The 480,179-nt window shown below is 43.6% G+C and overlaps 7 protein-coding genes and 1 long non-coding RNA gene across 38 annotated transcripts; 4 read left to right on the top strand and 4 right to left on the bottom strand.

Moving 5' to 3' along the window:
• Positions 1–16,515: 16,515 nt before the first annotated feature.
• PPP3CC (protein phosphatase 3 catalytic subunit gamma) lies at positions 16,516–98,386 on the bottom strand. 7 transcript variants are annotated; one of them, XM_061593445.1, is made up of 16 exons: positions 97,955–98,386; positions 97,150–97,258; positions 51,125–51,322; positions 50,704–50,828; positions 37,930–38,041; positions 35,158–35,303; positions 34,381–34,520; positions 33,524–33,601; positions 33,334–33,428; positions 31,799–31,924; positions 28,944–29,021; positions 27,574–27,600; positions 26,532–26,613; positions 24,688–24,785; positions 18,587–18,616; positions 16,516–16,901 (listed from the first exon to the last, which is right to left on the bottom strand). In XM_061593445.1, the coding sequence occupies exons 2-16, from the start codon at positions 97,187–97,189 to the stop codon at positions 16,726–16,728; spliced, it is 1,551 nt and encodes a 516-aa protein (XP_061449429.1). In that variant the 5' UTR covers positions 97,190–97,258; positions 97,955–98,386; the 3' UTR covers positions 16,516–16,725. The 7 variants fall into 7 exon arrangements, with proteins under 7 accessions (XP_061449429.1, XP_061449427.1, XP_061449428.1 ...); XM_061593443.1 differs by lacking the exon at positions 97,150–97,258 and adding an exon at positions 86,374–86,548; XM_061593444.1 differs by lacking the exon at positions 97,150–97,258 and having other exon boundaries at positions 97,955–98,385.
• Positions 98,387–105,555: 7,169 nt separating this feature from the next.
• SLC39A14 (solute carrier family 39 member 14) lies at positions 105,556–220,223 on the bottom strand. 5 transcript variants are annotated; one of them, XM_061593321.1, is made up of 9 exons: positions 220,099–220,223; positions 126,383–126,538; positions 125,018–125,204; positions 119,262–119,431; positions 116,865–116,987; positions 114,000–114,182; positions 112,386–112,593; positions 111,232–111,416; positions 105,556–108,927 (listed from the first exon to the last, which is right to left on the bottom strand). In XM_061593321.1, exons 2-9 carry the CDS (start codon positions 126,500–126,502, stop codon positions 108,781–108,783), a joined length of 1,323 nt encoding a protein of 440 aa, XP_061449305.1. In that variant the 5' UTR covers positions 126,503–126,538; positions 220,099–220,223; the 3' UTR covers positions 105,556–108,780. The 5 variants fall into 5 exon arrangements, with proteins under 5 accessions (XP_061449305.1, XP_061449303.1, XP_061449302.1 ...); XM_061593319.1 differs by having other exon boundaries at positions 126,262–126,538; positions 220,099–220,220; XM_061593318.1 differs by lacking the exons at positions 119,262–119,431; positions 220,099–220,223 and adding exons at positions 121,912–122,081; positions 158,525–158,662 and having other exon boundaries at positions 126,262–126,538.
• A 723-nt stretch (positions 220,224–220,946) lies between these two features.
• On the top strand, positions 220,947–229,905 carry LOC133368723 (uncharacterized). The gene is made up of 3 exons (XR_009758747.1): positions 220,947–221,008; positions 227,750–227,843; positions 229,822–229,905. It is a non-coding gene; the product is annotated as an uncharacterized LOC133368723 (long non-coding RNA).
• PIWIL2 (piwi like RNA-mediated gene silencing 2) lies at positions 224,971–290,430 on the bottom strand. 14 transcript variants are annotated; one of them, XM_061593307.1, is made up of 25 exons: positions 290,355–290,430; positions 285,127–285,333; positions 283,378–283,579; positions 281,945–281,968; positions 280,187–280,265; positions 279,951–280,071; positions 277,848–278,015; positions 275,717–275,827; positions 271,234–271,351; positions 260,676–260,800; positions 259,494–259,574; positions 258,635–258,748; positions 257,672–257,860; positions 256,952–257,036; positions 251,290–251,379; positions 249,673–249,813; positions 248,991–249,104; positions 245,165–245,353; positions 240,150–240,251; positions 235,437–235,556; positions 234,660–234,748; positions 232,251–232,356; positions 228,853–229,106; positions 227,595–227,702; positions 224,971–225,761 (listed from the first exon to the last, which is right to left on the bottom strand). In XM_061593307.1, exons 3-25 carry the CDS (start codon positions 283,570–283,572, stop codon positions 225,605–225,607), a joined length of 2,880 nt encoding a protein of 959 aa, XP_061449291.1. In that variant the 5' UTR covers positions 283,573–283,579; positions 285,127–285,333; positions 290,355–290,430; the 3' UTR covers positions 224,971–225,604. The 14 variants fall into 14 exon arrangements, with proteins under 14 accessions (XP_061449291.1, XP_061449290.1, XP_061449288.1 ...); XM_061593306.1 differs by having other exon boundaries at positions 290,326–290,414; XM_061593304.1 differs by lacking the exon at positions 290,355–290,430 and adding an exon at positions 289,940–290,304.
• A 65-nt stretch (positions 290,431–290,495) lies between these two features.
• LOC133368664 (outer mitochondrial transmembrane helix translocase-like) lies at positions 290,496–339,540 on the top strand. Of its 4 annotated transcripts, none has more exons than XM_061593153.1 (10): positions 290,496–290,559; positions 314,830–315,044; positions 322,089–322,187; positions 322,638–322,758; positions 323,811–324,011; positions 326,680–326,786; positions 328,353–328,442; positions 333,243–333,293; positions 336,112–336,287; positions 338,949–339,540. In XM_061593153.1, exons 2-10 carry the CDS (start codon positions 314,871–314,873, stop codon positions 339,052–339,054), a joined length of 1,125 nt encoding a protein of 374 aa, XP_061449137.1. In that variant the 5' UTR covers positions 290,496–290,559; positions 314,830–314,870; the 3' UTR covers positions 339,055–339,540. The 4 variants fall into 4 exon arrangements, with proteins under 4 accessions (XP_061449137.1, XP_061449136.1, XP_061449138.1 ...); XM_061593152.1 differs by lacking the exon at positions 290,496–290,559 and adding an exon at positions 312,197–312,412; XM_061593154.1 differs by lacking the exons at positions 290,496–290,559; positions 333,243–333,293 and adding an exon at positions 312,197–312,412.
• Positions 339,541–344,463: 4,923 nt separating this feature from the next.
• Positions 344,464–344,898, top strand: LOC133368749 (profilin-2-like). Its single transcript, XM_061593364.1, has one exon. The coding sequence runs from the start codon at positions 344,464–344,466 to the stop codon at positions 344,896–344,898; it is 435 nt and encodes a 144-aa protein (XP_061449348.1).
• Positions 344,899–346,019: 1,121 nt separating this feature from the next.
• Positions 346,020–372,884, bottom strand: POLR3D (RNA polymerase III subunit D). 3 transcript variants are annotated; one of them, XM_061592984.1, is made up of 9 exons: positions 372,781–372,884; positions 370,187–370,364; positions 357,059–357,102; positions 356,404–356,555; positions 353,583–353,707; positions 351,524–351,695; positions 349,821–350,080; positions 348,984–349,136; positions 346,020–347,629 (listed from the first exon to the last, which is right to left on the bottom strand). In XM_061592984.1, exons 1-9 carry the CDS (start codon positions 372,852–372,854, stop codon positions 347,507–347,509), a joined length of 1,281 nt encoding a protein of 426 aa, XP_061448968.1. In that variant the 5' UTR covers positions 372,855–372,884; the 3' UTR covers positions 346,020–347,506. The 3 variants fall into 3 exon arrangements, with proteins under 3 accessions (XP_061448968.1, XP_061448970.1, XP_061448969.1); XM_061592986.1 differs by lacking the exon at positions 372,781–372,884 and adding an exon at positions 372,643–372,774; XM_061592985.1 differs by lacking the exon at positions 372,781–372,884 and adding an exon at positions 372,301–372,380.
• Positions 372,885–408,963: 36,079 nt separating this feature from the next.
• Positions 408,964–477,616, top strand: PHYHIP (phytanoyl-CoA 2-hydroxylase interacting protein). Of its 3 annotated transcripts, none has more exons than XM_061592790.1 (5): positions 408,964–409,357; positions 462,104–462,287; positions 472,280–472,454; positions 475,324–475,441; positions 477,073–477,616. In XM_061592790.1, the coding sequence occupies exons 2-5, from the start codon at positions 462,123–462,125 to the stop codon at positions 477,605–477,607; spliced, it is 993 nt and encodes a 330-aa protein (XP_061448774.1). In that variant the 5' UTR covers positions 408,964–409,357; positions 462,104–462,122; the 3' UTR covers positions 477,608–477,616. The 3 variants fall into 3 exon arrangements, with proteins under 3 accessions (XP_061448774.1, XP_061448773.1, XP_061448775.1); XM_061592789.1 differs by lacking the exon at positions 408,964–409,357 and adding an exon at positions 414,038–414,108; XM_061592791.1 differs by lacking the exon at positions 408,964–409,357 and adding an exon at positions 420,078–420,155.
• Positions 477,617–480,179: the final 2,563 nt, after the last annotated feature.

Raw genomic sequence — 480,179 nt, 5'->3', positions numbered from 1 at the left:
AATCTAAACAAGCATGCAAAGCATCAGACTGTTGACGGGGATCACAATGTATCCTTCACCAGTAGTCTTCAGCTTTTTCAGACACACAACTTACCTTCAAGCCAAACAGACATTTGGGGATCCATTTATTAATTTTATACCATACAGTTGTAGGGTGGCAGGTCTACTGTTGTGACCCACCTTAAACCAGGCCATGATCCAGTGGCAGGTCCCAACCTACCAGTTGAAGACTCAGACCCTAGACCAGGGTGGGGAACCTTTTCAAGGCCAAGGGCTGCATTCCCTTCTAGGCAACCTCCCAGGGGCCATATGCCATGGCAGGCAGGGCCAGAAGCAAAAGTAGGTGGAGCAACAAATGCTAATTTACTCACACATCCTCTCCATTCTCCATGCAGGCAGGCAAGCAAGAAGTAGGATCAGAGGGGTCAAGGGGGCATTCTAGCCAGGCAAAAACACTCTAGGGTGCAGAACAGGGCCAGTGAGAGATGTGGCCTGTGAAGAAAGGGTGTGGCTGGGATGAGGGGTGAAGCCTGGGAAGTGTCCCGAGGGCCAGATAGAGGCCTAGAGGGCTACATTATCTTCCCTAGACTATTGGTCTTTAATTGGTAGGCAGAGTCCTTCAAATGGGTCACATTGGCAGCATTACCACCATTCATTCCCAATTCTAAACATTAAATTATCATTAAGGAAGGAGAGGAAGAGAAAAGCAAAAATAATGGTCTGGAAAGTGCAAACGCTACTGCCATGAACCAACAACACAAGAAGGCCTAAAAGTACATTGTAAGCTGCCCATGAGATTATGCCCCCCCCAAAAAAAAGTGTATTTGATGGCCCCTTGGAGTGAGATGCTCCCCCAGAAGCAGTTTAAGGGGGTATTTTGAAAGGGCACTGTTTTAAGCTATTCAGAAGAAAAAGCAAACACACCACCAAACCCGATTGTTGTGTAAGAAACAGACAGGACTGCCTACACTTTTTTTGAGATGCACCACCAGGGAAGGTTAGACTTTCTGAGCATCCATCCCAGTGCTGTCTACTCTGACAGGGAGTAGTTTTCCAGGCTCTCACCTGCCCTGTCATCCATTTACATGATACTTCTTGGGTTATGTTTTATGGGATCCACTTACAGACCCCTCAGTCTCTTTCCAGCATTGATCTATGGTTTAATAAAACTTCATCTGCAAGGCAACATCACCATCTGCTGGTAAAATTATAGTATAGCTGCTGTGGGCTCCAAAGGTTACGTATAGTTGTGTTGTATTCACCTACAGTGAATGAACTGAGGACTACCCCTTAAGATCAACCCAGCCTCCCCCGATATTGTTTATTGAGGATTCATCTGGATTTGCTTAAGGAGTTTTTATACATCATTCCGTTAACCATTCATTCATCCCAAACTATTCAGTGCATTTCCATGTTACTCCACAAAAAGTTGTTCACCTGACAGGAGACTTCTAAAGCAGCGGTTCCTAAACTTATTTGTCCTACGGACGTCTTGAGAATTGCTGAGGGTCTTGGTGGACCACTTCATGATTTTTCTGCCTGCACGACAGACTCCCTGGCCGAGCTACTGGAGGTGGTCTCGGATGCGCGTGCGCAGTCCCCAAACCTGTTGGTATTGGGAGACTTTAATGTACATTCGGAGGCCATCCTCACAGGGGTGCCTCAGGACTTCATGGATACCATGGCTTCCTGGGAGCTGCACCTTATTCCAACAGGGCCCACCCATGTAGCTGGTCATGCACTCGACCTTGTGCTTGTCTAGGGAGAGGAGGGGAGTGATCTGAAAATTGGGGGTACATCCATCACCCCCTTGTCATGGTCAGATCACTACCTGGTGAGGTGGACTTCTTGGTGCCACAAACCCTCCGTGGGGATGGAGGACCCATTAGGATGGTCTACCCCAGATGTCTGATGGATCCAGATGGATTCCTGAATGCACTTGGGGATTCTTTGGAGTGTGCACATGGGCACTCGGTTGAGACCCTGGTGGAGGGGTGGAATGCTGCAATCACCGGGGCATTAGACCGGGTGGCTCCAAAATGCCCTCTTCCGCTGAATAGAGCTCAGGTGGCACCGTGGTATACTCCACAGTTGCAAACTCTGAGGCGGGAGGTGAGTCACCTAGAGCACTGGTGGCGGAAATCTCGCTCTGACGATCGGACACGGGTTAGAGCGGCTGTGGCAGCCTACCATGTGGCAATGAGGGCAGCAAAAAAGGATTTTTATGCTGCCTCTATTGCATCAGCAGAGTGCTGTCCCAGGAGGCTGTTCCAAGTGGTCTGGAGCCTGGTCGGTCCAGTTGCCCTGGAACCGATGGAACATGCTAATGCCTCCTGTGATGAGTTTACAAAGCACTTTACAGAGAAAACCGATCGTATTAAGAGTGCTATTCCATGCGCTGTGGACACAGTGAGCGAGCCAGAGGCAGCCAGTGGTGCTTCGGTGGTGTGGGATCGGTTCCAGCCACTTCCTTCTGATGGACAAGGTGCTTTCAACCTTAAAGCCAACCACTTGCATACTCGATCCTTGCCCGTCGTGGCTCATTATGAGCTGCAAGGACAGACTGGGCGAGGGGATCAAGATGGTGGTAAATACGTCCCTGGAAGAGGGAGTAATGCCATCAGCTCTCAAGGAAGCAGTAATACAATCAATTCTAAAGAAGCCCTCCTTGGATCCCTAAGATCTGAACAACTTTCGCCCAGTCTCAAATCTGACAAGGCGGTTGAGCGGGTGGTGGCGAAGCAGTTGCAAGTGCATTTGGAGGAATTGGATTATCTGGATCCATTTCAATCAGGCTTCAGTCCTGGACATGGGACTGAAACGGCCTTGGTCACCTTGGTGGATGACATGATGAGGGCGTTGGATAGGGGCGAATGCACCTTCCTTGTCCTCCTGGATCTCTCAGCGGCTTTTGATACTGTTGACCACAGTATCCTTCTGGACCGCCTGAAGAGGTTAGGCATAAGGGGCACTGTATTGCAGTGGTTCTGTTCCTTCCTCTCTGGTAGGTACCAGAGAGTGGCATTGGGGGATGAGGTTTCGGATCCTTGGCCTCTCACTTGTGGGGTGCCACAGGGCTCCATCCTCTCCCCGATGCTGTTCAACATCTATATAAAGCCGCTGGGGGCTATCATCAGAAGATTTGGGCTGCAGTGTCACCAGTATGCGGATGACACGCAGCTCTATCTCTCATTCAAATCTTCACCGAGGTTGGCTGTAGAAACCCTATCCAAGTGCCTGGAGTTGGTGAGTGGCTGGATGGGAAGGAATAAGCTGAAGCTGAACCCTGACAAAACCGAGGTACTGTTTGTGGGAGACAAGGGAAGGTTAGGGGATGTTGACCTGGTGCTCAATGGGGTACAATTGCCCCTGAAAGACCAGGTCCGCAGCCTGGGGGTCAGACTTGACTCCCAGCTGTCCATGGAGGCTCAGGTCTCGGCTGTGAGCCAGGCGGCGCTGTATCAATCCATCTGATATGGAGGCTGCGCCCCTACCTTCCCAACCATCTGCTCCCATCTGTGGTACATGCCCTGGTCTCCTCTCGCCTAGACTACTGTAATGCGCTCTACGTGGGGTTACCCTTGAAAACGGTCTGGAAGCTGCAACTGGTACAGAATGCGGCGGCTCGCCTGATTAAAGGCAGCCGCCGGCGAGATCACATCACTCCAGTGCTGAAGGAGTTGCACTGGTTACCGGTTGTTTTCCGGGCCCAATTCAAGGTGTTGGTTCTGACCTTTAAAACCCTATACTGTTTCGGCCCAGTCTATCTGAAGGAGCGCCTCCAGCATCATCAGGGATGCCGCTCAACAAGATCAGCCTCAAAAGGCTTTCTCTCTATCCCACCAGTTAAAACAGCTAAAGTGGTGAGGACTAGGGAGAGGGCTTTTTCAATTGTGGCCCCCACTTCATGGGATTCCCTCCCAAATGATCTCCGCCATGCCCCCTCTATGATGAGCTTCCACCGGGCCTTGAAGACCTGGCTTAGGTTTTATTAGTATTGTTGAGATTTTTAATGTTTTAATGTATTTGTATGTTTTTATTTTGTACGTTGCTCAGAGTGGCTGGACAGCCAGCCAGATGGGCGACTAATATATTAAATAAATAAATAAATAAATATTGTCTCAATGGTTATGCACTGTGCTAGATGTGGTATGATTTTAGATCTATTTTTACAGACATGTCATAGACCACCTGAATGAAGCTTGTGGACCACACTCTGGTAATCCCTGCTCCAAAGTGCACCTTTAAGCATCAAATGGGAATGCAACCAATAGATGTTCACAAATGTGTAGCATTCAAAATACTCACCAGAGAGGTGGAAGTGGCAAGTCCTTATTGACTGTACACTCAGGGCCAAACTAAAGTTAAACATGGGGATGCACTTTAAGTGCCAGATCCTGCCTATTTAAATGGGGGGGGGGAGGTTAACATTTTCCCTTTGTTCTACAGTCCAGACAAAAGTCTCTCTCCACCCTCACCCCAAGCTGCCATTGGTGCTCAGGTTGGACTGAGTCTCCCTGTGGCTGTTACTTAAATAATAAAAATCAGACACATTCAATTCATTCGTGCTGTATAGCTCAGCAGTAGAACATCTGCCTTGCATGCAGAAGATCCTGGGTTTAATCCTCTGCACCTCCAGGTAGGAAGGGACCCTGCCCAAACCCCGGAGAACCACTGCCAGTCCTTGTAGACAATACTGAGTAAGATGGGCAAATAGTCTGACTTATAATGCAGCTTCCTATGGCAAACTTGGGTGTACTGTCTATAATGTGCAAAATGGGCCTCATATGTTTGAAGGGAATCTCTCTCCAAGTCTTGTGAATGAGAAGGGCAAGATGCCCCTCAGCAACCTAACTTCAAAGGCAGTCCCAAGTCCCCTGCTTCTTAAGGATATCATGGGCTTGCTTTCTGGCATGCCTCCAAGGCGAGAGGTCAGATCTATGGGATTTGGCAGTAGTTGCATTGGCTTCCTTTAGACCAGCATTGCAGCAATCCGGAAAAACCATTGTCACAGGCTCAGCACCTTTCCCATGGCCACACTCAAGCTGCAGGAGACAATCCTACCCATGGCAACTTAGAATAGTGACTAAATTGTCATGTGAGGAATACTTCTGACTAGGGATGAAAAAACGGACATGGACTGCCTTCAAGTCGATCCTGACTTACGGTTACCCTATGAATAAGGTTTTCATGGTAAGTAGTATTCAGAGGGGGTTTACCATTGCCTCCCTCTGAGGCTAGTCCTCCCCAGATGGCTAGGGCCTGATCAGCTTGCCACAGCTACACAAGTCCCTTCCTTGTCCACAACTGCCAGCTGGGGGGCAACTGGGTTCCTTGGGACTATGCAGCTTGCCCACGGCTGCACAGGTGGCAGGGCACGTAACCCCTGAGCCACTCACTGTGGGGTGATCTTTAGCTGGCCCTTGACACCCAGGAGACACAAGCGGGGATTTGAACTCACAGACTCTGGACTCCCAGGCAGCCTCTTCTCCCCACTTTGCTATACAAGTTGTTAGAGATGAAAAAACCTGTCAATTTTGGTTTCTCTGAGCTTCTAATGTTTCCACTGTAAGTTCATTTCTCCATATTTCCATGTCAGCTTGTGAATTTTTAAAATTATTTTTGACTATTTTTAGTGATTTATTAAATTTATATGCCACCCTTCCTCCCAGAAGAGCCCAGGGCAGCACAAAAATTCACCAGCATGTTAGTGCAAATTTCTCCTAATATACATATGCTTATATACAATTTTTCTTAATTACACATTTTTGCAAAGCAATTTCCCTTAATATAATGCATTCTTGTATGTTATTTTCACAAATATATGCCCGTTTTTGGACACTTTATCACAGTATGTTCATTTTTGTACACATTACTTGGCTGAAGAAGCGCATTGCAAAATTCAGAGAAGTGTGAATTTCAAAGGATGTCTTGTGTTTTGGTTCTTATATTGTTTCAGAAAGTGTGGATTCGGTAGATTCACCTTGAAATGCAAATTAAATCAAATTTCTCCCCCATCCCTACTCCTTACAGACAAGGAGCAGAACAGACAATGCAGATTCTGGGCAAACGATTCTGTGAGTAAAGATAACGGGGCACAGGAATACCCCTAATAGTTAAGGTGAACAAAACAATGTCCTGCCATTAAAAGCATCCAAACTCTGTTGCAGGAGTAGCCAATGTAGTGTCCTCCAGATGTTTTGGACAGCAACTCCCATCACCCCAGCCAATGATTAGGGATGATGGGAGTTGTAGTTCAGAACAACTGAAGGGCACATCCCTGTTCTATTGCTTATAAAAATGAGATCTGTTGACACAACTTGAAACGACCTCATGAGGTCTATGAATGTGCCAGATTTCAAACAAAACTGATAAAATTGCCACAGATACAGCAAATTAAATGATGCTGAAAAAATGGCACATTTCCCTTTATTCCAATTTTTAAACAGGCATATATTTCTTTCCCAATTTAACCACCCTCATAGGAGCCTTCCTCTAGCCATGCAATAACGCTCAGTTACTTAGAAGGAAATAGGGGACCAGGATAATGTGGGGCACCTTTGCTGGACCCAGGCACTTCTCATCCTCCCCCACCCCTGCATTTGGGCCTGAAATAACAAAATCTAGTGTGGGTGCACAAAAGGCAAGTTATAAGTACACACAATTAAGGACACTGCACAGTATCATTATTATGGGGCATGTCTGTTAAGCAATCAGTTTTGGCTTAGAATTTTACAGCTTTGTGGAGCTTCAGCCAAGATAAAATAGCTTTAACTCTGGTTTTTAAAAGATTTTTCATCACTGAATTATACAGATGGTTTACCACTTTTATTTGGCTGGTTTGTTCACTGCTTTAGACCCACAGCAGCACAGGGGTAAAGTAGAATATTTTTTGTAAATATATGTCACATCCTTGTATGCTGCATTCATTCACCTAGAATAACCATTTGCCTGTTTTTTGAGTCATAGTTAATCCAGATTAATATTCTCCTCTGAGCACATTTCAAGGGGAACAAGTAATTGTTAATTTATATATCCTGGGGAGAATCCAATAGTTTAGTTAAAGAGTGTTAAAAGCCCATGTGGTGTGCTGATCTGACCACAGAGTGGGGAGAGCTAGATTGCAAACCCCACTCATTCAATAGCCTTGCACAAGTCTGTGTGTCTCACAGGCTCACCTACTTCACAGGATAATGTGGGATACCCCCATGGATGGCAATGCAAACTCCTTGGATGAAGGACACCTATAGAACTGAATAACCTCTTTGACATTGAGGGTAGTCCCCGAAGACTGTGGCCCTACAATGGATTTGACTCCTAGTGGACAATATCCTTTGGCAGTAGACACCACCAGGGATGCAGGCTTTGCTTTTAAACTGGAACACTTGAGCCACAGTTGAGAGAGCACTAAAAAAACCCCATAAGATGGAACTTATTATGAATGGTGTGGTGTGGTGTGAGATCATGCTCCTTGAAAGTCTTTTGCAGCAGCACCCTAACATGGCCACCCCTTCTGGAATTTATAGTGTCTAGTGTCATTTGTGGCCATTAGTCCAGGAAATATCAGAGCAAACTAGACCACCACCCATTGCTAAGAGATAGAGAAAATCCGTATCCAAGCTTGAGTCTACAGCTGTCAATCGACTAGTAAAGAAACACACAGCTTGGGTGGTTGTGCTCCTTCTACAAAAGAAAAGTTAGTTTCCACCCCTCACATCTGCTAGCTCCCCTCCAAATAATAAGCTCTTCCCTCTTAAATTAAGTCACTTTTGCACTGGACTCAAACTTGCACCCATGGCGAGGGGGGGTCCCATCCCTTGATCTGCTCTCACCTCTGCCCCCAAGCTTAATCAAATTGCCACCATTTTTGTTTTCAAGGCTTGGCCTCAGCAGCTCCTCCAAAACAAGCCTCTGCTCAGAATTCATGTTTCCTAGGTGGCGCAGACCTCAGAATGATGTGGACACGGCAGCCACAGGTTGGGAGAGGTGGCAACACTGAACAGGAGGGAGCTCCCAGCTGACAAAGCGTCAAGAACTCACAGGCATCCCATGAAGAAATCAGCATTAACCCTTCCAGGCAGATGCTGATTTTAAAACTTCTAGACTGAGTGAAAAAAACCCAGGACCTGTCCTCCCTGCTCCGGGAGCCCTGCTGGCCCTGGGAATCCTCTTGTTGGAGCAGAACTGAGGAAGTTAGTGGAACCAGCTGTTGCTGTACATCGTCAGAGAACTACTGCTGAGGCAAAGGGGGCCTGGGATTGTGATGTGGGTGCTCTCCTTCAAGTGTTTATTCTTTTGTTTTGGAGTGCTGCTTGTGTGGATCAAATTCTCTGAGCCCTCATTGGTGAGAGGATAGAGTAGTAGGGAGAGAGGTGCGCAGTTACAGCCTTGGGTGGAAGACAGCAGCCTGGATGAGAGCCAGATTGCTGTCAGAAACAGGGCGTCTATGTGACTGATGGGTGGCAATTTGTACTGTTACACAAGTCTTGTCTGGGAATGGTTTCATTGCCTCCTTGGTGTTGTTGCTGTACATCTGTGTTGTGTGGAAGGAATGACTGGTGATAGTGGCTGATGATTGAGTGGGAGGTACTGGAGTAACTGAGTGGATGGTGTGCTTGTCCTGGGGGGATATGTGTGAGGTGTGGGAGTAGAATGGGATGAGCAGCAGGTGTTTTATGATTTGTGTAGATGTAATGGCAGAACTTGGGTGTGATGTGTGTTAGTGGGGTGAGCTGCATATTGTGAGTGAAGAGGGTAGGGATCCCTGACTCTAAGATGTTTCAAACTGTCCGGCTTTTTGTTTGGGGGGATTTTTATTATATTGTAGTTTCTGTTTCACTGTTTGTCATATATGCATATTGTATTTGTTAATTTGTAAACTGCTTAGACTGTCTCAAGTAATAAGTGGTACATAAATATATTAAATAAATAATAAATAAAACAAATAAATCCCTACAAGGGTCCTGAGGCTTATTCTTTCACTGCCCAGCATGGTTACTAATTAACATGGAGCAGAATCATCTGGAAACTTCTCTCAAGAACATAAGAAAGGCCCTGCTGGATCAGGCCAGACCCTTCTAGCCCAGCATCCTGTCCTCATTGTGGCCAACCAGATGCCCATGGGAAGCCCACAAGCGGGACCTGAGCGCAACAGTAGCACTCTCCCCACCAGCAATTCCCAGCAACTGGTATTCAGAAGCACACTGCCTCTGACAGTGGTGGTAGAACATAGCCATCATGGGCAGTAGCTACTGATGACCTTCCCCTCCATGAAATTTTCTAGTCTTCTTTTAGTCATCCAAGTCGGCAGCCATCACAACAATGTGCGGTAGTGAATTCCATAGTTGAACTATGCCATGAATGAAGATGTACTCTCTTTGTCCTCAGTCTTCCAATATTCAGCTTAACTGGATGGTCCAGAGCTCTCTAGTACTGAGAATATTTCTTGAGCTGAAATTGACAAGAACTGTGTAAAGGTGAGCCTGATGGGTCAGATCTGGCAGATTTCCACTCCTGTCACTATTCATACCTGCAAAAGACACCACTTCACCTTACCTCAGATTAAGGCTGTTTCTGCCCACCAGCAAAATTCTGCTATTGTTGTCATTTAATCTGACATCATCACCATACCAACTCAGAGACCTAAATCCCATTGTGGCTTCAAAAGGGGTTTTCTCTACAGGGGCTCTCATGGCCAGCCTTAGGGATTTTGGCACCTCTGCTCTATAGCCTTTTTCTAAAATGACGCAGAATAGAGAAAGGAAAATGGGTGCCTTCTGGAAACCACCACCAGAAGAGAACTCTTCACGACTGCCTCACAAGCCCTCAAATCCCACCATTTAAATGACACTCAGGTTTTGCAGCCTACTTGATCAGGCTACTAAGGGCCCATCTAGTCCAGCATCCTGTCCTCACAGCAGCCAACCAGATACCCATGGGAAGCAAGACCTGAGAGCAATCACACTCTCTACCTGATTCCCAAGCAACTGGTATTCAGGGGCATAGTGTCTGCCACAGAAGCTTATCAAATATTGTGCCATGAAGACAGTGTTAATGATGGCCAAGCTCCACTAAAGACCACCCACCCATCACTACTAATCTTTCCTTGCAATGTGTAGGTGCAGGAGTCTGAGTGCATCTTACAGGCACTCTTGGAATCTGATCCTATGCACATTTATCTCAAAATCAGTCTTGCTGAATTCTATGGGATCCAGGCACATTCTCAAACATAGGACTGCAGCCTTAGTTTGTACAGGACAATGGTGAAGCCAGCACTTCTTCAGCATCCTGTGGAACCAACAGATGTTCTTCAGTGGAGTAATCAACATGAAGAAGGGTACCCAGAGGGGAAGCAGGAGATCCTCTGCTGCATCCAGACTAGAATTCTCTTTGTTATCCATCCTTCAGCCCTGCTCATCATACACTTTATCTCAAAGGACAGAGAAGGCAGTTCAACCATAGTCCGAGTTCCAAGTAATTCTTGCAAGGGTGTTCCATTGAGAAGATGTTAAAATGACCAGAACAACAGTTTGGGTATTTGCTGTTATTCAGCAGGTGTCCCAACTGGAATTGGTCATTTTTACAAAGTTGACTGATTACAGAATTTTGTTGTTTTGGTGATTATTGCCTCATTTCTCAGCTATTCCGCTATTACTTCTCCCACAATGTCACCCAGGCAAACAATGTCAAAGCGAGGGAGGGGCAGTTGGCCTTGCACCATCAACGGATGTTCCTGTTGCCCTGGAGAAGTCAGAAACATATAAGGTGTTCAGCTCCTCTTTGTGAATGTCTGAAGTGAGCTGCCACTCAAGCACTCCCAAAAATGACACCACAGCCAAACAACTGTCATTTAATTTTTAACTTTTTTCTTCCCTTAAAGATGACTTTCCAATTTACAGTTAAGACAGTTCTAACAAATTCATTCCTGGTTCACAAAAGAGAAATTATATTAAATAATTTCTGCCAATAAATAACATTTTTCACCATTCTTCTTTAAACATAACTAAAAAAAGAGAGAGAAAATGGAGGCAGCCTCCAGGCAATGGGCTAACACCACTTCAGAATTAAGAACCTCAGTCCTCACCACACCTTTCCTGGGGGTTGCAATTCCTCCTCCTAGGATTGAGCAAAGCTGACCTGGTGCTCTGGGAGTACAATCGAGATTGGCTAAACTGGAGAGGGGTGAATGGGCTGCGGCACCAGGACAGGGCAGGTTCTCTTCAAGAAGGTGAAAGCACCTTTGTTCCTGAAGTTTGGAAGACCCATTGTGGACTCCCCTCGTTACATGCACCTTGCTTGTTTATCATGCAAGATAAAAAAATAAATAAGGCTGCTTATAGGCAACCTCACAATAACGGGGTAGTGCACACAGCCTTTAATACTCTGGAGTCCTATGGGCTGTTTCTTGGCTTTTTAATTTTTAATATTTTTTTGGCTGCTTTCTTTGCTCATGATTGTCCCTGGAATTAAAAACAAGACAACAATGGAGGAGAATGGAGGAGGAGCAGAGACACAACTTCTCCTGGCATTTACAGCTCCAAGACAGATTCATTGCTGGTTTTTGGGAAGGTGGGATTGAGTAGCCAGCTCAAGTGCATTTCTCCAGTTCTTGCATGTGTTTGGAATTAGAGGGGGGCACCTAATATTTAAGCCCCGCAACTTGGCACTGCTCTGGATAGCAAATCCCCCCTTCCCATTTAGAGCTATAACACTGGACTGCTGGGACCACATGCTGAATGCTGTAACTGGGATGTCACTTTTTCATGTGGTTCAAGGTTGCTCCTTTCAGAGTATGGCTTCTTATGTTGTCATCTGCTGACCAGAGATAGCTCCAACAGCTGCTGTAGGCACAATCTTTCACACCTCTTAACCTCAGTTAAGAGACCAGGGGCAGCTTGGAAACAAGCCCACCCTTCACCCAAACCCTGCCACTTCACGTGCACATTCTACAAACACACACAGTCCTTAATTGTAGGTTAAAAGCAGGGATGAGGAACCTGTGGCTGGCCAGATGTTGCCACTGGCCATGTTGACTGGGGCTGATGGGAGTCAGAGTCCAAGAACCTCTGGAAGGCCACAGGTTCCCCATCCCTATTTAAAGGTGAAGTTGGTAACCACAGTTAACACTTACCAGTGTTCTCTCATCAGCTTCAAAATTCTGGTTTAAGAGGGAACCCTGATTGATAGATTAAGAGATCTCTTATTGGCACTGGGCCTCAGAGAGCTGGTGTCAAGTTCATGCGAGAAAGGGGCAGTCATGCCTGGCAGCCCTCTTGCCCTGGTCAAAGGAATAGCAGGCAAACAAAGCACAAGACTTCAATGCTGAATACTGGAGGCTGTTTTCAACAGTGCATTTCCATTTTCGGGGCACCAGGAATTTAGCTCACTCTTTCAATGGGAAAAATGGAGATGCTAGTTGAGAACCCAACACAGAGTTAGTACTAGCTAATCAGGAGAGTAATTAACACCCACTCTCCCCTTTAACTCCCCCCCCAAATTGCATACTGTGCTGAGGAAACAAAGAAGCCCTAGTGCCACTGTTCCCTTGGCAACCAGAGCAAAGGCTTGGACTGACAGTCAGTGAGTTATGTCTTTGTACATGGAACATGGAATAGTTTTTTCTTCAGATGTCAGAGTGATCCTGAAAGGAAAGGAAAGATCCCAAACAGGACCTCCTTCCTCAAAAGCTGCACTTCCTTTGAACAGTTGCCCCAACTGAGGCTGGGGCTGCTTGGCATGGCTGTTTCAACAAACATCATGCCTCTGGCACCTCCGTCTCCTCAACAAACAAATTTAATCTAATCAGAACATTGCAGTCATGAAAGATGCCCAATGGATGAACCATTCTAGATCAACAGAGCAACACCACATGTCTGGAAAGCTTTGCTAGCGTGCAATATGCATTTATTTCAAGACCACTCTCTTACTCAAATGGGGAACAAAGAGATGCAGGAGGAGATGAAGGAAGGAAATACTGGGCAAGTTTGCAAGTACGTGCCAAGAGGAGGGCCCACCTATTTCTCCCTGTAACAAATCAGCAGTACATGTGCAAAGTTTCAACCATTGTCTAGTGGTGACAAGGGGCATGTACCGTTGCCAAGAATATAAACTTCTAAAAGGTGATGAATGAGAGAAGTGTGATGACAGTATCTTCTCAACTCCAAGAGGAAAAAAAAAGATTCTCCTAGCCAAGCATTATTTGTATTACACAAGGTGGCCCAGAAACAGTCCCGCTGCACAAGAGCCCCCCCCCCCCCGGTGCCTTCCACATGGCTCCCTGAGCTATAGAAAGACTTCTACCCACACAGTTGGGCTTACTTGTGTATTTACATAGCATGGGAGTAACGCCCACTCCCCTTGAAGGTCTTGTCATTCACATGTTATATAGACATGCACAGAAGCCCAACGAGATGGGCAGAAGTTTTTATACATTCCTGGGAATGTCATGAGAGCAACCCAAAGGAGTAGCAACAAACAATGCGAAGCCAGGTACACGCAAAGGTGTTAACTCCTTCAACTGTTTGATTCATAAGAATTTGCCATTTAAGAACTGGAGACACTCCAGCTAAGGCCAGATTGTCTGCAGCTTACCAAGTAAGAAATATGAGATCTCTCTTGAAGGGATTCCTATCTGCACTCTTCTGACAGAAGAGATGTCAGAGTGAGTTACAACAGAAGCCTTAAGAGGTGTGCACAGTTTTAACACAAATAAGATTCCTTCATTGTCAAGAGGAACAAACATTTCCATTGTTTCAAAGCAACCACCCATGTAAAAAGGATAGCAACGAGTACATAACCCCAAAGTTGCATCTGCTCTGAAATACAAACAATTTCAGAATTCTTAACTGAGAGCTGAGAAATTTATTAACAGGGTAAAGCCTACATCCAAAAGTGAAAAGAGGACAGCAGCACTGTGGTAAGAGCCATCCTTCTGGATGACACCTCTGTGCTGCCTGACTGTACCACTTGCTTAAGCCATTACGTTGCAAGAGAGTGGAAGAAGGAAGAGCCTGCGGAAGACTGCTTCAAACATATCACAAACAGAGCCAGGAAGAGACTATGGTTGAACTAAGTGAGGATGCTCCAGGGGGAAGGCATCGGCACCAATTTCCAATGGGGGGGAAAAACACAACCATCACCAATGCCTGGTTTCTATCAAAGTTACAATAAAGAAAACTAAATAGTCTCAGTACTCACACTCAGGGATCCCTTCTACAAAGCACATCTGTTAAGTTGCTGTTCTTTAGCACGTTATAACCTAATCCCTCTGCTTCCAACTCAGCCCCGAAACAAACATCCTTCAAAGGATGAAGAGACAAGGTTGCAGCTACTGATCAAGCACCTTTACTACTACACAACTCCCTCTCCTCGATTCTACAGATTTTCCCTGTGCAATGCAATTTGGCCATTTACTCACATTTAAAAAGAGCAGAAATTCATGTAACTGCTCTCCTAAGCTTTGTCGCTCTTGCTTCCCCCCTATAACACCACCCATCTGCGACTTCCTTCTTGCAGAGAAAACATACTGCCTTCATTACAAAACGGGCACGGCACATCACCACCTCTATTCACAGGCCACCTATTTCAGTTTGCAGTAAACATTTTTCATACATTTGTAGAGCCCTTGGTTGTTTTTACAATATATGGAAAATAACAGGACCGAGACATTCTGCCAAACCATCCATTCTGTCTTCACTACACTTCAAGAGAAGTGTAAAAGAACCCACCCAAAGGTCTTTTATCCTTTGCAAAAGGGACAGGCTTAGGTTTGCCAGATGCAAACCAGGAAACTGCACAATTTACATGGCATCCCTAAACACTCTGGCGGCTCCCTAGCCCATCTGGACTCCCAGGCACATGTCCACGGAGTTGCTGAGGGACCAGTGCCTGCTTGCAAAACCCTTTCCACATATAGCAAGAAGCAACTCTTGGCTGTCACTTTTAAGAGTATGCAGTAATGAGAAAATAGAAAGCAGTGGTGTTTCCCGTTCCAAATCTGAAACAATCTCCCTCTTCAGCCATGCTGCCTCTTAAAGGAGTACAATGAGTTTCTGGGTCTGATCTGGAGAGAGATGCAGGGTTGTATCCAACCTCAGTAATGGAGTAGACCCATTGAAATGAATGGACATGACTAATTTAGATCCATTAATTTCAATGGGTCTACCCTGAATAGGACTTCAGTTGGCTACAAACCACAGTGTGGACAGAAAATGGTGCGACTCCCAGACCCTTGCGCTGATGCAGATGGGAAATGTTTTGATCATGAAAATTCTGACGACTTTAGCATCCTATAGAAAGTTAATTACAGAGGCTGGGATATCAACAGTTCATGCTAGCTGACTGTGCCCTGGAGATCACTGAGAAGCCTTTTATATTCAGCCCAAGAGTATTTTGTCAAGCAGTATGCAAAAGCCAGACATGGGGCCCTTTCCATGTCTGCTTATGCTCACTCATTTCCCACCCCCTCCAGCGGAACTCCCCATCAGCACCATTCATCGCCTCTGTAGGTTTTGCTACCTGTCCCACATAGCATACTCAGAATACCCCCGTTTGGACATGCAGGTGGCACAATAAAAGGAAGGGCACCAGTGCAGCTCAACTTTCCCAAACTACCCAGATAGTTCTAAAGGCCTGAAGTGGGAAAGCAGGCAGCCCCGGGGTGAACAAGTGACTGAGAAATTTTGTACTGGGCTTGCATTACAGAGCTCCTGAAATGCAGTGTGGGAGATGAGTAGGATGTGGGGAAAAGGACCTCTTTCCTAAAATATTAATCTTGCACAGCTGCTCACATTAGGGTCATGACTCCATGACAATCTGTGGAGGGATGTGTGTGTGTGTGTGTGTGCGCGTGCGTGCGTGCGTGTGAGACGCTGACATAAATTCCACCTGTGTGATGTCAGCACATGTCAAATATGGTTATGTTCACAAAACAGCACAAGCAACCAGCTGGGTGAACTCCAGAGTGCGATGCTTTCAGATGAATGGAGACCGCAAGATCGTATTCAGCAACCCAACTACTGGTTTATTCCAAGAGAATGTGTTACTCTGCTGAAACTGGATTCCTGAAGGGAAAGCAATGGGGACATCTGAAGGGGCAGAGGGAGGAGAAGGGAGATTCTCATTCCCCAGTTCCGGTCATTCATCTGGAACTGATCTATACAACACTGGCCTCTTGACACAGGGTTCCAAAAAGGAAAGAGTTTACCAGTTGCCCTGTGCAACATGCCTTTAATGGAAGTCAACTGCTGGAGCATCAGATGCAGGCAAAATAGAAGAAAACACAGCAAAATCTGGGAGGAGAAAAATGTTCCTTTCAAATGAAAGTTGCCACTTTTAAAAAATGAGGATAACTTAAAACGGTTTCAAGAAAATCAGACACCAGAGCTGCCCTGGGCTGTTCCTGCTTCCCTCCCATCCCACCCCCCAATGCACAGGCTCCTTCCCACTTGGCAGGGATGGGCCATCTGTACAGAACAACACTTTATAGATGTACTAGTATTTAGACCCATTCCTAAATTTTAAAAAAAGGATGACTTTATATATTGAACATAAAATTTTAAAAACTTACAAAACGGTCACCTCTCTTACAGAATTGATGCATAATGGACGTGCCTCCAGGCTAAGTTGGTTTCTTCCCCCCCTTCCCCTCTCCCTTCATAATAAATAAATAGAATTCATTTAAGTTTTGGATCCTTTAGTGATACAGACTGGGCAGCACTTGAACTGTTACTGGGCTTTCTTCCCCATCCCATTCTTTTCCGCAGAGTTTGTTGAGGTTAAGTTCACCGGCCCATCTGGGTGTTTTGAATCCTTGCGTGGCGGCATGCGTTCGTTAACACGGTCCAGCCCCCTGGCTTCTTCAAAGCTGCGGATCTTGTGCTGTGGTGAAAATCCACGGATGGCTAGAGTGGGGGGAGAAAGAATAGGAAAAGGGAATTGGAAGGAGCTTCCAAGCCTGGTTGCTGAAATGTGTACACACGCCATACTGCTACTAAGCGGAGGTGTGTCTATGGAGCAGGTGTCTGACTTTGGGGAAGAAGTATAATTTTTTAAAGCACTGGATAGGGCAAGCTATTATACCCCCAATGTGAAAAGACATCTCTTTAAGTAAAGCTGGAAATGTTTTTTTCCCCTAGAGCTGAAGTTGTTTTGAAAGAAGGATTTTTGCACGCATGCATGTACACGCACGCACGCACGCACACAGAGGAACAGATGCCCTCTCAAACCACTTTCAGCTCTCTGAAGACTCTAGCCTAAATAATTCTTAGGCAAAAGTACTCCTATAAGGGAATTTCATTAGTATTGTTTTTTACTCAGTACAATTCCTGGTCTAATCTTGGGAGAAACAGAATTAGGTCAGACATGTGCTCAGTAACTGAGGCATTAGTGCCATGAAACAGCAGCATATTTTTGAAAGCTGAAAAACATAAAATCAAAAATAGTGAGGACTAAATCAAAGTCACATACTTCAGTACAACACCACATACAAAAAACACTGCAAGGAAAAGGAGAATAAACTAATCTTTGGATCAAAAAGGCAGCATATTTTTGTTAATCTTGCATGACCAGGAATGGAATGCAGAGAGAAGCCTCAGGTGTGGCAAAACCTTTCACCCTTTGGGATAGTCTTGTGCTCTCCAACAGTTCCAGAGCAGAGCACATTTACTTTTCCAGACTGGTTTTGACAGAACAAAGAGCTAGCGGAATTTAGAACAGTTAATTTTGCTGCCAAGTGTAAATTCCTCTTAAGATTGCAATCTCCAGACACATGATTGTGCTGGGGAAAAAGTAAATCTATTTGGTTAATCCCACATTACAGCTTTGACAAGACCATCCACAGGGAAGGCAAAAGGTGAACACTGGAACAGCTTCATGCTTGGCAAGGTCACCAAGATGAACATTCTGCTATCTTGTTCAAGACCAGCTGAAAGCTCTGCGCTGCCCTTTTGATGGTGAGTTATTTTGAGGGCACAGAATTCTAGGGTACACACACACACTCTCTCTCTCATATAAGCCAGCCTTCCTCAACTTGATTGTTTTGTTTTACAGCTTCCCTCCATCACTGATATAGGCTATTCCACAGATGCACAAGAAACACAACTTGCATGCTGCTTCGTTCCACCACAGGCAGCAGCCAAGTCTGCGTACAGAGGCTGAGTCAGTCCCAATCCTGTTACAGTAACTCAGCACACCTAGACATCCAAAGGGAGGGAAACAATCCCACACAGTAACCATGAAGCCAACATAGAATGGTGGGCTTGGTCTGCATAAAGGAAAATGCCCACAGGATGGAGCACTTTATCATCATGGCAGTTTAATGAGTCTTTCAACTCTCCCAGTTCCAGCAGTATGATGAAGACCAGCTGGCAGGGCAATAGGAGTGGGTAGAGAGTTAGAAGGACGCCCCTGGGCTCTTACGTGGATGGGCCCAGGGGGTGAAGAGGGTGCCAGGCCAGTGCCCCTCACCCTCCACTTCTGGTGATGCAAGACTAAAAAGCTTTTGTACTGCTGATAATAAAACTCTTGGGGTGGGGGAAGATTAGCAAACACACAAGCCATCACAGTTCTCGCAAGATTCTAGCCATACCTTCCCGTGCCTCTACCGCTTCTACTGTGGCTGCAATACAGAAGGAACAGTGGCATGCAAAAATGAAGACAGAAAAGAGTGAGTGAACTTTAACATCACCATGGTTGCTTGAGACCTATAACCCTCCCAGTCCCAACAGAGGAGGAATGTGAAGACAACGAGTGGAAGAGGATGGCAGGAATAGGGCCGAGAGACAGAAAGGAGTCATGGTTCTCATCCCTGAATGGACTGCTAAACATCATTACTCCAAGACCCATTAAAAAAGAGCAGAGAATGGCAGGGCTAGTTTTTGCAAAACCTGGAGTCCAACAGCTATGCTATAGGTAGCTTCTTCCATGAGCCACACACTCCCATTTATTTGCACACCCCTGCATTGAATGGCCACAGCTGCAGTGAGCAGCACATTGGTGCAGCCAAGAAATATATTTTTCAGAGAAGTGTCTTGGCATGGAGAAGTAAGTGAAGGAGAGTGGTGACAGTGGAAGCAAGCAGCTAATCCTAGGCCGCTTTCTACAATTGAATGAGAGCCTGAGTAGCATGGAGCTTGCCTGTTCTACTCCTCAGGCTTGGACTTAAACGAAGCAGGGTAATATGAGTAATACCCTATCAACCTCCCAGAAGGGTATTATGCCTAAAGAGCAACCTTTTCTGAGTATGAATCAACATCCTCAGCTTTTGCCATCGGAAAGCATTTACTTTGCCTTTACAGTTGGATTCCCCCTAAGGCAAGTAGCTCTCTATGGAACAGATATTTTAGCCTGCACAGGGCTTGTGTGTGCCCCTTCAAATAGCTTGTTTGGTTGTGGCTCCTGCCTTTGGAACCAGGTCGCCTCAGCCCTCAGCCACAGATATCCTTGCAGCTGCTTCAGAAACAATACAGAACAATTCTTATTTAGAAGCGCTTCAGTAGAGTGCCTTCTGCTGAGCTCTGATCCCCTAGCTTTGATTTATATTTTTAGAGCATTTTTAAAAAATTTATATTTCTCGAGCACAACATGCAACAAATTAACTTTTAAAATAAATAAAACAGATCATGTCTAGGCAACATCTGTGGGCCATTCTTGCATCCTGGCCTGCATGGTTCCAAACTGCCACAGACAATATGACTGATGTGATTTCTGATTTGCCATGATCATTAAATGAAATCTTCAGGGTCCTATAAATTTGTCTGTGAATACATCAAAATAAGAAGGGCTTTTGCTTTCACACCCTGCCTGTGAGTTTCCAAGTACCTTATTAGAACTGGATCCATCAACAGCCATACACAATGAGGGTTCCCAGAACACAATTCAACCACTAACAAGACCAAATTACATATAAAAGTGTGTATTCAATTATCATTTAAACAAAGGTTGCATTCAACGAAGTCCTACTCAGAACAGACCCATTGACATTAATGAACCTAAGTGAGTCATGTCTATTAACTTCAATGGGACTATAACACTCATAATACCCATATGCATATACAATAGTTAACCATAATATATTCTTGTTAAACCACAATGGAGCACAGTTAAAATCCAATTCAACTGAGTGGTCTTTATCAAATCTAAGTGCAACAAAAATCTTAAATAATTGGGAAAGATATCCATGGTGGTGCTACCGCTTGGAAAAGGATGGTGCTTTGGAGTAATGAAACCACTATTACAGCAGACAATGCATAAAACAAGCATGTGACCCTTGGCCAAAGCAAACCATGGCCACAAGTGCCATGCCTCCAGATTAGCTGTGGCTCATACTTACACTATATAACCCAGAGGTGGAGAATCTTTTCGGCCCACCCCCGCAAGCCAACTTTGGCAGGTGGCAGGGGCAATCCACCTGTCAATCACCTGGCATCATTATTATATTAGATAACGGACAGATGCGTTGTACCACCCATCAACCAAAGTCCGTTGCTTAGCACTTCCCATGCAACTGACAGCCACTTGGCTGTCGGGTGCTTGGGAGCTGCAGGACAGAGGGCTTGGCCAGTCCAATGCTTCCCAATACTGAGAATAGGGCTGGCACAGGGCTTCCTGCAGGAATCAGCCACACAATTGAGTTTCTTATGGGGAACCCAATTGTGCAGCCAATCTAGCAGGCTTAAACTTCAACCCTGCTTTCTGCAGGGATTGGCCACGCAATCGAGTTCCCCAAGGGAACTTAGTCACACAGCCAATTCAGCCAAATCTCTACCTACCCCACACACCGATCAGCATGAAAGGGGAGTGCGTTAGCTGCTGAAAAGAGTCTTCTGAGTGGCTGACTCACCTCCTTTCACTCTGATTTGCTCTAATCAGGAGAGAACAAGGAAGCATGTTAGAAGACTATTCTCAATGGTTAACACATTCCCCTTTCATAGTGATTGGCTCGTAGGATGCTAGAAACATAGGGACCCAACTGGGACTCTGCTCCCAAAAACGTAAAGGGTCTAAGACCCCAACAACTACACACCTGCCCCTGATATAACCCAATACCAACAAGAAAGAGTTGATCTCAGCTGTACTTGCATTCAGGAACTGTACTCAGGATCCAGTGCTGTAGGGAGTGGGGTGGAGGCGCAAATGTGTGCACCTGTATTAGGAAATCCAAGTTGCAGCTGTATTCCACTGAATGCAGATCAGGAGGACAGAGGCTTTACAGAAAAATCCAGCTGTGGGTCACTTAAAGCTGCAGACTCATGAACTAGAAACTGATTCAGTATGAGACATTCAGATCCTTTTGTTGTGTGTGGGACTCTGTCATCTGCAGAGCATCATAATCTATTGAGTCTGCATCTGATCATCCTCAAGACATTCCTGAAACTCAGCTGAAGCACAGCTCCCATACCAGATTGTTTTCAGAGCTGGCATATCCAGACACTACCTTCAAGGGTATTAAAAATTCTTACTGAGTGTTGGAGATTATGATTGAATGCTCTGGTATTAAGTACATGGATTTATCTGAGTTGCACCTCAATGCTGTAACTACTGGTGATAAATAGTCTTTCTACCTGAGCTGAGAATCACTGGTGAGAGGCTCCCCATTTCATTTAGGGCTTAACATTGAGACCTTCGTTTCTGTGTTAAACATAGAGCTAGATTACAAAAAGCAGATGCAAAGGGTCTTCTTGACACCTATGCCTTCATCTGCCGACTTTCTATTCCATTAGAGGAAAGGCATTCAACTGCCTGCAAAATTAAGTTTGGCCTTCCTCTGTGAAAAAGAAAGCTCCTCATCTTTGAAAATCACTACTTCCTTTGACCACAGAAGATTCTCCTACAATATTCTTTCCTCGCATATGTGAGAAATTTATTCAAGGCTAGTAAGTGCCAGAGCAAACCTCTTTGCAATATACCAGGAAGTCATCCAATATCAATGGGAAAGAAAATCAGCTGGCTCAATGCACAAGCTCAAAGGCTGGCAGCAGAAAAGGATTAAAACACTAGATTACAGGGTTCCCTCTAGAGAGACATGTTGCTGTAACTCATTTCCTGGCCCGCAGCAAGTCATGATTTCTCCCAAAGCTGACCTACAATGATTTACTGCAAGTTTGATCAGTGCTATCCTCAGCAGATTAAGAGAATTTGATACTTTTTAGGGATATTCTACTTGCTTTTCCAACTCAACATCACTTCAACATAGGAAAAAGCAAGCACGGTGTATTGGAAGAGTTCATGTGTGCATTTCATTGCACATGTGCATGTGTATTTCATGTGACAAAATCAGGTTTACACTAGAACTGAAAGAATATTTGCAGATATCCACAATTTTCCAAAATTTCAAATCTGGTCAGATTCTGCGTGTGCAATTTTATCTCAAAATTACAACATTTGGGTTCTTTATATTTGGTGGCATCTCTTGTTTGTTTTTATTTTGGCAGGGTGTTAATTACAAAAGTGTATCAGCTGTTGACAGTCAATACTGAATACCACTGGAAAGGAATGACCTTCTCCAAAATAAGGAGGAAATATGCAGGCGGCTTTAGCTTATGTTTTCCTGAATTTTTTTTACAGTTTCAAAAGTTTAATTGCATGCTATTTTATGTAAATGACCTTGAAGATTATTCTGGGTGGAAACAGCTGTCAAATATTCAGTGACTATTTTAAAAAATCTCAGAAGGGGAGGTGTTTGTAACCTTTAGCATATAGTTTCATCACGTTTTCTCCTGCTTTTTCCTATGGGGAAGTGTTATCTGTACAGGAAAATCATGTTGCATGAAGAGGGTGCTCACAGAATGGTAAGTTTTTGGGTGGTTCTTTGTGTGATCTGCTACCGATATTCTCAAAAGGAAAAGGACATCCCAACAATGCACAACACGATGAGTCACTATATTGCATGTGTTTGTGTACAAAGACTTATACAGCATTCAAGAGATATAAGCTTGTGCATCAGTCTTGGGCCCGCTGAGTTCAGAACAGGATGAAGCAAAGGCCAGGGGAAAACAAGGAAGTTGCAGCTTACAGCTAACAAGAAGTGGCAAGTGCTGAATCTCCTATTGGTCAGACCCATAAACACATCTGACTTGGGAGTCTTTAGACAGATTAAAGAGAACTATCCCACCTCCTCTGACCTCTTGGTACAAAAAGGCTTCCTTGGAGGCAGAGCTGGTCCCCCTGCAGTTCCCTTCTTTGGCCAATGCTGGGTGGTGGCGTGCAAGCTGAATCCCTGACTCAGATCCCTCAAGATGTGATTGACTGTGTTCTGGAGTCCTCAAATTTTGAGTTAACTGATCTCAACAGAAGTCTTGTGATGTCTCTCTTTTCCTGACAGTTGTTCATCTCCCTTGTCCTCTATTACCTAGATTCCATCCAATTTCATCAGCTCTTTCAGTAGACGCTAAACTTGGCTATGGCACAATATTAGAAGGTAGGAAAGAATGCTTAGGAACCAGACATTGCTTCACAGTTTTAGCACCCGGGATAGAGCTTCAAGGGTGCATCAGTGAAACTGCCTAAGCTTAATTTTTATATATTTCTGAATCAATCCCGCAATTCTGTGAGGAAGGGGGTGTATGTAGGGCTGGGAAATGTGCATAGACTAGCTGCAGGTCCATGAAGGACAGTAATGACATAAATGACATAAAAAGGCAAGGAGAGAGTGATCAACACATCCTAAACATTGGTCCCTGCACTCCAGCCTAACTTGTCTGAGAAGCACCCAAAAGGACACACTCAAGTTGAAACACCAGCACAAACATTCATGTTAAAAACCTACCCAGAAACAGAATCTCAAAACTGTTAGTTTTCAATGTCAGCACTGAGAACAGATGGGCTAGTACAGGAGTGAACCAAAAAAAGAAGACTGATGGTATTCATGCATGCTCTCAATACAGCAGCAGAAGTGTAAAGAGCAACTGCTGTTAAAGGGATGAAATTTGAAGAGTTGTTACAAAGAACAGACTCCAGAACACTACACGTTTCAAGCCTCTATTCCCAACAAGATCACCAGCTATAACAACATTATACAAATGCCTTGGATGAGATTTCTTGCCAGGTTTCTATTAAAACAATCCAAATTCAGTCCAGACTCAACTTGTCCTTCCTAATATTCTCTTCTAAGATTCATTCAGCACCGCTTTTGCAGCTTCAGAGACAAGGGTTCCCAAACTGTGGTTCGTGAGCTTCATTCAGGTGGTCCGTGGCATGCCCACATTAAATATTAATATTGATTTTAGCTGTATTTTTACTGATTCTTTTATTTCTTATATTATACTTTATTGTATTCCAAGTTGAATTCTATGGAATGCAAACTGTAATACAATGCAATAAAATATTAAGATATAAAAGCAGCTATAAAAACAATTTAAAATCATACAGCATCTAGCACAGCACATTACAATTGCTACAACAGGCAGGTTAGTGATCTGTCAAGGCCACTAGCAATTTTCAAGTGATCTGTGGGGAAAAAGAGTTTGGGAACCACCGGCCTAGGATATTACCTGGAAGTTCATGGGTACATCTAAGGCCCATCTTTTTGATGGCAGAGCTCCAATCACTAATGTGGCAGTGGGAAAATATTAGCTCCTCACCAAAAGGCTGGAGGATCTCTTAAAGTATGTCACATGCCGAACTATCACATCAGATCTTACTCTGCACAAAAATACCTGAGGAACAGGGCCTGGCTTCTCCTGCACTTACCAGTCTGTAGAGTCTGTTTCCCTCCTGAGAGGACTCCCAGGGGCAGAGTACCTGTGGGAGTCAGGCCTTTCAGTGTCAGCACACTCTCACTCTCCTCTCTGAAAAAGAGGCAAAGAGACTAATTATATCTGAGTACAAAGACAAGGACGCATCAGAACAGTCCCACCCCTTACTTTTACTCAGGTGCACACTGAAGAGCTTTTTAGTGAACTGCTAAACATTTTCAATGTGTAAGCAAGAGTTATATTTGCAAATACACAAGCCATGCAGGTTCACTTAGAGCAGGGATTACTGGCCAGGTGAGTTTGTATACAGGGGAGGGACAGTAGGTCAGGGACACAGCACTGACCATGGATGCAGAGGGTTGTATTCAACTAAGTCCTACTCAGAGTAGACTCATGGAAATGAATGCGCTTAAGTTGGTCATGTCTATTAGTTCTAATGGGTCTATTCTGAGTAGGACTAGCATTGAATATTTATTTATTATTTGATTTATATCCCGCCCTTCCTCCCAGCAGGAGCCCAGGGCAGCAAACAAAAGCACTAAAAACACTTTAAAACATCATAAAAGCAGACTTTAAAATACATTAAAACACCTTTAAAAACATTTTTAAAAGGTTTCAAGACATCTTTTAAAAAAACGTTAAAAACATATTGTTTAAAAAAAGGTTTAAAAATATATTAAAAAGCAATTCCAGCACAGACACAGACTGGGATAAGGTCTCAAACTTAAAAGGCTTGTTGAAAGAGGAAGGCCTGGAATACCTTCCAGAAAGTTCCCAGTTCAATCCCTGGCAACTCCAATTAAAACAGGGGTGAGGAACCTGACCTGCAGCTCACATTTGGCTCAGCTTGAGTCCCAGTTTGGCATGTGAGGCCATTTTCCCCAAACCACAGCCACCTGCCCCACATGCGACATCAGGTGTGGTGCAGGTAGAGACACAGCTTGATCAGCTACACAAACAGGATTCCTGTGGGGAACTCAGTTGGGCGCTGATCCCTGTAGAAAGCAATGCTGACGGTACCACCCATCAGCTGATGGGCAGTGAGTTCAAGCCTACTGGATCAGTTAGTTCAGCTGAGCTCCCTGTGGGAAACTCGGTAATGCAGCTGGTCCCTCAGAAATCAGCTTTGTCAGCTCCATATTCAGCGTTCTGTGGCGTATAGGACTGGCAAAGCCCCTCCTGCTGTAATTCCCAAGCTGGTTGTCGGGTGCGCCCACCTGTCAAAGTTGGCCTGGATAAATGGGAACAGATAATGATCTGACCCACTGAGCCAAAAAGATTCCCCACCCCTGAATTAAAAGGAATAATGATGATGAGAAATGTCCTCTGCCTTGAGAACTTGGAGAGCCACTGTCACAGCAGACACTACTGATGATGTAGAGCCACCTTTAACAGCCAAATCTGGTGAGAAACACATCCATTGATCCTAACAAAAAAAAGATAAACCCAAAGCCCACATAGTTTATTCGCTCACCAACATGACAGAAGATGTACTTTTAAAAATTCCTAAACAAACCTTGGTGCCTCTTTACGTCTCTTACAGCGCTGCTATAGGAGACCTTTTTTATGAGTTCTGCCCATGGCATGGCACTAGCATTTAAAAGTTAACCAGTGATTTTGTGGGCCTTTCCCACAGAATTGGTACCCTGCTGGGAGAGTGCTGATTCCAGGTGAAAGTCTGACACAAATCAGTCCTGCCCACATAGCTGTGGGCTTTTAAAGATTTCGATGTGCAAGTCAAAAACCAGCTGCCACTTCTTTCACCAAACACAGCTGAGGGGAAATTTCTTTGAACTGGTACAGTCAGGGGAATCTGGCGAAAGGAGTGAGCAAACTTACCGAAGAACTGAAAAGACTCGTGCCATTTTCCCAATGGCTCTGATCTTATTCCTGATGATCTCTTTACGGGCATTTGTGCCTCCTTAGGAAAGAAAAGAAAATCAAAAAAGGGTTTCAAAAGATGAGGGAGGAAAACGCTTAAGGCTAGTATGAAGCATCTGCTTGGCTCTAGGAAAGAAAAATCAGATTACAACTTTGCAGCTAATTTCCATCAGTCACAGTCATGGAAGGGTAATGATCAGAATGGGAGAGCAGGTGATAGACAGAATGACACACAGTCAAGAAGTTTAACTGGGGGAAAAAGTAGGACCGTCAGAAGTTTTAAGACAAGTACTGCTCAGAAAGGCAGACCTCTTCGCCTCCCAAAACATGTTTGACCACACTACAGATGAGATGTAACATGAATGACTCAGCCATGGAGACACAGTTTGGCAAGGCAAGAACACACTGACAAAACCAAGTGAGGGTGAAAACGTCAGGATGCTATGCTGTGCTTGCAGAAGGGAGAGCAGACACACAAGCACCACCTTTGGCATGGACAAAGGAAGGACTGGAATCTTGTGGTTTTGCTTGAGCCTTCATTCAATACAATGTGGTAGGGTACGCTCCCTTTTACTACACAGACCAAACATGGACTGAAAAGCATGGAGGTGTTTGGGGAGAGGGGCTCAACAGTAAACTGAATGATAAATACATCTCCTCTCAGCTAAGATCATCTTTCTGTTAATGGCCCAGCTATGCATTAAGAACAGGACAAGCCAAACGGAGATCTGACATGCACCAATGGATCAGCCATGCATAAGGTGGCTGCATTCAAAAGTCAAAGAGAAACGTGACCCCCGTCATTCAGGTTCCTGGTGGAACACAACAGGGTTAAAAAAGAAACAAAAACCAAATGCATCACGTTCATATTAAAACTGAAGGGGGAGAAGGGGGGAAATGGCAAGACTGTCCAACTAGTCAGCTTTTCAAAATCCACTCCAAGGAAATCTGGTGGCACAGGCAGTGAGAATTAAGCTTTTAGCAAATTCTATCTGGGTACCTTTCGGATAGCTTGAAATGTAGTTATCTTCAGGGAGAGGAGGCACCAAGTAACAAGGAAATGAAGATAGAGATAGAAGAAACAAATTTAAATTTCCATGGGAGGGAGGGAGGGAGGGAGGGAAGAACATTTTTTAAAAAAAAGTGCAATGGGGCAAGAGGTTAGGTCTGGGCCAGCTGGAGTTCTCTTCTGCACTTGATTCTTTCTCACTTAGCTAAATCTCTCTCTTATACTGTTACTTTGGCTGTCAAACTCTGGGTGGACAAATCAATTTGCCTTCTACCCCTTAGGTGCATCACGTAAAAATTACTAGCAAAGGCCAGAAATGAGGGGATCGTCTCTATTCATGAAAATTATGCAAAAAGGATGGAAAGGCCAATCCCATGACCAATGATAAAAAAGCAGCACAAAATGCCAATATTTTTTGCAATAATTGCTAGTGTTCCATCTAGGAAGACAGCAAAGAAATTCTATTACTGCGATACTACCAGAAAACTGGTCTTCAGCTATTAATGAGCTGTATCACCACAAAAACAACTCCCTGCACTCTTAGCTGCCACTAATATAACAGTGCACGCTTTACACTGTTGGGTACAGACGACAGCCTTTGAGAGCTTGGTATAACAGAGTAGAGCAATCATTGCCAATCCAGCTTTTATGATTCCTGCAATATTCTCTAGTTATGTGGGCTCTTAAAGTGCTTCAGGCTGTACCCTGGGAAAGCCAAGTCCCCAGAAGCAAGACCAGCTGTGGTGCAATAGAAATAGAAATGTGTACATTTGATGTGGCTGTCATAGGTGCATATAAAACAGTACCGGTGATTATCAACTGTTCCCCGAGCCACCCAAAATATTTCTAGAACTGAGGGGTACTTTTTTAATCTTATGAAGGAGGGGTGCATATCCACATAGGTGGTCTTGTGGTCAAAAATGTACATTTTCCTTTAGGAGTGAAAGTGACTGGACTAGAAGCTGACCTAGCCAATTTCACAACTCCATCAACCTGTACTGGAGAGTAGGGAGAAGCAGCAGTTATAAATGGAAACTGAGCAAGTGTGGTGCTCACTCTGGTCAGGCTTCCTCTTTCTAACTCTCCCTTCCTCCTTCATTACATCTTTACAAATACCTAGTTACTGATGTAGGAAATTGCCATGGTGGCAGGTGGAGGGAAGGAGCAGAGTAGCTCTTTTTGCTTTAGAGAAATAAGTCTGTAAAACAGCCAAAGACAGTGTGCTTAAACTATGAATGAAAGAGATGGGAACAAAAAGGTGCTAAGGCTGCATATCCACTACTGAATGTCAATTCCTCCAATACTCTGCTTGAAAGCAACCAAACCCAACCCACCCTGAAAACATAAAAAAGTTTTGTTACCGTCCAATGTTTCATCTCCATCTGAAATGAGCTCATCATCGGAACAGATGTTGAGGATGTTAACCAGCATCTCTGTAACTGTAAGAAGTAATGAGAAATGAGCATGCAATTAGAGATTTTGTGTGCGCGCTGCAGCATGTGAATGGGCTGGTTCACACATGACACACTGTAGTTTACGTGAATAAACCTTGTGCTTGCATGATTCCTGTTGCTCAAACTCACCCCAATTCGATAAACAGAAATTAGCGTTTGCCATTACATTTGAATTGGCAATACGCAGTGTGGACTTGCCTTCCAAACTTGGGATTTCAAACCAACTTCAGACTGCTATTTGTAGTGCAGCCTTGGAGGGCAAACACACATCATTGTTTACTGGTTCAGATGCCAAAAGCAAACTATGGTTTGTGCGTAGTTCAAATTTTTAAGCCCAAGCACCATATTTTCTGCTTATGGTTGTTCTTATATCCCGAGGAAGCCAAAACAAATTCCCCAGCAAGAACTCAATGAATTGGAGCACAACAGAACCAGAGACAGTATGAAAAGCAGGACTGCTCACATGGCAAAAAACCCAATCCAAAACAAAAACCACTTTGGTGTTAGATATGAACCAAGCCTATATGACATTACATGCAGAAAGATCCAGGTTGGGTAACAACTAACACACATATGTAAATGTCTTGCCAAAGGCAAGAGGTCCATAGAATACAGAGACAAAAACACACAAGTAGAGAAGGTTCAAAGCTTTTATTTCAGAACAGCCAAGGAAACAAAAATTATACAAGAAGTTACTGAGCAAAGATGATCTTATGTCCTCCTTTCAGTTGTTGGGAGCTCCAAATAGCAACAATGGAGAGATTCCAGGTGGTGGCCAACAGGTACACAGCACCGCTGTGGTCAAGATCTGTGTTGAAGGTCCCTGGACAGAGTCCAAGGAGCTTTATTTATACACAAAAGCCCCCTGGCCTAGTGCAGGCTTGTACTGCAGTTTGATTAATCCCACCTGTTGTGATGATCATATCCTTAGTCTTATCATTGTTTATTAATTCTAGTTGGCCACCACATGGATACTATCTGTTATTGCCTGTTTGGAGCTTTGAACAACTGAAACGAGGACATAAGATCATCTTTGCTCAGGAGCTGATAGCGTCTTGTATCCTTTTCGTTTCCTTGCCTGTTCTGAAATAAAAGCTTTGAACTTTCTCTACTTGTGCGTTTTTGTCTCTATCCTACAAACTTCTTGCCTTTGGCAAGACAATAAAATATTCAATTAAAATGAAATTTAAGTTAGATAATCTAACAAATGCTAGAACAACCATTTAGTCCTTGTACCCAACTGAAACAAAAATCATGTATGCACAACTGCATCTATGCACATTAATCTCCTGTTTTCCTCACCTCTTTTTTTCCTCTCTCCCTCCTTCTGTTAGAATTTAGATTGTAAATTAGTTAAGGCGGGGCCCCCACTGCCGTTTAACTTCTATTACTCTGTAAAGCATATACAGCAATGGCCCCTCCCCAGCAACCAGAACCATCACAAATGAAAATATCTTCCATGCTTTATCATTATTTATTCACAAAGTGTCTCTAAATTATCTAGGCAAAGCAGAAGTATCTAATTATTCTGATATAATGTTCATTCAGTGCAGGCTTTGGTACAGCTCCAGAGCCTCCTAAATGTGTATACTATAGGATATGAAATGTTGGGAGGACATTAGGCATGCCCTAAAGGTCAAAGGCTTTACAGCATTTATCTTCAAGATCCCTGAAAGCTGGGAAAGTGCTATCCCTCTTTAACAGCTGGAGAACTGAAACTAAGAGGGAGCAACATGGCCAAATCCCTTTTAGGGCAGAGGCAGACCTTTAAGCCAAGCTGCTTGGGGCCAAGACTGAATCAGTCTTCACCTTTCTTTAGGAGACAAGAAAAAGCAGCAGAGGAGGAGGAGGAAGAGCAAGTCAAGTCAAACAGCAGCCTTAATGTCTATTGCTAAACACAGAGGGCCTTTAACTCAAAACCTAATACACACATGCAAAGTTAGGTTTATGTAATAATCTATGTTGCTTCCAGAATCCAGACTGCCATAGAATTTACAATTTTCTGACAAACTCTGGGGAAGTGGTGAGCAAACAGGAAAGGAAAGGAAAAACAGGGAAAATCAATGGAGATTAAATAGCAGGGGGACAGGTAAAAGTCATGCAATTATTCTGTTTGTGTTTTATGGACAGATTTTCTAAAGTTTTATTCATTTATTTATTAAATTTACATCCTGCCTTTTCTTCCAAAGAAGCCCAGAGTGGTTTCATTGTTTTGATAAAATAATTCTTCATTGTAAACTGGTTATTTTATCTATGACATTTATATTTTGACTTTGTCCTAAGGAGCTTGATGCATCTCATATTGTGCCTTCCATTTTATCTTCACAGCAAACCTGTGAACGTGGGTTAGGCTGAGAGAGCACGACTGGCCTAAGATCACCGTCAGCTTCATGGCTGAGTAGGGTTTAAAGACTGTTTAGCTGAAAAGCGCTACATGATTGCTATAAATAGCCATCCATCGGTACTTTGATTTTTGAAACGGAGACTTTAAAAAAATCCTATTGCAGCAATAATGGCCAGACACTTCCTTTTTTTTTTTTTAAAGGAAGAAGAGTGTCTGAGGGCCACATTTCTAGATCCTTTGCTTCAGCAGTCATCAAGCTAGCAAAATCCCCAAATATCTCCCCCTTTAGGGCAGCAACACACAGCCTGGGGCTACATTCAGCTGAGCCCATCCTATCCACACCAGGGGGATCCATCATCCTGCTACTTGGATAATTGCCTTTCCTATCAAGAATTTTATTGCGCAATCTTCCTCTTACCCTTTTCCCCTACAAAAGGCAAAGACCATGTGAAAACATCCATGAAGTTTGGAAGCCAGTAGGGGTGCGGAGAACAGTTGAACTGTCTGATATTCATGACATTGTTTTCATATTTCAGCACAGCAGCTAGAATAAAACAAGAGAGAGATTACAAGAGTGCTGATTTCACTTATGTCTTCCAGGTTTATACATCTCAGAAAATGCAGTGATACAGCTATGTAAAGAAGCCCCTATTAAAATCAGACATTCTGATTTGTCACTATGTCTGAACCAGGACAAACTGGTTTAACGAGAACTATGGTTTGTCCAAACAAGCCAGCTTCAGATTACAGTTCACAATCCTACCTTGTATGAAGACAATAGCGGTGGGGAACCTGTGGCCTTCCTGATGTGATGGGAGTCAGAGACAGAACTCTGACTCCCATAACCCCCAGCTAGCATGGCCACCTATAGGATAAACCATAGGTAAAAACTAACTGCAATTCCTGATTCAGACATAATGACAAATCACAGTTAGCTGAAAACGGAAGCAGATGCTTTCTATCTCCTCCTTGTGTCCACACTGGAGAAGGCAGCAGGCTTGTGCACTTAATGCTAACCTATGGTTTAGTGTTAAGTCCAAACTAGGCCAGTAACTAGTTTGGAACAAGCACCATCTCCAACATACAAGCTTCACAGGAATTACGTACAACTGACTCTTATTCCATCTTTCCAGGACTGAATTTATCACATTTGCATCCACACTTCCTCCAAAGAGATCAGGATTATGTGAGTTATCCCCTTGTTTCCTCATTGACAGCCCTGCTAAGTAAGGTCAGGTCAAGAGACAGTAAGGTCACCCAGTGAACCTTTGGCTGAGCAAGGCTCTGAATGCAGTCTTCCTTGCTCCAAGTTCCAACAACCTCTCTCTGATGACACAACTTCTGTGTCTGGCCAAAAGAATTGGGAGACCGAACCATAGCAAAGTATTGGATTCAGATGGCCCAAGGTGACAGGATAGCACCACGATTGAGCCAATAGAATAATGTTGGCTCACAGGTATTGTACAGACCAAACTCACAGCCACCGTGTCAAGATGCTGCCCAGTGGGACAAAAAGCACCAGGGTGAAGTCTGCTCTTCTAAATGAGGTAAGGAAAGCTGAGGAAAGCTCCTTGTGTTTTCAAGTTAGCACTAGAACAACTTCCCCTTTACAAGAATCTTCAGGCCAGGCTAGAATTTCAGCCATAGTGAGGTATGAAATAGTGGCAGCTGTTGAGGTAGAGGGAAGTGGAGGGGGGAGCAGAGGGCCCTAGGTGGTGTGTACTTTATATTCTCCCCTTTCATGGGGTTGGCTCTGCAAATCTGTTGGGCCCCAATATTTCTGACAGAATGCTCAAGCAGAAACCATGCCCTTTAAAAGAAATCAAGCATTCAGAAGGAAAAATGAGATACGCAAGAGCTAGAGATTCCGTTAAATGGGAACACACAAAGACATAAAGGAAGGATTATTAACTACCCAACACTGGCATCCTGGGTACACAGTCAAAATCTTACCCTTGTTGTTATAGACATCTAGATAATTTGGTGCAGAAAATATTGTGATTAGGGATGGAAAACCTGTAGTCTGGCTCTTTCTGTACATTCGGTACCTGGAAAAGCAAGCAGAGGATAAGCAAGTTCCTCTTGCAATACACACAAGACATCAAAGCCAAACACAAGACCTAAAAAGTGACTCTGAACCTACCCAGCATCTTGGGCTTCATGTGCTCGGATCACAGATAACAAATTATTGTTTTGCAAAAATTCACAAATTGCAGGGTAACTGAAAAAGAAAGTTTGAAAAACAATATTAACATGTGCTGAAGGCAGTCATCATCACATCTGTTTCCCATCCTTCCTCCAAGGAAGCTCAGGACATACAAGGTATGTATATCCTAAGTTCATTCCACTTTATTCTAACAACCCTGCAAGACAGGTTAAGTTGTGACAGTGACTTGGCCCAGGATAACCATATGAACTTTACGGCTCAGTGGGGTTTTGAATCCACTTCTCCACAGTCCAGCTCCAACTTTCTACCAACTATACCACACTGCCTCTCTCTTTCTTTACAAGGAGTGGGATGGATCTCAAGATTGAGGGAGGATGTGAGCTATAAAATCCAGACCAGTGTTTAGGTCTGCTAAGAACCCACAAATTAAGCTAATGTTCATGGAAACTGGGGCTCTAGCAATACAATACTGAAGCCACCCAAATAACCATTTTAACGTCCTGATCAGTTCAAACATACGTGTGCTATCATTTTTGAAATCCCCTAGGTACTTCTAGGATCTTGCAAGTAACTCAGAAAGCCACACCCATATGGCATTAAAAGGGAAAATGCACAAGGGATTCAGCAGTAATAAAGGCTGTATTTTTCAGACTGCAACAGCCACAAGTCGCCCTGGGCTTCTGCTAGAGGAAGGGCGGGATACACATCAAATAATAAATAAATAAGTCAGCTAAAAATCAGAAAGCTGTGGACAGAAGGATCTGACCACAGCAACTTGTGGCTTCACCCTACTTTTTCATGTTACTGGGGGCTTCGTTTGAAATGTTTCTCACCTGTAGAAGTAGGAGCAACCTCGAACAGTGTTGTGGGTAAAATGTTCCAGTGTCTTCTCGTTGCCATAATCCTCTGATGGATCAGACCATAACAGGTCACACATGGGGCCAAAGGCTGGAGGCTCCTTAAACCTGTCTAACTGGAAGGCACACGCAAAAAAAGAAAAAAAGGTGGGGAGACAATTATGTATATAAATGTACAAAATAAGGGGAACGTATTATTAGAGTATACCAAAAGGTTCTATGTATAAGAAAAACCTCCATTCATCTGTGCTAGATATATGCAGTCCATGACATGGCATCTCAGAAAAAAATATTAAACATGGCCTGTTTCAGCAGCTATGTTACAGGCTATATCAATGCTAACTTCTGTGAGATGAAGACTTAGGTGGGGAGAATTCATTCCCCCCTCCCCCACCAAAGAGATAAGTAAATTGTCATCATTTGTATAGTTTCTCTGAAAGGATTAAAGACAACACATACTTCTTTTTTCAACTGCTCAATTTATCTTTGAAGAACAACAGAGAAGATCAACCCTATGGAAATTACACCTGGGAGATCAGAGAAAAGTTATTTTGTTTTTATTCCTGTCAACCACTTCAACAAGTCTTAGGTAGCCTCAAAAGAAAAAGGGGAAAAAAGCCCAACACCCTGGTATGGGAGGTTGTCAGAATGGGGTCAGGCAAGCCAACAAGACCACCCCAAGAGAAGTCATGATACCAGTGCTGTGTTGCAAAGTATGTCCATGTGTGTGGAAAGAAGAGAGACATCACTTACTTTCCTAATGTCATCTAGACATGTGATTTCAGGAGACAGCCCTCCATGTACGCACAGAAACTGCTGGTTCAAAAGGGCAGCAAGAGGAAGACAGTCAAATGTATCCATGCATGCATCGTACACGCGCTCCGAGTACTTGATTCGACCTACAGGAAGCAGAAGCGAGAGAACTGCCCAACTGCCCCCAAGGTTATGGCAAATTATAATGACTTATGCAAAGAAAAAGAGAAAGAAAAAAGGCTTCCAGAAGGCTACCATTCAACAGGGCTTAGAAATGCAACTGCCTGCCTCTTCTTTTCTCTAAGCCAGGGGTTTTCACACTTCCTACCTTCAGAGATTTTCCATACCAAGTTATTTGCCAAGGATCCCCAGTGTATCTCCTGCCGACCCCTCTGCACAGCAGAAGGTTCTTGGGCATGTTCTTTGGTGTGCACAAAATTCACACAGGATAGTAGCCAGTCATGATGGGCCTCACCATCACCTTCTGCAAACAGAGTGAATGGTGGAATGTACTCTATACTCCTGCAGCTGCTCACTGCAGGAGTAGGTTGGGAGGGGCAGGTAAGTTGTCTTCCAGGGAAACTTGCCCATCCATACCAATATTTTCACTGAGGAACGTCAGATATGTTTCCAAGGAACAGTCTGAAAACCACTGCCTAAAAGCCAATTTTGCCTGTAGAAAAATTACCTACATGTGGCAAGTCTCTGGAAGTAACTCTGGATTTTACAGGCCTTCTCTAAATTAAGTATGTATTATACATCTCATGTTATCTTGGGCAGGGTCCAAAACAGCTGCATCACCATAATAACCTCCACCACCGTGGGTATGTGCCGACTGTCATCATTTTGAAGGAGGAATTCAAGTGCATACTGGAACTTTAGCACATGTCAGAACAGGAAAAGCAAGCAGAGGTATTAAGAAACAGTTTGATTTGTACTGTATGCTAGCTGAGAGGCCAAGTTGTTTTCCTTTGAAACAGAAGCATCTGATCACCTTAGAAAGGACAAACTCTTCTTGCACAGCTTTGCTGTAACAAATGCCTGTTGCCCTTCTGCCTCTTGGGAGCTGCCGCCCCCGCTAACACCACCTCCTCTTTCTTGGCGGTGCCAATAATGATAATGTTATTTGCTATTTAATTTAATTTTTGTAAATTGTATTGCTTTTATTGTATTTTTATTGTATTTTTATACCTGTGTTTATTTTTCTTTGTAAGCCACCTTGAGGGCCTTTTGCCGAAAGGTGGGGTATAAATAAAATTTAATAGTAATAATAATAATCTTCCTACAACTGATCAAGTGCATGGGTGTCTTCAAAATTTATCATGAAAAGCAGCCCAAGACTGAAAATTTATTTTAAAAAATTATATTGTACTTTTTAGCCAAAAAGGCTCCCAAAGCAGTTTACGAAAGTCAGCTCAGGCACCAGTTCTTCAGCTTATAGCTCTAATAGCACAAACCAACACACTGTTATCACAAATGGTGTTGAAAGGGAAGAGGAAAGTGTTATTTACTCTCTTCTGCAGATTACAAGGCCTAGAAAGGCAAATAAAACCAGCAACAGCTTTCAAAACAAAGAAAGAACTTTTCCCATAAAGTACCCGGTTAACCAGCATAATGTATAATTAAATGTAGTGTTAAAGTTTGCACATACTCCAGAAGAATAATGGTGACTGAACAATACAAATCCATATACCTGGCCTTGTATCTTCCAGTTATGATATCATCACCTTAGAAAAAGCACTGCTACTTCAAAATTAACCTTCTGAAGGATTAAAATGAGAATACGGACTAATTTTACAATAATCCTTTCCAAAACATATCTGGTGATATAATGGGTTGGAGTTATTTCTAGAACTCTTGCACATGTATTTTGGCCTTTTCCTGGAATGGGGCAAGCCAAAAGCTAACATACACCCTCAGACCAGCCATGGTATAAACAGAGAGGCCAGAGCAAAGCAAATACAAGAAATATGAGCAAGAACCTCTACACAGCAGCTCTCAACTAATGTGCCACTTGCCTCCTTCTGCGTCCTTTTACAGGAACTGATGGGAGGCTGCAGCCTAAAGGAGCAGGGATGTTTAAATAGGGGAACGTGTATTGCAAGGCAGGCAGGGCAATTTCACACCATATACAGTGAGGAACATGAAAATGAGGCACAAAGCAGATGACAGAGAAAGAGGAGATACTGTTGTGGTGGAGAGACCGAAAATCCTAAATGTAGCAAGTCTAAGGGCTTGAAGCTGATATGGACAGTCAGAATTTCGGTACAAAAAATTTAACCAGAGGGGGTATTCTAATGAGGGGAGAAAAGCATGCTTTTAGCAGTGGCATTTTGAAACTGACTGAAATACAAAGTGACTGGTCTCCCCTTTGCAACATCACCACTCAAGTTACAGAAAGGAACACAGGGTTGTCCACTTAATTTCACACACACACATGAGGTGACCAGGATTCACTCAAGAATCTGTGTTAAAAAGGGGAAGCCCTCATTTTCCAGCCAACTCTGATACCAGCTGCACAATCTGGAACTGAAAGCTCTTGGCAATAATTACAGGGTGTTAGGTTCCTAAGCTGATGGGAGTGGGAGGGACCACTTGCATGGAGTCAGACTGTCAGGGAGACAGTGCCACAGGCACAGTGCTCGCAGCCTCTGAGTTAAATGGGATTTAAAGCACCCTTGCCATGTATGTCAGAGGAGGACAAGAGGGCAAGGACATACATGCTTCACAAACATCCAGACTCGCAGCCTGCCCAAGTCATCCCATACTTACATTCCTGTTTAAAAGTGAAGTATTCTGTGAGGTGTCTGCACTCATGGTTCCCTCGGAGCAGGAAAAGTGTTTTGGGATGGTTTATCTTTAAACTCCATAAGTACAGCACACACTACAAGAGAGTGATTGAAGACAGCATGTAAGAATTTTTTTACAAAAATTTTTTGGCAGGGAATTGCACTTTGGAACTTTGTGGAAATGAGCCCAGGAAGCTGGATTTCGAGGGAAGAAAAAAGAACCAATTGCAGGAGGAGCTTGTAGAAAGAGCTCAGAGCAAGAACATGGAAAGTTGCCTTATACCAGGTCAGACTCATTGTCCATCTAGTCCAGCAGTGGCTTATCTTAGGCAGAGAAAAGACTTTCACATCACTGGCTCATGATCCTTCTAACTCTGGTGGGGAAACCTCAGGCCCGGGGGTCAAACACAGCCCTCCAAGTGTGTCTATCTGGCCCTTGGAACTCTCCCCAAACCGTGTCACACCCCACGTGGTTTTGCCTGGCTGGAATCTGTCTGTGAACTCTGATAATGCCTCTTGCTTGCCTGGATGGAGGACAGAGAGGGATTTGTGAGTGTATGTAGAAACTAGCAGAGCGTACAATGGTAAAAATGTACATTTGTTGCTCTGTCCGCTTTTGCCTCTGGCCCCGCCCACCACTGGCATGTGGCCCTCAGGAGGTTGCCCAGAAGGGAATGCAACTCTCAAGCTGAAAAAGGTTCCCCATCCCTGCTCTAACTGGAGACTGAAATAGGACCTTCTGCACCAAAATAGGTGGCCAACTTTTTTTGGCAAGTGTGCCAGTATGACATAGTGCCACTCTGGCCAGCTCGCCCTCTCCTCCAATATCCTGAGGTGGCTTTGCCTCTGATCTACTGAACCACCAAGGTGGTACACCAATAGAGTAGGGCAAGTAGAACTAGATACCTGACCATACCAAAGCCAGGCCCAAGGATCCTCCCCCTCAGGTAGGCCACAAACATTTGTTGCCTGTGCAACAAACTGTGCAAGTTTGCATAATCTACAGAAACGTACTCTATTTTGCCTGCTGTATTTCAACTGAGCTATTTTGAAGAACTTAGAACATAGGATCGCTAAGGAGCAATAGGTGGAGCACTTAGCCTGGAGATATGGGAAGTAGCCATACAGAACACAGAGATGCCCTTCTGAGAAAATGAAAGCCTCCAGCAGAGGCTGCCTGAATGTTTTCAAACATTTTTCGAGATTTATACCATTCTGACATTTGTTTTTCATTTTTAAATCCATGCTACATAGGATTCTTCATATAATGTTCTTGCATGGTTAAGGGTCACAAAGACATCCTTGTCTATAAGCTGATAATACAACAAATCAGAATCAGTTTTCAGGTTTTTGGTCATGTTCAACTAACTTTTACTCAGAGTAGACCCATTGAAATTAATCAACACAAGCAATTTAGGTGCATTAATTTTTATAGGTGTACTCCAAGTAAACGTTAGTTGAACACAACCCATAGTTTCCAGTGGAGGTGTGACACATACACACATCCCAATAACACCTCTTCCTCAGTATCTGGATGAAACAGGAGTCTCACTGAGGTGGTAAACCTATGTCTGGACTGTAACACTGTAGATTGCAGGTGGGGGCTAACATGCTCCTACGCAAATGTACACACAAATGCATCCACAGGGAGAAAGCTTCTAGTCTAGCCTTAAAATGCTGATGTAAAGGGTGTTTTTTTAAATACGGAGGAGCATTTAGCCATGTCAGCCCCCATCTCCAGTCTGACGTAGCACAGCACTTCATATGCAAGTTGATCATGTTAGTGAGAATTAGGCTCAGGATAGAATAAAAATCTGTCTATATTTAAAATATAATTTTAGTATTATTTTCCCTCTAAGCTCCACCTCTCTTGCACTGCATTCACTCAAAATTTGTGGTATGGGTGCCACAAAATAAATGTGATAATGAAAAAGCAACCAAAGACAAAGGCTATAACAATATGCAATGGATATGCACATCTTGCATACATCCAGAAAGCTAGAATTTACAAATACTTCTAATTTAAAAGCAAGATCTCCAGTTACATCATCATCTTGGCAAAGGCATTCAATGACTTGTAACACAGTGCCCATGAGAGAGAAAAACCCTCCACTGATGTGAAGAAAGCCTATTAGACTTTTCTTCCCTGACAGGATTTCCTAGGTCTCTGAAAATGAGTCTGTGGAAAGAAGGTTGGGGAAAACATGGAGCAAGGAAGAGTTAACAGATTGTGTCTTGCTCTGGTAGGGGGCTGGGATGAGAAGCTAGAGTGATTTAATGACACTCACAGGCAGGTGGCATTCAGCTCTCAGTAATTGGCAAAAAGATCCCTTATCCAGATTTTCTGAAGCTCTGTGCTATGGAATTGATACTAGAGCCCTGCAATTCCCAGCTAGGGACTATTTAAATGCAGTAATGTTGAAGTGGATTTCTCATTTTCTTTCCACTTAAGTTTATAACCCAAAAATTCTGTTGTGGGTATATATTTCTTCTCTAATAAAGTTCACTTATATTATACACCTAGCAAGTAAAGATAACAAAAACCAGTTTTGTACAGGAATTTGACAAAAACGACTACGATTCTTGTTGCAGCAATACCTTAGAACCAAATATAGTTTGTTTCACAAAACTACAGGAGTTCTCAAAAACTTCTTTCCTACAGGGAGGTGCACGGGTAGCACGCATGCGTGCCATCAACCAAGATGGCGGCAGAGGCTTCAGCCCCTTAGGGAAACCTCGGCTGCCATCTTGGTTAATAGCAGCCCTGAGCATGCAGCCACAAAAGACAGGAGAGAGAGGTAGGTGAAGTGAGGGAATGTGCTCAGAAGCTCCCTCCCTGCAATCAGCGGCAGCGATCGCGCCGTGGATAGCGGAAGGGGAATGCAAGGCAAGGTAGGTAGGTGGGGCATGTGTGCATGTTCCGGGGCAGGCTGGTACCCAAGGGCCCTGGCATGCCTAGCACCGGCCCTGCTTGTCGTCCTCATTCAGCAGTTTCATGTCAATGTTAGAACAGCATGGGAGTCAAAATAAGAGTCTTACAGAAAACCACAAACACAAATACCATGGGGACAAGCAACAGTCTCTCAGTAGCATCTTCTAGAAACAGTAATTCTGGTAGTAACATAACCACTGAAGCAGAGTGCTCCTAATCCCCATATCAGACAGCTTTTCCAGAAGGATACCATGGTTGACAGTATCAAAAGTATCTGAGTTGTCCAGAAGAATTAGCAGGGGCATACTTTTCCTGCCCTTCTCCTGGCTGAGAGCCTTTAATATTTTCTGGACCACTTAGATGTTATAAGTCTCCCGAGCTGGGTAAGCATATTGGTTTTGAATATTCCACCGCTTCATCTCGCCTCTGTCCCAACTACTTTATATTGCCTCCCAGTTCCATGGTGAATCAAGATGTTAAAGGGGCTCTGTTCAGTAGGAATGGGCATTTAGGAGCAATTCTGTCAACTGCTGAGTCGCCTTACTATCCCACAGAGTGACTACAGCTTTGAAAGGAGTGCCAGTCGCAGCAATTGGAAACTCCGAGGAAACAATTTGGACCCATTTGCCTCTGGTGACAGACCATTCAAATAAGCTCTTTCTACTGACTCCCTGGGGAAGGGAACAGTTGTTGCCAGCTTACACCTCACCAGGCAGTGATCTGACCATGACAAATAAAAAATAATAAATCCCCCACTGCTAGATCACCATCTTCCTTCCCAGTTGAGATCATCATATCCAGAGTGTGACTGTCCATGTGCTTTGGGCTGATGATGTATTGAGACAACCCCATAGTCATAATGGTTGCTGAAGTCCCCTAGAACCATGGCCTGAAGGATCCTCAACACCATATTCACCTCTGCCATGCATAAGTAGGGAGAGTGCTGGGCAGACAGAAGATCAGTACAAGAGAATCTCTAATCTGTTCCAATGGGGATTTCACCTTAAATTTCAGAATTTAGGGTTGTATTCTACTAAGTCCTACTCAGAGGAGACCACTGAAATTAAGAACCCAAGTTAGTCATCCATTAACTTCAATGTAGGACTACCACTGAACCTTATAGTGTTGCCAACAGTTACTCAGTTAATACTTATAGAACAGAAACAGGGAACCTATGGCCCTCCAGCTGTTGCTGAACTACAGCTTTCATCATTCCTGACCACTGGTGGTGTTTGCTTGGGCGGATGGAAGTTGGGCGCCCAACAACATCTGGTTCCCCATCACTGCTAAAGGAAAAAAACATAGCTGTAGCTGCTACAGTTTTCATAAAAATGCCTCCCACTGATTCTGACATCACAGCTTCCTTTCCTCAGCTGTTGCAGTGACAGTTTGGAGCTTATTCTATTAGGCTTTTACTCTTCTTTCTGCCTTCTGATAGCTTTGCTTTCACCTATCTGGCCGTTAAGGTGAGCAAGTTGAAGACTTTTAGGTTGGGGGAAATGACGGTTTTGTTCCTCCTCCTACATCTAGTGAGATGGGCATCAGTGTGAGAATCCTGATCAATCTGCTGTCACTTTTTGTAGGCCACCTAAGTTGTGCCTTGACACTGATGAAACAGCTCCAGCCCTTATTTTATTGGAAGATTAGGGGAGCACTCTCTCTCCCCTACCCCATTCTCTAGGGTTTCTAGCAGGCAGGGTTCAGTGCTGGAGAACAGAAGCCAGAGGACAGCATATCCAAGCCACAAAACTTCTCAAGGATTCATCCGATTATTCTATGAGCCAGGTTGCAGAAGGCCTGACACTGCCTGTGAGGGTTCTGCTCCAAGACCTGCATAGGTTATCCTCCAGGTATTTGTCTAATCCTTTTTTAAAGCCATCCAAGTTGGTGGCCATCACTGCCTCCTGTGGGAGCAAATCCTATAGTTAAACTATGCACTGCTTGAAGGAGTACTTTATTATCAAGATGCAGATATTCAACATGCTTTAGCTACTCTTAAGTGATTTAAAATGCTAGAGTGGACATTACTCACTACCACCAGCACACACCCACATCTGATCTCTCTCTGCTGGTGGCTGTCTTGGGTTTTCCAGCAAAAGATATCCCACATATACAAAAACAGATACAAGTGACAGCAAAGGTAAGTCTAGTTAAACTGCAACTTTCATTACCTCTTAATTTTTTTAAAAAAGCCAAACCACACTTGAAAACAGAGATTTTGTGTTTCAACCACTTGTTTGCAGATACTTTGTGCAATGCCTCCTAACAGGAGCTGATTTATTATTCTACCGAGTCTCTCTGCCCCATAGTCTATCTGAAGGAGCGCCTCCAGCATCGTCAGGGATGCCGCTCAACAAGGTCAGCCTCAGAAGACCTTCTCTCGATCCCACCGGTTAAAACAGCTAGACTGGTGAGGACTAGAGAGAGGGCTTTTTCAGTAGTGGCCCCCACCCTGTGGAACTCTCTCCCAAATGACCTCCGCCATGCCCCTTCTATGATGAGCTTCCGCCAGGCCTTGAAGACCTGGCTCTTCAGGCAGGCTTTCGGGGTGGGTTAGGTTTTTACTGTTATGGTTTTAAATTTTAACGTATTGTTTTTTATGGCTGGACAACCAGCCAGATGGGCGACTAATAAATTTAATAAATAAATAAATAAATAGTATGATTTTTATTTTATTTATTTTTTTAAATCACTCTTCGGAAAGGTTTCATGGACCTGCTAACAGATTCTAAACCAATCACAACTGGCAACAGTCAGGTGAAGAACACTTCTTTGGCAGCAAGGGCAATGGGCAGAGAGATCTACCAAGAAAATCAAATGGGTCACCATTTTTTACATGAGGAGAAGCACCAAATAAAACAATCTTGAGCAGATAGGCTGAGGAAGGCTTCTGCTTGAAACATCAAATAGCTGCTGCCAGTCAAAGTACACAACACTAGATTATATGGCTCAATGGTCTGACTAGGCATAAAGCACTTAATAAGCTCATGCATGGTCAGATCTACATACTAATAGGGTTGACCGTTGAGCCAAAAAGAGACAGTGAGACAGAGAGCTTAATGGCCGACAGAGATTTGAACTTGGGTCTCCCTGGTCCAAGTCCAACTGCCAGATCTTGAAACCCAGCTATAAACATTCATTTTAGTGCAGGTAACTACCCTCTGCACTAACAACATTAACATTGGTCTCCCACTCCCCTCAACTCTGCATCCTGCTTCCTGGCTGCCTGCATCAGGATGCAATTATAAAAATTATGTCCTATTCCATTCTGTTAGAAGATCATTAACATCAACTACTCTGGCAGATGCTCCCTAATATTACCAACCCAGATGTACAGACTCACACTGCAATATCCAAGACCCGTGGATGCTCATATTCATCCTATTGTTGAAAAGCGGAAGAAGCAACAGCAGAAGCTAAGCACAATAGAAACTCCTGAAAATCTGTGATAAGAGGCCACACCTGCTCGAGAGAGATTCTTCTATATCTGAGACTGCACCAACTGGGTCTTTTCTGAACCAGTTAGGGCCTTGTAATTACAAGCCCTGGCAAAAGCCATAAATACTTAGGCTATGTTATTTTATATTTGCCAATACATTTTCTCTCAACCAAGTCTACTGCCTGGCTTCCCTCTCAATATTGGAACACAGTACTAAACATACCCAAGCAGAAAACCTTTCCAGGCAGAGAGCAGTATTTTGCAGGAAGCAAAGGCGTATCTCCTTGCACTCACAATGAAGTAAAGCTTCTCAATTCCATTTTATTAAATGAGATTTGGAGCATCCCCCGCATGTACTAATCAAAGCCCACCCTGCCTCATGAAAGATGAATACCTGCTCGGTAGAAAAGGAACAAACATATCATGGCTCTCCCTCCACTGTGGACTCTGAGGAAAAGGGGACCAAGAATAGCATGAAAGGGCTGCATGCTGACAGCGTACAAAGGATGGCGATTGCTAGCAACTCCCAAGATTGCAAATACTAGTTTGTTCAGCATGACCCTGTCATATTTTGGATGTGTTCCCTTATACCACATTGCATATAATTTTCTGAGCAGCATTTCAAGCAATCATCCCAGCACAATTTTCTCCACCCTCTCCCCACATCCCAGCACAATTTTCTGTTCCCCCACCTCCCGTGAACTTCCCAACAGTTCCTTTCTAAAGCCGCCTTCCCTCACTTAAGTAATGCAGAGGAAGAAAACATGCAGACCTCCTTCAGGGTACCTTTGTGAAGTCTCTAGCTTTTTGAATCCTGAGAATCCCAGCTTCTAATTTTTTTTAAAATAAAAGTTCTGAATGTCAGAACTTTGGCACTGTCACTGAAATTTTGCATAAAACACAATTTGAAGCAAATCTGAAGCTACTTCTTCAGGTAAAACAACTGAGAAATTCTGAGGAAAGGCAAAATTAACCTAACATGTTCAGGTTGTCACAGGATTATGCTGAAAGCAAAATTAAAAGCAAATTTGGAGATAAAATATGTTTACAAAACAACAAAAGCAAAAGGGGAGGTTCCAGAAGCAAATCATTTGAGTAATTTGTGGGAAGCTTTGAACAGAGTACAGTGGAAGCTCATTATAATGAGTGGAGGGGTGGGGACAAAGGATGCACCCGTGTTATAGAGGTTCCATGTTGTAATGAAAACTGCGGTACTGTATACAGTATTGCTCTTGGGATAGCATCACACCTGCAGTATATCCGAATCCACGGTACAGCAAACTGTGTTATGAGCTTCCACTGTACTAAAGTTCTCAGGACTTTCCACATGTTGGACTACGACCTGGGAGACCAGGGTTCAAATCCCCACACAGCCACGAAGCTCACTGGATGACCGTGGGCCAGTCACAGCCTCTCAGCCTCAGAGGAAGGCAATTGTAAACCATTTCTGAATACTGCCTACCATGAAAACCCTATTCATAGGGTCACCATAAGTTGGGATTGACTTGAAGGCAGTCCATTCCATTATTTCAAATTGCAGAAAGGTACTCTTACTAACTGCTTTCTCTGCCATTTAAATTGCTATTTTATTTGTATTTTATTGCTATTTAAACTGCTTTTTTAAAATTATTTTACTGGCATTACTTTACTGGCATTGCTCTGGAATTCTAAAAAAACAATTCAGTGCAGCTTTCAAAGGTTTAGTCTACCATCTTGATTTCAAAATGGCATCCAACTGTGTCCAAACATAGCTTCACTTCAGCATGATTTTTCAGCTCCTGACTTCTAAATATGTATGTCAATTTATCAAGGACTGACTGTAGTTTCAGCATATAGCATAGCCCTCTTCAGGTTTTATGATCTAATGTGAGGAACATATGAGTATGCACATGCACGCATGTTGGGTGTGATGCTTCAGAGCTGTCATTCCTGTCACTCTTAACCTGTGGAGAGCAACTGTGCCAAGCAAAGACCTTCCTGTATCTGTGGCAGCTCCCTTTGCATTTCAGAACTCTGGAAAATGAGGGTTCCAAAATGTACAGGGAGTCTCCATGGATACAGGAAACTCCCCGCTTCACAGTATTTTCCTTTGTGAGTTGATGACAATGGGGAGGGGGGGCACATATGGCAGAACTATTGTGCTTGTCCCAACTGCTCCCTCATGTTTTTCTTACACTGGAGTGTTAACACCTGGTGGAGGGTTTATAAATGCCTGCATATTGTAGCATACAGCCAAAACTAAAGTTTACTAAGGGTTGCAACGGGGTGGACAGTTTTTTATTTTTCTGTCGAGGGCTGCACTGCCCCAGGAGTAATTCTGCATGCTGGCGGTGGGCAAAGCCAGAGACAAAAATGTTCTGGATTAACTAAATCAGGAACACAGACCACCCTGTCTCAGTTTCCACTGTACCTTCATCAGATTAGAATTCTAATCTTATTCAAGTCTATACAGAAGCAAGTACTATTGTGTTTGATGAGGTCACTCTCAAATATATAGAGGATTCTTTTTTTTAAGTACAACAGACCAATACAGCTATGGTTCAGGAAAGCAAGTAATTTCTTTCTGAATTACTTGTGCTACACACAAGCACGGCAGAAGTATAAAATAGTGCCCCAATTGCTCTGGAACAACACAGAAAGACTGTTTATTTCCTCATCGATGCTTCAACACAGTCTGAAGCTCAATATGTCTAAGACCAAAACTTTTATCTTGTCTCCCAAGCCCTCAACTCCTTGTTCACTCTCCTTAACTGATGACAATGACACCATCCACCCTGTTGATTAGGCACAAAACCTTCATTTTCTCTCTTATTCTTCTTCCATTTGCTTCCCAAATCCAGTTCATTGCCAAGACACGTCATTTCTACATTTACAACATTACATTTACAACATTACAAAAAAATATCCTTCCCTTCAGCAAAAGCTTGTCCCTGCCCTGGTCATATCTTGCCTTGAGTACTATCTGTTCTCCTGTCTCACCTTCATCCACTCACTTCCATCCTGTACTCTGCCTGCAAAAATTATTCACCTTTCTCATCACTCTTTTTTAAAAAGCCAGGAGAAATGAGAAAGAAACAAATGGGAATGAAGGAACTCTAATGGGTTAAGAACAGGGCTGCTTCAGGAGACATCCGGGGCTGCATAAATGAGGTCAGATGCTACAGACTGCCCACCTGCGACTTAAGTAAAGGACATTACAGTAGCTCTTTCAATATTTTGCATTGATCCTAGACTCCAACAATACTGGTGTCCTGACTTTTCAGATCACTGCTATATTTAATTGTGCAGTTACACAAAGTATCACACCAATAGCTGCTATTTTAGCCTTTTGTACTGCTTTAGTGTTGTTTTGTCATTGTAACTTTTAAGTCACTTTGTTGGGTTTCTTGAGCTCATTGAAGAAAAGTGGGATATAAAATGTTTGAATGAATAAGGCCAGTTGCCTGTAGTCTGTCAGTAATCAATTATTTTATTAATTTGTACCCCACAGCAATACAATTTAGAAAAAAATCTATAGGTAACAGCAGGGCAATTATTAGGACCAACTAAAAGGTGACGAAGAAGTTAGCAAGTTTTTGAGGCAGCTGCACCTGTTGCTTCTCAAGAAGAACGTACGGAAAGTCCAATTTGTAGAAAAGTTTAAATGCTTTACAAGTGTTTTTTATTATTAACAAATTAATAATTAGCCTAAATCATCATCAAAGTTGCATGAAGGAATTACTAAATCAATACAATATAGGAAGTGGAACGCTGGTCCTCCCCCCTGTGGTGCTGTCCACTGTGATCCAGGGTGGTTACAAGAGGTATGACACATGAAAGCAGTTATTGGCTCCTCCCTTTGTCTCTGCTCATTGATGTTCTGTCCCAGTAGCAAGAATGGCCAAGGAAGGTTGATCTTTGCTCCCTTAGTGCTCAAACTACGCAACTGAAATATAAAGATTAGCTTAACCCATAGAAGAGCTGTGAATTCATGGAGTTCTTCCTCTGCAAAGAGGGAATGTTAGAGAAGCTAGTAAGATGATGAATATTAGCCTTATATCAATGCAGAGTACCAACCTCTCTACCCTCACACATTTGTCATGCTGTATGTCCTGAATTAATACCAAAGCAGCTCACAGGGCCCACATTCAGAATCATAGTCTTCAACATGTCATCTTGTCTTGTAACTCTTCAGCCTCTTTCTTTGCCTCACCAAGAATGCACAGTACAAACAGTCTTGTGGTAACCTTAAAGCCTAACACATCGTATCATAAAGCACTCATGGGCCAGATTTCATGGGTCTACAAAGCTTATGCCACCCTAATTGGGCATTAAGGTACCACAAGACTCTTTGTTGTTTCTTCTGTAATATTCAAACAAAGCTACCCTACTAGAGGTGACACAGAAAGCATTAAAATGGAAGAGGACCAAAACACTACCATAATACAAGATGACTGTGGTACCCCACTGAACAGCTTACCAAGTCCACCTCTAGATTATTGAAACTCTCTTCTGTGATTTTCACAGATCTGCACCAGTTCCTCAGATCTTTTCTTTCTAGCCCCGTTTCACTCCACTTGGTGCCCTTTCATTTTTACATTGATACTAATTGAAATGGCTTTCCAACATCAATTCTTCTACGTTCGTGAATCAAGGCCTGTGAGGCCTTGCATCAGGAGCACTGCCATCTGGTATGCCCTTTGAAAAATTTCAAATGCCACAGCTGAGAATATAACATTATTGTGGGGGGAAGGGAACCTTCATCTACTAGCCAACTCAGTTTCACCCAAAGATTAAAATCCCTTAGGGGTCTGCAACATTTACCATCTGAAGACAATTCCTTATCCACTCCTCATACTAGCTGACATGAATAAAGACACACTGGCTCCACTTAAAGGGAAAGCTAGCATCCAAAATAAGGGTCAAGACCAATTCTTTCTAACAACCAATTTCTAGCACTGCTTCAGTTACAGAAATGCACCCCAGAGAACCATAGACTCTAGCAAGTGACACCCCAAATACACTCTTCTCAACACATTTTTCCATTAATGACTGTTAGGGTGAAGACAACTATACCATTGTAGAGCAGTGGGACTGAGTTGCAAAGCATCCTGAACACATTTAATACAAAAAGTATATTTTCCTCTCCAGGGGTTAGGCTTTGGGTGAAAAAAATGGTTCTGCAAGTTTGCAGCAAAGGCTAGTGTGAATGCTGCCAACTGGCTAGTAGTTCTGGAGGTCACCCTCCGAATAGTTCTCTAACTTGAAAATGTGTTTCCTTTTAATTAACAAAAGTCAAAGGATGAAAGTATAAATGTGTAAGCATACACGTGGCACTTTAAAGAAAGGCAGAGGAGCAAACTGCAATACTTTAATGAATGAAAACAACCGTTAATTGCGTGGCTATCACCATTTCTCACCCGAATTCCTATATTTCAGTTTCAGATTCAAGTCAGAGCCAGTCTTAATGCAACCAAGGATCCACTGCTATACAACCCTTTGTAATGCTTACTGGCACTAAGAACAAAAGACTGTGAAATTAATGAACGTAAATTAGTCATATCCATTAACTTCAGTCGGTCTACTCTGAGTAGTAGGATTAGCAGTGGATACAGCCCAGTATTAGTGTCTTCTGAATGAATGACGTAGTGACTGCTCCTCACCCCACCTCTGGCCTATATCCATTTTTGTAGGGTTGGATTAGCATCCTTGAGTCAACTATGAATCCCTAAATATACGTTGCCTGGCCTGTAGGTCCCAAAAAGAGCACAAAAAGATTTAGACAGTGAAATACACAAACTGTATCTGGGCCCAGATTAATTTGAAGATGGATTAGGGCAACTAGAGCTCATAAACAGGCCCACGATGGGAAATGAAAAAGTAAAATTTTATTTTGTTTATGTATCATTGACGGTTTTGCATCAGAAGCGGCCCACAAATGTATTCAGATTTCTATGGCTTATCTTCTTCTTTTTTTTGCATTCTGTGGCTGGGGCACCTTTTGGTTGAAAGGTAACCTATAAGTTCTAATGTATGTAAATATGCAAAGAAAGAAGCCATGCTCAACACAGTCTAGTTTTCTTTGACATTTGCAAGCTGACAGGTCAGTTGCTCATTTGCATCTGAATGTATTTATTTTGGGGGAGGAGGAAGGGGAACATGGCAGCATTTGGAAAGAGACTGTCAGATCTGAACTCAGAAAGTACTGTAGTGCAATCTAGCCACTCTGTCATCATGATTCCTGACTTAAAAATAAATGTGTATGGATTTAAAGATAGACCATGTTGCATGTCAACCCTCTGTAAAGATTGTACTGGCTACCAAAGTGAGGTGCAAGAAGAAAAGATTACACAGGCTTAGCCCAGACTTTAAAGCGCTAACCCCAAAAGGCTCAGTTGAATTGTCACCTCTATACTGAAGTAGCCTCTGTCCACGTAGTCTCCCAGGAAGAGGTAGCGAGTGTTATTGGGTGATCCTCCAACTTCAAACAACTTCATCAGGTCAAAGAACTGCCCATGAATATCACCACACACTAGGGGAGGAAGGACAGCAAAAAGATGGACAGGATTACATGCTAAGAAGAGAAAGGTCATAGAACCAATAGGGACAATGGTTTTGCTTCAGCCTAAATTTGCATTATACCAGCTACTGTACTCAAATCTCCAAGCTCCAAAAACACTTCTTCCACTTAGAAGTATGGAAAGCTTTCTGATCCTGAGCACACTGTAGTGGAAAGAACATGCAACAGGAAACCTGCTGGTGCTGGCAGCCAGTCATTCTAGATGAGCCTCAGAAAGCAAAAAGCCACAAAAGAAAGAGCTTGCTGACCTGTGATTGGAGCCTCAACTTCAATCATGGTCTTCTCATGCCTCAGAATGGCAGCTCCATCATTGATGATCTTCAGCGCTGCATCCTCTTCCAGGCGCCCTTCTTTCACCAAGTGGTTTCTTAAGACCTCCAACCTGGGTTTCCCATCCTCAAAAACTTCTTTCAGGGTCAGCCGCTGTGTAGGGGGGAAAGGGACAGCTGGAGAGAGACAAAAGCACAAACATTAAGAAGGGAGTTTCCCCAAAGAACAGTAAATCTTATAATCGGATTTCAGCAAAGATTTCTCTAACCTGGGCAGCAAGAGAGACTGATTAGCATCAATGACTATAGACTATACTGAACATTGCTCAGATCTAGATGGAGTTTGAAGAAATGGATTGTGCAGCATATTTATAAGAAGAATATGAAATCTAACACGAACATATTCAAGGCTAGGGAAAACAATGCAAATACTCAGCACCAACCAAAAATTCTTGTAATCCAGCACCAGATTATACTTTTTTAAAGACAGGAGCCCTTCACAGAGCTAAATAAATATTTCAAGTATGTACTGCAAGCATGATATCTCTAGATGTAAGGCTCAAACACTCACCCTTCTTAAATTTACTTATTTAAACGGCTTTAGAACCTGCTTTTCACAAGAATTTTGCCAGGGTGGCTTTACACACACATAACAAAATATAATCAATAAAGATTCAAAGTGACAACTGATAAAAACAGCAGATAAATGGATCTTTCCCAATTATGCTTTCTATTTCCTAACAGAAACTGATCACCAACCAACTAATTAACCTAAACAGAGAGGCTTTGAAGTCTTGAGTAACTTGGAACTAATGCAGTGTTTATATGCAATTTCTTTCTCTTGGGGATTACAAACAAGTAATTTCATCAGTTCCCCTTTGCTTATTTCAGCCTTTTTGGGACACAAGAATGTTACAACTGTCTTTCAAAATTAGCTGTGGAAGCTATTCAGCCTTCCCCATAGCATATCCAACAATATAATCCTCATTCACATGCCATAGTAAAACTAGTTAAAATAAACTATGGTTTAATATGAACACACAGTGGGCTAGTGCATATTGCTGAAATCAAGTGCAATTCATTCCTCCCCTGCTCCTGCTGCGCTGCCAGGAAACAAGCTATGGTCTCGCATAGAGCTATGTCAGAATCCAGGCTTGCAGTTGGTTTCCCCCAAACAAACCATGAACAGTAAAGAACAAACCTTGGTTACCGTTGGAAAGAAACGAATCATGAACCCTGGTTGAGACATAATGCAAAGCCAGAGTATGGCTTGTTTGCTGGCAGCGCAGCAGCAGGAGAGAAGAAGCAAAGATTGGTATGCAGAAGGTCCCAGGTTCAATCCCTGGCATCTCCAGTTAAAAAGGATCAGGTGGCGATGGGAAAGTCCTCAGCCTGACGCCCTGGAGAGAGCTACTGCCAGTAAGCGTAGTCAATGGTGACCTGGATGGACAAATGGTTTGACATGTATTGGCAGCTTAACTTTGGGGGGATAAGGCAATAGCTCAGTGGTAGAGGACATGTTTTGCATACAGAAGGTGCCACGTTCAATTCCCAGCTTCTCCAAGTGGGGCTGGGAAAGACTCCTACCTGAAATGGTAGAGAGCTATTATCAATCAGTGTAAATGATATAGAACATGAAGAATTGATGGCATGACTATGTATATGGGCATATACAGTGCCTTGCGAAAGTAATCAGACCCCTGACCAATGCTTGCATATTACTGAATTACAAATGGTACATTGTAATTTCATTCTGTATGGTATTTTATTCTGAAACACTGAAACTCAACATCAATTATTGTAAGATGACATTGGTTTTATGTTGGGAAATGTTTATAAGAAACATAAAAAACTGAAACAAGTTGCTTGCATAAGTATTCAACCCCCACACATTAATATTTGGTAAAGCCACCTTTTGCTGCAATAACAGCTTTAAGTTTTGGGGTAGGTAAATACCAGCTTTGCACAGTGTCAGACGGATTTTGGCCCATTCTTCTTGGCAGATTCCCTCCAGGTCGTTCAGGTTGCTTGGACAACGCTTGTGGACTGCAAAGAGCACCACAGATTCTCAATCGGATTGAGATCAGGACTTTGACTGTACGACATTCACCTTTTTGTTCTTGAGCCACTCCAGTATTGCTTTGGCCTTGTGTCTGGGATCACTGTCATGCTGAAAAGTGAATTTCTTCCCAAATTTCAGTTTTTTAGTGGACTGAAGCAGGTTCTCTTGCAGTATTTCCCTGTATTTTGCTCCATCCATTCTTCCTTCAATTTTAACAAGATGCCCAGTCCCTGCTAAGCATCCTCACAGCATGATGATGCCACCACCATACTTCACTGTAGGGATGGTGTGTCTTGAGGAATGGGCAGTGCTAAGTTTGCGCCACACATAGCGCTTTCAATTTTGGCCAAGAAGCTGTATCTTGGTCTCATCTGACCACAAAACCTTTTCCCACATCGCAGCTGGGCACTCTCATGCTTTCTGGCAAACTCCAGACAAGCTTTCAGATGGTACTTTTTGAGTAACGGCTTCTTTCTTGCCACTCTCCCATACAGGCCAGTGTTATGCAGAGCTCTTGATATAGTTGACTGGTGCACCATTACTCCACTCCCAGCCACTGAACTCTGTAGCTCCTTCAAAGTGATTGCTGGTCTCTCTGTGGCTTCTCTCACAAGTCTCCTTCTTGTTCGAGCACTGAGTTTTGAGGGACGGCCTTTTCTTGGCAGTGCTCAGATGGTGTGATATAGCTTCCACTTCCTGACTATTGATCCAACTGTGCTCACTGGGCTATCCAAACACTTGGATATTATTTTGTACCCTTTTCCTAATCTAGGCATTTGTATTACATTATCTCTCACTTCTGTAGAATGCTCTTTGGTCTTCATTTTCTTTCAGATCCGCAGCCTGACCAATGATCCTTCAACAGTGGGGTTTTTATCCTGACAATGTGACAGCAACTTTAATGGTTCACAGGTGGAGGCCAATGGTAAGCTAACTATGTCCTCAATAGAGCAGTTTCTTTCATCTGTGTACACTGGGAGCTTCCACAGCACAGGAGTTGAATACTTATGCAAGCAACATGTTTCATTTTTTTCTGTTTCTTACCAACATTTCCCAGCATAAAACCAATTGATTGGATTTCAGTGTTTCAAAATAAAATATCATACAGAATGAAATTACAATGTACCATTTGTAATTCAGTAATATGAGAGCTCCGGTCAGGGATCTGATTACCTTTGCGAGGTACTGTATGTCATTCCTTTCAACAGTTTTAGATAAGTGTGAGATAATTGCTCTAATTCGTAACAACACATATATCCTGTAATGAACTCAATATGAGTTAACTGTATGGCGGCTTGCAATTTTATATCAGTTCCATCAAACTACAGAGCACAAGGAAAGAAGTGAAGCAGGACTATTTGATTGCCTTCACAAAGATCAGCTGCCTTTGGCCCTCCCTCAACTGTTATTTAGCGGCTGTCATTCCATCAGGCTACCTATCCCAGCTGGCCATTATAAGAACTACAGCTGTTAAGAACTGGTGCTTGAGTTTGCTTCCCCTTGCTCCTTTTTCTTCTTTTAGATTGTAATGCTGTGGGCAAAGACTGCCTTACTACTGATCTTGTAAGTGGCTCTAGGGAACCTTTTTGGCAAAATCATGCGATAAAATGCTTTAAAACAAATAAACCAACTCTAAATTTTTTTTACTGGGCTTCATAAATTCCTGGTACTAATAGTTTTCTAGCCCTGGAGATACTATGGAAAATACTAAGTAAGGCTTGGCATCAAACACTGCACCTCAGGTCTCTAGTCCTTACCAGAAGTCTAACTAAATCCAGAAACTTTCTGTGATACACAAGCATGTTCACTCAAAGTCTTGGAGCTCAATTTGCACTTCCCATATTTTTATCCATTAGAAGACACAGGGAACATAAACAACAACTTAACTTTATATAACTCCATATAAGAGGAAGTTTTACATACACCCACAGCATGAACAAATGTGGCTGTTCATACATCAACTCAACTATGATAGTTTAAGGAAGTAAAGAGATGTTATTGAACGGAATGGGACAAAGGAAGCCTGAGATGAACAAGTGTCAATGGAGGCAGTATATTCTGTGGAGTTTCAAAATAAAAATATACAAACAATCACAGGCCAGGACAGGGATGTTAGAAGCATCAGCATCTGTGATTGAAAGGTGTTAGGTGGAATGACAGGTAGAAGCAACCAGGGATTACAACAAAGACAAATGAGACAACTGGGATGCCTCTTGAACATATTAAGATCTTGAGAGACAGCTTTCGGGTTTAAAGAACTTTACCTACTCCAAGTATCCACTGCCTGAAGGGACTTGTTTACCTTCCATTCTCACTATTATTACTTCTATGAGCACTCTGGTGATTCCACATAGAGATGTGAAGGCCTGGAAAAAACCCAGAAAAGTTGGAGGGGGGGAAACATTTTCCCTCCCAATTTTTTCCATATTCACTCCTGGGCCTTCACATTTTTACATAGGAGCCAATTTAATTGTTAGTGCTGGCTCTTGGTACAGTCCTACAAGGGGTTGTATCATCTCTGCAATGTAAAGGTAGCAAAGCCTGTGCAAGACTGGGCACCACACCTCCCTGTACATTTGGACTAGCTCTACGCAACTTTGAGTGAGAGGTTACATAAGGCAGTTTCAAGGTAAGAATTCCTGGAGCACTTTTACTGGGAAAGTGTTTTACAACTCAGGTGGGAAGCTAAGTACTTTACAGGTATTTACCACTTAGCATTCACAGAGCAATGTTAAGTGTTCAAAACACTTCGTACATTATTTCAGTAATTCTCAAAACAATGCTATAAGGCATGGATGGAGAACCTCTAGCCACCTAGATGTTGGTCTACAGCTCCCATCATCAGCATCTATTTGCTATCCTTCTATTCTGTAATTAATTATACCCCAGCATAAAACCAAAAAATCCACTGTTTGCTAGATATACAAATAGGGTGCTGCCAATTCCCCATTTGCAGAATGCCCTCCCTGGTGAGGTGTGACTGTCCCCCTGTTTATTAACTCCCAGGAGGAATTTAAAAATATTCCTGCTTACCCAGGTATTTGATGGGTGAAGTTTCTGCTCCTGGCAATCTAGAAATAAATAGCTGGGAGAGTATGTGACTGTTTTCAGATGTGTTGATTTATTTTTATTGCATTGTTTTAAGGCTGATGTGTTTGCCACCCTGGGCCCCTTAGGGAAGAAGGGCAGGATATAAATTTAACAAATGTAAAACATTAAATGTGGAGAGCGGTGGCTTAGGATTTTTCAAAAATAGTAGTTAAGAATAATGAAATATTTCAATAAATATAATAAAAAGGAGACAACACTACAATTTAGTATGTCTGTATGTGCACATGCATAGATGCGCACGCACACACAGGGAAAATTTAGTTTTTTATTTATTGCATTTGTATACTACCCCATAGCCAAAGCTCTCTGGGCGGTTTATAACAATTAAAAACAAATATACAAATTTAAAACACATTTTTAAAAAGCAATTTAAACACATGCTAAAATGCCTGGGAGAAGAGGAAAGTCTTGACCTAGTGCCGAAAAGGTAACAGTGTTGGTGCCAGGTGCACCTTGTCAGGGAGATCATTCCATAATTTGGGGGCCACCGCTGAGAAGACCCTCTCCCTTGTCGCCAGACTCCCAGCTTCCCTCCGAGTAGGCACCCAGAGGAGGGCCTTAGATGTTGAGCGTTGTGTACAGGTGGGTTCGTGTTGGGAGAGGCGTTCCATCAGGTATTGTGGTCCCAAGCCGTGTAAGGCTTTATAGGTTAAAAGCAGCACCTTGAATAAAGCTCGGAAACATACAGGCAGCCAGTGCAAATGGGCCAGAATCGGTTTTATATGTTTGAACCATCTGGTCCCTGTTACCAATCTGGCTGCTGCATTTTGCACAAGCTGCAGTTTCCAAACCGTCTTCAAAGGCAGCCCCATGTAGAGTGCATTGCAGTAACCTAGTTTGGAGGTTACAACTGAAGCCAGGTTATCCCTGTCCAGATAAAGGCGTAGCTGAGCCACCTACCGAAGTTGGTAGAAGGCACTCCATGCCACTGAGGCTACCTGAGAACCCCCAAGCTACGAACCTGCTCCTTCAGGGGGAGTGCAACCCCATCCAGGACAGGTTGGACATCCACCATCTAGTCAGAAGAACCACCCTCTGCAGCATCACAGTCTTGTCTGGATTGAGCCTCAGTTTATTAGCCCTCATCCAAACCACTGTTGCAGCCAGGCACTGGTTCAGCACATTGACAGCCTCACCTGAAGAGAATGAAAAGGAGAAATAGAGCTGCGTGTCATCAGCATACTGATGGCAACACACACCAAAGCTCCGGATGACTGCACCCAACGGTTTCATGTAGATGTTGAACAGCATGGGGGACAGAACTGACCCCTGCGGAACCCCATACTGGAGAGTCCAGGGTGCCGAGCAATGTTCCCCAAGCACCACCTTCTGGAGCCGACCCGACAAGTGGGAGCGGAACCACCGCCATGCAGTCCCTCCCACTCTCAACTCAGCCAGTCTTCCCAGAAGGATACCATGGTTGATGGTATCAAAAGCTGCTGAGAGATGAAGGAGAATCAACAGAGTCACACTCCCCCTGTCTCTCTCCTGACATAGGTCATCATACAGGGAGACCAAGGCTGTTTCCGTGCCAAAACCAGGCCTGAAACTTGACTGAAAATGGGGTTGCGGACGAGGGTAGAATTATCCTGAAGAGGAAACATGTCTTTTAAGAAAAGCTGCAAGACAGAAAATCCCCTCTCCCAGCTTAATGGGTCCTTTTTTGGGTGGCAGCAAGATGGGGGACTGAGTCCAGAGGAGACACATATAAGCGCACATGGTCAAGTTCCCCTTGCCCCCTTTAAACAAACTCCCAGACCCAGACGGATGAAGGCTCACAGCTGCATGTTACTCGGTTGCCAATGTTCCATTAGGCAACACACATGTGCAGTCCTTGGTGCCTGCACTTCTTGTGCAGAAGTAATATTGCTGAAAAGTGTGTGCAGATCACTAGCATTGGTAGAGATCCATTCCTACTTTGCCCCCCACCCTCAGTTTGTGGCTCTCAGCTCATCTACATATAAAACACCAACTTTACCAATATACAGAATAATACACAACTGCATGCATTTATAGTGCATATTAGTTCTTCCTCCAATTAATAATCCTGCAATTACTTCTCCCAGGGTGCAAAAAAAAATTACATTCCTCCTCCAACCCTAGTACAGAAAGCAGAGGAAAACATTGCTAAAGAGACAGACACATCAATGCAATATACGGCTTAAATTTTATCCTACTCTGTCTCTGCGATTAGAACAAAATATTGTTTTGCATGTTGCACCAAGTACTTTATCAGAGAAATGAAACTAATTTTTTTATAGTAAATTCCACTTGCATTGTGTTTTTATGTTGTTATTCTGGGCCACACAATTTGTTTTTGTAGCACTGCAGGATTTGGCAGCTTGTGGTTGGTTTTTATTATGATCAATGGTTGAGACGTCTCACTATGCTATTCCCACAGCATCTCCCTAGTGCTGTGCTCCCATTCTGAATGATGTGCCTTTTTAAAAATAAATATTTTTTCATTCACACAACACAGGCCTTTTTTCTCTAATATACTTCTCTCACCTTTCAGAGGCTCCTTTTAATCCTTCATGATAATATTGCTAGCTCTGATCCTGCTTTTGTGGCTTTTAATTGTTATTTAGAAGTGATGTTTTCAGAGCAGGAGTGCAAACTTGTGGCCCTCCCGATGTTGTTGGATTCCAATGGCCATCAGCCCTAGCCGGCATGGCCAACAGTCAAGGATGATGGAAGCTGTTATTCCAGCAACATCTGGAAAGCCACAGGTTAGCCACTTCTGATTTAGAGGGTCTGCAGATGTTTATGAGTTTGATGGCTTGTTTCATTGTTCTATTTTTTACAATACTACAATACCTAAAAACTATGTCTGTGGCCCTTGCTCATCCTTGGCCCATTCACATGATCGAAGAGACAACTGATATAGCTACTTGTCATTGTCAGGCTGAAGCTACATATTAAGCAGTGTTTGTATTTGCTTTTGGTAACACAAAACAGCTTGGGGCAAACCACAGAAGCACAAGGAGGACAGATAAGGAGTGGTTTAACGTCTTTTCTCTCTTGTCATTTTTCTTGCTCAAAAGTACATTTTTCACCTCCAGGGGAAAATACATGGGGGAGATGCAAGACCACTATTCCCTGCCCCCACCTCAAGTAAACAGCTTGGAACAGCGTGATTTTGAGCTGGAAAAAAGAAAGACTAGAGATAAAAGAAAAGGTTGAACATCCTCTTTCAGTATGCATCTCTCTCACCTTCAGATGCAATCTAGTCCAGGTTGCTACAAGTTTTAAAAAGAAAACCATGGAGGAACAATTAATGAAATCCCACAGAACACACAGTTTCAGTCTGAGGATAGTAGTGATCCCAGGGAAAGGGAGTCTGCATTTTGGAGACAATGTTCAACCAGAAAATGACGGGCAGCAGTAGTCAGAAAGTAACTTTTATTGTGCAGAACCCAATATGGCTGAAAACTCCATGACAAATCTCTTGAATGCTCACTGAAATCACCCCATGAAGGCAAAATCTGTTTCCTGTTGGTCTTAGAAGATAAGAATTTATCAAATTCATTTGCTTGCCCCTCATTCTAACCTCTTTATCAGATATGACTATAATTTTTTCTAGTGCTTTTGTGGCAGCAAGATCTTTTTCAGAAAACTGTTCCCTAGACATACAAGTGAGGAAACTACAGCTGCTTGCTTGAACAGATGGCTGTTCTCTGCAAGAAAAAGCAGCATTGCAAGTCATCAAGCAGAACAGCTAGTACAAATCAAAAATGAACTGTATCCTGAGATTTCTTCCTTTCCCAGACATTCCAGTTTATATTCTGCCAAACTTGCTTAAACAAAGTAACCGAAAATGCCACACCTTGCTCCACAATGAAAAGATGACAAAAGCACCTTGCAGTTTTGGCAGGAGGGTAAAATGAGTCAGTGTGGTGTAGCAGTTAGAATGTTGGACTGAGATTTGGGACAGGGTTCAAATCCCTGCTTGGCCATGAAGCTCACTGGGTGACCTTGGCCCAGTCACTGTCTCTCAGCCTAACCTACCTCACAGGGTTATTGTGAGGATAAAATTGGGAAGGGGACAACCATGTTTGTATGTCACCTTGAGCTCCTTGGTGAAATAGTGGGCTATAAATGTACTAAAAAATAAAGTCTTAGTAATACACAAAACTGTAATAGTTTTTAACACTGAACAAGTAGCTGAATGGTAAAGATCAGATGACAGTTTAATAGAATTAACACATTTCTATTATGAGCTAGTATTTATTTATCGGGCATTTTTAGTGTGGCAATGATTTTCTCTCTCTCTCATTCATTCCCTCAATAGCTACATGAGATTGATGATGATTATTATGTCCATTTCACAGACAGGGAACTGAGCCTGACACACACTCTTATTACCATGCTCCATCATTTTCTTTTCTATTCACCAAAACAAGACTTTCTGGCCACGTTCATTTCTCTAAACACCTTTGTTTAGAAGCAGTATACCTCTAAATTCCAATTCCAGTTGTTGGGTTACAAACAGTAAGAGAGGGCTGCTACCTAACTAGTAGGCATCCTGAAGGCATCTGACTGGCTACTGTGGACAGACAAACAACTGTAGCTGTGTGGACTGATCCCATTTTCCTGGGAAGCTGGAAGAGGGAAAAGGCCTACAGAGCTCCCCTCCTTCTTCATTAGTTTAACAGGTGGACATGGGCATGTAGATTGCATGGTGACTTCTGTGCCTGTGCAAAGTCTTCATCTAGATAGGCTGGTGGAAAGTGCTGAGGAAAAGTAAGTTGTTGTGGTACATGTTGGCACTATTGACATGGGGAAATGTGTGGTCCTAGAAGTAAAATTTAGGTTGCTAGGTAGGAAGTTGAAAATCCAGGACTTCCAAGTTGGCTTTTTTCAGAAATGTTACCTGTTACATGTGCAGAGCCAGCTAGAAAGGCACAGCAGAGGGGTCTCAATGCATGGATGAGATGGTAGGGTTGAAAGGATTAGGATTTCTTAGGTACTGGGCAACGCTTTAGGGCAAGTTGGGTGTGAACAAAAGGAATGGACTCCATTTGAGTCAGAATGGAACCAGACTCTCAGTACGTAATGATGAAAGGGTGACAGAAAAGCTTTTAAACCTTTTTTCCGAGGGAAAGCCAGCAGAACCTGGGAAGTGCCCAGATGAGAGTAAGAGTGAAAAAGTTTCTGGTCATCCAAATGGAGACAAGGTAGAACTAGGCATTGAACATAAAATGATAGCCAGGTAAAGGGCCATAGGCATAAAACACACACACACCAGAGACATCTGGCAAGGGATACCATACACAGAGATTTAGATGCTAATGGTAGAAGCCTCCAAGCCAAGGTGGGGGAACTGGTGCCTTAGTTGAAAGTGAAGTCCCTGGTAGAATGGAAAAAAACAGTGGAATACTTGAGCAAACACTGCCCATAGGCAGTTTTCATCACCTTGGACCTGGTTTACATATTGCATACGCTACCTTGGTTTACTTGATAGGTAACTGAATGCGGGCATCGACTCCACAAAGAGGGCCTGGGTTCTGGAGTAATGCAAGAAAAAAAAGACAGCTCTTTTCATAATATTACATCTGAGCGCTTACCCTTGAAAGTCCAACCTAAGTGTGTGTACCTGTCTGCCATGAAGCTTGCTATGACAAGTACTGAGTAACTAACCCACCACCATAGTAGCTCCATCCCTGAAAAGGCACCAGTGAATGTGCCAATGCGATGGACATAGGATGATTTACAAGACAGGGCACTCTGGAGAATTTAGAAATTAAAAACCTGGCATTAACAGCAAGTGCTGTATTCATGGAATTTCACCAGGGAAATTCCAAGTCATGCCTCATATAGGAATATAGCATGAAAGTTTAAGGTTTAAACCCATGCTAAAGGTCCATGACAGGGGTAGGGAATCTTTTTTGGTCCAACAGCCACATTCACTTCTGGACAACCTTCTGGGGGCCAAATTCCAGTGGTGGGAGGGGCCAGAAGCAGGAGTGGGAAGGGCAACAAATGCCAATTTTATCTTTGATACAGGGTAGTTTCTTTACATTCACAAATCCCTCTCTGTCTTCCACCCAGGGAAGGAAGAACCATTATCAGAGTTCAAAGTTACATTCAAGCCAAGGAAAACATCTCAAGGAGAATACAAACAGGTCTGGTGAGGGTGTGGCTCACAAGGCTGTGAGGCCCAAAGACAGTCCCAACAAATAGACAAAGCAACCTGGAGGTTTCCCACCCCTGGTCTATGGAGTAATTAGAAGAGTTTTAAAATGCATCCAATGATCAAAGGACCTGAGTGCATATATATAAATATATGCTATAGCATATGGCAAAGAATTTACTGGAATGAAAGATAAGTTACAGAAAGCCTCTCCCAAGCATATGTTCCCTCAATTTAAGTAGACAAAATATTCCTTTTTCTACCCACGGCAGGCCATCAGGTTTCACTCATCTCTCTTCCCTCCCCGCCCCCTCAAAAGTGAGAGTGCACCACCATTTCTGGTGAAACTCTCCTTTGAGGATGCTAAAGGGCTGACAAAAAATCACAGCTTAGTATTTGAGTGAACATTCAAGACTGAATCCAAAAGCAGTTATTGCAGTGAACTGGTGCCCAGCAGAGATGCCAATTGTTGACTATGGGTTGGGGCTTACTTGTTTTATGGAAAAGCTAATACACCAGAGAGTGGCCTCTTTGAAGAAGTAAGAAGAGTTCTGATAACCTCTGTGACTACTGTGGCTCTGAGGACACATACCTGTATAAGCCAGTTCAATTTCATTCTGTTTAAACTGAGAGTACAGGTTACTTCATGCTGCTGATTTAAATTTTTATAACTGAAGCTAAGATTCCTCAAACATTGATTTTGACTATTTTTTTCTTAGGTTTGTTTGGGAGTGTTCTTCTTCATTACTTGCAACTATTTTGCATCATGGATATTAAACTATGTGCACAAACAGTAAAAAAACCGGAAACAGTACGATCCTATGCAATCATAGTCCCATGGAGTTTAACGGGGTTTACACTCCCAGGTAATTGGGTACAGGACTGCAGCCTAAAATCTACATGTAATAGCCACAGAAATAGACAAAGCAACAAGGTGCTTGCTAATGATTCTCAAACAATAGCTTGTTATAATATTTAGCTAGGGCTACAAGCTAAAGCATAACTTGAAACCATGCTAAGTTCTTGACTGAACAAAAGAATGAGTCTGACCTTTAACATTTAAGCTGGTCAGATTCAAATCTGTATTTAAATTTGTGGTTATATTTATAGCTAAATTCTGCTATCCCAAGAATAATTGTTACCTTCCAAAGCATCTGTTAGCACATGGTGTCTAATAATGCCGTAAGGAGTTCTACCACCTTCCAGGGAGCCAGGAGAACAGGGCCTCCTTGACTGTTTAATGGCATTCCATTCCACCTGAGGCTTTGAAGAACAGCAGTGTTCTCATGCCAATCAACTCAAGAGAAATGTGTATTTTGTATTTATGTAGATTGGTTCAACACTTATTTAGCTGAAAAGCAACTAATTAATGCATAAAAATTAATAAATGTCAAGGTGCAAGCCTAGATTTCTTCACCTCATTGTAGTTCCTGTTATTCTCAGCTACACTTTACAGAACAGACCTGTCATTTAAAATGTGTCATGAGGGAACACAGGCACCCTATGCCTGGCACTAGTATTTGTTAAATCTTAAACTTAGCTATACAGTTCCACAAACAGTACTAGCCTGCAGACATTTACAGAAACATAATGTCCTCAAAAGGGAGGGGGAGGGAGATTTTCTACCTCAGGGATATCCAATGTAGCACTCTCCAGATATTGCTGGACTACAACTGCCATCATCCCTGACCACTGGCCATGCTGGCTGGGGCTGATGGGAGTTGTCCAACAACATTTAGAGGGTACAACATTGGCTGCCCTTGCTCTACCTGACAGTCTACAGCAATCCCGGACCACCATAGGTGATCAGGAAAGTGACTACTTACAAACATGGTTTTAGTCCCCATAGCCATGGTCTGAAGGCACATAAGGCCAGCTCCCTGCTGACGGGTCAGTGCCTGGATGGGAGACCGCCTGGGAACCATATGTAAGCCGCCTTGGGTTTCTATCATGAAAAGAAAGGCAGGGTAGAAATGTAATAAATAAATAAATAGCTGCACCATGGAAAATAACTTGTCAGTGACAGCAGTGCATGCCACAGAAACTCAAAAAGTAGTTTTTAAAAAAAGCATTAAGCCAATCTTGCACTTTGAGGCCCTCCAACTGATGGTGTTTGAACCACCTGAAACTGTTAATAACAGCATTTGCACTGCAGTTGGCTCTGATACAGCAATTGAAATCCACCTACAAGCCAGATCTTCCCATCACCCTTTATTTGGGTATAAATAATCCCTGCCAGCAGCAACAACCTTGGCAGAAAGTCTTAATCCCTTGCCAAGTCTTTCTTCTGCCTAGAACATTAAGTGACACTAAGATCCTCCCCACACCCCTAAAGCTGAGGAATTTTGTATAACAGCTATGTCAAGTGTATACTGAAATATAAAGTGCTCATGTACAACAGTAACAATATATTTCAGTACAGTATCCACGTGCAGCACAATCTAGTTATTAAGTGGGATAGCAAATACAGACTCACCTTTATTTAAATCAGAACTAGACTAAAGGATAAAAATCAGCATAACACTTTTGAAACACTAATTACAATTTGGAAAGGAGAAAAAGTGGTCAGTAAAAAGAAATTATAATCACAGTTTGAGAAGTAGAAAATAGGCTACCCTTATCTGGACAGGGAAGGCTCAGCCTCTATACAGAACTCCAAAGATCAGTTTCCCCAGCATTTTGATTAGGCCAAAAGAAACAGTATGAAGTTTACACTCCTCCCTACTTTCCATCAATGCTGGAAGCCTTATTTTATTGCTGGCCCTTTGATTTTACCTGTGATTTTATTGGTTTCTACAGCTTTCATTTTACATTGATATGTGTTAAGTTTCATGGTATTTTTATCTTTAAAAAAAAAAGATAGAACTTCCTTGAGATTCTGGAATAAGGCAAGTATAAACAAAATAAAGAGGATTCTTAGTCAAAGTTAACCACTGAAATGCTGTGGGCTATTGTGTTCAGGTTTGGTTTTGTCCTGAATGCTATGGCTCTTCAAGTGGTAGTAACTTCTTTTTGTGTGCTGGCTTTCTGCTGGTCTGGGAACCCATTAGTACCACCACCACCTACATCCCTATGCCACTTTGTGATCTATCTTTAACTTAAAGGTGTTTGCCACTGGGCCTCATGACAAGAGTGAATGAAGGTAATCAAACTGCTTCTTTGGTTTCATCACACTCTTAGAAATTCAAAATAGTTTTCTTTGTGGGTTGATTTGGACCAAACGGTGCAGAGAGTTGTGAGGGGACCCCTATTCCTTTCACAGAGGTACAACGCCCCGAGTTCCCTAGGAAGAGGGGCTCATTGTTAAACCACTCTGGGAATTGTGGCTTTGTAAGAGAAATAATGGTTTCCTCTCAGCACTCTTAACAAACTACAGTTCCCAGGATCCTTTATTTTGTCTCAGAGATTTTAAAACTGTAAATAGCTTAAACAATACTGTTCTGAATGCTTGGACAAAGCTTTCTTAGTAAATCAGTGCTGGATTCTGCCCAAGTTATTAGAAAAGCCTTAGCTGTGATCTCAAACTGACACCTGCCCCACAGAAACAGCCAAGGGAAACCTGAAGTGTAACTCTGAAACAATCTTTGAATCATGTGCAGGTCCCAAGACCTTTTAGAAGTTAAAAATATACTGGTTACTCTAAAACAATCAACTCAACATTGTGCCAACCAGTATCTGTGTCACAGCCGTCATCTCCTTTTCACCAGTTTGATCAGATTGGATGTCTGCCCCAGCTAACTTTTCCAACCTTGGCCCAAGGGTGTGTGTGTGTGTGTGTGCACATGAAGAGGTAGTGAGGCATAATGCCCAATACTCACAGAAAACAGCTGCATCTACTTTATAAAAGGGAGCTAACCAAAGGAGATGAGAGGGGGATTCCTAGATGTCAGCAGGCAGGGAAACTCACCACCTGTTTTCATAGGGTTTGCAAGCTGACAGCTAGCCCAATAATAGAGTGAGTGAGTACCCACACATGCAAAACAGTGGGGACTTTTGTTTGCCTGAAATGAGTTTCCCCACCTGCTAGCAAATTTAATTCTGGTCCTTGCAGCAGCTGAGTGGGAAAGCCAGGGGGACATGTGGAAAACAGAAGGTCCTTTATAAAGATACCTTAAGTGAAGATGGTTTTGCACATAGTGTACTTGTCATAAAAGCCAAGCCGGCTTGGAGGCATACACTGATCTGTTCCATACAAGAAACCCAAACAAAGCGGTCAACGGCACACCCTTCAGAGATTGGTGCCAACTGTGAGACAAGGAGGCGGAGACCAGTCAGCAAGCCTTGAAGGAAGAATTATGTGCAGCAAGTGCCACACTATGTTTCCATTAACCATTTTTAATATGCAGCATATCTAAGGCAGACATCCCAATTTCTCTTCCTCTTGTACACTGATCATGTGGGTCAGGGTTTAGAGATCGCCTGCCTGTGAAACTAGCTGTCCTCATTTTCTTGGCACAGAAAGCATGGCATTCATTGAAGGCTCTGGGCAAGGATTTAAAACCTTATAATAAAAATTAAGTCTCTATTTTCCAGGTACTGCATATTTTGATCAAGTGCATTGGTGCAGTGATAAAATCATGGCTGCTTCTCTCCTCCCCTGCTCTTGCTGCTGCCATGCTACCAGGAGCTAAGCCATGGTTTGGTTTAGCATTACAGCCAAACCAAGGCTTGTAATTTGTCTCATTCAAAACAAACCATGAGCTTCAGTCAAGGTTTGTTCTTAGCTAATTCCACATGGTTAGTTTGGGGGAGTCAAACCACAAGCTTGGGTTCACACACAACACTAAACCAAACCAGCTCTTGGTAGTGCGATAGTGGCAGAGCAGGGAGGAATGAAGCAGCTGAGATTCTCTCACTATGCACCAACCCACTTGTTCATTCAGACTAAGCCATAGTTTGGCTTAGCGTTTATTTATTTATGATTTGATTTATATCCCGCCCTTCCTCCCAGCAGGAGCCCAGGGTGGCAAACAAGCGTTGTGCAAGCAAGGCCAATATTTTGACAAATAAATAGTTCTCGGCATTTATATTGTGGTTTAAGAGTTTTCAAAATGCTTCACATACATTATCTTGTTGCAATCCTGAAGTCAGATGGGTATTACTCCCATATTGCAGATGGGGAGCTTAAGTTGAGAGACTGCATCTTGCTTAAAGCAACCTAGTCAGATCAGTGCAGAGGCAAGATTCATAACAGTGACTTCCAGACTCATAGTTCAGTCTCTTAGCCACTATACTTAACTTTACCAACTCTCAAACAGGCCAGGGTTCTGTAATTCTGTCAAAATAATCTAGCAAGACCATATGCCACATGAAGGATATAGCAGATCACAACTGTTCCTGAAGATCAGATGTATAAGGCAACCATCTGAAGATGGCCACACAGAAGGCCTTGCTTTATACTATGAAGAATATTCAGAGGTTGCTTATTCTGTGCTGTAATTCAGACTCAGCAACTCTTGCTTAAAACAGTCAGAAATTTTATTATATTATTTTTATTATTAAATTTATATCCTGCCCTTCCTCCCAGAAGGAGCCCAGGGCACAAGGAATAAAACATAAGTTCTCGTCTTATGTATTTCATCCAATGAAATTGATTAGTAGTACATTCAGGACAAAAAGAAAATACTTCTAAACCCAACAAGTCATTAACTTAAGGCGTTTGCTAAACCACAAGATGTTATGAAAGCCACTAGCCTAAAGCTATAAAGGAGGACTGAAAAATTCTTGGTGGATAGCTCTATCAATGATTACTAGTCATGACAGCTACACAAGACCCTCCAGATTCAATGGAGCAAATGCAAGCTACTAAGGGGCATGCAACAATGGAGGGCTGTTGCCTTTATGCCCTGCTTGAGGGCTTCACAGAAGCATCTGGCTGGTACTGTTGGAAGCAAGATGCTGGGTTGGACGGACCCTTGGTCCAACCTAACACATCTTTTGACATTCTCATACACACCTGGATATTTTAATCACATCCTGTTAACTCCAAGATCACTGTACTTGCAGGGAATTTTAATCTCCACTTAATCTCTACAATTATTTACCATATTTGTTAGTTGTGCTCTCTCCCCAAAGGAATGTATGCTAACAAACATACCAGAAATAAGAAATTATTTGAATAACCAATTCTTTGTAAATGAGACACAGAAGAACAGGCAAGACTGAACCGCTGATTGTAAGGATCGTTACTGCAAATTTGATATTTGGCTTCCAATAAATGGAATCTAAATGGAAAAACATGGACTAAGTTAAGAGTCCAATGTCAGAGTAGCTGAACAAGTAAGTCAGCATTTAAAATTATTAACATTCACCACTGGAACCACAAACTGTACAGCAATCTCTAGTCTAGCTTTCTAGTTGGAGACACAACATTAGTAGACATGTAAGGGAATTATTACCTGTCAGTGACTGGAAAACAGAAGAGCAAACTAGATAGCACAAGAACACTCCCGCCTACCACTTGTTAAAGAATTTAAGAACAGCAGAGAAGCGTTTTAATCTTTCCTCCCCTCAACTTCTGCCACATCCTTCAAGATCTTTTGCCCACATTAAATTCCCTCCCACTTCTGCTTTTCATGTTGTCGTCCCACCAAGCTTTAGCTTGCCTGCCAAAGACTTCCACTGCAGCTCAAGCAGGCACAGTATACTTATCCCCTTGGGAATCCCTGCAACACTCTTCACCTATGCCTTGTTCAGCTGCTTTATAAATGCCTAAAGCCATTATTATTCAAGAAATTAACCTTACTGAATAACTGAAAATGTAAAAGACAGCACTCAGCACTCCTTGGAGGATTGCAAAGTATTCAATGGGAAGCAAAGCAGGGATAAATCTAGGCCTTTACTGTACTGGTCTACTAGCTAATATGTTTAGAACAGCAAGTGGCTCTACCCCCACAATGACCCCAGGATTTACCTAAATAGCTCAGTTCATCACAAACACAGGCCAGCATTCAGCACTATTTTAAGCCAGAACCCTGCCCTACTTCCTACAGGTTCACCTCCTAAGCCAGGAGCCTTCCTTCCTTCTTGCTTTGAACAGAAGCAGCTAAATATGGTGTAGCTAAAAACAAACAAGCCACTACTACTTTGTGGTCAATTGCAGTGACTTTTGCTGTAAGAACAGGTGGTGCGATTGAAGTGGCACGGGGTTGTATGGCAAACTTCCTCATGAAGAGGACTTCAACACCACTAAGCTCTTCTAAGCAAGATTGTTCTTTGCACCAACCTACCTAACACACAATAGAATCTTTTCAGTGGTAGCACCTTTATTTCATAACACCCACCCTTGAAGGATTTAGCAGGCCTGCTTGTTGTTGGTCCTTAGGAAATCAGTGAAGGCTACCTAGATCCTGTGAGCATTTAGAAGTGGGTTTTATATGTATCTAAAAAACCACATACCACATTTTTAATTAAAAATTTCATTGGGAAATTGTTATAAAAGTCCCCAGCAGCAGCAAACTGTAAAGGTTTTACCTTAATTTATGCTATTTTATTACTGTAATCGTCAAATAAATGTTATATGCTGAAAGCCACCCCAAGGTATCTCGGGAGCTATGCTGGTAGAGTACAAATTCCCAAAAATAAATAATATTTTTGCTACTTATGCATACATGGTGGTACAATAATTCCTCGAGGATTCCTTCAAGCAGACGCATTGTGTGTGGTAACTATAAGACTAGAAACTGTACTGCAACTGCAGCCATTAAGATGTTAAGGCTTTTCTAGCTACCACTATTTAAAGTGGAAAAATATTTAGCCGTTTTGTTTTGTAGAGCCTTCAATTAATTTACAAGCGGATGCTCAAAATACAAAAGTCATACGCTGGAACGCAGTATTTCTATACCAACATCTGCTTTTATGTGATTACTTTTGCATCTTTAAGTCATGGCACATATTGTAGTTTGAGGTTTTTTGTATTTGTTATTGTTGTGATGTGCTGTTGAGCACTTAAGTTTGTTTTTTCTTTCTATACTGGAAAATATCAATAAAATAGATTTTACCAAAAAAATCCGCTTATGTTAATACCACAGGACTTCTCCTTTCACAAGCTGGAAACCAGGTCAGACAGGCATATCAACCTTTTTGGTCATTTTGGTTTTTTGTATATCCACCTATATGCAGTTAGCGCTAAATGTGACTCTTTGGAAAACACTAACTACCATTCTAATTTATTGGACAAATGTTTTTCCAATTCTGCAAGAGAGAAAGGAGCCCTTTAAAATTATTGGCAACAGCAGGAAAGAAACTCCAAACACTTGTGCGTCCATGCAGAAAGTGTAAGAAGTTACCAAATAACTGTAAAAGGATGCCTTGCCTCCTTCAGATCTGGAATATTGTGTCAGAGCCTCATCAGGACCGTGGCTTACCGAACAAAATCCAGCCATGGGATGGGAAGTTTCCAATCCAGAGTCCCTTCTGTCAGCTGCTGAAACTGGGGGCTTGAGCTGGACTGCAGCAGAAAATCCTCTTCTGTTGACAAGGCAAGAGCAGAAAGCCAGGCTCCTGGATTTGATCCCAGTATTGGCCAAACCAAAGGCATCCTACTGCCTGCCAATAAGAGAGATTAATGGTGCACAGTCCTATTCCATCCTACATGTTGAAGGATTCTGAGGCCTGAGCATTCACACAGTCCCAGCTCACTAAAGGAGCCAGTGTGGGTAATGGTTAGTGTCAGACTAGAAATGGGGCAACTTAAGTTTCAAACCTGCACTCAGACATAAAGTCAGCTGTGAGACCTTGGGCTAATCACTACTTCTCAACCTAAACTACCTCACAGGGTTGTTGTGAGGGTAAACATGAGAATAAAACATTTATGCTGCTTTAGGCTCCTTAGAGCAGCCTTTCCCAACCAGTGTGCCTCCAGATGTTGTTGGACCACAACCTCCATCAGCCTCAGCCAGCACTGCCAATGGTCAGGAAAGATGGGAGTTGTGGTCCAACAACATCTGGAGGCACACTGGTTGGGAAAGGCTGCCTTAGAGGAAAGGCAGGATATAAATGTAATTATTGAATAAAGCTAAATAACCAAAGTTTCCAAACCAAGCCCAATGCCCGCTAAAACACAGTGGAATGGATCCAAATTGCATTAAAGCAGATAAGCTCATTTAAACCACCATCACAGTTTTGCTTTGTTCATCAAGAAAAATTTACGGATGAACAGCCATTAATTCCAGCAAGAGACATTTGTGAAAGATGGCAGCTACTAAAAACTACTGCACAGGTCTTAGGAGGCATTTCCAACTTACTTGAAACATGCCAGTGGACAGTCTCACATTCTTTATGGACTCATGGGGCATGGGTATACTCTTCAGTTAAAGCAAGCTAGCTATGAAAACATGGTTCACCAACCTTTTGGGGCCCATGGACACATTTGCAAACTTGAGAAAACTGTTGTGTACACCACACTACAACTGAAGTCTTATTTCAAGCCTAATTTCAGGTACTGCATTGGTAACCCATTATTAAAAGCATACATTGCCTTGGCCTGTATAGTCCCTCACCTCTTTCTTTCCCACCGTAGGTCTTGTTATCAGTCCTGTAAGCCAGCCTTCCCCAATATGGTGCCTCAAAATGTCACTGGACTACAACTCCCATAATCCCTGACAATTAGCCATGCTAAGTGGACAGATGAGAGTTGAGAATCCAAAACATCTGAAAAGCTATGCTTTGGAGAAGGCTGCTATAAGTGTTTATATTCAGATCTATAATTATATACAGGCATTCTATACTATAGTTGAAAAATATACCAATGTAAGGATCTAGGCCTGCTTTAAAACAATTGTGACCTTCTAATTCAATCGGTTAACAAGCACTATTGCATGGATATGGGCATGCAACACCGAGGGACCAAATTAAAAGTCCCCAGTCCTAATGCAGCCTGATTGATATTTCAGATTTCAAACTGAACACAACCATTTGGATGGCAACCAGCAGCAGGCAAATAGGATTTAAACCAGAGAGATGCGAGAACAGAGTGGCTCTCTGGGCATACCCCCACACACCAAAATGCAGCTTTTTGACTGGGTAACATGTTCATAGCTGAGTTTTTCGCCTTAGCTCAACACAGGAGACAATATTCTTTGCTAATCATTTCATGAAGATATGAAGTTTTTGTCTAGGTTTTTGCTCTTACTTTGGCTATGGGCCTAAGAGGACTCGTGACCTAACACAAGATGGTGAGAAAGCCAATTGTAGACCTCCCACTGTTGTTTTTTTAACCTTAAAAGCAGCTATGAGGAGCCCTGGACTTGGTGAGGGATGGAATACTAGGACGGGGTAGTGGTACAGCCCTTTTGTTCTGTGACCTTTTCCAAATCTGTATTCCCTTCAAGGTATTTGCCCTACAAGAGAAAGCACATAGCCCTTGCTTAAAGGGAGGAAGAGATGCAATCGCAGATCTCTGATCATCTTACTTAGTTTGACCATGGAAAAAGGGCAGTCCATCTTTTTCTCAAACTGAAAAGATATTAAAGGGCATAACTAAATGCCACACTAGAAAAAAAAGTCAGAAAAACAAGAATCACCTGATTTGTGGGAGGGCAGGAACACAGTGAGCTCCCTATTAAGATTTCAAACCAAGCAGTATGACTTCAATGAACATTAGAAGATTCCAAACTCAGCTTTCATATTGAATCATTACATGGCCTTGACATGTCTGTGTTAACACAGCCATCAGAATCCAGGCAACATAACACCTTTCTAGTTCGAGCAGTACCAAGCTGATTATTCATTACTTTCACTACCACTGTAACTGGCTGCACAACTTAGTCCTCAGTTTTGCAATCAAAAACAGTAAATATATACATATTATTCCAGTATAAATAAAATTGTTGTTTACAGGGTTTGGGTCATTGATCAAACATCCCTAGAAACTAAAAATCAAGTCACTCACCCAGCTCTGTACTACACTTCTACTACACCAATTAATATGCTGAACACAAATATTATAAAAGGTTATTACAAATGTATAAGGCCATCATTAAATGGCACTCACGTTGGTTCAGACAATTCTCTTGCTGCATAAAGTTCACAAAATTAGAGGGCAAAAATAACTAATCTGTATGTTGTTTGTGTTCCCTCTTGTGTTTCTATAAAATCTGATAGCTTCACCACTACACGATCATCCCACTTCCCATTCAGTGCTGATGCTTTCCAATGTTCAAGTTATATTCACTAATAGGCAAAAAACCTTGCGGTTTAAGAATGTACCTATAGCCCACAGATATTTCTATCAAACTTTAAAATGCAGAGAAATTGGGCAGCTATAAGTGAATGCAACAGGGGAGCAGGAGACCTGAACTCCTCTCTGAGATATTGCACTGCCCTACCAATTGGTCAAAATGCAAACAGAATTTGGGTTGGTCTTTCACCATCCAATCCACTTCCTGTGTAGCTTGGAAAAATTTGGTAACATGTGCCTCTGAGCATATGGTGAGTGGTGGCAACACCTGCCATCTCCAAAGATAATTATATTTTTGTATGTTGGTTGGTTCTTCTTACTTTGCTTCTTTCCTGTGTTACTAATGTTTCTACAGAGAATCTAAACTAGAAAAGTTTATTTCCCTCATTATTCATCCTAGAAATCTGTGTCAAATTTATTTTTATTAATTTCAAAGCCTTTTTATTGGTCAGTGTCATATGACGGTGAAGACAGCATTTTTTGTGTTTCAAATTGGAGGTTATGGTCTATTTCTATTTTGGGTGCATTAACAGTGGAATCTGAAACTGCAGTTTGATGTAAAATCAGACTGATCACAATATGTTGCTACTTCAACAATGACTCTAGCTCAGTGGTTCTCAATCTTTTTTGGTTCGCGGCGCACTGTAAAACAGATAAACATTTAATGGCGCACTTTGTGTACAAAATTAAAAATATATTAATATATTTTAAACTATGAATAAAAATAACTTAATAATAATATACTTTCATAATATTGGTGGCACACCTAGCCACCTCTTGTGGCGCACCAGTGTGCTGCGGCGCACCGTTTGAGTATCACTGCTCTAGCTGTTGGGAAAAAAAGGATGCATGTTTTCAGCCAGCTATGTTTAGACCACTTCATTTAAGGCAAGGTGGGTGCGGTCAATTAAAAACATAGAGCACACCTAGCATTTTGCTAGAATATATTTCACCTCCCACTGTTTTATCTTGCGCAAATTTAGATACTCCTGAGGTACACTGGAGACTATTTTGCAGAAGTCAGTGCCATTATTCCACAATTATATTTGGAGATTTTTTAGTGTACATTTTGCAAAGTGTTGCTGTACTTCACATATTCACAGAAATAGAAAAAAAGAAAATGATTTCCTATAGGAAACTTCACTAAAATTGCAAAGGAAATCAGACATATTCAAAGTGACCATCTGAACTATATCACCTGTCTTAATAATGTTGCTTCCTCCCTGCTAAAACAAGATCAGCACAGCACATGCCTTGTTTCTATTATCTGGGCTGATTGCAGGTGTTGCCGCCACTCACCATATACTCAGAGGCACATGTTACCAAATTCTTCCAAGCTACACAGGAAGTGGATTGGACTGTGAAAGACCAACCCAAATGGAGTTTGCATTTTGACCAATTGGTAGGGCAGTGCAATATCTCAGAGAGGAGTTCAGGTCTCCTGCTCCTCTGGTGCATTCACTATAGCTGCCCAATTTCCCTGCTTTTTAAAGTTTGATAGAAATAGCTGTGGGCTATAGGTACGTTCTTAAACCACAAGGTTTTTTGCCTATTAGTGAATTTCCCTGCTTTTTAATCTGGGAGGTAAGAAATGGGATCCTGTGCAAGTTTGCTGAGAATGGATTGATCATTTGCATGCTTATTCAGTTCAATGGGGTTTACTCCCCTGCAATCATGCTTAGGATGGGTGACACTGACTACAGAGGATGGGGAGGGGAGAAGAGGAAACACAGAGCGGAGGATTGGGAGGGGAGCAGGCAGGAGGGGGAGGGGAAGGGGTGGAGGACAGGTTTGATTATTTGTATGCTTATAGAGTTCAGTATTTACTTCCGTGCAATCATGCTTAAGATAGGGAAAACTGACCATGGGGAGGAGGACGAGGAGGGGAAAGGAGGAGACTGGAAGGGGATGAGGGGAGGGAGGGGCAAAGGAAGGGGGAGGGGCAAGAGGGAGGGGATAGGAGGGAGAAGGGAGGGAGATGATAATTTGCATACTTTTTGAGTTAAATGGGATTTATTTCTATGCAATCATGTTTGAAAATGGAAATGGACTGCCTTCCAGTTGATCCCCACCTATGGCCAGCGCCGCCCCTAGGCACCAGGAAGGGGGGCAGTTGCCCCGGGCCCCGTGCTTTGGCGGGGGCCGTGCTTGGCGATGAGAAGCTGGGCTGCGGAGGGGGAGTTCTTTTAAGCCATGCAGTCTCGCCAGCCACTTCCCACTCTTGGGGAATCTCCTGCTCTTCGGCTGCGTGCCTGAGAGGTTTTTCCCCTCTACGCTCATCAGCTGTGAAGTGGATGTTTGTGAAGCTTTTAGGCGGGAGGTTTGAATTCCCAGCCTGAATGTGGGGTAGTGTTGCCATATTGCCTGGTTAGCCGGGTTTTACCCGGATTCTTTGCATGCCACCCAGTGCCCGTTTAGCCCCTTAGGTGGCCCAGATTCTCAGCTTTAAGTTTTTTAAAAAAGTTTCTAGGTGGTCCGGTTCTCGAGATATACATAAAAACGTCAGCCCCCCTCTTAAATCTTTTTTTAATCAACTGTATAGCACTTTGTAGCTTTAACCCCCCCCCCCGTTCAGGATTGCAGCCAATCAGTGAAGTGTTTGGTTGACCTGTGGCAATGTCTGCAAAATCTCATTGCAAGGCCAGAAAATGGTGGTTTCCCCCCCGTTTACTGAAAATCTCATAAATTGGGTAAGTATATACATTTCAGTTTTTTCCCCTCTTGTGTGTAGGAGTCAGATCCTGGGCAGTGTTTTGAAAACCTTCCCAATACTTGCTTTTGTGGGGGTAAAAGCATTGCTAATCCCACATGTCCAGAGTAAATCCCATTGAATTCAATAGGACTTACTTTTGAGTAGACATGGTTATGAATGTGCTGAAAATCAATGGGACTTTGGAGTGAATGTAAAAAAGAATTGTTTATGTTCTCTTTCTGTGCCCCCCCCCTCCAGTCCTATTTTAAAGCAAGTAGGCAGGGCTTACTTAGGTATTACAGTTTTTATTCTGTAGGAAACTAATACTGATTTTTTTAAAACTAATACTGTTTTTTCTGCAATGACCAACTGGTTCGACAATAAACTATTATATGGGCTGTATGTATTTATACATCGGCAGAGTGTGTGTGTGTGTGTGTGTGTGTGTGTGTGTGTGTGTAGTCTTTCCAACAATCCTGTGAGGTAGGGTTGGAAACCAAGGCAGCTCACAACAAGAAATAGAATCATAGAATAGAATCATAGAGTTGGAAGGGGCCTTGTAGGCCATCGAGTCCAACCCCCTGCTCATAGCAGGAAATCCACAGCTAGAGCATCTCCCGGAGATAGCTGTCCAGCCTCTGCTTGAAGACATCCAGCGAAGGGGATCCCACCACCTCCCTAGGCAGTCGGTTCCATTGCCGAACTGCCCTTACTGTTAAGAAGTTCCTTCTAATGTCCAATCTGAATCTACGCTCCTGCAACTTAAAACCATTAGACCTAGTCCTACCCTCTGGGGCAGCAGAAAACAAATCTGTACCCTCCTCTATGTGACAGCCCTTCAGGTACTTAAAGAGTGCAATCATGTCACCCCTCAGCCTTCCCTTCACCAGACTGAACATGCCAAGTTCCTTCAACCTTTCCTCATAAGACTTGTTCTCCATACCGGCTATCATCCTCGTCGCCCTCTTCTGAACCCGCTCTAACTTGTCTATATCTTTCTTAAAATGAGGCGCCCAGAACTGAATGCTGTATTCCAGATGAGGCCTGACTAATGCAGAATATAGTGGGACTATTACTTCCCTCGACCTGGAAACTATAGCTCTGTTTATGCAGCCCAAAACCGTGTTCGCCTTTTTTGCCGCAGCATCACACTGCTGGGTCATGTTCAACTTGCGATCCACTACAATTCCAAGGTCCTTCTCACACACACTACTGCTAAGCCGGGTATTCCCCATCCTGTACCCGTGCATTTTGTTTTTGTGGCCTAAATGCAGAATCTTGCATTTGTCTTTATTGGATTTCATTTTATTAATTTCAGCCCAATTTTCTAGTCTATCCAGGTCCCTTTGGATTTTATTCCTTTCTTCCATTGTGTTAGCTATCCCTCCCAGTTTCCTATCATCCACAAACTTCATAAGGCTTCCCTCCACCCCATCATCTAAGTCATTGATAAAAATGTTGAAGAGTATCGGCCTCAGGACAGAACCCTGTGACACTCCACTCGAAATCTCCTTCTAGTCTGAAGCAGAGCCACTGACGACCACTCTTTGAGTACGGTTTTCCAACCAGTTGTGAATCCACCTGACAGTATTTCCATGTAGTCCGCATTTGACCAGTTTGCTAATCAAAAGGTCGTGGGGGACTTTATCAAACGCTTTGCTGAAATCTAGATAGATGACATCTACAGCATTTCCACCATCTACTAAGCTAGTGACCCGATCAAAAAAAGAGATGAGATTAGTTTGACAGGATTTTTTCTTGACAAACCCATACTGGCTCCTTCTAATCACAGCATTGTCATCTAGATAGTTGCCAATGGACTCTTTTATTATCTGTTCTATCTTTCCCGGTATTGAAGTCAGACTGGCCGGCCTGTAATTCCCCGGATCTTCTTTTTTACCCTTTTTAAAGAGCAGGACGACATTTGCCCGTCTCCAATCCTCCGGCACCTCTCCCATTCTCCAGGATTTCTCAAAGATGATGGCAAGACGTTCCGAGAGTACATCAGCAAGTTCCTTCAATACTCTGGGATGCAGTTCATCAGGCCCTGGAGATTTGAACTCATTTAGGTTAACTAGGTATTTCCTAACTATCTCCTTATCAATCTTGAACTGCAATCCCGACCCCTTACTGAGATTGCTACCGATGCAAGGTTGCACACTGTTCCCTTTTAGGGAGAAAACGGAGGCAAAATAGGCGTTGAGCAGTTCTGCCTTTTCCTTGTTATCTGTCAACATTTTGCCATCCTCATTGAGCAGCAGTCCCACCGTTTCCTTGGTCTTTCTCTTGCTTCGAACATATCTGAAAAAACCCTTTTTGTTGTTCCTCGCTTCCCTCGCCAGCCTCAGCTCATTCTGGGTTTTAGCTTTCCTTACGCTATTCCTGCAAGCCCGAGCCGCTCGTCGGTACTCTTCCTTGGTGATGCATCCTTCCTTCCATTCTTTATACATGCTCTTTTTAATTTTTACCTCCTCCACCAGTCTTCCGTGTAGCCACATTGGCTTTTTCCGATGTCTTCCGTTTTTCTTCCTCTTTGGAATCGTTTGCGATTGCACTTTTTGTAATACCTTCTTCATGAACTCCCACGCTTCTTGGGCTCCTTTTTTCTTTAGTCTATCTAGCCACGGGATCCTACCCATCATTTCCCTGAGCTTGCTAAAATCGGCTTTCCTGAAATCCAAGGTCCATATTTGTCTATATTCTTCTTTGGCTTTCCCCAGAATCACAAATTCCAGCATTACGTGGTCACTTTCCCCCAAGGTACCGACCACTTTAATTCCTGTGACCAATTTGTCCGTTAGTTAAGATCAGGTCCAGGATTGCCGATCCCCTTATTCCTTCTTCTACTTTTTGAAAGAGGAAATTATCAGCAAGGCCCATCAGGAATTTGTTGGAGGCTTTGTGCTTCGCAGAGTTTGTCTCCCAGCAGATATCCGGGTAGTTGAAGTCCCCCATCACTACTACTTCTTGCCTCCTTGAGATTTCAGAGATTTGTTTGAGAAAGGCCTCGTCTACAACCTCTTCTTGCCATTTAAAGCCATTTAAAAGCCATTTAAAATCCAATAAGCATAAAAACATTCTAAAGACATTTAAAATCCAATAACCATAAAAACAAGTATAAACAGTTGCAAAACAGCATAAAGTGGCATGATGCAGAATTTTGGGTTGTGTGAATGAAGTTGCTTATCACTTGAGGTTGCAGTTCTGTCCCTGTTTGAGTAAGTTCCACTGAATACACTGGGACTTGCTTCTGAATAAATAAACCTAAGATTGCACTATAAATATATTTACAGTTTGTGTAAATAATAAATATATTTGATAGTCATGCTTATATAAATATTTCTCCATTTATCCTATTTTTGGTTTTTGGTTAGGAATCCTGACTGGTTGTGAGATGCTTAATTTTCTGCCTTACTCATAGGAATCTTGTTGTGGTTGGTATGGTATTACATTTAGGAAAGTGTTACTGCCTTTTGTGTTTTTTTTTCCTATTTGCATTTCACTTATCTTTAACCTCACTCCATTACAGCCATAGAAGCAACAGCAGCATATGCAAGATAATTAATTCCCATTAGTGATAGGAGCAAGAACTTATAATTATTATTTTAATTAAAACAAGAGGCTTATCAGTACTTTGAAGAGGACCAGATATTTATTTTCTTTCTGAGCCCAGGACTGGGTCTTTCATGATGCACAGTGGGGGGGGGGGAGGGGAACAGGAGAGTAGTCAATAAGACAGACATCCTGGCATTGGTAACCTAAGTAGTAAGGTATGTGTGGGGTTGTTGCACACTTCCAGGCCCAGTTTCATTTTGAGTAGGGAGGTGGAACCTGTGTAGATGTGGTTGATCATAGGGAGAAGAAATTTTGAGTTAAGCAAAGCTCTGCTTTTATAAAACCTAAGAAACATACAGATACTTTGAATGTCGAATACTAGAGGAACTTGTAAAACTTGCTGCAACAGTATTTACAACTGAGCATGTAGTGTGAAATATTCTTTTCCCTAACATTTTGGCTTCTTGTTTTTCTCCACCCACCACATCTTTGAAATATATCGTATATGTAATGGTTAACCGTACTGCTGCCCTTACTTACTTTATGTTTGTTGCTTTTTTGTGTTTTTATTGTGTTTTTATATTGATTGTGCATTTTTATTGTTTTCATTATATTTGTAAGCTGTCCTGAGCTCTGTTTTAACAGCAGAAGGGCAGGATATAAATCCTCTTAATCAATCAATCAACATTCCATAGTGTTGGAAACTAGAGTCTAGGCATTTAAGGCTGAAAATGTTAAGTTTTTTTAAAAAAAGATTTCTCACATCTTTCCCCAGTTTTTGGTGGTAATTCCTAGGCACAAAAACAAAACAACTGGACAATCCAAATATTAATATGCAAATATTTGCATAATATGCAAATTAGCCTGCCCAGATTTGTGGAACTGGAATATGGCAACCCTAATGTGGGAGGCTCCCAACTATGCTTTTGCCCTGGGCCCCGCACAGGCTAAAGGAGGGCCTGCCTATGGCAACCCTTTGAATAGGGTTTTCATGGTAAATGGTATTCAGAGGTGGTTTTACCATTGCCTTCCTCTGAGGCTGAGAGGCAGTGACTGGCCCAAGGTCACCCAGTCAGCTTCATGTCTGTGTGGGGATCTGAACCCTGTCTCCCAGGTCATAGTCCAACACTGACTCAGTGAAGGGGCGGGGAGGGGAGGGGAGGGGGAGGGGAGAAGATTGGATGGTTGGGCACTGGGCAGAAGGGAAGCCCCTTTCCTTTCCAAAAGGAAAACATTGTAACAGTACCATTGCTTTAGGGTTTCCCCCACCGTTTTATTCTACAGCAGGTACATATAGCCTCCCACCCAAATTTAAACCAAAGCTGTCCCTGGCCACATCCACACCAGGCCTTTATTTCACTTTGGACAGTCATGGCTTCTCTCAAAGAATCCTGGGAAGTGTAGTTAGTGAAGGGTGCTCAGAGTTGCTAGGAGAAACCCTGTTCCCTCCACAGACCTTCAATCAGAGTGGCTGACTGTTAAACCAGTCTGGCCACTGGAGTTCTCTCAGTGGAACAGGAGTCTCCTCTCAGCACCCTTCACAAACTACACTTCCCAGGATTCTCTGAGGGAAGCCATGACTGTCTCTAGTGAAATCAAAGTCTGGTGTGGGTGTGGCCCCCAATTAGGCAAGCCTAGCAACTGTGAGTCTGGCGTTTAGAATGCTGACAATTGGTTCTTACTGAGCATGCCCTGCGTTATCATAGGCTGCCAGCCAAAATTTCTTAAATTAATTAAAAATCAGGCATTTTTTAAACTTTTAAACTGCAGAAGATGAAGGTCAGAGTATGGGGCAAGGTCAGTATTAGGATTACAGGTACTCTGTGAATATGGCTGATTTTTTAATGAATTTCAACAGATTATGAGAACTCTCAGAGAAAAAAGTCTCTGGGTTTTTTTCTCTTTTCAGACTTTGAACACTCGGTTCTCTCTGACTGTTTTGTGTATCACTATGAAAATTAACAGGGTTGTTAAGCAAGCATTTCTGAGTTCAGAACTATAAGGTTTGTAAGGTTTCGTTTTGAAATGAGCTTATGAGAAACATCAGAATGGCTTGGGGGGTATTTTCAATTTAACATTGCCAGATGTGAAAAACCCATGCGGGCTACAGTATATAGCCACTCTCCTGGTTGTATAATGGAATTGACATTTTTGTATCAATTAAATGTGTCAGTGTCTTCTACTACTTGCTCTGGATTTCCTATGTATTTTGTTTCAGAATCACACGAAGTTACATATCCAGTCGTAAAACTCTGTTTCAGCATGTTCTTTAATGTTGTGCATTGCCCCCACTTATGGGAAAAGGTTTCTCTGTTTTTCGCAACAGCTTTGATAAACACCTCTTTTTATGTCCTTTGCATAACATTTAACAGTTAATAAGATTACAATTCTGTTTCATACAGTAACTGCTGAATAATTGTATTTCAAATTCTGGTCCATGTTTTTATCAATGTTCTAGATCAGCCTTTTCCACCTTTGGGTCCCCAGATGTTGCTGGACTACAATTCCCATTATTCCTGGCCATTGGTCATGCTGGCTGGGGCTGATGCAAGTTGTAATTCAGCAACATTTGGAGACCCAACGGTTGGGAAAGATTGTTCTAGATTTTCTTATGGCTACACCTTTAGGTATCAATTCCTCAAAATGTTTTTCTTGAATTGTTCCTCGTTCATAATTTTTGCATTTAGATAGTGCCTTATCTTTAAAAAATGAAGCAAGGATTACATTACATTTCTCCCTGCACTCTATTCTTTATTAATTGCTAAGAATACTCCATCAACAGGCAGTTGTCTTCTTATTTAGTTATGTCACTGAGCATGTTTTCATATTTACTTCACTAATGAATAGAAAAGGGATATTCTGGCCTCATCCTAACATTCTAATTCTTTGAAATGGCAGTTCTACAAGGATTCCAGTCCAATTCCTGTTTATCCAGTTGTTTGGGGGCTGACGATGTTGCTTCCAGCAACTTTGAAATATTGATTAGGAGGATATTTGGTTTGTTTCTAAATTTTGTATTGTTTTGGAGCTCTGGGGTCCTTTGGGAAGAAGGGTGGGATAAAAATCTAATTAATATTAATTAAGCCTATTCTTTTTCTTTTGATAGCACAGTAACTATCTCAGAATGTATTTGTTTCAACAGTTTTCTATACCATTCTTGACAGTATTGCCAGCCTTGCTACCCAGTAACCACTGAGAATATTGGCCCTTAGCCCTTAATACTGCAATCTTTATAAATGCATCCTCTGCATTTGCTATGCCATAGCTGTGGAATTTTATAGTTATTGGAATCAATGTATCTGCAGACAAAAAACCCTGCTACTTTCAATTTCTTCTTGTGGCATTTCCTATTCCTTTTCTTCTCAGCTGCTGACAGTTGTACAGGTCACCTGGACTTCCCTTTTTCTTCAGTCAACAAAAGATTAAAGCTGCTTGCCCTTTTGCCATTTTGTTTTCAGCTCACCAGGCTTTAGTAGTTACTGTTTAAAACAGCCTTCCTGAACCTGGCATCCCACTGATGTCTTGTACTCTCCAGCTCTCACCACCCCAGCCAACATGCCCAATGGTCAGGGATGGTGGGAGTTGTAATTCAACAACATATAGAAAGCACCAGGTTTGGGAAGGCTATTTTAGAAGCTTCCCACTTTTACCCAAGATGTTTTCTAAACAAAGACATCATTCAGAGATTTTTTCTTTCTTTGCCTTAACAGTGCAAATACAAATCTATTTTCTGGCCGAAAACTACTCAGAACAATAAATTAGAGCACACTGGGAAGCATTTCAAGTAGTAGAGGCATTTTAGTGCACTACACATTTGTTGGTGTTGTTATATGCCTTCAAGTCAATTACAACTTATGGTAACCCTGTGAATCAGTGACCTCCAATAGCATCTGTCATGAACCACCCTGCTCAGATCTTGTAAGTTCAGGTCTGTGGCTTCCTTTATGGGATCAATCCATCTCTTGTTTGACCTTCCTCTTTTTCTACTGTTTTTCCCAGTATTATTGTCTTTTCTAGTGAATCATGTCTTCTCATTATGTGTCCAAAGTATGATAACCTCAGTTTCAACATTTTAGCTTCTAGTGATAGTTCTGGTTGAATTTGTTTTAACACTCAATTATTTGACTTTTTCGCAGTCCATGGTATGCGCAAAGCTCTCCACCAACACATTTCAAGTGAGTTGATTTTTCTCTTACCCACTTTTTTCACTGTCCAACTTTCACATCCATACATACAGATCGGGAATACCATGGTCTGAATGATCCTGACTTTTGTGTTCAATGATAAATCTTTGCATTTGAGGACCTTTTCTAGTTCTCTCTTGCTGCCCCCTCCCCAGTTCTAGCCTTCTTCTGATTTCTTGACTATTGTCTCCATTTTGGTTAATGACTGTGCCAAGGGATTGATAATCCTTGACAAGTTCAATGTCCTCATTGTCAACTTTAAAGTTACATAAATTTTCTGTTGTCATTACTTTAGTCTTCATGACATTCAGCTGTAGCTTTTCTGCTTTCCTCTAACTTTCATCAGCTTTCGTTTCAAATCATTACTGGTTTCTGCCAGTAGTACGGTATCATCTGCATATCTTAAATTATTGATATTTCTCCCTCCAATTTTCACACCTCCTTCATGTTAGTCCAATCTCGCTTTCCATATGATATGTTCTGCATATAGATTAAACAGGGTGATAAAATACACCCGTCTCACACTCTTTCCGATTGGGAACCAAACAGTTTCTCCATATTCTGTCCTTAAAATAGCCTCTTGTCCAGAGTATAGGTTGCACATCAGGACAATCAGATGCTGTGGCACTCCCATTTCTTTTACAACATTCCATAGTTGTTCATGATCTACACAATCAAAGGCTTTGCTGTAATCTATAAAGCACAGGGTGATTTTCTTCTGGAATTCCTTGGTCCATTCCATTATCCAACATATGTTTGCAATATGATCTCTGGTGCCCCTTCCCTTTCTAAATCCAGCTTGGACGTACGGCATTTCTCGCTCCATATATGGTAAGAGCCTTTGCTGTAGAATCCTGAGCTTTACTTTACTTGCATGGGATATTAAGGCAATAGTTTGATAATTACTGCTTTCCCTGGGATCCCCTTTCTTTGCACTACACATAAAGATATAACATTCCTAGAGATTTTGAAGCCAGGAAAGGAACTTTTCTCCAGGAAAAAAACAACAACCTGACACTGTGAGAAAAACTGAAAATTATGCAATACTTTCTTATCAAAAATCTAAACTATTGCTTTAAGAACATGAAACATATTGTGTGAAACTGAGTTATCAAATAAAACTATCATCTGGAATATTTATCAAATTTAAAAGTATAAATGCATAAATGCAATTCAGATAACGACCACATATGATATGATCTTGGATGGGCGCGCAGACCTGGCATGTATTACGGAAACTTGGCTGGACGAAGCCTCTGCTCCAATTCTTGAGGCCATGTGTCCGCCAGGTTTCCGTTACGCACAGCAGCCGAGGGTGGGAAGGCAGGGAGGGGGTGTGGCAGTCATCTATCGAGAGTCCTTGGTTTTTGCCAGACCTCCCCTCCATAGGACTCAATTTGTTGATTGTATGTACTGGAGGTTGGGCCCGAAGGGCAGTTTAGGGATCTTGCTGGTGTACCGCCCACCCCGCTGCACGGCAGATTCCCTGGCCGAGGTGCTGGAGGTGGTCTCGGCTGTACGGGCATTGTCCCCAGAGCTGTTGGTTCTGGGTGACTTTAACGTGCATGCCGAGGCCGCTCTCATAGGAGCCCCTCGGGATTTCCTGGAAACCATGGCTTCCTGGGAACTGTACCTAAGTAATACTGGGCCCACCCATGTAGCCGGTCATGCTCTCGACCTAGTATTTGTCCTGGGAGAGGAGAGAAGTGGTCTGAAGTTGGGAGTGATTCTTGCCACTCCTGTGTCATGGTCAGACCACTACCTGGTAAATATGGACTTCTCGTTGCCATGCCCCCTCCGCAGGGGTGAAGGACCTATTAAAATGGTCCGCCCCAGACGCCTGATGGATCCGGATGGATTCCTGACTGCGCTTGGGGAATTGGAACCTGCTGAAGGTCGCCCGGTCGAAACCCTGGTGAAGGAGTGGAACGTGGGGATCACCAGGGCATTAGACCGTGTGGCTCCGAAACGTCCTCTCCCCCTGAATAGAACTCAGCTAGCACCATGGTATACACCACGGTTGCGTAGTCTGAGACAGGAGGTGAGACGACCAGAGCGCCGGTGGCGGAAATCCTGCTCCGAAGATGTCCGGACACAGGTTAGAGCAGCAGTAGCTGCTTACCAAGTGGCAATAAAGGTAGGAAAGAAGGCTTTCTTTGCTGCCTCTATTGCGTCTGCGGAGTGCTGTCCCAGGAGGCTGTTCCAGGTGGTCCGAAGTCTGGTCGGTCCAGTTGCTCAGGAACCCTTGGAACAGTCAAAGGCCTCCTGTGACTTATTAGCAAAACACTTCGCCGATAAAATCGAACACTTACGGAGCTCGATCCCGTGCGCCGTGGACACAGTGGATGAACCAGAGTTGGCCAGTTGCATGCCGGTAAATTGGGATCGGTTTCGGCTTCTCCCTTCTGAGGAAGTGGACAAGGTGCTTTCATCTGTGAAGCCAACCACTTGTCTTACTGATCCTTGCCCTTCATGGCTCCTTGTGAGCTGCAGAGAGAAATTGGGCGAGGGGATCAAAGCGGTGGTAAACGCATCCTTGAAAGAGGGTGTGATGCCATCAGCCTTCAAGGAGGCAATTGTAAAGCCCATCTTAAAGAAGCCCTCCTTGGATCCCCAAGTATTCGATAACTTCCGCCCAATTTCGAATCTGCCATTTCTGGGCAAGGTCATTGAGCGAGTGGTGGCCAACCAGTTGTCAGCACACTTGGATGAAACGGATTATTTGGATCCATACCAATCGGGTTTCAGGACTGGTCACGGAACTGAAACAGCCTTGGTCGCTCTGGTAGATGATTTGAGGAGGGCATTAGATAGGGGAGAATCCACCTTTCTTGTCCTCCTCGATCTCTCAGCGGCTTTTGATACTGTCGACCACAGTATCCTTCTGCTTCGCCTGGAGGGATTGGGAATTGGAGGCACTGTATTACAGTGGTTCCATTCCTTTCTCTCCGATAGGTACCAACAGGTAGCGTTGGGGGAGGAGGTATCAGACCCTTGGCCTCTCAATTGTGGTGTGCCACAGGGCTCTATCCTCTCTCCCATGCTATTTAACATCTATATGAAGCCGCTGGGGGCAATCATCAGGAGATTTGGGCTGCAGTGTCATCAATATGCGGATGACAGTCAGCTCTATCTCTCGTTTAAATCTTCACCAGAGTTGGCTGTGGAGACCTTGTCCAAGTGCCTGGAATCCGTGAGTGGATGGATGGGAAGGGACAAGCTGAAGTTGAACCCTGATAAGACCGAGGTACTACTTGTGGGGGACAAGAGAAGGTTGGGCGACATAGACCTGAAGTTCAACGGGGTGAGTCTACCCCTAAAGGACCAGGTCCGCAGCCTTGGGGTTGTGCTTGATTCCAGGCTGTCCATGGAGGCTCAGATTTCGGCTGTGAGCCGGGCAGCCTGGTACCAACTACACCTCATACGAAGGCTGCAACCCTACCTTACTGTTCACCAGCTCCCACTAGTGGTACACGCCCTGGTCACCTCTCGTTTGGACTACTGTAATGCGCTCTACGTGGGGATACCCTTGAAAACTGTCCGGAAATTACAACTGATACAAAATGCGGTGGCTCGACTACTTACGAATAGTCGCCGCCGAGATCACATCACACCAGTGTTGTTCGACCTACACTGGCTACCAGTTGTTTTCCGAGCCCAATTCAAGGTGTTGGTATTGACCTTTAAATCCCTACACGGTTCCGGCCCAGTTTATCTCACGGAGCGCCTTCAACGCCACCAATTATGCCGCCCGACAAGATCGGCCACACAGGGCCTTCTCTCAATCCCGCCAACAAAAACAGCCAGATTGGCGGGTACAAGAGAGAGGGCATTCTCAGTGGCGGCCCCCACTCTTTGGAACTCCCTCCCACAAGATCTCCGACACGCCTCTTCTTTAAATGTGTTTCGGAAAGCCTTAAAGACCTGGCTCTTTCAGCAGGCCTTCGGGGTATCTGGGGAGGGTTAATTGTTATAACTGAAATGCCTCCTGCCCAGTTTTAATATTGTTGCTGCAGATGTGTTGTTTTTATATTGTATTACTGTATTTTATCAATTGTATTTTAACAATTTTGTAAGTCGCCTAGAGTGGCCATTGGCCAGATAGGCGACGAAGAAATTAAATTTATTATTATTATTATTATATACACCCAGTATTAGGGAGCAGAAACACTTGCACCTTAAATGTAAACCAAGTATATATATTTTTTTACCAAGTGGAAAAATAAAAATAAAATGAAAAGTTGACAATGGAAAGAATCATTAAGGTAGTAAACATAAGGAAGGTTTTATTATTTGACCATACAAAGAGCAGTCTGGGTCCAAAGAATCACAGGACTAGTTCTGCACAGTTAAGGAAGTCTTGGGGTTGTGTTTTTTTGAATAGGGGTCTTCTCCTTCATCCCCCCCTCCACTCCCAACCTCATGGCAAACCTCTTTTGAAACAGAGAAGTTCTAAAAGTAGCTTGTCATATGTCACTGGAGCTTGAATCCGAAGGAAATCCTTTTGTAAAAAAGAAATCACTGGGCATGCCCAAGCCTTTGGATACAGCTCTTTGGCTTTGCAGTACCCTCAAAAACTCTGCATTATTCATGGAAACAGAAGCTCAGAAATAAGCATGGCTTTCTTATAAATAAGTAGCAAGCAATTATGCAAAACTGGATATCCTGAATTCATTTTTATTTATATCCCACTACATCCCATTAAGTATTATTATAATCATCACCACTACCACCATTTTTATCATAAGCAACAACATCTTTATCCTGATCCTCTTTCAAGTACTCAGGGTTCTCCCATTCCTATTCATGGTTTATGGTACATCATTCTTTCCATTCCTATTTTATCCTCACAAGTACTAGCCCATGGGCTGAGAGATAGCAACAGTTTACCTAGTGAGCTTCATTACTGAGTAGGGTTTGTATTTCCCTGATTTAAGTCCAACACTCTAACCTGGGGACGTTGAACCTTTCCATTCATTCATTCATTCATTCAATTTATATCCCGCCCTTCCCCCCAGAAGGAGCCCACGGCAGCAAACAAAAACATTAAAGCACTTTAAAACAGCTTTTTAAAAGACTTTAAAACATATCAAACAAACAAAACAAACAAAATATTAACAAAACATCTTTAAAACATTTTTGAAAAACAACTTCAAAATGTCTTTAAAGGCTATTTCAGCATAGACATAGACTGGGATAAGGCCTCTACTTAAAAGGCTTGTTGAGAGAGGGTCTTTAATAGGTGCTGAAAAGATAACAGAGGCAGTGCCTGTCTAATATTTAAGGGGAGAGCTAGTGTGGTGTGATGGTTAGAGAGTTGGACTACGACCTGAGAGACCAGGGTTCGAATCCCCACACAGTCATGAAGCTCACTGGATGACCTTGGGCCAGTCACTACCTCTCAGCCTCAGAGGAAGGCAATGGTAAACCACCTCTTGAGTATCACTTACCATGAAAAGCCTGTTCATAGTGTCGCCATAAGTCGGAATCGACTTGAAGGCAGTCCATTTCCATTTTTTCACTATTTAAGGGGAGGAAATTCCAAAGGGTAGGTGCCACTATACTAAAGGTCTGCTTCCTATGTTGTGCGGAACAGACCTCCTGATAAGATGGTATCTGCAACAGGGCTGTGGAGTCGGAAGCAATTTTGGGTGGAGTCGGAGTCGGAAGAAATGTACCGACTCCGACTCCTTCATAAATGGCAAATGTATATTAACTAGTAATAACAAATTTACTGTAGTAAAATGGTAGCACAAGGCATTTCATCACCACCACGTGAATCCAGAGCTTGGAAAAGTTACTTTTTAAAACTACAACTCCCACGAGCCCAATCTCTGGGGCTGATGGGAGTTGTAGTTTAAAAAAGTAACTTTTCCAAGCTCTGGATTCACGTGGTGGTGATGAAATGCCTTGTGCTACCATTTTACTACAGTAAATTTGTTATTACTAGTTAATATACATTTACCATTTATGAAGGAGTCTGAGTCGGACAGTAGAAAAATAGAGGAGTCGGAGTCTGGGTCGAAGGTCTGGCGTACCGACTCCACAGCCCTGATCGGCAAGAGGCCTTCACCTCCAGAGCACAGTGATCGACTGGGTAAGACGATCTTTCAGGTATCCTAGTTCCAAGCTGTGTAGGGCTTTGTACACCAAAACTAGAACCTTGAACTTGGCCCGGAAACTAATTGGCAGCCATTAGCTCAAGTGCCGCAACCCTTCCAAGGGCCAAATGCAAGTGGTGGATAGATGCAGACACAACAGCAGCAAGAGCAATGGACGTAAATGTTACCTTTCTACAGTCAGCTAGTTTCTACACACACTCTCAAACTCCTCTCCATCCTCCTTTATCAGGGTTCAATGGCATATTACATGCTGGGGATGCAAAGCAGGGTCAGTGAGGAGTGCAGCCGGGGGGGGGGGGAAGGATGTGGCCTGGGGATAGTTCAAGGGCCAGATAAAGAAGCCTGGAAGACTGCATTTGGCTCCCAGGCCTGAGGTTCCCCACCCCTGCTCTAACCACACCACATCAGCATAACTAAACCTTCAGCTTCTCAGCTCTTTCATTCTAACTTTCCCCAACATGCCTCCAGACATTTTGAACTGCAATTGATGGGGGAGTCTGGTTTATTCCTTGATTTTGTGCACATATTTTCAAATATGCATTACTGTCCTTTATTTTACGCAGAAGACAAAATAATCTGGGGCAACTGAGAGGCAAGAGGATGTGCTGCACAAAGCAATAGTCTTGGTAGCCTCCCTGATGGAACCAAATATCCAAAGTTGTTCTGTATTTGAAAGTAATTTTCCAACATCAGGTACTAAAAGTATTGCTGCTTTAGTAATTTAGTCAAATGCAACAGCAATGCTATCTTCATTGCTAACTTTGAATCTTGGGTGTAGGATCTGCAGCAGGGTGAATGGTCTGTGAATAACGTTGTGTTAAAACACTGCTATAGAAATGATTTCACTGATCATTCTGAAACATAAAGTATCAGAAGGTTTTTTCCCAATTGTGCCCAAATTTCTAGTTTAGGTAGGGGGAGAGAGCCTTCATAGCTCTTTGGATTTTTCATCACTGGATACAGAGAGAACAACAGACTCTTCTTCAGAGCAGAGAACTGCACATGACTCACAGGGATTTCTTCTTCAAGGATACCATGGACAGAATCCAAAGAACTGTGTAGCTGGTTCTGCACACCCAATTAATTTATTACGCTTTTCTTCCTTCTTGTGGCAGACATTAGGCTGAAGGTAAAATTAGACATTATCTGGCAATTGTATATTCAGAAACCAGCATTTGCCAAGCTAACAGGAATGCCAGGGGCAGAGAGAAGAGTTCTAGGGAGGATTGTTAGGGAGGAAGGGTGCTTTTCCCTCTGCAAATCCCCATCCATCCCGTCTTGTTATTTTTTCCTCTGCAAGAGAGTATAGTATCAGAGACTAGCTTAGTAAGGGGGCAAAGCAGGAGAGCAGTAGCAGACAATGGGGAACCATTAAGACCTTCCTCCCACCTACCAATTATCTCCCACAAGTGTCCTTCTATTGCTACATTAGTTCCATCCTGGAAGTCTGTGTCAAGTCTTCATGGCTGAATAGAAATTTGGAGCCAGGCCTCTTGAATTCATCAGCTTCTTTAATAGAATACTATTTTAGAAACTTGAGAGGGGTTTTAAAAATGGGTTGCAATACAGCATGGAGATCTGCTGGTCAACAGAAGTTTAAAAAAATTCCCCCAGGTGTATGCTAGCTCTTGGGCACCCCTTAATGTAGCTCTTTTGATCATCACTGACAGACGAAACTTTCCCAGGAGTCTGGCACTCACTCTTGTGTAACTGACAAAAATGCTTCAGATTTGTCAGAATGTACCTACATTCGTAGAAGGGTGATCTAGCTCTATAGCATTCTAAATTATGAAGCAAAGCTGGGATTGTAGAACAGAAAGGCAGCTCTCTCCATCTTCAGCCAGGGGACCAAGGGGCATTTTCCCGTCTTCTAGAAAGAACATAATAGCAAGAGGGAGACTAACCTGGCCTCATCATTTGGGCAGAGGGGAAACAATGGAAAGAAGTTTGCTTCATCCCTCACTGCCAGAAAGAGCATTTATAAGAATTTGAAACTAAGAAGTAGGGCCTAAGTTTGCTTTATACCTCCTCCCTCCCTAATCCCTTTGTGCTGTGTCTTTTAGATTAAAAACTCAGGGACCATCTTATTACTGATCATTGTTAAGCAGCTCTGAAAATATTTTTGGGCTGAAGGACTGGGCAAATATACTTCAAATCAATCAATAAAAGGTTTCCGGCTCTGAATCGAGCAAGGGGTAGACTAGGTGATCTCCGAGATACCTTCCAAATCTATGATTCTCTGATTACTTCTAATATATTAGATGAGCATACCACAAGGACTCCGCCCTCCCAATCACAAAGGGCAACAAGACCCCTTTGCTGGTTACTTGAAATGAAAGCAGATGGATACTTGATGTTATTGCACAATGAAGTATGGTCCATATCAGCAATCTTTAAGCTCCTTTATATTATGGGGCACTATTCTAGCTGACTGCCTTACTCTCTGCTGACCACTAATCCATTTATGATATGACAATCACCTACAGCAGCCAAATCTTTTAAAACTGATTCCAGAGATCTACAATGAATCACAGGAAAAGAATGGTTTAACGATGGCAAGCCTACTCAAATGACAAAGAATCAAGGCTTTCGCATGTTGACAATTAAGTTATGACCAAGCCAAAACCCAAGACCTTTATACCTGCAAATAAAAAGATGTTGCCGCATGGATGGATGTTTTATGTTATTTTTTTTAATGTAGCTCAAATAGCCTCTCCTGCTAATTGAGGCAGTTTGTTAAATTTTTTCTCTCATCTGTTTTTGCACAATTTCATATGAAATTTAATTCCATGAGTAATCTAATTTGCATAACATAGTTCACGTTTTGTAAGCAAAAGGGTTACACTCAAAAGTACCCTTTTACAATAGACTCAGTTTACATCCCTTACAGAGGAACAGGACAGAATATAAGCAACTAAAAATTTCACTGCCAAAAATGATACAAACTTCATTTTTAGCTATTAATATTCCTTACATCCTTAGTTGGAAGTCACACCACATTACTGAGCAATATTATTCCTTTAGAGAAAGGTCATCAACCTTAGATGAAACACCTATCTGACCTGACCAAAATAACTGCCAGGATTTAAGATTCTATATGTAAAAACCAAACACTATGATACTCTCCATCCATTCTAAACTTCCTGCACTAAATTCTCAAACCAGCTTGCCTCTACAATGGAGATTTCTGATGTTGCCCACATTTTTTCCCTTGACTTAGCAGTTTGAAGATTTGGATTTCTTTTATAGAATCACTGAACAACAAATATTTAAAAGCATATTAACTAATGTATTACTACATGTATCCTGCTCTTCCACAAGGAAGCATATACAGGATAAATCCAATGCTATGATTCAGTGGCCAAGTTTGCATGTCATAGTAAACCGTAGTTAATGCAGTGATGGCTCCCACTTTACTCCTCCCCTAGCATGAGCAACTGCAAACAAACCACAATTCCTGGCTTACATCTAAAATGGAGATCATGGTTTCTTTCCCTCCAAACTATTATGGGTTGATTTTTGGCTTTCCAATTGTGGTTTCAGTGCAATAAACCACAATCACCACTTTGGATGTAATGTTAAGCCACATATTGTGGTTATTGCTCTCTTGTGCTCCTCCCCATCTTATATGTAAACGTCTTCTCATGCAATCATCTCAGATTTTCAGACATTTGGGACAATGCCTGCAGAAGCACACCAAAAGCCAAGCTAGATGAACCCTGCAATTACAATCAGGCTGAGCCTTCTATGGGCCAACATGGCTGGAATTTAGTACACTGATTGAAAACCATGGCTGCCATGAGCTGAGATGGTCACATAAAGAGATTGTTCTCTCATCTGGAGGAGACCAGTTATTAATTGAGGAGAGAATGCCATGGGCTATTCAATTCTTAAGCCCCATGTTTGAAATAAATACAGTAAGTACATACAGTGGTTTTATCATAGCCCATTCCTAACCTTATTATAATTGGGCTTCCACATCTCACTAGTCCTTTGCTTTTGCACCTTTCTTCAATTGTGCTATCAAATTTCACACAATTTGGATGTATAAGGGGATCTAGGAGCATAAGGAACTAATGGGAAGTAGGGAACAATGGGGTGGGGTGGGGAGAGGGAAATCTGCATTAAGTTTGTTCTTGAGTTTCTTACTTACATCCAACGTTTGACAAGCCATATATTTTTAGTGCCAAATTTGCAAGAATTACATCAAGGATGTGGAATCAGTTCTGTCAGAGTTTGATCCTGAGAACTTCCTCAGAGATATTCCTCAAAGCAGTTCACTGCATGTTTAAAAATTAAGACACTGGCAAAACAAGATATGATCCCCAACATGAAATTTTATCAGTACAGTTCTTAGTATGAGAAATGGGATAGGGGCCCCAAGCAAATTGGTCCATTATTGGTTTTAATAAACATTAGAAACATCACTGATTAAAAAAAGATCTAATATTTGCAAAGACACTTACAAATATAAATTTATGGAGCAAGCAGTCTTGTATATTTAATAAGATGGAGACATTTTCAGTACACAAAGTGATCGGTCTAGATTTCTCCTCTGATCTCAAATGGAACTATGGTAGATACAGTAAATCACCTTGCAATCATTTTGTTTTAAAAGAAGTAGAGCCCCAGGCATCCAAAATTACTTCAAATAGTGTCTGCTGCCTACATCGGAAGGGAGGAGGATGAACCAAATAACTCATCCCACTGCTAATTATCAGGAGGGGGGAAACAACACTAAGATGCTTCTATACCAGCCTTTCCCAACCTTTCGGTTCCCAGATGTTACTGGACTACAATTCCCATCACTCCTAACCATTGGCCATGCTGGCTGGAGCCGATGGGAATTGTAGTCAAGCATCATCTAGGGATTCCAAGGTTGAGAAAAGCTGTATACCACAAACACTGTCTCACTCATTCCTCACTGTACACTTGAATAGTGAATATTTCTCCTTAAATCCCAGACCTACTTCATGCACTAGACATATCTGAGCTATAACTGGTCAGAAACGTATTGGATAAAAGTAATTCCTACACTCTGGCCTTTTGGATAAAAGATTCCCATTAAATCCTCTTTTATATCAGCAGTCCATAGCCCTTAGTACTTATTACATTTTGCTGTTATTCCCCCCTCACCCTGTTCAGAGACATGCACAAGGTACATTCCCCCTCTCATTTTATCTTCACAAGCAGTCAGGCTGAGAATTGGGCACTAGCCCAAAGTCACCAAGTGGGTGGGGATGTGAACCTAGATCTCTCTGATCCAAGTCCAATACACTGTCCCCTACACCACACTGAAACTTGTCAGCCCAAGTTTACATTCTCAAGGTTCAATCCTGTGCACACTAGCTTTGAAGTATCCTCTACTGGATTTAATGAGACTTAGACTAATTCTGTGCATGCATACTTGGAACTATCAACCACGGTATTACCCCTGCTGTCTAAATAGGACAGCACTCAGTCACTTTATACAAGAGTTAGCTCTTACCACTCTTTAGTCATCCTGTGTCCGCACAAGCAAGGTGAATAAAATAATGCTCAAAAGTAGGGTCTCTCTTCCACACACCCTTTTCAATACATGAAGTGAGTGCTCAAAATTCTACATTAAGAGCAAAAGTACTTATACCTAAGATTAATCTACTCATTCCTACTATCCACTCATCAGTAGCACAACTCTTCATACAAACAAACACAATATAGTTTAGAGCGGGGGGGGGGAGCATTGTGACTACACCTAAACAATGCCTAATCTGTGTGAAGTGTTGAAAAATAAAGTATTCATGAGCATAAAGCAAACAATAGGAAGGGGAAGATGGGTGGCTGGGGATTGGAAATGAAAGTGAAATGTTGGGGGGGGGGGAAATGACCCTTTATCCAGAATTCTGCATCTTTTGGCCTGCAAATTACTACATTACTGCAAATCCTCATGAGGTCAATAACAACAGTATCTTTTTAAAAACACCCATCAGATATGAGTATCTGGCTGCATGGCACACAATACAACAACAAGCATTTCGACAGGGACTGGAAAAGCAGATAACAGAGTCTCAGAAGGATGGCCAACAACTCCTACAAGATAACACTGCAGAGGTCTAGTTGACACAACAGAACAAATCAAAAGCCAAGGTAGCTGGTCATAAAAATTTCATACGCCCAAGTTCTCCTAGTCTCTGTATTGCTGAAGGTGTTTATCTGGAACAGCTAGGTGCCGAATGAACATTTAAACAAATGATTGCATAAAACAGATCTTTTCCCAGTACATGGGATACAATAGATGGCACCAGATTAATTAGGACAGCTAAATCTACATTGTAAAAGCCTCTCACTAATCCAACAGCTTCTCAATTAACATTTTGCCCTCGTGCTTATTAACTGTTTCCAGTATCACCAGCTATTTTAAAACAGCATGTGCCATTTCTGGTGCACAAGTTTGAGGGCACAAGGGGGGAGTGTTAGGTGGTCACTGGTCATTAAAAAGACAAGTATGCTGAACAAAAGCAAGAAAGTTTCAAGGGTAGTTACAGCAAGTGACAAAAAGAGGCTGCAAGTATGCCTGTTAGGACCACAGAGAGAGCAGGGTAAACCATACTCAAGTGGGAATGGGGGCCTGATGACTCCCTACCCCAGTTCTAATCAGCCACACAGGTTAATTTCATATCACCCTCCTAGATATCTATGTAACAGCTCCACAGACACCACACAAACACATGAAAAAGAAAAGGCTGTGTTAAGTAGCACAAGCCTTTAAAATGTCACTGTCATGACACAAGGGTGTCACCATCACTAATCCTCAATTCAGTCTCCATGCAACTCCCTGGTCCTATATCAGCCTCCCCCTCCCCCTTTTATGTCATAGCTCTATCTTCCCTTCATATCCTAGCTGTGGTTCATTCTCACCTGCTAAGATAAAAGAAGACAATCCTTACTCCACCCAGACCACCTCTCCCACTCTTACAACATCCTTACCTGAAAATGAAGGAATGGCACAGATCTTCCACCCCCACATTTGAATGTTTTATGGCTTCTGCAGTCCAACCCCGTACAAAATAAATCCAGCACCCCATTATCTCCTACCCTATAAAACAGGAAACATGTAGTCTTATGGAAAGGGGAAAGGACTGTCCTTCCACCTCATCTGAATGAGATGTTTCAGCTGCTGCTAATAAAAGTAATAATCCAGCCTATCCAATACAAACTGGGTGCCCTATTATCTTACACCCCAGAATATAGGGTAACTGGAGCTTTGGGTACATGCGTGCGCGATAGAGACCAAGACTGCCCTTCCACTCCGTCTACATAGAATCCTAGAATAAATGAATAAAGCACCTCATAGAAAATAAATTGGGTAGCCCATTTATCTTCCACCGGATATAATAATGGGATAACTTGAGCTTTGTGGTGAGGAAGGGTTGCCCTTCCGCCCCTCTCTAAATGGGATCCTGCAAACAATTCTAAACATTATTATAATTTATCATTTATTATTATTTCTATCCCTCGTCGTTAAGCGTACCACAAATGCCCCCCAAGGCCGCCACCCCGACCCCCAGCATAAAACGGAACCCAAATCTACCCGCCCTTTCTTCCCCCACCCCAGCCATGAGGATGAAGATGGTGGTGTAGGATAATGACACCACTCCCGCGCTTCCCTCATACCCTTCCTCCCGCCTCAGGTAACGGAAGTGGCTCCCCACTACCCATACGGAAGCCTCTCCTTTCCCCCCTCACCCCGCAACCCTGACAGCCGCTCTGGACGCCCCCGCAGCCCCCTCACCCTTCACGATGCGCTCCGTCGTGGACTGCTTGCCGCTCTGGGCGCGCCCAGACATGGTCCCGCCTGTCCCGTCGGCTCCCGGGACCTTCCTGCCTCCCCACGGGAGGGGCCGGGACTCCGACGGCGGCAACGGCAGCGGCTGAGCAGGCCCAGGCGGCGGTGACGGAGACGCAAGAACTAGGGAATCCTCTCAGCGCCCGGGCGGCGGCGGCTTTCTCCACCCGAGCCCCCGCGCCTGCCCGCTACCACGCATGCGCCAGCATCGCTACTCGCTCTCTCCAACCCCCTCTTCTACGGCACACAAGGCATAAGCTGTCAAGGCCGCCGTCAATTTGCGTCTAAGGCGCAGGCGCAGGCAACCACCCTCTTCTTCCAAGCTCTCTCTCTCACTCGCCCCCGCGAGCGCTTTTTCCCCAACGCCGTTACGCATGCGTTAAGCGAGCCTTTCCTACTCCACCTTACGAGGTCGCCGCTACCACACGCGTTCTGATTGGCCTCCGTCACGCCTGCGCTTGCAGAGCAGAGAGGGGGACGAGACGGAGGTGGGGAGTAGAGCAGCCTGAGCTACCTTCGGTCACATGATCAAGCTGCGGTCAATGGATTTCCCTGCCGCCATTTTGAACGAAGGAGAGTTGCTAGGACACACACAGCTGGAGCTAGATTTGAGGCAGGGGCTGGCGGGCGAAAAGAAAGGGGAAACCTCTCACATCTACCTAGGTGGGGAAAAGGGGTAAGAGAGGTTCGCCAGGTGCACAATGAGGCTGCTCTAATACAACCTCTTACTAATGCAACAGTGTTCCCATAGAGAGGGTCTGAAGATGCGTTTAAATCCCTCAGAAGATAAAAAAAGTCCTGGCAGGAATGCTTCTCAATAGTGCCCCAATCTTTTTTGGGGGGGGGGGATGCTTTCTGTCTGAATGGCCCACTACATATAAGGTCCACTACACTTGCACCGCCATGTGAATGGTCCAGGACTTACTTTTGGTTGCATTTTTGCAGCAAATTTTTGGTTGTGCTGTTTACAATCTTAGGAACATAAGGAAACTGCCTGATCTTGAGTCAGATCATTGGTCCATCTAGCTCAGTACTGTCTACACAAACTGGCAGAAACTCTCCATGGTTTCAGGCAGGAGGTATTTTCCCAGCCCTGCTGAAAGATGCCATTGAGCATTGAACCTGGGACCTTGTGCATGCAAAGCAAATGCTCTATCACAGCTATGACCCTTCACCGTACATGCTCATCAAGCAATATCAGAGAAAGACAAATCCTACCCCCACCCAACTAAAAGATGACCTTGCCACAACAGCCCAGGGTATCTGTTTTCTCTGTGTGTATATATACTGTACACACACATACGCCTCAACTGAGAACCACACATTTCAAACAGTTGATAGAACAGGGTTGAGTCCACCAAGTGTGTGCCACAACAATTCTGCTAAGCTACGAAGTGGGCTATCATTTGCCGAAACTGATGCCACAATAAATTCAAGTATTTAAGGTGCCATGAGACTTCATTGTTTTTACTGCAACAGACTTAACGCAGTTACCCCCTCCACAAAGACTTCTATCGTCCCCCTGATCAAAATGCTCAGGGAGACCTGGAGATGAGATATGAAATTGAGGAAGCATCCAAACTAGGAAATGTGGTAGTAATGGGTGACTTCAACTACCCGGACATAGACTGGCTGCATATGTGTTCCAGTCATGACAAAGAAGCAAAGTTTCTAGATATTCTAAATGACTATGCCCTAGACCAGTTGGTCATGGAACCGACCAGAGGGACGGCAACCCTGGACTTAATCCTCAGTGGGGACCGGGACCTGGTGCGAGATGTAAGTGTTGTTGAACCGATTGGGAGCAGTGACCACAGTGCTATTAAATTAAACATACATGTAACTGGCCAATTGCCAAGAAAATCCAACACAGTCACATTTGACTTCAGAAGAGGAAACTTCACAAAAATGAGGGGATTGGTAAAAAGAAAGCTGAAAAACAAAGTCCAGAGGGTCACATTACTCGAAAATGCTTGGAAGTTGTTTAAAAACACTATATTAGAAGCTCAACTGGAGTGCATACCGCAGATCAGAAAAGGTACTGCCAGGGCCAAGATGCCAGCATGGTTAACGAGCAAAGTCAAGGAAGCTCTTAGAGGCAAAAAGTCTTCCTTCAAAAAATGGAAGTCTTGTCCAAATGAAGAAAATAAAAAAGAACACAAACTCTGGCAAAAGAAATGCAAGAAGACAATAAGGGATGCTAAAAAAGAATTTGAGGAGCACATTGCTAAGAACATAAAAACCAACAACAAAAAATTCTATAAATACATTCAAAGCAGGAGACCATCTAGGGAGACAATTGGACCCTTGGATGATAAGGGAGTCAAAGGTGTACTAAAGAACGATAAGGAGATTGCAGAGAAGCTAAATGAATTCTTTGCATCTGTCTTCACAGTGGAAGATATAGGGCAGATCCCTGAACCTGAACTAACATTTGCAGGAAGGGATTCTGAGGAACTGAGACAAATAGTGGTAACGAGAGAGGAAGTTCTAAGCTTAATGGACAATATAAAAACTGACAAATCACCGGGCCCGGATGGCATCCACCCGAGAGTTCTCAAAGAACTCAAATGTGAAATTGCTGATCTGCTAACTAAAATATGTAACTTGTCCCTTGGGTCCTCCTCCGTGCCTGAGGACTGGAAAGCGGCAAATGTAACGCCAATCTTCAAAAAGGGATCCAGAGGGGATCCCGGAAATTACAGGCCAGTTAGCTTAACTTCTGTCCCTGGAAAACTGACAGAAAGTATTATTAAAGCTAGATTAACTAAGCACATAGAAGAACAAGCCTTGCTGAAGCAGAGCCAGCATGGCTTCTGCAAGGGAAAGTCCTGTCTCAGTAACCTATTAGAATTCTTTGAGAGTGTCAACAAGCATATAGATAGAGGTGATCCAGTGGACATAGTGTACTTAGACTTTCAAATAGCGTTTGACAAGGTACCTCACCAAAGGCTTCTGAGGAAGCTTAGCAGTCATGGAATAAGAGGAGAGGTCCTCTTGTGGATAAGAAATTGGTTAAGAAGCAGAAAGCAGAGAGTAGGAATAAACGGACAGTTCTCCCAATGGAGGGCTGTAGAAAGTGGAGTCCCTCAAGGATCGGTATTGGGACCTGTACTTTTCAACTTGTTCATTAATGACCTAGAATTAGGAGTGAGCAGTGAAGTGGCCAAGTTTGCTGATGACACTAAATTGTTCAGGGTTGTTAAAACAAAAAGGGATTGCGAAGAGCTCCAAAAAGACCTCTCCAAACTGAGTGAATGGGCAGAAAAATGGCAAATACAATTCAATATAAACAAGTGTAAAATTATGCATATTGGAGCAAAAAATCTGAATTTCACATATACGCTCATGGGGTCTGAACTGGCGGTGACCGACCAGGAGAGAGACCTCGGGGTTGTAGTGGACAGCACGATGAAAATGTCGACCCAGTGTGCGGCAGCTGTGAAAAAGGCAAATTCCATGCTAGGGATAATTAGGAAAGGTATTGAAAATAAAACAGCCGATATCATAATGCCGTTGTATAAATCTATGGTGCGGCCGCATTTGGAATACTGTGTACAGTTCTGGTCGCCTCATCTCAAAAAAGATATTATAGAGTTGGAAAAGGTTCAGAAGAGGGCAACCAGAATGATCAAGGGGATGGAGCGACTCCCTTACGAGGAAAGGTTGCAGCATTTGGGGCTTTTTAGTTTAGAGAAAAGGCGGGTCAGAGGAGACATGATAGAAGTGTATAAAATTATGCATGGCATTGAGAAAGTGGATAGAGAAAAGTTCTTCTCCCTCTCTCATAATACTAGAACTCGTGGACATTCAAAGAAGCTGAATGTTGGAAGATTCAGGACAGACAAAAGGAAGTACTTCTTTACTCAGCGCATAGTTAAACTATGGAATTTGCTCCCACAAGATGCAGTAATGGCCACCAGCTTGGACGGCTTTAAACGAAGATTAGACAAATTCATGGAGGACAGGGCTATCAATGGCTACTAGCCATGATGGCTGTGCTCTGCCACCCTAGTCAGAGGCAGCATGCTTCTGAAAACCAGTTGCCGGAAGTGGCCAACCAGGTGCCTGGGGGAAGCCCGCAAGCAGGACCCGAGTGCAAGAACACTCTCCCCTCCTGAGGCTTCCGGCAACTGGTTTTCAGAAGCATGCTGCCTCTGACTAGGGTGGCAGAGCACAGCCATCACAGCTAGTAGCCATTGATAGCCCTGTCCTCCATGAATTTGTCTAATCTTCTTTTAAAGCCATCCAAGCTGGTGGCCATTACTGCATCTTGTGGGAGCAAATTCCATAGTTTAACTATGCGCTGAGTAAAGAAGTACTTCCTTTTGTCTGTCCCGAATCTTCCAACATTCAGCTTCTTTGAATGTCCACGAGTTCTAGTATTATGAGAGAGGGAGAAGAACTTTTCTCTATCCACTTTCTCAATGCCATGCATAATTTTATACACTTCTATCTCCTCTGACCCGTCTTTTCTCTAAACTAAAAAGCCCCAAATGCTGCAACCTTTCCTCGTAAGGGAGTCGCTCCATCCTACTGGATGCTACTGGAGGTCGCTGATTCATAGGGTTGCCATAAGTCGTAATCGACTTGAAGGCACATAACAACAAACCTTTACCATAAGGTTCCAGGACATGTTACAACAATAAAACACACAGTTATAAAAACAAAAAAATGTTCACAACCATAAAACAAGAAAAGTTCCATATATAAAACAATCTCATATATCCAAGCAGTTAAAAACAATTCCAATACAGATGCAGATTTAAACTTGAAGATAGCCTCCCACACTTCTCAAGAAATTAAATCTTGGAGCATAAAAGGTATGGAACAGCAGACATTTTGTTCTAATGCACATACATGTATATCAAACTAAGGGTCCGTGTAACATACAACCTAGTAGTGGTTAAGGTGCTGGACTACGACCTGGGAGACCAGGGTTCGAATCCCCACAGAGCCATGAGGCTCACTGGGTGACCTTGGGCCAGTCACTGCCTCTCAGCCTCAGAGGAAGGCAATGGTGAACCCCCTCTGAATACTGCTTACCATGAAAACCCTATTCATAGGGTCGCCATAAATCGGAATCAACTTAAAGGCAGTACATTTACATTTTACCTACCATTTCACATACTGCAGCTAGCAAAGTTCATTTTGAGCTCTTGATAACATGTTATAGGGCATACTTTGTTAGTGGTAGAGCATCTGCCTTGAATACAGAAGGCCCCAGGTTCAGTCCCTGGCATCTCCAGGTAGGGATGGAAAAGACTCCTGCCTAAGGATAGCTGCTGCCAGTCAGTGTATACAATCTTGAGCTAGATGACTCAATGGTCTGACTTGGTAATGTTCCTCCAAAACATATCAGGTAGCCAGTGTAGTGCTCTTCAGATGTTGTTGGGACTCTACTTCCAATCAGCCCCAGACAGCATCGTCAATGGCCAGAGATAATGGGAGTTTATTTAGACCACTTCTATACCATTTAATACATAAAAAGTCTAAGCGGTGTACAGCAAACTAAAAACACAACACATTTTACAAATATATACAATAAAATGTTAATGCAAATTACTAATGAATAAATACTGACATAAATTCCTTCTGACACGCCTCCCCACCTCTCAGCCAGGATTCCATCCTGGCTCTTACCCAGGGCTCAAAGAAACTTGCAGATCACTCCCAAAATCTCACAACAAAGAGGACTCCTGGAACATAGTAACATCATCCTAGTCTCGCTTTTATGGACAGGCATCAAGGCATCATGAATCCTGAAGCTGCCCACAGCTGTGTCCATGCCATTGAAGCATTCACCCAGCTGCATTGCACACATCCAGTTCCAGGCTACTGAGGTTTTGGTCTGGTGTAGTCCAGCACCATCTGGAGGGCATCACTTTGGCTATCCCTGCAATACATGATTACTCTGAGGATGACATGTGAATGCAGAGTAAATTAAGGCAAGGGCATGAAAGAACCTTCAGCAACATCTGAAGTGGGAGAAGCAAGAGTATGTTTAGACCATGCTCCCTGTTCCTTGGTGTAAGAATAGGGATGTTACTAGTACAGAAGAACATTTTTTCCATTTGTGAAATACTGGACATTATGTGCTGGTTCCAATTATCTTGAGGTAATAAGGTATCTGGAAGCATCCTTAGAACATGTAGTTGGCATTCTATTTAAATCTGACATATAAAATACATGACATTTTAGAAGGTGCACATGAACCTAGCAACACAGGCTCAAAGTGTACGGATTTTAAGACAGTAGGCATTGCTGCCATCTTCTGTTTAGAGTGTAGTACTACATCTGAAGCCACCATCCTTATGGACAAGAGCTAATCAGAAATCCTTAAGAAGTTGATTGTTAAACTTCCATAACTTTATCCAAAGTTAATGCAGGATTGCTTGCTTCAGCACACTGGTTTCCTGATCGTTTCTGAGCCCAGTTCAAATTGCTACTGGTTAGGGACATAGAAAGCTGGCTTATACCAGGCCCTATACTTCTAGTCCATGTAGTCTAGCGTTGTTTACATTGACTAGTAGTGACTCTTTAGGATCTCTGGCAGGGATAGTGGTACATGGATCAATCTTTTTCCAGTGTCGCTTCTGAAAATATACATTCATAAGTCGATTCAGCCATGCTTCCACATTAATCTGCAAAGTTTTTTTCTCCACCCCCAAGATGATTTAAATAAATATTTCTGAACATATTTTATCCCAAAAGATGCATTTTGATACTTTGAGCCGAGAATTGCATCACTAATTTCAGAGAAGTGAGAAATCTGAAAGATAACTATGTTCTGAACCACACATTAGAAGGTGTGGATCAAGTCAGTTCATACAAATTTTTCAAGCACTTTTATGCAGAAGTCTTTGCCATCAAAGAGATCCTTTCGAATGGAGATTCAGTGACAGACCCTTGTACAGTGCTCTACCACTGAGCTATGGTCCCATCCCCTACACAACCTAATAATTGGAGCATCTCAGCACCAATCTGCTTTATCACTCAGGTCATCATCCAAGGCTATTCTCTGTGCATTTCTACCTTGTGAAGTTCAATGGGTGGCAACAGCGGAGACAGTTATTTCTATTGTGGTGTCTGCCTTTGGAATACCCCCGCCAAGCACACCTAGTATCTGCATTGTTATCTCTTCTTGAGTACCATGCAGGTATCTTTTTATTCTCCCAGACTTTTCAGATCTTATTTAGGCCTTTAAAGCCACTCACTGTAACATTTTTAGCTATCCCTTACTGGTTGTATTTTTCTTGAATGATTATATTATATTATTAGTCCTAGCGCATTTGTACTGAAAATAAAAGAATGCGAATATAAACAAAAAATTCCTCAAGGAATGTGTAAATCTCCAAAGGCAACTTTCTGCACCTACACCCTCAAGTGGATCACTACAGAAATATTTTTTCTTCTATGTTACTAAACCTGGGGAAATATTTCACACTTCCAGGGACCAGAATCATTTTTTAGGTGCCTAGGTAACAAAACAATGACCTTTTTTTCTCTAGGCTCCAAATATCCAAGAAAAGAAAGCACTCCTCAGATGTCATCACAGAATATAGTTTATTTATGGAACTTACAAACAACTTTACAAGCCACAAGACATAAGTTATGTTCTTTGTTTCAACAAGTTTTCTTACAACACCTGAGTTATTCAAATACTGAGATGGGGGGATTTAAAAAAAAAACCAAATATATTAAAGATACAAATAAAAACCAAAGTTTGCTCATAGCCTGGTCAGTTTTGCTTTTCCCCCTCTCATTCTCTTCCCTCAAAGGTTAAATGATTCTGGCATAAGTGTAGTGACAGTGCTTTCTGTGTGTATCCTTTAAAATTACATGCACATTAACTGCATCCACAGCCTCCTTAAGCTCCATAAGTATTGAGGCTGCAGTCCTATGCACACTTCCCTGAGAGTAAGCCCCAATGAACTCAGAAGGACTAGCTTCTGATGATCAGGCTGCACATGACAAATTGAGTAGGTGATCTCATAATTACTTTCATACATTGTCCCAGCTGTCAGAAGAGACTGAAACCCTTTGGCCACAAAATAAATTTAATTAACTCAGCTACACACCAAAAGGGGACTTGAGGCTATAGAAATATTATATTAAACAGCTAGAAGCTGCTGAGAATGGAAATCTCTATTATTGAGATGAAGATACTAAACAAATATCAGGTTTCTATTCAGTTTCAATACTGGACTTATTTTAGGAGTAATCTTAACATACAGATGGCTAGGTCAGAATTTAGTACTGCTGTATTTAAGGAAGCAGCAGCTATTTTAATGGTTAAAGAATCGCCTTCTCACTACTAGTCTGGGAATTTGTTGCCTTTGTTCAAAAAGGTTAATTCCTGAATAAAAACCATGAAGGATGATGTTGGAATGACCACGTCCTACCTAATCAATCTGTTTTCAAGTCAAAAGATCAGGGATTGTGTTGGGCTATTCAGTTCTGGCCTTTTAAGGAACAAGGGATGTCTTTCCTTTTTGGTATTTTCTTTTAACATGCCATGGAGGAGAAGACTAAAACTCCATCAGAAGGTCTGAATGACCATATCCGAGTTCAGGCTTATTCATACATATATAAGATAAACTAAAAAGTGATGGTCAAAAAGTTTTTCTCCTATAAGAACATAAATCTAAATAATCTAGATTATATTAGGACCAACTGTGCTAGTAACACAATGCTACTGGGATCCTCTAAAAGGTAACACAGCATTTTGCAATGCAACTTCCTGGCAAAATTCAAATTGGTGCCTGTTTACTATTACAAGAAGCTGAACTTTCAAAAGTACAGGGGCGCACATCTTCAGCAGTCTCCCACTTAATCACAGTGTGAATGCTGCTGCCAGGTTGTTAGAATTGCCAAGCCTGGTTGGTATGGCTAACCCATCCATTACTGGAAATGCAAAACCTATATTCTACCCATGGACCATGCCCTACTCTTGGTAATGCCTACTCTTTTCTAGTCAATTGACATTTTGCTTGGAAGGAATATCAAGCAGGAGCTTGTTATACTCAGGCTAATACATACACAGGTCTTTCAGTTTTACTATGATTTGTGCTAAGGAAATGGCAGCCTTACAATGAGACAAAGTGAGGAAGCAAAAGTTGGGCATCCTATTAAGGGCTCTTGAGAAGTTTCCATTAATTTGTGCAGGAGAACATCCTTGTTGGTACCATGTTACTTAGTTGCAGGGGAACAACTGGATTTGGATTTGCCACCTCAGGCACAAAACTATCTGGGCCCTGGTGGGAGTGGAATCAAGCTTCTATACAGCCTTCCCATAGCAGGAGAACCTAATGGAAGCAATCCAACTGTTTTCTACATCACAAACTAATTTGGGAGAGGGAAGGAGAGAGAACGTCAACATATGTTCCATTATGCATCAAGACAGAGTGTGCAGATACAGAGACATTGGCCAAAACGATAAAAACTCTAGCAGTCAAACTAAGGAAGGACCATTCTCTGTCAAAGAACTAGCCTTTCCTTTTCTTGATTAGACACACACATACAAATTCTTAAAGAGAATGCATGAGACAGAAAATTCACTAAACTTAAACTGAAGGGACATTATCAATATGATAATCATAGATCGGTTCACCTAGTGACTCTGGGGAAATCTAATCCTGGAGTAAACCTCCTTAAGACAAACCTGTCCCCTCTCCAAATCTGGGGTTCACTTTCATAGACTGCTCCAAGGCCTTCTCATTAACCAGAGAATGCAACTCAACTGTTTTACGTCTCAGATATTGCCAGACATAAATACATGCACCCCTGGCCAAATTTACCCTACAGAAGCTCACTTACGAGAGAAGCAGCTCAGTGGGCCAGCGTGTATGTGAAACATTTGAAGGAAGACAGAAGAAATTAAGAGGAAGGCAGATCTTGTCCCTCAGTGTCCATGGAAAAAGGGAACTCTTAAAAACATAATATGGGAGAATGGAGTTAAAATGGCCCCAAAAACCCTAACCTGTGGGACAGTCATTCATATGCTCCAAATGGGTTCACAACTAATGCTGCTACCAGATCAATGAAATCTTAGGTAAATCATACAAATCTTATTCGATCTATTAAACTTGCATAAATGTGTGTGAAGAACAGCATTTTAGAAGAAAAATATTTAAATTATACATGCATGTGCTGTGGCAAGCACCTTTTCTCACACAGAGAAAGAAATGCTTTTTTCAAGAGGGTACCTGCCACTCATGTTTTTGTAAGTTCTTGTATTATTTAAAATATTTATTTTATTTTTAGTGTGCAGCCAGATTATCCTTTTTAAAATTGAGGCACCTTTGAAATCGCACTAACCAACCGACTAAACACTGATATTCAGTTTAAAACTCTAAAATACTACTCTCTTCAGCAATTTGGGCATTGAGGGGAGGGAAGAGCTCTCTGCTTTCAAAACCACCGGCACAGGAATTTGCACATTATAGTCCGCTGCCAGTCCAAGAAGGATGCAATGATTTGAATCCTTCTGGTTGGGGCCCTTAAAAGAAACTAGAACCTTCCTGTTGCCCTCGGATCCCTCAAGTTCATCAGAAGGTGAAGGAGAAAAGGAGTGGGGGAAAGCTGTTGCTGCACTAGGAAATGTTCCTTAGGTCACTTAATCCTACAGTGAGGAGTTTCATTAGCCACTGCTGGTCAGTCAATAAGCAGTCTATGAAGCAGGCCTAATCAAAGTGCTCCTTTCTGTAATCCTTGGCGAGATGCTATGCTTTGCATAGTCCATACACTTGCGGCTAGCAAGATGCATGTCTCTATCCAAGCTGGATTTGTCCTGAGTACATGGTGAGCACCACCATGATGGTGAATCCCGTCAGCAGTCCTGCATTCTGGATGGCAAAGGCAATCAGAGCACTGCCACTCCTTTCATCTTCTCGGCTGACTTCATTCATCTCTGGGAACTTATTGGAACAAGAGTGAAATTATTTTTATTTTTGTAACAGACACAAAACCATATCTTTCTAACAAGCTTGTAACTGTAGGATACTATACTGTATTTCCTGCCGGTTATTAGGTCTTACTTTCATACAAGACGAGGCAAAGCTCCAATCTAGCCAATGTTCATTGTGACTAAGGAATGAGATCTAAATTGGGATTCTACTTATCCACAAATTTATCTAGACTGGGGTCAAAGTGTTCCCTGCCAACAAGGTACAATTTTGTATTTCTGATAGTTTCAAAATGAGACAGGGATGCATTGCACAAAATATGGAGACCTGATGACAATGTGTGTTATAGAATTACAAGCAGACGTGCAATGTCACTTAATTCACAACAGAGATAGAGCTCCTGTGCATGCATGGCACCTGAAGTGAAGTACCCACACATGTGAATGTGATATAGACATGGCACAAGAATGCCCCTTTAGTGAAGGCAAGTAGCGAAAAGTAAAAGTCCCACCATTATAAGCCTCAAAATTATAACGCTTTTAAGAATGGCACCTGTTCAGCTAATAGCAGTAATAGACATACAGATCTTCCTTGATAGGATGTACAAATGTTACAATTTGATATTTAAAAGGGTTAAAGTTACTGCAATTTTTCAACAGCATATCATATGTTTGTTTCCAACTTTCATGAAAAGAATTGATGTTCTTTATGCAGGACTGCTGAGGAAGGCAATCCTTCATTGGTTTGGTGAAGTTCTGAACAGCAATTCAAAATTATTAAAGTTTTCATGCCCCATTCAAGTCTATGACAGCAACTGCTGGCCAAATAAGGCACAACATGCATAGACTGATAGCGACATTTTTATAGAACTACAGTGTCTGCAGAGGGACTACCTACTAGATGCTATGTGCAAAGCCTATTCCTTTAATTAAGGAAAATGCAGTGTAATGCAGTGGTTAGATTAGAGCTCAACCTTTCTGAACATGTATGCACATTTGGAAACTATGGAAACCACATCCCACAGCCTCACATGTATGCCATATTGCAACCCTGCCCACACGCCACTCCCCACACTACAACCTGCCCCACATTGCCCTGCAACCCCATTCGCCCATCCTGAACCCTCATATGCATACACACACATACCCTGCCTCAGGCTGCATCCTGGCCTCACAGGAAGGAGAAAACTTGTTCTTCCCAAGAAGAGCTTTAAAACTTGCATACTATTTTGTGATATTTTGGTTGGCGTAAATATTTTGCTAATATGGATTCTGTATACCCTGTGTTTTCAGTACGAAAATTGAAATTTTCAGCAAGCTGAATTCTACAGTTCATGTTCTATGTACAACAAATGCAAAGATGATGACAGCCAAGCGGGGGGGAAATTAACAATAGGAATGTCTCTAAAGACCAGAAATCCTGGTAGTGACATTTCCTCATCCTGTCTTTACATACCTTTCATCCTCCTTTGCTCTTTCCTAAATCCACTCCTCCTTGAAATCTTAAACATGGTATGAAATCTTAAATATGCCATATTTAAGATTTCAACAAGGACTGGATTTCGGAAAGGACAAAGAAGGATGAGAGTGATGTGAAGATAGGATGAGGAAATATGACTACCAGGATTTCTGGTCTTTAGAGATATCCCTGTTGTTCATTTTTCCCCTTTTGCCATTATTATCATAATTACTGATGGCTAGAAACCTGGACTTTGTATTTATTCTGTAAAGAACATGAACTGTGGTGCTGAATTTGGCTTGCTGAAAATTTCAGCCTTTATAGAGAAAACACAGCATATAGAAAATCCATATTAAGGAAACAGTTATTAGACCAACCAAAATATTGCAAAGTAGTGTGTTACGTTTTAGAGCTCCACAGAACCTCTTGGGAAGAAGAAAACATGTTCTTTTTCCCAGGAGGCTGGGGTGGAACATGAAAATTTCAAAGAGCTAAAAGGACTTCCTTTGGATGTCTGCTACCTCCTTCTACACTCCATCAAAAGGCTCTTACCAGATGCAGACCTGGATGGCTTGAGCAGCAGCCTTTTGTTCCTTCCCCGTCTCTCTCTCCCAACCGCACCCTCATTGCTTGCATTTTTCACCATCTAGCTTGATAGAGTTCTGGGGAACTTGAAAGCTTGCACACTATCTTGTGACATTGTGGTTGGTCCAATAATTAGGCTGGCCCTGATATGTATTCTGAATTTTCTTTTAAAAAATCAGCCAACATGGTCACATTCATTCACACATAGTGTATATTTGTTCATAGATCAATCAAGACACCTTGGCTCAGGAAGACTCCAAACTGAGCACTCACCATATCAGCCAATGCAATGTAGAGAAACATTCCACCAGCAAGAGCAAAGATCCAGTTGGCAGAGAAATGACTGCCAGCCAATATCCCAAAGGCTAGCCCCAGGTAGCAGCAGCAAGCTGAGATGAAGTTGAAGAAGAGTGCTTGCTGAATTGACATCCCAGCATTCAGTAGAATGACAAAGTCACCTGCAAGATGAAGGGCAATGCAAAAGAAGTTAAAAAGGAGAGAGAACACATGAGGTCAATGGGATCAAAGTTTAATCAGATTCCTGCTCAATCAACAATTCACTACAGCGTTTTGCATAATCTCTACTTATTGTCATGCGTTGTATTTGTCTGGTATACTTTCTCGGGGGGGGGGTCACCACCACCACCAGCAGCATGTGGCCCCCAGAAGATTGTCCATAAGATAACACAGTCCTCAGACCATGTTCCCCACTCCTCCTCTGAACATGCAGTTTGCATAATGCTATAATGACTAATGGAAACTGACAGATTATCTTTCATGATTTAAAGCCATCTAAGCAAGTGACCATCACCAAGCCACATGGCAGGGAATTCTACAAATTAACTTTGCATTGTGTAAAGAAGTGCTTCCTTTGGCAATGGATTCAAAACAGAGAAATCACTTCTGGACAAGTCACCTCTGACTCTCTCAGTATTACAGACAGCATAACCCTGAACAGCAGTTGCTGGGGAACATTAGTAGCTATTGCCCCTATATCCTGCTCACAGGCTTCCCATAAGTATCTGGTTGGCCACAGTGGAAAACAGGATGCTGGACTAGATAGGCCTTTGGTATGATCTAGTACAGCTGCTTTTATGCTGTCAATTTCATTAAATGATTTGAAGTACTACTATTATGAGAGAGAAATTTCCCTATCCAGAGGAATCATAATTTTATAAACTTCTGTCACATTCACCCTTGCCTTTTTGCTATACTAAAAAGCCCAAGTGCTTCAGCCTTTCTTTGCAAGGAAACTGCTCCCACCTGTCCCCCAGACATTTTGGTTGCCTCTTTACTTGCAACTGAATAAGGCCCCCATTTAGGAAAGCCTCAATATATGGTTCTGTCCTGTAGACATCAAGGGAATTTCTAGATAGCACACTCATTGCATTTCTTCAGTATTAACGTAAAGTTTAAGGAACACATACCTAGCTCATGGGGAAATTCTTCACAAAGAATGGCCACAGAAGTGCTGATCCCCTGAAAGACTGATACGGTGAAGGAGGCACCAATTGCCAAACCATCAATGAAATTGTGGAGGCCATCACTCAGGGTGATCATCCAGGCCAGGGTGCCAATGTCAGAGTAATGCACACCCTTCAGCCAATAACATGTGCTTTGAGAAGCTTGGAGGTCCTGAAAAGGCAGCAGGTCAGTGCTTGAAATAAAAGTTCTCTCATAACTCTATGCAATACATTGCCTGAAAAACTGTCTTGAATAGACCCTACATCATAAAATATGTACAGCCACCTATCTTGATGCAGACAAACTGGAACAGGCTCAGAGGAGGGCAACGAGGATGATCAGGGGACTGGAAACAAAGCCCTATGGGGAGAGACTGAAAGAACTGGGCATGTTGAGCCTTGAGAAGAGAAGACTGAAGGGAGATACGATCACACTCTTCAAGTACATGAAAGGTTGCCACACAGAGGAGGGCATCCCAGTGTGCAGGACAAGGAATAATGGGCTCAAGTTGCAGGAACCTAGATTTCAGCTGAACATCAGGAAAAACTTCCTAACTGTTAGAGCAGTATGACAATGGAACCAATCACCTAGGGAGGTGATGGGCTCTCCAACACTAGAGGCAGCTGGGGAGCCACCTGTCAGGTATGCTTTCATTTGGATTCCTGCATTGAGTTAGACTCAATGACCTTATAGGCCCCTTCAACTCTATAATTCTTAAAACGGGATGAAAAATACACAGATGTGTGTGTAATGACAAACTCTGGAGGTTTGGTATCTGGCTCTGGTGTCCTCACCAATAAATGTGAACAGTAAATAAGACTTCCAGACTTATCTAATATTCACCTCCTCACTCTACCAAATCAAGCTGTTTGCTTGCCATTTTCCATATTCTGCCAGTGCAACAATGCAAGCCAATTTCCTATAACTGTGCCTATATCCATCTGTCACTGCAGCAATAAGCCATCAGGTGACAGGAGCTGCACTTGCTTATTCTTCTCACACCAACACCAAGCTACTGAGGCCCAGGGCAGGTGTTGTATTCCGCACCCAAAGCCACAGTTAGGAGATGGAGATATTGCAGTGGGCCCCCTCCCCTTCTGCCCTGTCCTGTATGATTTTCCCCCCTACTTCTCATCATTTGGATTAAGTCTGAACTGGTGCTAACCATGCTTAACGTTAACCAGATTTCCCTCTTAATCAGGAGTTACAAACCCACCTGAAACCCTAGCGAACAGAAGGAAACTGGTTAGAGTCAATCAGATGTAATATTGCACTTTGATTAAGGTAAACCATGGAAATAAGTAAGAATTCAGATCAGGGAAGGAAGTGCTTAAGCCTACAGCACGCTACCCATCTCCTAACCACATAGGGAAGCAGAAATGTTATGTCTGCACAGGCCAAATGCATGAAGTTGGCCATTAATGGATCCTTCCACCCTTTCCCAGCAAAAGCAGACTAAAATACAAACTGGGTGCTCTATCTTGGATCAGCCTTCCCATCAAGTCTATTTCCTGCAAGCTAGAACATCTTCCCTCCAGCAGACTGAAGGAATACATTAGTAGCCTTAGTATAGGAACCTGAACAGACAAGGAGGCAACAATTTTCTCATCAACAGATGGATTCTTGCATTCCAGATCGCCATTCTTGTTAGGGATGATGTGATCCAAGTCACCATTCTGCAGTTTCTCAGTGACCCCCTCTTCCTGGTCCTTCTTGGAAGGAAGAGTCTCAGTGCTGTAGTGGCTGTGCCCGTGATGATGCTGGGAAACACAAAGATGGCTTTAGCAAATAATAGTTCATCCCATCCCATAAGAACACAGCTAGGGTTATATTCCCCAGTGTCAGTCACCTCCATTCCCTACATTAAATTTTACTTGCTGTTCACCTAGTAGTGCCATTTACCACACTTCGCCATTCTTTAGATACCTTTCTTAACTCCACAACATTTATATGCAAGTTTTGTCATCTCTCAGTTCACAACTATCCTAATATAGAACTTTTGGGCAGTCCAACGTTGGCCTCATTATCATGAAAAGAAACTCTCAATGCCTGCCAATCCGTAAAAGGGCATTCCATTTAGTGCCCTGGCTACTTAGACTTTAAAGAGCCTTTTTCAATGACTTTTCTAAAGTCCATGTACTTGGAAGCAGTTGTATCAACAGTCTGTGAGTATATTGGAACCCTCAACAACTATGTCTATCAGATATGATTTCTCTTTGCAAAATCCTTGTTGACTGTTCCATACAGTATCTCTTAGCATGGTTTGCTCAGCTGCTTTAATGTTAACTCAAATATTCTACAGCTGTTTTGAATCTATTGTTATCAGGACCAAATGTTTGAAAGGAGGCAAGCTAGAAATTCAAATATAAGGTCAGAAAATGTCCACACACACAAATACAGCTCTCCATACAGAGAAAGGGTGGTGGTGGTAGGGAATCCCATGTCCTAGGCCAGGTGCAGAGAATCTTTTATCAGCCCATGGGCAACCTTCTGGAAGCCACGTCAGTGATGGGTGGGATCAGAGATAAAGCAGGCAGAGCAATGGATGTGCTTCTTACCTTTGTACAGTAGACTGGAAGAGTGGGATATAAATTTAATAAATAAATAAACAAACTGCATTCCAGCCAAGTCTGCATTCCAGCCATCACCTCTGTTTCTATGCTCACACACCTCCATCCAGGCAAGCAAGAGGCATTATTACAGTTCACAACACATTCCAACAAAGCAAAAGCACTCAAAGAGGGCATGGAGTGGGGCTGGTGAGGGGCCTGAGGCCTGAACAGAGAGACTCCTCATCCCTGCACTAGGCAGTATGCATAAGAAGGGAAGCGGCAAGGGACTGGATTGTCTGTCAACTATTTAGACTGCTATAGTTTCAATTGACTTGATGGGCATTTAAAGGAAGCATCACTGGATGTAAGTTTTCAGGATTACCTTTGGAGGCTTCTGTAAAGATTGCTATTACAAAAGCTGCCATTGGAGAGGATGGCAGAGACAGGCTTTATGGCAACATTATTGGTTCAGTAACGTCATTTTTTGTATCCTTTGATAGCGGTCATCTTCTCCTGATGACTTTACTATTTAACAACTAAAACTGTAGCTGGTCCATTAGGGGGGGGAAATCCAGAACTCACAGTATGGTAATATTTTTGTCAGGACTGAGCAAAATGTCATTAAAGTTGTGAGCGAGCTTTCAAGTTCTTTAGAATTCTTTATATAAAGCTGGGTGTGTTAAACAAAGTAGTGGGGACGAGGGGGGGGGAAAAGGCTGGGCATCTGATGGTGCCACAAAGAATGCAGGTTTGTAACAATCTAAAGATGGAAAGGAGAAGGAGCTGAGCAGATGTAGTTGGATTAGCCTCATTAGATGCAAGGCAGATTGCAGGATAGACTCAGGGCTACCAAAACTAAGAAGCAACAATGTTTATTCTCCAGTTTTTGAAAATATAAAATCTAGTAGTTATTTGCTATAATTAGGCCCTTTGGGAGCCAGAGATGAGACGCAGTAGCAGATAGTGGGGTGAGACAGTGGCACTCCACTGACCTCTGGTCACCCATGTTGTTGCTGCTGTGTATCGAGATGGAAAGGGGCAACATGGCAACCAGTTGGGCACGGTGCAAATGTACTGGCAGGAGCGCATGATTGGCTCCACTGGTACATTTACATCACACTGATATTGCCCCTCCTGGTATGCAGTAACAACGCAGGCGACTGGAAGTCAGGTGATAGCCACCATCCCAACCTGCCATCTGCTACTGATCAGAAGTAAAGAGAAACACAGCAGTCTTATTAGTCTGAGTGTGGGTCCCTATTACCCGCAAATGCTCTTCTTGCACCACATTTTACCAAACACTGTTCCAGGTTTCCTAAAAAGATAGGCAAAGGCAGAGAGGTTTCCTTGAAAGATAGCTGCCTGCAGATAGTGTCCCGAAATATGCAGCCACAGGACAGTCTTGGATATATTGTAGCATGCATGGAGTGGCAGGTAAGTCCAACGGCCCAGGCAAATGTCTCCCACAAAATAACAGAGTACTCTTAAGAATGCATCCCAAAATCTTCTAATGTGCAGGGATGATATTAGATTCATAAGGGCTCCTCAGCAGACAAATCAATATGTGTGTGGGGTGGGTGGGTGGGGGGGATAGTCTGTATATAAAAAGTTTGCAAACTACCATCTTAAATGGCTAATTTACTGGCAGGATTCCTGTTCCTAATGTATTCTGAGGGAAAATACAATCTTGTTTTCTTTAGCTATCTGCCCTTCAAAATTATGAAACAGTAATATTTGAGGCTAGCCAATATAGAAATATTTATTTAGAAGAAAAGGAATGAAAGATTTGTACCCGAAGCAGTTCATCAGCAAGTGATTTCTGACATTGATACCTGTTAGAAAGAGGGAGGGGGGATAACCCACTCCTCTTAGAGCTTGTTCCAGCCTCACCGTGTCTTTCTGCTTGAGAAGCATCTTCAGTATTTTCTCTGTGAAAAAGAACAGGTAAAAGCCCCCAAAGACGACAGCAGATTTGGAGACATAATCATCTTCCCGAGGATTGAATCCAAAGGCCTGTGGAGCAGAGGCAGAACAGTGTTACTGAAAAATATCATGAAAGAACAGCACATTTATATAGCCTACATTGCCTCCCTCCCCAGGTTCAGCCTCTTCATTTCTAAGGGAAGGACTATGAGGAAGTAAAAAGTTCTGTACAGCTTGGGAACTTGTCATTTGACTTGCAAAGGTATATTTTGATGGCAGCTGGCTGCACGTTCCCTCAATTCACATTATGACAGCAATAAACCTGTGTCAGTCCTGTGCCAACTAAGATGTGGGTTCACATTGTTGAATGTTTCTCCATAGGAACACTTTCCTTCCATATAGAAACCATGTCTGAAAGAGGCCTAGGCTAGAAACGTGCTGTCTGATATGCTACCTTTCTATGTATGGCGCTTTTTAAATATATATATGAAGGACTATTCAGTCATGTAAGCTCACATCTGCAGACTGAAGTGGTACAATCCAGGCACAGGTTTTACCACTTTAATAAGTAGACTACATCAAATTGCAATGGGTAAGGCTATATTTGGACTTTAACATGTTCCCTGTAGCAGATGATCATCTGACCAGAGGTCATTTGAATTCCAGGTAGTGTATGAGCAATTGGGATTCCCCCATGACTCACTGGCTTGAATCATGCAACTCAGACTTTCATATTCTCTCTCTCTCTCTCTCTCTCGCACACACACACACACACACACACACACACACAGAGACACACACACACACAGAGAATGAAAGACATGCTTCCTGTTCATTCTAGATCAGATACACTCCTTTGCCTCAGACACTTTCACTACAGAGAAAAGCATACCAAGAACATGCAGCTGAAGCTAGTCGGGTATTTTATACTGAAGAAATCTGCACCACAAATGCACTGTGGACAACCCATGGCTTCTCACTTTCCCTCTAGCTCCTGCACCACAATGGTGTAGAAAGTATACATCATATGCCTTTTATGCTCTCTCTCTCTCTCTCTCAGACTGCAATGCTGTGCGGGGAAAACTCACTTCCTAACTGACCAACAGCCTTCCCTGCACCATGCTACAGAAAGCAGAGCAAATGTTTTATGGACAAGGACTTTCCTACTATTAACCTATTTGCTGCCTGAACAAAACACACTGTATGGACTAAGAACTCTGATTAATAATGTTTGCTTTTAAGGCATCTATTATAGACTTTTCTCCCTTTTATGGGTCCCAAGAGCCCAAAGTGATCTCTTTAATTCAGAGGCACCCTGGGGATCCGTTACTCAGGGAGTTTGTGTGTCTGTGTCATCACTAGCCCCCTTTTATATATTTTCTCCCTCAACCTCCACTAGCTTCTTCTAACCCCCCTCCCTTTTTTTTCTGGCTTGTGACTGGGTCTAACAGTCCCAGAAACGTGCCTGTTGTCCATTCTTCTTGGCTTTCCTTCAGCTTCAGTTTCCTTCGGAGTAATGCAACCCACTCCTGGATTCTCCCTAATCCGTCCTCTCCATTTCCCTCTCACATCTTGTTTTTTCCCCTCCTCCTTGCTCCAATGCCTCCTCTATACTCTGCCTCCCAGCCTGGGACCCAGCAACAGTGCTTCCCCAGACAGCTTCCTTACACTGGCTGAGGAAGCATAGTGAGGCTTCAAATGCCATGATGTCACCCCACAGCTTCATTTGGGTCTGCCCAACCCTGCATCAGATCAGACTGCCCAGCGAGCAGCATGTAGGGCAGCAGCACTCTCCACTCACACGTGACAGCATGTGTTAATTGTGCAGCCTTATGTACTGGCACAAGATCCTTGCTCCTAAAGGTATGAGAGTGCCAGAGTTCTCTCAACATGGGATTTTTTTCATTATCTTAACTGGCACTTGCTTTCAGAATGTTAAATTCAGCCTCCAGGCCATTTTTAGCTTCCCTGACATTAAAGCAGCTGTAGCCAACATGGTTTACCTCCAGAAGTGGTTGGACTATAGCTCCCATCAACCTTAGCCAGTACAGCCAATGGTCAGGAAGGATGGGCATTAAAAGTCAAAGAACATCTGGAGGGCACCACACTGGCTACCACTGATCTAAACAGTGAAACCCCAAGGAAAGTGTCAACTGTTTCACAACTCATCTGTGAGACTATATACCAGCATAATATCATTTTGCACGGTTTTATCTAGAGGCTGAAATACTTTCCGCTCTGGATACAAATGAGGGGAGCCTAGTAGGTTCCTGAGTGATGAAGACTTTTCTTCTCACACCACAGATGGCAAAAAAACCAACAACAGACAGCCATGCAAGGAAGGCCAAGAGGCCCTAGTCATACCTCAGGAATGAGCTGGAAGAGGGCATTGGAGTAGAGAGTACCAATCGCCAGAGCTATGAAGTAGAGGAGCAGCCGCTTGTAAAAGGTCTTCTTCATGAAAGGCACCACACTGGCTCCGACCAGGGAGCAGAGGGAGATGACGGTCACACAGAGGAAACCGTAACCCCAGACTGTAGTGTGAATGCCAACCCCACCCCAGTGAAACCACAGGAGGGAGGAGACACCAAGGAAGAAATTCAAAAATGGGAATACATAGAAAGGATTGAAATGAGAGAGAGAGAGGGAGAGGGAGAGGGGAAGGAGACATTTATTAGTGATTGATATACAATTTGAGACTGATTCAAGCAAGTTTGGAGCACTGGTGTGCTATGGCTCTGGAACTCTTACAAATTCATTTTTGAAGGAGAATAGCAATTGTGCACCTCCAGTCGGTAGTTTCATCTTGGGACATTTGCACCCATTTCAGAGACGGGGAAAAGAGTCCCTTCACAGGCATGGTGGAGACTTGCATTTTCTACAGAACGCTATCCCCTCTCACCCCACGTATTGTGTGTCTAGTGGTCTTTCTAACAGTCTCATTATAAATGGCCTATATAAATCATATTAGTTTCTACAAAAGTCCCAGTAATTACACTGCAAGCTCAGTGGTGCTTCAGATCCTGGCCATAGGCCATTGAGACCATAGCTGACCTGAACACAAAGCATTTAAGGTCCCTGGCTCGCCAGACTACTGATGGGGCTGTTATCTACATGTTTTTCCTTTTTTCTAGCCCACTGACTCATTAACAGGAACAATGCCAGAGTTCCAGTGTAATCTAGAACACCCCAGTTTTACTTTCAGCATCCCACACACTCTGCCTTCATGGCCTGCCGCATGATGAGAGGGAACCATTACAGTACTTGCCTGTATATATAATACACACGTGGCTCTATGTACCTAGCATATGGGCAGCCACAGAGTTACAGAGTGTCTGTTGCCCAAGTTATGAAAAGTCCCAAAGTACAACTGACTGAATGACACAATTGCATTCCAGTTGTTCTCCCACGCAGTCAACTTAACCATGGAGGTGAAGCATATACAATTATTTCTGTTACTGTCACACAGTACAGATCACACAGATGTTTTGGTTTTCAAGCAACAAATTCCTCCCCATTCATCAGATGCACATTTTTGGAGCTGAAAATACCATGAATTCAAGATGGATTACAGTAAACAATGTCTTGGCTAGGCAGTAAATTAGCCATACAATATGGGAGCTGCAAAAATTCTGAAGAGATACTACTACTAAGTTTAGTTACCTTAGCCCAAGTCTGGAGAACCTTTGGCCCTCCAGGTGTTACTGAACGACAGCTCCCGTCAGTCCCAGCAAGCATGGCCAATGGCCATGGGAGTTCAGCAACATCTGGAGGGCCAAAGCTTCCCAATGCCTGCCTTAGCCTATTCCAGCAAAAAGTCAATTGGGAAGGTGGCCAGGACTGAGACAGCAAAAGATGTCCTCGGTTCAGTGTGTGGCTCTTTCATGCCAAGGACAAACTGAGACCTTATTTCAGCCCCTAATTTTAGAAGTCTGAGGAACTGTCTGGATTTACACACACCCTGCCGCCAAAATGTATATAGCATATGCAAAGACAAAACACCAGAAGAAAGAAGATCAAGTGCCAAGAAGGCAGAGTGTGTTACAAACTTCAAATGAGGAAGTAAGAGTTCTTGTTTGTATTTAAGCAGCCCCAGAACATGAAATTCAACCAAAATTAACAAGATTAAATCTGACAGAGCCCATTATTGCACCAAGAAACCGCCTTCTTTTCATTGTAAAAACTGACAAATTATTGAAAGAGGTCAAGAAAAAAAAACATAAGAGGTCTCACTCCCATGTATTGGTGTCTGTATGGTGTTCCTTTGTTCCCACCTCTGGAACAGCCACACTTTGCTTCCCACCTACTGTCATTCATCAGCCCAGTGAAAGATCTTGACTGCTGAAAAGCCTCAGCCCACATGTAGATCCAGATTAACGTGCACCTCTTTCTCTGGATTGTTCCAGGCAACATGTACTGTAGCTGGCTAAGTTTGACTAACAGGTACAATTTCCCACTGTTTCAGTGAGGGTGCCTTCACAACATTCCCAAAGAAATGACCACCCTCTCTTTTTAAAATTTTGTGCAACTGATGAAGCCTCTCACTAGAATGTAATCGACTCATTTCCATCCATGGTGGAATGGAAGGAGGCAAAATCCTTCAAAAATTAGCAACACACACACGGTGCTCTATAAAGTCACATCTGCTGTTCTAGAAGTCTGTGACTGGCAAGAAACAAGGGCCAGGCAGCAGTGCTAAGCTTTTGTCCTTGAAAGGAGGGGCATGCGTTTTGGTTCCATAAAGTTCCCAACATGTGCTCTGAGCAAGCACAGAAGCCACGTATGTACTTGCACAGAGACCATGCAGTAGAATTTCATGTTTCTCTCAGCTGACCTTAGGAAGCTTCCTGAAGCTCGAAAGGGGAAAGGTTATCCTTAAAAGGAATGACTAGGAAGGAAAACATTCCCTCTCAGGTATGAGCAGCCAGACACCAGCAGAGGACCTACTGACCTATCGCACAGGAAATGTAAATTGTGACTGTATGTGTGTGTGTTTATCTGTGTCTTACTGCACCTCTGGGATCAGCTGGAACAGTGCGTTAGAGAACAGCGTTCCGATGGAGAGCGCGATGAAATAAGTTAGGATTCGGGCGAAAAAGACCTTCTTGGTGCAGGGTACGATGAAGACGCCAAGGAGGGAGGCCAGGTTAATCAGCGAAACACTGAGAAAACCAAAGCCCCAGACTGTGAAACAAATAGAAAGGAGGGCCAGTTTACCCAAGTAATTGAAAACGGGAAATGCTTCTATATACAGCTGAAGCTGGGAAGGCTTAAGTTGATCTCACTGAAATATGGCTTTATTGCAATCCTGTGGGAGTTTGTGATGAACAACACCAGGACAGTCAGAGGACAAAAGCCTGGCTGATGATTGATCATACCTCCAAGTTCTGCTCCCAGTTAGTGATGGGAACTAGTCTGGCTTAGATTACATCAGGATCTATTAAGAAGTTGAAAACATGATGGTGAGGCAGCAGGATTTACAATTAAGGATTCCAAGAAGCTTGAAACTATTAGGTTTTGGTGTTAAGGTTCTCAGGACAAAAAGTGAACAGAGTGCATTGCCATCCAGGTTACATCACCGAGGATTTTGCTTAGATCACCGGGATGTAGCCAGTTGAAATCTGCCATGGTTCATTAGTTGGCAAAAGGTGACTTGGATTAACCATTTTTAAAAGGCCTTAGATAAAAGGTGTCACACTCATGTTGTTCATTAACTGCAGACCCAAATTTCTTTGCTCCAGGCAGCTTCTGTGAATGACAGAAGACAACTGAGAAGAGTAACCACAGAATAACCCCAATTCCTCATTTCTGAAGTATCAACAATACAGCACTTTAGGGTCACTTTTCACCTTCCTTTTGTGTGTACATGTACACTAGTGATACTCAAACTCTGGGACAGGCTCCCTTTTGAAGGGTGTGTGCACCAAATTCTAGGGAGGGATCAGGCCCTGAAGCAGGTGGAGCTTTCTTGTAGTGCATCCTTGTGGATGTCTTTGAGAGGGTCTGAAATATCCAACTCTTTTTCTCTTCTAATACTAGTGTGTGATTACCTCCCCAGTCCACAGATCCACAGCAGCAGACTGTGTGTAAACAACTGGATGCATGGATTGCTGCATGTTTGTCTGTGGCACATAGCTGGTACTGGGTTGAGGAGCCCCAGCAGGCAAGAGGAAGTTCAGAAGGCACCCCTCTTCCCAAGTGAATATGTATGCACAAACAAATCCTTTTATTCAAATACGTGCATTTATTTAAAGTATACCCAACAGGGAGCTAAGATGGGTTGCAACTCTCTGTTAAAAGATACAAATGATGCACCTGTGCATTAGCTGCTGCAGAACGTGTGCAGCAACCATCAGAAATCAGAGCTGGATGAGACCTAAGGGGCCATCAAACTATCACCTTCAATGGAAAGGCTCCAGATATCTCACCTGACTCCAACCCATTCTCTTTTGGAGGGGCTCCATAACTGGCGAACCTGTTCTATTCCCATTTCTGGATATCCCATCTAAACCTGTTTTGCTGTACACTAAGACCATTCTTGCTTAGACTTATTTCAGTTTCAGTCTTGTTCTTCTTTGCTAAGATGGCCTTGTAGGGATTTGGGGGGAAATCTATCATGTCTCTGAGGAATCTCTTCTTCTAAGAGGAGGACAGACAATGTGTCCCCCTCGGTGTGGTGTCTGCACCAACAAAGAAGGGGGGGAATTACTACTCAGGAATAAACACCCAACGCTGAGGTGCTTCATCATGAATAGATCTACTGAAGTCTGGCTGTGAAGAATCCAGCCTGCTTGTTGAAACAGCAGTCTTTAATCCTTCCTACCCAACTCTTGAGTAAAGACCCGAGATTGGAATGCTTATTCAGGAGTAGATCCACAGGCAGAGGTCCTTCTGTTTCCACAACACGTGATTGGACATTGCACATAACATCTCAGGAAAGTGAATCACTCCAACAAGTAACTGGCTTTTCATCGACCAAGTCTGGAAGTGGAGCACTAGTCAGGATCTGCTGTGAATAGCACCTAAGGTGACCCATTCATTCAACTTTCCTGTATGCCAGATACATTAAACTTTGTCATTGTATTGCTCTTCACTGAAATCAGTGCCAATTTGTACCTTTAAAAATGTAATGCTCCAAAGTGGACACATTATCTCACGCAGCAGAAGCATCACTAGCACCAAATAGATTTAAAAGAAACTAGAAACACTATTTCATCCTTGCTTTTATTTGAAACTGAAAATAGCGTTGGCCTGGTTTTTTTTATCCCTGCTGCCTTTTTGTTTAAAATTCAATAACACCACATTGCTGACTCATATTTATCTTGTGATCTACTACAACAGCTGTAATCACTGGCTTCTCTGCTAATATCCATCCCTGGGGTAGAGGCAGGGGGACGGGGGAATCCTATTTATACACTTGGCTTATCTTTTCAATAGATAGTATTTCTAATTTCTCTCTTCTGTCATGCAATGCAACCCTGTATGTGTCTACACTGAAGTAAGTCCAGGTAAGGAAGTATAGGATTGCAGCCCTAACTTGTATAGTTGCACACTAAACAGCAGATCTCTCTTAGTTCACTGGCTAGGGAAAAGTGTGTTGTATATTGTTCATTAACTATGGACCCATAATTCCTGGCCATAGGCATCTTCTGTAAATGACAGGGAAGAGGCTCTTGCTGGAGTAAAACTGAGAAAAGAGTCAGTTAACTAAAAAGAGTTAATCATCCCTTTGAGCCTATAGATACTATGGGTGGTATCCAACTAAGTTCTACTTAGAGTAGATCCATTGAAATTAATGGGCCTAAGTTAGTCATATTCATTAATTTCAATGAGTCTGTTCTAGCCCCCTTCTTCCAATACCATCCATCTTTAAATTCAGCACTACTGCTTTGACACTGCTGCATATCATTTCATAACAAAGGTAGGCCGTATGGGCATATGTCAGTCCAAAAGGAAACTCTATTAAGAAGAGTTTACAATTCTAGTTGGCGTTCCATTTCTACAACAACTTGCAGAAAAGAAAGGATGACCAGGATTTGAATGCATTTCTCGGAAGTTAATGCTTCAAAAAACTAGCTGTTAAACATTTGCTAGCCTGGCTGGCACCCACACAGACGCACCTTCTGCAGAACTGGGCTTCCCCTCCTCCGTTCTCTCATCTTCTTCATTCTCTAGGTTCTCCGACATGCATGCCCTTGTCTCCAGCTGCTGCAGGATAGTTGGGCAGAACTCTTGGAACTTGCTCTGGCCAAGGTGGGACCCTTCACTCAGATTGTGAGTGGCAAAGAGCTCTGAGGAACTGAAGCACTACAGGAGAGAGAGGAAGACATGCCAAGAATTCAAGAGTTATACAATCCTGTAGCTTGAACACCCTGAAGTGTTCTTCAGTGAGCCTTACAGATCCATACTTGCTCAAGTCCTTTTCTTTCTTTCTTTGTATCCCACCCTTCCTTCCAAAGGAGCCCATCATGCATTGCTTCCTACCCACATCCCATCAACTTTGCTGATACACCAGATCCACTTGGCTCTTCCTCACCCTGAACTGTTTCTGTTCAAGCTGGTGAGTGTAACAACTTTGTCACTTTATGAATTGGTGCCTGAATTTATTCATCCCTCTCTTCGTTACTCGTTATTTTTTCCTTTTACGTTGTGTAGTTTAGATTGCAAGTCTGGGGCAGGGATTGCCTTGTTTGTCTAGAATGTATATAACTAGAAGGCTTTTCAGCTGAAGAGGTAAAAATGTTTTAAGTAAATATTACAACTATAGCAAATATAGTAATAAAGCTACTACTACTACTACTTCCAAATAATAGTTAAGAGGGTGATGATTTTGTCTTTTAACACTCTAAATGTTCCAGACCTGAGCACCTCATAGGTCACTTTTCCTTGTATGAACCTACCTGCACATGGAGCCCTTGCTCATCCTCCACAGGAAGCAAGGAAGATAATAACACTGAGAAGGACCTTCTCTGGGGCACCACCAAGTTGTCAGAACTTGCTCCCCAGAGAAGCTCGCCTTCCTTCAACTTTTAGGTGTAGTGTCAAGACAGTTTTATTTCAGAGGCTTTCAAGATCACTTGGGTGGAGTTAACTGCTGGTGCTCTGATTTGGACTGTATTCAACTAAGCCCTACTCAGAGTAGACACACTGAAATTAATCAACATAAGTTAGTCATGTCTATTAACTTCAATGGGTCTAAACAGTAGGACTAACAGTGACCACCCTCTATGTTTTATTTTTTTAAAATCTGTTTCAGTGGTACACATTTATGATACCTAAGTTTTCAGCTTTTGTAGGATGCTTTGTGGGCCCACAAACATTAAAATGCAGCACAGAAATAGCTTATATAAACACAGTACGTTACCCAGGAGAGGTTTCTACGCTGCTGCTCTGTGCGGCTAATATTGTCCCGTCCAACTCCCACATCAAGGCGATTCAACAGGGATTTTAGCTGCTGCAAAGTGAGCTTGTCATGTTCGCCATACCGGAGGAAGAGGTCCTGCAGGAAGGAGTCTGCCGTGATGGAAGACTGCGACAAGGCTTCTGTGCTGGCACACATAAGGCAGGCAAAACCCAGCAGACAAAGTTGCAGCACCAGGACACATCTCCGAAGACGCAGATTCCAAAACATGGCAAAAATGCTGAAAAGAGACATACATGTGCTGGGATCAGTATCAATCAGTGCAATGTGTGCTTGAACCCACACTGATTTCATAGCTCCTGCTATTGAATTAAAAATCAGATATCTCTGCCGCAAGCTGCCCAATCCCAACAAATCATCCTTGCATCTTTATCAATTCCCTCGATTACAGAGTGTCAGGATTGTGCAAGTCTATCCTCTAGCAATTTTATCGCATTTCTGTTCACTGTTCAACTTCCCTGCATCTTGAAGTCTGAATCTCAGTGGCATCCCTAAAAATATACAAAACTGGCTCCAGTTTCCTCAGTCAAGTTAAGACCTAGTTAAGTCCTGGCCTCTTCCATACTGCCAAAGGAAAGCATCAGCCATCATTAGGGATTATGCAAGCTCAAAATGTAGAACACCACCATTCCACTCTGAGATTAATAAATCCTCTTTAGAGTCTGCCCGACTCAAATTGGGAGGGGGGAGTGTCACACCCATCTTCACTATTTGTGGCTGTAGATAAAAAGCTTTTAAGTACAAACCCTGTGATCCCTAGCTGCAAATAACTGCTATGTACAGCTGGGCAGAAACTCCACAGGTCCTTTCATTGGAAGTTTGGGGCCTATCATCATCCTAACTGTGCAGGTTTACTATCTGGATTTTGCAAATATTCTTAGCAAGTATTAAACAAAGCCCCTCAAGATTTTTCAAATATCTGCAAGGAATATTTGCAAAACCTAGATTGATTGGAAGCCACCGGGGGAGTATAGTAGACTCCCCTAACCTCAGTTTTAAGTTAGCCACTGAGTTTTTCCAAACACTTTTGTTTGATTGGCAGAGATATACAAACAGCTGGATTAGAAGTAGGCGAATGAAACAGAACAACTGTTGTTGCCTCTGAAAAGGTTAGGCTGGGTCACTCTGTGCAAATGGAAAAGCAGTTTCTGCAGCAGACATTTTAAAAAGAATTTATTTTTATCCAAAAAGAATGATGCAGGAGTACTGAGGACTTGACCACGTAAGGTCACTCTAGAAATCAGAGTGAAAGGCTAGCAAAGCAACTGACTACTCCATACTGGGGCAAACAAGAACAGATAAAGCAGGTTTTTTTCTACCTTATAAACCTTTTTTCATACATGTAGCTACCAAAAGCTTTTCCTATGTGCAAAAGAGCTGCAGGAGATTCCTATATGAAGGGTTGCTATTATTATTATCATTATTTAATTTATGAATTTCTTCCTATGAAGCATCTCAAAGTGATTTTGCAAGGCAATAAAAATATAAAACAACTGCATCTAAAAAAATTAACACAATTATATCTATAAAAACAATTTAAAATTCAATACAGATACTGACTGAGATTTTTAAAACTTTACTTAGAAGTTTTGTTGAAAAGGGAAAGTGTTCAATAGACACAGAAAAGAAAACAGAGATGGGACATGTCTGACATGCAATGGAAGGGAGCTCCAACAGGTAGGTGCCTCCATGAACATAGTCTCTATGCCAAATTGGAGAAGTGTGGGTTCGACTTAACCACATTGGACTTTTTGGGGTATCGCATTTCACCAACCGGGGTAGAAATGGATTCGGGCAAGGTCCACTGCGTTCTCACGTGGCAGCCTCCCCGAACCAAGAAGGATTTACAACGCTTCCTGGGGTTCGCCAACTACTACCACCGAATCACAGCGAATTACTCTGACAACACAACGCCCCTCACGGACTGTTTGAAGGGGTCGGAGCTCTTCCGCTGGATGGAAGCCGCACAAAGAGTTGAAGGTGCGGTTCGCCTCGGATCCCATACTACAACATGCAGATCCCACATGCCCCTTTGTGGTTGAGACAGATGCATCGGACGTAGTCATCAGAGTGGTGCTTTTACAACCAGTGCTGAAAGGGGGGTCTAAGACCTTGCGTCTACTTCTCGCGGAAGTTGACAAGTTCAGAGCAAAACTACACCGTGTGGGAGAAGGAGTTGCTGGCCATCTGGGATGCCTTTGAGACTTGGCAGCATCACCTGGAAGGAGCACAGCACGAGATTGAGGTGTGCACTGATCATCGGAATCTGGACAGCCTTCACACCGCCCGCAAGCTGAATCAAAGACAGGTGCGCTGAGCCCAGTTCTTCGCTCGTTTTCATTTCAAAATCCACTATATCCCTCAAGGGTAGAACAAGCGAGTGGATGCGTTGTCCCGCAAGCCGGAATACCTCGAACACCCAATTTCAAGACTGCCACAACTGATTATACCCCCGGAGAAGATAGTGGCAGGAGTGTGTCAGGAATTCTAGTTGATGGATCTGCGGGAGGCACAAGAGCAGGATCCATTCGCCAAGGAGAAGTGCTCAGAGTTGGTGACACCACCCTCCAGGAGACCTGAGGATTTTGCACTGAGGGAGGGCGTACTGCATTACCACAATGCCATGTATGTGCCTCCTGGAGAAATGAGAGCCAAGGTGCTGCATCAGTGTCATGACTTCCCCGCTGCGGGACATTTTGGAGTCTACAAAACTTTACAAGCAGTTGCCAGGGAATTCTGGTGGCTTCGAATGAAGCAAGAAGTGGATCATTACGTCCAGTCCTGTCCCACCTATGCTCAGGTCAAACATGCCACTGGGCAACCCGCAGGGCTCTTGGAGCAACTCCCAATCCCCCAAGGACCCTGGCAGATGGTCACCATGGACTTCATCACCAACCTCCCTTCCTCGCAAGGGAAAACGACAATGCTGGTAGTAATGGATGCCTTCATGAAGATGGCACACTTCATTCCGTGTGCAGGACTCCCAAACGCTCAAGATACGGCCCATCTGTATGTGCAGCATGTGTACAGGTTACACTGACTCCCAGACAGTTTGGTCTCTGATCGAGGGACAAAATTCACGGCACATTTCTGGCAAGCTATGTGGCAAATCCTGCAGAGTGAACTGAGACTTTCATTGTCCCATCACCCATAGACGGACGGGCAAACAGAAAGGGTTAATGCCACGTTAGAACAGTACCTGCGTTGTTATGTCAACTATCAGCAGGACAACTGGGTATCCTTCTTATCCCTAGCAGAGTTCGCTCACAACAATGCCATACACGCAACCACACAACAGACTCTTTTTTTGCCAACCTGGGATATCACCCTCAAGCTTTTGCTGCCCCCCGAGCCAGTCCATCCTTCCTGGAGCTTCAGGCTACGCAACATCTGTTGAAAGAGCAGCTAGAGCGAGCCAAGGAGAACTAAAAAAAGCAGCGGACCAGCATTGGCAGGACGGCCCTCTGTTCTGTGTGGGGGACAGGGAGGCTGTCATATGTTAGAGGATCGAAGGGTAGGACCCTGTGAAGTGGAGGCTCAGATCAACCCAGTGACCTTCCACCTGAAGCTACCCCCCACCTTCAAGATACATCCCGTGTTCCATCGTTCCTTGATGACATTAGAACACCCTCCCGATCCCCACAGAGCGCCTGTGGAGCCGCTGCTTCCCCTCATGGTGAATGGGCAGGAAGAATATGAAGTGGAGCAGATACTGGACTGATGTAAACGCATGGGACAGCTTCAATATTTAATTCACTGGAAGAGGTATGATCTGTTGGAGTATTCCTGGGAAGTGGTGGGTGATGTCCATGCATCAGATCTGGTGAGAGAATTCCATGATGCCTACCCAAACAAGCCCAAGCCCAGGGGGTGGAAGGGATAGTGTATGGGGGGGGATGATGTTGAGCCTCAGTTCCCCCAGGTGGACCAGGGAGAGATGTCAGGGGAGGACGAGGCTTTCGAGGACACTGAGGGAGGGGGAGATGCTGACTACCTGCAAGTTCCCACAGACAGCCCTCCCGTCAATGTGGCTCCCGCTTCGACTGCAAGCACTCCCAACAGAGCTGTTAGGAAGCAATCTCACGTGTGCACCAACTCCATCCCCCCAGGCTTCCCCGCCTGGCACTTCAAAGGCTTCCCTGCCAACCTGCTCCTCACCCCCCCGAGGTCGAGCCAGCATCTAGCGAGCCTTTGCTGTCAGATGAGCAGCCCAAGGCTTGCCCCCTCTCACCCTGCACGAGACGACACAAGAGGCGGGACGGTCAGAAGGTGATTCTTTGCAGAAGTCAGAGATTACGGGCAAAGACCTTCCCTATTTAAGGCAGCACCCCCCTGATTGGGTTGCTCAGTCAACTTACTCCACATGCTGCAGAGAATGCCTAGGTAGCTTAGCTAGGGCCAGTAGTGAGTTAGCATAGTCGGGTGTATGAAGCGCACTGCTTGTGATGTAACCGTTACTCTAATAAAACAAGAATTAATTCCAGTTTCACCTCCATCTCGTGTCTCGCTCTCTGGGCAGGACAATTTGTTTACAGACCTAAAAAACCTTGCTTTAAAAAAAAAAGATTCCTGGAGGGAACAGGTGTTAGTAAGCATCTCAATAGTTCACAATTCTGCTTGCTAAAGAACCAGCCAACAGGATGAGGGCCTGAAGGTTTTCTACCAAACAGAACTGCCATATATGATAGTGTGCAGAGGCCTTGTTGGGTTATTGCCGAGGCCACAAGCCAATCACATTTGCTGTCTTCCTACTACCAGATTTCAGAGTCTTAGGCTTCATGGGAACCCAAACTAGCAGTCCTTCTGAGAACACAGCATACTTACTGATTGATTTGTTTATTTCACAGCATACTTAGCAGAGTTCTCTTGAATCAGAAAAGTCCCCCTTCCCCAGCTTTTCTTTCAGTATTATTAATCTTTGCCTCTTGGGTTGTGATAAAGCTGAGAAACCTTTCCAGTTTAGTTTTGAAACTCCACAACAAATATGTCCATTATCAAGTTTCCCAAATGCTTACGTGCAAGGCTTAAAAAGTGCTGAACACACGGTTCACCAGAGTCACTGTGAAATCCTGGATCACCATCCAGAGAAGCTCTAAGGCAAATATGTGGGTCCCTTGCCAGTTCCATGTGTTTAAAAAAAAGCAGCATGCAAGATGCAAGAGAAACAATTTGCAATTATGCAGGCATTATTTATTTGTTATTAATTTAATTTATTCTTCACTTTCCACAAAAGTCTCAAAGTGACCTACAACATTAATAAACCACATAAATACAGAGTTTAAAATTAACAACGACCAATTAAATATATAATTAATAGTCATCCAGACATAAGCATGATGACCAAAAAATAACCAGCTAAACAAGGCCCATACAAGCCACACTGGTGTTAACACTCAAATGACTGGAAAGGGAGAAATGTCTTCACCCTGAGTCGAAAATATGTTAAGGTGGGCACTAGACAAGCCTCTTTTAAGATAGCATTATTTGGGGCAAGTACAGAGTGGGGAGAGAGAAAAGGAAACAGCCCCACTGTGAGCATGACACTCGTGTGATTGTGTAAAAGGGACCAACGACATGGCTTTCCTTCAGATGCCTTGGATCAGACCTGACAAACTTAGGGCGGAAACAGATGAAATGAGGAAGAGCCTGTCCTTTCTTCCTAATGGAGCTAATAGCAGGTAAAGGTGTCCCCGCACTTCTAGTGCGAGTTGTTTCCGACTCTTAGGGTGACATCTTGCGACGTTTACTAGGCAGACCGTATATATGGGGTGGGATTGCCAGTTCCTTCCCCGGTCTTTCTTTACCCCCCAGCATATGCCGGGTACTCATTTTACCAACCACGGATGGATGGAAGGCTGAGTGGACCTTGACCCCTTTTACCAGAGATTCGACTTCCTCCTTCCGTTGGAATCGAACTCCGGCCATGAGCAGAGCTTTCGGCTGCATTACCACCACTTACCACTCTGCGTCACGGAGGATGTAATAGCAGCTTAGGGGGGAAATTAACATTCTCCCTTGCTACTGCATTCCTCAGAGAATACCCACCATTTAAAGACAGGCCCTGGCCAAAGAATCGAATGGCAAAGTGGTTGGCAGGCACTAATAGATGCAATAAGCTTCACTAGGTAAAAGAGCCCTGGGCTACCTTTACCAGCTATTCAGAATTATGTGGGTGGAGGAACAGCTTGATGACAGAGTATTTAAATGCAGATCAAGCTATCTCTAGTTCAACTGTCCCTTATTTGGGGGGGGGGGGAGAAGGGCTATAAGCTCAATGTAGAGCACATGTCTACACGAAGGTTCCAAATTCAATCCCTGACATGTCTAGGTAGGCCTGGGAAGAACTCCCATCTGAAACCCTAGAAATGAGTACAAAAATAATTATAGAGGAAGTCTTCAACCTTTTCAGATTAAGGACCCACCTTTAACCAATGTGCATTTGGAGATTGATCCCTTTTTTTAACCATATATTTGTACGGAGGTACTGCTGCTGTTGCAACCCACCTTAGTTTAGGGTGTGACCCTGAGGAAGACCTGTGAGCTACATGGATACTGTCCTAAGTCCGTATAAGACAGCTTCCTATGCTCCTCTGAATGGTCAAGACATTAGAAATGAACTACAAGGAGTCAAGCAATGGACTGCATTTACCTTGCGCTAGAAGAGAATTTCATTGCATTTCTATTTCAAGTCATGGCATTTATCTTAGAGGAAGCAGCACGAACCTTGGGATAAAACACCTTAATAGGAGCAGCATTTGGTCAGATGGGTCCAAGTACTGAAGACTGGATTCCATTGCTAAATTCACATGAGGCATGTGTGTCTGTTGGCATTTTGTGCTCTTAGCAAAACAGCGCTTATGAACCAGAGAGGAATTCCATTTCCACACCCATTCACTAGGCTCACGGCCACATTAAACACCAATTTCTGCTGATGTGTTGCAGACTTTAGTCTCCTGTGGAGTCTGACCCAGGACAGCCTTGTACCACAGCCAGACAGATAGCGGTCACAGCTATCACTGAAATGGCAAGGATCCATCCAGGATCCTTCTAGCGACCAAGGAGACTTAATCTTCCTCAGCACCATAACAACAAGATAGAAAAGAAATAACAGGAGCTCCCCACTTCCCATGCCACTGCACAACATTCACTGCTTTCTTATTAAAAGGGGATAGACATTCTCATAGTCTTAAGAGCTTAGTTCAACTCTGAGATCTTTGTTTCACAAAAAGTGACGGGAATTCCTTGAGAAGTGAAAACAGCTTGTGCAGGTGGGAAGCTAACTTCTTTGCACAAAGCCTTAGGTGGGATGATCAGCCAATTTAAATTCCTAAATTGCCTCTGGTCAATTTTTTAAAGGGCAATGTGGCTGAACTCTTAGTGAAGCATTTGGGAATGTAGTGACAGCTCCATGCACAGTGATACAACCAGAGAAAATGCACATAGTAATATGGTCTTCTTCACTGTTGGCTCCCTCAAGAAAGGGAGCAGGATCCAGAGGGGTCTGCAACCCCAAAAAGGATTCTTGGATATGAGCACCTCTAAGTCAGCCACAATCCATTCTCAGCTCTTGTTCACACTTTATGTGCCACAGCTACACTGGCGTTTGCTACAGTAAGCAATGAAGTGTGAATGGGGAGAGACTTGTTTTTCCAAATGTGCAGGGGACACATGCTAGAAAATTAAAGCCACCTGTCTGGACATGCGTGTCTATGTGATGTTCCTATATTAATGTATATATGGTAAGTGTTGTTGATTAGAAGATACATGGGAAGTGGAGTGAAAGAGGGGGAGTGAATGGGCAGTAGAATGAGAGATGATTGGCTGAGTGTTTAAAATGGCTGAACGTATAAAAGGAAGAGTGAGAGTGGAATCTGGGGGGGAGAAGAGAACTGAGTGGGTTGCTTGGTGGGGTTTAGAGAGTTGTTTGCCAGGAGGGAGGTGGAGTTCGGATTAGTATTGAGTAAAACCATATGCTTATGTGCCTTAAGAAGAAATCTTGTTAATCTTGTTAGCTTTGTTATCTGTAATAAATACTTAATTTGGTTTACCAAAGGCCTGATCCTTGGCTGGGGTTTCACAGACCAGAAGGGAGGGTAAGGTAATGACCAAGGCTGAAGGGGAACTGTAACAAATGGTGGCAGCGGTGAAGAGAATAACAATACCAGTATTCAGAGTCTCTGGGAATACTAGTATTGGGACGTTACTGGTGGTTGCCTAGCAGGGGGATCTGTTGAGATCTGTGCTAGAGCGGGGAGAGAAACCATAAGAGAGAGCGGTCCGGACTGGTGGAGTCCCTGGTGGTGCCTAGTGACAGGCAGTAACCACGAGCAGGTAGGAACCTGACAGGGAGAGCCAGGGAAGGGCGTCACAGGTGGTGGCAGTAGCGGTGGGATACGAACAACAGAGAATCCAGATACGAACCAAAGAGAGTCCCAAAGACACGTGGTGACAAAGGAGACTACATCACAGGTGTTGGCTGTAGCAGTGAGATACGAATACTAGACAATCCCTAATAGTTGTGTGGCAAACAGAAATAACAAAACAAGATTACTTGTGAAAGTGACTGGCAAAGAGTGTGTGGCAAAGTGTGAGTGAACTCAAACACCATGGCTGAATACATAAAAATGAAAAGAGAGGAGCTGGTGGAGAAGTGCATAACATTCAATTTACCTCACGAGGGTAAAGGGGTAGATGAATTGAGGGTAGCACTTATAGGATTTGCTACTGCCCAGCAAAAACAACCGGTCAGGGAAGAGACCCCAGAAGGATATTTAAGCAATCCCGCTTATATAGAGTACTTGAGAGAGAAGTTGAAGATGGAAACTGAGAGATTGAGGATGGAAGGTGCAGAGAAGGAAAAACAGAGAGCGTTGGAAGCTGAGAGATTGAGGATGGAGGCTGAGGAAAAAGACAAGCAGAGGGAGTTGGAAACTGAGAGATTGAGGATGGAAACTGAGAGAATAAGAGTGGATGCGGAGATACAAGGGGAAAGATTAAAACTGGAAAGAGAGAAGTTTCATTCTGATGAAACAAGAAAGGACAGAGATGGAGCAAAAATAAAAATTACTCCAAAGGACTTTGCTGTCTATGAGCCTGGTCAAGATCCTCAAATTTACCTCAGCACCTTTGAAAAAGCAGCTCAGTTGTGGGGGCTACCTGAAGATAAATACATGCAGTATTTATCAAACCTGATTAAAGGGGAATTGGCTGAGGTATACCAATATTTCCCCTCAGACAGGCCCGTCACCTATGCTGAATTCAAAGAAGCAGTGTTTAAAAGATTCAGACTGGGTCCTGATTATTTTAGAAAGCTTTTCAGAAACTGCCAGATACAGACAGGGAGGTCTTTCGTGGAGCTGGGGGCAAAACTGATGGACATATTTGGGAAATGGCTGACAAGTGCAAAAGCTCAGTCTGTGGAGGAGGTGAAAAACCTCATGATATTGGATCAATTATACCATCAGTTACCACCAGAAATAAGGCTCCTGGTCAAAGACCGTTCCCCTACATCGGTGCAGGAGGCCGCAGAGATGGCGCATCACTTCGCCTCCAACAGAACTGGCTGGGTGGGGAAAACATCAAGAGATTTTAAACCCAGACCATATAACGCTGGCAGAAGGGATGTGGTACCACAGCGAATGAGTCCTCCAGTAAAATCTGAAGGGCACAGGACACCCCAGAGTGGATCTGTGTACCCTAAAAGTGAGGAGAAATTATGCTACAAATGTGGTAGACCGGGACACCTACGTTTTCAATGTGAGGTTGCCAACCCCATTAGTAATCCTGCTCAGACAAGGACAGTGAAAACAGAGCCCAAGGCTTTAGAAACAGCGAAAAAGGTTCAGTTCTGCCAGATAAACTGGACAGAAGTAACAGACCTTGATTCAAGTCTGAGAGAGGAAGTGAGTGTACAAGGGGCAAATTATTGGGCATTGCTTGATACTGGTGCCGCTCAGACATTACTGAGGCCAGATTTAATAAAATCTGAGGTAATATTACCTCAGGAAACTGTGACTATCCAAGGAGTGAGGGGTCAACCAGAAAGTTTGCCTGTGGCCCTGGTGGATATGACTTGGAGAGGCCGAGAGGGCCGATAAAAAGTAGGCATTAATGCCCAGCAACAAGAACCAGTAATACTGGGAAGAGATGTAATGGGCGCCCAAGGAAAGATCTATGTAGTGACCAGACAGCAAATTGGCAGAGAAAAAGAAGCCATATTAAGATCTGTGGAAGCCCCTGTAGTGGCAGAGGCTTTATTAAAAATCTTTATGAGGCTGGGTTTCCCTCATGAAGTGCTGACGGATCAAGGCAGTATATTCATGGGAGAAGTGATGCAATGTATGTGGAAATGTTGTGGTCTAAAACATCTAAAGACCATTACTTACCATCCCACCACTAATGGGTTAACAGAGAGATTCAATGGCGTTTTGAAGGGCATGATCAGAAGCTATGTTCAAGATCACCCACAAGACTGGGATGAACGGTTGGGATGCTTCTTATTTGCATACAGAGAAGTCCCTCAGGAGTCAACAGGCTTCTCACCCTTTGAACTCATGTTCACTAGAAAAGTGAGGGGACCTTTGGAACTATTAAAAAATTCATGGGAAGGAACCCTGGGAGAGTACAAAACATCTGTAGTAGATTTTGTATTGGAATTCCGCAATAAATTAACATCAATGATGGAGGTGGTGGAAAAGAATTTGAGTCAAGCACAGGAGAAGCAACGTTACTGGTATGACAGAACAGCCAGGGAACGTGTGTATGATGTGGGAGATATGGTTATGGCGTTCATACCCAGGAAACATGACAAATTACAGGCTAACTGGGAAGGACCATATACCATCAGAGAAAGTCTTGACACAGTGACGTATGTAATTACCACAGACCAATTAAACAAAAGCAAAGTGGTTCATGTAAATATGTTGAAGCCTTACCATACCAGGGATGCAAAGGTATTGCAAGTTACCTTATTCCCTGAGGGAAGTGGGCCTGAACTTCCAGATTTGGTACAGGAAAGCAAAGACAAAGGAGGGGTAGATCAAGTGGAATGGGCAGAGGAGGTGAATGAGGAAGTAAAAGAGGAGATTCTGAGAGTTTTGAAAACCTATAGGAATCTCTTTAGCAACAAACCTGGCCGAACCAGTATAGTTATACATTCCATTGATACTGGAGATCATGCCCCAATCAGATCTGTTCCATACCGTGTGAATGGGAAAGTTTTGAATGAGATCAAAAAGGAGGTGGAAGATATGCTGGAATTAGGAGTGATCAGGGAATCCATCAGTCCCTGGGCCTCAAGTATTGTCCTGGTTCCGAAAAAAGATGGAACGACAAGGTTTTGCATTGATTATCGGCTAATCAATAAAATCACGGTCCCAGATGCGTATCCTATGCCTAGGGTAGACGCAATGTTAGAGTTATTGGGGGCAGCAACCATTATCTCTACACTAGATCTCTGTAAAGGATTTTGGCAAATGGAACTAGACGAGCAATCCAGAGCCAAAACTGCCTTCAGTACACCAGATGGGTTATATGAGTTTGTGACCTTACCCATGGGACTAAGGAACTCACCAAGTTCGTTTCAGAGGATAATCAATACTGTGTTGCGAGGCATGTCAGATTTTGCAGTGGCCTATATCGATGACGTGGCCATTTTTAGCAAGTCGGTGCCTGAGCATGTCCAACACCTGACAACAGTATTGGAGGCCTTAAGAAAAGCAGGCCTCACAATAAAAGCTAAGAAATGCCAGTTTGGACTAAAGGAAGTAATCTATTTAGGACATAAGGTGGGGAGTGGGAAAATCACCCCCTTATGGAGCAAGGTGGAGGCAATACAAGCGTGGCCGATCCCCTTAACCAAAAAACAAGTAAGGGCATTTCTGGGTGTGGCTGGATTTTATAGGAAGTTTGTGAGAAATTTTGGGGAAATAGCAACCCCCTTGCATGAATTAACAAAGAAGAAGTGTTCTGAGCGTGTGGTATGGACGGATGAATGTCAGAAGGCTTTTGATCTACTGAAGCAAGCCTTGTGCGAAGGACCCATATTAATAGCACCAGACTATGAGAAACCATTCATTGTGGCTACAGATGCGTCGGACCTGGCGCTGGGAGTCGTCTTGCTACAGGAGAGAGAAGGCACCAGACATCCAGTGGCGTACCTGAGTCGCAAGCTGACGCCATGGGAGAAAAACTATTCGTCGGTCCAGAAGGAGTGCCTAGCGGTCGTGTGGGGACTGAACAAGTTGCGCCCATACGTGTGGGGACGAAGATTCACAGTGACTACGGATCATCGGGCCTTGTTATGGTTGCAGACTATGAAAAACCATAACACTATGCTGCAGAGGTGGTCCTGGGCCCTACAGGACTATCAAGTGGACTTCCAGTTCATAAAAGGCAAGGACAATGTACTGGCCGATGGACTTTCCAGGCAAGTGGCTGGGACTGCAGTGACGTGACCAGACGGAGAGACAAAGAAAGACATTTTGCCCATAGAGACTTTTATTTGTTAACGCGACGTATAAATCCTGGAACAGGAATAATACTCTGCCGTTGTTTAAGGGGGGGGGGAATGTGATGTTCCTATATTAATGTATATATGGTAAGTGTTGGTTGTTCAGAAGATACATGGTAAGTGGAGTGAAAGAGGAGGGGGAGTGAATGGGCAGTAGAATGCTAGATGATTGGTTGAGTGTTTAAAATGGCTGAACGTATAAAAGGAAGAGTGAGAGTGGTGGTGGATGAGGTGAACTGAGTGGGTTGCTTGGTGGGGTTTAGAGAGTTGTTTGCCAGGAGAGAGTGAAGAAGGAGGGGGGTGGAGTTCGGATTAGTATTGAGTAAAACCATATGCTTATGTGCCTTAAGAAGAAATCTTGTTAATCTTGTTAGCTTTGTTATCTGTAATGAATACTTAATTTGGTTTACCAAAGGCCTGATCCTTGGCTGGGGTTTCACAGACCAGAAGGGAGGGTAAGGTAATGACCAAGGCTGAAGGGGAACTGTAACAAATGGTGGCAGCGGTGAAGAGAATAACAATACCAGTATTCAGAGTCTCTGGGAATACTAGTATTGGGACGTTACTGGTGGTTGCCTAGCAGGGGGATCTGTTGAGATCTGTGCTAGAGCAGGGAGAGAAACCATAAGAGAGAGCGGTCCGGACTGGTGGAGTCCCTGGTGGTGCCTAGTGACAGGTAGTAACCACGAGCAGGTAGGAACCTGACAGGGAGAGCCAGGGAAGGGCGTCACAGTCTACTCTTCACATTTCTCTAGCACCCAACAGCATAACTCCTGTAAACATGACTGATGTATACACTGGCTCTTACCTTTGAAAGATGGAGCACTAAAGGGATTTTCAAGGGGAACCAATGAAGTTGGAAGGACAAAAAGACTAGCACAATAGACATCAGGGATTCTTTTCTACCAAATAGGTGTTTGCATTGGGCCTGGGGCAGTGCCAATGCAATGCTCCCAATTACTTAACCATGGTTAATCAACCAGAATCAGGCTGCAAGACTGCATGTTCCTTCTCTCCCTCCACCTCATCCCTTAGATCAGCCTTTCCCAACCAGTATGCCTCCAGATGTTGTTGGACCACAACTCCCATCATCCTCAGCCAGCATTGCCAATGGTCAGGAAAGATGGGAATTGTGGTCCAACAACATCTGGAGGCACACTGGTTGGGAAAGGCTGCCTTAGATCATGTAGGGCAGGAATTGGGGAACCTGTAGCCCTCCAGGTGTTGTTGGACCGCAATTGAGGCTCAGGTAGCCTCGGTGGCACGGAATGCATTCTACCAGCTCCGGCTGGTAGCCCAACTACGACCCTATCTGAGCAAGGAGCATCTTGCCTCAGTTATCCATGCTATGGTAACCTCTAGATTGGACTACTGTAATGCACTCTACGTGGGGCTACCTATGAAGACGGTTCGGAAACTTCAGCTAGTGCAAAATGCTGCGGCCAGAGTTCTCACTGGGACAAAGAAATTTGACCATATAACACCTGTCCTGGCGCAGCTGCACTGGCTACCGATATGTTTCCGGGCCAGATTCAAAGTGTTGGTTCTTACCTATAAAGCCCTAAACGGCATTGGACCGCAATACCTGATGGAGCACCTCTCTCGCTATGTACCTACCCGTTCACTACGCTCGACGTCGAAGGCCCTTCTCCGGGTCCCAACCCATAAAGAGGCCCGGAGATCAACAACTAGATCTAGGGCCTTCTCGGTGGTGGCCCCCGAACTATGGAATGCCCTCCCAGACGAGATACGCCTGGCGCCTTCTCTGTTATCTTTTCGGCGCCAGGTAAAAACTTACCTTTTCGCCCAGGCTTTTTAAATTTTGTAAATTTTTAAATATTTTAATTTAACATTCTAAACTTAATATGATCTTAATTTATAAATCTCAATGGCAATTTTATTAATGTTTTATAATTGTACTATATATTTTTTTTTTCCACACTTGCTCATATTTTAATTGTGATTTTATTTGTTGTACACCGCCCTGAGAGCTTTCTGCTATAGGGCGGTCTAGAAATGTAATTAAATAAATAAATAAATAATTCCCATCATCCCTGACTATTGACAAATCTGGCTGGAGCTGATGACCTTTGGGAGTTCAACAACATCTGGAAGCCACAGGTTCCTCAAACTTGATCTAGTGTTACATGTTTACGCCACAAGCAACATTTACTATGTTAAGACTAATCAGGATTTTAAATTAATCTTGGAGGATTAGCTAACCATTAAAATGGAACACCCATCACTAGCTCTAACTGCTACTGATTTCCTTGGAGTGCAAAGAACAGCAAGAGGTTATTTAAGTTGCAATCCTGAAGGCCAGTAAATATCTCTCAGCTTAACCTATCTCAGAGGGATGTTGTGAGGATAACACTGGGAGGGGCAGAACCATGTATGTTACCTTGAGCTCCTTTGAGCAAAGGTGGGATATAAATATAAATAAATTCACTAACAGGCAAAAAGCCTTGCGGTTTAAGAATGTACCTATAGCCCACAGCTATTTCTATCAAACTTTAAAAAGCAGGGGAAATTGGCAGCTATAGCAAATGCACCAGGGGAGCAGAAGACCTGAACTCCTCTCTGGGATATTGTACTACCCTACAAAGTTGTCAAAATGCAAACACCATTTGGGTTGGTCTTTCACAGTCCAATCCACTTGCTGTGTAGCTTGGAAGAATTTGGTAACATGTGCCTCTGAGCATATGGTGAGTGGTGGCAACACCTGCCATCTCCAAAGATAGAGAATTATATTTTTCTATTTTTGTTGGTGTTCTTCTTACTTTGCTTCTTTCCTGTGTTACTAATGTTTCTACAGAGAATAATAATAATAATAAAAAATAATAATAAAATTTTATTTGTGAGTCGCCTATCTGGCTGAATTAACAGCCACTAGAACTGTGAACTAGAACATTTTATTTCCCTCACTGTTCATACCAGAAATCTGTGTCAAATTTATTTTTATTAATTTCAAAGCCTTTTTATTGGTCATTGTCATGTGATGGTGAAGACAGCCTTTTGTGTTTCAAATTGGAGGTTATGTCCTATTTCTATTTTGGATGCATTAACAGCTGAATCTGAAACTGTAGTTAGATGTAAAATCAGACTGATTCCAATATGTTGCTACTTCAGCAATGAGTCTAGCTGTTGGAAAAAGGAGGATGCATGTTTTCAGCCTGCTATGTTTAAACCACTTCATTTAAGGCAAGGTGGGCACGGTCAATTAAAAACATAGAGCACACCTACCATTTTGCTAGAATATATTTCACCTCCCACTGTTTTATCTTGTGCAAATTGAGACACTCCTGAGCTCCAATGCAGACTATTCTGCAGAAGTCAGTGCCCTTATTCCACAATTATGTTTGGAGTTTTTTTAGTGTACATTTTGCAAAACGCTGCTCTACTTCACATATTCACAGAAATAGAAACAAAAGAAAATGATTTCCTATAGGAAATGTCACTAAAATTGCAAAGGAAATCAGACATATTCAAAGAGACCATCTGAACTATATCAACTGTCTTCATAATGTTGCTTCCTCCCTGCTAAAACAAGATCAGCACAGCACATGTCTTGTTTCTGTTATTTGGGTTGATTGCAGGTGTTGCCACCACTCACCATATGCTCAGAGGCACACATTACCAAATTCTTCCAAGCTACACAGCAAGTGGATTGGACAAATTCATGGAGGACAGGGCTATCAATGGCTACTAGCCGTGATGGCTGTGCTGTGCCACCCTAGTCAGAGGCACCATGCTTCTGAAAACCAGTTGCCGGAAGCCTCAGGAGGGGAGAGTGTTCTTGCACTCGGGTCCTGCTTGCGGGCTTCCCCCAGGCACCTGGTTGGCCACTGTGAGAACAGGATGCTGGCCTGATCCAGCAGGCTCTTCTTATGTTCTTATGGACTGTGAAAGACCAACCCAAATGGTGTTTGCATTTTGACAACTTTGTAGGGCAGTACAATATCTCAGAGAGGAGTTAAGGTCTCCTGCTCCCCTGGTGCATTCACTATAGCTGCCCAATTTCCCTGCTTTTTAAAGTTTGATAGAAATAGCTGTGGGCTATAGGTACATTCTTAAACCGCAAGTTTTGCCTATTAGTGAATTTCCCTGCTTTTTAATCCGGGAGGTAAGAAATGGGATCCTGTTCTGTGCAAGTTTGCTGAGAATGGATTGATCATTTGCATGTTTATTGAGTTCAATGGGATTTGCTCCCCTGCAATCATGCTTAGGATAGGTGAAACTGACCACAGAGGATGGGGAGGGAAGGAGGGAGGGGAGGAAACACAGAGGGGAGGAGGTGGATATGAGCAGGAAGGAGGGGGAGGGGTGGAGAAGGACAGGTTTGATCATTGGCATGTTTATTGAATTCAGTGTGATTTACTCCCATGCAATCATGCTTAGGATAGGTAAAACTGACCAGGGGGTGAGGGAGGGAGGGCTGGAGAGTGCAGGGGAGGAGGAAGGAGGAGGGGAGGGGAGGAGGAAGGGAGAGGAGAGGGGAAGGAGAGGAAAAGCAGGTCTGATCATTTGCATGCTTATTGAGTTCAATGGGATTTACTCCTATGCAATCATGGTTAGGATAGGAAAAACTGACCATGGGGAAAAAGGGGGGGAGGAGTATATTGGAGGGGGACAAAGGAAGGGGGAGAGGAGGGCAGCTTTGATCATTTGCATGCTTATAGAGTTCAATGGTATTTACTTCCATGCAATCATGCTTAAGATAGGTAAAACTGACCATGGGGAGGAGGAAGGGGAGGGGGAGGAGGGGATTGGAACGGGATGGGAATGGGGGGAAGGGGCAAAGGGACAAGAGGGAGAGGATAGGAGGGAGGAGAAGGGAGGTTGGGTTTGATCATTTGCATACTTCTTGAGTTCAGTGGGATTTATTTCTATGCAATCATATTTGAAAATGGAAATGGACTGCCTTCAAGTCGACCAGACTTATGGTGACCCTTTGAATAGGGTTTTCATGGTAAATGGTATTCAGAGGTGGTTTTACCATTGCCTTCCTCTGACGCTGAGAGGCAGGGACTGGCCCAAGGTCACCCAGTCAGCTTCATGGCTGTGTGGGGATTCGAACCCTGGTCTCCCAGGTCATAGTCCAACACTGACCCAGGGGAGGGGCAGGGAGGGGCAGAGGAGGGGGAGGGGAAGGAGGGGGAGGGGAGGATATTGGGTGGGTGGGCACTGGGCAGAGGGAAAGCCCCTTTCCTTTCCAAACGGAAAGGAAAACCTTGTGAATACTGTGGAATACAAACGAAGGGACCTTGATAGGCTGGAGCATTGGGGTGAAAACAACAGAATGAAATTCAACCAGGATAAATGCAAAGTTCTACACTTGGGAAAAAGAAACCAAATGCACAGTTATAAGATGGGGGATACTTGCAAGAAGGATCTTGGAATTGTCATTGTTCACAAGCGGAATATGAGCCAATAGTGTGATGTGGCTGCAAAAAAGGCAAATGCAATTTTAGGCTGCATTAACAGAAGTATAGTTTCCAAATCGCGTAAAGTATTAGTTCCCCTCTATTCAGCACTGGTTAGGCCTCATCTTGAATACTGCATCCAGTTCTGGTCTCCGCACTTCAAGAAGGATGCAGACAAACTGGAACATTCATTACATTCATTACATGCCACAGGGGGTTTGGAGCAAGTTTAAAGCAGACTTTTTCGAATCTATTTGTGGCACTATCCTGAAGAGCAGGTGTTTAACAAGCAACACTAAGAGTCACATGATGACACACTGAACATTTAACAGACATAAATTTTATAATATTTATTGATAAATCACCTAGTATTTAAAGGAAAGGACTGAATTTAGAAGTTAAAGGCTGTAATTCTATGTTCACTTTCATTTCAGGAGTAAGCTGCAATAAACTCAGTGGAACTTACTTCTGGTGATGTGTGTGTGTGTGTTCCCATCCCCACTGTCTCCCACAGCCTGCCCTTTCCATTGGCTCAATTGCCCTGCCCCCACTGCGTGCCTTCCCCACTTGTTGAATCTAGCTTGAGGAAAGGAAAGAGTCAAAAAATGGGGGGGGGGTTGCTTTGAAGGACGCTGCAATTTTTAAAAAGTCTACTCAGAAGCTCTGCTCCACTTACCTGGGAGTAAGCCCCACTGAACTCAGTGGGATTTACTTCTGAGTAGACAATTTTCCTCCTTCCTTCCCTGAAGCTCATTGCTAGCACACACATGCTCCACTCCACTTACCTGGGAGTAAGCCCCACTGAACTCAGTGTGATTTACTTCTGAGTAGACTTTTTCCTCCTTCCCTTCAAAATCATTGCAAGCTTACAGAAGCTCTGCTCCACTTACCTGGGAGTAAGCCCCACTGAACTCAGTGAGCTTTACTTCTGAGTAGACATTTTACCACCTGCCTTCCCTCAAGCTCACTGCTAGCACACAGAAGCACCACTCCACTTACCTGGGAGTAAGAAATTTTGGGAAAATATGCAATCCTTTTTTTAGCACCCTTTACAGAGTGTAAGTAACTTTTTTACTTTAGGAACAGAAAATGTATTAAATATAACTTGGTTTGCCATTAAATTATCATGTTTAGTATATTTAGTACAGTTTATTCTGAATATAATTACAAACTGAATTCAAATTTTTTTAATGTAGTATCTTTTTCGTTTTACTATTTATGAGGAGCAGTCAAAAGCAATAAAACAAGAGAAACCATCAACATAATACTGAAAAAAGGGAATTATGTACTGAAAATTATTATGTCTCCTCTAGTCCTCCAGTGTCAAGCCGGCATAAAACACTCATTTCAAATAGGAAGAGCTGAGGGGGAAAAGGGAAGGAAAGACTCCATGAACTTTTATCAGTCTCCTTTTCTGAGCTATCACCATCAGTTTCTGCTCCTTCATGTTTGTCGGATTTTGCCACCCTTTTACATGTCATAGCCCTTCTCTCTCCCCCCCCCCCGTTTTTCAGACAAAAACAAACAAAGGCTTTGGGAGGAAACAGGGTCCCCCCCTTAATTTTTCTGAGTTTTTTCCCCATGATCCAGGATTGCTATCATGGAAAAAGTAAGCTACATAGTTAAATAGATGGTTGTAATGAGAAAAAAGTTTGAAACGCTTGCCAGGAGCTGAGAGGGAGGGAGGAGCCCAAAGTCTTTCTAGAACACAACAGCTAGAATTCATGGAAACTGAGTAAGTTACTGAGATTGTATCTCTCAGTTTTTCCTTTTCCAGTTCCAAGTGCCAAATGTAGCAGCAAATACTCAGTGTCATGCAGGTAGCAGCAAGAGCTGCAAAACTTGGAAATGTAAAGGCAGAAGAATAAATGACCAGGCCGAGGAAATGCAGGGCAGGGGTAAGAAATCAAGGACAGACTATTAAAAGAGTGTGCAGGGCTGCCAATATTTAGTCTCTAGGCCAAAACGTGCTCTTGGGTGTTACGTGGCAAATTAACATACATCTTTGGAATGCCTCGGCAAAGGGCACAACACCAAGACGTCTCAGGAACATTTTTTAGCCTTACTGATTTATCTGCAGCAGCTTATGATACGAAAGAATTTGTCCCACCACTACGATTTCAACAATACTTTTCCTTAGACATCGGAGATTACTACAGTACAGAGAATACAATACCAAATGAGATGGAAGGATTATTTATTTGTTTATTACAATTTTATAGAGCTTAATATGATAAAAATCTAAGTAGTTTGCATAAAAATAATAAACATACAAACATTTAATCAATTTTCCTAAAAACTTAATAAAAACAAAATACAAGTATATATCACAAATACAACTGAGCAGCATACAAAACAAAATAAAAATTAAGAAGCCAGAGTTTAGAAATGCTTGGGTATAGTTTTAAGTATAGAATCATAGAATAGTAGAGTTGGAAGGGGCCTATAAGGCTATCGAGTCCAACCTCCTGCTCAATGCAGGAATCCAAATCAAAGCATTCCCAACAGATGGCTGCCCAGCTGCCTCTTGAATGCCTCCAGTGTCGGAGAGCCCACTACCTCTCTAGGTAATTGGTTCCATTGTCGTATGGCTCTAACACTTAGGAAGTTTTTCCTGATGTTCAGTCAAAATCTGGCTTCCTGTAACTTGAGCCCATTATTCCGTGTCCTGTACTATGGGACAAACGAGAAGAGATCCCAGCCCTCCTCTATGTGACAACCTTTCATGTGCTTGAAGAGTGCTATCATATCTCCCCTCAGTCTTCTCTTCTCCAGGCTAAACATGCCCAGTTCTTTCAGTCTCTCCTCATAGGGCTTGGTTTCCAGTCCCCTGATCATCTTTGCTGCCCGCCTCTCAACCCGTTCCAGTTTTTCTGCATCCTTCTTGAAGTGCGGAGACCAGAACTGGATGCAGTATTCAAGATGAGGCCTAACCAGTGCTGAATAGAGGGTAACTAGTACTTCACGCGATTTGGAAACTATACTTCTGTTAATGCAGCCTAATATAGCATTTGCCTTTTTTGCAGCCACATCACACTGTTGACTCATATTCAGCTTGTGATCAACAACAATTCCAAGATCCTTCTCACATGTCGTATGGCTGAGCCAAGTATCTCCCATCTGATAACTGTGCATTTGGTTTCTTTTTCCTAAGTGTAGAACTTTGCATTTATCCCTGTTGAATTTCATTCTGTTGTTTTCAGCCCAATGCTCCAGCCTATCAAGGTCCCTTTGAATTTTGTTTCTGTCTTCCACGGTATTAGCTATGCCCCCCAACTTTGTATCATCTGCAAATTTGATAAGCATGCTTTGTACCTCCTCATCCAAGTCATTAATAAAAATGTTAAAGAGCACTGGGCCCAGGACCAAGCCCTGTGGTACCCCACTCGTAAGTGGTGTTTAATGGATGAATTATCCAGGGAAGGGCCTTCCAAAGGGTGGGTGCTATCACTAAAAAGACCCACTTCTGTGTTGTCACCAGTCATGGAAAGGCCAACAGGGAATCTTTGAAAGATCTTAAAGATTGGCTTGGTCTGTACCAGGGGAAGTGGCCTCTTAAGTATCCTGGTCCCAAGTTGCTTAGGGTTTTAAATGTCAACAACAAAACCTCAAGCTTAGTTCAGTAACTAATGATGGAAATAATAATAATAATAATATAGAGAAAAGATTCTCATGAAGCTTGAAGCTGTCTGTCTTCAGAACATTTAGAAACTAAACCAGAATTTCTTTCTAATGCCAGTATCTGGCCAGAGAGCAATTCACACACTGCTTCCTGCCACCCTGTGGATAGGAAGCTAGCTCAGATTCCTTGGGAGGGACCATAGCTCACTGGTACAGCATCTGCTTTGCGTGCAGAAGGTCCACTCTCAAGCACCTCCACTTAAAGGATCAGGTAGCAGGTGATGGGAAAGTCCCCTGCCTAAGGCCCTGTAGAGCTGTTGCCAGTCAAGAGTAACCAAAATGGGGCTAGATAAGCAAATAGTCTAATCTGTCCATGGCAAGTTCTTCTTTTATTTGGCTAGATATTTTCTTCTTCCTGAAATCTCTGGAAGTGGATCTACAGGTAAGATATGGAGAGTGAAGGTAGCAGCCTTTGAAGGATAAAAACACTAGAAGAGGTAGGGATCCTGGAGAGTGATGTATTTGACAATCACTGCTCTAGGACAGACAGTCAAATTCCCACTGGATGAGAGGATGGATAGATGAGTGCATAGAGAGAGGATTAGTGGATGGTTAGGACCCCCCAAGGACACTACACTTAAGTGATAACCAGCACCTGAAGTAAACAAGTTTGAATCACACTGTTAGATTATATATTTTTTGAAATGGAAATAGACTGCCTTCAAGTTGATTCCGACTTATGGTGACCCTATGAATAGGGTTTTCATGGCAAGCGGTATTCAAAGGGGGTTTACCATTGCCTTCCTCTGAGGTTGAGAGGCACCCAGTGAGCTTCATGGCTGTGTGGAAATTCGAACCCTGGTCTCCCAGGTCATAGTCCACCACCTTAACCAGTACACCACACTGGCACTCTATATTTTAAAAGAGAAGGAATTTATCAAAACCTCAGGGAACTTTAATTTTTGCCTTCTCAAGCTTTTTCCAGCCATTTGAGGCTGAATATAAACACCTATGGTAAGATATGACATACATGGTCCCTCCAGATTCTCTGCATTATGGAATGCTTTTGTTTAAACAATCATGGACCACCCAGCTGGAATAATTGGTATGGTAGATTTAGCTTCCAGTGGGAGGGAAGGTTGGATTAAATTACCTTCTAATCCCTTCCAGTTGTATAATTATCTCATCAGGATACTTACTGGTTCTGAGGAAAAGAGTGACAGACTCACCCTGAAGTCACCAACTCAAGACCATGCTAGATTTCCATCAGATCAGATAACAGGTGCCAGTATGATTAACTTTAATAGAACCAAAATGTCTTCTTAGCAAGAATGCACTTCAGATTTTTTTTTAAGTGTCATAACATCCTTGTCAATCAAGACTCCACTGAAGACCCACCCTTGGAAGGAGTTAGAATTGAGAAGGCATGGAACAGAAGAGTGAAAATGTACATGCCTCGCAGATCTAGAGTGGTTTGATATTTGGTCATTTAGACTGTAAGCCCTCTATGGCAGTCCTACCTTTTTAACTTACATTACATTACAAAGAGCCTCGTACATCAGCAGTGCTGCATAAATGAAAAATCACTATTTGTACTCACAGCGGCATGCTAGCTGTTTTTCCACTAAAACTATATTTAAATGGAAGAAAGCCAATGCAAGATGCTCCCTCTCCTTTCTGTCAACTTTTCAACGATATGTAACTTCCAGATGGCATGACACACTGAAATGGTCAAAGTGCATATTGATACACACACAGCACATGGGCAGCAGGTATGAAAAACAACTGTTCTTCTCTTACACACTGAGAAGCATCTAGTTATTTGCTGCAGTTATGATAGACACCATGTTAAAGTCTCGAGCCGCAACTACTTTTAAGGGGACACTTTTATTGGTCAAATGCAGATTAGATTCTGTCCGATCAGGCAGTCCTGAAACAAGGAACACTCCTGATAAAAGGTCCAAAGTCCATAAAAAGACACAGCACCAAATAGAGACATGTGCATATTAATAAAGGGGACAGACAGTCTCTTGTGTAACAACTGTGTCAAATCCTGCCCCGGGTACCATAGTTTTGGTTCAGGTCCAATACCTGGGAAACAATGCCAAGTGCAGCAGCAAGGCCAGCCATCCTATCCATTTTTATCACTATTATCTCAATAGCTTTTGCATCGGAGATGCAGCATCAGAGATGTGCAAACATCTGGCCACTTACTTAATAGGGCTGTCACAATATGAAATTAGGGTTAAACTGCCACAGAAAATTGTGTGCACAGGAGGGTGATGTGATCTGTCAAACTTTATAACTCACTTTTAAACAAATTTTGTACTTAAAAGTTTGCATTTATAAAATAAAGTGTATTTTAAAATGTCAAAGAGGTGAACAAAATATAACCACAACTATGTATGAGAAAAACAGTGCAAACTCACAAAAAACATAAAAGCCTTTTCACTCTGTGGGAATTTGCATACTTACACCTGTGTGCATGTACAGTCACAGACACCATGTCATTTCCTTCAAGCAGAACCAATGCTATTTCAAAGCTCTGTACATGCTATATCATTTCTCATATCAACGTCCACTATCAATCCCAGCACCTCTGTTCACTTTTTTTTGTGGCATACTGCCTGAAACATACCTGGGTATGTCACAAATGCCCGAAACTACCCAGGTGGAATTTTTAAATCATCCTAGAGTTCACTGGAATAGCAGACTCCATATTATGATGTCCTCCCCCCCAATAAAACCAGCACCCCTCTGACTCCACATAGCTGTCTGGCAGCCATCTCCATCCTACTTCTCACTTTCTGGAGGTACCAGAGTCTCCTGCCTACATGAGTCCCCTTCCCCGCCAACTGGTCAATTGCCTCAAGCTGTCAATCATGGTCACCCCAATCAAACAGCATAAAATATGGCATCAAGCCCTTACACCAGAGGTCGCCAACCTTTTTGGACCAGAGGGCACATTACAAATGTTGAGAGAGTGCTGGGGCACCAGTCACAAAATGGCTGCCATGGGGAAACAGTGTAACAGAAAATGGTTGCCATTGGGGCGTGGCATAACACAAGATTAGAGAACAGTCATGGTGAAGCTGTCATGGTAACCTCTTCTTCAGGCACTTGTACCCCAAACTGTGTTACTGTTCCTAAGAACAATGGTTCCCTTTGTGAGTAACAAGTCCTTATGAAAGAGCCTCCAATACCTTTCTTAGTATTATAGGAGAGACAACTTATTTTGAAGAAGAACCGGCAAGAACACCATGAATAATACAAATCTATTTTATTTATCTATCCCTAATACAGAAAATACTTTCCCTAAGAATGATTAAAAGAGCATTGATCAGGTCTTACAATACAAAAATATACTTTACCAAGCCTGGGTCTCCATCCCACAACCAAGTTAGAGAGAGAGCACCCTTACAATTTAAAAAGCTCCTTATATACCTATCTAAAAGGCACCTCAACATAATAATTTGTCACTACATAGTGCTAAAAATATTCCTATAAAAAGTGGTTAATAAGACATTGGTTTCTTTACCTAATAAGCCATCAAACCACTAAGATTAAAAAGGTTCTATTTCTTAGAGTGCAGTTTGCTATCATTCAAAGTTCATCTTGTGGTTCCTGCATAAAGCTAGCATAATACTAAACCAGCTGTAGCAAGACCACATTATTTCCTGTTAGATCTGGAGTTTCTGAAGCTGTTTTTTAAATATCTTAACACATCAACCCTTCGGGCTGGGGGAGGAGATGACAGTCTGGTTCGGTTAAAGGTCATGCCCAAGGTCTGATATGGTCCTGCTACATATCTTTGAGACATTCCAAATCTAGGATTTGTATTGGGGAGAATCACAATAGTTCCTGGGGTGGTGGTGTCTGATTAATCCATGCCTGCATCTCTGATCTTTTTACTGGCTTATTTGTTAAAGCAGGACAAGTTTCAGACATATTTTTACCACTCTCCTGTGACAAAGCTTTTCGCATAACTGTATCCCCATAATAGAAAAGGCTTGACCTGCTGAATTTCTGCCTGCCATACAGCTGTTTAAAATCCCTGTTTTTCCCCAGTGCCAACCCTAATGAAAAACCTAGGCTGCCATCCTGTACCAACTTACCTGGAAAATTAATACAAGTGTCAAGTTTTCAGATTGGGTTGTATCCAGCTAAGTTCTACTCAGAATAGATCCATTGAAATTAACAAATCTAAGTTAGTCATGTCCATTAATTTCAATAGGTTTATTCTGAAGAAAAATAACACTGGATCATTGAATGTATATCAACTGGTCCTATGCCGGGCCAGATACGGGGACGGGGGAAGAATTATGAAAGAAAACAAATAAGAAAAGACGGGGGGGGAACTGTTAACAAACCTAAGAACAGAGTTGATAAAAATCAATGATTTTTTTTTAAAAAAAATAAAAAATCAGATTTTAAAATTTAAATGAGATATTTTTTATTTAAATCAGATTTCAAAATTTTCTTATAACAAGAAAGAACCTAGGTCAATATCATCATGAATACCAATTATACAACTTCTAATTATATTCTATGAATATGTTAAAAGCAGTTTATGGAGATGGGAGGTAGCCTGATCACTCCTATTCTGCAGGTGGTGTACATGAAGTACACACGCTCTATCTCAAGGCCTTGCCTCTCTAAGTACAAATAGAGAGAAGGTCAATGAATAGAGAATCTGGGGAGATGGAGTAGATCTGAACAAGGAGACTGCTGAAGTGGTAATCCAGCTCTTAGCAGCAGTAGCCTCTTCTGCGGGTTAAGAGAGAATTTTTTCTTCCTTGGAACTAATTCATTCTAAATTGAGAAATAAGTTGGGAACTGACAAAGCAGGAAAGCTTGTATTTCTTTTCCAGACAATGAACAAAGAAGACAAAGATGAAGAAGACTGTTAAATGTACCACCCAATATTTTAAGTTTCTCAAGTTGACTTGGCAGAAATTGCCTAAACTTTATTTTTTTAAATAACTTTATATTTACCTAAAAAGTGAAATAGTTAACCATTCAAAAATTCATGTGTATGTTTTGTTAATGTTGTCTGTTGAAGAAGAAAAGTAACCAGAAGAATGAACAATCTCATTAGTACAATTTAAAAGCCTTTGGTTTGGTGGTGGTGATTCTGGTACATCATGACAAAAATATGATTAGGATCGTAGAAGAGTAGTGTTACAAGGGGCCTGTTAGGCCATCAAGTTCAACCTCCTGCTCAGCTTATCCAACTTAAAGCATACCCAACAGGTGCTTGTCCAGTACCTCTAGTATTAAGAGAGCCCACCACCTCCCTAGATCACTGGTTCCATTGTCAAGCTCTAGGAAGCTTTTCCTGATGTTCAGCCAAAATCTGGCTTCCTGCAACTTGAGCCCATTAGTCCGTGTCTTGCACTCTGGGATGCTCGAGAAGAGATCCCGGCCCTCCTCTGTGTGACAACCTTTCAACTACTTGAAGAGTCCCATCATATCCCCCTCAGTCTTTTCTTCTCAAGACTCAACATGCCCAGTTCTTTCAGTCTCTCCTCATAAGGCTTTGTTTCCAGTCCCCTAATCATCCTTGTTGCCCTCCTCTGAACCTGTTTGTCTGCAACCTTCTTATAAGTGCAGTGTCCAGAACTGAACACAGTTCTTAAGATGAGGCCTAACCAGTGCAGAATAGAGGGGTATGTGATTTGGAAACAATACTTCTGTTAATGCAGCCTAAAATAGGATTTGCCTTTTTGGAAGCCACATTACACTGTTGGCTCAGTGCAGAATAGAGGGGTACGAGATTTCGAAACAATACTTCTGTTAATGCAGCCTAAAATAGCATTTGCCTTTTTTGCAGCCACATCATACTCTTGGCTCATATTCAGCTTGTGATCAACAACAATCCCAAGATCCTTCTCGCATGTAGTATTGCTAAGCCATGTATCCCCCATCTTAAAACTGTGCATTTGGTTTCTTTTAACTAGGTGTAGAACTTTGCACTCATTCCTGTTAATTTTCATTCTGTTGTTTTCAGCCCAGTACTCCAGCCTATTAAGATCCCTTTGAATCTTGTTTCTCTCCTCCAGGGTATTAGCTATCCCTCCCTATATTTTATCCTGCAAATCTGACAGGTGTTCCCTGCACCCAAGTCATCAATAAAAATGTTGAAGAGCACGGAGCCCAGGACTGAGCCCTGCAGTACCCCATGCATTACCTCCTCCCACTTTTAGAAGGAACCACAGTAGCCAACTGTGAATCCACCTGATAGTTGTTCCATCCAGCCCACATTTAGCTAGCTTGCTAATTCGAATATCATGGGGCACTCTGTCCAAAGCTTTGCTGAAGCTGAGATATATTACGTTCACAGCATTCCCACAGTCCACCAGGGAGGTTACCCGATCAAAAAATGAGATAAGATTAGTCTGGCAGGATTTGTTCTCGATAAATCCATGTTGGCTTCTAGTAATCACTGCATTGTTTTCAAGGTGCTTACAGACTGACTGTCTGTTCCAGAATTTTCCCAGGGATTGATGTCAGGCTAACTAGTCTGTAGTTCCAAGATTCCTCCTTTTTGCCCTTTTTAAAGATAAGGACAACATTAGTCCCCATCCAGTTATCTGAACATCTCCTGAATGACTTCACAAGCTCATTCTGCTTTAGTACTAAAACGACCAAATTATCATCCCATTTTCTGATGAAAATTAATCTGAAAACAATTCAGAGTAATTGCTTAGTGTGTAACTACCTTTTAATGAAACCTACATCTCTGAATATTTATTACGGTTACATTAAACAATAATGTACTTCTGCTAAAAAATTATAATTAGACAGAATCTTCCTCACTAGTGATTTAAATCATTAAAATTAAGTCCTTCAGAGAAGCGATTTAAATCATGATTTAAATCAATTTGTTTTAAATCAAATCAACCCTGCCTAAGAAACAAGACATCTCTTCCTCAAATAACCTTTCCTCTTTATTTTGTTTAGCCAGTATACATTATTATTAGCAGCAGCATTTTTATCCTGTTCATCAGCCAAAACTCAAGGTACTTCAGAATTCCCCTCAGCCAATAGGAAGAGAAGAAAAATACATTGCCTATTTCACATGGGTTCTGCAGTATACTCAGTGACATACACACTCCAAAATTCATTGTTAAAAAAGGTGGGGGCAAGGAGTATTTACGCAAGAACTCCCGACACAACCTTTGAAGAGTACAAAAGCAGGCCAAGTTACATTAAGCATTTTTATTGTACTGTGCTACTTGCGATCCAGCAAGAAAGCAACAGACCTTAACAATAACTAGATGAGTGTCTCTCTAGATTCCTCAAAGCATAGGGAAGAATTTTCTGCCAAAGTATTGAAATTACAGTTTTTCAAGATGTATTTACAAAGTTAAGACTAAGCTGTTAGTAAGCATCACCCTCTCTCACTTCCTGCTTTGCCAAGAAGCTGCCATCACCAGTTTAACATCAGTCCCCAATCAAGTCACAAGCTTCCCACACTGTGCTCTGTCCCACCTGATAACCTACTCTACATTCCATCATCCAGGCCAGATACTTATATGAGGTGCCACAGAGACTTTGGAGAATTCTGTTGAGGCAACATCACAACAATTTTGTATATAATACTGATATTTTCATCCTTACGCTAGGCTACGGGTCATGTAGAATATAAAAGTTTAGCAAAATATTTGTTAGGATGTAGATCTATAAAAACCGTAAATGTAAAATGTCAGTGTACACATTTGGTATAGTATGAGTGCCTATAAAAAGTGTTGCTAAACGTTTGTTCTAGTTACAGAAAACTAGGACTATTTATACTTCTCCTTAACTACGAAGCAGAAAGAGGGTTTCATTCTTCTCAATAAGGCACTCACATAAAAGGTTAAAAAGTATATGAGAGGTGTGTGTTGTTATTTTAAGTATTAAAGGATTGCTAATTTTTTTTAAGAATAGGTTTGTTGCTCTCATATATAAACCAGACTTGCAATCCATTTAAACATCATCAATATTGAACATGCATTTATTGACTTACATTATTATTTCATGATTCTGGTATATCACTCCTTTTTTCTTAAGATGTGAACATCAACAGTTGACAACTTAACATCAAAATTACTGACTCAGGACATTGCTGCTATATTTTTTATATTAAGAAATTTTTACATATTTTAGAATTCAATATTGTCTTCCCTGAGGTTCATCCAATGTATGTGTTAAACATTTTAATAAATTAAACATGGAAAAAGTAGGGAGAAGCAAAGGCAGCTTCAGAGGACCCTTTTCTTGTCCTCTCTGTCTCTGCTTTCCCATTTTCCCTCCCTTTCAAAGTTCCAAAAGTGTTTTTGCCAGAAAGGCCCCTCACTCCCACAGTTCTTCTTCACTCTTGAATTCCATTCTTCCAAAGCTGGTTTTCATTTTAGAAAATTGCATCAAGGTTCAGTTACAAGCATTGGTGTGTAATGCTTCGTTAAAGACATGGGTCACCAGCATGGCACCCGCAGTCACATATGTGCCAACAGAGGCCTTCCCTGGCACTTGCAGGGTCCCGTTTCTGCCTGCTGAAAGGAGACTTGAAAGAAGCCTTCTATTATAGCCAATGGAAGATTTTTTCCAAACCTAATTACTGGCGGGGAGTGGAGGAAGAGAGTGACTATTCATTTGTATGGTCACAATGAATACACGCATGTGTGCATAGTGCAAAAAACAGTTTATCCAGTTTGCAAATATATCCATAGACCCCAAAGGTTGACAATGCCTGCAACTCAAGGGTTGATGAATACACTCCTGCTGGTAGATTATATAGATTCCCTCCCAAAAGACAAAACTCTGCCTCGAAGGCAAAACTCCATGACATGACAACATTTCCCACATCTCTCATGAGAGTTATGCACTCTCAGCAAAGTACTCAATCATGTCCAGCAAGTGCAACATTAACTGGAACAAAGGCTCAGGCAGGCACCAAGATAGGGAAGAGCAAAGCACACACATCTAGCATCTGGCATAACCTTAAACTGCAGGAAACTTTATTCCTGCTTCCATTGAAACCTTACAGCTGTGCTATTTACAGGTTTGTACGGGGAGAGCAAGTTTTCCACAGCATCTGAGAAATGTGCAGGAGGCACACATCTATATATGATTCCCAACATGGCAGGAGAACAAGTGAGGATCTCCTATAAGAAGGATCTGGGTTTGTTAAGTGGGGACTGAACAGACTGGGGTCTAAATACAGTACAGAAAAGCTGTGGGTACAGGCACAGGTAAGTGGAATCTTTGGGGATAGCAACTGAGTGACACATGAGACAGACTACATAGCTAGGTGCTACGGGTGAGGAAGTGGGTCTATATTTCTTTTTTTGAAAGGGGGGAAGCCTGGGCCCTGGAGTGAGGTCCTTGTGTAGCAAGGGAATCTCAGGAAAGGAGTGAGGGGGAGAATCTCCTTTGGAAAGCATTTATTGGGGACTGAGGGAGCAGCCTGAGATCTAAATAGGCAGCATTAGGGTAAAAGGTAAGATCTTATGGGGACTAGATAGCAATTGCCAAATGAGTAAGTCATACTGCATGGCTACACACACGAGGGGGTGGGAGGGAAACTGTACCCTAGAGTCAAGCACTTCTGCAGGAACATTGGGAAGCAAGATGAACTCTATATGTGGGTGGATTAGCTGGGAAGGAGGTTGCTGGTTCTCAGATGAGGCACAGTTAGGTGTACACTGAGCAATGGGGATGGGGAAATAAATGAGGGGCTCCCACAGGGGGCATTTGTATGTATGCTGAGCAGAAGGGGGCATCCTGAGGGCATGAGTACAATTAGTTATGGATGACTGATCAGACTAGGGTATGAATTGACGGAGGTCACACTGGAGATGTTGGGGTAACAGCTGATAGATTGGCAAGTCCCTAGCAGACCGCATGGCTAGTCATGGGGTACATGTGGGAGGGGGGAGGAAATACTGGGCCCAGAACTCAGTCTTTGTGGAGGGATGATCTTGGATGAGAGAAAGCGGGGAGGGGAGGGGAGGGGGAGCGAAAGAGAGCGAGGGACAGAAGGCTGTCCTACGGGGAGTATTTGGGATACTGTGGAAGGAAATGAGCACTCTAGAATCTAAATGGGCTAAGTCCTGTGGAGCTGAGTCTGCAAGGGACTGACCCTGCACGGCTACTTGCTAGGGAGGGAGTGAACTCTATAAAGGGAAGGAGAAATAAAACTGGGTCCAAGACTCAGATCCTTGCAGAGATACAGGGGCAGTCGGGGGGGGAGGGGAGAGAAGAGAAGGAACCATCTATTATTTATTTATTTAAAATATTTCTAAACCACCCTTCATCCAATAGATTCCGGAGGGGAGCACAATATGTGGGGGGCATACTGTCTGCGGGCACTGTTGTGTGTGGAACCGGGGTCAACATAATTAGGCCAGCAGTCATCACTTTGGGGAGGGGACAGGGCACGAGGCATCTGGGTATGACGTCTGTGTGTGTGTAGCGATGTATGAACTGAACAGGTAAAGTGGGAGGCGCCGTTCCTCAACCACCCGCCGCTTGTATTACCAACTCTCGCCTCAGCGAAGTCCCTACATTCACCCCAGTTCGCCCAACAAAACCTTCCCAGTCTCCCCTCGGCCAGTCCCCACAGTCCACCAGCTCCATATCCAACCATCCATCTTCTCCTCCTTACCTTACGATTTGCAACCCGTCACCACAGCACACCGCCAATCTCTGACGTGTGTCCTGCCGGCTCCCCTCAACTAAGGCCCGCGCAAAAACAGCAAGAGGCTAACTGACTGACAGGCAGCTGCCGCCACGCATGCTCACTAGGGAGGAGGCCGATGTTCCGCCTCCGCTGTCGTAGACTGGCACGCCCCCCTCTACTCCTATTCGTCGGATCGAGAACTCGGGGCGGAGATGCGTTTGGGATTAGTGTACCCACGCCTCCTCCTAAGAGCCGGTAACGCGTGGCGCCTCGAGGGGGAGGGAAGGATTTGCGCGCTGGAGTGCATTTTTTGTCGCTTTTGTTCTTGTTTTTAATCCCAAAAATCATTTTTTATTCCAAAATCCATAGAAAGGGAAACATTATGTGACCGTTTGCTTGGCCCAGGTCGAATAAAGGTGATGGGCTATCTTGGCTTTGGTTTTTTTATGCTGCTCCTGCTGCTGCTGCTATTGCAAATGGCAAAAAGGGGGAAGAAGATGGCAGCCGCGAAGGAAGCTACCGTCCCAAACCACAGTTTCATTACATGAAGAACCGTTGGTCTTGCTGTGCTTGCCCGCTGCATTCTGCTCCCACCTTTGCTGGCTTAAAAATGTGCCATTTGAAAAATCCAAATACTAGTCCTCAAGAACCCCGTGGTTATAAAAGGATAAAAATATCAAAACATTTTCTGTTACCAAGCCTGTGGCAGACACTGCCTTCACTACAGGAAGAGTGAGGACTTGTCACCCTTGAGATGCCATCGGACTCCATCAGCCATATCCAACATGGCTAATGGTCTTCAGAGACAATGGGAATTGTAGTCCAACAAACATCTAGTCTACACAACCATGTAAGAGTCCCCTAGCCATCCTAAAAGTTTAGGGGGGTAGCAGAAAAGAAAGTATGAGGGCATCAAAAAAATTAGAGCAGACTTTTTTTTAATACATTTATTTTTTTGTAAAAAACAAATAGGGTGTTAGCAAAATTTTAGGGGGTGCCCCCCCCAGATACACACCCCACCTATGAGCCTGGGAAGCCTGTGTTTTATACTGCATCACGCCTGTGTGTTTCACGACCTACTGATTACTGTTTAGGACAGAAGCTATCCAGGATTCTGGCAAAGAGGCATACTGCCTCATGGGGCCTTGTCTGCACACAACAAAAGGAGGTGGTGGAATGCTGAGGTGGTAAGACAGACTGCAATACTTAAGTTGGCAGGCAAGACATTAATTCTGAATGCTCTTCATAAACACTAAAAAAAAAAACCAAACCATCACACATCAAGAGCAAAAGGTTCTATTAAGTCCCTCGCTGCTGTGCTACTTATAGGGAGCAGTTATTTTATTGCACAGGGGAGCATTCAGTAAAGTGATTCTCCACCATCAGTCTGAGGTTCTTCCACCAGTTCTACACTCTCACTCTACAGCATGTGGTAGACCGAAATAAGCTTGTAGATCAGGGGCTCTAAATCTGTGGTCCATGGATCCCTAGGGGGTCCATGGCTGGGATTCAGGGGGTCCGAGAACTGGGCACACAAAAAAAATACAATGCAATAAAATAAATTGTATGCGTGTATTTATGGGGGTCTATAGCTGTCATCAGATTCTCAAAGGGGTCAAGGTTAAGAACCACCGTTGTAGATCTTTGAGGTGGTAGAAGGAACTGTTCTGGTTCACACTACAAATCTGTTTTGGAATGAGATGGGCAGGGAGGGGAACCTGTGGCCCTTCAGATGTTGCTGGATTACAACTCCCAACCAGAGGTGCATCTGTCTCCCTCATTATTAACATTCAGGAGGAATTTCAAAACAGTTTACCCAGGCATTGGAGCATTTAAACAGTTTACCCAGACATTGGAGCCCTATATAGCTTGGGACCAGGATACCTGAAGGACCGTCTTACCCCTTATATACCCAGTCGATCACTGCGCTCTGCAGGTGAGGGCCTCCTGCAGATACCATCTTATCAGGAGGTTCGTTCTGCACAATATAGGAAACGGACCTTTAATGTGGCAGCACCTACCTTGTGGAATTCCCTCCCCTTAAATATTAGGCAGGTGCCATCTCTGCTATCTTTTCGGCACCTTTTGAAGACTTTCCTCTTTCAACAAGCCTTTTTAGTTGGGACCTATCCCAGTCTGCGTCTGTGTTAGAATTGCTTTTAATATGTTTTCTTTAATATGTTTTTAACCCTTTTTTAAAAGATGTTTTCAAAGCTTTTAAAAAAAATGTTTTTAACATTTTGTTTTAATGTATTTTAAGGTCTTTTTATGACGTTTTAAGCATTTCTGTTTGCCGCCGTGGGCTCCTGCTGGGAGGAAGGGCGGGATATAAATCAAATAATAAATAATTTGATGGCTGAAATATCTGAAAGATACTGTTATCAGCAATCTTGAAATTATTAGCTGTGAGAGTATGTGATTGTTTTTATTGTTTTCTGGTGTTTAATGGCTTTTAAATATTTTATTTTTAATGGTATTGTTTTATCACTGAGCTCCTTTGGGAAGAAGGGCAAGATATAAAATAAATAAATTCTGGAGGGCCACAAAACGGGTTCCCCACCCATTTTAATTTATTGTCATTGGATGCAGAAGTAACTGCATGTATACAGTATCTTGCTTGTGTGATCATACAGGACACTGCAAATCACTGTGCAGAGAAAGAAGCCTGAATCCAAGGAAGAACAAGACGGTGTGGGGTGGTTAGCAGAAGGAAGAAGACCCAGATCTGTTGCTTGGAGGCATCAATAATAAATAAGGCTGACTCCTTGTACTTGGCATCATCTGTACAAGGCAATTACAGTGCTACTCAGACAATTAAGTTTAAGATAGTGAGCCTGAATGTCTTCAAGCAGGTGGAAAGTCACAACAACAGATTAACCATCAAACTAGTAAGATATAGTATAGCATCCCAATGAGGAGTGGCTAAGTCTAGATTGCCCTAAAGAGTGGCAAGAAGAATTTTAACACATTCATTTGATCCACACCAAAGCAGATTATGTGGGGAAGCAAGGCACCAGTCCTCATCACTCTTCAGAACACTTCAAAGAACCAGCTTCCTAGTACATAGTGTTATATAAACATGCAGTGAAGTTCATCAGGATGAATGGGGCACAGCCCCCACCAACATCAGTCTGCCCTTAGCCAGCTCCCACCTGCCTGGCTTCTTACTTACAACCTGTCCATGGGGAAGCACCAGCTGTCAGCTTCCTCCTCTTTAGCATCAGGGCTGCCATTGTAGAACTCAGCAGGGAGGATGTGCATTTTCTGCCACTCCCTCCCATTTTTCCCACTCATGAAAATTAAGCCAAGCACTGCATGTGGTCCTAGGAATGTATGTTGCCCATCTGTGTACACACTGTGCATCTAAAGCATCTAAAGCACTGTACATACCCCTCCCAGACTCCTGGGAACCATAATTTACCCCTCAAAGAACTAGGGAAGGGCTGAAATTCAGTGGTAGAGCATCTGCCTTGCGTGCAGAAGGTCCGAAGTTCAATCCCTGGCATCTCCAGGTAGGGCTGGGAGAGATTTCCTGCCTGAAGGCCTAGAGAACTGCTGCTAATCAGTGTTGATAATATTGAGCTAGGTGGACCAATAGTCTGACTTAGTATAAGGCAGTTTCCTATATTCAATTCCCATCACCCTTAAACTACTGTTCCCAGGATTATTGAGGGGATGCTTTAAATGTCTTTTAAATGCATGGTGCGTACGCAGCCATGGGTGAATTACCACTTTGTAAATAGTCACTGTATTCAACCAAAGTACATCTGGAAAGGGGGGATAATCCTCAATTTATTCCATTCCATCATCCTCTTTCTCCAGCTTTTTAAATTAACAAAAACTGCATGGACTATTTGTGACATAACTTTTATAGGTTCATTAACATATGGGTGGTGGGTGAGTCAGTGCCAAGATATGATGGAACCGTTGATGGGGGAGATCATGTAGTAGGAGGCTTGGATCAGTCTGGGGCTGCATTCACACTAAAAATGGCTGTGTGATTTCAAAATTAAAACACTTATTTAAAAATAAAGGAAAGGAAATTCAGAAATGCATCAGAATATAATTAGACTGGGTTGTATTTAACTAAGTCCTATTCAGAGTAGACCCATTAAAGTTAATGAACCTGACTTAGTCATGTATATTAACTTCAATGGTCTACTCTGAGTATGACTAGCATTGGATTCAACCCATTATCTATAGCATCATGCCTTCCAAATGGTGGATTCCAACTTCCATCATCCCTGACTATTGACCATGCTGTCTGAGGCTGATGAGAGTTGGAGTCCAGCAATATCTAGAGGGCACCACTTCGGCTACCCCTGATCTATAGATAATAAGGAGAGTCAGAATGTCTGCATTAGCTAGTGATCTTAACCAGGCAATGATTAAAGAGTTTCTCCATTCAAGAAGGCAAAAGGAGTAAGCTTTGAAGCCTATTATTACTTACACCTTTCCTACAATTTTCCCAATTATAACCACTTGGTTTGCCACAAAAAGTACTCCATGGGGACAATGGCACCTCCTGTCACCTCTAACAGAAACAGCTTCTGTTGCTCTGTTGCAAAACCAATGTCATTTAATATTCTGAAGACACACACTAGAGCTCCTGTCCCGGTCTGCGTGCTGTTGTCAAGTGTTGCCTTCCTCAGTCCTGACATATTAATGGGAAAGTAGCCATTAGCTTTAAGATGAAGACTTTGATTGTGCCCATCTCATAACAGCAAGGGAAAAGAGACAAAGAGATATCTGTTTGACCCATATACAGAAAACCTGGTATATACACACACCCAGGCTAGCATTTATAGAATTTATTTAGAGCAGAGCTTCTCAAACTGTGGTCAATGGACCACTGGTGGTCAGTGAGCTCCAGTGGAAAAGTCAAGAACAACTCTACTTGACATGCACTGTCAAAGAATTGTCCCCCTGGGGTCCCTTGCCCTCAGCACCCCAAGGGGGGTTATCTGCTTCCGAGAACAGTCCCAACTCCTTTGGGTCTCTGTTTCCCAGGCAAAACCCTCCCTCCTTCAGGAGTAATTACTCAGTAGTACTGCCACCACCCCTCTTCCTGGTTCCTTTCTCTGAGAGAAGGGATCTCAGAGTCCTATGTGAACTCTAAAGGGATTAACTCTCATTAATCAATGGTAGTGTTCAGCAATCAAGGACTAGATTTAGAATCCTTAGTTACACACCATTTATAAAAGGATAGTTTATTTAAAAGTAAGTAGAATGGTATATACAAAAGAGAGAGCAGCAGTTTGTTTCCTTAAAGCTAATCACCCTCAGATGGGTTACACGAGGTTCATTGGGATAACAAAGGTGAGAGGTTCAGTACAGAGCATGAAAAATAACAAAGAACTTTCTAAACTAAGATCCTATACTCACAGTAGAATAGATCCTATTCTCCCAGTAGAATAGCCTGGTTCCCAAACATCTTTTATCTGTCAAACTTCAGGCGAGTCAAGGTAGATGGAAATAGGGAACAAAGACTGAAGGAGCATCCTTCATTTTTATGGAGTTTATCCGTCAACAAGGAGAGGAGAGACAAATAGCCATATTCCGCCCCTGCCGCGATCCACTCCTTTTAAGCCTTTGAAGATAAGGGGGCTAAACAGCATCATCCAGGGGTCCTGATCTACAACACCCCCTCTTCCTGACTTTTGATCTCAGGAAGCTGATAAGGGATAACAGCTAAGGATCAGTTGCATCTTCTTTCAAGGTTGCAAATTGTCTGTCTGACACTGAGCTGCAGATCTCCCCCAGTAGGGTGTCTCAGGGATCCACAGACTCCCAGAATTCTCTCTGGTTGACCCATTTCAGCTTGACCAAAGTTGCTATTCTTGACATGCACTTGATTTATTTTTTATGACAGCAAAGACTGAAGTCACTTTGACTGCTGATTACTTTGATTACTGAATTGGCTAAAAAGGACCTGGTCTAGGGGCTGTGATTTTCATAATACAACATTTGTCTTGACAATGATGCTGGCGCTGAAGAAACAAAAAAAAATTTTTTTTTAACAGTGTCACCCTATTTCACTACATATATAGTTTTAATTGGTCACATCTATGCATGCATGGTTTTAATTGCCACTATATTGGTTAGCTTGTCAGCTGTGTAAATGTTTAATCTGGTTTGCTGACATTCACACCTGTGCTTGTAAGCATGCGAATCAATTCAATCACTGTCATGCGGAAATTTCTGACTGTACCAAACAAGCAAGCAAGCAAACAAAGCCCCATCCCTTCTCTGGCTCTCTCAGTATGTAATTGAAAGACAAAGGAAACAAGGCAAAAAAAAAATAGGGTCCTGAAGGTAGAGGCATGCCAGAAGGGACTTATCCAAAATTATAACCATTACCTCTGGATTAGATAACTGAGAATACACAGCAACTTAATAAACTCATCAGAAAAATCTGGATGAAGGAGGAGATCCCGGAAGACTTTAGGGATGCCATAATCATCACTCTTTTTAAGAAAGGTGATAGAACAGATTGTGGGAACTATAGAGGCATCTCTCTTCTTGCTACCACAGATAAAATCCTTGCAAGGATCCTTGCAAGCTGCCTCCTACCTATCTCAGAAGATATCCTCCCCGAATCCCAAAATGGTTTCCACCCTTCCAGGGGGACAGTGGACATGATCTTCACTGCACGACAGCTTCAAGAAAAATGCCGGGAACAGAATTGACCTTTATATATGGCGTTTATTGATCTGACTAAGGCCTTTGATACTGTAAATTGAACCATCCTTCTGAAAACTGGATGCCCTGATAAATTTGTTAATATTTTGCAACTCCTTTATGACAACATGACAGCAACAATTTTGGATAACGATGGCTTTCAGAGTGATCCATTCAGAGTCGGATCAGGCGTAAAACAGGGATGTGTCATTGCTCCTACCTTATTTGCTATCTTCCTTGCTATGATTCTACACCTTATTGAAGGGAAACTTCCTACTAGTGTGGAAATCATATATCAGACAGATGGAAAGCTTTTTAATTTCAGTAGGATGACAGCAAAAAGTAAGGTAATTACAACCTCTGTTGTAGAACTTCAATATGCTGATAATGTAGTCTCTGCACATTCAGAGAAAGATCTTCAAACTGTCCTAAATGTCTTTGTAGCATATGGAAAGCTTGGGTTCTCACTTAATATCCAAAAAGCCAAAGTGCTTCATCAACAGGTACAAACTAGTCCCTCTGTAGCACCATCAATCCAGCTTAGTGGTGCGATGCTGGAGAAGGTTGATCACTTTTCCTATCTTGGAAGCCATGTCTCTGTAAAAGCTGACATCAATACTGAAATTCAACATTGTCTGAGCTCTGCAAGTGCCGCATTCTCCCAAATGAAGCGTTGAGTGTTCGAGGATTGGGATATTAGCAGAGAAACCAAAATGCTTATTTACAAAGCCATTGTACTACCGACCTTACTGTACACCTATGAAACATGGACCATTTATAAACACCACTTCCAACTTCTTGAAAGATTCCACCAGCGCTGTCTCCAGAAAATTCTGCAAATTACTTAGGAAGACAGATGGACTAATGTTAGCATTATGGAAAAAACAAAGACTACCAGTGTTGAAACAATGATCCTTCAACATCAGCTTCTGTCATGGCCCCATCAGAGGACTCCTCAGATGAGGACAACTCGGGAGTAACAGCAGCAGACCCAGGAGCAGCAGACTCAGAAGGAGACATGGAGGAGCCTCCTGAGAATCCAGCTCCTTCTCCTCCTCAGCTGCAGAGCACCCCAGATACAGCACAGTCCCTGCAGCCAGACACAGACAGGGAACAGGATACTCCCCCCTCACCTGCAGAACGTAGACAGCAGAAGGTCAGGCAGAAGAGAGGCAGGCCTGTCTCCTTAAGGCCCAAACGCTGAGGACTCACACCTGCTGTCAACCTTGCTCTTCATAAGGCACACCTTGGCTGCAGCTTGTTGCTGACTGCAACATCAGGCGTGGCTTGTGTGTTCCTAGTTTCCTGGCACCCTCTTTCGGACTGACCCCTTGGCACTTGATCCCGGACCTCTACTGACCTCACTTCTGGACTCCTGACTCGGCAAGTACGCTTCGGACAAGCCTGGCCCTTATCAGCTCCCCTCCTCCTAGACCTGGCAGATTTATGACCAGACTGCCGGCTAAGGACTTTGCTTCCCTGCCAACCACCCAGGAATTTCCAGCCCCCCACCGGCACTGCTGACGCAGTGTAGAGCTGACAGCTTCTCTGGACTGGCCGTGTTGTTCAAATGCCTGATCACCATCTTCCAAAGCAGCTACTTTACTCCCAACTTAAGGATGGAAAACGGAATATCGGTGGACAGCAAAAGAGGTTTAAAGATGTTCTTAATCTACAAAAATGTAACATGAGCATCGGGACCTGGGAAGCTTTGGCCCATGAGCGTCTCAATTGGAGGTTGGCTATTATCAAAGGTGCTATGGACTTTGAAGACACACAAATACAAAGGGACAAAGTGCAGGGCAAAAGGGACATCAAGCAAATCCTGATCGCTACTGACTTCCATCTGGAAACCTAAGTCCTCACTGTGGGAGGCTGTGTGGATCTAGAATTGGCCTCCGCAGTCACTTATGGACCCACCGTTAAAGACCTTATCTTGGAAGACAATCTTAGTTGGCCACAAGTGATCGCCAATGAATGAATGGATAACTGAGAATAACCTCAGCCTTCATGATCACCACTATCAAATGGAATCCAGACTTCAGGCAGAAACATGCTTTAGAGTAATGAAGAAACCTTTGACAATTCTAACCATGATCACACTACATTAAAAGATCACAGAACTCTACTTTAATTCCTGTTGAGTTCCTCTTTGTCCCTACTCAGTTATTGATCTCTAGTAAGAATATGAGTTTCACTGATGATTAAGGAAAAATTAATACTGTTATCACTCAGCAACTATTTTTATTAAAAATAAATGAAAGAGCAGTAAGGCGAAGCATTTACTTTAAGCGACATTGAATCTGAGTGCTGCTGCTGAGTACTAGAGAGATATGCAAGCTGAGGTCAGACAGTGATTCTTAATCTGAGAATTGGAGTGTTCTAGACATATCCCTATAAAAAATTAAAATCCATAAAAGGAGAGAGAGAAGCATTTGTTTAAAACAACTTTCATTTACAGTCTGTATATGACATTTCAAAAGAGGGGCCTTGCTATTTTAAATCCTCTAAAGTGGGCCTAGATTCAATGAAAGTGGAGTTTGGCTTAATCAAGGCTACAGTGGGAAAAACAAAAGGCTTATTGAAGGACAGACACCTATTTCAGATATACTGAGGATAGAAATGCTGTTGCAGATGCCCACCTTCAACAATACAGAGAAAAATGCAAGGTGTTATTAAAACAACTTTAATATCAGCAAGACTTAGAGTGAGGCCTATCACAGACCTTCAGGGCCACCTGACCAAAGTCTAGCTTATGGAGGGAGGGAGAGAACAAGACTCCTCAGAAAAATCGGGGATGGAAGTCATCCAAGTCCTGTGAACTGTAGGGGCAGGCTACCAGGCCTCCTCATTTGTATGTCAACAAACAAAACCGCAAGATTATTCTTTCCTCAGCCACAGAAGAACTGAACCCCGCTCCATCCTCAAAATACATTTTAGAATTCTGAAAATAAGGCTGTATCTACACTAAAGACATTCACACCTTACATTTAAAGTGTCATTATTCCACCTTAAACAGTCATGGCTTCCCCCAAATAATCCTGGGAAGTGTAGTTTTTTTAGGGGTGTCCTAACAACTCTCAGCACCCTTTTCTCCTCACAAAGCTACAATTCTCAGGTTCTCTTCCCAGGGAACTCTGAGAACTATAGCTCTGTGAGGGGAATAGAGGATATTATTAGTATTACTATTACTATTATTATTTATTAGATTTGTTAGACACCCATCTGGCAGAGATTAGTCTGCCACTCTGGGCGATGCACAACAAAAACACAAATACAATCCATATAAAAACATAGACAGAAAACATTAAAAGATTAAAAAGTTAAAAACCCCTAGAATTGCACTCTGACAGCCTAACCCCCCTCCCACGCCTGGTTAAAGAGCCAGGTCTTCAAGGCCCGTTGAAAACAAAGCAGGGAAGGGGCCTGGCGGAGGTCAGTTGGCAAGGAGTTCCAAAGTGAGGGGGCTACGACTGAGAAAGCTCTGCACCTGGTCCTCACCAATCTAGCTTTTATGGGGGGAATGAGGAGTAGACCATTCGTGAATGACCTTGTTAGCCGGCACCCTTGGTGAGAGTGAAGGTGTCCCTTTAGGTAGAGTGGGCCAGCTTCAAATAGGGCCTTAAAGGTTAAAAGCAGGACCTTAAATTTGGCCCGAGCAACCATCGGTAACCAGTGCAGCTCCTTGAGGACTGGGGTAATATGCGCTCAGCGGCAGCTGCCTTTAATCAGGCGAGCCACCGCATTCTTCTGTTATTATTTATTTATTTAGGGCATTTATATACCACTTTTCAGGTAGACTTCCACAAAGCAGTTTACATAAGATTATTACAGCAAAGTATTGATTTTTTTTTAAAAAAGTTACAATAAAATGGAAAAGACCAGCTTGTTTGTTTAAGAAGAAGCTGATACTCTTCTGCTCGCTGCTTTCAGGACAACATGGTTCTGCTGCAGATCCCCCAGTGGTGACAGCTGGGGAAGGACGGACTGTGGCAGCTGCAGGGTGACAGTTCCTCAGCTTCTTTCTTCTTCTCTCTGCTCAGGGCAAGATGGTTCTGCTCCAAACAACTCTCAGCACCCTTATCAAACTATACTCCACAGCATTATTTGGGGGAAGCCATGAGTGTTTAAAGTGGAATAATAGCACTTTAAATGTAGGAAGTGAATGTGGCTTAAGAGTGACTTGTCATTTCCTCTCCCTAGGAACTCTAGTTCTGTGAGGAGTAGGTGCTACAGTAAGAGATCCTTAGCTCAGCATATGGTTCCCAGAACTGAACTAATATAAATATGTTGGCCTTCCTGAGTGGGACCTTGTGCAAAATGGCAGATGCCACATGAGGAAAGTGCTTTAGCTAAATCTGGCTCAGTTATACTGACTTTTTCTCCTCTGCCAATGCAGCCCCTCTAAGACAAAGCCTCTCTTGTCACCCTTGGGAGGCCAGTCTTGAAGGAATAGCAAGGCAACATCTCCCAACCCTCCAGAGAGATTGTGGAGCAGGGTCCCTGCACTCCTTCCCATCTACTGAAGGGTGTGTGTAATATCAAATCCACTTAAAGAGCGCCTAAATTAACTGAAAGAGGAGTTTTGCTTAATCAGGGCAGTGGTGGAAAAAGGAAAAGACTGGCTTCATAAAGGAGACTCATCTATTTCAGAAATACTGAGGACAGAAATGCTGTTGCAGATGCCTGCTTCCGATAATATCAAACTGAGTTTAAGGTGCTCCAGGCTAAAAATTACAGGTATGGAGGCCAGAACAGAAAAAATAACTTATGCATGATGTGTCTTGCAAAGTGTCTCTTCCTTACGTTAAATAGAAAACACAATTTAAAAAGGCTCCCAGCCCAGAAGGCTTTAACTCTGAGTGATAGAAGACTTTTAATTATATACTTGTGGCCCTGGCTTCAGAGAAAATAAAGGAAAAAAGGCTGTCATATCATATGTACAATGTCTCCTTCTCTAATTTTTAAGCCAGGCAGGTAGTGTCAGATTTAAATCGTCACAGTAAAATTAATACCTTGGCATCAGAGGTCTGCCCACATATGTCTTGTATTCCACATGCTGGCAGCTTTGAAACAAAGGTCTTCTCCACACCAGCTCCTTGCACTGGATGTGGATTAATTCTTTGACAGGATTCAGTGAGGGGGTTTGACCACAGTATTGACAAACGCCATGGATGGTCTTTCCCAATAACAATTTTGATTGAAACAATGTGATGAAGAACCAACTTCACATCTATTACTATGGATGTTTGCTCTCCACCACTCCTTCCCTGTCTGCAGAGGAACCTCACAGCCTCCTTTCCTTCCCCTCTATTAAGCTTGCCTTGAAGCCTTTTGCATACACGAGCAGGCAGTCTCTGGAGACATAAGGAATTGTCCTGCCCAGAGCGAGACTCATGAGATGGAGACAAGGATGGAATCAATTCCTGTTTTATTAAAGTAACATCGAAGGCAATACGTCTCATAGGCACACTATGCTAGCTCACTGCAATCCCTAACTAGGCTACCTAAGTAAACTCTGCAGCGTGTGAAGGAAGTTGAGTCAGCACCCCGGTCAGGGGGGAGCAGGCTTAAGTAGGAAAGGTCTTCGTCTGTAATCTCTGACTCCTTCAAAGAAACTCCCTCTGACCGAAGCGCTTCTCCCGGCATCTGGTGCGGGGCAAAAGGGGGTGTGCCTCTGCTGGCTCATCTGGCAATACAGCCTTGATAGGTGCCGACTGGCTTCAAGAGGTGGGGAAGCGCTTAACGTGCCAAGGGGGGAGCTCGGGGGGGGTGGAGTTGGCGCATGTGCCAAGACATCCCCCAATGGCTCTATGGGGGCATCTGGAAGCTGAGCGCGGTCTTCTTCAGCGGGAGAACGTTCCATGGGAAATGGCACAGTGTCAAACACACCCACTCCCGCCTCGTCCTCGAAAGTCACAACACAGTTTGATTCTTCCCCTTGCGCTAGCAGCCAGCACTGACACTCATCCAGCCCCCCTCCTTGATCCTCCTGAGAGAGCTGGGGCTCGACATCATCTCCCCCTCTATACACCATTTCCCCCCACCCCCAAGGTCTGGGCTTATTCGGATAAGCTTCATGGAAGTCTCTCACCAAGTCCGGGGTGTGAACGTCCTCCACTGTTTCCCAAGAACGTTTGGATCATACCCCTTCCAGTGTATTAGATACTGGAGGTGCTCCCAGCGCTTCCTTGAATCTAGGATCTGCTCCACTTTGTACTCCTCCTGCCCATTCACTGAGACAGGGGGAGACGGCTCCACTTGAGCTCAATGTGGGTCGGGAGGATGTTCCAACGTCAGCAGAGAGTGATGAAACACGGGGTGTATTTTGAAAGTGGGGGTAGCTTCAACTGGAAGGCCACCGGGTTGATTTGCGTTTCCACCTCAAAATGTCCCACTCTCTGGTCCTGCAACTTGTGGCAGCAACCTAGCATAGGCAAATAGCGTGTAGACAGCCATACTCTATCACCCACTTGGATGGGGGGCCCCTCTTGACGATGCTGGGCAGTGGCTCTCTTATAGTCCTTCTTGGCCCTATCCAACTGCTCCTTCAATAGCTGCTGCATGACTTGAAGTTCTTGTACAAACTCCTCTGCTGCCGGGATGGATGGGTTGAGTTGAGGGGCGGCAAAGGCTCGAGGATGGTACCCTAGGTTGGCGAAGAAAAGAGTCTGTTGCATGTGAGCGTGCATGGCATTATTGTAAGCGAACTCCACCAAGGGTAAACAGGAGACCCAATTATCTTGCTGATAATTAACATAATGTAAATATTGCTCTAGGATCGCATTCACTCTCTCCATTTGCCCATCCGTGTGGGGGTGATGAGCTGAAGATACTCAGTTCACTCTGTAGTAGTTGCCACATCGCTCGCCAGAACCGCGCTGTAAATTGCATCCCTCGACTGGAGACTAGACTGTCCAGCAGACCGTGTAACCTGTACACATGCTGCACATATAAGCTGGCTGTCTCTTGCACATTGGGGAGCCCAGTACACAGAATGAAATGAGCCATTTTTGTGAAAGCATCCAATACTACCAACACGGTGGTTTTCCCCTGCGAGGGTGGAAGATCTGTGATAAAGTCCATGGTGACCATCCGCCAAGGGCCCTGTGGAGTGGGGAGTGGTTCTAAATGCCCCATTGGCCGTCCTGTGGCATGTTTGGCTCGCGTGCAGGTGGGGCAAGATCGAACGTAGTGCTCCATTCTTCATCCGGGGCCACCAATACTCCCTTGGTTACCGCTTGTAAAGTCTTAAAGACCCTGAAATGCCCTGCAGTGGGGGAATCATGGCACTGATGCAGTACTCTGGCTCACGTTTCTCCAGGGGGCACATAAATGGCATCCTTGTGATATAACACCCCTTCATTCAAAGTAAAGTCCTCCGGCCCTGCACCAGACTGCGTGGCTAAGTCAGAGAGCTTCACCTTGACAAATGAGTCCTGTTCTTGAGCCGTACGTAATTCAGACACCCATGAATCCTGACATGCCCCGACTACCACCCTCTCAGGGGGAATAATAAACTGCTGCAACTTCGGGACAGGATTCTCCAGGTACTCTAGTTTGCGGGATAGAGCATCGGCCCTCTTATTCTTCGCTTGGGGAATATAATGGATTTTAAAATGGAAGCATGCGAAAAACTGCGCCCAGTGCACCTATCTCAGGTTGGGCTTGTGGGCAGTGTGGAGGCTCTCTAAATTCCGATGGTCCATGCACACCTCAATCTCATGCTGCGCCCCCTCCAAATGATGTTGCCAAGTTTCAAAGGCATCTCGGATGGCCAGCAATTCCTTTTCCCACACTGTGTAATTTTGCTCAGAATCAGTCGATTTCCATGAGAAGTAAGCGCAGGGTCTCAGACCTCCCCCTCTCTGCACTGGTTGCAAAAGAACTCCACTGATGGCTATGTGTGACGCATCTGTCTCTACCACGAAAGGACGTGTGGGGTCGGCGTGTTACAAGATGGACTCTGAAGCAAACCACAGTTTCAGCTCTTCAAAGGCTTGTTGTTCGGCTTCTGTCCAACGGAAAGGACCCGAGCCCTTCAGGCAATCTGTGAGAGGGGCTGTCTGGTCAGAGTAATTAGCTATGAAGCGATGGTAGTAATTGGCAAACTCCAGGAAACATTGTAGGTCCTTCTTGGATTTGGGGGGCTGCCATGTGAGGACACAATGAACCTTCCCAGGGTCCACCTCCACCCCTGCTGGGGAAATGTGGTACCCCAAAAATTCCAACGTGGTCAGATCAAAACCACACTTTTCCAGCTTTGCATAGAGACAGTGCTCTCGCAGCCTCTGCAATACAGCTCGCACATGTGTTTCATGCTCCTCGAGGGAGTCAGAGTAAACCAGAATATCATCTAAATACACAGTCATAAAATGATCCACATAGTCTCTGAAGATGTCATTCAGGAAATTTTGGAAGACTCCGGGCATGCCAGACAATCCGAATGGCATTACTAGGTACTCATACTGTCCATAGTGTGTCTTATACGCAGTTTTCCACTCATCCCCCTCTTTCATCCGCACCAAGTTATAAGCCCCCCTCAGGTCCAGCTTAGTGTATATCTTGGCTGATCGCAACCACTCCAACATCTCCTTGATGAGTGGCAAGGGGTAACTGTTGGGGATGGTGATCTGATTTAATGCTCTGTAGTCATTACACGGGTGTAATTCTCCACCTTTCTTCTTGACAAACAGCAGAGGTGCCCCAGCCGGGGACTGGGAGTGGCAGATAAAGCCTCTCTTCAGGCTGGTGTCCAAAAATTGCCTCAGCACTGCCAACTCTGGTTCCAACAAGGAGTAGATCCGTCCCGTGGGAATACGTGCCCCTGGCATCAAGTTTATGGTGCAGTTGTACGGCCGGTGGGAGGGCAGTTGATCTGCTTCTTTCTTATCAAACACATCCCAAAACTCCTCATACTTAGCAGGCAAGGATACTTCCTCTTGAGGAAGCACTCCAGCCACCACCTCCGGCTCGAGCTCCTTGGATGGCTGGCAGCTTTGATGACAGTATTTTGAGATGAATACCACCACTGTCTCGTCCCAGAAAATAGTTGGATTGTGCTGGACCAACCAAGGCATTCCCAACACCACCGGGAAATGAGGCAAGGACGCCACGTAAAATGACAGTTCTTCTCGATGCCCAGGAATCTCCACTTCCAATTTCTCTGTTGCTCTGTTCACCTTCCCCAACTTTAAAGGCCGTCCATCTATGGTTTCTACTGCCAGCGGTTGTTCCAGTTCTCGGATCTGAATGCCATGATCTTGAACGAAATCACTGTCCATGAAACTCGATGAGGCCCCATTGTCAATCATAGCCTTGGCTTGAAAGCTCTGCCCTGAGGACAAAGTAATTCAGATGGGCAGCAGTAGAGCGCCTTGGGATGGAAGGGGTTGTAGCGGAGGCAGAGTTGTCTCGTCTCCCAACTCTCCGGCCTCTATGAAAGCTGGGATTTGTAGTTTTCCGGTGGCTGTGGCTTCCCTGCCTTGGCGGGGCAGCCCCGGGCCAGGTGACCAGTTTCCCCGCAATATAGGCAGAGTCCATCCCTTCTGCGCTTCTCCCTCTCCTCCTCCAACAAACACGGTCTGGCCCCGCCAATTTGGCTCCTCCCCCAACAGAGTCGAAGTTCCCACACTAGATGGATAGCGCACGCAGGGGAGAGATACCGGTGCCTGGGTACTGGAGGTTTCCGTTCTACGCTCCAACCACCATCCTTCAAGCTGACTGTCTATTTGCATACACAATTGGATCAAGCCCTTCAGGGTGTTTGGTGGAGTGGAGCACGCTAACTCGTCCAGTACTTCCGAACTAAGTCCATTCCTGTAAAAGTACATCAAGGCCAGGTCATTGTAATCCGTTTCTTGGTATAAGACCCGGAATGCGTTGTATACACCCCCACAGAACCTTTTCCTTGCTTCAAGGTCCCCAGTTGGCAGGCAACTGTCTCCTTCCATTGGGGATCACGGAACATTTCAGACATGACAGTCATGAAAGCTGTATACTGTTGCAAAACAAAAATGAAAAATGAAATAAAATAAATAAATAAATAAATAGTTCTTGATCAGGTATAGGGTGGCCCATTTGACTGCCTATCCTTCTAGGCGACTAATGATGAATGCCACCTTCGCATCATCAGTCTGAAACTCGGCTTGACGTACGCGAATATACAATTCGCACTGGGCTAAGAACGTGGCAAACTGATCACTCTGGCCATCATAATGGGAAGGTAGCCCCACGGGAGACTTGACTGGAGTTGGCGCCACAGTTATCTGGGCAATCAAGGCATGGAGGTTTTCATACTCGATTTGCAGATTGTGGATAACTACTCTGAGGTTCTGGATCTCGGTGTACAAGGTCTTGACTGTGACTGGAATTCCCCTTCTGCACCACTGCTCGCCTCCATGTTCTCAGTCATGGGAACGTCGGTGAAGAGGGATGGTGGCTGACTCAAGCTGTCCTGCCCAGAGCAAGACTCACGAGATGTAGACGAGGATAGAATCAATTCCTGTTTTATTAAAGTAACATCGAAGGCAATACATTTCATAAGCACACTATGCTAGCTCACTGCAATCCCTAACTAGGCTACCTAAGTACTTAAGTAGGAAAGGTCTTTGCCTGTAATCTCCGCTGGCTCATCCGGCAATACAGCCTCGATAGGTGCTGACTCGGCTTCAAGAGGTGGGGGAGTGCTTGATGTGCCAAGGGGGGAGCTCTGGGGGGGTGTAGTTGGTGCACGTGCCAAGACATCCCCCAAAGGTTCTATGGGGGTGTCTGGAAGCTGAGCGCGGTCTTCTTCGGTGGGAGAACTGTCAGTGGGAATTGGCACAGTGTCAAACACACATCCTCCCGCCTCGTCCTCAAAAGTCACAACACCACCTGATTCTTCTCCTTGCCCTAGCAGCCAGCACTGATGCTCATCCAGCCCTCCTCCTTGATCCTCCTGAGAGAGCTGGGGCTCTACAGGAATTAAAATGCCATTCCTCTTGTTCTCTTCCCATCTGCATTATACATTGAAAACAGTGTTGAAAAATTAAATGGACTGCCTTCAAGTCGATCTCAACTTATGGCAACCCTATGAATAGGGTTTTCATGGTAAGCGGTATTCAGAGGGGGTTTACCATTACCTTCCTCTGAGGCTGAGAGGCAGTGACTGGCCCAAGATCACCCAGTGAGCTTTATGGCTGTGTGGAGATTCAAACCCTGGTCTCCCAGGTCATAGTCCAACACTCTAACCATTACGCCACACTGGCTCTCCGAAAACAGTAATATACCACTTTAAATAGTCAAGGATTCCCCCAAAGAATCCTGGGAAGTGTAGCTTGTTAAGGGTGCTAAGAGTTGTTAGGAGACTCCTGTTCCCCTCACAGAGCTACAATTTCCAGAGTTCCCTGTGAGGAGGGATTGATTGTTAAATTATACTGAAAATTGTGGCTCTGTGAGGGGAAGGGGGGTGTCTCCTAACAACTCTCAGCACCCTTAATAAACTTAAGTTTCCAGAATTCTTTTTTTTTATTATTTTTTATTCAAATTTTCAAAAACAAAAAAACACAAAACAAAAACAATTATACAAAAAAAATAAAATGTTGACTTCCGATTTGTCGCAGATCAACCATAGGTCTACAATATATAACAATCCTGTCTCTAAAATTATATTACAAAATCACTTTCCTCCAGTAGTTATCTTAATTAATCATCAAATCTCATAAACATTACTTGATTCTTTCCACAAAAAGTCCAAAGAGATTTCAATTCCTTGAGAGATATATCTTTCAATTTTTCTCCAAATAAACATGTCGCTTAATCCATCTTGATTCAAATCTGTTAGGTCCAGTAATTTCAATAGCCATTCCTCCATTATCTATATTAATTCCATCTTCCATCTTCAATAATCCTGTTAAATCCAGTAATTTCAGTAGCCATTCTTCCATTATCAGTATCCCATAATAATCTTGTTGTCATAGCCATAATCCAAATAGACATATCGATTAATCCATCTCGTCGAATCTATTAGGTCCAATAATTTCCATAACCATTCTTCCATTATCAATATTAATTCCATCTTCCATCTTCAATAGTCCTGTTAAATCCAGTGGTTTCAGTATCCACTCATCCATTATCAGTATCTCATGATGATCTTGCTGTCATAGCCATAGTCATATAACAAGAGTCTGATGGGAATTTCCCCCTTCACAAATATGTCCTTGCCATCAATTCTAAATATGTTGCTGAAATATTGTTGTAAAGTCACTTCTCTGCTCTTCTTTTTTACAAAATGCACTGGCTCATCTCTTAAGAGTTTTTCCATTGTCACATATTTGTAATTAATTCCATAGATTTTTTCTATGTCAAGCTCCATCACATCATTCCAGTCAAGAAAATTATCCAAGACGTTGATAACTTTATCACTAATATCTTCATTAGTTTCTTCAGAGACAACGTTGAATTCCAAACAGTAAACTTTATTTCTAACATCCGTAAACTTCAGATCTTTTTCCAATTCCTCATTTGTTCCAGTCTCCATGGCTTGTATCTTTCCTTTAATTTTTCTTTTCTCATCTCTAATCCCATCAAAATCCTCTTTCACAGAATCCCCTATTTTTTTAAACTCCTGCATCATTTTGCTAAGTTCAATTTTCATCTCCTGTCTGCCCTGTCTCAGGGTTTGTTTCATTATCTCAATCTCACTCATTATTTTCTGAAACATAATTTCTTCCATGGTCTCAGTCACTTTCCTGGTTTTCATTCTTAAAACCACAAAAACAAAAAATTATTTCAGCCACAATTGGGTTAATGTTTCAGGCTTACAGACATCAATACAGCCTGTCTTATTTCTTATATATTCAGGAAAACAAAACAAGTTTAGTTCCCAGCTTCAAGCAGTTAGTGGCGTCGTGAGTAAGCAGATTCATCAAAATGAAATAGACCAAAAAAAAATAGTTCCAGACATGATATTCCAAAGTTCATAAATCAAATTTGTTTATTTTTTTCCCCTCCTCGAAATAAAAATCCCTCTTCCGTTAATATCTTTAGAATGCACTTCCAGGCCCGCTTTTTGCAATAAAAACAAAGATAAGCTTTTTTCGATTTCTTTCCTCCTTCGTTTCGTGAGTGAAAGAGAAATTTTTTAACTCACCCAGTTCTTTATAGCTGATTCATTGACAAATCTCTTTTTGGTGCAACAATTTAAACCAAGTAAAAAAAAATGGAAAGAAGGGTGATTGCCTGTTAGTTCGTTTTTCTTTGAAGAAAAGATAAACGTGTCGCTTAATCAGCAAGAGCTTTGATGGAAGTCCGTCCGGCATTCGCTGGCTGAACTTTCTCTCATAAATTAATGAAATCCAGTCCTCCCAACAAAAACAGGCTTTGTGGTTAATCTCACGTTTCTCCCTGACCAGGAGAAAATCTTAACCAGTCAAAAAAAAAACATTCTGACTGATTAAAGCTGAAAAAACTTCATCTAAGACAAGAGCTTGTCTCAGAGGCAGCACAGGCGAATCACCCTTCCCGGAAGTCTCAAGTTTCCAGAATTCTTTGAGGGAAACTAGGATGGTTTAAAGTGGTGCATTACTGCTTTAAATGTGCTAGGGGCTTCACCCCTGCGCACTTTGCATGCCAATCCCCCCTCTCACACACACACAGACTCCCCCAGACTCCCAAACACACCCACACACAGAGACTCCCAAACACACTCTCACCCAGAGGGGCTCCCAACCCTCCCGGGGCTCCAAAACATACACACACAGACTCCAGAACACACACCCCAGGGACACCCAAACGCATACACAGGCACACCCAAACACACACACATAGGCAACTCCCAAAACAGCCCCTCACCCCCCAAGCCACTCCCAAATGGCCCCCCACCCCTAGGCACTTGCCACCACCCCATTTAGGCAGCTTACTGGCCTCCCACCAGCCCAGGCTGCTGCTGCTGCCCCACCTCAGCCACCTACCTGCCTCCAGCATTGTCACTGCTGCTCTCTCACCCACCCTCTGCCTTCCATCCTTGCTTCCCTCACTCCCTCATCTCACTTGCCTACTGTCCTGCTGCTGTGCCCCACCCCATCCATGATAGCATGAGGTCTTACAAAAATATTAGTTATTATATAGATAGTGCAGGTGGGGCCTAGCTCATTTACATGAAAACACTTTTCCTTTGGATATTTGGAGATTATTTTCCCTAATAGCATGGGGACAAAATTAATTTCCTTACTACCCAAACCCAATAAATATGGAGATGCAGAATAGCACCTTAAACTTAAAGTTGTCCATGACAGCAACATCCCTCTGTTTACCATTTTTAATTCTTGGAACATTTACATCCTTCCAAATTTAGCAAGGCAAATCTTTGCTACCGCCAACATAACTTAAACGAAACAATGGTGTCCTTCAATCACTCTTAGAGGCAAAACGTCTTCCTTCAGAAAATGGAAATCTTGTCCGAATGAAGAAAATAAAAAAGAACACAAACTCTGGCAAAAGAAATGCAAGAAGACAATAAGGGATGCTAAAAAAGAATTTGAGGAGCACATTGCTAAGAACATAAAAACCAACAACAAAAAATTCTATAAATACATTCAAAGCAGGAGACCATCTAGGGAGGCGATTGGACCCTTGGATGATAAGGGAGTCAAAGGTGTACTAAAGAACGATAAGGAGATTGCAGAGAAGCTAAATGAATTCTTTGCATCTGTCTTCACAGTGGAAGATATAGGGCAGATCCCTGAACCTGAACTAACATTTGCAGGAAGGGATTCTGAGGAACTGAGACAAATAGTGGTAACGAGAGAGGAAGTTCTAGGCTTAATGGACAATATAAAAACTGACAAATCACCAGGCCCGGATGGCATCCACCCGAGAGTTCTCAAAGAACTCAAAGGTGAAATTGCTGATCTGCTAACTAAAATATGTAACTTGTCTCTCGGGTCCTCCTCCGTGCCTGAGGACTGGAAAGTGGCAAATGTAACGCCAATATTCAAAAAGGGATCCAGAGGGGATCCCGGAAATTACAGGCCAGTTAGCTTAACTTCTGTCCCTGGAAAACTGACAGAAAGTATTATTAAAGCTAGATTAACTAAGCACATAGAAGAACAAGCCTTGCTGAAGCAGAGCCAGCATGGCTTCTGCAAGGGAAAGTCCTGTCTCAGTAACCTATTAGAATTCTTTGAGAGTGTCAACAAGCATATAGATAGAGGTGATCCAGTGGACATAGTGTACTTAGACTTTCAAAAAGCGTTTGACAAGGTACCTCACCAAAGACTTCTGAGGAAGCTTAGCAGTCATGGAATAAGAGGAGAGGTCCTCTTGTGGATAAGGAATTGGTTAAGAAGCAGAAAGCAGAGAGTAGGAATAAACGGACAGTTCTCCCAATGGAGGACTGTAGAAAGTGGAGTCCCTCAAGGATCGGTATTGGGACCTGTACTTTTCAACTTGTTCATTAATGACCTAGAATTAGGAGTGAGCAGTGAAGTGGCCAAGTTTGCTGATGACACTAAATTGTTCAGGGTTGTTAAAACAAAAAGGGATTGTGAAGAGCTCCAAAAAGACTTCTCCAAACGGAGTGAATGGGCGGAAAAATGGCAAATGCAATTCAATATAAAGAAGAGTAAAATTATGCAAAAAATCTTAATTTCACATATATGCTCATGCGGTCTGAACTGGCGGTGACCGACCAGGAGAGAGACCTCGGGGTTGTAGTGGACAGCACGATGAAAATGTCGACCCAGTGTGCGGCAGCTGTGAAAAAGGCAAATTCCATGCTAGGGATAATTAGGAAAGGTATTGAAAATAAAACAGCCGATATCATAATGCCGTTGTATAAATCTATGGTGCGGCCGCATTTGGAATACTGTGTACAGTTCTGGTCGCCTCATCTCGAAAAGGATATTATAGAGTTGGAATAGGTTCAGAGGAGGGCAACCAGAATGATCAAGGGGATGGAGCGACTCCCTTACGAGGAAAGGTTGCAGCATTTGGGGCTTTTTAGTTTAGAGAAAAGGCAGGTCAGAGGAGACATGATAGAAGTGTATAAAATTATGCATGGCATTGAGAAAGTGGATAGAGAAAAGTTCTTCTCCCTCTCTCATAATACTAGAACTCGTGGACATTCAAAGAAGCTGAATGTTGGAAGATTCAGGACAGACAAAAGGAAGTACTTCTTTACTCAGCGCATAGTTAAACTATGGAATTTGCTCCCACAAGATGCAGTAATGGCCACCAGCTTGGACGGCTTTAAAAGAAGATTAGACAAATTAATGGAGGACAGGGCTATCAATGGCTACTAGCCATGATGGCTGTGCTCTGCCACCCTAGTCAGAGGCAGCATGCTTCTGAAAACCAGTTGCTGGAAGCCTCAGGAGGGGAGAGTGTTCTTGCACTCGGGTCCTGCTTGTGGGCTTCCCCCAGGCACCTGGTTGGCCACTGTGAGAACAGGATGCTGGACTAGATGGGCCACTGGCCTGATCCAGTAGGTTCTTCTTATGTTCTTATTATATATCCCAATAATACCACCTTCGGTGTTTCTGATAGTAAACATCCCATTTAATAAACTTCGTATGTAAAATATCCAACCTATGTTTTCTCAGAAAGTGGCAGCCCTAATAGATTAAGTATTAATATTTAGAACAGAGTGATACAATACTTCCTAACACTTCAGTAACAGCAATAAATATGCAATGAATTTAATGTATGTATTGTTTTTAAGGATTGATTGGTGGGTAATCTGCATATAGACTCACCACTGGCTATTTATTTTGCTTGGTTTGCAAAGTTGATTCATTTTTTGTATCCTATAAATAAATAAATTTAAAATAGGGCAGCCCCACAACATGTGTAAGTTAGTCCTTTAGAGTGGTGTTCAGCAGTAGTCCTACTCAAGAATAGATCCATTGACTCTCTGGTTTTCTGGCCTTCTCCAACCTTAAAGGGACAAGTGCAGGGAAAATGTTAATGCAGTTTTATTGTATACAATGAATCACATTTGCCAATCAGAAGAAACTGCTGCATCTCAAATTATTTAAATAATACTAAACTGCTTTCTAGTGATACTTTCAGGTAGAATATGAGAAATAAATAAAGTGTAGACAGATGTCTATAATCCAGATGAGCAACTAACAGAGATGTTTGGTCACAGCATGGAAAAATTAGTCAGGAGAACTTTAAACTGAATCCTAAGGGAAAGGGAACGTAAACTTTGCTGTAACTACTAACAAAGGTTTGTGCACAGCAAGAGGAACTGAGGGAATGGCTCTAATGGGGCCCAGTAATAGTCTTCATAAAAATGTAGGAAAAAAGCCAGGCCATAGATCACATGGTCTTCGATGTCTGTATACTAATGCCCAGAGTATGGGAAACAAACAGGACGAACTTGAACTCTTAATACAAGAGAGTAAATATGATTTGATAGGTGTAACAGAAACTTGGTGGGATGATTCCCATGACTGGAATACAGTGATTGAAGGATATAAATTGTTCAAAAAGAAAAGAAGGAATAGAAAGGGAGGCAGAATCACGCTATATGTTAAAAATATATATCACTGCCCAGAAATACAGGAGAATGAGCTTGGTAGCTCCACCAAAAGTATCTGGATTAAAATTAATGGGGCAAGGAATAAAAGGAACATGGTAGTTGGAATCTACTACCAACCATCCAATCAAGGAGAAGACGAGGATGAAACTTTTACAAAGCAAATTGCCAATGTTTCGAGGTGGCATGATGTAGTAGTAATGAAGGACTTCAATTACCCTGGTATCTGTTGGGAGACAAATTCTGCCAAACACAGCCACTCCAAGAAATTCCTGATTTGTGTTGGAGATAACTTTCTCCAACATAAAGTGGAGGAAGCAACTAGAGGATCAGCCATCCTTGACTTGATTCTAACCAACAGAGATGACTTGGTGGATGAAGTGGCAGTTATGGGAACTCTGAGAAGTGACCATGCTATACTAGAGTTCTTGATTTAAACAGAAGCAAAAGCTGAGAGTAGCCATACACGCACCCTGGACTTCAGGAAAGCTCATTTTAATAAACTCAGAACAATGGTAAGTAAGGTTCCGTGGCAAGTGACCCTAATGAAAAAGGAGTCCAAGATGGGTGGGGGTTTCTAAAAGAGGAAATTCTAAAGGCGCAATGGCAAACAATTCCATCAAGGAAAAAAGTGGGAAGACAGCAGAAGAAGCCAATGTGGTTTTACAGAAAGCTTAGAGATGACCTGAAAACAAAAAAGGACACATACAGGAAGGGAGGCCAGACCACAAAGGAAGGTACAGACAGGTAGCATGGAATTGCAGGGATGGTGTCAGGAAGGCTAAAGCTGAGAATGAGCTGAGGTTAGCAAGAGATGCCAAAAGCAACAAAAAAACTTTATTCAGTTACATCCATGGTAAAAAAACAGAGAAAATAAACGGTGGTACAGCTACTCAGTGAGGATGGCAAAATGATAACAGATGACAAAGAAAAGGCAGACGTGCTCAATTCCTACTTTGGCTCAGTCTTCTCCCAAAAGAGGGTCTATGACCCTCCTGGGAAATGTGAAGTTGAAGGGGCAGGATTGCAGCTTAAGATTGATAAATGGTCAAGGAATACCTGATCACTTTTAATGAGTTCAAATCGGCAGGGCCCGATGAACTGCATCCTAAACTATTGAAGGAACTGGCTGAAGAACTCTCAAACAGCTTTGCAAAATGGTGGAGGATGGGTGAAGTGCCAGATGGCTGGGCTAATTTTGTCCCTATCTTCAAAAATGGCAAAAAGGAGGAACCTGGGAACTACAGACCAGTCAGCCTGACATCAATCCCTGGGAAAATTATAGAGCAGATTATAAACTGGTTAGTTTGTAAGCACCTGTCAACAACAAATCCTGCCAGACTAGTCTTATCTCATTTTTTTGATCCAGTAATCTCCCTAGTAGACTGTGGGAATGCTGTGGACATAATATATTTTGACTTCAGCAAAGCTTTTGATAAAAGTGCCCCATGATATTCTGATTAGCAAGCTAGCCGAATGTGGGCTGGATAGAACAACTATCAGGTGGATCCACAGCTGGCCACAGAACCGTACTCAAAGAGTGCTTATCAATGGTTCCTTCTGAAACTGGGGGGAGGTAACGAGAGGGGTTGGTCCTGGGTCCAGTGCTGTTCATCATTTTTATTAATGACTTGGATAAGGAGGCACAGGGAATGCTTATCAAATTTGCAGATGATACAAAATTGGGAGGGATAGCTAATACCTTGGAAGATAGAAACAAAATTAAAAGGAATCTTGATAGGCTGGAGCATTGGGCTGAAAACAACAGAATGAAATTCAGCAGGGATAAATGCAAAGTTCTACACCTAGGAAAATGATACCAAACACACAGTTATAAGATGGAGGATACTTGGCTCATCAATACAATATGTAAGAAGGATCGTGTGATTGTTGTTGATCTCAAGCTGAATATGAGCCAACAGTGTGATGTGGCTGCAAAAATGGCAAATGCTATTTTAGGCTGCATTTATTGTTTCCAAGTGAGGTATTGGTTCCCCTCTATTTGGCACTGATTATGCCTCATCTTGATTACTGTGTTCAGTTCTGGACAGTTCACTTTAAGAAGGATGCAGACAAGCTGCAACAGATTCAGAGAAAGGCAACAAGGACTGGAAACAAAGCCCATTGAGGAGAGACTGAAACAACTGGGCATATTTAGCCTTGAGAAAAGACTGAGGGAAGATATGATAGCACTGCTCAAGTACTTGAAAGGTTGCGATATAGAGGGGGGCCAGGATCTCTTCTTGATCGTCCCAGAGTGCAGGACACGGAATAATAAGGCCCTTCTCTGGGTCCCAACTCATAGGGAGGCCCGGAGAACAGCAACTAGATCTAGGGCCTTTTCAGTGGTGGCCCCCGAACTATGGAATGCCCTCCCAGATGAGATACGCCTGGCGCCTTCTTTGTTATCTTTTTGGCGCCAGGTAAAAACCTACCTCTTTGCCCAGGCATTTTAAGCTTAAATTTAATTTTAATTTTAAACTTAACTGTAATTGTAATTTTTATTTTAATTTGTATTCTAATTTTGTTTTTAAATATGTTTTATAATTGTATGCTGTAATCCACACTTGTTCGTATTTTAAATGTGATTTTATCTTGTTGTACACCGCCCTGAGAGCTTGTTGCTATAGGGCGGTTTAAAAATGCAATTAAATAAATAAATAAATAAATAAATAATGGGCTCAAGTTAAAGCAAGCCAGATTTCAACTGAACATCAGGAAAAACGTCCTAACTCTCAAATCTGCCATTCCTGGGCAAGTCGGTTGAGTGGGTGGTGGCAAAGCAGTTGCAAGTGCATTTGGAGGAAGCGGATTATCTGGATCCATTTCAGTCAGGCTTCAGGCCTGGACATGGGACTGAAACGGCCTTGGTCGCCTTGGTGGATGATATGAGGAGGGCATTGGATAGGGGCGAATGCACCTTCCTTGTCCTCCTGGATCTCTCAGCGGCTTTTGATACCGTTGACCACTGTATCCTTCTGGACCGCCTGAAGAGGTTAGGCATAAGGGGCACTGTATTGCAGTGGTTCCGTTCCTTCCTCTCTGGTAGGTACCAGAGAGTGGCATTGGGGGATGAGGTTTCGGATATTTAGGAGATGGCGGCGTAGGAGGACGCTGGAGTTAGAGCTCCGCCGCTTTATATCTTTTTAACATCTTTTAACATCATTTGGCATCGTTTTAACATATTTTGGGGCTCGAGAGAGAACCTGCGGAATGCAAGTGACTGTTTCCTCCCCCCGTTTTTCTTCCTTCTATTCTGGCTACCCACTGGAGGTGATTGAGGGATTTGGCAGTAAGAACGACAATAGTACGATCATCGTAGATAGAGTGAATGTGACTCACCATCTGCTGCGGGGCTTGAGGCTGCGGGGCTCGGGAAAGGAGTGTGTGGGATGGGCGTCCCTCTCCGGCTCGTGCCTTCTCTTCTGTCGCTGGTCCCGGCCTGTGCCTCTTTGCCGCTGCCGCTGTGTTCCTGCTGTGGCCTGTGCTCTTTTCATTGCAGCTTGCGCGGCGGCTCGTGCTTTTCTTTTTCTTCGTCGCCGCTGCGGCCTCTGCCTGGCCTCTGTCCCCTGCCTGACCTGTGCCTTTCTGCCGCCTGTGCCTCTCCACCGCCGCCGCTGTGATTTGCGCTCCTGCAGCGGCCCGTGTTCTTCCTGTCGCCGCCGCTGCGGCCTCTGTCCCTTGCTTGGCCTGGGCCTCTTCGCCGCCGCCGCTTCCCACCTGTGCTTCCCGCTGCGGCCCGTGTTTCCTCGGTCATCGCTGCTATGGCTTCTGTTCTCGTCGCAGCCTGGGCTTCTGTCGCTCTTGCGGCCGCTCTTCCTGCCGCCGCTTGGTTGCTTCCTGGTGAGGGTGGCGTTCGCCGGGTGGCCTCGGGACGCCTCCTGTTTGGCGGGGAGTCGGCCAGCGGCGGGTGTGGTGCAGTGGACCTGAGTCGTGGCGGTGCCTGTTTCATCTTTGGCGCCCTTCTCTGTGGCGGTGGGGGAAGAAGCCGTGACATCAGGAGTTGCTGTGCGGCGTGCCTTCCATTGACCTCAACGGTGGAGCAAGATAGAAGAAGTGTTGATGCCTGCTAGTACAGAGTGTGGGGGATTGTGTTGGTGTATTTGATTTTGGAATGAATGTTGGGGGGTATATGTCATTCTGTTTGATGTGAATGTGGACTTGTGTTTGTATTTAAGTTTATTATGTGCCTGGGAAAGAGGCTCCATCATCAATCGGGGGGACTTGAGGGGGCCCCAATTAGTGTAGTGATGGGCAGAGGGAGGTATGGCGTTGTGAGAAGGACTTGTCAGGTAAGGGGAACGCGGCCCAGACATGTAGTGGCTGTGCCATGTTCCAGTCCTTCTCACATCCGCAGAGTTGCTGGTTGTCCTCTCAGCCAGCCCTCGGAGCTCCAGTTGCTGCTTTTAAATGCCAGATCGGTACATAATAAAACCTCCCTCGTCCATGATTTAATTGTGGATGAGACAGCCAATCTGGCATGTATAACCGAGACCTGGGTGGGTGAACAGGGAGGAGTCAGCCTTTCCCAGTTTTGCCCACCGGGGTACTCGGTTCAGCATCAAGGTAGATCCGAGGGTCGGGGAGGTGGGGTCGCTGTGGTCTATAAGAGTTCAATCTCACTCATCAAGCACCATGTCCATGTAGTTACCGGTCTGGAGTGTTTGCACCTTGTGTTGGGTCAGAGGGATAGACTGGGAATCTTGTTGGTGTACCGCCCACCTTGCTGCCCAACGGCCTCCCTAACTGAGTTGACGGAAGTGGTCTCGGAGGTATTGCTGAGATCCCCTAGACTATTGGTACTGGGGGATGTCAACATCCATGCCGAGGCTACTTTATCTGGGGCGGCTCAGGAGTTCATGCACTCCATGACAACCATGGGGCTGTCCCAATATGTTAGTGGCCCAACACATACATCAGGGCATACTCTTGATCTGATTTTTGCCACTGGACATGGGGATGGTGATCTGGACGTGGGGAATTTTTCAACTATTCCTTTGTCATGGACAGATCACCGCTTGCTGAAGTTTAGACTCACAGAGGCCCTTCCCCTCTGCAAGGGTGGGGGACCCATTAAGTTGGTCCGCCCCTGGAGACTGATGAATCCTGAGGGTTTTCAAAGGGCTCTGGGGGGTTTTCCGGCTGATAAGACTGGCGCTCCTGTCAAAGCCCTGATCGACCTGTGGAACACAGAAATGACCCGGGCCGCTGACACGATCGCTCCTGCGCGCCCCCTCCTACGTAGAGCTCATACAGCTCCGTGGTATACCCTGGAGCTAAGAGTGATGAAACGAGAGGAGGAGGCTTGAGTGCAGATGGAGGCGAACTCCTGACGGATGCAATCATGCACTGGTAAGTGCCTTTACTAAGCGGTACTCAGAAGCGGTGAGAGCAGCTAAGAAGCATTATTTTGCTGCTACTATCAAGTCATCCCTCTGCCGTCCGGCAGAGCTTTTTAAAGTTGTCCGAGGGCTATTACATCCTGGTCCTCGGGACATGATAGAGCCATCGAAAATCCGCTGTAATGAGTTTGCTAGGCACTTCCAGGACAAGATTTTAGGCATGTGCCGGGACTTGGACTCCAATATTGTAGCAGATGAACCTAATGAGGCATCCAGAGCACAGTCCTGTCCTCATTTATTGGATGAGTTTCAGTTGGTGCAGCTTGAGGAAGTTGACAAGGTGCTTGGACTGGTGCGTGCGACCACTTCTGTACTGGATCCTTGCCCCTCTTGGCTGGTAAAAGCTAGCAGGAATGGAACAGCCGGCTGGGCCAGGGAAGTGATAAATGCCTCTTTACAAGAGGGAGTGGTCCCCAGCTGCCTGAAAGAGGTGGCAGTGAGACCACTTCTGAAGAAGTCTTCCTTGGACCCAGACAACTTGAATAACTATAGGCCAGTAGCAAATGTTCCATTCCTGGGCAAGGTCTTAGAGCGGGTGGTTGCTAGCCAGCTCCAAACACTCTTGGATGAAACCGATTATCTAGATCCATTTCAATCCGGTTTCAGGCCCGGTTTTGGTACAGAGACAGCCTTGGTCACCCTGTATGATGACCTATGTCGGGAGAGGGGCGGAGGGAGTGTAACTCTGTTGATTCTCCTTGATCTCTCAGTGGCTTTTGATACCATTGACCATGGTATCCTTCTGGAGAGACTTATGGAGTTGGTACTGCTTGGCAGTGGCTTCGCTCCTACTTGGTGGGTCGGCTCCAGAAGGTAGTGCTTGGGGAGTATTGCTTGATTCCATGGGTTCTCCAGTATGGGGTCCCGCAGGGGTCAGTTCTGTCCCCCATGCTTTTTAACATCTACATGAAGCCGCTGGGGGCGGTCATCAGGAGTTTTGGAGTGCGTAGTCATCAGTATGCTGATGACATGCAGCTCTACTTCTCTTTTTCATCTTCTTCAGGTGAGGCTGTCAATGTACTAAACCGTTGCCTGGCCGCGATAATGGACTGGATGAGAGCTAATAAACTGAGACTCAATCCTGACAAGACTGAGATGCTGTTAGTGAGTGGCTTCTCTGATCAGATGGTGGATACTCAACCTGTTCTGGACGGGGTTACACTCCCCCTGAAGGAGCAGGTTCGTAGTCTGGGAGTTCTTTTAGATCCATCGTTGTCACTTGAGGCCCAGGTAGCCTCGGTGGCACGAAGTGCGTTCTACCTACTTCGGTTGGTAGCCCAGCTACGTCCCTATCTGGGCAGTGAAGGCCTCACTTCAGTTATCCATGCTCTGGTAACCTCAAGATTGGACTACTGCAATGCGCTTTACGTGGGGCTGCCTTTGAAGACGGTTCGGAAACTGCAACTAGTGCAAAACGCAGCGGCTCGACTGTTGACAAGGACCAAATGATCAGAACATATAACACCTGTTCTGGCCCGTTTGCACTGGTTGCCTATACGTTTCCGGGCAAGATTCAAAGTGTTGGTTTTGACCTATAAAGCCTTACACGGCGCGGGTCCGCAATACCTGGTGGAACACCTCTCCCGATATGAACCTACCCGTACACTACGTGCAACATCGAAGGCCCTCCTCCGGGTACCGACTTATAAAGAGGCCTGGAGGATGACAACAAGAACTAGGGCCTTCTCAGTGGTGGCTCCCGAACTATGCAATAGTCTCCCCGACGAGGTTCGCCTGGCGCCAACTTTGTTATCCTTTCGGCGCCAGGTTAAAACCTTCCTCTTTTCCCAGGCATTTTAACGTATTTTAGCATATTTAGCACATTCTGGTATTCTAAATTTAAATTGTGTAATATGTTTTTAGCTCTGGGGAATTTTTGTGGTATGTTTGTATTTACTATGTGATTTTATTATATTACTGTATTTTTATATTTATGTTGTACACCACCCAGAGAGCCGTTGGCTGTGGGCGGTATAGAAATTGAATAAAATAAAAATAAATAAAATAAAATAAATACTCTAGATCTTATTTTTGCTACTGGACACGGGGATGGTGATCTGGATGTGGGGAGTTTTACATCTCTCCCTTTGTCATGGACAGATCACCGCTTGCTGAAGTTTAGACTCTCAGTGGCTTTTCCCCTCTGCAAGGGTGGGGGACCTATTAAATTGGTCCGCCCCCAGACACTAATGGATCCTGAAGGTTTTCAAAGGGCTCTGGGGGCTTCTCCGGCTGATAAGACTGGCGCTCCTGTCGAAGCCCTGGTCAAACTGTGGAACGCGCAGATGGCCAGAGCGGTTGACACAATTGCTCCTGTGCGCCCTCTCCTGTGTAGAGCTCATACAGCTCCATGGTATACCCCGGAGCTGAGAGCGATGAAACAAGATAGGAGACGGCTTGAGCGGAAGTGGAGGCGAACTCCTGATGGATGCAACTATGAGCTGGTAAGTGTTTCCACCAAACTGTATTTAGAGGCGGTGAGGGCAGCAAAAAAACAACATTTTGCCGCCACTATTAAGTCATCTCTTTGCCGCCCAGCAGAGCTTTTTAGAGTTGTCCGAGGGCTACTTCATTCTGGCCCTCAGGACATGATTGAGTCATTGGTGGCCCGCTGTGAGGAGTTTGCTGGACACTTTCAAAATAAGATCTTATGCATCCGTCGGGACTTAGACTCCCAGTTTATAGCAGTTGATCCTAATGAGGTGTCCGGAGCACAGTCCTGTCATGTTTTATTGGATGAGTTTCAGTTCGTTCAGCTTGAGGACGTGGACAAGGTGCTTGGACAGGTACGTGCAACCACTTTGATTCTGGATCCTTGCCCCTCTTGGCTAATAAAAACTAGCAGGGATGGAACAGCTAGTTGGGCCAGGGAGGTGATAAACGCCTCTTTACGAGAGGGAGTGGTCCCTGGCCGTCTGAAAGAGGCGGCAGTGAGACCACTTCTGAAAAAACCTTCCTTGGACCCAGATAATTTCAACAGCTACAGACCAGTAGCGCATGTTCCATTCCTGGGCAAGATCTTGGAGCGAGTGGTTGCCGGCCAGCTCCAGGCACTGTTGGATGAAACCGATTATCTAGACCCATTTCAATCGGGTTTCAGGCCTGGTTTCAGCACCGAGACAGCCTTGGTCTGGTGTGAGTGTGGCCCCTTTATTAGGCAAGCCCAGCAGCTGTGAGTCTGGCTTTTAGAACACTGACAGTTGATTCTTACTGAGCATGCCCGACATTATCATTGAGTTCAATGCAAAATTTCTTAAATTAATTAAAAATCAGCCAGGCATTTTAAAAAAAACTTTTTAACTGCAGAAGATAGTCAGAGTATGGGGCAAGGTCAGTAATAGAATTACAGGTACTCTGTGAACATGGTTGATTTTTAATTAATTTAATTTCAACTTATTATGAGAACTCTGACAGAAAAAAGTGTAAAAGGTTTTTCTCTCTTTTTACACTTTGAACTCTTGATTTTCTCTGGCTGTTTTGTGTATCACCCTGAAAATTTAGAGGGTTGTTAAGCAAGCATTTCTGAGTTCAGGACTATAAGTTTTGTAAGGTTTTGTTTTGAAATGAGCTTATGGGAAGCATCCAAATGGCATGGGGGTATTTTGAATTTGACATTGCGGAATGCGAAAAATCCATGCTGGCTATAGTATACAGCCACAAGAGAGAGAGAGAGAGAGAGAGAGGTGGGTGTAAGAGAGAAGGAGAGGTATGCATGGAGAGAGAAAAGGGGAAGTATGCATATATGTGCAGGTAAGTGTGAGAGGCGAAGGGTATGCATATAGATTGTATGTGTGTGACAGAGAGAGAAAGATGAGGTTTGTGTGTGTATAAGAGAGATAGGGAAAGGTATTGCATGGCCTAAGTATGTGTGGTCTGCTGTGTGTGAGAAAGAAGGGGGAGGTGTGCATGGATGTGTGTGTATGGTCTATGACAGAAAAGGAGAAATGTGTGTGTATGAGAAAGGGAGGAAGGTATATGTTGTTGTTGGAAATGGTGTGCAGGGGAAGGACTGAGGAGTGTGGAAATAATGACGGAGAGCAAGCAAGCATGACTTAACTGTCATGAAGGGACTCCCCACGTCTGAATTCGCAACTACACTACTGCCACACATAAATGTGTGCATACCTTCCCCCTCTCTCTCTCACACACACACATACATACATAAAGCACATCTCTCACACAGAGACCAAACATACACACTTTTGCTGTTATTCTCTTACACATGCCCACATATACATACCTCTTCTAGCTTACACACAGACTACACATACCTCTCTCTCTTCCCCTCTCTCTCACAAACCTCTCACATGTATAGAAATACATACATCCCCCTTCCACCCTCTTTCTCTCTCACACACACCCCTTTCCCTCTCTCACACACACCTACACAGAGCACGCATACACGTCTCCCTCTCTCTCAAAGATGACACACGCTCCTACATATATACCTTTCTTCCTCTCTCATATAAACACACAGATCATATATATGTGTCCTTCCATCTCACAGGCCACACATACCGACTTCTCTTGCCCACACAGATCTCTCTCCCTCTCCCCCTCCCCCCCTCTCTCTCACACACACACAAGAGAGAGAGAGAGAGAGAGAGAGAGAGAGAGATCTCCCTTCCTCTCGCAGGCCTCTCTCGTTCATACATACTATACTTATATATCATTTTCTCTCACTGATAAACATATTCAGACCATAAATACACAGATGCACAGAGACCACACATATATCTCTCCTCTCTCACAGACCAAACATACTCACACATGCATGCATGCATAAATACATTCTCCCTTTCTCTCACTCTCACACACCACATACATACATAACTTTTCCCCACTCTCATAAATGCACACACAGCAACCACACATATATTGCTCCTCTCTCCCAGACCACACATACTCAGACCATACATACAGTATATATATCCTTCTCTCTCACAGACAGCACATACACGGAGACTAAACATTCATACATATTGGGGGAGGGGGAGATAACATACATATGTATAGTCTATCAATGTATATGAGAGAGGGGGATAGTGGGATGTGTGAGAGAAAAAGAGGGGAGGAGGTCCATATGTGGTATGTGTATATGAGAGAGAGAGAGAGAATTGGATGTAAGGATATATATGTGGCCTGTGGGAGAGGAAAGATATATGTGTTGTCTGTGTATGTATGAGAGAGGGGGAAACAGTATGTATGTGTGGTGTGTGAGAGGGAGTGGGAGGTATGTATGCATGTACAGTTTGTGGGGTCTGTGAATATGTGTTACTTGAATGAGAAAAGGAAATGTGTGTGTGTGGTCTCTGTGTGTGCATGAGAAGGGAGAACGTGTGTGTGTGTGTGTGTGTGTGTGTGTGTGAAAGGCATAAAAAAGTGGTTTGTCTCTGTGACAGAAATAGAGAGGGTGGGGAAAGTGTGTATATGTGTGCATGTGTGTGCGCGCACACACAGGGAAGGTTTGCATATGTGTGTATGTGATCTGTGTGAAAAAGGAGAGATATGTGTGGTGTATGTATGTTCTATGTGAAAAAGAGATAGAATGGAAGTAACCATGTATATGTCATCTTTGTCATCTTTGTGTGAGAGAGAGGGAAAGTATGCATACATGTATTTGTGGTTGTGTGTATGTGCATCTGTGTGAGAGAGGGAGATATGTGTGGTCTCTGTTTTTATATATGAAAGAGAGGAAAGTATATATGCAGTGCATGTGCAAATGTGTGCGTGTGTGTGAGAGAGAGAAAGAACAGGGAGTTATGAATGCATGTATGTGTGGTCTCTGTGTGTATGGCTTGTGAGACCCTGGGAGAGATGCATGTGTGTGTGTCAGAGAGAGAGAGAATATGTGCGGTCTGCAAGAGACCCACACACACAAAGGCAAGTGTGGTCTATGTGTATTTGTGCATATAAGATGCTATTGTGTCCATGTGGTGTGTGTATTCATCTGTGTGAGAGAGGGTGTTCATGAAAGAGAGACTGAGTGTCTGTAAGAGGGAGAGACGGAAAAGTATGCATGTATGGGAGAAAGATGTATGATCTATGTGTGAGTGAGAAGGGGAGAGGTATGTATTTTTGTATGCTTAGTCTGTGCAAATGCGTAGTCTGAGAGAGCAGGAGAAATCTATGTTTGGTGTATGTGTATGTATGAGAGAGAAGGAGAACATACTTATGGATGTGATGTGTGTGTGTGACAGAGCGGGGACAAGATATGTATGCACGTGTAGTGTATGTGAAACTGAAAGAAATACAGTGTGTGAGTGAGAGAATGCATGCATGTGTGGTGTTATGTCATCTGTGAGAGGGAGACATACGTGGTAAGAATATGTGTGAATGAAAGAGAAAGGGGAAGTATTTATGTATGTGGTGTGTGTCAGAGAGGCAGATAGGGAGGTGTGTGTATAAGAGAAGGATAGGTATGCATGCATGGGGAGTGAGGGGGAAGTACGCATATATGTAGTGGCTGGGTGTGAGAGAGGGGGGAGGTATGTATGTGTGTGAGCAGAGAGGGGGAAAGTATGCATGCATGTGTGGTTTCTGTGTATGCGTGTGAGAGAGATGAGGTTTTTGTGTGTTTAAGAGAGACAGGGGAAGGTATTGTGTGGTCTGCTGTGTGTAAGAAAGAGGGGGAGGTTTGCATGGATGTGTGGTGTGTGTGTATGGTCTGTAAGGGAAAAGGAGAAATGTGTGCATATGTGAGAGAAAGAGAAAAAGGTGGGGAGGTATATATGCATGTGTGGTGGGCATGTGACATCTGTGAGAGGGAGAGAGAGATATGGTGTGTGCATGTGTGAGAAAGAGAGGGGAGAAGGTATGCATGCATGTGTGGTGTGTCATTTGTGTGAGAGGGAGAGAGCTGTACAATCTGTATGAGTGAGAAGGAGAGGTATTAATGTATACTGGTCTGTGTGTGAATGTGGGGTCTGAAAGAAGGAGATATATATGTATGCTGTGTGTAAGAGTGAGAAAGAAGGCATGCATGCAGGTGTAGTATGTGTGTTATCTGTAAGAGAGAGAAATATGTGGAAAGCGATGGCATGCATGCTTGTGTTGTGTGTACATGTCTTTTCTGTGAGGGAAATATATGTTGTGGGGGTGTTGTGGGTGAGAGAGTGGGTATGTATGTATGCATATGTGGTATTTGAATGTGTGTGAAAGAGAGAAAAAGAGAGAGGGTATATGACATCTGTGTGTGAGACAGACGTGCGCATGTCTGTACACAAGTGTATGAGGGGGAAGGTATGCATGTGTAGTGTGTATGCATGTCATCTGTGAGGCAGAGGGAGAAATACATGAGGTATGTGTGTGTGTGAGAGAGGGGGTATGTGTGGTCTCAGAGAGAGAGAGGGAGAAAGTTGCTTGTGAGAGGGAGAAAGAGACAAGGAAGGTATACATGTATGTGTGGTATGTGAGTGAGAGATATGTGTGGTGGGGTGCTTGTGTGTGAGAGAGAGGTATGTATATATATGTGGTCCATAAGGTGGAGAGCTGCCACCTTCAGGGAGGCCTCATCCACCTTCAAAGCTGGCCTGTGGGAGATAAGATCCAGCCCATTGTTTTCTATACCTGAAATAAAGTATGGACAGACATCTATAATCCAGAGCCATTCAGGTCAGCAGCTAACAGAGAAGATTGTGCAAGGATCATTGGGATGGCTTTATATGGAGAACAGCGATAGCACTTGAACAGGATATGTGAGTGGGAATGCACAGGCAGAGCTCTATCGATAGCTTGCTTGCTCATGGGTCATGCCCTGAGTAGCACTGACAGTCACTTTAGGGGTCGGTTGTGAAGGAAATCTCCTCCAGAGCAGTCCCTGGACGTTTTTTTACCTTCCTCTGAGCATTTGGCAGGGGGTCACTTCCTAGGTTAGTTGGTATGCTTGTATAAACAAACATCTCTTAAAACAATTTTAATTTTAAAAAATCAAGATTAAATTGACATAAAAAGGAAAATAAGTGCAGAATCACACTTTTTGCCTCCTTTGGCTTTTTTTATTATGTAAGACCAACTATAAACTTCTCTACATTATAGGCGGAAACTCATTTAACAGCCAGTTTGTCTTCCAAGGGAACCCTAAGTGTTATAATTTTATTAGGCTGGACTGGGAATTTGAGTTTTAGGAACCCTCACCAAACAACAGCAGAATTCTTGGGGAAATACTGTACATGACGGCTCAACAACTATAAATCTGGTCTATTTTCCTAATAGAGAAATATCCTTAGTAGTCTTTTCTCAGTGAAATGCCCAAAAGTAGCCATTTGCAGGGGAAGGGAGGCATCATTACGTCATCATCTGAACTTCCTAGTTACTATATATGTGGAAGTGGGGATGAGTATCTTTGTAGGACTGGGTTCTTCTTTCCCAAGAGGGAAGCAGAGCTCTCGTCCTCTGTCAACTCCCCCAAAGTCCCTCATTCCCCACTGCCTCATTCTCCTGGAGTTGTAGTATGGAAGTGGAAGGCCAAGGCCAAAATATACAATTGACTCAGCTGGTAACATGTTCTGAAGATAAATACATGCTATAAGGGACTTCTCTAAGACTACAGCCATTGAGTTGTATCCAACATTAGTTGTACTTAGAGCAGACTCATTGACATTAATGGACATGACTAACTTAGGTCACTTAATTTCAGTGGCTCTACTCTGAGTAGAACCTAGTTGGATAAAACACATTGACTCTGGATTAGATAACTAAGATTATTGTTGCACACTGCCCCAACGTCCGAGCAGTGTGAGACTTCCAGGGGTTCCTGTGTTTACCCAGGGTTTGGTTTCCTTAGAATGAAGGTCAGCCAAGACTATGGTGTCTTTATGACCTGTGGTTTACTTACACACATTCACAGCCTGAGCATAAGATGGAGGGGTTCAAAGCATCAGCAGTCCAATAGATCTTGCTTTTCCATCAGGCTTATAGGAGGCATGCTGAAGCCATTGTGCAAGGAGCAGGCCTCCCTGCGTGTCTCCAGTTCCCAGCCTTTCCTCAGAATCAGCTAAAACCACAAGCCTCTCTTTGGCCCCAGGAGAGGGGGGGGGTCTCTTATAAAGTTTCAACAATAGGATCTCCCTGACCCATTCGCCAGTTAATGGGCACTTGACAGATCCCTTAGCCTACCTGGCCACTCTATTAGATTAACAAAGGGGACTCATCTGACCAGCAGAGCAGGTTGCTCTGTTGCAGACCTCCAGGTGCAGAGTGTCAGCTCTTCACTGAGACAGCAGTGTCGGTGGGGGTGCAGGCAGGGCTGGAGATTCCTTGGTAATTGCCAGGCCGTAAGTCCTCAGCCGGCAGCTTGGCTATAAATCTGCCAGGCTAGCAAGGAGGAAGCAAGATAAGGGCAGAGGCCGTTCAAAGCTTACGTGCCAAGACACAAATCCAGAAGAGACGTCAGTGAAGGTCCGGGTCTAGTTTGCCGAGAGATCAGTCCAAGTCAAGGTTCAGGGGATAGGAAGACACACAGTGGTCACGCCTGACGTTGTAGTCAGCAACAAGCTGAAGCCAAGGTTTGACTTTTAAGGAGCAGGTTTGTCAGCAGGTGTGAGCCATCAGTGTTTTGGCCTTAAATGGACAGGCCTGCCCCTCTTCTGCCTGACCTTCTGTTGTCTACGTTCTGCAGGTGAGGGGGGAGTATCCTGTTCATTTTCTGCGTCTGGCTGAAGGGCTTCAGCTGTGTCTGGGGTGCTCTGCAGCTGAGGGGGAGAAGGAGCTGGGTTCTCAGGAGTTTCCTCCGTTTCTCCTTCTGGGTCTGCTGCTTCTGGGTCTGCTGCTGTTACTCCCGAGTCATCCTCGTATGATGAGTCCTCTCTGACGGGGCCATGACACTATCCCCCTCCCCACAACCAACCTGCCGCCTCCCACCTGGGCCCGGCTTATCCGGGTAGTGCTGGTGGAATCGACGGACCAGACGAGGGGCATGCACCTGCGCAGCATCTTCCCACGATCATTCCTCTGGGCCGTACCCCTGCCAGTCAATGAGATACTGGAGGCAGCCACGATGCCTCCGGGAGTCCAGGATCTGTGCCACTTCTAATTCCTCTTCCCCATTGACTTATATCGGCGGCGGGGGGTGCGGCTTACTACTCAAGGGGTGAGGCGGGAGAGCGGGAGTCAGCAGTGATCTATGGAAGACAGGGTGAATGCGGAAGGATGCAGGGCGTTGGAGCCGGACGCCACTGGGTTAATCTGCTGGGTGATATGGAAGGGACCTACGTTCTGAGCCTCCAGCTTTTGAGATGGACGGTGCGAACGCAGGAACTTGGTCGAGAGCCATACCCAGGCCCCTACCTTCAGCGGCGGGCCTGGTTGCCGATGGCGGTCCGCAAAGCACTTATACGAGCCCTTTGCCTGCTCCAGCTGTTCCTTCAGGACTGTCTGCAGGGCCTGCAACTCCTGCAGCATGACATCCGCAGCGGGGACCAGCAAAGGGGGTCGCACTGAGGGGAAGAACCGGGGGGTGGTAGCTGTAGGAGGCACAGAACGGGGTCTGGCGTGTGGAGGCATGAACAGAATTATTATATGCGAACTCAACCAGAGGTAACAGATCTACCCAATTGTCCTGTTGGAAACAGGTGTAACACCGCAGGTATTGTTCTACGGTGGCGTTGGTGCGTTCAGTTTGTCCATCTGATTGAGGGTAGTGGGCGGAGGACAAGTGGATCTGGACGTTCAGGGCCCGAAACAGTGCCTGCCAGAACCGGGCAGTGAACTGGGCTCCTCGGTCAGATATCAGGTGGTCGGGGAGGCCGTGCAAACGGAAAACCTGGGTCAAAAACAGTTGAGCAGTTTCTGGGGCAGAGAGTAGTCCGGCACAGGGGAGGAAATGGGCCATCTTGGTGAACAGGTCTACGACCATGAGGATGGTGGTCATTCCCCTGGAGACCGGTAAGTCCGTGATAAAATCCAGGGAGACCAAGCGCCAGGGCCCTGGGGGGGTAGGCAGCGGGAGCAGGAGACCAGGTGCCTTTCCGGGGTGTCTCTTGGCTCGCTGGCAGGTATCACAGGCAGCTACATAGTCCTTGACGTCCGCTTGGACCCGGGGCCACCAGAAATCCCGTAGGACCAGGTGGAGGGTTTTATAGGTTCCAAAATGACCTACAGGCTGGCTGTCATGGCAGAGTTGGAGCACCTCTCCCCGCAGAGCTCCCAGGGGAACGTACAAACGGTTCCGGTGGTACAAGAGGCCATTTTGCAAGGAAAATGGGCTGTCCAGGGTGGGCGTTCCTGACTGGAGCTCTCACTGCTGTGCCAGGGCATATGGGTCCTTTTGCTGCTGTTCCTGCACCCGGTCCAGTAGGGGTTGTGGCTGGTGGGTAGCTGCAAACTTCTCTGGGCGGAGGATTGGGCGAAGGGGGTGATCGAACTGCTCGGCTCGGTATTCCAGCTTGCGAGAGAGTGCATCTGCTTGTGTGTTTCGGTGGCCGGGGAGGTAGGTGACCGTGAACTGGAACCGGGAGAAAAACATGGACGACCGGATCTGGCGTTGGTTAAGCCGTCGGGCACTTTGCAGGTGCTCCAGGTTTCGATGGTCCATTCGTACCTGTACCGGATGGTGTGCCCCTTCCAAGAGATGATGCCAGGTCTCGAAGGCTACTTTTATGGCCAGTAACTCCTTCTCCCAAATATTGTAGTTCTGTTCCGAAGAATTGAGTTTCCGGGAGTGGAACGCACAGGGGAGTAGGGACTGCTTGTTCCCCACTGGCTGTAGTAGGACTGCTGTCACTGCCTTATCGGATGCATCAGCCTCTACTATGTAAGGTCCGGTGGGGTCAGGTTGCTGGAGAATGGGTTCAAATGTAAAGGCTTGTTGGAGGCGCTGGAATGCCTGTTGAGCGGCCTCCGTCCAAGCAAACTTCTCTTTGCCTCGAAGCAGGTCCGATATGGGTGTTGTTAGTTCGGAGAAGTGGGAGATGAACCGGCGGTAATAGTTGGCGAAGCCCAAGAAGCGCTGCACATCTTTGTGGCTTTGAGGAGCTGCCCATTGGAGGATGGTCTCAATTTTGCCTGGGTCTATCTGGATACCCAGGGGAGAGATCCAATGGCCTAGGAAATCCACGGTAGTGAGGTCAAATGCACATTTTTCTAGCTTGGCGAAGAGGCGGTTCTCCCGCAGGCACTGCAGCACCACTTGAACGTGCTCCTTATTTTCCGAGGGGTTCCGTGAGTAGATCAGGATGTCATCCAAGTAAATCACCAGGAAGCGGTCTAGGAGGTCCTGGAAGATGTCGTTCATGAAGTGCTGAAAGACGGCAGGAGCGTTGCACAAGCCAAAAGGCATCACTGTGTACTCAAAATGTCCATAATGGGTGCGAAAGGCCGTCTTCCACTCATCTCCCTCCCGCATAAGCACCAGGTTATAGGCCCCTCTCAGGTCCAGTTTGGTGAAAATACGAGCACCCCGCAGCCGCTCTAGTAGTTCTGGGATCAGGGGCAAAGGGTACCGATTCCGAACTGTAATCTGGTTGAGGGCTCGGTAGTCATTACAAAGCCGGAGTTCCCCACCTTTCTTTTTTACGATAAGTACAGGGGCGGCTGCAGGTGACGTGGAGGGGTGAATGAACCCTCGACGCAGGTTCTTGTCTAGGAACTCTCTGAGGGCTGCCAGTTTGGGTTCCGACAGGGAGTAAATCCAGCCCACGGGAATCTTGGCTCCAGGGAGCAGGTCAATGGAGCAGTCATAAGGATGATGGGGCGGCAACTGGACTGCCTCTTTCGTCCCAAAAACATCCTGGAACTCCCGGTACTTTTCCAGTAATTTCTCCAGCACGGAGCTTGCCTCCCAGGTAGTCAGGATGTACTCCTTCGGCCCTCAACAGATGGTTTGGCAATAGGGGGATCCGAGGGTCAGTCGGCCTGTGGACCACTGGATGAGGGGGTCGTGCCGCTGTAGCCACGCCAGGCCAAGCACTACCGGGAAGTGGGGTGCGGCAGCCAGGTAGAACTGGAGGCTTTCCCGGTGCTCACCCAGGGCCATGTCTAGCAGCACTGTCTCCTGTACTACCGGGCCCGAGGTGGGAAGCCGGCCATCAATAGTCTCCATGAGGATAGGGCGACAAATGGGTTGACTAGGAACCTGGTGTAGATTGGCAAAGGACACGTCCATGAAATTGCTGGTGGATCCTGAGTCCAGCATGGCTGGTACTTGGAGGGTACCCCTTCCGGGGACTGTCAGAGAGATCAACATGGTCAGATGCTTGGGCAGTGAGGAACTGAGGTGGCGGGCCCCCTGAACCACGAGGTTGCCTCGGCTCAGGGGCCTGTGGAGGCTGGGACGTGGGCGTTTCCCGAGGTAGGGACTGTGGGTTGTTTCACGGAACAATGGGCTGCAAAATGTCCCTGGGCCCCGCAATACAGGCAGAGGCCCTGCTGCCTGCGTCTCAGCTTTTTGGCAGCAGAAAGACGTGGCTGAGCCTCTCCCAGCTGCATAGGTTCTACTGGGGGTGTAGGGTCCTTGCCAGAGGGCTCCGAGGGCACAGCCACTGGGGCTGAAGCTCTGTAGACTGGCTGGGGTCGGTTGGCAGCAGGCCTGCTTTCCAGCCTCCCATCAATCTGGAGACACAGGCGTATTAGGGCTTGCAGGGTTCCAGGGCGCTCCACCCTAGCTAGCTCATCCAGAAGCTCATCGGACAGCCCCTCCTGAAATTGATCCATGAGAGCCGCTTCGTTCCAGCCCAGGTTTTGTTGTAGTAAACAAAAGTCTGTTACATATTCCCCCAAGGGACGTCGGCCTTGCCGCAGCCTGCGTATGCTGTGGTTGGCTGTGGCTGATTTGACTGGGCCCTCAAACATAGCCTTCAGTTCCCTGGTGAAGGCGGCTAGGTCGTTGAGCACGGGGCTACGCTCGAGGAGCAGGGATGTGGCCCATATAGCTACAGCCCCGGTGCACAGGTTAATCAAGAATCCCACCCGGGTCTTATCATCTGGGAAGGCCTCTGGTCATAACTCCATGAAGAGCTGGGCCTGGGCCAAGAATGCTGAGAGCTGTTCTGAAGCCCCAGTGAATTTCTCTGGGAGGGTCACAGGGCACTTGGCTCTCCCTGTAGGTAGAGTGGGTGGGGCTGCTGCTAGCTGGGCTTGCAAGCCTTGGACGGCCAACAGCAGCTGGCCTACTTGTGAGCGCAGGAGCAAGTTTTCCTGCTGGAGTTGCTCCATGGTCGGCACTTCCCCCACTCACTTGTTGCTTGCTTCGTTTTGGGCTGACTACAAACTGTCAGCTCTTCACTGAGACAGCAGTGTCGGTGGGGGTGCAGGCAGGGCTGGAGATTCCTTGGTAATTGCCAGGCTGTAAGTCCTCAGCCGGCAGCTTAGCTATAAATCTGCCAGACGCTGGAAGGGGACTCATTGATATCATCTATCTCAGCCCCCAAATCCATAACACTACCCCCCTTCCCTGACAAAGGTCAAACGAACAACAGAATAACAGATTTTCCTATAAAGAAATAGCAGACACAGGTTAATAAGACATTGAAATATACATGATCAAAAGCATAGTCATACTAAGGTCGCATTTCCACATGACACAAGTACAAAAACAGTCCATTCCTTTACAGCAAGTTTTCAATTAATTATTCTCTCTTTAGGCTTCCTCTTTCTTGGAGTTTCCAGTCACAGTTCTACATCCAAACCACTTACCCAGTCCTCATACTTAGCAATGCCCAAAATAGCTTCCAACATATTTAAACCAGATTACGGCCTCAGTACTGGAGCTCCTTTGTCCTGCCTTATGCCACTATAGCACAGCAGCCCCCCAAAACACAATAATTTTGCCTTTGCTTTCCTAAACAGTTGTACACACACAAAATCTAACAGGCATGGTATAATGAATCTTAAACATTAAAATGTTACTGCAAAAACCTATCAGCATCATTCCTAAAAAATCATTAAACAGTCCACAAGCATGCAAAAAGCACAAATCAAACGCATTTCAAAAGGTAATACTAAAACCATCAGGAAGAATTACTACACCAAATCAGTACACAGTCCCATAAGCATGACCCCCACACCCAAACCATGCAGTTGCCCAAATGGTCCTTTGTCTTGGAGCTTTGGGAACCAGTTATATACTTTTTCTGAAGGTATCCTGGACCCAAGTTGTTATGGTACTCATAAATATATACAAGAACCTTGAACTTAGCTTGGGCAGCCAGTGCAAGCTTTTAAGCAGGAGAGTTATGTGCTGGGAGTAGTCTGTTCCCACCAAGAGAGTCGAGCATAGCATTTTGCATTAGCTGGAGCTTGCACACCAAGCCCAGGTATAGCCCTGCCCCTCCCCTAGAGTGCATTGTAACAAACTTGAGGTTACTAATACATGAATTACTGTGGCCATAGTTGGAAGTGGAAAAAGGCACCCAAAGCCACTGAGGGTACCTGAGCCTCCAGCAACTAAGATGGATATAGGAGCACCCCCAAATGAGAAACCTGTTATTCCACAGGGAGTGCAACCCCATCCAGAGCTGGCCAGTCTCCCAGACATGGAAACCACCCACCCACAGTACCTTCCAGGGTTCAAACTCAGTTTACTGGCCCTCATCCAGTCCACTACTTCATCCAGACAACAGTCCAGATCATCTCCTGACTTCAGTTATGCTCCAGTTGTAAATAAATCAACAATTACAAAAATGTAATTACATCTCCTGTGCTCTCTCCTCCAAAGAAACCCAAATGCATGTAATATTGCCCCTGGAATATATCATCACTCAGGGAAGAAGGGAGCATGCAACAGTATCTGAGAGTTTGTCCTTCCACAGGGTGAAGTGGCCAGCAACTAAGAAAGACACAGCTCAACAGGAGGGATGGAGAGGGAGCCAGCATGTGAAACAAAAAGCAAAGAGGTTGGAATTAAGCCATCAGCTATGGCTGTTGAAAAGCCACTTAGAAGCACGTCACATGCACAAAAGTACTGATAAGGATGGGAAAGGTACAAAAATCCAAGACCTTGGGAACAGTACAAATAATTCCCAATCAAATAACAAACTTCTATCACAGGACATTTTCATTTCAAAAAGGGGGAGGGAACATGCTGATTAAAACATCCTGCTGTGTGTGCACAGGGTGTGGGTTTTTGCCTTATCCTGTAAAGGGTCAGGGAGTGTGTTTGTATTTAATACCATGTAGGTAATAAGATACACAAATGAGGCAAACACATTGAACTAAACACAAGCATCAGAATCCTCAGGGAGAGAATGACTAGAAGCAATTTGGAGCATACCTCTTCTCCTCTATGTTCTTGTTGACATCTGCACTTAGGCAGCTGCCTTATACCAAGTCAAACCAATGGTCTATCTAACTCAATAAGGTCTACTGTGACTGGCAGCAGCTCTCAAGGTTTTCAGACAAAGGGTCTTTCCTGGACTGACTTGGGATATTTTCCAGGCAAAATATGTGCTCTACTACTGACCTATTGGCCCTCCTCCTACTCTGCAGGGCAGAGGCAGCCCTTCTGTAGCACTAGCTGAGCTAATGGAGTTCAGAGAAACTCTGAACCGAGAAACTCGGTCAAGCAGATGATCCCTGCAGAAAGCACCTTTGCCAGCCCTATGCTCAGCACTTTGTAGAGGGAAAGTAGCAAAGCTTCTCTTGCACTCTTGCACTAGCTGAGGAGCTAGATAGACCAATGGTCTGACCCAGTATAAATCCTTTAGACCAGTTAGTTTGCTACACCGATGAGACAGCAGCATGAGACTTCCACCAGATTGCACTTGATAAAGGATCTGTCACCCGAAACACGTTGGGCAGCAATAAAACCACTTTTGTTTTCAGTTTTGGCTGTCTGCTGGCTAGGCACTTTGAGGGTTTTCCCTCTTTTTAGCTGCAGTACATTTGGGGTGCCTCCCTCCTTCCTTTCCATCTGACTCAGTATAAGGCAGCTTCCTATGTTCCTAAGGGCTGTCAGGTGCTTGGGAATTGCTGCACAAGTGACTTTTACAGGTGGGCTGGAGAACTCATCTGTGAATCATCTGGCATCATAGCATCCCATCCACCTGCCAAAGTTGATCCATGTGGTGGGGATAGCAATCTGTCTTACTGGCCAAATTGGTTGCCCATCCCAGCACTAAACCACAGTTTAGCTTTACACCTGACTGAGGCCAGTGTGTCTTCAGCTGGTGTTGTCCAAGGTTTATCCTAAGCCATGCTGAAGGCTACAGGTAACTACTGAGCAAACGGCGCATATGGAGGTACTTTTTGTTTCAGGTACTGGATAGTTTCAGCACTTCCAAGCTATACCACTGGGGGGGCGGCTGGGCTCCAGCACATGTGGTCTCTGCTAGTCCATAAAGCTGACAGTGGTTGGCACAGGAGTAGAATAGGTAATACAGTTCACATGGCCAGCTTCCCCTAGTGAACAGTGGCAAACTCCACCTGAGCAGAAGCTTCATATGGAATATAAAGTCTAATTGGAAAAGCAATCCTGAACAAACGTTTTATCTTGGATCCCAGCAGACCAGCTGTTTCCCCACTCTCTTTCCTCATAGTTGCCCATCCCCTTCATCCTCAACAGAGTGTGTATATGCATGTAGTGTGTGATGCTGGAATGCTCCCTAAAGTCCTTTGAGTCATTCACAGAAGAATGCAGAGCACATTTCCACCTAATGCCGCGCAGATCAATAGGGCAGAAGTATATTGGACAGTTACGCACATTTTGAGCGTGGCTGGTGTACTGCTCTTCACAAAATATGTGCCGGTCTAGATCTCACCTGATTTTTCCTCAGGAACACTGCTGCCAACCTTCTCTGCCTCACTGTCATCCTGATCATGCCCATATAAGAGGGAGGAGTTTACCAAAGCAAAAGGTGTTTACTAAATGAGCAAAGGTAGGATGCTTTAAGTTTATTTCCTGGTGTCTCTGTCTCTGTCTCATACAGTCACTCTTGTGAGGCACATGTTACCAAATTCTTTCAAGCTACACAGGAAGTGGGTTGGACTGTGAAAGACCAACCCAAATTGTGTTTGCATCTTTATAAATGTGTAGGGGAGAGCCAGTGTGGTGTAGTGGTTAAAGTGTTGGACTACGACCTGGGAGACAGGGTTCAAATCTCCACACAGCCATGAAGCTCACTGGGTGACTTTGGGCCAGTCACTGTCTCTCAGCCTCAGAGGAAGGCAATGGTAAACCACCTCTGAATACGGCTTACCATGAAAACCCTAGGTTCACCATAAGTCGGAATCGACTTGAAGGCAGTACATTTACATTTACAAATGTGTAGAGCAGTCCAATATCTTAGAGAGGAGGTCAGGTCTCCTGCTCCCCTGGTGTATTCACTATAGCTGCCCAATTTCCCTGCTTTTTAAAGTTTGACAGAAATATCTGTGGGCTATAGGTACGTTCTTAAACCGCAAGGTTTTTATTATTATTATTAGTGAATAAATATGCATACATCCAAAAATAAGCAAGTGCAAGCTGTTGGTAGAGGTAGGATAATTCTTATAAATCTACACATAAATTATATATTTAAACCATTTTTATTTTCCGTTATTTTATTTATTTATTTTTAAATAAAGGAAACCTCTGCTTTCATTCAAATTGGGACTGATGATCAGAAAGAGTGACAAAGAGTGAAATGGGGGAGAAATAACTTATCTGATGGTTATGTGTTTACACGTGGGTAGACACATAAATTGCAAACACCCCCCCCCCAAAAAGTTATTAGAATCCAAGAGCTGCCTGCTCTTCCATGGCCAAGCTGATGTACTAGGGCAGGCAAGACAGAATGCAGCAGCATTAATTAATTACCTTTGGAAATAGAGAACAGCAGGCCATAAAAAGTTACAGCCCTTCTTAAAAGTTATGACGAATAAAAGCAAAAGGTTACACAGAGCATGGTGCACCCAATAGCTGCCAAAAGCCGTTTACCACCAGTAGAGGAAAGGCAGATCTAAACAAATATACCCAGCTCTTAACAAGCTCTGAGATGGGAACAGGCCAAACGTATTTCCATTGCTTATGGGACAGGACTTCGCAGCAGCCCCTAACAGCTCGCCAACAGATAATTCAAGTTGGACATCCTACTGGAATTCAGTGGGGATGAGACCCAGGTAACAGAGCCAGTGTGGTGTAGTGGTTAGAGTGTTGGACTATGACCTGGGAGACCAGGGTTCAAATCCCCACATAGCCATGAAGCTCACTGGATGACCTTGGGCCAGTCACTGCCTCTCAGCCTCAGAGGAAGGCAATGGTAAACCCCCTTTGAATACTGCTTACCATGAAAACCCTATTCATAGGGTCGCCATAAATTGGGATTGACTTGAATGCAGTCCATAAGCTGAAAGTGGGCTTAGAACTCCAGCCTTAGGCAGTGTTTAGTCCTAGCTGGCTGAAGTAATCTTCAGAACTACCACCACCATGTGACAGGCTAAGGATAATGACTAGGTCCAAACAAATATTTCAGAAGATGTGTACAAGTCGCAATGACGGGTTTCTCTCCTACCATTTACTTTCAGCAATTGGCATCAAGACTAATCAGCACACGCAATAGAATAAGGTGGCAGAATGCGCAGAAAGCAAAACATACTGTACAACTTCAGTCTGCAGGTGTGTGGATACCAATTTTTTAATCCTTTCTCACATTAAACAAAACAAATAAATAAACCTAACCTTTCCTGCCATCAAAAGATAAAAGTAAGCAACAGCCCACTCCCTATGCTATTTTCCTGCCTACAGGGCAATTTATTTGTTATTTACACAGGAGAACATTAAAAGTGTGATTCCCCCATTATTTGCAGGTTGAAGTGGTACATTAACTATAATACAGGAAGCCATATTTCAGCTGAACATCAGGAAAAACTTCCTAACTGTTAGAGTGGTATGACAGTGGAACCAATGACTTTGGGAGGTGGTGGGCTCTCTAACATTAGAAACATTCAAGAGGCTGGACAGCCACTGTCAGGGATGCTTTAACTTGGATTCCTGCATTGAGCAGTGGGGTTGGATTTGATGGCCTTATAGGCCCCTTACAATTCTATGATTCTAAGATTCTACCCACGCTATCCTCACTCCATTCTGCCACATATGTAGATTAAGCCTCAGATCTGACTCATGTCTGTTGAAGGAGGGAGAGCTCATTGCTAGCAAGACCAGTCTCCTAGCTGCTCGGACCAGTGTGAGCAAACCTGGCTTGGGATTCTTTTGACCTTTATCTAGCCTAGCAGAGCAAGAAGGCTTTCTTTCTTTCTTGGCTAATCCCTCTGCAGTTCTCCACTTTGGGTGGACCTAGGTGGTGGTGCACAGGTTGAACCTATCTGACATCCTTCAAGTTGCCACTTCAAGACCAGCTGTGGGCTTAAGTCCTCAATACCAAGACCAGAGATAAACTGTGTTTGAGGCATCTAGCAATAGTTGCCAACTCCATCATGCAACAACTGACCATCATTTTCTTTTCATGTTTAACTGCACAGACAGACATTTAAAGTGGATACTCTTAGCTTTATGAAAAAGCCTCCTTCCTCCACCCCCAAATACTCTCAGTATGAAGAGGCATACTGGACACACTTCATTCAAGACTTTGTGGAAATACTTTGTTAGTTTTTCACATTATCCCTGTAACTGACAGTTGCTTGTGCACATTGCAGCCATGAGATCTACAACAGCACCAATTTCTAACAGGCCACTAGAGTGATACTGTGTGGCTAACCTTTTTATTATTTTGTTGCCATTATGTACCCAACATCTTTCTCATATGGCACGGCAACATTGAGATTTGGAGTGAGGTGTCTTCAGTATGACACCCAGCTCTCTTTTTCTTTAGTCACTAAAGTCAAGAGAGGCTGTGGAAGTATGATGTGGGTCAGTGATGAACAGGAAAAGAACCAATAAACTGAAGCTAAATCCTGACATTACCTGTTCTGGATAGGGATCACTCACTCTAAAACAACAAGAGAAGAGCTCAGGGGTGCTCCTCGATCCAATATTGTAACTTGAAACCCAAGTGGCTCACAGTGCCTTTTACCAGCTCCAGTTGATTTGTCAATTGTGGTTTGGTCATGCTCTGATAACCTCCCAGTTGGATTACTGTAATGTATTATACCTGGGGCTGCCCTTGAAAACACAGTTTGGAAGTTTCAACTTGTACAGAAATCAGCTGCCTTCATTCTGGCTGATTTACCTAAATGGAGCCATATTATATCAGTTCTAAAGGAACTATGTTGGCTCCCTATTAGCCTTATCCAAGCTTCTGGTGCTTATTTATAATTTTGTGTAGCTTGCCACCACTCATCATATGCTCAGAGGCACGTTATCAAATTCTTCCAAGCTACACAGGAAGTGGACTGGACTGTAAAAGACCAACCCAAATTGTATTTGCATTTTGAAAAATGTCTAGGGCAGTACAATATCTCAGAGAGGAGGTCAGGTCTCCTGCTCCCCTGGTGCATTCACTATAGCTGCCCAATTTCCCTGCTTTTTAAAGTTTGATAGAAATATCTGTGGGCTATAGGTACATTCTTAAACTGCAAGGTTTTTTGCCTATTAGCTAATTTCTCTGCTTTTTAATCCGGGAGGAAAGAAGTGGGATCCTGTGCAAGTTTGCTGAGAATTGATTGATCATTTGTATGCTTATTGAGTTCAGTGGAATTTACTCCCCTGCAATCATGCTTAGGATAGGTGCAACTGACCACAGGGGATGGGGACAGGAGAATGAGAAGGAGGGAGGGGAGAAAGGACAGAGAGGAGGAGGGATGCAGGCAGGAGGTGGAGGGGAGGAGGACAAGTTTGATCATTTGCATGCTTATTGAGTTCAGTGGGATTTACTCCCATGCAATCTTGCTTAGGATAGGTAAAACTGATGGGGGGAGGGGGGAGGGCTGGAGGGGGGAGGGGAGGAGGAAGAAGGAAGAGAGGGGAAGGAGGGGAAAGGCTGGTCTGATTATTTGCTTGCTTGTTGAGTTCAATGGGATTTACTCCTATGCAATCATGGTTAGGATAGGTAAAACTGACCATGGGGGAGGAGGGGGAGGAGGAAGAGGAAGGGGAAGGAGCGTATTGGAGGGGAGCAAAGGAAGGGGGAGGGCAGGTTTGATCATTTGCATTCTTATAGAGTTCAAAGGTATTTACTCCCATGCAATCATGCTTAAGATAGGTAAAACTGACCATGGGAGGAGGAAGGTGAGGGGGAGGAGGGAGAAGGGGGAGGAGGGGATTGGAAGGGGAAGGGAAGGGGCAAGAGGGAGGGGATAGGAGGGAGGAGAAGGGAGGGTGGGTTTGATCATTTGCATACTTTTTGAGTTCAATGAAATTTATTTCTTGTGCAATCATATTTGAAAATGGAAATGGACTACCTTCAAGTCGATCCTGACTTATGGCGACCCTAAGAATAGGGTTTTCATGGTAAACGGTATTCAGAGGTGGTTTTACCATTGCCTTCCTCTGAGGCTGAGAGGCAGTGACTGGCCCAAGGTCACCCAATGAGCTTCATGGCTGTGTGGGGATTCAAACCCTGTCTCCCAGGTCATAGTCCAACACTGACTCAATGAAGGGGCAGGGGGGAGGAGGAGGAGGGGGAGGGGAAGGGGAGGAGATGAAGATGTCAACCCAGTGTGCGGCAGCTGTGAAAAAGGCAAATTCCATGCTAGGGATAATTAGGAAAGGTACTGAAAATAAAACAGCTGATATCATAACGCCGTTGTATAAATCTATGGTGCGGCCGCATTTGGAATACTGTGTACAGTTCTGGTCGCCTCATCTCAAAAAGGATATTATAGAGTTGGAAAAGGTTCAGAAGAGGGCAACCAGAATGATCAAGGGGATGGAGTGACTCCCTTATGAGGAAAGGTTGCAGCATTTGGGGCTTTTTAGTTTAGAGAAAAGGCGGGTCAGAGGAGACATGATAGAAGTGTATAAAATTATGCATGGTATTGAGAAAGTGGATAGAGAAAAGTTCTTCTCCCTCTCTCATAATACTAGAACTCATGGACATTCAAAGAAGCTGAATGTTGGAAGATTCAGGACGGACAAAAGGAAGTACTTCTTTACTCAGCGCATAGTTAAACTATGGAATTTGCTCCCACAAGATGCAGTAATGGCCACCAGCTTGGATGGCTTTAAACGAAGATTAGACAAATTCATGGAGGACAGGGCTATCAATGGCTACTAGCCATGATGGCTGTGCTCTGCCACCCTAGTCAGAGGCAGCATGCTTCTGAAAACCAGTTGCCGGAAGCCTCAAGAGGGGAGAGTGTTCTTGCAGTCAGGTCCTGCTTGCGGGCTTCCCCCAGGCACCTAGTTGGCCACTGTGAGAACAGGATGCTGGACTAGATGGGCCACTGGCCTGATCCAGCAGGTTCTTCTTATGTTCTTAGGAGATTGGGTGGGTGGGCACTGGGCAGAGGGGAAGCCCCTTTCCTTTCCAAAAGGAAAACATTGTGAACAGTATCATTGCTTTTCAGGGTTTCCACCACCTTTTTATTCTACAGCAGGCACATATAGCCTCCCACACAAATTTAAATCAAAGCTGGCCCTGGCCACATCCACAGCAGGCCTTTATTTCACTTTGGACAGTCATGGCTTCTCAAAGAATCTTTGTGAAGGGTGCTGAGAGTTGCTAGGAGATGCCCTGTTTCCCTCACAGACCTTCAATCAGAGTGGCTGACTGTTAAACCACTCCAGCCACTGGAGTCTGTCAGGGCAATAGGAGTCTCCTCTCAGCACCCTTCACAAACAATACTTTCCAGGATTCTATGGGGGGAGCCATGAATGTCTCAAGTGAAATAAAGTCTGGTGTGGGTGTGGCCCCCTGATTAGCCAAGCCAAGCAAAGCAGCTGTGAGTCTGGGTTTTAAAACAGTTGGTTCTTACTGAGCATGCCCAACACTCATTCAGTTCAATGCAAAATTTCTTAAATTAATTAAAAGCCAGCTAGGGATTTTTAAAACTTTTAAACTGCAGAAGATGAAGGTCAGAGTATGGGGCAAGGTCAGTAATAGGATTACAGGTACTCAGTGAACATGGCTGATTTTTAATGAATTTCAACAGATTGTGAGAACTCTGACAGAAAAACGTCCAAAAGGGGTCTGGGTTTCCCCCCCTCTTTTTAGACTTTGAACTCTATTCTCTCCGACTGTTCTGTGTATCACCATGAAAATGTAGAGGGTTGTTAAGCAAGCGTTTCTGAGTTCAGGACTATAAATCTTTGTTCTGAAATGAGCTTATGGGAAGCATCCAGATGGCATGGGGGGTATTTTCAATTTAACATTGCGGAATGTGAAAAATTCACGCTGGCTATAGTATACAGCAACTCTCATGACTGTATAATTACATAGCACTGCTGTACACAGGGGTAGGGGGATGCTGAGAGAAGAGCTGCTTGTTTAAAGATCAACCAGTGATCTCATAGTTGAAGCAGGGTTTGAAGGCACTCTGAGCCACTGTGTTACACTGCCTCTTCGGTATCAGCAATTTAGGCTCCACAGTCTCTTGACAGAGGAAAGCCAGGGAAAGTGAGCATTATCAATGGATTTCACTACAGGAAGGGTAAAGATCAAGTTGCATCCAGGCAGGAACACTGGGCCAGGTGCCTTTTTCACACTCCTTGTTCAACATAATCTAAACACACTCTGTTCTTGTTGTTCTCCCATCAGTGCTTGCATAATGGATACGGCAGCCTCATTGACATCCACTTGACAGAAAGCCCCTCAACCCTAAAGCTTCCTCTAACCAGGAAACAAATTTTTCTTCAATAATTCATTCCTAGGTCCTAGACTAACCCAAGAATACCTATATCTCGCTTTTAAGATCCAATGTTCTGAAAAAACCCATTAGATCATGTTCAGAGTAGAGTAGGGCATGCAGTTTTCATGCGATTTCAACTCCTGGTATCTCCAGTTAAAAAGGATCAGATAACAATTGATGGGAAAGACCTCTGTCTGACATCTGGGAAAGTCATTGCCAGTCAAGAAAAGTAAACAATACTGGGTTAGCGGGACAGGTAACCTGGTGGAAGGCAGTTTCTGATGTTCCCCATAAAACACCATAAGGATGGTGCAACAGAGCCAGTGAGGCTTGGCCATATGTCATCACCAACTGCTGCAACATCAAAAATTCCAGCAAGGACACAAGATAACTTTGCAACCCATTGCCAGGCATACCTGGAATAGAATGGGCCTGGAAAGAGAAAGCCAGGGACAACTGGGAAAACTCCTGAGTCAGACCATTTGTCCACATAACCCAGTACTGTCTGTTCTGACAAGCAAAAATCTCTGTGGTCCCAGGTAGTTAGCCAGTCCAGGAACTGGAGATCCTTTAACTAGCCAGCAACCAGATATCCTTTAACTATAGTTGCCAAGGACCAAACCTGGGCAGATGCTCTCTAGCCCTGGCCCCATCCTGATCAAAACAGGGTATGGATACTTTATCAGGAGGAAGTGGAGCATCTCAAGACCAGTCATCTTCACCATTCTGCCCTGAGTGAGCCCCCATACACGGATTCCTTAAGTTAAAATTTTGAAACCTGCACACACAATGGCATTCACAAGAGCAGCCAGCACTTATGAAAGTGAATTAATACTAGCATCACCTACTGTACCAATGCCCAGGACTCACTACTACTAATGGCATATTCTCTGCCAATTTACCTTTTCCCTTATTACTGAAGAGCAAAGTCAACATGGCATATTATGTGCTGGATAGGGATTTATATATATATGGAAAGAGGCTAATTTTAGATTAACTTGTTTCAAGATAAATATCCTCTCTATTTGAAAAAAGTTTTGCCTGTAATATTTTTTTAAAATAAACTAAACAGAATCTCAGTGAATGACAAAAGAGACTGGTGAAATTTCCTTTAATTTATGAGCCAGAAAAGCAACATCTCAACTCTTTCAGGGCTGGTCCAGTTTTATGGTGGCCAGAAAGGTCCTCTAGACCATAATTCCTAAGGTGTCTGCCAAGAGAAAAAAATTTTAATTTTAATTTTAAATAGTTTAAAAAATGTGATCCCAAAGAATCCCTGCTCATAGTAGGATACCTGTTTTGTCTCTGCCTGATTTAGCACTCTAGAGTTGTCTTTCTAATTAGGAATGTGACTCACACAGAAACAAAATGGCTGGGGTTCACTGTGGAGAGATAAATTGCACAAACTAAAAATTGAGCCTTTTCATCTTTAAGAGTCAATTGTGACTATGAATTTTATTGCATGGAAAAAGTATGTAACCCCCAGGGAACAGAAGGCTGTGAAATATTGGTCTAAATCAGAGATGGGGAACACTTTTTAGCCCAAGAGCCACATTCCCTTCTGGGCAACCTTCAGAGAGCCATATTGCCAGTGGTTGATATGGCCAGGAGCAAAAGTGGGCAAAGCAATAAATGCAAACGTTACCTTTGTACAGTAGCCTACTTTCTACACTCACACACCCCTCTCCATCCTCCATCCATACAAGCAAGAGGCATCAGCGGAGTTCAAGGACACATTCTAGCCAGGTGAAAACACTCAGGCTATGAAGAAAGACCAGCTGGGGAGAGTCCTAAGGACCAAATAGAGGCATGGAGTGCTCTCTGGCCTGAGGATCCTCACCCCTGGTGTAGACACTAGTTTGGGAGATGTGGTCTGATCCCCTCAAAGTTGGTCAGCCTCTATAATAATAAAGTCTATAATAAAATTGGTAGCCATTAGCTTCACAAGTATGGAGTTTATGTGCTCTGGCAGAAGAGCCCTGATATAACAGACAAAGGGTCCATTCTGTTTTCCACAAAGGTTCTGAGCTAGGTGCTCCTGGGAAGCCCTTTTCCAGGGGATGTACTTACCATTTGGCCATCCTACTGGAAGGAAGGGCGGAATATAAATTTTCATCATCATCATCATCATCCCTGATCTAGGTAGTTCAAGAATTCACTCTAGAATTTTGGATGCTAGAGACATTTCAGTTTGTATCTTTAAAAACAGATTCTTAGCAGGCCAAATTGTGTGTGAATATTCAAGTTTTGTTTGCAAAGATGGACAAGTAAAGTATGTTGAAAACTGCAAAAATTAAAAAAGTCTGGTATACAAATATCAGAAATCTGACAAAACACTAGACCAACTGTTATTTATGATAGGAATACAACTCAGAAAACAATCTGATCTTTTGATAGATATTTATGAATGGCATACAGCTCAGTGTTTAAAACCCTTGGGATTTAAGAAGGCCCTTATTGGAAGTACTATATTAAGCCATTCATACTGACAAAGGTGGCCACAATATGAAGCTACCTTACCCCATTGGTCCACCCAGCACATTACCATCCGTTCTGACTGGCAGTTCTTCAAGGTCTCTGGTGAAGATTTTCCTTCTCCAGCCCTGCTACCAAAGTTGCTTTAACTGGGGATACTGTGGGCTGAACCCAGTCTTTTGTGCATGCAAAGTTCTCTACAGTTCAGCCATAGCCCATGAAGTAAGGTGAAAACAGCTGTCTCAGATGGAGATGAAAAGCAGCAGGGTGGGAAACAGGAAGTTTGCCTCACCTCATAAAGGATACTTTGGAGCTGGCAAAGGTTCAGAAACGGGCAACCAAATGATCAAGGGGATGGAGCCACTCCCCTATAAGGAATGATGACAACATTTCAGGCTTTTTAGTTTAGAGAAAAGAGAAGCAAGAAGGGACATGATAGAGGTGTATAAAATGCATGGTGTGGAGAAAGCCAACAGAGAAATGATTTTCTCTCTCACTCTTCACACTAGAACTCAGGAATACCCAATGAAGCTGAATCTTGGAAGATTCAGGGCAGACAAAAGAAAGTACATCTTTGCACAGCACATAGTTAAACTATGGAATTCACTCCCAGAGGCAGTGATGGCCACCAACTTGGAAGGCTTTAAAAGAGGGTTAGACAAAAACATGGAGCATAAGGCTATTAACAGCTACTAGCTACTGGTTGTGTTCTACCTCCGCTGTCAAGAGGCAGTATGCCCCTGAAAACCAGTTGCTGGGAACCAAATGTGGTTAGAGTGCTGTTGTGTTCAGGTCCTGCTTTTGAGCTTCCCAAAGACAACTGGTTGGCCACTGTGAGAACAGGATGCTTGGACTAAACGGGCCATTGACCAGATCCAGCAGGCTCTTGTTTTTCTCCCACAATTTACACTGAAAGTAACAGTAGTGCTTTTAAGAACATAAGAAGAGCCTGCCGGATCAGGCCAGTGGCCCATCTAGTCCAGCATCCTGTTCTCACAGTGGCCAACCAGGTGCCTGGGGGAAGCCCGCAAGCAGGACCTGACTGCAAGAACACTCTCCCCTCCTGAGGCTTCCGGCAACTGGTTTTCAGAAGCATGCTGCCTCTGACTAGGGTGGCACAGCACAGCCATCACGGCTAGTAGCCATTGATAGCCCTGTCCTCCATGAATTTGTCTAATCTTCGTTTAAAGCCATCCAAGCTGGTGGCCATTACTGCATCTTGTGGGAGCAAATTCCATAGTTTAACTATGCGCTTAGTAAAGAAGTACTTCCTTTTGTCTGTCCCGAATCTTCCAACATTCAGCTTCTTTGAATGTCCACGAGTTCTAGTATTATGAGAGGGAGAAAAACTTTTCTCTATCCACTTTCTCAATGCCATGCATAATTTTATACACTTCTATCATGTCTCCTCTGACCCGCCTTTTCTCTAAATTAAAAAGCCCCAAATGCTGCAACCTTTCCTCATAAGGGAGTCGCTCCATCCCCTTGATCATTCTGGTTGCCCTCTTCTGAACCTTTTCCAACTCTATACTGATCCTTGAGGGACTCCACTTTCTACAGACCTCCGTTGGGAGAACTGTCCATTTATTCCTACTCTCTGCTTTCTGCTTCTTAACCAATTCCTTATCCGCAAGAGGACCTCTCCTCTTATTCCATGACTGCTAAGCTTCCTCAGAAGTCTTTGGTGAGGTACCTTGTCAAAAACCTTTTGAAAGTCTAAGTACACTACGTCCACTGGATCACCTCTATCTATATGCTTGTTGACACTCTCAAAGAATTCTAATAGGTTACTGAGACAAGACTTTCCCTTGCAGAAGCCATGCTGGCTCTGCTTCAGCAAACCTTGTTCTTCTATGTGCTTAGTTAATCTAGCTTTAATAATACTTTCTACCAGTTTTCCAGGGACAGAAGTTAAGCTAACTGGCCTGTAATTTCCAGGATCCCCCCTGGATCCCTTTTTGAAGATTGGCGTTACATTTGCCACTTTCCAGTCCTCAGGCACGGAAGAGGACCTGAGGGACAAGTTACATATTTTAGTTAGCAGATCAGCAATTTCACATTTGAGTTCTTTGAGAACTCTTGGGTGGATGCCATCTGGGCCTGGTGATTTGTCAGTTTTTATATTGTCTATTAAGCCTAGAACCTCCTCTCTTGTTACCACTATTTGCCTCAGTTCCTCAGAATCCCATCCTGCAAATGTTAGTTCAGGGATCTGCCCTATATCTTCCACTGTAAAGACAGATGCAAAAAATTCATTTAGCTTCTCCGCAATCTCCTTATCATGCTTTAGTACACCTTTGACTCCCTTATCATCCAAGGGTCCAATCACCTCCCTAGATGGTCTCCTGCTTTGAATGCATTTATAGAATTTTTTGTTGTTGGTTTTTATGTTCTTAGCAATGTGCTCCTCAAATTCTTTTTTAGCATCCCTTATTGACTTCTTGCATTTCTTTTGCCAGAGTTTGTGTTCCTTTTTATTTTCTTCATTCGGACAAGACTTCCATTTTCTGAAGGAAGACTTTTTGCCTCTAAGAGCTTCCTTGACTTTGCTCATTAACCATGCTGGCATCTTCTTGGCCCTGGTGGTACCTTTTCTGATCTGCAGTATGCACTCCAGTTGAGCTTCTAATATGGTGTTTTTAAACTTCTTCCAAGTATTTTCGAGTGATGTGACCCTCTGGACTTTGTTTTTCAGCTTTCTTTTTACCAATCCCCTCATTTTTGTGAAGTTTCCTCTTTTGAAGTCAAATGTGACCGTGTTGGATTTTCTTGGCAATTGGCCATTTACGTTTAATTTATGTTTAATTTAATAGCACTATGGTCACTGCTCCCAATCAGTTCAACAACACTTACATCTCACACCAGGTCCCGGTCCCCACTGAGGATTAAGTCCAGGGTTGCCGTTCCTCTGGTCGGTTCCATGACCAACTGGTCTAGGGCATAGTCATTTAGAATATCTAGAAATTTTGCTTCTTTGTCGTGACTGGAACACATATGCGGCCAGTCTATGTCCGGGTAGTTGAAGTCACCCATTACTACCACATTTCCTAGTTTGGATGCTTCCTCAATTTCATATTTCATCTCAAGGTCTCCCTGAGCCTTTTGATCAGGGGGACGATAGATCGTTCCCAGTATTAAATCACTCCTGGGGCATGGTATCACCACCCACAGTGATTCTGTGGAGTCCACCTCTTTTGGGGCTTCGAGCTTGCTGGATTCAATGCCTTCTTTCATGTATAAAGCAACACCGCCACCAATATGTCCTTCCCTGTCCTTCCGATATAGTTTATATCCAGCGATAACCGTATCCCACTGGTTTTCTCCATTCCACCAGGTCTCCGTTATGCTCACTATATCAATGCTCTCCTCTAAGACCAAGCACTCCAGTTCTCCCATCTTGGTTCGGAGGCTCCTAGCATTAGCGTACAGACACTTGTAAGCAGTGTCTCTCTTCAAGTGTCTTTGGCACTTTTGGTTTGGCCTGTGGTAATTTTGCCCTTCTGAATTGATGTCCTGTGCCCCTGCTCTCACAATGCTTACTTCTAGGCCTACCGCTTTTAAAATTTCATTTCTTTGGTCTTTATCCCAGGGGGGAGGTTTATTCCGAACCGGACCTTCCTCAGCTCCTGTCGGGTTTCCCCCCTCAGTCAGTCTAAAAGCTGCTCTGCCACCTTTTTAAGTGCCAGCACTCTGGTTCAAGTGGAGCCCATCCCTTTTGTACAGGCCCGGCTTGTCCCAAAATGTTCCCCAGTGCCTAACAAATCCAAACCCCTCCTCCCGACACCATCGTCTCATCCATGCATTGAGACTGCACAACTCCTACTCATTTGAACAGGATTTGCAAAGGAGAACTTCCTGTTGGACTGTACCCAGTGTTAATTAGTTCTGTTGGGGGGGGATTTCCTACCTATCTTGGACACTGCACCAAGATATATCTGGAAATCTCAGGGGGGGGGAGTTTCAAAAGGCCAATGGAGTGTGCATGCATCTCGATAGCTTCCCAAATTCTCCTACCCCAAATACTTTTTTGCACTGAAAGATATTAGGACTAGATTTAATCTACCACCAGCCTTAAACTTCCTGTAAGAAAATAAAGCTAAGCATGACTTTCCATATATACCTGACAGGCATACTATGTTACATTACTCCCAACTTCTCTAAGACGTAAAAAGTTCTATGGGCAGTACTGCTGGGTTTTGTTTCCTATGGACCAGAGAGCACTGAAGACTTAAGAGACTTTGGTAATATCTACTTTATTTACAAATCTGCAAGCAGAACATAAATATTTAATTTAATTTATTGAATGTATATCCTGCACTTCCTCCCAGAGTATTGGCAAATAGCAGGCACTGCTCCAAATGTAGAAAATCTACTACCCCACATCAGATCTCCAAAGAGTCTCTGCACACCTAATGTGAGCCTTCAGCCAACTGTTACCTCTGCCACCATTTCATTTTTTAAATTACTCTTTCCATTAACTTTCCGCTTCTATCAGCCTTCTCCTCTTATAGCTAGGGGTCATCACTGTCTCCAAATTCTGACAGCTCTCTCCTGCAAAAATACTCAAAAAGATCTGCATCTGCTATTTATTATATTTTAGCAAGCCTGATCAAAGTTCACAGGTTGTGGTAGGATTGGGCAATAAAGTGTGATAAGGCACTATCAGTAGTATATTAATGTAGGTAAAAAGGGTAAATTATTAACCAAACTAGAAAGTTAACCGAGTGATGAATTCTTGTTTTCTAGATACCAGGATCTAAGAAACTAGAGAAATAAATTCTTGTTCAGGAAAAGCTATAAACTTGGGTTTGATTTCTTACCTTTGGTAAACAAAAACACTCCCTCTCCACTTTTTCAGCGCAAGAAACTAGCCTCTTTTAAAGCGATACCAAAAGCCCTGGCTCAGCAAAGAAGCCAGGTGGAACGGGTACGGTAATGTAGTTTCCATTCTGGGTAGCAACCTTGCTGCAAAGTATTTAGCAACGTATTATGTATAGTGAAGGAGCTGTCCATCATTGCTATCTAGATGAGGAAACAATATTCAGTTTTCTGCGCTGAGGCTCACACCATGAAGCCCCTATCAAAGCTGGCTCCAACCAAAACCCAGCCATGGATCCTCTTGCAGCAGGACATTACATATGGGAGTGCTACACAGTGCCCTGCCTGCCTCTTTATATGCAAGGCTTTAGAAGAGAAATGGTTGATCCATGAACACAAAGTACACACGCAACCTTTCAGCAACAGGTATCATCTGAAGAAGTGAAATCCTCAATGTTTTATAGGCTATAGCTATGCAAAAGGTTAAATAGTGTAAGTATGTTCGATACCCTTATCATTCAGCTTTCTGATTAACATCAGGAGAATTTCAAAGGCAGACAAAAGAGGTATTTTAATGAGTAGCCATAGAAAGAGTCAACATTGTAAGACCGTTACCAAATTTTGCCAAAATAGAAAAATGCTTCTCAACAGAAACATTTTGAGAAAGTCTTAATGAAATTCTTCTGGCTAATAACATTTCTCAAGGGATGTTCACATGTCTCTACTCCCAATGCTATATTTAACAATGGGGAGGGGGAACTATTTGCATATATTCAGTGTGTGACTGGCTACCTTTTTGGAATCAAAGCAAGGGACTGCAATAACACCACTTTCTTCTCTGGGGAACAGGAGGAGGAGGAAAGAGATGGAGATTGCTGCAGCTGTAACACCAGAAAGGTTTTCAGCAACAGGGTAAATAGACTTTCTCATTCCTTGAGTGTTGGAAGAGAATATTCCCCCCCTCAACTATTTTCTAACCAACAGAGCCCTCCAGCTCAATAAAACAGCAAACTACCTACCAGTGCTCTTGGTCCAAAAGCATCATAGAGCTTTTCCACTGGTGCACCTTAATGTTCTTCCTTCATCAGTTTTGGAGAGAAGATACAAAAAAAAAAAACACCTTACTATGATCACAGGTGTCCCTGTGGCTCTGGAGAGTTTGGATTGGCGCCCATGTTCTCTTGTATTGTCTCTGCTATGGAGATCTATGCAAAAATTTTACTGAACCCCTCATATTTAAATCACCAGGACGATCAGATGCATTTTGTCTCCTTATCTCTCTCCGATCAAAACACAGCTAATTCTCTGTGTAGCTAAATTTTGTGCTTTAGCATGTAAAATCTGTCAAGAAGTAGTTTTAGCCGCTCTATTATTCTATTACACAGTGACGATAGTGGCTGTATACTATAGCCAACATGGATTTTTTGCATTCTGCAATGTTAAATTGAAAATACCCCCATGCCATTTGGATGCTTCCCATAAGCTCATTTCAAAACAAAGCCTTACAAAACGTATAGTCCTGAACTCAGAAACACTTGCTTAACAACCTCTAAATTTTCATGGCAATAAACAAAACAGTCAGAGAAACTTGAGAGTTCAAAGTGTAAAAAGAGAGAGAAAAAACCAGACCCCTGGTGGACTTTTTTCTGTCAGAGTTCTCATAATTTGTTGAAATTAATTAAAAATCAGCCATGTTCACAGAGTATCTGTAATCCTATTACTGACCTTGCCCCATACTCTGACCATCTTTTGCAGTTTAAAAGTTAAAAAAATGCCTAGCTCATTTTTAATTAATTTAAGAAATTTAGCACTGAAGTCAATGATAAGCCCGGGCATGCTCAGTAAGAGCCAACTGTCAGTGTTCTAAAACCCAGACTCACAACTGCTTGGCTAGGCTAATCAGGGGACCACACCCACACCAGACTTTATTTCACTTGAGACAATCATGGCTTCCCCCAGACTCCTGGGAAGTGTAGTTTGTGAAGGGTGCTGAGAGGAGACTCCTATTCCCCTGAGAGAGCTCCAGAGGCCAGAGTGGTTTAACAGCCAGCCGCTCTGATTGAAGTTTGTGAGGACAACAGGGCATTTCCTAACAACTCTCAGCACCCTTCACTAACTACACTTCCCAGGATTCTTTGGGGGAAGCCATGACTGTCTAAAATGGAATAAAGGTCTGGTGTGAATGTGGCCAGGGACAGCTTTGGTTTAAATTTGGGTGGAAACTACATGTACCTGCTGTAGAATAAAAAGCTGGGGGAAACGCTGAAAAAGAATGATACTGTTCACTATGTTTTCCTTTTGGAAAGGGACTTCCCCCTCTGCCCAGTGCCTGCCCACCCACCCATCCAATCTCCTCCCCTCCCCCACCCTCCCTGCCCTTCCCCAGGTCGATTTCACCTATCCTAAGCATGATTGCACTGGAGTAAATCCCACTGAACTCAATAAGCATGCAAATTATCAGACTTGCCCTCCTCCTCCCTCCCTTTTGCCTCTCCCCCTCTCCGGTTGAATGCAGGGTAAATATTGTTATGTGCCTTCAAAATCAAACTTTAAAAAACAGGGAAATTGGGCAGCTATAGTGAATGCACCAGGGGAGCAGGAGACATGACCTCCTCTCTGAGATATTGGACTGCCCTAGAAATGCAAACACCATTTGGGTTGGACTTTCACAGTCCAATCCACTTCCTGTGTAGCTTGGAAGAATTTGGTAACATGTGCCTCTGAGCATATGGTGAGTGGTGGGAACACCTGCAATCAGCCCAAATAACAGAAACAAGACATGTGCTGTGCTGATCTTTTAGCAGGGAGGAAGCAACAATACTAAAACAGATGATATAGTTCAGATAGTCACTTTAAATGTTTGATTTACTTTGCAATTTTAGTGAGGTTTCCTATAGTAAATCATTTTCTTTTGTTTCTGTGAATATGTGAAGTACAGCAACACTTTGAAACACTAAACAAAAGTTCCAAAAACAATTATGGAATAATGGCACTGACTGTTCTGCAGAATAGTTTCCAATGGACATGAGGACTGTCTCAATTTTCTACAAGATAAAATAGTGGGAGGTGAAATATATTCTAGCAAAGTTCTAGGTGTGCTCTATGTTTTCAACTGACCATGCCCACCTTTCCTTAAGTGGAGTAGTTTAAGTATAGCAGGCTGAAAACATGCATCTTGGGCAGGCCAAGTTTGTTTTTTCCAACAGCTTGAGTCATTGCTTAAGTAACAACATATTGTAATCAGTCTGATTTTACATCAAACTGCAGTTTCAGATTCAACTGTTAATGCAGCCAAAATAGAAATAGAGCATAACCTCCAGTTTGAAACACAAAAGGCTGTCTTCACCATCATATGACATTGACCAATAAAAAGGCGTTGAGATTAATAAAAATAAATTTGAGACAGATTTCTAGGATGAATAATGAGGGAAATATAATTTTCTAGGTTAGATTCTCTGTAGAAACAGTAGTAACACAGGAAAGAAGCAAAGTAAGAAGAACACCAACAAACATATAAAAATGTAATTCCCCATCTTTGGAGATGGCAGGTATGGTCACCACTCACCATATGATCAGAGGCAAGTTACCAAATTTTTCCGAATTACACAGGAATTGGATTGGACTGTGAAAGACCAACCTAAATTATGTTTGCATTTTGACAAATTTGTAGGGCAGTACAGTATCTCACAGAGGAGGCCAGGTCTCCTGCTCCCCTCATGCATTCACTAGAGCTGCCCTATTTTCCTGCTTTTTAAGTTTGATAGAAATATGTTGGCTACAGGTATGTTCTTAAACTGCAACCTTTTTTGCCTATTAGTGAGTATTATCTTATTTACTTAATTTTATTCTGTATTATATAATGAATAATGTATTTTATTCTGTTCTTGAATGCTAGTCTTTGACCATAATGAACAATTATTTGATTTGTCCATTCTCTGTATACATTCCCCAAGCTAGGTCATGATAGACTGACTGCAACAGGCAATAATGGAATGAGGAGAATGTGCAGGCTGTAGCTAGGCACCCCTTTGTGCTGTTAATTCTTCTCCCAGTCTTTATAAGATGTGAGGAAGCCATCACATAGCCAGGCCATGTCCCCCATTTTTGGATGGGGGGGCACAGAGAGAAGCACAATGGTTTGTAGATACCAAACACAAGAGGATCATGCTTACAAGGCTTAACAAGCATGGGGGCTTAGCTCCACATGACAATCCTTTGGAGAGCTAAGCCCCATGGTCTGACACTCTTGGTTGCCATACCTGATTGGAAGGCTGGGTAGTAAGAACCTCTTATATTAACACTGAGCATGTAGCCACATGATTTACAGATAGTAGGCACATTAAGCACAGCAAGATGATCATATCTGATATTTCTGGAGCTGGGTTACAAACTGTGTCCATGTATCCTCTTTCACTGAAAGCATGCTTTCTGCTGGCTGAAGGGGGGGGATAGTTTTAAACTACTGCCTACCTGTGAGTAGGGGGAGCTCAAGCTTTCTGATGAATGACTACATGCATATTATATGCTACAGAGTTGTTTTCTAACCAGTGATTTGCCCAATATTTTTGGCACTTTACTGCCCCCTCCTGTAACAAATAAATTTACTGGTTGTTAAAAGTTAGCCAACTAATGCAGATTTGTAATTTCTTTGCTTGAATATTTAGCCCACCTTCAACCTGACAGGCTTGCTGAAACCATGCTGGCCCCCACAGAAAATATGAATACCCAGGGTCTTTGGCAATGAAACATAAATCTCATCAAAAATATTCCGTATTTGAGATACTTAGCTATATGCTAAACAAAGCACAATCTACATCAATGCAGAGCACCTTGTAAAAACGCAATAATTCAGCAAGAGAAAAATAAGTGTTGTTTTTATTCCAGCCTAACAAGGTAATTGCTACCTTTAACAAAAAGAGATAAAAAGATAAAGATTTGCTTTTTAAGAACATGATAGTACAAAAATAAAAGTATATAACCATAAAAAACCCTTAAATAATCAACTGAAAGATCTTTAGATACTTGGGAAATGTTTGTGGGTTTTTTTTCTTTAAAGCTTTCCAGTATTATAACCACTAGAAACTGAAAACATGACTCAGGTTTGCTTCTGAATTTGGAGAGAGGGCAGAAGAGAAGACGTATCAACTGAATATGCACAACACTCCACACAGAACTGAAAATCCCAGGCAGTATTCATAAAATAAAATAAAATAAAATTGAAAAGCTGCCAGCCATTAGCTATTATGCTGAAATGAGGTTACCATTTATTGCTTGTCACAAACTGGTGAGATTTGAGGAATGCTTGGGTGTTTGCTTCGAAACAAACATGTATAGGCCTGTGGGATGGTAACTGTTGTTGCAGAGCCCACATTTGTGGCGTGGGTCCAAGGGTGGCACATGGTGTCCAACAGTAAGCACAAGGTGATTCAGGAGAAGACATCCTCCTCATGTCTGCCTTGGAGGGACTGCCTCCTTCCATGTTCTCTTGAAGTCAGCTGGTAGGAGGAGCTATAGGAAGAAGAGCTTCTCACTGAGCTGAATTGCTGGTTCATGATGTAGAACTTGCCCTGAAAGAAAGGCCAACTTGTGGGCATACTTGCAAGGAGCTGGCACCCGGATGGTTCCTGGCCAATTCCAATACATGTGGCAAAGTTTGAAAGTCAACCTATTTAAAAAAAAAAAAAAAGGGGGGGGGAAGAAAAATAAATATTTTTTTCTTTTTATTGGAATTCCTGGTCTTACTCTTTGGAAACTTGTGTTTTCCACTTGTCCTACAAGGGATGTTATGAAATCTCTTTCTTGTAGCTTGACCTTTAATTACGATCCTGCTGGTAAAGCCCCTGATAAGAAAATACACATGGAATTAAAAGCTAGAGGGTTCTGCTTATAATTATTAACAAGAAACATAAAAAGAAATGGGAAGGGAAAAATAAAATAGTCTCATACTGGGGATAATAGTAATACTGGGGTCCCAGGCTATGGTCTGAAGGCACATGTGGCCAGCTCCCTGCTGAAGCTAAGCAGGGTCAGGTCTGGTCAGTGCCTGGATGGCAGACACCTGGGAACCATATGTAAGCCACCTTGGGTTTCAATCATGAAAAGAAAGGCAATAATAATAATAATAATAATAATAATAATAATAATAATAATAATAATAATAATGGAGAAACCCAAACAGTTGTCAGACAAACACAAACTCCACTAATTATATCAGAGGTTGTGCTTTAGGTGCTATGTTGAGCACTTTACTTGGAAGGTACTTGATGCAATATTGTAATTATTCACAATATTCTGGAGACCTTTACATTGGAGCTTTTCCATATTTAACGCTATTCAGTTCAGCAACATCAGCTGCTTCATCATGGGGCAAAGAACCTCAGATCATGGCCACAGCAACTTCATAAAATACTGCTCCATTGCCATCAAATGTGTTCTCCAATATTCATAGGTACAGGGGGAAGGCGAGCACACCAGATGCAACTAGTGTGCTGCCTTCTTGTTCAAATCCAAAACAAGAAAGGTGTTGCTGGAAATGGCTTGGCAAGGGTCTCAGCCAAAGTGAGGCAGAGAGAAAAGGTACGCAGGAGAAAGGGGAAATATGAATAAAAGTGCTTGCCCACTCACAGACTTGTGCAAAAAATGCTCAGTGAAAGCCACTGGCCATTTTAAAAGGTAGGTCCAGAACTAGAAAGAAAAATCCCTTCCCTGTTTGACAGGAATGTGAAACAGCAAACTGGAGGGCCAGGCAAGGTACCTGTTGTTCAAGCAGGAAGATTAATGCAAGAGCCTCAGTGATAGCCTTTTGCTAAAATGACAGTTTAGGGCAACAAAAGGACCAGAACCTAATTCTGCAATTCCTTACAAGTCTTGTTTTATTTATTTATTTGCTACATTTATTAGCCATTCCATAATCAGAGTTCTCTGGGCAACAAACAGTTATATTAAAATCACAAATACAATAAAACAACCAGGAAATGTAGAAAAAAATCTCTTAACACCAAAACAACACAACAACAACAGAGTAGGGATTTATAGTATCAGGCACAATCATATAAAGAAAGCCATCAAATCATCCTCTTAGAGCTACAGCAACTAAAATCACAGCAAAATGTGGCAGAAAATAAAAAAGGCATTTGCCTGGTGCTGAAAATACATTAAAGTTGGTGTAAGGTCTCCCACTCTTGCAAAGCATATCTCACCCACAGCAAGCCAATTACATCCCAATCCTCCAGAAAGAGGCTATTTGTGGAGCCATTCTTTAGCATACTCAACACTTTACCCTTTCCAGACCACCATCTCTAATTGAAGCAGCTGTGTGGCATTTGTAATAATAAAACATGAAAACACCCTATTACTACAGTATACGAAGCAATTATTTAAAATATTTATATACTGCTTTTCCTCATGCTCAAAACAATTTCACATGCAAACTAAAATAACAATAGATAAAACCCTAAGAAAGATTAGAGATTGCACATAAAATATGAAATACACTCACCTCTGCATGTGATCAGGACTGAGGTTAGCAGTATTTCTTACACACACATAGTGAGTTGGAATGCCACACCCTTGCCGAGCATGATGAGCCATCAAGTAAAAATCCACCCTAAGAGTGAAAAAGAAAACACTAACCACTATCCATATCATTTTCAGAGACACAGTGTGCAAGGGAGTCAGTGAGCAAGTGAGAGACTGACCTGATTCCTCACATACGAGGAAACAGAGGGGCTTACTCCTATTTCTACAAGTGAGTATTTTGTCAAAGTCACAGATATGGAAATGCACCTGTGCAGACCTGTTAGAAACTCCTGGAAAGCTCTGGAATATTACAAATGCTGCCCCTCCTCACTCCATGGAGAGAAGCCAGCAGCTTCCTAAGCTCCATTCACTGACCAGAATATAAAGACTGCATCCTCCGGACAGTCTCCTACTCTGGAGGTAGAGGGTGGGGTTTGCGACTACACAGAATATGTTCAATACACAAACCTACCCTGTTTTCTCCTTTGTGGACCCTGAGTAGTCTGATGTATGAGACATTAGAGAGCTCAGTTATCAGAAAGTGAGGGTAGGAGAGTAATAGATCTCCAGATGCTTGCATCTCTCATAGAAGGGGTGGCAGTGACCATACTGCACCGTTGCAAACAACTGCACCCTGACCAAGAAAGGCCATATGGAGAAAAGTGAAGGATGACAGAGACAAACAATTATTGATCCTGATACAGACCTTTTATCTGAGAGAGTGAGAGGAAAGCAGGTAGTGGCCATGTTCATGTATCATGTTATAGCACAACATGAATGAGCATGAATAAGCCACAGTGAATCTTGGGCTCACATGCTCCTCCCTCTCCTCTTCACATATAACCATGACTAGAAGCTTTTGCTTAGCCATGGTTTGTTGTGTCATATGGAGCAACCAACTCTAGTTAACATTAATTAACTATGGCAAACTTCAAACAAGTTATTGAAGGTCTGAAACTAGCCGTAGTTAAGATTAACCACAGTTCCTGGTCCAAATGACATAGCAAGCTATGGTTAACCAAGACTGGAAATAAAAACTTCCCACCTCTTCCCTGGGAGGAAGCATGCAAAACCAAGGCTCACAGCATTTCATTCATATTGCACTAAACTATGGCCAAATGTAGCCAATGCAGAGATCAAGATCCATCACCTATAAGCAGCAGACTTCTTCTTACAGAAAGAGCAGAGCAGCATGTCAAGGGACAGAGAGCAAGCTATGTGAATTGTTTCTTACTCACTGATCTTGGCTGGTGATTGTATGGTCTATCACTGTACCAGGAGAAGGAGTTGTGAAGTGATCCGTGGCTGCAGAATATATGTTAGCACTGATCTTCTTTTGAACCACAAACACCACCATTTTAGGGTCATAATTCTCAAAAGCTTCAAAGCATTTCTGCAGCTGTGGGATTTCATAGCTCTCTACCATTTTCAGCTGGCTATCTGATACACCATCTCTGTAAAACACGATCTTATCAGGGAGGCAGTGGTTGACCTTCAATAGAACAAATATTTTTATTTAACAAAATTTATATACTGCTTGATTGTAAAAAACTTCTAAGCAGTTTACAAAAAACATTAAAACTGACAATAAAACAGTTAAAAACAAGTAATTAAAACATAATTAAAAGCAATTAAAACTGTAGCAGACTAAAAAGATTAAAGCACATCAACATCTATGTGTCTAGATAGGCTTGTCTAAAGAAAAAAGTTTTAAGCAGGTGCCGAAAGGAATACATGCAAGGTAAGAGATTGTAATATGTACAAAAAGACTTGGATAACTCAGGTCAATATCTTCTCTGGGCGCTCCAGATGTTTTCAATATACAGACACACATACTCTTCATTTATTATATCTCTCTCCCATCATTCATGATAATCAGAGTCATGGCTGACTTCACCAAAAAACTCAGCAGAAGTAACCTGTACTGTATGCAGATTGTGGAAAGTTACTACTGTGACCAGAACTCTGGTTAAAAAGAATGTGGCTCTCATTATAGTTTACATGGCACTAAGAATAAGCAAATTTGCATATTCCCCTGTAAAAAGGGAGATGTTCCCTCTAAGGGATATTTGGGGAATATCTCTATGTACCTATTTACCATGATGTAACTTCCTAAAGGGTGGGGTTACCAGACTTTCTCTTCCTCTGCCCTTTCTGAGGGGATTAAGATTCCTGCACATTCTCCATTATTGGTTTTTAACTTCTAGCAGAGGCAGCATGGCGGATGCTCTTCCTGACAGCATCATCACAAAAGACTATTGGATTCCTATTCTTTTCATCTAAGCTAGAGCCTATGTTTCCTGAACATATGAAAGGTTGTGAGTAAACATTCTTTATCTCTTTTTACCTAAGAAGACTGTGAGTTATTTTATTTATTTATTTATTATTTGATTTATATCCCGCCCTTCCTCCCAGCAGAAGGAGTTATTTAACTAACTTGTATGTCTGAGGGAAAGGTGGGCTGGTTTATTCTCAAACTCTGCTGTTGTTACTAAATATCTCTGCTGGACAATAGGTCTAAACAATGTTCCTAACTTTCATCGTTTTTTTAAAAGAAAAAAACAAACACTAACAACATTCTAGAGAATAAATATTAGCAAGACAAACAGCTCCCTGCCTCAAATTTGCAATCCAAATTTCAACAAGGAGTAGCTGAAGAAACAAAGATAACGAAAGACGAATGTGAACAAACCATGTTACATGCAGTTAAGAATTCACTGTCAGCTCCAGCTCCAATGTTTGAACACCTTTGGCAGACTACCCTGAGTGGTCCCCCTGTGCCTGCCACCACTTGGCGTGCCCAGCAGAGGCACTGCTGCAGCCACCAGTCTCCACCTCACATATAACACTTACCCTATGGCAGTGGGCTAGGGGCACACAAGAGGGAGGGGTGGAAGCATCCATCAGCCTTCCCTTTGCAAGTAGGTTTTTCCCAGCAGCAGCAGCACTGAAATGGGCTTGGAAGCCAAGTGGCCCTTTACAGCACTACAACCAGGTAAGTCCTTATTACTTGTGAGGTGAAGGCTGGTTGTGTCCCACCTTTTCCTCCTCATGTACAAGTGGGATTCTCCAGCAGCAGTGCTGCAATCAGCCAGAAGCCCATTAAACAAGTTAGATGGGTTCTCCCATTGGTAGTTATCCTGATTCCAGTGTGCAGGGCAGTCCGCACCCTGGATATGCAATTCTGAACTGGAAAGCAAGTGGACAGAGGACAGAGAGAAAGTTATACTGCACTGAATGAGATAAAATAAAGAATTGGCTTTCCTATACGTGCTGTCACCAGACACTTCACCAGACAGTTGTTCTCTCCACTCCATCTACCAAGAGGCAGATTATTTTACAATAAAAACTTGCCTGAGGGGTGGACTGGGAAACACCTCATACTTGCTCTCTAGAGCTGGTTACTGCTGACATAGGAGCAGGCGTGTAGTTGTCCAGGGACTCGGGTGGTCTTAGACTCTTTACTTTTTTGGGAGCAGGGTCTGAGCAGAGCCCCTATGTCTCCAGCATCCTATGAGCCAATCAGCATGAAAGAGGAGTGTGTTAACAACTGGGAAGAGTTTTCTAATATGCTTCCTTGTTCTTTCCTGCTGATTGGAGCCAATCAGAGTGAAAGGAGACAAGTCAATCACTGAGAAGACTCTTCTCAGTAGCTAACACCCTCCCCCCTTTCATACTGATTGGCTCCTAGGAGCATCTGTTGTTGTGGGATAAGGCATTAACAAGGATCTCATTCTCAACTCAGAAGTAAAAACAGGGGGCGTGGCTGTGACTTTCATAAAGGGACCCTGGACTTCTGAATTTGCCACTACACTACTGCAGAGGAGGGAATCCAAAGTCTAACTCTAATAGGGCAACAGAATAGCTGCCCAAACAAAGCTGGATGCATGCTAGGCTACTGTCTAGGAAACAAGTAGAAGGAGATGCACACAGAAAAGCTCATTCTTCATTTTTTCTATTCATCAATGTCCAGTGGTCCTAACACAGCAGTTCCCCCCCCCATGTCCACAGAGTGAATATTCTCTTTTCTTCTACCTGATCTCCAGAAGATAAAAAGCAATCAGAACCAGCTGCTCAGACCAAGACTGAAACCTGCTAAGGAACTTGTTCCTATTCCAACTCCCAGCAAAGTTTCTCTTCCAAAAAGGAAGAGCCTCTTAGACAGAAAGGAGAGCGCCCAGCATTTGAAACACTGTATGGAAAAAGTAGGGAGAACTTCAAACCACCTTGCCCTGAAAGGAGAGAAGAAACAGCCAGGGTGAGCTGTCACCATTCAGCTCCTAGTGGTGGCCCCTCCCTCCTCTATCTTTCACTACAGGGACCTCTGCAGAACCATCTTGCCCCAAGGAGAATGGAGAACAGCTGCCTCTCTCATTTTATTGTAACTTTAAAAAAAATGACGCTTAATGTTATAATAATGTTACATAAACTGCTTTGTTAGGACAACCTGAAAAGCAGTATATAAATGGCACAAGCAAACAGGCAAGTTCTCTGGAATGCAGTCTAGAAAGCCCCCACATATTGGCATCTTAGGACTGGCAAAATGAAATTTGTCTTTTCAGGACAGGAAGTTGTTAGGCTGGACATGCTTTGTAGGTTCTAGTCCCTGCCAGAAAAGAATGAGCGATTTCCTTACATCATGGTATTTCTGCAAGGCACCCACCAAGCAGACCTTCAGGCTATCTGCAATTTCTTGATGAGGCATCTGGAATACTACTCTAGAGTACCACTTTGTCAAAGTGCTGGTGACAGAAAGAAAACAAGAATGAATGCTAGCAATGTTTATTCAAGACATAAAGCCTAGTTATTCACTATTTATTAATTATTCCCAGGCTATGGTCTGAAGGCAATATGGCCAGTTCCCTGCTGAAGCTAAGCAAGGTCAGGTCTGGTCAGTGCCTGGATGGGAGGCCGCCTGGGAACCATAGTAAGTCGCCTTGGGTTTCATGAAAAAAGGAAGGCAGGGTACAAATGAAATAAATAAATAAATAGGTCAAATGGGCAATTTTTCAAAATTATCAGTACCCTAAACAATATTTCTACAAATCAATTCTCTCTCCTTACTTTTCAGTAGTTTTATATTCCTGCAATGATATGATTCAATAGTATAAGACACAGAACTAAAAAGAATTTGCAACCTAAATTCACAATCTCAGTAGCCCAGTTCTCCTGTCATTCTAAATCACAGTTAACCTTAACTATGGCTTAAAAAGGCAAACATGCAGCATTGCTAGTGCACAGGGAGAAACCTGTGGATACTTTGTTGCTCCCCTACTGCCTCTGTGCTATCAGGAGCCGAGCCATTATTTGGCTTAGTATTACCAACCACAAACCCAGGTTTGGATGGGTGTCTCCAAACCATCAGCATCAAGGGAAGAGCAAACCTTAGTTACAGCTGCAGTGGGGGAGGAATGAAATGGATGTGAGTTCCTCCCTCTGCACCAGCATACCATACATTTGTCTTTAAACCATAATTAAGCTTTATGGTTTATTACCATTAACGAATCACTTCCCATGAGGTATCCTGAAGCAACTTACAATATAATAAAAACAATTTTTAAAAATGATATATATACACACAGTTTAAAGCACATACATGAAATCAATTCAAATCCAGATACCAACTGGGATGAAGATGTCCATTAAGAAGGCTTGTTGAAAGTGAAACATCTTTAACAAGCGCCAAAAAGACAACAGAGAAGGTGCCTGTCTGATATATAATGGGATGGTGCTCCAAAGGTTAGGTATTACCACACTAAAGGCCTAATTCTGACAAAGGGCAGAACAGACTTCTTGATAGGAGAGAATCACTAAAATGCTGCTTCCTGCAGAATACAGTGATCAGTTGGGTATGTAGGGAGAGAGAGAGAGATGATCTTTTAGGGATCCTGGTCCCAAGCTGTACAGTAGGGCCCCACTCATATAGCAGGTTAGGGTCCAGACTCCCGCTGAAAAGCGAAAACCACCAAAAAGTGGATCAGCTGTAGTGCGGGGGTCTGGAACCTAACCGGCTGATCGCACCTGAAGAGGAGAAGATCAGCTGTAGCACACTACAGCTGATATTCCCCTACTCCAGCCCGATCAGCTGGAGTGCGGGGAGCTCCAGCCCTCCCCCCCAACTGATCATCCTGCTGGCGCCGCATTAGCGGCGTTTTTTAAGGCCACAGGAGTGGAGACACACAAAGTGGATTGGAGTTGCAGCATGGGGTGAGGAGGGATTAGCCTTTTTGCTGCTGAAAATTGCACTTCAAAACTGGAGGATCAGTACAGGAAAGGAATAAACCCTTCCACCCTTCAGTGTTGATCCAGACTGGGCTCTCCTGATCTCCTGTTGCTTATAAAATGAAAGGAAGAAAAAGAAAAAAAATCCTAATAGCAGGATTCAAAAAGGAATTTAGCATAATGTGCTGAAAGTTACAGGATTCGTATTGCTTGCCTCAAACAAAAGTTGACCATCACAGCTTCCACCCTCTTCTCTCACATTAAAATCCGAGCTGCAGAAGAATTCCAATCTTACTCATCACAACTGCCCCAAAATCCCCTCCACCCAACCCCCCCCTTCTTTCTTTTTCTCCCTCCCATCTCCTTACTGGCACCAAAGGGAAGAGAAAGGGGTTTCCTCATCCTCCCTATCAGACGTGAAAATACATTTAGCAGGAGTGACTATGCTTGGCACACTAAATCCAAAGTGCGTGTGTGTGTGTGAAATAAAACCTCGTTTCTTTTCTCTTCTTACAGCTTGCTACAACCACTGCCCCAGCACTGTTTCTACTTCAGCCCAATAAGGATGGGAAAGATGTTGGAGACTAAAGATGCATGAATTCAACTTGGCTTGGCAGTAAGCAGAGCTATTTCCCAATTTCTGAGGAAGTAGTTTGGCTATTTCTAAACATTTCTGTAACACTGGTCAAAAGACACCTCGAACTCAATCGTTCTCCATGGCCATCAGCAGTAACCATTCCAGACACAAAATGGCCACAGTGCTGGAACAGACTCACATACCTAGATGCCAAAATCAAAGTCTTTCCAAACAGACTGCACTTACTGACTGATGCTTGCCACAAAGCCAACCACAGAGCGCTTTCCCCTGCTAGGGTCATGATACACATCCATGCCTATCACCATCAATTGTTTCTGGAAGGAAAAAAACAAAAAAACGTGGTTGCATCATCATCATCATCATTATTAAAAAGTAAATGCATAACTGGCATCAGGTCTACTATTTCCTACAGATCTGTTGACCGACTCTGAGAATCTTGCATTCCAGATCTACCCCTAAGTTGTCTCTCAGCGGGTAGACATGCTGGCCATCTACAAGGAGACCTAGCATCAAGACAACCTGGAGATTCCATCTAACTATCTCGGCCACGCAGGCATTAGACCTATTTTCAATGAATTTATCTAGTCCCTCTTTTTAAAGACATCTAAGCCAGTGGCTTGCTTATGTTGTGCACTCCTTTTCAGTTTCCTTGTGTGATCTGCTCTTATGCTTACATCCAGACACTGCAGGGGAACCTGCAATGATCTCATATTTAGGGTATTAATGTGCATTTTTCAAACTCCAACCCCCAACAACTCATAAATACAACTTGGGAGCTTTGTTGGCTAGTGCTGGTATCTAGGTGTCAAAGGGGGAAAAAATCTAGCTGAATAGATTGGATAATTTTGAGTTGTAACAAAAGCTCACTAGTGTGGACTATAAAGCAGGTGTAAGATAAAACTAACAGGAAAATTCTTTTGGGGTATGCTTTGCATCACCATATGCATAAGCTCTTACTAAGTTAAGTCTGCCTGGGTAAAAGGAAGTTTTTGTATGACTTACCAAAGGGATGTCCACACCCCAGAGTTCTCCACCTAGTTTACAATTTATCTGCAGTAGAATTTTCTGTGCTATGCTCCTAAATTTGCTGGGATTGGTCATAATGGTTCGAGCATTAATAACCTGCAGGAATAGGCAAATATTTAGAACCATTAACACCAGCCAAGACATTAACCAACCATCCTTCAACCCTCTCCATTTGCATGCTAAACAGTTTGTCTTGGTATATTTACAAGATGTTAGTCCTTAAAACAAAGATTAATTTTTGTGTGTGCATTCATGGGAGAATTTAGTCTAAAAAGAAAAGTAGGCCTTCATGGGCTTGTTGTTGTTGTTATGTGCCTTCAAGGGTTTTCATGGTAAGCAGTATTCAGAGGGGGTTTACCATTGCCTTCCTCTGAGGCTGAGAGGCAGTGACTGGCCCAAGGTCACCCAGTGAGCTTCATGGCTGTGTAGGGATTCGAACCCTGGTCTCCCAGGTCGTAGTCCAGCACCTTAACCACTACACCACACTGGCTCTCTTCATGGGCTCACAACAAGTTATTAAATTCATTTGTTTTAGAAGTTTATGTTTGCATTAGGTTCAAATCATATTGGACGTTTATTTTAAACAAGAAAAATTATAGCTGAAACTTTTAAAATTTTAAATCAGGTTTTTAAGTCCAAAAAGTGATTTTTATCTAATTGCTTCATACATACAAACTGAATGCTGAAAAATCTGAATGTTCATTGAGAAAAAGAATATTATCGACTTCCGGGAAGGGTGATTCGCCTGTGCTGCCTCTGAGACAAGCTCTTGTCTTAGATGAAGTTTTTTCAGCTTTAATCAGTCAGAATGTTTTTTTTTTTTTTGACTGGTTAAGATTTTCTCCTGGTCAGGGAGAAACGTGAGATTAACCACAAAGCCTGTTTTTGTTGGGAGGACTGGATTTCATTAATTTATGAGAGAAAGTTCAGCCAGCGAATGCCGGACGGACTTCCATCAAAGCTCTTGCTGATTAAGCGACACGTTTATCTTTTCTTCAAAGAAAAACGAACTAACAGGCAAGCATCCTTCTTTCCATTTTTTTTTACTTGGTTTAAATTGTTGCACCAAAAAGAGATTTGTCAATGAATCAGCTATAAGGAACTGGGTGAGTTAAAAAATTTCTCTTTCACTCACGAAACTAAGGAGGAAAGAAATCGAAAAAAGCTTATCTTTGTTTTTATTGCAAAAAGCGGGCCTGGAAGTGCATTCTAAAGATATTAACGGAAGAGGGATTTTTATTTCGAGGAGGGGAAAAAAATAAACAAATATTTATGAACTTTGGAGTATCATGTCTGGAACTATTTTTTTTTTTTTGGTCTATTTCATTTTGACGAATCTGCTTACTCACGACGCCACTAACTGCTTGAAGCTGGGAACTAAACTTGTTTTGTTTTCCTGAATATATAAGAGATAAGACAGGCTGTATTGATGTCTGCAAGCCTGAAACATTAACCCAATTGTGGCTGAAATAATTTTTTGTTTTTGTGGTTTTAAGAATGAAAACCAGGAAAGTGACTGAGACCATGGAAGAAATTATGTTTCAGAAAATAATGAGTGAGATTGAGATAATGAAACAAACCCTGAGACAGGGCAGACAGGAGATGAAAATTGAACTTAGCAAAATGATGCAGGAGTTTAAAAAAATAGGGGATTCTGTGAAAGAGGATTTTGATGGGATTAGAGATGAGAAAAGAAAAATTAAAGGGAAGATACAAGCCATGGAGACTGGAACAAATGAGGAATTGGAAAAAGATCTGGAGTTTACGGTTGTTAGAAATAAAGTTTACTGTCTGGAATTCAACGTTGTCTCTGAAGAAACTAATGAAGATATTAGTGATAAAGTTATCGTCTTGGATAATTTTCTTGACTGGAATGATGTGATGGAGCTTCACATAGAAAAAATCTATGGAATTAATTACAAATATGTGACAATGGAAAAACTCTTAAGAGATGAGCCAGTGCATTTTGTAAAAAAGAAGAGCAGAGAAGTGACTTTACAACAATATTTCAGCAACATATTTAGAATTGATGGCAAGGACATATTTGTGAAGGCTGAAATTCCCATCAGACTCTTGTTATATGACTATGGCTATGACAGCAAGATCATCATGAGATACTGATAATGGATGAGTGGATACTGAAACCACTGGATTTAACAGGACTATTGAAGATGGAAGATGGAATTAATATTGATAATGGAAGAATGGTTATGGAAATTATTGGACCTAATAGATTCGACGAGATGGATTAATCGATATGTTTATTTGGATTATGGCTATGACAACAAGATTATTATGGGATACTGATAATGGAAGAATGGCTACTGAAATTACTGGATTTAACAGGATTATTGAAGATGGAAGATGGAATTAATATAGATAATGGAGGAATGGCTATTGAAATTACTGGACCTAACAGATTTGAATCAAGATGGATTAAGCGACATGTTTATTTGGACAAAAATTGAAAGATATCTCTCTCAAGGAATTGAAATCTCTTTGGACTTTTTGTGGAAAGAATCAAGTAATGTTTATGAGATTTGATGATTAATTAAGATAACTACTGGAGGAAAGTGATTTTGTAATATAATTTTAGAGATAGGATTGTTATATATTGTAGACCTATGGTTGATCTGCGACAAATCGGAAGTCAACATTTTATTTTTTTTGTATAATTGTTTTTGTTTTGTGTTTTTTTTGTTTTTGAAAATTTGAATAAAAATTAATAAAAAAAAAAAGAGAGAAAAAGAATATTATCCATTTTCATTGCCTAGATCCAAAACCCTTCATAAATGCTGGCTGATATTTGCAGGCCACAGCACTTAAAAATCTACGAAATTCAATCAAACCTGTTCAGCTGCTGCCATATTCAATCCTTGCTTTTCTATATCACCAAACGGAAAGCACGGTCTCCTGCTATAGATTCCACAAGGCCCAGAAGAACGAGAATCATATTCTTTATAGGCAGGAGAACACTACTTACTCTGCATAACAATTGTTAGCTGCCAATCATGTAGCACAATCACAAATAAGCTCTACGCAAGGAATTTTAAGTATGGCAAGTTTAATGAAGGGCTTGAATAAAAGATTGAAATTAGTGCTTCAGAGCAAGTACGCACAATGGGCAAATACTACAAACTTACTTCAAAAGTAAAAAAGACATTAAGTCAAATAAGCTGTTGAAAAAATATGCATTTAAAACTTGCATCCGGCCTACTTTTTAAAAAAGAAATTGACTTAACACACTAAAATGGCCAAGCATATAGATCAAAAGTAAATTAAAAAGCAATTAAGGGGACCAGTAGTTAGCATAGCAAGCACAGAAAAAACAATAATTCATAAAACATTGATTGAAAAGGGAACAGCAGTAATAACAAGCAAAACAAAAAAAGAACAGAAAATTCTTGCTATGCCAAACCCTTATATTTCAATACAAACCCACAGCATTTTGACTAATTCCCTCTATTCTGATGAAGTTCAACAGTGCCACCTAGAGTGTCTGTAATGTTGCAACCCTGCAGTACTTCTTGGTGGTTAGCTGTTTTGATCCTGAACATACAACCTCAAATTAATCCTTTTCCCCACAAAGGCTACTAAGTTAGAACTGGCCTGATCCTTTGTAATGTGAGTTTAAAGTCATTAGGGAGGTGGTACTAACTTCTAAGTACGTTTCAAATTTGCTAATAACCCAACATCAGAGATTTGGGCTAATAATGAGATTTGCTCAAACAACTATTCATCTCCACTAAGGGGCTGGCATCACTCTTACTAAGAAGGAGGGCACCTGTAAGAAGGGAAAGACTTCTTTCCCCAGTTAGTAAAAAGCCTTCTTAAACAAGCTTTAATTTTTTAAATCCAAAGTTTGAAGATATACAATGTCAGGTCTTGATGGATCTCATTTGAAGGGCATTTCACAAGGTAGGTACCACCATGAAGAAAGCCTTGTTCCTTCCTCATCACTATCCATCACACCTTTGACAGCTGGGGAATCTGGAACAAGGCCCTGAATGGAGCATGTGGGAAGGAAGAAGACAGTCTCTAATACACCCAAATCCCAAAACATTTAGGCTTTAAAGTAGGTGTGGGGAATCTTTGGCCCTCCAGATGTTGCTGAACTGCCCCAGGAAGCATCGCCAATGGCCAGGGATGATGGGAGTTGAAGTTCACCAATTCTGGAGAGCCAAACATACCCCACGCCTGCTTTAAAGGATTTCTTCTTTTCTCTGTCCCTTTGAGTTGGTCCAGGATAAGGAAAATCAAAATAGTAAAAGAATATTGGAATAAAATGATTGAAAGCTACACCGAAGCACCCTATTTTATATGGGTGCTTTTACTCCCAAATGAAACTGCTAAGTCCTTTGCCCCCACCATTTGGGGCACCATGACGAAGAAACCTTCCTGTTTCTGAATGGACACTCCAGTACGAAATCAGTATAGGAATATCCCTAGAAAAAAGGTAACTTATGGAAACACAAGAATCTTGCACCAAGATTGTATGTCATGTTATGCAAATAAAAGTCCATAATAGCCCTGCAGTTGCCCTGCTTCCCTGCATACCATGAATATGCAGACCCAGGATTTGGGTAGCTACTAGATGCACATCTGACATTCACATAAACCTCCATGCAAACATAGGTGCCTGAGAAGCATCTTCAGCTTAAGAACTATACAGCTAACTATTTGACTCACCTGCGAAGGTACTGGAAATTGTATACAGCACAATTTTTTTATGGCCCCATACAAGTCGTCTTTAGTCCCAGTGATAATACAAACTACCAATTGTACAGCACCCTTTAAAAAATGGGAAGGGACTGGTGAGATACACAATACTACCACATCAAATGCTACTATCATGGGTAACTGCATCAGAATGGACCTTTGGTCTCACCTGAAAGGTAGTTTTCCCAGCTCATCATGTAATCATGTGGGTTACAGAGCCATCGAGCATCCAAAGGCAAGAATGCACTGAAGTCAAGACCTGGGCTGCTCCTTCTGTCCCCACTCCAGTTCATTCGTGATGAGGCCGAAGTGAGACATCTGAACAGCAATCATAACCGAACAGGCAGAACAGCAAGAAAAAGGGAAACTGCCCAAACGAAGGAGTAGCAACAGCCAGAACACCTACCTAAAGGTCTTGACTCATTAACACATTACTGAAAATTAGGTAACCTTACCACTAAAACGTGTATGAAAAATTGAAACAGTATAATACACCCAGGCAGCCTCCAACAGGGAGGGCCGTGATTGCATGATACCTGGGAAAACCACCTTTCAGGTAAGACCAATGGTCCGTTTTACCCAGGTAGCATGCCAACATATAGGATGTACCAAAGAAGCCCTAATAGGGAGGGGCCACCCGCTGCCTAAACTTGAGAAACAACCTGTTGCAGAACATGTTTCCCGAAAGAAGCGTCGGCAGAGGCATAGTGGTCTATCTTATAATGCCTAATGAATGAGTCTGGGGTAGACCATACCACTGCCCTGCAAATATCTGCAAGGGGTGCATTGGTTGCAAATGCAGCCATAGTGGCTGCCAATGTACTATTGTGCACTTTAATATTGCGAGGCACTGGACGCTTAAGCAACTCATAGGCCAGGGCAATGTAGGCGTGCAACCAACAAGACAAGGTGGATTTAGTCACTTTCCCCCCAGTGTTCTGGGGTGAAAGGATACAAAGAGTCCATTAGCCTTATATCCTGGGTACGGAACAGGTAAATCTTGAGGGCTCTGTGAATACCTAAAGAGTGCCAAGCGTTCTCGAGTGGATGAACGGGATTAGGACAAAACGATGCAAGTACAATGTCCTGGTTATAGTGGAACACAGAGCTTACTTTGGGTTGAAAGGATGGATCAGGGAGTAACACAACCGAGTCCTTATGAAATATGCAGAGATGGCGGGCTGATGACAATGCCCCCAACTATGACGCTCTTCTCACTGAAGTGATGGCAACTAGAAAAAGAACCTTGAAGGAAAGTACTTGCAAAGGCACCGCCCTGAGGGATTCAAAGAGAGGACACAGCAGTGCTTGCAGCACCTTCGGTAAACTCCAGGGTGGAAAATGGTGACACACTGCCAGAGAAAGGGAAGCAGCTCCTTTCAAAAATAGTTTAATCAGTGGGTGCAAACCTATGGAAGTACTTGATGGATTAACAGACAAAATTGACAATATAGCAGAGGCTTGACGATGCAAGGTGTTGGGTTTTAATCCCATCTTCAAACCTACATGAAGGAACTTTAAGTCCTGTTGGACAGTGGTTTTTGAAGGTCGGAGAGCATGGGAAGCACACCAGTTGGAAAAAGCAACCACGTAGTCTGGTAAATATGATTTGTCAACGGCCTTCTAGAGGCCAGAATGGTATCAATAACCTCTTGTGATAGACCTGTGCGGATCAGCTTTGTCTGCTCAAACGCCAATCCATCAGACTCAACCAGTCGGGATCCAGATGCCAAATTGGTCCCTGTGAGACAAGGTCCGGCCCCATAGACAGTCTCTAGGGATCTGCTGCTGACAGGGATAGAAGGTCTGAGAACCACAGAGGGTGAGGCCAGTAGAGAGCTAGTAGAACTATTTCAGCTCATTTGCACTGAAGCTTTCTCCATGTTCTGCCCAAGAGGGGAACAGGAGGGAATGCATACAGGAGGCTGTCCGTCCAGGGTGTCAGGAGAGCATTGATGGCCTCGGCCCTTGACTCTAGATACCATGAGAAGAACCGGGGAAGCTCAGTGTTGTGACTCGAGGCAAACAGATCCAAGGGCAGGGTGCCGAACCGGTGTTGGAGAAGGCGAAACACTGCCAGATGTAGGCTTCACTCCCCCAGAATCACTGGCTGCCTGCTCAGCCAGTCTGCAATGACGCTCAGAACCCTGCTGAGGTGTTCTACCCTCAAGGATAGCAAGTGTCTCTTGGCCCAATTGAAAATCTGGGTGGTCTCCGCTTGAAGTGTTTGTGACATGATGCCCCCTTGCCAGTTCAAGTGTGATTTCATGCAGGTGTTGTCTGTTCGGATCAGCACATGGACCTAATGGAACACTGGCTGGAACTGATGAAGGGCCAGATGGACCGCCCTTAGCTCCAACCAGTTTATGCTGTGATCTTTCTCTGACATGGACCAGGTACCTTGAGCTAATTGGGAGTTGCAGTGGACCCCCCAAACGATCAGACTGGTGTCTGTTGTAATTATCAGACTGGCGTCTCTTGTAATTACCATCCTGTCTAGCTCTCTGAATTGAGTCCCCTTCTGGAGATTCCGCATTAAGGACCATCACTGGAAGGAAGAGAACGGGGGAGGGGGGGAGACAAATTTCCCGATGTGTGGAATTGGCAACGTCTGACTGCAACGGCAATAAAGCCCATTGGAGTGGACGAGTATGATGAGCCCAAGGAACAATATGAATGGTGGATATGAACATGCCCAGGGCCTTCGCCAGCAACATAACATCTGCCCCTGAACGGTGCATCAAGAGGCATGCCATGTCCCTGATGGCTACAATCTGCTCTGGTGACAGGAAGACCATGGCCTGAGCTGTGTCCAAAATGGCTCCCAAGTGCTGTAAACGTTACATAGAAGCTAGGTGACTCTTTTCAATATTGACCAAGAACCCATGGTCCGTCAAGGTTGCAAGAGTGTGACGAACGTGAATCAAAGCCGGATCCCTGGATTCTGCCTGGAGCAGTAGGCTGTCCAGATATGGATAAATGTGGACCCCCTGCACATAGAGATGGGCAACCAGGATGACCATCAACTTTGTGAACAATATTGGAGCCAATGAGAGACTGAATGGCAGGGTCCCACATTGAAAATATTGCTGGCCAAATGAAAACCTCAGGAAACATCTGTGGTTAGGGCAGATTAGAACATGGAGATACGCCTCCCTCAGATTGAGGGAGGCCAGGAAGTCCCCCTCCTGTATAGCTTCTATGATCGAGGCTAGGAACTCAGTTTTGAATCAATGGTATCTCACAAACCTGTTCACAAACTTGAGGGCTAGAATAGCCCTCCATGAAAGATCTCTCTTGGGAACTGCAAATAAGACAAAGTAGGCCCCTGCATAACGTTTGGCCAGCAGCACTGGTTCTATGGCTGCTATATCGAGGAGACGTCATATGGCTTCCTCCATTATCCTTCACTTCCCCTGAGAGTGGGCAAGGGAGTAGGAAAGAAACCTGTTTGGGGGAGTTAACCAAAACTCATCGCGGTGGGTAAGGCAAACCGCTGGAGCCCCGCAAGGTGTGAAAAGGGGGATACCTGTAGGGCTGCAGCTGCAAGACCAAAAGGGAGGTCTGAAGGGGAACAAAAAAGAAGCCTGTGGATCACAGCCACAAGCCCTGCAACCTAGCAGGGGAGGATGAAAAGATTTTTTTTAAAAAGCTCCCTTAAGACACACTATTCAGACTAGTCACCTAACTGACTAGTATCTCCCCTCACTAACACCCAACAACACACAACAAGCATACAGACCACTATAAGGAGTATTAAAAGATAACAACCTCGGACAAAAGCAAGAATGAACTGGAGTGGGGGTGGAAGAAGCAGCCCAGATCTTGCCTTCAGTGCATTCTTGCCTTCAGACGCTAGATGGTGCTATAACCCATGTGACGCATGCTACCTGGGGAAAAATGAAATTGTATATATACTGAAGCTGCATGACTGTGTTGTAACTATACAAACTGTGGAACAGCAAGCTGACTACCATACTGATCAACATTCAATGATATTTAAGCAGTACAAAATTATCTTGCATTCACAGTTTCCAATCTGGGTCTGACTTTAAGGCAAATAAGATACCCTTAAGTAATCTAACCTAGGGATGTGACAAAATGTTTACAGTTTAAGTATTTACAGTGTAAAAGATGGGTTTTCAGAGTATTCTAACTGCTTTCCTGAATCTACAATGTGTACCTGTCCACTAAAAGCAGCCTCTCCATATAGCGTTCTTCTCAATAATATTAAGATCACTCAAAACTTGCCACAATGTCATCCAGTTGTGTTTCTCTGCCACACATCAAAGGCTAATTGGCAGAAAAATTCACAAGTGTTACTATTCATTGCAGCAAGGAGGCAGAGAATGTGACGTGAGGATGCCAATTTAATCAGCAGACCTCTCTTGGGCATAATATACTATTCTAACCTTAGCTACATGGCCAAGGGAAAAATGCCTATATGTTAAGTCCTCCTTGCTCAGCCCATTCAAAGCTTCACATTGGTTACTGCACTGAAGTCTGTGAAGTTGAATGGAGACTCTTCACCAACACAGAATATACATCTCTGGCTCCTGTAGAATGTGGACTAGACCGTGAGATCACACCCTTCTCAGTCATTCAGGGTACTTGATCACCTGGGACGACAGAGCAGCTTATTATACAGAAGTGAATTATCTAGCCACCAGTGAGTTGGGATAAATGCCCAGTCAATTAACTCTTGTCGTGACAGGATGATATATGGAGCCATTTGATGTATATCAGAGTGGCACAGCAAGATTTTACTGAAGCTGATAGTTCTATAAATACTGTCTCCCATAAGGCTTCAATGAAATGCAGCAGACATAAGAAATGCACAGAACTGCATTTAACACTTCTGAAACCATTAGTACATCTACTAATTAGATGTACATCTACTACATCTACAACAAAGTGATCTTTGTTCCTATTTAAACAATACCAACCAGAAGGTTTCAAGATTCAAAACCCTGTTAATAAAATACCTCACTACTTAGTAATGATTTGATGGCCCTGGCATAAGTCTCTATTCGGTCATCCTTCAATTCACTCCAAGCAGGTGGGCTTAACTGGATACCAAGTGGGCCAGAGATCTTCTGCAGCATGCTGACAAGCTCACGCGCTTGCTCCATTGTCCGCTTTGGATAAAACAGTGCCCAGTAATGAAGTGGAATCTAAGAAAAGAATAGAGGTCAACATACACAGTGCAACCCCTTCCATCTCAGAAATACTAACTGCTAGACATACACACTTCTTGCAAAACTGTTACCATCCTGTCACTGCTATGTTACAGTCTACCATTTTTTGCTGACCTTGCTAGACAAACCCAAAATTATGGTAGGTGGGAACGTGTATCTCCATCTCCTGCCAAGGAAGTCCACTCCCCTTTTCTGCCCTACAGCTGAAAAGATGGGTAGGGCATTTGGTGGATTGCTGTTTGGAGGAGAGACACACCGCACACTTCACTTCCCAGAAGCCAAGGAAATACTCTGCAAGATTGGCAGGAAGCCTGCCAGTTTGCCTGTCCTTTGGCAAAGCTGACTAGGTATTTCAGCAGCTAGATAATTCCTAAGCTTTGAGACAGAAAGGGGCAGGAATTGCCACACAACTGTGGGGACGATCTCTTCAAAAGTTGGGAGAACTGCAAGCATAACAAGCTGCTAGGAGCAGCAGCACACTTGTCAGGGCAAGCAAAATGTGGAGAGTCTGCCTAAGGTAGCAAAGTCTGAATTACAAAGCTCCAAAGTGAAGAAAGTGCATGAAGGGGTAAATAATGGAATTTCTACATATACACAGAGATTCTCACAAGTGTGTCCTGTCTCTGTTTTAAAGCTTAGTGGGTAGGCATGGGAAGTTTGTTGGAAAAACTTGGCAGCTCCCGTGTGCTCCTGAACTTCTTGTCCTTGACCTTGGACTCCTGAACTTTGGCCCCTGCTCCTAGACTGGGCTTCTCCCCAACATCCCGTTGCCTTGTAAGAGCTCTGGGACTAGAATAGCTCTTTGGCTGTAGCTGACTCTGCATCGTTACTCTGCTTTAATAAAGATCTCTTCCTTACCACCAAGTAAGAGCCTTTGCTGTCATATTTTGGGCAGGAGTCAGGACATAGCCTATCCAACATTCATAGCCAGTCAGCTGTAGGCTGGCAGCTAGAACAGCTCTAGATGTGGATGGACTACTGGATCTTGTTATCAACAAACCTCTGTGAGGGAGTATCTGCCAGGTCCACTGTATTGACCAAGTCTGGAAACCATAGGCATGAGGGCCAGTGAGGAACCACCTCCACCAACTACTCCTTGACCCACTGAAGAAACAACCCTGATGTCCAAGGTCTGATCAGGGCATCAGTTACTACTGCCTTCTGGGTGCTGTCTGAAAGGGTAAAGAGATCCACTACAGGCAAGCCCAATTGCTCCATGATCTCTGAAGACCTGGGGATGTAGCCTTCATTTTGCTCCCTTTACTGAGCCAATCTGCCATCGTGTATAAGCTTGAACCGACGACAAATTGCTCTTTCTGATCAGGACATGATGAGCCACTATTATTTATTTATTAAATTTATATCCTGCCCTTCCTCCAAGGAGGAGCCCAGGGTGGCAAACAAAAACACTAAAAAGCATATTTAAAAATAAATCTAAACACAATTCCAACACATACAAAGACTGGGATAAGATCTCTACTTAAAAGGCTTGCCGAAAGATGAATTCTTGGAAGTGCTAAAGGGCCAGCTACATAGCCCTCAATTTGAGAAGACTCAGGTTTTGCTGTTGGAAGGGTTAATCACTACCCATGCACAATCTGGTCTTCAAGATGAGCACTCCACTCAAATAGACATCTGTAGTAATGACAGTTCTGGTACAGACTGAAGACTGACCTTTCTGGAGAGCCTCCGAGGAGCCATTCATCCGTTCAACACTGAACAGACACTCTGAGGAATTACGACGTGTGCATTCAGCTAAATCCAACTGGAACGGTGCAGCAAGCTCTGAAGGTTCCTGCTGTGCAGGTGAGACTGGGATACCAGAACTTGGCAAGATGCCATAAAGCTCAACAGCTGTGCCAAGGACATGAAGAGACTGCTTTTATATTCCCCACCCTCACCACCTTTCTCTCCATGGAGAGAAAACATGTAGAATTGTCTGGTGTCCAGTACTACCCTCAGATGTTCCAAGAGCTGTGATAGAGTGAGTTCTTGTCCACACTGATTACAAACTTGTAAGCAGTCAAGTAGTCAATTGCTGCCTGGACACCCTCCAGTCCTTTGCTCATAATTAGATTTTGTCAAGGCCTAGATGGGCCACCAGCACCACAAGCAAGTTGGAGAACAGTTTGAGAGCTGAGGTCAACCCAAACAGTAGGTCTCAGTGTTGGGAGACCATAATATGTAAATCTCAGGAAATTCCTATGTTTGGGCTGGATGGGAATATGAAGGTACACCTCAGAGAGGTCTGCTGTCAATATTGCTGTCACGATGGAATTGAGAGTCTCCACTGTGAAATGCCTGTGTTGCGAAAACTTCTTGAACCACTTCCAATCTAGGATGGCTCTAGTGTCTCCATTCTTCTTGAGAACTAAGAAAAAGGGAATAAATTCTGTAGCATCACAATCCAGAATAGATGGGCTCTGTAGCCTGAATCTTCAATAGCTGCTGGGTGGCTTTCAGCATTGCCTGGCCCTTTCCAAGATTCTTTTGACCTCAGGGAGGCAATGCATTTGTTTCTGGATTCTAGGGCAAAGTCACAGGACTTTCTTAAACCCACACATCTGACATGCTGCTGACCAAATTGGCACAAACTGGAAATGACTACCTATGGCTGAGGGATTGGCATCAGGAGGAAGAGGAAGGCCTCTTGGCCCCCTTCAAGTAGCTACTGGCTATGGTAGCACTGGAAGAAACAGATCTGGAACTATGGCTGGATCTTCTTGATCTGTTCATCTTAGATCTAAAGTTGCATGAGGCCTGCCTGATGGCACTAAGGTGCAAAAGGACTGTCATGGCTTTTGCTTTTCTTGTTTTCCTACTTAAGGCCTTCTTCTTGTCTTTTGTCTTGATGAGTACTGGGTGATGGAGACTCAGTTTGCCACATGTAAAAGTGTATGCTCCAAGTCTACCTTGCAATCCTAGATTGACCTCTCAAGTTCTTAGCCATAAATTCCTAGGCATCGCAACGCTGGCGGCAATTGTCAACTCCAGTTGAACCACATCAAAGAATGAGTCCACCATGCAAAGTTGCCAAGACAGTGATCTTCTAAAGTTCATCCTTCATGACATTTGGTGTGTTTCCTGACCACAGGTAAATGGCCCTATGGAACTAGGAACTGGAAGATCAGAGCTGAGGCCTCAAACCCCCTGCAGAGCATTATCTCAACTCTTTATAGCCACTTACGTAGCCTAAAGGTTGGACATGGAGTTAAGCACCTGTGGGGGTTCTAAAAATCCAAACTCTAGAAGTGCAGCACCACTTCGCTAGGAGGTGAAATTACCCGGGTCCCTTGGAGGAGATCCTCACCAACTCCTGTAACAGTCCCTACAACGTGTAGGGGTGGAGACAGCCAAATATTCTCGTTAGTTTTTTAAAAAATGAGCTCTGCAGGACTTAGCTAAAATATTGTTGCTTCAGCTGCACAGGTCCAGTCTGGGGAAGCATGGTCATTCCTCCCTCTGGTGAGGATCAACCTGATTGGGCCCTGTCTGTGGACCAGACGGAAGTGCACTCTCTCAAAGATTCTAGCACCTCCTCCAGGAAACACAGGAGAATGTGGGACCAACTATAACAGTATGGAATTGTATCAATGTCTGAGATCAAACTTACTGCAGAGATGCAGGCTTCTCTGGTTACTTCTTTAGTCCAGTTTAGGTCTTCTGATGTATTAAAGGAGCTATTCTTCAAGTTGATTCTTTCCATGGGGAGAACACGTCCTTTTGCCTAGTACAGAAAATTCCATAAGGGAGATTTACGACCAGGGTAACAAGTATGCAGAAAGAAGGACAGCACAACACTTCTGTCTAGGTTAGTCATGCAAAAGCTTGCATCTCTTTTACGAAGTACAATATCCTCCAAAGTGTTCTTCAGCCTTGGATCTCTAGCTATTATTTGACTATAGCTCCCATCGCTTCTGACCATTACCTAAGGTGACTGAGGATGATGGGAGTTCTAGTCTGACAAATCTGGGGACCCAAAGTTTAAGAACACTGTTCCAGAGCTGTTAAAAGAGTGGAAATAAGTTCAAAATGCAAATATGATATAAAAATAGGTTCAATGCACTTTCAAACAGCTGTCTTATATACTGATGGTGGTCATTTGACATGGAAAAACAGACCAAGTTGTGTCCACTATTTTTTTGCAATACAGATAGCAATTTTATTACAAGGGAAGGGAAGAAAAAAAGAGATGAAGATGTGTTGCTTTGGAGGTCATGTTTCAACTAGAATTCAGAATGAGGGCATCAGACAAGGCAAACCTAATTGCAAAAGCTCATCTTTCATTCAATTACCTTATGCACATCATTGTCTAAATGAAGTCCCCACCGTGACAGTTCATTATAGGCAGTCTCATTCTTCTCAATTCTGTTCAGAAGCTGACCCAAACGGACATAGTGCTGTTTAGGGCTCAAGTTGATCTGCTGGCTAAGGTCCTAACCAGAGGGCATATTGATTCAGGAGGTGGGGGAAAGGAAAAAAGAAATTTGTATCTGCAAGTGCTTCAGCATGTATTTGAAAGAGAGACATAGACAAACTAACTATCCAAACGGCAGTAGCTTTTAGCTCCCGAGTCTTCTCTTGTTATTTTGTTTCTCATCAGGGCTTAGAGTATGTAATTTTGAACCATTTAATGAGGCTATACTTATATTAGAAGCCACAATCCACCTCCAACCCAACACTTGAATGTTTTCAGATTCAACAAGAAAGCACAAATAATGCAAGAAAAAAGATTTGGCAGCACAAGTAACTCATGCACATTGTTTATTTTACATGTTTTTCATTAACAAATTATCTTATTCAGGAACACCAATTTTTCTAGCAGAGGATGGTACAGGGAACATAACTTGGAAGGCCATGGAGGTGCTGTGGACAGAGTGGGAATATTATTCTTCAGCAGGGGGCAAGGAAGCTTGTGCAGGGGGAAAGGCAATAGGAGCTATAACTCCACACACAGGGAACAGTCCACAAATCAGGGAATCCAACTACTTAAAGCAACTTAAAGCAACAAGTTTTTGCCCCACATGGATTTGTGAACTATACCAGACAACTATGTTCGAGTTCAATTGGATACCATGATTTATTTACTCATAGTAACACAGCAGCATTACAGCAGAACACAATCCAAGTAACAGACAGCATCAGTAAATAAACACTTAAACAACCCAATCGCTGCCAAAAGGCAAGCTGTTACTGGGCCAAGTGGGTCCTTTGGTAGGGTGTTTTATATACCCAGAACTCCACAACTTGAAAACAGACTCTTGTCTTCAAGCCCTCACCTGAAGGTGAACAAGCATGGGGAAAGGTCTCAGATGGTGACTGGAATGTATGAGTAGGATGAGGCAGTCCTCACAGATACCCTGACCTCAAACAGTTGAAGATTTTTGACCCCACAAATAAATTAGCAACCAGTGATGGTGTACGAATCATATAACTTCCAACAAATCCCTATTAAGATTCTGGCTACTCTGTTTTGGACCTCCTGCAGTTCTTGACAATACTGAACCATGGGACATTCCCACAGAACAGTGGTTGGTAACCTGTTCTTTTGTGGAGGGCCACATTCCCTTGAGTGATCTGTCAGGGGACATGGTGGTGGGCAGAGCCAGAGTCAACGATGAAAAGCCAGAGGAAAAAGTGTTGTGGATTAACTACACTTTGGGACACAAAGTGCCCTGTTTCAGTTTTCACCATGGCTATCTCAGATTAGAATTTCTAGTCCTATGCAGGCCTACAGGAAGTGCTCTGGCTTCAGCTAATGCTGAGCTCTGAACACCATGTTATGGGACACTGAACAAACTATCAGATTATGCCCTACAACTTGACTTCTGGCTAAGCCTCTGAAGTAAGAAGTTGGAGTTCTGCAAGAGAAATCAAATTCTGTACATTGCAGGAAATTATCTCAAGCCAACCTTCATGACTCTGAAATCTTTCTTCATCTTCTCAGGAATTCCAGTCAAGAAGGAGAGCTCTGGCAGCAGCAGGATTTCACCCCTTTGCAACTGCAGTGAAATTAAACACAAGGAATATTAGTATACATGGTATATAACACCATCTTGGGCTGGTGAATACCATACAGAGCCAGAACACAGTAAGATAGTAAAGATGGGAAGAGAAGGCTGCTGGCTACCATACAATGTGATTCTTTTCGTGTGGAATTGTTTTACTTGCTTTTATAATTGTATAAGTTTTTAAATTGTTTTTAAATTGTACAGTTATGTTGTTGTAACCACCTTGATCCTTAAGGTAAAAGGGTAAGGTTAAAAAAAATGCTTTATAACACAGAGTTAAACAGTATTTCTCTATTCGAATTCCCAGGGAATTTGACAGCTACTTCCTCCAAACTGTATTCCTTCCCACAGCAATAGTTACATCTAGGGAGAATCTAATTTGGGCAGCACGGGCTTGTATCTTCTGAAAAGGTAGATATGTTGAGATTTGCTCTGCAGCCCCCAAAGCTAGAAAACTTCTTCTGTATTATTTGAAGTTCATAGAATAGTAGAGTTGGAAGGGGCCTATAAGGCCATCAAGTCCAACCGCCTGCTCAATGCAGGAATCCAAATCAAAGCATTCCCGACAGATGGCTGTCCAGCTGCCTCTTGAACGCCTCCAGTGTCAGAGAGCTCACTACCTCTCTAAGTAATTGATTCCATTGTCACATGGCTCTAACAGTTAGGAAGTTTTTCTTGATGTTCAGTCGAAATCTGGCTTCTTGTAACTTGAGCCCATTATTCCATGTCCTGCACTCTGGGATGATCAAGACGAGATCCCAGCCCTCCTCTGTGTGGCAACCTTTCATGTACTTGAAGAGTGCTATCATATTTCCCCTCAGTCTTCTCTTCTCCAGGCTAAACATGCCCAGTTCTTTCAGTCTCTCCTCATAGGGCTTGGTTTCTAGTCCCCTGATCATCCTTGTTGCCCTCCTCTGAACCTGTTCCAGTTTGCCTGCATCCTCCTTGAAGTGTGGAGCCCACAACTGGACGCAGTATTCAAGATGAGGCCTAACCAGTGCTGAATAGAGGGGAAGTAATACTTCATGCGATTTGGAAACTATACTTCTGTTAATGCAGCCTAAAATAGCATCTGCTTTTTTTGCAGCCACATCGCACTGTTGGCTCATATTCAGCTTGTGATCAACGACAATTCCAAGATCCTTCTCACATGTCGTATTGCTGAGTCCAGTATCCCCCAACTTACAACTGTGCATTTGGTTTCTTTTTCCTAAGTGTAGAACTTTGCATTTATCCCTGTTGAATTTCATACTGTTGTTTTCAGCCCAACACTCCACCCTATCAAGGTCCCTTTGAATTTTTTTCTGTCTTCCACGGTATTAGCTGTGCCCCACAATTTTGTATCATCTGCAAATTTGATAAGCATGCTCTGTACCTCCTCATCCAAGTCGTTAATGAAAGTTAATAATACCAGTAACCTCCCAAACACTTCCTAAACAAAACATTCTACAGGATAGCAGCGGAACACTGTCAGGCAAGTAAAATAGACTGCGATAGGCCCAGGAGCCAAGTGCAGCCCACCGAGTCCTTTCCATCTTACCCTAAGAACTCTCCCCAGGTTACACCCCTCACTAATAATAATAATAATAATAATAATAATAATAAAATTAATTTATATGTCGCCTATCTGGCCAATGGCCACTCTAGGCCACGTACATAAGAAGAATTAAAATACAATACAGTAAAATACAATAATACAAGTAAAACAGTGCAGCAGCAAGTAATAATAATGCAGGGTACGAGGCATTTAATCATAACAGTTAACCCACCCCGGAAGTCCCAAAGGCCTGTTGAAAGAGCCAGGACTTTAAGGCTTTGCAAAATGCATTTAGGGAAGAGGCGTGCCGTAGATATTGTGGGAGGGAGTTCCAAAGAGTGGGGGCCGCCACTGAGAATGCCCTCTCTCTAGTTCCCGCCAATCTAGCTGTTTTTGTTGGCAGGATTGAGAGAAGGCCCTGTGTGGCTGATCGTGTTGGGCGGCATAATTGGTGGCATTTCAGGCGCTCCTTCAGATAAACTGGGCCGAAACCGTATAGGGATTTAAAGGTTAATACCAACACCTTGAATTGGGCCCGGAAAACAACAGGAAGCCAGTGTAGATCGAACAACACAGGTGTCATGTGATCCCAGCGGCGACTATTCATAAGTAATCGAGCCGCCGCGTTTTGTATAAGTTGTAGTTTCCGGACCGTTTTCAAGGGTAACCCCACGTAGAGCATGTTACAGTAATCCAATCGAGAGGTGACCAGGGCATGTCTCGGAGGTGTTGTTGAGGTCCCCCAAACTTGTGGTGTTGGGGGATATCAACGTTCATGCCGAGACTGTCTTATCTGGAGCGGCTCAGGACTTCATGGCCTCCATGACAACCATGGGGCTGTCTCAATTTGTTACTGGCCCAACGCATGTGTCGGGTCACACTCTTGATTTGATCTTCGCCACTGGTCATGGAGATGGTGATCTGGAGGTGGGGTATTTTTCATCTACTCCATTGTCATGGACAGATCACCGCCTGCTGAGTTTTAGACTTACGACGACTCTTTCCCTCTGCAAGGGTGGGGGACCTATTAAGTTGGTCCGCTCCCGGAGGCTTATGGATCCTATGGGTTTTCAGAGGGTTCTGGGAGTTTTTCCAGCTGATAGTACTGGCGCTCCTGTCGAGGCCTTGGTCGAACTGTAGAATACAGAGATGGCCCGGGCTATCGACACGATCGCTCCCGCGCGCCCTCTTCGATGCAGAGCTCATACAGCTCTGTGGCATACCCCGGAGCTGAGAGTGATGAAGAAAGAGAGGAGGCTGGAGCGCAGATGGAGACGAACTCCAGACGGATGCAATTATGCTTTGGTAAGTGCCTCTACTAAGTCGTACATAAAAGCGGTAAGGGCGGCGAAGAAGTCCTACTTCGCTGCCTCTATCAAGACATCTCTCTGCCGCCCAGCACAGCTTTTTAGGGTTGTACGAGGACTCTTACATTCTGGTCCTCAAGATACCATTGAAACATCTGAAGCTCGCTGTAACGACATTGCAGGGCACTTCCAAAATAAAATCGCATGCATCCGTAGGGACCTAGACTCTGATGTTACGACAGATGAATCCGTTGAAGTGTCCAGAACACGGTCTTGTCTTTCATTATTGGATGAGTTTCAGTTGGTGCAGCTTGAGGAAGTGGACAAGGTGCTTGGAATGGTGCGGGCGACCACGTCTGCTCTAGATCCTTGTCCATCTTGGCTGGTCAAGGCTAGCAGGACTGGTACCACCGGCTGGGCCAAGGAAGTGATAAATGCCTCCTTGAGTGAGGGAGTAGTCCCTAGTAGCCTCAAGGAGGCAGTAGTGAGACCTCTTTTGAAGAAACCTTCCTTAGACCCAGATAACTTGAACAATTATAGACTGGTGGCAAATATCCCCTTTTTGGGCAAGGTTCTGGAGCGGGTGGTTGCCAATCAGCTCCAGGTGCTCTTGGATGAGACCGATTACCTGGATCCGTTTCAATCCGGTTTTAGGCCTGGTTTTGGCACTGAAACAGCCTTGGTCGCCCTGTACGATGACCTCTGTCGGGAGAGGGACAGAGGGAGTGTGACTGTTGATTCTCCTTGATCTCTCAGCGGCGTTTGATACCATCGACCATGGTATCCTTCTGGGGAGACTCGCAGAGTTGGGAGTTGGAGGCACTGCTTGGCAGTGGTTCCGCTCCTACTTGGCGGATCGTCGCCAGAAGGTAGTACTTGGGGAACATTGCTCGACACCTTGGACTCTCCATTGTGGAGTCCCTCAGGGGTCGATTTTGTCCCCCATGCTTTTTAACATCTACATGCAGCCTCTGGGTGCCGTCATCAGGAGTTTTGGAGTGCGTTGCCACCAGTACGCTGATGACACGCAGCTCTATTGCTCCTTTTCATCTTCTACAGGTGAGTCTGTGGATGTGCTGAATCATTGCCTGACCGCGATAATGGACTGGATGAGAGCTAATAAACTGAGACTCAATCCAGACAAGACTGAGACACTGTTGGTGAGTGCCTCCCCTGCCCAGATGGTGGATGTTCACCCTGTTCTAGATGGGGTCACACTCCCCTTGAAGGAACAGGTTCGTAGTCTGGGAGTTCTTTTCGATCCTTCCTTGTCTCTTGAGGCGCAAGTGGCCTCGGTGGCAAGGAATGCGTTCTACCACCTTCGGTTGGTAGCCCAGCTACGCCCCTATCTGGACAGGGATGACCTCGCCTCAGTTGTTCATGCTCTGGTAACTTCTAGGTTGGATTACTGTAATGCGCTCTACATTGGGCTGCCCTTGAAGACAGTTCGGAAGCTTCAACTAGTGCAAAACGCAGCAGCCAGACTGCTGACGAGGACCAGCCGGTCAGCACATATAACACCTGTTCTGGCCCGTTTGCACTGGCTACCTATTTGTTTCCGAGCCAGATTCAAGGTGCTGGTTTTGACCTATAAAGCCTTACACGGCGTGGGACCGCAATATCTTGTGGAACGCCTCTCCTGCTATGAACCTACCCGGTCACTTCGCTCAGCATCTAAGGGCCTCCTCCGGGTACCAACCCATCGAGAAGCCCGGAGGACAGTTACTCGATCTAGGGCCTTTTCTGTAGTGGCCCCCGAACTGTGGAACAGCCTCCCCGAAGAAGTACGCCTGGCGCCTACGCTTCTATCTTTTCGGCGCCAGGTTAAGACCTGGCTATGCTCCCAGGCATTTTAAGCGTTTATGTTATAATTTATTTATTTTTATTTTTTATTTTTTTTCTTTAGTTGCTGCTTGTGTTTATTGTTTGTTGTCTGATTTTATTGTTGATATTTTGTATTTTAACCTTTTTGTACACCGCCCAGAGAGCCACTCGCTATGGGCGGTCTATAAATGAAACAAATAAAAAATAAAATAAATAAATAAATGTACTACCAGTGGGAGCTGATGAGCAGGAAGGTAGGGTTGCAGCCTTCGTATGAGGTGTAGTTGATACCAGGCTGCCCGGCTCACTGCCGAAATCTGAGCCTCCATGGACAGCCTGGATCCTGTATCCACAGTGCTTTTGCCTGGCTGCAATGTGTCTGATAATGCCTCCTGCTTGTCTGGATGGAGGATACAGAAGTGTTGTGTGTGTGTGTAGAAACTAGCTTACTATACATACATTGCTCCACCCATTTTTGTCTCTGGCCTGCCCACTACTGGCAAGCAGCCCTCAGAGGGTTGCTTAGAAGGGAAAAGCAGCCCTCTGCTGAAAAAGATTCCCCACCCTTGCTCTACTGAATTGTTATGCAATACACTAGCAATACGTTTGCATTAGGGAATGTTAGTAACATAGTATGTAACACATGCCCCCCCCTCCAATCTTGTGGGTACAAACCACAGGCATTACTAGGAATGGTATGGAAGCAACCAGGACACGTGTTAATAAGTGTGTTTACTTCCTTTTCCTTGAGCAGAGTCCAAACACCTCAGAAAGCTCCTGAAAATCCTTCTCTATAAAAGCAAGTTGTCACATGACTTGCCTCTACAAACTGCAAATGGAACTATGTTGTTCATTGGTGCTTGAATTGAGATTAGTGTAATGTCAACCAACTCACCTTCCCTGGAGGATTCTTTCTTTCATTTGGTCTGTGAATCAGCAATGGCTGGTCAACTTCCCTGATTGTTATTCCATAGTTTTTACTGGAAAAGAAATATTATACAGATTCTAAAGCAACAGATTCATTTGAAGCTACCAAATACAAGTTACAAAAATGGTTGTTATGTGCCTCCAAGTCGACTACAACTTATGGTGACGCTATGAATCAGCGACCTCCAATAGCATCTGTTGTGAACTACCCTGTTCAGATCTTGTAAGTTCAGGTCTGTGGCTTCCTTTATGGAATCAATCCATCTCTTGTTTGGCCTTCCTCTTTTTCTACTCCCTTCTGTTTTACCCAGCATTGTTATCTTTTCTAATGAATCATGTCTTCTCATTATGTGTCCAAAGTATGATAACCTCAGTTTCATCATTTTAGCTTCTAGTGATAGTTCTGGTTTAATTTGTTCTAACACCCAATTATTTGTCTTTTTCGCAGTCCATGGTATGCGCAAAGCTCTCCAACACCACATTTCAAATGAGTTCATTTTTCTCTTATCCACTTCTTTCACTGTCCAACTTTCACATCCATACATAGATTGGAAATACAAAAATAATGAACTAAAATAAATTTCCATTAAGCCAGAGACAACAGAAAATTGCATATAAAATGAAGATACTGAACGGCACTTGTTTTCTTCCTAGGCCTCAACAACTGTTTAGAGGCAGCGCCTCTTACCTGTAATAGTCTATGAAGGTGACCTCCTTTCCATCAGACATGGTAAAACTGTCGTTCGGTGTTTTGTTCCAGTCTATGTCATCAATACGGTAAGTGTTGTTGTTATAACGGGTAATTATAATGTTGCCAATTAGCTGCTTTGTACACTCATCTTGGAAGTTCTCTTGACTCTGTTGATAAATTGCATGCCTTTGGGAAAAGGAATGAACAACAGCACTTTGAGCTGACACATCTAGAGTTGGTAAAGAATTGCTGCTAGGAGACAGAGCTAAAAATCAAGCAGTTGTCAACTTGAATCTTACTTCTGTCATGAACTCACAAGGTGGCCTTAGGTAAGTTACTCTCTCTCATCCAAATTGCCATAGCTTCATTATGAGAGATTATAACATTGACTTTAGCATTGCAAGATTACAACTAAATAACACATGTGAAACTCTCAGAACACTTGAAAGTGCTTTGCACAATTATTATTAAATGAGGACTGTATGTATTTTACACACACACACCCTGAAACCAGTTCTTTATCACAACTGTTATTCATTCAGTGCCATTGACCTTTGAGAATGTGTCCTTTATTGAATGACCCTCTGAAAGAGACCCCAATATCTGTATCTCAAAAACAAGAACTATACAGAAGCTTGTGCCTCTAGTGAACAAAACAAGGGTATAAGAACATATTCAAGAAAGTTACTGGAACAGTCTCAGAAGTCACTCATCTATGCTTATTTGGTTTCTGAGATGGAACAGAAATCAGTAGCAAACGCTGGTGTACATCTTTAATGGAATCAGTTTTCAGAATTCTCTTTATGGTCTGTCCCAGCCTTAACCTGGTGCCCTCCAGATGTATTGGTCTCACAAAACATCAAAAGCTAGTATGCTAGCTGAGGCTGATGGGAGTTGCAGTCCAATTCCATGCAGTGCATTCCAAGAATATTCAAGGTATCATTCAGAGTTCTTACTCACATGAAATCCAGGACAGAATCATTCCGAATAACCTTGTGAACAACATCAGCTAACAGAAATAGTCCCCCATCAGTTCTCCGGATACTGGCTGCGTAGCCAGGCCATATCTGCAATCTTTGGGGGAAATGCATTTTACACGAAACAGCACACTAATTTGCAAAGTCCAATTTCAACTATGACATCAACAGTTGTATATAAAAAAGCAGCCATCATACAGAAGATAAAGATGGCAAGCAGAATAAGGTTAATGCATTTTTGAAGTGCATTACACACACACACGTGTCATGTTAGGGTTAAATAACTACTACTTTTACAAGAATTTGCCAGTATTAGTGCAATTTATAGTTTTTCAGATCAAAATCTCTACAAAACAGTTATAGTTAAGATGCCCATCACCAGCTTAGATACATCTGGCTCCACTATAAACAGGTATATAAGCAACCATATCTAGAACAAAAAAAATGCTCAACTTCTCCAGTAATTAAAAGGAACACTGGATTTGCTGTGAAGCTTTATTCTCCTCAGTGGATGGAGAATATGCTGAGGGGGTTACAAGGTCAGTGAAGGCTTTCATTCTTCCAGTGGGAGAAGCATCCCAGTCACCATTACAGAACACAGCAAAGCAAAGACAAATATACCCCTTTCAAATATCACAACTTTAATTGTAAGGAAGAAAATTACAGAAGACTAGAGGGAGAGAAGGAAATGGGTTCCTGGAGGTAGGTAGGATAAAGGCAAGCTCAGTTCAAGCAAAAAAAAATCCCACCCTTCTGCTGCTGAAACGACACAGCAATAACCAAACCGTGCTTTAAGCGAAGTGATGTCCAGGTTAAAAAAAAAAGGTAAGAAGAATACTAACCTATACTGCTGCAGCACAATAGCACTGGTAGGATCAAAGAAATTTCTCCCAACAAGTTTCATATCTAAAATCCTCATCACCCTAAAATAGAAAACCAAGGTAGCAAAGAAGCAAAAAAAAAAAAAAGGAAAATGTAATCTGCCATTAACACCAAGCCATGTTATTCATAAATTAACTCTTGGCTGAATGCTAACTTTCTAGTACTCTTATTAAAACAGACACTCACAATAGAAGATCACTGCAACTGGAATGAATCTCCTTGATTTTTTTTTAAAGATCAAGATCTTCTTCCTAATCCAACAAATCATTAGACTAGGAACCTCCAATTCTATGGGTGGTATTCAATGCTAGTCCTACCCAAAGCAGACCGACTGAATTTAATAGACACGACTAGAGAGTTCATTAATTTCAATGGGTCTACTCTGAGTAGGACTTAGTTGAGTAGAGCTTTATTTCTTTATGAGCCAAGAGATGTCCAAGAACTGGCCTCTGTCCCAGTGTACAGGCAATTAGGGCCACTCTGTTGCAAAATATACAACTTGCTGAACTGTTGCCAGCATAGACGGCAGTTTAATCATGATTTTAATCGCAAGGAAAAAAGCTGATTAAAATAACTGATTTAAAATCAAGTTCCCTTATTTTCTGTTCATGTATCTACAGAACCAGTATGGATACCAATTAACTACTGTAACCATTAAAACATCAATTTGCAACTAAATAGAGCTCTTATACAATATGTATTTTATGTAGCACTTTACAACCTCTAGCTTTATAGAAAATGTTTTTTGCACTATAGCATGTATATATTTGCCTCTCTTTGCATATTTATATACAAACACACATGTAAGAATGCTAAGACCATACCCCTATGCACACTTGTTCTTCCACTGAACTCAAGTGGAAGTTACCTTCAAGTAAACACGCATAAGTTTGTGTTGCATAAAATATCACTTTCCAGAAAACATTCCAGAAACAAGGGTCAGAAATTACTGATTAGAGCAAAGGTTTTGCCATGATATAGAAAATGTGGCCATTCTCATAAAAATCTAAGTATTACTGTGCAAATTATACCCATACCCATTACATTTGCATCACATTCAGTTATTTTAAGAAATATTTTTAAAGACTCGCTTCAACTCAAGAAGCAGCAGTAATAGTTTTTAGCTTCAAGCAACCACTCACCTCCTGAAAACAACATTATAAAATGGAATACACAGGTCTGAGCTAGGCTTCAGAATTTTGGTCATCTGAATCTTTAAACTAACTTCCACTCCATCTGTTCTCCTCTGACACTTCAGATCTACATTCTAAAGTAGGAACAAACATCTTGATCAGAATGTAAATACAGATCACTACATCTTGACTTTTTAGTATCCTGACAGAAGAGCTCCAAAGGCTTTTAATAAAACATATAAATGTCACATGGTCCTCAATGCTTTCAGTTGCTCATTTAAAAAAATATTTCAGCAAAAGACGTACAAAATGAACATCTTAGGTTATGTATCAACCCAACCCCTTCTCTTCCTTTGTTCTTATTTCCATGCTGCTTTGCATGCATGCAAAGTACAGGAACACATTAAAGCAACTACCATTTAAAATTGTGTCCTGACATACCCCTTTCTTTTGAAGACACATGGTACTTTGCCATTCAAATGACGTACTACTTTGCCTCATTTACATTGTCTCACTCACAAGCAGTTTTTCTTCTGCAAGATACAAGACAACTTCATTTTCAATGTTTGCACAGATCTTGCAAAAGACACCATGTGTCTCTACTGCATTACTTTGAGAAAATCCAGAAGGAGCTAAATCAGGTCATCCCCTCTGGCACATTCAGGAATGCATTAGAAATAAATCTGGAGTGTCCTTTGTTAACAAGAGCCACAGGAATTTCTATCTGGATAACAGTTTTGGAAATTTGGTAATATTATCATAATTACAACAGGCCACAGCAGTGAAAGCACAAAATTAGTTGTGAGCTGAATGAGGAAAGATACCTCTTGGACTGGTGCAAAATCCTGAAAAGGCTTCCAGAAAACTTGCTGACAATACCTAGTGACTGAGGATAAAAAAATTGAGACCTTGCTAATCCTTCTCCATTTTTTAACAAAGCCAGCCTGTTTTCTTTATTACCAAAGTTGTGACCTATAAAACTGTCAAAAATCTGATAGCCTGTTCAGAAAGCATGTGGTGCTTCACACATAATAGTACAAGGTTACATAGAAACACAGGAAGCTGTCTTAGGTCATTAGTCCATATAACTCAGTATTGTCTACAATGACTTGCACCAGTTCTCTGGGGTTTCAGGCAGGGGACACTCCCAGCCCTACCTGGAGATGCCAATGATTGAACCTATGACCTTCTGTATGCAAAGCAGATGTTCTACTAAAAACTAAGAACCTGCTGGATCAGGCCAGTGGCCCATCTAGTCCAGCATCCTGTTCTCACAGTGGCCAACCAGATGCCCATGGGAAGCCTGCAAGCAGGACCTGAGTGCAAGAGGTCTCCCCTCTCGCAGCTTCTGGCAACCGTTTTCAGAAGCGTACTGCCTCAGACTATGGTGGCAGAGCATAGTCATCACAGCTGGTAGTCACTGATAGCCTTATCCTCCTTGAATTTGACTACTCTTCTTTTAAAGCCATCCAAGTTGGTGGCCATCACTTCCTCTATGGTGGTGGAACTGCGTGAAGAAGTACTTTCGTTAATCTGTACATAACTTTCCAACATTCAGCTTCATTGAATGTCCACCAGTTCTAGTGTTATGTGAGAGGAAGAAAAACTTCTTTATCCGCTTTTTCCATAACGTGCATAATTTTATACACTTCTATCATGTCACCTCTGACTCGCCTTTTCTCTGAACAAAAAAGCCCCAAATGCTGCAACCTTTCCTTTCACTCCATCTCCTTGATCATACTAGTTGGCATTTTCTGAACCTTTTCCAACTCTCCAATATCCTTTTTCAGGTGAGGCGCCTAGAACTGTACACAGTATTCCAAATGTGGCCGTATCATAGATTTATAAAACAGCATTATGTCAGCAGTTTTATTTTCAATACTTTTCCTAATAATCCCTAGCATGGAATTTGCCTTTTTCACAGCTGCCGCACACTGGGTCAACATGTTCACTGAGCTATTCACCATGACCTCAAGGTCTTGCTCCTGGTCAGTCACCCCCAGTTCAGACCCCATAAGCGTATATGTGAAATTAAGTTTTTTTGCTCCAATATGCATAGCTTTACGCTTGTTTACATTGAACTGCATTTGTCATTTTATTGCCCATTCACTCAGTTGGAGAGGTCCTTTTGGAACTCTTCACAATCCCTTTTTGTTTTAACAACACTGAACAATTTCGTATCATTAGCAAACTGGGCCACCTCACTGCTCACCCCTAATTCTAGGTTATTTATGAACAAGTTAAAAAGCACATGTCCCAATACTGATCCCTTGGGGGGCTCCACTTTCTACTGTCTTCCATTCGGAGAACTGTCCATTTATTTCTACCCTCTGCTTCCTACTTAACCAATTCCTGACCACACGAGGACCTCTCCTCTTATTCCATGACTGCTAAGTTTACTCAGGAGTCTTTGGTGAGGTACCTGGTCAAAAGCTTTTGGAAAGTCTTAAGTACACTATGTCCACTGAATCACCTCTATCTATAGGCTTATTGGCACTCAAAGAATTCTAACAGGTTAGTGAGTCAGGATTTTCCCTTATAAAAGCCATGCAGGCTCTGCTTCGGTAAGGCTTGTTCTTCTACATGCTTAATTTATCTTTAACAATACTTTCTACCAGTTTTCCCTGGACAGATATTAACCGGCCTATAATTTCTAGAATTCCTCCCTGGATCCCTTTTTAAAGATTGGTGTTACATTGGCCACTTGTCAGTCCTTAAGTATGTAGGAGGATCTGAGGGACAAGTTAAATATTTTTGTTAGAAGGTCAGCAATTTCACATTTGAGTTCTTTGAGAACTCTTCGGTGGATGTCATTCAGACCCACTGATTTGTCAGTTTTTATTTTGTCTAATAAGCTGAAACTTCATCTCTCATCACCACTATTTGCCCCAGTTCCTCAGACTCCCTTTCTCCAAATGGTCGTTCAGGTTCAAGGATCTGCCCTATATCCTCCACTGTGAAGACAGATGCAAAAGATTCATCTAGCTTCTCCGCAATCTCCTTAACCTTCTTTAGTACACCTTTGACTCCCTTATCATCCAAAGGTCTAATCGCCTTCCTAGATGGTCTCCTGCTTTGAATGTATTTAAAGAAGTTTTTGTTGTTGGTTTTTATGTTCTTAGAAATGTGCTCCTCAAATTCTTTTTTAGCATCCCTTATAGTCTTCTTGCATTTCTTTTGCCAGAGTTTGTGTTCCTTTTCGTTTTTCTCATTCAGGCAAGACTTCCTTTTTTGAAGGAAGGCTTCTTGCCTCCAACAGCTTCTTTGACTCTGCTCGTTAATCACTCTGGCATCCTCTTGGCCTTGGTGGTATCTTTACAGATCTGCAGTATACATTCCAGTTGAACTTCTAATATTGTGTTTTTAAACATCTCTGAAGCATTTTGGAGTAATTTTAACCTTTGGACTTTGTTTTTCAACTTTATCTTTACCAATCCCCTCATTTTTGTGAAGTTTCCTCTTTTGAAGTCAAATGTGACCGTGTTGGCCATTTACATCCATGTTTAATTTAACAGCACTATGGTCACTGTTCCCAATCAGTGCCACAACACTTACATCTTGTACCATGTCCTGGGTGCCACTTACTACTGAACTACAGCCCTTTTCCTGTTGGATATATAATTTTCCTGCAAACCATTTCTTACTTAGGATAAGATACCAGTGTATAGCATGAAAAGTTTTGATAACTATAAAATTGAACATAATGCCATTACAGTTAAAATAAACTTTGTTGTCTTCCATGAGTACATTTTGGTACCTCTAAAAATTTGATCAGCAAACACCGCTCAGTTCTGAAGCTGAAATTCAGTTCACTGACCTGCTAACATGCATGCTATCTCCAAGATTACATTCACAGTTCATAGTACATATCATTTTGCTGTTTTTATACTTGCATCAGTATGTTTCACATTCTTCCTTACATCCACAAAATGCATCTCTGCAGGATTCTGGGACTGGATCAGTTGTTTCAGTTCTCCATTTTCAAGTGTCCATTTCATATCTTCAGGACTTGGAATGACAGCAATCTGTGTATAAGCTTGCTTTCACACCATCCTGTGATAATGAACGCTTTTCAAATGTTGTTGCAATGCAGCCTGTGTTGAAAGCATCAATTCTGGCTTTCTTATTGTGAACATTGTGCATGGAATTTTATTAACACTGTATTGCTGTGATACAAAGGTGACTGATGCATTTTGGTGTCCTAACTTTCCTTCAGTAGGGGATGAAGTTAGGGATTCTGAGTAGAAGAGGGAATTGTCCTCAAGGCCAAACCCAGATGTACAGTACTAAACTCACTCACCCAGGAGAAGCCCATTGTGCCATTATCTCTCTGGCTAGAGGATGTAGTTTTACCCTCCTCCAACACTTAGGGCTTCAGCTTATAAGCCCTAGCAGAACCACAGTCTCCCCTGGTTTGCTGGAGTCCATGATTGCTGAAGCAGGCTAGGCTCCTTTAAATGAAAAGACTCATCTCAGCAAAAGTGGAGCTAGCAACTGAGTTAGAGCTACAGTTCCCATTTAAGGCTGAGTCCCAAGGGTGACTCTACTAAAACAACTGAGTTCTGTTCTTATAGAATCTCTAGGCTGAGTCCTGCATGGAGCTGTCCAGGGTGCTATTGTGTTGCTACTGCTAAGGCAATATCTTAAAATAGAAAATCAACAACTAGGTTCTCTGATATCAGATCAGTCACCTAAACCGTTCTGCAAAAAAATTCTATAAACACATTCAAAGCAGGAGACCATGTAGGGAGGCGATTGGACCCTTGGATGATAAGGGAGTCAAAGGTACTAAAGAACTATTAAGGAGATTGCAGAGAAGCTAAATTAATTTTTTGCATCTGTCTTCACAGTGGAAGATATAGGGCAGATCCCTGAACCTGAACTAACATTTGCAGGAAGGGATTCTGAGGAACTGAGACAAATAGTGGTAACGAGAGAGGAAGTTCTAGGCTTAATAGACAATATAAAAACTGACAAATCACCAGGCCCGGATGGCATCCACCCAAGAGTTCTCAAAGAACTCAAATGTGAAATTGCTGATCTGCTAACTAAAATATGTAACTTGTCCCTCAGGTCCTCCTCTGTGCCTGAGGGCTGGAAAGTGGCAAATGTAATGCCAATCTTCAAAAAGGGATCCAGGGGGGATCCCGGAAATTACAGGCCAGCTAGCTTAACTTCTGTCCCTGGAAAACTGGTAGAAAGTATGATTAAAGCTAGATTAACTAAGCACATAGAAGAACAAGCCTTGCTGAAGCAGAGCCAGCATGGCTTCTGCAAGGGAAAGTCCTATCTCAGTAACCTATTAGAATTCTCTGAGAGTGTCAACAAGCATATAATAATAATAATAATAATAATAATAATAATTTATTTCTAGGCCGCCTATCTGGCCGAATTAACGGCCACTCTAGGTGGCGTACATAGACTAAAATATAACATAGAGTAAAATATAACATATAATACAAAACAACAATAAGTATACTCAATCCAAACCTACCCCCATCATACAAAAATTTAAACTAAATTAGACAGAGGTCTCGAATGCCTGCCTAAAAAACCATGTTTTCAGTTCTCGGCGGAAGCCTGTCAGGGAGGGGGCATCATAAGATCATAAGGCAGAGAGTTCCAGAGGGCGGGGGCCACAATCGAAAATGCCCTCTCTCTGGTCCGCACCAGCTTAGCTGTTTTGACTGCTGGGACTGAGAGAAGGTCTTGGGAGGCTGATCTCATTTGGCGGCCTATCTGGTGATGCTGAAGGCGTTCCTTTAGATAAACTGGACCAAAACCGTGTAGATAGAGGTGATCCAGTGGACATAGTGTACTTAGATTTTCAAAAAGCTTTTGACAAGATACCTCACCAGAGACTTCTGAGGAAGCTTAGCAGTCATGCAATAAGAGGAAAGGTCCTCTTGCGGATAAGGAATTGGTTAAGAAGCAGAAAGCAGAGAGTAGGAATAAATGGACAGTTCTCCCAATGGAGGGCTGTAGAAAGTGGAGTCCCTCAAGGATCAGTATTGGGACCTATAATTTTCAACTTGTTCATTAATGACCTAGAATTAGGAGTGAGCAATGAAGTGGCCAAGTTTGCTGACGATACTAAATTGTTCAGGGTTATTAAAACAAAAAGGGATTGTGAAGAGCTCCAAAAAGACTTCTCCAAACGGAGTGAATGGGCGGAAAAATGGCAAATGCAATTCAATATAAAGAAGAGTAAAATTATGCAAAAAATCTTAATTTCACATATATGCTCATGCGGTCTGAACTGGCGGTGACCGACCAGGAGACAGACCTCGGGGTTGTAGTGGACAGCACGATGAAAATGTCGACCCAGTGTGCGGCAGCTGTGAAAAAGGCAAATTCCATGCTAGGGATAATTAGGAAAGGTACTGAAAATAAAACAGCCGATATCATAATGCCGTTGTATAAATCTATGGTGCGGCCACATTTGGAATACTGTGTACAGTTCTGGTCGCCTCATCTCAAAAAGGATATTATAGAGTTGGAAAAGGTTCAGAAGAGGGCAACCAGAATGATCAAGGGGATGGAGCGGCTCCCTTACGAGGAAAGGTTGCAGCATTTGGGGCTTTTTAGTTTAGAGAAAAGGCGGGTCAGAGGAGACATGATAGAAGTGTATAAAATTATGCATGGCATTGAGAAAGTGGATAGAGAAAAGCTTTTCTCCCTCTCTCATAATACTAGAACTCGTGGACATTCGAAGAAGCTGAATGTTGGAAGATTCAGGACAGACAAAAGGAAGTACTTCTTTACTCAGTGCATAGTTAAACTATGGAATTTGCTCCCACAAGATGCAGTAATGGCCACCAGCTTGGACGGCTTTAAAAGAAGATTAGACAAATTCATGGAGGACAGGGCTATCAATGGCTACTAGCCATGATGGCTGTGCTCTGCCACCCTAGTCAGAGGCAGCATGCTTCTGAAAACCAGTTGCCGGAAGCCTCAGGAGGGGAGAGTGTTCTTGCACTCAGGTCCTGCTTGCGAGCTTCCCCCAGGCACCTAGTTGGCCACTGTGAGAACAGGATGCTGGACTAGATGGGCCACTGGCCTGATCCAGCAGGCTCTTATGTTATTAAACAGTGATGGCTAATAAGAACTTTGCATGTGGAAGTGTCTGTATAGTTGCTAAGGAAGAGGTACTGCCACAATCTGTCAGAACATAAAAATGTAACATAGCCTCACAGTCATGCAGTTAAGCATTTGTGGACTTCTCATATATTAATGTTCTTTCTTTCTTCATATGTTCCTGATCTCATTCAAAGTTATGTGGAAGTCAGAGTAGGAAGTTGTGTCAGAGCAAAGGCACCAAAACATCATTGTGTTGTATCCCTGCAAGATATTACAGGAAGAACATTTGATGCATGAAGCATAGGTCTTGTGTCACCTTCTTCATAGGAAGCCAATAAATGTTACATGCAACTTTTTTAGATCTCACTTCAAGTGGGTCAGCAAATGCTCCAGCTACCACAGATGCCTTTGTCAATTGTTGCCTTTGCCACTAGTTCAAAAGCTAGAATGGTGCCAGGTTTGCCATGCTGTCAGCTAATGTCATGAAATTCTTCCAGTCTGCAAGGGGAGTATTTCCATGTTCTATCACTAGGCAAATTCATCTGGCATGTTTTACTCAACATTATCTGGCATCACTTTCTATGGACACAATGCTGTATCAGTCAAATACAGTATCAATTCTTTTGTATGCTTGGCCAGAGTTTAACACTGAGGCACAGAACAGCTGGGCAAGATCCAGTAGTGTAGTGGCAAATTCGTAAGTGTCACTGTCACTGCCGCCACCACCTTTTTTGCCACTGGCTTGCGAATAAAATCCTTGTTAACACCTTCTCCCACAACAACAGACATCCTCTAGGAGCCAATCAGCATGAAAGGGGGGAAAGGTAGCTACTGAGAAGAGTTTTCACAGTGGCTGACTCACCTCCTTTCACTCAGATAGGCTCCACTCAGCAGGAAAGGACAGGGAAGCATGTTAGAAGACTCTTCTCAGTGAATGACACACTCCCCCTTCATACTGATTGGCTCATAGGATGCTGGAGACATTGGAACCCTGCTCCCCAAAAAGTAAGGGGTCTAAGGCCCTGAGACCCCAGACAACCACACCCTTGGCAAGATCTCAAAAGTCTTTGACACAGAGGGAATCCAAAGGAAAATATAAGGGCTTGCAAATCAGTAAGACAGGCCTGCTGGGTTTTGAAATTAATGTCTTCTAGGCAAATCAATATCTGTAGTCAACACATCTGACAGCACAGATTTCTGTCTAGTTCTCAATCATCAATTTGCATGTGCAAGTGACCAAAACAGTGTGAAAAGCTCATGTCATAACACCTCTTAAAGATCAACCTAATTCTGTCCCTGATAAGCAGCAACAATATGGTGTAAAACAACGGTCACCAACACAGCACCCCTGGGCAAAGGCCTTCAAAGAAGCCACTGACTCTGAGCTTTCATTTTAAAAAAGTCTCTAGCTCTCATAGAAAGGAAGCAAAATTTGAAATATTTTATGAAATTTGAAATAAGCAAAATATGAAGCAAAATGTGCAGGTCCCCTTCTAACTGATTTCTGTGAAATGAGCCAGCCTCAGTGTTCCTGCCTGTCAGTGTTTTTAATCAAGGAGTGAAGTCAGAGCTGTGACTGATAACAGTTATCTGCTTCTGTTTCTCTCCCCTTTAGTGCATCTGCCTTATTTTCTAATCCTTGCAATCTCCTTAGTTTGCACTTCCTTTTTTCCTATGGATGCATCTTTCCGTACTGCATTTATTGGATCAGGTACTCTCTACAAGTTATTTTCTGCATCTACTACTATACAATAAGCATATGTGGATGTTAAAGAACCACCTCCCACAAATGACAAATGTGAAAACTTTGCAGAGAGGTTTAGACATGTCTCCTGCTGTGCAAGAGCTGATGTACACACCCTCATTAAGAATTCACTGTATAGTTAACAGTACAATGGTATAGATGTCTACTCCAGAAGTAAGTCTTTGTGTTTAATGGGGCTTACTGTGGGTACAGGATAGCACTCTCTTCCTTGGTTTATTTAGGATTGGCACTGGGGAAACCACAGGTCTTACATCTTTAACAGCTATATCTCCACAATCAGGACCAGCAAGACATAGCTGACTTCCCATGGTAAGCATTGCGAGGGGAGGGGGCAGCAGCAATGACCTCTCTCTAATTGTGTTATGCCATGCCTCCCTCAGCAGGCATTTTGTGACTGATACCCACAGCGCTTTCTCAAAGTTTGGAAAGTGACCACTAGCTGAAAAAGGTTGGCGAACCCTGCTGTAAAATGTCTGTCTGCTTTAGGAATGTCTTCTTTTCCTTCTGTTTATGTCACCAGAGTATATAGGGAATCAACGGTTTTGTGATAGGTTCATCTTGCAGAGCAAGCTATACAACATGGTTTCACATGACATAGTCCTCTTCAATGAATTGTAATCGCAGATTAAATTATTATCAGTGCACAGATGAGTTAGGTAGACTGCCATTGCCAACTCTGCATTGAGGGCAACAATCCACTTGACTCATTTGTATGCAATGCTTCACTCTTCTTGAACCTAACACAAAGCAATTTATCACGTTGCTGAAATTCAGCATAAAAAAAGATTAAGCACTTTCAATTTCACAGCTTGAAGTTTCATGAATATATAAAATTTGAACAATTTTAAATTTATAAAATAAATTCCATAACTTTTGTTTATGAACAGAATTCATAGTAATTCTAGTGAAGGTGGCTACAAAATAGACAATATAAAAAAACTTCATAGGTTTAATACTGTATACAATAACCAAAAGTATGAAAATTGATGATCATTTTCCAAGATGGCAGCCATACTGAGCAAAAAGTTGAGCAACCTACCTTTTGTGCACTTTGTGTATGCTAGTTTCGCAGCATGTTTTCTAGTTCAAGTAGAAAATGAACATGTCACTCACCTTTAAACTGAGAAATACCTTGAAATATATAGAAGGTGCTCCAAAAGGAACAATCACCCAGACAGCAGCCTATTAGGAAGGAGGCCTATCCAAAATTCTTTCTATATGCTCTGTGAGTTACATCACTTACATACACCTGGGCATCCCACGTCCCCACCCCCACCCCACAAATCTTTTATTTGGAACCAATTTGCTCATTCCTCCAATACAGGAGATTCTTCACCCAAAGGAGGAGGATTTTTGTTCATAACTGTCCCATGCAGAAAAAATCCACAAGAGGAGACAAATGAAGATGTGCATGTGGGAGGGTTAGAATATAAACACCTAATACAAACATCTTTATATAATATAAACAAATGATCTCCACTATGCCCCCTCTATGATGAGCTTCCGCCGGGCCTTGAAGACCTGGCTCTTCAGGCAGGCTTTTGGGGTGGGTTAGGTTTTATTATTGTTTGAGATTTTTTAATACTTTAATGTAAATTGTATGTTTTTATGTTGTATGTCGCCCAGAGTGGCAGGATAACCAGTCAGATGGGCGACTAATAAATTTAACCAATCAATCAATCAATCAATCAATCAATCTTAGGCTGCTTCATTAGGCCTTACTTGAGACAACTTGATCGGCAAGTAGAGTATAGATCCATCAAATGCTGTAACCTCTCCTGTCACTGATTTATGTTCCTTCAACATTCCCAAACGCATACTCTTACATTCCACACTGGGGCTGGAATACAAGAGTGTAGAAGAGAAATGAAGAGTTACAAGGTGCTGGAATGTATCCTCATTAGGAAGAGGAATTTGTGTTTCCATTCCAAGCCCAAGAATTTTATAGACCAGAGCTCACAAAATGATCAAGTTTAAAGAACATCAGAACAAATACAAGTCAATAGCAAAGGTTCTAGCAAATTTTATCAAATCATATACAAAACCCCCAACACTGACATGATAGAAGCAACTCTATTCCACATGCTAAGCAACGGTCTTGACTGCTACCCTGCCTAGTGGATTCTTCAAATCAAACAAACTATCTTCACCCTGGAACAGAAGCATAAAGATAAAAGGGTCAATTTGATTTCAAGAATCTTCTGGTACAGAAGAAAAAGATCAGATTAAGTAACTCATATTCTCCAATCAGCACATACACAAAAGTGCAAAAAAAATTTTTAAATGTACATTTGGTCTGTGGGAGTGGAGTGAACTCTTTTATACTTTATAGCTTCTGGGAAGGTGAGGCTATGACTTTAGAGTGTAGAGTCTGCTGGTCTGTACTGATCCTGTCTCCCCCTTTTCCTCACCTCCCTCTGACTGTAGGTCACCTCCAGCTGAACCACCACCATCACAACCCCTGACAGCATGGGTGATAGCCAGCTGAACAGAAAGGACCCAGGGCATGCTGCTAGAAGGAAGGCAGTCCCGGTGGAGGTACTGAGGCCTGTGCCAGCCAGCAATGAGTTGACCCTCTCGATGCTCCTGTGGAGACACTCCCGCAAACCCAGCCTCCCCAACCTGATGTGCACATTGTTCAGCTGCTCATACCAGAAGTGCCTGTTGAGCCATTTCTCTCTGAGGTGTCAGTCAAGCCTCTCCGAGTGGTAGAGCAGCAACTGCAGCAGCCACTGCCAGTAGAGGTACCAGCCAAGGATACACATCTAGTCCTCCCTGTGACTGTGCCACTGGAGTTCACATGGAGCCCGCAAGTTAAATATAAACTATTTATTACATTTATATCCTGTGCTTCCTCCCAGAAGGAACCCAGGGTGGCAAATAAATGATAAAACACTAAATACATCTTTGAAATATCTTAAAGATACCTTAAAAACATATCTGAAACATCTTAAAAACATGTTAAAACCAATTCCAACACAGATGCAGACTGGGATGTCTCTACTTTAAAGGCTTGCTCAAAGTGGAAGATCTTCAGTAGGTGCCAAACAGACAACAGAGACAGCCCTGTCTAATATTTAAGAGGAGTACATTCCAAAGGGTAGGTGCTACAACACTAAAGGTCTGCTTCCTGTGTTGTGCGAGATGGACCTCCTGATGAGGTGGTATCTGCAAGAGGCCCTCACTTGCAGAGTGCAGTGATCAACTAGGTATAAAAAGAATAAGATGTTCTTTCAGGTACCTTGGTCCCAAGTTGTATACAGCCTTATACTCTAAAACCAGTATCCTGAACTTTGCCTGGTAGTTGGGTGTTCTCTGCCTGGTAGTGCCTTCTGGCTTGGTGTGGCTAGGTGCCCAGCAGACAATTCTCCAACTTCTTGCAGGCAGTTACTGATGCTCTAATGTTTCTTTCCCTTATGCTTCCCTCATAAGACTACCTGGTGTTATACAGCCCTCTAGTGATTGTGCCAAAGAGGACAGACATCCACAGACATGCTGCTTGGAGCATTTGCCATGCTTCCGGTGATTACTCCCCTCACCTCCCCAGATTCTGTTCCACCCTATTCCCCTTCCATGCCGCTTCTGAAGGCAACCCCTAAGTGCACTGTGACACCAGTGAACTCACAAGTCACTTCCTGCAACTTCTCTTGGGAGGGAGGTCTCTAGGGTAGTGGAGATCCCCCACTGAACCTCTTCCTCTCAATCCTCCTTTCGGTGGCAGTAATCTCCCAATGACAATGGCAGCAGCAGAGATGGGGTTTTAACAGCAGTGACCATGCTGACACCAGCATGAATGGTACTCCTGACCACAACACAAACACACCCCACTGCCAGACTAACCAATAGGGGTGTGGGACCTGATGGGGAACAGGAGGATCAGGATTTGGAAGAAGGGGGTGCACATTTCATGTTTGTGGCCTTTACCTCACTGAGCCCCTCCCCTGGACAGTGGTAATGGTGTAGCTTCAGGTTAAGGATGTGGTGGCTCCACATGTGTTTACCTCATCACGTTGTCTACAGAGTTCATGTATGTGCCTGGTAGGTGGCATGTTATGACTGGTTACTGTTTGTGGTATTTCTAAGGACACTTTGTGCTGTTCTGTATTCCCTGTGCTCAGGCTAGCTCAGATGGTTGCAGCCCCTCTCAGGGGCTCCAAACAGAGCTTGTAACAGGAGTAAATTACACTGGTTTATCTTAAACTGGTGTAAATTACACTGGCTTCCTATAGTTTGGATTGCTCTGCACCTTACTCAAAATGTGGAGTATGAAGATACTTATGCCAGGCAATTTACAGTATTAGGGGATGATAATCCCTGTGTACATAGCATAGACATATATGACACTCAAATTCAACATACTTTTTTCACCTAGATGGCATGTTCCTCTCTCAAAGATGGCAGCACAAAGCCTTGGCTGTTTGTGGATTGCTCCTTGCCTTCTTCTGATGATGTCGAGACCCAGGGGACCCAGGGGGGCCTGGAGCAAGAGGTGGGGGAGCCTCAGGACCCTTCCCAATGCAGAGTGACTCCGAGGGGGAGGGCACACCCCCAGCTCCGCAGATGGGAGAGATGACAGATGGGGAGGATGCTCCTGAAGATCTGGGGGAGGGAGACATGCCCAAACACTCTCCGATTCCCACAGGAATGTTGCCCGCTCCCACAGAGACCCCTCCTTTATTGAGCGCCCCAGGAGAGCCGTTGGAGCAAGATCTCAAGTGCGACAACTCCACCCCCCCTCAGGAGTCCTTGGCTGGCCCTTCAAACGCCTCCCCGCCAGAAACGTCTCCTCGCCCTTCAATGGAGCTGGCACATGAGGAGTCTAGACTGTCCGATGAACAGACGTGTGCACGCCCTCTGTCACCCCGTGCGCGACGCTGAGAAAAGAGGCTTGGTCAGAAGGAGGCGCCGCGCAGGAGTCAGAGGTTGAGAGCGAAAACCTTCCCTATTTAAGCCTGCACCCCCGGTTGCGGGTTGCTGAGTCAACTGCCCTTACATGCTGCAGAGTAAGCATGGTATCGATGGGAGTTGGGAGTCCAGGAGCTGAAGGATCACAAGTTTCCCACTAGTGTACGAGAATATCCTGAATCTGCTGTCGTTTTGATCTGACCGTTTCACCTCTCTACTCAAACTACTCACACAATTTACTACACTGTTCTCCATCCTTACGTCCCCAGACATTGTTGGACTACAATTCCGATCATTGCTGTCCACTGGCTGAGGTTGATGGGAATTGTAGTCCAACAACATCTGGGGACCCAAGGTTGAACAAGACTACTCTCCTACATACTGGGAAGGAGACAGCTAATTGCCTTGCTGGAAGGTAAGCGTCAGTTAAACTCTAAGAGACCTGTTGTGCTTTGGCAGTGTAGAGTACAGCAGTCTGGAGCTATCACTCTTTAGTATTGGGCATATTCATGATGTTGCTTGTACAAAACAAAGGCAAAGGGACTGCAATTCTAAGCATGCTTACTCGGTAGTAAGTTCCATTAAACAGAGAATCTGAGTGGATTGCTCTGGAAATTTCCTAAATATCATAAATATAATTTTATATATTAACCCAGTTATAAATGATACTTTTTGTTGTTAAGCAGTAAAAAGGATTACATTTCAATGAGAATCACATTTCAATTAATCCCAAAGTGTCTGTTCCTCAGCCCACACAATCGCCAAAGCCCATGAAAAAACACATGCACACCTATAGCTTCAAAATTTCCAGAATTTTCATCTTTCATGGGGGGGGGGGGGGATCTGCACCCGTAACAAAACTTCAGTTGAGTAGCTGCAGCATTTGCAACATGAAACCACTGCCATTTTACAACATAAAAAGAATATTAGGATGGTTAATGGTCACAGTCTACCGACGAATCACACTGATTAATTTGAGCCAGATGTGCATCACAAGTTCTACGCCAAAAGCTCATTTGGCTTACATACCATTTTCACCTTTTCAAGGTTTCTTTTAAACTTGGATTTGAAAATTCAAATTAAGCTGCTTAAAATCCCAAGCACCAGGAAATAAATGTTGCATGGACTACTTTTTGAGGACAAGTCTTTTTAGGCATACCCCCCCCAAAAAAAGAGTAAAGATGTGGATTGTTTATATCTGTCTTCAGCTACTGAAATTCAGGTTATCCCAAAAACCTGTCTGTAAAAAAAATTCAGCCCTTTAACAGCTGAGAGGAATGATAAAGTGAAGAACTACTACCTGAATGTCACATGATATTGGTATACAGCTTCGTTTTGACAATGTATTTTAATCAGGTTCAGTGCCAAGGGAACAGGTATTCCTTTTGAGCCTTGCTTCATTAGTGGTTCTCTGAAAGGATGAAAGTATACTTAAATTAAGCCTCTGTAAATTCTTTTAAGAGAAAGGCCTAACATTTGTTGTGTTCTGAAACTGACCAGAGTTAACAATAAACCAGGATCCGTGCTTTGGAGGACAAGATGCACTGACTTGAAGAGGAAAAGGGGAAGGCAGCAGCTGCTTCCTGCTCAGGCACATCATGCTAAACCATGGTTTAGTGCAAGGGTTGCAAACCTTTTTGAACTATAGGGCACATTTTGAATTTGAGTGTGCTGGGGGCACCAGTCACAAAATGGCTGCCATGGGGGCATGGCATAACACAAAATTAGAAAGTAGTAGTGGTGAAGCTTTTCCCATAATTGTATCCCTATAGAATCATAGACTTGGAAGGGGCCTATAAGGCCATCGAGTCCAACCCCCTGTCCAATGCAGGAATTCAAATTAAGCATACCAGACAGGTAGCTGTTCAGTTACCTCTTGAATGCTTTCAGTGTTGGACAGTCCACCACCTCCCTAGGAATTGGTTTCATTGTCATACCACTCTAACAGTTAGATCGTTGACCTGTTGAATTTCTGTCTGCCATACACCTGTTAAAGGCACAAGAACCCTGTTCTTCCCTAATGCTAACCTTAAACCAAAGCCTAGGCTGCCAAGCAATTCACTTATCACAGCACTCATTGGCTAACAACACTTGACAGGCAGGAGCAGCCAGGCTGGCTCATTTCACACAAATCACTTACCTGTACATTTTGCTTCATAAATTTCTTTCTAGGAAAGCTAGCGACTTTTTAAAAATGAAAGCTCAGATTATGGGCTACCTGCTGGGAGCACCACTGAAGGCCTTCGCCAGCACCATGGCACCCACAGGCAACTGGTTAGCAACCTCTGGTTTAGTGTGATGTATGAACATGGCCAGTATGGTAAAAGAAGAGTGCTCCCAGTTTCAATGAACGTTTAGTAAGAAGTAAATCTCAGCAAGTTCAGTGTAACTTTCTCTGAAGGAAGTGTGGAGAGGACTGAAATAGCAACTAATGAGGAGCTAGAACCACTTTTTAATCTAGAATGGCTGACAATATTGCTAAAATGTTGAAGTCTAACTTCTATTATTTACACAACTGCTTCAATTAACAAATAAGGCAAATGTTTGTACTTCTGGAACACCTAGCAGCACCAAAACTGAAGATTGATCATGCCTCTGTACAATAGAAGAGGTTCTGTAACTGACACAAGATACATTTTGAAAACCTTCCAGTTTTTCTGAAGAGAGTTAGTACCTTGAAAACGGTCCGGAAACTACAACTTATACAAAATGCGGCGGCTCGACTACTTACAAACAGTCGTCGCCGGGACCACATCACGCCAGTGTTGTTCAATCTACACTGGCTTCCAGTTGTTTTCCGGGCCCAATTCAAGGTGTTGGTATTAACCTTTAAATCCCTATACGGTCTCGGCCCAGTTTATCTAAAGGAGCGCCTACAACGCCACCAATTATGCCGCCTGACAAGATCGGCCACACAAGGCCTTCTCTCAGTCCCGCCAACCAAATCAGCTAAGTTGGCGGGAACTAGAGACGAGGGCCTTTTCAGTGGCGGCCCCCACCCTCTGGAACTCCCTCCCACAAGATCTTCGGCACGCCTCTTCCCTGAATATGTTCCGCAAGGCCTTAAAGACCTGGCTTTTTCAACAGGCTTTTGGGACTTCTGGGGAGGCTTAATGTTCTTATGATCGAAATGCCTCCTACCCTGTATTGTTGTTATCATAATTTATATTGTTATATTGTATTTTATTGTATTGTATTTTGCTGTATTTTACTATATGTACGTCGCCTAGAGTGGCCATTGGCCAGATAGGCGACACATAAATTAAATTTTATTTTATTATTATTATTATTACCATTCCAGACACATATTCAGAAGCTTTATTTCCAGCAACACTTTTAAGCAGATTGATGCTTTTTAAAAAAGGTAGTGAAGGAAGAGTATGCCAATATGATCAGCCATTATTCCTTTGTTAATACCAGCTTTCACTTACTTTTTCTCCAAAAGGTTCTCAGAAACATCTGAAGAAATCTCTGATCTAGGGTGTTCCAGTGGTGCTGACTGCAGAGCAGCAGAGAGGTCTACACAGGCCCTGCCAAGTCCCACGGCTGCTCTTCTAAGACCAACAAAAGCCATTTCACTTTCCCCAAGCCCAGGTACTCTGAATAAATGTAAAAAAGCACAAAAATTGATTTCCTTACCAGCTTTCAATCAGTATGAGAGCTTGCTTTAAAGCAAAGCCCAGAGCCTGACATATTTTACAACAGAAACTTTCTCCCATACCAGTGTGGTGCAGTACATTGTTTAGATGAAGAAGACTCATGTCCAAATTCCCATCACCCAAGGAGCTCACTGGGTAGTTTGGGACATGTCACACTCTCAGCCTGGCCTATCTCTCAGAGCTGTTCTTTGGAGAAATGAGGTAGGAATTGCACAACACACTGAACACTAAAGTGGTACAGAAAGTAACAACGCAGAGTGCAATTGAAGTGTACAACGTAACACTCCCACATTCTGGAATTATGATTCTCTATATAAAGCTTGCCTATTTGTCCCTTAAAGCAGCAGCCTCTCGGGCTAGAAGACTACAGAGTAACAGCATTATACAAATTATGACCACTGGTTCTCAGAATAAAATCAGATCCACAGCATTTTTCTGCTTAAATTAATGAAAGCAGTATGTGAGAAGTTTAAAACCTACTTGAAAACCAATACCTAGACCACTGAGTGCATTTCATTTCAGCCCCAAAGATATACAAACATAATGCATCTTCATTTAATTACTCAGTTGCTAAATGCAGCACATCATTTTTGTCCAAGGTAAGACATTTGTGGCATCACTGACACCTTGAGCCATTTGTTCACCTAAGCACTTGCCAACTTCTAATACCAGATGTCATGCCCTCATGCCACCCTACAGGTGCCAAGAACATGCTTCAGACCCACCCTGGGCAACTGATCTGGAACCCAATATCCCCCTTGCCAAGGCTGTGCAAACCAACACCAACCCTGCAAGGTAGATGATAGGCTGCCACCACCCCTTCAACTGGTTCAACTCTAAGTTAGGGGAAACCCAGAGCCCAGATATAGGTAAACCAAGGATTCCTAAAGACAAGAGCCAAACAGGCACTCCTTTCCAGAAGCCTTTGGTAAAGCCAAAACACACTCTTGGTAGTTTGTGGTCAGCGGTCAAGGTGCTGGATTCAGAACCAAATTGTTCTCACTCAATGAACACACCAGGTAATAAGAAGTAGCTTTATTAATAAAATATAAGTGCACAACTGACAGCAGCAAAACAATTCTTCAAAACCACACCCAACCAGGGGTTTAGGTAAAACATAAGAGAGGTCAGACACAACAGAAAAATAACAAACTAACTGGCCTATTCTACTTACTGAAGAGGTAGTTGTAAATCTCATCTCTCCTCTGAGAGACATTATCAGGATAGTAAAAGGCCATGGAACCCCACATGGATAACCACCCTTCCAGATGGAATCCAGGGAAACATCCAGGGGAACAAAGGCTATGGGTCTCATCCCCTATACTTAAGGAAAACCCCCCAGCAACAGTTCACAATGATTCAGCCAATCAGGGGCTTTCTGATGAAGTAATACTCCCGAAGCTTCTTCACTTTTTGCGCCTTGGCAGGCCCCCCTCCCTTCCTGATCTCAAACCTTCTCAGGCCCACATGGCCTTGAGTACCAGGCTCTCACCAGATAACTGAGATAACCAGGTGCTGCTCTTCAGGCCTCCTAATTAGCTGCAGCTGAGAAACGAAACTCAAAGTTTTCCACTCACACAGAGGCCCATCTCCTCCCAAGATGAAATCCCCACAATTCTCTGCATCGGAGCCATTTTACACAATCCATTTTAAACCAGGTGAACCAATGTTGCGATTTCATGACACCAGACTTTTAGTGCTGATCATTTTATTGATTTGTTTTCTGATGTGGATTGTTATTGTAATTTTAATGTATTGTAAGTCTGGATTTTAATATATTTTGATATCTCTTGTATACCACCCTGAGATTTTAAAAATGACAGCTATATATAAATCTTTTAATAACCATATTCACCTCAGGATCACTTTACTCACCTGCCACATCCCAGAAGTGGCCTCTCCACCTTGCTGTCTCCAGAAGGCTCTATTCTCAACTGTGTCTGCTGTGCTGGAAAGTCCCCTTTGAATTTGATTCCTCTGCTCAAAATGCCTCGGCCTGAATAGAGAGAATAACAAATAAGGTAAAAAACAAACTCTTACAGTTTTACATACTACCCAAAAATAAACATTACTGAAGTATGAGAAAGAAGTTCCAATAAGACAGGGCTTACCCAACGTAAGCTTTGGGGCCATCTCAAAGCCAAGTCCCCGAAACATGGAGGACAGAGTTGGAGTAAGTGTGGAACACTCCTAAAGTAGAATAGAGGACAGACTTCACTCAGTACACTGACTGGCTAAGCTTAAGGCCAACTGGAACAATTGCCAATAACAGACTCTTGAAAATTGAAATAGAGTTTTGCAAACAAAGAAATTTCAGCATCTAAATTGTAAGGTGAGTTGCAAAGCTGAAACAGTGCTAGCAGTTTCCCATCATGCTCAAGCAGTAGCATGATTAACCCTGTACCCAACACAAATCATTACTTCCAAGAGCTTTAGTCTCCAGAAAATAGCTAGTTTGAGGCAAGTTTTGTTAAAGGTACTCTGTCTTGAATTTCTTCTCAAGTTACAATTTGATTTTTTTAAAAACAAAAGACTCCAAAAGAGTATTCTAATCATTCTAAAAAGTTATACCTTTCTCAATGGGTCAGTACAATCTAGCCAGTTTTTAAAAGATGCAGGCTTTTACACTTTTTGCATCCTTACAAACATTACTGACCTGGCTTGCTTCCATACTACATCCCTTAAGTGCCACTGAAATCTTGCTTTTCCACAGTTCTCTTAGAGATGACACACTACAATTTAATATAGCACTATATTATCCACCAGTGACCTTCCTTGTAGAAAGATCATTCTATGATGTTAACTCTCAATTCCCATTCAGTGAAGGTCCCTGGCAACTTCAGTTAAAAAGCTTATTGCTTGTAGGTTTAGTCCATTTTATCTCCTCTTGCTTACTCAGCTTGAGGGGCCTAGTGATGAACAGTTCCAAGTCAGTTTTTGTTCTGGGAAGTGTGGAGGGGCTTTTAATTAATGACTTCCTCTTTTAAAAATATATATATAAAGTGAGAGAAATGCAGTACTTTCACTCCTACCTGAATAGTACTGTAACTGCATGTTATAAAAGATGCCTCAAATCAGATGGGGGGGGGGAGAGACAGACTGACACACATAGGACTGCAATAAGCTAGCAATGTCATCCACATGTTTCATAAGCAGTGAGCAACTGAAGTATGGCAACTTCAGAGTAAAGGGCTAGTGTGGAAGCAACCTTAACAGAAAAACTTGTCTTTTAAAATCATTTCCCCTTTTCCCATGGTAAATGTTTATTAAGCAACAACTATTAATATACAGGGCATAAGACAACTCACTCCCTATATAGAAAAAAACATTCCTTCCTATAAGTTACAGTGACCTCAAGTGTGCCACAGATCAATTGTCTAAGCAGCACTGTACACCAAAAGAGCAAGGGATCATGTTTTAATATAATCCAACAGGTGGTGATCAACTACTTTCCAACAAAACATCTCCACTGGAAAATGGAAATGGACTGCTTTCAAGTCGATTCCGACTTATGGTGACCCTATGAATAGGGATTTCATGGTAAGCGGTATTCAGAGCGAGTTTACCATTGCCTTCCTCTGAGGCTAGTCCTCCCTAGCTGGCTACAGCCTGCTCAGCTTACCCCTTCCTTGACTGCAACTGCCAGCTGGGGGGCAACTGAGCTCCATGGGACTATGCAGCTTGCCCATGGCTGCACAGGTGGCAGGGCACATAACCCCTGAGCCACTCATTGTGGGGGTGATCTTTAGCAGGCCCTTTACACCCAGAAGACACGAGTGGGGATTTGAACTCACAGACTCTGGACTCCCAGCCCAGCTCTCTTCCCCACTGTGCTCCACTGGAGATCATTATAAAGGCTGCATATTTACCTGCTGCATACGTCCTGGTGGTTGCTGAGTTTTGAGAGAGAGAGACAGAGAGAGAGAGGAAAAAAGAAGACTCATTAGTTCCCATAAAAGATACAATAGTTGTCAATAAATCCACCTTAATTTAAACATAAAAATTAATGTATGCCATCCAAACGTTTAGATAGGCATCCACACTAAATAGTTGTTTTTAAGAAATGTGTACAAATGTAGCAAGGACAATATGGTCCTCAGACCATTGCGTAATAGATGGTGGGCATTTATCCTTCCAGGGTTGAAGCATGTCTTTCGGGTTGTGGAGTCCCATATACCTCAAACACCAATTTTTGCTGGATCAATCTTAATTTTAAGTCTATAGAAATGTTCTGTATAGATTCTGAAGCAATTTTCCATTGTTTAGATTGTATTGCATATTATAGATCCCTATTCCATTCCTAAGCTCCTGAACTTCTACTTTACAAAACTCCACTAAGCATTTGTAAACAACTGTTAGGTGTTTAGCTTTCTGTGAAGATCCAATTATCCCCTTGAGCAATTTAAGAAATGCAGACGGACCACAGACAGGCACCAATGGGTGCTATAATTAAAGATAAATTGCCATTCAGCACTCACCAGTAAGCAGCATATGAAAATTCCTGTTCTACTTTGTTATGGGTCCCAAGAGCCTTCAACGCTCCAGTATAGTTCTTATGTTCAGACGCACCTGCTGAACCCCTCCCTCTTTCAAAATTAGTGTGCTTCTCATCCCCTGGCAGGTTTGCTTATTTACACTCATGCTCCTTAGCCCATCATCTTTACAAATGCTGCCCCCACCTTTACAAATCTCCTTCCTCTCTTCTGTTTCCTCCTTCCTTGGTCATGCCTGCCATCCCCTTTTATTCATTTGTAATCTCTCCTCTCTTTATTCACAAGTGATGCTCTTTTCCTACTTTAGGTAGTATTTTATTCTAATCTCTTGTTACTTTCCCTTGTTTTCTCTCGTTTCCTACCTGGTTTTCTGCTTGTTCCTCCTCCTCTTGTTTTATGCACACTCACACATTCCTGTTCCATTCCTGTCCTCCCTTCTCATTCTCGCTGTCTCCCCACTCGATCCCTTCCAGTACAACTGGCTCACCTTCTGGCTGGACTGCCAATACCTTAGCACACTGGAGAGGAAGGCTCCTTGACCTCTCCTCACAGAGCAATATAGGAAACAGAAAAAAATTTCCACCTGATCCTGTCAACTAAGTTAGTGTATAGATCCTACGAACAACCCATTTCTTCCACAAAAAATCCTACCTTGCTATCTTCAAATCCATATTACCCCATAAAGTTAATTTAGCATGACCACATGGATCCAATCATGGCTGAAGAGATAATATGCATCATGTCTTATTGGTCATTAAAACATCTCTGAATATCTCTGCTGGAGATTATTATAAAGGTTGCATGTTTACCTGCTGCATATGTCCTGGTGGTTGCTTTATCATCTCGCATACTCTTTGCATCCTGCCAGCTGAAGGGATGGATCTTCCTCTACTGTATACAAAATCTTCAACCATAGGCAGCTGTGACTGAGACTCAGGCACATGGCCATCATGAGAAAAATGGGAAGAAGCACCACCCCAAAATGGGGGTCTTGTGGGGTGCATGATACTGCTTGAGAAAGAGATGCGCATTTCAGACACATATACTAAGAAGTTCTCTAGTGGCCCAAGTACAGAATGCTTCTGTTCTTCATTCTGCTGACCCCCCCAAAATCATTAGCTAGAGTTCTTCTATTGCTCTCCCCAAACACTGAACTGTACAACAGACTTTTGTAAAAATTAGTATCTCACCCTCAAAGGCAATTCTCACTCCCCCTCATCCAAACACCTCCCTCCCTCAGAGGGTAACAGAAAAAATCAAAAGCCCACCCAGTCTACTGCCTTAACACCAACAATAGTAGATGTTTAACAGCATAGATATCCCAGATTTAACACTGGTTAAATAATCATTCCTTTTCTCCATGGATCTGGGCAATGAAGTTCTGTGATGGTGGATAAGGTTCTCTACACACTCAGACTAATTCCAAATATTTTTTGGGAAGCCATGACACTGAAACTGGTATAAAACCAGTCTCCAATTAGAGGAAAGACATATGTACTTTCCCACACAATCAAGGAAACCCAGCACTATTAATTAGTGTCTGTTTATGCCTCTCTTCAAGGTTCAGGTCTCTTAGCGTAGCTATGGCCAGGTTTATAGTTTCACATGTTACGATGATCATTAGTAGCAGGAGACCTGCTAGGGAGGTGGTTGGACCCTTGGATGACAAGGGAGTCAAAGGTACGCTAAAGAAAGATATGGAGACTGCAGAGAAGCTAAATGAATTATTTGCATCTGTCTTCACAGCAGGAGATCCCTTTACCTGCACTAACTTTTGCAGGAAGGGAGTCTGAGGAACTCAGGGAAATAGCAGTTGACACAAGATGAAGTTCTAGACCTTAGTGACACATAAAAACTGACAAATCACCAGGTCCAGATGGCATCACCCGACAGTTCTCAAAGAACTCGAATGTGAAATTGCTAATTTTCTAACAAAAATATGCAACTTTCCCCTAAGATCAGCCCCCATGCCTGAGGACTGGAAAATAGCCAATGATACACCAATTTTTAAAAAGCTAGTTGGGGGACCTGGAAATTACAGGCGCATTTGTTTAACGTCTGTTCTGGGAGTCTTTGGTTGATGTTGCAGTCCTCAGTTCTCCTATCAGTGGCGAGATCTCATCTGCCTCATATACTTTCACATTTTCCTTTGGAAACAGCCCCTTGGTCCTTGCACAGTCCCTTTTAAGTCTCTTGGTAGTCCCAACATCTGGGTATGTTTAACTGGTACATTCCTCCCTGTTACATATTCTCCAAACTTCTGATCAGCGCCATTTTCTTGTCATTGTTTTTAGAACACCAAATATTGCTTCACATTCATATCACAGTTTCACCAGCTGTAGCACTGAGTAAAGAGATTTGTGTTCCTATTATCAACCGAAGTGTCATTTATAGGACTTCAGCAAGGCCATTTTCTGAATTATTAGAACACCTTGTGTAAGTCTAGTTCTTCAGTTACCTTAACCAAAAGCAACCTTTGATGTTTCTCTGTAAGTTTCTCAGCACGCAAGACTGAGACATATTAAACAATAATTTGACTTTCTATTACAGGTACTCACTTATCAGGTTCTTTTTTTAAAAAAGGTGTCCAAATCTCAGGCCTGCAACACAAATTTGAGGTCTTCTTGGAAGATTTAACTATATTTAACTACTCCAGTCCTGAAGTATTCCTTAACAATTCCTTTGAAGACCGTATTGACACCGTCCAGTGCAGACTGCCTCTTCCAAACTATGTGCTCAACTAGTGGCAATGGTTATCCACGTACCTGTGCAGTTCAAGACAATAACATAGTTTGCTTTATCACCCATGCTGATCTTGCAATTTCTCAACTGCCTATACCCCATGCATGTGGTGTCATGTACCTTACAGCAGGTGAAAATGATGGATTGGTACATTAAGAGACACACACTAGGCAAAGTGCCCTAAGTAGAAAGAAAGCTATCATCAGCTCACTCCCAACCTGGAGGTCTGTGGGGTTTAGAGAACAAGGTGCAGAACTTACAATTACAGGTTTGGGGTTCAAAACCAAGAGCAAAAGCAAAAGGAATCAGAATGCCAACTAGTGCTGCCAACTTAAGACTGCCAAACTAAGTTCTGGACAGACACTGATAAGACATTTGGGTCACAGGAAGACGGAGAAAACATAGTGCTCATTTTACAGCACGGAGATCAGTAATGAATATTCACATTCCCGCAATAAATTTAAAAATACGTTGTTTTGGAGAAAAGGAAAAGGCTCAGTGTCTCAGTCGGAGCATTCCTTCATTAACCTCCTGTTCTCCCCAATTTGGCCACTGTATCCAAGTGTTAGGCTCCGAGAGATGAAGAAATCAGACAAGGAGTCATGGAGCAGATACAGTGCCTTGCAAAAGTAATCAGACCCCTGACCAATGCTCTCATATTACTGAATTACAAATGGTACATTGTAATTTCATTCTGTATGGTATTTTATTTTGAAACACTGAAACTCAAAATCAATTACTGTAAGGTGACATTGGTTTTATGTTGGGAAATGTTTGTAAGAAACAAAAAACTGAAACATGTTGCTTGCATAAGTATTCAACCCCCACACATTAATATTTGGTAGAGTCACCTTTCGCTGCAATAACAGCTTTAATGGGGTAGATATGTACCAGCTTTGCACAGTGTTAGAGGATTTTTGGCTCATTCTTCTTGGCAGATTCGCTCCAGGTAGTTCAAGTTGATTGGACGTTGCTTGTGGACCGCAATCTTCAAAGAGCTCCACAGATTCTCAATCAGACTGAGATCAGGACTGACTGGGCCACTGTACGACATTCACCTTTTTGTTCTTGAGCCACTCCAGTGTTGCTTTGGCCTTGGGCTTGGGATCATTGTCCTGCTGAAAAGTGAATTTCCTCCCAAGCTTCAGTTTTTTAGTGGACTGAAGCAGGTTCTCTTGCGGTATTTCTCTGTATTTTGCCCCATCCATCCCCAGTCCCTGCTGATGAAAAGCATCCCCACAGGATGATGATGCCACCACCATACTTCACTGTAGGGATGATGAGGAATGGGCAGTGTTAGGTTTGCGCCACACATAGCGCTTTGAGTTTTGGCCCAAAAGCTCTATCTTGGTCTCATCTGACCACAAAACCTTTTCCCACATTGCAGCTGGGGCACTCTCATGCTTTCTGGCGAACTCCAGACGAGCTTTCAGATGATACTTTTTGAGTAACGGCTTCTTACTTGCCACCCTCCCATACAGGCCAATGTTGTGCAGAGCTCTTTATGGTTGACTGGTGTACCGTTACTTCACTCCCAGCAACTAAACTCTGTAGCTCCTTTAGTGATTGTCGGCTTCAATGTGGCTTCTCTCAAAAGTATCCTTGTTTGAGCACTGAGTTTTGAGGAACGGCCTTTTCTTGGCAGTGCCTAGGTTGTGTGATGCAGCTTCCACTTCCTGACTATTGATCCAACTGTGCTCACTGGGATATCCAAACACTTGGATATTATTTTGTACCCTTTTCCTATTCTAGGCATTTCTGTATTACATTATCTCTCACTTCTGTAGAATGCTCTTTGGTCTTCATTTTCTTTCAGATCCACAGCCTGACCAATGATTCTTCAACAGTGGGGGTTTTATCCTGACAATGTGACAGCAACTTTAATGGTTCACAAGTGGAGGCCAATGATAAACTAACTGTGTCCTCGATAGGGCAATTTCTTCCATCTGTGTACACGGGGAGCTTCCACAGCACAGGGGTTGAATACTTACACAAGCAATGTTTCAGTTTTTTCTGTTTCTTACAAACATTTCCCAACATAAAACCAATGTCACCTTACAGTAATTGATTCTGAGTTTCAGTGTTTCAAAATAAAATACTATACAGGACAAAATTACAACGTACCATTTGTAATTCAGTAATATGAGAGCATCGGTCAGTGGTCTGATTACTTTTGCAAGGCACGGTACACTGTCAGGAGCAAGGCAGACTAGAAATCTAAATAAAATACTATGGGCTGGTTCTCACATATGTTGCCTTAAGGACTGCAACATCAAGCAAAGACTTGATGCCTACTACCACGTCCAACATGATACCAACGCAAGAACCTTGCTGGATGAACCAAAGGCCCATCCAGTTTGGCAATCTGTTCTCACAGCTCTTTCTTTTTATAGGTATCAACCAGATTCCTGTAAGAAGCCTGAAAGCAGGACACAAGCACAACAGCACTCTCCCTACCTGCAATTCCCTACAGATAGTATTCAGAGGCATATCAGACACAATTCACAATTTATCTGCCAGTCATCAAACATCCAGTAATCAAGGCCAGATTCCCACTGTACATACCATGCATCGCATAACAAATATTCTCTAGTCACGACTGGTTGGTTACTAGTTCCCAGTTCCATATTTGAAAGTTTTAAATGCTAAAAAACTCTCCCAGATACCTGGGTGTTTGATTTATGGAGGTCCAAAGCATCTTTTGGGGTGGGCAACAACCGTTCATTATTTTTTATTGTCTTATAATATCATTACACATGTATGCGCATTTTACAAGCATGTTGCAAGCATGATAATTTTATTGAAGAAAATCACTGTTGATCAGGAGAGTCCCCCGATCATGGAGATATATGATATGGGGCACCACAAAGGTTATTTTGGGGTTTAGGGGCATATAAACTTTATTTTGGAGTTCAGGGACATATGACCTTTCCTTCTTTTTTAATGCTTTGAATCTTTGAGCAAACAAGGAACTGGGAACGATCTTCAGCATAATTTCCTGGTCAACAAAAAACAAGACAAAGTTATAACATACAACAACTCAATAAAAATCATAAATCAACCTAGTGACAAACTCCATAATATTGACCCAGCAAAAATCCAGGATAGCAGACAAGATTTTCTGTGCACAATAGCCCATTTGTACAAGCACAGACAGCATCACTCAGTTCCACACATTCTTCCATGCATAAACCTAGAGTAACTAATGCAACAAGGTGGGTTGGTGCCAACATATCAGAGCAGTTTAGAAATTGAAAGAAAGCAGCAAGAAACCCAAGTAAGTCCACAAGCCTATACACAGAGGAGCAAGTGAGGCCTACTCTCCCAGGGGTGTACAGTAGGGCCCCACTCATACGGCAGGTTATGTTGCAGACCCTCGCTGTAAAGTGGAACCAATTGAATAGAATGGCACGCGATGCCCCAAAACCACCGTAAAAGCGGAACAAGTGCTGTATGAGTGGGGCTTTAGTCTAATTGCGTCTAATTGAGACAGCTGTCTTAGCGAATCGCTTAAAGCAGGGCCCTACTGTAGTTGTATGGGGTCTTGGTCCCCTTACTTTTTGGGGCAGTAGGGTCCCTATGTCTCCAGCATCCTATGAGCCAACCAGCATTCAAGGTGAGCATGTTGGCCACTAAGAAGAAAATTCTAACATACTTCCTTGTCCTTTCCTGCTGATTGAAGCAAATCAGAGTGAAAGGAGATGAGTCAGTCACTGAGAAGACTCTTCTTAGTAGCTAACACACACCCCTTTCATGCTTATTGGCTCCTAAGGATGTCGGTTATTGTGGGAGAAGGCATTAACATTGATCTCATTCTCAACCCCAAAGCAAAAAAACGTGGAGGGGCGTGGCTGTGACTACCATGAAGGGACCCTGCACTTCTGAATTTCCACTGCACTACCCCTCCCCCCATAAAAGATCAGATTACACAGTTGCATGCTTACTCAGGAAGAAATCCCACTAGAATCAGTGGACTTACTCCCGAGAAGATGTGTAACTGGACTGAAATATTTATTTAACGAAACATATATATAGTTTGATTGTAAAAAAAATCTTAAACAGTTTACCAAAAAATTAAAAGACTATCCCTAAAATACTGCAGTTAAAAACAAGTAATTAAAAACTTTAATAAAACAACAACAGACTAAAATGATTAAAACACATCAAACACATCTGTGTGTTTGGATAGGCTTCCCTAAACAAAAAAAGCTTTAAACAGGCACAGAAAGGACTACCGCTAAGGCGCCTGCCTGGTGTCAATAGGCAGGGAGTTCCAAAGAGTAGATGATGCCACACTAAAAGAATGATTTCTTATAAGTGCGGTATAGTTATTACGCGGCACCTGTAACAGGGCCAGTTCCACAGATAAAAAGTACTCAAGTGGGCACTCAATGTGGGCACACAATTTTAAAAGGGAATTAAAGAATGCTGGATTCTTCCTCCTTCCTCTCCTCGTTTTCCACCATTAGCGAGGCCCTGCTCCTGTCAGAAAATTAAAGACTTCCCCTTTCACCATTCTTTACACAAATACTTAAACCTAATTAATCACTGAATCGCTTAATTTACTTTAATTCCGCAATTTACGCGCGAAACGACGCAGCCCAAATTCCCCTCAGGGCGTCTACGGACCTGCACAGAAAAACCAACCAGCTAGTTAAACACCGACCTTCCTCTCTCCCCTCGCGCTACCCAAGACTCCTAAGCAGGCGTCGCCAAGCTTAGCGTCGCCAGCCACACTTTCACGCCTCCACTTCATTGCTGGAGCAAGCCCTCCACGCAACATTGGTCCATTTCCCAATCACTTAAGGTGACACTGGCCTCCTATTGGTATAGAACAGGGTTTCTTCCCCCTTCTCCTCAAGTTTAGCAGTCGTCCAGGTTCTGTAGAGTAAGGAGGGGAAGAGAAGTCTCGTCACGTCAGGATACTGCACAGCGCGAGTTTGAACTTATTTACTTAGAGGCAAGCCTTATTTAGCTCATTAGCTCACTGTAGTAAAAGTTTATTTGGAGCATACCGCTGCTTTTAGTGTAACTTTCCACCCACCCATTCATGGTACAGTCCATAACTCGAGGTTCGCGAGGGGATGAAGGAATTCGGTATCGTGTTCCTGGGGCGTGGCCTAACTTAAGGGCTACTCTACTTTTTAATAAGGCCCAAAGCGGCCGTTGGGATTTGAAAGTGAAGTCCCGCCCCTTGATGGAAGGGTGGGACCGAAGTCGAGGTGGGGAAAGCGATCGATTTGGTCTTGGTAAGGGAATACGTTTACTAAGAGCCATTAGTTAATCATACAGAAGCCTGACTGCTTTACAAAGCCATTTTCTCACATAAATCTGCCTCAATCACTTTTAGTTATGCAGAATCAGGTGGTTATTTTTAAAAAATATTTATATTTCAGTCTTCGCTACTTTGTGTTTCCACAGCAGTGTGCATATTATACAGCCAGCAGAGTGGCTGTTATACTATAGCCAGCGGGGATTTTTCACATTCCACAAGGTTAAATGGAAAATACCCCCCCATGCCATTCTGAGGCTTCCCATAAGCTCATTTCAAAACAAAACCTTACAAAACTTATAGTTCTGAACTCAGAAACGCTTGCTTGTCAATTTTCATGGTGATGCACAAAACAGTCAGAGAGAATTGAGAGTTCAAAGTCTAAAAAGAAAGAAAAAAACTCAGAGCCCTTTTGGACTTTTTTCTGCGAGTTCTCATAATCTGTTGAAATTCATTAAAAACCAGCCATGTTCACAGAGTACCTGTAATCCTAATACTGACCTTGCCCCATACTCTGACCTTCATCTACTGTAGTTTAAAAGTTAAAAAAATGCCTGGTTGATTTTTAAGTAATTTAGGAAATTTTGGCTGGAAGCCTATTATAACGCGGAACATGCTCAGTAAGGACCAACTCAGTGTTCTAAAAGCCTCACAGCTGCTGGGCCTGGCTAATAAGAGGGCCACATCCACACCAGACTTGATTTCACTTGAGACAGTCATGGCTTCCCTCAAAGAATCCTGGGAAGTGTAGTTTGTGAAGGGTGCTGAGAGGAGACTCCTATTCCCCTGAGAGAATGGTTAACAGTCAGCCACTCTGACTGAAGGTCTGTGAGAGAAACAGGGTGTCTCCTAGCAACTCTCAGCACCCTTCACTAACTACACTTCCCAGGATTCTTTGAGGGAACCCATGATTGGCTTTGAGCCATGGCTTTGAGAGAAGCCATGATAAATTGTTTTAAATTGTTTTTAAAAAATGTTTTTAAATTTGTGTATTTGTTTTTAATGTTTTTAGTTATTGTAAACTGCCCAGAGAGCTTCCGCTATGCGGCGGTATATAAATACACTAAATAAATAGATAAATAAATAATGATTGTCCAAAGTGTAATAGAGGCCTGGTGTGGATGTGGCCAGGGACAGCTTTGTTTTAAATTTGGGTGGGAGGTAGGGTTGCCAGGTTCAGGGCCTGAGACTGATCCTGTATCTTTAGGAGAAGAGAAAGTCAGCCAAGTGCAGGTGTTCTTGCAACACTGCAATGGGAAAAACCACAAGGTAGAATTGTCTCTTCCCCCTGCCCAACTGTGAAAGATACAGAAGACGTCTTGGTTGGCAGGCCCAGCCTGGTCAGTTTTACCTATCCTAATCATGATTGCATAGGAGTATATCTGATTCAACTCAATAGTCATACAAATGATCAGACCTGCCTTTTCCCTCCTTCCCCTTTCCTCTCCCTTTCTCCTCCCCTTCTCCTCCGCTCTTCCTTCTTCCCTGCCCACTCCAGCCCTCCATCCCTCCCCCCAGTCAGTTTTACCTATCCTAAGCATGATTGCATGGGAGTAAATCCCACTGAACTCAATAAACATGCAAACGACCACATCTGTCCTTCTCCCCTCCCCCTCCTGCCTGCTCCCATCCCAGTCCTCCCCTCTGCCTTTCCACCCCTCCCTCCTCCCCCTCCTCCCTTCCCCATCCCCTGTGGTCAGTTTCACCTATCCTAAGCATGATTGCCTGGTGTGTGTGTGTAAATCCCACAGAGAGAACAGACCGATTAGCTGGCATCATTCTGGCCCCTGCCTGGTTTGATTTCGGCTAGTAAGGTGTCTGTTTTTGACTATCAGTGTGATTGTCTGACTGCTTGTTTGTTTTTGTGTGATAACTCCTTTCAGCTAAGTAAGAGTGAGGGTTTTGGCAATTGCAGAGTATTCCTGTCTAATTACTGGCTGAGTGTGTGCAGCTGGAGTGTTTTTAAATGTAACTTGTCTGCCTTGTAAAACTGCTTAGACCAGGAGTTCCCAGGTTGTGGTTTGTGGACCACTGGTCATTCAGCAAGCTTCATTCAGAGGGTCCACAGCATGTCTGCATTAAATATATAGCGACTAGAAGTAGGCCTGGCCAGTAAAACTAATCAAGGATACCCTGAGTGGGGAAAAGAGGGACATACATATAATAAGAACATAGGAAAGTATATATGGACTAACATAGAATCATAGAATAGTAGAGTTGGAAGGGGCATATAAGGCCATCAAGTCCAACTCCCTGCTCAATGCAGAAATCCAAAACAAAGCATTCCCAACAGATGGCTATCCATCTGCCTCTTGAATGCTTCCAGTGTTGGAGAGCCCACTATCTCTCTAGATAATTGGTTCCATTGTCGTATGGCTCTAACAGTTAGGAAGTTTTTCCTGATGTCCAGTTGAAATCTGGCTTCCTGCAACTTGAGCCCATTATTCTGTGTCCTGCACTCTGGGATGATCGAGAAGAGATCCCGGCCCTTCTCTGTCTGACAACCTTTCATGTACTTGAAGAGTGCTATCATATCTTCCCTCTTCTCCGGGCTAAACATGCCTAGTTCTTCCAGTCTCTCCTCATAGGACTTTGTTTCCAGTCCCCTGATCGTCCTTGTTGCCCTTCTCTGAACCTGTTCCAGTTTGTCTGCATCCTTCTGGAAGTGCAAAGACCAGAACTGGACGCAGTATTCAAGAGGAGGCCTAACCACTGCTGAATAGAGGGGAAGTAATACTTCACGTGATTTGGAAACTATACTTCTGTTAATGCAGCCTAATATAGCGTTTGCCTTTTTTGCAGCTACATCACCCTGTTGGCTTATATTCAGCTTGTGCTCAACAACAATTCAAAGATCCTTCTCACATGTCATATTGCTGAGCCAAGTATCTCCCATCTTATAACTGTGCATTTGGTTTCTTTTTCCTAAGTGTAGAACTTTGCATTTATCTCTGTTGAATTTCATTCTGTTGTTTTCAGCTCAGTACTCCAGCCTATCAAGGTCCCTTTGAATTTCCTTTCTGTCTTCCATGGTATTAGCTGTGCCCCCCAATTTTGTATCATCTGCAAATTTTGTATCATTTGCAAATTTGAAGGTGCTCTGTACCTTCTCATCCAAGTCATTAATAAAAATGTTGAAGAGCCCTGGGCCCAGCACCAAGCCCTGTTGTACTCCCCTCATTATTTCCGCCCAGTTTGGGAAGGAACCATTGATAAGCACTCTTTGAGTACCATTCTGGAGCCAACTGTGGATCCACCTGATAGTTGTGATATATTATGTCCACAGCATTCCCACAGTCTACAAGGGTAGTTACTCAATCAAAAAACGAGATAAGATTAGTTTGGCAGGATTTGTTCTTCATAAATCCATGTTGGCTCCTAGAAAACAATGCAGTGATTATTAGGAGCCAACATGGATTTATGAAGAACAAATCCTGCAAAACTAATCTAATTTTTTAAAATTTATTTTTATTTCCATTTTGTATTAACATATATCAAGTTACAAAATAAAAAATGACCTTTTAACTCTTTTCCCTCCCTTTCTCCTTAGAATTTATAACTTTTCATTTTACATTAGAATGTAACACATACCGAATAAAGAAAAACCTACCAGCCCCTTCCCTCCCTTTCCCCTTGTAACTGTTAACTTTCAAGATTTTATTTTATAGTTTTCTTCTCTGAAGAACTTCCATTCTTAAGATATCCACAACAATCTGAATGGATAAGGCACTGGTCCCAAACTAGTGTCTGATGTAGCCGCCAAAATAAAAGGCCACCAGTCCGCTTCAAAAGAGTCTTTAATTTTCTGTTTTCCTTCTGCCAGTCTTATTTTCTGTGTTAACTTCTCTAAGATAGCAATTTCCCATAGTTTCCTTTGCCAATTTTGCAGTGTTAAACCGTCCGATGTTTTCCAATATTTAGCAATTGCCAATCTGGCTGCCACCAGCATAAATCCTGTAAGTCTTTTGTATTGTAGATTTGCGTTTTGTCCCATAAAAATATTCAATAAAGCTAATTCAGGTCTGAAATAACGTTGTTTTGTCAATGTCTGTATTTCTTCCCACATTCATGCCAAAAGCCCTTGATTTTTATCACATTCCCACCACATGTGTATATATGAGCCTTGTGCTCCGCAACCTTTCCAACACTTTTGGGTGCTATTTTTAGAAATCTGTGTTAAATACAAGGGGGTTAGGTACCATTTTTTATTACTTTTAGAGCTGTTTCCCTGTAGGGAGTTGAAATGGGTCTATATGGGAATTTTGTCCACATATTCCAGTCCTCTTCTTCAATCTGGCATTTCAGATCTGATTCCCATATTTGTTTTAAAATTGAGTTGGAACCCATATCCTTATTTACCCAAAAATCTGTATAATTTTGAAATCACCCCCTTTTCCATTCCCTCCATACTTATTACTATAGTGAAAGCGGGGAAACCTTCCCCAGCTGCTCTCACTGTCACTGGCACAGAAGAAAATTCCATCTTCCCCTCCCAGTCTGCCTTTAATAAGGACAAGGGACCCACAATGTCCCTCCCAAACACCAACTGATTTGGAGAGTATTTTAAACTGGCTTGGGGGTTATCTCTATATGCAAACATGAGAAAAGGTAAGCCCACATCCCAATTACCAGGGTGTTTTAGAGCATGAGCTTTCAGCATCTTTCCCAGAGTTCCATTCAATTTCTCACAAAGCCCGTTGGATTCATGATGAGCAGCAACAGAAATCACATGCTCAATACCAGAGATGTCCCATAGTTTTTTAATCAGCTTGGCTACAAAGCCTGGACCTTGATCCGACAAAATAGTCTTAGGGCACCCCCAACGAGAAAATATTTCCAGCAAAGCCTTTGATGTAGCTGTCGCAGTAATGCTACTTAAAGCTACCGCTTCAGCAAACTGCGTAGAATAATCAATATAAGTCAAAATAATTTTTTTGCCATTAGATGTAACAGAAAGAGGGCCAATAATGTCCAAAGCGATCTTGGCAAATGGTTCTGCCACATTTTGGGGTGATCACATGCATGACCCACTAATTGGTATTCTAAACAGCTTTTACAAAAGTCCTGTACTCCTTTTTCAATCTGAGGCCAATAAAAATATCTTGTTACTCGGGCCAATGTTCTCTTTATTCCTAAGTGACCCCCACAAATGGCATCGTGCGCCATCTGAAGAACTTTCAGTCTGTGAGCCCTCGGCACCACAAGCTGTTTGACAGGCTTCCATTCAACAGAAGCACCTTGGGGCACATGTTCTCTATACAACAGTCCATTTTTCCAATAAAATTGTACTTTCACTGACTTAGATAATTCCGAGGGAGCATTTGCTGCAGCATCCCTACAAACTTGTAGACTGCCATCTTGAAGAAGGGCTTCCTTATAAGCCATGGAACGAGCAGAATCTAACTTCAGCTCTTCCATCCCCTCACTGTTAGGATCAGAATCACTAATATTCCCAACTTGGGTTGGTAGAGGCTGGTCTGAGTCACAGACTTCTTGCGCCACAGCACCATCTAGTGGTAAAGGTTCAATACTGGGCTCTTGTTCCTTTTTAGAAGCTTTACTGTGAGTTATTGCATTCATGCCTACTTTTCCTTCCTTGTCTTTCAAGTTATGTAAGTAACAAGCATAAGCAATATCATTCCCAAGCAAAATATTAAAAAATTGATCAGAATAATCATGAATCAGCACTCTATGTTTCCCTGACCAGTTTTTGTATGAAATCCAGACATCGGCCACATCACAAAGTTTGTTGGTCATTCCATAAACATTTACAGATACTTTAACTCCTTTTACAATTTGTTCAGGTGGTATTAAATGTCGAGATAAACTTGAGACTTCACTTCCCGAATCTCTGTATGCTGATATTTTGATATAATTCACAAAAACTGTCTCACTGAACATTTTATATGACCAAGCCACCTGACCAGGCAAACGGGTAGTTACAGCTTTCTTTTTTTTTTTTTTTTTTCAATAATTTTTATTCAGATTTTCATAAAACATACAAGACAAAATCATAAAACATTCAAAGACAAAAAACAAAATCAAAAATAGTTAAACAAAAAGAAAAAAAGAAAAAAAAAACAAAAATAAAAAATAAAGAGTAAAATATTGACTTCCCATTTGTCAAAGATCAAATCAATTATAAGTCTATAATATATAACAATCCTGTCTCTTAAGTCATATTATAAAATCACTTTCCTCCAGTAGTTATCTTACTTAATCATCAAATCTCATAAACATTACTTTATTCTTTCCACAAAAAGTCAAAGAGAGGTTTCAATTCTTTAAGAAATATATCTATCAAATTTTTTTTTCCAGATAAGCATATCGATTAATCCATCTCATTACTAATTATGATAATCTTATTGTCATAACCATAGTCAAAATAAACATTTCAATTAATCCATCACATCAGAATCTGTTAGGTTCAATAATTTCAGTAGCCATTGTTCTATTATCTCTATTAGTTCCATTTTCCATCTTCCATCTTCAGTAGTCTTGTTAAGTCCAGTAATTTCAATATCCAATCTTCCATTATCAGTATTCCATAATAATCTTGCTGTCAAAGCCATAGTCATATAGTAAGAGTCTGATGGGAATTACCTCTATCCCAAATATTTTCTTGCCATCCATTCTGAATAGGTTGCTGAAATACTGCTGTAAAATCATATCTCTGTTCTTTTTTTCAAAATACACTGGGTCATCTCTTAAAAGTTTTTCCATTGTCACATGGCTGCAGTTAATTCCATAGATTTTCTCTATATTGGGCTCCATCACATCATTCCAGTCCAGAAGATTATCCATGCCATTGATAACTTTATCTCTAAAATCTTCATTCATTTCTTCAGAGATAACATTGAGTTCCAAACAATAGATTTTATTTCTAAAGTCCATAGACTCCAAATCTTGTTCCTGTTCCACGTTGGTTCCAATCTCCGGGATCTCCTCTCTCACAGGGACCCCTATTCCAGTCTCCAGGGTCTCCTCTCTCACAGGGACCCCTGTTCCAATCTCCGGGGTCTCCTCTCTCACAGGGACCCCTTCCAGGGTCACCTCTCTCACAGGGACCCTTATATCTTTAATCTCCTGCTTCATTTTACTCAATTCAATTTTCATTATCTCAATCTCATCCATTATTTTCTGAAACATAGTTATTTCCAGATTTTCAGCCACTTTCTTAATTGCCATTTTAAAAGAAAAATATAGGAAAACCACTTCTTATTTCAGCAACAATTGGGTTAATTCTCCAAACTTGGTGACATCACAGTATAAACAGAGCAGACAGCCTTATCTCTCCAATAGTTAAGTAAACAAAATGCAGTTCCCAGGATCGAAACAATTAATGGCAATCGTCAAGAAACAGATTCGTCAAAATAAAATAGACCAAAAAGAGAGTAGTCTCAAAACAGTATAATATTTTTCAAAATAAAAATCTGGAATAGAAATCCCTCTTCTGTGTATATCTTTAGAATGCAAATCCAGGACAGCTTTTTGCAACAAAAACAGAGATAAGCTATTAATTAGTGCGTAGCAGAGAGAAGTTATGGCTCCCCAGTGAGATGTCAAAAACTGATCAATCTGGCAAATCTCTTTTAAACAGCAACAATTTAAGTCAAGTAAAAGAAAAATATAGAAAGAAGGGTGCTTGCCTGTTAGTGCGTTCTCTCTTAGAAGATAAGATGAACGTTCGCTTTAACAGATAGAGCTTGCTGTTGAAAATCCGTCCCACCTTCGTCGGCTGGACCTCGTCCCATAAATTAATGAGATCTGGTCGTCCCAACAAAAATAGGCTTTGAGGTTAATCTCTTCGTTTCTCCCTACCCGGGAGAAGTTTAATCAGTCAAAAAAAAAAAAGAAAAAACTGACTGATATATCTGAATAAGCTTCTTTTGAGGCAGGAGCCCGTCTCAAAAGCAGGCACAGGCTAAGTCACCCTTCCCGGAAGTCGGGTAGTTACAGCTTTCTTCAGGGAGTCGTTCTTTCTCTCCCACGGGGCTCTTCAGGGGATTGTTCCACCTTTCCTCCCCCCTTCTCCTTTCTCAGTCCTGGTTGAATAACACTCACCGAAGGAGCTTTTAAAATGCTGCTTTTTGGAGTAACAGGGCTGTTCTCAGTACTAGGAGCAGAAAATTCCCAGTCATTCTCTGAACTGGAAGCTGAAGATGACCACCTGGAAATTTCTGGAGATGGAGGACCTCCCGGTTCTTCAAAGTCACAGGCTCTCTGGACCACAGCCATTTTAGCTCCTTTGTTGTTTCCAGAACTTGGCTTTTTAACCAAGCGTGGGCATTGGTCCTTTTTATGGCCCGGCTGATGGTACCCAAAGCATAAATTCTCCAAAACTGCTTTACTCGGCTGGTAAGTCGCTGGACGCGCGGTTGGAGCAACGGCGGCCGAAGCGGGACCTTCTCCTCTCTCCTCCGTCTTTGCTGCTGGCGGCCATGGCTTTTCCCCCCACTCACTTCCTCCTCCTCCTGCAGGTTGACTGCCTTTGAATTTCCCGGCTTTCTGACAAAAGCTGGCTTGGAAAGCTCCTCTTTGTCTTGATACGAGTCTGATTCATCTGCATAATGCCCTGCTTCCTGAATGGTTTTCGGTTTCTTTCCTCTCACAGCAGCCACAAGGTCTTTTGGCAGCATCTTGTAAAATTTCTCTAGAGTATACACTGTCCTTAACTACTCAAAGGTATCAGCTTTGGCAGCAGATATCCATAAGTCCATAGCTTGTGCAGTACAGGCGCTTAACGCTGAGAACGTTTCTTTTTGCTTTTTCTGCAAAGTCTCGAACTTTTGATAACACGCTCTCGTGGATAGGGCAAACTGTGCAGTTGCTAGCTTTACGAAGTTGGCATAATCGTCTACCGACTCTCAAGGAAGTTTGCTCATTAAACTTCTCAGTTCCCCTTTTCCCTGAGTGCATAGGATTTTCATCCAGTACCTTTGATCTAACGACTGGTCCAAACATGCCTGCTCAAAGGTCAAAAAGAATTCCGAAATATCCTCTCCCTCTTGGTAAAACGGAAAATCTGCTGGATCAGCTCCACCCAAGCATGCTGTTCCCGACCATGGTTCTTGGCTCTGTGGGGCTTGATTTGCTTGTTGCTGTTGCACTAGAGTAGTCATCAGCGCCATTTGTTTCGAGAAGAAATTATGCATTTCAGCCCACATATCCATGGGCGGCACACTCAGCTGGCTGGCTTGACTCTCCATACTCCGTCGGCTCTGTACTGGGGACGACGCCAGTTCTCCTTCCTGGGAAACTGCTGGTAACGGCTGCACCTCAGCGCTGCCTCCTGCCGCTTCCAAGTTGCTTTGAGGTAACAGATCCGTCTGTTCCTCCTCGCTACTTTCAGCAGCTGCCTGATCTAACACTTTCTTTACTTTGGATCTCGTAGACATCCTGACTTACACAAAATAACAAACCTTTGTGCCAGAAACCTCCTGCCAAACAATTTCCAATTTTTCCAAAATGCACCTTCAAAAGTATGTTCAGTCCTTTTTCGATCCCACCACTGCCACCATGTAGTGAAAGCGGGGAAACCTTCCCCGGCTGCTCTCACTGTCCTGGGAGTCAATCCCCAGCCTTGGGCAATTGATCCCAGCAAATCCTGGTTTGCCAAGGTTGTGCATGCTCACACCAACCCTGCAAGGTAGTAACTGCCACCACCCTTCAAACTGGTTATCTACTCTGGGGCGAAGGGAACTCCAGAGCCCAGTTAAACACCAGAGCTTCTCAGGGCAAAAGTCCAAATATACTCCTTGCCCCTTCTAAAGTCTCAGGTAAAACGTTCCTTTGTTACATGGTAGTTGTAGTCGAATGGCAAGGACTGAATTTAGGAACGGACCCCTCTCTCTGGAATGAGCACACGTTGGTTAAAGTAATTAAAGTTTATTAAAAAAAGAAAAATAAGAAAAGCATAAAAATATTACAAAGAACAAAGAGGTGCACAAAAATAATTTTTAGCAGCAAATTGAATCCTGTTACCATACACCCCAAACAGGGCAAGGTTTGGTAAGAAAAACAGTAAAATAGATTTTTGGCACAAATCAGAATAATAAAGCTTTCTGGCCTAAGCTGTACTTACAGACCATAGGATCTCTAGCTGGATAGCCTTCTCCCCTCAGGGAATTGCAAGTCAGGATGGAAATGGAGCCACAACAGAACATCACCAAAGAGACAAGGTGGTGCTCCGAAGTGGGACACAAAAACCCAAAGTTCTTCTTATGGAAGAAATCTTCCGCCCAGCCGGAGACAATTAACCACTTAACATTGTCATCAAAGGGATGAAAAAACTATGTTCCCACAGCACCTGGCGCCTCCTCTTGGTTTCCCATAACAAACTCAAGGAGTTTTACGGCCTTGACGGAACCAGGCCCCTTCTGCTGATAAGAAGGTGCGAAGCTAACTGTAAGCTGATACAGCTGTGTTGTAAAATCACCAAGTCACAGTGATGGGGGGGAACCATGTGTTTAACTGCTTGCTAGCAGGTTAACAAAAAAGATGTCAAGGGGAAAAAATCCCCACAAGGCTTTGGTGTTCAGCCATTTTAACTACAGGCCAGAATAAGGCTGGCAAGCTGGCACGACAATTACTAGTTTCTCCCCTTCTGTTAATTGTCTAGTACCCTGAGTTGTAATATGACGTTTCCTAATAAAAGTACTGATTTGATACCAACAAATCCATGTCAAGCCCATCTCCTTGAATTTATTTTTCCATTTATCTTGTGGTAAAGGTAGTCCATTTGCATAGAAGTCCTTCAATGTGAAGATATTATTTTTGATTAGGATTTTATTTCTCTGTCTGACCTGTAGAACTCAGGGTGATTACATACAGGAATTAAAGTAGAAATTCCCAGAAGTAAAATCTCTTTTCTGTATCTCCATACCCCAAATATTGGTGTCATAGTTGTATTTATGTTCTTGGCACTTTTTCTTATTTCCTGTGTAATGAAGGGCAAGCCTTTAGGACTGTGAAGTCTTAACAAATACCTCTCTATGTGTACCCAATGTTTTTCAGATTTGAGATCCATAAAAGAGAATAAATGATGAATCTGAAATGCTTCATAATAGATAAATAAATTTGGGATTCCCCACCCTCCCTCTTTTGTTCCCTTGCTGTTTATTTTGCTGTTCTTGGCTTTTTTGATTTAAAAATGAATTGTTCAATTTTCTGCTGCCAGACTGTCAATTGCTTTTTCTGAATTTGCGCTGGGAGAACATAGAAAAGATATGTAAACTTCGGGACTATCATCGTTTTGACAACTGCTATTTTTTTTTTAATTTAATTTATATACTGCCCTAAGCCAAAAAGGCTCTCTGGGCGGTGTACATAAAAGATAAAACAAGCAAAATATATAAATACAGTAAATATAACAGAATCAAAAGTCAAAACAACAAACAACAACAACCAAGCAACATCAAAATATAACAATAATAAGATACTGTTTAAAATACACGATAAAAACAATTATTAAGATACATTTTAAAATGCCTGGGAGTATAAAAAGGTTTTCACCTGGCGCCGAAAAGATAGCAGCATCGGCGCCAGGCGTACCTCATCGGGGAGACTATTCCACAATTCGGGGGCCATATGGAGAGTGACATATTCATTTTTGTCCATTTTTTAAAATCTTTCTTTACTCGTTGCCATATTTTTGTATAATTAATTTGGAATATTTATTTTGGTTTCTGGGTATATTCGCTCCCAAATAATGAAAGTGGGACTGTACTAATGGAATTCCTAAGGCCTGAGATATTTGGATTTGTGCCTTGGGTGGAATATTATAACCCATGAGATTTGATTTTATAAAATTTATCTTTAGTCCTGCCAATCCCTCAAAATTCTCCAGTTCTTTTTGAAGGTGTGGCAGAGCTTCTTTCGGATTAGATAATATAACATAAGCAACATATCATCAGCACATAGGCTGATTAGGTGTGCTTTAGCCACTCTAATTCCAACTATCTTGTTATTCCCTGTAAGTCTACTAGCCAGAAATTATTTCACAAGGGTAAAAAGTAAAGGAGACAGTGGGCAACCTTGTTTTGTACCTGTTTGTAGCTCTATAGTTGTAGATTCCATCCCATTGTATTTTATATTTGTGGTGGACAAAGTATAGATGGCTTGCATTATTGAGATAAATTTAGGGCCAAATTGGATTTTTTTCAGTGCTTTTAATAAGAACTTCCAATTCACACTATCAAATGCTTTATAAATATCCAGTGCCACTAAGGCCAAAGGAGCCCCCTTGAGTCTGCACACTTTTATTATACTAAATAGGTGACGTACTGGGTCTGCTATGTACCTACCAGATATAAATACATACTGATCTGCATGAATCAATTTGGTAATCACTGCTTTCAGTCTATTTGCAAGGACTGTTGCAAAAATTTTGTAGTCAGTGTTTAATAGAGATGTTGGATGGTATGAATCTGGAAGAGTTGGATTTTTACCTGGTTTCAGTAGCAATACAGTATGCGATAGAGACCATGTTGGGGGCATCCTTGCCCCTGTCATTACTGTGTTATATAATCTAGTCATGTGAGGAATGAGAATGGTACCACAGAGTTTATAAAAATTATTGGTGAATCCATCGGGTCCTGGCGCTTTATTTACTTTTAATGCCTTTATTGCTGCCCCTACCTCTTCTTCTGAGATTGAATCTTCAAGCATTACTCTGTCTACCTGTGTTAATGTTGGAAGTCTGACCCTGTCCAAGTAATCTTGTATATTCTGCTCCTCCACTTTTTTTTTTGCTGTATAGCTCCTCATAGAATTTAGCTAGTTCCTCTCCTAATTGTGTATTATTATTTGTTAGGGCATTAGATTATCTTAGTTTTAAAGATCGGATATGGTTTTTCCTCCTCCTTTCTTTAACTCTCTTAGCTAAATGTTTTGATCCTTTGCCTTCGTGTTCATAATATTTTTGTTTGCAATAAAGCATGTTTGTCATTGTTTTATCTATTTCAGCTAAATTAATTTCTGATTGTTTCTTTTCCATCTCTTGTCTGATATTTTGCGAGCCCATTGCCTTATAACGAGCCACTAAGTCTTGTAGTTCCCTCTCTAATTTCTTTTTTGCTCTTTACGTGTACATTGAATAAACCCCCAATAAACTCTTGTAGCATCAGTACATTAGGGTGTAAATCTCTTACTAGTTTGGCTAATCTGTTTCTTTTAATGACTGTGCCCATCTCTTTAATTAATATTAAGTGTTGAGATTCTCATGTTGTAATACTAATCTTAAATATAATCTCACATATATCTTCTAATTAACTCTCTCTTTTCACTGAATTTTAACTTAACTACTTAACTCCCTCCCATGCCCCCCTCTTTTTCCTTGCCCCTTTTTTAGAGGCCTGGTTCTCCCCCCCCCCCCCCGGTGCACTTGTCTGTGTCACTCAGTAAATTAATTTCTACTTGCAGTCTTTGAAATCATGAAAAAATAATTACACCTCTCAGGGATTTGACCTATTACTTCATAGGATGATAATGTGGGACAAGACCTCATCCCAGCCCTTATTTTCCTCATTATTTTTATATGCCCTTAAACAAAAATTATAGCATAAAAAAGAACACAATAAAATAATAATATTAATGAGTGGGGGAGGAAGTAGATCAAACTCACACAGGCCAACCTAGACCTTTAGCTCCTTTTACATTTTGCCCAAACTCAACTTAGATATAACTCTGCTTGGAACTATTATGAAGATGTGATATTCCTTCTCATCTGTGTCTGGTTTGGAAGATCTCTGAGACTGCGTTGCAGATTCAAATTCTCAAAGAACGGGCACATTCCTTTTCCTCTGTTTTCCAGTCTCCCTCTGTTCTGCCTTTTTCGCCTGATCAAAATCCTCATTGTCATCTTCTAATTCTGCTTCTCCAGCCTGATCCCTTTTTTCTGATCCTCTTACTTGTTCCAACTGTTATATTTTTAATATATTTGCTACCTCTTTTTCTGTAGATGCTGTGTGTAACCCCTTTGTAGGGAACTATACGTTTAAATGGGAACCCCCGATAGTATTTTAGCCCTGCTTTTTGCAATATAAGTGTATAAGGTCTCCAGTTTCTTCTTTTCTCTAATGTCTCTGGGGCAAGATCTTGGAGTACCATAATTGTGGAGTCTTTATATTTAACTTCATCCTTCTCCCTGAGATTTTAAAGTAAAGCCTCTTTCTTGGAGTATTTGGCAAAACAGACTACTATGTCCTTGGGGCTTTCTCTGCACATTGGTCCAAGGGCTCTATGAGCTTTTTCAAAGTCTTCCTCCTCCAGGGGGAAATCTGGCAGCAATGTCGTCAGCCATTTTGTAAGAATTTTTTTAACATTGTCCTGTTCCGCATTTTCATCCACCCCTCTAAAATGAAGGCTGGATCTTCTATTTCTGTTTTCCAGGTCTTCCAGTTTACATTTAATAATTATGTGGTCTTTCTTTAACATTTTAAATTTGGTATCTTGATCCCTAAGCGTCTCCTTCATTTGGGTCATAGTTCTTTCCACCACGTCTATTCTTTTAGTCACACTTCCCAGTTTTTCCTCTAGTACTGACATCCAGCTAGCCATCAAATATTGTTTAAGGGACTGAAAATGCTTTGAAATTTCCTTCTTAATTGTCCCCACAATTGTTTCAGGGGTGCCCACCTCTGCCTCTGTTTGCGCACCAGTAGAGGTTTTACTCACACTCGTTGCCATTCTGGAGTTAGTCGGGAGTCTGTCTTGAGCTGGTCTTGAAATCAGTTTCCTTCCCATCAGTTTAAAATATCCTGTAAGGTCCAGGTTTTTATTTCTCTGCTCTCCCCAGAGCATGCCCCACAAGGGGAATTTGTTTGATAAATGAACAAACCGTTTTTTTTCCTGTGATTAAGGGCATTAATGATATATCAGGCTGGGGAGCTCTCACCCTACACCACCATCTTTCTTGGTGTCCAAACCCCACCCCTTATCTCATTTTTTGATCGGGTAACCTCACTTGTAGACTATGGGAATGCTGTGGACTTAATATATCTCGACTTCAGCAAAGCTTTTGACAAAGTGCCCCATGATATTCTGATTAGCAAGCTAGCTAAATGTGGGCTGGGTGGAACAACTATCAGGTGGATTCACAGTTGGCTCCAGAATTGTACTCAAAGAGTGCTTATCAATGGTTCCTTCTCAAACTGGGTGGAAGTAATGAGTGGGGTACCACAGGCCTTGGTCCTGGGCCCAGTGCTCTTCAACATTTTTATTAACGACTTGGATGAGGAGGTACAAAGCATGCTTATCAAATTTGCCGATGATACAAAATTAGAGGGCATAGCTAATACCATGGAAAACAGAAACAAAATTCGAAGGGACCTTGATATGCTGGAGCATTGGGCTGAAAACAACAATGAAATTCAACAGGGATAGTCCATAAAATCAATTAGCCCATCTAGCTCAGTATTGTCTACTCTGACTGGCAGCAGCTTTCCAGACAGGTTTCAGACAGGTGTTTCTCCAACCCTATGTGGACACACTGGCTAGGGACTGAACTTTGGACCTTCCACATTCATTTATTAATTATTTCAAGGCAGCTGCTGTACCACTGATCTGAAGGCTGTGTACACATTTGTCTCCCTGCCCAAGAATCCTGAGAACTGTAGCTTATTAAGGGTGCTCAGAACTGTAGCTCTGTGAAGGGTAAACTAAATTTCTCATTCTTTTGAGGGAGGATGCTTTAAATACATAATGTGTATGCGGTCAGTCTTTCCCCATTGGAAAACAAAAAACAAGTGTGCACACCCAATAGGGGGCTCATCCCCTACAGTTTGCGTGTTCTGCAAATGGTGCTCCAGTGACCAGTTCACAGGTATTACTCCAGATAGGTGGGGATAGGACTGAAGTCTTAATAGCTTAGTTAATAGCTTAGTTTTGTTATCATACTTTGTTAAAATAACTTGTTGAACTAAAAAGGGGCATTAATTCCTCTGTGTGTAAATTCATACACCTCCACCACACATGCACAAAGTAGTTATAAAAATGATATGGCCAAGACTATCTTCAAAGTTCTTTTAATGACTGGATATTGGATATGGTTTTATTGGATTTTATGATGTTAGCTGCCTCAGGCACCCTCTGGGGGAGGAAGAGTGGAATACAATAAACAGGCATTCCCTCATGTGAATGAGCGAAGGGGGAATGCCTCTTTTCAGAGACTTGCTACAACACACAACTGATTAATGGAGCAAGGTGTACTATTACTGCAGAAACCTATCCACGTTCAGGCCACATCTGCATTCTACATTTAAAGCAATATCAAACCACTTTAAACAATCATGGCATCCCCCAAAGAATCCTGGAACTGTAGCTTGTTAAGAGTGCTGAGGGTTGTTAGGTGACCTCCCATTCCCCTCAAAGAGCTACAATTCCTGGATTTCCCTGGGAAGAGGAATCATGGTTAAACCATTGTGGAAATTGTAATTCTGTGCGGAGAATAGGGGGTCTCCTTCCAACTCTTAGCACATTTAACAAACTAAAGTTCCCAGGATTCTTTGGGAGAAGCCATGATTGTTTAAAGTGGTACCATTCTGCTTTAAATGTAGAGCACAGATGGAGCCTTACTATGTAGTAAGTCTCACTGGATTCTGAGGAAATTTTCTTCATAGTCCTTCACAGGTTTTACTTCTGGGTAAATATACTATTCATCAATTGAGATTGCTGTGAAATCATTTAGTCTATAATGCCCGATATTGAAATTAGTGTAAATGAACCGTGTTCATCCAATTTCAATTGCTGAAAAGTTAAAATGTTCATGCAACTAAAATAAAACACAACAGATTAATTTTAATCTAGCGATGCCCCTCCCCCCGAGACAGGTTAACCCAGGAGTCGTGCTCCGGCCATAGTGGGACATTTTGTAAACTTGCAGGCCGGCTTACCGCTTTCACACGTGACTCTCCCCCTTTTGTGTGCGCGTGTGTATGTGCGCGCGCGCTAGAACACGGAAGTAAAATGCATCCTCTGCCGTTTACGTTTTCCATTCTCATTGATTATGATAACAATCAGCTGATTTCAAGAGAACCCGGTTTAAGTGTCCTCGTCGCCATATGCAGATAGGGTTGCCAGGTCTCCGGTTTTCTGCCGGAGTCTCCGGCAAAAGTGGGCCGTCTCCAGCCTCCGGCCATATTTGGTGTGAAGAGGCTGATCTCCGGCTTTTGGACGTCCCCCTCAGGCATGCATGCGTGATTGACACGCATGGCTGCTGGGTGGGAGGAGCGGCCGCGATGGTCGTTTCTGGCTGCAGTTTGCATCGCGGCCGATAGAGCAGTTTGGAATCTCGTTTGGAAGCAGAAGGCTGCTGGGTGGCAGGAGCTGGAGCAGGTTGGACTGTGGCTGATTGCAGAGAGAGAGAGAGAGAGAGAGAGGCCTGAGAAGAGAGAGAGAGAGAGGCCTGAGAGAGAGAGAGTGAGAGAGAGAGAGAGAGAGGCCTGAGAGAGAGAGAGAGAGAGAGAGGCCTGAGAGAGAGAGAGAGACCTGAGAGAGAGAGAGAGAGGCCTGAGAGAGAGAGAGAGAGAGAGGCCTGAGAGAGAGAGAGAGAGAGGCCTGAGAGAAGAGAGGCCTGAGAGAGAGAGAGAGGCCTGAGAGGCCAGAGAGAGAGGCCAGAGAGAGAGAGAGAGAGAGGCCAGAGAGAGAGAGAGAGGCCTGAGAGAAGAGAGGCCTGAGAGAGAGAGAGAGGCCAGAGAGAGAGGCCAGAGAGAGAGAGAGGCCTGAGAGAAGAGAGGCCTGAGAGGCCAGAGAGAGAGGCCAGAGAGAGAGAGAGAGAGGCCAGAGAGAGAGAGAGGCTGAGAGGCCAGAGAGAGAGAGAGGCCTGAGAGAGAGAGAGAGAGAGAGAGAGAGAGAGAGAGATGGGGCTCAGCAGTCTCTGACCATCACCACACCTTGGGGGAGGAAATTCCATCACACACTCTCACACCCTGGGCCCCCCCTCTTCCTTTTCTGATTGTGGAAAGCTGGTGGTTCCATGTCTGCCACTGCTCCTTGGATTGTTGAAAACCAAATGTTTAAATAAGCAAAATGTATAGCAGGATGAGGTTGCCATGTGATTTTTCCAGCTGGGTTTGTGTGTGTATGGAACTTCAGCAGGTGAACAGGCCCGTCCCCTCATCTCTGTGACAATGAAAGTTCTACGTCTTGAATTTCTGGCTGCCACCCAAAGAAAGCTGGCAGCCCCGGGAACAGGTGGGTGCAGAGTGGGTCTTAAAATAAAGAAAGAATCTTGCAGATGGAAGGCAGAGAAAACCAGGCCAGGTTCCCCAGGCACAATGTCTGTTTCCTAATCCCTGTCCCTGATAAATCACAGTTTCCATTTTAAGCATCACTTGTGTTGGAATTGTGGAAATGCAACTCGATTTGGGTGTTTCCACGTCTGGAGGGAGACAGAGAGGAGACCTCCAGGTTGCTAGGGTGTGCCTTTCCTTTGGTCATATGCTCATCTTCCTTCCTGAAAACTGATACCTCTTAGGAATGCCGACCAGACCGTCCAACTCTCTCCTTCCTGCTTCTTCTCTGTCTCTTGAAGAGAAGAGATGTCTTTGCTTTGTCTCTCTCACCTGCAGCATGAGGGCAAAGGCCTTGTCAGGTCCATGAACCTCCAATGCAGGTAGTTTACTAGAACTAGAATCCCTTTCCTATCTATTGTGTATTTCCTTCAATGAAGCAAGCTGTTCCTTATTTTACTAAGTCTGAATCCTCAGTTATTGCTGCAGCGTAAAAGTCTGCTACTTCACAGGGAAAGTCTCTCTCTCTCTCTCTCACTCACTCTCTCTCTCTCTCTCTCTCTCTCTCACACACACACACACACACAGACACACACATCAGCGCTGGGTCTGCTCTTGATCCCAAACCTAACTCTGCTAACAAGTTTCTAGTCTTTTTTCAGCATTGAGTTGCCTCCACTCAAGACTCTGGAAGTTAAACCTCTCAGTGTGCGTGCAAAGCCCCCCGCAGCAGAGTAGGAAGCCTCTTTTGTCTGTCAAGAGCCATTGACCACCAGCAGCCAAATCAACCTGAGGCCCCAGCTGGCTTTGTCTGTGGGTCAGTGGCCTGAGGAGATGCCTTGGGTCAGCTGCCAGCCTGCCCAATGTGCACTTTCAAAATTATCCTCAAGCAGAGACTGCCCAGTGCTGAACACCCTCCCGCCTGAGAAGAGCCTGTGGAGCAGGTGATATTGGGGGACCTGCAGGCCAGAGCCCATCCCCCCTTTTAAATCAAGGGAAGATGGCCGTAACTCAGTGGTAGAGAACATGGACAGTCGCTGCCAGTCGCTGTAGACAGTGCTGATGCTGAACCAGATGGACCAATGGCCTAACTCAGTATAAAGCAGCTCCCTGTTTAAATCACCCTTTCAGAACCATAAGGACTAGAATCTTACTTTATTTTTAGGGAAACTGTTGTGCATGCAGAAGGGCCCAGGTTCAGTCCTCAGCGGCATCTCCAGGTAGGGCTGAGAGACACCCCTGCCTGAAGCCCTGAGAGGCGCTGCCAGTGCAGACAGCACTGGGCTAGAGAGCACCCATGGGTCTGCATCCAACATTCCTGGGTAAATGAAGCGGATCCTCGCATCTGGTCCAATCCTGCCTCAGGCCAGGGCTCAGAGTCTTAGTTTGCCTTGGCCACCCTGCTTCATCCGCCCGTGCTGGGAGCTGCACAGCAGGAGTTGGGCCCATCTGTTCTCCTGGTACCTTTCAGTAGTTTTCAGGTTCCCTTAAGGACATAAGAACATCTAGTTCCTCACCCCAACTGTAATAGGAAGCCTGCAAGCAGGACCCTTCTGGGAGGAAGGGCGGGATATCAGTTTAATAGATAAATAAAATAAATAAGCGCAACTGGCCTTCAGAGGCATATTGCCTCCAAATGTTAATGCAGCTTCAAATAGCATTTGCCTTTTTTGCAGCCACATCACACTGTTGGCTCATATTCAGTTTGTGATCAACAACAATCCCAAGATCCTTCTTGCATGTAGTATTGCTGAGCCAAGTATCCCCCATCTTAATAACTGCATTTGGTTTCTTTTTCCTAGGTGTAGAACTTTACACTTATCCCTGTTAAATTTCATTCTGCTGTTTTTAGCCCAATGCTCCAGCCTATTAAGATCCCTTTGAATTTTGTTTCTGTCTTCCAGGGAATTAGGTATTCCTCCCAATTTTGCATCATCTACAAGTTTGATAAGCATTCCCTGCCCCTCCTCATCCAAGTCATTAATAAAAATGTTGAAGAGCACTGGGTCCAAGACCAAGCCCTATAGTAGCCCGCTAGTTACCCCCCCAGGTTGAGAAGAAACCATTGATTAGCACTCTGAATATGATTGTGTAGCCAACTGTGGATCCACCCAATAGCTGTTTCATCCAGTCCACATTCAGCTAGCTTGCTAATCAGAATATCATGTGGCATTTTGTCAAAAGCTTTGCTAAAGTTGAAATATATTGTGTCCACAGCATTCCCACAGTCTATCAGGGAGGTTTGTTGTTGTTGTTATGTGCCTTCAAGTCGATTATAACTTATAGCGACCCTATGAATCAGTGACCTCCAAGTGCATCTGTCATGAACCACCCTGTTCACATCTTGTAAGTTCAGGTGTGTGGCTTCCTGTATGGAATCAATCCATCTCTTGTTTGGCCTTCCTCTTTTTCTATTCCCTTCTGTTTTTTGCAGCATTATTGTCTTTTCTAGTGAATCATGTCTTCTCATGATGTGTCCAAAGTATGATAACCTCAGTTTCATCATTTTAGCTTCTAGTGATAGTTCTGGTTTAATTTGTTCTGACACCCAATTATTTGTCTGTTTTGCCTAGAATGCCCTCCCTTGTCCTTAACATGGCTGCAACCATATCTACTCAGAAGTAAGTCCTATTGAGTTCTATGGGGCTTAGTTCTTTAATAAGCATGCTTACAGTTGCTGCCTTCAGGGGCATCTATCTGTGCTCCCATCTAACGTCTCTGCAACACTAAGCTCCTTTCTTCCAATAATGGCCTGGCCTGAGGGCACGTAAACCCTTCTTGCCAGAAGCAAGTAAGCTAGATTAAATGTTCCCTAAAGGCATTGAACTGTGACCTGGCAGACCAGGGTTTGAATCCCCACACAGCCATGAAGCTCCCTGGGTGACCTTGGGCCAGTCACTGCCTCTCAGACTCAGAGGAAGGCAATAGTAAACCACCTCTGAATACGGCTTACCATGAAAACCCTATCTGGGATCAACTTGAAGGCAGTCCATTTCCATTTTGCATCACCCTAGCTTGTGAGAAAGAATGACCTTGTCACTTCAGATGGACCTAGGAACACCCTATTTTAGGTAAGATTTCTATTTTAATCTCCAGAGAATTTTTTTTGAATGGTATGCTCCAAGCAACTGTGGTTGATACAATGCATCATGTTTAATGATATCACTAGGGCCCGCCCTGTGATGTAACTAGGGCCCGCCCCCATTTTCTCAGGTTTTTGGACGGTGCCGACCTGGCAACCCTATATGCAGAAGAAGGTGAGGCTGAGGTAGGAAAGATTTTGCCGCGGCTCTTGTTTCTATGCGGGGAGTTTTGCTGATTGGAGAAGCGGACAGCGAAGGGCTGAGTCTTGCAGCGTTTCCTCTCTTTTTGTTTGTGCAAAAGGCCGATTCAGCCCCTTCCCTCCTCCCGGGGCGCGGCGCGTTCAGCACCACGATCAGCACCATTCCGGAGCCGGCTGGCTTTTATTTCCTCTTTTCCCACAGTATGGGAAGGTGAACTGGGAGCCTCCGCTGGCGCCGGCCAGTCCCCACGGTGAATGGCCCTGATCCGTGGCACTAAACTCAGAAGGGGCGAGAAGCTTTCCACTCCCCCGATCAGGTGACTCTTTGCATTCGGTTCCCACAGCAGAGGACGCGGGAGAATCTCCTTGCGCCATCCGGGGGCGGAAATCAGTTGGCTCTCGGTGGGGTCAACTCAAGCATGGGCTGGGGACGTTAGCGTCATCGACGTCCTAGATGCAGGAACAGATTCCAGGTCGGGGCGGGTAAAGGATGAGAGCAGGCCGTCGCGTCTGAATTCCACCCAGCGTTCATCAAGCACTTAGACGGGAGAGCCTGATTAGCTAGGGCAACGGTAGCTGGGAAGGGCGTAGGAAGCTGCTTTATGCTTACTGGTCTATGTACTCCAGCAATTGGCTACACACTGAGTGGCAGCAGCTCTCCAGGGTTTCACACAGGGACCATTACAAGCCCTGCCCGGAGATGCCAGTAGTGAGCAGGAGACCTTCTGCATGCAAAGCACGTGTTCTGCATAGGAAGGGCTGTTGCTCAGTGGTGGAGCATCCGTTTTGGATGCAGAAGGCCCCAGGTTCAATTCCCAGCATCTCCAGGCAGGGCTAGGGATGTTCTGTCTGAAACTCTAGATAGCTGCTGCCAGTCAGTGTAGACAATACTGAGCCAGATAGACCAGTGGTGTGACTCAATATAAGGCAGCTTCTACTGTTCCTCTGTTGCCGTTTACCAATTGGTCCGTTTAGCTCAGTATTACTACAGTGACCAGCAGCAGCTCCCCAGGGTTTCAGGCAGGGCTCTTCCAGCCCTACCTGTAGATGCCAGGAATTAAATCTGGGATCTTCTGCATTTCTGTATTTACCACTGAGCTCTGGCTGCAACTTCCATCATCCCTGACCCATTGGCCATGGTGGCTTGGGCGGATGGGAGTTGTCATCCCACAAATGGAGAGGGCAGCACATTGGGTTGGCTACCCATGGGCTACTAAGACTCAGGAGTGGGAAGTCAACAGCAATTAGCATCTCTATAGCACTTTCCCAATGTTAAAAGCTGTCCTTCTGTCTGAGTTGGTTGAACTCCTTAAAACAACCTTGTATGGTAAATGGGTACTCTCATCCCCACACTGCAGACTGAAAGCTCAAGCTAACCGCCTGGATTGCCTAAAGCAGGGGTGCCTAAACTTTGGCCTTCCAGATGTTGGACTCCAACTCCCATCAGCCCCAGTCACTTCATTTCATTTATTTATTTATTTATTCAATTCATCGCCCTCCCAGAAGGAGCCCAAGGCGGCAGACAAGAACACTAAAAGCTCTGTAAAACTATCTTAAAAACAAAGGCTTTAAAACATATCAAAACAAAACATCTTAAAAACAGTCATCACGGCCCATGGTCAGGGACAGATGATGGAGTGGGTGGGTACTAGCCACGATGGCTGTGTTCCACCTCCACTGTTAGAGGCAGCATCCCTGTGAATACCAGGGGGTGGGAATCGCATTTTGGGAGAGTGCTGTTGCGCTCAGGTTCTGCTGGCAGGCTTCCCATGGGCATCTGGGCGGCCACTGGACTAGTTGGGCCAAGCTCTTATAAGAACGCAAGTCCTGCAATATCTGGAGGGCCACAAATCCCCCTTCCCTGATGTAGGGAAATCCACAGATCAATAAGCCCCATAGTTCTTAAGGGTTAAGAGCAGCTGTGGGGAACCCAGTTTGACTTGGGTCTGTGTCACTGGCAGAGGAATGTTAACCATTTTCTCCAACCTAAATTGCCTCCCGCTCTCAAAGCTGCTATCTGTATAAGAGAGGTGGGCATATAAACATTGCAGTGAAAATAACAGTGTGGGCAGGATCTGCTAAACAGAGTGGGTCTCACTTCATGCAGTTGCAGTGTAAATTCCATAAATATTCCAAACAGTACAATTGTGCATGCTAACTTTGAAGTAAGGCATTTTGTGTTATCAAAGCAGCAGGATAGGTTCCAGTTTGATAAGAAAATAAATATTGCATACATTTCAATTCCCCACACTCCTAAATTTCCATTGTTCCAAGGGAAAAAAGCAGGGACTTCCTCATGGCTTCAACATTTCAGGGGGAAAAAATCCCTTGAATAGTTCTTCCTGGTGCTATATGGAGGTGCAAGGGATTTAACCTGGGACCTTTGGTATGTATTAAAGTATGGCTATGTAGTGGAGTATTATAACTGAGTTTCAGTCTTTCCCCATATTGCAGGTGTGGGGTTGAGGCTGTGTGAGAATTGCTTCCTATGAAGGCCAGAAAGTTCATGGCAGAGATGGGATTGTAATGTGAGGACTTCTTGATTCATACAGCTCCTTACTCACTACACTGCACCAGCTCTATGTCTCATTGGTTGAAATGTGACTTCATTACTTGGCTTTGTGATCTTGCAAACAATGCAAAATGCTGCTACAATGGCGGAAGTATGTTCTCTCTAATCCGTTTATATCCCAACATCTCTCTCTCTCCCTCCTCCCATTTTAAAAAAATGCAGTTCCGCTTCAAGTCTAGCTATCTGAAACATACAAGTAAGTGATGCTGCTAGGGGAACTCTCCAAGGACCTGCTGACTCGGCCACTGACCCGGAATGAAGTGCTTGCTGTCCTCCTCCGCCTGACTGTCTTTGGGGCTGCCACCTACTTCAGCATCAAGTGGGTTTCAGATGCCTTGGACCCTGCCCGGAAGCAAAGAATACAGCTAAAGAAGAAGGTAGATACACAGATTGTACCACAAAGTGCACTCTGTGTGTGCACACATGCGCATGTGTAATCAACAGCCTTTACTGGCCACCTTTTGGACTATAATTTTGGAATCCCAGGAGGGCCATGCATGTTGATCAGTGATGACTACCTCATATGTCCTTCTGTTGGAGCACATCGGCATTGTAACAACCTGGGGGATCATAGGAATTCTTTAGCAGAACTTTGCAGCATGCAAGGATGCGGTGGTCTGTCTTTCTCTTTTGTCTTATTTCTATGACTTTTCTTGCCTTTCTCACTTTAATTATATATTCAATAGGTGGTAGTGTTGTTGTTGTTATGAGCCTTCAAGTCGATTACGACTTATGGCGACCCTGTGAATCAGTGGCCTCCAACAGCATCTGTTATAAACCATCCTGTTCAGATCTTGTAAGTTCAGGTCTGTGGCTTCCTTTATGGAATCAATCCATCTCTTGTTTGGCCTTCCTCTTTTTCTACTCCCTTCTGTTTTTCCCAGCATTATGGTCTTTTCTAGTGAATCATGTCTTCTCATGATGTGTCCAAAGTATGATAACCTCAGGTTCATCATTTTAGCTTCTAGTGACAGTTCTGGTTTAATTTGTTCTAACGTCCAATCATTTGTCTTTTTCGCAGTTCATGGTATGCACAAAGCTCTCCTCCAGCACCACATTTCAAATGAGTTGATTTTTCTCTTATCCGCCTTTTTCACTGTCCAACTTTCACATCCATACATAGAGATCGGGAATACCATGACCTGAATGATCCTGACTTTGGTGTTCAGGGATACATCATTGCATTTGAGGACCTTTTCTAGTTCTCTCATAGCTGCCCTCCCCAGTCCTAGCCTTCTTCTGATTTGTTGACTATTGTCACCATTTTGATTAATGACTGTGCTGAGGTAAATCCTTGACAAGTTCAATGTCCTCATTGTCAACTGTAAAGTTACATAAATCTTCTGTTGTCATTACTTTAATCTTTTTGACGTTCAGCTGTAGTCCTGCTTTTGTGCTAAGAGTATGGTATCGTCTGCATATCTTAAATTATTGATGTTTCTGCCTCCAGTTTTCACACCTCCTTCATCTTGGTCCAATCCCACTTTCCGTATGATATGTTCTGTGTACAGATTAAACAAATACAGTAGGGCCCTGCTTTGCAGTGCTTCGCTTTACGGTGCTTCACTAATGCGGCGGTCTCAGTTAGATGCAATTAGACTAAAGCCCCACTCATATGGCGCTTGTTCTGCTTTTACAATGGTTTTCGGGCTTCGCACCCCATTCTATTCAATGAGTTCCACTTTTCAGTGGTTTTTGCTTTTCAGCGGGGGTCTGGAATGTAACCTGCCGTATGAATGGGGCCCTACTGTAGGGTGATAAAATACACCCCTGTCTCACACCCTTTCCGATGGGGAACCAATCTGTTTCTCCATATTTTGTCCTTGCAGTAGCCTCTTGTCTTGGAACTGATATATATTGAACGCTCCCAGTATGTGGGCCATTGTTTAGTTTTCCATATTTCTTGACAGATTTTTGTCAAAATTTGGACAGATTCAGTCTCAGTAGCTTGTAGCAACTCTATTGGTATGCCATCTGTTCCTGATTATTTGTTTCTTCCAAGAATTTTAAGAGCAGCTTTCACCTCACATTCTAAAATTTCTGGTTCTTCATCATATGGTTTCTCCGTGAATGAATTTGTCATCCTTGCATCTCTTTTATAGAGTTCTTCAGTGTATTGCTTCGATCTTCCTTTTATTTCATCTCGGTCAGTCAGTCTGTTCCCCCTGTTGATTATTCAACATCCCTACTCGTGGTTTAAATTTCCCTTTCATTTCTCTAATCTTTTGGAATAGGGCTCTTGTTCTTCCCATTTTGTTGTCCTTTTCTATTTCTATACAATAACTATTGTAATAGTTTTCTTTGTCCCTACGTACTAGTCGTATAGTTGCATTTAGGGTTCTGACCGTGTTTCTATCTCCTTTTGGTTTTGCTTTCCTTCTCTCTTTAACCATTTTAAGAGTTTCTTCAGTAATCCATTGAGGTCTTTCTCTCTTTTTAACTAGAGGTATTGTCTTTTTGCATTCTTTCCTGATAATGTCTCTCACCTCAGTCCATAGTTCTTCTGGTTCTCTGTCAAGTAAGTTTAAAGCCTCAAATCTGTTCCTTATTTGATCTTTATATTCTTCTGGGATGTTATTTAAATTGTATTTTGGTGTTATGATTGCTTTGTTGTTCTTCTTTAGCTTTACTCTGATTTTCACTATGATCAGTTCATGATCTGTACCGCAGTCTGCTCCCGGTCTTGTTTTTGCAGAAAGTATGGAACTTCTCAATCTTCTGTTTCCAGTTATATAATCAATTTGACTCCTATATTGACCATCTGGTGATGTCCATGTGTACAGTTGTCTTTCTCGTTGTTCAAAAAATGTGTTTGCAAGAAACACATCATTGGCTTCACAGAATTCAATAAGTCTTTCTTCTGCTTCATTTCTGTCTCCTAAGCCCCATTTCCCCACAATTCCTAGTTCTTCTCTGTTCCCTACTTTTGCATTCCAGTCCCCCAAGATTATCATCATATCTAGTTTTAGTGTGTGATCAATTTCCTCCTGTACTTCTGCGTAAAATCTCTCCAATTCTTCTGCTGCTGCTTTTGACGTTGGAGCGTAGACTTGGATGATGGTTATGGTAATAGGTTTCCCGTTTAATCTCATTGATATCACTCACTCAGACCTTGCGTTGTAGCTCCTAATTGCTTTTGCTACATCACTTCTCACTATTAAAGCAACCCCGTTTTTTCTTGATTTCTCATGTCCTGCACAAAATATTTTGTAGTTGCCTGATTGAAAATGTCCCATTCCTGTCCATTTTAATTCACTCACACCAAGTATTGTAATGTTGATACACTCCATTTCTTGGTTGACAATTTCTAACTTTCCCTGGTTCATGCTTCTCACATTCCATGTTCCTATTGTGTACGTCGTACAACTCCGGACTCTCCTTTTCAATCTGTGCGCATCAGCCTCTGGGCTTCCTTTCAGTTTTGACCCAGCTGCGTCATTAGTCACAGCGCTACTCATACTTGTCCTTTGTTCTTCCCCAGTAGCTCATCTTCCAGCACTATCTCGTGTTGCATTTTGGATACTCTGTTCATAGGGTTTTCGTGGTAAGAGGTATTCAGAGGTGGTTTACCATTGCCTTCCTCTGGATGCATCTTAGTCTGGTGTCTCAGCTTTGACCATTCCGCCATGGGTGCCCCTGGCGTCTAGCCTCTTGATGTAGACTGACGGCATTGCTCTCAGCTTCTTAAACTCTCTTAAACCCTCTCACCACATTAAGGTGTGCATCCTAAAGGGGGATTGGTGGTAGTACCAGTAGTGAAAACCACCAATGGACCGGGGTCCCAGTCTTTTGGGGCCCAAGGTCACATTTAGAAGTCCCAAGAACTGTTGCAGGCAGCAAAAAATACCCATTTCACAGTAACCCCCCCTTCCAAAAGGCAAAAAAACCCCACACCCAAAACAAATAAAACACAGCCCAAACAAGGAACCCACACTGCAAAAAAATGGGCAGTACTGCCAATCAAACAATCAACCCCCAACATATTTTATTTGTTCTGCTTTTTTGTTTTTAACTGAGATTTTGTTTTTGTTTTTTTAATAATTTTTATTCAAATTTTTCAAAAGACAAACAAAACAAAGTCAAAAAAACATAACAATACATCAACAAAAAATGAAAATAAAATAGTTGACTTCCGATTTGTCGCAGATCAGCTATAAGTATATAATATACATCAAACCTGTCCCTTAATGTATACATACAGAGTCCCTTTTCTCCGTAGGCTGTCTTAATTAATCGTCAAATCCCAGTATCATCATTTTATTTTGATCTTTCAACAAAAAGTCTAAGAGAGGCTTCCATTCCTTAAGAAATGTATCTGTCGATTTTTCTCTAAGTAAACATGTCAATTTGTCCATTTCTACTAAATCCATTAATTTCAATAGCCATTCTTCCATTGTTGGTATTGATTCCATTTTCCACTTTTGTGCATATAATAATCTTGCTGCCGTAATCATATATAATATTATTCTTCCATATTTCTTTTCTATTTGTTTATCCATAAAACCCAATAAAAAAAATTCTGGTTTTGACTGAATATTTATCTTTAGAATTTTTTGCATCTTCCTACCTATCTGTGCCCAAAATGATTTTGCCTTTTAACTGAGATTTTGTACATCGCAAAGATGTATGTTTATATGAGTTTGCGGTATGGAAATATAAAATGAATATCATTAAATAAATAAATATTTGATTACAAAAACTGGGAGGGGCAGAGGGCTTTGGAAGGTACTACATTATTTATTTATTATTATTTTATTTTATTCAATTTCTATACCGCCCACAGCCAACGGCTCTCTGGGCGGTGTACAACATAAATATAAAAATACAGTAATATAATAAAATCACATAGTAAATACAAACATACCACAAAAATTCCCCAGAGCTAAAAACATATTACACAATTTAAATTTAGAATACCAGAATGTGCTAAATATGCTAAAATATGCTAAAATATGTTAAAATGCCTGGGAAAAGAGGAAGGTTTTAACCTGGCGCCGAAAGGATAACAAAGTTGGCACCAGGCACACCTCGTCGGGGAGACTATTCCATAGTTCGGGGGCCACCACTGAGAAGGCCCTAGTTCTTGTTGTCATCCTCCAGGCCTCTTTATGAGTCGGTACCCGGAGGAGGGCCTTCGATGTTGTACGTAGTGTACGGGTAGGTTCATATCGGGAGAGGCGTTCCACCAGGTATTGCGGACCCGCGCCGTGTAAGGCTTTATAGGTCAAAACCAACACTTTGAATCTTGCCCAGAAACGTATAGGCAACCAGTGCAAACGGGCCAGAACAGGTGTTATATGTTCTGATCGTTTGGTCCTTGTCAACAGTCGAGCCGCTGCGTTTTGCACTAGTTGCAGTTTCCGAACCGTCTTCAAAGGCAGCCCCACGTAAAGCGCATTGCAGTAGTCCAATCTTGAGGTTACCAGAGCATGGATAACTGAGGCGAGGTCGTCACTGCCCAGATAGGGACGTAGCTGGGCTACCAACCGAAGTTGGTAGAATGCACTTCGTGTCACCGAGGCTACCTGGGCCTCAAGTGACAACGAAGGATCTAAAAGAACTCCCAGACTACAAACCTGCTCCTTCAGGGGGACTGTAACCCCATCCAGAACAGGTTCAGTATCCACCATCTGATCAGAGAAGCCACTCACTAACAGCATCTCAGTCTTGTCAGGATTGAGTCTCAGTTTATTAGCTCTCATCCAGTCCATTATCGCGGCCAGGCAACGGTTTAGTACATTGACAGCCTCACCTGAAGAAGATGAAAAGGAGAAGTAGAGCTGCTTGTCATCCGCATACTGATGACTACGCACTCCAAAACTCCTGATGACCGCCCCCAGCGGCTTCATGTAGATGTGAAAAAGCATGGGGGACAGAACTGACCCCTGCGGGACCCCATACTGGAGAACCCATGGAATCGAGCAATGCTTCCCAAGCACTACCTTCTGGAGCCGACCCACCAAGTAGGAGCGAAGCCACTGCCAAGCAGTACCTCCAACTCCCAACTCCATAAGTCTCTCCAGAAGGATACCATGGTCGATGGTATCAAAAGCCGCTGAGAGATCAAGGAGAATCAACAGAGTTACACTCCCTCCGTCCCTCTCCCGACATAGGTCATCATACAGGGTGACCAAGGCTGTCTCTGTACCAAAACCGGGCCTGAAACCGGATTGAAATGGATCTAGATAATCGGTTTCATCCAAGAGTGTCTGGAGCTGGCTAGCAACCACCCGCTCTAAGACCTTGCCCAGGAATGGAACATTCACTACCAGCCTATAGTTATTCAAGTTGTCCGGGTCCAAGGAAGACTTCTTCAGAAGTGGTCTCACCGCCGCCTCTGTCAGGCAGCTGGGGACCACTCCCTCTCGTAAAGAGGCATTTATCACTTCCCTGGCCCAGCCGGCTGTTCCATTCCTGCTAGCTTTTACCAGCCAAGAGGGGCAAGGATCCAGTACAGAAGTGGTCGCACGCACCAGTCCAAGCACCTTGTCAACTTCCTCAAGCTGCACCAACTGAAACTCATCCAATAAATGAGGACAGGACTGTGCTCTGGATGCCTCATTAGGTTCATCTGCTACAATATTGGAGTCCAAGTCCCGGCGGATGCATAAAATCTTGTCCTGGAAGTGCATAGCAAACTCATTACAGCGGATTTCTGATGGCTCTATAGTGTCCCGAGGACCAGGATGTAATAGCCCTCGGACAACTTTAAAAAGCTCTGCCGGACGGCAGAGGGATGACTTGATAGTAGCAGCAAAATAATGCTTCTTAGCTGCTCTCACCGCTTCTGAGTACCGCTTAGTAAAGGCACTTACCAGTGCATGATTGAGAATCTCAGAACTAGACTATCCTAAGTACTATGTGAAGCGTGACACAGGAAGATTGGGGCAGATGGTTTCCCTTCTTACTTTGTATTTGTACAACAAAACAAAAATAGGCTATTTTGGGGGGGCGGGGAGGGCATTTCTTCCAACCTCTGGGTTTTCCAGAGCATGCAAAAACTTTCCTCTTGTTTTTGAATGGCCCTATTTGGGCTCAGTTTCTGTAGCACTCACCAACTGGTTTTGGTATTAAAGGGAGCAGTGTTTATGACCTCTCCCTAAAGCAGGGATGGGGAACCTATGGCCCTTAAGATCTTACTGGATTCCATCTCCCATCAGCTGGCATGGCCAATGGTCAGGGATGATGGGAGTTGTCCAACAACATCTGGAGGGCCACAAGTTTCCCATCTGAGACCTGAAGGATGATTACAATATTCTGGGCTAGCCTATAGTGATCTGAGTGTATTAAGCTGCTGTTCCAGAGAACTAAGTGCAAGTCAGCAAATGTAGCCAGTCTCAGCAAGAGGGGTGTCCTATGTTAAAGCTCAAGTCCAAGTCCAGGGCACTGCTGGAACTCTGGTCCTCTTTTGCTGTTGGCAGGTGGAACGCTTGATGAAGCAGATCGGAGCGGAAGGAGTGAGGCTGACTGAGCACGAGATGATCATTGCAGCTCACTTGGTGGCTCCAAAGGATATCAAGGTTAGGTGGGGAGGCCACTTGCTCCTCTAGAGTTTTGATTGAGATAAAGCCAAGGCGCCTCTTCTCTGGTGAAGCAAAAGAAGACAGCATAAGTAAGGTTGCCATAATCTGGATTCCAAAAAGAGATTGTGTGAGTTCATGCTAGAATTTGAAATTTAAATGTGGAAATGTATTATTTTGTAGCACATCAATGTAGATAATGGACAACAACAAAGGTTTCTACCCCCAAGGAACTTATAGTCTAAATGTTGAGAGTGGAGGAAAGAACAGATAGAAAGAAGAAACAGGAGAGCCAAGGATAACAGGAGAAGAAAAAGTTCAAATGCATTTTCATTCAAATGTTAAAATTTGGAATCTGGAATGCCAGTGTTTTGAATCCAGTTTTTCTTGTCAGATAGTGCAGAGTCCCTTTGCTATCTCCAAAGTCCTCACAGCTTGTCCCATCCACAGGTAACTTGGCAGGACATTGCAGGCCTGGATGAGATGGTCAGTGAAATGCAGGATACGGTGATCTTGCCATTCCAGCAGAGGCATTTGTTTCGACACTCCAAGCTCTGCCAGCCCCCAAAAGGTATCCTTTACTTTGGAACAAGGGTGTAGTACTCAAATGACTCAATGTCTTTTTCCCTCTCACACTTAAGGAAAGTGCTTTCTTTCATTTTAAGATCTCCATTCTTTAGCCAAAGCTTAGATCCCAAGGGAGTAATGATGGCTGGACAGTCAGTTCTTTGCCTGAAGACCATTGAGAAAATGGCTGAATATTTATTCAGAATGATATCCCAGGCAGTTGGGCAGGAGCGGCAGCAAAGGCAACTCAGGAAGTGGAAATAGCCGTTGTGCTCTTTCTTCCACTTGGACTTTGTAATGGAATGTGTGTGTGTGTGTGTCCGTCCATATGCAATTGGAAAGTGCCCCATGATATATCATTAAACGAGGGGTTGAAATTTATTCAATAGGTGCCAATTAAAAATTAACACTTTAGATCAGGGGTTCCCAAACTTTCTCCCTCCCAGACTGCTGGAAAATTACTGAGGTCTTGGTGGACCATTTAATGATTTTTATGCCTATTGTTTAGCTGAGAAGATGAGAATTAACTCTCTTCTCCCCATCAGCAACCCACCCCAAATCATCCCCTCTGGCTTCAGTTAGGCTTGGATAAAAGCATTCTGTTGGCTCCAGTAAAAGGCCTTTACCAAGCATATTTGTTGTATGTGGAGGGGTCAATCATCCTGGAGAATGTAGCTGGGGAGTGAAAGTTTGCTCTTGCCTCCCTAGCTGTGCTCTGCAGGAAGATCATTTCCCCAATTAAGCCTGAAGAAAAAGCAAAAACTTGTTTTTCAAGCCTAATTGCTGGCAGGGAAGACAGTGAGCATGCCTGTGTTTGCCATGCATACATGTGTGCATTGTTGAAGTGCATGTGCACCTATGTGTGCATGACTGCACTGTGGGCAATGGCCACAACAGTGTCTCCAGTTTGCAAATGTGCCTAAAAAGTTGGTGACCCCTGAATTAGAAGAATGCTCCTTGTGGACTTTATACAGGCGATTAGAAGGAAAAACCGAGCTTCTTGTGGAAGAGGGGGTAGACTGTGAACCTTTACTTATGAGTTTCTCTTGTAAGCAGGTGTCTTACTTTATGGCCCTCCGGGTTGTGGCAAAACCCTTCTTGCAAAAGCGACTGCCCAGGCATCAGGATGCAGGTTCATAAACTTGCAAGCATCTACCCTGACAGACAAATGGTATGGAGAGTCACAGAAGCTCACAGCTGCGGTTTTCTCACTGGCAACCAAAATCCAACCCTGCATCATTTTCATAGATGAAATAGGTAATGTCTGTGCTCCCAGATTACCATGTTTGGATAGCTGTTGATGCTTTTTAGAAATGCTATAATTTTGTTAGTTTGATTTTTTGTAAATTGTATTGTTTTTATTTGTATTTGTGTTTTTTATTTGTGTGTAAGTCACCTTGGGGGCCTTTTTGACCAAAAGGTGGCCTAGAAATATAACATAACATGTTTGTCTGCTCTGACAACCTTTCCCCTTACACATGCGTCACTTTTAGATATTTTCTACTTTCAATTTCTCAACCAATTCCTCCTTCCCCTCCTTTCTTAAACATGTTAATAACATAAGGATAAGAATTGCCATGTGAGATCAGACAGGTTTACCTGTTCTGTTTCTTCTAACAGCTACCAGCCAGATGACTGTAAAAAAGCACAAGCACAGTGTGATGGAGTGGGCTCTAGTTCATGAAAGCTTATGCCATCTTACATTTGCATTGGCTGCCAATTAACTCCCGGGCCAAGTTCAAGGTTCTGGTTCTGGTGTATAAAGCCCTATACAAGCTTAGGACCAGGATACCTAAAAGACTACCTCACTCCTTAAATACCTAATTGATCACTACACTCTGCAGGAGACGGCCTCCTGCAAATATCATCTTATCAGGTGGTCTGTTCTGAGCAATACAGGAAATCAGGACTTTAGCATTGTGGCACCTTCTCTTTCGAATTCCTTCCCTTTTAAGTATTTGATAGGCACCATCCCTGTTGTCTTTTTGGCACCTATTGAAGATCTTTCTCTTTCAACAGCCTTAAGTGGAGATCTTTCCCAGTCTGTGTCTGTGTCAGAATTGTTTCTAGATGTTTTATCACTGGTATATTTGCCACCCTGGGCTCCTTTGGGAGGAAGGGCGGGATATACATTGAATAATAAATAAATAAATATGTTAAAGTGCTGCAAGGTTGTTGTTTTTGTTATAACAGACTAAGGCTGCAATCCTATACCCACTTTTCCTGAGAGTGAGCCCCACTGTAGGACTTACTTTTATTTTTGAGTAGACATATTTGAGTAAGATTGTACTGTACAATCCCAGAAAGAGGAAAGGCCAGTGGTGGTCTGTGATTTTTCCAGCATGAAAATTTCTGCTCAATAAAGGTACCCAATGTAGTTAAAACCAAACTTTACAGCTGCTCAAAAGTGTAATTGGATGGTGATCTCAGATCTTATCAAGCTGCAGGCAATCCTATCAATGGTTGCAAGTATCCTGCTTGTACAGATGGGAAAGCTCATGGTGTGGGAAGGGAAGACACAGGCTAAGCACAAGTTTAAAGCTGAGGCTAAAACCTGCATCTCCTGTATTGGAAATATTTGCAAGAAGCCCAGAGGTCCTGGAACCTTATTGGAAAACTACCAGAGTGTCCATCAAATCCTAGGAATGAATATGGAATTGTGACAATAAAGATGGACTGCAGTTGAGTCATGAGTGAACAAATGTTGCTTACTTCTCTATACCCACATCCATTCTTGATCACTTAGATGCACATCTCTTAAGCATTGCAGTCTTTGCCACTTTCATTATGGCAAAGTATGTTGGTTGCTAGGTATAGAAATAGATTTGAGAGGAGGGTGAGGACTGGTGCAATTGTTGCTGAAGTCATAAAGGTACTCAACACTCCCTAAAGCAGGACAAAGCAGTGGTCTTCCTCTATGCAGTTCCTAAAAGAGATTTGGGGGTTTCAGTTAAAAGGTGGCATAAGAACATAAAAAAGACCTGCTGGATCAGGCAAAAGGTGTTAGAAGTGTGACAAGAGCAACTCTCATTCAGTTCTCTTTGCACAGGAAGAGAGACAGAGCGAAAGTCCTCCTAGGTGGCTAGACTGCCAATGCCCTGTAGTCATCTTTTCTGTCTTCCTTCCATGTAAACTGATAAATCTTAGGGAGCTGTTCTCACCTCTGACTCACCTTCCGATTTCCTCTCTCTGTTTTCCATGTTCTCTTGGTCTCCTCTCCTCCAGCATGAGGGGCAATGTCCAAGCAGCCTCCAGCTTAGTTAGCTAGTTAGAAATAGCATCCTTCCTATCCAGTATGTATTTCTATTAACAAAGCAGTCTTTTCTTATTTTGAAACCAAGTCTCAGTGATTCAGAGTAAGGTAAAGGCTTGCTTTCTCTCAAGTAAATCACACCCACGCTGCACAGAGCTCTGAGCAAGCTACACTAAGCTAACCTCTGCTAATTTACTAAAGCTCTATTTTTATTTTATTAATTGATTGATTGATTGATTGATTGATATCCCGCCCTTCCTCCCAGTAGGAGCCCAGGGTGGTCCAAAGCTCTAACTGGTCTACCAGCTATTAGCACCAACATAGCAGAGATAGGACATAGCCATTGTAGCTAATAGCCATTGATAGTGGGTTCTCCCACCCTCTCACTATCACCAGCAGCCCCTTGAGTTCTGCCCATGCCATCAACCAAGTTCAGGTGAAGGTGGGGGACAGACCTGCAGACATATGGGACCTTCCAACAGAAATTACTGATAACCTTGAAAGAAGCAGAGTCCTGCTGCGTTTCAGCATTTCTTTTTTATAATAGAAGGAAAATAAAATGTTGCCAATATATGAGCTACGGAGCTGGGTGTCAAAACAGACACCAGCACAGGGAAAATGAGCAGAAGCCCACTGCTTGTGCTGAACTGTTCTTTTTATCCCTCCTGACAGATGCCTTCCTAAGGAACCGCTCCGAAGCTGACCATGAAGCCACTGCTATGATGAAAGCTGAGTTCATGAGCCTTTGGGATGGTCTAGAGATTGGGCCCAATTCCCAGGTACCACCACCTAGCAGGAAACACAGGCTCAGTTAACGCAAAGTAAGCCAGACCTGGGCATACAATGCACCTTCCCTCCTCATCCCTACAGTTTTCCATCATAAGTTATATATTTCCCTCTTCTAAGATGATGCTTGCTATACACATGGATAGTCTAAAAAAGTATGCTTATCCTTTAATTTTACAATAAAGGGTTGTATCCAACTAACTTTGACTCAGAGTAGACCCATTCAAATTAGGGATGGGGGAGTAATTGAATTCTGTTTGCATTTAAAGCTGAATTCACACTTTTCAAAACAAATATGGAAACTGAAACACAGCCATCCTTTAAAATTCGCACTCAAACAAATTTTGCAATGCAGTTCTCCAACAAAACTTAGTTTATAAAAATCCGTATATAAGGGGGAAATGTATATAAAATTCATATACGATGAGAGCCAGTGTGGTGTAGTAGTTGGCGTTTCGGACTGGGACCAGATAGCACTCTTCAGGTACTTGGAAGGTTGTCACCCAGAGGAGGGCCAAGATCTCTTCTCAATCTTCCCAGAGTGCAGGACACTGAATAATGAGCTGAAGTTACATGAAGCCAGATTTCAGCTGAACATCAGGAAAAACTTCCTGTTAGAACAGTGTGACAATGGAACCAATGACCTATGGAGGTGATGGGCTCTCCAACACTGGAGGCAGCTGGGGAGCCACCTGTCAGGTATGCTTTCATTTGGATTCCTGCATTGAGTTAGACTCAATGACCTTATAGGCCCCTTCAACTCTATAATTCTTAAAACGGGATGAAGGAGGAGGAATTCAAGATGCAGCTGGACAGCCACTTGTCAAGTATGCTTGAGGTTGGATTCCTGCATTGAGTAGTGGGTTGAACTCGATGGTCTTTTAGCCCCCTTCTAACTCTACCATTCTATGAGGCCAGGGTGCAAATCCCTGCTCAGCCATGAAGGGTGACCTTAGGCTAGTCACTGTCTCTCAGCCTAACACACCTCACAGGGTTGTTGTGAAGATAACATTGGAAGGGGGAGAACCATGTTTGTATACCACCTTGAGCTCCTTAGAGCAAAGGTGGGATATAAATGGAATAAATAATAATTAACAGTAATAGTGAAAATGCATTATGACAAATTGCTTGCAAAAAATTGTACATTAGTCAAAACTGCAGACAAAAATGTCTCTATTGGGAGAAATTCGCCCCTCTGGCCTCCTACTGGGAGGAAGGGCGGGATATAAATCTAATAAATAAAATAAAATAATAAATAAATAAATAAAATGCTGAAGAATCTTTGAGGATTTAAAAAAAATCATAAATTGCTGCAAAAACACGGGGGACTGAATTTAAGATTGGAAAAATGAAATACTGAGAGAACCGAAATTGCCAAATCCTTCCATCCCTAACTGAAATTTATGGATATAAAGTAGTCATGCAGTCATTAATTTTAAATGGGTCTACTCTGAGTGTGATTAGCATTGGATATAACATGTGTGTGTGTGTGGTTTTAACTGGTTAATTAAAACATTAAGATTAATCAGTTATCATGGTCCACTTTTGTTGCATTTCAGGTCATGGTGCTAGGAGCAACCAATAGGCCCCAAGATATTGATCCAGCCATCTTGAGGAGAATGCCCACTACCTTTCGGATTGGCCTACCTGTAAGGACACCTTCCCTCCCAATAAATCCAGCTCACACCTGCTCTATTACTGCACAGTGAGGTTTCCAGTTCAATATTGGATGGGTGGGGAATGCTGAAGGTGTCAGGGAAATCATTAATAAAATTTAAATGTTCTAACATTAAAAAATAAGGGTCTAATGCAGATGTAGGGAACCTTTGAACGTCCAGATGTTTATTTATTCATTTATTAAATTTATATCCCGCCCTTCCTCCCAGAAGGTGCTCAGGGTGGCAAACAAAACAATAAAAACACTCTCACACTAAAAATATTTGTAAATGTTTCTAACACTAAAATTCCCTTTTTAAAAACCTGAGGGAGACTTTTAGAGCCTTGGTAGCTTTTTAGACAATAGTGCAAAACGTTATAAGGGCAGGTCTTCAGAGATGGATAACTTAAAATTTGATTTATTGGATTTAAACCTGTACATTTTGATGATTGTGATGGGACTAGCCTAATACATTTTGCTACCTGAGCCAAAGGAGAAGATGCACACATACACCACATTATATGTACAAAGGCTGATGAGACTGGTAAGTGAATCTGGCTTCAACACTAGCAACCCGACAGCATGCTGTGTTACACCTAAGGGCAGCAAGCTAGCTCAGTGGAAGCACAACACACCACATAGCTTACACAGCTGTCTCCTCCAACAACTTGTCACTACTTCCCACTTCTTAGCATCTGCCACTTAAGGCAGTCACCTCATTCTGCTTACTGGTTACACCAGCCCTGTACATGTCTTTTTATGTTGTATCAGATGTAATAAGCTATGAGTGGCCTTGAGCAAATTACAGAAAGGAAGCTGGATAGAAATTGAGCATTGCTGTTAAGACATTAATTTGGAACTTCTTCTAACATCAGTAAAATAAAGTATTGGGTGAAATTCTATTGCCTTATCAAAATGAGCCAATGATCACAGTGATCTAAAATTTCTTCCTGGCCAACTTTTTGAAAGATGCAACTAAGGAAACAGGCAACTCAAGATGTGCCTAACTGCCCCGAGAATGTTATTGAAGGGCAGAGTAAAAGTCCTTTAAATAAATAAATCTGTTTGAGTGTAACATATGCAAATAGTCAGTACCTCCTAGGGATGGAAGCATCTGGCAGTTTCAGTTCTCCCAGTTTCTAATTTTTCCATTCTTACATTCATTTCTGCAGCAATTTGCATTTTTAAAAAACTCCTCATGAAAATTCTTCTGCATTTTAGTGTGATTTTCTCCTAACACATTTTTGTATGCAGTTTTGATTCAAGTACACATTTTTGCAAGCAATTTCCCCTAATATAATGCATTTCTTAACCATTCTTTGGTTGGATAACTGCTTTGCAAAATTTGGAGATGTGTTGAATGTCAAAGGATGGCTGTGTTTCAGTTTTAATATTTCAGAAACTGCAAATTTGATAAACTCACTTTTAAATGCAAACTGAATTGAATTTCTCCCCTGTCCTAGCACCTCCACTGGGAGATGTGAACAGCCTTTGAAAAGATCTCTTGGGTTGCAGTCCTATGTAAACACCTACATAGGTCAGTATGAAGGTTTTCACAGACCATGTAAGGCAGTCTGTTGTGCAGGGAGATCTTCAAAGCCTCCTCTTTGGTCAACACCACTAGAGCCAATTGTATCTGATAGTCTCACTTGCCTTCTTGCTCTTTCCCCTTTTATAACCCCCTTCCTCTTACATTAGAATCTTCTATCTCCTGCACTTGCAAAAACTGACTGGTGGCCCCATAATATTCTCACATTATCTGCATTATGTCTTTAGCTCATGCCATAGTGACTGCCTGTGTGGCATGAAATGCCGTTGTATGTGTCTGGGTGAAAGAGGAAGTCTCCCCCAAAGACCAAACAAAGCCATGATCTCTAGCCTAGTTTTCTAATATCTCTGGATATCCAGCTTTAGTATTTCCCCCCTACATTGTTCTCTTTACCTTTTCCTAGCCCACATCCTACTCTTCCCTTTGCTTCTTCCAAATTCTGCCAGCTCTGCAGGGCCTTGGTGAATTTAGTTCATGTTTCAGCTCAATAGCTTTCTGACCCAGACATGCTAAAAACATTTTCTACTCATCTCCTATATTTTGGTTAATTATAAGCATAAAGCTCCACATAGATTAAAAGCAAAAGCATTGATCATGTCAGGCTGGTTTGGCCAGGTCTTCACCTATACACCCTTAACAGAGCAAGACCCACTGAATTCAATGGAACTTGCTTCTGAGTGGACATGTACAGGATCACATAGTTAGTAGACTTAAGATGTATGTATACCTCAGCTAGCTTATAACTCATTACGCAATCGTTTCCTGGCTTAATAAGCCACGATGTGCACAAGGTGCAGGTACCTGCAGACAGCCTTTTCCTTTTTTTAAAATTTAATTTTTATTGATTTTACAATCTAAACAGATTCCATTACAAATACATCTGTTAAAATTTAAAAAACATAAGTAGAATATATCTCAAATTAAAAGGTGTATCCAACCTGTTTCCTTTCCAAAGGAAACTGCCACAAACAGCACATAGTACAATAAAATCAAAGATAAAAATAATATCATCAACCCCCTCAACCCACCCATCATGGCAATATCCAAAAAGTAAATTTTACAGACAACCTTTATCAATATCACTTATTTGCAGTTATTAAAGAGTCTCTGACTGGAAGAACCCTTCACAAAGCAAGAAAAAGGCAAAGCAAGAGCCAAGTGTCAATAAAACAATACATTTCCAAAGGGATCAAGAATACAATTACAACTCTCAGGCATTCCAAATTTGGGCATAATGTGTTGGTGCAGTCAGCCTTTTCTTTCCATTTTGCTCCTCCTTTTGAGCAAGCCAGGACTCGGCTCTCAACCATAGCTTCTTCCCATTAGGTGCAAACCCAGAAACAATGATTAATGGCTCATAAACAAATGAGGATATTAAGCCACACTTTAAAGGCATTGGGTTACATTCAGCTAAGTCCTACTCAGAGTAAACCCACTGAAATTAATGAACCTACATTAGTCATGTTAATTAACTTCAATGAGTCTACTCTGAGTGGACTAGTATTGCACACCACCCATTGTCCCCTTCTCTCTCACACAGGAGGAATGCCTTTTCTGAGACCACATCTGCCACAATGCATGCCAGTATAGAAGCTGTGGGGGTCTAGATGCTGCTGAACCACAACAAAGTTCCTTCCGTGATCATTAGCTGTGCTGGCTAGGCTGCTGGGAACTGGGATCCAACAACATCTTGAGCGCCCCCAGATTCCCCATCCCTGCTATAAAGATCGCAACTAGATAAAGCATGTAAAGTGCTCTGAAAACTTGAAAAAACATAAGAAGAGCCTGCTGGATCAGGCCAATGGCCCATCTAGTCCAGCATCCTATTCTCACAGTGGCCAACAAGATGCCTACAGGAAGCCCACAAGCAAGATCTGAGCACAAGAGCATTCTCCCCATCTGCAGTTTCCAGCAACTGGTATTCAAAAACATACCTTGGAGGCAGAGCATAGACATCATGGCAGTAGCCATTGATAGCCTGATCCTCCATGTATATGTCTAATCCTATTTTAAAGCCTTCCAAGTTGGTGGCTGTGACATCCCCACCTACCTATCCTTGCCTTCCTGCTGCATATGAGGGGGGTTGTCTGCCTCTATATACTGTAAAATCTAACCTTTACACCTCCAGTACAACACCTCCAAACCTTTATGTGCAGTATTTTCATTCACAGCCTGGGCACTCCACAATATCCCACCCTTATCTCTGGATGATCCTGGATATCCCAAACACCCTGTGGTTGCACTTATTGCTAGGTTATATGTGAGGCAAACCTTTCCCCCAAGGGTTACCCTTCTGGTATATATGCTGCCACCAGTTTCTGAATGAAACACCTTTACAGTATTTACCAAGAGACTCTGCAAATTGTACATATTTGATTTAATACCATTTCTTATCACGCCATCTCATTAACTGGCATTTATGTGGTAGACAGCAACCAAGTTTAGGAGTGAGTATGGAACAAGATCAACAAAGTGATACTTCATTATTTACGTATGAGTACACTAAAACATTAAATATGGTATAAAGCTCTGTATACATCACTACACTACCTAATTCTCTATATACCTCAGACCAGCCTTCGCCCTTTACCCCCATTCCTCATCTACCAAACTATCCAAACCCAAAATCAAACCAGCTGACCCTCTCAACTGACAAAACCGCCAGTATATTTAAAAACAAACCAGATAATTCAACACCCAATCAGCAACATTCACACCACTCACTCCCTAATACGCCATTTTACTCCTCCCATCTCTACCTACCATATAAGGACATATATTAAACAAACATCAGCAGAACCTGGATAACACATTTGCATAGTCTTGTGATGTCACAGTGGCCATCACTGGCTCCTGTGGTAGCAAATTCCACAGCTTAACTATGCTTGGTATGAAGAAGCACTTTATTTTATCTGTCCTGAATCTTCCATCATTTACCTTCTACACTCTGTACACTATAAACACTATACAACTACAGACCACTCTCTTATAAGAGGCAAGACATAATGGCTGGAGATGTATTTTTGGTTCTCTTAGATTTATTTCATTTATATTCCACCTTGGAATTCATTGTTCATGGGGTCCCCAGACAATCTCCCATCCAGGCATTGACCAGACCCCAGACATGCTTAGCTTTAGGTAGGTGGTTGTTATCAAGTGCTCTTAAATAACACCCGGCCTGTTCTTACGTTAACGTCCAGTTCATAGTAAACCCTAGTCTCGTTGGTTCTCTCTTTCCGTTAGACACAAAAGCAACGGCAGGATATTCTGAAGCTCATTCTTGATGGAGAAAATGTGAGTTTCCTTCTTTCTCTTGCCCCCCAATTATCTTTTTCCAATTGCAGCTGGATCAGTAATAAAGTGGCAAATTGGGAAGTGCAGGAGCTCAGTCACATAGGGTGGCATTCAATTCTAATCCTATTTAGAGTAGACCTATTGAAATGAATAGACATGACTAACTTAACTTCAGTGGGTATACTCTGAGTAGGATTAAGTTGAATATAACCCACTCTCGTGGAGAGTCCAAAAATGCAGGCAGCTCTGTTGGTCCATATATATACATACATGCTCCCTACCCAAGAGCAACTGTACATGGCATATTAGCAAACATATTAGGATCAGCTGACAGTTAGAATAGTTGTTTATCTGATACATGTGACTTGTAAAACCACTGAGCTTTAACAAAAGATCTTCAGCCAGCTGAAATGTAATCTTCAGCTTTTAATTAGAAAGACAAACAATCCTGCAAAGAATTGTTGCCATTTAAACTGCTAGCATGAAGTAGGTGCCCCAACAAAGGAAAGGAAAATAGTATATAGCCTCTGTTTGATTATTCTTTTCATTTTCTGACTTCCTTTATAATAACCTGTCAGGAAAAAGTGAAAGCCACCTCATTCACTTTCCAGAGTACAGAGGATGTGACAGTTACCCTGGAACTCCTGCGGATGATGATGTAATCACTTCTGCACTGGAAAAAATGTTATATAAATTTGTATAAATGAGCAGAGATTGTCAGTGGTCTGAGATGCTGTTGCCAGTGTGTGCAAGAAAGCAGGCTTTTACCCTGCATTGAGATCACTGAGACTTAAGACTTAGGAAAATAAGAAAAGCTACTTTATTTAGAGAAATACATAGTACTTAGAAAGGCATACCTAGTTCTAACTAACTAAGTTGGAGGTGTAATGCCCAGGCTTGGGAATTGCCCTCATGGCTAGCAGAGAGAGTGCAAAGACTAAGGTGTCTCCTCTCTTTCGGACAATCGAAGAAGAAAGGGCGGAAGAAGGAGGGGCAGATAAGCTTCCCTAAGACGTATCAGTCTAAGACGGAAGGAAGTCAGTCAGAGCATCACAGGTAAAGGTAATCAAGCCTATCCATCTGGAGGACCCTAACTCTATCTGCCTTCTGGAACATAAACAAAAGAACAAAACAGGAGTTGCTCTTGCCCCACTTCCAACAAAAAAGTCCTAGAGCTGTGCTCCCCCACATTCCCAGTCTGCTACACTGCTGGGTAGGGGCTAAAGCTCAGAGGTAGAACACCTGCTTTGTATGTCCAAGGTCCCAGGTTCTCAATTCCTGGCATCTCTTCGCTGAGCTGAGAAAGACTCCTGTCTGAAGCCTTAGACAGCTGGCAGGCCTGGCACCAACGGGAAGCCAGTTTGGACCCTGGATGAGGACCCCTCCTTAGGGTGGAGCTCCTGCTCTGTGATCCACATTAATGTTGGGTCATGCGACCCGACACTGCCATGGATCGTACAGCAGGAGCTCGCAGGCACCCCCCTAATATAGGCAGCATTGGTGCCTGCCTAACCTACCTGTCGCATTAGCGCATCAGTGTGTACACCTGCTATCACCCAAGATGGCGGTGGGGGCGTTCCTAAGGGAGTGACACCCCAGCTGCCATCTTTGGTGTTAGCAGGCATATGTGCACTGATGCAGGAAATAGGGTGGGCCTATTTAAGCCCCGTGCCGCCTGTATCAGAGGGGGGTGTTGAGGCATATGGCACTGCGGTGCTGGGGCAGGCTAGTGCCCAAGGGCCCAGTCATGCCTGGCATTGGTCCTGAGAGCTACTGCCAGTCAAGCTGTAATCCAAAACAGCTGGAGGGCACCAGGCTGGGGAAGGTGGACACAGACAATGCTGAGCTAGCTGGATCAATAGTGTACATCAGGGGTTTCCAGTGGTCTGCAAACTTCATTCAGGTGGTCTGTGGCATGTCTACATTAAATATTCATAATGATTTAAATTTATTTTATTGCTTTTATTTCTTATATTGTATCAGTTTGAATTCTATGGAATACAATACAATAAAAAGAAGCAATAAAAATACAATTAAAAATCATACAGCATCTTGCATAGTCCATTACAAACGCTGCAAAAGGCAGAAAAAGTATCAAGTGCTCCGCCAAGACCTTCAGCAATTTTCAAGTGGTCCATGGAGGTGGGGGAGGGGGACGTTTGGAAACCACTTTCCTAGGACACAATATGCTCACTAGTCAAATCAGGTTTATTGACAGACTCCTTTTTCTGCAATCGCTGCAACTCAGTACAAGAATACTTAATTCCCAACAGTGATCATTATACAAGAACAAACAACAATATAACGACAGCATTAAAACAGCAAGTCACAATTAAGTTATCCAAACCAGAAAAGTAGCCAGCGGGGGAGATACATGTTTAAGTGGGACTACACCCTAGTCAGTGGGAAGAAATGGGGAACACACAAGAGTCTATCTACACCATAAACATACATTAGTTTAATACCAGTTTTAAATTATCACAGCTTCCCACTGAAGAATCCTAGAAATTCTAATTTGACAGTGCTGATAAATCTGTTAAACCTCTAGTCATCTGTGCCCTCCCCACAAGACTAAAATGCCCATGGCTTGCTTGCAAAGAGGAATTAACTATCTCAGTCTGGGGCAAGGTCTGGTCCACAGTGCTCTGCAGTACCTCTTTGCCAACAGCACAGTGTTTCAGCATTCCCTTTCAGCTGTCAGCACAGGGAAGCTAGAGGCAGGCAGAGCCAAGGCTGTGTGGGCAGACCCCAGCCCAGGGAACAGAACTGTGAACCTCCTCCCTATTTAACCCTGAGGGGGCCTTTGCCTTTGGAACAGATGAGCAACGCTGTGAGCCTGAAAGAGATGGCCGAGAAAACAAAGGGCTACTCAGGCAGTGACCTGCGGGAATTGTGCCGAGATGCTGCCATGTATCGTGTGTGTGATTACGTCCGAAAGCAGCAAATGAAGCAGATTGCCTGGATGCTACGTGATGGAGACAGTGATGAGGAAAGGTGTGGCTTGCTCATCTCCTATTCCTTCCAGCGTTTCATAATTCCTTTCTGTTTCAAAGCAACAGGTTTTAACCTTGAAAACCCTGAATGGCTTGGGTCCAGTCTACTTGAAGGACTGTCTTCTCCCATACATACTTGCCTAGGCCTTGTGATCATTCATTATCAGAGGGACTTTTCAGGCTCTCCAGCTTAATGAAGCAAGCTGGGTGGTTACTAGAGGGTAGCCTTTCATTGGGGGGTGTCCCAAGTATGGAATACTCCCCAGAGACTCTCGCCTGGCACCTACATCATGGCCTTTTAGGTGCCAGGTGAAGACTTCTGTTCTTCCAGGCACTTTAATTTTAATGAGTATGTCTATCTGGTGTGTTTTGCTCTTTTTATATTGGTTTTAAGTTATTTTATCTGCTGTGTTTATGCTGGCTTTGGATTTGTTCTTGCTGTTGTGATTTTTATGATTTTTTCTGTTGTTCTGTGTACAGTTTTGAATTGTATCTGTAACATAGCTATATGGGCATTATACAAATGGAATGAATTAATAGCCAGAAGGTTCTGGGCTCAAACGCTTTGGCCCATGGACTTTCAGAAGTATGAAACTATGGGTTAAACTCCAATTGTCCAAATCAAGTCCATACATCTAAGAAAGTCTATCAGTGCAATGGAGCAGGGCTAAATTGCAGGAGACAAAAGGTGATTTTTAATGAATATATAGAAACTGTTTACAGGACTCTTTCCAATGTTACCTTTAGCAATGCAGGGACAGTTGCTTTTGAAAAGCTGCTTCCTGCATCACTAAGTAATGGTGGAGATCTGAGGTCATGTAGGAGAAGTCTATGGTGTGGTTCCTTCCCATGCCCTTGTTATCCCTCCTTGATCTGGAGAAACCCAGGAGTTGTGTTGTGAGTCTTACAACAAACATACAAGTTGGGCAGCATTAGAAACACAGGAGATTGTTTCATGCAGAGTCAGACCTTTGATCCACCTAACTCTGTTGTGTCTACAGTGTTCATTGACTGTGGAAGCAGCATTTCAGCCCTGCCAGCATAGCCAATAGTCAGGGATTATGAGAACTGGAACCCCCCCTTTCTAGAGGGACACAAGTCCCCTGTCCATGCTACTGCACCTCCATCAACATCACAGGCAATGGTGGAAGGACCCCTGAGTATGGTCCCTTGCTGGCATTGAGCTTGGGAGCATATGACATATTTGCCGTTGAAATTAATTATGTGGTCATTTCAATTCCAACATGAGTTGGCTACATGGGCTCTGCAGACAGTTCAGTTTACATCTAACCATCAAGTGATGAAACATCAGAGGTGGATTGCACTTGGAAAGACAACATATATTTCTATTTAAAATATTTTTCTATACTGCTTTTCCAAATGGATTTCCACAACTGTGTTAAAAAACAAATACAATTAAATCTTAACCCATCAAGAAACAGGGAGAGTCCATAGGTCAGTGGTAGAGCACACTTGCTTTGCATATAGAAGGTTCAACCTTTGGTATCTCATCTCCAGTTAAAGAGATCACATAGTAGGTGATAGCAAAGGTCTCTCTTCGCCTGAGACCCTGGAGAGTTGCTGCCAGTCAGAGTAGATGACACTGGGCTAGACAGAGAAACAGTCTGACCTGGTAGAAGGTAGCTTCCTATGTTCCTAAATTAAGGCAATTTGAAACCAAACAATGTAAAATAAAACTAATCTAGAATGGCAGATTCAGTTGACTTTTGGAGACATTGAAACTGCAGTGAAGGATAATAGCAGATCTTTTAGGAAGCAAATAATGGAACAGAAGAACAGATCGTTGTGACGCCCTTCCCTGGCTCTCCCTGTCAGGTTCCTACCTGCTCGTGGCTACTGCCTGTCACTAGGCACCACCAGGGACTCCACCAGTCCGGACTGTCCTTTTTTATGGTTTCTCTCTCCGCTCTAGCACAGACCTCACCAGATCCCCCTGCTAGGCAGCACCACCAGTCACGTCCTATGACCAGTATTCCCAGAGACTCTGCCTGAGTCTCTCTCAATCAGGTTACCTCTGTGACTGCGTGCTTAAGCTGTCCCAATCCCTATGATCTATATAGAATGCATATAATTCTGGGTTGCTCTGGATACTTGTGGTGTTATATTCTTCCCTTCACCGCTGCCACCAATTGTTACAGTTTCCCTTCAGCCTTGGTAAGTACCTTGCCCTCCCCTCTGGTCTGTATATTCCCCAGCCAAGGATCAGGCCTCCGGTAAACCAAAATAGTGTTGATTAAATATTAGAAATAACAAGATTACTTTATAGAGGCACATAAGCATATGGTTTCATCTATTCCTGTGATACTTGTCTTAGTATTAATCCGAACTCCACACTCTCCCCACATCCACCAACTCTCCACACAATCTCCTCTCAAAAACCCCACCAAACACCTCTCAAACAACCCACTAACGTCCACACCAGATTCAACTGTCATTCTTCCTTTTATACTCAGCCATCCAAACACTCAGCCAATCATCCAGCATTCTACTGCTCATTTACTCCCCCCTCCTCTTTCATTCCACTTACCACATATCTTCTATACAAACATATATACATTAATACAGGAACATCACAATTGTCTGTTGACGTATCTCAGCGGGCAGCCCATGATCCCATTTTCTCTCTTCATTTTGTGCCCAGGGACCTGGAAGAGGAAAGGGTGCGGCCACTTACCCAGCTTGACCTGTTGTTTGCCCTTGAGAAGATGGAGGAGTCCAAGGGAGTGTTGACTGCTGTGCGGAACTGAAAGAAGCGGCTTTGGACTAAGCTGCTGCCCCATGTAGCCTAGAGACCAGAGATCATCAACTCAGAACAGAATGCAAGGAGGTTACATTGACTGTTCACTGCATTTTAACTAGATGGAGGGCAAAGGGTGAGTGTGTGTGTGTTTGTGTAGTCTTCATAGCTCAGAGGGAAAAGTGTCAGGGAAGGAAATCTAGGCTGAGCACAGCCACATAGGATGGAGTGGGATGTAAAGGACATTTGTCGGAATGGAGAAACTCTTAGGTCAAAAGAAAGGTCAGAGTGGTTTAACTAGAATCAGGCACACACTTGTATGTGGGTGGGGAAAGTGTCAAGAGCTTTTCTACAGGCACAAAGGAAGGGAGTGATCTGGTAAAACTGAGCAAGGGCAGCCACCAGTAAAACTAAGAACACACAGTTTGGATGTATTAGTTATTGTATGAGTGAGCAGGAAGCTGTACTTGTAAAATAGTCCAGCTTATAATAAAAGAGGACATTAAAACAAATGCCTGGGCTAGGCAAGGATTTATTTTTGTTTTCAGGTTTGCTGGCTCCCTTTGCACAACCCACCCTGAACATCATTGTCAAATATCTGAAAGACCATCTCCTTCCCTACAGACCCTCTTGGGTGTTGAGATCAACAGAGGGGGCCCTTTTGGTAGTTCCACCACCCTCAGAAGCTCAAGGGATGGTATTCTCGGAGAGGGCATTCTCTGTGGTGGCCCCTAAGTTGTGGAATTCCCTCCCCACTGAGGTGTGTCTGGCAACTTCATTGCACAGTTTTAGGCGAAAGCTGAAGCACCTCTTTGCTCTATTGACACCTAAGATGAATATTTTTAGGAACCACCTTATTTTGTTATTTTAGGTTATTTTTCATTGTTTTTCATGCTGTATTTTAAAATTGCTGTAACCTGCCCTAGGGGCAGGTAGATAATAATAATATCATTATTTGAGAGTGTTGAAGAAGCTGCGAGCAATGCCGTCAGGAGTCTAGACCAAGAGGCTAGACTCCTAGCAGGGGCACCCATGGCAGAATGGTCAAAGCTGAGACACCAGACTAAGATGCATCCAGAGGAAGGCAATGGTAAACCACCTCTGAATACCTCTTGCCACGAAAACCCTATGAACACAGTATTCAAAAAGCAACACGAGATAGTGCTGGAAGATGAGACCCCCAGGTCAGTAGGCACTCAACGAGCTACTGGGGAAGAACAAAGGACAAGTACGAGTAGCGCTGCGACTAATGAAGCAACTGGGTCAAAGCCGAAAGGAAGCCCAGAGGCTGATGCGCACAGATGCAAAAGCAGAGTCCGGAGTTGTACAACGCACAATAGGAACATGGCATGTGAGAAGCATGAACCAAGGAAAGCTAGAAATTGTCAAGCAAGAAATGGAATGTATCAACATTACAATACTTGGCGTGAGTGAATTAAAATGGATGGGAATGGGACATTTTCAATCAGGCAACTACAAAATATTTTATGCAGGACATGAGAAATTAAGAAGAAATGGGGTTGCTTTAATAGTGAGAAGTGATGTAGCAAAAGCAATTAGGAGCTACAACGCAAGGTCTGAGCAAGTTATATCAATGAGATTAAAAGGAAACCTATGAACATAACCATCATCCAAGTCGATGCTCCAACGGCAAACACAGGAGAGGAATTGGAGAGATTTTACACAGAAGTACAGGAAGAAATCGATCACACACTAAAACAAGATGTGCTGATAATCATGAGGGACTGGAATGCAAAAGTAGGGAACAGAGAAGAACTAGGAATTGTGAGGAAATGGAGCTTAGGAGACAGAAATGAAACAGGAGAAAGACTTATTGAATTCTGTGAAGCCAGTAATTTCTTTCTTGCAAGCACATTTTTTGAGCAACCAAAAAGATGACTGTACACATGGACATCACCAAATGGTTAATATAGGAATCAAATTGATTATATAATTGGTAGCAGAAGATGGAGAAGTTCCATACCATCTGTGAAAACAAGACCAGGAGCAGACTGTGGTACAGGTCATGAACTGATCGTATTGAAAATCAGAGTAAAGCTAAAGAAGAAGAACAAAGCAATCATAATGCCAAAATACAATTTAAATAACATCCCAGAAGAATATAAAGATCAAATAAGGAACAGATTTGAGGCTTTAAACTTACTTGACAGAGAACCAGAAGAACTATGGACTGAGGTGAGAGACATTATCAGGGAAGAATGCAAAAAGACAATACCTCTAGTTAAAAAGAGAGAAAGACCTCAATGGATGACTGAAGAAACTCTTAAAATGGTTAAAGAGAGAAGGAAAGCAAAAGCAAAAGGACATAGAAACACACCCTAAATGCAACAGTACAGCAACTAGTACGTAGGGACAAAGAAAACTATTACAATGGTTATTGTATAGAAATACAACAAAATGGGAAGAACAAGAGCCCTATTCCAAAAGATTAGAGAAATGAAAGGGAAATTTAAACCACGAGTAGGGATGTTGAATAATCAACAGGGGAACACACTGACTGACCGAGATGAAATAAAAGGATGGAAGCGATACACTGAAGAACTCTATAAAAGAGATGCAAGGATGACTGATTCATTCACGGAGGAACCATATGATGAAGAACCAGAAATTTTAGAATGTGAGGTGAAAGCTGTTCTTAAAATTCTTGGAAGAAACAAAGCACCAGGAACAGATGGCATACCAATAGAGTTGCTACAAGCTACTGAGACTGAATCTGTCCAAATTTTGACAAAAATCTGTCAAGAAATATGGAAAACTAAACAATGGCCCACATACTGGGAGCGTTCAATATATACCCCAATTCCAAAGAAAGGGGATCCCAGGGAATGCAGTAATTACCAAACTATTGCCTTAATATCCCATGCAAGTAAAGTAATGCTCAAGATTCTACAATAAAGGCTCTTACCATATATGGAGCGAGAAATGCCAGATGTCCAAGCTGGATTTAGAAAGGGAATAGGAACCAGAGATTATATTGCAAACATACGTTGGATAATGGAAAAAACCAAGGAATTTCAGAAGAAAATCACCCTGTTTTATAGATTACAGCAAAGCTTTTGATTGTGTAGATCATGAAAAACTATGGAATGTTTTAAAAGAAATGGGGGTGCTACAGCATCTGATTGTCCTGATGCGCAACCTATAATCTGGACAAGAGGTTACTGTAAGGACAGAATATGGAGAAACCGATTGGTTCCCCATCGGAAAGGGTGTGAGACAGGGTTGTATTGATGAAGGTGTGAAAATTGGAGGGAGAAATACCAATAATTTAAGATATACAGACGATACCATACTACTAGCAGAAACCAGTAACGATTTGAAACAAATGCTGATGAAAGTTAAAGAGGAAAGCACACTAGCAGGACTACAGCTGAACGTCAAAAAGACTAAAGTAATGACAACAGAAGATTTATGCAACTTTACAGTTGACAATGAGGACATTGAACTTGTCAAGGATTATCAATACCTTGGCACAATCATTAACCAAAATGGAGACAATAGTCAAGAAATCAGAAGAAGGCTAGGACTGGGGAGGGCAGCTATGAGAGAACTAGAAAAGGTCCTCAAATGCAAAGATGTATCGCTGAACACTAAAGTCAGGATCATTCAGACCATGGTATTCCCGATCTCTATGTATGGATGTGAAAGTTGGACAGTAAAAAAAGCAGGTAAGAGAAAAATCAACTCATTTGAAATGTGGTGCTGGAGGAGAGCTTTGCGCATACCATGGACTGAAAAAAAGACAAATAATTGGGTGTTAGAACAAATTAAACCAGAACTGTCACTAGAAGCTAGAATGATGAAACTGAGGTTATCATACTTTGGACACATCATGAGAAGACATGATTCACTAGAAAAGACCATAATGCTGGGGAAAACAGAAGGGAGTAGAAAAAGAGGAAGGCCAAACAAGAGATGGATTGATTCCATAAACGAAGCCACAGACCTGAAGATCTGAACAGGGTGGTTCATGACAGATGCTATTGGAGGTCGCTGAATCATAGGGTCGCCATAAATCATAGTCGACTTGAAGGCACATAACAATATAATTATTACTACTACTACATAGTGCCACCTATGTACATAGCTCTTTACAAAGAATAGGTATTTTTCTTAATGTAGCTCATGCAAAAAAGCTGTAGCAAGTTGTAGCACACCTCCTTTGCAGGATTATACAGAAAAGCATTCAAGATCTGTAAATACAGAACTGGAAATATTTCATTGCCTTTTTTGCCATGGCTGCTTCCTCCTCACTCTGAAATCTGGTATCTGATGGAAGAATTTGCAGTCCAGATCATTCTGTTTTTTCCTACTTTGGAGCTCATTTTGAGTGCTCCCAGCTGAGAAGCTATGCACCAAAACATGCAAGCAGGTGGGGAAGGTCCCAACTTCCATGCTTGGTTGTGCGTCTCTCCTGCTGCTGCATTTTTAAAAAAAGGGGGGGAAGCTTTCAGTGCTGCCCGCTGGATCCATCTACTTACATTTGAGCACAAAGTTTTTTAAAAATAGCTTAGTAACTATGCAGTGCACCTGGTAAGCCAAGAAAATCAAGAATGGAAAGGTTGAGATCTGGAAGACATGAAAAAAGGGCACTGTGCATTTTCCTAGAGTGTCTCCCAGTTATTCTTCAACCTTTCCCTTCTCAATTACCATGGCAGCTTACCAAGGTTTGTGTGCAATCCGTAAGGAAAACAAGTCAGCCGTCACCTGTATCATTCTGCCAAGAGATAAAATTCTCCTTATCACAGATTATCAGATGCAAATGTGTAGCAAAATGGTTGCCTGCCACCACTCAATAGCTAAGAAATGCAATGGGATGTACAGAGCAAAGTCATTGGAAGAGGATACATGGCCACGGAACATTTTATTTCACAGCATTTTCTAAACTGCTTAATATTGAACAATCTATGAGCAATGAAGCAAAAAAGGGCCAACTCAACTTGTCCAGGAGACACACACACATGCATTATGACATCACAGCCAGAAAGACTCACTGCTACCAGAGTTCTAGAGCAAAGAGCAAAAAGGTAATGAAAAGAAGGTTAAGTGTTTACATCCCACAGTGGCCTACTGGCAGGAGGTATCAAGGAGACTGCTGCTGAAGGATTTCAGAGTCCAAAAATCCAGCTCCAAGCTAACCTTGGCCAAGTCACCAAAAGTACATCAGTGCTGGAAAGAAACACACTCCTTAAGCAAGCATCAGCTGCCTCCTTTAACCTGCAACGTTCTCATCTTCCATGCACGTTATATGATGGGCAAACAGCACACGTCACAGATCCTGTTCATCTAAGTACCAACATCCAACTGGAGGTTATAAAAAAAAGCCTCTAAAAGGAGAGTTTGTATTTGTCCCTGGTTGCCAGGTACATCTAACTGCAACACATTCTTAAGTCACAGAATGACTGTCTGGCAGGGGTACATCAACTGCGTCATGAGAGACGGGCTGTGCTGGGATGCAGCAGTCATCTCTATAGCTCAGCAGCAGCTCTTTGGTGCCCACCAAGGTGGCCTTTTGGCCAAAGTGACCAAGTTAGAGATCCAAGCTCTCCTTGGTAGGAACAGAGACATCCTCCTCACACAAGGGTTGACCCTTGGTGGCCTCAAGTGTCTGGTCATACGTGACAATCTCTATACAGATGCCCATCAATACACTATGGATCTCCGGACCAAGCTGTACGGGGACAATGGAGACAGCTGCACCCATGCCATCACTATCGTCCTGGTCAACCCTGTATGCCTAATCCTCATTGGCCAGAAAGGGATTCAGGGAGGGACATTGAATATGAAGGCTTTTCAGATTGCCCGGTATATCAAAGACAACTTGCGTCAATAAATGTGTGCTGAGCGACCACCACACTTCCTTTACTGGTACAACTTCCAAATGGCAACAGTTTCCTTTCTCTCCTATCCCTTCCCCTATTGTGAGGCATGCTTGAAAGGAGAATCGCAACAGCTGCTGGAAGAGCTCAAATCCCACAGGAATGTTGGTAAAATGGTGGAGGTCTAGGTGGGCCAAAGCAGGCAATCACCAAGCATCTAGCACAGCAAGCAGTGGAATTAGAATCACAACAGTAAAGCACAGTTTGTGCTATAAAAATGTATGGCTAAAGATATGTATATATTGAATTTAGAATGCTCTCCAGCCTTTTCCCAACCTCATTGTAATGGACTGAGCAATAAACCGGTGAGATTAACCACTGATGTTGGCCCACAGGACTTCGGCTCTCTAGATAATCCCATTTTAAAAGATCCTTTCTAGAGGGTATCTTTCACTTTGGCATTTGCTATTGTTGCAGGGATCCATCTGGATATAGAGAATTGTCATCACTTCAAATAAACTTGGTTATTGGTGAAATCAGGAATCGGACAAGTGGAGAGAAATGTATCATGAGTCAGAGGGGTGATTCAGCACCGTCCACGTTATTTATGTCTCAAAACTGTTATTGTTCATTCAAAGCAAGTCTCGGCACATCCTGTGTGGTTGATGCCCATCCATGCTGAAGCACAATGCAAGCTGTCTCCTTCCTCCAAACTGCAGCAGAAATGCCCCTGGACCAAAGCGATCAGCAGAAATCAAATGAGCAACTAAAGTAATCAAATGAAGTAGTGTGGCTTTGCAGGCAACAGTTAAAGAGATACTACAAGTTCAGTTTAATCCATTAATAAAATGTTTCTTAGAGGTATTCTCTTAGTCTCTTAAAACTGCAAAGAATAAAGGAACCAGGTAAGGTGGAGACCAATACACGCTTCACAAAATGTATACAAACTTTGAAGAGAGGGGTAAGACAGTGCATTCCATAACTTAACAATGTGCTGTGTGAAGTACTTCATTCTCCCACCAGTCCATTTCATCGGATGATAGCGTTCCTAGTATTAGGACAGAGAAAAGCATTCCTTAATCCACTTTCTCCGCACCATGCATAGCTTTAAACACAACAGTTCAAGACACATGAGTTGTATGCAGAGCCAAAAAGCCATTTTTATTTATGGATACACAGCCACCAGGTCCAGTCTGACAACTTTGCCACTGCACCACAGCAATCAGAGTTCCTTAACAGGGATCACATAAGACATTTAAGAGTAGTGCCTGAACATGGAGCTGGTTCCAGTAGCATTAATGTTTAGCTTTTACAGCAGATTTTTTTTAAACTTCCCCATCTTGATTTTTAAAATAAAACTTTAACAGAAGACTGCAGACTTCACTCCTGTTCTCTAAAAAAACATTAAAGCAGGGATGGAGAACCTGTGGCCCTCCAGATGGTGGTAGACTATAATTCCCATCATCCTTGGCCATTGGCTGTGTTTGCTGGAACTAATGAGAGTTGGGGTCCAACAGTATCTGGGGGGCCACAGGTTCCTCATCGCTGCCCTAAAGTCTCATTGTCCTGCGTTTCCCCGGCATGATAAACAGCAAATGCTCTACAACTCTGTCATCGTCATCATACCTGCAGACAAAAAGTACGCTAGAAGGTGAAAGCAGGATGGTCCTAAGCCTAAGTCAGACTGTTAATAGGCAAACTTTCATCTCAGGAATACAATTAGTGGTACTGATTCATTTTATTTTGGCACAATCTCCCGTACTGCTCTCCCTCATCAATGATGAATAGCCAGAATCTGTTTTATATGCATGATTCACAGCTGCTGGGACAAAAAAAGATCCCTCATTCAAGTGCAGGGAAAAATAAACCTATCCCACGATCAGCATCTTCATCATCCTTCCCACCATCACTTCATCAGGGACAGCAGGCACTGCAGCGTTTGGAAATTTCAGGCATAAGAATTTCAGGGAATTGTACAGGGAACAAAAACAAGACTAGAAGAGTGACAGTGTTCTTCTCCTGCCTATGTGCCTGCATGTTGTTTTACAATTTCTCCAAAGAAACCTGCCATTGTTTTTGGAACACCTGAACTGCCATTATGGGCACAGCAAGTCACAAGGTTTGGGATGAGGGCATAATTCCTCTTCATCTGCAGGAAATGGCTCCTGAACAGCCAACCTCTGCTCACAGCCAACCTCTCCACCCTTCCCCAGTTTTTGCTTAGGGCTCTCATGTCTGGGATTGACACACAAAATTAAAGTCTCCATAGCAAGCACAAATGTTCAAGTATGAGTCTTGCCCCCTATAAATAAAATTGCATCTAAATTAGACCTGTGAGGAAGGATCCGTCAACCCCTTGACTTCTACTGCTCTTAGAGCATCTTCCACAGAAGGTTTTAGAGCTCTAGAGGCCCAAATGCAGCAGGATGTCACACAGTTTCATTCCACTGCAATGTGGCTGGTCTTGGCTAGGGGTCTTCTCTGGAATACCTCTGCATTCATCGGCTTAAGAACAGGGCACTTCTGGGCAACCCAAGTCGCTGCTGCTGCTGCTGCTTATAAAGGAACCCCGAAGAAGGACCAGCAGTCTTGTCCATAGGGCTTTGACATAGCCCATTCTCTCTATCGATGTTTCTGTTCCAGCAGGGATTCAAAATCGGGGGCACAGACCAGCTTGTGCTTCACGTGGCCCAGGACGATCATCTCACCACTCCTATTGTCTCCAATGCCCACTGACACCAGTTCCTTCCAAGGCCAAAAGGAAAAAAATTGTTAACCACCAAAGCCTCTTAAAGCTATGAATAAGCAGAATGCGATGGCTGGCCAAGAACGGTTTTCTGCAGAGGCACCAAGAGGAAGCAACCGCCTTTCCACACATTTTGAGTGCCATCAAGGACCATAGAAGGCGAGATCTGACTCAGAGAGAACAATCCACCAAGAAGTTCTCCTGTGCTAACCGCCACTGGAGCGTGAGCAGCTCTCATTCATTCAAAAAAGACTTGTGCAGAAGAACTTCCTGATGGATTGCACCTGTGTTATTTAGCAGGAAGATCTTCTATCATGGATACCAAAGTGTCTCAGGCCATCTCTGTTATTTGGAACAAATGTCCAAGTCCTACCCTATCGGTTCAGGGCTGGAAGCACCGTGATATTAGAAAAATGCAGCACTGAGATTTAATAACCACTCCTACGTGCTTAGCTCTCCCATCCTGTCCCCAAGTCTTCTAACTTTATCCCAACTATGACTCTGGAAAACCACCAGGGAAAGCCAATTTAGCTTACAAAGATCCCCTGACATTCTAACAGCACAGACTGAAGAAGGAAGAGGGTGCTCTCTACTAGCTTTGGGGTAATCAATTCATGGGGAAGAAGATTCAAGCTTGTGGTTATTATTTCTAGAGGAGTAATCTAGGATATCTGATGGTGGTTATCTGGGAAAGTATCCTTTATTGAAGCCTGTGGTGGTTCATTGTGTAGAATCCGAGTTTGAGATACTCAAACCTGTTCAAGGGCAATGCTCAAAGCTACTTCTTATGAACTGTTTTGTACAGGTCCTCCACCAGGGATTGGCATCAGACAATCGTGGAGGGCCCACCACCAATCATGACTGTCCCCCACAGCAGCAGCCACTGCCATCTGTCTCTGGGCAGGAGCAGCAGGCCTCACCCCTTTTTTCTCCTCCTCCTCCTCCTCCTCCGTGCTTTGATGCTGTTGCTGTCTGCAGAGTCTCTGTAATGATGTCAGCTAGTGGATGGTCAGTGTGGTTTGGGGAAAATGGCCTTGCGGGCCAAAATTGGATCACTGGAGGCTCCCCACCCCTGCCTGAAGCAAAGCTATTATAGCCTGTACGGAGCCCATAAGGATGTATGAGCCCAACTGAATCAGGCCTATTGTGCTGTGCCAGATGCTTCTGGGAAACCCACAAAGAGGGCAATAGGCCTTCTCTGCTGTTTGTCACTCTGACAAATGGCATCCAGAGGTATGCTGCCTTTGAGAACATGGTGTTTCCATTTAACTCACTAGCAGGGAACGTGCACTTTGGAAGAAGGTCATCCACTGCTCTGGCGAATAAAAAAGAGGGCTCCTAAGCAAGCCATACCTGAAGGAAAGAGCAGGGAGTCCCTGTGGTCACATCAAGAGTCACCCTGCCCAGAACCAGCTGCACCTTCCCTGATTTGCGGATCAGCAGCTTCCCCACCTGCCCTTCAGACAGGTCCCCGAGGGTGCAGATGTTCTCCGCTTCTTTGGCTTCCTGAAAAGGCAAACAGAGTAGTGCAAGGTTACAAGCAGACCCCATTCTGTTGAGAAAATCAATCTTGCACCATTCAGAAGCTGCCCTTGTTCCCCCAAGAACTGAGAGCCAGCGAAAAGCGATCTCCAAGTCTCCTGTGCTTTGCTGGCCTATTGTCAAGAGCTGTTTGTATTCTGGGTTTTTTTTAAAACTGAATTCTGCAATTGAGCAAGCTGAACACAGCCCTGAGAGATCAGTGAAAGTCATGCAAACTAAGCAAACTTGACCCATTTCTTATTTTACATACTTTATTCTGCTTCTGCTGGTCATAGGATGAGCAAGAAAGTAAACAGGGTGCTGATGAAGCCCAACGCCACTGGAAATTCTAGGCAATAAGGCCCCTGGCTTTTGATGTATTGTGAAACATTACCCGTACACTTTTAGGGATATCTTTGCAACCACATAGGCTAGAAGAGTCCTGCACTCTGCACAACACACTTAGGCTGCAATCTAATACATCTCTACTCAGAAGTAAGCTCCACTGCGTTCAATGGGACTTACTCCCAAGAAAGTGTGTACTGGATTGCAGCCTAAGTGGCTTTTCTGCACTCCTACAACCCTTCCCATTGCCCTGTGTTTAGCAACATACCCATTGAAACCCTATCCAGGTCTCCTTATTCCAGCTGGAGTGAAATCCTCCCATACCTGGTTCTTCTCTTGCTTGATCACCACCATCTGTCCATCTTCAGTTTGCACCTCAGTTTTGATGGGCTTCGTGTCCTGTGTTGGCGGCTGTCCTGGCAGCGTATCTGGCAGCTGCAGAAAGAGCAACTCATCCTCCTTGCAGAGGCTCAGTCTTTGCAGCAGCTCTGCCACGGACACATCCTGCGGGAAGGGAGGGGGTGCTTTTGCAGGAGTTGGTTTGAGGACAGGTGGGGCTTCTTCATCGTGGGGCTCCTCTTTCACTAGAATGAGACACAGGAATCCGAATCACAGAGCTGAAAGCGATTACACCCTTGCCCGGCCACTATGTTTCATGGGAGAGGACCTCCTGGTAGTACAGAGAGCTCCTACTGTTCCCCTTGGATCTATTTATAGCAGGGCTTTCAGTGTTGTGACCCCTTTAAGGTGGGATTCATCACCACCTGAGATAAGGCATGCTCCAATAATCTATTCTTTCAGACACATGCTTAATACTTTTTTTTTTCATTTACCGGCATTTTTCTGCTGACCATCTTCTGGTGTTGTGCTGTTATTTTACTTGTGTCATTTCTGATGCACATTCTATACTTGTTTGGGGGTTTCTATACACTGTTCTGATATTTTAGAATATGAGTTTATGAAACTTTAAAAATAAATTAGAAGCCTGTCCAATCTCCTGTCCAAAAGCAGGCTTTTAGCTCGGAACTTAAGTGTGACTTTAGGGAAGCTAAGCTGATATTTGAAATGGGAGCTTACAGCTCTCATCTTCAGCCATTACACTATAGATATAAGCAGAAGCAAAAGCAAACCAGGATTATAACATACTATGAGCAGACTTCAAAAGCAAGAAAGATGTAAAAGGTGAGAGGTACTTCGTGGTGAAAAGAGTTGCTTTTTTATTAAGTGAATCCCTGGCAGACCAAGTGCAGAAGGACTGCTCTTCTACACAGAAGCAAACGTCTTAGTTCAGCTAGGCATAAGGGAAGTCCTGCTGGATTAGACCCTGGATCCATCTAGTTCAGCAACTTGCTTCCAACAATGTACTATCTGATTGGGAAGGGTGGTAGCTCAATGGTACAACATCTGCTTTGCATGCAGAAAGTCCCAGGCTCAATCCTTGACATCTCCAGGTAGGACTGGGAGAGACTCCCTGCCTAAAACCCTGGAGAACTGCTGCCACTTAGTGTAGACAATACAGAGCTAAATGAATCAATGGCCTGACTCAGTATAAGGCAGCCTCCTATGTTCCTCTGGTATACCTGCAAGCAGGGAAGATAACAATAGCCATCCACCTTTCTTTTTTCCCCCACTAGAAATTGGTACTCAAAGATATACTTTCTCTTGACAGAGATGGTTTCATTTAATTATCACAGCTAACATCCACTGATAGACCTATTTTCTATGAATCTGTGTAACTGTTTTTAAATAGTGGCAATGACCACATCTTGGGGCAGCGAATCTCATAAGTAGCATTTTATTTTGTCTGTTTTGAATCTCCTGCCAATCAGTTGGAGACTTGGCTAGTTTGAAAGGCTGAGCATCCACAGAACCATTTCATGGCATCTAGGAAATATTTGTGACTATTAGTTTTTTGTTTGTATTTTGTCTGAGAGAACACTGGAAGACTGCAGTAGCCACACCCAATGGCATAATCCTCAGAGGGTTCCCAACAGATCCATCTGCTCTGGTGAATCTGAACCATCTACCTTTCACTGAAGATACATCTACTTCCATCTCCTCCTCCTCGGTGCTGGAGCTCAAAGGCTTGACATCCTCTTGATCATCGCCCTCCTCCTTGAAAAGCCAGCCTGAATGGGTGAGAGGGAGCTGAACTGGCTTGTTCCGGATGTCATTCTTCAAGCCTGGATCATCAAGGAACTAGCATAAGAGGAATGGGAGAGAAAGAAAGGAATCAAGTGCTAAATATTCTTGTTTGTATTTCAAACAAATATATATTGGTGGAGGGGAAGGGGAGACAGGGACAGAGAGAGAGAGATGAGATATACAAGTTATTATGGACGGGTGGACACATTCACACATATGTGCGAATACTATATAAAGAGGCTCACTATGTTTCAGATTTCAACATAGAATTGTGTAGAAAAATCGTTTGTAGAGCACAAAATAGGTCTCCAAAAGTGATACTGATGCACATGCGCACTCCAAACCCCCCACAGCAAAATGGGACATGGCTAAACAACAGATGCACAGTGGTGTCATGATCACAGGCTTCCCTGACACCCCCAGGACCTCCTTTCCCTATCCGGTGCCCTAGCAAAGCTCTCGAAAGGATCACACACAAAAAGAAAGCAACAGAGCAGCAGAAAATGAACAACAGAGGATAGCCTAGCACAGGGTCTGTGTATGTTTGTGTCTGATTTCAATGAACTGAAGCATTCACTTTTTCAGAATTTATATTTCCCAACTGAGAGGCCAAACAGGACTTTCAAGGTGGCTTACAAATAGTTAACACTCACAACCGCCACCAGAACACGAACGAACACACACACACACACACACACACACAGAGAGAGAGAGAGAGAGAGAGAGAGAGAGGCATATAAAATAAATCAACTCTGACTAGTCTACACCTGCAGCATCAACAAGTAGAATGGTTTGGGAAAGTAAAAAGGTGTGTATGTGTAGAGGAAGGAGACAAGAGGAAATACGGCAAACAGAATGGAAGGTTGTTCCAGGTAAGCGGGCAGCCTGATTGGAATCCCAGAGAGAAGGGTTTAAATGAAGGAGGAACGAGAGAAAATGGCCAGAGTAAAGCAAACGTAAAGAGAAGCTAAAAGGAGATTTTGGGGCAGAGGGATTTCAAAAGCAAGAGGTAAAACCTTGAACCCAATACCTGACAGGAAACCAATTTAGGGATTAAAAAGAGGGATGATATCATTTATAGTGGCAGAGGTGAAAAATAATTTTTTCAGCCTTTCACATGATTTACAGACAAAGTTATAGCAAAAAAAAAAAAAAGGGGGGGGGAGAAGTCAGCAGAGTATGATGCAGCAGACAAGGCACTAGAACAGCCTTTCCCAACCTTTGGATCCCCAGATGTTGTTGGACTACAACTCCCATCAACCCCAGCCAGCATGGCCAATGGCGAGGAATTGTGGGAACTGTAGTCCAGCAACATCTGGGGATGCAACGGTTGGGAAAGCCTGGACTAGAGTTTCAGCATTAGGAATCAAAGAAATATGGTGCTCCTACTGAGAGGAAGGATAAGAAATAAATTTAATAAATAAATAATAAATAAAAGCAACAACAGCAGCAATGATTAGCCTCTTGGATATGGGAAGAGAAGAATGGGGTAAGGAGGTGGTGGTGGTGAAACATAGCTTTATACCAAGTCAGACCATTAGTCCATCTAACAGCATTGTCTACAGTGACTGGTAGTGACTCTCCAGGGTTTCAGATGGGGGTCTCTCCCAGCCCTACCTGGAGACGCCGTGGATTGAACCTGGGGGCTTCTGCGTGCAAAACAGATGCTCTACCACTGAGCTATGACCCTTCCCCAATGATGGGAAGGGGGGGAGAGAGAGAGGGAGAGAGAGAGGGAGAGAGAGAGGGAGAGAGAGAGGGAGAGAGAGTAAAAGATGGCTCCAAGACTCCATGCCTCAAAAATGGGGAAGAACAGCATCTCCAACAGGCAAAGAAGAAGAGGGTTTGGGTGCTAAGATTATGAGCTCTGCCTTATTCTTTTGTCCTCAAAACGTTTAACACAGACGGGGTTGTCCCACAATGAGGCCACCCCAAACTCACATCGTCCTTCTCAAGCATGCGCAAGATCTGCTTGGTTTCCTCGTCCGTCTCTCTTTTCTCTTTCTTTATGTTGATGATGTGGGATGGGCCGAAGTCAGACACATCCACAGCCTTATCCCAGCTGCCTGCGTGGAAAGGGAGAATGGCACAGCTGTAAATCACACATCTCTCAAGACAAATGGTACGACTGAGCTATTATAGCATGCTTAGCTTGGACTACCACTGCCAAGAGCAATCTGTGTGGTGAAGTCACCTGCTCAAGATGTTTCTTGAAACTGAAGCCAAAGAGGCCTGGTGTTTGTGGCCATGACTTTGGTTGTACAAGCGCGAGAGAGAAGAATACAAAAACAGGTTAGGACAAATATATTCCTAAACACATTGTGCCCAATATGTGATAAATAGGAAAATTAAAAGTAAAATTAAAGTTAAAAAACGCTTTCAGGTTTTGCTTTTCCCTTGGAAAACTAGTCCATCATTTCAGATAATGCTCATCAGCCCTTTAAAAATAATTTCTTGTTTCATTTGTTGGGTTCACTGACCCCTCAGTGGCATCTTGTGCCATGATGAAATATTGTTCCACAGTTGGGCTCTTTGGTTGGGTACTGTTGATTAGTGTGTAATTGATTACCTGTCAGGGCAACTCACTGATCCAGTTCTCACGGATCTGGCTTTGCTCCTGGGTGCCCAGGGCAGTCCATGGCCAGCAATGCCATTGTCTACGTGCACCAGGTGCTCCATTCCTATAAAAACTGGATTGGGTCATGACAACACATGCATTAATCACATCCCAAATGGAATACTGCAATGTGCTCTATGTAAGGCTGCCTTTGCAGAGTGTTTGGAAACTTCAGCTTGTCTTGAAAGCAGCAATGCAGTTTTGACTAAGGGCAATTAGGAGGAGTGTGCAGCTCTCTTTCTGAAATAGGTCCACTAGCGTCTGGTCCCTTTCTGGGCACAATTCAGAGTGCTGGATATAACCTTACAGCCCTCAACAGGTTGGGACCAGGATATCCAAAGGACTGCCTCCTCTCATATGAGCCGGCCCACTCATCAAGATCTGCCAGGAAGGCGTCCACCATGTCCCTCAAACATCTGAGTTGCAATTGATCAGCATGCAAGAGAAGGCCTGCTCTGTGAAAGGGTCTGGAACTCCCTGCTTTGCCTCCTTGGTAGCCTTTTGCCATCTCATGAAGACCTTTTTATTTCAACAGGCATCCGACTTGTCCAGCTGTTGATTATTTACACTCCCTGGAATTTTTACCTGCTGCCCCCATCTCTTAAATTAACTTAATACTGCTTTTATGTAAAGCTTGTAAGCCACCTTGAGTGTTTTCTTTAAAACGGAAACACTGGGACCCTTTAATTTTTGAGATGATATGGATAAAAAGAGAGCGGCATACTGTTTTGAAATGAACATAATATTTTCAGAAAAGTATTCAAACTCAACAACATATCACTAGTGTGGTAAAAATATTCCTCCTCTTCCTGAGGGCAAACTGGAGCACAAATACTGAACATGGTGAAAAACTGGTGGATTAAGGGAAGGCTGCATAACAGGTTTCCAGCTTATTATGGCCTGGTTTGCACAACATGGTAGCCAGAGAATAGCCTACTGAGACCACACATATGTACTGGCTCCTGAGGAGGAGCTCGCACCTGCTTTGCTCCTCCCCAGACCTTTTAGGTCAGCACAGGACAGCAACTAAGCAAGTTCCGGCTTAGCATGTCATCCAAACCTGGGATCATGGTTACCATCTCTCTTCCTTAACCACAAACCGTACTGTGAGACAAACATTGGCTACAGATTATGATGAAAGAGGAGAGAGCCATGATCCCAGGTTCAGATGATGCACCAAACCAAACTTTGCTTAGCTGCTATCCCACACTGACTTAAAAAGGCCTAGGAGGAAAAAATCAGCTGCAATCTCCTCCTGGGAAGTCAGCACATTCATGCTAAGCCATGGTTTGGGTTAAGTACAATATGCAAAATGTGTGGCCAAAGTTACCACTGCAGCTTTAAACCAAAACAAAGAAAGCAAACAGAAAAGGTATCTTGGCCACCAGTTTTTGGCACTTTAAAACTAGCTATACATACTCTGCATGGCCTGTGCTGATGCTGGGCTATCTGGGTTATCAGCTGCTGGGTATATGCAGGATATCCATACGAGATCAGAACCTCCACACATGAATACTCCAAAGTTCACCCAAGACATTTTGGAAGGTTTTCAAATCCTTCCTGCAGATGTTCCCCACCCTCCCACAGGCATTGGGTTTCAACTGGTAGACAGGACCAACAAGTGGGTTGCATCCTGACTTAAAAGGACAGTTTATACAATCTTTTGAGTGCACTTAGATAACATCTGTCAGGGCTAATGCGTGACAAAGAGGTGGCCCAATTGTTTTGCTGCATGTCCAGTTTCACAGGTGCATTTGCTCACTGCCAATATGGCTTCAGCTTTTGCTTTGTTTACCACTGCAGCCAGTTTCAATGATTTTATATCACTCCCCAAAGAATACTAAACAACAGAAGGCAGAAACCAAAGGTATCAACTTGTGATGATATTTTTCAGCACTGTTCTTAAGTTTTTATGGCAACACTCTAATGTGCTTTGTGACCGTTTACACATAACATCTCTGCAAATTAGAGAATTAATATTCCTATTTCACTGATTGGAAATGTAGATTGAGAGGCAATGACTTGGTCAAAGCCCCCTCAGTGAATCCACAGATGAGCAAGGACTTAAAAGGAAGAGTCTTGAGTTCAAGCCCAAAAGCTAGATGTAGGGTTGTGCTGGCTCATTCACATTAACCTTCCAAGTACCTTTTTTCTTCATCATTTCTGCTGGACCTTGCTCAAAGATGGAGTGAGACTGGATGACCTCTGGCCTCCCTCTACTTCGTCCATGAGCATCTCTCTGCCGGTCTCGATCACGCTCCTTTTTCTCTTTCTTGATGTTAACATCCTCTTTTGGCCTAAGGAAAAGCAGACCAAACTGAATCACAAGAAGATCAAAGTTACCAGCCCTTGTTATGTGCTTCAATATATCCAGAAGATTCCATAAGTAGCTTCAAGATCTTCATATGCATTCATTTGTGAATAAGAGCCAGCTCAGCAGAAATAGCACAGCAAACATATTTTTATACTGAGATGTGGGAAATCATATATGAACTGCTTGAGAGGTTTTTGCGATTAAGTGGTATACAAATTATGTTAAATAAATACAATCTAAAAAATTCCCTGCATATAGAAAGTTAGCATGTCAGGGAGACAGCTACACTCAAATGTTTTTTGCCTGTGCCAATATCTTTAATAGGCCCTTTCTCACCTGTAAACATGGCTCATAGGATGCAGTGCAGACGGTAGCTTGCAAATCAACACACTTGCCCTAAACAGTTATTCTCCACATCACTGGATTTACAGCCTCTTCAGGCATTTCAATCACACTCCACAGAGATAGCATTTGAAATCTACTTACTCTTCTTTGATCTTCCTGCTAATTATGTTAGGGACAAAGGTTTTCTGTAAAAAGGAAAAAAGAGGAAGACAGTCAGCAACTCAGATGTATAATGTGGTTCATTTTCCAAAACTGTGTGTGAAATTTCTCACAGAATACAGTCTTGTAAAATCTGGTCTCAAATATACTTGGGATTCTCAAATTTAGGGTGGGGATATGCACACACACACAAGATTCTAGCTTTCAAAGTTGCAAAATTTATATTTTTAAGAAAGGGAAAGAATGTGCGTTTCAAAAAGATCCAACACGCAGAGGGGATGAAGCTTCCATGGTCTGCATGGCTACAAGGCCCTCTCTGGCTTCTGAGAATATTTTCCACCCCCATCTACCTCTAGTGGCTGTTACTGATACATTCCTTTTTTCTATCCAAAAACAAAATACCAAAATGTGTAAACACTTAAGTATTAGATTCAGGAGGAAGCATACAAAATCGCCCACCTGATATCAGAAACAGCAAAATCTGCATTAGTAGAACTTTGTGTCACTCATATTTCCTTGGCACACAGGAGCCTTGACTATAGGATAACTCAGTTGCTATGCCACCTCTAGGGTATAAAGCACTTCACAAACAGCTCTGTAAGGTGTTGGTCACTACAGTAACAGCTATATATATTCCACAATTCCATTCAAGCAAAGAAAACTAGAACATTTTGGATCCTGGGAGTCTTTGATCGCTTTCTCTTTGTAAAATCACATTTATTTATTGTTTAAAGGACATATGTGCCATCTTTCAGGGCAAAGCCCTCCCAGGGTGGCTTACAAAAGATAATTAGCTTCATATATGAAATAATTAGCTTCATACACAGCAGGAATATTATGCTTCCAAATGACTTACAGTACAATCCACTTGCAATGCTGCCCATCTAGACCCCCAACCATTTCCCTTTCACTCATCCACCTCTGATCCATGAAAAGACCATGAAAACACTTGAGCAGGTCCCCCTTTCAGGTATGATTCCTAACCCTTGTGGCTGACAAAATGGTAATCTGAAGTGTGAGGGCAGTGGTTGTTAAAATAAATCTCCCAAGTCAGGAGGCTTCAGTTGGATTCCCAGCAGTCAGACCCTCATGTTCCTCATGGCTCTTTGCTCTCCTATCCCCATGGCTGGTAAAAGCAGAACAAACTTTGCACACAAAGAAGTTCTTCATATATAATGCATATAGGTCAAAGGATTCAGATTTTTTTGGCAGAGAACTATTAACATCTTGCTGCAGAACTGTGCTTTTAAAAAAGCAGAATAACAATCCTATTAGTATGGATGTTTGGAGACAGCTCACCAATCTTAGAGGGATCTGAACTCAAGTCACTCACCCACACTCTGACCACATGGGTTCTATGGCAAAGAACAGGCTGCAAGGCCAACCAAGGGTGGAAGTCAAGAAAACCAAGGGAGCCTGAGGCTCAGGGACAAACTATAAGCAATGCTGCTTGGTCCTACCATGCACTACAAAACTGGCTACAGGTACGCAGGTAGGGTGCCTGCTAGCAAGCAATAATTCACTAAGTAGCCTGTCTTTGAAGCAGGATTCCACACATTCATGGGGAATAGGCCTAACTAATGGATATGTATCATGATAGCCAAATAGAACTTCTGTGATTACACAGGGGGCAAACACCATAGTCTGTTTTGTGAAAACAAAATCCTGGACTGAATGAATGTTGGTCTAATTATGGAAAGCAAATATTGCATCATATTGACGGAAGGCGAAGAGCTAGGACTGTAGCAGGGATAGGGACCTTCTGGTCCTCCAGATGCTGATGGACTCTAACTGACCATTAGCAGGGACTGACAACATTTGGAAGGCCAGGGGTTCCCCATATAGCTGCACAGACAAAGCTGACTACATGATGGGTAGTGTATCTGTCTCCAAAGTAAACAAGAGGAGGCAGAGCTGGAATGAAAGGAGGAAGAGAGAGGCATGAGACCAGGAAGAAGAGATGGGCGTCACCATGAATACTCTCCTGTAGTTTTTCTTCCCCTGAGAAAGTATATACATTTTAGTGAGAGGTGAATATTGTTCACGGCGCCATATCTCAGAAGGTACCGATAGCCACTGTAGCCCAAGAACTTCAGTACAGTATGAACTAAAATAAGATGCCTAAGCATCTGCCTATTTCCTGGGAGGTGTGCTAATTAAGTCTTGGAATCTGGAAAAGCATTCTAAATATTGAGTTCCTAGATAAGCAAATACCTGGGATTCTTCAAGTCTTGCTCAGGATCCTTTCCTTGTTTTATCATGGCCTGACAGGGGCTATGAGAAGGTTTGCCATTTGTAAGCCACCCTACACAGAAGGACTCCCAAATATCACAGAACATGGCACTGGAAAAACAGGTTACCAACAGGAATAGCAAAGTGGGAAGAGGCTCAGTATGGAACTGCTTGAACAGGACTGCAGGCTTAGAAAATACATGGTACCTGAACAGGCCCTAATCCTATGCATCAGTTGTTCCCAACCTGGTGCCTTCCAGATATTTTGGACTACAACTCCCATCAGCTCCACCACACACACCTACACTGGCTGAGCTGATAGGATTTGTAGTCTAAACCCCCAAGTTTGGGAAGGCTACATTTCATGCCTCAATGGAGGCATGAAAGCCATCTTGTCCGTCGCACTCAGGACAAGTGATGTGGAGTGGAATTTTTTATAGCACACCGGGGAGGAGAGCCTGGCTGGGGGTCCAGAGCCTGTGAGTTCAAATCCCCACTCGTGTCTCCTGGGTGTCAAGGGCCACCTAAAGATCACCCCCAAAGTGAGTGGCTCGGGTTACATGCCCTGTCACCTGTACAGCCATGGGCAAGCTGCATAGTCCCAAGGAGCCCAGTTGCCCCCCAGCTGGCAGTTGCAAACAAGGAAGGGGCTGGCTTGTGCAGCTGTGGCAAGCTGAGCAGGCTGCAGCCAGCTAGGGAGGACTAGCCTCAGAGGAAGGCAATGGTAAACCCCCTCTGAATACTGCTTACCATGAAAACCCAATTCATAGGGTAGCCATAAATTGGAATCAACTTGAAGGCAGTCCATTTCCATTTCATTGTTCTGTGAAAAATGTTCCACTTCGTAAGCGCATTCATAACAATGAATATATGCCAACTACAATACTATCAGCTTTTAACTTTGTTTATTAAATGGAAGTAAAATGGACATACTAAATTAGATCATTTCTTTGGGCATCAGAAAATGTTATGATGCAAACTGATTTTTTTCTCATGGAAACTACCCAATGCAAATTTCCAGAAAATTTTCCAAGTCAAAATTTTCTGGAAAACCCACATGACTGCTCAAGACAGTGGATTTGAGTGCACTGAGAGGATACAGAATAATTCCATCAGCCATTACTTGATACTCCCCCTTTTCATTATATTCAAACCAAAAGAAAGAAATAATAAAGTTATTATTACAAGATGGAAAATAATCTTAAGGAAACATCTTGGTATGCAACAAATCAGTTCCAGTAGTTAAACACAATTCCTTTTATATGAAAGCTATCAGCACATCCAATTCCCTCATAAAACTCTTGCCAAATAGGTCAGCTTAACCATTTCAATGGCTTTCCAACTTTCCCTAAATGTTTTAGTTGGCAATACATAATTCTTCCATTTGGAAGCAATCTCTCTCTTTCTCCTTTTGTTAATATATTCACTATAAATTCCAGGTCAAACTGAACTAGATCTTCCCAATAATCCAAGAGGATGGCTTTAGAGTGCTAGAAGGGCACTTCCAAACATCAATGTGTACTTTTCTGCAAAATGCTTTTAACTCTGAGGTTTTCAAACTTTTCACCTTCAGAGAAATTTCTGCATCAACTCATCTTCCAAAGAAGCCCAGCATACCGCAGAAGATTCTGAGGCATGTTCTAATGTGCACAATCATCTAATAGAAGCGACTGGTCAGGCCACCGGGGCCTCACATCATTCTCTGTGAATTAGATGTGTACCTTAGAACATGCCCAACATTCCCCTGCAAGGTGTGAAAGACTGATAATGGTGGGTAGCCTGTGGGTAGAGCCATATGACAATGGAATCAATTACCTAGAGAGGTAGTAGGCTCTCCGACACTGGAGGCATTCAAGAGGCAGCTGGACAGCCATCTGTCGGGAATGCTTTGATTTGGATTCCTGCATTGAGCAGGGGGTTGGACTGGATGGCCTTATAGGCCCTTCCAACTCTACTATTCTATGATTCTATGATTTTCATGAATCCCCAAAAAGCTTTCAAAGAACTGTCAGGCTCCTAGAATATAGTATGAAAACCACTGCTGTGAATCTGAGATGCATCCACCAACAGTGAAGATTATCTGCAAGTATGATTCAATCTCCTAGACATTAAATGCCACCTGTACAGTAATTTGTCAAAAAATGTATTTAAAGTGACTGTACAACAAGAATCATTATGCAATATGTACAACCATTTCTTATCAAACTGATTTTAGGCATTTTATTGGTTATTTGTTTATTTATTAGATTTATATCCCGCCGTATCTCCCAGTAGGAGTCCAGGGTGGTAAACTAAAAACAATTTAACAGACTAAAGGTCCGTTTTCTGTGTTGTGCAGAATGGACCTCCTGATAAGATGGTATCTGCAGGAGGCCCTCACCTACAGAGCCTAGTGATCGACTGGGTATATAAGGGGTAAGACGGTCTTTCAGGCATCCTGGTCCCAACCTGTAGAAGGCTTTGTACACCAAAACTAGAACCTTGAACTTAGCCGGGTAGCTAATAGGTAGCCAGTGCAATTCTTTCAGCAGTGGAGTGACATGTTGGTGATACCCTGCCCCAGTGAGCAGTCGTGCTGCCGCATTTTGCACCAGCTGCAGCTTCCGGACCAACCTCAAGAGTAGTCCCACATACAGCTCATTACAGTCATCCAGCCGGGAGGTTACCAGTGCATGGACAACAGTAGTCAGGTTATCCTGGTCCAGAAACAGGCACAGCTGTCTTATCAGCTGAAGCAGGTAAAAGGCATTCCTAGCCACTGAGGTCACCTGGGCCTCTAGCGACAAAGATGGATCCAAGAGCACCCCCAGACTATGGACCTGCTCTTTCAGAGGGAGTACGATGTGATGTTCCTGTATTAGTGTAAATAGGGTAAATGCTGTTTGTTTAGAAGATACATTGTAAGTGGAGTGAAAGAGGAGGGGGAGTGAATGGGCAGTAGAATGCTGGATGATTGGCTGAATGTTTAAAATGGCTGACAGTATAAAAGGAAGAATGTCAGGTAAATCTGGGTGGATGTGGTGTGGATGTGAGGTGGACGTTGGTGGGTTTGAGAGAGTTGTTTGTCAGGAGAGCGTGGAGAAGGAGGGGGGTGGAGTTCGGATTAGTATTAGATAAAACCATATGCTTATGTGCCTTATGAAGAAATCTTGTTAATCTTGTTCTCTGTGTTATTTAATAAATACTTAATTTGGTTTACCAGAGGCCTGATCCTTGGCTGGGGTTTCATAGACCAGAAGGGAGGGTGAGGTAAATAACCAAGGCTGAAGAGTGGCAAATGGTGGCAGCGGGTGAAGGGAAGAATATAACACCACAAGTATTCAGACCAAACCAGAATTATAAGCAGTCTGAGTAAATCAAAGGGATTGGGACAGCTTAAGCACGCAGTCACAGAGGTAACCTAATTGAGGGAGACTCAGGTAGAGTCTCTAGGAATACTGGTTATAGGACGTGACTGGTGGTGCTGCCTAGCAGGGGGATCTGTTGAGATCTATGCTAGAGAGGTGTCGGGACGTGGAATTGGGGTCCCATGGATTTAGAGTCAGAAGACGAGGGGGAGGGGAGCCCCCTGTCAGACTTGAGCGAAGGAGAAGGAGAGGAATGTCCAGAGATAGGGTTGCCCAGCAACGGAGATCCTGGGAGCGCCAGAGTCTCAGAGCCAACCTTGAAAGTTCACACGCCTCCCCCTCCGCCCGGACCTCCCCTTACGCCCATACCGGAGTCGGAATCTTCAGAAGGGGAGGGGCCGGCGCTTCCCCCCTCACCGCGTACTCGACGACGAGTGAAGAGACAAGAAAGGGGGAGGGGGAGACAGGTGGCCCCTGAGGGTGGATTGAGGCGGAGTGAAAGGCTTCGCGCCCGTGTGGGTCCTACTTAAGAGTTGGGCGGGAAAGTGCACTTCGCTCTGTCAACTATCTTTCCATGTCGCAGGATCTGTAAGTCAGTGGCGCTTTATGAGAAGGTGCAGCGTTTGCGTGGATGTCACTCTAATAAAAACTGAATTGCTTTCACCCACTGGTCTGGTCCCTCAGTCTCATCCTGGACCTGACAGCTTGACAGAGCCACCTAAATCGCTCTCAACGCTCTCTCCACGGGACGAGGACAAGATGTCAAAGGGAGCGGAGGGAGGAACAAATCCCACTTCTGAGACGGAAGAAGTGAGACTCTTGAGGACTAATGTGGCTGATTTACAGACGGATGTTCAATCCTTGCTGGCAGCAGTCAAGGCGCTGAAAACGGATAATCAGGCCTTGAAAGCCACGATCGATCGGATGCGAACCGCCCCTCCAGCCGCTGCGGTAAAGGTGCCCATTGGATTACCCCCAAAGTATGCGGGACAAAGTGATCAGTTGGCAACCTTCGTGGCTCAATGTGAACTATATTTAGATGTCAGGAATGCAGAATTTCCGGGTGATGGGGCTAAAGTGGCATTCGTGATCAGCCTCCTGGAGGGAGAAGCTGCAAAGTGGGTGACTCCGTATCTGGTGAGAAAGGATGCTCTCCTAGGAAGGTACAGAGGATTCATACAAGAAATGACCGAGATGCTTCAAGACCCGCAAAGAGCGGAAACTGTAGCACGGCAGCTAGGCACTCTGAAACAAGAAAAAGGAACTGTTTCCAAGTATACCAATGCATTTAAAATTTTATCCCAAGAGACTGGCTATAATGAGGCAGCCCTGATGTTCATGTACCGGAGCGGACTGAACGCGGAGATCCTGGATGAACTGGCCAGGACCGCCCCCCCCCACCGACCTGCCAGAACTTATTCGGCTGTGCCTGCAGATCGATCACCGACTGGAGGGGAGACGCCTGGAGAAGAGACAGGAGGCCCCTAGATACTCCGCCTCGGCGCCTCACAGCAAGAATCCCTCCACTTCGGGAACGACGGGTAGCGCGACGGAAGGGCAGGGGGGGGGCAGACCAAGGCTCTCGGAAGAAGAGAAAGAGAGACAACGCTGAGAACGCTTATGTTTCTATTGTTCCAAACCGGGTCATATGGCCCGAGATTGTGGGCTAAAGAAGGGGAAGACGGAGCCGTCAGAAAACTAGAACACCCAGTCCACGTGAAGGCCGGTGGACTGGGGGCAGCATTGTACAAAGGCCCCCCGATGACCCAGCCTCCCTCCACAGGAGTGCTGGTTCTACCTGTGCGGATTACAACTGCCAGAGGAGTGATGTTCAACTCTACTGCCTTAATCGACAGTGGAGCCTCCACCAACTTCATCGACGCAAGGCTGGCCAAGCGTTATGGCATCTCTAGCTGGACACTGGACACCCCCCTTTCCGTGGAGACCATTGACGGGAGACCCCTGAAGTCAGGGGGGGTAATGCAAGCCACGGAGGAATTGAAGCTTCAAATTCCCGGGCATGAAGAGCTCATCTCACTGTACGTGTCAGATCTTTCAAGCTTTGAGGTGATTCTGGGGATGCCCTGGCTCGCCATGCACGAGCCTAAAATAAGTTGGAAGGAGGCGGTGGTGTGGTTCACATCTCAGTACTGTCAGGAGAACTGCCAACCAGAAGGAATCAAGAACACCTTACCGGGAGCCATACAAGACGGCACGCCAGCGATGCTCCCTCCGAAGTATGAGGAATTCAAAGATGTGTTTGATGAAAAGGAAACGGAAACCTTACCCCCCCACCGTCCTTACGACTATACGATCGATCTTGTGCCAGGGGCCAGCATACCGGCGGGAAGGATTTACTCGCTCACAGAGACTGAAAGAGTGGCCCTGAAAGAGTTCTTGGAAAAGAACCTGAAGCGAGGATTCATTCGCCCGTCACAGACTCCGGCCGGGGCGCCTTTGTTGTTCGTGAAGAAGAAGGGGGGGCGCTCAGGCCGTGTAATGATTACCGCGCACTGAATCAGATCACCACCCCTAACAGCTATCCACTGCCTTTAATCTCAGAGTTGCTAGATCGGCTACGTTCAGCCAAGATTTTCACGAAGTTGGACTTGCGGGGAGCCTACAATCTAATCAGAATGAAGGAGGGACATGAATGGAAAACGGGGTTCCTCACGTGTTACGGTCAATTTGAATACCTTGTCATGCCTTTTGGGCTTTCGGGAAGTCCAGGAATTTTTCAAAAATTCATGAACGATGTATTTAGAGACTTACTGGACACGTATGTAATCTGTTACTTAGATGATATCCTGGTGTTTTCGGAGAATCAAGAGGATCACGACCGACACGTAAGAACCGTGTTAAAGAGACTGAGAGAAAACCACCTGTATGCTAAGTTGGAGAAATGTGGGTTTGACCTCGAGTCTTTGGACTTCCTGGGGTATCGAATCTCAGCAGGAGGAGTGGAGATGGACCCAGGGAAAGTGAGTTGCATAAAGGACTGGGGGCAACCCGTCACGGAAAAGGATGTGCAACGGTTTCTAGGGTTTGCTAACTTCTACAGGAAATTCATCCCGGGGTTTTCCAAACTAACGGCTCCCCTGACCGACTGTTTAAGGGGAAAGAAAAAGTTCCAATGGACGGAGCATGCTACGAAGGCTTTTGAGGAGTTAAAAGAGAAATTCGCTACCGAACCCATTTTGCGCTTCGCTGATCCAAACCATCCCTTCATAGTGGAAGCTGATGCCTCGGACTTTGCCATCGGGGGGGTTTTGCTACAAGGAGATCCCGAGGGAAAGGAGTTGTACCCCTGTGCATACTTCTCTAGGAAGTTAAAGCCTGCAGAGAAGAACTACACGGTCTGGGAGAAGGAGTTACTGGCCATTAAGGACTCTTTTGAGAACTGGAGGCAGTATTTGGAGGGAGCCTCCCATCAAATTGAAGTGCGTTCCGACCACAAGAACCTGGAAAGTCTGCAAACGGCCAGGAAGCTGAACCAGAGGCAGATCAGATGGTCCCAGTTCTTCGCCCGGTTCAACTTCAGGATTACGTATCACGCCCAAGCCAAGAATCAGAGAGCCGACGCCTTGTCCAGGCAGCCGCAATTTAAGGAGAGTGAGCCCCAGGACCAGCCACAGTACGTGATCCCGCCGGAGAAATTAACACTAGGATCATGCCAACCTTCATGGGAGGAAGAGCTCAAAAGAGCGCAACGGGAAGGGACGGGCATACAGCAGTACATTCACGAGGCGGGGCAGGATCCAGACTCAGAGGTGAATTTCTACTGGCGAGATGGGTTGTTGTGGTTTAAAACGGCCAGGGTCGTGCCAGAGGGAGACTTAAGACTCAAAATTCTACGCCAGTGCCATGACTCTGTCACTGCAGGACACTTCGGGATTTACAAAACCATTCAGAATATAGCTAAAGACTTTTGGTGGCCGAAGATGCGCCGGGACGTTGAGGACTATGTGAAATCCTGTTCGGTTTGTATGCGAGCTAAACATCAAACGGGAAAACCGGCAGGGCTGTTACAACCGTTAAAGGTCCCCAGTGAGCCTTGGAAGGACCTTTCCATGGACTTTATAACTGATCTACCAAAGTCACAAGGGACGACTGCCGTTCTAGTCGTGGTAGATCTACTTACCAAGATGGCACATTTTCTCCTTTGCCCGGGGCCCTTAGAAGCGAAAGAAACGGCCAAATTATTCATCAAGGAGGTTTACCGGTTGCATGGATTGCCCAACAGTGTGGTCTCGGACCGAGGGACTCAGTTTACGGCTAAGTTTTGGAGGGCGCTCTGGAAGCAGCTGCAGACGGAGTTAAAACTCTCGTCTGCCCATCACCCCCAGACAGACGGTCAGACGGAACGCTTGAATGCCGTTTTGGAGAAATATTTACACTGTTACGTTTCTTATCAACAAACTGACTGGACTTCGTATTTACATTTTGCAGAGTTTGCCTACAACAACGCCTTACACTCCAGCACTCAGCAAACCCCGTTCTTCGCAAATTATGAATTTCATCCTAAAGCCTTTCCTAGCAGTTCAGAGGGAGTGTTGGTGCCTGCCGCTGAAGAGTTTCTACAGGAGTTACAAGCCATCCAACAGACCCTGAAACAACAACTGGACGAAGCCAAGACGGAGTACAAGCGAGCTGCCGATTTACACCGGAGAGAAGGCCCCCCCCTTCAAGCAGGAGACCAGGTATGGTTGTCCACTCGTTTCCTCCCCATGCCAGGCAAATGCAGAAAACTGCAAGATAAGAGGGTGGGGCCTTTTGAAATAGAGACTCAAATTAATCCGGTGGCGTACCGGCTGAAGTTACCCGATTCATTCAAAGTACACCCTGTGTTTCATCGATCTCTGCTCCCCAAAGCAGCCCCCCCCCAGTGAGTTGCGGCCAGTGGAACCTCCAGGGGCTCCGATCAGGGTAAATGAGCAGATGGAGTACGAAGTTGAGGACATCTTGGACTCCCGAATAAGACGCAAGAAATTGCAGTATTTGATCCATTGGAAAGGGTACGGGTCTGCAGATAGGAGTTGGGAAAATGAAGTTGATGTGCACGCTCCAGAGTTAGTGAAACGGTTTCATGAGTTATTTCCCCACCGTCCCAAGCCAGGTAGAGGGGGGGGGGCTCAGCCTGGAAGAGGGGATGATGTCGGGACGCGGAATTGGGGTCCCGTGGATTTAGAGACAGAAGACGAGGGGGAGGGGAGCCCCCTGTCAGACTTGAGCGAAGGAGAAGGAGAGGAATGTCCAGAGATAGGGTTGCCCAGCAACGGAGATCCTGGGAGTGCCAGAGTCTCAGAGCCAACCTTGAAAGTTCACACGCCTCCCCCTCCGCCCGGACCTCCCCTTACGCCCATACCGGAGTCGGAATCTTCAGAAGGGGAGGGGCCGGCGCTTCCCCCCTCACCGCGTACTCGACAACGAGTGAAGAGACAAGAAAGGGGGAGGGGGAGACAGGTGGCCCCTGAGGGTGGATTGAGGCGGAGTGAAAGGCTTCGCACCCGTGTGGGTCCTACTTAAGAGTTGGGGGGGAAAGTGCACTTCGCTTTGTCAACTATCTTTCCATGTCGCAGGATCTGTAAGTCAGTGGCGCTTTATGAGAAGGCGCAGCGTTTGCGTGGATGTCACTCTAATAAAAACTGAATTGCTTTCACCCACTGGTCTGGTCCCTCAGTCTCATCCTGGACCTGACAAGCGGAGAGGGAAACCATGAAAAAGGACAGTCCGGACTGGTGGAGTCCCTGGTGGTGCCTAGAGACAGGCAGTAACCACGAACAGGTAGGAACCTGACAGGGAGAGCCAGGGAAGGGCGTCACATACGACCCCATCCAAATCAGGCAACTGACCAATTATCCAAACTCGGGAACCATCAACCATCTCCATCTTGCTAGGATTCAGACTCAGTTTATTGGCCCTCATCCAGCCCACCACAGAGTCCAGGCAGCAGTCCAGGGCTCGCATGTCCTCTCCCAATTCAGATGTTATAGATGTTCCCTAAGAAAGGGGTATTTGCAACTGGGTAGTAGTTGTCGCAAACCAATGGGTCTAGGGTAGGCTTTTTCAGGAGTGGTCGGATCACTGCCTCTTTCAGGGCAGTTGGAATCACTCCCTCCCACAACAATGCATTGACCACACCCTGGATCCACTTGGTTAAACCCCCTCAGCAAGATTTAATTATTATAAGAAGGGCAAGGGTTGAGGAGACATGTTGCAAGCACCTTGTTTACATCATCAGGCCGCATCAACTGAAACCATTCCCAAAAAGTTGCAGCAGATGCTGCACTGGACACCTTACTGGGGATTACTGGTAGATGTGGATAAGGCATCAAGATTGCTACGGAGGCGAGTAACTGTACCCTCAAAGTGCCTTGCAAACAATTCACAGTGGGCCTCCAAAGGGTCTAAAACTCCATTCCCTGGAGTTGATGTCAACAGACCCCTGACAATATGGAAAAGCTCCATTGGACAGCTACTTGAGGATGTGATGGTGGCAGAGAAGTGGGCCTTTTTTGCCACCCTCACCGCCGCACAGTAGGCATGGTTATGATGTTTTACTCGTGCCCGATCAGCCTCACAGCACGTCTTTTGCCACTTGCGCTGTAGCCATCATCCAGACTGTTTCATTGCCCATAGCTCACTGGTGTACCAAGGTGCAAACCGGGCTCCACAATGCAGGAGAGGGTGCTTGGGGGCAACCGTGTCAAGAGCCTGATGTGCCTCACTGTTCCATAGCATGACAACAGCTTCAATAGGATCACCTGCTCTATCTACTGGGAACTCCCCCAGAGCATTCAGGAATCCAGTGGATTCCATTAGTCTCCGGAAGAAGACCATCTTAATCTGTCCATCACTCCTAAATGGGAGGATCGCATACGTCTAAACATCACCGGGAAGTGGTCTGACCATGACAATGGGGTGAAATCCAGCCCCCCATCTCCATATCTGTATTTAAGAACACAAGTTGTATTATACCAGATTATATCAATGAGCAGCTACAGCTGCAATCCTATATCCACTTACCTGCCCCTCTTTAATCTTAATTGGTCTTACTTTTGAGTAGACATGTATAGAATTGCACAGTAAGCCCAAAAAGCAGTCTCTGACATTCTCGGTTACCTGATGGCTCAGGGGAAGTACCCCAACACAAAACATTACGAGGTAAACCACATACCATTTTTGTTTATTTTGAGCTTCTAGCAACCAGTAAGATAATAATTCCACAAGTAGTCATTTCAGTATTAAAAATATGGACTAATTAAACCTCACTTATGAAATAGGTGGATAAGCATTACTCCCACTTTCTAGTTGAGGAAACAAAACAAAAAATCAGGCATGGGCACATTGGCACACACTGCCATGAGCTGGAATTGAGAATCAAGGGTTGCAACTTATAATCACAGGAAATTCTATTCCAAAACAGGTAAGAGCATTCTTGAGTCTTTCTCTTATAACTGCATCCTACAAACGGGGGGGGGGGGGGGAGGGACTGTCTTACATGGTTCTTCCTTAAAAGTTAGACCCTTACCTTTTTTACTCCACCAAGGGTCAGGTCTCTGGAGCGGATGGAAGGCAGGCGGCCTGGGGTAATTGGGGCAGTAGTTCTCCTCCCTATCAGTCCCCGTGCAGCAGTAAGCGTGGGCCGATTGCCGCCACCAGGATTCCCAGTATCATTCCCCGAAGTCCCTTCTGACATCTTGATTGAACTGCCCAAGGAAAAAAGGGTTACTAAAAATGCTTGAAACCAAGGCTAGGCCCTTTATTTCCAAACCATGCCAGCTTCTCACAATGCTGTTCACGTTTCTAAGGGCAACAGTAGAATTCTGACCTGAGAGACTACAGGAGAAACAACAGAATATTAAATGCGGCCAAAGCCTCCATCAAGTCCCAGAAGCCGTTGACAAGCTACAGAGCTGGTGAGCTGAGTAAGTGCAAGCAACAAACAGGAGATCTTAGGTCATTATGAATTTGGCCATGAATTTTACAGGGGGGCTTAAAGTAAACCACTGTGTGTCAGCCCTTCAGTCTGTAATATGACAATAAAAAAGACAAAATATTTGAATTGCTTTGAGCATTTCGTTTTCTATGCTCCTTGTATTCATGCACAAGTAGCAACTGAAAAGGAGTGCTCTTTTTCTTTGCTGAAATTCTTCATTATTTCCCTCGGTCTGCCGTAACTATAACTGGATGATCAGTGCAAGATCTGCATAGAAGCCATTTGGTTTCTGGGTCTTGAGAACACCCAACAGCCCCTGGCTGGGAGTGGGCATATGGTATATGGGTAGAATTCCTACAGTAAAAGCTGGAACTGCCACAAATCTCATATTTAGGTACAGCCCTTCATGACTTTTCTGCTGCATCTATCCACCAAGGGCCTATTACACACTCCTAAAACTGAAGTTACTTCTCAGATGCCCATCAAGGGCTTGCCTTGTCTTCAATATGTGTTCTGTCATGCTCTAGTGCATTGGTCTTCAACCAGTGGCTGAGGACCCACAATCTCCTACTAGGAGAAAGGGCAGGATATAAATCTAATAAACAAACAAACCAATAAATAAATAAGGCTGCAGCACTACCACTGTGCAAATATATGGTGGGAAATTAAGAAATGGGTCTCCAATGCATGTTTGGGTTAAAAGGTGGGTCCCGGGTCTCAAAATGTTGAAATCTGCTGCTCTAGAGTAGCCAAGAAACAGAACCAAGAGTGGAGCCACACAGATAAGAACCACTAAGAATCATACCTACATCTATTGAATTCTCCAGGACAAAGTAAACAGAATGTATTCTGTCACACAGGTGTGGGACAAAAGCTTGGGGAAGGGCTGTGGCTCAGTAGTAGAGCATCCGCTTTGCGTGCAGAAGACCCCAGGTTCAATACACAGCATCTCCAGTTAGGGCGGGGAGAAAGCTGTCTGAAACTGGACAGCTTCTGGCAGGCAGTGTTGGCAACACTGAGCTAGATGGATCAATGGTCTGACTTGGTATAAGGCAGCTTCCTATGTTCTTATCCATCTCTCACCTGTCATTGGGATTAACAGAATGGAGTGCAAATTTTGCCCTATGTCAAGAGTATCTCCAGATTTCACCTCCACACCTTTACACTAACTGGAAGCAGACCCTCCGTTTCAAACGAGCCTCTTTTCCAGCTCTCTCTAGAAATGCCATGGATTAAACCTAGGACCTTCTGCATTCAAAGCGTATGTCCCACGTTAAGTGAACGGTTGACATTAATTAACAAGCACAAAGTTTGCCTTTGACAGCGAGAGGCTCAGCTGGGTTGTCTACTTTTTAAAGATACCTGTCCAGCAGGTGAAGTCGGGGATTTCAATCTAAACCTGTGGCCATCATTGGATCTTGTGACAGTGAGTTCCATACACTGACTACTTATTTAGTCTTTCCTGAATCTCCTCAATCTGTTCATTGGATGACCCTGAATTTCAGCAGACAGCCTGTGTAGGGTAAGAATTGAAAGCAGAGGTGGCTAATCTGCCTCCAGATGCTGTTGGACACCCCCCCCCAATCATTTCTGATCGCTGGGTGTGCTTGGCATCTGGAGGGGCACAGCTTAGCTGCCTAAAATAGAGTGCCAGACAAGGGCTGGGAAGACCCATGTTTAACTCGCCACTCAGCCGCGTGGCTCACCGAGTAACCTTGGGCCAGCCATCAACCCTCGATCTATATCTTTCCTGACAGGATTGTTGTAAGAGGAGAAGCTTTGTACGCTGTTTAGAACAAAGATGGGACATAAATGTAAACAAATACATTAATAACAAGAGTAAATAATAACAGCAGGAGAAAAGCTTCTCTCTATCCACTTTCTCCGCAATGCTTTCTGATATCCCACATCATTTTTTTCAGTTGTTAGACTAAAAGCCATTCACTGATCCTCCCTCCCCACCGCTCCGCCACAGCCTCGGCCCATAGGAAGAGAGAGCAACCAGTCTCTAACCCCGGCAGAAATCGCCCCCTCATTGCCCGACCCACCCAAGCCGCCTTCGGTATCCCACACAAGCAGGCCGCGTTTCAGCCGCAGCTCTCCTCAGGCGCTGCTACAGCTATGTCGAGCCGTCTCAACGCACACGCGCACGCAACCCACCAGCCATCTTTGAAAAGGGCACTCACCTCACTCCTCCGTCATCCTCATGTTTCCGGAGGAGTTCATCCGGGGAAAGGGGGGGGAAGGGCCAATCCGTCATTTTTGCCACGGGCAGGGTTTTAAGTTCAGGGTAGCGCCTTCTCCAAGAAAAGGAAGCGAATGAATCCATCATTTTTGTCACGGGTAGGCTTTCTAACTTCGTCGAGCGGCTATTCAGAGAAGAGAAGGCAACGATTATTCTGTCATTTTTCTAACGGGCGTTTTTAATCTTATTTAATTTAACGTTGGCGGTATGTGGCTGCTAACGCCACGCATTTTAAGCATGCACCCCCAAGAATCCTGGGAATTGTAGTTCACCCCTCAAAGGGATACAATTCTCAACACCCTGAACACATACTACACTTCCCAGGATTCTTGGGGGGGGGATTTATTTGTTTTTATTAAATGTATATAACCTAGTTTAAAATGTATGGTGTCTACGCAGCTTCAGTGAAGCTGAGGAGAGTTGGAACTTCATAAGCAACAATGAAGGCTGCATTCCTGGGCACGCTAACTCGACTGGGATATAAATTTCGTGGGAATTTAGAGACATCCATGAAGTGCAACCTCATACACGAGTCTCCAACTTGTAGATCCAGTAACAGAAAGCAAAGTACAGGGGATTATATTAACCTTTACTGTTTGGTTGCATTAATCCTCTCACAGTAATCTTTTTCTTTTAATTTATTTATTTAGTACTTCAGCAGAATTATTAAGCACCTAGCATCTCTCTCTATACACTTTCTCCACCCCATGCATAATTTTACAAACTTCATGATATTTTAAACAAACTCCACCGGCACAAATAGGAAGAAACCAGAGGCCATTTGCTATTAAGGTAATCCTGGTTCCACCATCCTCTCAAAAAATTATTTTAGCTGCTGGAAGTTGGTTTTCAAATAGAGATAAACTTTTTACTGGTAGCATTATGTGCAAATAGTAAGTCATGTTTTTAGACTATGATTTGATGCTTGTGTTTGAGAAAAAAAGGAGGAAAAATAAAATGGGGAGGGAATATGGGATTTAACAGGAAATCTCCATGGTAAAATTATTCTGATCAAACTCCTTTGTAAATACACAAAACAAAAGTGATTTCATTATACACTTACAAGAGACTCTAGTAAGCAGGCTAGTCTGATTGGTCAACTGAATGCACAACAAAATAACTAAAAAACATGATTTGATGGGATTTACTTATTCAGAATTTCAGTTTGTTTATGCTAGAGGCCCACAACAGGTGGCATTACAAAGAACAATTTTGAGGCAGAGAAATTACAATTCTATGCACCATTTCCTGGGATTCATTAGGCCCACCAAGACTTACTTCCAACTAGTGAACATCTAGAACCAGGCAGCGCAACTGCAAATCCTTTAAGAGAATATAGGTGCAATTCTTCTCATTCACTGAAATTACATGAAACCTTTTGGCATCAATCATTCTTACTTGGGAGTAAGTGGCTTGAGGATGTTTGATTTGCAGCTGGTACAGAATGCGGCGGCACGCTTAATAAAGCAAAGCCATCGCCGGGACCATATCAACCCAGTGTTGATGGAGCTACACTGGTTGCCAGTTGTATACTGGGCCCAATTCAAGGTGTTGGTATTAACCTTTAAATCCCTAAACGGTTTCGGCCCAGTTTATCTGAAGGAACGCCTCCAGTATCACCAAATATGCCGCCAAACAAGATCGGCCTCACAAGACCTTCTCTCGGTCCCTCTGGTGAAAACAGCTAGGCTGGTGCGGACCAGAGAGAGGGCCTTCTCGGTCGTGGCCCCCACCCTCTGGAACTTGCTTCCTTTTGACCTTCGACATGCCTCCTCCCTGATGGCTTTTTGTCGAGCCTTAAAGACCTTGTTATTCAGGCAGGCCTATGGGATATCTGGGGTGGGTTAGGCTATTACTAACAGGTGGTTTACTGTTGTATAAATATGTTTTAAATTGTGTTTTATATTGTGTAAGTCGCCCAGAGTGTCTGTTAAGTCAGACAGATGGGTGACTAACAAATACAATTTTATTATTTTATTATTATTATTATTATTTGGGAAAAAACTAAATGACAATTGAATACATCCATGCATGAATGTGCATGCATGCCCACACACTCATTCAGTCATATACACATGGGTGTTATTCATAGGTGATCACAGGGAAGTGGTCAATTGTAGACAGTGCCCTGCACCTAACACACGGTAGTTGAAGGAAGTCCAAGGGCCGGGACAAATCAATTACTTCTTGGCAGCAGCTGCCTGTGGTTTTCTACATGTCAGCTGTGAATGAGTGAGCTGTTGTTTTGGCATTCCTCTTGAGAAATCACCGGGCCTGGATGGCATCCACCCGAGAGTTCTCAAAGAACTCAAAGGTGAAATTGCTGATCTGCTAACTAGAATATGTAACTTGTCCCTTGGGTCCTCCTCCGTGCCTGAGGACTGGAAAGTGGCAAATGTAACGCCAATCTTCAAAAAGGGATCCAGAGGGGATCCTGGAAATTACAGGCCAGTTAGCTTAACTTCTGTCCCTGGAAAACTGGTAGAAAGTATTATTAAAGCTAGATTAACTAAGCACATAGAAGAACAAGCCTTGCTGAAGCAGAGCCAGCATGGCTTCTGCAAGGGAAAGTCCTGTCTCAGTAACCTATTAGAATTCTTTGAGAGTGTCAACAAGCATATAGATAGAGGTGATCCAGTGGACATAGTGTACTTAGACTTTCAAAAAGCGTTTGACAAGGTACCTCACCAAAGGCTTCTGAGGAAGCTTAGCAGTCATGGAATAAGAGGAGAGGTCCTCTTGTGGATAAGAAATTGGTTAAGAAGCAGAAAGCAGAGAGTAGGAATAAACAGACAGTTCTCCCAATGGAGGGCTGTAGAAAGTGGAGTCCCTCAAGGATCGGTATTGGGACCTGTACTTTTCAACTTGTTCATTAATGACCTAGAATTAGGAGTGAGCAGTGAAGTGGCCAAGTTTGCTGATGACACTAAATTGTTCAGGGTTGTTAAAACAAAAAGGGATTGCGAAGAGTTCCAAAAAGACCTCTCCAAACTGAGTGAATGGGCAGAGAAATGGCAAATGCAATTCAATATAAACAAGTGTAAAATTATGCATATTGGAGCAAAAAATCTTAATTTCACATATACGCTCATGGGGTCTGAACTGGCGGTGACCAACCAGGAGAGAGACCTCGGGGTTGTAGTGGACAGCACGATGAAAATGTCGACCCAGTGTGCGGTAGCTGTGAAAAAGGCAAATTCCATGTTAGCGATAATTAGGAAAGGTATTGAAAATAAAACAGCCGATATCATAATGCCATTGTATAAATCTATGGTGCGGCCACATTTGGAATACTGTGTACAGTTCTGGTCGCCTCATCTCAAAAAGGATATTATAGAGTTGGAAAAGGTTCAGAAGAGGGCAACCAGAATGATCAAGGGGATGGAGCGACTCCCTTACGAGGAAAGGTTGCAGCATTTGGGGCTTTTTAGTTTAGAGAAAAGGCGGGTCAGAGGAGACATGATAGAAGTGTATAAAATTATGCATGGCATTGAGAAAGTGGATAGAGAAAAGTTCTTCTCCCTCTCTCATAATACTAGAACTCGTGGACATTCAAAGAAGCTGAATGTTGGAAGATTCAGGACAGACAAAAGGAAGTACTTCTTTACTCAGCGCATAGTTAAACTATGGAATTTGCTCCCACAAGATGCAGTAATGGCCACCAGCTTGGACGGCTTTAAAAGAAGATTAGACAAATTCATGGAGGACAGGGCTATCAATGGCTACTAGCCATGATGGCTGTGCTCTGCCACCCTAGTCAGAGGCAGCATGCTTCTGAAAACCAGTTGCCGGAAGCCTCAGGAGGGGAGAGTGTTCTTGCACTCGGGTCCTGCTTGCGGGCTTCCCCCAGGCACCTGGTTGGCCACTGTGAGGACAGGATGCTGGACTAGATGGGCCACTGGCCTGATCTAGCAGCGTCTTCTTATGTTCTTATGAGGTGTCTTGAGAGTTAAGTTAAAAGTTTAATTGCCCCATTACAGTTGCCTTCTACTTCAAATAAGCCCTGTTGAACCTAATGAAGCTGCTATAAAGCGGGGTGGCTAAACTTTTTTGGGCCAGTTGTTTGATTGCTCCACTGTAACCTCTCCAGGGCCTGTGGGCTAGTACTGGTTGTTGGCATGGCTAAAAGTGGGTATTACCACTACTACTCTCTCACTCACACACACTTGCATATACCACACGTATCAGAGAACAAACCAGAGTCTACAGTAAGCAGGATGGTACCCAGTACTCATGCCTGTCATCTGAGTCACAGCTGTGCAGGTCCTGGACCATTGTCTAGTTGCTGTAATGAGCTGGATGAGGGCTAATAAATTCGGAGTGAATCCAGATAATCTGTGTGTTCTCTGGCTAGGTGGTTCCTGGGAATTAGACAACCTGTTCTAAATTGGGTTACACTGTCCCTGAAGGAACAGATTGTAATCTCCATAGATTAATTTTTGTTACTGGAGGCACACATGTTTGAGTGGCTCAGAGCATCTTTATCCAGTTTGGGCTGGTTCACCCGCTATAACCGTTCCCCAACAGGTATAGCTGTGGCATGATAATCCATGCTCTGATAGCCTTTCATTTGGATCACTGTAATACAATGCTTTATGTGAGGCTGCCCTTAAAGACAACATGGAAGTGGAAAATGTGGTGGGGGTCAGGATATTAAGTAGATCAGCCAGGTGGAGCCACGTCCAGTTCTGAAGGAGTTACACAGGCTGTCAATATGTTTCCAGTCCAAATTCAAGGTTTTGCTGATGACTTATGAAGCCCTGAATGACTTGGGCTCTAAATAATTGAAGGAGTACCTTCCCCTATATTGTACTGCAGAGAGGTTAATATCTTCAGGGGATGACCTTGTCAATGTTTCACCTTTATTTATTTAACATAATTTGTATACTGCTTAATTGTAAAATCTTCTAAGCAGTTTACCTTAAGTATAAAATGTACATTAAAATTATTGATAAAAGTCAAAAACGAGTTGATCTATTTCCCCCCCCCAAAAAAATATGAATAAAATCAACACATTACAAAATAAAATCGCATATTCAAATACATGTCAGTTGTACATGTCTGGGTAGGTTTGCCTAAACAAAAAAGTGTTTACCAGGTGCCAAAAGCAGCACAACCTAACATACACAGAGTTCCAGAGTTTAGGACCTGCCACACTAAAGAGTGATTCCTTATAAATGTGGAACAAGCATTAAGTGGCACCTATAAAAGTGCTAGTCCTGCAGAATGATGTGGCCAAGTAAGCCTATATGGGGTAAGGCAATCCATTCATAGATTATCCATTATGCATTTAACAGGCAAAAGGGCCTGGCACTTCCGTTGTAGAATTTCTCCCTTCTGAGAAACAGCTGGCACCATCTCTTTTTGCTTTCTGGAGCCACCTCAAAGCATGGTTGTTTGCCCAGTGGTTGGTGTTCAGCCTGGGATTTTTTTATAAATGGGCTGTGCAGTTGTAAATGGATGATGATAGAATTTATATTTTATTTTATTGAGATCATGCAGGATATAAATCTTTTAAATATATAAATAGTGTCCTATCCTCTATATGCAACAAAACAGGCTATGAGGGAGATGGAGTGCCCAGCCACACAACAGAAACACCTGCCTGTGGAGGTTAAGAAATATTGTTCATTTCATTTTATCCAAGGTCTTCCAGCTGCCCAGGTAATGACAAAGATGAAACTGTTGCAACTGTGGGAAGGAAACAACATTTTGCTACCACTAGGTGACAGTAATAAGATGACTCTAGATTAGGAAAGCATTTAGTAAGGGATAGCATTTTGCTGCTGCAAAAGAAAATAAATCTCTGGTCTCCCCAATGCTCCTACTCAGGAAGAGCCAGGGATTCTCTATTGGCAGTGTTTACTGCAGTGTAACCTTGCAGTCTCTTTTTAGTGCCAGAGTTCTTCCGGATCATGTAAGCCTCTAAATATTTGCACATTGCCTTTCTGTCACCTGATAACATCTAGCCATCCATGGTGTATTTGGAATCGCAGGAGAGTATGTCTTCCAGACAAGATTAAGATCCAGCACCTTTCTTTTTAGGAATTAGCCACTGGAATTCCTTCAAAGCTTATTGCAAGTTCCTTAATGACAAAATTGATTCATGATAGCCAAAACGAAGTAGCCCATGTGGTGTAGAGTTAGAATGTTGGACTGGGACCTGGGAGACCAGGGTTCAAATTCCCACTCTTGCTGGTGACCTTGGGCCAGTCACTGTCTTTCAGCCTAACCTACCTTGGAGGGTTGTTTTGAACATAAAATGGAGTGGGAGGAGAACTGTGTACATCACCTTGAGCTGCTTGGAGGAAAGGTGAGATATAAATGTAATGATAAAATAATAAAGAAGTACTTCTTTGCACAGTGCATAAAGAATTGTATGGATTGCTATCACAAGGTATGGTAATAACCACTGGATGGCTTTAAATTAGGGGTGGCTAACCCCTTTTTGGCTCAAGGGTCGCATTCACCTTTGATCAGCCCGCAATGAGCCATATGCCAGCAGTAAATACAGGAATATAGGAAGCTGCCTTATACTGAGTCAGACCATTGGTCCATCCAGCTCGATATTGCTTACTCTGACTGGCAGTGGCTGGCCAGGGATTCGGTGAAGATTCTTTCCCAGCCATACCTAGAGATGCCAGGGATTGAACCTGGAGCCTTCTGCATGCAAAGCAGATGCTCTATCACTGAGCCACAGCCCTTCCCACAAGAGGGTGTTTTCAAAAATGTGTATGGGCACCCCACATACTACACATACAACACACAGGGATGCACATACAGAGAAATCACACAGGGACACACTAATGCAACTCCCCTCCAGCTAGTTTGAATCTCCATCACAGTGCTGGGCCAGGCTGAGAGTTTTAAATATCTCTGCCCATCACTACATCTATACATATTTTTTCCATAGAATCATAGAATAGTAGAGTTGGAAGGGGCCTACAAGGCCATCGAGTCCAACCCCCTGCTCAATGCAGGAATCCAAATTAAAGCATTCCCAACAGATGGCTGTCCAGCTGCCTCTTGAATGCCTCCAGTGTCGGAGAGCCCACTACCTCTCTAGGTAATTGGTTCCATTGGCGTATGGCTCTAACAGTTAGGAAGTTTTCCTGATGTCCAGTTGAAATCTGGCTTCCTGCAACTTGAGCCCATTATTCCGTGTCCTGCACTCTGGGACAATCGAGAAGAGATCCCGGCCCTCCTCTATGTGACAACCTTTCATGTATTTGAAGTGCTATCATATCTCCCCTCAGTCTTCTCTTCTCCAGGCGAAACATGCCCAGTTCTTTCAGTCTCTCCCCATAGGGCTTTGTTTCCAGTCCCCTGATCATCTTTGTTGCCTCCTCTGAACCCGTTCCAGTTTGTCTGCATCCTTCTTGAAGTGCGGAGACCAGAACTGGGAGCAGTATTCAAGATGAGGCCTAACCAGTGCTGAATAGAGGAGAACTAATACTTCACGTGATTTGGAAACTATACTTCTGTTAATGCAGCCTAATATAGCATTTGCCTTTTTTGCAGCCACATTGCACTGTTGGCTCATATTCCGCTTGTGATCAACAACAATTCCAAGATCCTTCTCACATGTCGTATGGCTGAGCCAAGTATCCCCCATCTTATAACTGTGCATTTGATTTCTTTTTCCTAAGGGTAGAACTTTGCATTTATCCCTGTTGAATTGCATTCTGTTGTTTTCAGCCCAATGCTCCAGCCTATCAGGGTCCCTTTGAATTTTCTTTCTGTCTTCCACGGTATTAGCTATGCCCCCAATTTTGTATCATCTGCAAATTTGATAAGCATGCTTTGTACCTCCTCATCCAAGTCGTTAATAAAAATGTTAAAGAGCACTGGGCCCAGGACCGAGCCCTGTGGTATCCCACTCGTTACTTCCCCCCAGTTTGAGAAGGAACCATTGATAAGCACTCTTTGAGTACGATTCTGGAGCCAACTGTGGATCCATCTAATAGTTGTTCCATCCAGCCCATATTTAGCTAGCTTGCTAATCAGAATATCATGGGGCACTTTATCAAAAGCTTTGCTGAAGTCGAGATATATTATGTCCACAGCATTCCCACAGTCTACAAGGGAGGTTACCCGATCAAAAAATGAGATGAGATTAGTTTGGCAGGATTTGTTCTTCATAAATCCATGTTGGGTTCTGGTAATCACTGCATTGCTTTCAAGGTGCTTACAGATTGACTGCTTTATGATCTGCTCCAGAATTTTTCCAGGGATTGATGTTAGGCTGACTGGTCTATAGTTCCCCGGTTCCTCCTTCTTGCCCTTTTTGAAGAGAGGGACAACATTAGCTCTCCTCCAGTCATCCGGCACTTCACCGGTCCTCCATGATTTCGCAAAGAAAATAGACAGCGGTTCTGAGAGTTCTTCAGCGAGTTCCTTCAATACTCTAGGATGCAGTCTATCGGGCCCTGACAATTTGAACTCATTCAAAGTGATTAGGTATTCTTTGACCATTTGTCTATCAATCTCAGGGTTCAATCCTGACCCTTCTACTTCATGTTTCCCGGGAGGGTCATAGACCCTTTTTTGGGAGAAGACTGAGCCAAAGTAGGAATTGAGCACTCCCACCTTTTCTTTGTCATCTGTTATCATTTTGCCATCCTCATTGAGTAGCTGTGCCACCATTTATTTTCTCTGTCTTTTACTATGGATGTACCTGAAGAAAGCTTTTTTGTTGCTTTTAGCATCCCTCGCTAGCCTCAGCTTGTTCTCAGCTTTAGCCTTCCTGACACCATCCCGGCAATTCCGTGATACCTGCCTGTACTCTTCCTTTGTGGCCTGGCCTTCTTTCCACTTCCTGTAGGTGTCCTTTTTTGTTTTCAGGTCATCTCTAAGCTTTTTGTGAAGCCACATGGGCTTCTTCTGCTGTTTCCCCCCCTTTTTCCTTGTTGGAATTGCTTGCCATTGCGCTTTTAGAATTTCCTTTTTTAGAAACTCCCACCCATCTTCGACTCCTTTTCTCATTAGGGTTGCTTGCCATGGAACCGTACTTACAATTGCTCTGAGTTTATTAAAATCAGCTTTCCTGAAGTCCAGGGTGCATGTATGGCTACTCTCAGCTTTTGCTTCTGTTAAAGTCAAGAATTCAAGTATGGTGTAGTCACTTCCCCCCAGAGTTCCCGTAACTGCCACTTCATCCACCAAACCATCTCTATTGGTTAGAATCAAGTCCAGGATAGCTGATCCTCTGGTTGCTTCCTCCACTTTCTGTAGGAGGAAGTTATCTGCAACACAAGTCAGAAATTTCTTGGAGGGGCTGTGTTTGGCAGAATTTGTCTTCCAACAGATAACGGGATACTTGAAATCCCCCATTACTACTACATCATGCCTCCTCGAAACATTGGCAATTTGCTTTTCAAAAGTTACATTCTCATCTTCTCCTTGATTGGGTGGTCAGTAGTAGACTCCAAGCACCACATTCCTTTTGTTACTTGCCCCATTAATTTTAATCCAGATACTCTCGGCGGAGCCACCAAGCTCATCTTCCTGTATTTCTGTGCAAGGATATATATTTTTAACATATAGCACAACTCTGCCTTTTTCCTAAAGTTCATGGGGTCTTGTGGGGAGGATAAGAAATTGCTTGAGGACTCTGTGGATCAGCCCCATGATTGGGGATTGTCCACCTTTGTTTTGCTTTAAAAAGTGATAGACACATTTCTGGAGAATTAAATGATCAATTATTACTAATCATGATGTCTCTATGCACCCTCCATGATCAGAGTCGAAAAGCCATTGAATACCACTGGCTGATGGGGGACAAGAGCATGAGAGGGCTCTTCAAACCTGCCTGTGGTTCCTACAGGTTGGCCACAGTAGAAAGCAGGATGTTGGATTAGATGGACTATTAGTCTGTTCCAGTGCAGCCTTTCTTAATGTACTTTTGTTCTAATCTTCATGAAGGATATCCGGACTCAGTTCAAAATGCTGGTTTTGAAGCCCTCTCCAGCTCAGGAATGCAATCCCTCAAGGACTTCCTCTTCCCATATAAACCAGCACAGACCCTGTGGTCTTCATCAGAGACTCTTCTCTGTGTGCTCCACCAAAGGGAGGTGTGGAGGGTGGGCACATGAGAATGGATGGAACAGCCGGCTGGGCCAGGGAAGTGATTAATGCCTCTCTGCAAGAGAGGGTGGTCCCTGGCTGCCTGAAAGAGGCGGTAGTGAGACTACTCCTGAAGAGACCCTCCCTGGACCCAGAAAATCTTAATAACTATAAGCCGGTAGCAAATGTTCCATTCCTGGGCAAGGTCCTGGAACGAGTGGTTGCAGACCAGCTCCAGACACTCTTGGATGAGACTGATTATCTGGATCCATTTCAGTCGGGTTTCAGGCCTGGTTTTGGCATGGAAACAGCCTTGGTCGCCCTGTATGATGTCGGGAGAGAGACAGGGGGAGTGTGACTCTGTTGATTCTCCTTGATCTCTCAGTGGCTTTCGATACCATTGACCATGGTATCCTTCTTGGGAGACTGGCTGAGTTGGGAGTGGGAGGTACTGCATTGCGGTGGTTCCACTCCTACTTGGCAGGTCGCCTCCAGAAGGTGGTGCTTGGGGAACATTACTCGGCACCCTGGACTCTCCAGTATGGGGTCCCGAAGGGGTCAGTTCTGTCCCCATGCTGTTCAACATCTACATGAAACCGTTGGGTGCAGTCATCCGGAGCTTTGGAGTGCGTTGCCATCAGTATGCTGATGACACGCAGCTCTATTTCTCCTTTTCATCTCCTTCAGATGAGGCTGTCAATGTGCTGAACCAGTGCCTGGCTGCAACAATGGACTGGATGAGGGCTAATAAACTGAGGCTCAATCCAGACAAGACTGAGAAGCTGCTAGTGGGTGGTTCTTCTGACCAGATGGTGGATGTCCAGCCTGTCCTGGATGGGGTTGCACTCCCTCTGAAGGAGCAGGTTCGTACCTTGGGGGTTCTTCTAGAACCATCTCTGTCACTTGAGGCTCAGGTAGCCTCGGTGGCATGGAGTGCCTTCTCCCAACTTTGGTTGGTGGCCCAACTACGTCCCTATCTGGACAGGGAGAACCTGGCTTCAGTTGTCCATGCTCTGGTAACCTCCAAATTAGATTACTGCAATGCACTCTACGTGGGGCTGCCTTTTTAAGATGGTTCGGAAACTGCAGCTTGTGCAAAATACGGCGGCCAGATTGGTAACAGGAACCAGACGGTCCGAACATATAAAACCGATTCTGGCCCGCTTGCATTGGCTGCCTGTATGTTTCTGAGCTCAATTCAAGGTGCTGGTTTTGACCTATAAAGCCTTACACGGCTTGGGACCACAATACCTGATGGAACGCCTCTCCCAATATGAACCCACCCGTACACTACGGTCAAGATCAAAGGCCCTCCTCTGGGTGCCTCCTCCAAGGGAAGCTGGGAGGGTGGCAACAAGGGAGAGGGCCTTCTCAGTGGTGGCCCCCAAATTATGGAATTATTCTTGTGACGAGGTGCGCCTGGCGCCAACACTGTTACCCTTTCGGTGCCAGGTCAAGACTTTCCTCTTCTCCCAGGCATTTTAGCATGTGCTTTAAATTGTTTTTATATTGTTTTAAATGTTAAAATTGTGTTTTAAATTGTTTTTAAAATATGTGTTTTAAATTGTATATTTGTTTTAATGTTTTTGATTGCTGTAAACCGCCCAGAGAGCTTTGGCTATGTGGCAGTATAGAAGTGCAATAAATAAATAAATGGGCCTTTTCAGTGGTGGCCCCCCATCTATGGAATTTTCTCCTCAGGGAGACACGCCTGGTGTCATGACTGTCAGCTGCTAGACTGAGCATTTTGTTCACTCAGGCTTTTGGTAATTGCCTGAACGGCAACTTTTGAACTCCTCTTTTAATGGGGGAGGTACGACTTTATTAATATCTTTTTGGATGCACATTTTATGCATTTTGTATGTTCATTGTTTTAAAATTTTCTGGTTTTAAATTGCTTTATTGTATTTTATCCTGTTGAGTTGCTTTGGGACATTTTCTTTTTTATAATGCAACTGGCAAATGATGATGATAACAACAACAATAATTTTCCCCTGCAGGAGAGCATGGTATCCTGTTCTGGGGGATATTCCCAGTTCACAAGAGGTTGATAATAAGACCTGATAGTCCCATCCCTCCATGCAAGGCTCTGCATGTGCAGGATCCTTTGCAATGGGCAGGAGGTGCTTGGAAGCCTGAGCACAAGCTCTCAAGACCACACTGAAAACGCATTAAGAGTTTGAAAGATGGCCAAAAATCTGTGGGTTTTGTTGTGTCTAATTAACATAGTTTTGCATGAATGTGATGAACACTGGGTCACACTGCTGGCACATATTTCCTCCATCATCATCTGAGTGTCCCAATTAGCTGAGATGACTAAGAACTATGGGATGGCTATTCTGGAGTGTTCAAATTACTAGTCAGCTCCATATAATAATTAGGACTTAGTAACCATGAGATCTTAAAACAAGCAGTGACAGTGCAATTCGTAGCTTCGGGGTTCTTTTCGATCCATTCCTGTCTCTTGAGGCTCAGGTAGCCTCGGTGGCACGGAATGCGTTCTACCACCTTCGGTTGGTAGCCCAGCTACGTCCCTACCTGGACAGCGACGACCTTGCCTCAGTTGTGCATGCTCTGGTAACCTCTAGATTGGACTACTGCAATGCGCTCTACGTGGGACTGCCTTTGAAAACAGTCCGGAAACTACAGCTAGTGCAAAACGCAGCAGCCAGACTGTTGACGAGGACCAGATGGTCCGCACATATAACACCTGTTCTGGCGCGTTTGCACTGGCTACCTATTTGTTTCCGGGCTAAATTCAAAGTGCTAGTTTTGACTTATAAAGCCTTACACGGTGCGGGACCACAATACCTGGCGGAACGCCTCTCTTGATATGAACCTACCCGATCACTAAGTTCAACATCAAAAGCCCTCCTCCGAGCTCCGACTCACAAAGAGGCTCGGAGGGTTGTAACGAGATCTAGGGCCTTTTCAGTGGTGGCCCCCGAACTATGGAATAGTCTCCCCAACGAGGTGCACCTGGCGCCTACACTTCTATCCTTTCGGCGCCAGGTTAAAACCTTTTTATTTTCCCAGGCATTTTAACATATTTTATTGTTAATATATACCAGGCTGTTAAATACTTAAATGTATGTTTTTAGTGTTTTATTGTCATTTTATTGTATTTTTTGCCTTGTATTCACTTTATGCTGTACACCGCCCTGAGAGCCTCAGGCTTTGGGCGGTATAAAAATCGAATTAAATAAATAAATAAATAAATTCTATACATACCTACTCAGAAGTAAATCCCATTTAGTTCAATGGGATATATTCCCAGATAAGTGGGATAGTAGTCTGAATCTCTTAGGGTATACAGCAGGCATGGGGAACTTTTGGCACTCCAGATGTTGCTGGACTACAACTCCCATCATCCCAAGCAAGCATGGCCATGGATGATGGGAGCTGTAGTCCAGCAACAACTGTATTGTTCAGCCAGTTTCCCCACACCTGGTATACAGTCTCTTTCTCTCTCATTCACTCCCCAAGCTGCTTTCTTATCACTACAGCTAAAAGGATTAGAGATGCTTATGGACGTTCTTCCTCTCCTCACAGAGCTGTAGATCAGTGCCTGTTTCATAAATATGGGTCTGCAGAGGGTAGCTGGGGGGGGGATTGCAGGAGAAAAATGGCCAAGTATGGAAAGAGTTAACTATTACCCCCACCCATGGATTCTCCCATGGAAGTTGCCCCTTCCAGAAGCACATGTGCCCAAAGCACCAGCTTTCATATTTTCATTACATCCATTGGCATGAAACATTTATTCCTTTTTTTAACCTCCTCCCAGGAAATACCCATTTTGTCAAACATGTGAGCTGCTGTTTCACAGATCTCAGTAGTAGCCATGATCTTTAATATTCAGCAATATATCTCGAAAATAGTTGCATCCATTCTCAGATGTTTGAAAATAGCAGCTCACAAGTTACCATGCAAATATTCTACTAAATATTCTACATTTATTTATTTATTTATTTAAATCATATTGTTGGGAAAGGGCTGTAGCTCAATGGTAGAGCATTTGCCTTGCAAGCAGAAGGTTCCAGGTTCAAATCCCCAGCATCTCCAGATAGGGCTGGGAGAGACTCCTGCCTGAAACCCTGTAATCTGTAAGCACCTTGAAAACAATGCAGTGATTACTAGGAGCCAACATGGATTTATGAAGAATAAATCCTGCCAAACTAATTTTATCTCATTTTTTGATTGGGTAACCTCTCTTGTAGACTGTGGGAATGCTGTGGACATAATATATCTCGACTTCAGCAAAGTCTTTGACAAAGTGCCCCATGATATTCTGATTAGCAAGCTAGCTAAATGTGGGCTGGATGGAACAACTATCAGGTGGATCCACAACTGGCTCCAGAATCGTACTCAAAGAGTGCTTATCAATGGTTCCTTCTCAAACTGGGCAGAAGTAACGAGTGGGATACCACAGGGCTCGGTCCTGGGCCCAGTGCTCTTCAACATTTTTATCAATGACTTGGATGAGGAGGTACAGAGCATGATCAAATTTGCAGATGATACAAAATTGGGGGCATAGATAATACCGTGGAAGACAGAAAGAAAATTCAAAGGGACCTTGATAGGCTGGAGCATTGGGCTGAAAACAACAGAATGCAATTCAACAGGGATAAATGCAAAGTTCTACCCTTAGGAAAAAGAAATCAAATGCACAGTTATAAGATGGGGGATACTTGGCTCAGCCATACGACATGTGAGAAGGATCTTGGAATTGTCATTGATCACAAGCTGAATATGAGTCAACAGTGCAATGTGGCTGCAAAAAAGGCAAACACTATATGAGGCTGCATTAACAGAAGTATAGTTTCCAAATCACGTGAAGTATTAGTTCCCCTCTATTCAGCACTGGTTAGGCCTCATCTTGAATACTGCTCCCAGTTCTGGTCTCCGCACTTCAAGAAGGATGCAGGCAAACTGGAACAGGTTCAGAGGAGAGCAACAAGGATGATCAGGGGACTAGAAATCAAGCCCTATAGGGAGAGACTGAAACAACTGGGCATGTTTCACCTGGAGAAGAGAAGACTGAGGGGAGATATGATAGCACTCTTCAAGTACATGAAAGGTTGTCACACAGAGGAGGGCCGGGATCTCTTCTCAATCATCCCAGAGTGCAGGACACGGAATAATGGGCTCAAGTTTCAGGAAGCCAGATTTCAACTGGACATCAGGAAAAACTTCCTGTTAGAGCCATACGCCAATGGAACCAATTACCTAGAGAGGTAGTGGGCTCTCCGACACTGGAGGCATTCAAGAGGCAGCTGGACAGCCATCTGTTGGGAATGCTTTAATTTGGATTCCTGCATTGAGCAGGGGGTTGGACTCAATGGCCTTGTAGGCCCCTTCCAACTCTACTATTCTATGATTCTATGATTCTAAATATGCAGCACCTGTAACAGTGCCAGTTCCACAGATCAAAGCACTTGAGTGGTCAGATCTGGGGTAAGGCAGATCATCCGCAGGAGCATTGTTGGTCAATCCCCGAGTTGGCAAGGCTCATTTGACAACAAGAAATTGAACCTTGCGTGTCATCTTCCCAATCCTGTGAAATTCTCTGCCAACAGAGATTCAGTAGGCACCTTCCACTCTGACTTTTGAATGCCTGCTGAAAACTTTTCTGTCACCAGGCTTATGCAGGCAACTGAGAAAATATCTTTCTGCAATAGTTAATGATTTCTGATTTTACATTTTTATATGGTTTTATCGTGAGAGCCAGTGTGGTATAGTGGTTAAGGTGTTAAGACTACGACCTGGGAGACCAGGGTTCAAATCCCCACACAGCCATGAAGCTCACTGGATGACCTGCCTCTCAGCCTCATGAAAACCCTATTCATGTTGGCGTGTGCGTGTATAGATCATACAAGGATGGAATCCAAGAGTCGCATAGAACAGGAATAAGCCAGGCCAGGCAAGTTTCTTGTAAGAGTCTTTACTAGGCAAAGACATTAGACACAGTTCTCTTCACAGACAGCTTTTCCCCCACACTGAGCTTTTCCAAACATCCCACCTTATCAGGCTTCCCAGCCAGCTACTGACCTTGGCAAACCTGGCGCTCTGTTCTCACAGCTTAACCCTTCTGTTTCAGGTTTCACTCTCTTTGCTAAAAACCCTGTCTGTGAGTCTCACAGCCTGCTTCACTGACCAACAGCCCCCACCTGAGACTCACAGATTACAAAACTTCATTGTTCATTATTACATTTCTACAATATTAACTTTTCATTACAATACATATCAGTACATGGTTTGTTTTCTTACAGTTTCTATTTACATTTTTCAATTCAGTTCTTGTTTCTTTATTTCTTTATTCACACAAGTTTCACAGAGTCATTTATTTCACTCACGTTAAGCATCTGTACAAGAGATTGATACTTATCTTCACTGAGTGGCTTCGTCAGTATGTCTGCCAACATATGCTTTGTGTCACAGTATTGTAGCCTAATGACTCCCTGTTGTATACAATCGCGAATGTGGAAATATCGCACACTGATATGTTTTGTTCTTTTTTGTGTTAGCTTCTGATGTTGCCAATGCGATGCAAGTCTGATTATCCTCAAATACTGTTATGGGATACTTCGTATTCACATGCACTTCTTGAGCAAGTTGCGTAAACCATTGGATTTCATTACAAGCTGCAGACAGACCCACATATTCAGCCTCAGCACTGGATGTTGCTACAATATTCTGCTTTCTGCTGCACCAATCCAGTACTGAGCCATGCAATCTAAGAATAATGCCTGTTGTAGATTTTCGACTGGCTATGTCTCCAGCATGATCTGCATCTACATAACAGTCTATGCCTCCGTGTTTCTGTGCTGACAGCATTAATCCCTTTGTTCTCGTGCCTTTCAGGTATCTTAGCACTCTTTTGACCCCAAGCCAATCATGTTCTGATGGTTTTTTGACTTTTCTACATAAAATGCCCACTGCATTGCATATATCTGGTCTAGATACCTTTACAAGGAATTGCAGTTTCCCTATAACATGTCTGTAAAAGTCTGGCTTTTCATATGCTTTGTTGCATTCTTCTTGCTGGAATGAAACTGTCATTGGTGTACTCACAGGGTTGCATTCACTCATGCCACAAGTCTCTAGCAGACTATCTATCTTCCCTGTCTGCAATAGGGCAAAACCACCATCTGTAGTGCGTATTATTTCTGTTCCTAGATATTGTGCAACCGGCCCTAGGCGCTTTGTGTCCACTTGCTGTTGTAAGCTATCAAAGAACTGTCTTTCTTCTGCATCTCCCGGGCAAAAAAACAGAATATCATCAACATAAATAGCACAATACGTTTTCTTGCCATTCATGCTTTTTACATACACACACGTATCAGCAACACATCTGGAAAAACCCATATCTTTTAACACTTCATCCAACCGTGTGTTCCAGCACCTTGCACTTTGACGCAAGCCATATAACGATTTATGTAATTTACATACTAAGCCTGGTGTTTCGGTGAACCCTGCTGGCTGTTCCATGTAAATGTCTTCTGTTAACACTCCATGAAGAAAGGCAGTGCTAATATCATAGTGGAACACTTGCATTTGATTTATGGCAGCAATCTTTAGTAACAGCCTGATTGATTCGAATTTTACTACAGGCGCAAACACATTATCATAGTCAGTGCCATAAATCTGCGTGTAGCCCTTCGCTACTAAGCGGGCTCTATATCTTGTGACTATACCTGCACTATTCCTTTTTCTTTTAAATATCCATCTACATCCCACAGCCTTTTTCCCTTCTGGCAATGTACATAGTGACCATGTTTGGTTTTTCTTTATGGCATTTAGTTCTTCTTGCATTGCAGCCTTCCATTTTTCTTGCTCAGCACGAGGTAATTGAGCAATCTCAGCCAAATTAGAGGGATCTTCTGATGTATTGATTGAGGCTGAAATGACCTCCTGGGATGGCTGTTCTACAACACATTTCTTCACAGCAGTTTGTTTAATATCATGTACCTGTTTTCTGAATGCACCATTTTTAACATATTTTGATTCATCAATCTTGCACTCAACCATAAACATTTGGTTCTGTAATTTCCCTTGCATGCATATTTCACCATCTTTTCTCACAAAACATCTATCCCCTTCAAATGTCACTTTACAACCTATTTGAGCCAATTTTCTTACTGATAGAATGTTATATTTTAAACCAGAAACCAATAACACATCTGTTAATATAGTTCCCAAATTACTCAACCTGAGCATGCCTTTTGCAATCGCGTCCTGAGTCGATCCGTCAGCCAGATAAATCTTCTCCTGCGCCGGCTTTGAAGTGTAAAATAAACTAGAGTCTGTGATTAGGCAATTAGACGCTCCACTGTCGAGAAGCCACTTAGAGTTAATGAGTTTATTGTCCTCCTTAGTAACAAAGTTCACGCTTGTTCTCTGACTTTCAAAGTCCCTGTTATTTCTCTTCTTTAAACAATGTCTCTGTATATGTCCACGGGACCCACAAAAGTAACATATTTTATTCTCTTGCCTGCTTCTTTGATTTTGTTGTTGTTGTACAGCCACAGTCTCTTTTAACTCTGTTTTCTTATTCTCTTGTCTTCTATTCCACTCTTGTTGAAGTTTCTGTTCTACAAAGTCCAAATTCAGATGTCCGTCGGGTAAAGTTTCCAGACTAGAGACCATGACACCCCATTTTTGATCAAATGAAGATAACAGTATATAGACCATCTGAATGTCACTATGATGCACTCCTCTATCTTGCAGCTCAGCATTTAATCTACGAAATTCAGCCAGATGCTCTGTCATAGTCACTTCATCTGTAAAACGCATCTGATAAAGTTTCCGTGCTAAACACAGCCTGCTCCCCGCAGTTTGCTGCACATGAGCGGCTCTTAGCTTCTCCCACATCTGATTAGCTGTCGGCTCATTACTCACCAGCAACAGTTGAGAATCAGACAGCCCCAGAGTAATAAAAGCCTTCGCTTTCTCGTCTTTCTTCAACCACGCTGCTGAAGGAGCTGCCGGAGGGGTTTTTTCTACAACATCATTCAAATCTTCTTTAATCAGAACTGCTCTCATTCTCCATTTCCAGCTGGAGTAGTTTACAGCATTCAGTCTCTCCATTGGCATCCCGGATAACAGGTTTACAGCCATGTTGCCCACTCTTACTTGCCTCTTACTTGCACTTTGTTTCTCTCCGCACCAACGTCACGTCAACTGCTCTCGAACCCGCTACCTTGTATGATAAGCTGGGCCCATAACCCCTGTTGGCGTGTGCGTGTATAGATCATACAAGGATGGAATCCAAGAGTCGCATAGAACAGGAATAAGCCAGGCCAGGCAAGTTTCTTGTAAGAGTCTTTACTAGGCAAAGACATTAGACACAGTTCTCTTCACAGACAGCTTTTCCCCCACACTGAGCTTTTCCAAACATCCCACCTTATCAGGCTTCCCAGCCAGCTACTGACCTTGGCAAACCTGGCGCTCTGTTCTCACAGCTTAACCCTTCTGCTTCAGGTTTCACTCTCTTTGCTAAAAACCCTGTCTGTGAGTCTCACAGCCTGCTTCACTGACCAACAATTCATAGGGTTGCCATAAGTCGGAATTGACTTGAAGGCAGTACATTTACATTATATAGATTGTAAACTGCTTTGATAATTTTTTTCTGAATAGAGGTATATATTTTTATACATTAAAAAAATAAACAGGATGCTGGACTAGATGGACTTTTGGTATGATCTAGCATGTAATGATGGCCACCAACTCAGATGGCTTTCAAGAGGATTAGACAAATTCATGGACGATAAGGCTGTTAATGGCTACTAGCCACAACGGCTATGTTCTGTGTCCACTGTCAGAGGCAGTATGCCTCTGTACAGCAGTTGCTGTCCCATCTGGAGCCGAGGAACGCAAGCGCACACGATTCAGTAAGATTTTCTCTTTTTATTAAAGTTACAGTTATATCAAAAGCTTTTTGACTTATTCAACTAACTATGCTTTCTAAGAACTATTTCCCTGACTAGCGCTGACTAAGCAAGCCTCCGGTTACAGACATTGACTCAGCACCTCCTACTTGTTAACGCCCCCCTTAAATAGGTTTCACTTTTGCGTGCAAATGACAGCTCCTCCTAACCGCCACCAGCTGTTGTTCTTTGCGCCTCTGAATTCTGTGAGAGTGGAGGGAAAGGGGCTGGACCTCAACTCTCCCTCCGAATTAGGGGGGGTAGATGACTAGGTAGGTGTGAGAAACTGCTGAGCGCCCAGCTGGGAATCAGCAAGTGGCTCCTTGGGCGCAGGAGAAAGGGGTGTGTTCTGAGAAGGAACCTCTGACAGCTCTGCCTGTGCTTCCATGGGAGGAGTTGGGATTTGGGTGCGCTGAGATCCATCCTCCCTTAACCACATGCCCAAGTCCTCAAAGTCAGAGTCCTCCTCCTGCAAGCCTTTCCCTCTGTCCTGGGTCACAACAGTTGCTGGGAATCACAAGTGGAGAGAATGCTATTGCACTCAAGTCCTGCTTATGGGCTCCCTATAGGCACCTAGTTGGCCACTGTGAACACAGGATGCAGGATTAGATGGGCCTTTGATCGGATCCAGCAGGCAAGCTCTTCTTATGTTCTTAAGTGTGAGGAGGGCCTCCCCATGAAGGCAAAACAAATTGCCAGGAAAGATGCAAACCATTTGTGTCTACATTTTGAATGTACTGCCCCTCATTCAATTTTTCAGTCAATGTAACAAGCAGAGTTTGGAAAAGTTACTTTTTTGAACTACAACTCCCATCAGCCCCAGCCGGCATGGCCACTGGATTGGGCTGATGGGAGTTGTAGTTCAAAAAAGTAACTTTTCCAGGCTTTGGTAACAAGGGTATCAGTTTCCAGAGAGGCAGCCATATTAGTCTGTTACAGAAAAAACAATCTTGCAGCACTTATACATCTATCAGTTTTATCATGGCACAAGCTTTGATGGATTTACAGTGCAATTCTAACCATGTGTACTCAAAAGTAAGTCCTACTGAATTCAGTGGATCTTACACCCAGGTTAATGGAGTTAGGATTGTAGCCTAAACTGTATGCAGGAGGTGGGGGGGGGAGAGAGAGAGACATAAACAATGGTAACAAAAGACCATGGATTGTAAGAGATACAGTAGGTCTGTGACATTTCTATGTAAAGCTCATCTTGTACTGTATACAAAAGAACAAAATGACCCATACACATTGCAATCATTCTGATTAATTTAATAGCTGTAACAGGAAAGAACCCCACACGGACCTGATGGAAGTCTGATTTAAATAGCATCAAATTTTCTGGTAAATTAAGAGTCCAGCAGTTTCCCTTTGTAGTGTTTTTTTGTTGAAGAAGAAAAACACTCAAGGTCATCAGTGGAGTGTCCTGAGTGATTGCAATGGTTGCTGAAAGTTGGCATTTTTTGGATCTCAAGCCTTGTGTCCATTTATCCTTTTGCATAAAGTAGCATTGTGCCTCTCCTTTTACTGTGGTGAAAGTATAATTTCTTTCTTATATCTCCATACCCCAAATATTGGGGTCATAGCTGTGTTTATGTTCTTGGCACTTTTTCTTATTCCCTGTTTAATGATAGGCAAACCTTTAGGATTAGGATGTCTCTATGTGTACCCAATGTTTTTCAGATTTGAGATCCATAAAAGAGATTAGATGATGAATCTGAAAAGCTTTGTAATAAAGAAATAAATCTGGGAATGCCCACCCTCCCTCTTTGTTCCCCTTTATCTATTTTTTCCCCCCTGTTCTGGGCTTTTTTGATTTAAAAATAAATTGTTCCATTTTCTGCTGCCAGAGTGTCAGTCGGTTTTTCTGAATTTGTGTTGGGAGGACATAGAAAAGATAGGTAAACTCCGGGACTCTCGTCATTTTGACCACTGCTGTTTTACTGGAGAGTGACATATTCAATTTTGTCCTGTTATTCAAATCTTCCTTTACCTACCAGGTATAAATCCATATTGATCTGCATGAATCAATCTGGTAATCACCAATTTAAGTCTGTTTGCGAGGACTGTTGAGAAAATTTTATAACCAGTGTTTAATAGTGATGTTGGACGGTACGAATCTGGAAGCATTGGATTTTTACCTGGTTTCAGTAACAATACAGTATGCGATGCAGACCATGTAGGGGGCATCCTTGCCCCTGTCATTATTGTGTTACAGTATATAGTTTAGACATGTGAGGAATAAGAATGGTACCATAAAGTTTATAATGTTTATAAAAATTATTGATGACTCCATCAGGTCCTGGTGCTTTATTTACTTTTAATTCCTTTATTGCTGCCCCTACCAGTGCCATGTGGCAGCTCTCCTCCACACAAGGGAGACTGACCGTGCACACATAACCAATAAACACCTAACTTTGCTGTCTCATTTTCCCTTGTGTTTTGTGTTGTTCATTTGCCTTTTTTTTTAGTGTGGGGTGTCCAATGGGGAATTTGTGCAGGTGGAAAATCTGCTTTAAAAAACGCTGGTGATGGATGGTTTGGGTCTCTCCAGCCCTGCGCTTTGCAGTGAGCCCCACCGCATTATAAGCAAAGCAAAAATAATTTGTTTTTAATTTTGAAAAGCAGGGAAGGGCAGGAGGTCTGGGCTCACCACAAGAGACCTGGGGCTCAGGTCCCCTTGGTCACACCCTAACAGTGCCTCTGCTTGAGACCTTCCTTGCTTGGTTGTAGCCTCCACTGAGGCTTTTGGAACAGGCTGCAAGGCTGCAAGTCCAGTGGTCATTCTGGAAAGATTTCTGATGCCCGTTTAATAGCCAGGTGCCCGCTGGAGTGTTCTTGGAGATATCCCAACATCTGCCTTTTAAAACTGGATCTCAAGAAAGTCGTGTCACACGTCAATCACATCCCCAACTGTGGACCGGGAAGCAAGTTACGTGGATGACCTGCTGGGATTTGACTGGCAGGTCCATTTGCGTTCATGGCACTTACCATTTTGCATAGACTACAATGGCAAGCGCTGCTGGCATAGACTGTGCACTTCATGCATCTTCCCTATGCTGTGTCTGATTCATTGGTCCAGGAGTGAGACCCTGTCAGCATGTAACACCCCTGTTCACGGATCTGCATTGGCTGCCAAATTGTTACCGGGCCAAGTTCAAGGTGCTGTTATTGGTATATAAAGCCCTTAACAGTTTTGGACCAGTTTACTTGCGGGACTGCCTTGCCGCATATGTGTCCACTTGACTGCTTCCATCTGCAAAACAAGCACGGTTGCAGGTGCCACATAATATGCATTACACACTTGTAAGAAATCATTCTTTTCGTGTGGCAGCACCTACTTTTGGAACTCTCTGCCTATTGGTATCAGGCAGGTGCCTTTGCTGTATTCTTTTCAGCACCTGCTTAAACCTTTTTTTCCTTTTGGTGAGCCTATTTAGACACATAGATGTGGATGTGTTTTAATATTTTTAGTCTGTTACTGTTTTGCTTAAAAATGTTTTTAATTACATGTTTTTAACTTTTATTGATGTTTAATCTCATTTGTAAACCACTTAGAGATTTTGTTTGTCTGTGTGTGTGTTTACAATCAAGAAGTATATACACTTTAATAAATAAATGGTATGTTTAGATCAGGGTCATTTTTATTTATTTTCCTGCACTTTCTATCCCACCTGCTGCCGTGGTGCTCCAGATTCCCAGGCAATCCTCAGTCCAGACAACTGACCACATCCACGTCTGCCTCCCTTCAGCAATGTGGTAGCCTCAGGTGCCCTTAGACCGTAACCTGGGAAGCCAAGGCGATGCCCTCCAGATGGCATTGGACTACTACTCCCAGCATCCCTGACGCTTGCTGGCAGGGCTCACACAGCTTTTGGGGTTTGGTGCAACTTTGCTGAGGGATGTTTGTCAGGGGCTGAGCTCAGAGTAGGAATGGAATCATCAGTATATTTTGGTTCTCTCCATTTCTCTCCATATCTCATTGTTTGGAAATTCGGTTCTCCATATTTTTGCCACAATTTGTGTTTTTTTTTCTTTTTAAAAAATCCTCATGAAAATTCTTCACCATTTTAGTGCAAATGTATCCTAATATATACATTTTAGTATGTTCTCTTGACTAATGTACACATTTTCTGCAAGCAATTTATCCTAATATGATGCATGTTTGTATGTTGGTTTCACCAATATTTTCATTTTGTCCACATTTTCCCCCAATACATGCATTTCTGTAAACATTACTCGGTTGGAGAACTGCATTGCAAAATTCAGTTGAGTGTGAATTTCAAAGGATGGCTGTGTTTGAGTTCTAATGTTGTATCAGAAAGTTTGATAAATTCATCTTGAAAGGCAATCTGAATCGAATTTCTCCCCCAGACCAAGCCAAGAGGCGTTCTGTGGGCAAAGTAAGAGGGTAGCTGCGTTGCCTAGCACACCTCATTTCAAAGCCCTCTCAAACCTGCCACCAACCCCCTCCCCATATATGAGTTTTCAGCCCCACTGGGAAGGTGGCAGATCACAGCTTTGGGGTACAAGTAATCTGGTGCCACACAGATTATAAAGACAAATGGCAGGTCAGTTAAAATTGACTTTATTTATGAATCTAAATATTAAAAAATACAATATATATATATATATATATATATATATATATACCAACAACAAAAGCGCTCAAGCAACACACACACACACAGAGAGAGAAAGAAACAGGGCTCCCTCCCTTGCTGTCCTGCCTCTTATTCCAAATCTTCGATCTGCAGCTCTTTTGGGTGTGAAAGAAAGGAACAGAAGTGAGTCTTCCTTGTGGCTGCTTTATTTGACTTTGCACGGTCCAGACTCCATCCCTGGCATACTTAGGCAACTGATGGAGGTCCCATGCCTGGCTGGCCCAATGTGGCTGCCACCCACCCATCCTCACTACCCTTCTCAGATCATTTGGCCCCCTCCTGCTGCAGTCATCAGTCTTCACCACTGAGGGAGCAGCTGGCAACTGCCACTTAGTTCTGTCCCCCACCCCACCCCACTTGTTTCGCCTTGGGGCAGGAGGGCTGGGATTTCAAGAGCGTACAGCTTGAGAGATCAGCTGGTGTGACAGCTAAGAGGCTCCCTCATGCCCCGATAAGGCTACAGATGATGTCTTTGTGTGGGAAGTGAGGCCTGTGGGTTGGCTCTCTGCTTCCAGGATGGACATCTTACCTTCATTGGTTTGGAGGCATAGCCAGGACAGCTCAGGAAGGACGATTCTTCTCACGGACTCCAGCTGTAGAGGAGAAAATGCTGCATCAGGTCCCAAAAATTAAAGTGCAGGTAACCCAAAGCAGGACTAACTGAGCTCCAGCTTGCCAGAGAAAGCCTCTGTGGGCTCTGTTACCTAGTGGGCGGAGGCTGAAGGACAGCACCAGAGGGGACACCCTCTTCCATCTGCGGTTCTGCAATGAAAGAGGAGGAACAGATATGAGGAAAGGTTTGCTCCTCACATACGTTATTCTACCCTCTTTCTGCTCATCCTCCCGCTGCAACTGTTCAGTCTACCCCCTTTGTGCCAAACCCTCTCAACCCTCTCCCTGGCTCCATCCCTTCCCTCCTTCGGCTTCTCCTCGGACCCTTTGCTGGGCAGGGTCTTGCCATCCCCTGGCTGAGCTTGAGGGGGTTCCCTCTGCTCCCCCCTGCCTCCCTGCCACCTTCCCTCCCTCAAAGGCCTTCCTTTGGGCTGGGCATCCAACTCCTGTTCCGCCATTACACATCTGGCACCCTCCTCCTTCCTCCTCCCCACTTTTCCTCTCTTTCATGTGTCCTGTTATTCTGCATCGTAAGGCGGGAGGCGTGTAAAATGGTGCATGGAGTGGACAGGGAGAGCTGTTCCCCCCCCCATAATGCTAGAACCCGGTGGGGTCTTCCAGGGAAGCAGAAGGGCGGGAGATTCAGGACACACAAGAGGAAGGACTGAAGGACGGAACTCCCTGCCACTAGATGTGTTGATGGGGGCTGCTGGAGAAGAGGACTATGAAATGACGGAGGAGACTTCCAGCCAAGGTGGCCATATATTCCACCCAGAAGAAGAGACATTGTGCCTCTACATAGGAGCAGTTGTTGGGGATCTCAGGTGCGAGAGGGCTCCTGTTGTGGGTTTTGTCCCTGCGGCCTCTGGTTGACCATTGTGGGAACAGACTGCTGGGCTAGATGGGCCTTTGGCCTGATCTAGCAGGGCTCTCCGTATGTGGAAAACCTGAGCCCCAGGTGGCCATCATTGCAGACGCTGCCACACCATCCTCACCTTCCCCCTCCCCCCAAAAAGGGACGCCTGCTCACCTGGCCTGGCTTCGCAGAGAGGGGCAACTCTCTTCCTCCTCCATGTGAAGCAGAGGCACTGCCACCTTGGGGGGGAAGCCTCCCCTAAAGGGGTCATCTTGGGAGTGCATTCCAGGAGACCCCGCAGGCACGTCAAGCTAGAAGAGGAGGGAGAGGACCGAATGAGGACCGCAGGCGGAAGTGTTGGGGGAGGGGGCTCTTTCTTCTGGCCCGGCCGCATTCCTCTTGGGCGGATGTGCTCAGAGAAGCCTTTGGAGGAGAGTCCTCCTGGTCTCTGCAGCTCAGGAGGTGGTGGAGTCTGGACTCAACAGAGCAGGAGGACGACCGACCCTGAAACCTCCAGGGGTGAAGGCCACGTGAGGGACCCCGGGCGCTCCCCCCAGGATATCGAGAAAAGCAAGAGAAACCCTCCTTACATCTTCTGCATGACTGAAGCTCTTGGAGTGCAACTGCCCCTCCTAACCCTAATCTACCCTGACCCTGACCCTAAACCCTAACAAGAAAAATTAAATCGAAAGAAACAAAAATGAAAAGAAACAAAAAATGAAATAAAAAAAGATCAAAATAAAAAGAAACAAAATTCAAATAAAAACCAAACGCTGCCTCTTCCCTCTCCTCTCTTCTGCCTCCTACTCTCCTCCACATCTCTAACTCCTCTAGAACCCACGCTGGACACCTCTGGCTGGCAGCTGTTATACCAGCAGCAAATGATGTCACATTCAGTGTTACCGTGGCAACCCCCTGCCCTGACAGTGGGCATTGTTCCTGCAGGGCCTGGAGGCACCTGAGGTTTCGTCTGCTGGCTTCCTTCGCCACCACTCTTTGTTTTCATATCTCCATTTCACTGGAAAGATTTAGTTGGAGCTACGATGGATTATTGCTATCAAAAGGCCTCATTCCTAGTTTTTATGGGAAAATTAATGGCCGAACCCCGACTGGCTCAAGACATACCCAAACAGATCATTTCTTAAATACATGGCACCCATTTGTTGCATACTTTAATCAAAATGAATATGGAAATAAACCACCCACGCAATATGCTCACATTTGGAACGCCTGAGAGCCGCAGTGATATTTTGGAGTCCTTCGGTAGTTTATTGTCTTGATTTTGGCTTTTGACTTTTATTTTGCCCTTTCCTCTTCTTCTGAATCATCGTTCTGGTCAGAGACTCTTCAAAATTTGCCAAAAATTGATCCTGACAAGGGTTGCCTATAAAGTTTGTGTTTCATTTCATTTATTTATTAAAGAAAGTTAAGAAACACGTAATGCCCCCACGTGAAACCGTGATTGCCCCCTTCGACTCAAAACCTGGTTATGTCACCTTTAGCAGCAATGACTGCAAGCAAACACTTCCTGTAGTTCTTGATCAGTCTCTCACAGTGCTGTGGTTTTGGCTCATTCTTCCACGCAGAACTGCTTTAACTCAGTGACATTTGTGGGTTTTCGAGCATGCACCTTTCAGGTCCTGCCACAACATCTCAATGGGGTTTAGGTCTGGACTTTGACTAGGCCATTCCAAAACTTTACATTTCTTGTTCCTCAACCATTCCGATGTAGACTTGCTTGTGTTTCAGATCATTGTCTTGCTGCACGACTCAGCCGCACTTCAGCTTCAGCGGACAGGTGGATGTCCTGACATTCTCCTGTAGAATTCTCTGATACAAAGCAGAATTCATGGTTCCTTCAACGCTGGCATGTCGTCCAAGTCCTGATGCAGCAAAGCATCCCCAAACCATAACCCTGCCACCACCATGCTTGACCAACGTTGGTATGAGATTTGTCAGGTGGAATGCAGTGTTTGGTTTTTGCCAGACATAACGGGGCCAATGTTGCCCCAAAAGTTCCATCTTTGACTCATCTGTCCACCTGGATGATCCTCAAGAGTTCTGGAACAATGTTCTATGGACACGGGTTTGACTTATTCTTCCATTTGAAATCCATTCTATTTTTCCACATTTTAACAGGTGTATTTCTAATGGAATTTGTAAAGTTTGTAAAATCAATAAAAACTATATTAAAAAAAGAAAAGAAAAGGAGTGAGTTCTGCTAAAGGTCTTTGGAAGAAGGATTCTCAAGGGCAGAGGAGAACTGTAACTTCCTGCTGGAGACAGTTCTGGAGTTCCTTGCCGGCTAAGACATTTCTGTGTCTGACTTTGCGGTTTGTGCAGGAAGGTTTTTAGTCAAGAAAGGAGGGGTGGTGGTGGTGATCCTCGTGTCTTGTCTTTTTTTATCTATATGTGTGCCCCTCACCCCTGAACCCACAAATACACAAACATTGATAGCTTATGGTGTCAGCAGTCAGTACTGAACGTCTGAGGTGCAGGCCCACTTGACTGCAGCGGCGTCACTAGCGGGAGTGAGGGGGGGTGCGGACCTCCAGCATGCACCCTCCCAGGGGCATGGACAGGGGTGGCTGGTTGCGCGTGTACCGCACTCCACACTGACGGTGGAAGGCCCGTCCAGGCTTTCGGCATGCACCGGACCGGGTGCCGGGGGCCCCTGCAGCCCGAGGAGAAGCGCAACTCAGTGGCAATAAGAGAGGAGCCGCCGCTGTCTCCAAAGCCCCAAGTCCCTGCTCTCTCCCTCCCTCCCCCGCGCTGCTCCACCACTCTCGGCCCCCTCCCCAAAGGAAGGATCAACAAACAAACAGAACAAGCCGGAGAGCCCTGAAATTCACCCGGGAGAGGTGGGTGGAAAGTGGAGAAGGGGGTGGAGTGGTTGGTGAGGAGAGGGGAGGGATGCGGACCGACGGGCTGACAGTCGGGGGGAGGGCAGAAGCACACCGGGTGAGGAGAGGAGCCGCCTCTCCTTCTCCGTGCTCTGCAGAAGGGGTAGGCAGTGGCGTCACTAGCGGGAGTGCAGGGGGGTGCGGCTCTGGGTGTCAGCCCCCTCATGGTGTCACCCGGGTGCGATCCGCACCCCCTGCACCCCAGTAGTGACGCCCCTGCTTGACTGAAGTGTCAAATGGACTAGTTTTGCATCACCAGCTCAGGCAATCTTGATGGAAATGGGAGAAGCCCAGTGTTTGAGAGGTATCAATTCTGGCAGCGCAGCTTTAATAGGCGGCCAGAATTGATAGGTAACTTTCAGGATGATCCAATGGCCCTTGCACCTATGTGTCACTAAGCTGGTATTTACTTCGGGACAAGAGCCATTGGATTGTCCTGTTAAGTTAGTGAACTCAGGCAGATTCATAACTGAATGGTTGCTGATCATCACCACTGACTTCTGTGGAGAAACTGACACTGAGACCAGGGCGCAAGCAAGGAGTAAAGCATGCCTTGTGCTCTTTGTTTGTTTGTTTAGTGTGGGGTGTCCAAAGGGGAATTTGTGCAGTTGGAAAATCTGCTTTAAAAAACGCTGATGATGAATGGTTTGGGTCTCTCCAGTCCTGCGCTTTGTAGTGAGCCCAACCGCATGATAAGCAAAGCAAAAAGAATTTGTTTTTAATTTTAAAAAGGAGGGAAGCTCTGCTGAATTGTTAGCAGGCCACGTTCAAGGTGTTATTATTGGTATATAAAGCCCTCAACAGCTTAGGACCAGTATACCTGGGGGATTGCCTTACACCTTATGCGCCCACTCGACTGCTTTGACCTGCGGAACAGGCACTGTTACAGGGGCCACATATTATTCGTTTCTCACTTTTCAGAATTTTTTCTTTTAGTGTGGCAACATCCACTTTTTAGAACTCCCTGCTGATTGATATCAGGCAGGTGCCATTGTTGTGTTCCTTTCAGCACCTGCTTAAATTTTTTTTTCTTTTGGCAAGCCTATCTAGACACATAGATGTGGATGTGTTTTGATTGTTTTATTCTCTTGCTGTTGTTTAAAAAAATAGATTTTTGTATGCACTTTTGGCTAATGTACACATTTTCTGCAAGCAATTTATCCAAATGAATGTACTGCCTTCAAGTCAATCCTGACTTATGGCGACCCTATGAACAGGGTTTTCATGAGGCTGAGAGGCAGTGGCTGGCCCAAGGTCACCCAAGTGCGCTTCATGGCTATGTGGGGATTCGAACCCTGGTCTTCCAGATTGTAGTCCAACACCTTAACCACTACACAACATCCAAATACGATGCATCTTTGTGTGTTGTTTTCACCAATATATTCATTTTGTGCACACTTTCTGCTAATACATGCATTTCTTGGTTGCAGAACTGCATTGCAAAATTCGGATAAGTGCAAGTTTCAAAGGATGGTTGCTTTTCAGTTCTATTTTATTTCCAATTTACATTAATGTATAACAAGTAACAAATAAAAATAACCTATTAACCCCTTCCCTTTTCCCTTCTAACTAATTACTTTCAGATTTTGTTTTACAGTTTCCTTCTCTAAGGAACTTCCAACGTTAAGATATCCACAACGATCTGAATGGAGATTGTACTGGTCCCAAACTAAAGTGCAATGTAGAAGGCAAAATAAAAGGCCACCAATCCACTTCAAACGAGTCTTTGGTTTTCTTTTTTTCTTCTGCCAGTCTTATTTTCTGTGTTAACTTCTCTAACAGAGCTATTTCCCAGAATTTCTTCTGCCATTTTTGCAGTGTTAAACCGTTCAGTGTTTTCCAATATCTGGCAATCACCAATCTGGGTACTGCCAGCATAAATCCTATATATCTTTTGTACTGTAGATTTGTGTTTTGTCCCATAAAAATGTTCAATAAAGCTAATTCCGGCCTGAAATCACATTGTTGTTTTGTCAGTTTCTCTTTTTCTTCCCACACCTCGTGCCAAAAGCCTGTGATTTTATCACATTCCCACCACATGTGTATATATGAGCTTTGAGTTTCGCAACCTCGCCATCACTTCTGGGTACTATTTTTAGAAATCTGTGCTAAATACAGGGGGGCTAGATACCATTTTGTATTACTTTTATAACTCTTTCTTTGTAGGAAGTCGATGTGGATCTGTATGGAACTTTTGTCCACATATCATTCCAGTCCTCTTCTTCAATCTGACATTTCAGGTCTGATTCTCATACTTGTTTTAAAATTGAATTGGGACCCATGTCTTTGTTTACCAAAAATCTATATAGTTTTGAAATAACCCCCTTTTCCGTTCCCTCCAAACTTAATACTAGTGTCTCCCATTCTGTTAATTGTCTGGTTCTCTGAGTTATAATATGGTTTTTCCTGATAAATGTACTAAGTTGATACCAACATATCCATGACAAGCCCATTTCCTTGAATTTATTTTTCTGTTCATCTCGTGGTAAGGGAAGACCATTTACGTAATAGTCCATCAGTCTAAAAAGATTATTTTCAATAAGGATTTTATCCTGTATTTCTGTGTCTGACCTGTAGAAGTCAGGGTGATTACATATTGGAATTAGAGGCCCTCACTGAAGCACTAGGCTGAGACTGAAAGCACACTGCACTCATTCTTTTACTCTTGCTTTATCTGTGACAAATGCAAATCCTTCCTGTCTGTCTGCTAGGTTGCATAGTCCTTGGACCTTTTCACGAGTCACACTAAAATAGCCTTGTAGTTTGGCATTTGTCACTTGTGAACATTGTTGATGGGGCACATAAAGTGGAAGAGAGCCACTATTCAACCAAGTGTACATCTAGCCAACGCATGTTTTCATTCAAATGTGAAACTGTATTTTGATACCTGACAGAGTGCTTCCAGACAGAGGATGAGTATCACAAATGGGTCATTTAGATACTGCAAACAGATTGTTGGCAAACGTTTTTGTTTAAAGGTTGGATGACAAACTTGCATGCATGATCACTGATACCATCTGGAGAGCACTGTTAGTTGTCCCCCATGTTCAGAAGCTTCACTGGCCTCAACCAGAAGTCGGGCATTTGTATGCTGGTCCCATGCTGTGAACACTCTTCCAGCAGAGATTTGACAGGCATCCTTAATTTTGACTTTCAGGCATCTCTTGAAGACTTTTTTGTGCCACGAGCCCTATGCAGCTGTTTTAAAAAAATTGTGGGGTAGCCATTTTAATTATTGTTTTGTATCTTCTAAAATGTTTTTATGTTGTTGTACACGTTCTTGATCATATGGCGATATAAGTGTTTTTATAAATAAATAATTGAGCAAAACTGTTACCACAATAAAACACACAACAGGAAGCATTGTAAAAAGACTCCTTTGAACCTCTCCAGTGTTGCTTAGGCCAAACTGTTAGTCTAAGATGGGACGTGAAATACAGGGATGGAGGAACCTATAGCCCTCCAGATCTTGTTGGACTGCAACTCCCATCATCCCTGAACTTTACTAGTTGGTTGGAGCTGATGGGAGTTGTAGTCCAACAACATCTGGAGGACTACAGGTTCTCTGTCCCTGGTGTGGAAGAAAACCTGTTTAACATACTCATTTTCCAAGTGTATATCCTTACGTAACCAAAGCAGCATCACTCACCAACAAGTGGGAAGTATCAGCAGTCTTTGGAGGACCCCAAGCTTTGAAGAAGTACAAAAAAAGTTTAGAGAAAAAAAATAAGGGGTGGAGAAACCCACAAAAACAGCCCAATGAGGACTGACCATTCTCAGTAGCCACAAAATGCTGAGTGATGGTTGGGCAGAGGGAAAACGGAAAGGGAAGTGAAATGGAATAGAGTACCCAGAAAGAGGGCATGGGTGGCTGGCACCCTGAACAGGAGCAGTCCACGTGGCAATATTTTGTTGTAATTCCCACTTGTTGAGGCTAAAATTGAACACAGGGTTACAGGTGCACTTGAATCTCTTGATTTTAGTGGGCTTCAACATGCCCCTCTGAGCTGGATTTGAACCATAATGATCATAGCCAATTACTGAGGAATGATTTATGCACAAACCAAATCAAGTCTCACATGAGAAAGCCATTTCTAAATCCAACATACATTTCTATAAAGCATGGATTCCACCTCCCCTTTTTTTGCTTTGCAATCCCATTACAGTTATAAAACTATTTCAGCCTCTCCATCCTATGGGGAAAGGACCTCTTGATTCACTTTTGACATGCAGGCTCTGAGTGTTGCAAAATGAGCAGGCATACTTCAGTGTATGCGTATGCCCCACTGATTTCATAGAATCATAGAATAGTAGAGTTGGAAGGGGCCTACAAGGCCATCAAGTCCGACCCCCTGCGCAATGCAGGAATCCAAATCAAAGCATTCTCGACAGATGGCTGTCCATCTGCCTCTTGAATGCCTCCAGTGTCGGAGAGCCCACTACCTCTCTAGGTAATTGGTTCCATTGGCGTATGGCTCTAACAGTTAGGAAGTTTTTCCTGATGTCCATTCGAAATCTGGCTTCCTGCAACTTGACCCATTATTCCGTGTCCTGCACTCTGGGATGATTGAGAAGAGATCCCGGCCCTCCTCTGTGTGACAACCTTTCATGTACTTGAAGAGTGCTATCATATCTCCCCTCAGTCTTCTGTTCTCCAGGCGAAACATGCCCAGCTGTTTCAGTCTCTCCTCACAGGGCTTGGTTTCTAGTCCCCTGATCATCCTTGTTGCTCTCCTCTGAACCTGTTCCAGTTTGTCTGCATCCTTCTTGAAGTGTGGAAACCAGAACTGGACACAGTTTTCAAGATGAGGCCTAACCAGTGCTGAATAGAGGGGAACTAATACTTCATGTGATTTGGAAACTATACTTCTGTTAATGCAGCCTCATATAGTGTTTGCCTTTTTTGCAGCCACATCACACTGTTGACTCATATTCAGCTTGTGAACAACGACAATTCCAAGATCCTTCTCACATGTTGTATGGCTGAGCCAAGTATCCCCCATCTTGTAACTGTGCATTTGATTTCTTTTTCCTAAGTGTAGAACTTTGCATTTATCCCTGTTGAATTTAATTCTGTTGTTTTCAGCCCAATGCTCCAGCCTATCAAGGTCCCTTTGAATTTTGTTTCAGTCTTCCACGGTATTATTGGATACCATCATACTATTGAGTAAACATGCTTGGGATCATAATTTGCTGGTAGCGTTGACGTTCGTCCTCTAAGGGGAAAAAGAAATTGAGACCCATTAAAACATTACAAAGAAGCAAGCATGCTTTTCATGAAAATTCTTCTTTAGGGTTGAGTTTAAAAAAATGTAGTGGAGAGAAAAAGATATTCATTGTGGTTTCAGAGGACAGAGCTAATCTAATGGGCTTAAATTACAGGTGGGTAGATTTTGGATGAACATAAGGAGAATTTTTTTTAATGTCACATCCACAGCATACATTTAAAGCACATGGCTTCCCCCAAAGAATCCTGGGAACAGTAGTTTACCCCTCACAGAGCTACAATTAACAAACTACATTTCCCAGGATTCTTTGAGGTAAGTCATGCACTTTAAATGTTTGACGTGGATGTAATTTTATTAGTGTTCAGAGCAGCTTTATGGAACCAATAACCTAGAGGGAGTTGGGCTCTCCCTTGCTATGGATCTTAAAGGAAAGTCTGTATCAGTGGAGGCTAGTCCATTAGGACAAATGGGGCATTGCCCCACCAAAATCCATTTGCCTTCAGCCAGCTGCCACCTTCCTTATAACCAGTCCAGGGGGTCAGCTGTCAGCCTCCTCCTCCTCTACTCAGCAGGGGTTGGGGAGGATGGGGACAAAACTAGAATTAGTTGGCTCAACCTATCATTGGCTTTGGCTCCAGCAACTGTTGGTCACCCTGCCTTCTGCCCTACTAGTCCCAATGGGTGCCAGCCTCCACTGGTCTTGATAGCCATCTGTTTGCGAGTGCTCTTCCGCTGCATCTCCTGCACCAAGGAGGGGCAGTTGAATTGATAGCCAGCCAGATGGGCGACTAAGAAATTCAATAAATAAATAAATAAAATAAATGGCCTCCAGCTGCCTTCGCTAGTCCCAATGGGTGCCAGCCTCCACTGGTCTTGATAGCCATCTGTTTGCGAGTGCTCTTCCGCTGCATCTCCTGCACCAAGGAGGGGCAGTTGAATTGATAGCCAGCCAGATGGGCGACTAAGAAATTCAATAAATAAATAAATAAAATAAATGGCCTCCAACTGCCTTCGCCAACTTGGCACCCTCCAGTTGTTTTGGACTACAGTTCCCATCAGCCCCAGCCTGGGGCTGATGGGAGTTGTAGTCTGAAAGATCTGGAGGGTATCAGCTGAGGAAGGCTGGTTTACAAGGCCCCCTTCAATTCTATTACAGGACAAGATGATAGAGGGGACTCTGCTGTTTGTGATACTCTTGAAAAGGAATGGGGATGGCTTGTGAGACTAACACAAGACTCTGCAGAGTAGGTTTTTCCTCCGCTTTGCACACCTCCCTCCTCACCTATTAAAATGCGTGTGATTGCGTGGTGTTTGTTTCTTTGGCTTAACCTCCAGGCTGATGATCTCGAAAGCCTGCCCATTCCTTTATAGTTGATCTTGATTTTTTTTAAAATCTCCCTTTCCCCCTTATGAATGCAAAACTATGCTACCGCGAGCCCCATGGCGCTTCGCGTCCTCCTGGTCCTTGCAGATCTTGCAGCTGCGGCCCCTGCAACCCTTCACGGCTCCCTTTCCTCTCGCCAAGCGATCCTAAATCCGGCAGAGTTGTGCCAAGCGCGCCTCGTCTTCTTCACCCGCACACTCTCGGATTTCACACACACACACACGCCCCCACCGGAGCACCGGGAGTGGGAACAAGAGCAGGAACCGCTTGGAAAGAGCGACTGCGGAGAATCGCGCCGGGACTGCGTGGCGCTGCGCCTCACCCCCCGGCCCTGCCCGATCCTCCCACCAGGGGCAGCAAAGGCGATGCGGCTGCACGTTGTTGGCCAGCCCGCACGGCGCAGTGGGGGAGCGTGGTTGCCATTGGCTCGGCACTTGATGAACTGATTGGCCAAGAGAAGCTGGGATACTTTTTTTTAAAAAAAACCTCCCTTCCATGCTGCTCTGATGATGATGATCCTCATCATCGTTCCTTTTCCTTCTCCGATTCCCACCTTTTTTGGGTCTCTGCTGGTTTTGTAGCGTTCCCAAGAGCCCAGAGGCGCAGTCCAGAAAGAGACGGCTGGTGCTGTTCTGTGTGTGAGATTTATTATTATTATTATTATTATGGGAAGCAGCTGCAGGATCTAGCCAGAGAGACTGCTTCTGGAGCCAAGCTTTTGCTCTTGGGAACGCGCTTTTTTTTTGGCAAGCGCTCATCGCCGGGGCCCCTCTCTCCCTCTCTCCGCCTCTTAAGATCCGTCTGCTTCTGGGTCGAAGCGGGCTACCAAGGCAACCGCAACCACGTTAACTTCCCAGAGGTCCGGGGTCTCCTGCGGAGCCAGGTAGGACTCTTGTCTTTTTTGGAGAAAGCTCCACAATTTCTTTTAGAAGAAGAATAAGAAAAAATTGGCATGAAAGGAAAGGAGTCTCTAACCAACGCGTCGTTTATTGGCTATCTATGCTATTTATTACATTTTTGTCCCGCCTTTCCTCGGAGGGCTCAAGGCGGCATGCGCAACTTCCCCCTCTTTACAACAGCCCTGTGAAGTAGGTTTATATAGTCTCATCGCAGTACATGATAGTTAATAGCTAAGACAGACAATGTGGCGTCGAAGTACGATGGTGGGATGTAGGTTCAAATCTCCACTTGCTGTTGACCTTGCTATCTCTGAGACTTTTAATCTATTTCACAAGGTCGTTTTGAGGTAGATAAAATGCAGCGGAGACGTGTATGTGTGTAATTATGCCACCATGGGTTCTTTGTAGAAAAAACAAGATATAATCCACAAAAATTAAGAACAAGCCAAGCTCCCTGCCCCAAAGAGTTTACATTAATCCAAATTTTGAAAGTGCAGCAAGGTCAGGAAGGGAGAGCAGAGGGGTAAACCTCAGCTTCTGAACCTGCTTCTCTGACAAGGTGTCCCTCAAACAACTCACTTCATCCCTTTTGAGGGTATGTTCTCCCAAACTTCATACTTTTCCTTTAGAGGAAAAGCCAAGGGTGTCTCCTGGTGTCTGTTAGCTTAGACAAGCAGGCTACGGTACTTTTCTCGTCTGCAGAATAGAGTTGCAGGGGAAACCTTTTCTCTGGAGAATTAATAGATTGCAGGTAGAGTGGGAATTATATAGGAGTGAGACACTGCTGCATCACCAAGCTGCCCCCCCCCAAACAAAACCTTGAAGGGCAGGCATAAGGAATCTGGTCCAAACATGGAACCCAATGGGTAGGATGAAGATCCTATCAGTTGATTCCTCCTCACTTTGGAATCTATTTAATGAAGGCCACTGGACATGTCAGACTGAATTCCGCTGCCCAGAAGGGGATGACCTTCCTTGGCTCTTCCAAGCAGAAAAAAAATGCCAAGGACTTCCACTTTGGGCAGAAGATGTTGCAAGAATCCTGAAAGCCATGGGATTAGTGAAAGAGAAAGGTGGGGGTGGAGATGGCACAGAGGCAATGTTGATGTCTTTGCTTGGGATGGAGTATGTATGGGTATTATGCCTGGCTTTATGAGTTGGAGTGTGTGTGTTCTTACTTTCACAGATAGATTGTTGGTATATGCAAGTTCAAGTGACTGTGTGTGTACACATGCACATTTGTGGTTGTAGACAAGGGGCTTAGGTTGCATACACACCATACATTTAAAGCACATTATTTCCCCTCAAAAAATCCTGGGAACTGTAGTGTGTTAAGGGTGCTGGGAATGGTAGCTCTGTGAGGCATAAGCTCAGTTCCCAGGATTTTTTTGGGGGGGAGAGATGATGTGTTTTAAATGTGTGATATGCACTCAGCCTTAGAGTATAAACACACATCTCTGCATACCTAGGCAAAATGTGTGTGGCAGTGAAAATGTGAAATAAACTTATTCTGTGCACAGTCGCGCAAGTAAGCATGACGTACTGGCAAAGGTCTTTTACAACTGTCTGTCTGTGTACTTGTGTGTGGAGATTTTGGTAAGCTTGTAGCTTAGTGGTAGCGCACATAGCAAAACGTCCCAACTTCACTCCTTGGCATAGCTGAGTCAGGCTGGGAAAGACCCTTCTCTAAAATCATGGACTGCTGCTGTCAGTTGAATTGATGTTAACACAGTTTACCGTATCCCTAAGTTTGTCTCATGAGAGCCAGTGTGGTGTAGTTGTTTGTGTAAGAATAGGATTTAGAAGACCTGGGTTCAAATCCTCACTTGGTCACATAGTTCACAGTGTGCTTTTGGGGCAGTCATTCTCATTCAGCTGAACTTACCTCATAAGGTGGTTGTAAGGATAACTGAGCTCCCTGGAAGAAACATGGGATATAAATGTAAGCAAAAAAATAAATAAAGGAAGTGTCTTTTTAAAGGCATTTTGGATGAAGGAACATCTACAATAATTAGGAGCTGATGTTTATATCTTTCTTTTAGATTTCCCCCCCACAAAAAGTTCAGTCCTGGTATATCAGTATTTAGATCAGAAGGAACTCCTAAAATGTATATCTAAATGTATTCTTAACTGATCCTATTTCTTTAAGTGGATGCACTAGTGGTTATTTAGATCTTGTGTGTGTGGCTTGGTTCTGATGTGTGTGCCTTGCTACAACAGTACATGTGACATAGTTGTGGGGAGACACGCAGAGTTGCACGTGACTTCCACATAGTATATGTGAATCCGTAAATGCCCGTTACAAGGAGATTACATGTTCAACTAAGAGTGAAAGTGTCTGTATATGGCTGTGAAGAATGTGTACAGACATATTTGCAAGGGGATGTTTGTGAGTGGGTGTGAAAAGTATGGGCACCTACAGCTCTGGAGATTTACATGAGCATATGTAGGGCTACATGTATGTGAATTATTTGACTCAGGGAGGATGTGTGTGTGTGCAAGGTTCTGAATGGGTGTGTGTATACATTCCTTTGGCTTCAGAGGATTCAAATATGCATGGAATACAAAGACCAACATATATTTCATAATGTGTGGATGAGGATGTGAGAGCACAGGTGTATTTGAAGAGCCTGAATTAGTGAGAGCCAGCGTGGGAATGAAGGCAGAGTGTTGGCAACAATTTGAGGGCAAAATTAGACATGATGTTCCCGATAAGAATGTAAGAAGAGCCCCACAGGATCAGGACAGAGGCCAATGTACAGTAGTCCAGCATCCTGTTCTCACAGTGGCTGAGAATGACAAATAGGGAGAGTGCTGTTGCCCGTATGTCCTGCTTGTGAGCTTCCCATAGGCATCTGGTGGGTCACTGTGGGGACAGGATGCTGGGCGGGTTGCGCTTTTGATCTGATCTAGTAGGGCTCGTCTTATGTTCTTAACAGTGACACAGGTTCAGACCCCTACTCATTTACCCAGGGCACCTCATGGTTTTTAGTAAGTGGTCTTAAGTAAGGTAAGAACTTTCAAGTTCCACTTTGTGCACTGAAATGAGAAATAAGAATTCATACAGTTGTGAGATGGCGTCTGTGAGACCATCTCATGGAGAACATGCTTGCACATAGAAGTGCATTCCTGTTTTCATGTGGAAAGATAAGAAGCTACCTTATGCTGAGTCAGATCATTAGTTGTTCTAGTTCAGGAACAGTACTGTCTATGTCAGGCATGCAGAACCTCTGGCCCATGGGCCTAATTTGTCCCCCGCATGCTTCTTCATCCAACTCCCAGCACTGTTTCTAAGGTGCACCTCCTTCCACCAGGTTGCACCCGCACCTGCCCTGTTCTGCAGCATTGCTCTGGCCACGCAGGAAGAGATCTTGTCCTGAATCACAAGATCCCTCTGTTTCCTCACTGTCTGTTGAGAAAAGGGAGTCCCTTTTTCAGCACATAGTGAGGAAGCCAAAAGGGAATGTGTGGATGGGGGGTGCATGAGAAAAAAGTGAAGAGAGAGAGAGAGAGAGTGAACTGGGGAGAACATAGATGGGTGATGGGGGAGTGTGTGTGTGTGTGTGAGATAGAGAGAATGAGGAGTGCATGTGTGTAACAGATAATAGTTTGGCCCCACCTGCTTTTGGCATGCAGCCCCTGACCACTTCCCCCTCACCCTGGGCATTCACCCTTTTGGGGGAGAGGAAAGGTTCCTCGCCCCGGGGTATCCTGACCGACAGCGGCTCTCCAGGGTTTCAGGCAGGAGTTCTTCCCACCCCTACTTGGAGATGTTGCATGTGGGAGCTTTTGCATGCAAAGGCGGTGCTCTGCCACTGAGCTATGGTGGATATGAATTAGCATGTCTGTCCCTGCATCATTTTGCATGCCTGGTGCCCACCTTTCTAAATTAGTTACAGCAGCTGTGCCATATGCCACCTGTCCTGGGATGAGTTGCAATTGTTTTCCATCCAGGTGATCAGCCCACTGGCAAACTGCTCCCCCTGCATCACCACATTCACTTTTTCTTTCAGCCAGGGAAAGAGAGACGAAATATATGCCGCTCATGCCGCGTGCGTGCGTGCGTGCGTGCGTGCGTGTGTGTGTGTGTGTGTGTGTGTGTGTGTGTGTGTGTGTGTGTGTGTAAGAGAGAGCTGGACTTTGGGGCACAGGTCCGGAGCCCCACTCAGCAAAATGAGCAAGAGGGTTTGCAGATGCAGCAGGGCTGGCTTACAACATTTTGAAGTAAGTGAAGTAATAACCATCCAAAGCGCTGCCACCCACCCACCACCCACCATAAAGCCAGCAGGTTCATGGGGTGAAGACCATGAGATTCAGAATCTAAAATTACCTTTTTTGTGTGATTAAAATATTAAGTGGTCTATAAACGCTTTTAAATAAAGACATAAAAATAAATAACTGCAACACTGGTGAAAAGCCCTGTAGGCTACCGCTCTTGGCTTCAAAGGAATGGGGTAAGCTGCTGTACAGCACCTTGGGATTAGAGGGAGCAAAAATACGGATGAGGTGTGAGGGTAAATGGCGCTGGCGTGGGCAAATGCTCTGCCAGCTGGTACCTGCTGGGACTGGTGGGGACAAGGAGCCCAACAGTAGGTGGAGCCAGAGTGAATGACAGGCAGAGCCAGCTAATTCTAGTTTTGCCCCTATGCTCCTCGCTGCTGAGTTGTACAAGGTGCAACACTGAGACTAAGGAGGAGGAGGAAGCTGGCAGCCAGGACCACCCCCTGGACTCGATGTAAGAAAGGAGGCAGGCAGGTGGGGGCTGGCTGGGGACAAACTGAGGTTGGTGGGGCACTGCTCCATTCCCCCTAATGGATCAGCCACCACTGTGCCCTGCCTAAATTTTATTCATGTGCAGTATTTTATGTAGATAGTTATTCTTCCCTGAAGGAGCTGTAGTGCATCATTTCATACATGGGGTTATCCTCCTGTGACTGTAGTCCTGGGCATGCTTACTTTGGAGAAGTAACACCCACTGCCCGGCTGGTGTTGACCTGTGACAGGGCCTTTTCAGTGGTGGGATGCCCTTCCCGGTGAGGAGCATGTGTCTCCCTCCTGGTTGACTTTCAGGAGGAATTTACATATATTCCTGTTTACTCAGACATTTGATGGTTGATAGAGACTGTTCCTAGGAACGTGGAGATCACTGGATGGAAGAATATTTTTTATCTGTAATTGTTTTTATGTTGCTTTTTTGTTGTTAAATGTTGTGTAGATGTGTTTGCTGCCCAAGGCTCCTTCAGAAGGAACAGCGGGATATAAATTCAGTAATAATTATAATGATGTGGGATTTACTTCTAAGCAAACGTGCCTAGGGTTGCCCAGTTAGCCTCACAACAATCCTGTGAGGTAGGTTAGAAGGCTGAGGAAGTGAGGGATTGGCCCAAGGTCAGGGGGGGTTTTGCAGTTGTTTTTAGAATGCTATATTTGTGGCTGGTTTTTTAGAATAACTGTAATTGTTTTTACAAGATTTTAAATTCTTTTTGGAATGCTTTTTATTTTGTTTTGTTTTGGTTGTAGTTAGATTGTTTTGTTTGTCACCCTGGGCTCCTTCGAGAGGAAAGGCGGGATATAAAATTAATATGTTATGATGATGATGATGATGTAAGCAGGGATCTAAACCAGGCCTCCCCAGTCCAATTCCAACACTTTATCTCACAACACTGGCTTAACTCCTTAAAGCTGAGGTGAGGAGTCTTGAGCTCAGGGTCTGAATGTGGCCCTCAGAGCCTCTCTATCTGGCCCTTGAGACTTTCCCCAGGTCATGGCCCCTCCCAAGGGCATGACCCTCTCAAACTCCCTCACCAGGAGTGCTTTGCACTAAAGTGTTTTTGCCTGGCTGTAATGTGTCCTTGAACTGTGGTAATACTTTTTGCTTGCCTTGATACAGGATGGAGAAATGGGGGTGGGTGTTTAGAGCAGGGGTGTAGTCGTTCGGGGTCTCGGGGGGTCTTAAACCCTTATCTTTTTAGGAGTAGGGTCCCACCAGGGTCTCTATGTTTCCAGTGTCCTACAAGGCAATCAGCATGATGAGGGGAGTATGTTAGCCACTGAGAAGAGCGTTTTAACTTGCTTGCTTGTCCTTTCCTCTGATTGGAGCCAATCACAGTGAAAGGAGGTGAGTCAGCTACTGAGAAGACTCTTTTCAGTAGCTAACACTCTGCTCTTTCATGCTGCTTGGCTCCTATGGACATTTGTTGTTGTCAGGGAAGGCATTAAGAAGGATCTCATTCTCAATCAACAGCAAAATAAAAAATGGGGGAAGGGGTGGCTATGACTATCATGAAGGGATCCTGCACTTCTGAATTGGCCACTGTATTACTGGTTTAGAGGCCTCTGACTTTTGTGTGGCTGGTATGTATCCTACTGTACAAAGGAAGAGTCAATCTGTTGCTCCATCTACGTTTGCCTCTGGCATGTGGCCCTTGGGAGGTGGCTTATGAGGAAACGCAGCCCTTGGCCTGAAAAAGTTTCCTCACCTGTGCCTTAAAGAGGGATTTACTTCCACATATCACATTTAGGATTGGAGAAGTTCAACATGCAGCAGCTTCCCTCACCTGGTGCCCTCCAGATATTTTGGCGTACAAGTCCCATCAGTCCCAGCCACCAGCACTGGCTGAGACTGATGGGTCTTATAGTTCAAGAAATCTGGAGGGCACCAGTTGGGGGAAGGCTGGCATACAGACATTCCTCTTTCTGGAAAGGAGTGAACCTGGTGGCTTCCATGGTAGAAGTTGGAGGAGATTCAGGTGTTTTTACATGTGCCTCTGAGAAAGAACCCAGAGGAAATGTGGTGTGTGTGTGTGTGTGGTTGTGAGTGGTTCTCTACAGCGATGTGAAGGAGGTGGCTGGCTGTGAGTGGGTGCATAGCCACGTGGCAGGATGGGATGCGAACATGTGCGTGGAGGAGAAGCATGAGCATATGTGTGTCTGCCTGGTGGGTTGCGTGCTGCTTCTGGTGGAACAGAGACTTTTGTTGTTGCTGTCTCTTGGCAGGGTCGCTTCAACCTGACCATCATTCTGGCCCAAGTGATGGTTTTCCTGTAGGTGGGGGATACGGATTAACGTAGAGGCCCCTGGTTGCTCCCTTCGGTGCCAGCCAGACACAGAGCTGTTTTGGCCTCCTCCACTGACACCTCCCTGTTTTGGCTCTGCAAACTGGTGGCGGAGCTGTTTCTAGGGGAGGCTGCGCAGGCATGTTTGAGGGGAAGGGCTGGAATGTCGAAAGGGAGGTGCAGTAGGCAACACTCCAGGGACATGTGGTGGCGGGTGTGGGGAATAGGTGTCCACTGAGGAGGAGTTCTGGCTTTGCTCCCTGTGCTTTGGTTCAGAGACTTCGCTTTTAACTCTCCTCTCTTTGCAAGACCTTGCACTGCCAGGACTGCAAAAAAAAAAAAAAGTTTTATTCCACCTGCCCTGCCCTCCACAACTCCCACATGCCGTCCTGCTATCCTTTATGTTGGCATGTTGACTGAGATTTCAAACATAGCAGTTGATGCTCTTCCTCTGAAAGGGATGTCTCATTTCTTGTTTTTCAAGACATTAAAAAAATCACTAAAGCAATAGTGACTGAAATGGCATAAATTCAATACTTGGGGAAATGTGTTTACTTATATGTAACTGTATGCAACAAAGGGTTTAGAGGAAAGGCCCAGTGTTTGGGGTAAGGAAAAGAAGGAGTTGTGGTGCGGAGGGGAGACATGATGGGGAATTGTAAAATTATGAACTGTGCTGAGAAAGTGACATTATTTGCTCCTTTCTCTCTCAAAATACTAGACTTTGGGGCTACCCACTGGAGCTGGCTGGTATCATCACCACCATAAATTATTATTATTGTTGTTGTTGTTGTTACATTTATACTCCACTTTTCCTTCAAGGCGCTCAAGGTGGTGCACATGGTTCTCCCCCTCTGCTTTTTATCCATACAACAACCCTGGGAGGTAGGTTAGGCTGAGAGACACTGACTGGCCCAAGGCTACCCAGTGAGTTTCATGGCTAAGTGGGAATTGGAACCCTGGTCTCCTAGTCCAACACTCTAACCACTACATCACCCTGGCTCTGTGCATTGCATTGGCTCAGGCTAGGTTCATGGCAGACAAAAGGAAGTACTTCTTTATCCAACACATAATTAACTCAGTGGAACAAGATGTGGTGATAGCCTGCAAATTAAATGGGTTTAAGAAGGATTAAGCAAATGCATGGAGGATAGATAAGTCCGTTAACACGTGTAGTGTTTAAATGGAACCTCCAGGTTAAGAGGCACTATATTTCTGAATATTGGGTGCTGCGGGCAAACAACAGTGTCTGCTTAGGAATATAGGAAGCTGTCTTAGTGAGAGACTATTGGCCCATCTAGCTCAGTATTGTCTACACTGACTGGCAGTGGCTCTCCAGGGTTTCAGGCAGGGGGCACTCCCAGCCCTACCTGAAGATGCCGGGGATTGAACCTGGGATCTTCTGTATGCAAAGCAGATGCTCTATTACTGAGCTATGACCCTTCTCCAAAGACATCTGGCTGAATGCTTTTGGAAACAGGATGGTGCAGTAGATGGAGCTTTGGTTTGATCCAGCAAGGCTGCTCTTTTGCCCTGGGACTATTTGCTTACTGAGCTGGTGTGCCAAAATCTGGATGACCACAGCTCTGCTGTGGAGTGATAGCTGTACATGCACGTAACTAATCATCCCTTGACGTTGTTCGCCCTATTTGCGTACATGTGCACCTTTAAAAACATTTCTCTCTTACACGTGCTTAGAGACAAAGCAGCATTTTCGCAAACACCCACATAATCTAGGCATCCATGCATATTTGTGTGTGAAGCACAGATGTCTCTTGACTGTAGGTTTCCTTTTTATTTTTTTGAAAAAATTAGGAGCCAAAAACAATTGTTTCAGAAATGATGTGTATCCTTCTGTATTTGCAGTCATGTGTTACACCTATACCAGATTTTCACTTTGAACTCTAGGATCAAAGCAAAAATATTACAGTGCCTTTTTATTGGAGTTCAATGGGATTTACTCCTATGTAATCACGGTTAGGAAAACTGACGATTATTGGAAACAAGGCAATAATTTTTAGAGAGCGTTAACAGTGGTATGATGATGGCATCATTGTCCTTCATGTGCATGCACCTTCCTTTTGTCTTATTGTCTCCTTTGGTCAAATAGAGGAGGTTGTTGAAATTTTCTGCATGAACCATCCCACTCACTGCTTTTCCACTGAAGGTTTTACTTTGCATCCTGTTAACTGCAGGTGGTTGACATGCAGGACAGGTTATTTTCTGGAGTGGTACCCAAGTTGTGGAATTGGAGGCCTGATTGGCTCCTTCATTATTGGTGTTTATGGGCTGTTAAGAACTCTTAGTTCCATTGCACCAGGCGTGTGGAACCTTTGGCACTCCAGATGTTGCTGAATTACATCATCCATCAGTCCAAGCAAGCATTGCCAATGATCAAGTGTGATGGAAGTTGTAGTTAGCAACATCTTGAGGACTAAAGGTTCCCCACACTGCCTCAACACCTTCAGTTACCACCCCTGCCCTCATATTTGTATGTTCTTCTGTGGTTTCCCCCCCCCCCCCATTGCCATTTTATTTTATGTTTGTTTTTATTATTTGAGGGTATTTTATAGAAGGTTTGGGATATATTTAGCCTGGAGAAGTGATGATTAAGACGGGGTAGGACCCCAGCCAACAGGTTCAAATTGCAGGGAAGGGGATTTTAACTTAATTTTAGGAAGAACTTCCTGATGGTGTGAGTTATTTGAGGACGGAACAGAATGCCTTGAAAAGTGGTGGCTCTCCTTCTATAGAGACTAGATGGTCAACTGTTAGTAACAGCGGATTTTCTGCATCGGCAGGGAGTTGGGCTAGGAGGTTAATTTTACCCATTGCTGTCAGAGCAGAGCAGTCTGTTCTGGCCTTTAGAAACCTTCTCACTGCTATTTAATGCCAAGCTCAACAAGCAGCACAGCTGCCAGCAGATTTTTGAGCCAAATTTTATATCCAAATAGGAAGGCTCACTTGCACTCAGCTTGCCCAGTGCTTCCACTAGGGGCAGGCTGTCTTCTGTGCCATGCATGGAACATGACAACTGTAGCCACAGACAGAGAAGGATGGGAGAAAGATTTGACTCAGTTCACATTTCAAGCCAAATCGATCAAATTCACATTTTCCGAAACATTATGAGAAAGGAAACCCAGCCATCCTTTCAAATTTGCACTTATCCAAATTTTGTTCTTCAACCAAACATTTTTTACAAAAATGCATCTATTCATGGGAAATGTGCACAAAACTGAATATATTAGTCAAAATAACATACAAAAATGTATTATATTTTGAAAAATTGCTTGCAAAAATGTGTACATTAGTCCAAACTGCATAAAATGTGTTTATTAGGAGAAATTCATACTAAAATGTTGGATTTTCATGAGGATTTTTTTAAAAAAAAAATTGAAAATTTGTGCCAAAAGAACCGAATTTAAGGTTGGAAAAACGAGAAACTGAGAGAACCAAAATGGACAGATCCTCCTGTTCTTACACAGCATCCATCACTCCCATTCAAGTCACTTCAGAACAGCATCACGATAGGTAGGGTATCCATTTCTCTGCACATCAGAATGTAACTCTTGCGTTGAAGGAGGAGCGGCTGAATTCTGAACCCCTTCGATGAAAACTTTGTCAAATTGCTCCACAAGCAGAGGAGTCCTATTCCATAGCATCATGCCTGATCGAGCCCTGTTTGAAACTCCAAGCTGGTGACAGTTGCTTCTTCTCCATCTACAAGGTGGGATAGTTCTGTCTCTCCATAGAATTGGGGTGGGGGTGGGAGACATGGGGTCAGCGCAACCATATAGCTGAATAAGGCAGCTGGCTGGGGCTAGGGATGAATGATTTTCGGCAGTCTTCTCTAGCCTGGTGTCTTCTAAATCAGTGGTTCCCAAACTCACCGCCACCACCACCAATGGACCACTTGAGAATTGTTGAGGGTCTTGGTGGACCACTTAATGGTTTTTCTGCCAGTTGTAGCAACTATTCTAGGTGCTCTGTGGTTTTTAATTGTATTTGTATTGCTTCTTTTATTTCTTATATACTGTATGTTACTGTTTTGCATAGTATTCAGATTGGAATGCAAACACATTACCAAAAAAAGAAGCAATACAAATGCAATTAAAAATCATTATGAATATTTAATGTGATGGATGTGTCATCTTCTGTCTTCAACCACAGATCAATCCACAGACACGTCATGGACCACGCAAATGAAGCTGGCAGACCACTGATAGTCCACAGACCACAGTCCGTGAACCCCTGCTCTAGCTGTTTTGGACTACAACTCCTTTCAGCCCAAGTTGTAGTCCAAAACAGCAGGAGGGCTCCAGGCTGGGGCTGAGGCTGATTTAAGGGTATTTCCCTTGCATTTGTTTGGTTATAATTTGGGATGTGGGGGAGAGAGCCATGCTGGGACCTACAGAAATCAGGGCCAGCCCAAGACTTTTTACTGCATGAAGCAAAGCGCAGAATGGCACTTCCTCATTCCATGCACAGAAGCCAACCGGTCTGGGAGATTAATCTAATTTCAACGCTGGCAGTGAAACCGTGTCTCCTTTCCACCTGAGGGCTGCAGGCCAGCTTAGAGGGCACAGGCCAGACTGCTTTGCACAAAGGGTTCTGTCCTCCAGCTGGAATGACTGGCTGAGCAGCTGCTACCACTGCCTTCCTTACCTGCCCCAATTATCCACTGGATAAGGAAACTGCCTCACTCTGCCTAACGGTAGGGCCAGCCAAGACAGAAATATGAAGTTTTGCACAGCTTCTGGCATTAAAAGAGCCTGGCTGCAGCCCTTCAGGAAGCAGCTTTGCAGCTGTGCTTGTCCAATGTTGCAAGCCATTCTGGGGCACAACTCCCAATTTGTATGAGAACTGGGGTGTGTGTGTGAAAAGCCTTGAGACAGCCTGGGATGAGGAGGGTGGCGTGCAGAGTCTCCCCTGGACCTTGATGTCAAGGAAGAGGTATGGTATACAAAAACATAGATCAGTGGCTCAAAGATTGCTTAGGGCAGCCTTTCCCAACTAGTGGGCCACCAGATGTTGTTGGACCACAACTCCCATCAGCCTCAGCCAGCATTGCCAATGGTCAGGAAAGATGGGGATTGTGGTCCAACAATATCTGGTGGCCCACTAGTTGGGAAACGCTGGCTTAGGGAATCAAGGTTCCCATTATCAGCTTGTGCCTCATATATATGAAGTGTATCAAGTGTGCTGTCTGTGTCTTTTGGACAGGCCCTGAACACTAGTCGGCTAAATGCCAAGGTGGTTGTGAGCATCAAAATGCAGAATCAGATCATCAGACCCTAGTCTTCTTCTGCAACTTAGGAAGCTGCCTTACACCTTGCCAGACTATCAGCCCATCTAGCACAATACTGTCCACACTGATTGGCAGCAGCTTTCCAGGATTCCAGGGGTCTCTCCAGTCTTCCTGGAGATACTGCAGATTGAGTTTAGGACCTTCTGCATGCAAAGCAGATGCTCTACCACTGAGCTACAGCAGCTTCCTGGCGTCTTCCTGAGGACAAAGGATAGCCTTTCCTTGAAGCATTCCCAACAGATGCCTCTCAATTCTCTTCCTAAAATCCTTCCTGGAAGGATATTATTATTATGCAACCTCCCTACAGAATGCATCTTTTGAAAAAGAGAGCCAGCTATTTGCTCTTGCCAATTGCTCACGCTTTGCTAAGCAACTCTCTTCAACATCTAGAATCCCTCCCAGGTTACCAGGCTCTGGCAGCCGTTGACAGTGGCACATTTCACACCCACATGCTTACCCAGTCATGTGCTGGCTTCTGCTGCCTGAGTCAGGTTGGGATCTGATGCATCCGTTGCACACAGGTAGCGGTCACCTGCCTGCCATTGTCATTCGCGGATTTGGTCAGCTTGGAATTTGGGAGAGGCATCTTGCCAGGATTGCTCACCTTGTCAGAGCCAAGCTGTTGCATTGCATCATCAGAAGGCATGAAAACAGACAGCTCTCTCATCTCCCTCTTCCTCCTCATCTTTTCAAAGGCCAAGATTCAGTCCCGAGCCAGTCACATAACACTCATGCTTAGGGATGGATGAATCCCTCCATTTTCTGATCCTTGACATCACTTTTGCACATGTTGATTTACAAGTTCCATTTCTGTGTCAATTTGCAATTTATTTTCTTTTAATTTGCACAAAAACTAGCAATTCAGTATAAATTCTTAAATGACTTTTCTCTCAAAATATGCACTACTAAATATGCACCTACTGGGCTAAGTTCAAGGTGTTACTATTAATATATAAAGCCCTTTACAGCTTGGGACCAGTTTAGTTGAGGGATTAACTTGCCCCATATCTGACCACTTGACTCCTTTGATCTGTGAAATTTGGACTGTAACAGGTGCCCAATAATATTAGTTCCACACATGTAAGAAATCAATCTTCCATCGTGACAACACCTACACTTTGGAACTCCCTGTGTATTGACATTAAGCAGGCACCTTCGCTGTACTCTATCTGGCACCTGCTAAAATCATTTTTTTGTTCAGGCAGGCCTATCAAGACGCATAGAAGTCTTTTAGCTCATAGATTTTAATTATTTTTTTAAAAAAATTATTTCCTGTTTTTAACTCTTTTATTGGTAATTTTAATGTTTCCCCCCTCTCTTGTAAGCCACTTGGAGGTTCTATTTATAATTAAGTGGTATATCAATTTTTGTTAAATAGATAAAAATGCTAAATCTCTTTTGTTTCAAAATACGCATTTTGATATGTTTCTTGAGCTGAGAACCATGCCAGAGCATTGGGAAAGGGCAAGAGTTGGTGGATAACCGAGTTCCAGGCTCCACATTAGTCTACAGATGCTGATCAGCTTAGTTCATATTGGAATTCACAAAGACCTAATTTGTCAAGCAGCGTTGGTTATCCTATGGCAGGATTTCCAGATGGCATTCCCCTCTTTCAAATAAAAACATAGGAAACTATCTAGTACTGAGTCAGACTATTAATCCATCTAGCTCAGTAATGTCTACACTGACTGGCAACAGCTCTTCAGGGTTGCAGACATTCCCAGCCCCATCTGGAGATGCCAGATTGAATCTGGGACCTTCTGCATGCAAAGCAGGTGCTCTGCCATTGAACATATAGCTACTTCAGCAGTATTTAGATTTGGGATCAGGTGAGACCAGGGCCTCCACTGAGAAGGCACTGCTATATTCTCCTCCCACACGTTCATTGAGAGGACTCGCTGTAGAACATGGTTTGCTGGCCTTAAAGGACAGGAACAAAAGAACCTGCTTTATACCAAATCAGACCATTGGACCATTAGCTCAGTACTGGGCTATTTAGCCCCCCATTATCTATACTGACTGACAGTCATCAAGATTCCAGGTCTTTCCTAGCCCTACCAGCAGATGCTCTGTCACTGAGCTGTGGCCCAAGTCTTTCCTAGCCCTACCAGCAGATGCTCTGTCACTGAGCTGTGGCCCAAAAGATTTCTTGAAAATAGAGTCACTCATCAGTCACATTATTTATTGTCAAAGTCATAGGTTTATAGCTATATAGGTTCCAATGCAGCAAATGCTTAATCGTTATCTCCATAGCAATGGATTTGCCTGTGACGCCCTTCCCTGGCTCTCCCTGTCAGGTTCCTACCTGCTCGTGGTTACTGCCTGTCACTAGGCACCACCAGGGACTCCACCAGTCCGGACTGTCCTTTTTTATGGTTTCTCTCCCCGCTCTAGCATAGACCTCAACAGATCCCCCTGCTAGGCAGCACCACCAGTCACGTCCTATAACCCGTATTCCCAGAGACTCTGCCTGAGTCTCTCTATCAGGTTACCTCTGTGACTGCGTGCTTAAGCTGTCCCAATCCCTTTGTATCAATGCAGATAATCCTGGTTTGCTCTGAATACTTGTGGTGTTATTCTCTTCACCGCTGCCACCATTTGTTACCCTTCAGCCTTGGTATTTACCTTACCCTCCCTTCTGGTCTGTGGAACCCCAGCCAAGGATCAGGCCTTTGGTAAACCAAATATATTTATTAAATAACAGAGATAACAAGATTACTTTATAAAGGCACTTAAGCATATGGTTTCATCTATTCCTGAGGTACTGGTCTTAGTATTAATCCGAACTCCACACTCTCCTCACATCCACCAACTCTCCACCCAATCTCCTCTCAAAAACCCACCAAAACAACCCACTCACGTTCACCATCCACCCAGATTTAACTGTCATCCTTCCATTTATACCCTCAGCCATTCTAAACACTCAGCCAATCATCCAGCATTCTACTGCCCATTCACTCCCCCCTCCTCTTTCATTCCACTTACCATGTATCTCCTATACAAACAGCACTTACCATATATACACTAATACATGAACATCACATTGCCTCCACAAAAGATTCCTGTTGGTTTTGCCTATGCTTTTAGGACTTGATTTTAGAAACACATTTTTCCAGGTTTTTGCCCTGTAGCTTGCAGCATGGCTCACTTTTTGAAGTCATCTGAAATGACTTGCTATGCTGGCTCCATTCTGCAGGGTACTCAGGCTGTGATCTGTATTTTGCCCTAATTTTGCCCTATTTTGATCAGGGTTGGTTGGACATCTGTTTTCTCCAGGCTTGCAGAAATATTTGGGAATGGGAGGGGTTGGACTAGGCCTTTGAGACTGTCTCTAGCTCTGCATTTTAGGGTTTCTCCTCATGTTTATTTTAAAATAATCTTTGGTAGTTTCCTTCCAAAGAGAAAAATGGGATTGTGGCTAGCAACCAAAAGAAGATTAACATTAGAAACAAACCATACAGGAAAATTATTCAATCTTACCTTTTTGTTTGTCCTGGTGAAATCTTTGGCCCTTCATTCCCATGGCCTCCTGCACCAGATGTTTTGGACTACCACTCCCATCAGCCCCCCGAAAAGAATGGCCTGTAAGCTCCTCAGGGTGGGGGCCTGTTTTGTATTCAGTAGAGCGCCATGCATACTGATAGTGCTATATCAGTAGTAGCAATGATGGGTAATGGTCATGGCTCAGTGGTAGAGCACCTGCCTTGCATGCAGAAGGCCCCAGGTTCAGTCCCTGGCATCTCCACACAGGACTGGGAGAGAACCCTGAGAGAGCAGCTGCCGGGCAGTGTAGACAAGACTGAGCTAGATGGACCAATGGGTCTGACTCAGTATAAGGCAGCTCCCTATGTTACTTCCTGATATAAAGAGGAAAATAATGATACAACAGCAGGGAAAAGAAACTCAGCAATAAAAACTCTCATCCCCAAACACCCCCCCTTTCCAAAAGAAAAAGGCCCATCTGAAACACCAGTCTAAAAGCCAGATGCCTTCTCTGGAGAAGGACCAGGCCCACACACTCACCTACTTAATCTGTAAAGGTGGGGCAGGATACAAGGCAGGCCAGGCTCTTATGAGAAAAGGCAGGCCTTAAAGTATCCAAGTCCCAAGCCATTAAGCCAGTCCCTTGAATTGGGTCCAGAAGCAAACAGGTGCCAATGTGCAGCTTCAGTTTAGATCTCTCACTGCTATATTTTCTACCGGGTAAAGCGAATGGGGACTTCTCAAAGGTAGCCTTGCTTGCTTACAGCAGTCCAACTTGGATGTTACTAAGGCATAAATGACTCTGGCTATGTCACACCTCACTAGAAAAAGGTGCAACTGGCATACCAGCTTCAGTAGCTAAAACTTGTTGTTGGCCATCTCCACCACCTGTGCATCCAGGAGCGGAGCTGGTTCCAAAAGTGCCCCCAACTGCAAATCTGCTCGTCTGGAGAGAGTGCAATTTAGGGTGACCGTATGGCCTGCTCTACAGAGACAGTCCCCTATTTGAAGAGCTATCCAGCGCCGTCACATCCTGGTCAGATGGCCCAGGATACCATGGTTGTCTTTATTGAAAAATCACTGAGAGATCAGGTTTTAATACTGAGATATTCTAAAAATATTCGAAACATGAAATTGTAGATTTTCAGCTTCTGGAAAACGACCGGTGATTCTGGATTATGATTATTGTACCATCCATATAGCATGTATTGAGCATTCCAAATACTTCCCATGTATTTTATCTCAGTAATACTAATAGAAGCCTCTGCAAGAGCCCTATGAGGTAGACCGCTATTATTTGATCTCCTTATATTTTAGAGGAGGACAAAGGCTGAGAAAGATCAGTTTGCTTAAAGCCATTCAGTGAGTTCATGGTGGAGAAGAAACGAATTTGAAGCATGGATTTCTTGAGTCACATTTTGCACTTATAGTCACTATGGCTGGAATTCAATGTTAGTTCTACTCAGAGTGGAGCCATTTAAATTAATAGGCATGACTCACTTAGGTCCATTAATTTCACTGGGTCTACTCTGAGTAGAATTTAGCTGGATCCAACCCATTGTGACACCTGCACAAAGGCCATGTAGTTTCAAAGACCACATACCTTCCTGATTGGGCTGTCATAGCATCACATAGTGGTGAGAAGTATCAAAGCCCAGGAACACCTGCTTCAAATCTCACCTGAGCTATTGATTCCTTTGGTGGCCCTTAAGGGAAAAGTCTGGTGAGACCTCCTTGTTGTGTGTGGATGGTGCTGTTTTGGCTACGAAAGGATTGGCACTTGGAGAATGCAATTGCTATTAGAATGTATCAGGGATGGGGAACCTGTGGCCCTTCAGACGCTGTTGGACTATAACTCCCATCATCCCTTGTTGCTTGCCAGTGGCTAAGGCTGGTGGAAGTTGGCGTCCAAAAGCATTTGGAGCAGGGTAGTGATCTCAGGCCTGGGAAGGGGCAAATGCGGCCCTCCAGGCCTCTCTCTGTGGCTCTTGGAACACTTCCCTGGCTGCATTGCTTCTCCCCATCCCTCCTTTGCCCCATGAGTGCTTTTCCCTTGCCTGGAATGCATCCTTGAGCTCTGATACTGCCTCTTCCTTGTCTGGATGGAGGATGGAGAGGAGTGTGCGAGAGTGTGTAGAAACAAGTCTGCTGTATAAAGGTAAACTTTACATTGATTGCTCTGCTCACTTTTACCTCTGGCCCCTCCTAGCATGAGCATGTGGCCCTTGGAAGGTTGCCCAGAAGGCAATGTGACCCTCAGGGTGACCCCTGATCTGGAGGGTCACAAGTTCCCCATCCCTGGTATATAAGACAGATGGGTGGATATGACAGACAGGGGGATGGTGACTGAACTAGGAAAGCAAGCCGAAGAATGCTGTCTCGCCCAGCCTTTGGTTTGTTCACAGGCATTGCTGCCAAACTCAGTCGCTTAACCTGATTCTTGCCGGTTACCTTTCTTCCCCTCCTGCCAGGAGCCAAGAGCAGTGGGATGGGCAGATTTTGTTCTCAGAGGAGAACCCTCTTGCTAATCCAGGCTGTCTTGCCATCCATACCAGGGCTTGTCAACTTTTGTCAGACCTGCTTTTGCTTCTTAGGAAATTGGCCTTGGGACCCCTTGTCAGCAAGTCATGAACCAGCCCAGAGACCCTTGCAGCTTGGCTCAGAGAAAACTGCAAAGGTAGCTATTTCAGGAAGAGAGTGTGGGAGCTGCTGTGGCGGCCTTCTCCGGAAGGTGCTCTCCTGATGTTACTGGACTCCAGTTCCCATCATACCCAGCAACTGGCCATATGCACTGAGGCTGATGGAAACTGGAGTTCAGCAACAATGGAAGTGCATTAAGTTGGCTATCCCTTGTCTAGAGCCTCATATCTTGTCTGGGGGCGTAGCTGGCAGCAGGTGGGCCTGGGATTGAACTTGCAGATCTTTTCTGGTTTCATCAATGAGCTGCTAAATTCTGCCCTGGGCATGACCCATTGGGCCTTACCTGCTCCAGCTCCATCCTCTGCCCCTGTTCAGCTGGGCAGTATTTTTAAACTAAAAAGTTGTCAACCCAATTTGTAATCATGCAAATCCTCCTCCCTGCCCCCAATATACATACATTATTTAGTCCAGTTTCCATTGCCTGCTTAATCAACATACCTTACAGTCTAGCTTATTTGGGGATCTGAATTGTGACATGGGGGGCCCTTCTTGGCCAAGGGAAGGCTTTTCCTTTTTTATATTCCATGAAAAGGGTAGGTTGTGATGGATAAGAGCTTTGCAGGGACCCCCCCACCCCAATCAGTCTGCCAATTTTTTTTCTTTTCTCTTTTGGACTATTCAAGAAGTCAGGAGTTAATATAGTCCAGTTGTCCACCCCTAATTATTAAAGACAGTCCCTGATTTCGGGTCTAGCTTTTGTCTTTTGGGGATGCCTTTAACGAATGTTGGGGATGCAAGGACAACAGTAGTGCAATGCTATACATGTCTACTTGGCAGTAAGTTCAGTGGCACTTCCTCCCACGTAACTCGGTATAGCCCAAAACACCATCTAATGCAGAAATGGGAAGCCTGTGGCCCTCCTGACATCATTGGACTACAACTCTCATCATCCCTGACCATTGGCCATGCTGGCTGTGCATAGTGTGCCATTCATTTTGCATGCTGTAGCTGACAAAGTTAACTTGGAAGAAGTCTTGTGGTATGGGGGTGCTCTCCAAGATTATGCTGTGGCTTTTGGAGACCTGATGCACTTCAGACTTGTGAGTGTGAGAGCATATATTAAACCAGTTATTTTTTTCTAATATATCTCTTTTTTAAACCCAAATAACATACAGCATTGGCATTGGCATCATGCCACATTGTGTGTGGCTGACATCGACCTGTCTTGGTTCTCCAAACACCCAAATGTCAGTGTACTGTTTCCTCTCTATCCCCCATATAACTTCTGTTGTAAATTAAGCATTCTTAACATTTTGTATTGAAGTCCGACATGTAAGAACCACTGTGAAGAGTGGGTGATACTCCCAAGTAGGAATGGAAGGATCTGTCAGTTTCAGTTTCTTTCAGTTTCTCATTTTTCCAATCTTAAATTCACTTCTCCACATTTCTGCAGCAATTTACAATTTTTTTTAAAAAAAATCCTCAGAAAATTCAGCATTTTAGTGCAAATTTATGCTAATATACACATTTTTATATGCAGTTTTGACTGATGTAAACATTTTTGCAAGCAATTTCTCCTAACAGTGCATTTTTGTATGTTATTTTCACTAATATATTCATTTTTATGCACACTCTCCTCTAATATATGAATTTTTGTAAAGATTGGAGAACTGCATTCCAAAATTCCAATAAGTGCAAATTTCAAGGGAAGGCTGTGTTTCAGTTCTCATATTGTTTTGGGAAGTACAAATTAGATAGATTTGGCTTGAAATGCAAATTGCATAAAAAAATTCCCCTTCCCTACTCATGAGTAAGAACCACTGTGTACAGTGGGTAATGCTCCCAAGTAAGAATCATCATCATAATCTTTTATTACCTGCCCTTCACCCAAATATCTCAGGGCGGGTTACATCAATTTTAAAATATAGCATTAAAAACAACCTAAAATCACAAAAATAGGGTGGGTGCTAAAAATATATGTCTCAGGTGACAGGCCAAGGCAAAGAGGTGTGTCTTCAGCATTTGCCTAAAATTGTACAATGAAGTTGCAAGACGCTCCTCAGTGGGGAGGAAGTTCCACAATTTAGGGGCCACCACAGAGAATGCCCTCTCGCAGGCCACCACCACCTCAAACTTCCAAGGGTGGCAGAACTCCAAAAAGCCCCCCTCTGTTGATCTTAGCACCTGAGAGGGTCTGTAGGGAAAGAGGCGATATGCATAGGGCTGTAGCTTTTATGTTTCTCTCCCTCTTCCCCATGGAAACTATTATGATTAATTTACTAGCATGTACCTTGCTTCTGAAGTCAGAGCAGGACAGGATTTTGCTGAATAAATAAACACAGCATAAATCAGGTGGTGAAGAGCCTGCAGCAATGCCTTGATGTTGTGGGGAAAGGGGTATGTTCAACCAGTGATCCTGGGTGTGATTAAAGGTGACAAATATGCATGTACACAAGAGTGTCTCTGTGAAATCTTGGAGGGTATGGAACTTGGCAAGTTTCATTAAAAGGCCTGCCAGCACAATACTTTGACCTGGAGAAAAAGGATAGGTCACAAGACCAAGTTCAGGAAAGAGAACAATGCTCTGTGTGTATATATATACACAAAGTAAAAAGGAGCCAGAGACAATCTAGAAAGGAACTGATTAATGATTTCCTCTAATCCAATTTTGGATCTTGGGCACAGTCACATCTTTTTTTATCAAGTCTGCCAGCAACTTGGCAGTCCTGACAGCAGTTGATGCAGAGTTAACTGCTGTGCTGGATCCTAAGAAACAGCTCCTCACAGGAAACGCCCTCTCTGGATATGGGCAACAACCTTTCTTTCAAGCTTCTGTACTGCTAATGGCTAAAATTGCTCCCTCGAGTTGCCGTGGATGTTGTTGAGTAGAAGATGAAATGAGCATTGATGGCTGGTGGGTGCTAGATGTTGAACACACCCCATCTGCTTGGAGGAGGTGGGTAGGCTAAGGAGAAAGAGTTGGGAAAGTGGAATGTAGTTACCACAGGAGACAGAGGTTGTTTTTTGTAGCCTTGGCAGAGGGTGCAAAGGCTTGCTACTGCTTTTGGAAAACTGATGCAGTCAGCACTGTCTTCGTAGTTGCCTGAAAAAGGCTGCCCTGAAAACTTCTTACCACTCAGGGAAGTGGGGAGTGTGAAACTGTCACATCTCTCTTCATAATACCTGCAAACTCTTTGGCGGGTCTGACAGCAGCTCATTTGTAAAGGGCATAGTTAATGACCACTCCATATCTTCAGAGACAGGTTCCTGGCGCAGAGTGCAGCCAAGAGAGGTAGCACAGCAGCCATTGGCCATTTGCAAATTGCTGTTTAGGATCTGGCTTGGGGTGCCTAGACATGCCAACTTGCACAGCTTGCCCGCAACAGTTATGAGATATTTGGGATTAGGGAGTTGCTTCTATTTCAAGCAGTTCTTGCTGGGATTTCTCCATTCCTGGATTATATGGATAAACCTTTCTGGAACTAATCTGTGGCAGTGGTGTGAAGCCCTACTTTTGGGAAGCAGGATTGGGCCTAAAGATTTCTGGTCCCTTTGACCCAGTGTGTTGTAGTGAACAAAATTTCACATTTAACTGAGGCAGACCTGGGCTCAAATCCCTGAGCGACCATGAAACTGACAAGGTGACCTTGGCCAGACATTGTATCTCAGCCTAACCGAAGGCCCGTCTGCCATATACATTTAAAGCACTATTCTACTACTATTTAAAACAGTCATGGCTTCCCCCAAATAATTGTGGGAACTGTGGTTTGTAAAGGGTGCTGAGAGTTAGGAGACACCTATTCCCCTCACAGAACTACAGTTCCCAGAGTTCTCTGGAGGAAGGATTGATTGTTAAACCTCTCTGGGGTTTGTAGCTCAGTCTGTTGACCAAGACTGCTAACTGTGGAAAGGCAACTTTAAGGCTCCTGCTGACTCTCCCCTTTTATGGTTCCTTCTCTTTAAGTCAGACTTTGACTTGATAGCTTTAAAATAGAGGACACCTTTAAATAAAGGGGTGCCCTCTGCAAAGTAGGATATGTGACTACTCTAGACTGGAGAGCTTGACCTCATGGCACTCTTGGACATTATGGAAAATTAAATATGGCACCCACTGATGTAGGAAGGGGCTGAGCTTGCCTAGGGTCTTCTCAAACCTTGAGCTGGCCCCAGGAATAACTTCTGAGTTCTGGGGGAATCCTCCTTGACCCAGCTGCCTCTAGCCTTGGGATAGCCAACGTGGTACCCTCCAGATGTTGTGTATTACAGTTCCCATCATCTCTGATCATTGACCATAGTGGCTGGGGCTGATGGGAGAAGGAATCCAACTACTGTGATTTATTTATTTATTTAATAAAATTTATATACCACTTGTATATAAAGACCTCTAAGCAGTTTACAAAAGAAATTAAAATTAGCAATAAATTTATATACCACTTGAATGTAAAGACCTCTAAGCGGTTTACAAAAGACATTAAAATTAGCAATAAAACAGTTAAAAACAAGTAATTAAAACATATTTAAAACAATTAAAACAGCTGCTAACTAAAAAAATTAAAACAGATCAACATCTATGTGTCTGGATAGGCTTGCCTAAACAAAAAAGTTTTAAGCAAGCGCCGAAAGGAATACCATGAAGGCACCTGCCTGATGTCAATAGGTATTGAGTTCCAATGAGTAGGTGCTGCCACACTAAAAAAAATGATTCCTTACAAGTGTGGGACAAATATTATGTGGCACCTATAACAGTGCCTGTTCCACAAATCAAAGTGTTCAAGCAGGCACATATGGGGTAAAGCAGTTTCACAAGTAAACTGGTCCTAAGCTGTTTAAGCGCTTTATATACCAATAGTAACACCTTGAACTTGGCTTGGTAACAAATTGGCAACTAGTGGATATCTCTGATCATTGCTGTTATATGCTGACAGGGTCTCACTGCCATCAGCATTCTGGCTGCAGCATTCTGCACTAATTGCAGTTTCCAGGTCAAGTGCAAGGGAAGCCCTGCATACAGGGCCGGTTCTAAAGGGCAGCCAGGTTGGGCACTGGCCCGATGGCCCCGGAGTTACAGGGGGGCCCTCAGCTGCCCCTCTGCTCCCCTTCTGTGATCTGCGGGGCCCCCACGCCCCCCCTCCACCTACCTGTCTGCTGTCTTTTACCATTGCCCTTAACGAAGATGGCGGCCGCGGTTTCCCTAAGGTACTGAAGCCCCTGCCGCCATCTTAGTTGATGGCAGAGATGCGCACACATAGCACACACACTTGCCATCATCAAAGATGGCGGCAGAGGCATCATCCCCTTAGGGAAACCGCGGCTGCCATCTTTGTTAAGGGCAATGGTAAAAGACAGGAGACAGGTAGGTGGGGGTTGGGGGGGGTTCTTCGTGCACACACACACACGCCGGGGGCCAGGGCAAGCTGATGCCCAAGGGCCCCGGCATTCCTGGAGCCAGCCCTGCCTGCATAGAGTGCATTGCGGCCATCCAGTCTATTGTGGTCAAGCTCCCCTGGTCCAGGAATGGTCATAGTTGTCTCACTAGGTGCAGCTGGTAAAAGGCGCCTCTGGCCACTGAGTCTACCTGAACCTCCAGCATCAGAGCCGGATCCAGAAGCAGACTGCATACTGCTCCTTCAGGGGGAGTGCAACTCCATCCAGGGTAGGTAATTGACCAATTTCTCAGATACTGGAACCGCTCACCCACAGTGACTCTATCTTGCCAGGATGCAAGCTTATCTTATCTTCCTTCATCCATCCCACTACTGTGTCCAGGCACCGGTCAAGGGTACACACAGCTCTCCTGATTTGCATGTTATGGAGAAGTAGAGCTGAGTGTCATCAGTATACCAATGACACCTTGCCCCAAAACTCCTAATGACTGCTCCCAGCAGCTTCATATAGGTATTAAATAGTATTAGGGATAAGATGGTTCTCTGCAGCACCCCACAGCACAACTGCCAGGGGCCCAGAAAACAATCATCCAGTGCTACTCATGTTGACTACCTCTGCTGTGGACTTTTAACATTGCTTCTGAGCAGATGCCCACTTTGTGGCTTTTGCTCTTTCCCAGATCTTTGTGGCTGCCATATCTTGCAAGACTAAAACACACATCTCTGTTGTCTGACAACAAGACCAAGGCATCTCTGATAACCTCCCCTGCAAGGGATTGGGCTGTGCCTCTGTCGTGGAAACTGGGCATCATTCCTGCTATATTGCCTCAGTTTTGTGCCTTCCCGAAGCCTTGGCTTTGGCACATCTTCCAGACGTCCACCTCACAGGGTGGTTGAGGGTGTGAATCAGGATTATCCCTGTGTGTGCCATTCTGAGCTTCTTTGGAGGAAGAGCAGGATTCAGATATGATCAACTGTAAATAAGTATAAAATTCCCATTATGCACATCTGCTTAATTGCTGCTTTTATGTAACTGTGCAGAGCTCCATAATGAAAACCGAGAAACAGGATGGTGGGGAGAGATCAAAATATTAAGAATACCACCTCGGCCTTTGTGAAACAAGGTGATAGAGGCTACCCTCCTATACACATTTACTTTAGAGTAAGTCCATTGAACTCAGTGGGACTTGTGCCCAACAAAGTTCTAATCAGAGTAGACCCATTGAACCTAAGTGAGTCATGTCCTTTAACTTCAATGGGTCTACTCTGAGAAGGACTAGCACTGGATACAACTCTTATTTTTGCGCAGACATGCACAGGATTGTTCTGAAAGAGAACCTCAACTAGGTAGTAAACAATCAGGATCTTTGTAATAAGGATTGGAAGCAGGGATGCAAAGATCTATCAATTTTGGTTATTTCAGTTTTTCATTTTTCCAATCTTAAATTCAGTTCTCCACGTTTCTACAGGAATTTGCATTTTTTTAATCCTCATGAAAATTCCCCAGCATTTTAATGTGAATTTCTCCTAATAAACAAATTTTTGTAGATAATTTTGACTAATGTACACATTTTTGCAAGCTATTTCTTGTCATATACAGTAAGGCCCCACTCATATGGCGGGTTATGTTCCGGACCCATGCTGTAAAACGAAAACCGCTGTAAAGCGGAACTCATTGAATAGAATGGCACGCGATGCCCGAAAACCGCCGTAAAAGCGGAACAAGCGCCGTATGAGTGGGGCTTGCGTCTAATTGAGACCGCTGTATTAGCGAATCGCTGTAAAGCGAAGCGCCGTAAAGCGGGGCCCTACTGTAGTGCATTTTTGCATGTTATTTTCACTCATATATTCATTGTTATGCACATTTCCCCCTAATATATGCATTTTTAAAAACATTGGTTGCCAAACTGCATCACAAAATTCAGTTCTCATATTGTTTCAGAAAGAGCAAATTTGATAGATTCGGTTTGAAATGTGAACTGAATAGAAATTCTTGCCCATCCCTAATTTGAACTTGGTCACACTAGGGCTTAGCCCCTGAACCTCATGAAACACTACAGCTCAGCCCTGAAGAATGAAGTGCCTGCTGAGCAAGTTAAGAGTGCTTTTTTCTTCACCACTGACTAACTATGCCTAGCCTCCAAGCATCCAAGATCATGATACTGAGGGCTCATTCACATGGGAGCTGAACTTCACAGTAAAGATGCAGCTTTTGCCATCACAATAGATTTACAAGGTTCACACTTCCTGCCTTCAAATCCGCTGTTTTCCTTTCACACAAGTAGGTGTTCCTCTGGAAAGGTTTAGTATCGCTGTTTTCTTGTGGCCCCGCCCCTAATTTTACATTCTTACTCCCTCCAGAGTACTGATATTGCTAATGGAGAAAAAAAAGGTAAAGGTGTCCCCGCACTTGTAGTGCGAGTTGTTTCTGACTCTTAGGGTGATGTCTTGCGACATTTACTAGGCAGACCATATATATGGGGTGGAATTGCCAGTTCCTTCTCCGGCCTTTCTTTACCCCCCAGCATATGCCGGGTACTAATTTTACCAACCACGGATGGATGGAAGGCTGAGTGGACCTCGACCCCTTTTACCGGAGATTTGACTTCCTCCTTCCATTAGAATCAAACTCCGGCCGTGAGCAGAGCTTCGGCTGCGTTACCGCCGCTTACCACTCTGCGCCACTGAGGGTCTTCGCTAATGGAGAAAGGGAGGGATTTTTTGTCAGTTTCATTGTTTCTTGTCAATTGCATGCCTCTCTGAGGGGAGAGCATGGGGGTACAATTGACATGAAACTAAAGAGAGGGGGGAGTGAGTGAAAGCCAGCTTTTGGGGGCGGCAGAGAGAGAGGGAGCTGGCAATGGGGCATAAGAGAATGCGCCCACTAAAATAACATTGAGGCAAAGCACCTACACGGAGGAGCACAGCAAACCCGAGACGGTTTTTCCTTTCCTTTTCACATTAAAATTGGATTGGTTTGATACGGGAAAACTGTGTGATAGCTGCTGATTGCCTGCAACGTCATGTGAACCATACAAATTAAACAGGGATGCAAGTAGCACCAATCTCACAGTAAATCACTGTGTGAACCAGTCCTTAGGTAAACCTTTGCCCCAGCGTATTCTGAAATGTAATACTTGAAATAAATGCATTTCTCTTACATTCTGGCTAATAATATACACAGCTGCCTTATACCATGATAGACTAACTTGGTTCATCTAGCTCAGTACTCTCTACACTGACTGACAGCACCTCTCCAGGGTTTCACTCTTTCTCATAGGGAAGAGTAGAAATACCAGGGATATAACCTGGGACCTTTTGTGTGCAAAGCACGTGCTCTACCACTAAAGTGCAACACCTAAACTAAGTATGTGATAAAAAATACAGCAAAAAATACATTTAATTTGGATGTGCTACTGCCTTGCAAGTGATGATATGGCATATTTTAATGGTATTCTGTTTTTTACCTCTGAAAAAAAACAACAAAAAAGCAGAGATCTTTCCAAATAAAAACAATTCCCCATGCATTCTGCTTTTATATTCCTCATTTTATTATCTGGATTTTTAAACCCACACGTTTCTAACAGCAAGGGCCACTTCAAGGACTGTTGCAGCTGGGAGGCTGTGATTATGGGGGTTGCTGACAGATTCTTCTGCTCTGTGCAATCAGCTCTTGTGCAACCAGCTCTTGCCGATGGCCTGATGCTCAAATACAGCTGTTTGTTCTCTCCCTTTCATCAAAGAAAGTGGGGCTCTTGAATTTTTGTTCCAAACTGGGCCTGTGCAAGCACAGATAAGACCTCATTTTGCTCCTTGCTAAGTGCGATGCTGCACCTTTTTTACTGCTCATAGCTGCTATTACGAAGGTAGTTTTGGTGCTATCAGATGGATTTATTAGGCCCAAAAAGGGTTAAGTTCCAATCAGTTGAATTCTGACAGGGGGAAAAAAAAGCAGGCGTGGGGAGACTGTCAGGGAGATAGCTATAAATACAAGCAGCTTCTCAGAGCACAAAAGGATCAGGGTTGACAGGGAAGGGCCTTGATCCCACTGCAGGAGCAGGTGCTCACATAGATGGAAGTAAAATGAAGGGTGAAGTGAAAAAAAGAGGGAATGAGGGTGACAGGAAGCAAGGAATGGAAGGAGGCACAATATGCAGCAAATCTATTATTATTATTTTATATTATTATTATTAGTGTTTTTTGTGTGACAATACTCAAGGTATGAGCACCTGCACTTCATTTTTTACCAAAAAAGCACTACTGATGATGATCATATTTATTACCCGCCCTTCACCAGCAGGGCCCAGGGTGGGTTACCACAGTTTAAAATTCAATATTAAAAACAATTAAAACAAATTATAACAGCAGAATTACAGTGGGCATCTCAAGTGCCAAAGGCCAGGGTAAAGAGGTGCACATATTTATTCAATAGCATTGTAGGGGGAGGGACATGATACTTTATTTCTTTTCTTTAACAAAATTTATACACTGCTTGATTGCACATAAAACCTTGGGTAAGTGGTTTACAAAAAATTAATAAAAGAAACATTAACAATGTCAATAAAAACAATTAAAAACAGGAATTAAAAATTCAAGATATAAGATCAACAATTGCTAAAAACAGACTAAAATGCATGTCAACATCTACATATCTGGATAGGCTTGCCTGAACAAAAAACGGTTTTAGCAGATGCTTTATAGATTTATAAACTGTTTCACAGCAAAAAGTTACCAAAGCAGTGTACAATAAAATAACATTTTGTTAATATACAGACTTTAAAAACAATGAACCCATCTCTACAATTGTACAGTTAATATTCCATAAAATGGCGGGCCACATTCACACCATACATTTATTTCACTATTATTCCACTATTAAACAGTCATGGCATCCCCCAAAGATTCCTGGGAAGGGTAGTTTGTGAAAAGTGCTGAATGTTGTTAGGAGACTCCTGTTCTTCTCATAGAGCTACAATTCCAGTTCTCTGGGAACAGGGACTGACTGTTAACTCTGAGAATTTGGCTCTCTGAGGAGAACAGGAGTCTCCTAACAGCTCTCAGCACCTTTCACAAGCCACCCTTCCCAGGATCCTTTGGGTGAAGCCATGGCTGTTTAAAGAGGAATAATAGTGGAATAAATGTATGGTGTGAATGTGGCCTGGGTTACACAGGGAAAGCCTTCTTAAACAAAAACATATTCACTAATAGGCAAAAAGCCTTGCGGTTTAAGAATGTACCTATAGCCCACAGATATTTCTATCAAACTTTAAAAAGCAGGGAAATTGGGCAGCTATAGTGAATGCACCAGGGGAGCAGGAGACCTGAACTCCTCTCTGAGATATTGGACTGCCCTACAAAGTTGTCAAAATGCAAACACAATTTGGGTTGGTCTTTCACAGTCCAATCCACTTGCTGTGTAGCTTGGAAAAAATTGGTAACGTGCCTCTGAGCATATGGTAAGTGGTGGCAACACCTGCCATCTCCAAAGATGGAGAATTATATTTTTGTATGTTTGTTGGTGTTCTTCTTACTTTGCTTCTTTCCTGTGTTACTAATGTTTCTACAGAGAATCTAAACCAGGAAAATTTCCCCCCTCCTTATTCATCCTAGAAATCTATGTCAACTGTATTTTTATTAATTTCAAAGCCTTTTTATTGGTCATTGTCATGTGATGGTGAAGACAGCCTTTTGCGTTTCAAATTGGAGGTTATGTCCTATTTCTATTTTGGGTGCATTAACAGTTGAATCTGAAACTGCAGTTTGATGTAAAATCAGACTGATTCCAATATGTTGCTACTTCAGCAATGACTGTAGCTGTTGGATAAAAGAGGATGCAAGTTTTCAGCCTGCTATGTTTAAACCACTTCATTTAAGGCAAGGTGTTCACGATCAATTAAAAACATAGAGCACACCTAGAATTTTGCTAGAATATATTTCACCTCCCACTGTTTTATCTTGTGCAAATTGAGACACTTCTGAGGTCCACTGGAGACTATTTTGCAAAAGTCAGTGCCATTATTCCACAATTATGTTTGGAGTTTTTTTAGAATAAATTTTGCAAAGTGTTGCTGTACTTCACATATTCATAGAAACAAATGCAAAAGAAAATGATTTCCTATAGGAAACTTCACTAAAGTTGCAAAGTAAATCAGACATATTTAAAGTGACCATCTGAACTATATCAACTGTCTTAATAATGTTGCTTCCTCCCGGCTAAAAATCTTCTTTCTATTATTTGGGCTGATTACAGGTGTTGCCACCACTCACCATATGCTCAGAGGCACATGTTACCAAATTCTTCCAAGCTACACAGCAAGTGGATTGGACTGTGAAAGACCAACCCAAATTGTGTTTGCATTTTGACAACTTTGTAGGGCAGTCCAATATCTCAGAGAGGAGTTCAGGTCTCCTGCTCCCCTGGTGCATTCACTATAGCTGCCCAATTTCCCTGCTTTTTAAAGTTTGATAGAAATATCTGTGGGCTATAGGTACATTCTTAAACCGCAAGGTTTTTTTGCCTATTAGTGAATTTCCCTGCTTTTTAATCCGGGAGGTAAGAAATGGGATCCTGCGCAAGTTTGCTGAGAATGGATTGATCATTTGCATGCTTATTGAGTTAAGTGGGATTTACACACACACACCAGGCAATCATGCTTAGGATAGGTGTAACTGACCACAGGGGATGGGAAGGGAGGAGGGGGAGGAGGGAGGGGTGGAAAGGCAGAGGGGAGGACTGGGATGGGAGGAGGGGGAGGGGAGAAGGACAGATGTGGTCATTTGCATGTTTGAGTTCAGTGGGATTTACTCCCGTGCAATCATGCTTAGGATAGGTGAAACTGACTGCGGGGGAGGGACGGAGGGCTGGAGTGGGCAGGGGAGGTGGAAGAAGGAAGAGGGCAGGGGAGGAGAAAGGGAGAGGAGAGGGGAAGGAGGGAAAAGGCAGGTCTGATCATTTGTATGATTATTGAGTTGAATTGGATTTACTCCTATGCAATCATGATTAGGATAAATAAAACTGACCAGGCTGGGCCTGCCAACCAAGACGTCTTCTGTATCTTTCACAGTTGGGCAGGGGGAAGGGACAATTCTACCTTGTGGTTTTTCCCATTACAATGTTGCAAGAACACCGGCACTTGGCTGACTTTCTCTTCTCCTAAAGATACAGGATCAGTCTCAGGCCCTGAACCTGGCAACCCTACCTCCCACCCAAATTTAAAACAAAGCTGTCCCTGGCCACATCCACACCAGGCCTCTATTGCACTTTGGACAATCATTATTTATTTATCTATTTATTTAGTGTATTTATATACTGCCCCATAGCCGAAGCTCTCTGGGCAGTTTACAATAACTAAAAACATTAAAAACAAACATACAAATTTAAAAACACATCTTTTCAAAACAATTTAAAACAATTTATCATGGCTTCTCTCAAAGCCATGGCTCAAAGCCAATCATGGCTTCTCTCAAAGAATCCTGGGAAGTGTAGTTAGTGAAGGGTGCTGAGAGTTGCTAGGAGACGCCCTCTTCCCCTCACAGACCTTCAATCAGAGTGGCTGACTGTTAACCATTCTCTCAGGGGAATAGGAGTCTCCTCTCAGCACCCTTCACAAACTACACTTCCCAGGATTCTTTGAGGGAAGCCATGACTGTCTCAAGTGAAATCAAGTCTGGTGTGGGTGTGGCCCTCTTATTAGCCAAGCCCAGCAGCTGTGAGGCTTTTAGAACACTGACAGTTGGTCCTTACTGAGCATGCTCCGTGTTATAATAGGCTTCCAGCCAAAATTTCTTAAATTAATTAAAAATCAACCAGGCATTTTTTTAACTTTTGAACTGCAGAAGATGAAGGTCAGAGTATGGGACAAGGTCAGTATTAGGATTACAGGTACTCTGTGAACATGGCTGATTTTTAATGAATTTCAACAGATTATGAGAACTCGCAGAAAAAAAGTCCAAAAGGGCTCTGAGGTTTTTTTCTGTCTTTTTAGACTTTGAACTCTCGATTCTCTCTGACTGTTTTGTGTATTGCCATGAAAATTGACAGGGTTGTTAAGCAAGCTTTTCTGAGTTCAGAACTATAAGTTTTGTAAGGTTTTGTTTTGAAATGAGCTTATGGGAAGCATCAGAATGTCATGCGGGGGGTATTTTCCATTTAACATTGCGGAATGTGAAAAATCCCCGCTGGCTATAGTATACAGCCACTCTTGTGGCTGTATAATTTAGTAGCTTTTTAACTAAATTTAGCTAAATTTAGTAGCTGTTTAACTATTTTGTTAAATTTAGTAGCTGTTTAACTATCAAGATGTTATGATTGATGTGGAAATGGATTCGTGTTTGAATTATGGGACCCAGCCCACGCATCTTTTGTCATGCCCACCTTTGCAATTGTTTTTCAAAAGCTGTTGGGGCTGAAGCAGCCTATGGTGGAGGGGAGGGTCATGCAGGGACAGGTTTGTAAGGGCCCTCTGTACAGTATCTTCTAGTAAGCCTCCTCCTGTGTTGATGGGCCTTGTGGACTTACTTGGTAGTGATGATGGTTGGCAGCAGCATCACTGAGTGGCTCAGGGATGCCATTTTGAGTTCCCACAGTGCACCAGAGTGATGCTATATTGGGGGCATTCCGGGAAATTAGAATGGGAGTTAGACCCATCTGCGTGGAAAACTGACCAGATTTGTTTTAAAGCGGGGAAGGAGGTAAGAGTTGTCCAGGAATGCCAGATGTTGAAGATGCTGGCCCTAAGCTCATGGATTTTATTAAGGGTCCCTCATACTTCAGCACTGCAAGAGAATGTTCATCGGGGGTATAATTTAGCTTCATTCATTCCAAATCTCCAACCATTCACTGAAAACCCCTTTAAGCTAGCATGCAGAGTCTAGGTAGTTAGTATATTTGCTAGCCACCCTTCTGCATAAGGTACCAGGGCAGCATACAAGAGTGAAACACTACAAGAAATTATAGCAAAGGACAGAATCAGTCATTTTTTAAAAAAACGTGAATGATAAAACAGCAATTTAAAATGGCTGTTTGGATGCCTGGACAAATGTTAAAAAATGTTCACATGGCAGATGAAAGATGTCAAAGTGGCACCAGACAGGCTTCTCTGGGGGAGGGCATTCCAAATGTAGGGCACCCCAACTGAAAAGGCCCTCTTTCCATTCACCACCTGCATAATCTCAGAAAGTAGACTCAGAGGAGGGTCCCAGTTGAAGATTGTACGGTTCAGTATGGTAGAAGGCTGGCCTTCCATTTTGAGCTAGCATCCCACGGTGGCTAAGAGCCTTTGCCTGTAATCCTCACTCCATTTATCTGGGAGTAAGCCCCAGTGAATTAAATAGGACTTGCTTCTTAGTAGACATGATTAGGGTTACAGTGTTAGTGGTGAGCTGGGAAGTCCCTTGTTCAGAGATACAATCTCTGCTATGAACTCACTGGTAGCCTTAGGCAAACCATTCTTCCTTACTGCCTCTCCAACCCCCCATTTGCTGTATGGGGTTAGTAATACTGACCTACTTTCCAGGATTATTGTAAGAATTACTGAGATCATATATGCAAGCCCAGCCCAAGACATTTTGCTGCCTGGGGCAAAGGGCAAGATGGTGTCCTCATTCCACACAAAAGCTAGCTAGTCTGGCAGGGGAATGTTATTTTGACACTGTCATTGGGATAGTACTCTCCATGGTACCTGAGGGCAGCAAGCTAGTTTAGGGGGTGCAGGACAGGCTGTACAGTACACCCAGTCCCAGTAGAGTAAAATATTGCATGTCAGCATCTGCCACCTGAGGCGGTTCCCTTACTCTGCTTAATGGCGAGGCCAGCCCTGCATATATTTATTTATTTATTACAATTATACCCTGCCTTTCTTTTCATGAAACCCAAGGTGGCTTACATATGGTTCCCAGGCAGTCTCCCATCCAGGCACCGACCAGACCTGACCCTGCTTAGTTTCAGCAGGGAGCTGGCCTCATGTGCCTTCAGATCATAGCCATATCAAACCATATGCAAAACACTATAAATGTTCAAACTGCTGTATAAATGCTAGATATGAGTGCATTGTCAAAATATCATCATTATTTATTAAAGTCTAGATAAGGGGAAAGGATTGGCCCAGTGATTAACGAGGACCAGTGTGATGCTAGAGTGCTCTGCTCCCTTGTTCTACCATGTAGCTTATTGAGTGAGCTTGCACATTTCATTCTCTTGCAGCTAAGGATGGAAAGATCTGTCAATTCCAGCTCTCACAGCTTAAATTCAGTTCTCCACATTTCTGAAACAATATGAGATTTTTTAAAATATAGGCTCCTGCTGGGAGGAAGGGCGGGATATAAATAAAATAATAAATAAATAAATAAATAAATAAAATCCTCATGAAAATTCATCAGCATTTTAGTGCCAATTTCTCCTACTAAACATATTTTTGTTGGAATTTTTGATGAATGTAGACATTTTTGCAAGGAGTTTTTTCTAATGTAATGCATTCTAGTGTCATTTTCACTAATGTATTCATTTTTATGCCCACTTCCCCCTAATAGATGCATTTTTTGTAAACATTGGTTGGAGAACTTCGGATGTGTGAATTTTGAAGGATAGCTGTGCTTTGGTTCTCATATTGTTTAGTAACACCTTGTTACTAATTCACATGCTCCGGTGATCTTTTGCTGAAATTCAGCTTTCACATATTCCATTCATGCCTCAAAATGCCACTCTCAACCACTCATTCATTCATATTATTTTATTAATATTTATTAATATTTTATTATTATTTCTATCCCACATAAGAAGAGCCCTACTGGATCAGGTCAAAGGCCCATCTAGTCCAGCATCCTGTTCTCACAGTGGCCAACCAGATACCGATGGGAAGCCCACAAACAGGACATTAATGAAACAGTACTCTCCTTCTGACAGTAGAGGGAGAACATAGCCATTGTAACTACTAGCCATTGATAGCCTTATCTTCCATGAATTTGTCCAATCCTCTTTTAAAGCCATTTACGTTGGTAGCCATCCCTATATCTTGTGAAAGTGAATCCCATAGCTCTATCTTTCATTTAAATCTTCACCAAGGTTGGCTGTAGAAACCCTGTCCAATTGCCTGCAATCAGTGAGTGACTGGATGGGAAGGAACAGGCTGAAGTTGAATCATGACAAAACTGAGGTACTGCTTGTGGGTGACAAAGGAAGATTGGGCGATGCTGACCTGGTGCTCAATGGGGTTCGGTTGCCCCTGAAAGACCAGGTCCACAGCCTGGGGGTCATTCTTGACTCCCAGCTGTCCATGGAGGCTCAGGTCTCGGCAGTGAGCCAGGCGGCGCTGTATCAACTCCATCTGATACGGAGGCTGCGCCCATACCATCCCAACCATCTGCTCCCATCGGTAGTACATGCCCTTGTCTCCTCTCACCTAGATTATTGTAATGCGCTCTACATGGGGTTACCCGGGAAAACGGTCCAGAGGCTGTAACTGGTACAGCATGCTGCGGCTCGCCTAATTAAGGGCAGCTGCCGGCGAGATCACATCACTCCAGTACTAAAGGAGTTGCACTGGTTGCTGGTTGTTTACTGGGCCCATTTCAAGGTATTGGTTCTGACTTTTAAAACCCTATATGGTTTCGGCCCAGTCTATCTGAGGAAATGCCTCCAGCCTTATCAGGGATGCTGCTCAACAAGATCAGCCTCAAAAGGCCTTCTCTCTATCCCACTAATTAAAACAGCTAGACTGGTTGAGGACTAGGGAGAGAGCCTTTTCAGTTGTGGACCCCACTTTGTGGAATTCCCTCCCAAATGATCTCCGCCATGCCCCCGCTATGATGAATTTCCACCGGGCCTTGAAGACCTGGCTTTTCAGGCAGGCCTTTGGGGAGGGTTAGGTTTTTATTATTCTTGGTTGAGATTTTACTGTTTTAATGTATTTGTATGCTTTTTCTGTACGTCGCTCAGAGTGACTTGACAACCAGCCAGATGGGCGACTAACAAATCTAATAAATAAATAAATAACTATGTGCTGTGTGAAGAAGTACTTTCGTTTGGGTCTCAATTCAGCTTCACTGGATGGCTCCAAGTTCTAGTATTATGAAAGAGGGAGAAAAACTTCTCTCTATCCACTTTCTACACACCATGCATAATTTTATACATTTCTATTACGTCTTCCCTCTTATTTGCCTTTTTTCTAAACTAAAAAAACCCAAATGCTGTAACCTTTCCCCATAGGGGAGTTGCTCTGACCCCTTGATTGTTTTGGTTGCCCTTTTTGGAACCTTTTCCAACTTTATAATACCCTTTTTGAGGTGAGGTGACCAGAACAGTTACGGTACACAGTATTTCACATGTGGTCTCACTCTCACCACAGATTGGTATAACGGCAAATTTCACCTAAGGGGCTCATGGCAGTATACGTGGTTCTCCTTGTCCCTTTTTTATTCTTACAACAATCCTGTAAGGTAGGTTAGGCTGAGAGGCAGTGATTGTCTTAAGATCACCCAGTGAGCTTCTTGGGTGAGTGGGGATTTGAATCCTCTGGTCTCCCAGTTTCCAGGCCAACCCTCTAACCACTATATCACATTGGTTCTCCATGCAAGTTCTTAGGTACTGAGATCTGCCTGGGATATGATCCAAACCCTAGTCTTTACCCTCACAATTAAACTAGAAGAGTGAAGAAAAGGGGCAAGGAGTTCACCCAGGGGAATTACTCATCCAATGCCTGTCCCCTAGACAAAGGGGGTGAACAGGCTTGTCCTCTCCCTATAAAAGCCTCGCCCTATCAAGTCAGTTTCTCTTGTTGATATATAGGACTCATGTGTTTAGAGCCAGTGTGAACCAAACTGTATTTTAAAGCGACCTAGGCCAACTCCTTCTGCCCCAAGATGTCTGTCCTATTATGGTGATGATACTGTCTTTGAAAGAGTTGCTCCAGTGTTACTTTTGAACTGGGTTCACCAAACCAAATTCCCATCTCCCTGTCTTTTATCAGTACCCTGGCCTAGCCACACTCAGTTGGAATGGAAGAGGGCTGACTCTAGATTGATTTTGTTAAGGAACTGTGAAACTACACCAATGGCATAAGGAAGAAGTTTACATTTCAGTGGGGAACATAGGAAGCCAGGTTAGACTATTATTCATCTAGCCCAGTATTGTTTACTATGACTGGCAGCAGCTGTCCAGGGTCTTGGGTGGAGAGAGTCTGATCCTTTTAACTGGAGACTCCATGGCTTGAACCTGGAACTTTCTACATTCCACACATGTGCTTTACTACTGAGTTATGTTCCTTTTCCTGTGTCTAAGTCTTGGCCAGGGAAACCCAGGAGTGTGGGCTTTTTGGCAAATGTAGCTCATTGTAATTAAGAGTAAAGTGATACACATTGGGGCAAAAAGAAATCATAACTTTTCCTATATTGATACAGTCTGAACTGATGGCGCTAGCCAGGAAAAAGATTTTTAGGTTGTCACAAATATTAAATATCAACACAGTGTTGAAAAGACTGTAAAAGGGACCAACATATTTCATGGAGCATAAATCTTGCGCAAGGGTTCCTCAGCTGTGATCTGCAGATCAGCAGTGGGCCGTGAGCTTCCTTCAGGTGGGCCACACCGTGCCTGTGAAGAACAGCAGGAGCAGAGGCTGTGAATGGCGAGTGTAGTGCATTCAATATTTATATGGGTTTGTAATTGTATTCGTAATGCTATTGCTTCTGTTATTTCTTATCTCGAATTTTATTATTTATCATTGTATTTTATACTGTGTTCTATGGAATTCAAATTATAATACAGTATAAGAAATAAAATGCAAGATAAGAAATAAAAGAAGGAATAAAAACACAGTTAAAAATCATACTGCATCTAGCACCATGCATGACAACCGCCCAGAGCTTCAGCTATGGGGCAGTATATAAATGTAATAAATAAATAAATTGCTACCACAGGCAGAAAAATCATTGAGTGTTCCACCAAGACTCTCGGCTGCTCAAGTGGTTCATGGGCACAAACGTTTGTGAACCACTGCTTTAGCAGATTCAGCAGCAGTATTGCACTGGATACTAATTGCTGGTGGGCAAGCTATTGGGGAGAGCGACCACCATCATGCCCTGTCCTCCTCCATGAATTTGTCTAATCTCCTTTTAAAGCCATCCAACGTAACAGCTATTGTCACATTCTGTGGCAGAGAGTTCTATAAATTACTTAGGCATTGTGTGAAGAAGACATACTTTCTTTTGTCTGTCCTGGATTTGCTGCTAATCAATTTCACTGAGTGATTCAAAACTCCAGCATCAGAAGCGTGGAAAGCCCCAAGCAACCTCCATGGAGTCTCAAGTAGCCGAATGGGTAAACTCTCCCCACCCAACTACACCCTCAGTTCAGACAGAAAGTTTGCTGAAGTGGGGGTGATTCAGAGATACAGCTTTTTTTGAAGATGCTGTTTTGAGAGTGTCATTGTTTAGAGTACACGTGTGCCCTGTGTTGTGTATTCTGCCCTGGACAAACAAGTTTGGCTGGGATTTTGGTAGTGATTCAAGCTGTACCCTATAAAATTGGAACCAGACCCCAAGTATACCTAGGTACATAAAATAGGTGTGTTTGTGTGTGTTTTGGTGTGTCTGTTATGGGAACTTACTGGACTGTGCCCATGACATGTTTAATACTATTTTCCCAACCCCATATCCGGAGCAGATTTTGAACTGCTTTTACAATCTTTTAAATCAAAACAATGTGAAAAGAGCAGTACGTATCCACCTTCATTTGTAGCCCTTTAAAAAGAGAGAAATGCAAAGTTTTTATTAAGGAGTAAAGTTAACTAGACCATTCTTTGTTCAAGGAAGGCTCTTAGTCCTAAAACTAGAGCTGCCAGTTCAGTCTGGAACAGTTCCTGGATTTTATGTTAGGAATTTGACTCTTTCTATTATATTATATGTTTAGTATGGAAAAGAGAAGATTAAGGAGAAGCATGATGGCAATCTTCAAATGTCTGAAAGGCTGTCATGCAGAAGACGGCACAGACTTGTCCTCTGTTGCTCCAAACGGCAGGGGAAAAACTAGTGAGTGGAAACAGCAGGGAAGCAGATTTTGGCAAATCCTTAGGAGAAACTTCCTGATGGCAAGCAAGAGTCATTATTGGAGTTCAAAGACATGTTCCAGCCAGGCAAAAACACTCAAAAGAGGATGTGAAGCAAGGCCAGTGAGGAGAGTGGCCTGGAGAGAGAGAGTATAGACTGAGGAAAGACCAAAGGGACAGATGGAAAGAGATGAAGAGCTGCATTTGACCCTTGCTTGGGCCTGAGAGTCCCCATCCCTGGACTAGATGACTTCCAACTGTATGATGGTTAATCTGCAGCATCAAATCGCATAGGAGAGAGACTGAGAACTCATGGACATCCAATAATAATAATAATAAACTTTAATTTATAGGCCGCCTATCTGGCCAATGGCCACTCTAGGCGGCTTACAGTAAAATATGATAAAATACAATAAATAAGATATAGTCAATACATTACATACAAGTTCAGTATAATAAATTATCAGCATTTCAATACAAGGCTAATTTACCCTAGAAGTCTCAGAGGTTGTAAAGGCCTGGTTAAAGAGCCAAGTCTTCAGGCCCCGGCGAAATATTTCTAGGGAAGGGGCATGTCGAAGATCTATTGGGAGGGAGTTCCAGATCGAGGGGGCCGCCACAGAGAAAGCTCTCTCCCGAGTCTTCACCAACCTAGCCACTTTAGTTGGCGGGACTGAGAGCAGGTCCTGTGTGGCAGATCTCGTAGGGCGGCACAATTTATGACGGTGGAGGCGCTCCGTCAGATATACTGGGCCCAAACCGTATAGGGCTTTAAAGGTTAATACCAACACCTTGAATTGAGCCCGGAAAATAACTGGAAGCCAGTGGAGATTGTAAAGCATTGGAGTAATATGATCGTATCGGCGGCTATTCGTGAGTAAACGAGCCGCCGTATTTTGTACCAGCTGTAGTTTCCGGACTGTTTTCAAGGGTAGCCCCACATAGAGCGCATTGCAGTAGTCTAAACGAGAGGTGACCAGAGCGTGCACTACAAGTGGGAGCTGGTGAACAGGAAGATAGGGTTGCAGCCTTCGAACGAGGCTTAGTTGACCCCAAGCTGCTCGGCACACCGATGAAACTTGGGCCTCCATAGACAGCTTGGAATCAAGAATCACCCCAAGACTGCGGACCTGATTTTTCAGGGGCAATTGTACCCCATTAAATATCAGGTTGATGTCTTCCAATCTTCCCTTGTCTCCCACGAGCAGTACTTCAGTTTTATCAGGATTCAGCTTTAGCCTGTTTCTTCCCATCCATCCACTCACAGATTCCAGGCACTTGGACATGGTTTCCACAGCCGACTCTGGTGAGGACTTAAATGAGAGGTAGAGCTGAGTGTCATCCGCATATTGGTGACACTGCAGCCCAAACCTCCTGATGATGGTTCCCAGCAGTTTTACATAAATGTTAAATAGCATGGGAGAAAGGATAGAACCCTGTGGCACACCGCAATTGAGGGGCCAAGGGTCTGAAACCTCATCTCCCAATGCTACTTGCTGTTGTCTACCGGAGAGAAAGGAACGGAACCAGTGTAATACTGTACCTCCTATTCCTAATCCCTCCAGACGATCCAGCAAGATACCGTGGTCGACGGTATCGAAAGCCACTGAGAGATCCAGGAGGACAAGAAATGTGAGTTCTCCCCTATCTAATGCCCTCCTCATATCATCCACTAGAGCGACCAAGGCTGTTTCTGTTCCATGTCCAGTCCTGAAGCCTGATTGGTATGGATCTAGATAATCCGTTTCATCCAAATGCGCTGACAACTGATTGGCCACCACTCGCTCAATGACCTTGCCCAGAAATGGTAAATTTGAAATTGGGCGAAAGTTGTTTAAATCTTGGGGATCCAAGGAGGACCAATGAAGTTGAATGCTGGAAGACAAAAGAAAGTGCTTCTTCACGCAGCGCATAGTTAAACTATGGAATTTGGTCCCACAAGAGGCATTGATGGCCACTAATTTGGATGGATTTGAAAGAGGGTTAGACAAGAGGAAAAGGCTATCAGTGGTTGCTAAACATGATGGCTACGTTCTGTCTCCATAGGCAGAGGCAGATGCTTTCAAATACCAGTTGCTGGAAACCGCAGGAGGGAAGAGTGCTCTTGCAGCAGGTCCTGCTTGCAGGTTTCCCATGGGAAACTGTTGGGCTACTGTGAGAACAGGATGCTGGACTAGATGGGCCATTGGCCTGATCCAGCAGTTATCCTATATTCTTATACCACAAACAGCTTGCAATTTGGTCTAATCAATTTCACAGCCCCACTTGATCTATACAGGGCTACAGTTTGAAATGAGGCAAGAAAGGTCCCGAGTCTTTCCCTCCTAGAAACATCTCCCAGTTGGCTTTCCCAGCTTCTCGCTGCCAGTTACTGCCTGAGAACGCTCACTGCAATTGCTACCTTCTCCCCAAATTGAGCCCTAGCTAGTTGTTTTACTGAATGAAAATAACACCGCTTGCATTAAAAAACCCCAGATGTGACTGAAGTTAAGTGCTTTTCCCAGCTCCTCCTCCTCCACCCACAGGCCAAGAGCTCTTCACTGATGCATTTAGCAGGTTGTTAGCTCATTTCTAAAAAGAGATGTCAAGGCTCAAGCTAAAGCCGTGATTTGGATAAAGGGATGCCCCCCCACAGGAGGACCAGGGCTCCTTTGTTTTTAACACAGGCATGTGTGACAGGCATACAATCAACAGATGAAGCTTTCCCTACACAAAAGGGCCCTCTTTGTTGCTTAAGAACATAAGAAGAGTCCAGTTAATCATACCAAAGAGCCATCTAGTCCAACATTCTGTCCTCACAGTGGCCAAGCAGATACCTCTGGGAAGCCAAGACGCAAATCATGAGCACAGTAGCCCTCTCCCTCACATGATTCTCAGAAACTATTTTTTGGGGCCTTAATGCCTGTGATATTGGAGATATAGCCATCATGACTAGTAGCCATTCATAGCCCCATGCTCCAGAATTTGGCTAATCCCCTTTTAAGGCCATCAGAGTTGGTGACCAATACTATATCTTGTGGGAGTGAATTCTTAAGTTTAAATTATGTGTTGTGTGAAGAAGTACTTTCATCTGCCTGTCCTGTATTTCCCACACTTCAGCTTTATTGGATTGACCACATTGTGGTCTAATATTATGACAGAGGGGGAGAAAACCTTCTGTCTAACCACTTTTATTATTATTATTATTATTATTATTATTATTATTATTATTATTATTATTATTATTATTATTTGCTTGTTACCTGAAGATCTCAAAGCAACTTATACGACTGTTAAAAACAAAAACAAATATAATACTATAAAAACAAAACAGTAAAATGATAAAGAATAACACCCCAATACAGCATACCCCTCTATCATGCCTTTCCCCTTACTTGCCTTTTTTTTCTTAAGTAAAAAGCCCCAAGCTTTGCAGCCTCTGATAGAAGAGTTGCTCCAGCCCCTTGGTCATTTTGGTTGACCTTTTCCGTACCTTCTTTCAGGGCTCTACCATAGGACTGATATGGAGGCCGGAGCTGAGCATTGGCAGTCTCTGTGTATGGTCACCAGGCACAGTCTTTAAGGGAGGGAGAAATCGGTTTCAGTTTTGCTGGTACTGACTACTTTGACAAAAATGATTTGAGATTTGTGATCGAGAACTAAGTTGTGCAAGCTAGAGGCTTAGGTCCTTGTGATTACAGCATAGTTATTCCCAATTTACACCAAGAAAGGTGAGATCGGCTCACCCCTCTGCAGCCATCGCTGAGAGCTTCTAAGATCCATCTACTGTTGTTATCTTTCTCTTTTACAGTCCTCTCAAAGCAGCTGCCGTCAGTCAGGGTAAAAGATGCAGGCTTTCCTGCAAATTAAAGAAGTTGTTGAGGAGACAATATAGTACAGACACTCTCCAGGGGCTCAGGACCTTTCCAAATGTCACTGTTTCCAGGGATTTATGTGCAACTGTTACTTGCATCTCTACACCATACATTTAATGCATGCTTGGCTTCTCCCCAGAAAATCTGGGCAACTGAAGTTTGTTTAGGGTTTTGACTTCACAGAACTACAATTCCCAGCACCTTTTACTGAACTACAGTTCCCAGGATTCTTTATGACTGTTAAAGTGGTATAGGAGTGGTTTAAATATATAGTGTGGATGAGTCCATTATGAGTAATTCAGATTATCTCTGGTCTGGTGTATGGATGTAGCAGAATGGGGTGGTAGAACGGTCTGAACCACTGCAGAATATAGATAGGTGAGTTGATCACATTTTTGAATGCTTCCCTACATTAATAATGTCCTACAAAGAGAAAAGCAAACATAAGGCTAGCCTAGAATCTCTCTCTTTTTTTTTGCAGGCAGTTTTTTACATAGGGAGGCAGTCAAAAATGGAATGCCCCATACCTGCAGCTTGAAGTAGTCTAGTCCATTCCACCATCTCAGCATTTTCTACTTAATTTCCACCTCATTCTACTGCATGTATAGATTTTTCCTCTGCATAGGAAAAACACTACGTGTGAAAATGAGAGATATAGGAAGCTAGGCCTTAGGTGAATGTCTTTGTCTCCTTACAGAAATCTATTAATTTGATGAATGGATTTGAACCCTGTGCCCCTCTAACAAAAAGATTCAAAGCAAGGGTGGGTAACCAGTGGCCCTCCAGATGTTTTGGACTACACTGCAACTCCCATCATCCTTAACCATTGGCCATGCTGGCTGGGGCTGAAGGGAGATGGAGTCCAGCAACATCTAGAGGGCCATCCCCAGTTTAAAGAAATCTGACCTGGCCTTAAGGTTGTATGTTATTATTAAACCTGCAAGCTTATTATACATAAAGTTGTATCCTATTAAAATCTCATCCAACAGCCACTGATGTAGCTCCTCTCCCACCCTGGGTTCTTACCAGAAATTGACACCATTGATTCTTTTAGCTTCCAGTGTGTTTCAAAAGATAATTGTGGAGAAAGTGCTTTGTTAATAACATTGGTACTTTTTAGCTGTCTTGCTACTGGAGAACAAAGAACAGGTCCCTCTTGTTCATTTTCATTATTAGACTTCTCCTTTAGTAGGTTTAACCTTTTAAAACCTTGCCTCAAGCCTAATGGGATTACTCTAGTTACTATAGCACTTTATAGGTAGGGCGGCAAGGTGATTGGGCTTGGGTGAAATCAGCCAGTAAAACTGGTCCCGGCATGAAGAATTCAGTGGTGGAAAAAGCATAATTTGTTGAATTATGGCGGGGACAGCCAATGTGGTGCTTTCCAGATGTTGTGGACTACAACTCCCATCAGCCACAGCCAGTGAAGCCAATAGTCCAGAATTATGGGAGTTGTAGTACAAAACATCTGGAGGGCACCACATTGGCTACCCCTGATTTATGGCCATTGTGAGCCTGCACAAGAGGTCTGAGAAAAAAGTGGGCAACTCTTATAAGTCTCATTTATCTCTCTACAACACCTTGAGAGCAAGTCACTCGTACTCATATTCCAGAAATAGAATAATTGCAATTGAGATAAAGGGATTTCCTCAAGACCCATCCTGTGCATTTACATCTGAATTTGGAGTTGAACCTAACTTGATTCTCTCAAGTTCCACTATAAAAACTCTACAGTGGCTTGTGCATTCCTTTTTCTGCTGTGAAGTGGTGCTTAACTCTTCATCTGTCAAGCCTCTTCTGTAGAGCTGTCATTTTGCAACTGGAGATTCATTCTGTAGCTTTAAAACTACCAGTTAGGCAGCAGAGGCAGCTTTTTCGGCCTGTTCCTTCTCCAGTCCTGCCATCTACCTTGTATTTGGCCTCACATATTATATCCATGGATACTGCCAGGCAGGCAGAAGTGTGGTGGTGGGTAGGTGGCAGGTATGAGGAAGAAGTGGGCAGGAGAAGAAACCACAACCTCTGCATCTCTTGCTTAATTGGTGAGTTGTTAAAATCACCATGTGAATCTCCAAGTTCAGATTTGGCAACTCTGTTTTGCTGTCTACGGGCAGTTCTGCTAACATTCTTTATAGGTCTCCATTTCTTCTGGCAAATGCCAAAGGTGAAGTGTACACACACGTGTGCACACAAACACATTTATGCTTACACATGTTCATAATCAACTTCCACCCTTGGCAAGTGATTACAATTCACTAATAGGCAAAAAAACTTGCAGCTTAAGAACGTACCTAGAGCCAACAGATATTTCTATCAAACTTCTTCTCCCAGGCATTTTAGCATGTGTTTTAAATTGTTTTTATATTGTTTTAAATTTTAAAATTGTGTTTTAAACTGTTTTTAAAATGTGTTTTAAATTGTTTATTTGTTTTAATGTTTTTGATTGCTGTAAACCGCCCAGAGAGCTTTGGCTATGGGGCGGTATACAAGTGCAATAAATAAATAAATAAATAAATAATAATAAAAAAAGCTGGGACATTGGGCAGCTATAGTGAATGCACCAGGGGAGCAGGAGACCTGACCTCCTGTCTGAGATATTGGACTGCCCTACAAATTTGTCAAAATGCAACCACAATTTGGGTTGGTCTTTCACAGTCCACAATCCGCTTCCTGTGTAGCTTGGAAGAATTTGGTACCATGTGCCTCTGAGCATATGGTGAGCGGTGGCAACATCTGCAATCAGCCCAAATAACAGAAACAAGTTATGTGCTGTGCTGATCTTGTTTTAGCAGGGAGGAAGCAACAACATTAAGACAGTTGATATAGTTCAGATAGTAACTTTAAATATGTTTGATTTACTTTGCAATTTTAGTGAAGTTTCCTATAGTAAATTAACCTGGGAGAGGAACAGGGAGGGGAGGAGATTGGGTGGGTGGGCACTGGACAGAGGGGAAGCCCCTTTCCTTTCCAAAAGGAAAACATTGTTAAGAGCATCATTCTTTTTCAGCATTTCCACCACTTTTTTATTCTACAGCAGGCACATGTAGTCTCCCATCCAAATTTAAACCAAAGCTGTCACTGGTCACATTCACACCAGTGTAGTTAGTGAAGGGTTCTGTGGATTGCTAGGAGAGGCCCCGTTCCCCTCACAGAGCTTCAATCAGAGCAGCTGACCTTTCACAAGCTACACTTCCTAGGATTCTTTGGGGGAAGATGACTGTCTAAAGTGAAATAAATGTCTGGCAGAGGTGTGGCCACTTGATTAGCCAAGCCAAACAGCTGTGAGTCTGGCTTTTAGAACACTGACAGTTGGTTCTTACTGAGCATGCCTGATGTTATAATAGACTCCAATGTTAAATTTCTTAAATTAATTAAAAATCATCCATGCATTCTTAAAACTTTTTTTAACTTTTAAACTCCAGAAGATGAAGGTCAGAGTATGGGGCAAGGTCACTAATAGGATTACAGGTACTCTGTGAACATGGCTGATTTTTAATTAATTTCAACAAATAACAAGACCTCTGACAGAAAAAAGTCCAACAGGGGTTTGGATTTTTCCCCTCTTGTTTTACACTTTGAACTCTGGATTCTCTCTAGTGTTTTGTGTATCGCCATGAAAACCTAGAAGGTTGTTAAGCAAGCATTTCTGAGTTCAGGACTATAAGTTTTGTAAGGTTTTGTTTTGAAATGTGCTTATGGGAAGCATCAGAATGGCACGGGGGTACTTTCAATTTAACATTGCAGAATGCATAAAAGTCATGCTGCCTATGGTATACAGCCACTCATGGCTGTATAATTAATCATAAAACAATCCATTTGTAGGCACACACACACACACACACACACACACACTTATGCTTACACATGTCCATAATCAACTTCCACCCTTGGCAAGTTATGAGAATAAATCATAAAACAATCCATTTGTACGCATATAGAAGACAATTGCATAATTATGAGCAGCGAAGGTGGATTACTTAGGGACAAATCATGCCAAACCTGATTTCCTTCTTTGAGAATGTGGTTTGTAATTATAAAACACAGTGGTTTTGTAATATATCTTAATCCCTGCTAAGCTTTTCAAGACACAATTCCACATGGCATCTACATAGTAAAATGGGGACATGCTCCAGCCCTTCTGTAATGTGATTGAAGCCTTGAATTGGGGGCCCTAACCAGCTAACTTTTACTCAGAGTAGACCCATTGAAATTAATGGACCTAAGTTAGCTATACCAAAATTAATTTCACTGGGTCTACCCTGAGTAGAACTAGCACTGGATACAACCCTGGGGTTTCCAATTTGCAACCTGGAGAACAAGTCCACGGTTTGAAGGAAAATGCAGTTGGTGGCTTCAGAACATATACCGAATCAGATCTAGCTCAGTTTGCCAACACTGACTGGCAGAAGCCTTCCCGGGTTTCAGCTAGGATGTTTTCCAGTCTTGCATGGAGCTGCTAGGGATTTCACCTATGACTTTTTGCATGCAAAGCATGTGCTCTGTGCCACTGAACTACACCTCCAACTCTATCCAGACTAGCTCCTTCCCCAGTCCTGTCACCCAGGGCAAAACAAGAATCTGGCTTGTTCTAGTAAGTGGGAGCTTTGGGGCTTCAAAGCAGGCACTAGAAGGTGATTCTTCCACATTGTGCCATGGCAGCCCTACTATTAAGTCCTATTCGTTTCAGTGGGAGAGTTAAGCCTCTCCCAAGTCCAAATCAAATGTACGATGCCTGCTCTACTGCACAGACTCTTTGTCCATGGGAGATAGCAGATTTGCTCTGGCTGAGATCAGTGACCTCCCGGTTTGCACAATACATTGATCACAAGTATGCCAGGACAGCTCCTGGGATCACAAAAAAGCAGCCCAACAACACATCTGAAAAAGGAATATAAGCTATGGCTTATATCTATAGGAGGAGGAGCCAATCATGGTCCTGTCCAGTTGTTGGGGACTACAGCTGCCATCATCCCTGACCATTGCCTATTCTGGCAGGGTCTGGTGGGAGTTGTAGTCCAAACATCTGGAGGGTACCACATCTGTTGGCTACCCTGATCTAGGGGATCTTGCTGTTCCGTTAACGATTATATCGTTTAGTTTCTTTCCCCAACCCAGGTGGTAAGAAATTTCAGTGGGCAACTCTTTTAGAGTGAGAGAGATCCAGAGACTTAACAGCTTTTTAGTAATATTTGCTTCTTGAGTAGGAAAGGAGAGGGCAGTGGGCAAGTATCCAGGCCGTCTTACTATTTAGAGTACAAGCAGACATTGTAAATACCTACTATTAGCAACCAGCCTTCCTTCCTTTTTAATCTTGTACCCACCAGTAGCTAACCACTAAAGAAGTATCTTTAATAGCTTTGCTTACAAAAGACTAGATAAAGTCAGGGAAGGCCTGTGGCTCAGTGGCAGAGCACCTGCTTTGAATGCAGAAAGTCCCAGATTCATTCTCTGGCATCTCCAGATAGGATTGGGAGAGGGCCCTGCTTGAACCCTGGAGAGCTGCTGCCAGTCAGTGTAGACAATATTGAGCTAGATGGACCAATGGTCTGACTCAGTATAAGGCAGCTTCCTATGTTTCTAGGACTAGGAAAAACTGTTATTTCTCCATTTCAGAGCAGTAAAACTGTGGTGCGGAACTTGTGATCCTCCAGAACAATGGTGCACCTTGGACAGCTCCTTGAAAGTTTGAATTAAAACCCAGAGTGGATTCTACTGCCCCACTGACATGGAGCCATAAGCCTCCATTGCTCCAGAGGTGGTTGGACTCCAGATCCCATCAGCCCCAGCCAGCATAACCAGGGGCTCTTGGATGACACTGATTATCTTGATCCATTTCAATCCGGTTTTAGGCCCGGTCTTGGCACCGAAACAGCCTTGGTCACCCTGTACGATGACCTTTGTCGGGAGAGGGACAGGGGGAGTGTGACTCTGTTGATTCTCCTTGATCTCTCAGCTGCTTTTGATACCATCGACCATGGTATCCTTCTGGGAAGACTCACGGAGTTGGGAGTTGGGGGTACTGCTTGGCAGTGGCTCCGCTCCTACTTGGTGAGTCGTCACCAGAAGGTAGTGCTTGGGGAACATTGCTCGACACCCTGGACTCTCCATTGTGGAGTCCCGCAGGGATCGGTCCTGTCCCCTATGCTTTTCAACATCTACATGAAGCCGCTGGGTGCGGTCATCAGGAGTTTTGGGGTGCGTTGTCATCAGTACGCTGATGACACGCAGCTCTATTTCTCCTTTTCATCCTCCTCAGGTGAGGCTGTTAACGTGCTAAACCGTTGCCTGGCCGCGATAATGGACTGGATGGGAGCTAACAGACTGAAGCTCAATCCAGACAAGACTGAGACGCTGTTGGTGAGTGCCTTCTCTGCTCAGATAGTGGATGTTCATCCTGTTCTTGATGGGGTTACACTCCCCTTGAAGGAACAGGTTCGTAGCTTGGGAGTTCTTTTCGATCCTTCCCTGTCTCTTGAGGCCCAGGTGGCCTCGGTGGCACGGAATGCTTTTTACCATCTTCGATTGGTAGCCCAGCTACGTCCCTATCTGGACCGTGACGACCTCGCTTCAGTTGTTCATGTTCTGGTAACTTCTAGATTGGACTACTGCAACGCGCTCTACGTGGGGCTGCCCTTGAAGACTGTTCGGAAACTACAGCTAGTCCAGAATGCAGCGGCCAGATTGTTGACGTGGACCAGAAGGTCCGCTCATATAACACCTGTTCTGGCCCGTCTGCACTGGCTTCCTATTTGTTTCCGGGCTAAATTCAAAGTGCTGGTTTTGACCTATAAAGCCCTACACGGCATGGGACCGCAATACCTGGTGGAATGCCTCTCCCAATATGAACCTACCCGTACACTGCGCTCAACATCTAAGGCCCTCCTCCGAGTGCCATCCCATCGAGAAGCTCGGAGGGTGGTGACTAGAACCAGGGCCTTTTCAGTAGTGGCCCCCGAACTGTGGAACAGTCTCCCCGATGAGATGTGCCTGGCGCCGACGCTACTATCTTTTCGGCGCCAGGTGAAAACCTTTTTATACTCCCAGGCATTTTAAAGTGTATTTTAAACAGCATTTCCGTATTTTGGATGTTGTTTGGTTCGTTATTGTTTGTTTGTTTTGTTTTTTATTTATTTATTGTATTTATTGTATTTATATATTGTGCTTGTTTTTATCTTTTTGTACACCGCCCAGAGAGCCTTCGGGCTTAGGGCGGTATATAAATTAAACTAAATAAAATAAAATAAAATGATGGGGTTGTAGTCCAGCAACATGTGGAGGACCACAAGTTTTCCATCTCTGCTATCATATCCAGACTTGCTTTGAGCAGACCAATTGAAATTGATGGTAACGTAAGTTAGTTATCATTACTAGCAAGTCCCATTGATTTCCGTGGGTCTACCCTAGGCATGGCTAAAATTGGATTAGGGATGATCGGATCTGTCAATTTTGATTTTTTTTCTGTTTCTTATTTTTCCAATCTTAAATTCAGATTTCCACATTACTTTGCAATTTTTTTAAAGTCCCCATGAAAATTCATCAGCATTTTAGTGCACATTTCTCCTTTTTGTATGCAATTTAGCCTACTATACATATTTTTGCAAAGCAATTTCCCCTAATATATGCATTTTTGTAGGTTGTTTTCACAAATATATGCATATTTATGCATACTTTACCCTAGTATATGCCTTTTTGTACACGTTACTTGGCTTACATTGGCTGGTGTATTGCAACATTCAGAGAGTTTTGGTTTTGGTTTCAGAAAGTGCAAATTAAGTAGGTTCACCTTTAAATGCAAAGTCAGTCCCAGTTTGTTCCCCTATCCCTTAACTGGATCCAGCCTTATCATTTTATGTCTTACCACATTCCTTTGAAGACATTCCGACTTTGCACTGGATCTGTACAGATGGTAAAAATACAGCCCACAATTTCACACTCCATATCTCTTTTGTGTGGCATGCATTACAAACTTCTAGTTACACAAAATATGACCTGCATGCACATTCATGCAACATGGGTAGATGTCTGCATGACTGCCCAATTGCACAAACGCTTATTAACTGCACACCCATTTTGCACCATGCACGTGATGTACGTGCATAATAGCCATATTTTTAAAATCATAACTGCAGCGTCTGTCCAAATTGTATCATTTGTACTCTTGTTTGCACAGTGGTACCAGCCAAACTGCCTTATATGCAATGGGAAGCAGAATTCATATCCTGCACCGGAGGATAGTGCAAGACAAGGTTATTCTAGCCCCCACACCAAATCATCTGGGGTTGCCTATTTGGAATTTTCTCTGGGTCTTTCCACATGCCTACACACGTGTCCCCCCCCCCCGCAAGCTTCCTCTCCTCTTTGTTCTGCTGTATGCTTCAAAACAAAAATATTCTCCCCCTCCTTCCGAGACTGTTGGCCACAAGCCTTTCCCTTCCTAGTGCCATCTGCTCCGAATCTATTCCTTCCGAGGCTTGCAATGTACTCTCTTAGCAGTGACACCTGCAAGGAGCCTTCTGCTCTACCAAGGCGTTGTGTAGGATGACACCCGCTCTTCAGATGGCTTTGTGGTTTCAGAAAGAATTAATTAGGCACAGGAGAGAGGGTGGTGGTGGTGGCAGAATGGAAAACTATAGAGTCACTCTCTGGAGGTAAGTATTATTTGAGGAAGGACCATAGCTCAATAGTAGAGCATTTGCTTTGCATGCAGAAGGCCCCAGGTTCAATTCCTGGCATCTCCAAGTAGGGTTCAGTGAAGTGCCATGCACACTGATAGTGCCATATCAATAATAACAGTAGTAGTAGTAATGATAATAGTAATGGTGGGGAAGGGCTGTAGCTCAGTGATAGAGCTTTTGTTTTGCAAGCAGAAAGTCCCAGGTTCAAGCCCTGGCATCTCCAGGTAGGGCTAAGAATGTCCCCTGCCTGGGACCCTGGCAACCTGCTGCCAGTCAGTGTAGACAGGTGGTTCCCTAACTCCCTCCTCCAAGAACCACTTGAAAATTGCTGAGGATCTTGCTGGACCACTTAATGATTTTTCTGCCTACTGTAGTAATTGTAATGTGCTGCGCCAGGTGTGATGCGATTTTTAATTGTATATTTATTGCTTCTTTTATTTCTTATATATTGTATTTTATTGCATTACAATTTGACTTCCATGAAATTCAAATCATAATACCATAAAATGCAATATAAGAAGCAATCAAATGACAATTAAAATCAATATGAATACTGGATGCTATGGATGTGCCATTTCCTGTCTTCAACCACAAATCCACAATCATGCCACGGACCACTTGAATAAAGCTTGTGGACAATGGGTGATCCATGGCCTATAGTTTGGCTGGCCCTGCTGTACTGAGCTAGGTGGACCAATGGTCGGACTCAGTATAAGGCAGCTTCCTATGTTCCAGAGAGGGCTTGGCTGCTGATTGTTAGTCACTGAGGTAACCTCAGAGGCAAGGGCTCAATTCAGGGAGGGCACAAGTTCAGGCATGGTTTTTTTTCTATCTCTTTACCTGAGATCCTGGAGAACCTCTGCCAACCAAAACAGACAGTGGGATGGATGAACCCATGGTCTGACTCAGCATAACACAATGCCATATGTTCAGGTACCTGGTAGTTATACCAGACCCAGCCAATCCAGAGGCTTCATAGTGTCAGCCAATTGCAGAGGACATGGGGCTGATGGGAGCTGAGGTCCAAAATATCTGGAGGTCACCAGGTTGGGGAAAGCTGTTGAATATCCTTCTGGGTCAGAAGGGGACTCTGACAACTCAATAAGCAAAGCCTTTCTCCATCATCAGAATGTTTGACAAGGAGGATGACTACAGCAGTGGCAAGCAGCCTCCAGGCATCTCACCCTTGTGACAGTGTGGCCACTCCCAGACTGGATTTTGGTTGTTGTAAACCTACCCCTTTTTGATGTGTCCCTCCTTCACCATCCCATCTTTTGCCTGTTCCAACCATAGGAACCGAACCAGCCGGATCATGGAATTGTTGTCCACCCCGCACAGCATAGAGATCAACAACATTACATGCGACTCATTCCGGATCTCCTGGGCCATGGATGTTGGAGACCTGGACAGAGTTACCCATTACTTCATCGACCTGAACAAGAAGGAGAATAAGAACTCCAACAAATTCAAGCATCGGGTGAGCCATTACCTCAGTGGGGTGCCGTAGCCTACAGCAGATGTGGGGAACCTGTGGCCCTCCACAGATGATGTTGGACTACACCTGCCATCATTTGTGATCACTGACCATGTGGTTGTCCGAGGAGGTCCACAGGTTCCTTACCCCTGGCACATAGGGTGGTAGAGGACATGCTGTTATTGAATATTATTGAATACTCATATGTCTATTCCATAATCCCTCCAGTTAATAAGAATTATTTCCCTTTTGCTCCAGTTAGCCCATGCAAACTTAGGTCTTTGTCGGAAGTGGTTGGTTCAGAGGAGGGCAACAAAGATGATCAGGGGACTGGAAACAAAGCCCTATGAGGAGAGACTGAAAGAACTGGGCATGTTTAGCCTGGAGAAGAGAAGACTGGGGGGAGATATGACAGCACTCTTCAAGTACATGAAAGGTTGTCACACACACACAGAGGAGGGCCAGGATCTCTTCTCGATCGTCCTAGAGTGCAGGACATGGAATAATGGGCTCAAGTTGCAGGAAGCCAGATTTCGACTGGACATCCGGAAAAACTTCCTAACTATTAGAGCCATACGACAATGGAACCAATTACCTAGAGAGGTAGTGGGCTCTCTGACACTGGAGGCACTCAAGAGGCGGCTGGACAGCCATCTGTCGGGAATGCTTTGATTTGGATTCCTGCATTGAGCAGGGGGTTGGACTTGATGGCCTTGTAGGCCCCTTCCAACTCTACTATTCTATGATTCTGCGATTACCAACCATTAGTGATAAACAATCTGATGCCTTTCAGAAGTGTTGGACTGTCACTCCCATCTGCACCTGCCAGCATGGCCAATAACTCAGGAATACTAGGGGTTGAAGTCCAACACATATGGAAGGCACCAGGTTGCCTTCCCCTAGCCTGCCACTAATTCTTAATTGTGCACCTGTTTCTATATTTTTGAGCCCACCTCTGCATCTGGCAATAACTCGATCTCTTCTCTGGAAGGCTGTAAGTATTGCTATACTGGTTTAAAATTTCATCTCCCAGGAACCCTGGGAATTGTAGTTTTATGAGGAGTGGCTCTTGATCATTGACAAATAATTCTTGGCAAACTACAACTCCCAGGATTCTCTAGACGTAAACCCTGAAAATTAAACTGGGGCCCCATCCATACTATGCATTTAAAGCAGTGTTATACCACTTTAAAAGTCATCACTATCCCCAAAGAGTCCCAGTAGTTTGTTAAGGATGTGGAGAGTTGTTAGGAGACCCCTAATCCTACACAATTCCCCGGGTGGCTTAAAAAATCAATCCCTCTTCCTAGGGAACTCTGTTTTAAATATATAGTGCAGATGGGGCCTGGTACAGACCCACTATAGATAGATTATATAGTTAATGCCCTGTATGTGAAAACTACCAGGGGCAAAAGAAAACAGTTTGACACAAAGTCAGAATGGGGTATATTGCTTAAGATACTGAAATCCTAAATCCTTAAGATACTGGAAATGTCAGTTTCAAATGTAGGTTGCAGAAGGAGGGAGAGAACCTTTTCACTTTCTCAGTCTTTAAAACCTTTAGCCCAATAGAGTAATTTTAGTCTATAGTACTTACAGCCAGATCACTCCAGACCAAAAAGACATGGGAAACATTTTTCAGCTGCTTTATCTTGTGGGCAATCTTTCTGAGCCCATGTGCCAGTATAGGGGGCAGGCCCAATGCTGGCCAGGTTAGGCACTGGCTGAAGGCCCCAGGGGCTTTGAAGAGCCCCATATTAGTCTGATCCACCATTCTTCACCCTTGTGCCTGGCCCCTGAATGTTTTTCAGCAACGGACATCTGTGCCACTCTTAAATGGGAGGCAAACTCATCTTCCATCCTCAGTGGCCGTCTGCCATTTTAAGTTATTCAGAGTGTAATGCTGTGACACACTGACCTATGAAACATTTTGATTTCATGGATCTACAGTCTGGGTAGGTCTAATTTCACAGATTTACAGGCTGTGGCATTCCATTTTGAATAACTTGAGGTGTTGGATTGGACCTGAACTTAGGACCTCCCATTCACAAATAGTGGTGCCCGTCCACTGCTGAAGCGCTGGAGGGCAGTCAGTGGTTCAGCCCCCAAAGCAGCAGCAGAGAAATCATGCGGCAGGAGTGTGTTGAGGAGCTGTCATTGGCACCAGCCTGAGGGCCCTGACAAAATCTGGCACTAGCCTTGGTCTACAGGCAAAAGTGGCCAGAGCAACTGATGTGACTTACCTTTGTACAGTAGACCACATTCCAGCTATGCAAAAGCCAGAGAACTCCATACATCTACTCACATCTCTCCATCCAGGCATGCAGGAGGCATTATCACAGGTCAAAGAGCACATCCTGGCCAGGCAAAAGCACTCAAGGAGGGTGTGTAGAGCAGGGCTGGTCAGGGGTGTAGTCTCGGGAGAGTCATGAAGGCTGGATAGAGAAGGGAACTCCTTTCCGCACATGAACCTGCTGTGTGAGGACTAAATCTGATGCATGCCACCTTTGGTATAAGGGGACAGAACAGGAGAAACAAGGCTTTCTCCTTATGATAAAACAGAGAGGGCCAAGATGCTTTAAAGGCTTTTTTAAAAAGTGTCTCCCTTATGATGAGAAATCAGTATGGGAAAGGAACACTTAAAAAGTGTCTTTTTGAACAAGGCTGCAGAGTCGTGAAATGCGTTACTCACATCTTTCTCCTTCTGAAATGGAGTCCCTAATTTGGATGCTGTTTAACAGGGTGGGTTGGTTGCTATGGCAATGCTACTTAATGTTTAACATTAATTTCCTCACACACACACACACCACTCTTTCGGTTAGAAGGTTTTCTCCCTCTCTTTTTTGCCAGTCTCCCGACTCTTCAGCATTTGCCGTTGTCACAGTAACGGCACTGCTTTACAGAGGGCTTTCCATGGCCTGTTGACTTGGCAATGTTCTCTCTTACAAACAAAGATTTTCCAAGCACTTGCATTGCTTGTTTATCAAAACAGGTTGGTTTGTTTAACCCTCTGTTTAAGCCAAGGCCTAGTTCTGTTTAGGCCTAATTCTCACAGAGCTAGTAAATCTGTGTCCAGACCATGCCACTTCAGACCACATGACCAAAGGCCCCTTTCCCCTGGCTAGGAACACTCCAGGATTTTGTTCGGTGTGCATTTTCCTAAACTAATATGCAGATTGGAATGCAGCTATCCTTTGGTTTTTGCACTTTTCTGAATGTTGCGATACAGTTCTCAGCTTTAAAAAATGGACAAAAATGTGTCAAAAACATACAGTTTAGGGTAAAATGCATTAAAATGCATGCTCTTTTGAACCACACAAAATACCACCATTAGCAGATTCATGTGGATTTTAAATGTTGTTTATTTATTTAACAGGATTTACATAGTTCTTAATCATAAAAACCTCTAAGCAGTTTTGATATAAAATACATTAAAATTTCTGATAAAATCACATATTAAATATACGTTACCCCCAAAATGTCAAAATGTAAATAAAATCAACAGCTTTAAAAATATACATCATAAAATAAAATTACATTTTAAAATGCATGTCAGATTTATACCTGGGTAGTCTTGCCTAAACAAAAATGTTTTTAGTAGGCACCAAAAACAGTGAAGGTGCCTGCCTAATAATGTTTTGTAAATCACTTAGAAGCCATCTGGGCATAATAATAATAATTATTATCAATGGGCAGGGAGTTCCATGTGGAAATGGAACCCTCTTATGAATGAACATATGCAGAACTGACACAGCCTAGAGATAGACTGATCTGTCCATTCCTATCCCTGACATGCTAGTTTTCTATATGTAGGGATTTATTTTATTTCTGTGGTGTGCAGGCAGATTTAATAATGTGAGCCCTCCCCATAATCTGGTAAAGTGGCACAGTCCAGATGCAGATTTACCAACCCAACAAGTCCTTAGCAGTAGCTTTGTTTTACCCACCATGGCTCTTGGAATGAGGGCAGAGAGGTGATAGAGTAAATTTGGGTTCTAAAACAACAGGAACTGTTTTGAAACCTGAGTTTTAAAAGTGTAAAGAGCTGCATATTAGTCATTTTTAAACTGGTGGAGGATGGGAGGAACACAGCACCAGTAAAATGCGGCTGTATTTCAGAGAATTATACTACTTTGCTCATCAATAATTACTGATAGCAATAGATATTGCAGTATTTCACAGTAATGCAGTACTGTTTTAATGAACACTATAGTTCTCCATGCTTTTAATTTTTACAGGGCTCTCCATCTGGGAGCACTGTAAGTAAAAAGCCTGCCAATGTTCATCAAATGAAAATAGGTACTCACTTTTTACAGCACATGTGATAGCCGCTCTTCAGTGCTTCAAGACAAGACACTGATGTAGAGGCAGGAAAACTTTACAAAACATGTACTTTTGCACCATCTAACAAACACCTATTTTAAGGAGGGCTGCAGCATCTAGTACTGGCCTGCAGAGGGTTGGCCGCTACTGGCTAGATCTGTTTCCCCACCTGTAAATTCTAGCGCAGCATTGTCTACTCTGACTGGCAGCAGCTCTTCAGCATCTCAGGCAGGTCTTTCCTATCACTTGCTACCTACCAGGGATGGAACCTAGGACCTTCTGCTCTCCAATTTAGCTCTGGGGTCCCTCCCCACACCATGCTGGGTTGGGGCCTCCCAGAAAGTAGAATAAGTTTATAAGAGGGGCCCAAGTTCAGAAACTTTGAGAAACGCTTATTTGATGGCCTTGAGAAAGTTGTTTCATTTTCATGCAGATCTCTAGCTGCTGCAGGTTATACTTTTCAAAAAGTAAGCAAACATTAACAAAATTGTTAGATTAAGTCCCCAAAATTAAGGAAGTTCAACCCAAATAGTCAGATAGTACTAGGTACAAATTTAAGGATTACTACCCATAATTCCAGTAACATAGCTATTGCTGGCCACTGTTGGAGGCAGTATGCTTCTGAATAGCAGTTGTTGGAAACCTCAGGAGGGGGAGAGTTCTGTTGCACTTGGGTCCAGCTTGCTGGCTTCCCATCAGGGTGTCTGGTTGGCTACTTGGAGAACAGGATGCTGGACTAAATGGGCCATTGGCCTGATGCAGCCTAATCTTCTTATGTTCTTAGCATAGTTTACTATAATCAGAGGCACACAGACTCCACTATCCTGCAGCAGTAAGCACAGAAAGCTGATTAAGGATGCACATTAGAAGCAGAAATCTTTCCCTATTTCAAGGGTCCAGTATCTGAACACAATAATGTATTTTAAGAACATGTACTTTTTTATTTATTTATTAATTTAAACATTTATAAACCACAATTTCATATAAAATATCACAAGGCAGTATACAATCTAAACTCACAGTATTGCAGTAAAAACAATTTAAAATTTCACATCAGTAAAAGCTGGTGGGCAAAGAATCTCAGGTTTGAAACGTCTGTCTGAATAATACAGTTTTTGGAAGACAACTCAAAATGACTCCTGCTGAACCTCTATTGGCAAGGAGGTCCACAGGACAGGGCCTGCCACCCTAAAGTCTTGGCCCCTGGTAAAGCCTAGCCAAACTTCAGGGGCATGTGGAGCCAAAGTGCCCCATCAAAAGATCTCAATAATCAAATCCTGCTTGATCACAGGGGCCAACCAGATGCCTGTGGGTGGGAAGCTTGCAAGCAGAGCCTGAATCAACATCACTCTCCCCATTTGTGATTCCAAGCAATTGGTATACTGCCTGTGACAGTGAAAGTAGAGCATTTTCTGGATAACTAAACCAAACCTCCCAGTCATCCAGCTCTGCCCTGTTGATATGATTATTAGTGTTGTTATGAAAAATGAACAAAGAAAAGAATCACAGCAAAAGCTCTTAAGCTACACTGTGGTTGGTTTGCTTGCTTTTGGCAATTTTAATCCTGAATTAATCTAAGAGCAGCCCTTTTGATTTTATTAAATTTTGCCCCTAACTCCCAGCCCTAATTAATCACTCTTCCCTCCTGCCCCACCTGAAAATGATGCCTCTTGGCAGACAGTGTTTCTAGATGAATGTGTTTTGAAAGTGCCAGGATGCCTCAAAGCAGCTAGCTGAGTGTTGAGGTTCCTAGCATTCCCCCTTCAGAAGCTGACCACCATTGTTCTAAAAAGAAATCCTTCCTCCTCTTGGAGTTGAACTTGGGACCTTCTGCATGCAAAGCAGATGCTCTATCACTGAACTTCTGCCCTTTGAACGATGAGCATGTCATTGTAGCTTAAGATACCCCAAAGCCAGGGAAGGGAACCTCAGGCCCAGAGGCAAAATTTGGCCCTCCAGGTCTCTCAGTCTGGCCCTTGGGACTCTTTCCAGGCCACACACCCCAAATATTTCTGCCTGGCTGGAACGTGTCCTTAAACTCTGATAATGTCATACAAAGGTAAAACTTGCATTAGTTGCTCCACTCACTTTTGCCTCTGCTCCGGCCCACTACTGGCATATGGCCATTGGAAGTTTGCCCAGAAGAGAATGCGGCCCTCAGGCTTCCGAACCCCTACCCAAAAGTATAAGTCGAAATTCATCAGATTTCCAGATTGCATTCCAGGAGTGCCTGGGTTTCCTTGGACATTTATTTATTAAAACATTTCTGTCCTGTGTTTCAACCAAGAACAGGTACTGTAAAACCACCTACAACAAATTATTCAAATGGAATTCATAATAGACAGCAGCTACTAAACAGCAAAAGGCAGCTGGCTGTTTTAATTGTTTTGCTTTATTACATTGTGATTAAGAAGTGAGCTGATTTTGTTTAAATCTACTGTTTAAAAATAAGCTTTTAAAAAAAACTTTATTTATTTTTTTTTCTTGAAGGCTGTGGGATATTTTGTTTAGTCTACTATGTTATGTTTTTTCCCCTTTCTTGTACATAATTTTATGTGCAAGGTTTATACCATGTTGATACTAAAGAAGATGTTTTGTTCAGTTAATTGTATTTTATCAGTTGTGGTTTTTTGTATCAGATGTTTTAAGATGTTTTGACTTATGTTGTACACCGCTTAGAGTTTTATTTAAATATAAGTGGTATATAAATTGAATAAATAATAATAATATTAATAAAATACCATTGAAGTCTTAGACTAATTAGAAAAAAAACCCAGTAGGCACCTGATGACTATGTGGAGAGGCCCCAACTCTTGAGCAGAGCCTCTGAGCATAGCTTGCACTGAACATCAGAAGCTGTCAAGTCTGACCACTTGTCCACTGTACCCAGTATTGTCTACTTTGACTGGCAGCAGCTCTACAGAGTCTCTGCCAGAGGTCTAACCCATCACCTTCTTTCTGATCCTTTTAACTGGAAATGCCAGGGGCTGAACTTGGGACAGTCAAGCAAGGCACGTGCTCTCTCCTGCGGAGCCATGGAACGTCATAGAGGATCTTAACATGTAGGTGCTTTCATATGGGAGCAAGCAGATCATTTACTATCTTGGTCCCAGGCCATCTATGGCTTTCAAGGTTAAAGCTAGCACTTTTTATTGTGGTTTGGAAAGAAACTGATAGCCAGTCCAGATTTTCAAGCACTGGCCTCAGTTCTGTGGCTCCCTATTAATAAATGTGTCTGTCAGATTCCAAACAGTCTGTACAGGTAAGCACCCGCCTGCTCTCCATCTAATGTTATGCATAAATAAATGCAGTGAAATCCAAGGTTCCTGAATGAGAAGTTCTATAATGGGACCTTCTACATGGTGTTTTATTCAAGAAGGAAGGACATGTTTGCCTCTACACAGTCAGCCTTTTCCCTGTGGTACTGGTGTCCCTTAGTTAAAACAACTTTTGGACCTGAACAATATTTCCTCCAGCTGACCTTCTCCGCTCTAAGAAAGGCCTTTACGGCCTTACGTTTTCAAACGATGCCCTCCGTTTTTTTGGAGGGGAGATACACAAAACGCCCTATTCATCCAAGACTGCATTTGTGAATCTCCTGAAGTGGAGGATATTGTGCACTATTTATTACGATGTGCGCTGTATACTGCCCCTAGAAGGAAATTCCTCGCCGCCATTCTATTTTCTTTGAGAAGCAGACCACCCTTGGAGCAAACTTGTGTTCTTCTTGCTGCTTCCGATCCATGGGTAACCCTTCAAGTGGCGAAATTTGCCTTGGCGGCTGGGAAACTGAGAGCCGGACATGTAGCAACTGTGGGTGTATGCCCGGGGCCTGCCTCTGATTAGTCTATTTTAATTATAACCCTTTTGGCTTTTCTTAATCTATTTTAGACATTGTGTGATCCTTTGTAACAGGAGTCTTTTAAAGTGTATTTGGCTCTATTTGCCTTTTGATATTTGTTTGATTGTACTATATTGGGATGGCCATTGGCTACAAACAGTAAAACTTATACTTACACCTACATGGTGGCTCCCTGATTAGACAGTGCCCTTCCCTCTAAATTATAACTGGCACCTACCCCTTTCTCATTTAGATGCCAGCTTAAAACAAAGCTATTTATTCAAGCCTTTGGGAATCTTTAATGTTCAGCTGGAATGTTTAGGTATTTGGCAGTTTTATGATGGATTATAATGTAGATTTGTATTTGCTCGACTGTTGATGGATGGTTGTTTAATTTTGATTTTTGATTTCCTCCCAGTAATTATTTACTTTTTCATAATGGCAAGGATTCTGTATGAGGAGTATCTTAAAACAATAATGGGAAAGTAGTCCATTCTTCATTATTCAGAAGAAATAAACAATAATACACATTTGATTCATTCTTTTGGGTTCTCCAGAAACTGATAAATAAGTAAATTATTTTAGGTTCTCTGTAATTCATTTGGGCCATTGTTCAGTGGTGGAATGTCTGCTTTGCATGCACAAGACCCTGGATTCAGTCCCCCACATCTCCAGGCAGGGCTGGGAGAGACTCCCTGTCTGAAGCCCTGGAGAGCCACTACCAATCAGAGTGATCTGCTGAGCTAGGTGAACCTGTGAGTCTGACTCAGTAGAAGGCAGCTGCCTATGTCCCTGTGTTCTCCAAAACTGATAAAAATAGGAAGAAACAAGGAAAGGAGAGGAAAATAGACCCCAAAAAAAGGAACAGGAAAGGATTTTTTGTTTTGTTTGTTTTAAAAAGAATTATTAAATTAATAATCAAATGTTCCAGCACAACACGTGGCTGAACTGCATTTAGTACCTCATTGTTCCAGGAATAATGGACAGGCTCCACTCCTGTGAAAAGGAATCATTTTGTTGTTTTCCCTATTCTTTATTCTTATAATATTAGTAGTAGTTTTAAATGAAGTTTTTATTCTTCCCTGCCTTGAGATCTCAAGGTAAAGGGCAGGCTGTACATCTGTTAAATAAATAAAAAATGGAGGAGAAGCTTCCTTGGAAGCTAGCTTCCATGCCACAGCCAAACTCCCCTCAACATGTGCAGCACTGGGAGAAGTGTCGGGAAGTATGTGTTCTAGAACATACTTTCAGTTTGCATGGGATGACGGGCAGGCCCAACAGTCCTGGCCAGCGTCCTCTATGGACTGAGATCACACTCTAAAGTATGTCCCAGAATCCTCTGCTTCACTGAGGAAAGAGTTCCCCTGACGGTGGAAAGTATGGAGAATGTAATTGTTCCATTATGGATAACGAAAAAGGAAAGTGATGGAGCAGGACGTGCACGTCTTCCCTGACTTCTCTAACTTCATAGACCAGCCTTTGTCAGCTGTTGCCCTTCAGATGTTTTGGACGACAACTCCCATAACTCCTGACCATTGGCCAAGATGGCTGGGGCTGATGGATGTTGTAATCCCAAACATGTGGAGGGCAACAGGTTGGCAAAAGCTGTCATAGATTAAAAGATGAAATACAGCCTTTTATAAGGCTGGGAGGCTGTACTGTGTCCAAATCTGACCAACCCAGCATTGAAAGAAGAAGCCCTAATGTATATCCTTGGCATCTCCACAATCTCTTCCCTTAGCTAACTGTGCGGTGGTGGTACCTACCTAAAACTCCAGGGCCCCAAATCAAGTTTGATTCTCAATGTGGCTTGACTCTTTCCTTTGAGCAGGATGTCCCTACCAAGCTGGTGGCCAAGGCGGTTGCTCTGCCCATGACTGTGAGGGGTCACTGGTTTCTAAGTCCCAGGACAGAATACAGCGTGGCAGTGCAGACGGCAGTGAAACAGAGTGATGGGGAGTACCTCGTGTCTGGATGGAGTGAGACCATCGAATTCTGCACAGGGGGTGAGTGTTCAGCAGAAGACCTTGAGCATAGTCGCCCCAAGGCAGATGGGGCACTGCTGAGAGAACCACATACCCCAGGGATGGGCTTAGTATGTGCTAGAACCAGGGTAGCTAATGCGGTGCCCTCCAGATGTGTTGGAATACAACTCCCATCAGTGTCACCTAGCCAATGGTCAGGGATGATGGGAACTGTAGTCCTAAACATCTGGAAGGTACTGTTTTGGCTATCTTTGTACCAGAAACTAGGCTTTTAGCATTGCATCCCCAGCCCTCTGGAATCAATTAACAACTGAAATTAGACAAGCGGTGTCTTAATATTTAGGTGGCTATTGAATACATTTTTGTTTAGGAAGGCTTTCCTTGAAGTTTGAACCAGTCATTTTAAGGAATACTAATAGCAGAAATTGTTTTATTGCTTTTAATTTATAGAGTTGGTAATCTTTTGTATTTTTTACTATTTTATCTTGTTGTACACTGCTTTAGTACCTTTTGGTTGTAAAGCAGTTTATAAATCTGCAAATAAAATAAAACTGTGAGGCAAGGTGAAGCAGCAGCCTCATGCAGTGGATTTTATACTCTTTGAGTATGGTAATGTGGGAGATAAACTCAGTCTAAACCATGCAGGCAAAGCCCACTGAGTAGTTCTTTTTTGAAAACCCTGTTGACATCAATGGGGGTTGTTTGGGACCCTTGACACAGGAAAGCCAGTGGGGTTTGGCCTCTTCAAGAACAGTTGCATCTAGTGGCTCCATGTCAGTGGAGCAGCTGAATCTGCTCCAGATTTTCTTCCGAGCTTTAGTTCTTGAAAGTTCGGACTAAAACCCGGAGTGGTTTAAGAAATTCTCCTTGAATGTTTGAGTTTTCATTGTAGAAAAAGGAAACGTCTGTCTTTTTATGTGTGAAGAAGTTATAATAGGGTTGGAGAACATTTTGCCCTCCAGATGTTGCTGGACTCCAGCTCCCATCATTCCTGCCCATTGGCCGTGCTAGCTGGGGCTGATGGGTGCTGGAAGAAACCAACAAAATTGGAAGGCTGCAAGTCGCCCAACACTGAAATATAAGGGAAAGCAAGGAGGCAGGATTCCATTAAGAAATCAACTTTTTTCCATCTTCCAGTATTCTGGCCACTGAGGTACTGGGATAACCTACAAGGCACGAGGCTCTTACTTTTAAGAGAGAGTCTCTCTCTCTCTCTCTCTCTCTCTCTCTCTCTCATGAGAGCTTTTTCCTCCAATGCAAATGGCAAGCATGGGGGCCCTGATCCAGCCCCCTCTACCCCCATGTCTTGGCCCCAATCCAGATCAATTCCCCACCCTCACTCTTGCTCACCTGCAATTTACTTTTTAAAGCATTCCATCTATTTTGTCCTTACTGCCGTAAAATTCATGTCAGATATACTCTGGCTTTTCCCTACAACTGAATTTCCTCTCTGCTGTATGGTTTCTCTATTTACCTGCAAGTGGCTGTGTAATGGTAAATTTTAAAGTGCAACAGAAACCATGGCAGCCCCTATAAATAGGCTGAAGAGAAAATAATAAGTCTTACTATTGCTTGTGGCATGAGAGAAGTCCTGTGCATAGTTACCAGGGAGTAAGCACCATTGAACTCAGGGGTGCTTCTTTCTAACTGCATAGGCCCAATTTGTAAGACACACTGAGCTTTAATGAAAGATCTTCAGCCAACTGAAATTAGAGATGTGAAAATGTAAATGTACTGCCTTCAAGTTGATTCCGACTTATGGCGACCCTACAAATAGTGTTTTCACAGTAAGCGGTATTCAGAGGGGGTTTCCCATTGCCTTCCTCTGAGACTGAGAGGCAGTGACCAGCCCAAGGTCACTCAGTGAGTTTCATGGCTGTGTGGGGATTTGAACCCTGGTCTCCCAGGTCGTAGTCCAACACCTTAACCACTACACCACACTGGCTGTCAGAGATGTGAAGGCCTAGGGGGGAAAAAGTGGAAAAATTGAGAAAATCCATTTTTTCCCATTTTTTCTGTGAATTTTTCCTGAAAAATGGGGGTGGGTGGGCTTTTTTACCCTTTAATTTTTCCAGATTTTTTTTTCAGGCCTTCACATCTGTGGCTGAAATGCAACTGTTAGCTTTCAATTAGAAGTGCAAACATTCTTGCAAAGGAGTGGGAACCCAATCAAAGAAAAGGAAATAAGTATCCTTCCTCTGCTTATTTTTCCTTATTCTCTGACTTTCTCTATGCTAAACTGTCACAAACAATAGTAACACCTAAAAGCCTCATGATCACCTCTTTCTCTTGCCAGACTAAGGAGGGTCTGTTAATTACCACCTTGGTGCTCTAGCAGATGACATCATCTCTGCTCTGAAACAAAATGCTAGATGGGTGCTCCCCTGCCTTCTCCTTCCACAGCACCACTGCCTGCAAGCTGGTGACTTGTCCAAAAACACTTGGGTAGCCTCAGAAACCCTACGTACCTGGAAAGGAAAGGGAATGGTGTGCAATTGTTGCATGTTTTGAAGTTAAGGACCAAGTGAAGAGAGTCTTCAAAAAACAAAACGGGCACACTTGTTTGCGCTGGCTAAAAGGCAGGGCCTGGGCTGATGAGAGCTGGAACAGGCTGAGTGGTGCTGAAAGGTTGTAGATCCAGATTTCATGATGGAGCAGTGCTGCTGAGTAGGAGGCAAAAGGCGTGGCATTGCAAGACGCCCAGAGGAGGAGGTGACAAAGCAGGAGAACAGGCTGGAGGCAACAAGGGGAAGATCGGGAAGCCAGGTGTGGTGAGAAGGAGGGGGGTGAATGTGGGGCCAGAGGAGGGGGAGGTTGGCTATGCACCAAACAATCAGGAGGTAAGAAAGCTACCCTGTAAAACTGCTGCATCCCTTAATCTTCCCTGCAGACTATGCTAAGGAGCACTTGGCCCAGCTGCAGGAGAAAGCCGAACTCATTGCGGGGAGGATGCTCAGGTTCTCAGTCTTCTATCGGAACCACACCAAGGAATATTTCCAGCACGTCAGGTGAGGGCCTTCAAACCCCGCAGCTGCGATGGGCGCATGTGAGTGAGAGCCCAAGTGACAAAATTGCTGATGAGTGCTGGAAACCCTAACCCATACCCGCACAAGATGCCGTGTTCTATTGTCACAGATGTTCTTTGTCCAACTCCTCTTATTCTTTCTGACAGTTGCACTGGGAAGATGGCATCAGAAGGTTGGATTTGGCCCTGGGGGCCTCAAGTTGCCGACCCCAAAGTTTATACTAAAACCTCCCTTCTGGTCTGGTATCAGGGCTCATAGAAAGTGGTCCAGCCAGTACTGGGAAGTCCAGCCATAGCCTCCCATTTGTCATGTTTACTAGTAGTCTTATCTTGAAGGTAGAATTAATTTCAGAGTGTCCACCAGAGATTGAGAATGCAAGACATGCATGTGGATTCCTGATAGCCTCTTGTTTTGATCACAGAGCACCCATTCATTGTACTACAGTTTTATCACATCCTTCCTCCAAGGAACTTAAAGAGCAGTATGCATGTTCCCCTACCCTTCATTTCATCTTCACAACAATCCTGTTAGGTAGGTAAGGCTCACTGAGAGTGACCTACAGTCACCCTCATGAACTTCATGGCTGTGTAGGAAATTGAAGCCAGGCGTCCCTCGGCCTAGCCTTAACACTGTAATCACTATGCCACACTCTAAGAACATAAGAAGAGCCTGCTGGATCAGGCCAATGGCCCATGTGGCCCAGCATCCTGTTCTCACAGTGGCTGGTCAGTAGCACATGGGAATCCCACAAGCAGGACTTAAGTGCGTGCGAAGAGCACTCTCCCCTCCTGCGGTTTCCAGCAACTGGTATTCGGAAGCATCCTACCTCTACCTATGGAGGCAGAGCATGGCCATCATGGCTAGTAGCCATTCTTTTCCATTATGAATTTGTCTAACCTTCTTTTAAATCTATCCAGTTGGTGGCCATCACCGCCTATCTCTCAACACATTTTTTTAAATTACATTTTCCTCCTGCCCTTCTTCCAAAGAGCTCAGGGCAGGACAAATCTCTCTTCTCCCCCCCCTTTTTATCTTCACTACAACCCTGTGAGGTAGGTCAGGCTAAGAGATAACTACTGACCCAAGGCCACCTAGCGAGCTTCATGGCTGAGAGGAGATTTGAATTCAGGTCTCCAAAGTCCTAGTCTAACTTTTTAACCACTACATCACACTGGCTCTCACTCCTCTTTCCTGAGCTAGGCTAGGAATTTGGAAGTGGTAAGGGATGGGGTTATTGGTTGCTTCATCTGCTCCGGAACATGTGTTGTGCAGTGGTCAGAGTATTGGACTCTGACCTGGGAGAGCAGGGTTCATATCCTCACTCGGCCATGAAGCTCACTGGGTAAACTTGAGCCAGTCACCTGTCTCTCAGCTGTCATGACCTACCTCACAGGGCTGTTGTGAAGAAAGGCTGGATATACAGGAAGTGTAAAAAAAATAAATGCATATTGAGCAACCGCTCCCACCGTCCTGGGGTCACTTGCTGTAATTGGGAGGCAGTGATCCCCAGCAAGGGCATAGCTGTGAAGCCGTGATAACCCTCTCCACATTTAAGCCCAGACCCAGCTGGCTGCCCCCTTGGCTGACTGTCTGTCTCTCTCCCTCCCGGTCAGAATGCACTGCGGGAATGTCATGACGCCATATCTGAAGGACAACAGTGGCAGCCACGGCTCGCCCACCAGCGGCATGCTGCACGGCATCTTCTTCAGTTGCAACACGGAGTTCAACACAGGCCAGCCCCCACAGGACTCCCCTTATGGCCGCTACCGCTTCCAGATCCCTGCCCAGCGCCTCTTTGGCCCCAACACCAACCTCTACTTTGCGGACTTCTACTGCATGTACACAGCCTACCACTACGTCATCCTGGTGCTGGCACCCAAGGGCTCCCCCGGAGACCACTTCTGCCAGGAGCGTCTGCCCCAGTTGGACATTACCTGCAACAAGTTCCTGACCTGCTGTGTGGAGGACGGGGAGCTCATCTACTGCCATGCCCAGGATGTCATCCTGGAGATCATCTACACTGAGCCAGTTGACCTCAGCCTAGGGGTGTTGGGGGAGATCAGCGGCCATCAGCTCATGAGCCTTTCCACCGCCGACGCCAAGAAAGATCCCAGCTGCAAGACGTGCAACATCAGCGTGGGGCGCTAGAGACTGAAGAGGGGTGGGGTGGGGTGGGGAGGGGAGGGAGGTGGTGCAAAGCACGGATGTGAAAGATCTCTGCTAAGGTGCTTGGCTGTGGATGTGGCCAGCTGGGAGCTGTTGGTTCCTCGCAGCTGGGGCCAAGGGGGATGTTAGAGCAGTGGGGCCTTCACCACATCTCACCAGCCCTGCATCCAACTCTCCGTCTTTTGCATGTTTCCTTAGCCATCAACTAGGGAGAGATGGATGGAGACACCTTTACAGGGCCCTGCTCTTCCAGCAAGATAAACAAGTAGGTCAGATTGTGAATGGGTCAACCCTAGATTTCCTTGGTTCTCTCTGTAGGGAGAAAAACCACTTGCCTTCGTCCCCCTTGCCCCACTCACACTCAGTAAGGGACATTTCAGTTTGCACACACAGCAAATACTCTGGCCAGTGTGATAAATGATCTTGCCTTCTGAAACAGGTGATCCTCAGCGGAGCCCTTTTCTGCTTCTCTCTCACCCCATTGCCACTGGCCCCTTTGTTTATGCCATCCCATTTCTCCTACTGCACCTCCCAAGGGGCCATGCTTTCTGGGTTGTCTTCATCTAAAGCAGGGATGGGGAGTGGCACTCCAGATGTTGCTAGACTACAACTCCCATCATCCCTGACCTTTGCCCATGCTGGCTGTATGGCTGATGGGCATTATAGTCTAACCATAACTGGAAGGCCACAGGTTCCTCCTGACCCCTGATCAACGGCATTCTCTGCTCACTTGGGCAGTGGTGGCTCGTGGTTCCATGCCAGTGAGGCAGTGGAATCTGGTCCGGGTTTTAGTCCGAACTTTCAAGGAGCTGTGCAGCACACCTTAATAGTTTGGGTTAAAACTTGGAGCCGATTCTACTGCCCCACTGGCATAGAGACACCAGCTGCCTGCGCTTGGGTATTGTATGCTTCTGAGGGAGAATGTCCCCTCTTGGGGAAGCTCAAATCCTCAGTTGGCATAAACACCACCCCCTCAAGCAGGTTTTGTGACATGCAGAACTATTCTGTGGTCTACATGGGAAAAGGGCTGCCGGAGAGAGGCCTGGGGATGGTGCCATTGGCTCCTGGAAAGGAAGGGCGGTTAAGAGGTCCCAGGAAAGAGAATCACAGGTGGCTTCTTTTCACTTCCTCAGGGAGTGGCAGCCCTGTTGCTTCACATCCTTTATGTATTTTGATGAACTAAAAGAAGCGGCAGGGGAGGGGGGAAAGAGAGTGAGGAAAGAGAGAGAAACAAGTTCCTACAGGCCTTTTGGCAAGTTTAGTGGAGGACTGGAATGCTAGTGGTGGGTGGCGGCTGCCCAGGTGTACCCAGCAAGCCTCCCCTCTCTGTCACGCAGCTAAGCCTTGCCTGGTAGCTCACCTTATCTGGGCTGGCAGAGAAATCCAATTGGCCCACATTGGCCTAAGCTGCGTGTCCTCATCTGATGTCTTTTGAGGGTGGTGGGGGAAAGAGAGCTGCTCCTTCTCCCTGCTGGAGTATGGAGAACTGAGGCCAAGGGCCAAGCGACATGCAGATGGATGCAGCTTCACCCAACAACAGGCTCAGAGGTTGTGGCATAATAGGGGGAAGGGGCTGCATCACCCTTTCATCTGCTGCTCTTCTTTGCTTCCCATGGCTGGAGGGGGGAGGGTTACGCACGTGCTTCCACCACCACCCCAATTCCTTTGCTCCCAACTGCAGCTCTCTTGAGGCTGCTTTTGCCGGCTGGGAGACCCTTGCAAACCTTGGCCATGTACAGCCTGCATAACGTAAAGTGACTTAGCTGAGACCGTGCAGCTAGTCAGTGGCAAAGGTGGGGTTTTAATATCACCAAGGCCAAACTTCCTATCTGCTGGACCGTGCTGTCTGCCTGCAGCCAATTTGTGGCTAAGCAAGTGGTGCACTTGCTGCAGCTAAGAAGAAGAAACTAGGAGGGATGGGAAAAAGGGGAAGATCAGCTTGGCCTGAGAGGTGTTATCAGTTCATTTCTGGCCTCTCCCCAGCTCCGCTCAGTCTCAACATGCCCATTACTTCATTCAGGCATCAGGAACCTGCTCTGCTGAGACAGGCTAGACCTGCTCCTGGCAGCTGCTTACTCCCACCTCTCTTTTCTGTGCTTCAGGCTCGGGCCACCTCTTTTGATTTGTTTGGGTTTTCTTCTTCGTGTGTGTGTGTGTGAGACAGAGACAGAGAGAGAGAATATGCATATTTTACCTTCCAAGAGAGCTGCTTGCACACCACTTCATTTTTACTCAGGGCACTGAGAGTGTGCTTGGCGCAAAGACAGGATAGCACAGCCATTAAGAATGAGCTTTGGTGGATCAGGCCAAAGGCCCATCTAAACCAGCTTCCTGTTCTCACAGTGCCTCTTGGAAGCTCATAAGTAGGACATGAGTGCAATAGCAGTTTCCCCAGCAGTGATTCCCAGCAACTGGTATTCAGAGACCTGCTGCCTCCAATAATGAAGGCAGAACATAGTCATCAGTGCTAGTAGCCATTGACAGCCTTCTGCTCCATGAATTTGACTAATCTTTTAAAGCCATCCAAGTTGGTGGCCCTCACTACATCTTGGGA

Source organism: Rhineura floridana, chromosome 12 (genome assembly GCF_030035675.1).
Source record: "Rhineura floridana isolate rRhiFlo1 chromosome 12, rRhiFlo1.hap2, whole genome shotgun sequence".
NCBI lineage: Eukaryota > Metazoa > Chordata > Lepidosauria > Squamata > Rhineuridae > Rhineura > Rhineura floridana.
The sequence above is the reverse complement of the archived record's forward strand: the minus strand, read 5'-3'. Positions and strand labels throughout refer to the sequence as shown.

Coding starts and splice junctions, on each gene's coding strand:
- SLC39A14 (XM_061593319.1), bottom strand. CDS start 126,528: ATGTTTTGGAATCTGCGTCTTCGGAGATGTGTCCTGGTGCTGCAACTT. Junction 114,183..116,864: donor TTCTCAAGCAGAAAGACACG/GTGAGGCTGGAA, acceptor TGTGTTTCCCAG/CATCATCACGGGCACAGCCA. Junction 108,928..111,231: donor ACATTGCATTGGCTGATATG/GTGAGTGCTCAG, acceptor TGTTCCAATAAG/TTCCCAGAGATGAATGAAGT.
- POLR3D (XM_061592984.1), bottom strand. CDS start 372,854: ATGACGGATTGGCCCTTCCCCCCCCTTTCCCCGGATGAACTCCTCCGG. Junction 357,103..370,186: donor CCCTTGGTGGAGTAAAAAAG/GTAAGGGTCTAA, acceptor TCCTTTTTACAG/AAAACCTTTGTCCCTAACAT. Junction 353,708..356,403: donor AGAAATGATGAAGAAAAAAG/GTACTTGGAAGG, acceptor CTTTCCACGCAG/GCAGCTGGGATAAGGCTGTG.
- PIWIL2 (XM_061593303.1), bottom strand. CDS start 290,374: ATGGACTGTACCATGAATGG. Junction 229,107..232,250: donor CCTTGCAGAAATACCATGAT/GTAAGGAAATCG, acceptor GTTCTATTGAAG/GTCAACCACTGCCTCCCTGA. Junction 227,703..228,852: donor ACAATCACCAGCCAAGATCA/GTGAGTAAGAAA, acceptor TTTCACTCTTAG/GGTGGATTTTTACTTGATGG.
- PHYHIP (XM_061592789.1), top strand. Junction 462,288..472,279: donor CCAACAAATTCAAGCATCGG/GTGAGCCATTAC, acceptor TCCTTTGAGCAG/GATGTCCCTACCAAGCTGGT. Junction 472,455..475,323: donor CATCGAATTCTGCACAGGGG/GTGAGTGTTCAG, acceptor TCTTCCCTGCAG/ACTATGCTAAGGAGCACTTG.
- LOC133368664 (XM_061593153.1), top strand. CDS start 314,871: ATGCTGCTAGGGGAACTCTCCAAGGACCTGCTGACTCGGCCACTGACC. Junction 315,045..322,088: donor GAATACAGCTAAAGAAGAAG/GTAGATACACAG, acceptor TGCTGTTGGCAG/GTGGAACGCTTGATGAAGCA. Junction 333,294..336,111: donor TCATTCTTGATGGAGAAAAT/GTGAGTTTCCTT, acceptor CCTTTGGAACAG/ATGAGCAACGCTGTGAGCCT.
- PPP3CC (XM_061593438.1), bottom strand. CDS start 52,494: ATGCCAGGGATTGAACCTGGGACCTTCTGCATACCAATCTTTGCTTCT. Junction 33,429..33,523: donor CATGAAGCCCAAGATGCTGG/GTAGGTTCAGAG, acceptor TTGCTTTTCCAG/GTACCGAATGTACAGAAAGA. Junction 26,614..27,573: donor CATTTCAAGCTATCCGAAAG/GTACCCAGATAG, acceptor TTCTTTCCTAAG/GAGGCACAAATGCCCGTAAA.
- LOC133368749 (XM_061593364.1), top strand. CDS start 344,464: ATGACTGTCTGGCAGGGGTACATCAACTGCGTCATGAGAGACGGGCTG.